Here is a 576,716-nt window from a genome sequence, read left to right on the forward strand (position 1 = left end):
GACACAAAATTTCCAGACCTAACCTAGTCTAGCAAAGACTAACCCAGGCAGCAGCTGACAGGCAGAGTTCTCGCACCTAGTCCTGCAGCATCTGGGGAGTACTGTGGAGCTGTCTGCTCTTTTGTCAGGTTAGACCAGACGTTGGCATTCAGTTCTACTGGAGCAGTGGCAGAATGCTTGCCCAGTGTGTGTGAGGCCATGGGTTCCACTCCTAGCACAAGCTAAGAAAGAAAAGAGAAAAAAAAAATCCTTTTACTGCCTTTATCGAGGCCAGTTCCTCATACCTGTGGAAGAGGCTGGGTTTGAGATGGACCCTGCCTAAGTCGCTCACTCCTAAGTCTGCATTCTTCTTGAGACAGAGCCTCAATAAGTAGCCCAGGCTAGCCTTGAACTCACCCTGTAGTCCAGACAGGCTTTGAACTTGCCACTCTTTTGCCTGAGCCTCTTGAGGACCTGGGATTATAAGTGTGAGCTGCCAGCCTGGCAGGAAGGCTGTTCTCTGTTTCCCACTTTACTTGCCATGTGACAGTAGATGAGTGATTTAACTCCCTGCATCTCACGTGTGAGTGGGATCAAAGGATTTGATGAGTTAATGGCTGTACAATGCTGAGACTGGTCCTGTCAGGAAGCTAGTGCTGGGTGCGTGTGGTGCACAGACACATCATATGCAGGCCGAACACTCACATGTAAAAATGAACACACCTTTAAGAGGAAGAATGAGAGTGAGAGCAACACACACACACACACACTGGAGGGAGGGGAGGAACAAGAGGGGGGGAAGGGGAGTAGGGAGGGGGAGAGAGAGAGGGAGAAGAGAAAATACTTTAAAAACAAGCTAGTAGCTGGGCGGTGGTGGCGCACGCCTTTAATCCCAGCACTTGGGAGGCAGAGGCAGGCGGATTTCTGAGTTCGAGGCCAGCCTGGTCTACAGAGTGAGTTCCAGGACAGCCAGAGCTACACAGAGAAACCCTGTCTCGAAAAACCGAAAAACAAAACAAAACAAACAAACAAACAAAAAAAAAACCAAGCTAGTTCGTGGGCTGAAGAGATGGCTCAGCCATTAAAGGCTAGGCTCACAACTAAAAACAAGCTAGTTCCGTGTCTGGAGAGATTGTTCAACAGTAAATTTTGATTCCCAGCACCCACATGGCAGCTCACAATTGTCTGTAACTCCAGTTCCAGAGGATCTGATGCCCTTTTCTGATTTTTTTGCAGGTACTCATATCCATACTTGAAACAAAACACCCATACACATAAATAAGTAAATAATAAAAAAAGAAAGAAAGAAAGAAACCAAAAAGCAAAAACCAACCAACCAACCAACCAAACTAAACCAAACCAAAATAAAAACCAACAACAAACAACCAAACCTAGTGCCTGGGAAACAGGCGTCATTATTATTACTGCCACAAGTACTTACTTTGTATATTGCTGTTGAAGCCACCAGACTATATATTCTATTTTAAAAATATTGATGAGGATGATGGTGATGTGTCTGTGTGTGACATATGTGTACGGACATGCACGTGCCACAACATGCTTTTGACAAGGCTGTCTGAGGGCCAGAAAAATGTCCTTAGTAGTAGGGAGGATGTTTGATGACACAACTGTCCAAAAGCCGGTAGAATGGCTGAGATTTGGGAAGGCAGCTCAGGCCTGAGCTTTGCTTGTTCCACGATGACATTTCTAGGTCTAAACACTCCTGATTGTCTTAACCTAATCACCCTGGCTGGGTCTGGTGCCTTCCCACAGGGGGAATTTTCAGTTCAAGAGCATTCTTCTTTGTTCACTAATGATTGTCCCTGAGGTCTGTTTTACCTTTTTCTGATCCCTGGGCATCTAGAAGAAAGCCTGGGGTCCCTTCCTGTCTAGTGTGGTCTTCCACCCCAGAAGGATGAGTGGGGTGGGGACTTGGGAAGTTACAATGGATGCTTTGGGGAGTGGTTCATGTCCTATCTTACTGTGACATGATGTCCCCAGAGGTACCCAGCTCTCACGGAAGAAAGCTCTGCCTGGGTGAGCACAGAGGCAGGAAGTTGGGCCATACTGAACACTCCTTGGCTAGTTCATGGAACCTCTTAGATTTTTCCTTCATATGTCTGATAGCTCCTTCCCTGATTGGCCCTCTGCTTGCCCAGCCTGGCTTTACTTGGCCTTGCCTGGCTAAGTGGGCCAAGTGGACCACTGGGCACACTTCACTTACCTGCTGTGGTGCCGGTTGGTATCTGCCTTCTCCAGCGTCAAGGTCAAAGGTTGAGGGTCTGAGGGGTTCTAAGAGGAGCCAGAGCTGGGGGCTCAGGCCTTGCCTTCCCTGACCTCTGTCTTCATCCTCTGAGATAAGTGTTGCTGAGATTTAGGTACTGCTGGCTCGTGTCCAAATGGTCTCATTACTAACCAGGCCGCAGCCCTATTTGTCTGATTTATGGTTAATATTCTCCTGGCTTATACCTTTTCTCAGCAATTTAATAATGATCCATAAAGCTGTCTCCTTGGACTGAGATTTGGAAGGTCTGGGGCCCTAGGGACCATTTTGGTTTTCAGAGATTTTTGAAATTCCTTGGGGAAACTAGCCTCTATCCTGGCTGGCCTGCAGCCACACAGGTTTTACTGAGTCTCAGCCTTGTCAGAAGCTGAGCTCTAATATAACCTCCCAGGTCTGTGGTGTGGAAATTCCTTTGTAAGCTCATGAGTACCTCAAGCCAGAAACCATTGTGGTGTGTCTTAGGGTTTCATTGATGTAAAGAGATACTATGACCAAGGTAACTATAAAGGATAATATTTAATTGGGGCTGGCTTACAGTTTCAGAAGTTCAGTCTGTTATCATCATGAAGGGAAGCATAGCAGCATCCAGGCAGACATAGTGCTGGAGGAGCTGAGAATTCTATATTTTGATCTGAAGGCTGCCAGAAAGAGACCTCAAAGCCTACACCCACAGTGACACACTTCCTCCAACAAGGCCACACCCATTCCGACAAAGCCATACTCCTAACAGTGCTACTTCCCATAGGCCAAGCATATTCAAACCACCACATGGTGGTTGTTCAGTGTTCTCCTCCTTAGAAGAATGAGTGTGTGTGTGTTTGTGTGGAAATGTGCATATGTGAATTCGGGTACCCAAGGAGTTCAGAAGAGAGTGTCAAGCACTGGAGCTGCAATAACAGGCAGTGTGGTCCACTTCATGTGGGTGCTGGGGTCTAACAACAATTCTCTGGAGAACTCTCAGCTGCTGAGCCAGCTCTCTGGCCCTCTCTTTCTTTGTCCTGTTTTTGTTTTTTATTTTTATTTTTTGTCACATGGTATTAGAGTGGAATAGATTGAGGTGATAGAATAAAATAAAATAAGACTATTACTCTTGCAGGGGATGAGAATTCAGTTTCCGGCACCCACGTTGTGCAGCTTACAGATCTGTAACTCCACACCTGTGACTCCAGTCCTGGGAATCTGACGCCCTTTTCGTGACTCAGGCATTCATGTGCATAAACTCACATGTAGACACGTATGTTACACACAATTTAAAACAGAATGGAAATAGTGAGAGGGTTTGGGTGGGCATGCGGGTAAGAGAGAAAGGCCATGGACACCCATGGATCAGCCATGATGATGGGGGGGGGGACTTGGTGGCTTGCTTTAGGGAGGAGGCATGCTCCGTTCTGTTTGTGCAGCCCTGGTCATTTTCACTTGTCAGTCCAGTGGGCTGAGGCTTTTCCTGGATGATGCCTGGTGTCTTTGCTTATGGGGAAAATGGTTGGCGTTCAGAATCATTTCTTGGGCCGGGCTAAAAATACACTCTCCCCTCTGCCTTATTCATTGTTATGAATTGCAATCAAAGACAGCTTAATGGCAAAACTGCTATAAAACGGCCAGGAAAACATTTCTGTGGGTATTAGTTTTGTTTTAGTAAATTAGGAAGTAGAGATTGAACTCGCCACCTTCAGAATCATCTCTGCCTCTCGGTGGGGTCATAGAATCAGCAAGATCTACTCCAGCTTTCAGTTTTCAGTGAACACAGATAAATAACCTCCCGATACGCTCCTGTGCAAAGTAAACTACCAGAGACATCTGATATTCCTCATACGGAACCACGGAATTCCACTTCGGAGTGTGCAGGTGAGGGCATGTGGCGGATACTAGAGACTCATGGGAAATCTACACCAAAAGGGACTTAGAATTAGAGATGGAGTTTGTCCTGATGGAGACTCCCTGGAGGAGGGTCAAACAGGTGCACAGGTTCTCAGTATCATGGCTGTGCTATGGATGGGAACAGAAGCTACCGACTTCCTTAGACATGTGTGGTCCAGAGGATGGAAGGAGGCTGGATTTAAGCATGTCGAGCCCAGGCAGTCCATGGGTCATACATACTATTAGGGTACCACATGCTCTTTTTTTTTTCTGCTGCCAAGATTCAAAAGGACTGACCCTGAGCACAGTCCACGAAAGCTTTTTATTTATGCTTTACATTTAAAAAAAAGAATCCCAGGATTTTCCCTCCAGTATGTTTTCATCTTGCCTCTTCATGGTCCATGATGCCAGCAGAGGTTGTCAGCACAATGAAACCAAACTGGCGTGATGGGAGCAGATTGTTCTGCCATTTTTCTAGGTCTTTGAGTTGAACATCAAATCTACGGCTTATAACTCCACACCTGTTCAAACTGCCTGTGAAGTTCACAACGATCTTCCCAGCTCTGTGATCGTCAATGATCTTGAATTCACCACTACTCACCATGCTTCATCATCACAGATAAGAACCGAACGATGACTTTAGAACACGGCCTGATGAGGACGTGGCGTTTGCCTCGCTTTTCGGCGTCGTTGAGGCTCTTGAGAGCATCTGCCAGAACATTCATTCACACCATGGTGACAGAGAGGGAAGATGGCAGAAAGAGGTACCACATGGTCTAACTTGGCTATTCAATAAACATTTTCTGTGTCCCTACTCTGTGCTTGTTGGGTACTATTGATGAGGCAGCTCCTGGGTCTGCCCTTGAAGGAGCTCAGAATGTAGAAAAAGTACTAGAACTTGATACCAGCAAGCATGTGATGTTCCTAAGACAAAAAAGATCGATTCTTTCCTGAGATGCCTAAGCCGGGACAGCTGTCAGGATTTCCCAAGCAGGGAGGGGAAGGAAGGGAAGACAAGCATAGGCAGAAGGCAGAAGAAGTGAGCAGAAATGCAGAGGCGGTGTGGTGGTTTGAATAGGCTTGGCCCCCACAGATTCACGTGTTTGAATGTTTGGCCCATACAGAGTAGCACTGTAAGGAAGTATGTCACTGAGGTCTCCTATGCTTGAGCTTCACCCAGTGTGAAAATGCAGTCTCCTCCTGGCTGCCTTAGGTTCAGGATGCACGGCTCTTAGCTTCTCCTCCAGCATCATGTCTGCCTGTGTGTGCCATGCTTCCCGCCATGATGATAATGGACTGAACCTCTGAAACTGTAAGCCTGCCCCAATCAGATGTTTGCCTTTGTAAGCATTGACTTGGTAATATTGCTCCTTCACAGCAATAAAACCCTAACTAAGACAGGTGGGAAGCTGCTTAAGGCAGCATGAGGCTGGATCTGTAGGGCTGTACTTTCCGGGTATGGCTGGGGAGGTGGGCACAAGTTGTCAGGAGTCTTGAACAGTTACTAGCTTGGGAGTGTGGGATGGTTCTGGGTTCTCAGAGAAGACTCTTCTAAGACCCCTCTAATTGTATTTGGTTAATCCGCTCTACTCACCCGGCAGCAGCAGTGTGAGTTCCTTGCTACCTGCCCCAGTATTCTGGATTCTTGAATGAAACACACGCACACGCACACGCACACGCACGCGCGCGCGCGCACACACACACAGCCTTATATTTAGTATGCCTTAAACGGCTCAATGGCTGGGCCACTCCCAAACTTCCATGTTGCTGACGCCTCCCCTCCAAGAATCCTGAGTTAATACTTACTAAAATCTATATTCCATCTTTGCTACCCTAGGCCCAATCAGGGGCCTCCTGGGGTATGCCTCTGTTCCTGCCACTCTCAAGCCCAGATCGTATTCCTTTTGCAGCACGGTGGGCTTCTTCCTGGGTCCCCTTGCCCGGGAATCCTAAAGTCCCGCCTCTGTTTCTCTGCCCAGCCATTGACTGCTGGCAACTTTATTTGCCAATCAGAACCAGCGTCTCACATGCAGAATTCTCGTGCAATTTTGGGAACTCATAATGCAAGCGTTAAACCAAATCCACAACATAACTCAGCCCCACTGAGCCTCTTTCCTCATCTTTAGAAGGCTATGGCCGAGCCGAAGCTAGAGCTGAGCAGTCTCAGCCTCCTGACGCTGTAGTTCTGCAATTCCCCAGCCTTAGCAGCTGGGTACGAGGCAGGCTGTTTACATATTGTTCCAGAAGCCATCTCTGAGAGAAGCCAAGGCAACCTCCTTCACATGTGCCGAGGTCAACAGCACCCTCTAGGGATGGCTGCAGGAATTACCGTCAGGGATGATGGAGGTGGGAATCTGTTTTTTCAGGGTTCTGTGTGGGAACCACAGAGGGTAGCCGCTCAATCTGATGACCAGGTGGGTGGATTTGCTGAGAGGGCTGTAAAGTTTGGGGCTGGACCATTATTGCTCAAGACAGTTGAGGAAGGCTGTGATTTTAATATTCCTTGCCTGTTGTGCTATGTCCTTTTACTGGTCCTGCCTTTTCTCTGACTAACTGCCACATACATTTATACACATATAATTAAAAACATTTTTTTTTTGTAAAAAAAAATAGAGTCTCACTTTGTATGGCAGAATATGTAATTCAAGCTGGTCTCATTCTCAATCCTCCAGCTATTTCTCCTGAGTGCTAGAATTGCAGTCACACAACATATTGAAATGATAATACTTTATATTATCATTTTTGGGTAAGTTAAATACATTGTGATTATTTTTACCTTTTCCTGTTCACTATTAAAATTTATGTATACTAGCCAAGTGATGGTGGCACAAGCCTTTAATCCCAGTACTTAGGAGGCAGAGACAGGCAGATCTCTGTGAGTTTGAGGCCAGCCTGGTACAGAGAGTGAGTTATAGGGCATTCAAAGGCTTTACAGGAAAAAAAAAAAAAAAACAACCAACCAAACAACAAAAACAACCACTGAATAATTAAAATTTTATTTATTTGTTTATTTTTATTTTTTTTAAGAATTATTTATTTTATGTATATGTACACACTAGAGCTATCTTCATACATACCAGAAGAGGGCATCAGATCAGATTACAGATGGTTATGGGCCACCATGTGGTTGCTGGGAATTGAACTCAGGACCTCTGGAAGAGCAGTCAGTGCTCTTAACTGCTGAGCCATCTCTCCAGCCCCTGAAAAATTTAAATTCATGTGTTACAGTAAATTATGATTTTTTTTTTAGACAGTAGAGGCTCAAGGAAATAGCCCCTCCTCCCTGGTCCAAGCCCTTGAGTGACAGCTGTTGTAAATGCTAGCCTAAAGCTCCTGGAAGCCCTTCACGAGTCTGTATTCTCCCTGTGCCTTCTGAGCAGACTAGAAACTGTTTTTGGCCAGGGAATGATGGGGGTGGTATAGGCAGAGTCAGCTGTCAACTTGACACACCTGGGAGGAAGGAACTTCAGCTGAGGAATTGCCTCTGTAGGACTTGGTCTGTGGGCATGTCTGTGGGGCATTTTCTTGATTGCTGATTGATAACAGAGGGCCTGGTCCACTATGGGTAGTACCATGTCTAAACACGTGGGTTTCAGCTGTCTAAGAAAGGCAGCCAGTAAGCAGAGTTCCTCAGTGGCCTCTACTTCAGTTCATGTCTCCAGGATTCAACTTGACTTCCTGCCTTGTCTTCCATTGATGGTGGGCTGTACCTGTAAGAGGAAATAAACCCTTGCCTTTTCATGTTGCTTTGGCCACAGCGTCTATCACAGCAATTGGAAGTAAAATAGGACAGACTAGTTCAAGGACATCCTGAAAGTGTGGTTTGCAGATCCCAGAGCACACATGTAGGATGTCAGGGGAGACTACAAAGGGCTTTCATCTCTCTAGGGCCCTTTTCCACTTAGTAAGGAGGTCTTTACGGAGGGAGGGAGGCTGCCATTCATTTCTGTAGTCATGGGTCCTGCATAGGTTTGGCCCACAGTCAGGCTGGTGGATGGATAGGTCCATGAGATGCAGAGACGATGGGGTGAATATTGATGCATGACACGAACAAGGGTAGATGGTGCGAGAAACATGGAGAGTGGGGAAATGTGTGGAGAATGGTGCATCTGGGTGAATAGACAGAAGGACGTAGGACAGTTGGACAGATAAATGAGGCAAGTCAAAGTCAAATGGGCAGCTATGTTGATGGATAAGTGAATGGTGGATGGCTGGAAGGGAGGACTGAGAAGACTTGTCTCAGTGTGTGCATTGGCTAAGGCCTGCCAAGGGCCGTCTCCTTTTGGTCAGCACACAGCTTGCTTCTCTTCCCTAACTTTGTGCTTTGCTCAGACATGTCTGGAGCTTCCCCAGACTTTTACTGAATTCTCCAGAGTTCTCAATGTTGTGACTATGCTAATCAAGACTCTATTCCTAATTACAAGTGTCAGCTCCCTGGTGAGCCACCTCTGCTACCTTGGGGGAACAGGCTGGCAGGCTGAGACATGATGTGTAAGGAGTGTAGATGAAATGTTTATTAGATGTGTGTGTGTGTGTGTGTGTGTGTGTGTGTGTGTGTGTGTGTGAGACTTCTTCATGATGTCAACCATCCCCCCAGCCCTCCTTGCCAATAGTGTTTCTCTGTGTAGCCCTGGCTGTCTTAGGACTCACTCTGTAGAGCAAGCTGGCCTTGAACTCACAGAGGTCCATCTGCTTCTGCCTTCTGAGTGCTGGGATTAAAGGTGTGCTCCACCTCCACCGGTCAATCATCTTTTTAAGGAGCACCATCCGACCTTTGGAGGAATCAAGTCATTGAGAGTATGACTGAAAGAGAGCAAGGAGAACCACAGGAAGGATTCTGAGTTAACGACACAGAAGATGCCGATTAGAAAGACATTTGGGAGATGGGGGCAGGAAGATCAGTAGTTCAAGGCGAGTTTGAGTGCAGCTTGGGCTGCATGAGACCCTGTCTCAAAGGAAATGTCTTTTTAGGACTATATTCCTGACCTCATGGGAGTATAAAACTGCCTTCGCATATGCAGATAGAATTTTCTAGAACATTCTTTTCTCTGAGAACCTGTTTTCCTTCCTCAGCAGTCCTGGGAAATCTTATGGAGAGCATAAGGTCCTTTTTGAGGAAAAACAAGTCTCCAAAGAGAAGAAAGGATCGCCTTATATTTGCATTCTCTGGGGTGGGGGAGGGGCAGGAGTAGGTGCTAGGACCAGAAGCTTTGGACCTCTGAGGATGTCCAGAGAAGAACACAGCCAGGTGCCAGCTGCTCAGACTGTATCTCTGCATCCCTGCCTGGGTCTGTTCCTTTCCAGGCTTTGGATTTTCTGCCCCAGGAAAGGCTTTAATCATGGGAATCAGCAACCAGCAAGTCACTGTTTTTTTTTTTTTTTTTTTTTTTTTTAAATATTTTATTTATATGAGTACACTGTAGCTGTCTTCAGACACACACCAGAAGAGTGCCTCAGATCCCATTACAGATGGTTGTGAGCCACCATGTGGTTGCTGGGAATTGAACTCAGGATCTCTGGGAGAGCAGTCAGTGCTCTTAACCGCTGAGCCATCTCTCCAGCCCAACAAGTCACTTAATTAGCTTACTCTACAGTAGGCTTCCTAGAAAGGGCCTGCCATGGCGCCTCCCACAGTTCCTCCTGCACTTGGGGGCTCCCTGAATGTGTGGTCACACTTAATTATATCTTTTTTTTCTTGATTTTGTGTGAGGTGCATGCACTGTAGTACAAATGGGGGTCAGAGGACAACTCACATGAAGCAATTCTCTTCCGTTTATGTGGGTCCTCATCTTGACAGCCACACTTTCATTTATTTATCTGTTTCTCATTTATAATTTTATCTTCTTTGTTGATATTTTCTAGAGATTTCATTAGACAAGTCCAAGACAGGATTTCTCTGTGTAGCCCTGGCTGTCCTAGAATTTGCTCTGTAGACCAGGCTGGCCTCAAACTCCATTTGCCTCTGCTTCCTCAGTGCTGGGATTAAAGGTGTGCCTCACTACACCCAGATGATATTTTTTTTTTTTTTTTTGAGTATTTTAAACCTGTTTTTTTTTTTTCTTTTTTCTTTTTTTCCCTAAAGAAAACTTGAAGACCACATCTCAAGTAGCCCAGGCTGGCCTTGAACTCCTGATTTTTTTCCTTTCATCCACACCAAGTGCTGTGGTCATAGTTGTGTGCCATCACACCTAACAAATGCAACAAATGCACCTTCTGATGTTTTGTTTGATGTAGCCAGGTTAGCATCAAACTCCTGGTCTTCTTGTCTCAGCCTCCCAGGGTACTGGGGTTGCAGTGGTGTGCCACCACGCCTGGCTTGCTTTTATTATTTTTGAATTCATCTATTTAGCTTTCTTTGTTTTTCTTACGCTAATAAAAACAATACATGTCACTTTTAGCCAAGGGCCAAATGTTTGGCTTCTAGTTTAACTGTCCCATTATGCTTTGAGGCAGACTCCCAGGGCCTGGGAGGACTTGTCATTGGGAGGGCAGTGAGGTGCCTTCCTCACCCCACACTCACCCTGAGATGTGTCTGACAAAAGGGGGAAGTCTTTAGACACAAGAAGGCAAGTCCCTGTCTTGCTCCTCTGCAGAAAGAGGGGACCACCTTCCTCTGCTTGTTAGTGTCCTCCTGGATGGTTTCACAGGCTCTGAGGAACACAGAGATGCTTGATTCCCACCCAGTAAGTAGGTCAAAGAAAGTAAAGCCCAGGAAAAGGGGTTCAGGCAGGGCTGTGGCTAGATACATGGAGGATGAGTCTCCTTAGGAGGGAGTGGGGTGGGAGAGGTGGGCTGACTCTGCAGAGTGAGGGGCCGGGAACAGTGAAGATCATGAGGCCCCTCCCTCTGGCCACCTCTTCAGTGCTGTCTGCTTCCAGGCATTTTGGAACGGCTGAAGAATCAGTTTTAAGTTTTAAGTTTCTGGGCTAGAGAGCAAGCCTAGGGGGCTGGGAGGTGGTAATGTACTTCTTAAATCCTAGCACATGGGAGGCAGAGGCAAACTGAATTTGAGGCCTGCCTGATCTCCAAAGCAAGTTCAAAGTTAGCTACTGCTACATAGAGAGACCATAAAACAAAAACAAAAATACACTCCCTCCCAAATCAAAAATAAATAAAAGTAACAGCCCCCCACCCCCAAGCGAGTTTTGGGAAGCAAGTGTAATGGTGACAGCCAATGTCATGGAGTTTGTATCACCCGTAGAAAAGCCTCATTGACTTCTGGAGGAAGGTTAAAAACTATACAAATAATTTTAATGGATGTGATTATGTCCCTATCACAAAATAATGTGGATTCATTCCACAATTATTCAAAAAATGATCATTGCGAGAACAGCTATTAATTAGCAAATAGCTCTAGAAAAAAAATTTCAATAGTTTTGGGAGGTACTGTTAATAACCCGTTACGCTACGTCTGGAGGTCAAATCACCATGTCATGTCAGAGCATAGATTTATGGCTCTGTTGATAATCATTTGAAAATAATTAAGAATGTGCTGTGCATCTGGCTGGGCAGATTTGAGGCACACAGAAAAGGCCATTTAACTGCATTACAGCAGGACATTATCATTTCCGGATAAAATGGAGATCAAAGCCCTTTTAACATCCATTTGGCAAGATCATGACCACGTTATAGTTTTTCTGTGATTCCTGACAGTAGTCAGCTTTTCCCTTCCTTCATAGTCGTCTTGAAGTTGAGAGGAAACTCACAAATCCTCAGGAAGTCCTAACCTTGACTAGGGATTTTAGAGAATCTAGCCATGTTCACTCTTCTTGGCAGAAATAACTCAATTCTATATGATTTTGCCTTTTTCTAGAGTGGCACCCGGTTGAAGTGTCTCTGTTCTTTCTTCTAAGGGAGACTTTTTCTTTTCTTTGGTGGAGTTGGGATCTTGAGCCCAGAGCCTTCCTGACTCCCAGGAAACTGGTCTACTAGGGCAGGCAGACTGTTGGGAGAGTGTCTTAGCTATTGCAGTGGAGAGACACCATGGCCAAGACAACTCTTACCAAAGAAGGCATTTAACTGGGGCTGGCTTACAGCTTTAGAAGATTAATCCATTCTCATTATGGTGGGGAGCATGGCGGAATGCAGGCAGACATAGTGCTGGAGAAGTAGCTGAGAGTTCTATATCTTGATAAGGAGGCAGGAGGAAGAAAGATCTTCTGGGTTTGGGTTGGGCTATTGAAACCTCAGAGTGACAGTTTCTCCAATAGGGTCACACCTCCTAATCCTTCTCAAGGAGTGCCACACCCCATGGCTAAGGATTCAATATAGAAACCTATGGGAACCATTCTTATTCAAACCACTACAGACAGCAACCACTCCTCACAGAAACGCTTGGGGAGGCAGAAGGGAGTTAAGGGAGTTAAGGTTCATTGACTGTCTGTGTGTTCTGTGTGCTCCAGACCCTTTATTCACATGATCACAGAGGCCACTGTCATACCTCCACTTGATGGCCAGTTCAGGGATTGTATCAAGCTTACCAAGGAAACTCAAGGCTGGAAAGAATCTTTAGGCCTCATCTACCTTCCATGTTTACTTCCTTGGTGAGGTTTCTCATTGCATTTTTTTTTTTTTTTTATTATTTCTCTGTTGCTGTGATAAAATGTCATGACCCAAAGCAACTTATAAAAGAGTTTCTTTTGGCTTATGGGTCCAGTTGAATAGACTTCATGATGGCGGGAAGGCATGGCAGCAGGAGCAGGAAGCTCACTGGTCACATTTTCATCCACACACAGGAAGGAAGCAGGGAGAGAGAGAGAACAGGAAGTGTGGTGAGGCTATAGACTCTCAAGGCCCACCCCCAATGACACACTTCCTCCAGCAAGGCTGCACCTCCTTAAAGGTTTCATAAGCTCCACAAACAGTGTCATCAGATGGGGACCAAGTGTTCAAATATCTGAGCCTTGGAGGAGATGTTAAGGTATTTTGTTATTCACCTCATGTAAATGTCTCTGAGGCTTACTGCCTTCATCTGCTAACCTAGGCCTTGTTCTGGAAGCTTCTAGCCTCTATACAAGCTAATCTAGGCCTAGAATGTTTTCAGCCTCTGTGACTTACTGCTGAACAAGCTCACCTTTCTAGTTCTTTCTGATTTCTGGTTGGCAGGTTCAACTCAGCTGTTCTGGCTCAAACTCCTCTCCAAGCTGACTGATTCAATCTGGCTTCTCTTTCGGCCTCTGACTGAATTGTTCTGCTAGACCTCAAACTAACTTGGGCAATCTGTTCTAATCTTCTGGCTCCTTCTCATTCTCTGGCTCATTCTGTCTTCATCTGTGTCTAGCTCTGCATCCTGTCTCTGTACAGCTATCCCAGTAAAACTGCTTCCTCCTCTCTCTGCCTCTGCTCCTCAAGTGGCTTCCCTTTCCTGTTCTGTCAAATCTTTCTCTGATCTGTCACTTTGTCTGCCTGTCAATTAGATAACACTTTCAAACATGGGCATTTCCTTCTACAAACTAACTTTACTTTCATTGTTTGGGATTCAATGTGTGTGCTACGGTTGAGCCACACCACAACTAGAAATAGGGTTTTCCAGTAAGTAACACAATCTTGGGGTTCACAGTGTGATCAAATATCTTGCAACAGGAAGATTTCTTTTCAAACCACCATTTCTTTATACATCCTCAAGGCAGGCTTGAATATCTCTTAGGTGTTCAGGATACTTAACACCTGCCTTATTTAGGGTAAGTAATATGTGGTATGTTCCAACTGTTCATATCAAGAAATGCATCTAAAGGAGAGAGGATGGTTTGCCCACTCCCCTGTCAATCACAGTTCTCACAGGAAGTCACCATGAGCACTTGGATGTATCACTCTGAATTCCCTCATAACCAAAAACTTATTTTTAGTGTAAGTGAAATTATACATACTTGTCTGTAATGTGTTTTTTACATAACCTAACCTATAGATGACTTTTTATGTATGAGTATATACCTAGTCTATTTTACTTACTGATTTATTATCTTTATTTTTTTCTTTTGAGACATATTTAATAATAATAATTATTATTATTTTAAGACCAAGTCTCCCTGTGTAGCTTGGGCTCTCCTGGAACTCAGTATATAAACCAGACTTGCCTTAAATTCACAGAGATGCACCTGCCTCTGCCTCCCAAGTGCTGGGATTAAAGGGCCATACCACCACGTCGGTCTTCATTAATTGGTCTGTTGTCTATTGTGATAGCTACCATTTAGCGATGGCGCTTTGTCTGTCTAGTTGATTTTAGCCTCAGGACATAATCTGCAGAACAGACATCTCCACTTCTCACTGCTTCTGCCTGTTCTCCTTCCCTCATGTGGGTCACAGCCCTTACCAGGATCCCTGCTGTTGTCCTGGCCCTGCCCTGTAGCTTGTTCTACATCCAGCCAGGTCAGTGGGCCCTTCAAAATGTAAACTGGGTCACATGCCTCTCTGCTCAAACCCTCTGACAGCTTTCCTCCAACCAACATAAAAGCCGTAGCTCTCACCTAGCTTCAGGGCTCTCCCATGTCCCCTCTTGCCATCCTGCTCCATGTGTCCCCAATCCCATCTGCTGTTTCTGCTCTGTTGGCCTCCTCACTGTTCTTTGAACTTGCTGGGCACACTGCTGCCTCAGGCCTTTGAACTTGCTGTCTGTACAGCTTGGAATATTCTTTCTAGAAAGGCTTGTGCTCCTTTCTTCTCTCCTTACCAAGTTTGGCTCACCTGCCTGGGAAGACCTTCTCTCCCCATATGATTTCTTAGGATGACTTTTAAAAGCCACAGGCATATATATCTCAGGTTAAAACCAGTGGGGATACTTACTGATGAATCGATTAAAATATTCAAATTAAGGAACTGGAAAGGTGGCTCAGCTGTTAAGAGCACAGGCGGTTCTTGCAGAGGGGTTGGGTTAGAGTCTATATGATAGCTCACAATTGTTTGTAACTGCAGTTCCAGGGGATCCGACATCTTCTGGCCTTTGTGAACATCGCACATACATGTGCTGCCCAAGCATACATGTATGCAAAACCCCTACAATACAATAAAAATATTTTTAATTAAAAAAATTAAGAATTCAAATTAAGCAAAGGAAAAAAAATATTTGTTTTTACTTGACTATTCTGTGCTGATAGATGAGAAAGAAAGAGGAGAGGACTGACTGGAAAAAAGAAAGAAGACTGGAGGGCCCGGGTGGCCAGTGGTTGTCCAGGTAGCAACTCATTCAAGAAGCTGGGAAGAGAGAAGGTGTGGCTGAGAGGGAAAGGTTTGAATTAAGGATGCTGGAGGAGATTGCTAATGGAAGATGATAAGGTCCAGGGTGTGACCCTCAGTGGCCAAGATAGTTCTAGAATTCTGGGTGCATGAAGTAAAGGTTGGAGTTCAGTAAGGGCCACCTGAGAGGACTTCGGATAGAGAGGACATTGAGTGCTAGGTCCCCATGTCCTATATGAATGACTTTCCAGTCATCAGGCCACACAGTGAGGAGAGGATTGGAGGTGGTGAAATAACTAGAGCAAGATCCAGGGACCAGATCCACTGGCTTTCCTGACCACCTTGAGGAAGCAAGCTCTGTAAAAAACCAAGTTTCATTCTGACAGGGGACAGAGGTTAACAGACAGAGGCACTTCCGTAATCAGTACTCCATACTGTAGGAAGGAATCTGCCGGGTCATGTTAGCATGTACACGCTGCTGATAGCTTATTTGTTCCGAGCTAAGTTCTCCACAGCCCTGATGTTGCTGGAGAAGCACACGGTTGACAACAGCAGAAACTAACTGGACCCAGCATTTTCAAGAAGTATCTGAGTCCGGACATCCATGGGAGAGAAGCATTGATCTCAGAGGTCTCAGAACTATGCCAGACTACATGACCAAGGAGACTGAGCTCCAGTGGGGACTGACTTAGTCTCCATTCTTCTCCACATAGAATCTGCCAGCTGGAGATGCAATGGAAGACAGATTTCTAGGCTATTAACCTGCTGTCTTTTCAGACTGTTGGCTCTCTTAGTAAAACACACATTTAAGATTCAATTTCCATCTCTGCTTACTGGTTCTTGTGAATGCCAGGAAACACGAACCAAATTCCATATTGAACCATGTGGAGAAGAAGATAGGGAAGCTCTTGAGCGGAGACTGGAGTTGGGGAAGAGACACTCAGTTTACAGAGGAGAGGCTCTAGAAGGACTGGTGGATGGCTGAGGGGGTCAAGAAACTCTTTTGTATACCTACTGGCATTAAAACAAACAGTCACATACATCCTTAATAATGTATTTCTAGCATTTTTTATTTACTACCTGTCACAGTTTACTAACTTATGTGTAATTAACATCTAACTTGAGCCAAATACATCAATGTTTTCCTTCTAGATACTTAGAGGTCCTTCTGTTATCTCAGGTATAATACCTCCCACTGATGAGTAAAGTCACCTAGCTTTCATGGGCACCCACATATATGTGGCATATACACACCGGTACATACACATACATAAAAATAAAAAAAAAATCTTAAGAAAATAAAAAATGCCAGGTATGGTGGCTCATGACTTTAACCCCAGTTCTCAGGAGGTAGAGGCAAACAGAATCTGTGGGTTTGAGGTCAGCCTGGTCTATGTAGTGAGTTTCAGGCTAGCTAGGACCCTATATTGACTGTCTCAAGACAAAAGCAAAAACCAAAACTAGATGACGTGAAATTGGATCAGGGAGGAGTTGGGGGGGGGGCGAATTTTGCCAAAGTACACTGTATGCATGTATGGAATTACCAAAAAATATCAGATAAACAAAAACTCCGAATTGTAGTCCTGATGGTCCTGGAGCTCACTCTGGAGACCAGGCTGGCCTCTGGAACTCAGAGATCCACCTGCATCTGCCTCCCAAGTGCTGGGATTAAAGCCATGCACCACTACCACCTGGCATAGTTAGTTTTCTATTGCTGTGATAAAACACCATAGCACATGTAACTATAGAAGGAAGGGTTTATTTGGGTTTGAGGTTCCCGAGGGATCAGAGTCCATCATTGTCATGGAGGGGAAGCAGGGCAGGCAGGCCTGGTGGCTGAAGTGCTGAGAGCTCACCTTTCGAAGCACATGCAGAAGCAGAGGGAGCAACTCGAAATGACAAGAGTCTAAACTCTCGGAGCTTGCCTCAAGTGACACACTTCCTCCAGCAAGGCCATTCCTTCTGAGCCTCTCCAAACAGCACCACCAACTAGAGACCAAGTGTCTTAGGGTTTCCATTGCTGTGAAAAGACACCATGACCATGGCAGCTCTTGTAAAGGACAACATTTAATTGGGTCTGGCTTAGAGTTCAGAGGTTCGGTCCATGACCATCATGGTGGGAAACATGGCAGCATGCAGGTAGACATGGTGCTGGAGAGGTAGCCAAGAGCTCTACATCCAGATCAGCAGGCACAGGAAGTGAATGCCACACTGGGCATGGCTTGAGCTTCTGAAGCCTTAAAGCTTACCCTAGTAACACATTTCCTCCAACAAGGCCATACCTGCTCCAACAAGGCCCCATATCCTAACAGTGCCACTTCCTATGGTCAAGTGTTCAAACACAGGAGTCTATGGGGGCCATTTCTATTCAAACCACTACACCCAATGTTCAAATGCCTGGGAATCTGGGGGAACCCCAACACTCTCCTAAACCCAGAAGGCATTTGTTGGGTAGTGGGTGCCCAGGCAGTGAGTTTAGTCTTCTTGGTGTACGAGCTTGGCTGGCTGCAGGATTCATCCATCAGAGCCTGGCTGTCAGAGGAGCAAGTTACTGATGCGTGGCCATGAATCACAGTGCGAGCGAGAGCTGCTCATAATTGCCTCCTATGTGTTTTCGCTTCTCAAATTTAAAACCATTTACTGCTGGGAACAGATGTTAAATCCAGGACGCTTGTCTTTGGTTGGCTCCATAGACAAAAAAAGATGCTTAAAATTAGAAGGCTGATTGAATTTTAAGTACAGTGATCACAACGTTGGAAGGAAAATAATTGAAATGGTAAACAGTTTATTGTGGGAGACGGGAGTAAGAGAGGGAGAAGGAAGCTGAACTCGAATCTGTAGACTCGTGTGGAGTTCTAATAGCTACTCTGCCACGATCGTTCTGTTAATTAATACATAATTGTAATAGGGACTCTCTGGCAGCACTTAAATGTGCTAAACACCAAGTGCAGTTATTCGTAAGTTAGGTGATGAGTAGAGAAGCCACAAGGACTCAGTAATAATAATCACTCTTTCATATCGGGCACCTAGGGTGTGCCAGAGGGTGGACTTGAACTTCTGTAGACCTCATGATGGTTCTTCAAGGCTGGAAAAACCAGCAGCTGCTTTGCCCAGTTAGGAAAAATGTAGTAAAATTGTGTAGCATAAAGCTTACCATTTTAGATGTGTGTGTGTGTGTGTGTGTGTGTGTGTGGTGTCAGTGTGTATGATCAGTGTGTGTATGTGTGTGTGTGGGTTCGAGCACGAGTGTGTGTGTGTGTCTGTGGTTATTGTGGGTGTGGTCAGTGTGTGTGTGTGGTTATTGTGGGTGTAGTTAGTATGGGTCTGTATGTGTATGTGTGGTCAGTATGTGTGTGTGTGTGTGTGTGTGTGTGTGCACGTGGTCACAGTGTGTGTGGAGGTTGGAGGTCATTCTCAGGTGTTGTTTTTGGTTTTTCGAGACAGGGTTTCTCTGTGTAGCCCTGGCTGTCCTGGAACTCACTCTGTAGACCAGGCTGTCCTCGAACTCAGAAATTCACCTGCCTCTACCTCCCAAGTGCTGGGATTAAAGGCATGCGCCACCACTGCCCGGCTCTTCCCAGTTTTTAAAACAAACTCTATAGTCTTTTATTTTACACGTAGTAGTGTTTTGCCTGCATGAGTGTCTGTGCACCGCATGTGTACCTGGTGCCTGTTGAGGCTGAAGAGGGTGTTGGCTCTTGGAACTAGAGTTACAGACACTTGATAGTATGAGATGTCACGTGGGTGCTGGGAACAAAACCCAAGTTTTCTGCAAGAGCAGCAAGTGCCTTTACCCATGTAGCCATCTCTCCAGACCCTCATACTGGTTTCTGAGTTAGGGTCTCACTGAATGGGAGGCTTTCTGACTAGGCTACGCTGACAGGCCAGCTAATCCAGGGCCCTTCCTCCAGTACTAGGCTTACAAGCTTGGCATCACACTCTTTCCCTCCAGCCCCTTAGGAGGCAGTGACTAAGTGACTTAGTGACTAAGGCAGAGTTAGATGGAGTTTAGGCTCCATTACTTCCTTGTTCTGTGACTTTGACATGTGTCTTACTTCTCTTGGCCTCGGTTTTCTTACCTGTGAATGGAGACTAGCAAACCCATCCTCCTAAAAAAAAAGCAAGTGCTTGCCACCTGGCCCCAACAGCACACGTGCTCGACACAAGGCAGAGCTGCAGACTCTATAACAGCTATCACTGTTTTCATGAGAGCACCTGTGGAACATCCTTACGCTTGGCCTCTTGGCATTTCCTTATGGAAGGAGTGGGGGTGGTCATTAAACCTGAGATTCTAGCAACTCGTCCTTGCCAAGTCTCACTGCCAGCTGTAAGTCATTCTGCCCCAGCTTCACGTGGCTCAGGAGACCATGGAGGATATTTAGTGGGTGGGAAGGTGAGGTGAAAGGAGAATCCGGCGAAGCTTTGATGTGGCATGGCTGCTTTGGGTAACCCACGCTCTTGTGAGTAACCCCTGTAAGGTCCTAAGTTCACCAAACTAGCCTTGGGTAGCATCGTTACTTTGTTCATCCTTGGTGCCCTATTTGGAGTGAATAGATGCTTGTTTGTGTCTGTTTAGTTACTTGTCTTTTGCTGTGATAAGACGCCGTGACCAAGGCAACTCATAGAAGAACGAGTTTACTGGAGGCTTATGGTTTTAGAAGGTGAGTTCATAACAGTCACAATGGGGACATGGCAGCAAGCAGGCAGCCATGGTTTTTGGAACAGTAGCTCAGAGCTCACACAACCATAAGGCAGAGACAGACACTGGGAATGGCTTGAGTCTTTTGAAACCTCAAAGCCTGTCTCCAGTGACACACCTCCTCCCAACAAGGTCACACTTCATCCTTTCCAAACAGTCCACCAGCTGGGGACCAGGAATTCAAATACGTGAGCCTATGGGGGCTTCTGTCATTCAAACCACCACAAGGTCTTGGGGGGGGGGGTGTCTGTTCAACAGGTGTGTATGATTTTACTTCCCCCATTGTTTAGAACTCCCAACACACATTGAAGCTGGGTTTCTGTGTCTAGTGTTACTGGATGGACTCTCTCCTCTTTACACTCTCTTTTTCCAGAAGTAAGTCATCAGTGATTCTGATTCTGAGACTAATTTATTCCGGGACACAGCAGAAGCACTGTGGGAGGGTGTTACAGCCAGCTGTCTACCTTCTTGCTGTGGAGCAACAGCTCATGTCTGCCCAGGTGACACATACTGTCTGCTCACACACACACACACAAAAACCCAAAACACTTGGCAGGGTTCAGTTCCCCCTGCCCCCCACATACCATGTTTGTATGGGTGATAAAGGACTCCATGGTGGCATGTCTTGTGACCCTGTGTACTCTACTGCAGCCAAAGGCTATTTGTGCAGCCTGGCATGAGTGTGTGCAGATGTGTGTGCGTAGTCATGAATACCCACTCTGCCTTGTGGAGGCCTGGGATTGGCCCAGCTGTTTAATGTTGGCTGAAGCTGCTTCTGTGACAGATGTCCCTTTGCTCAGAGATTCATTTTGGGGTATTTAGCGCAAAAACTTGAGGTAAGCAGTCACTGCTGGAAGATTCATATCCTACATTAAAACCTCTTTATTAGCGATCTGATTTAATGGGCAGATAATCCAGTGTCCTAGAGACAGGCATCTGCTGCCGTTGGAATGTATTTGATCAGATAATGTGTGAGAACCAGCTGGGTCTCAGCCCTGGGAGGCCTGTAGTTGCTCTCCGAGCTCCATGTATCTAACAGAAGTTGTTTTCTGAAGTATCTAATGGCCCTCTCCCCTCTCCACTACGTCGATGTTTTTGGTTTTATAGCTGAATATGGAGGACCTGTGTGATGGGAGAGAAAAGAAACAGTCGGGCTGGAAATCAGTTTCCGACATGTGTTTGCTGTGTGACACGGTGACTTCTAGCTAACTGGTTCAATCACGGTGTTACCATCTCTCTGATGGTGCTCTGTGTGGTCTGGATATGATAGCCATGCTTTTGGTTTTGAATGAGGGAACAAAACTAAAAAGAATAACTGGCAGAGTTTATTGTATATGTATAGGTAAGTAATTGAGTAGGAAGCAGAGGGTTATCAAACTGGGTGCTTGAAATACCCTGTAGAAATCAACTGGAAAGACCCTTTGGAATGGCCATCGGGAGTTCCCAATTGAGATCCCAGGCAGAGTAGAGGGTCCTCTCAGGTGAGGTCTTCAAGTGAGGGGGCAAATACCAACAGGAAGGAAACATGGAACAGAAGCTGACCAGAGAAGTCGAGGCAGGCAGGCCAGTTCCCAACTGGCTTTCTCTCCGTGGCTGAGCACTCTATGGCTACACCAGCAGGCTCGTCTACAGCTTCATCTTATGGGGGCAATTTCTTCAGTTGAGATTCTCTAATCTTGGATGACCATAGCTTGTGTCAACTCGACATAATTTGACTATTGAGCACAGTCATTGTATAAACTGACAACATTCCATGGTATGGTTTAGGGGAAGGCTTTTTATTGTAGATAAAAGGAGGGAGAACACAGCCAGAGGTGTCTGGAAGGGTCCAGAGCAGAGAGAGAAAGTAGCAGACTACATATGGCCGGCCAGCAGACTGGATCTGGCCATTGAGAGAAGCAGGAACAGAGCAGAGAGGGAGAGAGAGAGAGAGAGAGAGAGAGAGAGAGAGAGAGAGAGAGAGAGAGAAGAGAAGAGAGAGGGGGGGTCAGGGTATGGGTGTGAGAGAGCAGAGATGGGGAGGAGGGAGTCAGAGAAGAAGGTAAAGAGAGCTCAGGCAGCAAGTATAACAAGTACAGCCGGGGCAGTGGTGGTGCATACCTTTAATCCCAGCACTTGGGAGGCAGAGGCAGGCGGATTTCTGAGTTCGAGGCCAGCCTGGTCTACAGAGTGAGTTCCAGGACAGCCAGTGCTACACAGAGAAACCCTGTCTCAAAGAAAAAAAAAAAAAAAAAAAAAAAAGGTAAAAAAAAAAAAAGGAAAAAAAAGAAAAGAAAAAAAAAAAAAAGAAAAGAAAAAAGAAAAAAAATGCAGAAATGCAGAGGCTTCTTGTTTGTCCCATATTTTTTTTTTATTATAGATCTTTGTCTATGTACCCAGAATATTATTTCCCCTCAAAAGTGTTACTAGTCTCCCCACCCCCAGACAGGGTCTCATGTAGTTTAAGCTGGCCTTGAGCTCCGGATCCTTTCATGTCTGCCTCCAACTGCCAGGATTACAAATACATGCCACTATGGCCAACTTCAGTAGCTGATTTTCTTAAATAAGAAAAAGAAAAATTGTATAAATGCAAAAAGGAAAAGGGGGCATGGGATAGGGGTTCTGGGGGGGATGGGGAAAGGGGATGGCATCTGAAATGTAAATGAAATATCCAATAAAAAAAGAAAATAAAATAAGGAAAATAATTAAAATGAGTCAGAGTAGAAAGAGGTTAGGACAGCAAGATCCCAGCTAGCTTTTTTAGCTTTGCAAAAAATCTTATTTACCTTAAATCATATTTTCATGTTTCTTCTCATTCTTCTTCATGTATCCATACATCAGATCAACATGCTAGGACTTGCTCTAGTAAGGTGGAACTGAAGGTTGAGAATCCAATTGCTTGGTAGCCACAGGGACACCTTTTGGTGTAACACTTGACTGGTTAACAGATGGAGTTTGGAAACTATCAGAGCCCACATGGCCTTTTCCCAAAGGCTTGCAACAACAGCACGGCTGCTCCTCTGTGAAGCCCCTGTCTGCCTTCACTCATTCCTTCAGAGCCTATTCCAGAAGTCTGGGAGAGGGTGGTACCTGTGTGCATCTAGCTTTTCACTCCTGTGTGTCAGAACCTCCTCTTGGTATGAATTGCCTGTCTGTGTCTTCAGTGCAAGGAGACACAGGCCTGGCATGGCAGTGCAGGTTCATGTGGGTCACTTTGCTAACTCTAAGAGAGTGCTGGGCCTGGAAAACGTTATATCCAGTTATTGGTTTCTCCCTGTCCCCTGGACCCAAGGCTGTACACAGGCATTATCCTTTGTGTGGTATCTTCAGGATTCTAGGAAAGTCCCTCATTGCTTAGAGACACTTCACTAATCTACTTTGATGTTTAGTTCCTCTGGCTTTTTGACCAGTCAGTTAACTACTCAGGTGGCTTTCTTCTCCATACCAGCAGGTACGACTCAAAGACACGATTTGCTCAGTGCTTTATCAGATCAAGGCTGCACTACGGGGCCAGAAAGGCATGAGCAAGGTCTCAGGGTCTGGATGCTTCATTCCCTGCTGTGTAGCTCATTTGTCTAAGAATTCGATACAAGGCTAGATGACAAGAGAGTATGTCTGGTGGTTTGAATTCTGCAGAGGGAGTCTGTTTGTCTGCTTTTGCTTTTTCTAGAGCCAACCAAAGTTCATGAAAATGACTTCCCTTGACAGGGAAAGATCTCTGAGATGGACTCAGAGGTCTGGCCCCTCTTTCTTCCTTGATGTCCCTGATCCCTTCTCAGCAAGTATTATCTCCTCCCAGCTCCCCTTAGCCATTCTACCTCAAGAGAAGGTCTCAAGCCTGTTGTTCTGGCCCTAATATGTTCTCTGTGGCTTTCTGTGATATCAAGGATGCCAGTGGGTGCCAGTGTGCAGAGGGGCTGAGCTTCAGATGGGATCCGCTCAGGTGGGAAGGTCTCATGTTCTCCTGGGCCCTTGGTGACTGAAAGAGGTTGACCTAGGGCTTGTGAGCTCAAGAGAAACCAGGAATTCCATCTCAGGAGGCTTGCAGTGTGTGTGGGGTGTGTGTGTGTGTTTGTTTGTGTGTGTGTGTGTGAGAGAGAGAGAGACAGAGACAGAGACAGACAGAGAGAGAGAGAGAGAGAGAGAGAGAGAGAGAGAGAATATTTTTGTTTTTTGCTTTGTCTTATTGAGACGGGGTTTCACTATGTAGCTGTGGCTGGTCTGGAACTTACTATATTGATGAGGTTGGTCTGGAACTCAAAGAGATATACCTGCCTCTGCCTCCTGAGAGCTGAGACTAAAGGTGTGTGCCATCACATCTGGCTGGGGTCAGTATTCTTGACTTCAAAAGCCCTTCTGCAGGGGCACAGTAGGGGCTTGCCGTATCTCCCTCCCTTCCTTCCCTCCCTGCTTTCCTCCCTCCCTTCCTTCCTCCCATACTGAGAATTGAACCCAGGGCCAATGCTAGCTGAATACTCTCATCACCGAGCCTTACTCCCCCTTTCCTGTGGCAGTTGTGTTCTATACTCTGTTTGGAAGTCACCCCTGCCATGTCTCCATTACATGTGTCCTATCCTACTTCCATGTCCCACCCTCCTCCTAGACTGTGAACTCCTCCTAACTTGTGTTTCCCCTTTAAAGCTGTGACTGGTGACTGGCCACTTTCAGGATTCCTGAATGTCCCTGTGGAGAGGGTCATAGTGCCAGTGTCTTTCTTTTAGCTCAGTGACAGCATTACAGACAGAAATGTCCCCACAGATCCAGATACTGAAAACAAGGGGAACATAAATAACACAGACAAATCCCTCTGGGGCTCAGCCTGGGCAGGAGATGCAGAGCTGATAATGAAAGCATGTCCACGAGCCATACACAGGCTGGGCAAGCAGGCCCGAAAGCATCTTCCTCCAGCCGCGACGGTGGCACCATCTGATGCACAGGCACAGGGTAGAGTCAGCTAATTCCTGCAGTTCCAGAAAAATCAATTTAGGTGGCACAATCAGAGCGTGGAATTGGAGTGAAGAAGATGCCCAGGAACTGCTGGGTGTCTTCAAAGATAGCCCGGCTTCCGAGGCACGAGTTTATATTCACTAATGCTGGCAGGTGCGGGGAGATCACAGATCACAGGCCTGTTGCTTTCCTGAAATGCTGTGTCCTGGGTCAGGTTCTGAGGCTGTGTAGAGAAAGGGGCAAAGGATTTTGATGGAAGGCTCAACTTCTTGGGGCAGACTGTTCACACAGGTACCAGGCATAGAAGGAGGCTATCTCCTAAGCTAGCGGAGAGGAGGGTGGAGACAGGCTCTTTCTGGCCTCCTCCACTCTGGAGAGGTGTTTTTTTTAAATTTAAATTTTAATTTTATTTTATTTTTTCTGTGGACTTCAGGCTAGCTTGGCAGGCTCTCTGCCGTGGAGCTCCACCCCCTGCCCTGATATGTCACTGTACTTGTGTCAGTCGTTACATTGAGGAGGAGTAGCAGGACTACTACACACTACAGCATTCCTTAAGACTCCATATTTATTTATTAAAATTGAATCATTTGCTATGTGCATGAGTGTTTGCCTACATGCCTGTTGCCTTGTAGAGGCCAGAAGAGGACGTTAGATCCCTGGCTCTGGCATTAAGATAGTAGTGAGACACTGTGTGAGCGCGTGGAACCAAACTGGGTCCTCTGCAAGAGCAGACAATGCTCTTAACGGATGAACCTTGAACTTTCAACCCGTTTTTGTTTTGGGGGACAGGATCTCAGAGGGTAGCTTAGGTCTCCTTGTTTCAGTCTTCCTGAGTGCTGGGATTGTTGGTGAGTGGGAGCCAGCTTGGCATCCTTGTACACTTTTAAAGAAGCAACCTCTGAGCATCCTTCCTTCCTTCCTTCCTTCCTTCCTTCCTTCCTTCCTTCCTTCCTTCCTTCCTTCCTTTAGAATAATTTCAGTTCATGCTGGGTCACTTGTACCAATGGAATATCCTCACAATCCTTATGTGTGGAATATCCTCACAATCCTTATGTGTTTCCTATGTGTCTGCACTATTTAACTGCATTTGTCAAAACCACAGTCATAAATTTTGAGAACTTCATTTTTTTTTTTCCCTAGGCTTAATTATGCTTGCTCTGGGCATACCAGATGTGACTTTTTTTCTTCTTCTTTAAATGGAGACACAGTCTCACTATGTAGCCCTAGCTGGCCTAGAACTCACTATGTAGATCAGATTGGCCTCAGACTCACAGAGATCCACCTGCCTTTGCTTTCTGAGCACTGGGATCAAAGGCCTAATTTTTTTTCCTCCTTCAGACATGCTCTTTCTATGCCTGGCTTCCCTTCCGCCTGGCTGAGAGAAGCCGCCAGCCATTGCACCCACGTTTATTTAATTAAGTTCCACTTCCCTTGAACTTTGTACTGCCCAGTTGGCAAAACCAAATGGCATATAGTCATACAGTCGGTATGGGCATGAATTCAGGGAAACCAGTACTTTGTTGTGGTCCATCTGTAACGAAAGGTAATTTTTAAAACTTCGAAACGATTTCTCGGGTGTGTGTGTTCACAAATGTGAGCTGTCCATCACTCCGTGTCTCGCTATTTTCAACTCGGCGATATTTCTGTGATCTATGACTTTTAACTGCTATAAGAATTTCATTGTGTGAATATATACTGCCTTCATGGAGCCATTTCTGTGATGGATGAACATCTAAGCTATTTCTAATTTTTTCACTATTACTGTATTTCACAGGATCTGAAAGGTTTCCTTTTCATTTGAACATCTCTGGTGTTCACACTGCCTTACCAGTATCGGGAATCTTTACTGGTTTCTCAGCATGCGTAATAACCGTGCATCTTGTAATCACTGTTGTCTTAGGCCTGATGAAGTACGGACTAAGCATTGAGGGATAACCTGTTTAGATTGATCTGGAGGTCAAGACCTCCATTTTGGGGTTCTCCATTGCCGTGTTCGCTGGTCATTGGTTCGTTGGTAGCTTTAGGATTTGTCAACATGAGGGATGTGAAATCATATTTCATTGAAAAATTTCATTTCATTTATAAAATTGTGCGTGTATGTCTATGTGTAGGTTTGTGTAATTTCAGGTATCTTTAGAGGCCAGAGGCATTGGATCCCTAAGAACTGGTGTTAGAGGTGGTTATGATATGGGTGCTGGGAACTGAACTTGGGTGCCATGCAAGAGCAGTATGTGCTCTTAACCAGTGAACTGTCTTTTCAACCTGTTTTTCTTTAAATTAAAAAGTAAAAATTTATATAATTAATTATAAAACAATTAGAATTACTTTTGAGTGTGTGTGTGTGTGCCTGAGCACCCCATACAGATATGTATGTGTGGGTATGGATGTGTTATAGCACCTGTGTGTCAGAGGACAACTTGAAGAGGCCATGGGGGTCCCAGGGGTTGAACTCAGGTGTTCAGGCTTGGTAGCAAGTGCCTTTACCACACTGTGTCATCTTGATGGTCCTTGTGGTTTCTTTTGTTTGTTTGAAACAGGCTCTCACTATGTGTGCTGGTTATTGTATGTCAACTTGACACAAGCTCAAGTCATCCGAGAGGAGGGAACCTCAACTGAGAAAATGGCTCCCTATGATCCTGCTGTGGGCAAGCCTGTAGGACATTTTCTTAGTGATTGATGTAGGAGGGCCCAGTCCATTGTGGGTGGTTACCACCTCTGTGCTGGTGGTTGGTCTTGGGTTCTATAAGACAGCAAGCTGAGCAAGCCATGAGGAGCAAGCCAGGAAGCAGTATCCTTCCATGGCCTCTGTAGCGGCTCCTGCCTCCAAATTCTGCCCTACTTGAGTTCCTGTCCTGATTTCTTTCAATGATGAACTGTATTGGGGAAAACATAAACCAAATAAACCCTTTCTCACCAAGTGGCTCCAATCAGTGTCTTATCACAATAGTAATCCTGACTAAGACACTATGTAAACCAGACTGGCCTTGAACATGTAATCCTCCTGCCTCAGCTTCCAGAGTGCTGGGTTTTTGCCACTTCATCTATTGTTAGTGAAGCTTTAAGTGCCTTTTCTGACTACTCCTGGGCCAGGCACTACTTCATTCATATCACCTCATTCATATGTGTGTGCGTGTATATACATACATATATATTCATATATCTAATATATCTATATCTATATCTAGGCTGCTCAGGTTTTCTCTGTGAATTCTTTCTTTCTTTCTTTCTTTCTTTCTTTCTTTCTTTCTTTCTTTCTTTCTTTCTTTCTTTCTTTTTTTTCGAGACAGGGTTTCTCTGTGTAGTCCTGGCTGTCTTGGAACCCACTCTGTAGACCAGGCTGGCCTCGAACTCAGGAATCCGCCTGCCTCTGCCTCCCAAGTGCTGGATTAAAGACGTGCGCCACCACTGCCCGGCGAATTGTATGTTTCAACTAGCTGCTTTTTAAAAAAATTCTAGTACTTTTTCTTATTGATTTGTAGCAATTATTTATATATTCTAGATACTAATTTTTCATTAGTGCTTTGCAAATAAATATTTTCTTCCCATCTGAAGCTATCTTTCCACTTTGCTTACAGTGCTCTTTATTTTCATAAGTGATTTAAATTTTAATGTTGCATTTGTAAAGTTAATCTTTTTTTTTTAATAGTTTGGGCATTTTGTAAAAAGTGTCCAGAATTATTACTATTAATTCCAGCATTAGCCGCTGCTATCTCTGGGGTAGCTACTGTGTGCCAGGTTCTGTTCTAGGCGAATTAAGGAACTCAGTGATCAGAGCAACTCGGTAGAGTAGTTACCAACCTCAGTCTACACAGCTGCCTGCAACCAACACATAAGACTCTGCTCAGCCACCACTGCTTGGTGAGGTAATGGACTTTTGCTTCCAGAGGTGACCACATCCCATGAAAAGGTGGTGGCATGAGGGGTGGGACAGAGCAGTTGGCAGAGCGTGGGAAGGAGCTGCTCTGGCTGTGTGGTCCCATCTTGTCCCGTGTGTTAAAGCAGTTGGGTTGCCACCCTTGCTGTTGGGGAAGCTTTCCTGAGGGAACTCTGTACAAACAGGAGGCTGCTGCGGTGTAGCCAAGGACACTCAGAGCATCATGGAAGCTTTAGGCACTTGTAGCTTTAAGTCCTGCCAAGACATTAGGAGACTCATCTGTCCTCTGTCTGTCTGTCTGTCTGTCTGTCTGTCCATCCACCCATTCATCCATTTGCATGAACCTAGGGTTGTGGAGGAGGGCTGCTTACTGGCTTGCTCCCCATGTCTTGGTCAGACTGTTTCTTATATGATCTGGACCACATACCCCAGGACAGTGTTGTCCACATGGGCTGGACCCTCCCACACCAATTATCAAGTAAACAAAGCAAAGCAAAACAACAACAAAAAAACAAAACCAAAATCGAAACCCAAACCAAAAAAACCCTAAAAAACCAACTCGCCACAGGCTTGTCCCTGGGCCAATTTGGTGAGGGCATCTTCTCAACTGAGGTTCCTTCTTCCAAAACACCAGGATCTTGTGTCAAGTTGACAAAATGCTAACAGCATAGCCATTGAGACCTCTCTCCAGTGTGGCCCACCATCCCATTTCCATTCTTAGCAACAGTGCCCCAAGGTTTTGATTCATCTGTGTCCTTGACAACATGTATTAGTTTCTTGTTTTAAAGTTTTCTGTTGGTCTGTTAAGTGGAAGGTGTTATCTCTTTTGTGTATTGTTCTTTTAAAAAATTACAGTTGTTTGTGCATAAATTGTGTGTGTGTGTGTGTGTGTGTGTGTGTGTGAAAGAGAGGTTGTGGAGGTAAGAGAACAACTTGTGGAGTCAGTTCTATCCTTCCACCACGTGGTTCCCTGGCCAGGGCTTGAACTCCGGTTGTCAGGCTTGCTGGCAAGTGCCTTTGTCTCCTGAGCCATTTCTTTTGTAGGTTTTATGTGTCCTTCCTTAATGGCAAGTAATACTGGTATCTAGTCATATGCTCACTAGTCATTTGGGTGTCTTCTTTGAAGGAATTTCTATTTAAATTCTATGGCGCACTTTGGATCAAGCTGTTCTGTTTGTTGAGTTTTAGAAGTTGTCTTCTGTACTCTGGATGTAACTCTCCTCTCAGGCTCCTGCTTTGCAGATTGTCTCCTGGGAGTTCTTTTTTTTCACTCTGTGGATACTATCCTTTAATATATAGTACTTCACATTTTCATGAGGTTTTTTGTTTGTGTTTTCTTTCTGTGTGTGTAAACCAATCCAGGAAATTATTCTAAAGCCAGTTCTGTAAAACTTTTGCTTCTGAGGTTGAAGAGCTGTCTCAAAGGATAAGCGTGTGCAGTGCTCTGGGAAGAGAATCTAAGTTCTGAACCAAGCAGCTACACTGGGCAGTTCATAGTTACCTATGACTTCAGCTCCAGGAGATCTGATGCCCTCTTCTGGCCTCCATGGATACATGTACACACACACACACACACACACACACACACACACACACACACTCACAGACACGCACACAGACACGCACACAGACACGCACACAGACACGCACACAGAGACACACACAGAGACACACACAGAGACACACACAGAGACACACACAGAGACACACACAGAGACACACACACACACACACACACACACACACACACACACACACACACAGGTCTATTTTTGTTTGTTTTGAGACATAGTTTCTCTGTGTAGCCCTGGATGTCTTGGGCTTTCTATAGACCAGGGTGACCTTGAAGTCAGAGATCCATCTGCCTCTGCCTCCTGAGTTGCTAGGATTAAAGGAGTGTGCCACCATCACCTGACTATAATAAGTTTTGAATAAAACTTTTCCTCCTGTGTTTTCTTCTAAGTTTTTTTTGCCTTTGTAATTAAATATTTGATACATTTTGAATTAGTTTCTGCATATGATATTAGGTATTGATTCAACTTTATTTTCTTACATATGACCATCTAAGTTTCCTAGGACAAATCCTGTCTCTTTCTGTCTCTGTCTCTTTATGTCAACTGTGTAATGTAGGCTGAAGCTGATCTCACAGATCCCCTGTCTTTGCCTGTTGAGTGCTGGGATTAATGGCATATGCATTGTCTCTGGCTCTGATAAGATATTAACAAGTCTTTTTATGGATTTTTTTTGGCTTTACATAAAGTTATTATTTACTCTGCAAACTGAGAAAACTTCACTTTTCTAATTTGAATGTCTGAAACAAATTCTTGTTTATTAAAAAAAATGATTAGAAAATTATACCCACCACCCAGAGCTATGTTTAAATACAGGGATAGATTATTAGAATTTGTGGTATGTACTGTTTTACTTGAATTTTAATAAAAAGAATAGCAGTGAGTTAATTAATTTAAAATAGGAAGTGTAGTCAAGTTCAAAGATTGGAATTCTCTGAAGAGTCTTACAATTACATATAGTTTGATCTAATTGAAAATTTGGTCCACTGGTGCTCATTGGTTAAGACTACTTGCTGCTCTTTCAGAGAACTGGAGTTCAGGTCCCAATGCCTGCATCTGGTGGCTCACAGCTGCATATAACTCCAGCCTCAGAAAATCTGGCTCCCTCTTCTGGCCTCTGTGAGCACTGCACCCTTGTGCATTTATACACACTGACATACACACCAAAAAAGTAGGAATGTGTGACTGACTGAGGTAATGATCATCATTTGCCCATTTCTGCTCTGCTCTATCAGATGCCAACACCATGCTTATCTAGATTAATTTAATTTATGTAGATCAATTTTATTTTAGACTAAAGGTAATAGAAACTATATTGTAGTGGGTAATATTTTAAAACGGTGGCAAAAACTGCAGCACCCAATCTGGCTTGTTCTTAATCAGCTGCCATCTTCCCGACTAGGCAAGCCCTGTGGCCACAAGCAGCAGCGGTGTATTTTCACTGCTGTTTGGCTCAGGCCGCCGGCTCAGGTGGCTAGCTCAGGCGGCCAGAGACACTGGCCCTGCCACCCATGAGATGCCAGCATGGGAGATGGCTCTGATAATCTTCCACGCTGTCTCCACAAGGCTTGGCTGAGCTCACAGCATCCCGCCATCCACACGGTACCCGGTAGCAATGAGACTCTAATGTTTAAAGATTAACCAAAGGCTTTATAGGTTTGATAATGCTCAATTAACAAGATGCCCACACAACTGGAAATGTTAACCAATTAACTAACCAGGACTGCTGTTGATACATGCATGGTTCTCCATTGCTCCCACATCTCTGCCTCCCCAGCTCCTCCTCTTCCTTTCCTCACTTCTCTTCTTCCTTCCCTTACTCCTCCCACCTTAGCTCCTCCCAACTTTCGGGGAAAATATGCTACTATGCTATGTTGTGAACAGTCTCATTTCCTCACACTTCTCTACCTCATGGCAGTCTCTTACTCTCCTTCCTGATTTAACCATTAAAATAGTTTCTTTTGACTGTTACCCTTGTCTGTATTTTTGTGCTTTCATTACATATGGATGTAGCAGCAGCAATGTGTGCTGGAATACTTCAAAAACACATTTATTTATTGTGTGTGTGCATGTGTACCATGGTGCACAAGTGGAGGTCAGGAGACAACCCGTGTGAGTTGGTTCTCTTCTTCCTCCTGTGGGACCTAAGGGATCCAACTTAGATTGCTAGGCTTGGTGGCAAGTGCCTTTACCCACAGTGCTGGCTAGTTTTGTGTCAGCTTGACACATAATAGAGTCATTTTGGAAGAGTGAGCTGAGTTCAACTCAGTTTGGAAGAAGTTCAGTCATTTTGGAAGAGTTCAACTGAGAAAACCACCTAAAACCAAACTGGCCTGTGGACAAGTCTGTGGTGCATATTCTTGGCTGATGATTGATGTGGAAGGGTTCATTTCATTGTGGGCAGTGCTACCCCTGGGCTGGTGGTCCGGGAGGTTATAAGAAAGCACATGAGGAAGCTATGAAGAGCAAGCTGGCAAACAGCAGTCCTTGATGGCCTCTGCACCAGCTCCTGGCTCCAGATTCCTGATTCGTTTGAATTCCTACCCTGGTGACTCTCAGTGTTGGACTGCACTATGGAACAATAAGCTGGAATAAATCCCAGTTGCTTTTGGTCATGGTGTTTTATCAGAGCAATGGATACTCCAAGCCATCCTATCAGCCCTATTTTGTATATTTCAAAAACTTCATGTAATTTGTCATTTTCACTCAATATTATGATTTACTTTTAGAGAAAGGATTTTTTTTTCCTTTTCTTTTCTGTTTTTTCTTGAGACCAATTTTTTTTTCTGAGTAGCCCTGGCTGTTCTGGACCTCACTTTGTAGACCAAGCTGGCCTCAAACTCAGACATCCATCTACCTCTGCCTCTCGAGTGCTGGTATTAAAGGTCTGCAGCAGCACACTCAGCTGAGGCAGGCTTTTGCACGAAGCCCCTGCTGACCCTGAGCTCACTGATCGGTCTTTCTCAGTCTCCCAGTGCCAGGGCTGCAGTCATATAAATCCATCCCATGCTTCATGATGTTTAAATTTAACCATGGTCAAACATGGCAACTCCTTCATTCAACCAACAATTCTGTAAACACACAGCAATGTATTCTTTTCTGATGGTCATTTAGCTCGTTCTGAATTTTTCCTTATTACAGCATCACTGTGAACATTCTCTCATTTAAAAAGATTTATTATTAGTGTGTGTGCGCGTGCATATGTGCGCACGTGCCTATGGGTGCCAGCAGAGGCCAGAAGAGGAGCAGAGCTCAGGTCCTCTGCAGGAAGAGCAGTGAGTGCCCAGAACCCCTGCCACCTCTCCAGCCCCACCCTGAACATTGTTTAAATGTTTCTTTGTGGACACACACTATCAGTTATGTAGGGTCTGTATTTAGAAGCAGAGCTTTGTTTGAAGTGTGAAGCGATCTTCCACCTAATTAGATTTTACCAAATTGCTCTCCAAAGTGGTGGCCCAATTTGCACTTTCTCTGGAAGCCACAGGCACTGGGTGTTACTGGACTCATTAATTACTGCCATTCTCAATGCAGGCAAAATTGTGTTACCCTTTACATTTAAGTAGCACTTTCCTCTTGTTGAAGCTGGGGAATCTTTTATTGTTTCTCAGGCACCATGTCTCACTTCTGTTCTTCACTTGTTCATCTTTGCCCATTGTTTTTTATTGGACTGTTTTTCTCTTTCATCTTAAGTTTTAAGGATTTTATTAATGTGTGTGCTCACATGCGTGCATGGACCACACAGCGCAAGTAGAACAGCAGAGAACTTGGTGGAGTCAGTTCTTTTCTTCTACCCTTATGTGGGTTCTGGGGATTGAACCCAGGTACCCAGACATGTGCAGCAAGTGCCTTTTTCCATAGAGCCATCCACTGAGCCATCTTGCTGTCTGAATTGTATTCTTCTCTCATACAAGAATACATCCTGACTACAGTTTCTCTCCTCCCTCCACTCTTCCTAGTTTCCCCATCCACTCATCTCCCCTCTCTATCAGATCCACAACTCCTTGGTTTCCCTTCAAAAAGGCACAGGGCTCCCAGGGATATCAACTGAATAAAGCACAACAAGATAAAATAAAGATTCCTCTCCCCCTTTTATTGGAGACAAGATTTCTCGTGTAGCTCTGGCTGTCCTGGAAATCATTCTGTAGACCAGGCTGGCCTCAACTGCACAGAGATCTTCCTGCCTCTGTCTCCCGAGTGCTGGGATTCAATATATGCACCATCACACCCAGCTCCCTAGTCAGTTTTTTAAGCAAAGGTTATTCCTACAGATTCTCAAATTTGATATAATATCTAAGGAAATTTTTTTCTATTCTTTTGAGAGGGAGATTTGTTATTCTAAGTGGTATGATGTATATATGCATGGCTGTGTGTGAGGAAGCCAGCAGAGGGCGCTGAATCCCTGAGAGCTGGACTTACAGGTGGTTGTGAACCACCCAGTGGCTGCTGGGAAGTGAACTCAGGTCCTCTGCAAAAGCAATGTGCAGTCTTAACTGCAGAGCCATCTCTCTGACCCCGTCGTCCTTCCTATTCTCCATTTATTAAGAAGGTTTTCCAGTGACAAACGAGCACTGGGTTTTGTTGAGTTCTTTTCCTGTTTCATGGAGGTGGCCCCAGGCTTTCTCTACTATGTTCATGTGGTGAGTTATATTCATGGGTCTCTGAGGTTAATCTACATTTGAGTTACTGGGGTGCACTCTTACTGGTCATGGAGTACAACCTTCTACGATTTGCTTTGCTCAGGTTTTATTTAGAATTTTCCTATTGTCCATAAGTGAGATTGGCTTATAACTCTCTTGTCTTTTACTGTTCTCGGCTGGCATCTGCCTCCGAGTTTACTAATGCTATAAAGTGAATTGAACTTCCTTTCTTCCCTATTTTACCAAACATTCTGTGTCAGATAGAATTGCCTCTCAAACTGCCTGGGCCTGTCCTCGCTTCTGTTTGCGCGTGCAGATTAAGTATTGATTTGCTTTCTTTTATAGGCTTATTTGGGGTTTTCATTTCTTTTTTTAAAATTTTTTTTTGAGTTTGTTTCGGCAAAGCATTTTTCCTCTGCTAGGAAACAGTTCGTCTAATTTTAAGTTTTTGTAAGAATTACTTGAAGTTGTTACATGAAGTAATCTATTATTTTTTTCTTAAACATGAAATCTGTGTTATCTCTGTGATAACAATGGTGTCTTTTCTCTCCTAATGTTTTTCTCCTTCCACTTTCTGTCTTCCTATAAATTCACCTTTCTATGCATTTGCAAAGAATGAGCTCTTGTTTTTGTTTTCTTAATTAAAAAAATTTTTTTTATTTTACGTCTTAAGTGTTCATGGTTCTCTTATGCTCTTTTTATTTTATTTATTTATTTGTCCCAGGGTTTCTTCTCATGTTCTTTTTGGACTGCTTGTGCTGAATAAGTTTAGATTGCTGATATGTGGCTATTTATTTTGTTTTCTAATGTAGACCTTTCTCTCTCTCTTCCTTTCCTGCATTTCTTTGACAGGGTCCCATGTAGCCTAGGCTAGCCTTGGGCTTTCCATATGGCTTGAATTTCTCATCACCCAGCTTCTACTTCCCACGTGCTGGGATCACAGGCATGTATCATCAGGCCTTAAAAGAATCAGTGGTGAGAATTAATCCCCGGGCCTGTGTCTGCCAGGCAGGCACCCTACCCACTGAGCCACCCCTCTAGCCCTAGTCATCCTTTCTAATGTACGTATTTCTCTCTCTTTTGTCTTACAAATTATGATGTCATTGTGTATATCTCTGCATTAGTAATGCTTTGTCTCTGTATAGAAAACCTGGACATGGGATGCTATCCTAATTAGTTTCAACTGTCAGCTCAGTATGGCTTACAGTCACATGGGAAAGGGGAGCTCTCAGTTGAGGAATTGGTTACATTAGATTGGCCTTTGGGCAGAGCTGTGAGAGGCTGTCTTGATTGATCATTGATGTGGGAGGGCCCTGCCCGAGGGCCCAGCCCACTGTGGTGGCATCATCCCTAGGCAGGAGGTAGGTCTTGAAAGATATACAAAAGTTAGTGGAACTCCCTCAGTCACAGGGCTGAGAGCAAGCCAGAGATGGAGCCAGCAAGCAGTATTCCTCCATGGTTCCTGCTTCCTGCCTCCCTATTCCTGTCTTTGTTCTTGTCCTGACTTCCCTCAATCATGTATTATGACCTGGAAGTATAAAACAAATAAACCCTTTCCTCCCCATGTTGCTTTTGGGTGAAGTGTCTTACCACAGCAACAGGAAGGAAACTAGAACAAATATTTTTGAAGAGAAAAGGTTTACTTATTTCACAAGCTAGGAGGTTCAGGGGGATGCCACCTATATCATCTCTGTGGAGGACCCATGCTCAGTGCATGTTGAGAGCAGTAGTGGGAACATGTGTGTTGAGCTGTCACTTCTGCCAGGAAACAGGCTTTTTTTCCTTGTTGCTGTGATAAAATATCCCCCCTTCCACCAAAGCAACTCAAGGGAGAAAGTTGATTTTAGCTCACAGTTCAAAGGTACAATTCAAAGGTTGCTTGCAAAATACCTCATAATTCTAATGACATAAAGACCTCCCTGTAGGCCCTACTCTTTAAAGGTCTACACCACCCCTCACTAGCACCTTTTTATTGATCAGCTTTCAGTTACAGTTGGCCTTTAAAGAACACCCAAACCATGTTCAAATAAAGACAATTTCTATATAATATATACATGTGTCTGTCTGTCTGTCTATCTATCTATCTATCATCTATCTATCTATCTATCTATCTATCATCTATCTATCTATCTATCTATCTATCTATCTATCTATCTATCTATCACATTATATCTAGCGACAATCTATAGAACTATCTCTGTAACAGTTTGACTCTGAACTTTCCCCACAGGCTAATGTTTTGAATGCTGTTTTTAGGGCTGTGAAATCTTTGAGATAGGGATTGGTTGTTAAAAGGTAGGTCACCCAGGGTGGGCCTTTGAAGGCTATACCTGGCTATTACTTCCTGTTCCTCTCTGTGTCTTGATTGGCCATGATGTGACGTGTCTCGTCACACAGTACTGCCTATGTATACTGACTGAGTTGTTTCACTTTGTCTGCCCTGTTATGGTGGACTGAAAACCTGTGATGTCATGAACCAAACTCCTCTCTCAAGTGCTTTCTGTTTGGGACTGAAGTCACAACAATACACACTCTAGTAAAAGATTCTCTAATAGTTTTGTAGAACACATTTTCAATTTTTATTATGGTTCCTTTGATTTTTGGGTTAATTATAATTTTACATTTAATTCTTTGAATTCGTGAGTATTTTTAAGCTTTCTTTTTTGTTATTGATTTCTATTTTATTATATAGTGGCCAGATGACATGTCCTATGATTTTGATTTTATGATATTTATTAAAAGTAGGTTTTATGGGGTTAGAGAGATGGCTTGGAGATTAAGAGTACTGGCTGCTCTTTCAGAGAATCCAGGCACCTACATGATAGCTCACAACTGTCTATATCTGTAGTTCTAGGGACTATAACACCCTTACACAGGCAGATAAATGTGCAGGCAAAACAGCAATGCATATAAAATAAAAATAAATTTAAAAAAAGAAAATAGTTTTTAGAGTGTTGTTACTAAGGTTTTTCTTTTTCTTTCCTATTTATTTATTTGTTTGTTTGTTTTGTTTTGTTTTGTTTTGTTTTTTGAGATAGAGATTCTCTGTTTAACCCTGGCTGTCCTGAAATTCACTCTGAAGACCAGTCTGGCTTTAAACTTGGACAGATTTACCTGCCTTTGCCTCCCCAGTGCTGGTATTAAAGGCATGTGCCACTGCCAGCTTTTTTTTTTTTTTTTTGTAGTTTTATGTGAATTTTAAATTTTTTTCTTTTCTAATTTCTACATATAAGCTTCCATGTAAGTCTATCAAGGTTATGTACTGTGTGACTAAAGTCTTTTATATCCTTACAAATTTTCATTTGTTCAAGATAATTATTGAGAGAGCAGTGTTAAAACTTCTCCTAACATTATCAGCTATATTTTATAATTGAAATTTTGGTAGGCCATATATGTTAAAAATTTAATTCATTTCTTTTGGATTTTCCTGTTGTGGAATATTGAGTTTTTAGAGTATGACTTTATGATTTTCTGAATTTCATCAGTGTCTGTTGTAATGTCTCCTTTCATCTCTAGTTCTGTTAATTTGGACTCTCTCCTTTGGCTAATTCATGGAATAATAAAAAGGAAACCTGGAGTAAATAACTGAATTGATATGTAAATAAAAGACTGGGCTTGGTTCTGAGTTGTCTGGTGATATCCAGAGAAAGCTGTCTCAAGCAGCACACAGGCCATCAGCTTGTACCCACACTGACTGTGAGTATTTATTTATTTATTTATTTCCACTCGCAAATGCCTTTTCTTTCAGGAACCCCTCTCCCAGACGAGGCTGGTCCTTGGCATATGGTTTTAGATATAATATTATTTCTTTTATAAAATTAGATGCCCCTCTTTTTGGTGTATATATGTTTAGGATTGTAATATCCAGTTGGTGTATTTTTCCTTTAACAAATTTAAAGTGTCCCTCTTTATTTTTTCTAATTCCTTTTGATTTGAAGTCTATTTTGTCAGGTACTAGAATACCTATGCCTGCTTGGTTTTTAGTTTCATTTGTTTGGGATAAGTTTTCCCAGCTTTTTACCATAAGGTGACATCTATTAGCATTGATGGTGAGGTGTGTTTCTTGGAGGCGGTAAAAAGATGGATCCTGTTTTCTAATCTAAACTCTTTCTTTTTTCCCTCCTTCCTTTCTTTTTTTGAGGGGGGGAGGTCTCTTTTATGTAGCCCTTTTTCTCCTAGAACTCAGGCTGGCCTTGAACTCACAGAAATCTGTCTACCTCTGCTTCCCAAGTGCTGGGATTAAAGGCGTGTGCCACCACCGCCTGGCTTCCTGGATCTTTTTGATTACCTTTCTTTTTATTGTTCTGTGACCTCTTGGGTATGTTTATCCTTCTCTTCAAATTGAAATACTCTTTTCAGTATCCCTTGAAAAGTTATCTTAGTAGTTGTAAATACTGTGACTGTTATATTGTCAACTTAACAGGCTCTAGAATCATAGTGGAGGTAAATTCCTAATGTATCTGTGAGACATTTTCTAGATTAGGCTGATTGAGGTGAGAAGACCCACCCTACAGGAGGAGCGTGGTACTATTGCTTGGTCTGTTGTCATAGAGTAGTTATAATGCTCTGCTTCTTGACTGCAGATACAATGACTGCCCAGCCAGCCACCTCCTATTCCTGCTGCCATGACTTCCTCACCATTATGGACCATACCCTTGAACTGTGAGCCAAGGTAAACCACCCTTAACTTACATTGCCTTTGCCAGGTATTTTATCATAGCAATGAAAAGGTACAGTTACTGAATTCCTAGTAATGTTAATTACATGTCTATGTCTTGTATACTTAGTTTAAATTTCTACACATATAACCATACACTTGTGTTTCTTTCATATCTTTTTTGCCCATCCTCTCCTTTTCTTTTGGCTCTGGCTAGAATGACGGGGTACAGTACTGGCAATCGTGGGGTGCTGGTCTTGTTCCCCATCCCACACAGACACTTTCAGTGTCTTCACACTTCAGTGAAGTTTGTTGCTGTAGCCCTTCTTTATCTCCACAGACTGCCTGAAGTCTCTGTTCTGTGCTAAGAGGAGGTCATGTGTGAGTGTTGAGGGCTAAGCTGATCTAAGGCTTTTGATGAGTCCTTGATGTGTAGAGAAGGAACATAGTTCCTTCTTTAAAACAAGAAAATATGCTTGGCAGAGCCAGTTATGGCCTGGGGAGCTGTGGCTTCTGATCTTCCCACCCCAAGGGGCTGTGGTTATCAGTACTAAGGCTGCTGAGTGCTCAGCCTGTGGTGTACTTGAGATAGCTTGTGTTCCCCTTGTGGCTTGGCTAGCTTCCTGCTGACTTTGTCCCATTGTATGATAGCTTGCTGCTGGCACGGTCTCATTTCTTACATAAAAATTGTATATAAGATGTTATACTTCTTAATAAGCTTGTTTGGCATAAGACTTAGCTTATGTAAAACCTCCTGACCCCAGATTTCCTATCTTCTTTATTTTTTTCTTCTCCTGCCTCTTCCCTGCTACTGAAGAACAACCTGCTGGTCCAGGTCATATGAGAGCAAAATTAAGATTTTGTCAATACTTTTTCTGCATCTCTTGAGATGCTCATATGCTTTTTCTCCTTTTATCTGATAATGTGGTAAATCACCCTCCACCCAACCCCATATTAAATCATTTTACAACTCTGGGATTAATCTGACTTAGTCATGATATACTGTCCTTTCCCCTAAATTGCTGGATTCAGTTTGTTGTTATTTTCATCAGAAACTTGTCATGTATTTTGTAAATGTAATAGGCTTATGGTTATTTCTCTTTTCTTGGGATGTTTTGTTAGATTTTAGGTTAAACGAGAATTTCTGGCATCACAAAATGAGCTGGGGATTTTCTCTCCCGTTTGTATTTGTTGAAAGGGTCTGTGTTAAAATTGGGTTTGTAGCTTCCATTAATGTTGAAGAAGTCACCAGCGACACCCTCTGGGCCTTAGCTCCCTCCCATGTTTCTTTTGAACTAATTATAGATTCACTTGCAGATGTCGAGTCAGCACAATGAGACCCTGTGTGCCCGTGCTTGTAATTCCAGAACTGAAGTGGTTAAAATAGTGGCTTATGTCTTCTCCTTGGTGGATTTTTTTTTTTTTTGGTTTTGTTTTTATAAAATGAGAAGATACAGCATCTATTTTCTTACACCATGAAACAATGTGAGTATGGGTGCCAAGTGGGGCATCAGCAAGTTCTGGTTCAGATCTCTGGGCTTCCTGAGTGCTCGATCAGTGTGCACCCAAAGTGGAGGCTCTTTCTCCAGCAAATCAGAGTCTTCATAAGTTGCTTTTTCTTATTTGTTCCCTAGAGTGTTCCTGTTGTCTGTGACCGGGAACATTCTTCCCATCATGTACAGAGTGGGGACTATGGCACAACGGTTTTAAATCCCTTCTTTTGGACCACCCAGAACTGCCCAGTTCCATTGGTCCCACTGACCAACACTGGTCACAGCTTCCATCTTAGTAAGAAACCTTGGCTGGAGGGATGAACTTTGAACACAGTGAGGATGACTAGTGACCTGGAGTGGCAGGGAAGTAAATACTGGGACTTCTTGCACAGTCATTTATACATCAAGATGATATCTATCTGCACATAAAGGATCACTATTGCATCAAAAACATTTGGATTATTTTTTTGAGACAGAGTCTCACTATATATCCCTGGCTGGTCTGGAAGTTACTATATAACAGACCAGGGTGGTCTTGAAATCACAGAGATCCACCTGCCTCTGCCTCCAACCTGAGTGCTGGGATTAATTGTGAATTCCAGGTTCACCAGAGCAACATGATGAGACTCTGTCTTAAAAAAAAAAAGAGGTCTTCCTCCTCAGATTCCTGGCCTTCTGCAGTTTGGGCAACTTGGGACCCGGCCCTGTGTTAGTCCCTTCAGCTTTACTGCAGCCCCAGTTTTCTCTGTCCCTATATAGACATCCTTGTGTCCGGGTATCTGTGATGGCTATCCTTGGTTGTCAACTTGACTATATGTGAAATGGAGGACACCTGTGATCCAGATGTTGAGTCAGGAAGACAAAGGCTTTGATTTAGATCTTTAGGTGGGATGACACAGATGTTGAGTCGGGAAGACAAAGGCTTTGGTTTAGATCTTTAGGTGGGATGACACAGATCTTGAGTCGGGAAGACAAAGGCTTTGGTTTAGATTTTTAGGTGGGATGACACAGGCTTTTGATAAGGAACTTGAGGTAAGAAGGCGCACCTTTAATCTGGGCCACACTTTCTGCGGGAAGCCTAGAAGGACAATGGAGGAAGGAAGCGTCTTTACCAGCTCACCCTCACTTTGCTGGCACATCTGTTCCTTTACTACTTCTTCAGAATTCCAGCTTATACAGAAGACCGGCTGAGACACCCAGCCTTGGGGGACGGAGCCACTACTAGATTCTCAGACTTTCCATTCACAGCTGACCATTGTTGGATTAGTTGGACTGCAGCCTGTAAGCTGTAAGTCATTCCAATAAATTACACACACGCACACGCACACGCACACGCACACGCACACGCACACGCACACGCACACGCACACGCACACGCACACGCACACGCACACGCACACGCACACACACACACACATTCATCTTATAAGTTCTGTGATTCTAGAGAACCCTGACTAATACAGTAGCCTCTCCCCCAACTCTGGGGATCTGCAAGAACTCTCTACCACCCGGGTTGCTTCTAGTCCATTCCCACCCATATTCTGCCCTCAAAGACCCAGCTAGAAGCACTTCACTGGTGTTCAAGGTCCCAGGCCTTTATGTATAGTGGGATTACCTTGCCCTACCCCCCCACCAGATGTATAACTACTGACACAGAGCCTTCTATATAGCTTACAGCTTAGGCCTTTGCTAGGGCATCCTCCTTCCCAGCTAGCTCATCTAACTTAACCTGACTATCTTGCCCATGACCTGCCTCGTGGCTAGCTCTATATCTTTCTGCTCCACTCTGGTCCATCTGTTCCCCTTTGTGCCTGCTCCCAAATCTCTGATGTCTGCTTCTTCTCCCAACATACACTCCCCCCTACTTCCTATCCAACTATTGGCTATCAGATCATTATTACATCCAACCAGCAGCAAGACAACCTATGATACAAGTTTTAGATTGCTTCTAGGCATCGAGGGCTGTCTCTCCTTCACATACATAAGCAGGTATGGAAGAACAAGTACTTATAAGGCCAGTGATGGGTCACAGGAATAACAGTACCAAGATCTTGCCAGCATTTAGCTCTCCGCTGGTACAGAATTAACAGTTGTAAATACAGACACACACCTTCACACAAGGTAATAAAGGTTATCCTAACATCTATGCTTGTCATAACTATCTTGTAGCCTCTACCAACATGTCTTGGGAATGATGGCTGAACAGAGAGTAGACACAGTTGCAAAAGTGTTCTGGAAAAGGGAGGAAGCAAACTGAGGACAGGCGTTCTGGGCACATGGGGCTCAAACACTTTTTGTCTGAGTGGCCTCATTGGCTGGGTCAGGGTGGATATTTGGGATGTCAGTGAGATGTAAACTCCTGTCCTGTTACATATGGGCAGGTCTTTGAGTTGCATCTGAGTGGTAGTAAGTGCAGGCTTGCTCTCCGACCAAAAGCAGGAGCAGTGGGTAATTGGTCACTGCTCTCTGCTTCTTATCATGTGATTGCTTTTGGATCAAGCTTAGTGCTCACTATATAGGAAACTCCTGAACCCTCACCCTTCCATAAATGTTAAATAAGGCAGATACAGAAGGCAGTGGCTAGGGGAGCTGAGGCTCAGGCTTTGTTGTTTGTGGGTAGATCATAGGGACCAGCACCCACTGGTCTATGGACTTGAATTGGAGCCAGTTCTGTCATTCTGAGCCACTGCTTCCATTGAAATGGAGATTATTTGTGGATGGAAGAGAGGGTCACTATGTACCACCCCTCTTTGAGGATCTATAGGTAGTTAATGGTTGCTGATGGAGGGAGAGGCATTTTCTTCAGTGATGTAGTCCCTGGTGAATTGCCTATGCTCCTATAAACATCCCTTACCCCCATAATCCTATAAGCAATCCTAGTGAAACTCACTGGGACACACACACGAAAGTAGAATGAGGTCTAACTGGGAAGAGAAAGAGGATCAGTGGGAATAGGAGGGGACCAGAGAGGGTAGAAGGATGTAAATATGGTAAAAATACATCATTTACATGACTGAAAATATAATAGCAAAGCCCATTATTATTTATAATCAATATATGCTAATTTAAAAAGGGTTGGATAAATGGCTCAGCAGTTAAAAGCTTTTGCTGCTCTTGCAGAGGACCAGAGTTTAGTTCTCAGCTCTGGTATTGGAATGGCTCACACCCACCTGTAACACCAGCCGCAGATCTGTTGCCCTCTTCTGGCCTTTGTGGGAATCAGCACCCATATGTGCGTGCATGCACGTGCACACACACACACAGACACACACACAGAGACATACACACACACACAGAGACATACACACACACACAGAGACATACACACACAGAGACATACACACACACAGAGACATACACACACAGAGACATACACACACAGAGACACACACAGAGACACACACAGAGACACACACAGAGACACACACACAGACACACACACAGACACACACACACACAGACACATACACACACACACTAACACAAAGCCCTTAAAAGAATTGGAGATTATAATAGCCCATCTCTCTGGCTGTTACAACACTGGAAATGCACACTTTAGTGCCTAGCAAGAGGCCAGGTCAAGGCAGTCAGAGATCCAGAGATCCAGAGAGCATCACTCCGTGACAGCTTATTGTGTACGTCAGCTTGGTTGGGCACTGCTTTAAAAGAAATGTAAACTCTCCAGCGTCCACATCCACACACTGAAACCTAGTCCTTTGCATCATGGCATCAGGAATTGGTGCTGTAGGGGAGGTATTAAGGTCACCACTTATGATGGGGATGCTGGAAAAGAAGCTTAAGGCTCATACATGCCAAGTGTTATATCCTCAGCTGCTGACACAGCAGTTTCAAAAAGGCAATTTTTTTCAAGTTTTATTGTAAAATCCTCAGAAAAAGAGCATTGACAATGACCATCCCTTATGATAATCTGTGAGTCTTTTTTTCTTTTGTCTAGTGGTACAGTAAATACATTGTGTGTTCAAGACAATGTCATACACCAAAATAAACATAAACTTATTTCAAATGCCACATACATTTACTGGGTTGGTACAAATTTCTACTAAAGTTGATGTATTAAAAATAATTTATATATATCTTATAAATAAGGAAAAATTCACATGTGTATTAATAATTACAGGTGGCCTTTTGAGAAATACCGATTACAGAAAATATATTTTGGAGTCTACACAACTGCTCAAAAGAATGTAACCTGCCTCAATGTAAGAGATCCAAAGGTTTTTTTGTTTGTTTGTTTGTTTTTTCTGAGGTGGGGGAGAGGATGACTCTCTTGATGGTGTGTGTGGATCCACAACTTGAGGGTCATTTGGCAGCACAATAGCGTGAAACAGTGTGCGACCACTCCAGCAAAACTTCATGCCCAGTTTCACTTTGGGTCATTTTTTTTTTTTTTTTTTTACACAGCCTTCAGGAAGCAGGGCAGCATCACTGGGGAACGTGGTGAGCCATGAAGGGAAGGCAGAGGAGGCAGGCAGGGAGCGTGTGAGTATGGGGTGCTACCATCGTGGGGCACAGTGGGTCTGGGTCTGGCCTCCTCTAGGCTTGTTTCTCCCCCCTCCCTGGAGATGGCATGCTAGACAGTAGATAAGGATTTAGAGTTTAGAGAGCCCTGGGTCTCTCAACCAGTCAAGGTTAGCTTCCCTTTCTTAGAAGGTGAACTTTGGAGAGCAACATGTCACCAAGGCTTGGTGTAGGGGGTCAGTTCATACACAAGGAAGGCATTGTGGGTTGTAGGCCGGGTTCTCTAGAGTTGTTTAGGGTAGGGCCATGTTCCCAAGGCCGTGACTTTTTGTTGGAACCCTAAAGTAGTAAGGCATCATGAGCAGAGGCTACATGATGCTGCAATAGTAGGAAGCAGATGCTCCCTGAATGGTGGGCGCTGTGGTGGGATTGAGCCGTGGGGAATGGACTGTCACTAGTTGTTAAGTTGAGCTTGGAAAGAAAGGTGCACAAGTGACTTTGTATAAAAAAGCGAAAACATCTTAAATGCACTGGCGCCAGCTAAAAAGCCTCACTATGAATTCTGGAAGTCCATTTCTTCTCTCCCTATATATCCCATAATTTCTCCTATTGTGTTTGGTTAAATTACACTTCCTCAAAGTGTACTTAGATAACCAAAGAGCCCAAAGGAGAACACGGAGGCCTAAGATGATGCTTGCTTATAATCTTTAGGCATCTACTGGGGAGCTGATGCCCAAGTCCACAGGCTCAGCCAAGACACACAGGTCCTCAAATTCCAGCAGTAAGTAGGAAGTACGTTGCCTTCCACCAGCCATGTGGCATCTTGTGGTCACACCCTGTGTGCCTTGCTCCCGTTGGATCTTTTAAGTACCCCACTGAGCATCTCTGTGGTTTTGGAAAAAAAAAAAAAAACCAATGAAGGCAGTTAGTGATGTTCTTGAAGAAAACCAATTTGCCTCTGTGGAGGCCTGGTTGCAAGTGGTAGTATCTGGTCTGTGAGTAACTTCTCATTTGACCCCTCAAAGCAAGGAGCATTGTGGGCAGAGGATGCAGGAAGCTGGTGTAGTAGAGGGTTTCTGCTCCTTGAAGGATGAGGGCCATCTTAGGGGAACTCATGAGCAGGGGGCTTGGGATCCAGGGAGGGAACCAGGAAGAGAGCGAGTGAAGCAGAAGCAGACTGAGGTCGGAGCAGGTGGGCTGCCTAGCATGAGACAAGGTTGAAATGAAATGTCACCAGCTTTGTCACTGCTGGACAAAGGTCTGTCTTTCTGACCACCCTGAAGGTGGGTTCCCTAGTCTTTGGCTTCTAACTCTGTAGAAATGAGAGCTAGGGTCTGGGCTGTGATTCTGGACAACAAGGTGCTGTCCAGATAGGTTCTGATCACACATGGAGTGGGACTCAGGGTGCAGCTGGTGGAGGACTTCTGAGTCAGTGCTACAGTAGTCTTCTGTCACCTTTGGCCTCCTGGGGTGGCATTCTGGGGGGTGCTGGGTGCCTGGGAGAAAGATGTGAGGTAGATTGGTGGGTGTGTGGGGGTGAGGGGGGAGGGAAAGTGGCGAAAGTTCTCCAGGAGGCTTGCTTCTGGGAAGGAGGGTTGGAGATAGTTTAACATCAGTGGTACTCGGATGAAACACACGAAAAAGAAATGAAGCAACGACACTTTAGCCCATGGTACAAAAATATATCCAGAGCAAATCTGTTTCACATCTCAGTTTTGAGATCTCCCTTAGTTCACAGGTTATTGGTCAACAGACAAACGAAAAGATGCGGCTGTACAAAGCCAACTCCTGGCTGCTTAGCTGAACGAAGATTCGGAAGTTCTCATGCCTTGTGGCAGCAAGCTGCTGCTCTTGTATGTTTGGAGTTGAAGCTGCCTTCCTGGGGTGTGTCCCTTCAGTTGGGAGCCCTTTCCTGAACAGAGGAGCAGGTGGAAGGGGAGACAGCTCAGTGTGTGGCGGGGTATGCAGCAGAGGGACTGAGCTCCGATGATTCTCTCTCTCTCTACATCAAAGAACCTGCAGCTCAGCATTAGTATTTGATCCCAGTCATGGCTTCAGGCCTTTTCCAGCCTCCTCCAGGGATCCAGGAAGGCAGCAGGATATTTGTGTAGTTTGGGAACTGAAGAGATGCCCTTAGCATATTGGGGTGGCCCACCCTCTGGTCTGCTTAGACAGGAGGGTCACAGACTCAGTCAGAAGCAGGAAGTCTCTCTTCCATGCACTCATGGGTGGCTGGGTAGAATGTTAAGAGGGCTTTGGGGCAGAAGAAGAACCAGTAGTTACAGGTGCAGAGAATTTGTATTTGTTTTCTGGAAAGAAAAGAATGGCTGGGTGTTCATGTCATCAGTTGACTGTTAAGAATTACAGATGGGGTCTATAGAAACAGATTTTGTTGGCTAAACCAATCCTCCCTGGCTAAACGGTTAGCTGTCAATCATTGTGTTCCTCAGAACAATCTGTTGGGCTGGGCTTGTGGCAGGAGATCACTTGCATCACCATCTTCCACCACTGAGTTTTAAATCTACTTATGAGTCTCTTCTGATCCCACAGTGAAGAGAAGAAAGCCAGGTAAGGCTTCTCTGCAGTCCTCTGCCTTCCTCTACTGGTGTTCCTGCCAGGAAGCCACTCTACTTTTATGACTGTATCCTGGACTGAGCTACTGACATCGGACTAGGCTTCAGGCTTGTGACTTTTTACTTTAACTAAGTCCTGTATGCAGGTCACTGGACATATGGTGGCTGTCTCCGGTAATTCTACCAGAAGAATATCCAGTTTGGTGGACCAGATTGGCCTTTGATTCTGGAATCCTGCATTCAAAGAGGGTAGGTACTCTGGCCTTGGTGGCATGGGGGAGATAGTGCTCTGGCTTTGGTGGGATGGGGAGAGATGATGCTCTGGCCTTGGTGATGGGGGTGGGGGATGATGCTCTGCCTCTTTGAGGCTCAGGGATTCTTCTGCCTGAGGCAGGCACTATTCTTTCAAAAGAAGAAAATTATAAACATTGGAAGGGTTTGGCGAAAACATGGGACTCTGGGGATCATACCAAGATACTGAGGCAGATAAGATACATCACCATCTACCCCAGGTGTGAAGATGACCGTTAGGCCTCTGAGGTCAGCATCTTCAACCTCTATGTGTCTTGTCATTACCGAAATCTAAAACATGATGGCACATATACAGACAACTACCAGGGACTGTAAGGGACAGTTATTTAGTGGACTGAGAGACAGGAGATGTGGGGTAGGCTGGAGTAGTGGCAGGAAACTGGAACGGGCAATTGGGAGGTTGGGTACTCACGCAGGAAGCAGGAGCGAAGTACAGTCTGTGTTTTCAAAGTCACGGCCATTGTTGGTAGATGAATTGGCTAAGGTAGCTAAAGAATGGGGGTAGACCAACTGTCTTAATGCTGTAGGGTTTGCAGAATGATTATTCAAGCAGGTACATATTGACCACCAACATGGGAGAGGACAGGAGTGTTCTGAGAGACCTGGGTAGGGTCTTCTTTCTGAGAGTCTTGGACACAGGTGGTCCCGTAGAGCTGGCTGGGTTGTGCCTCTTCCTGATGGCTTGAGAGCCTATTGTAGGCAGACAGAGGAGGGACTGACATGGTCCTTTGTAGGTTCTGCATTTTGGAGAGTGTGTAGCTTAGAGTGTGAGAATGAGAACACTTAGGGAAAAGGGCTCTTTTGCAGTGTGGTAACAGTGGCTGAGGTACCAGTGCCAACTGCTCGTGCAGAAACACAGCCTTAGGACTCTGGATGGATGGCACGTGTGGCTTCTAGATTTTGGCACTGAGCCCAGTGGCTATCCCTAGCCAGGCAAGCCTGGTCTACCCTGTGTCTGGACTTCTGCTGGTACGTTAGGCTTCCTGAATGCCTTTCTATGGTGAAAAGCAGGCTCACAGGCTCAGCTTGGTCTCTTGGGGTCTCAGCATAGATTTTACCATTGTAGTATGGGCTGTACTTGGCCAACACAATGGTGTGGAGAGCCACTATTTCTTGGATATCACTTTGTTTTCTGCACATGGGATGTAAGATTGGGACCCTTTCCCCTCAGAGACTTGTCCTAAGGCAGGGAAGAATATATCAGGACCTTGGAGAGCATCTACCTGCCTCCTAGCATCTGAGATCACAAAGAAAAAAAATTAATCAAAAAAATTCCAAAATAAAAGCGAGTGATTTCCTCATCCCACAAGGTGTAGTGAGTCTCAGAGGCTCTCCCTCATGGATATAGCATTCAGCTGGGAAAGCAAGCAAACAACATCTGCAATGGTGCAAGTGAGGTCCCCAGCAGGGTAGAAGGTTAGCCTGCTGAGAGGGACAGCCTGCTGCTCAGGCTGCTCCTTCAGGGCACAGACTGGCTGGGGCTGGCAGGTTAAGATGACTACGTGAAGGCAACTGACGGAAGTGTCAGCCTGGGCAGCAGAATCCCTCAGTTCTGTGATGTCCCCAGGCAACATGGTGTGCAGCCGGGCACAGAGATGATTTTCCTGCACACAGTAGCATGTGTTCTTGTCATAGCTCAAGGTATTAAATCATACTTCTGGATGAAAACCCCCCAATCTTGGTTGCAGCGCATACCTTATACTAGGGAACTTGCAAGGAGATCAGTGTTGAACCATAAAGCGAAGTACAGGGTTTGGCTTGGTTTTTTGTTTTTGTCTGTGAAAATGTACAGCACGCCTGGTTGGGGCTGCGGTGTCAGGATGAGGGTGGTTCTTTACTGGACCCTTTCATACCTCCCCGACCCACACCACTGTGGCCGTACCCTTTATGCCTGACACCTCGCACCTCAGGGTGTTTTGTCGCCCATTGACCAGGAACAGTGACTCTTGAGCTGGTGTGAGGAGGTACTGTCCAAAGAGCCCGCTGTCTCTCAAGACTCTGCGGGGTCCACTCCAGGGTGGGGCTGGCCCTCTGGGTGGCTCCTTTAAGTTCTTCAGCCTGCCCATCTTCCCAGTGGACAGCTCCAGGAACAGCAGGTCTGGCTCCTTGTCGAGAGTGGCATAGGCATTGTACTGATTACCTTCTGTGAAGGAATGCTGGAATGCCAAGTCGGAGATGCCTGGGTTTATTTTTAGGTCGTACAGAGTCTGGATTTCCCCCCGCACTGTGACCTCCTGCACGTGTAACCAGGGGCTGTTGTTGGAGACACTGACGATGAAGCGTCCATCAGGGGACACATGGGGGGTGCCTGTGATGTCACTGTTGGGGCCTAGCACTGAGTCTGTGACACTGTCAATGAGCAGCTGTGGGCCAGTGGAAGTAGGGGTGTCCTGTTGACACTGCACAAAGAAGTAACCGCCAAGGTGGGTGTGTGCCATGGCCTGAGGCATGCAGCCATAGTGCCGTAGGCTGATTGTCTTGAGCGTCATCAGAGTCTCCAGGTCGACTTTGTGGACAGCAGGGTCAGTCTTGTTGAAGATGAAGCCAAACCTAGGAGGACAATGATAGGGGTCAGAGAGCAGGAGGTCACTGTGAGGGGTGAGGCATCTGTCATTCATTTGTTTTAAATGATGGCATCCCAACCCTTCAGTCATCTAACGGTCTATTAATAAGACCTATCATCCTGCAGGGGATGCTTCCAGAAGTCAGTAGCTACACTTGTCAGCCACATACAGTTGAGGTCAAGTGTTCATGGATTTGCATGTTTGCAAAAGCCATTCAACTTCAGAAATTGGAAGGGGGAAAGGCCCTTAATGCATCTCTCTGGGGGTGCCTTTAGATAGCTTCCCTAGCTTGTGTTAGCTGGGGTTGGGAATCTGGGCCTGCAGGGTGGGTATGGAGAAAAAGACTGAGATAGACCTCTCTTGCCCTACTGTCAAAAGGACACTGTCTTGTAAATCAGCCTGTTCTTGAGCTGACTGGTAAGTCAGAATTTGAAGACATAGATGCAGCCAACCAGGATAGAATTTCTATTTGTAGCCTTGATTTCAGGGGAAGGAATGCATAGTGTGGCCTCCCCTCTGCCATCTATAATGTGGGCAATGGGCATCTTTTGCCTCAGAAGTTATGTGGTTCTCTGGTGCCCTTTGGCTACAGAGCCTAGGACAATCTTGTCTCTCTGAGTGTCAGGAACTTCTGAGAGATCTCTGCCTGTTCCCAGGGCAGTTGGGAAGACTGGATCTGAGAGGGAGCTCAAGTAGATGGGACTTGGTCACATCAAGCTTTTTGATATTCTGTTGGAGACTGGCTGCAAATATGGAAAGGTCTGACTCCAGGTGGGACCTTCCCCAGAGATCCTGAGCCCAAGGGCCTTACTTACTTGTAGAGGCCTACAGTGCCAGACGCACCTAAAGAATAGGAGACATCTCTGTGTCTCTAATTTCCTCCTAGAAAACCTGGCATCTCCAGAGCAGGCAAAATGTTTCAGGCATTGACTTTAAAGCATCCTTAAAGAGGCAGAGGGAGAAAAATGGTGCTCTCAAAAGGAACTCGAACTTAAGAGCCACTCAGGAGCATCCAGAGCCTGAGCCTGCACCACTCCAGCACCCTGGTGGGGGCTCATTCCAGCTCTGAGGCTCTGCAGGGAAGCCTATTGTTCTCTGTGGGTCCCTGGCACCAGCATGCAAATGAACCATTTCTTCCTGGAGACAGTACTTGATGTCAGTTCACAGAGGCATACATAGTGAGATCTCTGGGGTCTTGGTGACACAACAAGGGAAGTTTGCAGCACCTGTGGGTGTTCTATGAAATGAGGAAGGAAGGGGAGTGGTTGGTCTCCATAGACTCTGGGTCTGCCTAGTGGTTTTCTATCCAAAAGCAGAGCAGGAAGTAGTGGGAGGGCAAGAGGGGATCTGGTACTGACCTGGGCATGATTACCCAGGCAGAATGAGGCTGAGCATGGCCTACAGAGGCTTGGTGGACCAGTTACCTGATATGGTTGATGATGAGATTTGTTGGAGGTATAAAGAAATCGTCCACTCCTGCAAATGGTGTTCGGATGAGGTGCTGGCCTTGGCCAGTGCTGGCTTCTGTGATCACCTGTAACAGAGAGGGGTTCTTGTGAGGGGCTTTCAGGAAGGGGCTGGAGATCTGAACATTCACACGTTCAGCTGTAGACCCCACAGATAGGGCTGCTGGGAGAGATAGATGGTGGGTAACCTCTAGTCCCAGGAAAGGGACAGGAGCCAGGTGGGTACTGCTTAGGAACATGCCGATCAGGCATCTGTCCTTCCTGGATGAGGGAGTGGTGGGATTGGAGAGAAGGCCCAGACTGTCCACCTCTCCTCCATCAGACCTGGCAGTGGGCTTCTTGTCAACCTCCAGGAGGGTGGGGTGAGGAATGGTGCTGGGCTTTCTGAGGAAGTTATCCTCCCTGGTAAGGGGGCATGGCCAGTAACAGCTCCTTCCCAGCAACCGACCTCCAGTGTGTTCCTCTCTGCTCAATCTCAGAGAAAGAAAGAGAAAGAGTGTTCTGGTCAAAGGCCTGATGCACTTGGAATGTGTTTAACATGTTCGTTTAGTGTTTTCATATGTTTCTGTGGGGCAAACACATGTGTGTGCACAGCTATGCATATGCTAGTGGAGGCCAGAGGTCAACTTTGGGAATCATTTCTCATGTCCCCATCTACTTTGTGTGTTTGAGCTGAGGTCTCTCGCTGACCTGTTAACTCATCAAGTAGGCTAAGCTGCCTGGCCATAAGCCCCCAAGGTTTGCCAGTCTCTACCTTCTTGGGACTGGGATTACAAGCATGCATCACTATGCCTGGCTTTTTTTTTTTTTTTTTTTTTAAATGTGGGCTCTGGGGATTGAACTCAGGTCTTTGTGCTTATATGACAAGCACTCTGAGCCATCTTTAATGCTAAGTTCCTTAGCATGGGTTCCTGGGAATTTCTGTCCTATGTTGCTCTCAAAATGTGGAGACCCCAGAATTGGTGAGAGAAAGCAGGCATCCTACATGGCTATCACTAACACCATGATGGCATCTTATAGTGAGTCTCTAGTTATGCAAAAGGGACTTATTCCTTAATTAGAAGATATTTGTCCCATTCTTTGCACAATTGGATCATGGTTACCTCTGTTTCCCCACAGGTAATGCTTTCTGCCGTACAGACTTGGCAGAAAGCAAACAGATCCATGTCCCGGTGTGTGTCCCTGTTATATTGAGTCAGGACAACTTGAGCTTCAGACAGAGCTATGTGGTAGAGGTTAGACAAGACGAGGCAAAACTGGGTGCCTTGCGTGATGCCACGTGGCTAAGGGCTAACCTAGGCTCTGCCTTCTGTACATGTTCATTGATCTTGTAGGCTCTAGGCCACTGCCCAGAAAGAGGCAGATCTATAGTGCAGTGTGGTTTGGCTAGCTCACAGGTGATTATAGTTCAAGGGCACTAGGGACAGGAAGCAGACCCTCAACTCTCAATTAGGAAGAAGAAACATTTTTTTAATGCTCATATTGCAGCTATGGCAATAACAGAGGGGACCCATGTTCCTGCAGTCCTATGGCAGCCTCCAGGACAAGGGCAGTGGTCTTTGATGGGACCTGCTGAGAACACAGCTTGTAGCACTGAGCACTTTTGCCTTTTAGGAAAGGGACTGACTTCTGGCTTTCACTTTCATGACAAAACAAACAGCAGCTGGCTTGCCTGTTCAGGCAGGTTTGAGGCTGCTAGCCTTGGGCATGGGGGAATGTCAGCAGGCAAGATGCTGGAGCAGAGGGATACATGCTGTGATTTCTACTCTCTGAGTGGTTTTGAAGTTGTACAGAGTGTATTTTCCTGTGATTTTTTTATTTAACAAATGGCAGGATGATGCTTTCCTGACAAGTCCGTGGGAGAACAAGCTCATAGAACTGGACATTAAGAAAATACAAGGATTAGAAATGGGGTCTTAGAGAGACTCTGGGAAACGAGGCTGAGGATTCCAAGTCAGCGTGCAATCGCTGCTTGATACCAGGCCTGTCATTTCAGCTTATAATAGAGATGGCAAATTACAGGCTGTCACTGTCACTTGGGCTTCGCCACCCTGACACCCTGTATTCAGAGGTTGCTTCATCAGACACTGCATCATGAACCAGTGACCCCATGTGGCAGGTCGACTTTATTTTTCGGAGCCCTGAGGTTCTTTTTGCCCCAGTCTTGTGTCCTAGCACATAGCCGAGCCCACAGATGCTACAAAGATAATTCTGAAGACTTCTGGTTCTGTGGGCTAAGCTCAGGAAAGATTCAGTGATGGCACTGTAGTACGAGGTGTTACCTGAATGGAAGGGAAGGGACTCTCTTAGATGGGTGGACAATGCCAGCTGGGAAGTAGGCTAGAGGTGACAGAATGCTGGGCCTGGGGTAAGGATGTGGGGGAATAGGTGATGCCTTATGGTTGCTGAGGAGAGTATGGGAGTGAGCTTCACGCACAGATTCACATAGCCAGGGCAAAATTTAACCAGTCCTCGAATAACGAATATTTAGGAGGAATGGTAGGATGCCTTGAGTGCTTTACAAATATTAACAGCACGCTCTTTGCTCACACTTGTAGTCTCTCTCATTGACTGTGTTTTAGATATGGGGTGCAGGGGACTATATTCCAGGCTGGCCTTGAACTCCCAATCCTTCTATCTCAACATCCAGAGTTGCGGGGTCCCGAGTGTGTGTGGCCATGCACAGATCTTTAACTGTTTCTAGGAACACTTTATTATTAGGTTACTTTAAAAAAATGTGTGTGTGTGTGTGTGTGTGTGTGTGTGTGTGTGTGCGCATCAGGGGGCATCAGATCTCAAAGTTCAGACTGTGAGTGGTCGTGAGCCCCCTGATGTAGATAGATACTGGGAACCAAACTTAAGTCCTCTGTGACAGTGGCAAGGACTCTTAAATGCTAAGCCCTCTCTCCAGGACTCCGGTTACCTTCTGATTATCAGATATTACAGCCTAGAACATCTAATTTTACAAAAGCTTTGACATTTTCCTTAGATTAATGATATAATTTTTTTGGTATTTATATGCATGCAAAAGCTGCAATGTCCCTTCCTATCTATTAAGTTCAGCTCCTCGTCTGTGTTGATGGATTTTTCTCATGTGTTATTTCCTTTCCCTGGTATGTACAATTTGGGCCCATCTTTGATCAAGCTACATTATATTTAATCACTGCTTTATGCATTTAGTTACATTGTTGGGCACACAGCTATTCATCATCATGAAAGTCTCTCCTGCTGTCGGCAGCTTTTAAACTGGAAGGCACCTCGCATTCCCTCTCACGAGCATTCCTTTGATCAACCGTTATCACTGTTTCAAGCTAGAGACCTCTCCTTTTATTTCTTCCACTGTATTTCTTTCATGTCCCCCCCCCCCACCTTTTAGTAATGGATACTGAATTTAGGACCCACATGTAGGAAATTGGTCCAGCGTGGCGTTACATCCTAGTCTCTTTAACTGATAAATGCATGCACATGCTTATGCAGGCCAGACGACAACCTTTAAAAATTAAAATATATTTTAGGTATTTATTTTATGTGCTGTGAGCGTTTGCCTACTTGTGTAAATGTGCACCATGTGGATGCCTAGTGCCTGCAGAGGTCAAAAGAGAATGTCTGATCCCCTGGAACTGGACTTAAGGTTCGTTGTGAGCCACCAGGTGGCTGCTGGGTATGGGATCTGGGTCGTCTGCAAGAGCAGCTGGTGCTCTTAACCACTGAACCTTCTTTAGCTGTCCCTTCACCTTTATTTATTTTTGACACTGTATCTTAAATGGACCTGGAATTTGCTATGTAGACTGGGTTGGCTACAGAGTTCCAGGAATCCTCCTGTTTCAGTCTCCCCACTCTCCCCTTTAAAAAGGTGTGTGTGTGTGTGTGTGTGTGTGTGTGTGTGTAGGAGTGAATGTGGGGGTCAGAGGACAACTCTTGGGGCCAGTTTTTATCCTTCCATGGTGAGTTCTAGGGATGGGACTTAGTGGTTAGGCTTGTGCAACAAGTGTCATCTTGCTGTACCCACGTTTATTTGTTTCTCCTCTATGGGCTTAGGGCGTCAGGTCCCAATGTTTGTAACACAAGCACTTTACTGATTGAGCTATCTATCTGCCCACCTCCTTGTTCTTTTTTGAGGTGAGGGCTAAGTTGCCCAGGCTGGCTTTGAACTCACTTTACTGTCCAGGCAGGCCTTGAACTCATGATCATTTCTCCTTTACCTCCAGAGTAGCTATGGTTACAGGCCAGTGTCACTAGGCTTGGCTTTTTTTTTTTTTTTTCCGAGACAGGGTTTCTCTGTGTAGCCCTGGGTGTCCTGGAACTCACTCTGTAGACCAGGCTGGCCTCAAACTCAGAAATCTGCCTGCCTCTGTCTCCCAAGTGCTGGGATTAAAGGCGTGCGCCACCACCGCCCGGCTAGGCTTGGCTTTAATATTTCTTAAAAACAAAGTATTTCTAATGGTTTTCTTTTTAAATCCTACAGAATCATTCCATGTATGTATGTATGTATGTATGTATGTATGTATGTATGTATGAGTGACTGGGTCTCTCTTGTGTAACCCAGGCTAGCCTCAAATTCACAATGGGGCCAAAGATGACCCTGGACTTCTGATCTTCCTGCCTCTACTTCCCAAGTTCTGAGATCACAGTCATACACCACTATGTATGATTTTCTGTGCTACTGGGGATGGAATCCAGGGCTTTATGCATGACAGGTAACCACACTACTGACAGTTTCATCCCCAGCATATCCTTACCTTAAAAAAAAAAAAATAAGGCAGGGGCTGGGGAGAAGGCTCAGCAGTTAGGAACACAGGCTGCTCTTCCAAAGGGCCTGGTCTCGGTTCAATTCCCAGCAACCCCATGGCTGTTTACAACTGCCTGTAACTCCAGTTCTAGGGTGTCAAATGACCTCACACCGACATACATGCAGACAAAATGCCAATGCACATACAAAGGAGATATTTGGAGAAATGGGATAGTCACACCCCAACATTTTCTTCACTCTTCTTTTCCCAAGAAAGTAAGACTTGTAGCTGGGCAGTGGTGGTGCATGCCTTTAATCCCAGCACTTGGGAGGCAGAGGCAGGCGGATTTCTGAGTTCGGGGCCAGCCTGGTCTACAGAGTAAGTTCCAGGACAGCCAGGGCTACACAAAGAAATCCTGTCTCAAAAAAACAAAACAAAACAAACAAACAAAAAAGTAAGACTTATATTTTTACTCTGCCCTGGCTTCACCCGCTCGAGTGTAAAAACTTATTTCTCTTTCACTTTCCTAGCTTTATCTGGTTCACATATATTTCAAAGCGTTTCTTCCTCGGCCTGCTCTTAAACCTTTTTCTCTCTGTCCCTCTGTGCTGTGCCTCCTTTCTCTTTCTATACAGTGATGACATCTCTGGTCCAGCTCATCTGATGCTTGTCTAGTATCTTCCCTTGCTGTCCCCTTAGACTTCTTAGTGCTGAGCCTCTGGGAGCTCACACACACCCTCTGTCTTCCTGGGTAAGTGACGTCTTTGATGGGACAGGCCTATTGAAGCCCAGCTCTTTTCTCTTCCAACCATGTAGATGTGAGGTAACTATTGTGGGCGAGAAGTCTAATGTTAACCTGATCATCTGTCTTCTATGGGGATTTGTTTTTCCAGCCCCAAAGGCTTCCTTTGTCAGAGTTCTCGTTCTTGGAGTTCCAGAGTTCTACTAAGAAGTGCCACGAGACACATCACCTTGGGTTGGAGTTTGCAGAGACCTATCTCTGAGAATGACTGCATGTGTACGCGTGTGCTCTGCATGTGTGGAGACCAGAGGACAACTTTGTGGAGTCAGTTCTCTCCTTCCATGTTTACCCAGCTTCCAGTGATTTGAACCCCCGGGCATTTAGGCTTGTGTGGCAAGCATCCCTATTCTCTGAGCCCTCTCTCCAGCCCTACACCTCTATGAATCTACGTGATTACAGTTCTTTAGCTCAGCAGTTACATATCAAATTTGTTTGATTTTTTTTTTTTTTTTTCAGATAGTTTATGGTCACCCTGGTTGTCCTGGAATGGGCATCCCTCTGCCTCAGCTCCCGAGTTCTGGGATTATAGGTGAGTAGTACCATGCCTAGCACATTTAATGTTTGCTTCTATTCCAACTGTGACCTTTCTCTTTTGGAATGTTAAGGGACCCTATTCCACATCTCCAGCTCTTCGTAGTTATCCCTTTGGAAGATTTTCTTTTTTTCTTTCAGATTGCTTCTTAGAAATGCATTTTTCTTTTCTAAATCACGGTGATTTTTAAACTGAAAAGCCAGTTTTGCTCATGTGCACCATCTGGATGCTGGGAATTAAACCCAGGCCCTCTGGAAGTGCAGCCTGTGCTCTTAACTGCTGAGCCATCTCTCCGACTTCTCTTTCTTTCTTTCTTTCTTTCTTTCTTTCTTTCTTTCTTTCTTTCCTTCCTTCTTCTTTTTTTTTTGTAAGGATGTGCTGGGGATGAGACTGTCAGTAGAGTACTTACCTGTCATGCATAAAGCCCTGCATTCCATCCCCAGCACCACAGTAAATCATACGTGGTGGTGTATGCTTTGTAGTTGAAATAAGACCAATTTTCTGGTAGTCCCTGTCTGAATTTCATTCTTAGAAGCATTCTCAGGAAATCTTTCCATGTGTCCTTTGGATGTGCGATGTGCCCCCCACAATTATTGGTGTGAACACTTGGTGTCCAGCTGATGATGCATCACTGGAGGAAGTGGGTTGCTGGAGGAAGGGAGGGTCTTGATGCATGCAGCCTGACCTTGTTTCTGGTACCCAGGTTGCATCCTATTCCCATGAGATGTCAGCAGGCAGGTGTCCCTTCCCTCTGCCCCCTGCTGTGGTGCCTTCTGGGCTGTGATGGTCTACTTTCAAGACTGAGATTCAAAGCGTGTTTGGTTACAGAGAAAAGTGGGTAACACAGTCATCCTCCCTGCACCCCCAGACCTCTAAGCTCATTTTCTTTTCTAAGTGGTCTTTATTTTGGCTCCGAGGTCCTTTGATAAGCTCTTTTAATTGTCAGGTTTACTGGACCTGGGCCTGCTGTTTTCCCCTTGGGCCCCAGCAATGGCTGAGAGGATAAGAAGGCCAAGTTGTCTCCATTTACTTCTGTTAATTCTAAGAGACCATTCAACCCTAGCGGCCCACATCATTCATTTGCATGGAGAGAGTTAACTCTTCCCTTGTATCCACATGGTTCTGTGCATTGCTTTTTAGGAGAACAGAGGAGGAGACAATCTTGTGACTTTTTTTTTTTTTTTTTTTTTATCCCCATAGGGGTTAGTGGATCTTTAGGGACAGAGATTCAGGGCCAGGCACACCCAATGCCAGGTAGTGTCAAGCTTCCCTAGCTGGTGTAGGGAGGATTCCCACACATCAGCAGAGCGCAGCCTCTTCTCAGGAGGCTGGGTATAGTGTAAGGGGCTTCAGAGCTATGCAGACTGGGGTCATGGACACGTCACTTTAGTGTCCGTGGCCTAGCACTCTGTAAGCACTAAGTCCAAGTGCTTTCTCTGTGCTTTCAAGCGTGTGGGCTGCTGTTCCTGTTCATTGGCTGGAATGACAGTTTCAATAGAGTGTGTTTCTACCAAACTCATGTTGGCACATTGTGGGCCGGTGAAAGGCAGCCTGACTTCTGGTTCAGGTAGGTTTGAAACCCTGGTGACCCCGCAGGGTTCCCTACAAGGGACGGTAGGAGTTTAGCCACATTCCCAGACTCCAGGATTCTGACTCGAGGCCTCCATAGATTTGTGTCTTTCAGTCATGTAAGGGCAACGCCCCTACTAGACCCTCCACAGGTAGAAGGCGTGACTTCACGGAGCCTCAAGACAGATCTCCATATTAATGAGAAACCTAAAGGCCAGAAGGGCTTAGCCAATTAAGCTTTCCTTCCCAGACCCTCCTCCCTGCAAAAGGTATTTAATTTAACCTTAGGCCCACCCTGAGAAAACAGGGCATGGTTTCTCATCTACTTTCTGCCATGAAAATAAAAGCCTTAAAACCATGGACTGTTTTTTTTTCATCGGGATCCATTGTGGAGAGCAATGGAGAAGGCCTCCATCTACAGAGCCGCCATCTAATCTCCAGAGGAAGACCTCTCTGCGTTCCCAGCCATGGGTGACCACCAACCCAAGCCAGCCGCCTACAACTAAGCCAAGCCAAGCCAACTGCTGTGACAAGCCAAGGACTGTCCCCGTGGACCTTCTCTCCCCCTCTCCTCTTCGGCCACGGCCAGTCCAGCCTATGGGCCCCCACCTTGTTCTCAGCTCTTCCATGGCTTCTAGCGGTGCCTGGGTGCCCAAGAGCCTGAGAACCAGACAGTCCTCAACCTCTCCGCAGGCCTGGAACCCCTGCCCCCTATCAAGCTAGCTCCAGCTGGTCCCCAGGACCTCAGACTCCGCTCCCCCACTCCCATAGTGGTGTCCTAGCAGCTTCTCACAGCCCGACACCTGCCTGGCACTGGCGTGGGGTGAGTGCTGTCAATCTTACCCCAAGCGGTCCTAGCCCTGTGGTGGGGCGGACATGAGATCCCCACTTTTTTCCAATTGCATATGACTTATATAACTCCAGTGTTAAGAGTGTTGAGAGCTTGTGGGGCCTTGAGCTCCATTCATGAATCTCTATTCTCCAGAAGGGATTAATGCAGTCCTTATAGGATAGGTGAGTTCTCACAAGAATGGATTGTTATAAGGGGAGCCGCATGCGCTTTTCTCCTCTCTTGTTGGCACATGTGTCTCTTCCACATACATCTGCTTCCCTTTTCTATGTGTCCACTATGAGGGGATGGAGTATCCCTGCCTATGGTCTCCTAAGAGAAGCTGACAAGATAGAGCCTCTTGATCTTAGATAAAACCATGAGAGAAAATAATTCTTTTCCTTTATAAATCATACAGCTTCAGGTATTTTGTTATAGCAACAGAAAACAAATGGAAAGAGTTCACATTCGTGACTTTTAACACTATTCTTTAGATGGTTTGTTCATTCCAAGAAGAAGAACATCTTATCTTCCTTTCACTGTCTGGAAAAGGTCCCATGTCAGAGGCTCATCCTGTTTGGCCCCAAGAGTTATCAACTCAGGAGAATCAGGTATGGTGGGGCTAGGCAGGGACTGAGTTGTCATGACATTAGAATTTGATCATTTTACATTGTTTTCAGTTGTAGATACCCTGTGAATTATCTAATATGGGAGTATTGTTTGGAAGCTATTTTTAGTTCCTTCTGTTGCTGTGATAAAACACTCTGATTTAAAGCAACTTAGGGGAGGAAAGGATTTATTCAGATCACATTTCCAAGTCACAGTCCATCTTTGAGGAAGTCAGGGTGAAAACCCAAGTATGAACCTTGGAGGTCACTGCTTGCTGGCTTGGGTATAGCTTAGCTAGCTTTCTTACACAGCCCAGAACTGCTTGTATAGGGGTTGGTGCCTCCCAGAGTGGGCCAGATCCTCCTACTTCAATTAACAATCAAGAATCAAGATGATTTATCCAATGACATGCCTACTGGCCAATCTGCTTCGGACAGTTTTTCAACTGAGAGTTTATTCTTAGACTACAAGTAAATCTTACTAATACTGTTTCCTGCTTTCTTCTCAAGCTTTTGTGGAAATAGTTTGGATAGCTGGCCACCCAGGGAAGCATGAGACAATTACTTTACAGCAACAGAATTCTGTATAGGCTGGGTATCAGCTTTAACACACTCAACGTACCTGTAGGCTTGGTTGGGACTTGTGTATGTCTCCCCAGCTCAGGACCCACACTTGGTCATGTGACTTGTCATAGGACAGCTTAGCTGGCAGAGGGTCCACACCTATGGACTTGAAAAGAAACAGTGACAAGTTGGTCATTGTTGAGGTTACAGCTGATGTGACAGTCACATCAAAATGGTATGGACTTTTGTGTATGTGGTCATCCCGCAAGGAGAGTTAGGAAGCTGGCCTTGAACCCTTGCCAGCAATCCTTATTGGAAACCCAGTGTAGAAGGCTTCTCATGGGCTTTGTCCTCAGAGGACAAAAGGACACAATGAGTTGTATCTTTGAAGCACTTACTTTTTTGCCCATATTTTACCTAAAGTATCCTTGGTCCAACTTGGATGAAGAATAAACAGGTTTTTCTAATTCCACTCAAGAACCTGCTCCAGGGGTCTCTTTTTATTCTCCCTAGAAGTCTTGGGTGCCTCAGTATCTACTTGGCTTCTGGTAAGTTGGTACTTCTACCCTGAGGTAGATTTTGAGACCACCTGTTGCTATCCACCTTTTACCTTTGTTTTACTTTTTGTCGCACACCCATCAGTTTTCAGGCTACAGCATCAGCAGGCTCGCACTCATTTTTTTGAATTGAAGCATCTGTGAGTCTGCTACCCATCACAGCTTCTCCTACCACAAGAGTGCTGGTTTCCTCCTTTTTATAGTGTAGTTTTTTGTTTAAATTAAAAATTCTATGGATGTTGTATGTGAGTGTAGGTGCTGAGGAGGACAGAAAAAAGGGCTTTTTTTCCTAGACTCCCCTGGAGCTGGACCCTCAGGTTGTTGAGCCACCTAATATGGGTGGTGGGAACCAAGCTTGGCTCTGACTCAGGAGCAGCAAGCACTTTTACTGCTGAGCCTGCTCTCCAGCCCCACAGTGTAGTTTTATGTTACAAAACTGTTCCTTGATGATCATGATCCTGGGCTATGAACCCCCAGCTCTCCTCATAAGCCCATGCTCAGTGAAGATGCTTACACAGGTTCTCTGCCTTCTCTGGCATCTTTTTGTCCATCTGTCCTCCAAATTTGATGCCTTCAAATCCATATAGATGAGCCCTGTCTTCGGGTTACTATTGCTGTGATGAAACACCTGACCAAAGCATCTTGGGGAGGAAAAGGTTTATTTAGTTTATGCTCCCAAATCACTGTCCATCATTGGAGGAAGTCAGGATAGGGACTCAAGCAGGGTTGGAACCTGGAGGCAGAGGCCATGGAGGATGCTGCTAACTGGCTTGCTCCCTTTGGCTTGATCAGCCTGTCTTCTTATAGAACGCAGGACCACCAGCCCAGGGGTGGCTCCACCCACAGTGGGTTGGGCCCTTCCCTATTGATCACCAGTTAAGAAAATGCTCTCCATGCTTGCCTACAGGCCATTTTATGGGACATTTTCTCAACTGAGGTTCCTGCCTCTCAGATGACATAAAACTATCCACCACATGGCCCCAAAGCCCCACTTTCTCCATGGGTTCAATGGCTTTCCTCCACTCCATAACTTATACCTCATAAACATAATTTCTGAAATTTCTTTATAGTCAGGTAGAAAATTAAAAAAAATGATCATCTCTGTCCACATTGGGCCAAACTTTGCTAAACAACTCTCTATGTAGCCCCACCCCCACCCTTTCATCTTCCACGACTGCAGTGAGGAGTCCTAGACTGGCTTAAAAGTTCAGTGGTCACTTCATGACCCTCTTCTTAACATTATAGGATTCATGTGGTCACCATTCTCTTTTAGAAACACTCCATTTAACCTCCTTGTTTCTCTGCATCTTTCTTCGTTTCTTCCCGACAAGAGTTGGTATGTCCCGGAGCTTCTCCATTGGCTTCATCTATTTTTCCCTGGTACTGAATTCTAATAAGTCATTGAGGACCTCACATTAATGTGCAGAACTGAACTTGTAATTTTGCTTGTTCAACTCATTAAAGTCTCCCTTTACTTTCTTGTTCTAATTGATAGCTCCCATCCACTGAAGTCCCAGGGAGAGAGAGGCTCTAATTACTTTTCAAGATAGATGTAGGTTCTGATGAGGCTGGTGTGTCTCCCCACTTCCTGGCCTCCAATGAGGCTGGTGTGTCTCCCCACTTCCTGGCTACTGCTTTCACTGTGGTGGTGGTCAGTGTTTGCTTTCATCTGGATTGGTTTTGCAATCAGCCAGGAGACACATCCTGAGCTGTGCTTGAGACCCCGTGTTCCTAGAGAAGTTTAACTAAGGAGAGAAGAATGTGGGAGCTCCCTTCCACAGACAGACTGAGAAGGGAAAGCAAAGAGAAAGCTCTGAGCGCCAGCAGTCATCTCTCTCCTTTCTGATGGTGGACACAGTATGACCAGCCTCTTCACACTGGAGACTCTTGGGGATGTGGTGGACTGGGACCCTCAAACCGCCAGTCAAAATAAACCTTTTTCTCTTCAGTTGCTTCTGGTCATAGCAATGAGACAAGGAACTAATACCAAATTACCAAAGGCTTTGGCACCCGACACTGCCATGTTTCAACTGAAGCTCTCTATCCCATAGCAAAGCTACCGTCTGAGGACGTCAGTGTCTTAATCTTTATAAAGATCCTTCTCCCGTGTTCCTCCTCTTGAATGCGTCCCATTTATCTGCCCTCTTCACTGCAAAATTTCCCTGGCATTTAGACAGTAGCCATTGCCTTCCCTTACTACTTACCCCCCTCTTGTGAGATTTTATGCTTCTACTCAGTGCTGTGAAAGAGGGAGCTGAAAAGCTAAGCCCAAAAGTTGATTAAATTCAGAATGGGATTTTCCATAGTCTCACTGTGCTGAGCCACTGAAGTCTGTCAGGAGAAAAGAGCTGGAGGGAAAAGCCTCAGGATTAGGGAAGGGACAGAGCAGACTCAGCCCTCAGGAAAATTTAAAATGATCAACTTGCTACTCTTCCTGCCGAGTGGAGGAAAGGGCAAATCTTTCTGATGGGTGACAGCTATTTTAAAGACTTTACAACTTAAAAATATGTAGAATGTTGGGATTAAAATAAACACTAGACATATCAAGAGGCAGACATCTTTTTTTTTTTTCTATTCAAAATCATAATAGGAAGGGCCACAAGAAGACAATTAAGAATTTACATGAGGTTGGGAATTTCACAGAGAATTTGAAGGTAAAAATGAATTATCTGGTGGTAAGAATAATAATCAGACAAGTCCATATTAGATGCAGGAGAAGGCAGGATTAGTAAACTGAAGGATACATTGCAGGACATACAGAACTGGAACAGGAGGAGACATGTATGATATAATGGGAAGGCAAAACATTTTAAAGACAGGGTGGGGGTTGGGGTGAGGGTAGGGATGGGTGGTCCTAAGGAAGAGAATTGAGCACCAGGAGGCAGAGTATTTAAAGACATAATTGCTGAGAATTTTTCTATCTAAATGTTCAGGACACAAACTCAAGAGCCTCTGGAAACCTTACACTGCAGTTACAATGCTAAACAAAGAGGAATGCAGAGGAGGAGGCAGGGAAGATACAGTTGGCCCAGCAACAAAGCAAGAAAAAGATGGAATCTTACAAGGCTGAAGGAAGACAACTGACATCTAGAGTTATTCAGAAATAAAGAGTGAATATTTTCACTTCCAACAAAACAGAGATTTGTTTCCAACAACACTAAAAGAACTAATAAAAAATGACCTCATTCCAGCACTTGGAAGGCTGAGGCAGGAGGATTGTGAGTTCAAGGCTAGCCTGGCTTATGGAGTGAGATGTCAAAACAACTACCACATACCTCAGTAATAAAGATGATGAGAAAGATAAATATATGGGTAAATATCAGTTATTGCCTGGATATAGATATTAATTTTGTATATTACTATAATAATACAAAAGGCAGGAAGAAGATTAAGGGAGTTAGTAATTATTGAAGAAGTGAAGTTGATGGCTAGTGTTGAACTTTATATTTGACATAAGTTAGAATCATTAGGGAGACAGGCAGTTGGGCTTGTCTATGTTAGATTATCTTGGCTGCATTAACTGAGGTGGGAAGTCCCACCCACTGTTGGTAGCACCAGTCTCTAGGCAGGGGATTCCGGACCTTTGAAAAGTGGAGAAAGAAAGCTAAGCACTAGGTGCATTTATTAATTCATTGCTCTCTGTTCTTAACTATCACGGTGACTGGCTGTTTTGTACTTGATTTCCTTGCAACAGTGGATCTAGAATCACACCCCTTCTCCCATAAGTCCTTTTGTCAGGGTATTTTTTAGCACAGTAGCAAGAAAGGAAGCCAAGATAGAAGTTAATAGTTTACATTGACAGTATCAGTATAAAGATGTGTGTTGTAGTTACTAAGATGATAACAACACAAGTACATCTTCAATAAATAATGGAGAATAAACAGAACACAAATATTTGTTAAAGCTAAAAGGAAACAAAAATGAGAAAAAAAGCAACATAAACAGGCTAAATAAAAGGTAAGGTTGTAGAAACACTTAACTATACCAATTATACTAAATATGAATGGACCAAATATTTTAAGAGACTAATTAAACTAGGTAAATGCTATGAAAGAACATCTTAAGTATAAGGAATAGGAAGGTTGGAAAATTATGGAATGAGAATGCTAATTAAAATATGATAGCAGCATTATTAAAAAACAGGTTCACAGCATTACCAGAGATGAAAAAGGGATATTTTATAAGAAAAAAGAATCTTTCTTCTAGGAAGAGACTAGAATTCTAAGGTAAAAGTGATAGAACGTTGAGAGGCAGATCACTCCACAGGCAGAGTGGATTTTAGAAACACACCCCAGCAGCTGATAGACTACACTGACAAAACAAATCACCTAAGAAAGGACATCTGAACAGCCCAATGAATCAACCTGACGTAACTGACACATATTAAATAGCGCATCTAATACCAGAATACATGTTCTCGTAAAGTAAACACAAAACATTTATCAAAGTTGATCAGGAGTTCGGTTTTAAAATAAGCTTTAGTATATACTTCAAAAGATGAAAATTATTCATTATTGCATTCTCTGATTACAGGAATCAGTTACAAAACGAAACGACAAAGTGAAAACCTGTTGCATCTATCAGGGAAAAACCACAACTCTGGCGATACCGATTGCTCTTTACAGCCGTGTTTCCCAGGGCAGGACAGAGACAACTCTGCTGACTGGCTGCAGGTTAAGTTTCTAGTCCCAGTCCTTCAGTGGGCAATCCCATTATCCAGCTTTCCTTGAGCATGTGCCCGGTCAGTCTGATCTCACACTTTTTTCAGCTGGTGAAAATCTTTCTTTTGCTTCAGTGAAAAAAGAATCCAAAAAAGTAATCTAACACACACGTCCTGTGTGGCTTAGCTGCACCCAGTGGAGGAATATTCTTTTGGCTTCAGCTGGTGTCCCCACCTGTGTGCATTGGAGCCCACTGACTTTAGTGATCCACGGGAGGAGTGTGGAAACAGTTGCTGCCGTTAGCATTTGCATACATAATCTGGGGTAACGTGTCCTTGAAAACATTCCTTTGGTACCCCCTTTCTCATTTCTATTCTCATAGTTTTGCACTGAGACCAGTCCATGCAGTTGCCTATGTCCCTACCACATACTCTCCCCTGTTATTCTGACTTGAGTCCCCTTCCCCAGAGTGGCCTTGATTATTGTCATCCTAGCAATTGTAACTAAGGTAGTCTACAGTGCAGTAAGAGGAAATCCAGGGGCCAGTTCTCAAGATGTCCTAACATGGAAAGCACCTCTTGAGACTATTTCTGCTTGTTGGAGTACCACTGCCCCAGGTTTTCTTCCTACCTCTCAGCCCACTCCTCCTCAGATGTCTTTCTTGGCTGTCTGTCTCTCTGCTTCTTGATCTTTAGATGTGGGACAGCCTTAAGCCTACATTGTTTCCCTCTTGACTGTCTGTATACCCTGGGATATCTCAGCTAGTTTTCTAGATTTAATCAGGCCAGGGGGTGATGACACTCAAGTAGACAGCTCCAGCCTCCGTCTTTCCTTCGACTTCAAATTTGTTTACTTGACATGTCTACCTAAATATCTGACAGCATTTCAAATTTAATCTCCTTCCCATCTACACTCAGCCTGGAAATGAAGCATCTTTAATCCTCGCACCCCTGATTTCATTTGTGGTCAAATTATCCTCCGCCTCTCTCTTACAAGAATACTGTGACTGCAGTCAGGGTCCATCTAGATCTTCTAGGATCTCCTGACTTGAAAAATCCTCAGCCATACCTACACTGTCCCTTTTGCTGCATAAGGTAACATTCAGTTTTCTGGCATAGAATGTCTTTGGGGCCATAATTTAACCCGCCATTGATGATAGACGATATAACCATTCTATGCTCAAGCTAACCAAGAAGTGAACCATGTGCTTCCTCTCTTTTCCTCTCAAACCTTACATTCAGCCTGCCAGAAATAGATTTAGGAGGGCTGGATAGATGGCTCAGTGGTTAAAGAGTGCTTACTGCTTTTCCCAAAGACCAAAGCTAGGTTCCTAGTACCTGGATCAGGTGGCTTACAACTGCCTGTAAGTCCAGCTACGTGGGCTCTGATGCTCACGTGCACATACACATAACTAAAAACAAATGAATCCACTAACTTCTCATCACGGTCCTCTGAAGCTGCCACCATCTTGTGCCTGAAACAAATTCCACCGCATCCCTGCTCCATCTCTGTTGCTATTTGTAAGGCAGCATCTGAGTTAACTGATGCTCAAAAACCTTTTGGTGGTTTTGTCTTTCCCCTTGACTTTATTCTACAGCCTCACTGGCCTCCAGGGCCCTCTGGAGGCCTAAGCTCGCTGCCTTCACCTCTCCCCCTCGTCACTATATGCTGCTTCCACCCTCTGTGTCTTAGGAGGCATTCAGGTCTCAGCTTCTGTTCAGCTCCAGAGGGAGAGTCAATTTCAAGCAGTCTTACAGCTCCGTGGGCGCATCAACCCTGGCTTTCCAGCTCTCTCTCTTTACAGCGCCCGGAAACTTGGCTTTGTGTCCTGTGTCCCTGACTAGAGTCCATGCTGGGGCCTCCAGTGCACTCATTCATGGCTGGTTTCTGGGCATGTGTAATGTGCTGGGCACATGGTAATATATACCTGATAGGCAGCTGCACACAAGTCTTTCCCTTAGCTAAGCATTTTTTATAGGAGCTGGGGAGTGTGCACAAAAGAGGTGTTTCCTCAGGATTTCAAGTCTTTCCCACTTCTCCCAAGAGCTATTACCTGCAAGACCTTCTGGGCTTGGACATCAACCACAAGGACTCTGTTCAGTGCTGGCTGGGCCACGTAGATGTACCGGTTCCTAACATTGATTGCAGAGGCCCATTGGCATGGCTGGGTAGCATCTCCTTCCGCATGAGGGCAGATTTCTTCCTGTAAGGAGACAGCCAGTCATGTATCTGTTCTCCTACCCCACTTCAGCATTCCTGGGCTCTCTAGCCATTGACCCTCTTGGATTCCTTCCCAGCCCCCCCCCCCCCCAAACTCCTTGGAATTCATACATACTGAACAGCATGCAGGCCCTGCCACGCCACCAACTTCTCACTTGACCTTTGTCTTCCTCACCAAGGTCAACACTCCATCACTGTGTTCTCAGTTTGCAAATCTTTCTATGTGGAATAGCCCTGGGCTCATTCCTGGATTTCTTCTCCAAAGTCTATTTCCTTGTTGGTCTCATGGAAACCTATGGCTTTAGGTACTGTCTGCACACTTGGTACTCCCGAATTCATGTGTGTTCATATGTGTGCACGTTTGCACATGCCTGTGGCGGTGGAGGCCATGTCATCCCCCCTGGGCTGGCTACCTTATTAGTTTTCTATTACTATTTTTGAGATGGGTTTTCAGTGGCCTAGAGTTCACCAAGTAGGTTAGGCTAGCTGGCAATGAATGTCACAGTCTGCCTGCCCGTAAGACCATAAAAGGCAGCCTGGTTTCTGGTTGAGCACAGGCTGGAAGCCCTGTGACCCAAGATAGCCCTGAGGGACTGCATGTGCTTCATCACACCCCCAGACTCTGGGCTCCTGACACGAGGCCGCAGCCCTCCATAGATTTGTGTCTTTCAGTCACCAGGACAGATCTCTGTATTAATAAGGTATCTAAAGGCCAGAAGCGCTTAGCCAATTAAGCTTTCCCTCCCAGGCCCTCCTCCTTGCAAAAGGTATTTAACCTCAGGCCCGCCCTGAGAAAAGGGGGTACAGTTTCTCATCCACTTTCCTCCATGACAGTAAACACCTTAAAACCATGGACTGTTTCTCTTTCATTGGGATCTGCTGTGGGGAGTAATGGAGGCCTTTACCTACAGAGCCACCCATTTAATCTCTCGAAGAACTCTCTGCATTCCCAGCCACAGCAACCACCAACCCAAGCCAGCTGCCAGCAACCAAGCCAAGCTAAGCCACATCGACATGACAAGGACTTTTCCTGTGGGGTACAGCCGGAGGGGCCACATGCTCTGCCTCCCACTGCTGGACTCTTTCTCTTTAGAGCATTTGCTACTTGGCATCACAAGATGCTACCTGGCAAGCAGGACCATGACCCCATGCCTAACAGGTTCAGGGTAGGACTTCTTGGGGGTGGCAGCCTGAGGGAACCTCAGAAAACAGAGTAGAAACCCAGGGGAATGGGAGCAGGGAGGGTACCCTGAGCCTTCCCCCAGTGGTTATCTCTTCTGCTGCCCCCTCCTTGTCACCTGTCACTTGACACTTGGCTTTATGTCTCATTTGTAGCACCTTTGTAATTCTGGGCATTCATTCATGTGTGTCCATGCCAAAGGGTCACCACAAGAACACCTGTCTAGATGCTGTCTGTTCACCTTGCAGTCTCTATTATTTGACTATGAAGTTCTGGAGGCTAGGAATCCAATGTACCCTGGAGGAGCAGGAATAGAGGGGCCACCTCTATGTAAACGCCATGTGGCTATGCAGCCACAAAGGCATCTCCTGCTGGAGGACCTAGTTGAAGACTGCCGGAGAGACTAAGGATTGCTGATGCAGATGATGCCAGCCAATCAGGAACTGCTGTTTAGAAGAGGTGCTTTCTTGGGACCAATGGGGTGTAGATGGAGGGTATCAAAGGAGCTTGCAGCAGCGTTCAGATGAGCTTGCTTTGGTATTTCTCACCTGCCCCTGGAGACTGTCATTGACTCTGTACTACCTCACCTCTAACCCCCAAGGGCAGGTAGGGTCAGGCATCGAGTAGTTCAGGGCATAGGCAGCACCCTGGCCGTCACAGCTGCTGGATGAAGCATGGAGAGCTAGAATTCTCTGCCTCTTGCTCCTTCCTTAGCTTAGAACCACACCTACATATAATGACCAGAACTGAAGGAACCCAGACTCTCACACACATGCATACATGTGGAGCATGACCTCTAGATTCTCTGGCCATGCACAACACAGAAGCTGCCTCAGCCACAAAAACTCACATAACTCATGAAGATCTTCTCTGTAGGTTTCAAGCGTCTCTGGACCTCACAGTCCACAGGATGGATGACAACGATGCCATCGTTGGAGAAGACATAGAACATGTTTCCCACACTGAGGCCTGGGAGGAGTAAACACAGCTTAGTCATGAGCTCCTTGTGTGGTAGGGCCACACAAGGCACAGCAGATTTGTAGAGGTGTAACGTCATTTCCTGGTGGGGAGGGGTAGACAGTTCCCAAGGCTGGGAACCAACATAACCTGTCACCAGCTCTGCAGTACCCTGTATCTCCTGCTTAGGCAGACAGGTTCCTGCTGATGGAACCCAGTTCCTCAAAGATGCCCAGGCTGGGGAGCACACGGCATTGCTCTCAATGGCCAATCCTAGTTGTCCCTTGGAGAATCATATGGGGCTAGCTATATATGCATATGGCTCAGTGCAGCCCCCTCTCCCCCCAGCAATCTCAGTGTCTGAGGCACCATGCCAAAATACCTCTGTCATGAATGATCTGCCTTACAAACTTTGGGCTGAAACAGCCACTCTGGGCACAGCCTCCCTGGGCTTCTTTGAAAGCCAATCACCAGAAAAGTCAACACAAGATTGACATCTTAATGGAGCCCACACAGGGTTTGTGCATGCAGCTACGTTTCCAGCTGAGTGCAGCACAGAGCTCAGTCAGTATGGGAAAGTGAGAGTCAATACTCAATCAACACACAGTCAACCTCACAGGAGACACAGCCTTCTGATCCGCCCTCTAGAAGACTGTTGAAATCTAGCTTCTACTACCGGTTTCCAAAGGGTTCCCAGCTTCCTTTGCTGCTGTTGTCTGGTCTCTCTCCTATTAAGATGTGAGGGTGCCCTGGGGCCTATGGATACAACCTCTTGGCTTCTGTATTCTGGCCTCTCTAGGACTTGAGTATCAGCAGAGAAAGGCAAAGCATTTAACTGCTGAGGTAAGATGGGATTGGTTCAGTGTTTCATATGCATATATACCTACCAGCCCTATAGTCTAAGGTGGCTTCAGTGTGCCTTTGGTCCCTACAGTACACAGCAACCCCAGTAGACTTGCGTTTCCTTACAAGTCTCTGCTGCACAAACTCGAGTCCCTCTGCAGTACCCTAACAGCATGCAGAGGCCTAATAGTATACCACTGCTTAAAACATATAGGGCACGAGTTGAATGTACTTGGCAGTTGAGGCACCAAAGCTGGGGAGCAGAGAACGCACGAAGGGTTACAGCTAGCAACTCTGCTGTGGGACTTACATGTACTGTGTCAGGCTCAGTGCCCAAAGCTCAGGAGCCTAAGCTGGATCTGTGCATGGGCGTGCCATGTGAGTTTGACTGAGTCCCCTCTCTCCTTGGTACATAGGCTCTGCAAAGCTGGTGGCTCAGGGAAGCTTGGGGAACCGAGAACACATGTGACTACAGGCATGACACAGGACAGTCACACTCAGTACCTTCTTCCCGCCACAAGATGTTTGCCACTGTAGCAGCCGAGAATTAGATCAGCAACATGATAGCCAGGAGAGAAAGAGAAAAGGACAGTGTCAAACCTTCACGGCTGTGATTCATTCATTCCGTTAAGGAACATTCTAGAATCCACTTGTCGCTCGAAGAATCTGGATCACTCATTGGTCCAGCAACAATATCAGCTCATAGTGCTGGACCCATGTGGACACTTCTAGGTCTCAGAATGCTTTCTCTTTCTAAATGAATCTTTAAACTGGAGTCCTAGGATTCTAGCAGCCTCCCCGATTCTATGGGCAATGATGAATGCGAATGAGCAGCCTCTCTCCCCGAGTTTCCGTCTTCCAGGAAAGCTGATTTCAGTTAAGACTCTCCAAGGAAGAACACACTCTCTCCTATTCAATGATCAGAGCTTAGCTTGAGTCTGACTGAGCGAGAGGGACTGATGATGAGTGGCCATGATGTCCACTGTAGGACCACCTGGGAAGGCAGTGGTTATAAGGAATAGGATGCTTAGCCTATGAGGTGGGTGATGATTCCCAGAGGAGGGGCCACTCTCCTCCCAGTTGTATATGCATCTGGTAGCCCCCCATACCATGGAGAGTTCTAAACCCCTTTCATGCTTGTTTCTGTGTATGCACATATACCATGAATACAATAGAATAATTACAATATGCTGTGATGAAAAAGTTATTTAAGGGCCTGGAGAAATGTCCCACCAATTAAGAGCATATGCTGCTCCTCCAGGGGACCAGAGTTCAATTCCCAGCATCCCATAACAGACAATTCATAACTACCTCCAACTCCAGCTTCAGGAGATTTGAGCCCCTCTTCCGGCCTGGCCTGTGTGTGAGCCGGCACACCGAGGTACACGTCGAAAAAAAAATCTTAAAGTTATTTAAGACCTGTAAAGGGTTCATTTCTGTAATTTCAGATCAAAGGAAGTATAACTACTGAGAGGGGACGGCTGTCTGCACCTTCAAGCTTCTAGGCCACCTGGAGCACCTGGATGTATGAGTTTCCAGTCATACATCACGTAGGAGGCAGGGCCAGAGCTGGGGTATTTGGTTTCCTTGTAGTCCTGGCCTCTCTGTCCTGATCAGAGACTTCTATCATCTGTGTTTCCAGAGCTGTGTAGGTTGCTTGAGAAGACCACCATCTGTACCTAGCTTTGTGTACAAAGAGATTTATCCTAGCCTTTAGAGGCTCCCAGTTGCTGACCGTGGCCCTGGGGAGTTAGTGCATTCCCCCTGTCCCCCTAACACTGCTGTATAGCTCAGTGAGGACCTCAGAGCCAATGGGGTACTCACGAGTCTTCCTAGCGGAGTCCTCAATGAAGAGGGAGGAGATATCTTCATCCACACCCACTTCATTCTTGGCAATGCAGGTATATGCCCCGGTGTCTTCGTAGCGAACGCTGCCAATGTGGAGTTCACTTCCATTGGCTGTAGAGGGGAGAGTGCACAGGGTGGCACTCTCAGGGGGAGCATCCTTTCATGTGCCCTCCCAACCACCTTCTCAGGATCTCTGAAGAGCCTTGAGCTAAAAACATATAGTTATAGGGTATAGCTGAAGGCAGCCAACATTCTTGGGACTGGACCCAGGATAGGGTGGCACTGCTGAAATAGAGGGTGACCTGGAATCTGGCTAATGGCCTCTTAGATGCCCATGAAACCTATGTATGCCAGTTAACAGGGGATCCCTGTTTCCTATTAACATCCCAGACTCAGCCATGGTCTTGCCTCTCACTTCCTGTCCTGGGATTCTTACCCAAGAGGGAGAGCTGTTTGGACATCTGGGTTGAGACATCCATGCCATTTTTCAGCCATATGATTCTGGGCAGGGGAATGCCCTCAGCATGGCATCGAAGGCTGGCCGCCACCCCAGGTTCTTGGGCCTGGGTCTCTGGATAGACACGGATGACTGGTGGCACTGTGGGTGAGAATCAGTGTTGGTAAGAACAAATCCACACCTAGTCTTGGACCTATAGTCAACTCCTGAGACCTTAGATCCAGAGGGTGAACCCGAGAGGTGACTTTGGAGGCCTCGGGACCAGTTTACAGTGATCATCTTTGACAATCCAAGCGCCAAGGAAAAAAGCTATAAAATGAACTACTAGTAATAAACACAACCCGTGTTGTACCCTGTAATTCATGGCTTCCACCCTTGTTCTAAATATGATCAGAAAGACATCCAACTATTTAACGCTGTTCAGCTGCAGGATGTAAAGAGCAACCAGCGGCTGGAATTAATCTCCGAATGAATGAAATTCAGATGTATTATTCCTGTTATCGGAAAGCCATTGGACAGGGCCTTAATTTCTTTCAGGAAATGCTTCACGAAGCACTTATGGGCACTGACTGGCAGGGCTGCTAATTACATCACAGCTCTGGGGAAGCCCATCGATTTTCCAGTGGGTCATTTTTATTCCTTCACTCCCTAAGCTCTGGAACCTGCATGAAAGAGGGGTGTGTTCTTCTTGGCTGGGGAGTGACTCAGCTCTGCCCCCTGGTGGTTAAGTTTCAGCTTGGGTATATGACCTGACCCACTGGCTAGATGAACACAGGTAGGCAAGACTGGCACATTCTGCAGTGCACTGCCTCTTACATGGATTCTTGGAGAAGTGGAGATTTTGGGAGGTGGGGAGGGGGAAATCTTCCCTCCTGTCCCTGGAAGTAAAAACACCATCATTTCTCACATTTATGAGGGCTTATGTTTATTAATACATTTTATTCTATATACTGTAAAACAGGATTTGAGAGTGTATGTAAACAAACGAGTTTTAAACAAATCACACTTCTTTTTTTTTGGTGGGAGGATGGATTCCTCTTGAAGTGGATAACTATGTTTTCTTAGCACTATCTGGCAGTTCCTTTGTCTATTACAAGGAGGAATCCTGGTATCTGAGATGAGAATCTTCTCGGGGCTAGCAGAGAGTACGTGATACTTATGTAGGAGGAGACAATGGCACCGATGTTGGAGTCTAAGTAAGGTAGCACTCTGGTGGTCCATGCTCAGGGGACAGAGGACAAAAGCGAGATTCTAGAGCCATTAGGAGCAGTGGATCTGCAGTTGCATAGATACTTTTAACAACCCAACTCGAGTTCCAGCTCGAGTTGCCCTGGCTGACCTTTGGGAAGGAAGTGGGGAAATTCAAGTTAAGATCAGAGAATCCCAAGAGCAAGATGCCTCTGCCATCTCTCTCCCTGGCTCTCTTTGCTCGAAGTTCTGGGGATAGAGTCCCAGGCTATAGCAGCATCAAGGATGATTCTGTCCCGGATCAACCATTAAGGATGAAGGAGATGAGTGGGAGCAGTTGAGATGTGGGCGGGGATTGCTTTTAAGAACACAGATGTAAGCTTTTCTTCGACTCACTTGGTTCATATGGGAAAGGATGAACCTTCCTCACATATTATATTGGGCAGAGGGAGAAATGGTGTCCAAGAGGCACAGAATTTGAGTAAGGAGGCTATAGAGGCTCAGAGCACTGATGGTGATGTGTGGTTTGAGAAGGTTCTAGAACAAAACCGGGTTCTAGTTGAAGACTACCCAGGACCTGGGCATTAGTGAGCTTAGGCTCTTGCAAGATCTTCACCTATTCATAGCAGCCTGCCTGACAACCACAGAGCAAACCTACAGGAAGCAGAAGAGACCATAGAGGTAGAAGTGGACTGGAGAACTCAACTGGAAAGCCAAGAGAGCGATGAATAAGTCTTTGGGCTGCCTCGCCATAAGAACAGCAAGTTTGGTCAATTGAAAACAAGAGACAAGAATACTAAGGGGCTTGAGAGCATGAGAATGCTATATTAAGTTATGGGTAATAAAAACAAAGACCTCAATGAAATGGTTCACTTAAAAGGAACCTTTGGGGCTATAGAGCTGGCTCTGAGATATAAATGAGTAACTGTCTCACTCAGTGACTGTGACTGTCTCACTCTGTCCTTGGCTTAGTTACTTTTCTATTGCTGGGATGAGAACCATGACCGAGGTAACTTACAGAACAAAGAAATGTCTTATAGTTCAGAGGTTGGGTCTATGGTCATGGTGGGGCATGGCAGCAAGGCAGACGGGCGTGGGCTTGGAGGGGTAGTTCATAACTTACATCTTACACAGGAGTTGGAAGTGGGCAGGAAGAGAGCTAACTGGGGATGACATAGGCTTTTGAAATCTCAAAGCCCATCCCTCTAGTGACAGACCTCTTCCAACAAGGCCATACTTTTTTATTCTTCCCAAACAGTTCCACCAACCTGGATGAAGTAATGAAATACCTGAGCCTATCGGTGCTGTTTTCATTCAAACCACCACAATTCTATGTAAATCAGGATCATAAATACAGTTGCTAACGTCTAGCAGGCATTTCAAGAACACACTGGGCTAGAGAGATGGCTCAGTGGACAAAGTATTTGCTGTGCAAGTATGAGGACCTGGGTTTAGATCCCAAGAATCCATGTAGAAAGCTGGACTCAGCAGCATGTATCTCTAATCCCATCTCTCCTGAAGCAAGATGTGGGGTAGGGACAGGAGAATCCCCAGACGCTCATGAGCTCCATCAGTGAACAAGAGGCCTGCCTCAAGCAAGGTGGGGTATGAGGAACAACCATCTCTGACCTCTACTCATGTGCCAAGGGATGTGTGCACTCATAAGAACATACAGATATTCAGACACACATAAAATATAATAGCAGACTCTAAGTATGTTTCAGTGTCTATTGTGATATCTATAATGAATCCAAAGTCAGAGGTGGACAAAAAGAAATATCTGATTTTCTTACTAGACACCGAAAAAGCCTTTGAAAAAGACTTTAATTCCTTTTCTTGGCATGTGACTATGCGAGCCCCAGTAAAATAGGAACAAAATGAATAATATGTCCATATAAAGAAGGACCAACACCATTCCTTTCAGGAAAATAAAAAAGGAGAAATTACAGGAAGCAACATTGACTCTGATGCTCCAGGGGTGTGGTCAAGGAAGATAAGATGTGCAGGTGGAGACTTTAAAGAATGATGTTGTGTTTATCCCTGTGACCAAACACCCAGCAGAGACAGCTGAAGAACTCTCAGCTCACCATGGTGGGGAAGGCATAGTAATGGGAGGGGCTCTCTTTCTGGTACAACTGAGTCTCTTCATATTGTGACCAACCAGGCAGCAGAGAATGTGGTTGGTTGAAGGGAGTATTGACTTCACAGCCTTACATAGAGCGACCTACTTCCACTATCCAAGCCTCACCTCCTAAGGGCTTACCAGCCTTCAAAATAACACCCCAAAACTGAGGACCAAATTTTCAAAACACTCATGGGAAACATTTCAAAATAAAAAGATTTAAATTCATATTCATGTAAATGTCTGTATGTGTCTGCTTGTCTGTACCTGCACCATGTACATGTAGTACCCTCAGACACCAGAAGTGGGTGTCAGTTCCCTTGGAATTGGAGTTCCAGGAGGTTGTGAGCCACCTGCTGTGGGTTCTAGAACCTTGGTCCTTAGGCAAGTACTTTTAACTGCTGAGCCATCTCTCCAGTCTGTCAGAGGGACATTCAAGACTGCAACCATGTAATAGAGAAAAATGATTATTCCATAGCTATACTCCAGGCCACAAGCCAAAAAAGATGGTTAAGATCACACGACAATACAGAGCTAGCACCAAACATCCCAAGTAATAGAGCAGAATAGGCCAGACAGACAACAGCCTGGACCCAAGTGATGAGAACTGTAAAAATCTTAGCAACAGCATGAGAAAAGGTAATAATGAGAGAAAACCATTGATTAGGAAGAATTTCCATTGTCACAAACAAGATCTGACAAATTAACCCACAGACTATATCTAATTCCAATTAAAATGGATCTGTTGGGGCTTGACAAAAATAATACTGAGTTTATCTAGAAAGGGAAAAAAAATTCAGCGCATGGCCGAGAGAACTGAGAACTGACATTGTTCCTTGTCATTTTGCTAAACCAAGATATCACGGAGCAATTGCAATACTGAATGGGGGTGGGGGAGAAGGGGCTCCTCTTCTCTAAGCCTAGCATCTGACTAAATACCTTGATTGATTTTACAAGGCTCTGTCAATTCAATATTGGCCAGCTGACATCTATGAAAGTCCAGCCGGGCATCAGGCATGATGCACACAGCAGTCCGAGTCTTAGTCCCCTGGGTAGTGGAGCTTTCTGTGTGGGAAAGACTGAAGGAGTTGTAGGTGTGGTCACTCCCAGGGGGAGCGCTAGGGAGCAGAGCCCATTAGGCCTTACTCTCCCTTCCTCCTATAGGAGAGACTCAACCTCAAGGTATCTGTGGTATGTTTTTTTGTTGGTGCCAAGCTTGCCCAAGGAACAGAACTGACTCCCACAGTGGCCAGTACCAGCCCTGGAGACTGGCCTTGGTCTCTGCTCTCAACTCTGACTGGCATGTGCTGTAGACTGAGACGTTTTTTTACACTTGAGCAGGTAACATCTATCTGATCACGCACAATGTTCACCCCATTCCCTGGCCCCACCTTCCAGGACCTGTGTGCACTGCTCTGAGATGAGAGCTTTCTCAGGCCAATTTGGGACTAAATTTAAACTGAAATATGTGATAGTGTTCTAGAACAGAAAGACACCTGACCGAAAGTTCAGGGTGTGGGATGATTCACTCAACAAAATACATGCCTAAATTCGAGGAGCTAAACTCTCCAAAGGTGGGGGTGGGGATGCGGGTGGGAGTGGGAGGTAGGGTAGGGACACACACACACACACACACACACACACACACACAGACACACACACACAGCCTCTGCCCATCTGAAGGTCTCCTTAAGGACACAACTCTCCTTGAGGAGAACCTGAGAACTGAAGAGGGGACATGTTGCCCCACATCTAGTGCCCCTTCCTCCCCAGCTTGCCTCAGACCTCAGACCTGGTGAGGCTCATCAGGCTCTTCTCTTGCCCTTGTTCCTCTGTAATGACACCATGTCATGTTGTCCTGCTGGGCCCCTCCCCACTGAAGCTCCTTTACCTGTCTGTCTCCCTCCCCTGGAAACCTGGCTTTCTCCTGAGGACACTGCTTCTATTGTAGTTTCCTAAGGGCAGCCCCTTTCCTCTTCATTCCTTCCATCCATCCATCCATCCATCCATCCATCCATCCATCCATCCATCTATCCATCCATCCATCTATCCATCCATCCATTCATCCACCCATCCATCCATCCACCCACCCATTCATCCATCCATCAACCCACCCACCCACCCATCCACCCACCCACCCATCCATCCATCCATCCATCCATCCATCCATCCATCCATCCATCCATTCACTGTATGTGTGATAGAACCTAAAGCTTCACACACGCTCAGCAAGTGCTGTACCTTTGACCAAGTCTTTTTATTTTTCATTCGCACAACAATGCTGGGTTTCGCTGCTGTCCTGTTTGCTCTGTGTAGTCCAAGCCCTTCGTCTTCCAGGACAACACCACTTGCTCCTCACCTGCTCCTACTTCCAGAGACTTTTCTCCCTTCAGCTCATACAATTTGTTCATTCTCTCCTAAAGAGACTAAAGTGACTCTAAAGCACCCCCCCGAACAGGCTGCTCTTCGTCTTGGCTTCCCCCCCCAACCCTTTTCTCCTACTTTATCCCTTAGTCTCTCCTAAGCCAGTTCTGGCCACATGGACCCAGCTATCTAGTGGGAACTGCTCTTTTCTGGGTCACAGTGGCTTCCCTGTGCTGGCCTGACCTCAGCAGCCCTAATCGTTACCCTAGCCTGTCTGACTGCACCAGGCAGCTGAGTGATCTTTGTAAGTTGCTGTCTCCACCTGACCCTGCACATCCCTCCTCGTTCCCACTGGCCTCCCATCAGCTCAGCTGGCTTTCCCTCACAGCCCTGCTCTGAACGTAGGTCTCTACCCTCCGGTGGCCCAACCCATCCACGAACTTGACACCTGTCTCCTGACACATCTGAAATGCATCCCTCCAGTTCAGACCTTGCCCTTAGAGCAAACTGAGATGTCCATCTGTACCCAAGTCCACAGGGGGTCTGTCGGTAGACACCACACATTGGTCGTGGCTTAGTGAGTTCATGATCTGTCTTCCCCCAACTGGCTTCCCCTTGTTTCAGTAAAGGGCAGACTTCCCTTGCCAGAACATTTGGGGTCACCTATGACCTCCCCACCCCCTTTCATCAATACTCTCCTCTCCATCTCCTGCCATCCTATGGAATTATGTATGTTTCCTTTGATTCTCCTTATTCCTTCTGTTCTTTAAGAAGCTTCTTCCTTAGCACTTTGCCCACAGCCACGCCCCCTCGGGGGTGTGGCATGCCACAACATGCTGACTTGTTGAATGAATGGCTGGGAGATGTATCGTAAGTAAGTGGATGGGGATAAGAGAATTTCTCAGTAAATAGAACAAGTTCATGCCAGGAAGTCAAGAGGGCAACTCTGGGAAACTGAGGACTTGGTGAAGCTGGGATGAGGGGGAGGCACGTGTAGCCGACGAGGCTCAGAGACAGGCTGGCTGGACTACGGTGCACCTGTGTATGGAATACAAGACATGGCTATGAGCTGCATTCCGGGTACTTGTGATCATGAGAAAATTGCCATGATCCTTCATGAGCCAGTGGGTCAGTTCTCCTCGGTGTTGCTCCAGAGTAGTTGGGGTAGAGTGGAGTGACAGAGCATAGTGAGGTCATCTATCAGCAGTGTGTGTATGTGTGTGTGTACCCTGTGGGCATGGGCCATCCTGGGCAACTGGGTAGAGGCAGGATGAGAGGCCCCTTGGTCTTCTCAGCTCCCATTCTATCCTGAGTTGCAACATGGAAGGCAAAGTTTGGCACCAGGCAGCTTTGCCAAGGATAAAACTAGCGTGAGGAATAAAAAAAAAAAAAAATCACAGTTCAGTTGGGTGGGCCCTCAGTGCCTGCCTATAAAACCAAACAGTTCTCCCATGGGTGAGGCCTAGGCTCTGAGTGAGCAGCTGGCCTGCACCTACCCAGCCCTGATCCCTGCAGTCACAAGCCTTGGCCATACTTGGCCTAGCCCTGAAGAGTACCAGAACAGGCAGGTCCTGAGGAGGACCCTAGGCTGTAAAGCACCCATATGGGGTCTTTTCAGAGCAAACCAAAGATGCCAGCTTCCAGTAGCATGGTAAGGACACAACTGCTCATGTCTTAGGTCATGCACATCCCAACTCCTAGCCCCCGCCCTTCATCTTCTGCACACTGAAAAAGATTGTGAAACTAAGCTACACCAGATAAAGATACTTTCTTTGACACTTGTAAAGCCTTCATCTGAAAACATGAGGGGCTGAGGACACAGCTCAGTTGGTAGAGTGCCTTACCTCTAACACAAACACAAAGACCTGAATTCCAACCACAGAACCTGCATAGAAAGGCAGGCTGTGGAGGTACATGCTTGTAATCCCAGTAAGCCAGGAGGAGGAGGAAGGGAGGTGGTCCCTGGGTTCTCTGGATGGCCGGCCAGTCAGCCAGCCAGCCAGCAAGCCAGCAAGCCTGCCTAGGCTACTTGGTGAGCTCCAGCTAGTGAGATACTCTGTCTCAAAAATAATAAGATGGGTGGCTCCTCAGGAATATCCCTGAAGTTGACCTCTGGCCTCCACATGCCACATGGTATGGGTATACACCCACACCCACAAGCCTACCCACACTCCATTTGTATCCGTAACTTTGTGTTACGGATACAAATGTGGGCCATTTTCTTTGGGAAAAGTCTCTCATTGGCAAGGTTTAGGCAGCATAAACATGTTCTTAAATAAGAAGTCACGAAAGTACCAAGCTGGAGTAATAAGCAGATTTGAAGATGATTATTGTGTTTTGGGGATGAATCACTACTTGTCTGAACTGTGGGGAGGTTGAAGGTATTTTTAATTTAATGGATTAATCATCGATGTCTGAAGTTCTCGCTCCTTCCCATGAAAGCAATGCAGGAACTTTGCAGGAAGTTATAAATCATGTCAGCATTTGGGCCTCATCTCTGGAAGCCCGGGCTATGGGTAAGTTATACTAATAATTTGTGTGGGGCAGTATAGCTTTCTGGAAGGGTTCCTTTATGCAGCCACAGAAATGGGGGGGATCCCAGAAGTTAGTGGTAGCCCCGTCTGTATATGGGATCTCTGCTACCAAACAGCTTAAGAGCAGTGTGGCTCTAGTGGGAAGCGACCTGTATTTGGGTGGGGTAATTTTCTCTGGGCCTTCATTTTCCCATCTGTATACTGAATGTACTGGAGGTCCTGCAAGCAGCCTCTAGCTTGATCATTAATGTCTACCAACTCTGACTACATGTGGCTAAAGGTAAATCCAAAGTCTCCCCAAGTCTGTCAGTCCTGTATATTTCCAAAGCAACTTTCTGCCAGACCTGGAAGGGACCAAACCAGACCTCCAACAGCACAGCTGCACCAAACTCCACCCTAGCTGCCCAGGGCCATCTTTCATACTCTCAAGTGTAGGGTGGATGGTGAAAATGGTAGGCCAATGTGACTACCCATGTTCCCTCCTTCCTCAGAAGACTCTTTAGCAAGTCAGAGATCCCCCTGAGAACCACCAGGACCCTCCTAAGCTTTAGTGTCCTGCACAGGGGTGTCCTCCTTCAGCACTGTCTTGGTTAGGGTTTTACTGCTGTGAAGAGACACTATGACTAATGTGACTCTTATAAAGGACAACATTTAACTGGGGCTGGCTTACAGGTTCAGAGGTTCAGTCCATTATCATCAAGGCATGGCAGCATCCAGGCAGACATAGGGCTAGAGGAGCTGAGAGTTGTACATCTTCATTTGAAGGCAGACAGAAGACTGGCTTCTAGGCAGGTAGGATGAGGATGTGAACCCACACCCACAGTGACACACCTCCTCCAACAAGGCTACACCTCCAAATAGTGATACTTCCTCGGCTAAATATATTCAAACCATAATATTCCACTTCCTGGCCCCCATAGGTTTGTTCAAACATATGAGTCTATGGGGGGACATACCATGACACAAAATACATTTAGTTTGATTTAAGTTCCCATAGTCTATAGCAGTCTCAACAACGTTAAAAGTCCAAAGTTCAAAGTCTCCTGAAATTCATCCAATCACTTAACTGTAATCCCCAAAGCAAGACAGGAGACCATAGTGCCCCTTAGATGCACAGTGATGTGGCATCTTGTCACCTGTAAGAGCATTGGTGGCTTGGACTCAGGTTCTGCAATCGCTAGATTCAGAGATCAAGGAATCATGTGGCCCGTAGACCACGCATGCTCCATACTTCACAGTGGCCACAGGGGGCCTCAGAGAAGCCCAGAGTAACTTGGCTGCATGACTTATCCCCAAGCCCCTCCCCCAGCAGTTGAACTCATTTCACCTGGGGAAGCCTTGGGGAAGCCAGACCCAGTACTTTCTAAGTCATTCCCCTTTATTACAGCAGATGGGCTACTTATGCCTTTAACAAGACAAATTGCAAGAGGGCATGAGGTTTGCTTGGAGCGGCAGGGAGGGTGCTTTGAGGGGACAACATGCATGGAGCCATTTACTAACCATTCACCTGCAGGACGTGGGTCTGGAACAGCTGCTCGTGGCCCAAGGCGTGGCAGGTGTAGTTGCCCATGTGGATTGTGGTCACCTTGGTGATGTACAGGGAATCATCCTCGCCAAAGTCCTGTGGGGCAAAAGAATGATGATGAGATTTGCTCCTCTGTTCAGCAGACTGGACAGCTGGTAAGTTAGTTTTCCAGGAAAGACACCCCCCTCCCTGGCACCTCCTCCTTTATGTATGGCCATGACCTCTTCCACCTCCAACTCCCTTTAGGTCCTGGAAAAGCTTGTTTGTTTCATAGGAATCTTGCTCACCTGGTACAAGGCTGGATTCTGGAGGGAGGGCCTTGTTGAGAGCAAGGACTGGCAAACTTTCTTAAAGGGCTAGGTAGGAACTATATCAACCTCCCTAGTCTTCTAGTTTCTGTCAACTCCTTGGCTCTGCCATGGTAGCATGATAACAACTGGGAAGATACGCATATGAATGAGATGGCATCTATGGACTCCAGTTTGCTTAACCAGGGTTCAATTCCATCCAGATCCCAAGTGCATATGGTTAGCTTATGGGGTCAGAGTCACCCAAGGAGAGAAAGACAGACTGATGGAAACATGGAACAAACCAAACCAAACCAAACCAAACCAAACCAAACCAAACCAAACCAAACCAAACCAAGGCAGGATGAGAGGGGCGGCAGAGGGAGAGGGAAGGAGAGGGAGAGAGAGACCCATTCCCAGGGTTTCTACAGGAAGTGACCCAGTGAGCCAGTGAGTTTCAACTCAAAGGTCCTTGCAGTCTCCCAGAATGGCTCTTCCTAGGTCAGGGCACAGGGGAGGTGTATGGGCAGAAATTCAGTAAACACAAGGCCCCAGCACCCCCCTGGTTAGCTGTTCTTTCTTGTGGAGCTGTTTATGAAGCTGGGCCTTTCCAGGTACCAGCTACAGACAAGTTAAGACTCAAGATTTCTTAGTTGTCTGTAGAAATCCCTTAGGAAGTTTGGCGTTAGCTACCAGACATCTCCAAGGATGTGGGGCTTGGCACTATTGAGACCTTGAAGGACATTGATGGGTAAGAAAAAGGGCTGCCCAGGATGGGCACTGTATTTTGGAGACACCTGGCACAGAGACTCAGATCCAGAATTGGCTGAGGCTGTGTCCCAAAGCCCCATGGTTCCCACTTATAAGCTGTGGAGAATATTTGTGCTCTGTCTGCCTGATGGGGGGTCTTGGTATCCCAGCAAGAAAATGCATGGGGGGCCAAGTGTAGGGGCACACATCAGCAACCCCAGCACTTGGGAGGCGGAGGCAGGAGGATGAGGAATTCTTGTAAGCTTGAAGCTAACCTGGGTCACATGAGACCCTGTCCTTGTTTGCTTTCTGTGCCTGTGATAAAACGCTGATCAAAACCAACTTGGGGAGGGAAGGGCTTATCTCAGCTTATGGGTTCTAGTTCATCACCGAGGGAATCAGGGCACCCTGGAGATGCTAAGTGAAGCACTGGTCATGGCTGACTCCGCCATCTTCCTGAGGGTACCACTCCCTTCAGTGGTCTGAGCCTTCCTGCATTGATCATTAATGAAGAAAAGTCCCTCACAGACTTGCCTACAGGTCAGTCTACAATTGAAGAGGCAATTCCTCAATTGTGGTTCCTTCTTCTCAGGTGACTTTAGTTTGTGCCAAGTTGGCAACAATTAATGCACACAGAACCTGTATAACCCAACCCAACCCAACCCAACCCAACCCAACCCAGTCAAACCCAACCCCAAGACAAAGGAAGGCATATAAAACTGTTTTCTGGTACAGAAAGCACAGCGTACATGTGGGGCTTTATCTTTCCTGTTATTAGCACCAAGTTCTCTCTCCCACTTGCTCCTGACTTCCCTGAGCTTCCTTTGTCTGCAGAGGCAGGACTTAAGGCCATCTGCCATGTACAGGATGTCTGTGACCACTTAGAGCACCACCCCTCCCTCTGCAGCAGTGACACTCTCTCTTGCTCAGACCCCCAGGGTCTGATTGCAACCGAATCTTTAAAGATGTTCTGTGGCCTCGGTATGTGGCTCAGCTGGTAGAGTGCTTGCCTGGTGTGTTCAGAGCCTGAGTTTGCTACCCAGAGTGCTTAAACAGGATGTAATGGCACATGCCTGTAATCCAGGCATGCAAGTGGTGGAGGTATGAGGAATTCGAGGCCGTCCTCAGTTACATGTGTGCCCTGACTGTGAAACATCACTTTGCTTAAAAGCTCCCATTCCTACCATTCTGTAGAAGCCTCGGTCATAAAGAACACAGCAGATAGCTGACTTATCCCTTGTCATAACACAGCCATAAGGGCTCACGCCTGAGTTGCTGATGAAGAACTAATGGCTGATCAATACTGAGATGACAGATTTTCATCTGCTTCCTGAATCAGAACATAAGTGTTTTGCTTGGAGTCCAGTGCTGGGAGGCCGGGTACAGCCCCTTCTGTGTGTGTATAATGGTGCATGTAGCTCGTCCTTAGCGGGGAGGACTAGGGAGGGAAACTCAGTGGTCCACATGGTCAGATGCAGGCAGACTCTGCCCTAAAGCACAGAACAAGAGCTGCTTGCTGGGCCTAGTGCAGGGACACTTGAAGTTTTCTTGACTCTCCTCATCACAGCCTTATTAGGGTCCTTGAAGGTAACCTTAGGCTCCAGTGGCCCCTTCTTATGGCCCCCACTTTGTCAGGGTTGCTAGTCGCCTGTGTCCCAGCATTTTGGAGGCTTAGAAGGGGTCTAGGTGAGGTTGCTGTCTAAAGTCAAATTCCCAGGGAATCATCTGAGAGTGGTACCCCATTAACACCAGCACACAAAACTCAAGAGGTTACTTGTATCAGGATCTTATATGTGGCCAGCTCTCCGCTGCCCCTAACTACTAGTGTTCTATATCTAGAAATAGTTAGGGGAGAAAATAGTCAGGAAAAAATGCTGCCTGTCCGGACTTTGTTCTTGTAAACATTCCCCAAAGAGTATAACACAATAACTGTTTCCACAGCCTCTATACCGTGCCTCAGCATACACATTACATAGAGATGGTTAGGGGAAGGGGACAGATAGGCATGCAAATGCTGTCCCATTTTATACACAGGACTTGAACATCTCCAGATTTACATCACCTTATTTTATCTTCTTCGAAACCCCTCAAATATAAAGCAGATACCCAGTCCTGTCGGGTAGTCAGTAGGATCTATTTGAAAAGACCCCATCTCTCTTACAATCTCTATTGTGACACCTTGCACCCAGCCATCATGGTCTTAGCTGGGGTGCAGAGACCCCCTACCTTTGTCTCCCTGAAGTGTGCTCACCCACATGGCTTCCCACAGAACAGGCTTTTTCAAGCAAACACCAGATGGCTCACATTCTCACCTGGCCTGGGGGATCATGGCTGTGCTGCCCCCCACCCCCACCCCCCAACCCCATGCCTTCCACTCTCCTTTTGCATGCCTGCCCATCCTTTACAGCGTTACAATTAGGGGAGCCTTTCACTTGCAGTCCCCACCCACCTCCCACCCCCAGGCTACCACTTATATCTCTATCTTCTCCAAGAGTGCTCACCTCTCACCTGACTGCTATCCAACTTCTTCTCCTCCTCTTTGCATCACAATGCCTTGTTACTGTGTTTGCCACTTGTGAAAACCACTCAACTTAAGCTCCACAAGGAGGGGATGCTTAGACTCTGTAGTCACTGCTGTGTCCCCAGAGCTGAAGCCAGCAGTTGACATTCGGTGGTGTTTATTGAGTGGGCAGTAAGCCTCCGAGTGAGGCTTTCTGCAGGGATAGTCACGTCTGGTTCTCTGGTATGGAAGTCTGGGTGTCTCGCTCCTTCTGCCTTCATATCTGATTAAGTGTTGATTAGCAATGCAAGGTCACAACAAAGAGGGTGGCAACGGATTGGTCTCAAGTATTCATGCATACGTACATTTGTGTATGTGCAGGTACATACAGAGGCAAGAGGTCAACACTGGGTGTCATTCCTTAGGTGCCACCTACGAATCTCTGCATTGGCCTGCGGCTTGCTGATGTGGCTGTGCTAGCTGGCCAGGGAACCCCAGGATCCTTCTGTCTCTGCTTTCCCAGCACTGGGGTTACAAACATACACCAGCACATGTGGCTTCTCCTATGGCACTTTGCCGACTGAGCCATCTTCCAAGGCCTGCTATAATCCTGTCTATCTCTTCTCTATCATGTAGCCCTCTGAGGGACTTAGTTCTTTTGCATCCTTTAGGTCAGGGCATCTAGGATAGACTGGAGGTTTGGCTCAGGGCAGCAGCAGATAGAAATGTCTGTGCAGAACCCCAGACTGTTGACTGTGTACCTCTGAAAGAGTCATTTGGCTTCTGCCTGCTTTTCTTGCCTCTCAAGAACAAGTCCTTGTTCCCTGTAAGAGATGCCCCTGAGGTATAGTGAGCCAGTGGGAGGAGCTGCACTAGCCCAGAAGGGACCAGAGAGCTGGCCAGATGCTTTTGTTAAGTACAGAGCACATCACCGCCTGTGGTGTCAGCTCAGGGAGAGCCCGCCTCTGTAATAAATAAAATAATCTCTCTAGGCTAAAACAATAGACATCATATAATTACAGAATGGAATGCATATTGTTTTCTGGATATGAATACTGGCTGCAGAAATCAAATTACCTCATTGGATGTGAGAGAATTACTTTAAACATTGATTTATAAGAAGCTACATAAAACTAAGCCTGCAATCTTTCCTCTTCTGAATGCTTCCTGAGATGTGTCTGAATACTGCTATCAGTGCTTGATTGCATCTCTGTAATTGTTTTTTTATGGATAGCTTTTTCCCTCTGATACATAGAAATGTATTAGCAAAATCAAAGTTCCTTCCAGAAATAAACAGATGCCAGATTAGACTATTCTTTGTATGGGTGCACATCCATTTTTTGGGGAAGAGACAATTTTACTTAAAGACATGATGTTTGTCTATTAAAAAGCGATTTTCTAAGTATTTGCCCTTATTAGAGAAAGTAATTAGATGAGACTTTAGTATTAAACAGTAGTTAAGCAGAGAGGAGGTGGGGGATGCTTCCAGAGTGACACACTAGAGTCAGGAATAAGTAATGCTACAATGAGCCACCAAGGCTGAGTATTTGGTGACTCAGCGTTAAACATGAGGACTTCAGGGTGACACTTAAAGTTCAGCTTAACCATACTGACAAAGTTACAGCTGGAGCTCAGCTTGGAGACATTTATTCAGAATTTTCCAACCCTGCTCTTTCAAGAAGCATCACTGAGGGAGTTGGAGAGATGGCTCAGTGGTTAAAAGCACTGGCTGCTCTTCCAGAGGATCCAGGTTCAAGACCCGGCACCCACATGACAGCTCACCACCATCTCTAACTCCAGCTCCAGGAGATCTGACACTCTCTTCTGGGCTCCCTGGATACCAGACATGCACACAGCGCATACGTATACATAAAGACAAAATACTAATACACAAGACAAACAAACAAACAAACCCAAGGAACACCCCTGGCTCTCTTGTGGAAGGGGGATAAACAGGGGTCTCTGATTCCACACTGGCTTGATTCTATCTCCTAAAACATCACTCATCTTGGTATCTTGCCAGTCAATATGTTCCCCACACTGAGTGATGGGTGGTAGATTGGTAGTAGCCAATACTCAGAGACATATGAATCACATGTTTAGTATCCAGACCAAACAGAGTTCCCATGCATGCATTGGTATAAACATACAGCATCTATACCAACACATGTTTTGAACATGAGAAAGCCCTGAGCTCCATCCCTAGCCCTGCATGAACAGAGAATAGTATTGTATATTTATAATCCTGGCATTGTGCTGGGATTATAGACAGGATCAAAAGTTCACGTTCAAGAGGTGGCACCATGCATCAGTAGTTAAAGGCACTTAACCAAGCCTGGGACCTATATGGTAGAAGGAGAGAACCAACTCCTGCAAGTTATCCCCTCCTCTGTAGAAAGATGGGTGCCTCAGTCCCTAGAATGTTCTTAGGAGTCTTTGTTTATGTGGGAACTTCAGGCCAAGTGGGGCCTCTCTTGATTCCTGAGGGTTGCAGGCTGAAGCTCATCTACAGGGCAGGTTATGATGAGGCTCCAGAAAGATCTCTGGACATTAAGGACTGACTGCACTAGTGTATACTGATGACAGGAAACAGCTCATCTGTGAAGGCCTTCAGGAGGCATTTTTGCTTGGAACTCTCTGGGTTCTGCTGATGTCTTCTGACAGACTTACTCCTGTATTTTCCATGCTGGAAACTGTCAACATGTAGCACTCCTCTGGCTGGAGTGTTGTGAGGTATAACTGGCAGCTGTTGGGCCCTATGACCAGGTACCTGAGCCCCTAAGTGGGGCTTTGGGTCAGTGGCTAGTTGCTAGTGTGCGCAAGGGATGTGAAGGGACTTGGGTATCAGGATGTGTGTGACAGCATCAATTGAGGTCTCCGACTTACTTGAATCAATTGTTTTCATCTACAAGGTATTCTTCCTCCAAGTGACCTTTGGGTCATAAGTCCCCAGGTTGCGAAGGCTTAATGGGGTAATAGCCCCTGTTTCCAACCTGTTCTGTGATAGCCAACTACCATCATTCCAAGATGACTTTTTCCTTAAATTTCTTTTTTTTTTTTTTTTGGTAGGGATCAAGAGATTTTTGATCAGGATATCCCACTTTGACCTGTTGCTTAAAACTCTTACACACAGTTGGAATATAAACCAGTACACCATTTGGAAAAAGAGTTAGTAATAATATCTTTGCAAACTGAAAGTATCAGGGAAAGGGTCTCACTAAGTTGGCGAATGCTTGCCCAGCATGCATGAAGCCCTGGATTTGACTCCTTCCATTGCGTAAACCAAAGATAGTGGGGCATGCTGGTCATCCCAGGGATTGGGAGGTGGAAGGAGGCAGGATCAGATGTTCAAGTGTAACCTTAGCTACACTGGGGGATTGAGGCCAGCCTGAGCTACAGGATAGCCTATTTAAAAACAACAAACAAACAAACCCTTTCCAAACCCAATATGTGCTTCTCCCAAAAAGTTCCCTTACAGACTTGGGCAGATATGAGAGCTGTGTATCTGGATGAGGGCTGTAGCACCAGCAGTGGACAAAGTTAACGCAAAGTAACAAGGAGACAATACTGAAGGTATTCTGGATGGGGCACAGGGCAAGGCAGGGCAGCTGTTCTGGTGTGGTCCTGGGGCTGCAGGCTCCTCTGAAGAGCATCCTTTGGAGGGCTGGGCCCCAACCCGCAGTGGCCAAGAGGGACACTGGTCAGCCTCCCCGACTGGCTGGGCAGTGAGTCTGTGAGGAGTCCATGGGCTTTGCATCCAGGGTCTAATTAGCTACTGAAGGCAGCACTGAGAGAGGAAAAAGGTGAGCTGGAGGACCATACCTAAGAAGCAAACACCAGAGGAGGCACTTGGGACAGTTGACCCAAAGATCTACAAGTTGGCACACCACAGACCTCCCACCTCATCTCCAGGACTGCCGTTTTTTCTTTTCTTTTTAATACAAGGTCTCACATGGCATAGGCTGGCTTCTGACTTGCAAACAGAAGACTTTTGACTTCCTATCTTCCTGCCTTGACTGCCTATGAGCTAGGGTTACCACGCCCTGTCTACGCAGTGCTGGGGATAGAACCCAGTGTTTGTGCATACAAGACAAGCAGTCTATCCGCTGACCCACATCCCCAGCCCATGGGTCACTCTGGACAATATATCAATAGTGTGAATCTACCCAAAGATCAAAAAGGCAGGAGGTTTACGTACCACCATGGTCTTTGACCCAAGCTGTAAAAACTAGCCCCCCACCCCCTTCAAGTACTGTGTTTTGCAAGAGTTTAAAACAAAATGTACCCAGGAGTTTGATGAGACGATCTTAATGCAGACTGACAGCTACTGTCTGCCGTGTGGTAAACAGCCCTCCATGCTAATCAAACGCCTCGCATCACGCCACAGTGCATTCACAACCGCTTCATACAAAGACAACAGAAACTAAAGGAGTCATGAGCTCCTAAATCATTTTCTTTTCGGTCTTTTCCTCTTTCTTTCTTTCTTTCTTTCTTTCTTTCTTTCTTTCTTTCTTTCTTTCTTTCTTCCTTCCTTCCTTCCTTCCTTCCTTCCTTCCTTTCTTTCTTTTCTCTCTTTCTTTTTTAAAAAATAACTCACTTCCACAGAAACATTTGGAGAGAGCAAGCACATGCCTCATTAGAAATATTTGTTCTCAGTTTTATACAGCTTAGCCATGGGGGAGAGGGAACCTTTTAACAGACCCTTCAAACGATGGCATAGATATTTGCTTCTAGTGGGCTTTGTGTTGCTGCTTTTATCACTGTACTCTGCCTGCCAACAGCTGAAAGCCCCAAATACTGAGCTTCAGTTAAAAAAAAAAAAAAGAAAGAAAGAAAGAAAGAAAAAAAACCCCACCGAAACCTCAAACCTACAACCAAATAAAGACTGGATCTTTCATGTTATTTGAGATATACTGAGTGTGTGATAAGTCTTTAAAATCTTTTAAAAAACATTTATTTATTTCTTGTCAGGTATATGTATATGCAGACCTGTGCACCATAGCACAAGCATATGCATGGATGTGTGTGTGTGTGTGTGTGTGTGTGTGTGTGCACGTGCGTGCATGGCAGAAGATAACATGGGTCTCCTTCTATCACGTGGATGCAGTGATTCACCATGCTTGGCAGCAAGCTCCTGTCTTAACCCACTGAGGCACCTTGCTATCTCATATCCCCCTCTCCTTACTTTTTTTTCTTTTTAAAAGAGAAGAATCTAAGAGAGACAGGGGGTGTAGCTCAGTGCTACAGTACTTGCTAAGCATGCACAAGGTCTTGGGTTTGGTCCTTAGAGACACACACACACACACACACACACACACACACACAAAATTTGCTTTTTTTTTCCTCCTGGGAAAGTCCTCATTGGGGCCAGAGGACAGTGGCTAATGAGCCAGCACCTCATACCTGATCCCACTTCCAAGTAGATGCAGCTGTGGGACTTCAGGACCCGAAGCAGGTTGAGGGGGCAGGCAGAGGCAGCCCCAGGGCATGGCAATGGCAGGCACTAAGCATTATGTCCTGTTATTAAGTAGTCCAAAGAGTGCCACTGGGTGGCAGACTGGCTGCAGGCCCCCAGGAAGCTCCTCTGAGTGCTTTAACCCTGCCCACCTTATGCAGTACTGAGGAGGGATGCAGTTGCTGGGAAGAGACCAGTCCAGTACCTGCTACCACAAGGCAGGGCCAGCTGGGAATCCATAGGAAAACAGTACCAACACTCAGTGATTCTGCTGATCTGGTACCATCTGCAGCCTCAGGGATGCCCTGTCTCTGTTTCTGTCCCCTCATTGGCCAGGTGCTGTGACTCTTTGGGGAGAGTGAAGGGGTCATGGGGAAAAGGACACATGACACTATTCAGGCAATGATACACAGTCTGGGTTCTGGGGTGTCCCTCACTCGGCCTGGAGTGCTTAGAGAACCAGAAGACTGTAGTCCAGAGTGGGTTTTCATGTTTGTTTTGTGCAGACAGTGAGGTAGCCTCTGGATGCCCAGGATGGGGCTGGGAGTAGCACATATACCCGTCTTTGACATGGACTCTGGCTTAGCCCCAAAGCCTGGCTCTGAGCCTTGGGGAGATGGGAGGGTGCAGGAAGAGCTAGCCAGGGAAGGATGAAACACGGTTCTTTAGGATCTAGGCAAGAAAGCAAAATGCCTTTCTGGCTTCTGTGCAGGACACACACACACACACACACACACACACACACACACACACACACACTTCTAATGGGACACCCATAGTGGTAGAGATCTTTCTGTTCCCTAAGATATGGTTGTGTCTGGGCAGAGCAACTCCCTCCAGGATGAACACTCTATCATGGGCTTTGGCTGCTGGAAGACACCTGTTACTGGCATTTTGTGAGTGACTTAGAGTTGCTGCGTCACTTGGATAGAACAGAGACAGGAAGCTCTGGCTGCTGTCTTCTGATGCTCACAGTGGGATAGCCTGTGGGGACATCATGGCATGGGCTGGTGGTGGGGGTGGGGATCAAGATCTCCTTGTCTTCCTCTACCAGACAATAGTGTGAACACACTCTTTGGGGCAACCTGACTGCAGAAGACATTTTCTGGGTCAGTGACAGTAGCCATAGGTCCCTGAGGGTTGAGGTGAGTGGAGTCTAGGGGCAGATCTGAGACACATAACATAACTGTTTCAGGGCTGGAGAGATGGCTCAGCAGTTAAGATCACTGACTGCTCTTCCAGAGGTCCTGAGTTCAATTCTCAGCAACCACATGGTGGCTCACAACCATCTGTAATGGGATCTGATGTCCTCTTCTGGTGTGTCTGAAGACAGAAGCAGTGTACCCACACACATAAAATAAATAAATAAATTTTAAAAAATAACTGTTTCAGTAAAGAAACCAATAGTTGGTCTGGAAGTAACTCATCTACAGGCCGAATATCACTGGCTCCAAGGACCATGGGTTGGAGCAGAAACCATCAATTTCTCTTCAAGAGGGAGGCATATTGTAACCTAGGAGCCTCTTGCAAGGGGTGCTGTGGCTGGCACTCTGCTCAGCTGCTTCTTCAGGGTGTGGGCACCTTCAATTGGTGTTATCTGCTGTTATAAGCTTGGGGTGAAGCATCTGGCGTGGGCAGTACTTTCGCAGAGGCCCTGAAAGGTCCAGGCTGGACTTTCTGATAAGGTGAAAGTCCTATCAATGGAGCCGTAGCCACATGGAGGGAACCTTGGGAAGGAACCACAGTAGCCGCTCTGAATGTATCCTGAACGAACTCAGAGAGGGGAAAGACCCGAGAGCAGCCATGGGCCTCCCTCTTGTTCTGGGTCCCATGTTGACTTGGGACTCTTCTTGGAGATCTATTCAAGTTTGGGTTGGAAGGTCTCTGGTCCTGTGACACAGCTGCATTTGATCACACTACGTCCTGGCTAAAACCCAGTAGCTCCCCCGAGTCTATGGGGGAAAACAGCAAAGGCTGTTAACATTAATATTCCAGGCCCTTTGGGAGTCTGTCCCCAACTGGGGCCTTTCTACTGCTCTCTCTTGCTTTTCCTGGTTGTGGGGAGCCTCAGTCAGGCCCGCTTCTTTCTGCAGCCCTTCCAACAGGTGTTTGGAGAAGTCCTGCCCCTCCCTGTGTGCTGGGGACAGCGTCTTTGCTCTGGGCCCCAGCACGGGGCTTTTGCGGCTCACTGGCACTTTGTAAGCAAATCAATGCTAAAATGATGACTGGCAAGCAGGGTGCTTTGCTCTCTGCAGAACACAGGCGGCTCATCGCTCGCCTCTGGGCTAGAGGGGAGCATTGACTTTCTGATCAAATATTATTCTGATGCGCAAGGCATCTTTGATGTTTGCAAGTCAGAAAAGTTTAATTACATGTGTCATTAGGATGGCATTCTCTAATAGCTCAGTGACTGAATTCATTAACAGAATTCTTAACAGATAAGACAAGACAAATTAATATTTTGTTGCCCATGAAAGCGTCTCATTAAGAGAGTAGTGGAAAAGTGATTAATATTTTCTTGCCAATCAAGATGTCTCATACAAATGACAAAGAAAGGAGCCCCACACCTTTTTGTGTTTTCTAATCTCCCTGCCTCGGGTTTGGAAGGCTGATCCACTTCCTTGGTTAGAAGCCATGTTGGCTACCAGGCATTAATTACAACTCTGTTGATTGTATTTCAGCGTTCACAGTGGCAGGGGGAGTGGATGCTGAGATGGCCAAGAGGCTCTGAAAACCCCAAGAACCTCAGAATCTTTGGTCCTCCCAGGCTGTTCTCCCTTGGCCAATTCTTGCTTTGTAAAGGCCCCAGGCCTTCTAAGGATCTGGACTCCCTTCTGGGATCACAGGCTCCCTTTGCCCTGACTTATTCCTGGAGGTCCTCCTTCCTCTTCTGGGAGGGAGGGAGGAGGCTGCTGCAAACCTTCTGGGTATCTGGTACTGAGCTGGGCATTTTCCACACATGGTCAGCTTAATATTAATAATGTTAATAATAATAATAATGAATAATGAAAATGAAGGTGATAGTGGAGTTCATAGAATAGTCTGTCAAGAATGTTCCATGCATCTTGTCTCTGTAAATCTATAAGGGAAGTACCCTCTCTCATTTACATATCACATGTCACAGATGAGGGACATTGAGACTTACAAAGGTCAGGGGTCCTTTCCAAGGTCACTCAATTAAGTGATAAGCTGGGACTCAAACCTAGGCCTCTTTGAAACCACAGTCTATGTTCTTGATTAGCAGGTAGTGCTCCCCTCTCCCCGATGTAGAGGAGGCAGGCATGGGCATTGTATGAGTGCACTTGCATGTAGTGAGGACCCCCATGGAGCAGGTGCCACCCTGTACCTGTGGATGGGGCATCTGAGAAGCACAGACCCGCCTCGGCCTATTTGCAGGCTACCGACTCAACCATGAGCAAGTGTTTCTGGGAAGGTAACGAGAGACCATTAATCTCTGGTTGCACCCACAATTATCCAAATTGCTAACCTGATTTGAAAAGGAGAAATGCAATCGAGTTGGTGCTGGAGGCATGTTTGAGTAATTTAATTAACTGACGGCAAGTGCACTAAGGAGCGTTTGCCTCTGCTTTTATTTCTGATGTGTTTAAATAGAGCACCAAGTAATGCTCGGGAGGTTAGTCAGTCACCAGTGGCCATGGCCTATCGAGGAGACAGACACAGTGGCCAAAGTAGTTTGTAAATAGATGCTAATTATGAGAGGTTCTGTATACACAAGCTCACACACTCGACATACACAAACACACACATATACACACATACACACACTTACACTCAATACACATATACATACACACATGCAGTTGATACTCCCCACACACCCAACATACACACAATCATACTCAACACACATGTGCACCCACACACTCAACATACACACACACATAAATTACACATATACATACTTATATTCAACACACACACAAATACACACAAACACACACAGGACGCTGAACTTTTATGATCTTGTTATGATCTCTGGCAAGGCCTAGCTATCTCAGATCCAGAGGATGAAGGGATGAAGGATTCTACTCAAGAAGTGTCTATCAGGCACCCACTGGGGCAGTGCTTTACCGACACTCAGAGATGGAGGGGAGAAGATACTGGCTGTCCATACCACATAGAGGAAGTCTCAGGGAAATAGCCCTGCCTGGTGTGACATGATGGTTGAGGACATGCCTCAGCCAGATCTGCCAGGTTAGAAACTCCAGAGTGGTCACCCCTTTTCTAGCTGCTTCTCCTATGTTCTGCAGGTTCCACCCAAAGGAACCCAGAGTCTTAACTCTCTACTCTAATGGCACCTGTACCTTGGGCTGGATCCCTTACACCATGATAGATTAAGCACTGGAAGGATTTTCAGATCATGGGTTTAGCTGCCATCTTGAGGCTGGCTGCATTGCTGACCACAGTCTCTGCTTGTGCTTGCATGTCCCCAGGGATGGCAGGTTTACTCTACCACGAGACGGGCTCAGTGGCAGCAATGGTGAACCATCTCAAGAGCTCAGGTCAGTCTCCTTTATGGTCACATGGTTCAGGTCAGCTCCCTCTACCCTACCCCCTACTCTGCCTCCTTATAGATATAGTCGGGATCTGACCATTCACTCCATGAGTCTTCCTTTTTTTGACACAAGCATCCTGTTGTGAGTCAAGAAGACCAGGGAGGTCTCCTCTGCTTGAAAACTGTACTCCTCTTATTTTAGTCCAAGACTCACAGCTACCCCAGCATCTCACCAACATGGGTAGCATTGCTGATGTCTGGGTAGTCACATCAACCCTTTGCCAAAGCTAGACCAATTGATAATATATTAGTCTTCTTGAAGTTCGGTGGAATTGAGGACTTCCCAGGTTGCTTTCTTAGGGATAAATTTACCAGGGACCAGCAGGCCCAGGGATTATTCAAAATCACAAAGCTGGTATAGAACTAGCTGTCTAGTTCTTCAGGGTCCAGAAGTATTCCTATTGGTCACACCAGTATCAGGCTATGTGAATTCACCCACCTGCTCTCTTCTGATGAGGAATGTGTGTGCGAGTATGTATGGTGTGTTGTGTGTTGTGTGTGTGTGGTGTGTGTGTGTGCATGTGTGTGCTATGTGTATGTGTGTGCATGTGTGTGTATGTTGGGTATATGGGTTTATATGTACAGAAGCTCTCACAGTTGGCATCAGTTTGTAAATGCCTTTGGACACTGTGATTGGTTCCATGCTAAACCAGGGCCACTCATGACTGAATAACCTACATGTCCAGCTAAGGAGGGAGGCAGCTTGAAGATCTTTGAATCCGCATGTACTTACCCACCAAAGAAGATCCTCAAAGGAAGCCTCCTCTGGCCTCACTTGGCCCCCTCCTACCTTGTCTGTCATATACCTTCCCTTCAAACAGTCACCCTGCTCATTTTTGCCCTCCACAGGGACCACCTTTCTGCCCACACTCTATCTAATATTAAAGCGGGGGTCTCCTCCTTGTAGTTTTTGGCCAGCGTCTCTCTCTGGCTCTCTGACATCTTGTGGCCCACCCCTTTAAGGGATGACAGTGGGTTCACACAGCCTGTTTCTCTCCAGATCCCAGGCTTAGGGCCTATATTAGGCCTTTGGTAAAACAGGGCCCAGGCCAGATGCCACCTGCCCTGGCCATGTGCCTCCTGGTTGGTAACCCCTCTCCTTTGACTAGACATGACTCTCATCAGGATGATGACTATAATCCATCACATCCTCTTCGTTCAGGGACTTGGATCCTCTAAAGCTGTCCGGCTGAACATGGACCTATTAAAAGGAAGCCCTTGCTACTGTTGCCACATGATGCCCAGACAAATTGGCATCCTTGGGACATAACACTGGCACTCGGTGACTTACATTGATATCTTCCAGGCCCAGGAAGCTCAGAGTGAGCCCATTGCGCTTCCAGATGATTGGTGGTCTCAGGTCTCCACGAATAGCACAGGTCAGCACTGTGCTCAGGCCCACAGTCACTGTGGTCACACTGACCCTGTCCTCAGGGGCGAGGCTCAGTTGAATCACCTCTGTAGGGGGAGAGGAGAGAGCGGTCAGAGGCAGACACAGAGGTCAAATCCCAACTCTAGGTAAACAGTTATGGATTTACTCAAGGGCAGGGTTAGTTAAAGGGAGCTTTGGGCCTCCAGAAATGGTTTATAACGTGCCAGCTAAATACACTGATAGATGCCCTTGCTGGATGATCGGTTACAATGATGTCTAATTAATGTCTGAAAGGTTCCACGTGTCAAAACCAGTCAGGAACCCGGCTAAGGTGGACGGAAAACATCTGGGCCATGGGTTCATGAGTGGACTTGAAAATACCAGTTGCCAGGTCCCATAAGGCCCACCCAGCAGAGAGATCACAAAGCCCCTTGTGGACTATGCTGCTTGGAGCGCTCTGGCTTAATGAAGTTGGAACCTGCTAAGTACGGTCAAGGTCTGTTGGTGAGCCGAGAGGTATGTCGTCCATCTGGGGGTAGCTTAAAGGTTGCACTGTCTGAGGTCTGGCGAATGAACTGGCTGACCTTTGAAAGTCTGTTTTTGTCTAAAGATTCACTGAGCTTGGATTTGGATTTCTGTTCTGTGACCATGCACTGTGGCCTTTCTCTCTCTCTCTCTCTCTCTCTCTCTCTCTCTCTCTCTCTCTCTCTCTCTCTCTGTATTTTTCTCAGAGTAGTTCAGGCTGGCCAAATTATAAATCCTTGCCATTTCTGCCTGCTAAGTGGCATGGAGACTGGTCACTCTTTAGGCAAACACAGAAGGATCTAAAATATTTCCACACCCCCACCCCCAGGCTTTCTGAAACTCTCAGGATTTATGAAAAATTAATTGAATCTAGTCTGCTCAATGCAAACATGGGACTAGGCTACAGTGGAGGGGATAGAAGTGGTGCCCCCTGCTCTTTCTTCAAGTCCTCTGAGGGGTTGGGGAGGCAGGTTGGCTCAGGGGTAGGTATGTGTGTCTGTACGTAGTCTAAGGTGCTGGCAAAACTGTAAGGTGCTCTGCTGTCTCACTATGCCATTGTTTTGGGACATAGGTCCCCTGACAGATACATCCTTCAAAGTGTTGGAAACAGCATAAACTGGGAGCTGAGCTCTGTGGGATGCTGGGAGCCAGGAGCTAGAGTTGCATCACCTCAGGCTGTGCATCTGGACCGCATGTTCTCTTGCCAGAATGTGGGGGAGGGGAACAGGACAGAAAAGAGGTGCAGGTTTATTTAGCACAGCAGAGTGCGAGCTGAAAGCCTAAGGTCAGATCTGCAGCAGCAAAGTCCCTTCCTTGCCACTTAGTGGCCCTGCCCTGGGCCTGCGAAGATGATCAAGCTGTACAGAAGGCGTTCCCACGGCATTTGTTGGATGGATGGGTGAACAACAGAGAAAATGAAAATAAAGGAGCTCAAGAGCCGAGAGGCCAGCGGGGAGGGGCGGTCACTCCGAGGAAAAATGTAACTGGAGCGGAGGAGCCAGTGCGAGGAAAGATAAGCACCGGGTGATGGATGCGGACGCGGCCAGCATAATATTTCACAAACATTATAGTGGTGCATTTCAAGTTTCCTCTTAAATCACAGTCAGCCTGCTGCCCTCCCACCTCTGGGCCAGGACTGTTACTGCTCAATGTAGGGAAAAAGAGGATGCAGACTGCTCGGCAAGACCAAGAACCAAGGCTTTGCAGACTTGGAGGATGGGGCAGAGGGTGTGATGGAAGGGGGTGAGGAAGGGAGGGAAGGGGGCAGGGAAGGAGAGAGGGAGAGAAGGAGGGAGAGAGAGGAAGAAAAAGGGAGAGAGAAAAAGAGGAAGAGACAAAAGGAGGGAGGAAGGGAAGGAAGGAGGGAGGGAGAGAAGGAGGGAGAGAAAGAAAAAGGGAGAGAGAAAAAGAGGAAGAGACAAAAGGAGGGAGGAAGGGAAGGAGGAAGGGAAGGAAGAAGGGAAGGAGAGAGAGAGAGAGAGAGAGAGAGAGAGAGAGAGAGAGAGAGAGAGAGAATTTGATGAAACTATTGTGCAGCTCCCACTGAGCTCTCGGGGTCTTGGAGCTCAGGTGCCAGGGTCCTCAGCCGGAGAAAGGAAGCTCTTTCTCATCAGATGACCACTGTGCTCTGGGATCAAGAAGATGGGTGCAATGCTGCTTTTGCCCCAGGGGACTATGGGAGTAAGAAGAGACTCTCCCAGGTATGTAAAGGAAGGGATCCCAAGCAGCTTTGAAAGACATTGCACACTCCTATAGCAGTCTGTTTCCTGCATCCTGTGAGCTGGACCAAAGCCTGATGGTGTGTTAATGGCCGAGAGGTGTTGTGGGAGGCTCAGCTTGATGAGGGGCAGGGCTGACCTTTGTAGCCTGGAGGCCCTGCTGGTTGGAACTAGGAGGAGCAGGAAAGAGGCCTTGCTACTTCCCTGGAAGCCAGCCTGGAGGGCAGCTTGGATGAAGCTGCACAGAGAAGCTCTCTGTTTATACCCAGAACATCCATGCCTATGAACTGTGGAATTGTTGGCATGGACCAGGCTTACCAATGGAGGGAGTGTCCAGTTGCCTCTTTCTCAGTGTCCCGAGAGAAGAAATGAGGCTAGGTACTAAAGGGATCACCACTCTCTGCATCTGACCTCTATCAAAACTAGAAAGACGGGCCAAGGGATCATCACAGAGTTTGCAGGAGACAAGGCGCTTCCTCCTCCTGCTCCCTCCAGCTCCACTTCTCTGTGGTGATTTCCCCAGATGCCCGCATTACATCCCTAGGTAACTAACACACAGTGGTGCCCCTCTGCTTGGACCTCTGTGGACTCTTGTGAATATCGTGGGCATTCTTGAGGCTTCTGTGAAGCCTGGGAACCACCGCCTTACAAGACAAGGAGGAGCCTGGGAATCTCAAAGTGGGCAGTGCAAAGCAGAGAATGAAAGGCAGGCAATCTGATGGGTTAGAGTTCTGGATGGCAAGTACTGGCTTTCATGTAGGATAGGGCTCCGACATGAACTGTAGAATCCCCTCCTTCATGGGACCAAATACAAACAAGGCAAACACGCAGGGGTCAGGGCAGTGGGAGCCTACTACGACCCTCCCAGCTCAGTGGCTGGGTGATGCATCTTGTCGGTTGAGGTCCTCATCATTTGTATGTATGAAGACGTATACTTTGTGCAGGAAAAACTCGTGCAAAATTAGAATGCGTGAGTACCCTCAGAACCATCGTAATTCTGCTCCTGTCAGCTACACAAATATTAACCAAACAGCAAATATTTGGATCATTTAAAGTTTAATTAAATGAATGTTTTATTGGATTTAATTCGTGTCAATATTCCCCAGCTCCTTTTAAAATTCTAAAGAGATTTATGATTACTGAGTCCTCCTCTCCCACCCTGGTTTCTTTATTTACTGTTCAGCAAGCTTTCACTGGCAGCCCTTGTTTCCAGGCTAAGTGAGAAGTCCAGGCAAGTTAGCGTTCTGGGGTAAACTTGGGGGTTGGGGCAGTCAGGAGCTGGGGTTAAGTGGACAGGAAAGGACTCCTTACTTCTGAACCTGGCTCAGCTTCTGAGAGGTGGAGGAACCGTGGGCAGGTCCCTTCCTTTCCTTAGTCTTCAATGTACGTATCAATAAAATGAAAACAAAAATGACTAGGAGGCCAAGGGGCTCACTGTCATTTACTTTTCTCATTGTTGTGACTAAATACAGACAAGAAATTGCTTGTGGTGGTTTGAATATGCTTGGCCCAGGGTGTGGCACTATTAGGAGGTGTGGCCTTGTTGGAGAATGTGTGTCATTGTGGGGGTGGGCAATGATGCCCTCCTCCTAGCTACCTAGAAGACAGCAGTCTTCTCCTGTTTGCCTTTGGAACAAGATGTAGAACAGGTCTAAGTAGACAGCTCCTCCAGTGCTGTGCCTGCCTAGATGCTGCCATGCTTCCCGCCTTGATGATAATGGGGATGGCAGCAGCAGCAGCAGGGAGCTGAGGGATCACACAGTGCATGGCTAGCACAGAGAGAGAAACCTGGGAATGGTGAGAGGCTTTAAAACCTCAAAGCTTGCTTCCAGTGACACACCTTCTCCCAACAAGGCCACATTTCCTAAACCTCTCAAAGAGCACCATCAACTGGGCACCAACTGTTCAAATGCCTGAGACTATGGGGGACCCCTTATCTAAGCTACCACATTCCTTATTGTTGGCTTTTCTAGAGGATCATGGGGGGAAATACCCTAAAAGGAAAATCAAGTTCACCATGATGAAAAGGAAACAGGGTTAGCTTACCCCATGAGCATGCCATCTACCTCATAAATATTCATTAAAGCATCTTTAAAAGTCACAGTATAGGACTGGAGAGGTGGTTTAGTAGTTTGCTACTGCAGAGGATGAGTTTGGTTGAGAACACCTGTATTAGATGGCTTACAACTGCCTGTAACTACAGCTTCCAGGGAATCTGATACTTCTGGACTCTGTGGGTACACACACACACACACACACACACACACACACACACACACACACACACACAGAGAGAGAGAGAGAGAGAGAGAGAGAGAGAGAGAGAGAGAGAGAGAGAGAGAGAGAAAGTTAAAAAGTTAAAAGTTCACAATACAGATCCACTTGACAGCTGCTCTATCTTGAGACAAACTCTCTTACTACAATCTCTCTTTGGCGTGTTCTAGCCAAATAAACTTCTGCTTAAACAGTTTCTGTCTCTTGACTGAATTATTTCCTTTGAGAAGTTAAGAACCTAGAAAACCTCATGTCAGGCTAACCCTCCTCTTTCCAGAAAGCAGGAGGTCATATGATTTCAGCTGCTGGAGAACCGAGTCTGTCTCCACGTCAGTTCCTCTCCCAATAAACTTGAACTCAGTGAGACTCACAAAGGCAGCAGCACCTGCTCAAACGGGACTCTGGTACTTCCTAGCTAAAGAAATGAAATGTCTCCAATTCTCACCAAGTTGGTGTTAAGTTTTCTTATGTCAGAAATGAATTTAATGGCTGGCACATGGTCAAGCCTGGGCATAGTGCTATGTTTCAAAGGGCGCCACCAGTGAAAAGCTCATTAAAAGGTTAGCCAGTCTGCATACTGATGCAGTCTGGTTTTTTTGTTTGTTTTTTTTTTTTCCCGTGGTGTGTGTGTGCTGATTTGTGTGAGTATGGGCAGGCACTCATACCATGTCATGTCTGTGGAGGTCAGAAGACAAGCTCAGGGATTGGTCCCCATTTTCTACTTTGTTTGAGACAGGTTTCTCTCATTGTCCACCTTGCATACCCCAGAGTAGCTGGCCTTCTGGGGATTCTTTTGACTCTGCCTCTCATCTTGCATTGGAGAAGTGGGATTACAGAGGTGCACCACAGCATCTGGTTTTATGTAGGTTCTGGAGATCCGAACTCTGGTTCTCATACTTGTGTGGCAAGTGCTTGACCCACTGAGCCATATCCCCAGTCCCTGCCTCAATATCTGGGAGCCTTGAAGGGTGCACTGAGGCTCAGTACAATCCTGCTGAAGGATTACAGTACTAGGCAAGCGAAGTCAGGTGCTTGTCTGTAGGGGCAACCTCTGGTCATATGCCCTTTCCTTGGGGGTGGATGCACTCTTCATGTGACCTGAGTGTCACCAAAAATGGTGTGGTCACTATGTGTCAAACTCTGGTGTCACTCCTGTGATGGGCATAATGTGAGGATATTGTGTTGAGTGTGTGTTCAAGGTCTCCAATACCCTAGACTTTGCGACATCAACTGAAGTTTATAGAATGGAACTGCTTGGGCTCTGCTTAGTCTCAGTTTCTCTCTCTCTCTCTCTCTCTCTCTCTCTCTCTCTCTCTCTCTCTCTCCCTCCCTCCCTCTCACTCTCTTCCTCCCTCCCTCCCTCCCTCCCTCCCTCCCTCCCTCCCTCCCTCCCTCCCTCCCTCCCTCCCTCCCTCCCCCCTCTGTGTGTGTGTGTGTTTGCTGTACTGGGAATAGGACCCAGGCTTGTATATCCTCTCCCTCTGTTCTCTCCATCAGAGAACTGTCAAGCTGGGCTCCTTTAGTACCTGTTGAAGCCTAGCAGACATGAGGCTGGGCTGGTATTTTAGAGAATGTCATCTTGACACAGGCTTTGAGTACCAAGGTGCAGCCAGCCTATGCAGGGGGTTTGCTCCAAAGCCATATAAGAGGGCACTTGGCTGCACCCTGCTTCTCTAAGCACAATCAGTTTCAGTTTTTCTGCTGTTGCCCACATTCCTCTCGCTAGCCTCATTTCAGAGATGGCAATAAACTTATTAGCTAATTACCCATGGAGTCATAGGTAATTTACATTTTCAGTTGGCGTGGTGTTGTTTCACTCTTCATTACAGTTTAGTTGTCGAGTTGTGGTCTCCAGTGTAAACAAACATCTTTATGAGTTGCATACAGACGGAGACCAGACCTGCTGTATTACCTTTGCAGCTTCAATGCGTCATACAATGCCGGGCACACAGAAGTGACTGAATAAGTAATTTTATGCAGGCAAAGGATTCCTGCTCGTTCAGCTATTCTTTCCTGAACACCTACTACCTGCCAAGATGTGGTAGGAATGAACCAGCAAGCAAAACAGGCCCAGTGCCTGCCAAGTCAGAGCTCACAGCTCAGCAGAGATGAATTTTAAATGTGGGGGGAGAGGGGAGACTGTCTGCAGATGCAGGGTGAGATCCTCGGCTCCCATGGTTCCTGGCTGCCCTCCATGTTTTGGCTCCTCCTGTGTATTTAATACAGAAGGTAGAGCCATGTCCTTTCTAGTTGCCCAGCCTGGTGTAGGTTCTCCTTGCTTGCAGGATGGGCTGGTGCAGAGGGGAGTCTTTTCCAAGTTTTGGGTCTGTTCACCTTCTCTAGGTGATAAACCTTTTGGGTTTTTCCAGAAAACCGAATGTCATCCTCACTGGAGAAGTTAGTACAGCAGTGTGCTTAGGTTTTGATGTCTCTGTTCCTTGGTGTTCTGGGCTGTCCCAGTGTGGCAGGTAGCAGAGGCACCTACTGAAGGGAGTGGGAGGGCAATGTTGAGCTTAAAGCTCAGGGCTTCTTGGTCAGCAGAGTTTGTGGCCATCCCAGAGCCATGTCTAGCCATGTCCAGCCCCCCCCCCCCGTGTCCCCCTTCCCCTCCTTCTCTCCTTTCCCCATCTCTGTGCTTGGGGATGCCTCAACGAGGTAGGCCACCCTATGTGTCACTCACTCCTTGCTTCATCCTCCCTTGGAGGCTAGAAATACCTCTCTGCTCAGGATATGTGCAAAGGGGTGAGCAAGGCACGTTACTCAGTGGTTAGGATACCTGCTTCAAACAGGCAGCAGGGCCTTGTGTCCAATCCACGGCGCTGCCAAACCGATGATTCTAGCAAACATTACCTGCCTATTGCCTGGTGGCATTAGGGGAACGGGCATTAAAATGTATCTTCTGTAATTACATGTCACTTACTCTGCACTTCAGAAATTGCTCTGAATCTCTAAGACTGGGTGTAGAACGCTGGACAGAGAAGGAGGAACAGAAATTTCTACACCCCCAGGAAAGGCTGTTGTGTGTCCTTTCCTGGTTCCTGAGTGTTCATCCTACCATTTCTCTTGGAGTCAGAGGGAGGCACATATGATTGGATGTTATCCATGGGGGTGGGTGATGGCGCCTGGCCATATCCTCAGTGTCACTATGGGGGCTGATTTGGTGTGTTCACTTGATGGGGTCATAGGGTGCTAGATATCTGTTGAATCATTTCTCTGTTTGTGTGTGGGTGCTTCTGAGGGAGAGGAAGATTCCAGTCTGTAGATAGAGTAGAGCAGATTGCCCTTCCAAGTGGGTGGTCCTCATCCAGTTAGTCAAAGGCTCAAGTAGAATAAACAGGCTGAATAAGAGAGGCCATTGAGGTAGGATGTTGGGTGTGAGGATTAATATTGACTGGTTAACCAGACAGGGTCTAGATTTATCTGGGCATGTCTCTGAGGGATTGTCTAGATTAGTTTAGCAGAGGTCGGCATGTATGACCATGAGAGGGACTGTTCCTTGGACTGGGGTCTCAGGGCGCATCGAAAGTGAACACCAGCATTCAGCTTTCCTTCCTCTTGCAGATGTAACATGATAATGGCCTGTGGCTCCTGCTGCCGTGATGGACTGTACCCTGGAACTATGAGCCAAAATAAACCTTTCCTTCCTTCCCCCCTCACTTTTGTCAGGGTATTTTGTCCTAGAAACAAGACAAATATTTCACAAACTGGCCCTTTCTAGATCTTAAAACTCCTGACTTTCAGAATGAGATGGATACTGTTAGTCTTTCTAGGTCTCCTGGGACTCCAGCCTGTTACCAGCAGAGAGGTTGGGACTGGTCAGCTTCTAGAATGGTGTAGACCAATTCCTTACTCAGAATCTATGTCTGTCTGTCTTGCTGTCTCAGTCTCTATTGCTGCCTCCAGCTCCTGTTGGCTCTGTTTTTCTGGAGAATCCAGATTAATGAAGCCATTATTCATACTCCAACCTCCTGCTGCAGGGACCCTGTGATGGTCAGGCCTAAGTGGGAGTGAGGACAATGGTCCCCTCATCTCTATTTGAGGTGAGCTGCCCAACCCCATCAGACTTGATGAGGGTGGCGAACTCAGCCTTCCTGTGGCATACTACTGAGATTTGGAGGTTTCTGTAGCAGATGGCGTTGTAATTATCTATCACACCTCCTTGAAAAAGAAGGAATACAAGTTAATGTGCTTCTATGGAGGGAACAGCAGGGTGATGTAGGAAGGACCTGAAGCGAACAGCAGGTCAAGAAGCCTCTTCACCCTCAGGAGATCCACTTTCTGTTTTAAGTCTTCTCTGCTGCGAGGTGGTTCTATTACCCCACATCCTCAGACTCTCTGTCTATGGAGGACGTCAGAGGGGCAGGGGAACATACACAGAGGAAATGGGGTCACAAGCATGATGGATGCAAAGAAAAACATGAGGAGGGAGAACAGAGGAGGGGGTCTCTTGCCTCCCCTGGCTTGGTGGATGGATTCTGGATCAACTATAGTTAGATGGAAATCTGAGACCTGAAAGGTGAGGAGACTGGGGGAAAATGACATTTTTCATTTTGAGGGTCTTAGATAGCCCAAGCTGGCCCAGAATTTGCTATGTACTTGAGGATGAGCCTGAACGGTTTTTTTTTTTGGGGGGGTACTATATATTTTTTTACATTTATTACTTGTGTGTGTGTGTATGTATGTATGTATAGATATATATGTATGTATGTGTGTGTCTAGAACAGAGGACAACTTGCAGGAGCTAGTTTTCTCCTTCCACTGTATGGGTTCCAGGGATCCAACTCAGGTCATCAGGCTTGGTTAAGAGCCTTTCACCACTGATGAGTTGTGTCAGCCCTTGAACGTGAACTTCTGCTCTCCTGTCTATAATCCTAGTGCAGTGCTGGGATTACAGGCTTGTAACGTGACTCACTGTTTATGCAGTGCTAGGGATTGAACTCAGGGCTTTGTACATGCTAGGCAAACAATCTACCAACTGAGTTATCTTTATGCCTTAGGAGGATATTTTAGAGGAAAGCGTTCAGACAAACTTCCCAAGTTGTGTGTGTCTGACATGGCAGGGTATGTGACACAGTTGCAGGTGGGCAGGACATGACTGGGTGGAAGAGAATTTAGGTAAGGACTAATAGCTTGAAAGTGATGGCAAGTGTCAGGGGATTAATTTTTTCCTTTTGCGTGCATGTTGGGTACATGTGTGCACATGCATGTGGAGTCCTGAGGTTAATGGTGGAAATCTTTAATTGCTCTTCTATTTTAGTCACTGAGGCAAGGTCTCCCAATCAAACCCAGAGCTCACCGATTTTGCTAGTCTTCTTAGTCAGTATGTTCTGGGGACTTCCAGTTCTACTTTCTGAGGCTTAAGAACAGTTAGGTCTCCACTCCCACCTGGCATTTTGCTTGAGTTCTGTGGATCAGGGACTCCAGTCCTTACCCTCACACTGAAATCTCCTCAGCTATACAGGGAGGTATGAAAACCAGGAAAGGACCTCACCTGATTGCATGTGCCAAAGCACTACCCTGGTAGTCGTGTGGCTAAGGTCATTTTGCAGGAAGAGGAGAGAAAGCCAAGAGGCCAAGGCAGGAAGCAGCTCAGTGGTTCAAGGGACAGTGAGGACAGGACAGGCTCAGAGTCAGCTTGGATGAGGTGCCAAGAAGGATCTCCTGAGTTCCCGCCTTATCCTTGAGGCAGGACAGATGAGGAGAAGAACTCCAGGATAGAGACTTCTCCCACCCCCTTAGCCTATGGCCCTGCTGGCTTAGCTGATAGCCCTCTACACCTTCCCAAGCATCCCTGTGAGATGAAGATTACAGCCACGCCCTTGCTTGAAGAAGCAAGCTTTGAAGGGCCTTTCTCAGTGGCTGCCTTCTGTGAGTCATCATCTAGGAGAAAAGATGCCTCTACGGTCCAAGTAGCTCTCTGTATGTGTGTCCTGGGGCCAGAGTACACAGCAGGAGCCCCCTCTCCCCTCACCTCCCTGACCCCAGCTCCTCCCATTTGACCTTCACCCCAAGGTTCAGGCATGCTTCTTACATGCAAAGGAGGGGAAGCCATGGTGGAAAGGGTTATGAATAAACATAGCACACTTTCTGGTTAATTATCCTTCAGAGGATGCTCAGTCATGGCTGCATTTTGTAAGTAGGCATCAGCAGTCCGTTCTGGAGAGCAGTTTGCACTTGTTTCTGATGCCAGCTTCCCACACTGCCCATGAACACCAGCTGAGGGGCTTCAGGCCTTTGGACCTTCTGCCAATTTCCTCATTTATTTATTTAATTTTTAAAGTTTGTTTTATTTAGTGTGTGTGTGTGTGTGTGTGTGTGTGTGCGATTCTTCAGGAGCCATTCACCTTGTTTATTGAGACAGGGTCTCATAGGGTAATGGTGGCGCATGCCTTTAATCCCAGCACTTGGGAGGCAGAGGCAGGTGGATTTCTGAGTTCGAGGCCAGCCTGGTCTACAAAGTGAGTTCCAAGACAGCCAGGGCTATACAGAGAAACCCTGTCTTGAAAAACAAAACAAACAAACAAACAAAAAACAAAAAGAAAAGAGACAGGGTCTCTCATTGGTTTGGGACTAGCCAAAGAGTCTAGTGTGGCTGCCCAGTGAGCCCCATGGATCCTTCTGTCTCTGCTTCCCCCCAATGCTGGGATTATAGAGGCATACCACTATGGCTAGCTTTTTCTTTTTCTTTTTTTTTTTTTTTTAAATCTGGGTTCCCCTACCATGCTAATCTTTTATGTATGTTCTGAGGATTGAACTCAGGACCTCAGGTTTGTTTGGCAAGCACTTCACTGACTGAGCCATCTTTCCAGTCCCCATTTGTCTCTAGGTTGCTGGGATTTCCAGAGACAGGTCTGGAACCCTAACAACTTCAGGAACGGGAGGATGCTGGAGCAGGGCTGACCCTGTGGTGACAGGAAGGAACTTGGATTTCATTTAGAAGTCACAGGAGGTCTTCGGGCAGGCATCAGAGGTACTCTGACTTACACAAATGTGCATCACAGGAGAAATCCCCAGCTGTGTAATAGGACACCCTGGTGGCAGGTACTCTGACTTACACAAATGTGCATCACAGGAGAAATCCCCAGCTGTGTAATAGGACACCCTGGTGGCAGGGTGTCCTAGGCAGGTATCAGGAGATCACTGGCCCCTCCAGCATCCTCAGCAAGCCACCTCAGTCCCCTGTGGACTCCTTGCTTTCATAGCATACATCTGTGCCCCATGGCATGAGCTGGTCTGAGCCTACAGAACAAAGAAACCCTTCTCCAGAGTCCTCACTGTTGTCCCCTCAAACTTTACAGTTACATTGGCATTATGCCTTCGTTCTTAGAGCCACTGAGGCAAGAACCAGGCTGGCTTGGGGAGCCCATGAGGAGGAGGCTCCGTCAGGAAGAAGGGGTAATGCTCATTGTTTATGTGGATGGGACAGCGAGCTGACAGGAGGAGGCTGGTGTTGTGGTGCCAAGGGCTTTGGCCAGACCATGAGTGATTGCAAAGCAGACTATCTGGGTCATCCGCTGGAGGCGGAGTGACTGAATGATGATAGATGAGCAGTGGGGATTGATAGGAAGAGAAGATGTGAAGCTGATTACCAAGCTTGGGGCTGACATCCTGGCCAACTGCTGGCTCTATTTGTTGAATGACTGAGAGAGGGTATAGAAGGTGGAATAGGGAACTGCTTTCAGCTGTGGCAGGTGGATGAGGATCGGTTGTGACCTCAGCCTACGGCTTGAGGGAGGGAGAGGTGGTCTAGGTTAGGAAGCAACCTTGTGCTGCACCCATGCTCAAGTGATATTTAAAATGGGATCCCTGGGAGAATGTGAAGAAAATCAAGGGGCCGGAGGCTTGAGGACTGGTACTCACCAACGTACCTCAGGCTAGTCTCGAACTCTTAATCCTCCTGTCCCAATCTGAAGAGGCCTGTGTCACTACACCCAGTCCCTGGAGCTTTACAACAGGACAGAAGGTGGGTGGGACATGATGTTGGGAAGTGGAATGGAGGGTGGGGAGAAGAGGCAGGACCCTTCAGTCTGCATCTGTAGTTTTCCACTAACCATTATTCTAGTCCCCAGGAGATTTCTGGTGCTGCCCAGCAATAGTTTTGGTCTCAATGGGGATGGTGGAGGGAGAAGGCAGTTTCCTGTTGGCCTCTACAGAGTGATGGCCAGGGATTCCGCTGAACACTACAAGGCACACGAGTCCCCACAACAAGGAGATCTGGCTCTGATATCCGCAGTGGCACCATACGGGAACCACGGCACACTTCAACATCATGACGTAAATACGCATGTCTTCTTTGTTAGACATGGCTTTCGTTCCCTAGGCAGGAGCAGTTGTATCCTTGAAGCACCCAGTCTGCTCGGCCCACTTGGGGGAATGGATCCCTGTAGAGGCAGCTGACTGGGGGAGGGAGACCTCCTGAGAGTGACTGTTACACCTTTTAGAGATGCCACAGAACCTTTGCTGAAAACTTTTCTCTTGCCTGAGAGGAAACAGCCATGTCAGCAAAGTCCTTAACAAGTATTGGGATCTGAGGGGTTTCTTCTCCTTGTGTGGAGATCTCTCTCTCTTTCTCCTCCTTTTCTTTTCTTCCCTCTCTTTCTTTCTCCTCTCTGTCTCCCTGCTTCTCTCTCTGTCTGTCTCTGTCTGTCTGTCTGTCTCTCTCTGTCTGTCTCTCTCTCTCCCTCCCTCCCTCCCACCCCCATCTTGGCCAGCCTTTTTCATTTATCTTTGAGAAAGAAAGTCCTGTGATGCATGTTTTGTACAAGGACAAGTCTCGGTAAGAAAAATGCCTCCGGATCCCTCTCCCAAGACCCCTCCACCATCTGTCAGTTTGGAAATCTCCACATCTTGACCCATGGCAAATTACTTCTTGGCAGCAGTGCCATGTGGTGTCTGCCTTAGCTTGTGCACACACAGGGCTGCTGGCCAGCTAAGTGAGTGGGCCATTTGAGAAAAGGAGGGTTGAGCCCCTATCCCACTTACCTCTCCTCATCCTTATAGTCAACCCATCCTGTGCCCCTCCAAATCTACCCTTCTATTTCTATCCTCTCCATAGTGGCTCCCTGGCAGTGCTTTGCCCCGAGTCTCTCATAGGAAATCTGCCCTCCCCTGCCTGGCATTAAGTTCCACTAACACTTCATCTCCGGCTCCTACTTAGATGGAGTCAAGCTGAACTCTTGGCTATTCTCCAGATGCATCCTGGGCTTTCCCATGCTCACTGACCATACTAGCACCAGTGAGCCCAGTCATTTACAAAGATTCCTGGTACATCTCTGCTCCACCCAGGGAAGCTGGCAGAAGGCCCATGTGAACATTCCAGGCTTTGGATTCATCTCTGCTCTGCCCTTGCTCTGCCCTGCTCCAGAGGGGAAGCCCTTATGGCACTTGGCCTGGATTCTACGGTGAACCATGGGCAAGGTGAGCCCTCCCCTAATCCTACAAAATCGGAAAAATTCCAGCCATCACATGAGTTAGAGTAAAACCATAGTTCAAAACATTATTTGGCAGCTTTAGTTTAGAGATGTGGCCTGTAGTCCATCATGGCAAGGAGGGGGGGTGTACACATCCAGGACTCACATGCATTCAGGACTTACAGGCCCACAGGAGTGGCCTGACATGTGGGCAGCTCACAACCCTGCATGGCTGGACATCCTGGTTTGATGTCCCCATGCTGGGTGGCTGTTCCCTATGTGGGGGACTGGACACAGAGCTGCAGAGGGCAACAGTGGTAGGATCAGCACCCAGTGGGATTCGAGACTCATTAGCTTGGGACTGAGTGCCATCACCAGTGTCCCTGGCAGAGCTTACCCTTCTTAGCAGTAGAGGATCAGTTTCTTAGGTCCCCTGTATTTCATGGCTTGCCTTCGCCGCTGAGCACTCTCCTGCAGCCCAGGGATGCTGCTGAGATTCCCAGGGCAGCCGAAGCAGAAGCCAGCAGGCTGACAAAGGGCTCCCATGACAGGAAGGCTGCATGTCCTGGACAGAAATCTATGTTGTGAACCTACAGAGGTTTCCATGCTGAGTCCAGACTTGCTTCCTCCTCCTCCTTCTAATTAATTAATTAATTAGTTAATTTGCACATTATGAAAACAGGTTAAAAGGAGCTCCGCATTTTGGGTAAAGTTACCCTCTAGATTCCACGGAGTGACTCTATGGCTGTTTATAAATCTCCATCTCATGTACAAGCCCTGCAGATACACTACCACCTGCTCTGGACTGCACATCACCCTGCCCTGCTCCTAGACACTCTAGTTTCACCCCTTCCCTGCCTGCAAGCACCCTGCTCCACCTGGCTGCTCGGGGAGGCAAGATACTCTGCACAGTTCTTTTTGCCCACCCGAAGCCCATCTGTACAAAAGGGCCCCGTGTCTGACTCTGTTTTCTCCCCACCAGGAAGGAAAGGATCACAGGATCTGCAGAGAACACTCAGCTGAAGGCAGAGAGGTGCTTCTGGGTCCTTCCACATTCCCACTGAATCCTGGTCTGCTGAGGACTGGGGGAAAATGACCCCAGGAGGTTTCCATCTGTCCCCACTGTATGCCACAACACCAGCTCAGTGGTCCCTAGGAAGCACTGGAAGTCACTGGTGGTGACTGGCTCCAATGGCACTGAGTGCCGTCAGTGGGACCCAGTTACTATATTCACACTCTGAAGGTACCTCCAGGTTCTTGGAAGCAATCATGTGTTTGCTGGGGCCAGACCGTGGGCCGCCTGGGAGTCTTCAGCAGTGGATTCCTAGTGTCTCTGCTGTGCCTTTTGGACTCTGGTGTTCTGTGTGCCCAGAGTCCACACCCTACATGGCTTGTCTCATCGCTCACCACCAGCCAAGTTTCCTCTTCCAGGGCCAGCTGCACTGTTCCTCCTGGTCCCCTGACCCTCCCTTCCCCACTCTTCCTACCTCTTCAGCTCCTTATCCCTTGCACTTATATAGCTGTGGGCATCTTTGAAGGCCTCCCATCTCCAAGTCCTGAAAGGTCACCTTCACACCAGGGTGTGAACTGGCACCAGTCTCATTTCCTATCTCTGTCCTGCTTTGTTCCTCTCCCTGCATCTTCCTGGGCTGCCTGTCAATCACACATGTTTCTTGGGTCAGGACCCTGGCCTTACTAAGTGCTCCCTGGGCCTGGCTTCTAGAAGATGGGTGAGGCCCCACATGAGGTGCACTGACAGAGAGGGAGCACTGGGTATGAAGGGGTAAGGGTATTCAGCATCACAGGAACTGCCTCTGCTTGGGTTCCTACTGCCTCTCAGCACATCCCATGGAGCCTAGCACTTTGCCTGATCTCAATAACTAGGAGCTATATCAAAGGAAAATAACTTGGTAAGAACAAGGAGGAGGAGGAGGAGGGAGAGGGGAAGGGGAGGGGGAGAAAAGACAGTTTTGTAGAGGCAGGAGGGCAGAAGTAGGTAGAAGAGCAGCCAGGAGCTTGGGGGTGTTGGTCCTAGATAGTGGAAGGGAATGGGTGTATGAGTCAGGACAGTGAGGTTCAACTGGTCTTTGTGTACAGTCTCTAGCAGGAGCATCCTATTAACCCAGTTCTTGGTTAACCCTGTAGGTACAAGACATGCTCACAGCCACACAAGAGGAAGTGGCAAGGCTGCAGCTGAGTGTGGGTGATCTGCCCAGGCACACTGCTTCACTCCTCAGGGTGGGACACACATCGTGTGGTGGTGTTTTGCTGTGTCAGTGGTTGGGACATCACGTTTCCTTTGTAGGAATGGGCACATTGACTCTCTATAGGACATGTATCCCTGAAGCCTGACAGCAACCTTACCAATCCCTGTCATGTTCTCCCTGGCTCCAGATTCACAATGAGGCCTCTACCCTCATTAAAGAGGAGTACCTAGCATGAGCATCCTGCATAGTGACCCCAGAGCCACCAAGCTCAAGAGTTCTACCATCTATCACCACAGAACTCCTATTAGTCTCTAACTAAGTACTGTGAGTCCTCCCAATACTGGTTGGCTGTTGCTGATCTTGCAGAAAGTCAGAGCCTCTCTATGTCAATACAGGGTCCCTAGTCCACAAAGTACACACACCTTACTTGGATCCTGACACTGGGAGATAAAAATGACTTCATGCTTATGTGGTTCTAGAGCTGAGCCAGGGAGACATGGGCAGAGAGGGGCTCCAGACACCATCGCCCACCTAATGAACTCCCACACGTGCGACAGACATTAGTGATGTGTACCCATTGAGATAGTGAGGCTTGTAAGGCTGCCCAGCTGCTCCTAGCCGAATCACAGCCAAGGGTGAGTGTCTGGAGAGCCAGGGACCAGACTGATGTCCCTCTGTTATTGCTGACTGAGAAGTAAGGGAGTGTCGAGAGTCAGGCTGAACTAAGGTTTTCTCAGAGTCTCAGATGAAAGGACAAAAGGAACCTAGTTTGGTGTCCTTGCCCAGGGACAGACTTGGCAAGGTCTGGTCTAGGGCTGGGGTCAGAGCCTCATAGTAGCTAAGGTTTTGGTTCCTGAGAAGTTCTCTTTTCCCCTGAAGAGACTGGAGTTATTTGTCCCCACAGCACTGTGTGCTCAGTCTGACACCTTTGAGCTATCCTGTGCTCCCTTGTGCAACATTGCTTGGTTAGCGCCTTGTTGACTTTGTCCCATATTATGACAGCTTTTTTTTTTTTTCTCTTTCTGATCCTGTCCCATTTTTCTTTTCAGGAAGACAGTATATAATGCATATTTTTTTAAAAAAATAAACTTGCTTACTCAAGCCATCAGCTTTTCTATCCTCTTATCTTCTCACCCCCTGGTCATCATGTCCCTTAGGGCCGTGTCACCGAAGAATGACCAGCTCCAGGTAGAGGGAGCCCCTAGGACACAGTCTACTTCTGTTTTTTGCTTGCTCAGTGGACAGAGGTGGAGGTAACCTAGGAGCCACGTTCCTTGTAGGTCAGGACACCCTCTCTGGCTCAGACTGGTAGTGCCATAGCAGCTGGGTTCCTGCTACTCTGGAACTTGCCCATTGTCCCTGAATCCTCACTGGTTGTCCCTATACTCTGGGGCACAGGGAGTCATGATTTTTCTGACTCCTCCCATTGAAATGAGAGATCAAAGAGGTTCCCCACGAGTCACATTGGTAAGACATCTGGCTGCCAGCCTGGCAGGTTAGGCCCTCACAGTGTTTCATGTCTCTGCCTGGAGTCTTTGAGGTGCCATTTTTCAGAGTCGCCTTTCCTGCCAGGAGGAACAAGAGTAGCAGGAAAGCCAGAGACTTTGTTTACTAGTCCTGGGGGAAGGAGAGGGGAGGAACAAAGGAGAGTCAAGAAAGGGGGAGAGGCAAGGAGGGGAGTCTGGAGAGAGCTGGTACAGTGCCAGGGTGGAGTCATCTCAGGACAACCCCTGTATCAGCCTTTGAAAGCTGAAGGTTGTGTGTCTGTCTGTAGCCATGGGGCACCTCCCAGAACTAACTCAAGAGGACCATAGACTGGCTGAGAAGACATGCCTGGGATAAAGGATAGCCCCTCCTTTACCCAATGCACTTTCAGAGCTGAGGTCCCATCAGCCTTACAGAGAGCATGGGCCAGGGACATCTGTCTATCTCACAGATAAAGAAACTAAGGCCAGATTATATATCAGGTCTCTGAATGGATCCTTTCTACTGGTGCCCAGGCTTGTGGGAGCACAGAAAGTATTGTGACCTAGTGGTTTCAGAGAGTAGCACCCCCGTTACCCTGGAGCCAGGTGCCTTGGGATTGAGTGATTGTGGCTTCTCAATTCCAACCTGCTGTACATCTCACGGGTGTCAAAGGTTCATATGTGGCTCTGGGTATGACAGGTGGTCAGCCTTCTATATTAGGTCATGAACCTTGAAGTCCTGCAGATATTTTTAAAAGCTACTTATGTTTGTATATCAATAACACAAATACCCGAAGAGCTCATCAAAGAACCTCCCCCAGCCCCTGGCCTGCACTGTGTTTATCTCAGGAGTAGGTAGGCTCATGACCATGGCAGAGGTCACACTGTCCTTCTATCCCCAAAGCTGCCAGCCCTCATGTTCTTGGCAAGCTGGCCAGGACCAGGGCTGGCATGGCTGAGAAGTCAAATGCTTTACATGTAGTGTAGGTGGAACAGGACAGGCCTTTTCCCCCACTGGTGTGTGGTGACTGTCAGGGTGTGGTGCCAGCACCTGAATGGAGCAGGGCCCACCTTCTATCGGGGGTTCTGATGTATAATTCTTACATGCCATCTAAGGGCTGGTGCCGTGATGCTGTTCCATGTGACACAGCTACTCAGGTCGTAACCTGGGATACCATGCATGGGACACTTGGCTGTCACTGGAGTTTCCCTGTAGCCATACCTATAGATCGAACTCATCTCCTTTCTGATTTTGTACTCTTTGGGTTATATTTTGGGTAGCATACACAGTATTGATGGTTTACAGAGTTGGAGGAGCACAGATGTTTGGATGACACTGGGCTCTGTCCATGTACCCTTTATGTTCTAGACAGTGTTTTGTACCCGGGATGCAGGGCTGACAGGTGGATAAGCTTCCCACGTAAATGACCACATTGAGACACCTGAACCACACCCAGGTTGGGCAGCAGGAGAGAAGAGTAGAGATGACAGGCTGCATGTACAGCCACCAAGGGAGTGACCTGGGGCCAGACCTCTAACTGAAAGCAAGCATGTTTGCATTGCAAAAGCCCAAACCAGTGAATGAAAGTTAGAAACTCTGCATTGATGACCAAGAAAACCAATTGGAGAGCAGTTCAACAGTGCCACAGACACAGGGAGGCAGTCCGGTGGGCAGAACGGTGCTGAAAAACCCACTGGCTAGGCTCTGTAAGGTGTGCCAAATACCTCAGATAGAGGGTGGGTTCCACCTCCTCCCCCTGGCTGCTTCTGCTGTGGACTCAGCTCCAAGGCCACAGGTTTTGAGTTTTAAACAGGGAGGTGGGCAAGGTTGTGCCTGTCCACACTGAATGGAAGACAACCAGATGCCAACTCCCAAAGTGCCAGTCCCATGTTTTACTTTGGGTAATGCAGGGGGTTGTTTGAGAGATTGGGTGGACACATATAGAGGTCCTTGAGACAGAAGACCCTGGGGAGTTCTGAGGCCTTTGCAGTTCAGATAGGAGCTTCTGGAGACCCTGCTCCTTTGTCTTTGTAGCCCAACTTCCTCCAGAGTAAATCCAAATGTGGACCTCAGCGATTTTCCCGTTCTTCCTGAGACACGGAGGAGGGACTGGACTGCAGGGTGGTTTCCTGACACTGGAAACTATAAGAAGAGGCAACAGCTTGTAAGCCCCATGGATCCCTGTCTGTCTTCCCAGCACCAGGAGTCTAAGTGTGCTCAACCTGTTCAACTCTTCAACTGTGGGGATTGAACACAGGGCCTCACGCTTGAATGACAAGCAGTTCACCAACTGAGCCATCTCCCCAGCCTATCTTTCAAGGTATAGAAAATCAGCACAGTTTACTATGAAACATTTAGTTCAGAAAGAAAAGAAAGGAGAAAGAGAGAGATAGAGACAGAGACAGAGACACCTCAGGGCTGTCACTGTCTCAGGGTCTCTTGGTGATCTCCAAGGGGGCAGAACAGATGCACTCTTCAAGGTCATGTTAATTTGGGTCCTGCTTGAGGCTTGGCTTCAACCCCTTTGCCCTGTTAGATCTGTTTAGCCCTTCTCTCTGCCTTTGAGGTCTAGAAAATTCCACAAGGCATGCAGTGGGTCCTCTTTCATCTTCCTATGTTGCTGGCTGCAGGCCTGACTGCATTTTGGATTTTTATGAATATTGGTTTGGTGAACGCTGTGCTTGTGAAGCCTGCGGAGAGAGAAGGCTGGGATGGAGTGGAACCCAACACTACCTTCCAACTTCAGGGTGGAAACCCTTTGTGCTCACAGCCTGGCTCTTCCTGCGCTGTTTCCTCTGCAGGTCTTTAATTCAAGTCAGCCTTCTCTGGTACTTCCTAACTCAGGGAAAACCCGTGAGCCTACTCTGGCCCTTCCTGCGGGGTTCTGCCTCATTAGCTCCATAATCCAACCCGAAGATGGAGAAGAAGAGCCAAGCCACTCTGCGAGTGATTTAACAGAACGCTTTTATGACTATTGAAAATGAACACTGACCCCAGGTAAGAGGTACTAAACGGGGTCTTTAAAGGCCCACCATCCATTTCCCTGGGATGGACTCTCCTCCGTAAATCACCTTGTTGTCAGTTTTACGACGCTGTTCTAGCTATTGAGGCTACAGAACTGTGAAATGTCATATATATATAAAATAAAATTAAGTTGCAGGGAGCATGCATTAGCATTTCAAAAGTCTTCTGTTGTATCATGTTCCAGTCTTCTCTGTCAAGGGCCACCAAGGATCTCATCCTCCCCATAAAGAGACCGCACGGAATGTATTAATGTTCATTCCTGAGCTGGCCTGATGGTGAAGGGTATAGTAATGATAATGGCAAAGTACATACTGGATTAATTTGATGGGACAATGAAATGGTCTCCTCCTCTGATAACAAAGCTGGGATCACCCCTCTCCCGCTGGCCCAGGACAGTGACTTTCAGAGTTTTGACAAATGAAGGTTTTTAGGGCATTTGTCCTGGAGCCAAGTGAGCACTGAAATCTGCTGAGGTAAGAGGGATTTTTCAGGTGACAAGGTCAGGATAGGAACCACTGAGGTGTGGCCATTCCCACCCTAGCTTCTCCATCTGGTAGACTATAAGCCCCTCCATGCTCACTGCCAATGCCCAGAACCAGTTAATTGCTGGGTACTGGATTGATTATTTTATGGTCTGAATTTTAAACATTTCCCATAGGGCCATGTGTTCTCCAGCTGTTGGCATTGTTGGGAGGTAGTAGAGCATAGGGGGTGGGGCCTAGTGGCAGAGGGTCAGATTATTGGGGGTATGCCCTTGAAGGGGATCCTGAGACCCCAGCATCTTCTTTCCTTTTGGTGTTCTGTAGCCTCTATGAAGTACACTAGTTTCTTTTGCTACTTGTTCCCATGGTAACATACAGTGCCTCAACAGGCCTAAAACAATGGAGCCAAGAGACCATGGGTTGAAAACTCTAATACTATGAGCCAAAATAAGCCCTTTTTCTATGTAAATTAATTTCTCTCATCTCCCTCTCTCTATTATATATACATCTATATAATACACACACACACACACACACACACACACACACACACACATAATAACAACAGAAAACTGACTAACACTAACACTGAAGGTGTGACTTAACTCAACCTGAAGAGGGTGGGTTTCACATAATCGGCTGGGTCTTTGTGACAGGAAGCTTCTGGAAGCTACAATGCCCTTCCTCAAAGCTCAGACCTTGGCCCTCTGAGGGGAGCTTCTCTGATCATTTAGAATCCTGTTAAAGCTGCTTTATGAGTGTGGCCAGCCCTGGGGCTGAGGTAGAAATACAATGGATGGGATTGTGAAGGCTGACACCCTGCCAACACCAGTTGACCTTCAAGAACCCTCTTGGTCTCCAGGGTAACTGTGGGAATGCACTTCCCTCCTTGGGCTTTGAGCTTGCCAGGTTGCGGGGAGAAGAATCTAGTGGCCCTAGAAGGTACTTACAACCCATAGTGCCCCCCTCCCAGCCTTCCCCAACCCTTAGACAATGCCAGCTTCCTTTCTGTAACTTATCAGAAAGATGGCTTCTTCTTTAGGAGCCTCAGACTTACTGGATCTCCTCTGTGTACTAAAAGCACTTTCTGGGATCTATTTTCATTTGAGGAGAATTTTTATAGCTTTGTTTTAGGAAGCTCTAGATCCTTAGCCTGGGAAGGCACCCTGGAGGGGGGTCACCAGGGCATTACAAGGTGCAGAAGATAGTAGACCTGCCCTGAACTTCCTGCCAGGCACGCCTGGGGAAATATATTCAGCATCAAGTCTAGCCAATGAGAGTCTGCTCTGAATTGAATTTTAACCTTAATGAGGTACAAAGTCCCTTCTGTTCTCTGTGATGGAGACCTTGAGAGGTTTTATCAGAGAGCAAAACACAACTTCTCAGTGTTTTCATGTTTCCCTAATAACGGCCAGAATCATAACCTGAATTTTTATGCAACTAATTATGGCTATGAACGGGGCATGAAAGATTTATATAATCAGAAAAAGAAACGACCTGTGTTTTCTCTGGGCAGGTGGAGGATGAGCTGTGTAAGGAAGGTGATTAGTTTTCTAGGTCATACAGGAGGTACCTGCGTGGTGCTGGCTGGTGTGGTCAGTGGTGGAGGATGGGACACAGAAGACGCCTTCCTGGGATGCTGTCCATAGCTGCCTTTCCCATGTGACATCTACCTCCACCTTCCTAAGACCAACTTGACAGATTTAACACTTGGGCTATGGAGCACAAGAGACATTTTAAAACCAAACAAAAGGGGGCCTACCAAAAATTATAATTCCTGTGATCAAAATGAAATTCCTGTGATCAGAATTCTTTTCTCCTCTTTTTCTCGATTTCTATTTACATGTCTATGTATGTCTATGTATGAGTATAGCCTGTGTATAGGTACCTGCACACCTCAGAGGACAGCATCAGATCCCCTGGAGCTGGAGTTGCAAGCACTTGTGAACCACCTGTGGTGGGTGCTGGGAACCAAGCAAACTCTGGTTCTCTGGGAGAGCAGCAATCACTCTGAACTGGTGAGCCATACCTCCAGTTCCTAACATTCCTTATGTGTGTAGCGTACGTATGTGTTCGTGTGTATCAGTGTATGTGCAGGTGGGCATGTCTGTGTGGAGTCCCGAGGTTGATGTGGCTCCTTGATAAATCGCCACCTTATTGCCTGTGGCAGGGTCTGGCTGGCACTGAAGCTGGAGCTTATTGATTTAGTTATGCTGGCTGCCCAGTGAGCTCTGGGGATGTGCCCATCTCTGCCTTCCCCCACCCTGGGATTACAGATTTGTACCTCTGTGCCAGGCTTATACATGGGTGCCGGGGCAAACTCAGGTTCTCAGATTTGGACAGTAGGTACTTTACTAAGTTTTTTTTTTCTTTTCTGAGTCAGAGTCTTATCATATAGCCCGAGACGGCTGGGAACTTTTTCTCCTTCCGTACCTACCCTCGGGGCTGGGATTACAGGTGTGTATAATTTGAATTTCTGCAAGAACTTGAATTGCTGTTCCATTAAGTTTCGATTAAACTGACAATTGACAATGAGCACCCTGACTAAACACACAGACACACCCACCTGCACACACTGATACAGACATGTGACCGGACCCACAGGAATGAGTGCTTGATCAGAAGCCATGATTGACACCACTCCCAAGCAAAAGGACTTCAGCCCGTTTGCCTCTGGGAGATGCCGCTTGACCCTCTGAGTGGCAGTAAAGAGGATTTGGTGGAGAACCACACACAGGGAGAGAGAAACCATGAGTGTGTGGGGCTGCAATGAGCGCTTAGCTACACAACTGTTTTCTGAGTCCCACAACTGATTAATGTACACAGACTCATTCATTTACTCAGTGTTACGTTTAATCATTTAATTTTGCAAGAGTTTTCAGATCTTTTAATCATCCTAATATTCTTCTTATTGCAACATATTACTGAGCTGTTAGTTCAATTCAATTAAAAAGTGTCACCAGGAAGTAATTTATTCTATGGGTGCTGTTAAGTGGGTACCCCAGATAGGCCTGCAGGGTGGAGGAATAATAACTCTTGGGTTTTTATGAGTCTGTAAACCAGCATGCTGTGTTAGCACTGAAGAAGCCACACTCCAAGTGGCAAATGTCTGCCCACGTCTGTGTGACAGCAGGTCTGGGATTGTGTCTCCGGATTTTGTAGCGAGATCCAGAAGAGAACAGGGAAACTCAGACCATCTGTTGCCACTTGCGCCCAGGTGCTCCTGGAAAGCCACGTTGCTTTTCCAGTCCTACTAATATTTGTCACAGTACAGCCTTGAAGTCCCTCCTTTGAGGGCTTCTTGCCAGGATTCTCGATCCCCACCTCTACTGCAGGGGTTGGCGTGGGAGGCCACCCAGAGCCACAGCTCAGGAACAAGCCTGCAGTGGGGCCCACATCATGGTAGGATATGGTTTATCCCTCTGTCTGGTCATGATTCCATGTTATATATCTAATTTCCATTTCCCAGCAGCTACATAAAACAGAAAAACAAAACCAGTGGCGCTCATTTCAATAATCTTCTGAACTTAATCTATCGAAATGCTGTCGCTTGGACAAGTCATCAGCATAAAATCTAATGAACTTAAGTTTGACGTGTTTTATACACAACACTTCAAAATGCACACTTTACACTTATTGCATGCCTTCAATCCAGCCTGGCTGCATTGCACACATAGCTAGTGAGGATATGTGGGGTTTGGGATAACATGATCTCTAGAATCTAATTGCCACATTGGAGGTACCCTCTGGGGTCATAAGGCCTTGTGGCTGGTCTTGCCCACAAGGTAGGCTGTCTTGCCCAGGCCTGTGGGATCCTCTGATAGAGGAGGGACAATCTTGGGCTCAGGGCTATCTGGTACATTTGTCTGCAGAAGTCGGTTATCCTGTCCTTGGAAGTCATCTCACCGAGGGTTACAACAGTGGATGCTGGCCACATATGGCCTCTGGGGTTTATCATGCCCTAAGGTTGCAGAAAGCCAGAAGGCCCAGGAAGGAGTGGCAGACAGAAGGATAGGCTCCAACTGGGCTGTCACAACATATTCTCAACCCACAGACCTTGGCATAGCAAAGGAAAACTCAGGTTTTCTGGTAAAGGGAAGGAGGATCCCAGCCTAGGGCTGAAAAGTGATGCCAGCTGGGGACCATCTACTCTCCATTCATCCCTGGCCCAGAAAGGTCCCCTCTGAATCTCTACCAGGAGACTAACCATGAAGCTGCTCACCGAGCCCAGGGGTTCTCTAGCCTACTGTACCCCAAGAAGAAAGACTGACCCTCCCTGGACATCCAAGTCTTACACAGTGAGAGGATATTAGCACTCTATCCTTAGATGCCCAAGTGCCCACTTTTCTTTGGCAACTCCTGCCCATACCCAGAGGCTGGCAGAGCTGATTGGAGACATCTGCTCAGGGCAGGTGGGGATGCTACTTGGCTCTGTTGACAGTGGCCGAGGGCAATTTCCATTTCCTAGAATTTTGAGCACTTAATCCTTTGGGTGCATGTCCTATCTGGGCCAGCACAGAAGCCTTGGGAAACCAGGGACAAATAGAGTGACCTTGCAAAATCTTAATGCCTACCCTTGCTCTTGGAGTATTTCTCGGTTATTAATATCCCCCTCTCAGAAAAAGGGCTATCTGTGCTGTTTTGTCTGAGAACAGCAATAAAAAGGGGAAATTAAATTAGCAACTCCGCATGAGCTTCTAATCCACTAAGGTGTCTTCAGCTCCATAACCTGTTAACTTAAACTCTGGCCGTCGACTTAAGCAGTTTGAAGGAAATAGCAAGCAGTATTTCGAATGGCCCCATTTTTGCACCAGTTCTGATAAAAGGGATTGAAGCCTGGGGGCTGGAGATGAGCCAACGGGCTGAGGTAGGCAAGGGTTCATGTGCTCAGGATAACCACGTGCCCCTGCATGCTAGTCTTTTCCCCATTACAGAGTCCTCCTCCATAGTACATACCCAACTCCATGAATTAGTCAAATCCAATTTCATACATGAGGTGGCCTCTCCAACCCCTATCACACAGCAGGAGATGATACTGTCTAGGAGGAAAACACCCTAAGGAAACTATACTTGGTGATAGGAGTACTAAGTACTCACAGAAGAAGGACTGAGTACCCACTGTGCGCTCAGCTCTATTACCTGTGGGACCTCTGACATAGGTTCATGGCTCAGTGTAGTATGAAGACAGAGGACCCTTTGTTAAAAATCACTGAGAAGGGATGGATCAATGGCTCATCAGTTAAGTGCCCTGGGCATTCTTGCAGAGGACCAAGGTTTGGTTCCCTGCATCTGCATGGCTGTTCACAACTCTCTGTAACTCCAGTTCAGGGCATCCAATGCAATGCTCTTTTCTGACCTCTGTGGGCATTGCACATGAATGATATCTATATCATCTATATCTATACATATATGTTACATGTCTATTCATACACATAAAATAAATAAGAATTCTGAGATGTTGTCAGCAGGATGGGGTCATTATGTAGTGGGATTGCTTTTCTGGCTTCCAGACGGTCAAGTCCAGGAAGCTCCATGTGTGAAGTTCTTAAGTGTATGTGTATATGCCTATGTAGGCAGGGGCCCATAGAGGCCAGAAGAGGTTGTTGGATCTCCTGGCACTGGAGTTAAAGGTGGCTTTAAGTCACCTGCATGGGTGCTGGGGACTGAACTTGGGTCCTCTGCAAGAGCAACAAGTGCTCTTAACTGCAGAGCCTTTTCTCCGTCCTGCCTCTGCTTGAGATAGAGTTTCATGTGTTTTGAGATGGCTTCAGACTCACTATGTAGACGAAGATGAAACTGAACTGACATCACCAAAGATACTGTTGAACATGTGCTCCTCCTGCCTCCTCCTGGGGCTGCAGGTGTGTACCATGTTTGGTTTTCTGTGACAATGGAAACTGAACCTTGGGCCTTGTGCATGCTACGTAAGCATGCTACAGCCGAGCCACATCCCCAGCCCCACACAAGCTGTCCCCCTTATTTTTTTTCACAAATGAGCAACCGAGGCACAAAGAGGTTTTGAGTGGAGATGTGGTGGGAGAGTGGGGTCACTCCCCCAGCTCACAGCCGAGTTTCAGAGAAGATGGAGACCACAGCAGGCCACCCTACAGTCACGCTGTGAGCACTGATTTAGTTTCAGGAAAACAGTATCATTTGTTCCATTAAATTAATGTTGTTAATTTGAAGTTTATTGGTTTTGCAGTTTGTTTTTATTTCATTTATAAATTTGTTTGAGCTTTATGGTTATAAAAGAGCTCTATGCATAAGGGACATGTTCCCAGCTTTATGCTTGTACATATTTAATTAACAGTATACCAAACATAATTTAAATCGACAGAGAAACATTTTCCTTAAAGTAGAGTAATCTTGTCCCAAGATGGGGCTTACAGGGGTGCTCACAGTTCTGTATCGGTTCCTGGCTGCCTAGTCTTGAAGATGGGGGGAAGGTGGTTTGAGGAAGGAAAGGAAGGGAGGGGGAAGGAAGGAGGTGAGGAGGGAAGGAAAGAATTGGGAGGAAGGAAGTGAAGGGGGGAAGTGAAGAAGTGGAGTGGGAGAAGGAGGGGGGGATGGGTAGGAAACAAGGGACAGAAGAGGGAGTAGGAAGAACATGCAGACAGGAGGAGAGCCTGAGAACTGATTGGACCTGGAAGGTTTTTAGCCTTGGCTAGCTGCCTGGCTGCTGCTCTGTGTCCCTTTGCCTCAGCCCAGAAGCGCTTAGCTTTGTGACCCACATTCCCAGACAGTGGCACTTGTCCAAAGGCAAGGGTGAGCCTATAGGACATAAGGCTGTGGCAGAGGGAGTGGTGATGTCCTTCCAGGCTGTGTCCCTAGCTGACTTTGAGCAGGGGCTTTGGAGTCAAGTGACAGCATCTGTACCCTCATCCCTTCCAGTTAATCCCCCCCTTCTCTGGACAGGACAGGAGTATGTTTAAAGTGTCACCTGTCATTCTGGGCACACCCCCTCCACTGGTAAGCTGATGCTGAGGTGTGTTTCTGGCAGGAATGCCCATCAAAGCCTTGTAGAAGAACTTGTATATTCTCAGGAACTTAAAAAAAAAAGTTTCCCCAAAGTGGAAACAAGTCAGCTGTGTCGATTCTGGTATGTTGGTACAATGGACTATTATTGCTGAGGAGAAAGAAGGACGGGCCTCTGCTATAGATGGAGTTACAATAGGTGAACCTTCAGACAGCTTTGGGCAAGCAGCCAGACACGGAAGGGTCACACTGTGTGATTCCATTGACACAAAGTTCTAAGGCACATAGGTTACTCCCAGTACTGGGCAGGAACTCATTATGTTGGAAAGGAAGAAAAGGTTTGGGGACCAGGAGGGGACACATGGGATGGCACGAGTGAGGTGTCTAGGGTGCTGGTGAGGTTACTTCGCTGGGATATACCAGGGGTTAAATCCAGGGCCTTGTGCATGCTGGGCAGGCTGTTAAGGAGACACTCACGTCTCTTCATGGAGTGGGGTGTTTTTCTCTGTTTGCTCTATTTCAGTTGGAGTTTGTGGGGTGAGTAGCCCCACGAACAAGGCTGGTTCTAAAAGGGTCTTGGGAATCAAGAGAGACTCTAGAGTCCTTTCTCACATTTAATACTGATGCCTTGTTCAAAACAGCTATGGAGGATTCATAAGGGAACTTAATACTAAGGGGACACAAAGGCCATTAACAACCATTTCAAGGTACACAGGAGTCCATGTGATAAGGGTCATCAGATGGTCCCAGTGGTCAAAGCTGTGCCCCTCTCTGAGTTCCCAGGATCTGGACCATCAGTATTTACCATACACTGGCTTTGCAGAGAGGAAAACAGACCTGGGGTCTTAAGTTTTGAAGGGAATTAAAGAGACCTGGTTTTTCTGGCCTTGTCTCTCCTTTGGCTGCTGTTCTACGTCCCTTTACTTCAACTCAGAAGGTTATAGAGGTCTTGTCATGTCATCTTATTTGAACAAAGGATCTTTTCGGATATAGTTAGTTAAGGATTTGAAGACAGCTTATCTAGGGTTTAGGGTCAGCCCTGACTCTGAGGTCAAGTGCCTCACAGGAAGAGGTGAGAACACAGGAGCAAAATAGGTAGCCTTGGGAAGATGGAGGCAGAGCCTGAGGTTGTTTTTACCACGTGCACAGGAACACCAGAAGCTGCCAGGAGCTGGCTGAGCACAGAGGAGAGCCCCAGGGGCTCTTGGCCTGGTGACACCTTGATTTCTAACTTCTGTCTCTGGAACTAGCAGAGAATAAATTTTCGGTGTTTCCAGGTACCTTGTAACAGTTTGTTATTGACACTGCTAGGAAATGCATGCAGGGTCATTTGTGGAGTTCAGGGGTGCAAGTCAACCCAAAGCTCCCTCCAGACCTGCAGGGTGATACCTGCTCTGACCCCCTGCTAATCACATCAGGGCCAGTGGCTCCAACCATTCTGCATAAAACAGTTTGGATGGAAAGCGGCAGGTGAGCCTGAAGAGAAAGAGGAAGAGGCCAACCTTGCCATGACCAGGCAGGCACATGTGTGTGTCTCAGCTGCACTGAGCTGGCTACCAAGGAGAGCCCAGCCATAACTAGTCATGGTTGAGCCACCCCTAGCTACAATGAGATCTAGGATACTTGGGGTGGTTGCTGGGCCAGATGGGTGTGAATGAGGCATGAATATCACTCCTGAGCTGCTCTGAAGCCTGCTCCTGACATGGTAGTATCAAATGCCTAGCCCCTAAAGAGGGTACCAAGCAACCACCCATTACCCAGAGGTCTCAAGGGCAGAGATCTCAGCTGCCTGGTCTCCTTTTTGGTGTTTCCCCAAGCTAGAACAGAGCCTGGTAGCCTACAGTCCTACCTAGGGCAAACATGGGCTCTCTACCTACAGTTTTGTGCTGGCCTGCCCTCAGCCCTCAAACATGGCAGCCTTTTCCCAGCCCCAGGTCCCCTGGATGCATGATTGGCTTCTTTACAGCCCCAGTTCTCCTCCTTAATGCTGTTCCTTGGAGAGGGGCCTTAGCAACCACCATCCCACCCAGAGCTTTTCTGTCTCTTTCTGGGAAAGAATCTAAGTTTGGAGGGCAGAAGCCACAGCTGTCCTTGCTCACTGGTGAGTCCTAGAATCCTCTCAGTGCCTGACACAGGGACCGAGGCGGATGAACTCTTGCCGGTGAGCTGTGAGCCAGTGCCACAATAGTCCCCTTGCTCTTTCCTTTACCTGGCTCCTGGGTCTGCTGTGACCTGCATTAACTGCCCCTGAGGGGCACCCTGAGGTCATGTGTGGGTCCAGGGGCTTCCTGCGATGGCTGGCCTGGCCTAGAACACTATATCTAGAAAAATGTCTCTTAAATAGGTTAAGTGTAGGAGGCAAAACCCATCAATTAAACTGATCTCTGTGCACCTTTCCTTGCCTTCCCCCAAGCCTCCACACATATTACCTACTAAAAGTTCCAGAGTCATGGTGACTCTCATTGCACAGATAGGAAGGAAACTGAGGCATAGAAAGGTGCAGCACCCCAGTTCCTCAGGACTCTAGAGCCAAACTCTCCCCCAGGCTCCTTTTGATCCGGCGCAGAGGCTTTCCTGATTATTTGCCCCCCCCCAAAAAAAAAACTTAAATGGGAGAGAAAAAAAAAAGGAGATGCACATAGTAGCACTGGAGGCTGAGGGGAAGTAACCAGGGAGAGGTTCTTATGAGCTGACAGGTGAGGGTCTGCACTGAGTAGGCTTCCTGTGTTGCTGTTCACTGACTCTGGAGCCTAGGTTGGTTCTCAAGGGACCAGGTGAGTGGCAGGCATGGCCAGAGGGTTTGAGTTAAGGCTTTTGACTACAGGACTTTGAGAACTGGGTTTGGCACCGAAGTTTTTGACTTCAAGACTGGCTCGGTCTTGGCTTGGCAGGTGAATAAGGCTGGTGAGAGCATAAATATCCATTATTTTCCCCCTGTTCAGCAGGACGACATAGGGTCCCCTGTGTGCAGCGGAAAATGCTAAGTCGGGCCAAGGGAGAAAGTTGGGATAGGAGTGAGAAATGCTCGTGGATTTGGCTCTGACTCTTCCAAGGCCCCTGGGAGTGAAGGACTTTATGAGAATTGGCAGTGGATGGGGAGGGTGGGGCTCTGTAGGGCTCCCAAGAAGAGGCAGGATGGGTGCAGGAGAGCCACGTTTGGCTCCATTTCCTAGGCATGTACTGAGGGCTGCTCAGAGCACTGCTCCTGGTGTACCCTGTGGGTCCTGGGGTAGGGAGCCCGCAGCCATCTGGGAGAGAGGCCATTTGTTTTGGCTTGAGAGACTGCTGTTCAGAAGATAAGAGCATCCTGCTTCATACCCTGGGGTTAGAGCCGATTCCCCACTCCCCTCCCCTCCCAATCCCCCAACAGAGACTGGAGTCACGTTGCCCACAGGGCACAGTGCTGACTCTGCCTGGGCCAGTGGGACTCCCTGAGTCCTTTCTGGGCTGGGCCCCATTGAACCAGCAGGTGGTCAACCTCCCTCTAAGCCTCAGGATTCTTGCTCTGGAAGGGTCTGCCCTGTCCTGACTTTTACACCAAGGAACAAAGAGTCCTTTTCCCAAAGGCTGGTTTCTCTAGATACTACTTACAGTCTTGGACTACTCAGATGTTATTTGTCTCCTCTCAAAAGAGATTGCCATTGATACCTGTCAAGTTCAGAGATGTAATTCAGAGGTAGAGAGGCATGGAGTGCATGTTGGCACAAAGTGAGTCCCTGGCAAGGATGTGGTACCCCCTAGTCAGGTAAAACATGCTACTGTGTTCTCAGCAGGCCACTACAGGAGCCCACAGCTTGTTTCCTCAGTAACACGTTCAGAGTGATGGTGGGGGAGTTGGTGGCCCCTTAAGGTACATTATAGAGCCTCTGTTGGGGTTTTTTGGCTTCTGTCCCCAGCTAGAAATGAAGCTGTTAAGTGTAGGGATTCCTGTAGGTTCTAACAGGGCCCTGCTGTGCTTTCAAGACCTTGCTCTAAGGTCCTGAGCCTTGGTTCTCCAAATGATAGACATGGATCCCACAGGAAGGGTGTCTCTGCCCATGCCTTTCTCCTTGTTCATTCCAAATGATGATGAACACACTACTCTCCTCTCTGTTCTGACAGGCTACCGGTTTCCAGAGAGAAGCAGGTTCCATGTGTGGCTCAGAGGGAACTGAGAGCAGGCTCTGAAGGCATTGGTAATGGGTGCAAATGGAGTTGGTTGGTTGGTGCGTGCGTGCGTGCGTGCGTGCGTGCGTGCGTGCGTGCGTGCGTGCGTGTGTGTGTGTGTGTGTGTGTGTGTGTGTGTGTACTGGCCTGAGGCAAGGGTCAAGGAGCAGGAGCAGGACACAAAGCAGGAGAGGTGTGATGGCACAGATGCCAGCAGGGGCCGCTGACTCATTCCTACCCCTGGAACGCCAAGCACGCATCTAGGAGCCAATCTTCCAAGTCCAGGCTCCCAGGTTGGATTGCCACTGATCAAAAAACTCTGCTTCCTTTATGGACCACTCCACTGATGTTGTTAAAAACACCACCTGCCGATCGTTAGAGTGTGATGTGCCTTTTTGATTCAAAGACAGGTGTCCCCTGGGGTGGGAGCAGGACTAAGGAATGGATGTGGACAGCTGGTGGCAGTGAGAGGCTCAGCCTTTGGTGGCTCTGCAGCTGGGGATTGTTGCTGTGGGTGGTGCCTGCTGGCTCGTTTCCTCCCAGCATGCCCCAGCCACTGTCTTTCTTCTTCCATCTGTGTAGTTGCAGCCTGGCATTGCTCTCCCACTGGGTGCTGCTGTACTATAGCCAGACTTGGTTTGGCTACTGGCTCTGTTTTGTAAGTTCTTGTCCAACCTTTATAAAGCAGATTCAGGTAGTCAAGACCCAGATGAACCGCCAAGTCTTCCCCATTCCTGATTTGGAAATGGCTCACACTGAATTCTGTGTGTGTTGTGTGGTGCTAGAACATATACATGCATATGCCTGTAAGTATTAAGGTCAGGGTTCCAACCTCCTGTAACCACGTATTGTGGATGAGGTGTCCCCTATAGTTTATGGCTTTTGAATACTTGGTCCCCAGCTGGTAGCTCTGTTTGGGGAGGCTTAGGAAGTGTGGCCTTGCTGGAGGAGGTCAATCACCAGGGGTGGGCTTTGAGAGTTCAAAGACTCCCAACACTCATGATTTGCTCTGTTTCCTGCTGGTGGTTTAAGAGATGAGTCTTCAGGTTGCTGCTCTGGTCACCATGCCTACCTGCTGCCGTGCATTCTCATGGTGATGCTGATGGACTCTAAGCTCTGGATCCGTAAGCCCAAACAAGCCCTTTCTTCTCTAAGTTGCCTTGGCCATGCGGATTTATCACAGTAATAGGAAAGTCGCTGACACAGCCTGTGGCTGCAGAAGCAGCGCTGCCTGGAGTCCTCCCTAATCTCTAGAATAACTCCTGGGTTTTGCATGTTTAGGAGCACATGGTGTCAGATGAGCATGGTAGCTGGACACTCACAGCTCTCAGGGTTGACCACAAGCTGCAAGCATGGAGTTCTGGATGGGAGTTGAGCCAGCAGCTTCATCACCCAGGGCACCAAGAACTCTGTCAGGTGCCTGGCTCTGCTATGAGCACCCGAGGACAATGGAATATAAATTTTTCTGTCTCAGTATGGGACAGCACCATGGCATGTCAGCTAGAATATTGTGCCGTGGCTAGGAGCCTAGATTCTAATTCCAGCTGTGCTGTTTATTGACTGTGCAACTTTGGAAAAAAATTTTAAATTAATTAATTCTATTTATTTTCTCTCATATATTACACCTCCCAAACAGTTTCTTCTCCTCTCAGCTTCCCCTCCCAATGTCCCCTCTGTCCCAGATTCAGTTCTTCTTGTTTCCCATAGATATCACCAAACATGCCTGGTCGGTAAGACTAGGCATCTCCCTTTGGATTCATGCTGGAAGGGGCAACCCAGCTGGAGAAAAGGGTCCCCCAAATAGGCACAGGAGTCAGAGACAGCCCCTGCTTCCATTGTCAGGAGCCCTACAAGAAGACTAAGCTACACAACCATAACATATGCAGGGGACCTAGGTCAGGCCCATGCAAGCTTCCTGATTGTCTATTTAGTCTCTGAGTTTGGGCAAACTTTTTAACTTCTCAGTGCCTCAGTTTCTTCCTCTATAAAATGGGACTCATCATAAACTCTGCCTCTTAGCTCTCCTGAGAGGAGTGTGTGAAAGGTATCTGACGTTATGCTGGAGGGTGATAAATGCATGTTAGTTTGTATGCTAGTCAGAGTTAATGGGTCCTGGAACTTGGAGAAACATCCTTAGATGTCCAAGTTCAAGTAAGTAAAATCACCCATCTTGAGCTCTTTATTCTGAAGAGGCCTTATTTCTATGGGGTGCATTTTGGATGCAGGCACACCCACTCAGACTTTCCTCTTCAGTCTTGATAAAGACCTCTCATCTTCAGGCTGTGGTTCAAAGGGCAAAACCTCAACCAAGGAGCCACGAGGCTGCTCTGGAGCTGGTGGATGAATGGAGATCTCTCCCAGTCATAGCATCTCTTATAGAACCCTCAGCTGAGTGAAGTACAAAGGGAAAAACTGGGGGCAGGGGGAGGGGGAAATGCAGGCTCGGCTGAGCTAGCTCACATGGAGTGCAAGGACCCTGACGGGCAGGCAGCCTTCCTGGCTCTTGTTTGGAGATAATTTCTACAATTTTTGTTTTTGTTCAGAGTGCCTCCAAGCGCCTGTAATTCACAAGACACGCTGATGCCTTGGTGCCGCCCAGACATTCTTTCACACTTGGGGTTTGAATGGAGCATGTTCAATCTCACAATAGGAAAACCTAATTCGAGAGTATTGATTTTAAATATCTTTCCACCTCTTTCACTTAGAAGCAGTCCCTTGAGTGTGGGCAGCCCTGCCTTGCCAGGCTGCCTGGCCTGGCTCACATCACGTACTGCCCAAGGGCTGGGTACTGGGAAGTTTTCAGGCAGAGAGCTAGGCCTCCAGCCAGAGCTGTTTGAGGTCTGTTTGACAGAGACACGGCCAACTATGGGGAGTCTGAGAGACTCTCTGCAGCACATCTGCTGCACTCATGGAGGGTTGGGATGCCACCTGGGTGCTGACCCGGGAGGGAGGGGCGGGCTAGATGGCTCTTTACCAGATACAGGTGTGGGACCTTAGACTGCTCTGCCCTAGCTCAGCTTTGGTTGGCTGCCCCTGGTCTGATGTCTGGGGGCCTTCTTGCTTTGGCTAATCTTACACTGCCTATCCTCCAGGCTCTGGTGTCACCCTGTTGTCCGAGTGTGTTCTGTGCCCTGGTGTTGCTGTAGCATAGTATCTACCCCAAGTCACTCCAAACATCACATCTTCTAGGAGCTGATCCAATATCAAATACCACTTCCTCCAGGAAGCCTTTCAGGAGTACTTCCTCATACTCTCCCATAGAAAGTAGAGGGGGTGGGGTACATGCTTTGGAGTTATGGCTTTAATCACAGCCCTGCTATTGTCTGGCCTCAGTCACCCCATTTGTAGAATGGGATAGCAATAGCACCTTGTTTGAGAACTGAACAACTTATAATATTAAGTACTTAGTACAGTAAGTGACTCCCCTTTGAAAAAATGACTGGCTTATTTTTATTAGCTCAGCCTTGGCTCTAATTGACTGGGTAGCTTGAGAGTAAGAGACTTGACCTCCCTCAGTTGGGGCCTGGTGAGTCTGAAGGCCCTAGGTAAGCATCTTGGGTTTGAGCTTTGGGGGTCTCTGTAGTGGTGAAAAGGTCCTTCTGTTTCTAGAACCCCATAATTGCTCAAGAATCCCATGTAGCACAGTCAGGGGGGTTGGGCAAATGGCACCAGCCCCGTTCTGGGCCTGTCTGGATCTGCCTGATTCTGCCCCAGGCCTGGTACCTGCCTGTTTCCTGTATTGAGCTGTTTGACAGGCAGTGGTTGGTCCTTTATAAAACTGTCACATTTAGCATCCATAAGAACAAGCAGGACCTGGTCAGACTTGAATGACTTGAGAGCTGCCACACTCTTGGGCTTATAGCTCCACAGCAAGACACTCAGGAGACAGAGTCTTCTGTGGGCAAAGGTGCTAAATGGGACCCAGTACCTGTGGGCCTGCTCTGTCCATCTGTCTGAGGCAGTCAAGGTACACCTTTATTTCAGTTCCTTGAGTGAGATACCAAGAGCTTGGAAACACCTGCCCCAGGTATGGACCCCTGGCAACACTCCTCTCCTTACCACCTAGATGGAAGCAAACCTGAATGTGCATGAGGCTCTGTCAGGGACAGGGTACTGTACATCATATGCCCTTCTTTGGTAGTGCTCTCTTCGGTAGCAAGGTTGGCTCAGGGGCATTGACCTCTTAGCTACCTTTGGGACCTGGAATGAGGGTAGGGGCTATAGAGGCCCAAGGATTGGCAGCAGTTCAGGGCATGCTAGACAGAGGCAGGCTTGACTTGGCTCAGGGCATGCTAGACAGAGGTGGAGGCTGGCCTTGGAGGCTCAGCTCTGTGGCCCACACTGACTGGCAAGTGGAGTGTTCAGTCTTCAACATCCATGCTTGAACCTTCTCTAGCTTCCTCTCACCTCCAAGCAGAGGCCTCTCCTCTCTCTGTACAAATCCATCCATCTTTGTCTTAGGGCTCAGCCAAGGCCACCTTTCTGTAGGAAGCACTCCCAGCTCACGCTCATTCTGCAGCACACATCTTGCAAAAGAGTTATTGGACATGTCTCCCTCCCTCTGCCTAGAGGCTGAGGAAGAAGAATGACAGGCCCTCAAGTAGAGTCAGGCAAGCAATTGCTATGAGTACCTGTCTCCCAGCACCACTGACTCCAGACTGCCCAGAGCCTCTACACTCTGTCTCTAGACTTTCCTGTTGTGATCTGAATAGGAAATGACCGCATAGGCTCCTGATTTGAGTGTCCCTACCTTGGCTGGTGGTATGTTCTTGGGGAGGCTGTGGATCTTTCAGGAAGTGGGGCCTGGAAGGTGGAAGTAGGTCTTGGTGGGTGGTAGTTGGCCTTTGAAAGTCCTATCTGTTACCTCATCCTGCTCTTTGTTGCTACCCAGTCTACCACACACTCTTATTCTCACTAACCCCTGCAAGCCTCTCCCACCACAACAGACTGAGAACCTCCAAAATCACGGGCTGAAGTAAATCTTCCCTCTTCCAGATTATTCTCCAAAGTACTTTGATCACAGTGATGCTGAGTAACTAATCTACTGCCTGGGGAGCAGCCCCACCCTGGCTGCTAACACAGCTTGACACCACCGTGTCCACATCCCATAATGAGTGAGGGGTTTTATTTCACCCGGCACAGCCAGACGCTTAGTTGCTTATTCTGTCTCTCTTTGGCTGTCAATTCACTTGATGAGAAACAGAATTGGAGTGGTGGCTTCTGAAATCCAAAAAATTTTTTGTCTCAATTGCATTTGTATTCAAATGGAAGAAATAAATTTCAGTGGTTTCCTGAGTGTGCCAGGAGTGATGCCCAAATGTACAGGGTGGGCTGCTGCTGGTCCCCTGTCCCTGAGAGAGGCTGAGATGAAAAATGAGGCTTTGAACAGGCCTTGGGCAGTCAATCTGGTCAACAGCCACACAGGCTCACTACCTGGAGGGACCCTGCTCTCCTCTTGCTCCTGGTTCTCTCTCTCTCTCTCTCTCTCTCTCTCTCTCTCTCTCTCTCTCTCTCTCTCTCTCTCTCTCTGTGTGTGTGTGTATGTGTGTGTGTGTTTGTGCGTGTGCGTGTGCACGTGCACGTGCGTGTTCCCTCACAAAGGCAAACTGATGATTAACTATCACAGGCTGCAGCTTGGATCAGGAAGAAGAAAAAGAATAAATAAGATGCAATTTTGACTCTGCTTGCATCAGTTTGGAGGCAGGCGGGGCTGTTTGCTGATTCCAGCAGCTGAATGTTTGGAGGGTCATCCATTAGCACCTGTGACCATAGCTTAACCCCTTACCACAGTACCCCCAAAACCTAGTGCCACGCAGCTGGAAGACTTGACACCTTAAAGGCCATAGAGGGCATAGCTCCTCTGCATGGGAGCAGGGCCAACCTCTGGCTTGTCCTGTCTCTTCACCCAGCAGCCCTATTTCCAGGCTCTGGGGTAGAGTGAGTGTTCCACATGGGCACTACATCCTCCAGGGTGTGTGGCTCCTGTCATGGCTATCTGAGGCCCTTGGGTTTTACTTCCATGTCTAGGCCTCTGCTATGAGCACTCTGACATAAGACTAAGAAGATACCTGCAGTGGGTACGGTAAGGGGAGGCCTCAAATATGGCCTCCCTAGACTCCTCACAGATGGCTCTAAGAACAGGCTTTTTTTTTTCTCAGCTCAGTGGCCACGGGAACACGCAGAGATGGGGAAGCCAGACAACAAATGTATCTAGCTGCCTTTCACTCATGTTCTCTTGCTTGTACTTGGGGACTCCATTAGCCTGCATTCATCACCAGAATGCTTTCCAATGGGATAAGCCAAGGCACTAGGCTGGGTGCTGGCCAGTCATTGGCAGGAAACTGAGCTGGCCCAATAGGCCTATCACAGTGAGGGTCCTGTGCAGCCATGCCTCCCCATCTGGTGGCCTACGTCCAGAACCCACATCTCTGTCTCCTCCACTGAATCATATAGCTTCTCCGACTCAACATTGTACTTGGTTACAATCTTGTTACAAATGAAGTTGGGGAGAATAATACATTAATGAGTCATACATAGGAGACAGGACTGAGAATTTTGTCATATATGGTACCAATAAGCAATAGCCAAGGGTTTGCTTTAGAAGTTAGAGGTATGAGGCTTGACTGGGCCGAGACCCACTGAGGGAGTGAGGCATGGCTGGAGGAGGGAGATCCCTCGTGGCACATGAGTCAGGTTCCATTGGATGTAGCCACACTTACTGGTTTCTGCATAATCTACAATGCTTCTCACTATATATTTAACAGTTGTGATGGATATTCTCTCTTGTGAGGCCTAAAGAATTTGTCACCTATAGAAAAAGTCAGTGACATACAGTACAACGATGTCACTTAGGAGCTAGAGGGCTGGAGAGATGGCTTGGCAGTTAAAGCACTTACCTGCAAGTGGGAGGACTGGAGTCTGGATCTCCAGGTCCCAGTAAATGCTAGGTAGGCATAGAAGCCCACCTGTAATGCCATCCCCAGAAGGTAGAGACAGGGGATCCCCTGAACAAGCTGGCTAGGGATGCTAGCCATTATGGGTGAGCTTGGGATTTGACAGAGACACCTTGCCTCAGTGAGTACAGTGCAAGAGCAACTCAGGATGATTCCTGCCATCACCCATAGGTCTTCATATGTACCTGTACATACTTGTACATGCACCTCAACACATGTGCCCACAGACATGCATGAAACACAGACATGTAAAAACAGAAAAAAAGATAGAAGAGGAGAAAGAGGAGAAGTAGAAAGAAGAGGATGAAGAAGGAGAAGAAGAGGAAGGGGAAGGGGTAGATGTAGGGGAGGAGGAGGAGGAGGAAGAGGAGAAAGAGGAGAAGGAAAAGGAGAAGGAGAAGGAGAAGGAGGAGAAGGAGAAGGAGAAGGAGAAGGAGAAGGAGAAGAAGAAGAAGAAGAAGAAGAAGAAGAAGAAGAAGAAGAAGAAGAAGAGGAGGAGGAGGAGGAGGAGGAGGAGGAGGAGGAGAAGAAGAAGAAGAAGAAGAAGAAGAAGAAGAAGAAGAAGAAGAAGAAGAAGAAGAAAAAGAAGAAGAAGAAGAGGAGGAGGAGGAGGAGGAAGGGGAGGAGGAGGAGGAGGAGGAGGAAGAGGAGAAAGAGGAGGAGGAAAAGGAGAAGGAGAAGGAGAAGGAGAAGAAGAAGAGGAAGAGGAAGAGGAGGAGGAGGAGGAGGAGGAGGAAGAGGAGAAAGAGGAGGAGGAAAAGGAGAAGGAGAAGGAGAAGAAGGAGAAGGAGAAGGAGGAGGAGGAGGAAGAGGAGGAGGAGGAGGAGGAGGAGGAGGAAGATGATGACAATGTAGGGTGGGGATGAGGGCATATTTGGAGGAGATAGGTTAGTGGAGCCAGACCTACAGTAAGAGAACATTGTACAAGGATCTAGGGTGTCTTTTGACAGTGTTTGTGGGCCATGAGCGACCTTGCAGGACTCAATTTTCTCATCTGTACAGGTGTGTGCTGTACAGGCAAGGCAGGGGACAGGCACAGACTGAAGCATTAAGGCTGGGAAAGCCTTTTAAGGTGGTGGATATTCTGGAAGAAAAGGGGCCATAAACAGCAGGGTGTGTGGGGGTTAGCCAGCATAGACCCTTTCATTTCAGGCCTAAGTCTTGAGCCCTCCTGAAAAACTGCCAAGGCCTCTTACTCTGTCAGCTTCATTAGGCACTGTCCTCATGGCTGCTATCAGACACCTGGCAACCTAGGGAAGGTCTGTTCCAGTCTGGGTACCATGGAGAAGGCACAGTGGCTGGTCATATTGCATGTGCACAGCTGGAAAAATAGATGCTAGTGTTCAACTTGTGTTCTCCTTTTATAAAAGCAACTCAAGAACCCAGCTCTTAAAATGAAGCTGTCTACAGTTGGGAGCGGGGGAGTTTCCTACCTCAACCAATTCAATGTAGAATCTCTCTCACAGACGTGCTTAGAAAAATGTCTCCTAGGTAATTCTAGATCTGTTGAGTTGAAAGTATTGATCATTACAGTCATATATTACAAGTTCAGCCTTAGCTTGGTCTGGCCTTGGTTCTTCATTCAGGTCTGAGTATGGATAACCATAGAGGGGAAAGAAGCCAACACAGAGAACAGCCGTGGGGCCTGCTGTCTCTGCCATTGCCCAGCCTAATGCCAAGTTTCTTTCCCTTTTACCTGGTTCTTACCCCAGAAACACCAACAGCTTTGCATATCTGGGACTTTGTCAGTATGGCTGCTCTGACCTGTGACTCCTGTTTCCTGCCTATCCTGGGATGTAACAGACTCTGGATCCCATGTGGGGCTTTTGCACCTAGTTGGCTAGGTGTGGTAGTTTGAATAAAAATAGCCCCATAAATTCATAGGGAGTGGCACTATTAGAAGGTGTGGCCTAGTTGGAGGAAGTATGTCTCATTCTCTTCCAGCTGCCTGCCAATCCAGAGGTAGAACTCTCAGCTCCTTTAGCACCAAGTCTACCTGCACCCTGACATGCCCCACCACAATGATAATGGACTAAACCTCTGAAACCATAAGCCAGCCCCCATTAAATGTTACCTTTATAAGAATGGCTGAGGTCATGGTGTCTGTTCACAGTAATAGAAACTCTAACTAAGAGACAGTAAGCTAGGCCAGCATGGGCAGGACCCAAGCAGCAGGGCTCCATCCTGCTTCTGTGTCCTTTTCTGAGAAGTGCCTCCTTGCCTCACAGGGCAAGGCTCTAGGGGTTCTGTCTTTGCCTCTGTGTAACCTGAGTTCAGCAGTTCCCTTTGAGGGATCCAGGCAGCCACTAGTCTCTGGGGTGCTATCAGATCATCTGATTCATCATAGTGATGCCACAGACAGCCTGACCAGCCAGAGAATAAAATACACTTTAGAAGTGTGACATTAAATAGCAAACTCCACTTGAGACTCTCCGGTTCCCAGGGATGAGACACTTCCCATTAACCAAACACCTTCATTTTCAGAAAGATCCATGTTCACAGCTTGCATACTAGAGCTTGCCCCCACAAGTTATGATTTATATCTTATTACAAGGTGAAAAGAGAAAAAAAATATCGGGGGTGGGGGGAGAGGGGAAAACCCAGGGACTCTGTCCGGCAAGTCCCAGGGAGTTTGATTTAAAAGGACATTGTCATCTTTAATGTTTTCATCCACAGGAATTAGAGAGTACCACAGTGGTAATTTAGAGGCTGCTGATTTAGGGGCAGCCTTCGTAGGTTGGCTCTGCTGTATTTCCCTTTTTATGGTTCCAGAGAGTATTTTCTGAGAGATAATAATGTTGGGTGATATTTCTCCTTTGTCATGTGGAGGCCCGAGAAGAAAATTAAAATAGGTCCTTTCTTTGCCCCTCTCTGAGGCCAGGCTGTGGACTGGGGCATTGCCATGGGCTAGTTCAGTTGCTCTTTCCACTTGAGGTCTGACTCTGTCCCCTCGTGCCTGAAGTGGCCGTGTTGACATCTCTGGGCACCTGGAGAATGTCTTTTTTTTTTAGGTTCTTGACTCTGGCAATCCTACCAGACCAACTGTTACAAACTTCTTTAAAGCCTCAGAAAGGCTCTCAAGCATTCCCGACTTCCAACTCTGCCCTAAACTCACTGGAGACTGTTGTCTCTTCTCACACGCCTCCACGGAGGAAACTCTAGAGTAGCAAAGACTCCAAACCAGCGAAGGCAGGCTCTTTTCTTATGCTCCGTTCAGAGCAACTTACAGCGGCCCAGCTAGCAGCTCCATTCTTCTCTGGCTCCCAGGTCACTGCTTCCTCTTCCCTCAGTGCTGACATCTCTCTGTATTGTCTTTTGCCACTGGCATTTCCCCACCTTGCTGACTTCTTCCTAGGGCCTGGTTTTGGCCTTTCTCTACTCACCTACACCTTAACAACTCAATGGCCTTGTCTTACCTTAAGGCTTTAAAGAGTGTCAAAATGTCTTTCTTATCCAGGGTGAATAGACCTTTTGTCCTTGTCTCCCCAGGAAAACTGTCACAGATATTCTGTTCCATCTAGTGAGAAAAATGATCCTCAGACTGGCTTCTTGAGATCCAGGGACCTCACCCTTCTTTCCAGAGAACAGATCTAGTCTTAACAAAATGGTGGGGCTTCATGTTGCCCTGGTGACCAAAGACACCTCCTACCTGACCAATTGTTAATAAACATCTACCATATTTAAATTTTGCTGCCTACCACCCACCCTGTCCTGCCTTCCCTTTGGGCTGGTCTCAAAGTGTCTCCAGTGTTCTAAGTCCTAGTGTTCTTGCTGCTGGTATGTGTCCAGGAACCACACTACAGTGAAAGTTTCACCAACAGAAGGGGTTTTGTTTCCAGGCTTGCAGAACCATTTGTGTGGGTGACCTGGTGCTGATTCCAGGGGCTCAGGCTCAGGGTGTAATGGGGAAATCAAGAAAGCTTAGGTGTGGGTTCTATGGGGGATAGCTCTCACCTCTGAGACCTATGACATATATAAGTAAGTATGTAGTATTGTAAGTATGTACCAGTTCACTTGCCTGCAGAGGCAGAAGCAGATGTTAGATTTCCTGGAGCTGAAGTCATAAGTGCTTGTGAGTTGTCTGACATAGGTGCTGAACTGAACTCAGGTCCTCTGGAAGTACAGGAAGTGTTCTTAGTTGCTAAACCATCTCTCCAGTCCAGTGCCTATACTTTTTGAAGTGCACAGTCCATCAAAGCCCCTTGCAAGTGGCTCTCTTTAGGCATCAGTGGGATGATATTATATGCCAAACAGTATCACCAAAAAATAATTTTGGGCTAATGTGTCATGTCCCACATGTGGGATCTCAAAGCATTTTGCTAAAAGGTATTAATTGAGTTTTACAACATCACTGACAGTCAGGGGAAGCATCAGTCCCTTGATTAATGAATAAAAAGATGTACTAAATCAGGCAAAAGATGGCACAAGCAAGCTCCAGGATGCTGGAAGCAGAGAAGATCCATGTCAGTCCTTAAGCCAACGTGAAGACTTGTGGGTGGCATGTGGCCTCCTGAGACATGTGGAGGGGGATCTGGGATTACCAGGATCCATGCTAAGTCCTTGGTCTTTTGGGTTCCATCTGGGTGATCACAGGCATGTTCTTTAATAGCTCATAGCTCAGTGCCTCAGTTTCCCCATCTATAACTGGGACTACATGCTATACCTTTCATAAGGATTGTTACAAAGTAAGACACAAAATATATATTTTATTGACTAATGTGATGTTTTAAGTAGCAACATAAGCCTGGCTCAGTCACCAGCTATAGCCTCCTGCTCTTTACTTCCTGTATGTGAATGAATCCTGTGCACCTGACTGGTCCCCATTGTACCTATCTACTCCCAGCCCACAGATATCTAAGTCTGGACACATGGAGAGCCAGAAAGAGCTTGCCAGATTGATTCTGGCCCTCTATGGATTTAGTGCCAAAGCCCTAATCTAGTCCTTCACAGATTCTATAAGCAGGTGCTGGGTTGGATGGCCACTGTGAAACAGGATGCTGGGAGTGGGGCTGGGCAAAGCTGGGATCAACTGTCTATCTTTTGGGTAGATAGATTTCCCCTTCTCAAGCCATGGGTATCTGCAAAGACAACAGCTGCCAAGTCTGAGGTGCCAAAAGGACCCTCATGAAACACATGCTGGTGACCAAAGCTGTTTGAGGTACTTGAGAGTCAGAGCAGAGTGGGCAAGAGTTTGGGCTTTGAAGCCAGGCTCCTGGATTCAAGCCCTGTCCTGTAGCCTTCTAGGTATGTAAAATGGGCAAGTTATCAAATGCATGAGCCCTCTGGGTTTCATCTATGCAGAGAAATAACAATAGCTCCTCCCTCATAGATTGTTGTAAGGATTAATGAATTCACCTAGACGGGTTTAGCATCAGCTATTAATGCCGGGTTATTACCTGAAATTAATGTGGCTTCAAAAGCCAGCTCTGCCGCATGCTGTGAACCTGCTGCGGCACTCGGCTTCTGAGTTGCGATGTCTCTGCACTGCGAATTGGGACAGTGCCCTGACCACATGGCAGATGTCCATTCTGGGTGGGCTTCTCCACCTTGGGCCCTGGACCATTTCCCTCAGTAGGTAATTTGTAGATTGAGAGGCAGGTATGGCTTTACCATGTCACCCCTGTCTTCTCAGGGCTAAGCCCTGGCACGCAGGGCTACAGAACAGCAAATGTCACCAATTGCTTCCATTCAGGGCATGTGTTGTTTACTTTTCTCATGACTGTGACAAAACACTGGGCATTAAACAACTTCAGAGATCAGAGTTCTCTTCCCGCTCAAAGTCTGAAGAGACAGAGTTCGCCATAGTAGGGAAGGTCAGCTGGTAGAAGCAACTGGTGGCTGTGGCTGTGGGGACATGTGGCTGCTAGCTCAGGTCCGGATGATCAAGAAACATCCAGAGTGGGGCTAAAAGCAGGGCTGAGCCATAGCCTTCAAAGCTTATCACCTAATCTGACTCACTTTCTTCAAGTTCTACAACCTCCTCAAACAGCACCACCAGCTGGTGATCAAGTGTCCAAACCTTAACAGGACTCCCTTATGCTATAATCACAGGAAGCAGCTCACCAGCTCACTTGCTGGTTCTATGACTTTAAGGACCGTGTGAAGATTTTTGTAATGAAGCTGCATGAAGCCATGGTGCTGAGTGTATGTTAGTTCACTCTGGGCATTTACTGTCCTGCAGATACCAGTGACAGGTGCTTATCTGGCCACTCACACTGGAAGAGCTTTTGGCACCAGCATCCTCTCCTGAGGATTAGGAGCAGGGACCAGCATCCAGGAGACCATCCTCATGCACTAATTGGGGCTGTTGAGGCTTGGGCTACAGCCATTGTAATGCCATACTGTTCCTTAATGGTGGGCACTGTTTCCTGCACCCTGGGCATCTGGAAGCCATTTTTCTTGCACACATTACAGTTGGCAAGGGCCCATGGCCTTCTGAGATGTTGTTCTCTAGTTCAGTTGGTCCAGTCCGACACAACCCATTTAGAGTGAAACTTCCAAGACTCCAAAGCTCTTTAATTTTTCATCTGCCTGGCGGCCTGGCCACGGCTGCTTACGGAGAGCCTGTGGTCTGGGAGCGAGGGATCATGAGCTTGGGCCAGGTCTCTGCCCTTCATTTGAGGCAAGATCAATCAGCTCTTCTGACTTCAAAGGTGTGCAGACACAGCACCGAGGCTCGCAAGGGGCCTGCACAGCCACACGTTCCTCATGCCTCCTCCTAGTCCCATTTAACTGAGAGGTCCTCCTTCCCTCTCAAGGCTGCCATGGCCCACAGCTATTAATCAACAGCCACACAGCTGCTCTGAGCTCTCGCTGGGCCTACGACATCTCTGCTTCCCTTTCACACAGACTTCTTTCCAAATCCTTCCCAAGCCATGGCTGGAAGGCAAGTAAAGGAGGGGAGGTTGTGGAAAGTCTGGTCCTGAATACTCTGAAGTGAACATCCAGCCTCTTTAGGATAGAGGGTTGGCTTGGGGGACCCAGGGGTCCTGCTCAGGCCATTCTTTTATGGTTACAGCATTTCCAGTAGAAGCACACAGGCTCCCTTCTCAAGGCAGAAGCAGATGCCAACCGCTCCCGTGCCACTAGGAGCTGCTGTCCCCGAAAGGATGCTCTATGGGGCCTTCAAATACCTCCCACTGCACCCTCATGTCTTGGAAGATACATTCCATCAACCCTTGGTTAGTAGCAAGGGGCAGGGGTTATGGGAGAACCCAGGATGGGTGAACTAGACTTAGCCTCTGCACGACACAATCCAACAGATAGCCCCCATGGCAGACATGTATTTAGGTTGGAGGCATGGGGCTTGGGATGGCTAATCTTGGTTGCCAACCTGACTACATCTGGAATCAACTAAAACCAAAGCAGCTGGACATGCCTGTGAGGGGTTTTCTTGATTAGATCATTTGAGGTGAGAAGACCAACCCTAAATTTGGGCAATACCTTCTGATGGCAGCCCTCATAAAAAGATATGGGAGAAGGAAGCTTTTGCCTTTTCCCTGCTTGACCCCACTCTCACAAGCAGTTTCACCCATCCTCTTGCTGATGTTAGAACCTTTTTCTTCAGGATTCCAACATAGACTGATGATCAGCAGCTCTCCAGGAGTCCTCTGTGGTTTCAGTACCAGAATGGGACTGCTGGGATGCCTAGCATGTGGGCTACCTGAATCTCGCTCTTTTCACTGGGAGATAGCCATTGCTGAACTGCCTGGACCACAGCCCAAAAACTACTTTAATAAAGCCCGTGTGTGTGTGTGTGTGTGTGTGTGTGTGTGTGTGTGTGTGTGTGCGTGCGTACATGTGTGCATACAATGTTTTTCATCCTATCAGTACTGTTCCTTTAGAGAACCCTCACTAATAATACAGGGCTGTTACTGAGTCCAAGGCCCCCTTTGAGTGTGACCATCACACTTTCTTAACTCCCAGCCTCTCTGGAAAACATTCTACAACTCTCTTATTTTCCAAACCCAGAATCCCAAGCTTTCTGAGGAAGTTTTGGTCACTCATTGCCTGTCAATCATATGTCAGTATTCTCAGGAGTCATGGTTCCTCAGAGAGGGCAGGGACAGAACATGCCTGCTCTGGCCCCATCTGTTTATTTAATGACTGCAGGGACCAGAGGCTGGCAGGGCTCTTGGCTAGCACCAGAAGCTTTCTTGATGCTGAGTTATCTGACCTTTAGTTCTTGGTTGCCCAGCTGATCTGCTCTCATTCATTCTGTCCAAGCCAGCTATAGGCCAACTCAACCCTTAAATGTCTACCATCCTGAATATGAGCAGTGTAGCCCCGAGGATGGCTTATGGTAGCTGCCTCCAGGCCAGGGCTCAGCTTCTTGAGAGCATCTATGCTGTCAGCTGCTTCAAGATATCAGGGAGGGAGGCTGAGTAATGGGTGCTCTGAGCACACAAAGGCAGGGGTGTAAACTTTGTCTCCAAGTCCTTACTTCTTCATATTTGAACCTATTGCCAGGTACCAGTGTGTTTTCAGTCCCATCTCATAGAAGTGGCCTTTGAAGGTTAGGGCCAGTTCTATAGATGAACAGAGCCAACAGAGTCTCTGGAAGTGTGTTTTGGGGAGCTGAGAAGCCACTTGGATTTCAGAGGAAGACATCCTACAGAGGTCTAGTTACTCAAGGGAGAGTGGGGGCCATTTCTGAACAGTTCTGCTCTTTAGGGCTTCAGCTCCCCTATGGAACTAGAATGCTCTCCTCCCTATTAACCCGGAAGCTCTGTGCAGCAATTGCCCATCCCCTAACGAGTAACTCTGTCACTCTTGTGGCATGGTCTGGGAGAGATGCAGATGACAGTTATCTAAAAGCACCTGTGAGGTGCCTACTTCAGGATTCAGCATGCAGGTGATGGCCCAGGTCCTACCCTCTGCATCAGTCCATGGGTGGAGTGTGTTTGCTGTACACACACTGTAGGGGTAGATACTGAAGACCCTAGAGGGCCCTGGCTCCAGCAGGTGTGACACTCCCCCAAGTCTTCATTGCAGGCCCTGTTGTGGACAGATCTGGAATCAGTGACCTGGCTTCAGATGGAGCTCTGTAGCTCCCAGAGTCCTTGGGCTCTGGGGGCATGTGTGTGGCCTACCTGGGAAGTCTCCAAGGTGTTCTGGAAGACTCTAAACCTGGATGTGCCATGCAGACAGTGGGAGAATCAGTACATTTCAGGCATCCTACTCATTCACCTACTTGGACTGGGAATGCAGCCCTGAGGACCTGGGTTCATCTCTAGCCGCAGGCAATCTCCCAACAAATCATGAACAGTTGTTCCACCTAAAATCCCTTCTGAAGACAAAATACCCATGCCATCAGAGACTGCTTTCCAAGGCTCCACATGCCAGCTGCTCCACACCTTCCTGGGGGCAGCTCCATACCAGGAAGAGGAGGCCATGCCAGCAGCACTGTGGCTAAGGAGCCAAGATTGAGCTGTAAAAACAGAAATAGTATTCTGTGCTAAAGAGCACTGTCGCTGCCTTGGTGGCAGCAACCAGACTGGCTGTCTGTCCTCACTGTTGTTGGGACTCATGGGGGAGTCAGGGCAGAGGCGACTAGAGACTTTTACTGTTTATATCTGTGAAAGCTGGAATTAGAGTATATGATGCTTAGTAGGTGTGCCTCCCTTCACATAGTCAGACCACCTGCTCACCATCACTAGAGAGCATCTCTCATTGCCTTGTTTATCTGACCATTTGCTGTGGTCCTGTATCCACAAGAATACAAATAGCCAGAAAGACCAACTTTTATAGTGGCCATGACTTCTGACCTTATAGGTCCTGCACACACAGAAATCAGATGTGAGATGGGTCTGCACATGTCACTGCAGAGTGAATTGCTACTCTCTTGGACTTGAGCTTCCTATGGAGCTTCAAGGGAGCCTCTGGGAGACATGTGACAGGAATGGTCAGGTGGCCAGTCATACAGACAGCTAAGGCCAACTTCTAAAAGGGTTCTATGAGGGCAGCACAGAGTGAGTGGGGACATGACAGAAGGCCAGCTGGGCCGAGAAGTAACTTAGATTATACACAGGGGATGGGACCTCTTTGCCAGCCCAACCGTCCAACTCCTAGACTACCCCATGGACCATGGTGGACAACTAACACAGCTAATGCTGGGTGGGGAGCAGGCTAACACCTTGACTATTATCTTTGGAAACTGTCACATCACTCTGACCATTGTCTTATATATTCACATAGATATTTATTTTCCAATATGGCCTCCGATCTTTTTAAAGAGTCCCTGCTGCTACCAGGGTGAATGGTTACCACATGAAAAGCTCCAGGTTTCTCTCCCCTTGCTCAGCTGGCTTTCCTTTCCAACCATGAGAGCTACTCAGGACAATAACGATCTTGTCCTTTCCCTTTGCCCAACTATTCTCTGTCTTGTCCCCTCTGCTGCCATCTCTGAGGATACTTTTTAGTCCTATGGTCTCTGTCAATATTCCCATCATCTACCATCCTCCCTGTCTCAACCTTGGGCCCAGAGGGAAGCTCCAAGTAAAGACTAAGTTCTGGGGTAGCCAGAAGCTACCTGGGCCTCTAGGGATGGAGCAGTGCCCCACGAGATTCATGATAAAAAGGGGCTGATGTATGGGGAATTTAAGATGAAGTGGCATCTGGCAGTCTGGGGTCTGAAATCCCTTCTTACCTGGTGTTTGAGTAGCAACACAGGCATCAGATGCCTCTCTCTACCTACCCAGAGCTTCTTGGTTCCCAGGGTATGACTCTTCAGCCTGCTCTTACAAGGGCAACTATGCTATTGGGGCCAATTGAGTGTGACCCATAAGATGTTCACTTAGTCCTTATATCCTGTCATGTCTTACATGTATCCTGACATGTATCCTGTCATGGCTTCCTCTGACCACTGTCTCCCGCTGCTCTACTGCAACCTTAGGACATGTGCATTCTGTAGACCACAAACTGAGCCTCATAGTAGTAGCCGTAGGGTCTTGCAAGGGATTGCAATCTGAAAAGATGTGGTAGGAGAAGAAAGAAAGGCGTTGGGACTTGTGGCTATGTGTCAAGTATCCATCGTTGGGAAGCCCACTTTTATATCCATTGCTTTCTCACTGCTATGGCCCAACACCTGACAAGAGGCAGCCTAAGAGAAGCACTGACTTTGCTCATGTTTGACAGAGTGATTCATCCAGGCAGGGACAGCACAGCAGCAGGAGTGTGTAAGGCTGCTTACCTCTGAGTGGGTCAGGAAGACACGACAGGAAGTAGAGCTGGATCAGAAACCTTATCAAAGTGGTAGGAGCAAACTACTGATATGAGAAAGAGGCAGTGTGTTTTTGAGACTTCAACATGGACAGAGGAGGAAGATGAGGAGAGGAGGAAGAGAAGCAGAAACAAGCTCAGGACAGTCTCTGGGCTCCAAGGTAATGGGGTACATGGCTTGGCCCATGGTGGGGGGCAGAAAGACTTCTTGGGGGAGGAGTTTATTGGAATAATCCTCAAGTGACCATCCCCATCCTCAGCAACCCACCTCCTCCATCTAGAACCCATTTCTGAAAGGTTCTGCAGTCTCCCCAAACAGCGCCACCAGGTGGGGACAAAGTATTGATGCATGAGCCTGTGGGGGACATTCCACATCCAAACCATAAGTGCCTTTCAGGTGTGCTTCCTTACATTTCAGAGCATCTGGTCACCACCAGGTGCCTCACACTCCCTGCCAGCCACACCCACAAGAAATCAGGGGCCCAAGGACAGGCCAAGGAGTCAAGCAGGGTGCTGGGGGTTTCACTGTTTTTTAAGTTTTCTCTCTGAGCTTTTGCTTGGAGCCTTGGAGGCAACCTTGGGCACACAAGGATCCTCACTGAGATACAGGCTTTGGATAGCTCCGGCTTGCACATCTCAAGCCTCCCCAACACTGCCATTTAGGGGAGCAGGCTTGAGAATCAGAAGTACGACCTTCAGTGCTGAATTGCGCATTCAAGTTACCGCAAAAGCTTTGTAGAAACAGTAAGATTCATGATGGCAATACGGCACTCTCCTGTAAAAGGCTGACATTTCAATTGTTCTCATTTATATCTCTGTAACCAAATCTTCTGCCTCCTCTGCAGCCACTTTAAAGTATTTACTAATATCCATAGAGCTCCGTGCAGGCGTCTTAGTTTCTCTATGATATACAAAATCAGGCTGGGCTGTGTGACCCCATGAACATGAGGTGACTGTGCAGGAGAATGATGGTTGAAGTGTCCAGTCACCCAACTCCAACCCTCCCTCCAAGAGTAAGGTTTAAAAAAACACCAAAGCATCATATTTTAACGAGTTTTTTTTGTTTTTTTGTTTTTTGTTTTTTTTGCAATTTGTGTGTAATAGATTTTCAATAACAACCTGTAATTAGTTCATTTTCTACTATTCAGTTGCTCTGCACTGAGGCCATTGAGAGCTTCCAGCTGGGATCTTTAAAAAAGAAGGACTGAGCTTCAGACAATGCCAGGAGACACTGGGCCTCATAGTACAGTTCCAGTCCTTAGGAGTGAACAACTGAGATGAGAAAGAGGCAGCGTGGTTTTGAGACTTCAAGGTGGACAGAGGAGGAGAAAGAGGAAGAGAGGAAGAAGAGGAAGAGAGGAGGAAAAGCAGCAGAGACAAACCCAGGACAGTCTCTGGGCTCCCAGATAATGGGGTGCAGGGCTTGGCCCATGTGGGGGGGGTGGGTGAGAAAGACTTCTTGGGTAAGGAGTCTATTGGGATAACCTTGAAGTGTGGGGGGTAACAGCACACTTTTCCCTGGAGAATGCAGAGAATGTCAAGAATGTTTGAATAGAAGATTCTAGAATCATGTGCATGGACCACCCCAGTTTTGCTACTTGCTGAGTGTGTGACTTCAGGTTGGATACTTAAACTTCACTGAGTTTGTTTTTTTACCTGAGAAAGTGGACGCAGTGCACACAATGCTGGCTCATGTTAAACACTAGGTGTCTCTATGACTGTGAGAGCCCATTCCCAACTACAGTGATGCTGACCATACACAGTCCCTGAGGGTGGTGTGCTGGCTCTGAACCCATCCTCTAACCTGGCCTCACTGCGCAAAACCTAGGACTAAATGTCAAAGATGAAGCAAGATCTGCCTATAATTGCAGTCAAGTCTACCCTCTGTGGAAAACCAGACCAAGAGAGCCAGTTGGATGTTCATGGCTGTCTTATTTTACCACCTTGGTGATTGTGGGGTCCGAGGAGGTCGGTATGGAAGCCTAGGATGGCAGCATCCATTATGGATTCCAGGGGATAACATGTGCACAGCCGGACTCTGCCTCCCTTCTACTTTGTAGCAAAGATGGTGGAAAAACACGTGCAACTTCATGGTCCGTCTGATTCAGAGTTGCCTGGTTACAAGAGCCAGCCAGTGAGGTTATCAACACTGTCTCTTTTTCCTTTTCTGTATGCTTGGAGCCCTCAAGTGCCAGAGGGAGGCTTGGGTCTGATTCCCACCCTGTCAGCACCCTGGGATCCCTAGTGACCTGGAACGTTACCATGTGAAGCTCATGTGGCTGCTTAAAACCTGCCCCCCACCCCCCAATCCACGAGTTTGCTGGGCTTGCCCTCAGAGGATTAATTAAGCGGGCAAGTATCTTTCTAAAAAAAGTAGGAGAAACTGATAATGAATTTAAAGAGAAGAAAAAAAAAAAAACAGTCCTCATTTAAGCGACCTGTTTTTCCCCCCATGATCCCAACTTGAACATTCAGAAAAGTGTAAAAACATGCAGAATTGAGAAGCTTTGTGTGTGTGTGTGTGTGTGTGTGTGAGAGCAACTTTTAAGTTAATTGACTGTGAGGAACAGTCAGGACTAGCTTCCATCCTGCTTTCCAGTAGTCCTGTAGCCTGGATCTCTGCCACAGCAGGGACAGGTGGCTGTGGGGGAAGGAGGTGAGGGATGTGGAGGACACATGCAGAGAAGGCACTGTGCCTTTAGTTCCTAGGCCTGACTTTGATCTGGGATGTCAAAAGCAACCTGAAAACAATGTTTAGTTGATAGATGGAATGAGACAGGGAGGCCACCTTCATCTTTCACGCCTGTCACTGTATGGGATGGGTGACCAATGGGAGTCCTAGCTCAGTCTGATGGTCAGAAAGGGATGGATGCAGGGGTGAGGGAGATGGTTCAGCTGGTAAAGTGCTTGCTTTGCAAGCATGGGGACCCAAGTTTGATCTTAGACAACCCCCCTCCTTTAAAGCTCAGCCTGGTGGCACATGATTGAAATCCCACTCTAGTACTGGAGAGCAGAGATGGGCAGATCCCTGGGGCTTGTTGGCCAGGCAGCCTTGACTGCTTGATGGTTTCCAAGCGAGTGAAAGGCTCTCTTAAAAACCGAGGTGGTTTTTAAGAAACTATATCTGAAGTTGTTCTCTGGCCTCCACACACCTTCATGCACACACATACCTGTACACACACACACACACACACACACACACACACACAGACACACAGAGAGACAGAGATGGAGAGAGACAGAGACAGACACACAGACAGAGACACAGAGAGGCAGAGACAGAGAGAAAGATCTGATTTCATGTGTAACATACCTCCTGCACCCTCTTCCCAGAGTGTGGCATTCACTTACTTCCTAAAGTTAGAAGTGAGATGCAACCTCACCGTGAACTAACTCAGTTAGCAGGGCAGCCATGGAACCCCATGCCATAGCCTCTAACAGGCTGTGTGTGGCAAACCAGCTCAGTGGAGGGCCAAAACAGCTGCACTGGAAGGTAAGCTTTAGAAACCTCCCTCTCCATCCCCACCCCAAACTTATCAATACATGTCATTTCTGCAGGCTAAACACCCAGACCTATCATCTTACTGATTGATTGATTGATTGATTGATTGAGACAGGGTCTCACTATGTAGCCCTGGATGTCTGGAGCTCAGATATCTGCCTGCTTTTGCCTCCCAAGTGCTGGAATTAAAGGTGTGCACCACTACTCCCAGCCCAGACCTATCATCCTCGTTAGAGCTTCTGAGATCGCTTCAGAAGGCTGTGGGGCTGGAGTCTTGCTGCAGCCTCTACCCTTCCTGGAACCCAGGAACAAAACTCACAGAACAGAAGCTAGAAAATGAAATCCCACACACTGAAGTTCTCCCAGCCTGTCAACTCCAGCTGTTAAAACTAAATCTAAAATGTTGTTGCTGGGATGTGTAAGGTACAGCTGGCCTTCAGTGAGAGTTCTCGAGTGCCCACTGCTTTCTAGGGAAGCAGTTACACCTGTGTGTCTCATTTTAATTACTCATTTAAAACTCACCCAGCCACACATCCATCACTACAGCTCTGGGAATTGGTAGTTCCTATAACTTTGAAAAGCTATTGATCCCTGGGTGCTCAGAGCCGCAGCATGTCGGGCCTTTATAGCTGGGTTAACTCATTTTGTGGCTTCCTCAATGGCTGCAAGTTTACATTTTATTGCATATCTATTATTTGGGTTGGGCTGTGATGAATGGCTTGGCTGCCTGGTTCAAAACAAGTCCAAGGCGACCGCAGAATCTAATTTGCTTCAAGAATGATTATTATAAAGCTTTTCAAATAATAATCCAGGAATGGGAGAAGCAGACATTAGGGGGCACTGTCTGAAACCTATGGTAGGAGCTGAGGGGACAATGTGTCCCTTCCTTATAGTGGCTCATGTTTATATTGTCCTTCATTAAGGAAACCGCCTGTCTGTCTTCATGGGTAGAAGAGATGCTTGCATTTCCTCAGGAGCAAAGCCAAGAGCTTGCAGGTTGGCTCCAGATCCATTCCGGGGATCAAGGATGTGCCATTGTCAGCCACAAGGATGTGCCATTGTCAGCCAAATAATTAATTACTACTGTGACAAGCAACTTAAAGAAGGAAGGGTTTAATTTGGCTCACAGTTTGGGGGGATCATGGTCATTATGGCAGGGATGTCACAGCAGTAGGACTATGAGACACCTGGTTATATTAAACTCACAGTCAGGGAGCAGAGAGAGAGATGAACTCTAGAGCCCAGCTTGCCTTCCCTTTTTCAAGCAGTCTAGGACCCCAGCCTGTGGGATGGTTCTGTCCACATCTAGGGTGGGTCTTCCCAGCTCAACTAACCTAATCAAGAAACTTCCTCCTTGTCTGCCACAGGCATGCCACAAAGTGATCTAGACCCTTCACAGAGGAGTTAGAGTTTAGGCAGCTTTCCTGGAATGTATCACGTCTGTTCCTGGAAAATATCCACTTCCTGTTTGGAGAACAAATCTGGCTGTGAGCCCTTCTGATGCTGGGTCCCTAGTTCATCAAAGTTCTGAGGAACTAGTATTATCAAGGGAAACAGATGGAGAGACTAGTGACGAGCCAAGCACTGGGGTCAACAGGGAAGGTCTCTCTAGTGATGTTCGGGTCTACGCTTAGCACGCGTCTCACTGAATAATAATAATAACAGTAATAATAATAACAGTAATAACTCTCCCTATTTTGGGTAGCCTTTATGTGCTATAGATATCTGAGATGTAAAGTTTCTCACCACTGTGGATTTAAAACCACTGATCACTCAACTGTGTGTTTATAAAATCCCTGACTTTTTAATAGTCAGCTCTCTAAACATTTTTAAATTTCAAGAATCATTTCGGGGAATAAACTCTTGATGCTCCAAACAGGTACTTCTAGCAACAGGACAAGCTTACAAGTCACTCATGCTCTATCATGAACTAGTATCTGCAGATACAGGTTTTGTTTTCCTAGTTGGCATGGATGAAGATGTAAGAGACCAAACATGGTCTTTGTCCATCAATCAAAGCCTTGCAATGGTGGTTGGATGTAATCCTAGATACTAAAGATACTGTGAACTGGAAAGCCTTCTCTTTCCCCACAAAACCACACCAGGCACACAGGCAATTAATTACGGCTGGAAAAATCATTTGCTTTTCTCTTTTATGTCCTTTAAGCATGTCTTTTATCAGCCACAAATGTCCCTCTGCCATTAGGACAGAAGAACTGCCTCTTGGGAATAACCAGAGCTCAACAAATGTTGTTATTCTGCAGGGATATCTTCTGGTGAGATGGAATTCCAGATGAATGCTAGGAGGAAGGATCCTGAATTCTGTGGCTTAGGGTATGGCTTACATGTCTTCAGGAGCTTACACTGCCTCTCCAAGGCTGACCACCAGGCGCTGGGAGCTTGCAGGTTACACCCACAAGTACATCACCAGGCTCTCATACTACCCGTTCTAAGTAACCTTGATTATAAAGGGGCTTCTTCCATTCAGGGTAAAGCATGTTCTTCTGGTCTCTAGTGTGGGCCCAGCACATTAGCTGGCTTCCCCTCCGTGTCGGTCCACTGAGGTTAACATTCACATCAAGAAGCCCCACCTTCAGTTAGCTTGATAAAATCTCTAAGCAGGTCATCTCCAAGTGTTGCACACACCAGGGAGCCCTAAGGAGAAGCCACTCAGAGCACCCCCTCTGTTTTCACAAGAGCGAAAAAGCAAAGGGAAATAGCAAACGTTACCAGTATGATTAGCAAGCTGATGTAGGAAATGCAGAGTTGCACGGGAGGAAGAAGCAGTCTCTCACCTGAGACCATAGAGCTAACACTGAGCTCCTGCTTTTACTCCTGTAAACCTGCCCACTGCTTTCACTTCCTGAAACCTGTGCACATCTGCTCTTCTCCCTTGAGAACTGGCCACCTCCAATATCCTCTTAGACATCAAGTCCTGTTTGCTGAAGATCAAACTGTCTTAACTAGAAACCTGTGTATTTCGGCTTCTGTAAAACCTGCTTAGTTCAGGAAAAATCTCCTTCGGGGTTGAGGATAAAAAGACTTCCCTAAGATGGTCGCAAGATTACGACAATGCCTAAATAAAGGGACTCTGGGGAGTGTGGCGGTCATGGCTCTGGTGGGCCTTGCCCTTCTCTCTCACTCCCTCTGCCTTACTAAAAACCATTAGATTACATCCTAAAGCCAGCCACCAAGGTCGAGTCCATTATTTGGTCATTTTCTCCTCCTGATGTTGACCACAAAAGTCCAACTATTAGAGTATTGAAGTCCAGTAGTCAAAAGCCCCCTTTGGCTCAAAATTAAACACCCCATCGTAACACAAGGTTTCCTCTTTACCTTTATAAACCGCCATATACCTAATGTGCCACATCTGTCTTCTCTCTATCTAGAGGCAGTCCTTTGTCCACCAGGACAAATATGCCTCCTTCTTCTCCCTGTTTCCTCCCCCTTCTCCCTCATCCTCTGTCTCCAGTCTTTGTCCCTTATCCCTACCCTCTGTCCCTACAGGGCAAATAAATTTCCTTTGTGTTGAGAACTTGTGTTGAACACTTTTCCTTTCTCTAACCCTAAGAAATAGTTTGAATCAAGGCTGGGCCTCTTTAGGCAATAGCTAGAAGCTATAACAACATGTTAATTAATGATTATTTTTCCTGAGAATTTCTCATTAGGAAGAGTTGAGAGCCCCTACCCAACTCCAGCAGAAGTACTTGGGTAGGGACTAGTCCTAACTTCTGCCTGGCCATGCCTCCAGCATCTCTCTAGTCTCCCTCCAGGCCGGGGTGCCCAGTGGAGCTGGGTTACCTCATGTCCATTGCTATACTTTCCCCTGAATTGAAACATTGAGGCATATGACTCAGGAAGTAAATAAAACAAGTCCAGGAAGACCCTGAAACCCACAAGATTCACAAAACACCCCACCATGCCCAAGTTATAAGTAACAGAAATTTCAGGAGAGAGGAGACTCTCTGATAAGCCCACCTGCCTTCAAGTTCTACAGGTGAATTGTTGCCTGTGATCTGTGGGCTTTTCAGTAATACTGCCACTGTTGAGTCATCCAGGCTCCTTTAAATAATTCCAATACCTCCCTGGTTCACTAAGTTGAACTTGGAGTCATTTCTGTAGTCTGTCACTGATGCCATATATCTGAGGCAGATAAACATTTCTTCAGGTCTCTTCAGGAAAAGTCACATGAGTACAGTCAGAGGATTGTTACATCCCTAAATCCTGTCATCAGTGAGGAACACCTCTATGCAAAAGGCAGAGGGTTGGTGAGTCCTCTCCTTCCTACACATCTCATTTTGCCCTTTTCTTTTAGCTCAGGCTTGTACAGAACAGTTTCAACTTCTTTCACGTTTAAGCCAAATCCACCTGGAAGATGACTGAGGCCAAGCTTACGAGTCCCAAGTACCCACAGTCCAGGCTCCTGATGCCACATCACCACCACAGCACAGGACAGATACCTGAGGAACTTAGTTCCCACGCCCGCAGCCCTCCACAGATGTCTCACTTACGGAAGGCTGTGTAGAACTCTCTGAGGGTCAAGGAGCCATCGCTATTATAGTCATCAAATCGCAGGAGATCGCCTGGTGAGCATCTGTTCAGTGAACCATCCATATCCTGTTCCTTTAGCACATACTGTGAGGTCAGAAGAGACAAAGCCAGAGTCACCAGTGAGCTCAGCATCATGGATGTTCCTGGAAAATGCCCAGATCTAGTGGGGTTCAGGCTGTGGGAGCAGATAAATCCTGAGTGAAGTTGTCCTGTTGACACAGGCACTGCCACATCAAGGTCCCCAATGCCTCAGACCCAAGGGAATGGCAGAGCCTTCTCTAGGTTAGACTCAGGGATATAGCAAAGCTTCCCCTGGGTCCGTGTGCAGATGTTGACAGTGTGTGTGGACAATATAGACCCAGCCTCCTTTTCCTGGATGGCTGCAGCCTGAACTGCTCTCCTACAGAAACCCCCATCCCGATTAGCAAAACCTGCCTTCTGGTTCAGCCATTGTTATGGTTTGTATATGTTTGGCCCAGGGAGTGGCACTGCTGGGAGGTGTGACCTTGTTGGAGTAGGTGTGGCCTTATGGGTGTGGACTTTAATACCTTTGTCCTAGCTGCCTGGGAGCTAGTTTTCCACTAGCAGCCTTCAGATGAAGATGTAGAACTCTCAGTTTCTCCAGTACCATGCCTGCCTGGATGCTGTCATGTTCCTGCCTTGATAATGGACTGAACTTCTGAACCTGTAAGCCAGCCCCAATTAAATGTCCTTTATAAGACTTGCCTTGGTCATGGTGTTTGTTCACAACAGTAAAACCCTAACTAAGATAGAAGTATAGAATAGATTTGCCTTGCCTTCTCAGTTCAGATATATAAAATAAGCTGGGTTTCTAAGCTGTTCTTGGTACATCCCTATGGGAGTGAATTACCCAGCCAACCCTAGCTTTTTTGTGTATCTATATGCCTGTCCTTTCTTCATTCCCTCAGTGCCCCACTCAGGGCAATCCTAAAGCCTTGCAGGTTACTGCACTGGGAAGTTCTCAATTTCTGGTCTTGTTTGGTTTGAATCCCTCATTTTATAGATAAGGAAACAGAGGCCCAGAGAGGGAAGGAAGGGCCAGGCATCAGGTCTGTGGTCTCCCTGACTGTCAGACAGACCTAGGTGATCTAAGTGAGGAAGAATCTTTGGGGCTATTTGTCTGTCACTTGTGGTGTTAGTGGAGAAACAGATTAGAGGAGTGGCTGATTACAGGAAACCATCTAACAGCTGAATCATGGTGGAAACCCATGTCACTATTTGTGATGCTTAATTTCCATTGTCAACTTGACTAGAGTTGGAATTACCTAAAAGACACCAGAGGGCTTTAACTGAGGAGGGAAAACCCACCCTAAACATGGGCTGGGTACCCAGAATGAATAATAGGGGGAAAGAAACTGCAAAATTGCAAAAGCTGCCAAACATTGGCACTCATCTGTCTCTGCTTTCTGATGGATAACGTGGGGTACCCAGCAGCCTCATGCTCGTGTGACCACATTTTCTCACCATGATAGACTGTGTACTCCCAAACCATAAGCCAGAAAGAAACCCTTCTCTCTTAAGCAGTTTCTTGAGAGGTATTAGATCACAGTGATGAGAATAAGAACACACCACACTTCATCCCTATATCCACTCCCCTCAACTACACACCAGCCCTCACCACTGTTAGAGAGTTTACTCGCCACAGCACACTGCCAGAGAGCAGCTGCTGACCAGGTCTGTCTCATGCTTCTGTTGCTGTGATAAAAAGACCCCAGCAAAAGCAACTTAAAGGGAGAAGGGTTTTTACAGCTCTGGGGACAGAGTGCCACTGAGTCTCAGAAGATGTGGCAGTGGCAGAGAGGGTCTAATGACAGAGCTGTCAGGTGGCAGAGCCGGATGCTGGCTGTCAGGAAACATAGGCTGAATGGGAGATGAGGTCAAGCTACTAAGCCTAACTCTGTCCCCAGTGGCCCACTTCCTCCACCAAGACTCCATCTCCTAAAGATCTGACAATCTTCCCAAATTCTACCATTAGCTGGGAGCTCACGTTCAGACACATGAGTCCATGGGAGTGTTTATGTTTGTGCCACAGTAAAACCTGAGCCTACTCTGCCTTCTGTGTTCTTCCAGGCCACCAATGTCACTCCTCAGTCAGGATCCTGATTTAGGAGCTATTGGTGGACTCCTGTGGATTCTTCTGTGGTGATGGTTTAACTGAGAAGACACAGCCTCAAGGGAGATGCTACAAAGAAAATCAAGAGAGAGGAAATGATTTTATTTTATTTTGAGGGGGTGGAGGTAGAGGCGTTTTTCCTCTTTGTTTAACATTCCCAGCTTGGTCTGCTATATTAAAGGCAATCTAATGTGATAATGTTAAAAAAATGACCCTTCACCCAGAAGTGAGGGTGTTCGATAAAAAGGAGATCAACCATGATGCCGCAGATCAATCTTCCAAAGATGGAAATTTCCCTTTGTCTATTTCTACATTGGAAATTGATTAACTTTTCATAGGACCAACGAGTTCTTCCCTCAGGCGCCTCTGACTCAGTGTCAAGCAAGGCCCACATTAGCTGGGTTCTGCTTGGTGGATTTATGAGACAGACTTTAAATATATTAAATTTTAAAGAGGAAATCATAGTCCAATTACCATGCTTGTTAATGGCTTTAGGTGCCTCTGGCCACGTCTCTGCCAGGTTAGAGCAATGAACCCAAGAAGATCCGTTGGGAGCCACTTGGGCTTGTGTACCAGGTGCTCACAACTGCCTCTGCCCAGGGCAGGCTGATGTCACCTGCCCTGTGCTTCCTGCTCAGCCTGTGGTACAAGGAATAACAGGTGGGGTGTCTTCCTGTAGGTAATCATAATTAGCAAGTCCTCTGGGCTTTCTGAGAGCCATTCTTGTCAAATGAGGGCTTCTAGCCATGCCCTTTAGGGTCTTAGCTAGAGCTGAGGGATGAATAGCACTGACAGAGTAAGGGTATCCTGGCCTGATGACACTATGCCATCTGTGGGCAGCAGGCCTCTGGGAAGCTTGGGTTTGTGTGGTGAGCGGAACAGTCACCGGTTACTCGATTCCCTAGAGCTGCAGATTCCTCACCTAAAAACATCTGTGAGGTGGGACAGTAGCAGTCCTGACCTTACAGGAGAGGATGCTGAAGGAGGAAGGGGGGTGGCAATGATGACGATGATGATGATGATGGTGGTAGTGATGATGGTGATGTTGCTGCTGCCCACTGATGGCCACCGAGAACATCCTACGTGCCAAGTATAATGTTAAACGCGTCACATGTCCTACGTGTTTTTAGCACCATTAATTCTCATCATGACCCTGCGGTGATGAGGTTCACAGCTGAGAAATCGAGGCCTAGGAGTGAGGGGCCTCCAGAGACTCACTAGCTCATGATTAGCTTCCAAGCCTGTATTCTTGGCTGCTGTCTTACAGAAAAGGCTGTATTTATCCATCCAAGGCATTCTTAGACTAGTGCCTTTGCTGGGTGGACACAGGGCTTCCTACAAGCAAAACAGTTGGGGGGTGGGTCATTGACATTTGGATACCAGAGAGGAGAACTGTCACTGGGCAGAGACCTTGGGGACCCCCAAACTGGAGTGCCAAAGATGCTCGCTGCTGCAAGCACTGTTCTCCTTTGACATTTCTTCTGTACAAAAATGACAGGCTCAGAGCTCCAAAGACTAGTTTTCTAAGGAAAACACCAGTGGGCAGCCTCTTTGAGGGAGGCTTTAGCTGTAAGCCGAGGACGCATCAAAAACTGGTTTGTAAACATGTGAGGTGGCAGGTGGCAGGGAGACAGAATTCTGTGTGTAAGACATTCTCAGAGGTGCTGACAAGCTGTGAGTCCTAGGGAGGGTGGGGGAGGGGTCCCCTTGGCAACTGGTGACAGGGACAGTTGCAAACAACTGTCCCCACCATCGTGCTTCTTCACCACGCATGCATACAGGATCTCTCCACAGCTCCAGCTGAGTGCCATACCCACCTGAGCCAGCTCCAAGCTGCTGAGGTGGCCATTGCCATCGGTATCCAAGCCCTTAAACAGTGACTCCACCAAGAGGCGCTTCTGGGAGGCGAGGCTTTGTCTGTGGGTTCCTTGTTGGAGCGGCTTTCTGCGGCTCTGAAGTGCCAGAAGGACATTTTTGAGACGAGCATAGCCAGCCACGGTGCACATGTCACCTGGAAAGAGAAGACGGTTGTTATGTCAGGTGCACCCTGGGGGCTTGAGAGAATGTTCCTCCCATCAGTCCATTCATCTATCTAACACAAACGTTTGCTGGGACATTTCCAATGTGCAGTAAACAGGGCCACCATCATAGAGGGAGCTCCAGTGTCCATCTGCCCACCCACCCAGGCTACTGATATTAAAGCCAGATATCGTATACCAATAATATATGAACCAGACAGAGTCAGGAAAATTTTTCCAGTGGAATTTGCAGCTGTTGTCCCACGGTGCAAGGAAAGTCAGCCCCAATTCTATTCTGTCACAGTCTGCTTTTTGTCTTAATCCTATTTTAAAGGCTGCTTTTGAATCCTTGGCCTCATAGATTAGGGAGTTTTAGTTAACAGGGCTAATAATCCCTGCTTAAGGTAATTAGGTACACTCCCAGAGCTGGGTTACTTGAAAACAAACATGTGTACACAAGTCCATGACCAAGAAACAAAAGGAAGCTTTAGGAGATTAAACCGAGCACACAGCCCATCAGTCTTAGGCCTTTTATCACGGCTGTGCTTGCTGAATGCATCGACATTGCATGGTTCTTTGGCAAATGAGGCCTGTGATGCACTGTGACATGACATGGTTTATCTTGCTGGTGCCGGGGCCACCATACAGGGCGCAGCCAGTAAATAGGGGGCTGTAGGGATGTCACAGAGCTCCTTCAGATCTGCCTCCCCACCTGGCCTTGTTGAGACTGGGGAATGCTGCTGTGGGATCCCCACCCTCCATTCCACAGGGAAAATCAAGGAATGCTAGGTCTGGACTGTCTGGAGTCAGGGCCTCTTCCCTTAAATTCTAATTCCAGTTGAAGGCCAGCCGGATAGTGAACAGGCTTGAGTTTGGGGACCCCTGGCTTTGTGAGTTCCAGCTCTGCTGCTTCTGGGTTGTGTAACCTGGGAAAAGTTACACAGGCCTCAGTGATTTTATCTGAGAAATAAGATAACAGTGAATCCCACAGGGGGATATTATAAGGGTTAATTAACATGGTTGTACACATCTTTAGTCTGAGCTAAGGCTCAGTGATTGACAGCTACTCTCTCACTTTCAGTTGTTGGAACCACGATGGGGAGAGCACAGGTCACGTGATGAGCTGTTTTTTTTCTCTCCTGCCCTCCCTCTCTCATTGGAGAAGCCCAGATGGCCCAAATACCCTTCCCCACACTTGTTTGTGTTTCTAGATTTTCTTCCAATTTGGGGTCAATTGATTCTTGTCAGAAACAAATGCTCATTACTATTTCCTTTGTGTGTTTATTTAGAAGAAAAAAAATCAATTGCTGTGTTCAATATAATCAAATCTATTTGTTCCCTGGGAGTCACCATGCTCGGTAGTGGGGCTCCCTCCCATCCCCCCTGGCCTGCGCATATCCCTCTCATGCCTGGCAGGTAATTCATTTCGGAGAGCTCCTAGGATCCACAAGCTGGTGTACCCCATCTTTAGATCTTCATGGCTGTGGATTACTGAGCATGGCCTCCATACCCTGGTCTCATGGCAAAGCCAATATGGCTGGGAAGAATGTGTCTGGTGGCTGGATTTCTTTTTTCTTTCCCAAAAAACTATGTTTTGGGGAAAGAGGATGGTCTTCTCTGAGTCAGCCCATCACCCCTACCAAAGAGGGTAAAATCTGGTGCTGGCAAACGGAGCAGAAATAAGGGGGGGGGGGGGGCAGGCAGAGTGAGAGTAGGAGGGTATCTGTTAGGGTGGGCGCTGGCGGAAGTGTTCATCCATGTGGAGGCCATGCATAAACTGGAGGCGCTGTTGTTTCCCTGGGGACAAGCACCTGCACTACATACTGGGAAGCTGGTGTCTACAGGGACTAAGGTAGCGTCAGTAGAAGGCCTCCCTCAGACTTGCTGGTCAGTGATGAACATTCTGAGAGCCTGTGACACTAGGGCCACCTGAAGGTCAGATCAGGCAGATCAGATGGGGAGTGGAGTATTAGGCTTACTGGTCCCCCACCCTTTGCATAGGTTCTGTGCAATAGCTAGACAACCCCATGATGGCTGCTGCGGAGACCAGGAGGTGGCCCTGGGGACTGTGGTAACTTCTCAGGCTCTGCTCTTTTACCAAATCCTAAAGTTCTTTAGGCTGTGGATACAACTTAATTGGTCAAGTGTTTGGCTAGACTGCAAGAAGCCCTGGGTTCAATTGCCTGAATTGCATAAAACGGGGAGTTACACTTCATGCCTGTTACCCTGAAAAATCCCAAGGTGGAGGCAGGAGGATCAGAATCTCAAGGTCATAGCAAGTTTGAGTCCAGCCTGGGTTATATGAGACCATGTCTCAAAAAAAAAAAAAAAAAAAAAAAAAAAAAAAAAAAAAATCCATACTGTTGCTCTGTAAACTCAGAGGCTTTTGTCCTGTGTCTAGAAGCCAAGCTGGGGGTCCGGTTAAGTGACCTGAGTCTCCAGGGTCAGTGTCCTGTGCTGCCCAGGCCGTATTGCTCCCATTTGTGTGGCAGTATGTATTGACACTCTGTGTGGGCGTGCTAAGGTTTTAAGAGTGTCTTAAGGAGTAGGAGATCAGTTAAGGGGAGGGAGGAGCGGAGCAGAGGCTCAGACCTGCTGTGTGCGAGCCATGCTATGGAGGGAGCAAAGGGAAAGGCGTGGCATACAAAGTGCACTGAGCATCTGGAGGCCAGTGGAGCTAGAAAGAGTCACTCACGGGCCTGTGGACACCATCAGGGCAGGAGAGGGCAGATGGTCCATCTCAGAAGGACAGAGAGGCCACAGGATGGTGTGGGAGCCAGGGCAGGGATCCAGGCACAGCACCCTGATGTTCCCAACTCTTGTCCATCCTTCCCTTTCCTGAGGATTTGTCCCACCATCCACCAGTCCTCTGCAGTGCTGGGGACCGAACCCAGGGTCTTGTGAGCACTAGGCAAATCATGCTCCTACTGAGTTACACTGAGTTTCTGGCAGAGAGTCTTATATCTCTCTTCGTCCAAAGCCATATTTCAAGTGAGTGGCATGGAGAAGTCCGCCTAGACTCAAACCATTACATCATCTGCCCAGAGTCAACTGAACTCTTCTAGGCCTGCCCCCAACCCCACACGTTAGGAAGATCTGAGGACACAGCAAAGAAAACCACTCAGGTGTAGGGAGTTATGCATCTGTGGAGGCCATCAATTTAGTGTCTGTGGTCTACCCTCTGTTCCTAGGGACACACTTGATGCTTCTGCAAACATGCCTTCCAGGTGGCTCCGTGCCACCATTCCATGCTATGTTCCAGCCTTGCAGTTCAGTCTCAGGGTGAGATCTCCTCCCGGAGGCATGCTTGATCCCAGGATAGCTCTTTCTCAGGGGTGTGTACTTCATACTGTCCCCTTTCATGGAGACAGCTAGAAGTGGCTCAACCACACCAGGGCATTGCACACTCTTGCAACTCCCAGACCTGTCTACCTGAGGCTCCAAACTGTGTTTCTAAACTATTTAGTTATCACATGCCAACCTGAGTCCCATCCCTGGGTCCTGAAGAAAGGTGGAAAGAGAGAAACAAGTCCACAAAGTTGTCCCCTGACATCCACATGATAAAAAGATGATGTACCAATTGAAGAAATAAGCAGGTATGCACATGGATGAATAAATAAAATCAAGACAGGGGAGGGAACCATAGTACCCAGGAGTCAGGAGAAGGAGGATCACCACAAGTTTGAGGCCAGCCTCGGTTATACAGTTTCTTGTCAGCAAGGGATATGGAGTGAGAGATCATACTCAAAAAGTAAGAAACAAAACAGAACAAAATAAATAAAATCAATCATCTATATTCATCGACTCTTTGCACCTAATGTCAACATAGTTGACCAGAGGCTATGCCAGCCTCTGCCTAGGGTTCCTGGAAGGGAGAACATGTGACATCTTTGGGCCAGGTCAGGGACAATGTGTTAGCCTGGGCTTAAACCCACTGGCTCCTTGAAGGGTAAGGTTCCTGGAGGATTACAGGCTTGGGTATTGACTACACACCCCTCTTCAGTCCATTGCCAAGGCTTCTTGGGCTAGCCTGGGGCAGTGGAATTTCAGAACATAAATGTTACAGGCTGCTGAACTTTGTCCTGTATGATGCTTCATCTTCATTGTCAAACTGACAGGATTTAGAATCACTCAGGAGAGATACTTCTGGGGATGTATCTGAGGGAGTTTTCAAAGAGTTAAACTCTGAATGGGGGGTAGCACTATCCCATGGGCTGGGGCCTGAATAAAAAGGAAAAAAAAAAAAAGGAGAAAGCCAGCTGAGTCCCAGCATCCACCTGTCTCTGCAGTGTGGATACAATGTGACAGGTACCTCATGTTCCTGTCCCTGTGCCTTCCACACCATGATGGGCATACCTTCAGACTGTGAGCCTAAATCACTTTGTCCTTCCGTAATTCAATCTTGTCTCAGCAATGAGAAAAGTAGCTAATGTAGCCAACACCAACAGCTCTTATGATTACTACCTAGAGAGCCTGAGGACCACCTAAGCTTGACAGGGGTGGGGGAGGCCCTACCTAGGTCTTTAATATCTTAGAGCATCATGACATAACAACATGATAGGACTTTGCTAGTGCATATGGTCACTCAGGCCTGAGGTGTCCTTCTAATGACACTGGCAGGTTGCCCCCAGTGAGGAGGGATGTAGCTCATTCATTTTTGTCCCCTTCTCTGAGATAACTGACAACTAATGCTATGCCTATAGACCCATGGAATGAGGAAGCCATCTTGGATAATTTCCCCCTCCCTTCCTTGACCCAGGGCTGTTTTCACTCTGGGACCTCTCAGCACCTGATTGGCTGTCAGAAAGTACCCAAGCCACTTCCTGCCAGGCTTAGGGTCCCCCACACAGCAGAAGTTGTCCAGTTAGTTCCAGGATCCTCCTGCCTCTAGACCAGGCTTTCTTTGGTGGATAAAATATTGATCAGCGGACTGAGGAGCCCAGAGTGTGTCCCTATTTTCCTGTCAGAACTTGGTAATGAACTGCATTTATCAAGCCCGTTCTCCATGAGAAAGGTCAGTTGCAGATCTGGCTAAGTTGTCATGACACCTCATTAATCTGGCTCCCTCAATAATTGTCCCTCTTTGAAGACTCTAAAGTGTTCCCATTCTGGCCTCGCTCCCTCTGCACCGAGGGAGATGGTCATAGCAGGAGCGCAGACTGAGCCACATTTAATATTTTGAGCAGAGGGGAGAGGTAGCAGGAGTTGCCTCCAGAATTAAGTGTCCGTCAGAGGGATACTTGCTACTGTGAGACAAAGGGAGGCAGGGGAGGAACTGTGAATAGTCCATCAGTCATGTGACCTCTGCCAGACTGGGCCTCAAAGGAACTGTCTTCATTCCCTGGCAGGTGAAGTTCCATTCCTGGGAGTGGGAGGGGTGGGTGGACTCCCGAGGGTCAAGGGGAGGACAGCAAGGTAAGAAGTGGGTGAGGCAGACAGGCAGCAAGAAGCCCGTGTTCTAAGAGTGCATGCATGGACATGGAGAGGAGTGTGTGAATGTGTGAGATGTGTGTGTATGATGTTTATACACATGTATGTGAGTGTGTGATATGTAGGTGTGATGTGTGGGCATGTGTGTGTGTGATGTGTGTGTGCATGTGTGTATGTGTGCATGCATGCATGCGAGTGTGTGATGTGTGTGTGATATGTGCATGCATGCGAGTGTGTGATGTGTGTGTGATATGTGCATGCATGTGAGTGTGTGATGTGTGTGTGATATGTGCATGCATGCGAGTGTGTGATGTGTGTGTGATATGTGCATGCATGCGAGTGTGTGATGTGTGTGTGATATGTGCATGCATGCGAGTGTGTGATGTGTGTGTGATATGTGCATGCATGCAAGTGTGTGATGTGTGTGTGATATGTGCATGCATGCGAGTGTGTGATGTGTGTGTGATATGTGCATGCATGCGAGTGTGTGATGTGTGTGTGATATGTGCATGTGCATGCGTGTGATGCACATGTGTGCCTGCATGTGTGTGCTTGCAGGTATGTGTGAGTGTGTGTGAGTGTGTGTGATATGTGTGTGCATGTGTGTGATGTGTGTGTCATGTGTGAGAGATGTGTATAGGTGGATATGATGTGTGCATGCATGTGTGCGTGTGATGATTGTGTATGTGCATGTGTGTGTATATGTGTGTGAGTGTGTGTGTGTCATGTGTGCATGCATGCCTGTGAGTGTGTGATATATGTGTGTGTGCATGTCAGTGTGTGATATGTGTGTGCATGCATGTCAGTGTGTGCGTGTGTGTGTGTGTGTGTGTGTGTGTGTGTGTGTATGATGCTGTCTCCTTCTTGCTCACTGCAGCTATTTTCCCTCAGGCCCTTAGTGACCCCACCCTCCACCTCCTTTTCCACCATACTTGGCTCTGTCTAACCAGGCTCCTTCCTTTTTGCCCCACTTCTCCCTCCTGGCCCTTCCCTAGCCTTTCATTGAGTACTTACACATCCTCTGCTAACCAGCATCCCCCTGCTGGCCTGGTTTGCAGGCGCAAGCCCAGCACCTGACCTACCACCTGCACCTGGGAGTTAGGGTTAAACATCTGTTAACTTTACCACTGCAGTTTCTTCCGTGGGGGAGGGAGGCAGAGGGGCATGGATAGTGTGTGTCACAATGGTAGGGGAAGGGTGGAAATCTGAAGATGGTGGGCCCAGTTCTCCATCATGTCAGCTCTCTGAGTGCAGTGTGGATGCAGGGGAATGTCTCCCGAGTGTGGGGCTTGTGGCTTTGTTCATAGGCAATCAAGCTTTCCTAGGATTGACAGGGCCTATATGCCTTACTGCACCCAGGGGACACCCCAAAGCCCTATAGAATTATATATATATATTCAATCACATCTTTGATGAGATGGGTTGTACCCTCAAACTGTGACCAAAATAAACTCCTTCTCCCTTAAGTTGCTTCTTGTCCCGTATTTTGTCTCAGCAGTGAGGAACATAAATACCACAGAGGGGGAGGGAAGGGAGGCTGTGGTAGGGTCTGGTGGGCTGTGCTAAAGGGGCCCTGGGGCTTACAGACCACTTTTGCCGAGCAGTGTATAGACCGTTGCTTCAGTAACCACACAGGGGCCACACCTACTGGATACAGCAGGGTGGCCTGCAACTAGAGTTTAGGGTCTCAGTTCTGCACCTAGCAGCACCCCCAGAGAGGCCCTGAGAGACAGGATGGGACTCCAACCTTATGTATGCCCTCCGGTTTGCTCACAGGCAGTCTTGTCTCCCTCCAAAATTACCACCCTGGCTCCCGCATTCCGACTGCCACATTTTGCCTTAACAGTTCTGTGATCTTTACCACTAAAGCAGAAATTTTGTGTAAGCGTCTGGCACCAACATTCCCACCCAAGTGGCTGTGTTATCCCTGCCTCGGTTGCCATGTGTCATTCTGAGGTCTATTTTGAAACTGCTAAGCTGTGCAAAGAGCAAGAGGCATCTTTGCTCCCAGATCTAATTCATGAGGCGCTGCGACTTTGCTGGAATTTAGCTTAAGAGGAACAGATGTTTAACTTGATGTAAATTTGTGAACATTAACAATCTTTCAGCTGCCATTTCTGAACAAATTCAATTAACAATGAATGTCACAACCAATGGGCTTATCTTCGGGATACATTTTCCCTAACACGACGTAGTTCTTTGGATGAAGGTAACAGAGCCACAAAATCCTAAGAATTCTGGAGAATCATGAAACATACAAGACGTGGTCTCCTTATGGTCCCCAAACCTACACAGATGAATGTCCCCAAAGTCATGCCATCTGGTGACCCAAAGCTGGGTCTTGGGGCTGCTTAGTGGACCAATTACTTGACATCAACTCAAGCATACTATGGAAGTGTCTAAGCTTGTCTGTGGCCTAACCTGAAGCCACTTAAGTCTCCAGTTTCCTTTCATAATCTGTGCTTTAGTAGCTCTGCCTGTGGCAAGTGATCCAGGCTGACTGGCTCCCAAGAGAGCCTGGAAGGGACACACAAAGGGCTTAAGAGAGAAAGGGAATCCAGGCTATACACAGGCAGAATGTATGTACCTACCTAGGACACTGGGGAGGATGGAGGGAGAGAGGGAGGGAAGGAGAGACAGAGAGAGAGACAGATAGACAAAGACAGACAGAGAGAAAGGGAATATAGGCTATATACATGCAGAATGTATTTGACTCTAGCTAGGGGACTGGGAGAGAGAGAGAGAGACAGAGACAGAGACAGAGAGACAGACATAGAGAGAGACAGAGACAGATGAGGGGGGACAGACATACATACACACAAGCGTGAGAGAGAGAGAGAGACAGACAGACACACACACACACAAGGGGGAGGGAAAGACAGACGGACACACAGAGAGAAACACACAGAGAGAGAAGCACAGAGAGAGAATGAGAACTAAATACATCTAACATCAAGCCCCCACTCCCCCATACATCAGGTATGTGCTAGACCCTCTACCTCCTCCACAGGAGAGCATGGCCCCAGGATGGGGTTCATCTTGTATCGTGGATCTGCCAGCTGTCACAGACATGGCTAGATTTGTAGTTGAAAGAGTTGGTTCTTTCAAAGGTCACCTGCTGGCATTTGGCAGGGCCATATCTTGGGCCAGGTGCTTGGCAGGCAGGCATTCTGACAGCCAGTGGTGGCTAAGGAGAACTGAACGGTAGCATCTTCTTAGATGTCTCAGGGAGCTCCAGGATACAGCTGTTCATCTTCCCAGAATTCAGTGGGAGTGGCATTAGGCTGGCAAGCAGTCCTTGGCTAGTTTCCATCTGGTATTTCCCTGGGGTATCTGCATTTGTCATCTCAGTTGATGGTGAACTTTCTAAGTTGAAGGCACAAAGCCCATTTGGGGACCACAAACAGAATCCGTATAATTAGGGCTCTGCAAGGTCTTCAGTGCATGCACCTTCAAAACACACACACACACACACATACACACATACACACACACACACACACTTATGAGCAGATCTCACACTCGAATCTCCAAATTCACTGGAGTGGGATTGGTCAAACCCACGCCAACACCTCACATGGACAGAACATCTTAAGTTTCACCCCAGAACCCGGTGAGTTAAATGAACAAAACCTCCCCAGACCTTTGTCAGGAAAGTGGTACCTTTGCTCATGAATGCGGGGTTCGCTTGATGTTGCCACACAATCGGCTACTTGACATTTACAACCCTCACTTTCATTCCCATTAAAGAAAGCAAAATTGGCTAGATTCCTGGGAGAGGGATCACTTACAGTTTTTATGGCTGACTGGAACATCCATCAGGTGGCCCCAGAGTGAAAGAATAATGTTTGGGAATTTAAATAAACGCTAAAGCCCTCTTGGCATTAAGAACTTTAACTTTTACTGTTGTGTTAGTTGAACTCCCCCCCCCTCCCCCCGCTGCAATCCTCTCTAAGAAATCACACGTTCTTTTTGGGGGATGTGGGTACTAGCTCTTCATAGACTGGGGGAGGAGCTGGTCTCACTGGGTCTGTCCACTAGCACAGCCGCTGGTCACTCCCTACCCCCACCCCTCATTAGCAGTCGGAGAGCTGGGACCAGGGTATAGCAGGATGGAGAATTGGAGGGGATGGATGTGACGAGAGGCTTCCTTGTGAGACTGACCTCGCGTGCGCGGCTGGACATGTAGCCAAGGGAAGAGTCTCACTGTTGGGTGGGACTATCTCAGCTCCCCAGGTGTCAACCACACCAAAAAAAAAAAAAAAAAAAAAAAAAAAAAAAGCACTTTCTTGGCACTTTAAGCTGCCATCATCTTTGAGGAGTGACCAGATTGACTGATAGCCCAGAAACACAGCAGAGTTTGGAGTTATCCCTACCTCAAGTCATGTCTGAGACAAGGGCTTCCAGGCTCAAGGGTAAGGTTCAGCTTTGGCAGTTGGGCAGAACACTTTATTCTCATGTGAGCTGAAGGATGAGTCAGGAGTGTGTGCACTGTTCTTATCAAGAGTCCTCAGGAGACAGTGTTCAGTTCCAGGGGGTGCTTTCTATTGTCACAATGATGGGGGGAGGGGAGGCTTCATGGCATGTAATGGCCAGAGTCATGGTGGCTTCATCCTGCTCAATAAGCCTTTACTGGCCAGCAATCTCATTTGAGCTTTGGCATATCCTAGTCATGGAAGTGAATGATTGACCATGTGAGCAGATAGAACAGACCAGAGTGCTGGACGGTGTCTCAGTGTCTCACTGCCTGGCACTGCCTGGCACTGCCTGGCACTGCCTGGCACTGCCTGGCACTGCCTGGCACTGCCTGGCACTGCCTGGCACTGCCTGGCACTGCCTGGCACTGCTTGAGGGATTATCTCAGGGCTTCTTGCTTTGACACGGTAATTGTCAGGCTCCCCGCTGAGCCAAAAAGCCACTAGATTTTAAAGGCTGCTGGAAGACTCTCATCTTCTTGGTATGAGGGGCATGTATTGATGCCAGCAAGGAGCTACACTCAATACACTAATGCTCTGGGCATCTCGCCTGTAGAAGCTCCACAGAACGGCCTCCTGAGGGTCTTTAGAGGCTTGTCCTAACCCAGGCTCCCAGAAAACAACATCTCAGAGAGAAGCTGAACAGGTTTAGACTAGACAGGATTTGGGGATTTTCTGGGGTTTCAAGCCTGCTCTTTACCTTTTTGTGTTGAGAGATTGATAGTAAATCTCAGGTCAAAACCAAACAAAGCTACCTGGGAACTCAGAGCCAGATCAGATACAGCACTGAGGCTGCAGGATGGAGGGAGAGGCTTCCCTCCTCCAGTCTACCCACTGGGGACTGCTCATACTGGAGACTTCTGGGATCCAGCAGCTCATGGAGGAGCTGTAGAAAACCTTGACTTCGTGGATGTCAGACCCAGGTGGACATTCAGGTTTTTCAACCTACAGCCCCTTAGCAGGTTGTGAGCCAGCTTCAGGTTTGGCATCCAGATGAAGGCCTGGTAATGAGCAGTGAGTGAGCTCTGAGGAAAATGGGAAGGGTGGATGGGAAAGGATCCTGGCTGCTCTCCTCCGAATACCAACAAAGACATTCTCTCCCCAACTGGCTGAGTTATTCCAGACACATCTCTTCCCGGGCTGTACCTGAAACACCACAAACACAGTAGCGGGATGGGAGTCTGAGGATAGGCTGGCTCTTACTACATTCCCACACCAAGAAATCCCCTTGGCCTTCTCTGCCTTCCATATTGATAACTTCTCCAAGCCTCAGCACAGCTGCCTAGCTGCCGGAGTCCAGCATGGAAATGGATTCACATGCTTTGAAAGGGTTCAGGGCCCCAGGAGACCATGGGGGCGAGAGGACAGTGTCTGGATTCCCAGAGGAAGAAGCAGGAACACCTTTGGAAGCATGCTGGGACCCAGAGAAGTGAGACCAGCAGCATGTAGCCCGAGGCTTTCCGTGCCTCAGAGCCTGAGCAAGGACCCTGCCTACCTGTGCCCTGTGGATATAGTGCTGCCCAGCTGTGCCACGGACATGCATATATTGCCTCAGGTCAGGTTTGTCTACATTCTTTGGAATTAGACTTTGAAAACGTAGTTAGAAAAAAATACCTCACAAAGTTATGATGCAGAAATACCCTGTGCTATTTATTCCGCCACCCCCTCTGTGTGTGTGTTTTCTTGCACATCAGGGGTTTCTCAGAAATCTCATCCACTCATTCTATTGCCCCCTAACGAAACCAGCAGCCCTCAGTGAAAAAGCCAATCACTGTCTGACCTTGAGTTGTGTTTTCCTCATGAACAAGTGCTCTGAAGAGAATGATGTCCTGGCGAGATTTTCAGAAGGAAGGTGTGACATTTTCCTTTCTCCTGCAAGGCCTGCAGCCTCTGGATCAACGTTAAGAACAGAGAAGACAGTGGGAGATGCCTCACACTTATGGGGTTTGATTTATACCAAGTGCTAGTGGAAGGCAGGCACCCCCTCTCTCTGATTCTCACACACAGAGATGTAGATTTGGCTATGCATTCCAAAGACAATGCCCTATGCCAGTAGCTCAGCCATAGCCTGTCTCCCTCCTGGCTTGCCTCTTAGGCAGTCCACCATAGGCTGCAGACCCCAAGAGCAGAGGTGAAGGTTTTGGAATGATGCAGTCGGTTCCTTATTTATTATTGATTAGGAAAGAGACTCAGTAAGAAAGAGACTCAGTCTAAGGGGCAAGGCCCTGGTGATACAGTCAGGCTACGATTTCCGGCATTTGGTGTGGTGCACTACTGGGGGTATTTTCTGCTCCAGCGATACCTTCTTTCTCTTCTAATTTCAGCCCCCCAGCTCCTGCAAAGAAACCTCCAGAGATGAGAGTAAAGCTGGGGTTGAGGCTGAGGCTGGTGGTGGGGAGCTGAGCTATGAAGAGGATGTTCCACAGCCCAGGGAAGCTGTAAGAACCCTGTGCTTACGAACAAGGCTTCTTGCTGGCAAATCTTATTATCATGAACACACTGGAACATGCTGCCATTTCTGGTCAGAGTCTTGGCTTAGAGATTCAAGAGTCTGGGTTTAGCCCACACATCCAGAACCCAGAAAACCAAAGTCTACACTGATAGACTTGCCAATCTTTTAACTAAGAAGAGTTATCTGTAGCCAGTTCCCAGAACAAGTGTTCCTTCCAGCAGTCACTTCCTGACTTGTACCTCCTTCTCGTTCAAAAGCCTGCTAAAGAGTAGCTGTGCTGGGGTGGATCCTTGAATGTGCTCTGCACTTCAGGGTGCCCTACACTTCAGGGTGCTGGTAAGACTCAGTCCCCTGACCTGGGTGCTGGTTGTATTGATGTATTCTATGGGGGAAGCTCACGAGCTGTATGTTTATGACACTTTTCTATATGTGTTGAACTTTAGTAATTGTTTTTTGTTAGCAGGTAGCCTGGGAGCTGGGGGGATTACTCAGTAGTTAGAACACTTGCTATGCAAGCATGAGCACCAGAGCTCAGATCTCCAGAAACCCATATACGTGCTGGCAGGATATGGATGGCGAAGATAGGGGGTCCTAGGAGCAAGCTGGCTAGGAAGATTTAACCTTATCAGCAAGCTCTGGGTTTGATTGAAAGGCCTTGCCTCAATGCATAAAGTGGATGAGTGACTGAGAATGGTTCTTGATGTCTATCATGGGCCTCCACATGTATGTGCACACAGGCACATGTGTGCACACGGTTGCAAAAAAACATGCGTAGCACATGCGCACATAAAAAGAAAGAAAAGTAGCCCTTTGTTTTTCAACAACTGAAAGACATTAATTGCATACCTTAGCCAAACCCAGGCTTCGGGACAAGGGAGGGTGGAGACCAGGGTTTCTGGAGATGGTCAGAGATACAGAACTACAGTGGCTTTGGCTTATTGGCCTCCAACTCTTTGCCTTTGGTTAACAAGCTTCCCAGGGCTAAGCATCTCTTCGGGTAGAAACTGCATTGCCCACCTTCTGGAATAGTCACCTGCAGAATCTTCCAGGCCTGAGACTCTGGGGAAAAGGCTGCCCATGAAGGCTGAGGGTTTGCTCAGTATCAAAGGAGGAAGAATGAATGAGCCTAGGAGTCAGGGGACCCCATGGACATCCTCAAATACTGGCCTCACTTTTACCCTCAACTCTGGAGAAAGCATGAAGGACTAGACCTAAGAGCTAGGATGATATTTCCCTGGTCCTGGGCCACTGAGGATTGAATTGAAAGACATGGGCACAGCTGGGTCTCTGCCACTATGACCCTGGTTTTTGGTTCACAGGATACAGATATGGATATTAAAGCCTGCCTGTCCAGAAGGAACTAACATTGGTCCTTGGTATCTTCTTCTCACGGGCCAGTCATGCCTCATGCAGCTCTTAAGTTGGGCATGGACAATCCCAGCCTGACTTCCTCTTGGCTTACCTTAGTGAGACCCTCTACCTGAAAGAGCCCCTGTAGTTGAATTCTGACTTGTCTTTTTTAGATGGATCATGTCTCCTTTCCTTCTAGAATGTCTTCCCTGGGCAGCTTCTGTTTTCTGATCCAGATCACATAGTCCACTAACATGCACTATTGGTTTGTCTTTCCACTGTGGAGGGTAACACCCACAAGCAGATGGGGCCTCATGAACCACTGGGAGGACCGGCTAAGACCAGCCATGGTTGTTACACCTACTGTGCCCACAGAAGATGTCTGGCAACTGTGCAGACAGACTAATTAACCCTAGGCATTCCCCTTTCAGCTTGCTTACACAGAGGGAGTAGAGGAAAGTGCACTCCACCCCAGGAGATAATTTATAACCATGCGGAACATTTGGCTTGACAGGCATCGCTGACCTGGATGCTTACCCTGCGCTGAGAATTCATAAGCATGTGAATTACTGTCTGGGCTTCTAGATTTAACTTTAGATTTCAAGTTGAATACTTGAAGTGTTCTGAACCGAATAGCAGTCCCCTCATGTTAAGGTCCCATAAAACACACCTGGTTGTCCTCAGTCAGCCTCAGAGGGTCCTCGCCACTGTCCCCTAGCCTTCTCAGTAGTACTACTTTCTCTATGACGTGCAGGCAAGGGATGGCATCATGGATTTTGTTACCTGCCAAGGCAGGGATGGCTAGGACACTGATTAAGAAAGTCGCGTCTAGACTTGTAACGAAGGTCCCACACTCATCCCTCCCTCTTGAACATCAACTGTTTCCCCCTACCTAACCAGCCCCATGGCATGTTGTCTTAGGACTTCTGCAGTCCTGACCTGCCAGCTACACTCTTCATCCACTCCAGCACATTCTGATTCCACACCCTGTGCTGTTCTCCCATGAGTCCCTCTAGGTATTTGGTGCCTAGTGCTGGGTGGGGAGAAATGCCAATGTTTTCAGCCACACTGAATCGACTCCAGGGCACAGCTATTTCTGCACCTTCTTAGATTTCTCCAGATTCATGGGACACAATGGGGGTCATAGACAACATAGAGTATGGCCACTGATAGAGTGGGTGATTTGAGCTATCCGTTATCATTCACCTGTTTCTGGAGTGGGGATGGAGGAGCCACGGATGCCTGTGGCTTCTGGGCGTAGGTCTGTTCTCAGGGAATTGGTGAGGAAGAGGCTATAGACCTCCCACTGCTTGATTTGAGTAAACGGCCTGCTGAGTAAGGGCTGAAGCCCGTAGCTTGCACTTGTACACCAGCAAGGCAGATTTCAGCTCTAGGCTGAACGGGCTAACCAGGAAGGGGAATTATGGCTGCATTCTAGAAGGTTTCATGTGTCTGTGGCCCAAATGATAAGGCCAAGGAAGTGGCCTTTCCGACTACCACCAGACAGACCAGATCTGCAGCTAACCTACTCACGGACTTCATCTGTGTCCTAAGACAGGAAGGGAGACACAGAGGGACGCACACTGTTTGTGATTCACTGGGGTGTGTAAGCATGCAATGGGAGTCCAAGACTCGCCAAGGAGAGGATATGTGTCCACTTATCCGTATTATGTCTACACCAATAAATGGCTATAATTATGGTTTTAAATGACTTCATGAAGCTAATGGATCCAAGGAAACAGTGGAAGACTAAAAGAAATGAGAGCATCAGCTGGCTTGCAAATTTCAGATGAGAACACCAGCAATAATCCCATTTCAGATGCCACCCACTTCTTTAATGAAATTCTTTGCTCAGCTCAGACCTTTGAGTCCCCAGTTTGATGGAACACAGTAGACGCCATAGGCTTTTCAGTTTTTATTCTGTACCTGGGAGCCAAGAACTATTTCATTCATCAAGACACTGAACCAAGGCTGGGGAAGCAGCTTTTCACAGGTCACTTCTGGGGACTTTAAGTCACTTTTAGTCCCTCAGACATTCTAGGCATCCTCTGGGGCCTGACCCTATTTGGCAAAATCCTGATCTTCTGCATCTTTCTTGGTACCTAGCTGGGTTAGACCTCCTGCCTGAGTTTTCAGAGAACCCATTGTCTCTGCTCCTTGCTGCCCACATCTCTTCTATAGTAAAATAAGAGCCAAGCACAGACAAGACAACTTTGTCTATAGCTGCTTTGACTGAGAAAGACATACCCTACCACTTCTGGTATGCCACAGGGCAGTCACTTACTCCCCCAAACATGAACACCCCATACTCATAGCCTTCTCTTAGCCTCCACTGGGCCTACTCTCTTCCCGAGTGAGGACAGAGACAGAGAGATGGTGAGAGTCCTAGCAGCATGGCTCTGGTTGACATCAGCCTTGAACACCCAGGGTCTGAGCTTTGAACTGAGCACTGATGAGCATGGAGACTCAGACTCCTTCCTCTTGTCCTCTTCCTGTGCACCTATAGTTTGGGGCTTGAGGACAGTTTTCTTAGACTATAAATGCAAAACCCTAGGGTAGATAAACTGGAGATCTTGACAGCTGCCTTCAAGAGGAGTATGATGAAGGGGAAGAGAGAAAGCCACAGTGTTTGAGTAAAGTCAGCACATGTTGGAGGTCAGCTGTTTGGTGGACAGATCGCTGTATGGCAAAAGGTAAGGGGCTTGGGGAATCTTCAGAGGAAAACAGGGGAAGCCCAAGGAACTAGAAAAAGCATACTTAGACTCTGGCCAGCATTCAAAAGAAAGAGACAGAAGAGAAAACAGAGAGAAAGCAATGCCTTTCTGAATCAGGGTTCCGAGGTGTAGGCTGAAGTATGTAGCAGACCATCATGGCAGCTCAGTAGAGACTGTGCAGAGCATGGAGATTCTGGGAAGAGGAATCATTAGTTCATCTAAGGGTTAATTATTTCTCCTATCTCTTTGGTATAACTTATGTCTACTTTCTTGGGGGGTGGCGCCTTGGCCAGGTGATTGATAGGATTAACTCATGTTTTGGGTAGCTTGGAACAACCTCTACCCAATAGCAGATGTATTCTCTACACCAGAAGGAAAAGAGCTTTTCCTTAATGGCTCCCCAGTGCTATATAACATCTACTCTCTGAAGAAGTAACCCTAAGTTGTTCCATGAAAGTCCAGAGTCTCCTGAGCATTCATGTACAGGCCAAGGCGTAGCAGAGCAGAACCGGTCTGCTCGATAGAAGCTCAGGCCTCCACTTCTGAGGTATGATAACCTATGTGCCTATGTTGTGGGAGTCAGTGGTCCAGGAGGGTGCTAGACAATAAAGAAGTAGCCTGTATCTTACTAAGTCAGATTCCCAGTTCTTCTGTGGTGGAGGGGAAAGTGTGGAAGGTTCTGGAGGTTGAGTCTCTTTTCAGAGAAAGCACCCCCTTGGACTTGATTCCAGGGAGTTCACTGGGCCAACAAATCTCTCTTTCCGGTGGCTCTGTGTATAGAGAACATCACAGAGTGACTATCAAGGGAGCATAAGTCACCCTGCTGCAAAGAAGTCACTGTAATACTCTGTAGCCACATTATAAACCCATTCTCTGCACACCCACTAATAAATGCCTCTGCCCTGCATCCCATTCCCTGATATCTCTAAAGACACCAGGGGGAGGCCAGGGAGTCATGAAAGACACATAAAAATGCAGTTGTGGATGGGCCTAAAACCCATTTCTCTGAAGCCTAATTGATGGGAAAAGCTTCTGGCCCCAGAGAACTTAAAGACCCGTCGCGTGGATATTTGATTAAGTGTCCCCATATCACAGACCACACGCAACCAGAAATCATTATCCAGTAATTGCAAATACATTAATAAAATGATGATGGGGGTTTGCTCAGGACATAAAAAAGGAATAAAATAACTCACTCAGATAACTCCACAGCAACGTGCAGTGTGCCCCAAGATGGGAGGGAGCCTCCAAGGTAATGAGAAGCTGGGGTTATCTGGTTTTGTGTCCAGTTCTTTCTACCTGGTGTCTGGTGCTTTTCCCACCCTGCTTGCTGAGGATGGAGGGGCAGCCAGACTTCAGAACCACTGCCCAACCCAGGCGTATGGCGCCAGAGGCCTCCAAAGTCACTACCCCACAGTATAGGCCTAGCGGCTCCCAATACCCTTTGTCACACAACCCAGAGGGTGGCCAGGGGGTGTGCTGTACATGATTTCTTCGGACGCCATCTCTCTCCTAACTAGTAATAAATGGGAAATAAAAATCTGTACAGTCATCTGAACATATCTGCATGGACTATCCAAGGTCTCGCCCAAGGCTGAGATCACTGTCCTCAGCTGGGAGCCGGCTTCCTGCTGGATGGCTAAGCAGGTTCTCAGGAGCCATGGCACACAGAGCACTCACGGCCCCCTCCAGCACGTGTCCTCTTATAATCTAGTAGTCCCTCTCAAGTGCCCTCTGAGGGTGTAAAGGTAAGGGAGGAGAGGGATGTGGGGAGATGGAGGTATCACAGGTGGGATATCTCATGCTATACTCCCTCATGCTTGTGTATAAAGGGAACACACTCAGCTATCAACATTGTGTGTGTGTATGTGTGTGTGTATGTGTGTGTGTGTGCATGTGTGTGTATGTGTGTGTGTATGTGTGTGTGTGTGTGTGTATGTGTGTGTGTGTGTGTATGTGTGTGTGTGTGTGTGTGTGTGCAAACTTCAGATCCTATCCTTTCCTCCAGCTTTCCCAACCTCCAGTGCTCTGTGTCTGGCTTGACCATATTCCATCTGTCTATCACCCTTACAAAGCTGTGTGATTTCTGGTTTGTTACTTAATCTCTCTGAACCTTAGTGTACTTACCCATAAGGCAAGAGAGAATTTCACAATCTTTACCATGTTGATGGATGAGCCCCTGAGTGTCCTACAGTCTGACCCTGACCCTACCATTTGTTACTTGTATTTTCCAGGCCCACCACCTGTTCTGTTGTCAGATATGAATACGTTCTATGGAACCACCCTGAGAATCAAGATACCACACTGGTGGTTCTGAAAGATTGATGGTGTTCACACAGAGGGGGCTTCCCAGAACTGTCCAAGAATCCAGAAGAAACTGGGGTCAGACCGTGTGCTGGGGCTGAAAATCTATGGTACCTCACTCAGGGCGTGGCAAGCCTGGGAGGAGAAAGAAGCCATATCAGAGAGTCCTCGGGGTGTAAGGGAAGGACTGTGGGTCATGGGGCGAAGTGGTAGAGCTCAGACGGTGACAGGGCTGGAGAAGGGGTGAGATTAAAGCCAGTTTGGAATCAAACCAAGCAGGTTAAGGCTGTCTCTTGCCAAAGCAGGAAGAGAAGTCCTGTGTGACTGTGCACACACACCATGTTTGTATTGTGCTTACTCAGTGAGGAGGCAAGTGTTGTTTTTAACCCTAAACACAGGGGCCCAGTGTCTCCATTCTTTCAGGAACATAGGGCAGCTCCCCACACAGACCTGTGGAGGGCCTGCTGCAGGTCTCAGGTCAAGGATGCTACAGGTGAGCTGTGGAGAGCAGCAGGTCTCTGTGCCTCATAACACACACAACATGTACACGCACATGCATGCACACCACAAGAAATGTCAGTCCTGTACAGAAGACAAGTTCAGCCTGGTGGACAGGCAGCGTGGTGGCTCAGTAGAAATGATGGTATTTACTCTAGAGGCCTGGGACTCAGGCAAGCTGGCAGTGTCCCAGATCCTCAGGCTTCTTCCTTCCTTGACCTCTGCCTGAGCAGGCTCCTGGAGATGGACAGACACCTGGCTGATGTTAGCTCTTGCTGAGTGGGAAATGCCCCTGGGGATGGTGACACACTTTCAAAGAAAATTAAAAAAAAAAAAAAAGGCACAAAAGCCATCTCTCCACTGGAAGTAGGTAATTTGTGAGTGATGAAGTATTCTCCCTCTGCAGAGAGAATGAGAGAGAAAAGAAGGCCTGGAGCCCAGGCAGCCTGGCCGAGTCTCACTGTCGTCCTGTATCTTATATTGCAGTTCATTAGGTGTGACGTTAGACAGAGCCCCCAGGCATGTGGTGAACAGTTGGATGCAGAGAACTAAACTGCAGCCTTAAAAGTTCCCCTTTTCATAGTGATTCTAAGAACTTTGGACAAAAGAAAACGTAAAGGCCTCAGACAGACAAGACCACCTTTCTCTCTCTCTCTCTCTCTCTCTCTCTCTCTCTCTCTCTCTCTCTCTCTCTCTCCTCTCTCTGTATATGTGTATGTGATGTGTTTACATGTCCACGTAGAGGCCAGAGGTCTCCAGTGTTGTTTCTCAGGAGCTGTCTACTTTACTTTTTTAGTCAGGGTCTCTTACTAGCTTGGGACTCACTAAGTAGGTGACAGTGGCTGGCTAGTCAGCCCCAGGGATCCTCCTGTCTCCATGTCTCTCACACTGGGCTTATAAGTACAGGCTTCTTTTCCTACATGGGTTCTGAGGATTGAACTCAGGTCCTTGCGCTTGTACGGCAAACACTTTATGGACTGACAGAGCCATCGCCCCTGCCCTGCTGCCTCTGTCCTCCCCCTTGGCCACTGGCCTCTATGCTGCACGTGTGTGCATTGTAACCAGTGCTACCCATTTGCTTTCTCCGGAGGACTCTGGTTTCTAGGTGTTCGTGGACATCTGCTTCCCACCAGCCTTGGAAAACTTGAAGGCCTGGAACTCTCCAGGCCCTTCCTTTCTTCTGAGGAAGGACAGACTGAGTGGGTCACCCCTGTTGGCCAATCACCAGGGAGATCTCTTTTGTCCCATAATAGATTGTTATGTATTCTGCTAAGGACTCAGGTCACCTGTCCTGGAAAAATCCATTTCATTTCAATTAGCAAGCAGTAAAGCAGGGTGCAGGTTTCCTTAGCAACTGTGGGAAAACAGAACCTCTCTGGACCCATGCTCTGCAATGTCTCTTGGGCTAGCTATGCCAACAGAAGGCAGGCATCCTTCAGCTGGGGTCCGATGTTCAGCCCGTCTGGACTCCTGGAAAGTTGGACCTGGGTCACTTCTCACTCCTGAGGAACTCTTTAGCAGCCTGCAAACATCACAGAAATCTCAAAGTACCTCTCATTCTTCTGGGGTCTTAGAGTGTCTACTCTTCTAAACCCTCATGCATGAAGTTATTATTTTTTTTGTTGCTATAACAACATTTCAACTGGGTACCAAGGCTGGGTACAGTTTTGGAGGCTGCAAGTCCAAGATTGGGCAAATCCACATTTTACTGCTGCTGAGTGCCTCAGAATGCGGGGTGTCACAATAGTGGGAGTGTGTCACAAGGACTGTAAGATGAAGCAAGGAACCAGAGTCAGTTGTTGGGCTCACTCCATTCTCCTGAGGAATCTAGCTGAGGCCTTAATTCCTGTCCGATAGCTGTGTCCTATGACCTAATTACCTGGCGCTAGGTCCCTCTTCTGAAAGGGCCCTCTGCCTTTCAATTCTCACATACTGGTGACCAAGCTCATGACCTCCTGGGGGACAAATTATATCCACAAATCACAGCACCATACATTTTAAAAATACACTATTTGGGTGTGAGGAGATGGCTCACAAGTAGGATTTAACACCCCTGGCATCCATGTGAAAATCTGGGTGTGGTGGCACATAGAGATACAAAGATCCTTGGGGCTTGCTGGCCAGCCAGGCTAGTGGGCTCCAGGAGCAGAGAAAGACCCTGCTTTAAAAAGTAGAAATGATAGAGAAAAATTGAGGGAGATATCCGATATGGACCACTGTCTCCATATGTGCATATACTTGACATCCAATTGAGCACATGCACATGCTCTCTCTCTTCTCTCTCTCTCTCTCTCTCTCTCTCTCTCTCTCTCTCTCTCTCTCTCTCATACACACACACACACACAGAGGCATACAGAGCACATGCATACTTAGAAATAACTATTCGATAAAAACCACTTTGTATATTTGAGAGAGGACCCTGACCCTATTCTTGAAATGTGAAACTTTTGTAACTGGGGGCTACAGTGTGGCACTGTTGGCTCTGCTGTGTTTCAGACAGGGAGAGACGTTTTTATCAAAGGCACAGTGCAGGCTTACTGGGTTTGTTTACTCTGCCGGAGCTAATTCTGTATCCGGCAGCCCCAGCCGCTTCAATTCAATCCCCTGATTGTGAATTTCCCCAAGCAACTTCTATTTAGTTAAGGCCAGAGTCTCAGTGGGTGGTAATAAATATCAAAGCCCAGGATGACTGAGGGAGGCAAAATAAGAAAACCCAAATCAAATATGATTATTGATCAATCCTGAACTGCCTTAATCATTTCTATGCTAATTTTAAATATATACGTACATATTGGCATTTTCATTACATAAATACATTGGCATTTTCAGCTAAGGAAATGTATTGAACAATTCCACACTGTACTCTTTGGAGAACAGCAAAAATAAATAAAAATACAATAAAAGGCACAGAACCAAAACCGTGGCAGATTCTTACCAGCCAGTCTGAGATAGCCTCTGAAACATCTTTAGCTGTCTAATGTAGCATCATTTTGGAAAACATTTATACAGCAAAACCATGCGCACTGTAAAAGGAAATGAAATTTAGACTGGCAAAGTGGCTCAGTGGACAAAGGTGCTTGCCACCAAGGCTAAAGATCCGAGTTCAATCCCCAGAACCCACACGGTAGAGGAAGAGAATCAACTGAGTTGTTTGCTGACCCCCATACTCATGGCATGGCAGAAGCATGTGAACACACACAAACATACACAATAAGTAAGGTGTAACAAAAGTGAAATTCAAAATCACCTCTTACTACCAACCGGAAGCCACCCATTCTGTGACACTTCTATTACTTCTGACTCTTACAACATATTTTATTTAGCTCATTTTGTTCTGGTACTAAAGGTAATGACTTTAAGCTTCTCTTCCTTGATGGCAGAAGTGACACTAAATGCAGGGTTAGCGTACCCTGAAGTTCCCATCATCCCTGGCAGGAGCTAAAGCACAGCACAGGGCAGGACTTGTGCCAGCGCAGGCAAGCCACCCTTGCTGTTTGGAGACTGAAGCTTCACAGTCAAGCAGTTCCCCGTCTTCGCCTCCCCTCCACTGCTCCGACTCAGGACAGATCGCTGTTTGTTTAACATGTGGCCATGATTCTCTTGCTTAGCTGTCTGTCTTTTCTAGAACATTTAATTCCCTGTAAGACACACTGAGAGGCTCTGGGAGAGACAGCTCAATGGATAGAGTGCTTGCTGCATAAGCGTGTGGTCTGGAGTTCAGAGCCTCAGAACCCACATAAAACCAGGCAGGTGCCTCAGCTCTTCCGAGGCAGAGCCAAGAAATCACTAGAGCAACATGAGCTCTGAGGGAGACACCAGATATCAACTTCAGACATATACATATACCTGCACATTCCTGTACACACACACACACACACACACACATGTCATATACCTGAAAAAAAAAAAAAAAACATTGAAAGACAATGTACATGCTCCATCCTACCATTAAGGTCTTGCTTTATTTCTATCTTGTTTTTAAGACTAGGTCAAGCTTTGAGTTTATTTATTTATTTATTTATTTATTTATTTATTTATTTATTGTCTTGTTCTTGAGACTGGGTCTCCTCTAGCCTAGGTTGGCTTTGAACTTGGCAAAAATATAGCTAACCATGACCTTGAACTTCTGAAACTCTTGCTTCAACCTCCCAAGTACTGGGATCACAGGTATGAGCCACCATGCCTATTTATATTGTGCTAGGAATTGAACCCAGGACTTCATGTGTGTTCTACCAACTAAGCTACAGCCCCAGGCCTGTCTTTGACCTTATTTTAGAATTAACTTCCTTCTTGAGACTCAGTCAACCCTATTGATTATTATGTTCTTATTCTAATGTGAATGGGTCATCTTCAAGGTTACTTCCTTTAAGCTGAATATAAGGTCATCTTTTCTATGCTGCTCATGTTGGTCACTAACTCCTAGGACTAGAAGATCCTCCTGCTTCAGTCTCCCATGTAGCTGGGATGTGTGCCGTCATGCCAGGTTCTCATCTTCCCGGCTTCTGGCTCTGTTGATCTGTCTCTTCCTGGATTTGTTTTGCTGTACACCAGGCTTGGTGCTGGGTTTCCTTGGGCCAGGTTTCTTCTCTTTGATTCCTTTTATATTTTTCTGGCTATACCCTTTCCCCGCCCCCCCCCCCCCCCCCAGCAAGCCAGACTAATATAAATATAAACATTCTCTCAAATATAGGGCTTAGATTTTATATGTATGTATGTATGTATGTGCACATGAAAGTAAGAGGGATTATCTGTGACTAATGGGAGGGTGAAACAGGAGAGCCAGATAGGCAAATATGGCCATAGTTTATGATAAGCATGAATTAAAATGTCCTTATGAAACTCATCACTTTCTATAGTGAGTATAAAACTATTTTTTTTTTTTTAAAGGAAAGAAAGTGGCTGGAGAGATGACCCAGTACCTAAAGTACTTACCATATGATCATGAGGACTGGAGTTTCTAGAAGCCATGTAAAATATTAGGTGGATGTGGGGACCCATCTCTAATTCCAGCCTCAGAAGGCAGAGACAAGGGTCTGCAGAGCAAGCTGGCTAGTGAGAACCTGCCATATCAGTGAGCTCTGGGCTTGATTGATAGATCCTGACTCAGTGAATAAGGCAAAAGCACAGTTTGGATGGTTCCTGGCACAAACCTTGGGCCTCTAAGTGCAAGCACTTAGAGCAGATGTGTGTATACCCACACATCTGTATACAAACACATATACATACTATGTACATCCATGTAAATGAAAAAAGTAAAAGAAAGATGATGGTTTTTGTGTTTGAAACTCTTGTTATTTTGGTAGTCATCTATTACATTTAAATTTTTTTAGCAATTAGATTTTTAATTTCCAAGAAGTATTTCTTCCTCTATTCTGCCCTTTTTCATAGCATCCTGTTTTTATTTCATGAAAATATCACTTCCTTGAGTCTCCCTATGTATTTTTATTATATCATTAAGTCTACATTTTGTTCCAAAACCCCAGGGCTATGTGTTCATTTCATCCACAATGGCTTCTGTCTTTTGTGTTTTCTGCATGGCTCCTAGTCCCTGCTCATCAGTCCCCTTGTATATAATAGGTTGAATAATGCTGTCATAAGACTCTGGGTGCTCTGTGGCTGTGAGTGTCTCATCCCAGGTGGGCGAGATATGTCACTAGACAGGCTCAATCAAAACCAGAGTTCAGGTAGGGGACAGTCAGACTGATGAACCCTGCCCCCAGCCCACTATCCCAATATTCTTGGACTTAAAGCTCCTTGAAGAAAGATTAGCATTTTGTAATTTGGTCCCCAAGAGGTTCTTGCCCAGGACAATTACTGGTTACAGTAAATAACTGAAGATAACCCTGACTCCCAAGCTGAGCAAGGCAGGACCTGTGACTCAGCAGCAATGCTGTGTGGACCACAGACTGAGGGGCTTTTTCATGGACTCAGAGCACCAGTGTGCCCCTGTGGTCACACTGTCACTCCCCTCTGCCACTGTTAGTTCTCTAGACTCAGGTGCTACATAGTCATCTGCCAGGAGGCGGATGACCCCAGCCTGGGTCACTATTCTCATCCTACAGATAAGGAGTGTGTTTGTCAAATCTTCCAAAGATGAACATGACTAAGGACATTACTTTTCCTAAATGTTGTCTTTCTTTCTTATTTATTTGTGTGAGTATTGTGTGGCAAGGGTGGTGTGTGTGTGTGTGTGAGCATGCATGCGCATGTGCACCCATGTGTGCACATATAAAGGCCAGGAGAGGACACTGTGTCATGTTCTATTGCTCACTTAACCCTTTTTGACAGAGTCTCTCACTGAACCTGGAACTCGGCTGGCAGCCACCAGGACTCAGCGATCTTTCTGTCTCTATCTACCACTGGGCTGGGGTTGCAGGGGCAAGCAGCCACACATAGCTTTTTATATGAGTGGTGAGGATTTGAACTCAGGTTGGGGCAGTAACCACTCACCCTCTGAGCCACTCCCTAGCCAGGAAATCATTTTCCTTGATTACTTTAATTGATTACTTTTTTTTTCTGGAAAAGTATGAAGTAGCTCAGGCTAGCTTCAAACACACCATGTAACCAAGGATGACCTTGAACTCTCGATTATTTTGCCTGCACCTCCCAAGGGCCGGGACTCTAGGCATGCACTACAACACCAAGTCTATGGAGGCGAGGGCCTGACTCCAGGGCCACCTTCATTTTAATATTACACTTAGATCTGGAAAGTTGATCAGAAGTGTGAACGGTTCTTTGCTTGAGAAGATTTTGTTCCAGAAAGGATGTAAGATGGCTTCGGTGATCCCTGAATGTGTTGGAATCTCAGAATTTGAATTGCCTTCAGGTCCAGATCTCTAGTTCTACTGCTAAATGTCTCATCCAGTGCTGAGGAACCTCAACTGTAGCTCACACTCCACTCCTGCCAGGATGGGGACCCCAGGCCTTTTGTTCCTAATATCTGAAACCTTCAGAGGGTCTCTTCCCAACCAGTCCTGGAGAGGCAGAGGATACAAAGACTTGGGCAGAGCAGAGCAGAGCAGAGCAGAGGGAGGCAGAGGGGGCAGTGGGAGGCAGAGGGGGCAGAGGGGGAGAGAAGGGAGGCAGAAAGGGGCAGAGGGAGGCAGAGAGGGGGCAGAGGGAGGCAGAGGGAAGCAGAGGGAGGCAGAGAGGGGCAGAGGGGGCAGAGAGGGGCAGAGGGGGCAGAGAGGGGCAGAGGGGGGCAGAGGGGAGCAGAGGGGGGCAGAGGGGGCAGAGGGGGCAGAGGGGGCAGAGGGAGGCAGAAGGGGGCAGAGAGGGCAGAGGTGGGAAGAAGTGGGCAAGATTCAGCATAAAGCCCCTTGGCTTTCTGAACTTTGCAGCTGGGGCAAAAGTCCTCAGGGTTTAGGGATTCCCTTGTCCTCAGGGTCAAGGGAGCCCCTTTAAGGACTCCCTAGGAGTGAGCAGGCAGACTAGCTCCTGGAGCTTTGGGAGGCAATTGTGAGGTTGTGAGGAAACAGGGTAGCATTCATGCTTTCTCAGATCAGGGGTACCCCCCACTTCCCCCCCCCCCCCCCCAGCATCCACTCTAATTTTTAAATGTGTAGAATGTTAAATCGCCTGGTCAGAGAAGATGGAAGACGGAATGTGTTAGTGGCAATTGGAGATGGCCATGAATTTTACAAACGGCTTTCTAGAAAGCCCTCATTCAAGTTCACAAATCAGGCCCATAACAACCCCTATTCCGCATCTCCGCAGATGGAAACGGGCAGCCTTCCATTTCAGCCAAGACTATCTGTCCTGCACCTAATCTTGTTCAAGCAGCATGGAAGGCTCAGAATGAGCCTTGGTTTCCCAAATGGCCTCCAACTGCAGAGGAGAGACCCTTGCTTGCTGTGTTCACAAGGAGAGGATCCTGGTGTTCTTACGGAAGTACAGCAGTCGTAGGCTGTAGCAGCTAGCATGCACTGAGGACACACACATCACTCAGAAGACAGGAATCCACTGCCTTATCTCCTCCGAGGCCATGGCTAGGTGAGCAAGACTGTTTCAAAAACAATAACCATTGTTTTCCCCCTTCCCCATTTTCAACAAATTATCTTTTCTTCCTCATTTCCTTCAGTACTAAAATGAGGCAGAAGGCCAACTGTTCCAGCCGGGTGAGAGTGTGGGCGGAGGTGGGGCTCAGAACACCTAGGTGTGAAATTCTTGGCTCTTGAAACTCAGAGCAGAGACAATTTTCAGAAAACTAAGACTTTCAATTTGCAGAAGACAGCCTTTTTTTTTTTTTTTCTTTTTTGAAAAAATAATTTATTTCTAAAGCTCTAAAACCTTGGCTTTTTATAGCAAGAAATGGAACTATGAGCTCATAAACTTTGGAGTACAAGCTGGGGAGCTGGGAAGAACACAGGGACTTCCCTCCCTGGGAAGACAGAGTAACTGGGTGGGAAGGGGTGGGGGCAGGCAGGAGAGAGTGTCTAGAAAGGGTCCTGTGACTGTCCTCTTCTCCTTGGAGGGGGTTATTAAGACCCATGTGAGAGCCAGCTCAGGGGTGGGGGGAAGTCCGAGGCTATCACTCCCACTCAGAGGAATGTGACCAGAAGCTGCTAAAAGTGTCTGTGAATGTTTTCAAAATGGGTGGGCATGGTGGACAGACTTGACAGTTCCCAGCTCAGAGCTCAGAGGTGGAGGTGCACAGGATCCTAAGATGGAGAGGACCTGCTGGGGATTTCAGGTAACAGGAGCCCAGGAATCTGGCCCTTCTGCCCCTCAGCAGTCATGTGGCCCCCTGGCACAGTTGGTTACTGATGGTGTGGACTTTTACTTCCCAACCGTGGAAGCTGCTTATGTCCAGGGATTGGTTTGGTCCCTCCTATGGTCCAAGATGGAGCCTCCACAGAGTAGCAAAAGGGTGGGTGCCAGGCAGGTAGTCAGAGGCTGCATCCTAGAGACTGGGAGAAGCAAGTGGGCTGAGCATCCGTCTTGCTGCTGACCTTGTAAGTCAGAAGCCCTGGTTGGACTCCATTATCCTCCCTGTAAAGCTGTGGTTACAGAGCGATGCTTCCCTCCAGATAGTGGGCTGGACTTTCAAGGGTGCTCATCAATGCATATGTGCTGTGTGTGCATGCTAGTGTGTGTGTGTGTGTGTGTGTGTGTGTGTGTGTGTGTGTGTGTGAATGCTAGTGTGTGTATGTGTATATGTGTGTGCATGGGTGCATGCTAGTGTGTGTACATGCTAGTGTGTGTATGCAAATGCTAGTGTGTGTGTGCATGTGTGCATCTTGTGTGTGTGTGTGCATGCTAGTGTGTGTGTGTGCATGCATGCTGCTGACTGAATCTGGAAATGTCTGATGTCTGCAGCAATCTTTGGTTATATACATGCTGAGCTCCTGGCAGGGCCACGTCCTTGTTAATGTGTAGTGTCCATGTTTAAACCAAATGCTATTCTGATAGGGTAGGGATAGGGGACTGTTCTAGCTTGTTTTTTTGTTTGTTTGTGTGATAAAATGATCAGGCCAAACCAGACCAGGTAAAGCCCATGAGGCCTCAGCCCTACATAAAGAACCTTAAGTGACTAGGGAAGGCTAGGAGTGGGAGAGATGGTCTTCCCCAGGGCAAGAGACACCAACTTGATGGCCAGTGCCAAATAGTCAACCCTTGAAAACATACATACAGGTAATATTAGAATATATATATACACACACACACACACACACACACACACACACACACACACACACGTGCATGCAATAGCAATTACTGAGAAAAGAGGCCATGAGTTTGAATGAGAGCAAGGAGGGACATATAAGAGGGTTTGGAGGAAGGAAAAAGAAGGGAGAAATGCTGCAATTAAATTACAATCTCAAAAATTTTTTTTAAAGAGGCTCACTCTGTGCTGTGTGTGCATACCGTCATTTCTAAGTCCACCTCGCACCCCCATGCTATAATCCCAGGATTCCTCCCCTTCTTTGATTAAACTAACTTTGCTTTGCTTGGCTCATCCTGAAATAAGTCCTTTCTTGCATCATACTCAAGGATTCTGCTCTGTCTGAGTGGAGGTCCCCAAGCAGGAAGGGAACTTCTCAAGGCTGCTGGCGGCAGTGCTGGGCCTTCACCATCACTGACACAGACAAAGGATGAGTTTTGGGCATATCCCATCAATCCTCTGAGCCTGGGCTAGTAGGTGGAGTCCATGAGCTCCTTAGGGAGGAGGCACCTAGAGAGGAAGGAACATGTCATGGAGAGCTTTGGTGGCAGGGCTAGGCCCAGGAACCCAGGCCCAGCCACCTCTTACATGAAGAAGCCAATTCAGAGGGGGACAAGTTGGAGGCCCCTGTTATGTATGTTCTCAGGTGGGGACCAGATACCAAAAAGGCAGGTGAGGAATCCTGCTTCTGGGTAAGCTGCAGGTATGTCACAAAACTAGACATTCACAGAGAAGGATGGAGGAGACTACTTGGGCTGGAGGTGTGGCTGCCTTGCATGACTGGCTCCATGTTCAAGTCTTTCCATGGGCCTGTCATCTTTCAAATTTCAGGTCAGTTTTACACAGTAAGACCGGAGGTGGGGCATAGGCTCAGCTATAGGCTGTGTTAGCCTCAGAGCCCACCAGGTCCGTAAAGCATGAGTCCAGGGCTGGGACACAGGGAAACCCATAGGTGGACTCGAGCAGGGACCTGTAAATGGCTAATCTGTGTGGTCACATGACTTCTCTGGAAAATGAGAGACGAAAGAGAACATGCTTGAAATCAGTTTCATAAACTTAGACCAGGGTAAGAGCGATGGCTTCATTGTAAGGGAAACAGGCCCTGCCCTGTTGAGATTTCTCTGTTGCAAGTCTGTCTTTTTTGGATTTCAAATGCTCTTCCGCTTCCTGCCCTTCCTCTAGTTCAGAGGTAGTATCACTCAGTGCCGTGCATGAGTGAGATGATATGCCCATTACCAGTCATAGGGACCCTGGCTGGCAGCAAGTCAGATGCACAGGTTGGCTGGGAGTCAGGGGAAGGATTTCTGAAGTCTCTAGCCTTTCATGTCCATTTGGCTGTACATCGTTTAGAAGGCTCTGAGTTCAGTTAAGGCTTGGAGCTCTCATATTGTCCCTTTCTAAGCTGGAAGGATTCTTTCCTTGAACTCTGCCTTCCCAAATATCAGATCCATAAATGCTACCATTCCCCAGACCTTCAGGGCCTTTTCATTACAACTGTGCTTCTCCGGCTCAGTTAAGATCCTACACAAACCCAGATTGTAGGGACTAGGGTGATAGCGGGCAAATTGTGATAGTCAGCTCCATCAGATTTGTAAGCAACTAAAATACAAGCTTGCTGGGTATTCCTGTGAGGGAGTTCCTTGGTTAAATTCTAACCATTCTAAGACCCATTCTAAGTATGGGAAGCCTCTCCTGGTGGCACCCTAGACAAGAGGACACGAGCAAAAGAGACTTTGTTTTGTGGCTGCTTGCCTTCACATTTGCGGGAAAGTCCACTTATTGCTGCAGACAGGATGCTGGACAGCCCAAGGGAGAAGTGTATTGTCAGCAAAGCTGGAAGGGCAGAGACACCTAAGCCCTTTGACCCAAGACATGGAGTTATGGGATTTGGAGTTTGCCCTGCTGGGTTTTGGTCTTGCTTGGTCCAGTACTTCCTCGCCATGCTCCCTTTCCTTCTGCTTGGAATGGTAATGCATGTTTTGTGCCATTGTAAGTTGGAAATATGTAATTTACTTTTTGATTTTTACAGAGGTTTACACTTAAGAGACTGCCTTGAGTCTCAGAAACAACTGGAACTTTTAAATTGTGTTGAGACTAAGAAAGACTATAGGGATTTTTGAAGTTGGACAAAATGCATTGGCCAGGAACCTGTGGGGCCTCGGAATGTACTGGGGTGGTTTGATTGAGAATGGTCCCACAGGCTCATAGATTTAGCAGGCCCCTGGTTGATGAAACACTTTGTGAAAGATTAGGAGTTGTGGCCTTATTGGAAGAGATGTGTCTCTGGGGCTGGACTTTGAGGCTTCAAAAGTCCACACCATTCCTAATTAGATCCTCTTATCTGCCTTGTGGTTGTTCTCTCAAGATGTGAGCTCTCACCTACTGTTCCAATACCATGCCTGCTCGCCTGCCTGCTCACCTGCCTGCTCGCCTGCCTGCTCACCTGCCTGCTCACCTGCCTGCTCGCCTGCCTGCTACTGTTCCAATACCATGCCTGCTCACCTGCCTGCTCGCCTGCCTGCTCGCCTGCCTGCTCGCCTGCCTGCTCGCCTGCCTGCTCGCCTGCCTGCTCGCCTGCCTGCCTGCTCGCCTGCCTGCTCACCTGCCTGCTCACCTGCCTGCTCGCCTGCCTGCTGCTATGTACCACCATGACAGTCTGGGACTCATCCTCTGAAACTATAGGGCCCCAATAAATTCTTTCTTCTGTAAGTTGTCTTGGTTGTGGTATTTTGTTACACACACACTCTTAATATATGTGCATATATATATATATATTTTGTGTGTGTGTATCTCATAGGGGCTAATGCTCACCCTCAGCACCTTCTAAAGCCTATTTTTTACAGCGAATTAGAAGGAACCTTAATCCAAAGTTAACTCCAGGCTCTGACTTTAACACAAGAAAATGTGTTATGGTCCCAATGATCATTTCACACAATCTGTATCTGAAAATGTTCTTGCTTCAAATCTCAAGTTAAAGAGCATAAATATTATGATTAGTGTCTCTGGGGTTTGCTTTTCAGTCAATAATATATATGTGTATGTTTCTGTAATAACCCAGCTTTCATGATTTGTGAACTGCCTTTACATTTACTAAGTTTGCTCGCCTGGAGGGGGAACCGAGGCGAGGCAATAAAATTCCAGAGGCGAAGATCCAACTGATGTGATTACAGTTTCAGGGAAACAAGAGATGGTGCATTTAAAAAGCAAAGCTATCTTTACATCATCTAATCACAGCGAGGGAAGAAGTTAAAATGAGATGATAGAGGAGCTGGTGTCTCTGATACCCACTTTAATCTCAGGCAGAGAAGAGCAGCAATGTACCACCCTCCAGAAATCCTAAATAAGGTTCCAGAGTAACAGAGGAGGTCTCTATCTCTCCCAAGATGGCATCCCTGACACGCCCCCATGTCTTCTGATGATCACCGCAATGGATGCTCCCTGGCACCGTGAGTTTAATTGCCATCGTGTGCTATAATGATTCCTTTTTTCCTAAGGCAAAACTTGGGGGAGTTAAATCATTGAGAATAAAACTGTTCAATAACAATAACAGAATTGAGTGTATACCTTTCCCCTCCCTTGGAGTTTATAAACCTTGAAGGTCTCCGCTGACTAAGAAACCAATTCAGAAGTGAGTTAACTGACTCAGAATAAGAACATTGAGTTAACTTTCCCTGAATCCCCAAGTCTGGAGAATGAGTCTGAAACCTGACTTCTGACCTCTGATGGCAACCAATAAACTTTCTGAGCAGGCAGAACATTCCTACTCTATGGCACTAGCAATTTTTTTTTTTTCTAGATTTTTCCCCAAGAATCGTTTTTGTATTTGGGATGAAATTTATCCTGGGAGTGGAAGCCTCTGGCCTTTGTGTAGCATTGGAGGCTTTAAAGGTTGATGAAAGAATTGTGTCCTTGTGTCTGTATGTGCACGTAGAGGCCAGAGGACAACCTCAGGCTCCTTCTTCAGGCTCCATCCACCTTGGGATTTATTGTCATTATTTTTTTTAAGGAAAGGTTTCTTATTGACCTGGGTCTCTATAAATTAGGCTTAGCTGGTCAGCTAGTCTTAGGATCTGTCTGCCCCTGCCTGCCTCTGCCTCCCCAATGCTATGATGCTATGTCCCCAGTGCACATACCACTATGCTTGGCTTTTTTTTTTTTTTTTTTTGTTTGTTTTGTTTTTAAAGCCTGGGCTCTTTGGATTGAACTCCTACTTGCAAAGTCAATGCTTTTCTAACTGAGCCATCTTCCCAACTTCCTGCAAGAATTCTTGATGGCTATCTGCAATTCTCATGGGGAACAGGCCTTTTATGTATGGCTCATTACGAAGGTTGGCTGGTCATGTGCTTGTCATGTGCTTGTCATGTGCTGGTCATGTGCTGGTCATGTGCTGGTCATATGCTGGCCATGTGCTGGCCATGTGCTGGTCATGTGCTGGCCATGTGCTGGTCATGTGCTGGCCATGTGCTGGTCAGCTCTCAGCGGGTTGTCTGCCTCTGCTGGGCTCATATCCCCTTTCTATTTTCTAGCTGCTATACACTTTTTCCACTGTTCCTTTCTTGTCTCTGCCCAATAATTGACAGGGCTCCCTAGAGTGTCTGATAGGGACTTCTTGGCCAAGACTCACCGGCATCTCCTGCAGGGTTCTCTGCTCTTGTTATTATAAGTATTTATTGAACACCTTTCTGCAAAACTAAGTTGGGGCAATCATGACGTGGTAGTCACAAGAAAACTCAGAGCCGTCAGTTGAGCATCTCCTTCTAAAATGGTTCCAAGTAGGACAGTGCTCACAGCAGTTTTTTTTGCAAAGTTCTAGAATATTTCCAGTAGTTACAATGATTGATGACTGTTAATACTGAGATGACAAAACCAGAGATGCTGGACTTCCTGAATGTCACACAGGCTATGCCCTCTCACAAGCAAATTGTCATCTGTCCCCTGCCCCTCGTTTGAAAACTGGTGTAAAAACATCAATAGCCATTGAAGCCGGAACCTGCTCCAGTTCGACATGAATGCGCAGTTCTTTCAGCATGGCTAAACATACTCGGAATTTTCCTGGCTTATGACAACTATGAAAACCAAGAGAAGAATAGATGTTGCTTTGTTCAGAACTTTATCAAAAGTTGTTTACTATTATTGTGTTGCCCATGGTAACACAGCAGGCAGCCCAGGAGCTGCCAACTCAGTGCACCTGTATCGTCTGTGCTCACATTCAGAGAGGCATCAGGCTCTGTCATTAGGAATTCTGTAGTGGCTTTGCATCAGGACCTGTATATTGGACAGCGGCAGTATCTTACACTACTGGTCTTCACAACAGTATCAGTTAACACATCCTATTAGGAAAAGATACGTGGAAGTCTATGCTATCATTTCAGGGTCATAGAGGGGATGTCGAATTGGTTCTAAAGAGCAGGTAGTATACCTGAAAGAGTTTAGAACTCATGCTTGGGGATCTGGCTGTATTCCCAGTCATTGCCTCTGCTTAGGGTTTTCCTAATAGGTCAAGGGTGTCTTCATTTTCAGGTATAACAGGACAGCTTTTTTCTGGCTAACATCTTAAAACTGTCCTTCTAGAAAGCACATGGAAGACACAAGGAGGGTGTGTAAGGGCAGTCATTCTGTACTGGTAGGGCCTCCTGGCATTCCCCTGCCTCCGCACCTTCTTTTTTCCCAGCAGCCTTTCCTTCGGCCCAGCTGCTTTACAGCAGTCTAAGTCCTATTATCTCGTACTTTTATTTTAACATCACTAATTCCCATGCTTTTAACCTAGCCCCCCCCTTTTTAATACTCAATTTCAAAATTCATTATGTTTTTACTCCTCCTTTTTTCTATCTTATCTCACGTTTAATGTCCGGGATTTAAAATCCTTGTCTTCTAATTCCTTTCCTCTGTCTCCTGCCGCTGTCATCTCTTTAAAGCTCATCTGTTTTATTGATTCTCCTCCGGTCTAATGTGTTCCCGCTTTATTTCCATTTGGGGTTTGGGGTCTGCTGTATCGTTTTTCAAAGAAGAAAACTACCTTCCTTTATCCCTTTCTCTTTCTAAGTCATCCGGATATCCCATAGGGAAGTGGAAACAAACCACGTGTCAAACGGCTTCATAGCTAAGCCTGTGGTGGAAAGGGCCGAGGACCAGTGCCTTTGCCTAGGTGGGGTGTGACAGGGAGCAGGGGTCCTGCCCTGGTTGTCCCTGCCCTCACAGGCCTCAGGGAACATCCATAGCAGCTGCCTTCAATCTGTTTCTCTGGCAGTCCTGGAAATTCCCGTTCTTTACCTGCCCCTCCCCGCAACACATCCTCTCTGACTTGGCTATTTCTGGGGATCTTTTCCTGACACTGTGGCTTGTAGTACCCAGCCAGACCTCCAGATTCTCATGGCTACATATCAGGTGACTTAGTTTCATCCTTTCTCCTCATTCTTTTTATTCCTTGTTGAGATAGGGTGTCATGTAAGTTAGGCTGGCCTTGAACTCCTGACCTTCCCATCTCTCTAGTGCCGGGACTAGAGACTGCCGATAATCTTTGAGGTCAAGTTCTTCTGGAGGCATGAAGTGAGTTGGGGGCAAAGCCTGTTGCCTTAAGGCCTGGAACCTTGGGGGTCACTGAGTGTGATTCTACTGGACATCGAATCCTCTAGTCAAGGAGACATCAGCTGTGCTGGGCCAAGCACCTGGTTGCATGCTGGCCCTTAGTTAAGGTCCTTCTGTCCAGACTTGAGGTTCCCGTAGGGCTTATCCCATTAGCAGACATGGGAAATTGGGCAGTTATAAGGCTGGTGTCTAAATGAATCCTGAAGAAGATGCTCCTTTTTTTTTTTTTTTTTTTTTGCCACTTAATTGAATTTGTGGCAGTAAATCTTTGGATCTTCTCTTAGCATTCAGAATTTCAATTTACTCCATGGATTTTTGTGTTCAACCCCCAGTGAAAATGAACATTTGTGTCGAAAAGCTTTTAATCAACCCTTCTCAAAATGTCAGCCCCCTTATCTCCAAAGCCCACTGCAATCTTGGGGCCTATGGTTTTAAAAAGAGCTCCCATGTACTGTCTCTCCCTCCCTGCTCCTGGAGTGCTTTATCACGGCTTAATCAGAGTCGTTTTTGACATTCATCCCTCTCTTAATCTTCTCAGATTTCTTCTTAAGGTGAGTTTTCCACTTCAAATCCGGCTTTGTGGACCCATTAATATTCCCTGCAGCCAATGCCCACAGATGAGGACTTGCATGTGTGAACTCTGGCGGTGTCCTCTCTCTTAGCATGCAGGTTAATTGTCCAGTCTTTAATTAAATCGTTTTTCTCTCACGTTGTTTGTGGAGCTCACGGTAAATTAAGTTGTAAAGCCGTCTTTTCTTTATGAGGATGGAGTTTTACACATTCTTGCTTGCTTTCTTTCCAAAGACTGACTGTGTGTGTGTGTGTGTGTGTCTGTCTGTCTGTCTGTCTATGTGGCATAAGATTGACCCCACAGCCTCATGTATGATAGGCATGTACCCTACAGGTGAGCAATATTCCTGGCCCTGTTTTTTTTTTTTTTGTTTTTTTTTTTTTTTTGTTTTTTTGTTTTTTTGTTTTTTTACAATTTTTAAACTTTGAGAGAGGGTCTTAGTTGTTTAGGTTAACCTTGAACTGTATGTGTGTTGCATGTGTGCTTGTGTATGTGACTATGTACACATGTGTGAGTGTATATGTGTGCGTGCATGTGTGTGAGAGTATATATATGCACACATGTGTTTGTGGATATGTGCATGCCTGCTTGCATGTAGAGAGGTCAGACAAAGACATCAGGTGTCTGCTCCATGACTCTCCATCTCATTCCTTTGATGCAAGTTTCCCACTGAACTTTGAGCTAGGCTGTTGACCAGCAAACCCCAGCCCCAGTGATCCTTCTCTTTCTGTCCCCCACTGCAGGGAGGACGGCAGGCAAGCATCCAACCACACCTGTGGTTAGGTTATCAGGCTTGTGCACAAGGTGTTCTCGCCTACTGAATCATCTCTCTAGTCAGGCCTTGATTCTCTATCTTCCTCCCTCAGCTTCATAGGTACCTGAGCTTAGAGATCTGATCCACTAGGTCTGATCCATCAGGTCTGAGCAAAAGCTAATTTCCAGAAAAATATTTTTTTTAATAGGAAAGGACATAAATTATATGGAAAGAAATAAAATGTTTCGATTTTAATGGCAAACATTTTACTTAGTAATGATTTGGGGAAAGGCTCTTTTCCATACTTTGGGGAAGAATGGAAAGGCCTCCGGAAGCATTCATAATTGGGATGGTAAACACAAGGCAGGCCCTCCCGCTGTCCCGGGAGTAGCCACTAGGGGGCAGCACGTCTCCCACCTGCTGCTCTGCTAATCAGCATCCCTGCTGCTCCGGCCTCCTGCACCACAGGGCTGCCATGTTCTCTCTATCGATTTCTCCCCAGGCCTTGGATTTGGATGAGCCTAATCAGTGGTGTGGTCTTCAGTCCTTGCTTCTTGATTTGTCAGGAGAGTGAGTTATCTGAGCTGCCGCTCTCTGTGATTTGTAGGTGGGAGAACTTGGCTGCACTGCTGTGACCTTTTCAATATTCTGCTATTAGAGGGGCTGGCCATTTCAACTTCCTCCTGAACAGAGCATCTTCAGCGTGTGCTGAAGAGGAAGCGTGGCCAGTTAGTTAGGGCTCTGAGAGCTAAGGAGGTTGCCACGGGGTGGGTGCTGCTGCCAGTCACCATCTGCCTTGGCATCCTGCTAGCTGCAAGGCTCCTGATCCCCAGGGTTCCATGGGACCCAACAAAGCAATGGATTTAATCCTCGGGTCCTCTTCCCTGCCATGCAGACACCACCACTGCCATGTAAACAGGCACCCCAGGGGGCTCACTATGGCCTGCCAAGTCCCACACCCTCAGGTTCCTTGTTGAGACCTTGAGCCCTCATTTTTCCATCAACTTTCATGTCACTTCTGGTCCTCCAGCCACAGTGACCGTCATCTGCTGCCTTGGACTTGTGGGCTCCTCCTTCGTGCATGCTAAGCTTTGCCCCGGATCTCTTCCTCCAGGTTTTTGGCCTGGCTGCCTTCCCTTCAGCACACAGCCCAGGGTCCATTGCCATCTCCTTTCCCACATCTCCCTCCTTATGGAAGCAACAACTCACTCACCTGTCTTCCTTTCTCTGGGTAATGTGTGCTTGTGCACAGGGAGGCCAGAGGTCAAGGCCAGGATGTCCTTGATTGCTCTTTATCTTTATATTTTGCAATAGTGACCTGGAGCTCACCGACTGGCCAGCAAATTCCAGGAAGTCGCCTATCTCAGTTTCCCCATGTTGGTGTCACAGGCACACACCACCGCCACACTTGGCTTCTTACTTGGATGCTGGGGTTCCCAACCCAGTCCCCATGCTTGGGCTACAAGTGCTCCTCTACTGACCATCCTCTCCCCAACCTTCTTGATAGCCATTTAATACCCATCCCACTAGTCTCATCCTCCGGGCTTCTGTCTCACCATCTTCACAGGCACGCACCCCGAGGGAAGAGAACAGACTGCGGGTGGACAGCATCTGCTCTCTGTATCCCCATGGCTTGGAGCAGCCACAAGGACACAGCGGGTCCTCAGCATAACGGTGCAGTTGACTGAAAAAGGAGACACTAGTTCTGACTCCTCTCTGGTCACACAGCAGATGTCCTTCTTCCTACTTCTCAGGTCACTCCTGTTATCTTCCTAGAGGACCTATGACGCCTGCCAAGGTGACAGATGCCAGGTGAAACCCAGCACCTAGAATCTAAACTCACTGCACTGATTCAAAGTATTAGCAAATGACTCATAGAGAAGTTGCTTCTCTTCTGTCTTTCTGTCTTTCTTTATTTCTTTTCTTTCTTTCTTCCTTTTCTTCTTTATTTTTGTGTCTCTATCTCTCTGACTCTCTGTCTCTGTCTCTCTCTGTCTCTCCCTGTCTCTCTCTGTCTCTCTCTCTCTCTCATTTCTTTCTGTTTCTGTTTTTGTTTTTGTTTTTGTTTTTGTTTTGTTTTGTTTTGTTTTTTAAGACACGGTTTCTCTATATAGCCTTGGCTGTCCTGGAACTCACTCTGTAGACCAGGCTGGTTTCAAACTCACATAGATCTGCCTATGTCCTCCTGAGAGCTGGGATTAAAGATGCGCGCCATCACCGCCCAGCTTAGAAGTTTCTTACACATATGGCAGGGTGAAAACTTACAACAATGCAGCCATTTCCAGGATCCAAGTATTGAGCCCAGGCCTGCTTAGAAACTCTCCCTAGCTGAGGTTTGGGGGACGTCCCTACAAAGGGGAATGAAGACAAGACCACAGCCCCGTCTGATGGTATGTGGGGTCACAGGTGCTGTTTTTGGAACCATGTGGAAGGTTCAGTCCAGAGTGGCTGCCTGCAGTCCAGAAGCACACATGAGAACAGCCACAGGGTGTGCTTCTCAGTTTTCTAGGGATCTTTGAAAAGTATCCTGGGAAAGTTTATGTTTCATCCCATTCCAGTTGGACCCTGGGTTTTAGGGTATCCTAGGGAAGCTATTTTACTGCCACAGTGTGCCACATTGTTCTGTCTCAGTCTACAGTAAGGAGGACATTTAAGCAGCTGCTGCATGCCCATGCTTCGTCTCCTTAGCTCTCCTGTGCCTTGAGGATGAAAGACGTTCAGAAGTGCTCGGAGGCAGTGCTCCCCGCTGCTGTGGGGTTTTCTGCTGTCGACCACACCAGGAGTTTAGAATCAAACATCAGGAACGGAGAAAAGGAAACGAGAGGCAATGGTTTTAAAGAGCCTGCCAGCTCTGATCCTTGGGAGAGAACAAATCAAACAATCCCACCGGTGACAGGGATGTACCTGAATAGAAACCAAACACAATTTCACAGTCCTTTTTGCTGGTCAGCTGGAAGGCTGTTATCTGTGCTGTGCTATGGATAAACCCAAGCCCAACAAGCAGGATCAAGATGCTGCTGTCTGAGAATCGTAGGAGCCTTTATCCCGTCTTGCCAGCCTTGTCTGGAGCACATTAGCTTTGTCCCATCAGGAATTTGGCATTTTTGGCCCTGGCTCCTTGGAAGTGACTTTAAGCCTAGAAATGTGCCCCCTGGTAAGATCACCTTTCTTGACCTTGAGGTTTTGGACCATGCCACCTAGTCTTATTAACTAACGCTGTAATTATGGCCGAAAACACATAGCAGGGTGTACTAGACCCACCTCTGAATGGTCTAGAGATTTGGTGAGTCTAGAGTCAGTCAGCTGATCTCCAATACAGTCTTTGAATACCTAGGCTCAGCTAAGCTTCCCTGGCTGGCACTAACCCATGCACACGGTAGTTCCTCATTATCCACTGGGGGTGGATTCAAATACTCCCAGTGGCTATTTGTAAATGGGAGTACAAAACTGTGTGTGCAAGCATTACTGAACTGTGGCAGTCGTTCTGAATGCCCAGGTAACTACTTATCAGGCAGATGACATACACACACACACACACACACACACACACTCTGCAGATCTACGGGACAAAGGGCACACACACACACACACACACACACACACACACACACACCTGACCCAGCAGGATGGTGTGAGGATTATCGTGCTAAAAAATGATGTAAATCTAGAGTTTTCTACAGCTTCTGCAGTTGGCTTCCAGTATATGAAACAGTAGGAACGGATGGCATAGCTAACTTAGGGTGACTGTAATATCACATACCATTACCAGAAGGAGAAAGTACCGTATGTACAACGCACTCAAACTCTCTTGCACCCCAGCCTGAAAGCCTCTCCTCTCTGCTGTTTCTCTAGCATGTGCCAAATACCTGGATCTTTTGACATGGTTTCAACTCAGGTCCTCCTGCTTGTAAGGCAAGCACACTTTACCAATGGAGCCAGGCCCCCAGCCCCGATCTGGCCCAATGGAATTGTTCTTTTTTTACCAAAAGAAGATGAGTTGGCAGGCCAAGAGTTTTCCTGCAAAGGGGGGTTTTCCAGCAGATGGATTCAGTTCTCATGGTGAGAAAAGCCAGTCTTGAGCCAAGATATGTGGCCACCCCTGCTGGTGAGGGCAAGAAGCTATAGTGGCTGGCTTCTAGGATTGGCTTGGGTTCTGTACCCACACATGGCCTGCCTCCAAAGCCATCCAAGGTAGCTCTCACTGTGCTGTGTTAATCTCTTTGGACCTTTCAAAGTTCAGGATTCAGTTGGCACTTAGACTTGGCTCAAGGGAGTCAAGCCTCGTAATAAAGCAAGGAGCTCATTCTTCAATGGCTGCTCTTTGCAGTGGTATCTCTTGCTATTCACTGCAGGCACATGGGCCTCTAGTTAATCACTGCCCGGACTCTCTGCTCTCTTGGCTCTTCATAGGACTTTGGCTGAGACTCACATGGAGATGTCTAATGCCTAGCAGGGTCACAGAATACTACAACAGCAGGGGACTGAGAGGAAGGCAGGCCGACCCTGTGACTATGCAGGACCAAGGCAGGACATCCAGCAGGAAGTCAGCTTTGAGTCACAAGCCAGTGAGACCAGAATTCCAGGACATGGCACCCAAGCTACCCAGCCTCTTTGTTCCCTAACCTACTTTGTTCTCTGGAAGATCTCAGTGTAAGGCAGGGCTCACCCTGACAGCTGGGGAGCCTGTTATATGGTGTGTGCTTAGAAACCCCAGCCAGCATCCTTGGGCCATACCCTTGTGCTATTTAATTTTCTGATTCAAATCTGTCATTGAGTCATTTGCCATCACCGGGGCTTAGATCAATTAACCTGGCAGAGTCCCACAGCTGAGACATTCCTGGTGGAGAAAGCACAGGCCAGAGTCAGTGAGATGGCTCAGTGGGTAAAGAAATTTCATGCCAAATCCCATCACTCCAGCTCCAGCCCTGGGATCCACATGGTAGAGGAAGAAGGAACTTTCAAAAGTTGCATTCTGTCTTACAACACACACACACAGAGACACACAGACATACACACACACACACAGTACATATGTATATGTATACACACAAAAATAAATAAAAATACGATATCAATTTAAAGATATTTAAATTGTTGTAACTAGTTAACTTTTTTTTTTTTAAGATAGATTTTCAAGTCTTCCAGAATGGTATCAAACTCACTCTGTAGCCGAAGAGGACATTGAACTTATTATCTTCCCGTCTCTGTTTCCCTAGTGATGGGACTGTAGGCATGTAGCACCATGCCTGCTTTATGCAGTTCTGGGATTCAAACCCAAGGCTTTATTCATGCTAGGCAAGTACTTTACCAGTTACATCCTAAGGATAGTCAAGTTTTAATGCTCTTTTACTTAGCAAAGGCCATCATCCTACCTTTTCTGGAAGCTTCCCGGTCACTCCAATTTTGATCTTTTGATTTGGTACTGGGCATATAGTCAGAGCTCGATACTCCTGATTATGTCCTGACTCGGGAATTCTCTAGGGAAGAGGAAGGAATCGGATGCCGTCCTGTGTTCCCAGCTGAGAGGCTCAGGGTACGGCAAAGTATGTAAGATATGGTGGTAGGAACCATAGTTAGGAGGCTGAGCAGTGAGGGACACTCAGAGGAAGAGAAGACCCGTCTCAGCTCAGAAGAGAAAAAGGCAGGATATGATCACAGCCAGTCAGCATGATCATGGGACTGCATGGCCCTGCTTCCCAGGGCAGAGAGACAGAGCAGAGCCCTAGAGTGCCTGGTCTGCAGGCAGCCCCAGGGTTGGCCTCTCTTGTCCTCCAACACCAGAAGAGGCAAGAGCTGGAGGCAGGAGCTGCTGTCCAGGATATGAACAGGGAGCTCAGGGTGGCCCTGTGATCAGAGAGGAGGTGGTGGGTGACAGCTCATCTTTCTGTAGAAGACACAGGAGCCTTTGTACTCACAGATAAGCACAGGAGGAACATGGAAGGTTAAGCACACAGAGTTGTTACTTCAAGGAAAGGAATACAATACCTGTTACCTGTCCAGAAGGCTGGGAGCTGGTGTGCTTTCTAGCCTGGTGACCTTTGCTCTCTGTGGCTAGAACTTTTCAGGAACCAGATCCTCCCAGACCATCATTGCAAATTTGTTCTCAGTTAATCTGTAGAGCCTGTCTTTATTGACTTTACAAAGAGTTTCAATGTAGTCACATCTACTCTGTATTTAGCTTACTTTGCTCCTCAAAGAAATGTATGTATGTTTTTCACCAAATGGTGTTGTACTTAAATATGCCTAAAAGAAACTACTTTGGGGTCAGGCTCCAGAAGTTTGAACCAACACTAGTTACTGAGTTGTGTTGGACTGAATTGACTTCCTGCCTCCTGTGGATAGTCTCTCTGCAGCCTTAAGAGACCCCTGTAAACTGTCACTCTGACAGGGTTAGGAATCACTAAGGAGGTTAGTAGAGTCTACTTCAAGGTGTGTCTGTGAAGACCTTTCTAGGGAGGAATAATCAAGTAGAGAAGACTCATCCTCAATGTGGTTGGTATCATTTTACAAGTGAAGGGCCCAGATGGACTAAAAGGGGAAAGGCAGAGCAAGCCAGAAAATGTGGGTATTCTCTCTCTCTCTCTCTCTCTCTCTCTCTCTCTCTCTCTGCTTCTTGGGTACCATGATATGGCTTCTCTACTCCATCTCTTCTCTGCTACGATGAGCTGAAGCCTTTGAAATGATGAGCCCAAAGAAGTTTTTTTCTCCTATATTTTGATTTCTCAGGTATTGAGTCACAGTAAGGGGATCACATGGGAGTTATAGGGACAGGGGAGAAGAAAGGGGAGTTCAGAGGAAGAGGGGAGCTACAGGCTAAGTTAGTTCGTGAATAGAGTTGATCTGTCTTAGACTCCAGGACTAGGTACCAATTTGGGTTAGGGCATAGACATGGTTAGGGCATAGAACAGGCTTGACTCTCTGGATGCCTGATGGTCTTAGGCAGTGTTGGCAGACTGGATCCTAGGGTACTCAGGGGAATACCACTTCCATACACCCATGAGGACCAGCCTGGGCAGTAAGAAGAACTGGTCTACCTGGACTAGGCACAGATTGCCTGCATTCCTGGGGCTACCCATGACCTTCCATCAGGGCATCTCCCAAGGACAACCTCCAGAAGGTTCTCATGAAATTTAAAGTCACAACTAGTGTCCCTGAAGCCTTCATTGGTGAAAGAATAAACATGAGAAAAAAGAGAGTTGAGGCTGGGCAAGTGTGGGGTTATGTCTTGTGACAGTGCAGACCTGTCTGGGATGCAGAAAGTAGCTGGTGTCCCCACAGCTGGGTTGCCCCTCATCCTCAAAGCACAAGCACCCTTGGGGGAAAATGGTCTCATGCAGAGGGATATAACCCACGGTGGCTGATTCATGTATAGTCTGCTAGCTGGAAAGCGGGAAATGCCTGCCACCTCCCCCTTTGTTCTCAAGTGTTATAGGTGAAGACAGTAACAGCTATCATTGGGCACTGTCTGTTATAGGAGCCTTGTTAAATAAACTGATACCAGGCAGGAACAATATCCAGGTACCAGCACTGTCTATAGGAGCTAAAAGGGATACATACATACTCATGGCCAATCTTCCCTCCACAATACACAAGACAGTCCTGTGGCCTCTACTCATAATCTCCTCCTCCCAGGACAGAGAAACCATCTATTCATCACCTGGGCAGACAGCCCAGCTGGTGGAAGGCTCACCCACTGATGGTAGAAACTGCTTCCAGATGGGAGGAATGAAAGCTCAGAACAGTGACAGGCAAGGTGTTTGAAATCAGCCTTCTTGTCACCCAACAGCAGGAACAACATATATTTCTTGAGTTGCCCAAACACCTTCTCCAACGTCCAGGTGGAGGGCCTGTGGTTTTGAAGGACCCCCCCCCCCCCACCTTTTTTTTCTTATTCTAGAAAGCAGATTGCTTCGGGCAGGATTTAAAGACCACTAGGGGGATGTTTCTGTCTGTGGTGGTTTGGCTGAGAATAGCCGCCAGAGGCTCATACCTTTGAATGCTCAGTCTCCAGCTGGTGAAACTGTTTGGGAAGGATTAGGAGGTGTGGCCTTGTTGAAGGAATGGGCTACTTTGAATGGGCTTTAAGATTTCAAAAGACAGGCACCACTTCCAGTGTGCCTTCTTTACATCCTGCTTGTGGATTATGATGTAAGCTCTTAGTTGTCACTGTCACCATGCCTTTGTTCTTCTATCATGTACTCTAATCCTGTGAAACCATAAGCCCTAAATCCAACACTTTCTTTTATAAGTTGCCTTAGTCATAGTGTTTTATCACAATCATAAAAAAACCTAAGACTCTTCCATAGGATAAAGTTTCTAGGCTGCAATGTCATCTTAGCCTTGAACCACCAATTCATCTGTGAATCAGGATCTTCCTCAACATGTGATGACAGGAGAGAGAGCAGAGGCTCAACTCAGCACCAGCTGGTGCTCACTAGGGTGGCCATGCTCTTGAATGGTCCCAGTCAAGACTGTGTCATTACTTAGTCCTTCTGGTCACCATGTGCCAGGTCTCCCAGACACATTTCCTAGAGCTAGCAAGACCCTCACTTCCAGGCGTGTGTGTGTGTGTGTGTGTGTGTGTGTGTGTGTGTGTGCGCGCGCGCGTGCGCGCATATCTTGGTTAAAACCAATGAGGGCAGTCATGAGATTCTGCTTCATTCAGACTCATCTTAAGTGACAGAGAAAGAGCCATGAAGCCTAGTTGTGCCAAAAGCAGGTGCTCCTGTAGCATCCTTTTTACAGGGTGTGGTTTGGGACAAAGTCTGAACAGCCTTTGTGTCATTCAATGCCAAATACCATATTTAGACCTCAGGAGGTCTTCAGATTTTTCCTGATGGGGTTACCCGAAAGGTTAGCAGGCACCTTCAACTTTAGGCTTTGGGGACTGGGAGAATCTTCTACAGTGATAACTGCCTTACAACAGCCCATGAGCAAGAAAGTAAACCTTGAGCTATGGTGCACACATGGGATCATCATACAATGATCTGTCTCCGGAGTAAGAGACCTATTGTGTGCACAAAAGAACAACCAATGTGGGATATGAGGTACAATATGCCACTTCATGGCCAAGGGCATGCATGTAGTTCCAGCCTGCAACGCTGCCTTCATGCTGGAACTCTATCAGCAGATATTCACAAGTCAGAGGGAGGACAGAACAAGACTGCAGCCAATGGCTTTGCTCAGGATGGAGTAGGCACTGTCTGTAAGCAGGTCCTTAATGGGTTTGGATGTAAGGCTGCATGCTGAGCAACTGTTGTCTTTCATCTTCTCTGCTCAGACCATAACCTAGTGGGTGTTGACCGGCATGGAAACACGAGTCCCTCCACCTCCCTGCAGTGCCTAATTCTCAGTGTGAAGCACTATCTGGTTCTACCCACAATAATGTGCATTGATAATCTGTAGAATGGGTGACTCACTGTGTGCACACATGCAGTGTGGTAGTTTCTTCAGAATTGAAACATTCCTTCCAAAAGGGAAGAGGAGGAGGAGGAGACTCAAGAGATTTAAGAGGTAAGCAAGCGTCATGTGCCTGGGGAAGCGGAAACTTGCAGGATTCACTAGGATTCTCCTGCAGGGTTCAGAGGCAGAAAATAACTGCTGTGTGGTGGGGGAAAGACTCTGACCAGGGTTGCTCCAGAGCGGGGATTCTTCCGCCCATCGAGCCTACAAGATGTGCAGAGAGCTCCAAGGCTGCAGCTTCCACGAGCTGTCACCCGGGTTGGGTGGGCTCTTCGGCAAGATAGCTGCTTTCTGGTTCCCCCTGCTCTTGTGACCTCCTACCCACACATCAGCGAGTAACCAGAGTAAAAGCTCTTCAGTTCACCAAGTTTTGGTGCGATCATCACTTTAGTGAGTAGTGGGTTCCCTTTCTAGGCTGAGTAGATGTGTGCTGTGTCTTCCCAGGAAAAGTTTCTCACATAACAACACAGGAAGGGCAGCCACATGCGGGCTCACAGGAGCATCCGTGTAGAACAAGGGCAGGCACATACTGCTTGGTTTGCAGAGTTGGACACAGACCCCTAGAAGTGCTTGCTCCCAAGTCTCTGCTCAGATGACCCCCCCCCACACACACACACATACAGTAGCTATTCTCAGAAGTACAAATATAAGGGAGATATCTCCTGTCTCTACCTGAGCTGAAATGGAAATCCCATAGGAAAAGGAACCCTGACCCTCCTGTTGAGCAAGACTGTCCTGCCCTGAAGGGCAATTAGAAAGGGTGATTTCACAGGGCCCAGGAAGGTGCTTTTGGTCTATCTCTATTGAGTCTTTTGCTCTGTGCCGGCCAGTCCTTCCTCCAACAGTCCACTAGGGTAGAGCCTTGACAAATGAGATTAGTACCTTTGTAAAAAGAGACAGTGTTGGGTGTGGTGGCACACACCCATCACCTCAGCATCTAGGAGGTAGAGCCAGGAGGACTGTGAGCTTGAGGCTAGCCTGGGCTACGTATGGAGTTCAAGGTCAGCTTAGGTTACATGGTGAGACTCAAAAATATCCAAACAAACCAAGAAAAGAGATATGAGACAGATTCACTCATGTTTATCCCCCTCTTTGGATAAAATGAGAAGTGATTCTAGCAAGAGAGCCTCCATGAGACAGACACCAGGATGACCAGCACCTCCATCATGGACTTCCTGGTCTCCAAGACTATGAGAACAAATTTCCTTAAAGTATTTGGTCAGTATTGTGTTTTATCAGCCAGATGGACCAAGATGCCACTTGTTTGTTTGTTTGTTTTTTTTAAAAATTCAGGCTCATGACATGGGCCTCAACGAGAGAGGGAAGTTTGGAATCCTAGTCTGTTAGACCTAGACAGCATCTTGAGTGGCAATGGACTTGTATAGCCATCTGAAAATGGCTGGCTCTGTTCTGTGAACACTCACAGTTCTGAGACATCCATCTCTCTTGTCCCCGCAGACCTGCAGTGAGCTCCCCATCTGGTGGGGAGACCTTTGCCCAAAAAAACTCATGGTTTGAATGAAGACATCAGTGTGTAAAGTGCTATTCTGAAAAACCAGTGTGCCTGTGTGTTATATAAACACAAAGGGAAAAAAAAACCTATAAAGTTACATTCTATACTATTATCTGCAGTTCCCTGTGATGGTAAATAACTTCTATTTTCTCCTTTGTGCTTTTCTGTATTTTCTAAAATTCTAGAAATAATACATAATACCTTTGTAATCAGAAGAACAACAATGAGAAGTAATAGCCATGACTTTTAAAGACCCTCAATCATGACTTTCCTCCCTAGACTGAAACAGCAAAGCCCCAGCTAACTCCTCATTGTCAGAACAGCTGGAACCTTGGAGGAAACAAGTAAGAAGCCAGGGCATAAGGGGATGGAGGGGCTTTAGGGGAGGTGCTACTGTGTGACAAAAAAGTCCTTTCTTATCCTTGCAACCGTTGGCTGTGGTTGATTCATTAGAGACAACTTCCCAGAATCCTTCCTTGCTTCAGGATCTGGTTTGCACACCTGAGGTCAAGACATAGACTCTGGATGAATGAGGTGAATGTGTTCTTCCCACACTGACATGATTTAAAGTGAGTGGATCCCTTGTGAGATAAAAAAGTGGAGACAGACAGAAGAAAATATTACAGATTTCTGAAAGAGCCATGGTGGGAGAGGACAGACATATTGCTTGTGTCAACTGATATCCAGAAATGGAGGCAGATTCCATGTTTATTGACTGGAAAACACTGTCCTGGAAAGATGCCAATTCTTCCTGTCTTGACCCACAGATTCAATACAACAAAAATAAAATTTTCAACAGGAGTGTGTGTGTGTGTGTGTGTGTGTGTTACTCTTGACAATTGGATGTTACTACTTACAGGATTGTACAGAGTCTCGTGGCAGCTGCAGTGTGCAGTATTCTCAAAGAATACAAGCTTGCTGGGCAAAAGTCAAAACTTAGTGCAAACTCTGGAGATGAAGATGTCCAGGCTAGCCCTGCTCCAGGCCCTTGCAAATGCAGACTTCATTGCAGGGCAAGGAAGGTCTTGTAGATCTCTGGGGGAACAGATAGATTATCAAAAATAAGTGGTGCCAGTGTGCTTTGGGATTCATCTAAAAGATAATGAAAATAGGCCAGTTCTTATGCCATTCAAAAAGTCAAATCCAAAGAAGCTAAAAATATAAACATGGGGGCTGGAGATGGCTCAACAGCTTAGAGCACTGGCTGATCTTCCAGAGGACCTGGGTTCAATTTCCAGCACCCACACGGCAGCTCACAACTGTCTGTAACTTCAGTTCCAGGGGTTCTGACACCCTGGATAAAAAGAAATGAAATGTGGATTTTATTTATGGAAGGCAGCACAAGGGAGCTCTTAGATCCATTCTCTGAAGAAATTATTGAATCTGGCAGAATAGGGAACACAAAAGCAGATAAATGCCCAGTCTTCTGAGCCCCCAACAACAAGTGGAAAGGGCTAGAAACTGTCTTCCGGCCTCGAGTCTACAATTTTCATTATTAAGTTTCTTTTGCCAGACATTTTGTCACAGCAACACAGGCAGCCACTGCTAATGAATGCTGCTTCTTTTGGGAGGTGATAAAATATTTAAAATGGTGTGTACTGCTGATTGTACCACTCTGGCTATATTAGCAGTGGTTGGCCTGCACATTTAAATGAGCAAATTGTGTAAGTATGTGTCTATTAATGATACCATTGTGCCAAAAACTGGGTGTGAAGGGGAGAGCTGTGAAGTGGGGAGACGTAGAAAAACTTAGAGCCTTGGAATCTGGGAGGGATTTATTTTGAAAGTCACAAAATCTACTAGCCACGTGGAAACAGACTGACAAATTTAAGTAGACTAGAATTGAGTACTTCTTCCCTTAAAACGGAACCAAGACAGAGCGAAAAGCTACAGAGAATATGCTTGCAATGGTTATAACCAATAAAGAATAAATACCCAGAATTTATAAAGAGTCACACCAATAAATAATAATTTAAAAAACCATAACTTGGTAGAAATAATGTGTACTTGGGCAGGCACTTCACAGAAGTGGCAATCAAGATGACCAGTGAGCAAACATCAGAATGCTTATCCTCGTTCATAGTTAGGAAAATGTCCATTAAAACCACAATGAGAGAACGATCTCATAAATATATGGCCAGCAAAAATTAAACACATTTAATGTTCACAAGAGCTCTTAAATATATCAAGTGTGGGTTAAGTGTGGTGGCATGCACTTTTATCCCAGCACTTGGGAGGCAGACACAGGCAGATCTCTGTGATATCTCAAGGCCAGCCTGGTCTACACAGCAAGTTAAAGGTCATCCAGGACTATATAGTGAGACCCTCCCTGTGTTTCAGACAAATAAATAAAGCCCTCACCTAATATATAAAGTGTGTGAAGTTACACACTCTGCTGTTGGCAAGATGTATTTGGAATGTGAACAGCATCCCACATCCCATAGGCTCAGGGATTTGAACATTTGATTGTCACCTCATGTTGGATGGTATGGAACCATTAGGAGGTAGAGCCTGGTGGAGGCAGTGGGTCACTGGGGGTGGGCTTTGAAGCTTTGTAGTCAGGCCCAAATTCCTCAGTTTCCTGCTCCCTAGCTGAGGCCCTAATGTGAGCACCATCTCACTCTCCTGCTGCCAGGCCTTCCCCACCATAATGGACAGTTTTCTTCAAACCACGAGCCAGATAAATCCTCCCTCCTTAAATGGCCTTTGTGAAGAATTTTGTCACAGTAATGATAAGTGTAACTAGTGCACAGGGTAAATCGGTCAACAAGTTTAGAGACATGTATGGCATTATCCAGTTGGGTGAAATTAGCATCTTTCCAGAGATCCATGCTGAAGAAAGAGTTGTACTGGTGCATTCCAAGGCAGGGGCAAGAAAGATGGCAGTAGTGTTGCTTGGGAATAGCCCCCAGTGGGAACAAGCCCAAATGCTGGCTGTCAGCCAAAGAATAGATACACGTAAAATGTTCCTATATGAGAGCTAGGGTAGCAGAAATAGACAGGCCCCAGCTATGATCAGAGGGATGGTCTTCCAAACAAGATGCCAGGAGAAAGAAAAGAAAGTCAGACAGGAGCATCTACAGCACAGATCTGTGATGCTAAAAAACCAAGAACCAGCAAAGCTTCCTGAGACACCTGCTGTTAAGAACAGAAGTCAGTCTGTGATGGTATTCCCAGAGTCGGGAGGGACAGTAGGCAATGCTTGGACTTTCAATACTCTAGGGGAAGCCACTTGTGAGTTGGGGAGGGGTTCTCAAGTCCAGAGGTGAGCCTATGGTGGTGGGCATGGCTTTGAGGGTGCTCTTGTGGCACCCAGGTAAGGGTGACTAGGACTCATTCATTTATGACCTTGACAGTAGTGTGTGAATAACAACTGGGGCTCTATTCAAACAAGTTCTGCAGGCCCATCTTGAGTTTGCAACTATTAATTGTTCTCTCTCTCTCTCTCTCTCTCTCTCTCTCTCTCTCTCTCTCTCTCTGTGTGTGTGTGTGTGTGTGTGTGTGTGGTGTCTACTCCCTGTCTCTTCCCTGCATCTTCCCCTCCCTGTGTGGTTGCTAAGAGCCAGGCCTAGAGTGCAGTAGTGAGTGAGACAGACCAGTTCCCTCCTTGGGTTCAGCAAGGTAATGGTGTGACCTCCAGACTCTATGACCACCACACCAACCACACTCACCAATCACCAGAGTCAGAGAACACATTGGAAATCCTAGAACTCTACACTCCAGCTCCTTTAACCACGCCTGGTCCCGGGCCCGGTGCATAAACCTTGGCAAACAACTGGATCTTTTGCTCTAGTCTATAAAGTATTCATTTTGGGGATGTTTGTAAACACCTGGAGCTTCAGAGAAGGGAAGTTTGGTCACTAGAAACCTCTGTGTGATTGATGCAGTTGCTTGGATTTGAAATGGATAACCGTGCATTGTTTGTGTGACTTTGTTGTTCCTTTCTGGATATTCAGGATACCTGGTAGGCACAAAGGTCACGGTCGAAGCAATAGCCAAGAGGTACCCAAGCTATGCGTAAGGAGATTGCATTCTTCTGATGCCACAAAGAGAATGAGTTTCATCCTGAAACCCATTAGCTCTGAGTCTGTTTTCAGAATTTACAGCCTCCCTAGAGAATTTCCTTAGCCCTGGAGGGAACCAGGCAGGCTGGAGGACTTGGACTATTACTTTAATACGATCACATGTGGGAGCAAGGTCAGATGGAGATGTATGTTTTCATTCCTACATGTGTTCTCTCTCCTAGGAGACCTTAACAAAGGTGTAATCAAGCGCTCAAAGCCACCAGAACCTTGGTGCTGGGGTGGAGCTGAATCCATTCACACTCACCCCAACTCCGTTCACACAGATGCTAAGCTCTGGGGAGCAGGGTGGTGAGTTACTATCTACTTTCTGCTGGTGATGCTGGTTAAATCATTAAAGGTAGAACCAGAAACTCATGCCATGCAGTAAATCCTTCCAGTTAACTAAAGCCACACCACTTAGCAGCTGTTGATTTTAGTCAAATGTCATGAGAAAGGGTAGGAGAGAAAGCGGAATAGGGGAGGGGAGTTAAAGGGGACAGGGGGTGGGATGCGTGGTGGCCCAAGGGAAGGATGGATATTCCATAAGCTTCACTTACCCTGGCCACCTGCTTTGTCTGAAGTAGATCCTTCATGTTTGAACAGTTTCCATTCATACGTGATTTCTTGGCCCATTTTGGTGGAACATCTCCATTGGCATGGGCAACTCCTCCCCGGACAACCAAGGCCAGCTTGTTTTGCCCAATCCTGTTCTTTAAACATCTCCCAGACACACCTTCCTTTGTGTTTGTCTACCCTCCCAACCACTTCAGAGATATGATAGAGACCAGAACCTGGTGTGTTTGAGACAGGTGGAACCCATTTCGGTACCTGGAAGGGAGTGGCACCTCTTCTGGAGGTTGTGTGCAGCCCTCTCCTAACCTCCTACCTCTCCTGTCCTGGTCATGCCCAGACCTTTGGCTCTGAGATTCTCAGGGATACAAACTTCCAAGCCGAGTGTCAGAGGCAGGGGCGGAGCAGGGTGGGAGAGAGAGGAACCTTTTTGAAGACTGTGGTCTTTCTTGGCTCAGGCAAAGATCCTTGTCAGATAAAAACCTTTGTCCCATTAAAGGCCACTTCCCTGGAAGGAGTTTTTCTCCAATTAACTTAATTCATGTATCAGTTCCTCTGACCAATGGCCCCTGGAGCCCTGGGGGGAGACATAGCATCCCATTGCCAGGCAGGTCACCTCAAACATTTGCTCAGTTAATTGGCTACTGCCTTGTTAAGCCTTCCTCAGTGGTCTCCAGGAATGACTTCAGCTCCCTACCTATCCCTCATACCAGCCTCTCAGTCCAGGGATTCAAGACTGGAATCCTACTGTCTTTGAACTCGCAGCTTGCACTGATCCTGGGTGTCTGGGGCATGCAGGTGTGTTAGCACATGCTCCGTTCTCTACCTGTTCCCTCTGTCATTTATTTCCCTTTTTGAGTTTTCTCCCCGTAGATTTGCATCTTACACTGCGTGTGCGTGTATTTTGTATTTCAGTCTCAACTATGTCTATGTGTGTGCAGGTGTCTGTGGAGACCAGGGGTGGCAGATACCCTTGGATCCAGAGTTACAGGGATGTTGTGAGCTGCCTGATGTGGGTATTGGGAATTGAACTCGAGTCCTCTGGGATAGCAATGTGTGCTCTTAAGCACCGAGCCCTCTCTCTAGCCCCTTGTTTGAACGTTTAATGTCAATGCCAAATAGTTATTGTTTGGAAGAACTACAGCGTGCGAGCAGCTATTGGCAGACATCGCCTGTGAGATGTGCTAGGGACACCTGGGATCCTGTACTGCTTCTCTACTCTCCCATGGATGTCTTCATACTGGAGGGAAGGGTGGTCCAAGGTGGGGTGGGATATACAATGATAAGAGCCAATACTCCATCCAGGTTCTGGGTGGCAGTGGGCGAGGAGTCACACATAGACTGAGACCCTCTGAGGCAGCAGAGGGCATGACACGGAAGCACCCCAGCTAGGGGCCCGGTGTGCCTTATAGCGTCTCCATCTGCCAAGTAGGCATAATGGAAGTCCTCATCCTGAAGAGTAAATGAATGAAGGAAATGAATTGCTTAGCACTGGATCTGGCATTGAACACGGGCCTGTGACGTTAGCCATGGACCCTGTCCTCCATTCCTGTCCAAGCTCTAGTTTCTTATAAAAGGGACAAGTGTGAACATAAAAAAATAATTTGCTAAGTGTGGGTGATTGTAATCAGAGTCAGTGAAGTCCTTACACACTGGACCCCTAAGAAGGCTGGTGGGACCTTTTCTTTCTTCCCAGCATTCTGGATGGTCAGGTGTGTCCCTGCTTCCTGCCAACTGTGCACCATGTCTTTGGCTGGCACTGCAGGGAGGGGTGGCCTTGACTCATCTCCTATTGATCCTGTTGTCCTGAGGTCCTTTATAGAACCACAGCTATTTGCCCAGAGGGCCTCACTACTTTTTAAAATGCAAAGTTTGTGTCTTTACAATTGGCAGGGAAGTGTTTATGGAGACAGGCCTGGCACATAAACAAGACCTTCTTGCCATTAAAATCTAGCAGGGGTGTGGAGACCCACATGAAGGAGGGAGACCAAAACAGGAAGAGACAGAGAGCTGCCAATGAGAAATATGGGTGGGCACCTGCCTTCCTGTGGGGACAAGACCAGCCCACCTTATCCTCATCTTGCTTGACATTGCTGGAGACCCTTTACTCTGCAATGTGCTCATACCACACAGTCACAGGGAGACAGCCACTTAGGGTCAGAGAATGAACGTGACTAGTTTCATTACCAAGCCTGAATACAGCAAGGCTTAATGTCTGTGGAAGCCCAAATGCCTTCTTTTTGGCCCCTTTCAGGAGTGACTGTATTTAGGTTTGTGATGAGCCACAAGTGGCTTGGTGGAGGAGGAACACCAGGGATGCTTATCAGAGCTCTCTGAGGGGTCTCCACTTGCTGCCAGCCTGGTCACTTATCCTATGTGTCTCCCGAAGTACAGCTCAGGTCCTCTCTCCTGTGTGATGCACAGAGGAGAGATGACAGTCCAGAACTGCAGTCATCTGCCAGATCAGGAACAGAGCTTGGCTTTTCAATCAGATGCTAATGGGTGGGGTAAGGTCTCAAGATAATGCCCAGAAAACATTTGCTAGTGACAGACTGGGAGCCTTGTGAATGGTAGACATGGTTGTGTCACTTGCTGCAGTGGTCTTTGTTAATTCTACATATGGTTTTATCCCATGTTGGTTTCTACTGTTTTGAAGGCTTAACTTCCACCTCTGAACAGAGTGATTCTGCGCCTCCCCTCCCCTCCCCAAAGCATGAAGACATGGACCTCACACCTTCTCTCAGAGATGAACCATGACAGTTTATGTGGAACTCTACAGCCAATAGTTCTGGCCATCCAACTCATTACTGGCCACCGCAGGGGCATTGTGTCATATGCTCATTACAACCCCCTGTTAGTTAGTTTTCTCTTTATGACAGAATGCAGTGAGGAAGCAATGGCTTGTTGTGGTTCATAGTTTGATGAGATACATATTGTAATGGAGGGGAATGCATGGCAGGGGGTGTGAGACATTGCATCCTCAGGAAGGAAGGAGGGAGGAGGAGAGAGGCAGAGAGAGAAAGAGAGAGGGAGAGAGAGGGAGAGGGAGAGAGGGAGGGGAAGAGAGAAAGGGAGAGGGAAAGAAGGAGAGAGGGAGAGAGGGAGAGAGAGGAGAGGGGGGAGGCAGGCTGCTGCTGCTCACATTCTAGGCAGGTCTTCTTTGCCCAGTTGAACATCTGTAGGAACATTCCTGCACACACCCAGAGGTGTGTCTCCTAGGTGATTCTAAATCTAACCAAATTGACAGAGAAGGTTGTGGGTCAGAATGAGGTTTTCTTCCATGTTACTCTCAACCTCAGCATGTTTCCTGGGGGGCATTCAGGATGACTGATGGGAGGCTTAATCTTTATGGAGAAATTCCCCCAGTCAGAGGCTAAGCCTATCAGAGCTGCCTGGACACACCAGCAAAGGCTAGGAGGCAGGGTTTCCTGGATGCAACTGGAGATAACCAGCGATGCTTGTTTAGAGCCAGCTCTGGGTTCATTCGGAGCTACTGGGACAAAGGAAATAGAAACTTGCCTGCTTGGGCTCATGTAGACTACCTAGCTCTCTTACTCAAGAAGAATTTGTGTATGATCTGGCCTAGTATGGTGGCCCACACAAGTTACCTCAGCACTTAAGAGGCTATACCAGGAAGAGTGAAGTGAGGCCAGCCTGGGTTACATAACAAGACCTTGTCTAAAAAATGTGTATAATTTGTTGAAATTCCCATAAGCAGGTGTCTTAGTTTGTATCCTATTGCTATGATAAACTCCATGACCAAAAGCAACCTGGGGAGGAAAGGGTTTATTACATCTGCAGCTATGGTTCGTCATAAAGGGAAGTCAGGGCAGAAACTCAAAGCAGGAACCTGGTGGCAGGCACTGAAGCAGAGGCCATGAAGGAGTGCTGCTTACTGGCTTGCTCCTCATGGCTTGCTCAGTCTGCTTTCTTATGTAGCTTCAGTGTCCTGGAACCATTCACAGTGGGTTCAGCCATCTTAAATCGACCATTAATAAAGAAAATACCTCACAAGTTTGCTTCCAGGCCAATCTGATGGAGGCATTTTCTCAGTTGAGGGTCCTTTGTTTCAGATGACCCTAGCTTGTTTTCAAGTTGACAAAACACCAACCGGCAGAGTGATTGAGGGGGGACTAAGTACTCTTAGCTTCATAATTTTCTCTTTGAAATTTTGATTAATTGTATTTGGAAGAGTCAGACAGCTTAATTTTAGACAGCTTCTCATTTTTGGAAGCCACATGTTCCCCTTAAGTCTTGAGTACTAAAGGCCTTCTATTTGTCAGATTCTCTGGGTGGGGGGAGTGTATGGGCAGAGAAAGAGTTCAGCAGTTAAGAGCACTTGCTGCTCTTGCAGATAACCCAGGTTGGTTCTCAGCATCCACACTGAAGAGCTGCCAGATCCATATAAAACTCCAGCTCCAAGGGGATCTAACACCCCCTTCTGGCTGCCACAGGTACTGCATCCATGTGGTACACACACACACACACACACACACACACACACACACATTCTCTGGGTTGTATTGTATCTAAATTGTTGAGGTTCCTGCTTCTGTTCATCTGCCCCAGGCAAGACCATGGAGGTGAGGCGCTCTCAGAAACTTTGTCCATGTGACATCTACTCTGTCATTTCCACACATGACAACTGTCTGTTGACTGCAGAACTCTTAGACTAGAATCTCATCGCTCAAAATCTCATAGGCACTTTTTTATGGATGTACTGTTTTCAATGTTGGTCCTTGGCAAGGAGGTCCACTAGGGCCACCAAGAGCCTGGACACAGAACCAGATGTCCTCTCCAATCTCTCTTGCTGTGTCTATGTGGCTTGCTCTGGGCTCTAGGACAGCTAGTCACCAATGTGTTAACCCTTCTGTGTCTGTTCTCCATGGCTACTATCCCCTCTTACACTGTTTCCCAATTTGACTCTTTCTTATTTCCTATGTATTATATTTAGGGAGAGGTTTTCTCTATTCTCTTTGGGAAGAACATTTCCCCATATTCTCCAACAGGAGAATAAACATCCCCCTTTCCTCCTCATGGTTAACCTGGTTCCTTTCAGCTTAAACACATAAGGAACTTCTGTTCCTGGAGTTCCAGTTCTTCAGATCCTTCCCTTTCCTTCTTAAGCTTCCAGTGACTTTGACAATCTCGAGACCAAGCGGTAATTCTATCTCTCATGTCTTCTCCAAGTTCGTGCTTACTTGAGCTGATAGTAGAACCCAGTTGTCTAAAATGTGCTTCTGTTTCTTGGGGTAATACCCCTCCCCCAAACATGCTCTTCCTTCCACAGGCTAAACTAAGGGGCCTTCTGTACCATGCTACTGAACACAACTTCTTTTTACTCTTGTGGAGATTAGGTTTTGTCAACTTGACATGAGCTAGAGTCATGGAAGAAAGACCCTCAACTGAGGATTGCTTCCATCAGTTAGCCTGCGGTAAGTCTGTAGGGATGGGGATGATGATGATGATGATGGTGATGATTACTATTGGTACCAAGACAGAACAGATGAAACTTCCTCTGCATGGACAGAATGGAAAACAAACAAGCTCACTATTTGCATGAAAAGGATGATGGGTCCTTGACACTTCCTAGTACCTTCTCCACCCCTACCCTGTGTTCCTTTGAGACATCTTTGGTAGAAGTATTTTTTCTTTTGTGACCTTGTAAAATACCTCTTCCTTGGCCCTTTCTTTTTGACCCGTGTCTACCTATCAGGAAAGTTTCTGCCATCAGACCATCACAGCTTGGCTTCTAGGGTTTCTTATGGCACTGGAAAAGCTATGGGGAGCCAAAGAAACCTGGATCTGTGTGATCTTCACTACATTATCAGGTGGAATTAGCAGGTCTACATAGACTTGAAGATATCTTCCAATGCCCTCAACAACTTTGGGTTTATTGTATGTCAAAGGAAATATGGACCTTCTCACTGTATTGGAGTAAACTATGCAACATCTGAGAGACAGATGGAAACATGGATGTGTGAGAGGAAGGAAAAGGTTATGGAGATAGGGAAGGAGGGAGGAGATAGAGATAGTGTGAGCCCATGAGTGCTAGCTCAGTAAGGCATGATGAGGGAGGGAGGCACTGACCCACACCCCAGAAGTGTCTGCTGGACCACTGAGGACCAGGTGTTTGGGCCTCATCTTAGCCGTCTTAAGAAGTGATGGTAGAAGCTGGGCAGTGGTGGTGCACGCCTTTAATCCCAGCACTTGGGAGGCAGAGGCAGGCAGATTTCTGAGTTCAAGGCCAGCCTGGTCTACAGAGTGAGTTCCAGGACAGCCAGAGCTACACAGAGAAATCCTGTCTCAACCAACCAACCAACCAACCAACCAACCAACCAACCAATGAAGTGATGGTAGACCAAGCACAAGAGGTAGAAGAGGAAATACAAGCTCTCCTAGGAAGACAGCTAAAGAGAGATGACCGACAGGACCCCGGAGGAGTCCTCCTTTCTAGCTACACAGAGAAACACACGGTTCAGATGCGCCTGCTTACAAAAGGATGTGGACAGAGTTCATTGCATCTGGCTGTTTTAATTACCTACAAATCAAGTGATTTTTGCTTCCTTCGTTTAGCAGGAGGTTTTCTGAAAGCCATTTCCACTCCAGTTGCCTCCATTAGTGAGTGGAGAGGATGCATCGGAGCAGAATGGAGCAGGCAAAGAAAAGCCGAGGCCAGGGCTCTGAGAACAGGTGATGCCTAAGACCAGCAGATGCCGGGAAGTGCCCCTTCCCTTCACACCTCAGGAAACCCTCTGTCCTGGACCCGGTTCTCCCATGGCACCTGGAATCTGGAAGAGGATTGAGCACAAGTGTTTTACCTGACAAAGAAGCACCATAGATCCATTGACTCAGGTGGTACAGGGGTGGAACCTCCTCAGCTCTGGGTTGGTGGGGAGTGTTTCAGACTCCATATTTGGCTATTCACTGTGGTGTGGTTATTATAGCAGAGCTTGCTTCAGCAGGGACTCTGCTGATTGTCCCCTGCTGTGCTTCCTCTGGTCACCGCATGGAGCTTATTTATTTCAGTTACTGGGCAACATTCTGTGTTTCTTTTCTCCTTAGAGAAGAAAAGATGGCCTAAACATTGCCTTCCTGGGCTGAAAAGTAGGCAGAAGGGTCGGACACTTATCTCAGCCCTGGTGTGTGGAGGTAAGGGCAAAAGGAACCAGGTGTCAGGACCAGTCTGGCCATCAGCCTTCTTGCTCAACTTCTGTCCCACACCAAGGGACAGAGTCTGGCTCAAGTCTCTGTTAAGCAGAAGACCTAAAGTGATGCCCATCTATAGGAGACTGAGGAAGTTCTTCCCTGCGGCCCAAGGAAGCAGACACGCTCTGCGGTGGGTGGTCGGGCACACAGAGTCAACATGTTTGAGTTGTGGCTGGTCTGACAGCTGCTGAGTTTGTCACACACATAATTAGATAAACTGCTCAAGCACAGAGATTGGGTATGCAGTGCCATTTAGTGGCTGCTACACAGGGGCCTTGGTCTTAATTGAAGGCACAGTAGGGGGGAGCCTCAAGGAAGTCCCAAATCAACTTCTTCTTGCTCTAGTAATTTGACATTTGACTTGGAGTGATCATCTGAAGGCTCACAGGTGCTGGGCACCAGCTCCAGCTCTGAAAGGCCTGAGCTGCCACAGCCAAGGCCGCTTCTCTGTCCACAGTCTTCCCCCAAGTAGCCTCCTGGAGGGATAGTTATAAGTAGGGGCTCCATGTCTGTCTGTCTGTCTGTCTGTCTGTCTGTCTGTCTTTCTGTTTGTCTGTCTGTCTATCCCTTCATTGCTCCTCTCTTTCCTCCTCTTCCCCTCAATGTTTTGATGGCCCTCTAAACTTTCTGTTTGCTGGGACAGAACATTTTACAAGATGAACTTATAGGGGAAAAGATTTGTCTTGGCTTATCAATGGTGTGTGTGTGTGTGTGTGTGTGTGTGTGTGTGTGTGTGTCCAGTCCATCACTGGAAGGCATGATGAAGTTCATGGCAATGGGAATGTATGATGGGGGTTGTTCACATCATGGTAGAACAGGAATCAAGAGCAGGGCAGGATTCAGGGCTGGGTATAATCTTCAAGCTCTGTCCCTAGTGACCCACCTCTAGTTGACTCCCATTTTCTAACAATTCCTCCTTAAGCCTTTGTCCTCAAAGGAGCTGGGGCACAAAGGTGTAAACTGTGAGCCTATCTGGGGCTTTCCAGATCCAAGGCACAACATCCTCCTGTCCCAGAGAACCCACACAGCCTTCAAGCAGGTTCTTCCTCATGGACCCATCTATTCTTTGCTGAGGCCTTTTAAGGGGTTCCTGTTCTGTCAGTCCAAGGGACTATATGTTGCATAGTCGCTAGTGTGTGGATTCAGTCAAAAAATTAGTAGACCATCTCCAGTGAGGTAGGCAGAGAAAAATAAAGCAGACACCTACATTAGTAAGGATGTTCAACATGAAAGGGGGCTAGGCACTAACAAGAAGTTTTCATGGAGGGGATCTGGTGCTTCATAGAACTTCTTCCAGGATGCTAGCTAGCTTGAAGTTCACACAGGAAATCCCTGGTCCTGCAGGAATCAAATATCATATCTCATTTCATATCATATATTACACTATACCATATACCATAGCATATCATACCATATCATATAATACCATATCAAATCATATCATATATTATGTCATATCTACCAATCATCTATCTACCATCTATTTGTCTGTGTGGATGATCTTTGTGTCTCTTTCTCTTTCATTCTCTCTTTCTTTGTGTGTGTATGTCTGTGTGTGTGTGTGTCTGTGTGTATGTGTTATATGTATGTGTGTGAACACAAGCAGAGAAGTCAGTGGAGTGTATTGGGTAACCCCCTAAACCTCTCTCTACTTTACTTCTTTAGGGCAAGTCACTATTGAGTAGGTTGGTTGTCAACAAAATCCAGTGATCTTCAGGCCCCGACAGCTCTGGGGTTCCAGGGGAAGTTGATACCACACCCAGCCTGTTATGTTGGTGCTAGAACCTGAACTCAGGTTCCCATGGTTGTGCAACAAGAGCTCTTCAGCACTGACCCATCTCCATGGCCCTGTGTAGGTGACCTTACATAATTCAATGGCCGTGGAAGAAAGAGACGGAGAAAGTGTGCATGGTTCTGAAGGGATTCTGAGGCAAAGCCTTCTCTTTTGACTCTAGGATTGGAGAGTGGGCCTGCCAATGGCTGACACACTGAGGAAGTTAGAGAGAAGCAGGGTGGGATACAGAGACAAGCAGAAGAGGTGCTGAAGACAGCAAGGAACAATGGCAGAGGTGGGAGACTCAGAGACCATAGCTTGTTTCTGTGCACGAAATCAATGCAGTGCGAGACTTTCTCAGCTCAATAACTTATTAGCAATTTTTAATTACTGGGTTGTAATTAATTCATTCAGAATGCAGCTGTTCTGTGGAGCACGCCACACGTGCTGAACTGATAGTGTGCTTGCGCATTTGCAGGGGACTCAGACCAAGACGTTGCTTGCTGAAATCCAAGGGGAAATAGTCAAAGAACACACACGTTTGTTTGAAGTCATTTTTTTTCCTACTCTGGAAGCAGATTCTACAAGTGAGATAAATGCACCCCAAGGAGGCTGCAGTGGGGTGCGTGTTTGTGCTGGGGTGTGGGTAAATTTTCAGTTCAGCCGGTCTCTAGTTGTGTACATTGATGCTGGACAGATCTACAGAGTGGGGAGGAATCCCTCGAATTAGACTGCCCATCGATTCCTATCTATCCTTGAGGTCTTGGTGTCTGGTGAGAGAGGCTGTAGGCTGAGACTGTATGGATGCTAGGGAATGGGGCTGGCCTTCATTGCAGTGGTCACCCCCTTTCCCTCGTACAGCATTAGTTTGAGTTCACACTGCTCTACCTGGCTCTTTCCTGAACTCCACTTCTTCCTGGGAGCCACATTTTAGACACTTGATCCTTTTTGCACCCCTCAAAACCTTCCCCATGGTTTCTACCTGGCACCCCTTCTATCTTTTCAAGAACTGCCTCCTAGGGTCTCCTCTGACAAGCATGCTTCTGAAGCCTCTCTCTCCTTCACATCTTCTGACAGTTGAATGTCTTTCTCAGGTTCTACCAAACATTTCTCCAAACGCTTCCATATACTCCAGGGATTGCTTTCTTGCTGGGTATCAGCTTCTCTTGCTTCTTGCTAACCAGCTAGAGAACCTGGAGACTCAGCTCTCTTCACAGAAGGACCCATCTGGAGGAGATCAAACTCCAGTCACTTCCTAAAGAAACAGGTAGGACCCATCTTGTCTCCTCTAGCTTGAAGGAAGAGTCACTACTCCTTACCTTTGGGCCATACCCAGTGTAGCCTCTGTATTCTTATGGAGCTTTGATCATGAGTACTGAAGAGGACAATTGAAAAGGACTAAGGTTTACTTTGGCTGTGTCTCTAGGGGATTCAGGCCATAGTCATGTGGCCGCATCCATTTGGGTAGGATGTGGTAGTAGTAGAGTCTTTGGTGTGGAAGGCTCTTTACCTCATGTTTGCCAGAAAGCCGAGAGAGAGATTATAAGAAAAAGCAAGTTCTGAAGAACACACCCCATGACCTGGCTCTTCAACTTCTGTAACACCTCAAGAAATACCACTGTTTCACAGATCAAGACATTAATGTCAAAACACCTAAACTCTCACAGTTTGAGTCTAGTCTATTTGTCTGTCTGTCTGTCTGTCTGTCTGTCTGTCTCTCTCTCTCTCTCTCTCTCTCTCTCTCTCTCTCTCTCTCTCTCTCCTACCATGTGGCTCAGGTTCACTTTGATTTTTTGATGTTTCTCCCTCATCCTGCCCAGGGCTCGGTGATGAGCTTGCACCACTGTGTCTATCTCCCGATACAATCAGTAAACTGTCCTCACAGACATACTGAGTGAAGTACTTTACCAATATTCTAGGTCTCTCTCTCTCTCTCTCTCTCTCTCTCTCTCTCTCTCTCTCTCTCTCTCTCTCTCTCTCTCTGGTTTTTCGAGACAGGGTTTCTCTGTGTAGTCCTGGCTGTCCTGGAACTAACTCTGTGGACCAGGCTGGCCTTGAACTCAGAAATCTGCCTGCCTCTGCCTCCCAAGTGCTGGGATTAAAGGCGTGTGCCACCACTGCCCGGCCTAGGTATCTCTCAATGCAGCCAAGCTGATGATCAAGATTCATGGTCATGCAATAGGGTATGGATTGTTACAGTCTTTTGGACCTGCTCCTTGAGCGTGTCTTGCTGTCTGCAATAACATCGCCACCATCCAGAGGCCCTCAATTCCACTCAGAGAAAAGTGCTTAGTCAGGACAGACGTAGCCTATTTCATTCTCACAATACCCCATGGTATGAAAGAGGGTCTGCTATTACACCCACTTTACAGATGAGGCCAGCCTCAGTGGCCTAGTCCAAGGAAGCATAGTGACACACTTGGCTCCAAAAGCCTGGGCCTCCCTTTACTTCCTTGGGTCTCAGTCTTTCCTTGTCAGAAGGCCTTCAAGCTACAGAAGCTGCTCCTCTGGCAGCGTTAAACCACGCCCCATTCTGCCACAGCTCTGCAGCAAGATCTCACATGTCCTGGTGACTAAAGTGTCTTGTGGCTGGCACAGCCAAGGATGAGAGTAACTTCCCCTGGAAGGACAGACTTATAGATTTATAGAAATATAAAAATGGCCCTGGGAAGGTGTGGAGACTAAGTTAACTTCTGAAGGCACCAAGATGCAAGTAGCTCGGCAGCAGCAGCAGCAGCAGCAGCAACAACAACAATAATATAACAACAATAATAGTGAGATGAAAAGAAAGGGAGAGAGAAAGAAAGAAGGTTCTCTGGCAGAAAGATTTACTTTACTAACATGTGGACAAGGAGTTGAGTTCTCATGACTGTCCACCAACACTTAAGACAAAAAGAAGCTAGGGTGCTAGAGAGATGACACAACAGTTAAGAACATTTGCTTCTCGGGCAGAGGATGGGCACTCAGTGTTCAGTGCCCACATCTGGAGGATCACAAGTGCCTATCACTTTAGTTCCATAGGATCTGAATACATCATCAGACCTCTCACCCACAGACACAGATATGCAAATACACAGGCACACACGCATACATACACACGTGCACACATGCTTTTAGAACATAAATATTTGAAGGATAGAAAAGGCAAGTGAGTGTGTGGTTTACTCATTTTTTTTTTAAATGTAACTGTAGATTATTTTCTTGGATGTCATTAACCTGGAAGCATGTCTCTGGATCCTGGCAATCTAAAGAACATCTGTAAATCCTTTGCAGGCTGAGGAGACTGAAGACAGGCTCTACACACCTGTTTGGCTTCCATAATTTCATGGTTTGTTTGGAAACTCGCCCAAATATGCCATCATGTCAGCCGTATAACCCAACCATAGTTTGGTGAGGGATTGCTTAGAATGCAAGTTGGTGGGAGAGAGAGTGTGACTTCCAAACCAAGTCAGAGAAAGTACCTTTTAAAGTGGAAGCTAGTGTGGACAGAGGAACACTCTGTGACAAGATGCCTTCAAACACAAGCTCTGTCTGAAGTCAGGCAGGGAGTCCCAACCAGCGTCTGGGTGTATGACCTTGATGGTATTTGGAGTTGAGGAAAAGCACATCCCCCCAAAAGTCTTTCCCAGATTTCTCCTTGCTCCTAACTTTGAACAACAGATGCCCAGCTTCTGGCCCAGGAAGCCTGTGATCAAAGCTACACACTTGAATAGAAGCCAGCCAGAGTTTGGATTTAGTCTGATTTCTCACACAGACCAATGACTCCTAAATGATACTGTATTTTATTTAGCAGTCACAAAAAATTCTGTCACCATAGCAACTGAGGTTGATTGATAGCACAAGTTTTCTTATGAGCAGGGTGCTTAGAATTCTGACTCTTCTCTCTCATTGTGTGGCAAGGGCTGTGTGTCCCCCAGCCAGCACTTGGCAGAAGCCTTCCCTACAGGGGCTCTAGGCACAGTGCCCTGGTCCAGTGTAATCTGTCACAGCTCTTCCCCTTGATCCACACACTCTGGGACCCCATATGAGAGACCATGTATTGGTGGCTTCTGGGGACAGATAAACTCATACAGAGTGGAGTGTTCTCTCATGCGTTCTCCCAGAGAACAGAAAATGGTTGATTTTAGAAATTGTGTTTTCATGGGCAAAAGGGTTTTAAAGTTTCCCATGTTAATAACTTCTTGGAAATTTGGAATGAATGACAAATTGTCACCCATGGCTCTCAAGCTGGTATTAAACAGCCTGCTGCCATTGTGCAGTAGGAACAGCAGACAGTGTCGGCCTTCACAACCCCTCTCTCCTCAGCCCCATCCCTCAGTCCTGTTCAGCCTTTGCCATTAGCTTTCTACAGAAGCCAAAGTTCTGGCGGAAGTTCCTTACTTAGGGCTGATATGCTGAGCACCCCACGAGTCCCTGTTAACCGGTGCCTGAGTCCCTCCAGGACACATCCTAGAGCGATGCTTGGTGAGCTTCCCAGCACTGTGACCCTTTAATATTGTAGTGACCTCATACTGTAGTGACCCCAACCACAAAATTATTTTTGACACTACTTCGTAACTGTAATTTTGCTACTGTTAAGAATACTAATATGAATATCTGTGTTTTCCAATGGTCTTAGGTGACTTCTGTGAAAAGGTCATTTGACCCCCCGCCCAAGAGGTCATGACTCATAGGTTGAGAAGTACTAGAGGAATCCTAGGAGACTGGGCCCCTCTGCCTGCCATGCCTGGCTCACCTCTAGCAATTGGTGTTAAAGGGATTTTCCAAGAAGTCCAGACTTCAGGGGCAGAGAAGAAGTCCTGGTTCTAGGTGGTCACTGTCTGAAAGCATCAGGGCTTGGTACATACAATCTCCTATAGCAGCCTCTATCCGCCACTAAACTATTTGGGTTCTGAGAGGTCCCCAGGGGCCTCCTAGGCAGAGCCTCTGTTCCTACTTGTGTGCTCCTTTCTGATGGGGCATCTCTGTGCTCTAAGCCTGTGGCCATATTAGCTGAGAAGAAGCAATGACTGTTCATATCAGTACAGTGTCATGACACATGATCTTTGTCTATGTCCCTCACTTTGCATAGCCAGAGCAGGCAGTGATGGCCACTAGGCCCATGTTATAGCTGAAGGAGAGGACAGAGACGAACAGAGAGGCACCCAGGGCTACACAGCTGAGATATACCAGAGCCTGGATGTAACCTGGTATTTTGGGATGCATGGAGATATTGCTCACTTGAAGGGGGATCTGGAGGGGAACAGCTCTGCATGGGGGGGGGGGAGGTTGGTTCACAGAACTGGTGACACACTGCATTAGGTAGATTCAGTGCATAAATTCAATCAACACGAAGCCCAGCTCGAAACTGCCCTCGTCATCCCTCACTGCGGCAGGTTTTGTGGCCGTTGTTCTTCCCCTCGTGTGAAATGAGAAATGCTGTTTGAATAACCGATGGCAGGGGAGGCTGTGCACACTCCGATGAGGAAATAAAAAACCTTCAGAAAGATGCAATTTGGGGGGATATTGGAAACCAGAGAATGGAACATCAGTCTATAAAATTCAACATGGCCAATAAAGCTGGAGCAACTGGTCAAGTGTTTTAGTGCGCTCGGCTGCCGGGGAAGCGGTGAGCATGAGCCGGGCAGCGCTTCCAGGCATCTGTCCTCAGCTTGTTGTCATCTCATTTGCATAATGCACCTCATGATTTTGAAGCACCTCAACATTAGCGTCATGACCGCTACGATGAAAGTGTCACAGGCTTAAGTGCACCTTCCCAGAGCTCACGCCACCACAGCCATCCCAGAACAGCCTCTTTGTTACCAGGGTGCTGGCGGCTCATGGTGGAGGGGATGAAGGCTCACAAACCTGTGTTTTTCACTTAGCTTGTGACCTCTCAACCGAGGCTTGTACTCTATGGCATACATACATGTCACAAGGATCCTGTAAGGCCCCCAGCTCATCACTGTGGAGTAGCTCAGAAGCCCTTGGTGGCCAGCACTTCAAACATACACATCTCTGTCCTCCCTTCCTTACTGTATCCAAAGCAGATCTCAGACATCACTGGATCCGAGGCAGCCCTTTCACCTTTAGCATCCTCTGGTTCAGCTAGGTTTGTCCAGCTGCCATGTCCTGTTTCTATAGCATAGGAAACTTAGTGCACACATGGCTTTTTTACCCATCTTTACAATCATCTCTGCAGGCCATGGCACCGATACTCACTGAGGTCACATCAACAGAGGGAACAGCATTCTAGCCTCTAGCCTTTATAGCCACGTGCGTCTGTGAGCCTCTGAGCATCTTTGTGGTGTACTGTGCTGGGTGCTGAGAAAACATTAATACATAAAACAGAATCCCTCCCTGCAGCTCTTATTGTCTAGCCCCTTCCTTCCCACCGAACCCCCAGCGCATGCATGGCGAGTCCTTTGGTCTCTGTCTCCATAGGTGTGTTCTACTGTCTTTGTTGATTTTGTTCAGAGCTTCTTTGAAAAGAGATGCTCTCCCACTGGCTGAGGACCACTCTGCTAACATCATCTGGTCATTTTAAATGCACAGTGTAATTTCCTGACTCATGTAACTCTGTTCAGAGGGCTACATGTGGTCTCTGCTGCCACTTTGCAAGGACACACGCTGTGTGGAGACTTGGGTTGTATCCTATTACCTGGTGCCTAATGGAGACTCTGTATCTGTTAAGGGTTCGGTTTGGCCTCCCTAGATTCTGTTCTCAGGATGGGCAAGGGTGGAGATCTCTGGAGTAGGACTCAGACTTAATACTGAAAGGTCCCTGCTGCTATTGGGTTAATGAACCAACCCTTCTCTTTATTGCCTCTATATCCAAGACCTGTGCACCCAGCACTGTTGTCACTGGCCACAAGAGTGTCAGAAGACCCATCATAGGACTCTGAAGCAGAGGCAAGGGGCCCTCTTCCTACCTTTGAGGAAGCAGTCCTTGCTGTGTACACTGACAATTCGCTTGCCCAGCAGGCAGGCTGCACGGCGAAGCTCGCAGTGGTTCCCGTAGAGCCTCCCATCGGAGCCGCACACAGGCATGTAGCGGGGCCTGCACACCTCCAGACAGTGGCACAAGGGCTGTCCTGTTGTCCTATTGAGCAAGCACCTGCTCCCGTGGCTGCAGAGTTTCTTCCCGCAGGAGGCTGACAGCCCAGGGCTGAGAAGACCTGTGGATGCACACAAACACAGAGGGTTAGCTCAGGGCTGGAGAACAGAGTTGCAGTCTATCTATGTTGCTCTTTTAGGTCACAAACAGTAGAAGCTCACAGCCCTTAACTTCTTGTGAGGTTGAGGTAACCCAAGGTGGGGTGTGGGGCCTCTGGGTACACGGACTCCGTGTTCCTCCAAGAAGTAGTTATCGGAATCAAAAGGGTTCTCTTGGTGTGCAGAGCTCATATTTTTTATGAGATTCACCTTGAACATCACAGACACAACACAGGCGCATCCCTGAACCCATGGGAGGGCCCTTGAGGGAATACTTGTGATTACATGGGCTTACTTTTCCTTGCTCTCAATGGGATAAATGAAAATACCTAGTCCTGTGCTCACTAAGAGGTGCCTAAGACATAGGACTGTTCCTATGCCCTGAGACCACTCCACAGACTAGAACTGCATCAAAATCATTATAAAACCAGTTTCTTCTCCCATCCCTTCCTCTGTCTTTCACTTTCTTCTTTTTTCCTCCTATTCCTTTCCCTTTTATTTTCTTTCTTTTGAGACAGCATCTCATACAAACCAGACTGGCTGTAGACTTCTGATCCTCCTGCCTCCACCTCCCAAGTGCTGGCATCGCATGCATGGGCCACCACACCCATTGTTTTCTTAAGTGATGACTTGCAGCCAGGCTGTGCACTAGGTCTCTGAGAGGTCTCAAAGATGAATAAGATGTAACTCTGCTTCTCTCTGACCTGCTCATTCTGGTTGAAGATGGAATGTGACAAAGCCATGATATAAATAAGGCCAATGTGGTGGCTTAAATGAGCCCCATAGGCTCATATATTTCAATACTTGGTCCCCAATTGGTGGAACTGTTTGGGAAGGATTGGGGGTGTGGCTTTGTTAGAGGAGGTGTGTCACTGGAGGTAGGCTCATGCCATTTCAAATGAGGTCTGCCTCTCTGTCTTGAGCTTATGGATCATCTGTGAGCTCTCAGCTACTACTACTCCTGTGCGATGCCTGCCTGCCTGCCACCCTGCTTTCCGCAATGATGGTCATGGACTTACCCTCTGAACTGTAAGCCCCCAACAAACTCTTCAATGAGTCTCTTTGGCCATGGTGTTTTATATCATAACAATTTAAAAGAAACTAAGACAGCCAGGCCAGGGAGGAGCTCCGGGAATCTAAGAACTACTTTTCAGTTCAATGTCAGGCAAAAGTATAGTTGCTGGAAATTGAGGGAGCTGAACAGAAGAATGAAGGAGTACTACATCTACTCTGGGAAGCTCCTGCAGAGTCTAGAGGGGAAGTGTGGTAAGGAGGGGGTGAGGAGACCACATCACCAGCAGGGCCACCAGCATCCTCCTCCCACCCCTGACAAGTCCTCTATAGCATGGTCTTTATCTGTGGGTAGAAGCCTGAGACCCTGGAATTGGCGGTTGTCACACTGCTTGGATATCTCTTGTGTTTGACACACACTCACAAGGATCTTTGGACAGTGGTGCCCAGAGCTTACACCCAGAGGTAGATGGCTGGGGAATGGCTTATATCACAGTCCACCCAGAACATGAAACTAATATTCCAACGTAGGAGTCCAGGGAATTATGGGATGCCTCGTGTCATTAATGATAACATATGGCATGCTGGGGATTTTTTAAAAAAACAACATTTCAAATAATTACAATGTGACTACAGCGTTTACAGCTATGGGGATGTTTGCGCTGTGCTGTGATGCAAAGGCCTTCCATGCTGCTACAGCAGGACACATTGTAATCTCAATGTCTGGGAGGTCAAGGCAAGAGGATGAGAAACCAAGGCTAGCTAAGTTTGAGACTAGCCTGGACTATATAACATGTGCCAAAACCAAAACCAAACAAAAAAAACAAGACTGACTGACCAACCGACCAATCGACCAATCGACCAACCAACCAACCGACCAACCAAACCATCTCCCATATGTTATGCAAGACAAGATGGTTCTGGCTGTCAATATTGAGCCTTCAGGCCCAGCTTCTTCTCCCCAGGACAAACATGTTTAAGGAAAAAAACAAGAATCCTTCTTTTCCTGTTTTGGGTTAAGTCTGCTTTTCATCAACATAGATTTGAAAGGGGAAAAAAATCAGTTATGGGAAGATTAACTACTTGATTCAATAACTCATTTAAATTCCCCTAACCTTGGCAAGTTAAGAAATATCGACTTTTTTTTTTCTTGCATCATAATAAACTCGAAGGTCAACATATCTCTGCAGCATAAAAGGGCAGAACCAGAGCAGGGTGTGAAAATCTCCTTTATCCGCTTGGCTGACTGTCCCCACATCGCTGCAAAGGCTCCCTCCACCCCAAAGCCACCCTCCTACCCCAGCAGCTTTTCTGTGGAAGGGAGGGGTGCAGAGAGCAGGCTCTTAGCAGAGAGCTCTGGACTGAACCCCCCCCCCCCAACCTCCTCCAAGCTCACCCCATCCCCCCACCCCTAGGGCTTCTGGTTGCTTTGCTACCAAGTGTGTTTGATTAGCAGCATCCTCCTGGGCTGTTGGGAAATGGGCCACTCTGGAAAGTGCTGGCAGCTACTAGAAGAAACTAACACAGTGCTGAAACAATCAGCTTTTGTTTCTTTCCCAAGATAGAGCAAGGAAGTGAAGCCTTACCACTAGATACTGTTTCTATAAACTTCCCTGTGCCAGCAAAACAGAACTGATGGACGGGGCCTATTTAGAAAAGAAACAGCTCAAGTCTGGCTTCTCAGACTTAGCTGTGCTGCCTCTTCTCCAGTTGTGACCCCTTTGTTCTCCCCAAGTGCCTATCAGGTCTGATTTACCCTGGAGGGTCTTTCTTCTTGTAGTCAGCCCGTGCTCCTTCCCTAGAACGCATGCCCTGGCTCTAGCTTTAGGAGGCTCCATAGGGGCTGGACTGCTGTCCTTCTGTGGCCACAGAACACTCAGGTTTTAAGAAACACAACAATTTTAAGGACAATTTAGTGCCGATGTTCCACTGCCAGGTCAGAGGTTGGCATGGGGAGGGTGACGGGTGTTACATGTAGTGATTGTTTGGAAGTCCATCTTTGCCTGCCTCTCCCAAGTGGGGCAGGAAGAGGGTGGAAGGATATGGAGCATGGTTGGGACATGGAGGATATACATATATACATATTCCTGAAGGTTCCTTCTTCAGTCTAGAGACCCCTAGAGAGGCAGAGGAAAGGGAACTTCAGAGACCACCTCCTCCACCTCACCCTCTTCTTTGAAAGACGGAATTGTATTAAACATCACCGTCCACTTCTCCGTGTAAAACGCTCACACTGATTAGCTTGCAGGTGGCTTTCCGTAAACTGCACTCTGAGGAGGTCACGGTTAAGAAAACACCGGTGCCAACCTGTGGCCATGGAAGATAACAAGATTGCTCACCTTCTCTCTCTGCTGTGGAAATCAACTGCTGGCAAATATTTGATTCCTAATTATTTGCAATTAAGCAAAAGGAGCTTTAAAGCTCCATACATGTTCCTCAGCAAGGCTGTAGACAGCAGGCCCCATGGGGGAGGGGGCGGAGCTTGCCTAGGCAGGGACAGGCATGGATGGAGACGCTGACCATGAGGTACTTTCCTCATTAAACCAGCCCCTCATCGCCACCTCCTTTCTGTCATTAAAGCAGAATGACTTCCCAACTCCTACCGGGCGATGATAAAACAGTAATGGGAAAGGTAACGGAGTGAGACTCCCAGCAACTGCCTCCAGTGTTTATGAGGACAACCGTGATGCGTGAAAAAGATCGCACATGCCTAATTTATAGTCATAAAGGAAGTCGTTTACCCAGGTTAAAAACTGATCATCTTACCAAATAAGCTGCTTTTCAACACTAATTAAATTTACTGAACATGGGTAGCCATGGGAATTGACCCATTAAGGGATGGTGGTGGAGCCACAAATCTATTGTACTAGTTGGTGCTGAAGACCCTCTGCTGTCACTCAGAGAGGACTCTGGATCAGAGTGTTACAGACCTGATGGCTAGAAGCTCTGAGCTTGGTTGTATGAGGTGTGACTCGGTACTAGCCTGAGCCCCACAGGAGGCTGTTCAAGGTGGGTGAGTTCCAGGATAGCTTCTGGATGTGGAAAGGGAGTCTGATCCACCTGTAACATTGAGTGTGGCTTCCTTGTAGCACAGTGTACTTGAGAACCCAGTGTGTTACTTTGTTTCCAGACTCTGGCTCCTTGGTCCTCAGTAAAATAAATGTTCCCATCTCAGAGATGGTGTCCAGGGTGACACAAGGAAAAGCTACAGCTGAATGTTGCCTTTAAGAGTCATGTTGCCAAGCATTGTGATTGTGACAGAGCTGAAGAGAGTCTTTCGGGGTGGCTAGGGCACTGATGGCACAGTCCATCATGGCAGCAGGAGTGTGAGGCAGCTGGTCACGCCACATCCACACTCGGGAAGCAGAAACTGATGGAGACTGAGACTCGGCTCACTCTCATTTACTCTAGGACCCCAACCTGTAGGACAGTATCATATTCAGTGTAGGTATTCCTCCTTACCTAAACCTTACCTAAACCTCCTTACCTAATCCTTACAGAAGGTTCAAAGGTGTGATTCTATGGGGATTCTAAACCCAGTCAAGGTGACAGAGAAGATCAACCATGGCAGTCACGATTGCGAGAGTGCCACCATAGTATTGAGGTGGACACCCAGGCAGGTTCCTGATCAACTCATCTCGTCGTATCCTCAGCCCTCTCCTGCCTTCCTGTCCTATCATGAAGCAGTGCAGAGACCATGCTCTTGGACTGTTTTTCAGCTTCCTGAAACAAGACCACATAGACTTCTTTTGTTTATAATCTACCCAGCCTATGGTAGTCTATTAATGCAAGAGAAAATAGTCTAAGATGAGGGGAGACCCACCCATTTTTCCACTTAGGATGTGGACTGCTGGCTGATATGTTTTCTCCAGTGTTGTGTCTTCGTGTCTAGAATTCTTCTCCTGCTTGGTACAGATGGTGGCCCTACCTTTCCCTCAGCATGTCTTAGAAGTGTCTGCTCCATCTCTCAGAGCCACATGCCTCCTGATTGCCACCAGTGCTTATACAAAAGACCCCAGATTCTACAACTTCATGTATACCCTGTGAGGTCACAGAAATACTCTGAGGAAACCACTGACTGCCGAGCCCAAAGGAGTGAGTTGGATACGGAAGATGGAGAGCGTGCACAGCCTCAAGAACCTCAAGAATCTCCTGGGCTAGACAGTGGTGGCACACACCTTTAATCCCAGCACTTGGGAGGCAGAGGCAGGTGGATTTCTGAGTTTGGGGCCAGCCTGGTCTACAGAGTGAGTTCCAGGACAGCCAGGGCTACACAGAGAAACCCTGTCTCAACAAAACAAAACAAAACAAAACAAAACAAAACAAAACAAACAAAAGAAAAATCTCCTGGCAGTGAAAGAAATCCATAAGAGAGTACATGATCACCATGGGCAGCTGGGTAGAATGCTTGCTCATCTATGTACTCTGTGTGTGTGTGTGTGTGTGTATGTGTGTGTGTGTGTGTTGTGGCATGTGTGTGTGTGTGTGTGTGCACGCGTGCACATATGAGTATGTGAATTCCTAAGTGGAAGCTAGAGGTCAATCTTAGGGGTCATAGGTGTCATTCCTTTGAATGTTTTGTTTTTAAAGAAGTACTTATTTTTATTTATGTGAGTATATGAGCACTTGTATAAGTTATATGCACCATGTACATGCAGATGCTAGTAAAGGCCAGAGGGCATTGGATCCCTTGAAACTCAAGTTACAGGCAATTTTGAACTACCTGATGTGGGTGCTGGGAACCAAACCCAGGCTCTTTCCAAAAGCAGTGACTGCTTGTAACCACTGCGGCATCTCTCCAGCCCCAGTCCTCCCCCCCCCCCTTTTTATGACAGGGTCTCTCTCACTGGGACTATCGGTATTGATAATTAGGGTATTCTGGCTCAGTCTGTCAGCCCAGGACCCTCCTGTTTCACATATGTGTCACTGCACCTGGCTTTGGACATGGTTGAACTCGGGTCCCCATGCTTGCATAGCAAGCATTTTCCCTATTGAGCCATCTCCCCAGCCGCCATCGCATCTTATTCATGAGGAAGAGACTGGGTCTAAGGGGAACTGGAGAAGTTAAATCACACGGGAGGAGGAAGGAAGGAAGGGGGTGGTTGGGCATGGCTTATTGTCAGTGAATGACCTACATAGGCTGAGGAGACCAGGGCCTCTAGGCTTACCTTTCTCACCAGGATGAATCATTTGTATCATCACTGGAGTAAGTGTTTGAGTTCACATGTAACCTCACAGTCCAGGCGGCTAAGGAATGGTAAGTGTTGAGCTGAACAGAGCCCTTCAGCTTAGCTCAGGGCTTTGGTTGATGTCGGCCTGTTAAACCAGGCACTAGGGTGACACTATGAGGCCTTTTCTTATTCCTGGGGAGCCGGGGCAGGGTTTTCATTCTTCCTGAACTGGGTGTTAGCCTCAGCCTCACAAAGAGACTCCAGAAAAGGAGGGCCGTGAGGCTCTGACCACTATGCTTGGCTTTAGAGAAATTGTTCTTTGGAAAGGTACTATGGACAGGAGAGAAGAGCCAGAGCCAGAGGCCCAGGCACCATGGATGTACAATACCACTGAGCCATGTCAGACCTTGTCTCAGGCCTTAGAGTTTCCCTCGGTTGCTCTCAGGCAAGCACACACTTGAACCTTCATTTACCAGGCCTGTACTCCTCCGTGCTTGGTAGTAGCTGTGTAACCCAAGAAAAGCTCCTTCTCTCTCTTATTTAAAATTGTAGACACTGTCTATCTGTTCCTTACGAGGCCGAGAGGACTGAGTGAGCTCATTCACTGGAGGTGACTGATGTGCAGTAGAGACTGGGCCATCTGGGTGAACAATAGAAAGAACAAACAGCTGGAAATGAGGGAGCCCCCGGACGGGAGCCCCCGGACTTGTCAGACTCAAGTACCCATGGGCACAGTGCAGTGGTGCCTGGCTTCTGGAGGCCAGCCTTAAGGGAAGAGAACACGCTTATATTGAAAGTATTGCCTGGGCCTGGCAGGCAGACTCAAAACAGCTTGCCTGTTTCCCCATAGAAGGCTTCCCCTGCAGTTACCCCAGGATTTGGTTGGAGCATGGCAACTCTGTCCAGCTTCCAAGCTGGGTGAGGCTGACATCACAGGTTGTCAGGACAAAGGGACTGGAGCTGATTGACTGGAGGACAAGCTCTGTGGGTCCCATCAGGTTCTGATGGGATCATAAGCTCACTGTCAAAGGCAGCCTTGCAGGGGCCAGGGCATCAGCATGGGTGCATGCGTGGGTGTGTGAGTACGAGTGTGTGTCCCATGCATGTGGGTGGTGGCTACAGGACAACCTTGGCTCATGTTCCGGTTCTGTTCACCTTTATTGAGATAGGGTCTCTTAACAATCTTGAAATATAGCAAGGCATCTGCCTCTGTCCACTTCTTCATCCTGCCTAGCTTTTTAAAGTGGGTTCTGGGGCTCAAACTCATGTTTCCTGTTTATAATGAAGGCACTTTACTGACGGAAACATCCTGGACCCCATCACTTAAAAACTAATCATCCTTATCGTTTATTTTAGTTGACTATCTGCATGGTGCTGGAGATGGAACCCAGTGCCTTGGGCAGGGTAGCCAAATTCTCTACTTCTCTTCCTCCGATCTGCATCTACACAGAGGCCCATGGTGCAGTCAGTTCAAAGCTTCTATCACCCTTTCTGACCTTTTTAATGATGGTTACAGATGTCTTCTTCCCTTCTGCAGTGTGCAAGGACAATGAAAACTCTGGCCTTATTTCTAGAACTTTCCCTCAAGCATTAAAAGAGCTCCTGGGTTCTGTCCTGGGCTTCTTTCTGGCTCTTTGTCATATAATTGGGAAATCTGTGTTCCCCAACAGCAGACCCTGGGGCAGGGCCTAAGACAGCCAACTAGGGTTTGTAGTCCTCAGAGTGCCAGGGCCCAGCATGAGGTCTCTGTGGTGTCAGCCAGGCCCAGGCTCCGCTCCTCAAATAGTCAGAACTAGGCATAGGGGCTTAGCATAGTCAGCTGGAAAAAAAAGCCAGGTAAAGATAACTCTGATGAATACAGGCAGAGACCCAAGGCTGGGTGGTGAAGGCATGGCTCACAGGGAAAGGAAGGAGCAGAGACAGAGACACATTGGGACTGAAAAACATCACCACCCATCTGTAAACTGAGGACACACGTCTGAGGACAGTGTTTTAACTTGGTGGTCTTTCGGCTACGAGACGACTATAAAGGGAAGTCATCTTACTCCTCCTTCTGTTTGCTCAATCAAGCAATCTGAACCAGCTTTGGAGGGGTTACTTCCAAAACTTCCCTGTGCACGAAAGCAGCATAGAAATGCAGAGTGCAAAAGGAGTTTTGCTGCTGGGGGGCGGGGGGGGGGGGCGTGTGTTTTGTTTACAAAGTGGCTTTATTTTAGAATACTTCATCCAAATAAATTCTCCTCAAGCTCTTTCCTTTGCAGAAAGCCCTGCCAGCTGCCCTCAGTCTTACCTTCTGTCAGCAGGCCCCTCATTTTCCCTCTAGGTACTGAAGTCCCTTGTCACTTTCTCTGGCACCTCTGAGTTTCCTCCACCTCCGAGCTGATGGCACCAGATGTTGCTGGTTTCCATGAATCTGCAGTGGCTTATCAATGCCCCAGTATGTGGGTTTGTTCCGGTTTCTCCACTAATGATTAAAGGGCACTACTCCTCTGACTGCCTCCAATTATTTCAGGAATTACTGTGGTGTACCCAGCGGGAGGGGCTGGAATGTCTCCTGCCACTTTCTAAAAGGATGCTAACTTCTAGAGCCCCCTTTGTGTCTCTGCCTCCAGGTCAACCCTTTGTCTTAATTAGATCACTTGTCATGGATGCGTCAAGATGCTAACATGTTTAATGTGATGGGGATCTGGGATCACTTAAGAGGCAAGCCTCTGGGTACACCTGTGAGGAACTACCTAGCTGAAATTAGCATCTGGGTTTTTCTGTGGGGGACTACTTTGGTTAGGTTAATTGAGGTGGTAAGACCTGCCCACTAAAGGTGGTGCCATTCCCTAGCTGGGATCCTAGATTCTCTAAAAAGGAGAAAGTGAGCTGATTGCAAGTATTTAGTTCTCCACTTCTTGGTTGGGGATGCAATGTGACCAGCTGTCTCAGTCTCCTGTTGCCCTGCCATGATGGGCTATATGCTTGAACTGTGAGACAAATACATTTTCCATTTCAGGGTAATTTTAATAATGGCAAAAGAAAAAAAAACCAGCTAAGATGCATGGTTTCAGTCTTGATTATACTTTTCAAGGGGAAAAGAAAAGATTAACTTGATTCAGGAGAGATGGCTCAGTGGTTAAGAGCACTGGCTTCTTTTCTATAGAATCTGATCTCCAGGATCCACAGGGTGGCTCATAACTGTCTATGACTACAGTCCCAGGAGATCCAATGTCCTTTTCTGGCTTCTGCTCCACACACACATGGTGCACAGACATATATGCTGGCAAGACATCCATATACCTAAATAAATAGTTAATAATAAAAGTTGAATATTAGCTCATATACAAATGACTATTTTACAAGTAAGGTGCCAGTTTCTCCTCAGATACCCTTCCTTTTATCTCAGTGGGACAATCAGTCACAAAAATATTTATGGATAACATTGGGTAACATGACAAAGATTAGTAAATAGTATTAGATTCTAGGCATGATGGTGAGTTTTAATCATCCTCTTGACACATCCCAGAATTCATCTAGGAAGAGGATCTTGTCAAGGACTTAACCAGCGCATGCTGGCATGTGAGCATGTTTGTGGGGACTGTCCTGCTTGCCTTGCCTTGCCTGGCATTGACGTGGGAAGGTCAGGGCTGGAGCTGTTGACACCATTTCCTAGCTTAGGCCCTGGACTATAGAACAGCAGAGAATGCTGAACACAACACACACACACACACACACACACACACACACACACACACGCTCACTGCTCTCGGACGTGGATGTGATAGGACTTGCCGACTTACATCGACTTCTCCCAAATGATGAACTGTGACCTGGAATTGTAAGCATGAACAAACCCTTTCCCCCCTGCTTGTCAGGCTGTTTTATCACAGTGACACAAAGGGAAGTTGACACTAGGTTCAGTGGAGATGAAACCTCTGGCAGGTAAGCTGAGTGGCTTGCCAGGTCTGTTTCTCACAAAACCATGGGGACATGGCTTCCTCTGTCACCTCCACAGGGACCAGTAAACGCTGTCTTCACAACAGGCTCACGCCATCAGTGGTCATTTACCAGGTACCATATGAACTTATATTGCATTAAGGTCTGAACTTCACCCATAACCGTATATGCTTGGGGTTCTTGCTGCCAGAGTGAGGAGGAAAGGGCAGAACTGAGGCTTAAACAGTGACATAAAAATTCAAATTCCAAGAAAATCAAGTTTTTTTTTAAATAGGTATTTTAACTGAAAAGGATAATCAGAGAATTTTAGGAAGAGAATTATTACTATTGGGACTCAAATAAATGGCTTCCAACATCAAGTAGAGACTATATCTAGAATGACCCAGAACAAAAGAGGAAAAAGGAAATCTGAAAAAAATGCATCAGTCTCATGTGCTTCAGGGATGGCCCAGCCTTAAAAGGCACTGGCTGCTCTTGAGAGGACCCTGCTTCTGTTCCCAGCACCCACATAGTGGCTCACAGTTGTTCCTAACTCCACTCCAGTTCTAGGGGATCTGGTGCCCTCTTCTGGCTTCCTTGGGTACTGTAAACACAGTGCACTTAACACATAGTCAACACACACACACACACACACACACACTAATTTTTTTTAAAAAAAAATCAGCCCTTCAAAGTAAAATTGTTAAGTAAAAAGGAGTAGGAAAAAAGATCTTTAAATATGTCCTCGTAAGTAGCCAATCAGAATGTGTCCAGTTAAAATTGGGAGTCAGACAGGCACCGTCATTATCACCATCATTATTGAAAAAGGAAGTATGCTAAGATAGCAAAATGAATTAACCTTAATGTTTAAAAAAGAAAGTCAATGAGCAGTTACTACTGACTGCTGATTATATATACTTACAGACCCAGGAGAGTGGTGGAAAGTATTGAAATTAGCCAGTCCTGGTGGTGTGGGTCTGTAATCTTAGCTACATGGGAAGTGTGGTGGGAAAAGTGAAAGGTCAGGGGCAGCCTGGGTTCCAGAGTGAGTCAAGGATAGCCTGGGTTCCAGAGGGAGTCAGGGATAGCCTGGGTTCCAGAGGGAGTCAGGGGCAGCCTGGGTTCCAGAGTGAGTCAAGGATAGCCTGGGTTCCAGAGTGAGTCAAGGATAGCCTGGGTTCCAGAGGGAGTCAGGGGTAGCCTGGGCTACAGAGGGAGTCAAGAGCAGCCTGGGTAATGTATGGAGACCTTGTCTCATAATTAAGAAGATATACAGGAGTCTGGGAATGCTGTTCAGTGATCGAACACTCGCCTGCATGCTAAGCATGTGCAAGGCTTTAGGTTAATGCCCAGTACTGCAAAAAAATAGGATAAAATTATGTTATAAAACAGCCATGATGAAGTAGTTGGACGGATGATAAATGTGTCAAAATTAACCATTTTACTGTACATTAGCAATAAATAATTAGACACAAAAAAGGGGGAAACAGTTCTCTCACAATAATGGCAAAACCCATAAAATATTTATGAATAAATTTGACAAGAAAGCCATAGGACCTATGTGAAAAGGACTATAAAATCTTATTGAAGGTCATAAAATAAGATTTGAGCAAACGCAAAGTCATTTCTTAGTCTTTCAGTGGGAAGACGTTCCCATAAATTTATACATTTAATATAATCCTTTTGAAATAGTATAAAGTGGTCTTTAAAAGTTCATTTGAAAGAGTAAGTGCCCTCAGATAACCAGGAAAGACAAGGAGAGACCAGGGCGGGGTGCTTAGGCAGGTGTCAGAGGACCCGAGCAGGAAGCCACTGACAGAAAGGGAGCAGCACGGTGTGGAGGCAGGAACAGGCAAATCAATGAGCACAAAATAAGAGAGGGTCCAGAAATGAATCTCAGTGTATATGAAGATTCTATGGCCCAAGCATCCATTCTGATGGGTGAAACACTTCATAGATGGCACTGGCTCAGCTGGCTGCCCACCTGCAATAGAATACCACGGAACACACCCACACCACCCCAAGAAATCAGGTCCAAGTAACTATACATTCTTCAATTATTCTTATTAAATAATGAGTGGATATGAATACTAGACAATAAACAATTTATTAACTTGATAAACTGAAGCTAATTATTATTTGTTGGAGACGGAGCCCGAGGCATTGTGTGTGCTAGGTAACTGCCTTGTCCACTGTGGGACCGCAGAGACATCAAAGTACTGTGACATGCATGCGCTCATTCATCCAGTTAAAGACGAGTTCCATTTTGTTTTGGACTTTGTCGTTTGTCCGTCTCCCCTGGGGACTTCCTCTATCCACCTTATTCCCTTGAGTCAGGATTTCTCACTGAACGGAAAGGTCATCACTTTGACTAGGGTAGTTGGTTGCCTATCAAGCTCCTGGGATCCTCCAGTCTGTCTCTCCAGTGCTGGGGTTACAGGCCTGCACAGCAATGTTGAGCTTTTCATGTGGGTGCTGGGGATAAAAACTCAGGTCTTCATGCTTGCTAAAGAAGTGCTCTTGCCCACTGAGCTACCTCTCTGTTCCCCAACCTTCATACTTCTATGCAATATATTGTTTTGTTTGTTTTTTTGGTTTTTCAAGACAGGGTTTCTCTGTGTAGCCCTGGCTGTCCTGGAACTCACTCTGTAGACCAGGCTGGCCTCGAACTCAGAAATCCGCCTGCCTCTGTCTCCCAAGTGCTGGGATTAAAGGCGTGCACCACCACCGCCCGGCTATTGTTTATTTCCTATACTTTTATTTTATGTAAGTGAACCATGTGCACTTGTCTGAGATCTAGTTCCTTTGATACCTCAGGTTTGATATCCACATATTTTCATATTAATCCATTCGTTTCCCCTTACATTACCCACCGAATGGCCTACCATCATGCAATAGTCTACACTAGGTTGTTCATTGCATTTTCCTCTGCTCTTCTTTCTCTCATTTTCTTATTTTTAGGAACAGTATCTTTCACAGATTCCTCCCTTTACACATTTAAAATTAAATATGAATTATTTTTTAAAAACAGCTTTATTTACTTCACATGCGTCAGTGTTTTGCTTGTAGAGAGGGCACCACGTGCTTCTGGTGCCCACAGCAGCTAGAAGGGGGCATCAGATCCCTAGAGCTGGAGTTACAGATGGTTACGAGCCACAGTGTGGGTGCTGGGAACTGAACCTGGGACCTCTGTGACAGCAGATAGCACCCTTAAATGCCGAGCCACTGAACCAGCCCAAAACATACTTTCTTTATCCTTTGGTTTACAAAGTTCATTTACATAATGTAATTAGCTGAAAGTCTAAAGTTAATTAATATTTTACTCTCCATATGAGACACTCAGAATGAATGAACTCTCACCACTTTTCTAGAGTTAAATAGCTGACTGCCACATGCATTAATTCTATATTTATTACAATACCTTATTCTGCTTCAAATCCTCTTAGCTGCATTTGTCTAAAATGTCCACTTTATTTATATATTGGGTTGGAGTGTTACAGGGTCTGTGCTAGGCAACACTCTACCGCTGAGCTTTGCATCTAACCCTTCCTTTATCACTTTAAACATTTATTTTAACTAACTTGAATAGAATATATAATCTGAAATAAAGATTTAAATGGCCTTTAAGAAGGGAAACCAAGAGAAGACACAAGAATCAGAGGATATCGCTTGTGCGCACATTTGGGAAGCCTATAAAAATACTGAAACTAGAAGCCATAACGTAAGCACAGAGGACCTTGTGCAGACATGTGCAGGCCCTGTGCATGCTGCCACCGTCTCTGTGAGTTCACGTGAACTCATGTCCATCTAGAGGGACTTGTTTTCTTAGTATCCTCCATCCCTCTGGCTCTTACATTTTTTCCACATGCTGTTCTGAGGGCTTTCCTGACTCTAAGGGGAGGGATTTGATGGAGGCAGCCCATTTAGGATAGAGTGTTCCAAGGTCTCTCTCTCTCTCTCTCTCTCTCTCTGTAGAATGTCTGACTGTGGGTCTCCAAACATATTCCCATCTGCTGCAGGAGGATGACTCTCTGATGATGGCTGTGCAAGGCACTGATCTATGAGTGTAGCAGAATATCACTAGGGGTCATTTTATTACTACATTTTTTTTTTAGATCAGTTTTGTATGGTTTTATCCCTGGGTCTGACATCTAGTGTCAAGTTCTTGGTCACCTGAACAGTGTCAGGTATGGGGTTCCATTTTGCCCTAAGTCAAATCAATTATTGGCTGGTTACTTCTACAAGCTTTGTGTCTTTTATTTGGTTACATTTTGGTTGGTTATTTGAGGGGGAGAGTGTTCTACTTTGTTTTTTTTGTTGTTGTTTTTCTGTTTTGTTCTGGGGGGATTTGCTGTTGTTTTGGGTTTATATTTGTTTTTTGAGAAAGGACTTTGTTGAGGCCCACTCTGACCCATGCTTTGGAGCTACTGTGTTTTGGACCGTTCTGCTTCACACTTTGGGGCCAAAATGTCCTGGCCTGCTCTGTTGCTCCAGTCTGCTGGTCAGGGCCTAGCAAGAGACATGAAGAATGGAGACAAGACAGGGTGTGTAGTCAAGTCTCTCTCGTTTATTGTCTCTCTTATTGTCTCTCATTGAAGGGAAGTTCAGGGTGTTTATACACTTTTGCCACGTGCCTTGTAGGCGCGTGGATACTGCATGCCTTGCAGGTGTGTATAGTGTGGATAGCACGTGCACCGTGCGCCTTGCAGGTGTGGATACCACGTGCGCCTTGTAGCTGGGGGCACTAAACAGCAAAACAAGATATGTGGGATAAACAAGATATTTATCAGAGTGTGCTCAGCTGTTGTGTAGGCTGTTGAAAACTAAGTCTCATGTCAGGGTATATGGCTCGAGATGGTTGCAAAGCTGATAGTGGCTTTCTGCTACAAGTCGGCTCCCAACAGGACTTAACGTTGGGTATGGGATGAGGAGAGGATCTAGATGAGGAGAGGATCTGGAAGGCCTTGGAAAGAATATGATACCGGTATATTTAAATATAAAAATTGTTTTAAATAATAAACATAAAAAGATCATGTTATCTCTGAGGAATGTGGCATTACAGAGGCAAGAGAAATTAGTTAAAAATTGAGTTGGTTTTGAGATGTAAAATATTTACATGAAAGCACTGATTTTTCTGTTTAAACATTTGTAAGAATCAAGAGTAATCTTGATTAAGGACTCATTTTGTTTAAAACATTTATGTTAACTTCTGAGCTACGCTGATGCTATGCTAATGAACGCCCAGTCTGATGATGGTTTTGGATTTAGGATCTAAAACTTGATGATCTACTCATTGTCACAGAAGTAAATCTGGAAGAAATGGAGAAGGGTGCAAATCACATCATGTATACTTTGCTGCCTAATGATTGAGATACAAAAATTAAAAAGAAGAAATGTAAGAGAGTTGATTAAAAAGGAAAAACCACAAGTATTTGTGTTTTGTCGGCATGTACTTCATTAGGTTTCTTGAAAATAAGCAATTATGTCTTTTATAAGTCCCTAGGAATTCTCACCCATCTACCATCCCCTCCACGGTATATTCTTTCTATCTATCTATCTATCTATCTATCTATCTATCTATCTCTTTTCTTTCCTAAGTATTCTGATTCAACATGTGTTTCAGGTTCTCATTCTATTAAATATTTTTTCATATTTTTATTTTCAGTTTCTCTGTGCTATATTCTTCATACTTTCCTCAAGTTTATCTTCCAGAACACGAATTCCCTCTTTAGCCACTACTAATCTTCTCCTAGTTCTCATTGGACTGAGTAAATAAAGCTGTATGTCAGTGATGGTAGAAACTATAGAAAGCACACAAATTCATGGATACTAAGTAACATACTGCCAAATGATAATTGATCAAAGATAATACTAATAAGTCAAGGATGAAATCAAGAAGGAGATTTAAAATTTTTAGACTTGAATGAAAATGAACCCATAACATGTCAAAATTTATGGGACACAAAGAAGGCAGCCCTAAGAGGAAGTTTATAGCATTGAGTATATTTGTCAAAAAGTTCTAGAGATCTCAGATTGATCAGTTAATGATGACCCTGGAGGCCTTGGAAAAACAAGAGCAAATACCCCCCCCCAAAAGTAGATGGGAACAGATCATTAAAATATTGAATACAATTAATGAAATAGAAGTAAAAAAATAAACATACAAAAAGAATCAATGAAAAGAAGAGTTGGTTCTTTGAAAAGATGAACAACATTGACACACCTTTAGCAAAATTAAACTACAAAAAGAGAAAGGGAGCCAGGTGTGGTGGTGCATGCCTTTAATCCCAGCACTTGAGAGGCAGAGCCAGGTAGGTCTCTGGGAGTTTGAGGCTAGCCTAATCTACATAGTCTACATAGTCCAGGATAGCCAGAGCTACATAAGAGAGATCCTGCTTCAAAATGGGAGGAGACCCAAATTAATAACATCAGAAATAAACGGGAGACATTACATCAGTCATGGAGGAAACAGAAAGATTCATATGGACAGTATTTTAAAAAAATCTATATTCCACCAAACTGGAAATATCTAAAAAGAAATGAAAGAGTTTTAAAACCGTATGTGGCCTAGCAAAGCTAAATCAAGATGAAATAAGCAATTTAAATAGACCCATGTCATTCGGTGACATAAAGCAGCAATTAAAAATCTCTGGAATTAAAAAAAAAAAAAACACCCAAATCCAGACAAATTCAGTGCATAATTCTACCAGACTTTCAAAGAAGAACTAATATCAATATCTCTAAAATCAGTACACAAAATAGAAAATGAGGGATCACTTTCAAATTCTGTATATGTTATGGTATCACCCTGATACCCAAACCAGACAAAAACCCAACAAAAAAGAAAATTATAGGTGACTATCTCTGATAATATGGATGCAAACATTCTCAATAAAATACTTGTAAAGATAACTCAAGAGCACATTCAAAAGATTGTTCACCAATATCAACTTGGTTTTATTCCAAAGACACAGGGATGGTTCAACATATATAAATCAACAGACATAATAAACCACATAAATAGACAAAGACAGAAACTATATGATCATATTAGTAGATGCAGAATAGACCTTTGACAAAAATTCAACATCCCTTTGTGATGAAAGTCTAGGAGAATCTAAGAATAACATGGGACTTATCCCAACATAAAAGCAAAGTATTTCCACTAAAATTAGGAACAGGAAAATGATCTTCATTCTCCACATTCTTGTTCAATATAGCGCTTAAAGTCTTAGCTAGAACAATAAAATGAGTGAAGGAGATGAAAGGGATAAAAACAGGAGAGAAAGAAGTCAAGAAGTCCTTTTATCTGTAGATGACAGGATTCTCTCTCTCTGTCTCTCTGTCTCTCTCTCTCTGTCTCTCTTTCTCTCTCTCTCTTTCTCTCTCTCTCTGTGTGTGTGATCCTAAAGACTCCACCAATGATACAAAACTCACACACAAAAATCCCACTCATAGACCACAAACACACAGAGAAGGGGCCAGGGAAACAGTTTCATTCACAATAGCCTTGAAAATCATCCTGGAATAAATTTAGCCATGAAAGTGAAAGACGTGTACACTGAAAACATAAAGACACTGAAAAGGGAAATTGAAGAGGGAAATTGAAGAATCAGGAGTGGAAAGGCCTCGGCGCTTGTGGGCTGTCAGGGTAAATACTGTGAAAACACCCATCCTACCAAAAGCAATTCACAGAGTCAAAGCAATCCTCATCAAACTTCCAGTGCAATTCCTCAAAGAAATTGAAAAAAAATCTTAAATTTCATATGAAACAACCAGGAAGCTGAACCAATCCTGAACAATAAAAAGAATAGTTGAAATTTTCAATTTTGAAATTTTATTTCCCAAACTTCTATTTTATTCTTCTCAAATTTGGCCATTTATCTCGTTTTTTTAAGTTGTATTTTCTATTTAAAAAATATTAAACATATATGTTTTATATTTTGCCACTTAAATGTCATGCTGGCTCTCTCACAGGATCATTCCTTCTTGCATTTCAATAAAGCAAAAATAAGAATAAAGCTAAAAACCAGTGCATTGGGCTGGAGAGGCGTATCAGCAGAGAAGAGCACCTGCAGCTCTTTCAAAGGACCTGAGGTCAGTCCCCAGCACCTGTGGCAGGTGGCTCAGGACCACCTGGAGCTCGTTCTGCCATCCTGTTCACCCACACAGTGTTGCATTCGTGCACACGAACCCACATACAGACAAACAGTTCCCATCTCCTGGATATGAACATGCTTGACGTATGGTTTAGATATGAGAACTTGTTGATTGTATGAGGTACCAAAGGATTAAACTTCAATTCATGTTTGAGATTTTAAAAAACCAAACCAAACAAAATCCTACTTACATAGTTTTCAAATGAACTGACATTTCTCATGATCAACATGTGGCTATAAATTATCAGGGGGTTTCTTTTTCTTTTCTTGGTGTCATGATTTTAAGCACGTGTACTTCTTTGCAGTTCCTTGGAGAAATATAGATTTCCTATTTCTCCTTGGCCCCTTTAGGACACCAGGTTTATAGTGGGGAGAGATTTTCTAAATAAGTCCACCTTGGAGGGCTTCTGGGGTTTTCCCTTTGAGGCATGGAGGCTGCACTAACCAGAGTTAAAATTCAGTAAGTCTGGTCAAACCCTTCGAGTGAAGTCAGTCTCACCACTTCTCTCCGTTCAGTTTTGGTTATCACAGTGGTAAGTGTGGGATGCAACATTTCACATCATGACAGACAGGACGTCAAGCAGAGCAGTGACAGAAAGCGGCCAGGGCAGGATATAGTCCCTCCTGAGGACACTGCCTCCGACAGTGCTCTACCACTACCAAGTGTCTTCCACTACCAAGGCCATTCCTTCCACAGAAGTTCTAAGTTTTACTGTTTGGAAATGGTATCACAGACACACGGGGGGGTGGGGGGGTATGCTTATTAATTACCTAGGCATCTCTCAATCCAATCATGTCGACATCAAGTATGACAGGACTGACCATCACAGAGGTGCTGAAATACCTCATGCTTTACAAGACATACACATGGGTGACATCACCATTTGTCAGTGTGCACCAACCCATGTAGGTTGTTGTTCTGGAAGGATCTGAGAAGCAACAGGAACAAGAAACACATTTAACACCCACATCTTGGTGTGTCAATATAATTTACCACCGAAGGGAACCAAAGTTCTTTGAAAAACATGGCTTGTTGCAGGGTGAGGCAGGCAAAGAATAAGTATAGTCTGGAACACCTTGTGAAAGAAAATAAGCAAGCACTTAAAGAGACTTGTGTGCCAAAGGACACCGAAGGAGGATGAAGAAACGCTTCCTGGCTAAATCCCCGTACAGTTTTAGCATGAAAATTAATAATGACTGTAACGGGAGAGTGCTTTAAGTTTGTGGAATCTGTGAATTCACAGGGATTTCTTAAAAAGTGAAAAACCAAAGCGGCAAGAAACGTTCACAATAGAATTCTAACTGGGAATGGAGAACAAGGGGTGGAGTTGGAGAACTTCTAGTTGGCACTCACCACAGCACTAATACAGACAAGACACAGCTGCACATGTTAAAGTCAATCAAGGAAAGAGACTTACGTGGACTTGCAGAGTTCTAAAGTGCTTCAGCACAGCACACCTGTAATTCAAGGGAGGACAGGGAAACTTCATAGTGAACAAAGCTGGCAGTCTTCACCTTATTCAAATGGCCAGAGATGATACAACCTGGTATTCTAGTTTAATTCCTATTTCTGTGATAAAATACTCTGACCTAAAGCAACTTAGGGGAGAAAAGGTTTATTTCAGCTTATTGACCCATCATTGAGGGAAGTCAGGGAAGGAACTCAATCAGCACCCTGAAAGCAGGCCTGCTTGCTGTTCCAAATACATTACTCCTGACCAAGGAACTCCGGTCACAGCCAAAGAGGTACAGCGGGAACCATGGGGATGCTGCTTACCAGCTGTCTTGCTCACAGTTCTATACTTAGTTAGCTTTCTTATACAGTCCAGGACCACCTGTATAGGGAATGGTGCCACCTACAGTGGGCTGGACCCTCTTACATTGATTAGTAATCAAGATAATGCCACACAGGCATATCCAAAGACTCCCTTCTCAGATAATTCTAGACTGAGTCAAATAGACAGTTTAAGCTAAGTAGGCTATATAGGCCAAGGTGACATTATAGGCTACAGGATGGGACTTAGAGGGACAAAAACCACATCATAATTTCTATACTGTTTCTGTTCAATTCACAACTCTAATGTGATTGTGAGGAACATCTGATAAACTCTAATTGAGGGACATTATTGAAATGACTGCCTGCTGTCTTAAAACATGCAAAGCCCTGGACACCAGGAAGGACTAGAACATCTGTGGGTTTAAGTAACTCTCAGGACAGGTGGCAGCTAAGGGCAGCGAGTGGTCTGCTGTGAATTCTTATTCTATAAATGACATATTAGGACAGTTTTCAACACTTGAATAGGGCCTTTGGTATAGAATACATGAGAATTCTTTATACGTCTCTAGTAACTTTCCAGTAACCCTGAAAACACAGGGCATGCAAGTTTTAGGGACCAATTTCTACTTTTAGGTAGAACATGGATATTTACAAAATATTGTTTCCACTCTTTAAAAACCTTTAAAGCATTTTATGATGCATAATAATAAGCACAATGGTTAATATTGATGGTAAACTTGACAGGCTCTAGAATCATTGTGGAGACATGTTTGAGCGTGACTATGAGGTTTCCGGATTCGGAAGCTGAGATGGGAAGTCATGTGGGTGGCACCATCCCACAGCCTGAATATAAAGGGGATTGTGAGCACCAGCATCCATCTCTCTCTGCTTCCTGACCACAGATACAATGTGACCAGATGCCTCAAGCTCCCTCTCTGCTTCCTGACCACAGATACAATGTGACCAGATGCCTCAAGCTCCCCACTCCAAGACTTACTTACCATGGTGGAGTCTGCCCTGGAACTATGAGCCCAAATAAACACTGTCTTTCTTAGGCTGCTTTTGGACCCAGAAGTAAGAAAAGCAGCTAACACAATGCGTTTCATCATGAAAGGTTTTCATGTATGTCTGTACAGGATGCATTTGATCGGATTCACTCTATCTTTTCTTCATCCTCCTCCACTGGGCCTCTCAACCTTTCCTCTTTCTGCTTTCATCTCATGTGTGCGTGCGCACACACACACACACACACACACACACACACACACACAAGAGCGCACATGCATGCGTGTTGACCCAATAATTTCACTAGGTTGTTTACAGGAGCATGAGTACCTTATCACTGGCTGCACACCATTCCAGTCAACACTTCTCCTCTCCAGCAACTATTAAGTGCATACAAATACCCAGACTTATTGTTTCTACTTTCACAAGGAAACATCAAACAAACTATAAGCCTATGATAATAAGAAAGGAATACATGTCTAGGTGAGTTATAATGGAGACAAGAATACACCTTGAATTGAAGCATATGAAATCTATGCTCTGAAATAAAGAATTAAATGGTCTTTGGTAGTAGTGAGAGCTGATTGGTCATAGGAAAGAAAAGGCTTAATAAATTCAAAGATAGGTCAAGATTTAAAAATGCCCAGAGCAAAGTACAGAGAGAAAAACAAAAGAGAATAAACAAATGCCAAGAAAACGGTAAGGGAGGGTGAAGCGCTGACACCTGTACACGTGGATCCTCAGAAGAACAGAGAAATAATAGGGCAAAAGAAGGGTTTTCAGAGACTTTGGTTAAAAGTCTTCAAAGCTGATCAAAAACATCAAACAATATCCAAGGCCAGCAAAGTCTGTGGCAAATAAACAGGAAGAACACACTGAGGTCAGAGGCAGAGTGCCAGATAATCACCAGAAACTAAAAAGGGAGAAAACGAAAAATAGCACCAGAGAAAAAAACTGTTACCTCCAGTGCAACAACAAAAGGGGCGATGCTTTACTCACATTGAGAAAAGAGGAAGTCAGATGTGGGGGTGCATACCTGTTACCCAGAAATTAAAGACAGGGAGGATGACCTGGTTATGGGAGACCTTGTCTCAAACAAACTGTACAACAAGCCGTCAGCCAAAAGAAATAGAAACAGTTAAAGGAAAAGGAAGGAAGCTTCTACCTCAAGAACGAAGAAAAGGCAGAAAGATTATCAAAAGGGAGTTGAAGAAAAAAATAGAAATAAGAAAGGATATAATCAAATCAGGAAAAAATGGAGAAAAATCAGAACCTCTCCTCACGAGGTTGTCTGGGGTGGGGCTTGGTATATAAAACACCCACCTCAGGAGTAAATGAAAAATGTTACTAGAGACACACTATAGTCATGGAAGATCGGTATATATTATAAATTGTATGGAAAATCAATAAAAAGCACAACTCACAAAACTGGCCAATCTGATCATGGATTATCAGGCTCAATATATTTAAGACATCGATTCTTCTAAATTGATCTATGGTTTGTTGCAAGACCAACTGTGATCCTACCAGACTTTCCATATTCTGGGGTGGGGAGAACAAAGCCTGACACATTAAAGACAACCATTTATAAGATTCATCTAGAATATACTCATAACTCTTGAAAAAGAGCAGATTTGGAGAACTAGTAGCAATGTGACTTGGGGATTACTAGGAAGCTACAATGAAGATCAGTGATGTGTCAGTGACCATCCATACTGTGTGGTCACTCAACTTTCAAAAACCAACTTTTCTGAAGTTTAACTGAATTGCATCTACATAAAGTGTATAAATTAAAATTTGTGTGCAGTCATGAAACCAAATCAAAATCAAGATTAAAAGGGTCAGTGAGATGGCTCACTGGGCAAGTTGCTTGCCTCCAAGCCTAATGATGTGAGTTCAAGTCCCAGGACCTACGTGGTGGAGGAAGTTATCAGACTCTGGAAAGATATCCTCTGACCTCCACAAGTATTCTGTGGACCTATGTGCATATCCATATGCATATGTGTGTGTGCATGTGCATACGTGCGCACACACACACACACACACACACACACACACACACGTAATAAAAATAACCAAGGGTAGAGAACTAGAAGGATGGCTTAGCCATTAACAGCACCAGCTGCTCTGGCAGAAACCCTGATTCAGTTCCCAGCACCCACATGGCACCTCCACAACCATCTTTAACTCCAGTTCCAGGACATTCAATATCCTTGTTTGACCTCCTCAGGCACCAGGCACACACATGGTGCATAGACATACATGCAGGCAAAACATCCATACTTATAAAATAAATCTGAATACATTTCAAGGTAAGAAACATGTTTATTAAGTTTCCTTGTGGCCTTTTGCAACCCTCCTTCCCCAAATCCCCCACCCATGACTGATATATCTTCTGCCCACAGATATTAGTTTGAGTTTTCCATACTTTTATTAAATGGAATAATGTGATACTTTGTCTGTCATCCAGTATAATTATTGTGAGATTCATTCATGTTGCAGTATAAATCAAAAGATTCTAGCTCCAGGGCTTAAAGAGATGGCTTGGTGGCTATGTTTGTTGCTCTTCCAGAAGACCTGAGTTGTGTTTCCTGTACCCACATTAGGTAGCTCAGAACCACTTGTAACTCCACCTTCAAGAGATCCAATGTCCTCTTTGAATCTCCATGGGCACAACACACACATACACCCACACACCCACACACCCACACAACCACACCCACACACCCACACACCTCTCACACACACCTACCTACCCACACACATACCCACACACACTGTCTTAGTCAGGGTTTCTATTCCTGCACAAACATCATGACCAAGAAGCAAGTTGGGGAGGAAAGGGTTTATTCAGCTTACACTTCCGAATTGCTGTTGATCACCAAAGGAAGTCAGGACTGGAATTCAAGCAGGTCAGGAAGCAGGAGCTGATGCAGAGGCCATGGAGGAATGTTACTTCCTGGCTTGCTTCCCCTGGCTTGCTCAGCTTGCTTTCTTATAAAACCCAACACTACCAGCCCAGGGATGCACCACCCACAAGGGGCCCGCACCCTTTGATCACTAATAGAGAAAATGCCTTACAGTTGGATCTCATGGAGGCATTTTTCTCAACTGAAGCTCCTTTCACTGTGATAACTCCAGCTTGTGTCAAGTTGACACACAAAACCAGCCGGTACACACACACACACACACACACACACACACACACACACACACAAATAAATCTTTAAAAAAGATTTTAGGTTAATCAAACTTCATCAGGGGAGTAATTTGGATTCTATGACGCAAGTAGCATCATATGTATTCTATGATATTAATATAGTTTATTCATTCAACTATCAATGACTATTTAGGTTGCTTCAAGAGGTTTAAATCAAGCTAAGGATGTAATTCAGTTGACAAAGTACTTGTACTGCATGTTCCAAAAACGGAGTGTGATCTTTAGCACTACATAACCCGGGTGTGGTGGTACACAACTGTAACCCCTGACTTCCAGAGATGAAGTCAGAAGACTTAGAAGTTCAAGGTAAACAACTCAACAAGCGAGTTGAAGGATAGCCCTGGCTACACGGACAGTCTTAAAACCTATACAAATAAAGCTGCTATGAATATTCATGAACTAGTATTTGCATGGGCCTGTGTATTAATTTATCTTGAGTAAATAAACACTTGGGAGTAGAGTGGCTGAATTATTTTTAAATTATGTGTGTGTGTGTGTGTGTGTGTGTGTGTGTGTGTGTGTGGGATATGGGGTATGTGAACATGAATTTGGGCGTCCTTGGAGACCAGAAAAAGGCAGCAGGTGCCCTAGAGATGGAGTTACACACAGTTAGTTGTGAGCCTCCCTGTGGGGATGGGGTGCTAGGAATTGAGCCACCTCTGTAGCCCCTGCTTATATTTAAAAACAAACTGTCCAATCATTCTCTGAGGTAGCTGTAGCATTTCATGTTTCCATCACAAATGATCTGTTCCCCCCACGCCACCCCCACCTCCGTCTGCCAACGCTATCTGTCACTGGTCTTCAGTTTTCGCCAGCTTTCAGTAAGTGTATGATAGTGTGTCACTGTGGATTTAAACTGCAGCTCCTAAAGGCTAATGGTCCCGAGAAGCTATTTATGTTCTCGTCTGCACATTTACTCCAAGAGAAACAACAGGCCATACCTTCAAAAAGATACTCACTAAAATGTTCTCAGTTCCTGTCTGTCCTGAGGTGAATAGCTCCCTTCAGACACTCCCAGTACCATGAGGTTCTACCTGGGTCATGAGCTAAGCAACCTCGGACTGAACCCCTGAAGCCATGGGCCAGACAAACCTTTCTTCTTTCCATTTTTTTCTCAAGTATTCGGTCACAGTAAAGAAAAACTACCTAATAAAAAAACGCAAGAAACTGTTAAGTGGAGCAAGCCAGATGCAAGAGACTTCTCACTGTAAAATACAGTTCCACTCATATGAAGTTCAAATATCTGGGGTATTAAGAACCAGCACTATGCTTGCTCTGCAAAGGCAAAATGGCTGAAAATGTAGCCAGGAAACAATGCTCTTGAGCAATGGTTCTCAACCTGTGGGTCATGACTCCCTTGGGAGACAGTGTCAAATGACCCTTTTACTAGGGTCACATGTCGGATATCCTACATATCAGAGGTTTACTTTACAGGTCATAACGGTAGTAAAATTACAGTTATGAAGTGACAACGAGAATAATTTCATGGTTGGGGGGTGACCAGAACATGAGGAACTGTATTAGAGGGTCACAGCATTAGGAAGGTTGAGATCCATTGAGACAGAGTGAAGACAAGCTTTGTCATGACTGGCATGGCACCATTAGACATTTGAAATCATGAATGAAGGTGTATGTATGTTGTCGTCTATAAACTATGCTTCTATCAAACACAAGATTAACTATTTCAAACGGAAGTTTAAGAAACCTTTTCTAGCCCTTGCAGCTCCTAACTAGCAATCTAGAGCTTCTCGCCTGCACGGGCTGCCTGGCGGGAGCTCTGCTTTCCTCTGGGTGCCCAGGCTGCTATGCCTGGGTGATCTGTCCTATTTAAGAAACGACATCACCCTGGTAGCAGGAGCCAGTGTTGGTGAGTGTTGCTTGAGCTACTACTGAGGTACTTGTAAGGACCAGAGAGGCTCCCGGGGCAATGCTGACTGTCCTGTGTTCTGGGCTTCAAGCCACAGTCAGCTTATGGTTGCGTGACTAGTACCGTAATTCAGGGCCCCTACACCCAAAAGAGCTCTGGGCTCAAAGCTTTGTGCCCAGAGGTTATCTTGAACCTCTTACTCATTCTGTTTGAATTTGTACTGTAAAAGAAGTCAGCTGGGGTAATGGAGAGCATACGAGGCTTGGAAGCCTTGCTTCATGTGCAGTCCTAACTCTGATCACTTTCTTTCTTCCCCATCTTGGCTCTACTGCTTTCATTCTTAGAAGTGCCCTGGGTGGGCAACAGTTCCTATTTGCCTCTTTTTCCATTCTCTGCCCTGGGCAGAGATACTATGCTGGGGAATATTATGCGGGAGATGGGGATGGGGGGATAAATTCTGCTGTTGCCTTTGACGATGCATGGGTGGGGCTATGAGTGACTTGTGGTCAGATCCATTCCACAAGCATCTTAGGGAAGGGTAAGAGGGTGACCCTCCCTGCCCAGGCTGACAGGATCATGGTACATTTGGGAAGGCTCAGGGGTTTACCATTGCATGGTTCAGGTGTTGCCTAGGGAACCATGATATTGATTTCTAGCTGGAGTTATGCACATTTTCACTCTACAGTGGCCCCCACATATTATGTAGCTTGTCTTGACTAGTCACAGCCACATATTTTCTTATGTGATCACAGATCAGGCAGCTACAGAGGGAGGGCATACATAACTCTTACCTGTATCTGTTCTTCTGGTAAAAGGTTCTCTTCTGCATGCTACCTAGGCTCACGACTGTCACTATGGCAAAGTTTGCAGGCTGTGAAGGAAGTGCAGTCATGTCCCACACCTTGCACAGTGTTTAGACATGATTCCTAAGTACAGCTCTTGGGAGAACAGCATGAGTCTATCATGTCATCTTGAAAGACCGTGCGTGGGGCACAAAGTTAGGAGCAACAACTGCAGGCTTCATCATTCATTCATAAACCTGTTGAGTACTCTTTTGTGGTAGAATATTATATACGTTGGAGATACATCAGTGAACAGTACACAGAACCCACCCCTCAGCTTTGCAAACAGGTTGGAAAAGAGAAAACTAACACAAAACCATGAAAGCCACCAAGGACTAGAAAACCAGAAGACTTGGTCATGTGGTCATAGAGGGCCTCAGAAGAGGTAGCTTTTGGCAGTGATGACAACAGATGAGGGAACAAACCAGAAATAATCTGAAGGTTGCCCAAGGCTCTGGAGTGGGAACAGGCTTCGGTTTTGAAGGAGGACTAAGACGGGGCTGGCATGAAGGACAGCAGAGAACAGAGGCTGAGACAAAGTCAGGGATCAAGTTGAAGACGGAGCCCCTGGAGCTGTGCAATGAGCTTTGGCTGCATCCTAAGTCCACGAAAAAGCTGACAGAGCAAGGGAGTGATGCGTGACGATTTATGTTCTTACTAATGTGTCGTGGCTCCTGGGTGGGGCAGAGACTGAGGAGGAGGACAGCTTGGAGCTGGCGTTGCTATTGAAGCAGGGGATGCTAATGTTGCTGGTCTGACCCAGGCTGAGACGTGGGGAGGAGGGAGAGGCAAGGCTTGTGGGAGAGTAGGTGGGGGTGTGCGGAGGGGAGCCTGTGTAGGTTTGCAGCTGAACAACCAGGAGAATGGCATTTCTCAAGCTCACAAGGGAAAAATGAAACAAAGCAAGAGATTTGTTCAAACTGTATTAGGGGTGAGAAGCCCATATGGTGTCCATGTGGAGACAAACAAGGGTTACTGGTCTTTTCAACCTGGAATGTGAACAGAGGGGCAATTAAGGAAGATTTTAAAGTTTGGGGGCTGAATGATGTCACCTAGAGAGTGGGAGTAGAAGACAGCTTAACTTAAGGCAAAAGTTACATTTGCAGAATTTTCAAGCGTGGAAAGTTGTAAAATTCAACAATCCTACCTCTGTGTGGGAAAAGGATGTTTAATCAGCTCATCCGGATGAATTTAAAAGAAGCTGGCCAATCTGAATCTCTTTCTCGTTTTGTGCCTGTATGTTGGTGCATTTTGGAGCCAGCCCTCGAGGCCCTGGGGTGATCTGGCTTCTCTGCCTGATATTCTTGGTGGGATGAGGAAAGCAGAAGACTAAGTGAACAGAGGGCAGGTCAGAGAGGGAAACAGAATGAAGAAAATGCCCCTTGGTAGTTCCATATTGATAGGCTAAGCTAGAACCTGGCCTTGGATCTTTTACTGCAAGACGTAGCAAATCACTTGCTTACTGTCCCCAAACTCTACTGCTTTCATTTGGCTGCTCAACACTGCTAACTGGAGTTCCATCCATTTTATAGCCTGGTGGCATTTTATAGTCTCTGTTTACAATATTAGAAACTTGCAACCAGATACATCCAGGTAGCACCTGGTGCTGTTCTGCCAGCATTTAATGAGCTGGACCACACCCTTTTTCCTTCCTGGGAAGAACCATGGCTTGTGATCTCAAGTGCCTCCTGGGCTCCTGCCATGACCCCTCAGAGCTTTGTCCTTATAGAGTGCACAATCCTCATCTCTCCTGGAACATAAGCTTTCTGTTCTGCTGTGACATGAGAACCCAAGTCCTTGCCACCCACAAATAGAAGCTCCCAGACAGTGTTTGCTGAAACTATGGTGGTAGTGGAAACAGTGGAGAAGGGAGAGAATGGCTGTACCAGGAGTAGCAGTGGCTCAGGCAAAGGGAGCTGAGGTGATGTGGGATGTTGAGGTGATTCATGTTGAAGCCAGTGGGGGTGGGAGTGATGGGCAGGGGGCAGAAGTAGCAATGGCAGTTAGAAGCACAAGCCATTTCTACCCACAAGGAGCTCAGCCCCATGCCTCATGATTGAGGCCACATGGTCTCTTCCTGCAATATCCAAGAAGAACAGATCAAAGATAGAACTTCATCCCAAGATAGAACTTCATTCCAGCTTAGCAGCCACTTAGTGTGTATGCTCCGGCCAGGGTCCATGTGTCAGGACAATCTAGTCAGCACAAAGCCTGCATGCAGATGCCCCTAGAACCACAGGACTGATGCTTAGGATACAGTACTTTAGTGCTTGGCACTAGGTGTCATCACTTGCTCTAGGGTCAAACAGCAGACAAGCAAGGCTGTGTCCATCTGTGGAACCAAGATGTGTCAAGAAGGTGTTCAGTGTGAAGTCATCAGAGGGAACACTTGTCTCCATGATTTCAGGGCATGCCTCAGGCCTGCCTCTGTCACAGCAGCATCTCAGGGGCAGATGGTGCCTGAACTTTCTAACTGTTCAAAGTCAGGGCACACAAGAGCACAGAGTGACTTTGCTGCATGTGGCGCTAGAGGAGATGTACAGGCAGCACAGGAGGCCCTGTCAGGACAGATGATGAGGCAGGCCTGTCAGGATGATGGAAGCACTCTCCTGGGAGCACTAATGATTCAGGAAGGTCATGGAGAACTTGAGAGGTACACAACCTGAGGGGACTGTTCTGCAGATGGGGGAATCAAAGAGGTGACTTTTTTTTTTACTTGGCACGATAGAGACAAGGAAATGACATACTGTGATAAGGTCTGTGTTTTTCCAGCAGTCACTAGGATTGTAGTGTTTAGAACACCCAGGGCACTAGAGTTCTCTATGGTTTCTCTCACTTCCTCTCCCACACTGTTTCCTTGCTGGGGGTGCTCAGATGCTGAAAGGATGAGTGGAGGTGTCCTCCAAAGTCACCATTGTTCACTTCTAGCTGAAGCAATGCTGGCAGTGGCTAGCCATGTGGTCACCATGGGTTCTGGCTCTGAGGTCACCATGGAACATTCTTGCTGCTGGCTTGTCTCATAAACAACATGCCAAAGAAAGAGTACTGTTTGGTGTGTGTGTGGGGGTGGGGGGGAGTTTAACAGTCTTGAGCTTGGCATGTGAAAAGTCAGAGAATATATTTCTCTTGTGGACAGTAGAACACAAGTTATAATTAATTTAAAACACCTATCATGGTCCCTGAAGCACAGTGGGGACAGAAGGAAGTTCTATCTTTCCTCTCTCTCCCCTAAGCATATGATTCCAGTAAAAGGATATCTATGGAACTAGGGTGTGGAACAACTGGTTGCATCTATAGAGCCCTGAGTTTGATCCCTAGCACCATGTAAAATCTGATGTGACCGCACTCACCCATAATCCCAGCACTTTGTAAGCGGATGCAAGAGGATCAAGGTTAACTTTGGCTACAAAGTGAGTTTGAGAAATATGTGGACCACATGAGACCTTGTCGCAAAATAAGTAAGCAAAGAACTAGACAGATATCTCCTCGTAAGAACAAAACAAATCATAGCAAAGCCACTGTCTATATCAGATTGTGGTCAGCTTGGAAGCTGTTGAGATTATCTAGTTCTAAGTGACTGTAGACATAGATCTATGGGCCCACAGCTGCCCAGAGTTTGTCATGCTCAGCCTTTATAAGAACTGCTTGGTATACAATACCTGCACAGGTAATTTTGTAAATAATGTTTTTAGCTTCATCTTTTACTTGCTTTTTATAAATTCATTTATTCTTTCACAATTATGTGTGTGTGTGTGTGTGTAGATGATAGCACCTCCATTATCCTCTCTTATTCCCTTTCCTTTTCCACTGAACCCCTTTTTCCCAAGTTCCCTCCTACTTTCAAGCCTTTGTTTTTGAGGGGCTGCCATCAATCTGTATTTAATTAGGGATGTTTGCATGAGCATGAGAGGAGGGGTTATTGAGGGAGGGCAACTTGCCAGTGGATACATCACTGAATAATATGAGCACCCCCTACACTCCCCCGCCAGCAACCCTTAACTGTCTATAGTTTCTCAGAGAGGGTGGGGCCTCATGAGCCCCTCCTCCATCCAGAATGCATTGCTGCCTGGCTCAGCCTTGTGTAGGTTGCCACCACCACTGTGAGTTGATGGGTATGATATATCCCATATGTCATGCCCAGAAGACAGTGGTTCACAGTGCTCCTTCCCATGGACTGGCCTTTATAGCCTTCTGTGTTTCCTGAGGCTTGGAGCAGGTGATGTCAACGTCTCATTTAAGACTGAATGCTCATTTGTTAGCAATTTAAAAAATCATTTTATTATATACAGTTTAGATTATAATCTTTTAAATCTATGACCTATAAACATATACTTTGGCTGAAGCCCATGGCTCGTCCTGAGAGATATTGTTAAGCTAAGGGGATAGTCCGTTCCAGCCCAAGACAAAGTGCAGCAGCTAGACTCTGGTCCACAAGGCACAGGCTGTCCCTAAGTTTTGAGTCCTTGAAGCCACATCACAAGCCTCCTAACCTCTAACTTAACCACAGTCCTGTGTTAAGATGACAAAGAGGCATAAAGAAAAATGGTGTGAATGTGACTCCAGTCAGTTCAGCAGAAATCTAAACAGGAGACTTCCATGGGGTATGATTAAGGCCCAATGGATCTCCCAAGACTCCTGTGACATCTGAACTCCACGGTTAACAATGCAATGCTTTCAATGGCTCTTCTGGGTCATTCTCTGAACTCTAAAACATGAATCAACCTATCCATTCATTGAATAATTTTGCCTTCCTACCATGGGCTAGGAACCTAGAGGCTCTGAACAAGGCTCTGAAATGCAATGGTTTTAGAGAGATGTATTCTAACTGTCTCAGGACCATGACTGTCTCAACAATACCTTCACAGCCTGATGCCATGGCAAAGGGCTTCCCCTGGTTCATAGGAGGCCCTTGGAAAAGCAGGCCTAAAACGTTAGGACAGAATATGAAAAAATGGTGTGTAGAACAGGTGGGAAGCAGAATGACTCTGGCGGCTTCTAGGACTCCTGTCTGAGTGCTAAGGGCCTTACAGGACACTGCTGTCTGTTGTCTGTTCCTCTTCTCTGTAAGGAAAGGGGGAGCTGATCTTGCTTGGCTTCTTGAACAGCTCCCATCTTTTCGGACTAGCATCACTGTTAGAGGAAAAGGGAGTCTTTTCCCACAGTGGTGGGATGGACGGGAGGAGCAAGGCAGCGCTGGAGTCCATGGGCATGAGGGCAGGAGACATGTTCCCTGCCATCTACACACCATGTTGACAACAAACCTGGGGCTCGGGTTACCTGCCTAATGAGGGCTCTCTGGGCAGGTGGGCAATGCTGCCTGCGGACTAGGCCATGCTGTAATTGGAGCATGTCCTAAAGCTGGTGTTCAGGCAGCAATCATTAGGCATGACACTAACAACTCAGGTTCCTTATGATGCAGCTCCACAGCCAATTAGCAGCTGAGGATGCAGAGGTGGGCCATGGGTTAGGAATGATCGACATGGGCTTTTTGCTTCCTAACAGAGTAGGTCAGGGAAGGGATGGGAAGTGGAGCGGAGATGGTAGAAGTGGTGACTGAGGGGCCGGGGAGGAGCTGTCCCTGGCTAGAAATGTGAACTTTAGTCTTCTTAGTCCCTAGCCCCAGGCTTGAAGCCATGTCCTTCCTGCATTAACAAGACATTGGAAGGACCTCCAAGCCCTTTCCTTAGCTTGGGTTTGCTCATTCCAGAAGGGAGAGTACACTGAGGCTTCTAGCCTTGAAGTCATCTCCATCCCTGCCTGTCTTGTCTTGTGACACTGTGCTCTCAGATGCCTGAATAGCAGTGTGAGGTGAATTCACCGAATATGAAAACAATCCCAATACCCCTGGCAGGAGTTTTCTTCCCACCCTATAGCATGTGCTGTCCTGAGGGTTTCAGGGCTGTGCTGAGGGCAATAAACTCTTCTTCATAGGAGGTGAGGACCAGCAACTTGGGAAGAGGGATACTCCAAGGCCTCTCCTGAAATCCTGAGTAGGAAAATAAATCATTCCAAAAAAAAAAAAAAAAAAAAAAAAAAAAAAGTGCACTTACTTGTATGGTGCTAGGATTTTGATGGAAATTATCCCTCACAGGCTCAAGGGTTTGAAAACCTAGCCACTCCAGCTGGCAGTGCTCATTTGAGAGGCCGTAGAGACTTTAGGAAGGAGTCTACCTGGAGAAATGAGTTACCAGAGGGGGTTGGGTGGGAGCCTTGAGGTTTGTAGCCTATCCTTACCTCCTGTTCTGCCTGCTCTTGTATGCGGAGATGCAAATAAGCAACTACCAGGCCCCTGCCATGCCTTCCTTCCATGCTGGGCTGTGTTCAAACTATGAGTCTGAACAAACTTCCTCCTGCAAATCGCTTCTTCTCAAGTCTTTGGCCACATAGCAATGAGTGAAAATCAAACGCATGAGGTCATAAATAACACATGAGTGACTCCACTTTGGGAGTGGGTCCCTTTTGAGAAAGAATTTTGAGTAGATAGATTTAAATTTATCTCAGTATCACCGTTGCTCTCCCACAGTAGGTCTCTGAAAACCTCCATAGGGATATGGAAGGGATCCCAGCCAGTAGGACAAATGAGGCACAACTTTGATCCCTTGAAATGTAATCTGCTTGTGTGCCACAGCAGACACATCATGTGTGTTGCCTGAGCTGTGACTCTGTAGCTTGTCCCAGGGTTCCTTATTGACACCCTCCTGGTTGGATTAGGTAGGGAATGTTCAGGGACTCTGTCTACGCTGCTTGGATGCAATGAGGAGGGATAGCAAGGATGAAGATGGGCACCAACCACCCACAGTGAGGCACCGACCATGGACATACCCATGCATGAGACCTGTGCACCGTGACATTGGTGTTCTGCTCAGTTGGGTGGCAGCCACATAATCCAAGTCCCTGAGCAACCAGCTGCCAAACAGTGACAGAGAGGCTGCCACCCAAAGGGGCTATCACAAAGGCTCCTGTCTCTACTCTCTGCAATAGCAGCCCATGCCAGACTCTTAGCAGAGCAGGTCTCTCTAACTCAGCATATCCCCTTTATCACCATACCTTTGAAGGCAGTATTTTCAAGGATTTTTTTCCCTGTGATTAGCTAAGTCTCTGGCCAAAGCCAGCCTGAAGTGTCACACAATGCAGGGGATACTCTGCCTTCATTTTGGTCTTCTTGTTAACAGGGGATAACTGTTCCTGTTAACCTCCAACTGCACAAAAAATGCCAACGCCATCCTTCGAATCATCTGCCTTGTGTCTCAGCTCTAATTTTGTAAACAAGAACCACTGAGGCTTATGCACAGAAAGGGTTTCAACTCTTTCTGTTTGGTCTTAATGGGGGAGGTGGGCTTTTAAGGGCTGCACGTGTGCTGTGAGGAAGAGACTAGTCCTAAGCATCCATGGACTGTAACCTCATGACAATTCCTTCTGGCACGTGCCCTACACGGCACTGATTGTGATCAAATCAGTGGCCTATACCTATATTACTCTTGGGAAGGCTGTCCCCCTCAGAGCTATTAAGACTGAGGAGCCACCTACTTAATCTTTGATAGTGATTCTCTGGCCGTGCTGAGGAAGAAAGCAGGCGAGACTGAGCATAAAGGCGATAATGATTTCAGTGTGGTTTGAACTCTTAGCCAAGTGTTCCAGGGCAATGGCCTCATTTTCTATTCACACCACTCCCTTGTAGGTTGTATGATTCCCAATGTATAGACTGGAGAAAAGGCAGGAGGAGGACTCTGACCCAGGACAGTGTAGTACCAGATCGTGTGCTCCTCATTCATTCACACTTTAGAAACTTCCTCAGAATTAGGACCCTCTTTCCCAGCTACTTCCCCCTCTTCATTGAAACATCCCCTCATGGAGGAAGGGAGAACCTCCCTGGGGTTATATGAACTATGAACAACTTACAGAGGGGGGTGGGACTTATGGTGGAGACAGAATCTGTAATCTGTGTGGGAAGTCCAGGGATGCAGCTTTCTCGAGGCATCTGTCATGCGTGGTGGGAAGATCTTTGGTGATGCTCTGCCTTTTAGTTACAGTGGTCCCCCAAAACTCACTGGTTCATCAAACTGAATTTGAATGGAATGGCTTCTTTTCCCTATCTGGGGTACATAGACATTTTTATACTTTTCTTCAGGAAAAGGAGCTCAATGAATCTGTCTTCATTGGGGACAGTTATTGTAGGTCTTTTAGGTCATTTGGGCTCTAGAATCCCCAGGTAATTCAAGGTAACAAGGAAAGATCCCTGCGAGTTAGGCATGTATTCCCAGTGAGGTTTCTACTCCCTGTATGAGGTTACCATCCCTCAGCTACTTCCCAGAATTCACTAGCACAGTCCACATCAAGATGCAACTTAGGTAGAGGCTAGAGTCTCTTCTCCCCTGCTTCAGGGTAATTGGGTCTGCACCATGGTTCACACATTCTTGTTTTCACATCTCTGATTATTGATTAACAGCAAGTCATTGGCTACAGACTCACACAGCATACCATGAGCATCTGAAACGTGAGCTGCAAAGAAATGCTCACAATTACTACTTGAGAAAGACTGGCCACATAAAACACTTGGGAAATGCCAGGCGCATGTTGACTTGTCCAAGCAATTCTCCTGTCTCTAGATAGAGAGCAACTTGGGGGCGTAGAGTGTAAGTTGAAAGTGAGATTTTTCACATCAGGGGCAAACTTTAAAAGAAAAGAAACAACTGCAGAAAAGCCAATTGAGTTAACTGTCTTTGTTCCCCCTCTGCCCATGTGTGCATGGAGCCCCGTCATCCTCTTCTGAAACCTAGGCTTGTTCTAGTTGGTGGGGCCCTGTGGGGGTGGGGTCTTGCTGTGTCTGCATACAGCCCACCATCTTCTAGGAGTGAGACTTAATGAAAAAGTGGCATTTGCAAGGAAAGGGTTCAAGGAGTGGCCTTAGGACAGTGGTATCTGTTGCCATGACAATGAATATAAAGTCTCCAGTTCATCAGTACTATCTCAGCAGGACATGGGGGGAAGAATGGCCAAGCCAGAGCCCTTGCAAGTTTGGCTAGAGATGTATATTCATGAACTTGCAAGAGAATTGGGGGGAGAGCTGTTCAGGCATGCCTTGGCTCACTGTGTATCCGGCCCTGGACAAATTCATTACTGTGAAATTTTACTCTACAGAATAAAAGGGTAAAATGGAGCTTTGTAAAGTGATGATCAGGCTTGCTTGTGTTGTCTTTCCTCAATTTCCTGATGGACCTTTTAACATGAATCCCCATCACGTAGATTAGAGGCAACAGACTCAGTCATGTCATCTGGTGTTGCGGTACGCACTCATGATTAATATGGAGATGTGCTCTTGGCAAAGTTAGGGAGGGAACAGTCATCCAAGGAGAAGGGCTCCGTATAAAGACAAGAGAGTTTCAGTACACTCCACTCCCTATTCCTGCAAAGTAGTAGAGAATCGTCAAACTTTCTGTAAGAGTCTCGGGCAGAAAGAAAATAACTACAGTGTGACCAGAAGAACTGATGGCAGAACCAGGAGAGATGTGGGTTTGAGAGATGCCTATGAGAGTGAAAAGTTCCAAGTCAGAGGCAGCAAATGTGGGATATTACCACATCACCCCCACAACAGCCAATGGGAATCTCCTCTTACCATGAAGCCTTTCTCACTTTTCTCTGTCATAGTTCTAAGTGGCTAAGGTATCAGCATCACTGTCTGCAGCAGATTGAAGATGGTGCCACGTAACCTACTGGACACTAAGGAGGACAGTGGAGCCCACAACTATGACTCCAGAGGTGAAAAAAATAAGCCATGAGGAGACAGCCTACGAATAGACAATGTCAGGGGGTGAAGGGGTACAACTGGTCCTGCCTGGAAGCTGACTGGCAAAATGCTCGACAATGTGAGTCCCTGGCTAGGACTTGGTTATGACTTGGCACACCACTGCCACTGTTGACACTACTGTCGGTGCCATCCAGAACAGAAGAACCACACAGCTGATCCTGACCAAGCTCTGTATTTGCAAGACTGTGAGGGCTGATACAAAAGTGGTTGTTCTAACCTGCTGGATTTTGGAGTAAACTGGTACACATTGTTCTCTGCAAAACCTTCCTCATGATGGAAGTGGGAAGAATCAAGAATTTGAATTACTATGAAGATTGATAGGCCCCATATTAAGTGCTCATTCAGTGGAGGGCAATACAATTCCCTCACTAACTTATCTAGCAATTTGTTGAGCATCTGATCATTGAAGGTTAAGGTACCTCTGACTAATCAGAGAATAAAATAGGCAGATACATGTCCCTTCCAGATCTTATATTCCAATGTCAATTATAAACCGCCAAAACATGGGACCCTGGGTGCTTGGCTCTGCCCCCACCTCACTAGCCAAATGGTTGATTTTTATTTAGAAGCCTTGAATTGCCCTGCCACAAATGTACCCCATGGAAATGGGACAAATTGGCATCTTTTAGGGATCTGTATCATATGAGCTGTTCATAGACATCAAATGAGGTGGATATGCTTTTGGGCCTTGCTGTGTGTTATTACAGTCTAGAGCTGCTAAGTTTGTAGAGAATGGGGTCCTACCTCATTAAAAGGCACCTGGCTCCACTACACTATTTCAGCCTGTCAGGGAAGGGAAGAGAAATTTCCTGGAGTGGTAACACAAAGAAAACCCAAGCTGCTTCCTTTTCCACAAGTCGAAATCTTGCATGCTTAAAACCAGAGCTCATTGAAATTCACCCAAACCTAGAGAGGTTCCCCAGAGACCCAAAAGGCTTAATGGTCCTATTTGTTTCTGAAGCAGGGGACACCATACAATCCATTCTACCTGCCTGTCCACATTAACATCATTTTCTGGTCTGGTAGGTCACTCTGGGAGGAATTCCCACTAGAGAGCAGCAGGGCACCCATGTGCCGTACAGAGTGCCTGTGTAAGCCTGGAGATTTACTGCTCCCACCCCACTAGCCAAATGGTTGATTTTTACACAGAAGCCTTGAATTGGAGATTTACTGGAGTGCCAAATCTGAGGTCTGAAGATTACTAGTCAAGTTACTTGCCAAGATTCACTTTTTCCAGTTTCAGTGAAACAGTTTTGGTTCCATTTTCTGATTCACTCATTCAGCAAACATTCAGTGCACCGTACAGAGTTCTAGGTAAACAGAGAAAGCTGAAACAGATTTTACATCCTAGTGGACAGAGGTTTAGACAATACACAATGAAATATATCAATATCCAAGGAAAAATCAGATGGTCATAAATGCTAATGAAAGAATGGCTACTTTGGGTGTCTAGGAGTTGACCCTGGGGAGATGACATTTAAGCTGAGTAGAAAACAGAATGTGCATCCCAGGCAGTGGGACAAGCTAGTGACAAGACCAAAGAGATCTTGTGAAGGAGAGGAGACCAGAGGGGCTAAAGTCCAGCAGAAGTGGGGAAGTAGGAAGGAGGTCAGAGAGGAGGGGCAGCCATGGCAGGGGAAGGGTTCTGTCTTTTATTGGATGCCTGATAGGAAGGCCCCGGAGGGTTTCACGCAGGAGCTAATGCCATCTGATTTCCATTGGAAATGGATTACTCCGGCTGCCGCATGGAGATGGGATCATAATAGGGCGAAAAGAAGTGGGAGGGAGACCAATGAGCACCTTTTGCGTGTGTCAAGATGAAAGATGACAGCGGCCGTGACTAGGGCAGAGTCGTAGGGATGGAGGGAAGTAGACAAGATCCGGGGTGTGTGTGCTAGAAGTCGAGTTGATAAGACCCGGTTGATGGATTAGATGCTGTGCGAGAAGGTGAGAAAATAAACGGAATGTTTTCCGGAGCGAATAACTCAACATCCAAGTATGTTTCATTCTCGTCTTTTCTAGTTACGTAAACATACATATGTATTTTTTTTTTTTATAAAACCGGAATCAGATGTGGTTCTACATCATTGTTTTAAACTTAATATTCTAATTCATGAATATTTCCACAAGCTGAAATTTTAAATGGCCAAATAATCTCTCGTTGTATAGAATACATCATAATTTCTTCAACCTATCACAGCTTGGCATCTGGCAACTTCCAATACCTCTGCTATTAGAAACAAGGCTGCGGTAAACACCCCTGAACATAATTCTCTGGGTGATCTCTGAGGGTCCTGACTGTAATAAATTTCCTGGAGCAGAATTACTGAGTCAAAGGCATTTTTTAAAAAGGAGATCTGATAAATGGGCACTGTCAAATCACTGGCCAGAGTTGTTGCTGTTTGATATTCTCATTGGCTACATTTGAATATTCCTATTTCCATCTACCATCAGCCAAACTGAACTTTTTCATGAAAAAAAAAAAAAAAAAAAACCCATATTCCAGAGCCCAGCATGATAGCACACACCTGAAATCCCCGTGCTTGGGAGGTGGAGGCAGGAGATCAGTTTAACACCAGCTTCAAAGATGTCTAAGGCAAGCCTATACTTCATAAGTTCTGTTCAAAAAAGACCAGGGGCAAACCAAAACAGAGCACTGCCTATCCCACAGCCTAAAATATATGATGTCATTATTTTAATTCACTTTTTCTCATCATGAGGAGTGCCGCCTTTCTAGTATTTAATGATAATGTAGGATGTGTGTATGTGCATGTGTGCACACACGTGTGTGTTTACTATGTTCATATTTTTATTCCTGTTCTCTTCCATTTTTACCATTTTGGTTATTACTAAAAGCTTCACTATTTTAAAAGTATTTATATTATTTATGTTTACGTCTATGTGTATATATGTCTATAGGCCCATGTCTGGGTGCCTGCAGAGGCCAGAAGAGGACACCAGGTTCCCTGGAGCTGATGTTGTGAGTTACCTGACTTGGATGCTGGGAACCAAACATGAGTCCTCTGGAAGAGGAGCAAGGGTTCTTAAGCACTGAGCCATCTCTCCTGCCCCTGAAGACTTTCTCATATGTGTGTTTTTTCCTCATTCCGGCTATCTTCTCCTCCAGTTTTCCATCTCTCTTACACTATTCACTAAGGGTTTTATGTCTTTTCCAATATATCCAAGTTTCCTGTACCATGGCTGCCTTCTGTTTGCTTTATCAGAGTGTCCTTCACCTAAACAAAAGTTCACAAACATCCACTCACATTTATCCAAGATTACTGTTGTGATTTTTATCTATCTTACTAGTCTTTAAAGCCTCTGTGTCTTCAGTGACTTGTAGAATGAAACACGGTCTCATGAGCTGTTCCCTGAGTGAGCAGTCACAGGGACATTTGAGCAGTACCAGTCACTCTTGAGATTTGGAACACACTGTAGTACTATTTTTAATGTTCTCTCCCACACTCTCCTCCCTACACTCCCACCTACCTGGGCTTGGTGGCACAGGCCTATAACTCTATCCCTCGGAGGCTGAGTCAGAAGGCTTGTGAGTTAAGGTCTACCTGACCTACAGAGTGAGTTTAAGGGCAGCTGGGGTAACTTATTAAGACCCTGTCTCAAAATTTAAAATAGGGAAAGGGAGAGGAGCTGAGACTCTAGGCGAGTGGGAGAGTGCCTCCCTAATTTACACAGGCCTGGCTCTGCCCCTTGGACCTGAAATACAGAAATAAAAGGCTACATCTGTTTCACTTTGCTTAACACTGCTGTTCCCTAGATGGTCTTGACCACAGAGTCTGTTTCCTGTCAGGGTTGCTCTAAGGTGTTTGGGGACCAACACTTTAGAAGTATGCTTGTATCTACCTGGTGCACGGAGCCAATCATTTCTGTTTTAATGCTTAATTGTTTGCCCCAGCACTGTCTCTATGCATTTGGAGAAGAAAACGTTTAGTTAGACAGCATTGTTTTAGGCTATGCCATTGAAGGCTTGTTGGTGGCTTCTCCATTTAATCCCACTGGCATGTTAAGCTCCAAGCGTGCTCTCTGGTGTCTTTCTATTCCAAACAGTAATGGCTGCTGGTGGCTTATTTGGTACATAAACCTTCAGGACCACTGGGCTTTCTTTATAGAAATGATAACCTTTATATACCCATGAAATGATATCCTTTAGTTTCTTCCCTTAATGTTTTTACCTTGAATGTTACCTGATTTCTGCTTTGTCTCTAAAACTACCACTTTTGCTTTCTTCTTTGGGTTTTTGACTAATAGATTTTTGCTAAATCTTAAACCCTCCTGAAACCCTTTGGGCCATTTGGCTTTGAGTGCATGTCTTTTTGTTCTCCTGTTCATCAAAAATTTATTGAGAATTTTGTACAGTGCCAGTGTCGGGCACCAGGGAATCCAGTGAAGTTCATAAAACAAATATGATGCTTACCTGCATAGGAACCAGTACAGTGTAAAAGGCAGACGTTAATCAATAATTTCACAGACACAGCGCTACTACAACAGAGGCATATGGTTAGCACTGTGAGCGACTACATACTATACAGGGCTATAATGGGACGGCATCATGTAGTTTGGTGGAACAGAGAACCGACTTTTCTAAGGAAGGAGGATGCTGATAACTAGTTTAGGGACAGGTAAGTCACTGGGATAGTCAGGATGCAGGATGACAAGAAGCATACTAACAGCTGGTTGGCTAATCACAGATAACCAGAGATCATGGTCACAGCAGAAGTGGGAAGAATCAGTGGAGTTGGGCTTAGCAGCTTCTAGAACCTTTGTTCTAGAAGAAATGAGAAGTCATTACATGCTTTAAGCAAAGGAGGCTACTGAGTTATAGCACCAGCCATGTGTGTGTGTGTGTGTGTGTGTGTGTAGGTGTGGGTGTTTGTGGATATCAGAGGTCAACCTATCTACCTTGGCTTTTGAGAGACAGGGCACGGTCATTAGCCTGAGGCTTATTAATGTGGCTACAATGGCCAGACAGAAAGACCCAGAAGATTGTCCTGTCTGTACTTTGCTACAGCTGGCTTACAAATGTGCACCACCATGTTCAGTTTTTGCCTGTGTGCTAGAGATCAAACTCATGTCTTCATGGTTGCCTAGCAAGCATTTTACCCGAATGAGGAGTTTCCTCAGTTCCTCCAACCCACTCACTGCTCTTTTCTTGAAAATGGAAACAAAGCCTTGCAGTGGTGTGCTGCAACCCATTGTTCTTAATAGCACGAGGCATACATATCTTCTCACCTCTGTGTTCCCTGATGTCACTGAACGGGTCAACTGAAACTGCCTAATTGAGTCCACACCATGGAAACAGGCAACTGTTCTCAACCAGGGTTTTTCTCCCTGGGGAGCTGCTCAATAAATATTTACTCACACACGCCTGGTTAGCGTTATTCCAGATGCCCAGGGTCCCAGCGGGAAGTAGATTCCAGGGGTGTAAGAGGAATATGGGGTGACTGGTTAGGAGACCTCCAGGATTATGGTCAATGAAAAACACTCTCTAGGACTGGAACAGAGGCAATGGAGAGGAGAAAAGGCGGATCTGGGACAGACTTGGGCTACACAGTTAGACAGATTTAGAAGCACGTTGGGTGTTAGAGGTGACAGAGGGGACCAAGGAGCGTCCCAAAACTTCCTTTGATTTGAACAAATAGATGAGCAGCTCTTTCTTTCACTGAGTTGTGAAACTGGTTGAAATAGTGTTTTGTTTTGTCCTGGAAAGGGTCATACAGAAAGATCAGTTCAGCTTAAGGTATTTTGAGTTTTACCAAGTAGCAGTTGAATAAGTGGGCCTGGAAATGGCATCTGGGTGGGTGCTCCAGGGCAGGTGTTCCAGCTGAAAGTCTCATGCTGGGGAAGGAATGGGGTACTTCAGGCATGAGCTCCCCTGCTTCCAGAAGAGAGTGTAGGGGTGAGAAGCAAGGTGGCGAAGACTGAATCTCCCAGATTCGGCTTGAGCAAAAGTATTTTGTAACTAATACCTTTAACTAACAGTTAACTAACCATGATCCCGAACTGTGTGCACTTCGATTATTTTAAGTGAATTTGAAAATCTTTGCTTTTTCTCTAACAAAGTTTTCTTCTTAACTTTATTTTACATTTTCACTGCATCTGTGATTAATGCATCTTTGTCCCTTTCCTGATATTGTTTTGTCTCCCCCTTCTTTCTTCCTCTCCTTCCCTCCCTATGGTTTTGAATGGGTAGTTACCAAATTATTACATACCTCTCTAATTACACATGCTTTAATTTCATTACTGACTGATTTTGAATCTCATGGCCATTCTTCTGTGACAGTTTCTCTTCCTGGGTTGTTTGGTCCATTCATCAATTGTGTAGTGTGCAAAGAGGAACACTACTTTTCAAATAAGAAAAAGCAGAAAGCTGGGATTGCTGAGCTCCTGTACATTCTGCAAGAGCCTTTCTTCTGCCCGAACACACGAACAGCATTCAGACGGGGCCCAGAATTCATGGATTATAATCTTTTGTCCTTGAAATACTCCAACCACTGATCCATTATCTTTTGGCATTCAGTGCTTACAGACAAAAAGCCATAAATGGATTTTTATTTTCCTTCCAGGATGTTAGAAAAAAATTCTTTGTGTATGGATTTAAAAACTCATTGCAGGGACCATGAGATGGCTTGGTGGGTAAAGACATTTGTCACCAAGGCTGACAAGCTGAGTTCAATACCTGGGACCCACATGGTGCAAGGAGAAAACTGAGCCCTACAAGTGTGTGCGTGTGTGTGTGTGTGTGTGTGTGTGTGTGTGTGTGTGTGTACACGCACACACAGAGATATGCACACACATACACAAAGGAAAGAAATGAAATTTAAAAATGAATGAAACCTTTTGAGAATGTGTCTACGGGGTGGGAAGTGTTGATAAGAGGAGAATGGGTTGTTTCGGTGAGAGGAATGGTATTAGAGGCTGTTGCCAGGAAGGAGTCCATGAAGGCCTGTGGGAAGATGGCTGAGATGCTGCAGACAAATAGACACAGGGTACAAGATGGGGTAGTGAAAAACTTCGGAACTTTCATAGCCACAGGATCCCAGACATGGTGTAAGTGAAGGACATGGAAGGATTCTGACAGAGTGAAGGAGCCAGTGCCAGTTAAATTGCAAATATACCACCCTGCTTGCACTTACTTTGTGGTTCACACCTCATAGAAATGACACGGTAATGAGGAAAGCTACATGCAAAGGAAACCAGTTAGATTTAGAGGGTGAGTAGAGCCCTTCCCTCAGCTAGCTAGTTAGCACTCCCTTTGGGAAGGTCTCAGGGAGCCAGGGATATATCTGGATGCAAGCTGAGAATGAGATTTCATGGGAAAGAATTTACATCCGTACCACAGGATCATGATGAACATGGATGTTCCAGAGTTCACACTCCTTCCATTCCTCTGGCCCAGCTTGGAGAAATAAGCCATGAGCCTCTGCTGCCGTGTTGCCTCTTACTCTACCTGATTCCAATATTATCCATGAGGAAACCTGTGGAGGCCCGTGGCAGGGTGTGTGCCTGCCCTGCCTGACATCAGTCAGGCTGCTGACGGTCTTCTCCCAGTCCATATGACATTCTCATCTTGCTGTTGAGGGGGGAAGGTTAACTGTCACTCCTGCCAATGAAGTCAAGCGGCCCAGGATTGCCAGGTTGACAGAGTGTAAACAACACCTTGGCATCCTCTTTCTCCACACTGGGAATCTTTAAGTGCTAACTTAAGGCCATCTTGGGAATGCCACTTTACTCCAAAGGTTCTCTGTGTCCCTGGCTGAAGATGTAAAGGAAGAGTGCTCCAGATCCTAGACTCCTTATCCATGATGACGGAGAGAATGCAGCTGCACATGGTAGGCCTGTGTCTGATGGTTTGTCCCTCCTGAGATGTAAGTGAAAGGCTGTGCTCAAGGGGAGAGACTCGAGGGTCTGTGTGTTTAGTACACATCCAGTCAGCCCCAAGCCTGCACCCTGGAGCTAGAAATCATTTCCATAGGGCGTCCTTTCTCTTTCCCTGGCAGGAGTTGGGTGTAGCTTATTGGCTATAGTTAGGCAGGACTGTTGAGTCATTCTCTGGGTTCTTGAAGAGGGGAACACCATGAATGGGCCCACGCTGGGGGGGGGGGTATGGCACAGAGGAAGTGGGGGTGGGGTGGGGGAAGGCTGTCCTGGAGCTTGGCCTTGGAAGAATGAATGCCAGGTTCAGCTGGGCAGGGAGAGAGGAGATGACCCCTGACAGCTGGGCTACAGCAGCTCATGGAATAACTCCTGGGTACTACTGAGGGAAGGGGCCCAGCAGCCAGGTGAGACACACAGAGATAAGAGCTATCTGTTTTTGTGGAGGTAGACAGTGCAGGGCCCCTATAAGGTGTCTCACCAGGCTCACAGTTGAAACAGGTTTGGGTTACAAGGTAATATCACCAAGCACACCCACATCTAATGGATTCTGCCTCGGGAGCCCACATGGAGTCATAATCAATCAACCTAACATGGCTTAGGGCTGTCCCCAGCCCTTCCAGCTAGCTGTGGGGCAAAGCTGTCATAGCATAGCCAGGGTTGGTCTGAGGCATCAACTTCATGTAGAAAGCAGCTGGAGCTGGTCTCAGCCCATCACCTATCCTAGATGGACATGTCAAGGGTCCTCCATGGGGCTGGACCACCTCCATAGGGTATTGTAATAGGGTAGTGAATTATACTCCTGGAAGAGCTAAGAAGATAAGAGAGAAGGGAGATAAATTCTCAGCCATCACATAAGAACCAGGCCCTACATCCTTTGCTTGCCTCTTTACCACAATATCATGTAGAAGAGGAGAGTATGATGTAGCTTACTCCTCCTTGTCAGCCTACAAGGTCAGTTCCATCCTGAAGATAATAAAGGAAGCATCCAGGCCTATCAGCATGGCCTGGTTCAAGGTCACCCTCAAGGATCAGCAAGCTACTGCTTCAGTAGGATATGCATGTGTTTGACAAGGTCTTGACATATAGCCCATGCTAGCCTCATACTGTCCATCTTCCTGCCTTAGACTCCCGAGTGCTAGGGTTACAGGCTAGGCCTGTCATGCCTGGCTGCCCCCATAGGATATGAATGCAATAGTCTACTAGAAGGCAATCCCAGAAGCACAGACAGGGGGTTGGGGAATGAAACAAGGGATAGAAAGTGGCCAGCAGGGTTTCTTCCAGTCTGGGCCAGAGCACTGAGCAGATCTTGGGTGGCAGCTCTGCCCTCAATCTCCAAGAACCCAGAGTAAGCAGGGATCCCAGGTGCTCTAACTCAGGCAGTATCTTAGGTAAGCAGACAGCGAAGCCCTCCCCAAACAGGGAGTAACTGGGATCCACAAGGACCCAGGAAGTCACTCCCGGCCCAGAACACTGGTTTATTCTGGTCTGGGCCAGAGCACTGAGCAGATCTTGGGTGGCAGCTCTGCCCCCAATCTCTAAGAACCCAGAGGAAGTGGGGATCCCAGGTGCTCTAACTCGGGCAGTATCCTGTCTGAGCTTGAGCACTGAGAAGATTTTGGGCCCCAGCGCTTACCCCAGTAGTTACATCCACCCCGAAAAGTTCTGATACAACCAAGATAATAGGAAAGACAGGCTCCAGTCAGGGACAGGGCAGGTAGCACTAAGGAGATACAGATGGCAAAAGGCAAGTGCAAGAACATAAGCATCAGTAACCCAGGGTACTTGGCATCATTAGAACCTAGTTCTCCCACACAAGAAAGTGGAGATTCACTAGGAAAGCAAGATTCAGATTTAAAATCACTTCTAATGATGATGATAGAGGACTTCAAGAAGGACATAAATAACACTCTCAAAGAATTACAGGAGAACACAGGTAAACAGGTAGAAGCCCTTAAAGTGGAAACACAAAAATCCCTTAAAGACTTACAAGAGAACACAACCAAACAGGTGAAGGAATTGAACAAAATCATCCAGGACATAAAAATGGAAGTAGAGACAATCAAGAAATCACAAAGGGAGACTACCCTGAAGATAGAAAACCTAAGAAAGAAATCAGGTGTCATAGACACAAGCATTACCAACAGATTACAAGAGATAGAAGAGAGAATCTCAGGTGCAGAAGATATCATAGAAAATATTGACACAACTGTCAAAGAAATTGCACCTGTATAACACATTTAGGAATACAAGGCTTAGACCCAGTCCTTCTTTAACTTTTTTAAACTTATTTGAGATGGTTAGACTGTGAGTTAAGGGCCTATAGCAATTTCATGGCTTTGAGTTTATTGTTAGGGAGTATTCAATATTTTCTTTAGAAATAGCTGAGAGGAGTTAACAGACAACAGTCCAGATTGCCTTACATGGATAGTTGGTTTTCAAAACATCAGAAATCCACAGAATTGACGTTACAAACATTTCTGTATTAATGTTCATTTTGATTAGAGACCTGTCTGCTCCTGACAGCTTCCTGTCTTAGATTCTAAGAAGAAATTGAGCATCTTCGGAGTTACTCCAGTTTTGGTGAGACAGCCACTAGGTAAGAATTGCCTCTTTCCATCTACAGACAACATACTGTCCAGAAAAGGACACACTTGTTGAATAGTCGACTGATTATATCTGCCAAGACAGAGTAATCAGCCGTTAATAATTCTGCATCACTAGGTCTGTCAGATGATCCTGGGCCAGAAGGCTGAAGATCGGATGCTCCAACATTCTATATAGGGACTGTCGTGGTGTTCAGCGGTCTCTATAAATTGGCTATGTTTTAGAAGCTATGCTTTGTACTTCACATAATCTCAATTAACTCAGTCATTCTGGATTTCTGATGAGGTTGAAAAGTTATAGTCTCATAGCCAATCCTGGCTATTCACTTTGAGAGAAAAGATTTGAGAGGATGGTTTTCAGCTGACATTCATTCTAAAGCCAAGAAAAAAAAAAAACAGGTTCAGAACTAAGTCTTTTATTTAGGAGAGATGACAGAGGTTCTGCTTAGTCAACAAAATGATGGACTGGGTATTAGGTCTATCTTGCACCTTACTGACATAAATTAGTATAGTTATGCTCTAACTGTATTTTGAGAGAAAAGTTTTATTTTAACAGGAAGGGTGATATGTAGGAGGAGCTAAGGTGGGAGGAGTAAGGAGAGGAGGAAGAGAAGGAGAGGAGTAGCTAGGTGATGAGAGAGAGAAAGAGATGGGGGGGGGGAGACATGGAGGCGGATGTTCACATGTCTCTGCCAGTCAAAGATAGTTGATATATCTAGGTTGGGTATTAGGTTACACTTCTAATTGATATTGAGCATTACCAAACTTATAAAGCCTTTGGTTGACTTTTTAAAAAATGTATAAAAGCAAAAAGGAGAAGGGGGTATGGGATAGGGGTTTTCTAGGGAGGGGAAATGGGGAAAGGGGATGGCATCTGAAATGTAAATAAAATATCCAATAAAAAAAGAGAAAGTGGCCAGCAAGGGTAACACTGGTGAGCAGGTCACCACCATGGTCAGGGGACCCTCCTGGGTAGACTCTTATAGGTGTTGGGAGTGGAATCCATTGTACCAGGCAGGCACCTGTGGAGCTGGTACTTATTCATCAACTCATGGTTATGGCTGTGGAGGGCTGTTCCCAAGAACTCAGCTCTTGAACTCTCTCTGCCTTGTGAGTGCACAGAGTCCCTGGGTCCTGGCAAAGTCCAAGGGAGAAGCAGGGAGTTGCCAAAGACATATTGAGTGGGTAGGGAATAGCAAGAGCCAAGAAGCCAGGGTGGCCCACTGCTGACTGCTACAATGAGAAAAATTATCTAGTGGAGACAGCAAAGGCGGCTATAAGTGGATAATCCATCAACACAGAGGGCAGAACAAGATGAATACCTGAGCAGGAGGCTCAAAGTAACCAGCGGTGACAGACATAACTGCTAAGATGGAGTCATTTACTGCAGGCCATAGAAGTGGCTGGCAAGGTTAGGATGAGAGAACCCAGATCTGACTCCCAGCTCTGATACTGGCACTAGAGCCCACAGCTTCCTACCCTCACTGAACATGCCAATCTACACACAGCAGTCGGCTGCAGTCCTCTTGGGGAGTCCAGATTCTCTTTTTCAGGGTTTCCAGTCCAGAAAGGGGCTGAGGTAGGTAGATGCTCATGGATAGAACCCTTGTCGTATCTCTGCACTGAAGGTAGGAGGCTGTTTCCAGTTATGACTCAGTGGCTGGTGTCCTTCACTTGATGGAGGAGTTGGGGTGGTAGGGAAGTGACCTGCCTTTCCTGTTACACTGAACCAAGGGAATCTCATGCCTTGGGTTTGAGCTGACAATAAGGTCTCCAGATGTGTACACCAGCAGCAGGACCAGGCAGTATCATATCTCATGATCTGGGCTGGGAATAACCTTTTGATAAGCTATTGTCTGAGGATAGCTGTCCATCAGCACCAGGGGGAAATAAGAGCCTCTCTATCTTTCTCTCTCTGACAACAACAACAAAAACAATAACAAAAGATCCACATGACTGCAAACTGATAGTATGACATCCCTTTCAGCTCCCAACAATTTCCCTTCGTTGCTAATTATACGGATGTGCTTGTCTAGGCGCTGGCCAGCAGAGTGAGAGATGCTAAGTAGGTTTACGCTTGCATGGAGTCAGATCCATTTTTATCGAATCTCATCTGGTGCAGCTTTCTTGAGATGCGATGCTGGTGCTGTATGCCTGTGTACACATGTGCTTTAAAGCTACCTCTTTTCATCAAAATTAAAGAGAGAAGTTTTAATCTGTTCTCAACCAGAGTCAATAAAAGTGTGTTCAGCAAACCAACACAATATAGCACAGTGTTTATTTGTTCATCTATTTTTTTGTGTGTACATTTTTGTGTGTACGTGTTTGTGTGTGCGTGAGTGTCCACGCCTGAAGGCTACATTGGTGGTTTTCTCAACTGCTTCTCCACCATGTTTTTTTTTTTTGGAGGCAGGGTCTCTCATCGAAGTTGGAGCTCACCAGTTTGGCTAGATTAAGGTTGACCAGAAAGCCCTAGGGATCCTTCTGTCTCTGTCTCCCTGTGCTTGGGTTATAAGCATGCACCATTGTACCTAGCATTGTGTGTGGTTGCTGGGGATCCAAACTCAGGTCCTCATGTTGGATCAGCAGGCACTTATTAACTAACCCATTTCCCCAGTGCCTATACATTAAAAAACCCAACAGCCAAAACAGACAGACAAGCAACACAATTCCCATGTAGGTGTATGCCACCTTGAACCCTGGTAGAAGTAGGAAGGAAGAAACACAAAGGTCTCTATGCTGTGACTCCCTGGAAAGTCAGGCAGCCCCTGCATTTCACGCCATCTTTTCGTTCAAGCCACAGAGCCTCAGTCAGGCTTCCAGAGCTGGCAGGACAAACCCATTCACTAGACAAGGCTGCATCACACAAGCGACCGGAGGCTGTCACCAGCTCCGTGCTTCAATCTACAACCGTTGCCACTCGGTTTCTCATGCAGTTACACACAACACATCTGCTTCAGAGTGACGGTAGGTTTTTGTTTATCTTATGAAATGTGAACCCAGCTCATTACATTGAATATGGTACTTTTCAACAATACATTTCCAGATCTAGCTCATTAGAAAACAGTTAGGTCTAAATATACTCATGGCAATATCATTTTGTTCCATATGGGCCACCATAGCTCCTGCCCAGCTCTGCTTCCCTTAGCAGACTGTCTTGTGCATAGCACCTTGTGTGTGACAGGTGAGTATGATATGGTAATTAAAAACTAAACAGAGATGGTGAAGTCTAAATGTGGAATTTAAATATATTTGAAGTCCAAAATTATCATATCGTTCCTATCTTTTTTCCAGGTGTAAGAAAGGGCTAAGGATGGCTCCATTCTTCTTTTTGCTTTGAAGAAGAAATGGCAGCATTTACAGAATGCCACCTGGAAAGGGAAAACACCTGGTTATCCAAAGTCTCCAAATTGGAGATTCAATCTTCATGCTTTCTGGCGTTGGTGCAACTTCTGTAAGGAAGTCTGCTCCTCCAGACAAGTGCATGTGACTAACACTCCAGACCCTTCCAATAGGGAATGTGTCAGGCTTCTGGTGAACACTTCTCGGACCCTGTTCTCTGGCCTAGATGTGGTCAGACCTGGGTACATCAGTGGTCCTGGTTTCTCCAGGCTAGTTGCTCTGTGGCTTCAGTCTGGTGTTTTGAGAGGCAAAGAACCCTGCCTCCCTCCCATCAGGGGAGGCTCTATCCTCTCTTTGTCTCCTGCACTCTATTCCAACTCAATTTCATTGCTCATAGCATTGCTGCAAGCTATGATGCTCCACCAAACCAAGCTTTTGAATATGGTTCCCTACTATGACCACACCCTACAGTCCTTTACACAAGACCCTTGCTGGCTTTTGGTTTCCGCATCCCTTCACAGAAGACACTGTTCCTAAATCTTTTCCTTCCGGGCAGGGCATTCATGTGTGGCTGTAGTTGTTCACTAGTCAGACCAGAGTATGTGGAGGTTGGAGCCATGTCTAGATGGGAGCTATCTCCCCAGCTCCCTACATCACTGACAGGAAATGTTTGCCAATGACGAGACAACTGAGAGGATGGCAGACTGGAAAAACCACGATGTACAGACAGACAGACCCATCTGACTTGTTCGAGGTCTTCAGAGGAGCCTGGCTAGGTTGCTGAGTGTGGTTAGAAAGGCTGAGGACAGCAGTGGCAGAGGCTGCTCCAGAGCCAACCACCAGCCTGCCTAGCCTGCAGATACAGGCCCTTCTGCAGCTACCCATCTGATGGTTGGGGCTGGGCATGAGTAAGTACCCTTAGATTACTGCCCCCCTGAGTGTGGTCAATGGAGCACAGAGCTACCCTCCTGAGTACCTTCTCTTAACCCTAATATGTGGCTGATGTCTTGGGGTACACTGTCTCAGGCACTGTTCCAGACTCCCAGGCAATCTTTGAAGGGCTTGAGAGCAAAGTACATTCCTCCAGTGACCAAGGAGCTCTACATTGGAGCCTCTGAAATACCAGCTAGGGGTGGACTGACTTTCCAAGGACAAATTGGGGGTGGGTGGCTGTATGTGACATTGGGTATCAACCACGGGCTTTTTCTGACAGAAGCAGACAGGCTGTGCAGGATCCTCCTGACCTGCACATCTGCTTATCAGGGCTGTGACAATATTAAAACTGAAGTTCTGGAGGATTCTTTAGGGCTTTGAGTTTATACCACAGTTCGTTCTCTCTCTCTCTCTCTCTCTCTCTCTCTCTCTCTCTCTCTCTCTCTCTCTCTGTGTGTGTGTGTGTATGTGTGTGTATATGTGTGTGCATGTGTGTATGTGTGTGTATATGTGTGTGCATGTGTGTGTGCATTGTGTGTACATGTATGTGTGTGCATTTTGTGTGCATATATGTGTGTGCATGTGTGTGTGTTTATGTGTATACATGTGGAGGCTAGAGTTTGATGTTGGGTATCTTCCTCAGCTGCTCTCCATCTTTTATTTTGAAATACAGTCTCTCACAGAACCTGGAGCTTGCCGATTTGTCTAGACTAGCTGTCCAGCAAGCTCCAGGGACCAGGCTATCTCCTCAGTGCTCAGATTACAGGCACATGCCATTTCATTATGATTGGCTCTTTTTTTTTTTTATGTGGATGAGTATTCCCTTGCATGTATGTTTGCATACCATGTATGCAGATGGTAACCACAGAGGCCAGGACAGGGCACTGTATCCTCTGGAGCTGGAGTTACAGACAGTTGTGAGCTGCTCCTGTGGGTGTGGAACTGGGGTCCTCTGGAAGAACAGTGCATGCTCTTAACCTCTGAATCACCTGTCCAGCCTCTATGGCTGACTTTTTACGTGGATGCTGGGGATCCAAACTCAGGTCCTTGTGCTTCCATAGCAAGTGGTTTAGTGACTGAACTCTCTCCCCAGACCTACACTTCACTTTTGGAGAAAGATAAAAGACAATCCTCATTGAAACAAATGCCATGAAAGGCCATAAAACATGGACAATTTACTGTGGGAGCAGATGGCAGGGAGGGTGAAGCAAGCACCCAGCTAACCTTTTAGGGGGTGCAGAAAGCTTATATGTGCTTTATAAATGCAAGGGCTGGTGATTTCTGAGAGACAGGCCTTGAAACATAAATCTGATAACTGCTATGACCTTCATTTTTCCCAAGAAGAATCTTTGCCTATCTTTCCCTCTTCGGGAGGTATCCAGGGTGATATGAGCCCCACCAAAACCCCAGGCTCTTATCCACAGGCAGAGTCTGGCAGAATCTGCTTTAGACACTGCTTGTCTCCTGGCCCTAACAACATTTGGATCTGTGGATATTCTCTCCCCAGAACTCCTAGAAACATCTGGTCTCAGTACCACGCCTAAGCATACTCACAGAACTGGTAACTTCTTTCCCATAGCCCAGGCTCCTTCCAAATCCTTTACAAAAGTTCCTTCAGCATACATCCCTGGAAGCTATGTCCGCACTGACCCCTCCTTGGATTGTGGATCTGAGTTCCAGCCCCGTCCCTGTTCCTCACTGGCTGTGTGGCTCAGTGCATTCTGTACTCTCACCAGACCTTGCTCAGGTGCTTTGATCCTTTGTACTGAGAGGCCACAGGGAGGCACAGATCTATAGCAGGAAGGCTGGGGAGCACAGAAGGCTCACACACATGTACCATTTCTTTGTAACTTGCAGGATCCAGTGACATGTGCCATTCTGGGATTCCCTAGCCATCTATGACACCACCCATGTATCCTCCCTCATCAGGGCAGCACAGAGGTAGAGAATAGCCCTGGCAGTTATCTTATGTGCAAGGCACTGGGGTGACCTCATCTGACGTCATACTATCACCAGGCCACATGACAGGTGAAGAAGCCAAGGCACAGGATGAGGAAGGGCCTAGGGCCTCATAGGGTTAAGCTGCCAGCCCAGGTTCCCTGTTCCCACCAAGTAACTATGGCTTCTGCCTCTGCTTGAAGGCTTCCCTTAGCCAGCTACAGTAAAGGAGTATATGATGGGGCTGAAGAGAAAGCTCTCTAGGTAGAGAGCTTGTAGCACAGCCCGGTGAGCTGAGTTCAAGTCCTCAGAACATACATAAAAGCAGGATGCTTTTGTAATCTCAGCTCACTCTCACTAGGAGATGGGAAGCAGAGTCAGGAAAACCACCACTAATTACCAGATAGCCAAGCTGGCTGGCAAGCAGTGAACAAGAGAGACTCAGTCTCAAACAAGACCGGGTCTCAAAATAACAGGCAAAGATTGACACCTGAAGTTGTCTCCTGATCTCTGCATACATGCCTGGGGACACATGCACCACTCCTACTCCCAGTATATAGTGCATGTTCTGGAACTTTCCAAAGTCCATGCTTGAGAGAAGAACGCTGGCTAGCACCAGGGGGGGAAAATATATTTGATCACATTCGGGAAGATTCCTACAACTCACATTTGACAGAGCTCAGATACACAGTGGTCCATGATGTACATGAGATCTTCTTTAGAATACTGCCTTAATGTCAGACACACACACACACACACACACACACACACACACACACACAAACGTCCTAAATTTCAACAGATTTTTTTTCCTTTGTATTTAGGAACAGATGGTTAAGATTTTTTTTTTTTTTTAAATCTCAAATAACTGCACCGAGGAAACTGTTATTTGCACCCTGTGTTGCATGTGAGTATCTCATGTTTCACAGATGAGCTTGGAAGTGGCTGTGTTTAGTCGTTGCTCACTGGAGATGTGAGAAGACACTTCAATTAAGTGCCACCAGGAAAAAGTGGTCGTAAAGTAGCAGGAGACAACATTCCAGCACCTGTCCCCCAGCCCCCCCTCCCAGGCCATATGCTCTTTTCCCTCCTTGGGGTGCCGGCTAATGGGTTCTACTGCTTCTGTTGGCCCAACTGTAGCTTCAATCTTTTTCCCTACACTTTCACCTTCCACGGGCCTTCCCATCTTGCTCCATGACCTGGGAGCTTACTGGGCTCAGCGCCCACCTTGCCAGTGAGTTCCACACAGCTTGGACCCCCACCCAGAGTGAAGCTGCAGGGATGATTTGTCACTGCTCTCCCCCAGGTGTCATTCCTGAGTGTGTATGCGCTTGCGCACATGTGTGTGTGTGTTTTCATCTTCAGAGACACAATTTTACAATTTTACAATATATCTCAGGTTGGCCTTGAACTTGTGATCTTCCTGCTGTAGCCTCTCAAGTGCTGGGGTCACAGGCCTGTGCCACCACACCGAGTTCACTCCTGGTGTTTGTTCATTAATGCCTAGGGGTCAAGTCAGTTGCCACCAGCCCTTGGGGTTCTCAGTGGGGACCTAGCAGCAAATATTAAGTGGGGAGCAGCGTGTTGCTGACCCCTAGCTAAGCTCAGTATCTTCACAGTGAAGCCAAGGCGAGCACATTGCTACTTCCATCCCAGAGACAGAAGAGGAGGCCTGGCTGAGCTTGTGGAGATGCCCCTACTAACAACACAGGTGGCCTCAGAAATCTGAGGGCAGGGTCTCTGAATAGCCTGGTTTTCCCCATAAACCCTCAGAGGGAGAGGGTGCTAAATTTTGACATCCAAAGGTACAAAGTCAGGGTTTTCCATTCAGGTTCCCATAAGGAAGCCTCTTAAAAAGCCACAGCTGCCACCAGTGCAGGTAATCAAGGGACTAATTCACATCCAGATGTCTAATTGACTAGTTACACTGAAGAGGTAATTCTCCCCTTCCAGATAATGGTTGTCTTAGTGGTGGCCTTCAGGCAAACAGACAGACATGGGAGACAAGGGGTTGAGGGTAACTCTGGAAATGTCTTCCTCTTCCTCCATCCCTGGGATATCTCTGCATGTGAGCCACAGTGGTCCCTGAGGCCCAGTGTGCTGGCTCTACCCTGTCTTTAGTTCCTTGTCACCTATGGTGTTAGATGCATTATGAGGATGCAAGAAGTCCTGGCTACTCTGTTAGCAGGCTGGTCCTGGTGCTCTGAGTGGGGTGTGGTGGGTGGGGTCACAGGGAGAGGCTAGGAGGGCATCTTTATACCAGCACAGAAGTAGAGTCCATGGAATTGGGTAAAGAGGTGCCTTCAAGACTTGGGGGAAAGGCTGGTATGACGTTTGGGGCAACAGAATCATTGAGGCTAAGTGTAACCTTGACCTAACCGTCTTGGACAAAAGGCAAAAGCAATGGTCTAGGAAGTGGGTCAGGAACTGGAGCCCTGGGCTCTGATACAGTAAAGCAACCAGAAGCCTTGAGAGACAGAGAGCATCTGAGAGGACAGACAGCCTCACGCCAAGGGGAGGCCAGGGGTTCAGTGGTCCCCCCACCCCCACCCCAAGTCAGCTTTCTTTCTAGCCTTTCAAAGCCCATAAGGACAGCTATGTAATTCTGAGACACTGGCTTCCCCACTAAATGTTGTTTGAATCTCTCTTTCTCAATATCACTGCGTAATTCATTTTTGCCGCAGGGCTTTTAAGTATTGGCAAATGTATGAATTCATAGAAAATGAAATGGAGGGCAAATTGGATTTTGCCCTGAGTGAAAGGATTCCAAAGTAATTGATCCCCAGCTTTCCTGCCTTCGGGGCTCAACCAGGCCTTTATTGGGGAGACACTGGTCACCTGTGTCCATGTAAAGTTAAAATTTGGGGGATGGGGAAATAGTTGAGTTGTTAGAACTTAGAAGCACGAGGACCCATGTCCTAGTCCTTAGACCCATGTACAAAAAGCCAGGCAGAGCAGGAAGAGATGTTCAGTGGTTAGGAACACCGGCTGCCCTTGCACCTATAGGGTGGCTCACAACTATCCGTTAACTCCAATTCCAGGGCATTTGATGCCTCTTTCTGGCCTCTGTGGGCACCAGAATGAACATGGTACACAGACATGCAGTCAGGCAAGCCCCCATATACATAAAATAAAACTAAATAAATCTTAAAAATGAAGTCCACACATACACAGAGTCAGGTGTGATGATATATGCCTGTAATCCCGGAGTTTGTGAGAGAAAGATCTCCAAGGCTCACTGGCTAACCAACCTAGTCTACTTAGCAGATCCCAGGCCATTTGAAGGACCTTGTGATAGCTGAAGTTGTCCTCTGGCCTCAGGGCATGTACCTGTATACACATGCCTGACATACACACACACACACACACACAGAGAGAGAGAGAGAGAGAGAGAGAGAGAGAGAGAGAGAGAGAGAGAGAGAGAGAGAATGAATCTAGATTTCTTTTTCCGGGTTTAGATCAAGTTCAACTTGGGTATGTGAGGATTTCTGTGTTTGCCAACAATACATGGCTTTAGAATACCTACTGCCTTCCAAGAACTCTTCAGGCTAAACTTCTCCTACCCACCCACCCACTTTCTTCACCAAACACAAACACCAGGTTCTGACATCCCTGTGCCCCAGGGAAAACAATCAGGACACAAAGCTGAAGCCATCATGCAAGCTTCCACCAGGGGAGACTGAATGCTGACTGGTTGAAGGGGCCATCTGTGTCACAGTACATCGTCAGGGCTCCTCAAGAGCTGCAGTTACAGCCAGTCTAGAGCCCTAAGGCTCAGCAAGGTGCATGCCTTAGCAGTGGTGATAGATTGGGGGTTCTAGCTACCACATCTTAGCCATCTGCCTAGGGAGATCCTGAAAACCCTCACTGGTCTTGTCTATCTTTCATAATTCAAGAGAATTGGGGTTAGAAAAAGTGCATGACATAATTTATATGCTGCAAGTAGACGGGCTGGCATGTTCCCCCATCATAAAGTTTAAATAATGGCGGCTTAACACCAGATGTAAGTGCAGCTGTCCTCAGAGGAACACCATTAGCTCCATTACAAAAGAAGATGGTGTTCTGCTCAGTCCAGCATCCTCGGGAACACATCACATCTGTCATTTCCATGCCACCACGGCCCACTTGACGCAGCAGTCTATGGACGCCTTTTCAGGTCAGATCCATCAAGGGGCTGGGCTTTCACAGCTGAGGGGAGAGCCAGAGGGTGCCAAAATGCAAAGTGGCCAAGCCCTGCATTCCAGGTATTCCCAGGTGGATGTGGCTCTTTGGCTGCAGGTGCATGAAGGAGGAGAGGAAGAGGAAGGGGGGTGGGGAGAATGAAAGTGTGGAATAAGCTCTGGCCTGAGCAGCCTGGAGAATGGATCCTTCTCATAATGCCTGCACATTCCTGAGGGACAAGTGAACCGTTGAGGCAGGCAGGGCCTATACACACCGATTAGCACCACCTGCAATGATTGATGTCAATGTTTCAGTCTAATCACAGGCTCCTTTGAGTGCCTGCTGTATGCAATGGGAAAGTCTGAGAATGCCAAGGGCAGTCAGAGGCTAACGGGGCTGAGATAGGGACAGAAACACATGTGTAGCTCAGAGCTACCGGTCTCTCTCTGGAGTAGGATTTGGCCAGGGCCTATGGGACACATCTGGGTACAGAGCAACCACACAGAGAACAGAGTAGCCAGAGGGCAGAAGGGACTTCTCTGAGGCCCCCAGGTAACTGATGGCAGAAGAGCTGTCAAGTCAAGCAGAAGCCCTGGATTGGTCCATTTCTCTCCAAGTGAAGGGGCTGTAATTCTTAATTCTCCACCAAGGTGACCAAGTTGTAAAATACCAGAGTAGCTGTGGCCAAGGAGAAGAGGTCAGTTTGGCTTGCTATATACTTGCCTTGTACCCGAGCCCTGTGTTTGCTACTCCAAGTACAAATGAAAAAAAAAAAAAAAAAAAAAAAAAAAAAGGATTCCTCTTATTCAGGAGTATCTGCTTGAGGAGATGAGGGAGAGCATGCATTCCATATAATGTGCTGTCAGGATATGGAGGATATATCCTTGTGTGGAGACTACATGGGAGTAGGCAGAGTCAAAGGAAGACATTTCTAGCACATAAGACTTAATAGGATCCAGGGGCTTCGCACCAGTACACACCTGAGTGATCACTTCCTTATGTGTGTGTACGTGTGTGTGTGTGTGTCTGTGTGTGTTTGTATTAATAGCCTATAAGTATATGAAAGTCTTGAGACTGAGAACTGTAGCTAGGGCCACAGTATGGGAGCCAGAAGTTAGACCCTCATCAACTGGGACCTGCCAGTATATTGGGATGGCTGCCTGCTCTCATGGCCTTAGAAATGTAAGAAGTCCATTTGCCCTGCTGGTGCCTTTCTGACCTAGCTGGATCCCCAGAAGAAGCCTGACCAAGGTGATGCAGGCTGGTTTTTTTGCCTCATCCATTGCTCATCTCCCTCAAGTACCAAACCAAAGAACTGATTTTTTTTTTTAACAGATGACAAGTGTTTTTTGTGTTGTACTGAAGGAGAAGAAAACAGCAGAGAAACACTTAGCTGGGAGGGATCTGCAGCCCCGGGAAATTTTCTTGAGCTGAGAGATTTCTGTGCAGGCGATTTTTGTAGACATTTCTCATTTAGATGGAAATTCCTCCTGAAAGAGTAACAATAGCTAACACACCACCTGCTTTACTAAGCCCTCACACTGAAAGACTTTCTCACATTAACTCATTTAAGCTCCAGGAATACCTTAGGAAGTAGGTCTATTTAAAAAAAATGGGGGAGTTGGGACTCAGAGAGGCTAAGCAATCAATCCTAGATCACTTGGCTTGTAAGTGGCAGCACCAGGACCTGAACCCAGACAGTCTGCCCTCAGAACCTATTATCTGAATCACAGATGTACTATGGGTATTAAGTATAGATCAAGTATTGAATGAAGAAGTGACTCTGGATCCCACAATCATCACAGCTGGGCTGGAAGGGTTTTGTTAGCTGGATTTAAGAAAACCTTACATCTTGTAGGCATCTATTTCAGAAAGGATTCAAAGGGTTGGGAGGTGTGTGTGTGTGCATGTGTGTGTGTTTTACAAGTGTGTGCCGCCATACCCCACTCAAATTCCAGTTCTCTGTCTTGTGAGGCAAATACTTTGTTAATTGAGCCATGTCTTTAGCCTCAGAGACAGCTGTTATGGCAGGAAATGAAAAGGCTGTGCTTCCCTGAGTCCTCTAAGTCCTCTGCTATAGTAAAAACTTTCCTTCTCTAAGAAAGCAGGGGATACACCTCAATAGTCTTCATCAATAACCTCTGAGGAGACTTCAGACCATTGAGTAGGGTATGCCTCTGCTACTCCTGCTTGTTGGGCCCCTTTCAATCCTGGTTTGGGCCTTGTGGACAAACCCGAGTCTAGCTCTGGTTTCTGTGGCCTTGTGGGAGAGTCTAAGCCTGGCTTGAGTTTGAGACCTGTCTTAGTCACTTCCATACCAGAGTGACTCAACAGGACCTGTTTGGCCCTGCCTCTGCCCAGCTGTTGCTGATGTAGAGCTTTGCCATTGGCTTTGTCAGTCACCCCATACCCTCTGTCACCCTTCTCCACCCCCTACGTCATCTCACCCCACCAAAACTCCTCCTTCCTATGCTCCAAGTTTATATAAACAAGAGGTTGTTACGTTAAAGTTGAGTTCCTGCCTCGACAAGACTGGGGCAGAGGTTGTTTCTTTGGGCCATAGACACTCACCATCCCATCCCGCTCAATCCTGGAGAGACCCAGCTGGACTGGGACCTCTCTCCTCTCACCTGGACCTGCTGGCTGCAAGGAGCCAACACTCGCCCAGAGAGATCATAGATGACACACCTTTGCAGTCCTCAGAGGTCATCTCAAAGACAGACATAACAGTGACTGACATTCTTTGTCTCAGGCTTCCCCTGTGCTGTGGCCAGTTAGTATTGAGTCTTCCCAGGAGCACCATGAGGTTACTGAGCTCACATACTTATACTTATATCCCCATCCAGGCCAGCCAGAGCTATCAATTTGGGACAGGTTATGCAAACAGTGTGTTGTGAACAAGGGTCAGTGTTGGTGTCTGAGCACATATATGCTCAGAAATGAATGGACAAAGTTGAGGGAGAGAGATGAGTGGTCAGAGTCCTTGTTGAACAATCATGAAGACTTGAGTTTGATCTCCAGGACCCACATAAAAATCAGGGCAAGGGGGAACTGGTTTATAACCCAGCACTGGGGCTGTGCAGAGTGGTAGCTCCCTGAGGCTTCCTGGTGAGCGTGTACCAGTGAAAGACCTTTAATGCATGCATGCATGCATGCATACATACATACATACATACATACATACATAATTTATAGTATAATTTATAAATATAATATATAATCTATAAAATCAATTGGAGAAGAGAATGACAATAGCACATGAGGAATCACACACACATGCATGCATGCATGTACTCACACATGTACACATGGAAAAAAAGAATAGGTGAGTGAGTGGATGACTAGATAAACAAACTGGTCTATCTTGAAGCCTAGGCCTTACCACAGTGTGCTTGCTGTACCCCTTAGGCCACACTTCTCCACCCCATGACAATCCAGGCATCTCAAAGGCAGGGTCAGGATATGGAGGGCGAGAAGAGCAGTACTCATAAATGGCTCACCAGAGCCACCTTCTCCGGAAGTCTGCAGTTTGTCATCCCTGCCATGCCCAAGGCATGTACAGCATGGTACCCAAGTGCACGGGCCCTGCTTTTTAGTCTAAAGTCTTGTGTTAAGTCAGGTGGGCTTTTAGATGAGTGTTCTTGCTCCCAGACATGGAACACATCACTGGGAGTAGCCCCCAGGCACCTAGGGAGATGGGCCTCATGGTGGAGCTGAGGGACTCTGTTACATCATCTCAAGCCTCTGTGTCTACTCTAGGTTAGGTCCCAGGGCCAGCCCCACTCTCCAGGCTAGCCACAGCTGCCGACTTAGAGAAAGAGACAGGAAAGCCATATAGATTCAGTGGTAATGACAGCCCACCCTAGTCTATGAGGGCACATAGTGAGTGAGACTCTTGGGTCTGTCTCCTGTTATCCCAAGAAAAGGCCAGGCTGAGCAGATAGAGGCTGCTGTGGAGGGTTGGTAAGCATCTCACCATCATTGTGGCCTGCAGTCATATGTCTTGTATCTTTGGGGGAATGAAAGATTTTCCTCCAGTGTGTGTGTGTGTGTGTGTGTGTGTGTGTGTGTGTGTGTGTATGTGTGTGTGTATGTGTATATATATGTGTGTGTATGTGTGTGTATGTACACATGCAGGTATACTATGTATGCATGTTCGTAGGTATACTGTGGGTACACACATGTTTATACAGACACACTTAGTTGAATAATTCTCATTGTTGTTCTTTCTTCTTCACTGAGGCAGAACTCACTAGCCAGTTTGCTTTGGGGATCCCTTGTCTCTACCTTCCAGAGTCAGAAATACCGTAAGCCTCCATGCCCACTAGTCTTCATATTTGTGCCAAGCACCTCAGTGCATGAAAACTGCATTGATCTGCGGTACAATGAGCCATCTCTAGCATCCTCTATAACTTTAAAAACAATGTGTGTAAGAACATGGAGAAATAATGCTGGGGCTGACTAGGAAGCTTTCTCCCAGCTGGCTGGCTTTTATAGAACTGGAAGGTGCTATGCAGGCTTCTGGAGCAAGAAGTCACTAGCAGCTGTGAACCCTGTCAACCGCAGCAATGGGCAGCATGCATACCCATGGATACAACAGTGGCCTTATTATCACGGCAACCAACTACTTTTTGTTTGAACTTAAGGTCTTCTCTACAGGAAGAAACACATACCAGGTCACTTTAATCTGGCCTCAAATTGTTCAGGAGCTCCTGGGTCCCAGGGGGAACCTACAACTATTAGTCTGCTAAACGGACATTGTATCAAACCACCCTCTCAATTTGTATCTCTTTACCAGTAGGTAAGTGCCTGCTCTCAGACCTCATCATGTGGTTAATGAAGAAACTCACAAATGGTCAAAGCACACTTTGTGTCAGTGCACCACTTGGCCACAGATGGAACATCTGTATCATCCCTTCCACCCCTACCACACCACACTAAGGCCCAGGGACCATTGTAAAAGAGGGGGAGGAAAGACCGCAGACATGACAGAACTACTGCATGCACAAACTCACAGCAGCTACAGTTGAATGCACACGATGGTCTTTTGTTGGCCTACAGTTCACCAAATAGGACAGGTTGGCTGGTGATTTTTAGGGATCATCTTGTCTCTGCCTCGCTCTCGCTAGCATTACAAGAAAGTGCTTCACTTGGCTTTTTACATAGGCTCTGGAGATCTCTCTTAGGTCCTCAAACTTCTGAGGCAAATGCTTTACTACCTGAACTGTTTTCCTAGCCTGCCCCCATGTCATTTTGTCTCCCATAAAAATTGGAAACCACTATATTGGATAAGTATGAGCTACGCCAGTAGCATGGCATCCATCAGAAGAGAGATATAATCCTCTGTCAGCAATATAAGTGTTTCATTTCTTCCTCAATCAGTGCATTTTAATGTATTTATCTCGCCAAGCCATGATGGATACAATCTGTCCAGATATATAACAAGGGGCTAATGTAATCTTTTACAAAGAACCACCACTCTATAGATACAACCAAGCTACTTCCTCAAGTGTTTAATACCCTAGCAACCAAAAAAAGAAGAGGAAAAACAAGCCCCCCTCCCCCCAAAAAAGCAAAGAAATAAAAGACGACCCAACTAAGACACCGAATCTGCAATACTATGTTGAAATTGGTTTTACAATAAAGCACATATTGTGAAAACAGAGGTTTAATGATAGATGTTTGGTGGGAATCTGATTACGAAGCAAAAACCACATACATCTAAGTGAAGTTGCAGAGCTTTGAAAAAAATGAAAGTTGGCAAGGACTTATTGGTCAGGCTCTGTCTGCAAAGGTGCTGGGTTACCCCCACCCCTTCCTTAGTGGCAGGTCTGCAGGGACGAAAACCCTCTCCTAGAGTCTGCACTGTCAGCAGTTTAGATGCCCACACAGGTGGCAGATGGTTGCCTGAACATACCAGCCATTTGTCAAAAGATGAGACCTCATCCCCTGGCTGTGGTCTACCCCACCTGAGTACCCTGGGAGAGGATTCCAGAGGGGGCTCAACCTCAAGCCTCAGAACCCATCACAGCCTGTCCTTCAACAGCCACATGCATTCTCCCTATGGCCCTATTCTCACACGTTTCTCCTTGTCTCTGCCTTCTCTATCAAACAAAACCTGGCTGCCTCCTAAGGTTTGCTTTTAATAAATTAATTATACACTGAAGTTGGGTTACAAAGTACACATCTCCCCTGGCACTGCCTGGGCCCAAGCTACAGTCAGGATCAGCTCTGGAAGGAAGTTGACAATACAATAAGATACAATACAAGTGATTTTAATCAACACAAAAATGTTGATTATTTGTGTCTGTCTTAGATTCACTGGGGTGTGATGCACCAACATTGTGGACTAGAACACACACACACACACACACACACACACACACACACCCCCTCTTAGAAGGTCCCTTTAACACTCACTTTCTAGGACTTATACATCTTTAATTGAAATATCACATAAAAGATCTTCCCTTAGAGCAAGGGTCACGGAGGTCATGGGAAGGCAAAAGCTGGCCGTTTGCCTACGTGCCTTGCCTGTAAGCTTTTTCTTACTCTTCTTCTCCACCTATTGACTCCATTGGGTGATAGAAAGCCAAACCTTGTCCCTTCGCATTCTTTTTTCTCTTTCCATAATTTATTTTTATTCACATTACATCCCAGTTGTATCTCCCTCTCCCCTGTCCTCCTAGTCCTGTTCTTACAAATCCTTCCCCTCTCCTCCCCTCCCCTCCCCTCCTTTCCCCCTTCTCAGAGAGTGGGAAGCCCCCCTTGGGTACCACCCCACCTCGGGACACCTAGTCCCAGCAGGTCCCTTCGATTCTTACCATCACCTAAGCTCTGCTGACTTGGTGTTTGGCTGGTTTGGGTTTTATTTTGAGATGGATTCTCATTATGTATCCCATGCTGGCCTTGAACTCACTGCCTAGCTAGGATGCCCTTTAACTTCTGATCCTGTCTTCATTGCTCAACTGCTGGGATTACAGGCTGGGGATGGCACCCAGGGCTTTGTGCATGCCAGGTAAGCACCCTGGCAACTGAGGGAAAGAGCCAGCAGATTTCACTGTTCTGACTAACACCACTGACTGAGGATTGATCTTTCACTCTGTGCTGCTGCTGTTGTTGCTGTGGAGTGGGGTCTGCAATCACAAGAGCCATGAGTAAGCTTGGCAAGCAATCTCTTTCATCCCAGGGCACCCCTCATAGCACTCTGTTCTTAAGGGTTCCCTGTTGACAATCTCCTCTTCCACATTGTGTCATGTTTGTGACAACCTGGATGATGTGATGTCACCTGAAATGGGCCACACACCCACACGCACACACTGCGTGATCTCATACACACGTGCAACCTTTTTTTTTTTTTTCTCAAAATACTGTTTCACTATTCAGTTCTGGCTGTCCTGAAACTCATTCTGTAGACCAGGCTGGCCTCAAACTCACAGAGATCTGCCTGACTCTGCCTCCTCAGTGCTGGGATTAAAGGTGTGTGCCACTGCCATCCAGCTACCTATGGAATCTTATAAAATGCAATCTTATTAAAAGTAGAGAGCTGGATGGTGGCTAAGAGGCTTGGGAGGGGCTCTGAAGGGATTCTGGTCACAGGGTGTAGAAGCACAGTGAGCCAGGAGACAGAAGGCCAAAGGTCTATCCTGAGACATAATGATGAGTTAATGAGTGCGTGTTGCAGTCTTGAAAACCACAGAGTGGACCTTAAGTCTTTCCCCATACACGTGACAGCTCTGTGAGGCAGGGTCCTAATAAAGTGACTAAATCTATCCATTCCACAATGCTGGGACGCTTCAAACATCACAGTGGAGTAAATGTGAGTCTGAACATCTAAGGCACATTCTTAAAGTACCTTGAGAAAGATACACCATCTTCCCCATCAATATTTAGAAGGCAGGGACATGTCTTAGAGGCCTTGGTTCCCAGGCATAGCAGGGAGCTTTGCACAGAAGAGGCCTCACTCAACATGGCCTGGCTAAATGAATGCACATGTGACAGGCTCAATGGATAACAAAGGGTAAGGTGTTGAGATAGCAGATCCCTTGCCTTGTAACGTGTATGATCTATTTGGGATAAAGGGGGTGGTGAGCTAGCTGGTGACCTCCTCACACTTTGATTCCTTCCCTCTTAACATACCCGCCTTCCAGGCACCTTGCTTTGGCACTTTCTAGTACCTGCTATAGAGAAAAGCTAAACACACCACTTTGTAAAACACTACACATATTATATTGATGTATTTTTATCTCTCAAAAAAGCAGTGGACAGCAAATGCTTACCCTGGGAGAATGGATGGGGGCATTTTAGACACCGGGATCTCTGGAAAAGGTAATGTATTGTAACTGGTGTTGTTAACATGGCAGGAGATGAAAGAACTGCTTCCTAAGCAAAGTGCGTGTGTGTGTGTGTGTGTGTGTGTGTGTGTGTGTGTGTGTGTGCCTCACTGGCCCTAGTTCTTCACATATACTGCTTGTCTTTTCAACAAAGACCAGGTGCACAGCAGCTGGAGCACGGGTGAGAGGGTCTCTGAGGGGTGAGTGAGAAAGAGATGTCCTCCAGTGTGAAAAATGGAGGAAGCACTGGAGAGATGGCTCAGAGGTTAAAGGTGTTTGCTGCTCTTGCAACAGATGGGAATTTGGCTCCCTGAACTCCGCTGGGCAGCTTACAACCACCTATAACTGCAGCTCCAAGCTCTGATGCCGCCTTCTGGCCTCCGCTGGAACCTATATAAACTCAAATACACAACAACAACAATGATAATAATAAAAATTGTTTTTTTAAAGGAAAACTATGGAGAAAGGTTGGAGTCAGGTAGCTGACTCAGCAGACCCATTTTGACCCAAGACCTAACCTGTAAGGTCTTGAAGACAATTACAATTTGTCAAAAGAGCAAAGAATTGGGGACATAGAACCATGAAAGAGATTCTCACCTTGGTGGTCATTCTGTCCTATAGCCTGAGGGTGGGGCTCCTTGGCATGGAAACCCAGGGTCTCCTGCTTATGGGGAACCTGTGTTATTCTTGCTCTGTGTGTCAGGGGGTTCCAGCAGAGTCCCTGAGACTGCCTTTGTGTACTTGCAGGGGCTCATGGAGGGACCACAGGTTACTGTGCACATCTCTCTCAAGTATCAGGATGCCTGGGGTCTTGTTATCAGCAACTTCCACTCGCTGTTCATGGCTATGGACTATGCTCTCAGAAGAGTGACATTAGCAACGTAAACCTATGTGTTTCCTCATGAAATCTTTACGTGGGGGGAAAGATCCCAGCATGTCTGACACATGATGCAAGAGGCACTGTGGTTGTCAACTTCATGAAATTTAGAATCATTGTGGCGTGTCTCTGAGGGTGTTTTCAGAAAGGTTGAACTGTGTGGGAGGATGGGGTGGGTGTCACCAGACTGAATACAAGAGAAAGCGAGCTAAGTCAGCATTCACCTGTCTTTGCAGATGTCATGTGACCACTCTTCTCATGTTCTTACTTCCATGATGGTTCTGACATGATAGATTGTAGCCTCAAACTGTGAGCCCAGATAAATTCTTCTCTCCTTAGGTTGCTTTTGCCAAATATTTTGTTATAGGAAGAGAAAAGTTGAAGTTCACAGGAACCACACACACCTGGCAACATCCTCCCACTGTCCAGGGCAACTGTGCTCTGCTTGTGTCTGACTCCACAGGGCTCTGGTGTTGCTGCTCTTCAGATCTCTACCCAGCGAGGGAGCCTGTCAACAAGCTTCACAAAATAAGACTGGGATTCCCTTCCCCAGACCCTCAGCAAGGATGGAGCTAAGTGCATTGGATGGAATTTGCAACCTACAATTTCTCTATAACATTGTTTCTAGGGTCAGTAGGTGGATGAGGCAGGAGTGGGCAGGAAGAAAGCTAAGAGAAAGAAATATAATTTCAAATTCATTCATGATTTATCTGTTCGCTCCCTGTGACTGCAGGGGAATTTGTAACTATGCTGCAAGATGGTCTGGCTGTGCCCAGTGCTGCATGCCATGGAGCTCAGAGCGGCTCCCCAGTGTTAACCTCTCCTTTGCTGGTGGCCTTCCACCTTTCCCACTGCGGACCTCTAGCCTGGAGTTGTGGGGCACTCAGCAAGAGGACAAGTTGTCACACAGGTGACACTGATTCACTCTGTTTTCCCAACACATGAAGCCATGCTAGAGGTGTCTGAAATCTTTGTCCTTTGCTCATTTTTCAAGTGTCCTTTAGTTAACACCTTCCCTTTGCAGTGTGGTAAAGTCCTGAGGGGAGATGAGTAAGACAGACAGACAGACAGACAGACAGACGCATGCATGCATATGCACACACACACACACACACACACAGACACACAGACACACAGACACACAGACACACACACACACGAGCCTTCCAGAAATGTTATTTTCCATGTTAGCCAACCCAGGCAGTGGAGCCAATCACGTGTTTGTCAGCTGCCAGTGTCATGGGCCCAGATAGCCTCCCAGACAAGGGTTCTCAGCATCAAGTCTGCACCCCTGACTCAGTGTATGGAAGCCCTTGCCTGCACATGTCCTTGTCTAATCTGATGCTGTCGTTTTATCAAGGATTCTTTCACGTTCTGGGAGAGAAGGGGACACAGTGACCTTGGAGGGATCGGATCGGATCATTAATCAAGAGAGGAAAAAGGCCGATGTACACAGCCTAGTATGGATCCCAATTAGTACACAGACTCCATCCTGGGATGAAGGGGTTAATCACAACCTCGCTCGCTCGCTTGTTGAAGACCTCACCAGGAAAACTCAATCAGCACAGACTCACCTTTGCTAGGCATCCGTCCATCTATCTATACGTTGAGCTCAGTTCTTTTCCATTCTTCACGGGGGACAGTCATTGTTTAAAAATGTCACGATAATAATCAGCCTTTGTGGCAAAGATATGAAAAATGTATTGCAAGATCAAAAGGCTGATATTGTCTTCCCTCAGATTACACATTCCTCCCACAGGAAGGGCTAATCTGATGTCCTCAGAGAGGAAGTAGGTAAACATTTTGAACATTATCACCATCTATGTTTCATTTCTTTGGGCCTGCTTGAGAAAAAAAAGTAATTTATGTACTAATAAAAAAAAAGAGTGACTATGTTCTCAACCAAATAGTAATAGAAGCCTTAAAACCTCAGCTCTGGGTTTTGTAAGCCTGATCAATCACACCCCAGAGGGATAGGGGATGTTATTGCCATCTTTTAGGGGGTAGGTCAGCCTTTCACATTGCCGCTTATCTTCACCCCAAAGTGAAGTTAGTCATGGAACTGACCCAGTTTCACAAAATGTCTTGTATGTCAGAATCAGGGGACAGGCTCACTCCTGAGAAATCCCCCCAATGGAGATGGATTTAGGACTCCTGAGTCTCCATCAAGCCAGTGTCCTCTCACTGAGGACATGCCTGAGCTATGCCTCATCTTTAGAATGGGGACAACATGGCTTTAAGGGAGAACACTAGAGGACAGCCATCTACATACCAATGACAGGGGTCTCACAGACATGAGGACTCCATTACTGCTGTTATCAGTAAGGGTACGGTTATGAAATCCAAGGAGGTTGAAAAGGGAAGATGCCTTTGGGTAGTTTGAGTTCCAGTGACTTGGCTAGCCTCTCAAGAGGACAGGAGACATACTAGAAAGCTCTAGGGTGACAGAGGTGAATGATAGGTTCCTAGGCCAGGTTCCAGAAGAAAGAGGAGTCACTGGGGGAAGTAAGGCACCCAGTTCTCGGGCCTTTGGGGGTCAGGGTGATGCTGATCTTGAGCCTTTGAGACTAGTTCATTGCCCCTCCCCTCCTCCAGAAGACCCCAGCTGCATCCAAGCTGTGGTGGGTACATGGGGTTGGATGGCCAGGGGTTCTTTCAGTTAGTGGGGATCACACCATTGGCTCCTTTTGGGGGGGGGGGGGAAGACTGGCTGTCTAAAGCAAGGAGCTTGTACATTTATTATGAGGCTGAAAATGAGGAACGAGGCAAACCCACCAACTGTTCCCAAGAGCAGCTGCTGCTTCCATCACCCTGGGAGCCAGGGCAGCTCTTTTTCCACCAGGTGGGTAGGGAAGCTGCCAAGCATCTCCGTCCCCCCGCCATTCCTGGAAAAGCCTGCATGTAGACTCCCATACCAACAGCCATGATTAGGATTAGATCTCTAAATTATAGTTTTTAAAGAGACATTTGCCTTGAATTTCAAGTGCCAATTTTACATAGTGTTATTTTTTTTCCAAATGTTTTTGCTGTCAGAAACCCTCTTAAAACTGAATAAGTTCATTCAGTGGATATTACCAAACAGCTGCTGGAGAATCTGGAGAATTAAAAACAAGAAAACCAAAAGACAGTCTATGTCCTTAAGCAGTTTATAGTCTGAGGTGAAGGAGCACAGAGAAGACAAAAGAGCCCTGTGAGCCCCCATTGTTCCAGGTCACCTGATGGCTACAGGTCATCCTGAGGGCAGAGTGTTCAGGCAGGATGCCAGTGTGGGCCCCTTGGAGCAAAATGCTCTGACTTTTATTTATTTCTGCTTCAATGTACTCTGAGCGTCACACACTTGAGTCATGAGCTCTGTGCCTCTGGATAACCACCCTCCCATTTATTGAAGAAGTTGCTATGGTGTGGATGTATAATGGGCTGCACAGGCTGATGATGTGTTTGAGCATTTGTTCCTCAATTAGCAGTGCTATTTGGGGAGATTGTGGGACCTTTAGTGGGCATCAGGTGGAAAAGGTGAGTCACTGGGGATAGGCTATAGCCTGGCTTTGATCCTTGCCTGAGATGCTGCTTCCTGATCCACTGAGATTCACTGAGATGGAACAAAGGCCCCCACTGCCATGATCAGAGTTACACCATCTACTGAGTAGATCCCCGTCTGCCATGCCTTCCTTACCATGAAGGACTGGAATCCCTTAAAGTGTAAAACAAAATAAAGCTCTCCTTTCTTAAGTTGCTTTTATCAGGTATTTGACACAGAAATGATAAATGTAACTAACTTAGAGAATCTGTGCTCATGAAGTTTTGGAGGTGAGGACAAGTTGTCTGGGATTATGCTAGAAGCCATTCATATGACCTTCTGGTGAAGGATCTGGCTATGTTCTTATCCTGTTCTGAAAATCTGAGCAAAGCGTAACTAAAAAGAAGAGACAATGTTTATTTGTTTGGTGGCATAAGTTTAAAACAGCTGAGCATTTAAACTGTGATGCCACAGGTGGGGGTGGAGGGGGACTGAGAAAAGTAGAGTAGCAATGTGAAGAAAATGTACAGTTTGCGGAAGAAAGAAGCTTGAGGATATTTAAAGTTGCAGACAAGCTGGCTGCAGGGAAAGCCACTATAATTGTTAAACAGATTGGCAACATAAAGAGAAATCTCACACGTTGCACCAGGATAATAAGAAAAGTATCAAGTGCAAGACCTCATCCACTGAGAGTTCCAGGGTATAACTGCACACACTCATTTAAAAGAACAACAACTGTCATTGAAAAGAGAGCACCTGAACAAAGAACACATGCAAGAACCCTGCCCGAGCACAGCCACCTGGGAAGTGAAGTGTCTACACAGACACGCAGAATGTAAAAGTTACAGGGTTATGGAGGTTCACATCAGAGTTCCAAAATAAAGCTGCTGGGGTCAGGTACTATTTATAAAGATAGGATTCCCTGAAGAGAGGCCATGAAAGACCAGTGTATGAATATAAGGCCTACGTTTCAATGGAGACCATTAAGATATTAGAAATGGCCACGCAGTGGTGATACACACATTAAATTCCAATACATGGGAGGCAGAGGCAGGTGGATCTCTATGATTTTAAGGCCAGCCTGGTCTACAGAGTGAGCTCCAGGACAGCCAGGATCACAGAGAAACCATGTCTCCAAAAACCAACACCAACACCAACACCAACACCAACACCAACACCAACACCAACACCAACACCGACATTAGAAATGCAGGGAACAGAGTGTGTACTGGAGAAAGCTGTAGATAGTTAGTGGATCCAGTCTAGAAGAAATGCCCTGTTTGCTACAGGCAGCAAAGTTACAAGAGAGGAGCTACTCAATCCCCCAGGGGCACAGGTGATGCTACTACAAGCCCTGGATGATAGGCACAGTGCTATAGGGTTTAAGTTCTGATCTTCAGGGTTTAGGGCTTACTTTGGTTCAGTCTTTCTTTGTTCCTCTTCCCATTGGGATGGGTGTATTTATTCTGTAGTATTGTATACTATCAGCATATAAGCTTTTAAAAAAAAAATTTACACAGTTTACAGCTTAAAGTTTGCCTTGAGTCTCAGAAGAGATTTTGAACTTTGGATTTTTGAGCAGTGTTGAAACCGTTAGGAGTACTGGGACTTTTGAAGTTGGACTGAATACATATTACACTGTGAGGTGGCCATGAGTCTGTGGGAGCCAGGGGTAGAATGTTATGGTCCATGTAGGCGTATGTATTTGAACACTTGGTCCCCAACTGTGGTAATGTTTGGGAAGTTGTTCAATGTTCAGTAGGTTAGACAGAATAAGCAGGTCTCTGGGAAAGAGGGTGAGGGTTAGAGCCTGGATCTCATGCTGCCCAAGCTCTCTGCTTTCTAATTGCCAAGATATAAAATAAGTTCTGTACTATAACTCAGCCACCATTTCTTTTCGGCCGTGATAAATTACTGATCCCCCTTCCATCATGCACCAGAGCAAACACCTTCTCTCCTAGGTCACTTTTGTCAGGTTTTTTGTTGAAGCATTTAAAAAAGTCATGTAGAAGGCAAGGATGCCATCAGTTTCCCCTGTCCCTGCCAAGGAGCCTTGGTCTTCTGTTTCCTGGTGCTTTTTCCAACAAGGGTAGCAACAAAACTACCCATGCCTATAGTGTACCTTCCTGACTCCATCTCAGTGATCCTTCTTAGTTGGACCACATGCTCTCTACATCCTTAGACCCAGCTCTCCCACATTCCTCGCTTGATTAGTCTGGCCTTGCAGGTATTTTATTTTATTTTATTTTATTTTATTTTATTTTATTTTATTTTATTTTTAGAATCTTATCTTTTGCCTCTTACTTCTGTACACTCCAGTGCTCTGCCAGTCCTGAGCCTCACCTCTCTTTATAAAATGTAGAATAACATATTTTTATGGGGAATGTAGGAAAACAGATACTAAATGAGGCACAGCACTGCTTGGACATGTTTGATAGTCTCTTTAGACATCTCATAGGCATTATTCTCTGGCAAGGCTGGGTTTGGATTCTAGTCATAACTTGATGGCTTCAGGCCAAATACTCTCCTGAATCCTACTTTCTTTATATGGTAAGTAAGGGTGTGAAGCCAACCCTCTCAGACCCTTTCCCACTCTGACATGTGATCAGGTCAGCTTCCTCCTCCTTCAGGTAAGTCTATTTTCTTCAGGTCACACTAAGTCAAGGTAGGAAATCCACCATCATCCCTGTGGTTCATCTCAGTTGTTAACTGAGTAAGATTTAGAATCACATAGGAGAGATGGCTCTGGGCATACCCATGAGGGTATTAACTTGGTAAGATTAGTTGACACAGAAAGGACCCACCTACTATGGGTGGCACCATTCTCTGGGCTTAGATCCTGGGCTGTATAAAAAGGAGCAAACCAGCTGAGCAAGGCATTCTTTGCTTCTTGATTGTGTGGGTCTTGCTTATGGGACCATCTGTCCCAGCTTCTGCTGTTGTGATTTCCCTACTATGATCCTATGTTGCTTTTGTCTGTGTATTTTATCACAGGAAATATAAAGAAACTGAGACAACCCTCTTTTGTGATGCTATTTTAGCTATAATGAAGGCTTCCCTGATTAATTTCATGTTCAAATAACTTTTTTTTTTTCAACAGTAAAGGGTAAATAAATTTGGGATACCAATGCAAAAAAAAATCAAAACACATTCAAAGGTATTCTGCGTGGAGACAAAGGAACTTTTGTTCCAGAGGACCAAGTGACTCCATCGTGATAAACTACTGGGAACAAAACCCCGTGGTGAATGACAGACTGGTTACACAAATCACCTACTCAAATCCCATCTGTCCACGCTGCGCTGCTATTACAATTTCCAATCTAGAGGGAGAATTCCATAACTTGTGTGGGTTTCAATTCCATGTTGCAGTATTGGGGCCTGCCATGCACCCTGGCTTGTCCTAACAGATTGATTGTCTTCAGAAGTGGCTCTTCAGGAAAGTTGGAGACTCTCAGCCTTTCAGACTTTTGCAAGGGTCTTCATCCAATGTCTACGTACATACTGAACTTTTCAAAAAATTTCCTCTGCTGCTACCTGACTCCCCAGCATAATCTCCCAATTCGATCTCATCAACGTTTGCAACTCCAAATCAGCCCCAGAAACATATTGGGATGAATGAAGACTGTATCCCCTTGTCCAAACTAATATAAACCTTTTAAGCTACCAAAGTAACTCTAATCAAATTACAGAGGTATAGGCTGGCTCTGTACGCTGATGGACTGGGCATGTTTGGATTTCCAGGAACATACCACTCACTCTAGTACTCTTGAGGAGGGGTCTGGCGCTCGCTGCATATTCACTACTCCTATCTAATCCCATACTATTTGTATATGACTTACTATGCTAATTAGACCAGCCTGGGCAATATACCTCAGAAATTTGCTTCATCTGAGAACCTACTCCCACCCCAATACAGGCACATTTAATGAGAGAACAAATGACCCAGGATGCTCAGGTGAGAAAAGGCTTACACATTTTCACAACCACACCTTGAAACCTTCTGGCTTTCAGGAAGCTGAGGAAAGCTCTAGGTCTAGTGGATGGATTCTTCCAGAGATATAACTGCCTCTGCCATTCATGAAAGGAGAAGTAAATGAGGGGTTCAGATGGCTAGCAGACCATCTGCTTCCAAAGACCGTCTGAGCTGTTCTAGTCAACCACAGGGACTAGCCAGAGAGGTGAGGAGACAGATGGGGAAAGGTAGACCCAGATCACTGAGGCTGCAGCTTCACTAAGGAAGCAAGCCAGGGACGTATGTCTGTTTCTGTGACATCTCCTCCTGCCCTGATGTTCTAATGGCAGATGGAACCTTCTTGGAGTAGAAGTTGACCAGGCTTGGGGCCAGGCCAGCTGCTCAACAAAAGCAGGTTTGTGCAGATAGCCCTTGAGAGGCAAAGCCTAGGATCTTTGTGCCTCTTCTCTGAGGCCCTAGGAAACATCTAGAAAATATACCTAGAACTTCTGGTTCATGGACATCCCCTTCCTCTCACTCAAAGATGCAAGACATATCTTACTTATTTTTAGCCTATCAGCAGTCAACTCTGTAGCCCTGACTTCTACTCCACTCAAGTGAACTTAAAGTAGCATGGGTAGAGGACACACGGTTTGACTCTACCCCGCCATTTTATTCCATACACTTAGTCAAAGACACTCCTAAAACCTCATTGCACTGTAGGCATGGGTGGTTTTGTTGCTGCCCTTGTTAGAAAAAGCACCATGAAACAGAAGGCCAAGGCTCCTTGGTAGGAACAGGGGAAACTGATGGTATCTTTGCCCTCTACATGACTTCTTAAGATGCTTCAACCAAAAAACCCATCAGAAGCAACCTAGGAGAGAAGGTGTTTGCTTTGGTGCATGATGTAAGGGGATCCAGATTAGGATGCCAAGGACTGCTTTAGAACAGGGCATGCATCCTATTCTGAATAATGAAATGTGAACCCACCAGAGAAGGATCTGCCATGTTTGTGTGTTGAATATGAGTACAAGGGCCATGTGAAGAGTTAACTCACCCCGTGGAGGACGGTAGAGTGGAAGGAACCAGGTCTCTGATATCAATGAGAGTTCTAAGCTTTAGATCGACTGTTACCAAGGTTGTAGCAATGCATGAGAATGATTCTTTCAGTCATTTGGGCCAATCTAAGTGGGGATTTCTGTAACCTGGGGGAACAGCTGACTGACAAGGTACTCATGACCTGGGCTGGGACAAACTGTGGGTCTCAGGGACAGGAACAGTAATCTGAGCTCCTCAGTGGCTTTGAGCTCACACACAGCCAAAGTCTAAACTCAGCTTCTTCCCAAAGCCTGGCTGACAGATGCCACTTGGACAGGAGGGCTGTTCTAGGCCTTAGGGATTCAACTGCCTTTAATCCATATGAGGACCTTACCTTCACCACAGCTGTGGGGGCAGCTATTCCAATGTCCTATGGAAAGTGTGATAGTCCTCTCAGGTCACTGTCCACTCCAAGGATACATGTTGACCAAGACCTGATTGAGACTTAGCTGAGCTTCTTTGAGTCCTAGTCTCTACTGGACCTTGACCCTGGTTTACTGTCTTGAGTTTAAGCAAAGAATTCCATCAAGCCAGTTTACCCAGAAATCCCAGGCTTGCAAGTCAGTGCAAGTCTCTTCCCCACTCTTGACCATCAGTAAAGTTCCCTGCTCCCCATCACTGACCAGGATCTTTGAAGTAATGTAACCTTTCCTTTTCCCTGCACATTCACTACAAACCTCCATTTGTCTTTGTTGGACCTGTGATTGAATCCAATGTCTCTCTCCCTTAGGCTTGATTATATGAATCAAAACCCCTTCACCATCTTTTTTGGTAGCTGTTGGTTGTTTTTGAGAAGATCTTGTGTAGCATAGGCTAGCCTCAAACTTACTAAGGTGCTGAGGATGACCTTGGACTTCTGATCCTCCTGATTCACCTCCCCAAGACTACAGGTGGGTAACACCATGCTCGACTTGTACAGTTCTTTCTACGTAGTGGGTAAGCACTCTACCAACAGCTACCTCTCTAGCCTCCTCACCACCATGCCTGTGTCAGCAGCTCTCACAGCTACTGGCCATCCATTTGCCCTCAGCATCCATACTCTGCTTTTCTCTTAGTATCTAGGAAAAGCCTTTTACTCAGTGCATCTCTCTTCTCTCCCCTTGTCTAGCCTCCCCAGCCTTCTGGTACAACACTTTCATATAAACACTAGTCTGAGTTTTCCACACCACCATGAGGATTAAAGTTCAAATAGCCAGTGTTGAGGATCTTGATGTTAGCATAGGCAGACATTCAAATGGAAGATGCTGCTGCTTCCAGAGAGTAAATGAGGAGAAGAAATGGGCACAAAGCTGGTATGGGTGGTATGACTGCTAATTTTGATTGTTAATCTGATCAGGCTTAGAAATGCCTGTTAAGATGGTGAGCAGGTAAAGGACACTTTTCACCAAGCTTGATGACATGAGTTCCATTCTTGGAACTCACATGGTGTAAGGAGAGAACAAATTTCTACAAGTGGTTCTCTGTCCTCCACATGCACACCCTGGCATGTCAATGTATTTGAGCACACATATGTACATGCACACATAGACACACACAAATACATAAACATACTACTTTAAAAAGAAGAAGAAGAAAGAATTGTCTGAGGCATTAGAGATACCCCTTTGGCTGTGACTGTGAATTTCCAAGAACAATTAACTGAAGAAGGAAGATGGCCTGAATATGGCTGGTGCCACCCTATGGGCCAGATCTCTGATCAGCAAATAGGGAAACAGAAGAAAGCTAGGTGAGCAGGTTAGAGGACAGGGAAGGGCCAAGAAAGGTAGGTGGAGGTCCACCTTCACCCGGAGTACCAGGGCATCCCTGAGCACTTACATGCCAGGTAGCCCGTTCTGTGTTGAATTCAGTCCCATCTGGACAACCACAGAGTCTGTGTGTGTGTGTTTACTGGCTCACTCCAATGCTATCCCATCAGTTTATCCATACCTAAGAATCAAAAGTAAGTGTTTTAGTTAGAAGAGATGACAGAGGTTCTGGTTAGTCAACAGAATGATGGACTGGGTATTAGGACTATCTTGTACCTCACTGGTACAATTAGGAATAAGTATGCTCTAATTGTATTTTGAGGGAAAAGCTTTACTTTAACAGGAAGAGTGATATGTAGGAGGAGCTAAGTGGGAAGGAGTACTGAGAGGAAGAGATGGAGTAAGGAGAGAAGATGAAGGAGAGGAGAAGCTAGGTGATGAGAGAAAGAAAGAGAGAGGGGGCATGGAGGCAGATGTTCACATGTCTCTACCAGTCAAAGATAGTTTTTATATCTAGGTTGGGTATTGGGTTACACTTCTGATTGAGCATTACCAAACTTATAAATCCTTTGATTAACATTTAAAAAATTGTATAAAAGCAAAAAGGAAAGGGGGGGCATGGGACAGGGGTTTTCTAGGGAGGGGAAATGGGGAAAGGGGATGGCATCTTAAATGTAAATAAAATATAAAATAAAATAGAAAAATAAAAAAAATATCCATACCTAAGAGAATCCTCCAGACAATCCGACCAGGTGTTCTTGTCGCATCAGTGGTAAGGGTGTTACAGGGCTGTGTAGAGCTGGGGGACTGATATGGTGGCTAGTGTTTACCATGTGGTAGTGGGTGCCAGGTAGTTTTGTGTGTGCACATTGTCATGTCACCCAGAAGAAGAAAGAGGTCAAGAGGTGTGGTTTTATTTGTTTTCCCCAACCCAGATCTAGGTCATAGAAGGCTTTCACTTAAATCTCTAGATCATTCAGCCATGCACCTCCTTGCCACACATTAGCTCAGAACCCATCTTGTGGTCTTAACTGGAATCTACCATGTGCACAAGGAGGGGACAGTGAAGGTGTCTGGGTTACTGACTGGAATGCTGCTGCTGTTTCTCCATTAAAAAAGAAAGAAAGAAAAAGAAAAACCAAAAACATTCTCTGCTAAACACACGCTGACTTTCCTGGTTAAATAGTAAGAAGTACGTTCCACCCAACACCAAATACCCTAAACAAACATAGCTTGAGCTTACAAAGCTCAAGTTATCTGAAAGAAATAGCTAGAGTATTTTTTTCGTTTGTTTTTGTTTTGTGTTTTGTTTGTTTACTTTTACCAAAGAAAAAACTTTACTAGTGTTCCAAACTCTGCATCACCAGTGGGGCTGACTCAGAGCTGGTGCTTGCTCTAGGTGGGAATAGGCAAGGCATTCCACCCTACCCACCTCACACAAGCTTGAACCTCTGGGGGGTCACTGACAGAAGGAGGCAGATTCTTTCCAGAGCTCAATGTGCTGACGGCACAGGTTAAGACTCCTGAGCATCGTCTGGTCTGGGTGATAGGGTTGTGCAGGCATAAAGGGAAGGACTGCATAGTCTGGGGTGTAAAAAGAAGCCTTAATCCCAAGTAGGACAAAGCAGTACAGAGACACAGGTGGCTAAAATAAATTCCAAGAGGCACTCAGTATTTCTGAGAAATTCTGCGGCTGGCTGAAGATGCGCAGTACTTTTCTGATGGCGTGGGGAGCAGGTTGTGTTTCATCAGAAGCAGGAAATCCAGATCAAAGACTGGAGGTTAAGGACGTTGAGATCACAGCAGAAGGCAGCTGAGCCCCTGGACGATTTCCAAGAGGACAAGCTTCAGGCTGGAGAAAGTAAAGAGGATGTAACAAACTGTAACTGGAGTCTACTGTTCTCAATCCTTGGGCTAGCACTGGACCATCTTAGACAGTGAGATAAACTTCCCAGGAGTGAGAAGCCCAGGGGCAGGAGGGGGTATGCTTTCAAACACCTGTTCCTAGACCCCACCTCAGGGGATTATATCAGCAGGATCGGAGTAAGAGATGCCCTCCACCCATTGAAATTTCAAGACAAGTGGCCTGGGTCCCCTGTTAGAGAAACTATTGGATCCTGGCAATGAAACAGACCTCCTGTCTGTGCCAGCCTGGGCTCTGCCCTCTGGCAGTTTTCCAACACCTGTGCCAGGAAAACTGACAAAACGATTGTCTCTGCTTCCTGTGGGCATGTAGAGTAGGCTCACCATGAAAGGCTTGTTTGTCCTGGAGACCAGACCTTGTGAGGAACCGTCAATCACACTTCCAGAGCTCCGTAGGGTGTGCAAGACTGGGTGTGTACTTCTTGGTAAGGAACAGGAGAATGGCTGATTTGCGGTACCCCTTTCTTCTGAGTGGATGGAGATACAGCAAGGCTTCTGCCTTCACAGCGCTTACCACTCAGATCGGCTTCTCACTACCTCCTGCTCCCTGCAGATTCCCATGGGGCACATAGACAACAGAGGCCCTGTCAGTCAACTCCCCCACCTCCCCACCCAAGCAGTTTCAACTTTTCAGTTGAACTGAAGTGGATGGCTTCCTTGGGACAGCATTTACCTATAACACTTGATCACCCGTTCATTTTTCTGTCTATCCATTCAGCCCTCCATCCATCCAGCGCCTACTAAATTCATCTTGTGACTTACGGACTCTGACACATAGCAAGTGGGTAGAACAAACAGAACACGGCCAGGTGCCTTCCTGCTCAGGTTGCTCACAGGACAATGGTGAGCTCAGTGGATGCAAAGCAGTGCCATTGCAAGAGAAGCCTCATGCTGATGCCAAGAGAAAGTACCAAGCTGCAAGCGCCAAGATCTTTCTGCCATGGTCAGGGCAGATGACACTAAGCCAGCATACTTGGTCTAGAGAGCAAGGAGCAAACAAGCCGGAAGGCAAATACACACAAACACATACACACACACACACACACACACACACACACACAGAGTGGGGGGAAGAGGGAGGGGAGGGAAGAAGAAAGGAAGAGAGGGGGAGACAGAGGGGGGAGGGAGGGAGGAAGAGAGAGAGAGAGAGAGAGAGAGAGAGAGAGAGAGAGAGAGAGAGAGAGAGCCCCTACTCACTGGTACAAAGGTACCGGAGTGTAATGCACACAGGGAAAATGAGAGAAAGCCTGGGTAGTACCTTTATGGAAAAGTACCTGCTGGGCATTGGTCAATCCCTAGATTCTGTCCCTAGCACCTAGACCAACAAGCCAACAACCAATCAAGCCCAGGAAGAAGCTGAGGGGTCTCCAAAGCTTGTGTACAGGAAGCTAGGCTATAGACAGAAGCACATTTCTCAGTTTACAGGAAACCCCAAAGCCATTAAGAGCCTCTCACCTCACCTTTCACCTCAGCGGTTCTCATGGTGGCTGAGGGAAGGTGACTGGTTTGAAGGAAAGGAGGTCAGCTTGGTGAGGTGTATGTGGTTGTCCCACTAATTGTGACCACTGAGGTTGGCCTGCCCTAGGGCAGTGGTGAAGTAGGTGGCATGGGCAGAATCTATAGACAGGCCAGTTCCCAATGGGGGACAAGAGTATAGTGGCCTCCAGGGTCTGGTACCTACTCAGATCCCCTGCCACCCAAGCAGCAGCTTACTTCATAAAGGCCCTGGTGTCCCTCCAATGGCTTTGTGGCTGTTTACTCAGACTGCTGGCTGTGAGCTAAACACCCCTTAAATGTTTCTTATACATTACAGACTTTTTTTCCCCCTTACCTGGAAACACTTGGGTGGCTTAATTTGTTTTCTGGAATAACAAAAGCAATTAGACTAATTGCCTTCAGAGTGGGCCGCTCAGAGGCGACAACCTCAACACCACACAGGAGGCGACTGGCAGCTTCCTTCTAGGCTCATAATTTATGGACTAATTTTCCTGTCCTGTCAAGGGCAGGAACATCGCAGGGACAGAAAAGTATGCGGCTGGGCAGACTCCAAGTCCTCCCTTCACAGCTTCTTAGCAGCCACACTCATTGGAAAGATGGAAATACCAGCCGGTTACTTCTGCCACAGTGGCACCAGGGCATTTGCCATGGTGGTCCCATGGCATCAGACCCCCTCTAACCAGCAAAGTACCCCCAAATACCCACAATGGAAAACAGAGCTGTAGAGCCTTGTGCAGCTGCTGAGAATATGGTTCCCACTTTCCCCATAATTCCATCTTGATGGGTTAGACCAGATTTGGAGGACTGTCTTGAAGTGAAGGGACCACAGTTTGGGACAGGTAGAGACAGCATCCTGACCTAGGCTCCTGGCTATGTGTATTGTGGTTCAGTTCTAGCAAGTGATGCTATCAATGCCTGTGCTTTAAGGGCAGAAAGAGTATCACATGGCTATTTCTTTCAAGTTGAGACATTTTTTTTTCCTGTAGAGAAGAGACATCCATACATCCTACTCAGGAGGCTCAGAGTGACAAGACTTACAAAAAGCTCCAGGCTACATAAACAGTGAACAATTGCTTCAAAGCGGGAGACTCTTCAGTGGAGCTGCCTGCATGGTGGGTTTGCAGGGATGCAGCTGCTGAGGGATCACCTCTGCTGGCATGCAGTGTCTGTTAATGCAGCTGCCTTTGAATCATTGTGCTGTAAGTAACCCCTCTAAGCATATTGCTTCACCAAGCTAGATGTGAGAAGAATCATTTCTTGGGTCTGTCACTGATGTCTTATGTGGGGTGAATAGATGTTTGTTCACAGCTCCCCAGGAAAAGTCACACACGGGAGAGACAGCAGCCACATGGCTGCCTTTGAGGATCCCACAGCTCAGTGGTGAAATGGATACCACCCCACTACCACTACCTAGGTGCAAGACAGAATTCCTTCCAAGCTGCATGGCAGATGTACCAAGAAAGGATGGATAAAGGAAAGCTCATGAAGGGGCAAAGCTCCTTGGTACAGCTGGGAATTGAGCAGCCTCCCTGGTGGAGTAAGTGTTTAGTACAGAATCCCCAAAGCTAGGCAAGATTTGAAAAGAGCTCTGGAGGAGGAGACAGGTCAAGCTGAATACAGGCACTGAGATGTGAAGACGGAGGCTCTGTGAGGATCCCGGTGGTCACCCCCTGAAACTTCGTCAGTGGTAGAAACTGTAGGTAAAGAAGTTAGAAAGGCAGTGAGGGACCAGTTGGCTAGGAAGCCGGATGGCATTTGGAGGTTGCTGATGGGCAATAGGAGCCAGCTTTAGATTAGCTGTCTTTCAGGCTGGTCACCCTCTCTGGATAAAGGGCTAGCAGAGGGTAAGAGAGGAAGGCTAGTGGCCAATAGTGATGGAGAGAGACAAAGCTAGAACGCCTTGGGTAAGGTGGAGGAATGTAGACAGATTTGACATCCAAACGTAAAAAGTGGAGCCGTGTGGGGTTGCAGATGGATCCAGGAAAGGGGCAGGGTCAGAGGTTATCTCCTGATATGAACATATGGTGGTCTTATAGACGCTGGTCCCAGGGGTGGGACAGGAAGAGCAAGCAGAAAGCAGATCTCTCAAAGTTAAGAGCGGTGCAGGTCCTCAGATGACACGGCTTCTCGAATCAGGACAACTAAGAGAAGCCTCCTTGGATCAAGGGATTTAAGGGCTTTTCTGGGACACGAGGCAGAAGGATGCCTCAGTTCACAGCCCACAGCCAAGAACATATGCAGAGCAGCCTGCCTCTGGAAACAGAGCCCACCTCCACACCTAGAGGCGCCACCAAGATGAGCACAGGGAAAAGGAAAGATCTGAATATGGAAGACTCAGTGATGTAAGAAAGGGACTTGCAGGGTTCTTTTTCTAACAAGTGAATGCCGGGGGCTGGAGAGATGGCTCAGCAGTTCAGAGTGCTTACTGCTCTGGTGCACAGTCTGGGTGTGGCACCCAGCACCACATTAGGTGGCTCATAACTACCTGTGACTCCAGTTCCAGAGTATCTAGCGCCCTCCTCTGGTGTCTGTGGAAACTGAACTCAGGTGCACAAAAACCCCAACACTCACACACACACACACACACACACACACACACACACACACACACACGAATACAAATAAAACCTTTTTATTAAAAAAAATAGAAGGAACTGTGAGAGGAAATCCAACATGGTTCATGGGTCAGTTAGAATCTTTTTTTCTGTGGCAGGGTGGTGGATAGGGGAAGCCCAGACAGTGTCGAACCCAAAGCCTTCGTCATACAGTCCTGTCCTGGAACGAGAATTTCAAGCCAGACTCTGGACCTCTACATTCCTGTATGTGAACGGACTGCTGAAAATCACAGGACCAATAACACAAAATACTTAGAGTAGGGTCCCAAAGGGACTGAAAACAAAGGAGTTAACAAAAAATGGCAAACCCCAAACACAACCCCAAACCACAGAAACAATCTACAGGGCAAAAGAGACCTGGGAATAGAAAGGAGAGTCAAAGACAACTGCACACTGCTAACTAGGAAAACATTAGCTCCAGCTGTCGGGAGGATCAGGAGTCAAGGTCATCTAGGTGTGTTATAAGGTCAAGGCTAGCCCGGAGATCCCATCTCAGCCTCATATCCCCAAAATACAATAAGGACAGAATAAGGAAGAAAAGCCTCTTTCTAGAACTGCAAGAATATGAATGGTAAGTGTGTAGAAAACATAAATATGAATTGTTTCTTAATTATGTGTGTGCGCATGCGCATGCGTGTCTGCATGCATGTGTGTGCGTGCATGTGCACATGTGCACCAACCACAGCATGGGAGTAGAAGTCAAGGGATAACTTTCAACAATTGTTATCTTCTTCTATTCAGGCCCCAGAGATCAAACTCAGGGGCGTCAGCTCTTCAGGTGCAAGCCCTTCTCTACCTGCTGAGCCTCCCCTCAGTCCAAGCCTGAATTCTTTCTTTTCTCTAATCAGCACACGATGGTAGATGTTTTTATGACATTTTCTCATTTCCTTTTTCATGTCCCTTGTGACATTTGCGTATGCCCCATCCTTCCTCATCACCTAATACCCTAATCTCTGGGTCTCCCGTCTAGACTTAGACTATAGCCAGTCTTACCTGTATACATGCATGCATGTCTATACTGTCCTCTGGGATCTGCACATAAGGGTGAGCATATCCTTCTTATCTTTTTGAATTTGGGTGACCTCACTAAATTTTGTACTCTCCAAGCATGGGTTTCTGACACACAGCGTTCAGTACTCAGACTGAGCAACAAAGCCAAAGGAATTTTCCAGAATACAGAATAAAATACATCGGGAGGCAGAAACTTTGAGGGGGGAAAGTAAGGAGAAATACTGCTCCAGGGTGTTTCTAAAATGAAATTAAAATTTCCAGAAGGATAGAAAGCCAATATAAGAAACACACACACACACACACACACACACACACCTACCTTTCCTTTGAGGATGGATAAGTACAGCTAGGTTGTGGAAAACACATGGAATGACCACTAAAGCCTTAAAGCCAGACACGTCCTTGCAGAACTTCACAACACCAAGGGTATTAATTAGTTTGTTCACCGTGGACTTTTTTGCATTCATTTTAATTTATAAAATATTGCATTTAATATCACTTTTCTTGACTATCGAGTTTCTGTGTTAGAGACACGTGTTTCAGCTGCCATATCTTCATGCCTGGGCACAGCATGGGGGTGAAGGAGTAAATCACTGGTGTGACACTCATGAACCTTAAAGAAGATTGGAGTGGGGTGGGTGGCCGCAGCTGATGAAAGAAGAGACCTCATGAACAGAATCAATGCATTTATTCAAAATGCCCCAGAGTCATACCTCACCCCTTCCACCATGCGAAGACACAGATGGCAGGTGCCATCTTTACCAGACAAGCAATCTGTCAGCACCTCATTTCTCAGCCTCCAGTAGAAGTAAATGCCTTTTTTTTTGTAATTGATTTAGATCATATGTGCACAGGCATGAGAGTGTACAGACACATGTGCACATATGGAGGTCAGAGGACCACTTGAGGTCAGTTCTCTTCTTCTACCATGTGGGTTCCACACATTGAACTCAGACCATCAGGCTTGGCAGTAGGGTAGCCACTTTTAGCCAAGGAAGTTCCAGTCCAAGGAAGAAATTCCTATTGTTAATAATATCCTGTTATAGACAGCCTAAATGGATTGAGACACGGTGGCTCTAATACGTTTCAAATAAACTCGATGGGCCACCCATAAGGAACAAGAGGCAGTGCAGAACACATATACACATGTAACACACACTCCCCTCCTTGTGAATATGTGGGTCTGTGCATGTGTGAGTGAGCATGCATGTATGTAGAGGCCTCTGGACACCAGAGGTTGATATTGGGTGTGTTCTTTAATGGCTATTCACTTGTATTTTAAGATAGAGCCTCTCACAGAACCTGGAACTCACTAATTGCCTAGGCTGGCTGGCTGGTACACCTCTCTTTTGCTCCCATCTCTGTTCTGGACTCACAGACACATGTCCTGTGTGCTCCTCTTACGTGGGTGCTGGGCATTAGAACTCAGGTCCTTATGCTCACACAGTGAGCCCTGAACTGATAGATCATTTCTTGGCCCCAGGGATTCCTTGGCTTTCCATCAGGAACACTGCTTGCTTAAAGATGACAGTATTAGAGTGTCATTTTCTCTTCCTAGAGACTTACTTACCACCCCATCTGTATTTACATGGAACCATGTGACCTATCCAGCGAGGTAAGGATGGGAATGAGAGGCGGGATCAAGTCTGAGCGGAGCCAGTTAAACACCAGGGGCTGTGCCCACATCATCTTCTGCCCTCATCCAGTGACTTTGGAAACCACACAAGGGAAGAAGTCTGTTCCATAACTATTGTATGCAGCAAAAATGCCTCTATTCTGACACCTCAGGGGGATGACAGACTGTGGCATGAGTATGTAGGGTGTACTCCTGGGCAGGCAGGAGGTCGTCGACTGTGACAGTGTTCTCTTGGCTAGGAAGAACACTGGGGTTCTTTGTCCAGTCAATAAAGTGTGAAGACAGAACAAAAAATTTTAGACATTTGAGTGACAAACACTTGAGCCCCTGAGCATGGTGGGGTTTTATTTGTGTGTTTGTTTTTGGTTGTTGTTATTCTAATTTTTAAAAAAAATAATAAAAGTCTGCTCCAGAAAATTGAACAACAACTAAACAAACAAAACACAAGCTATCTTGGGAAGGGCAGAACAAATAAAAAGAAGTTCTAGACTGGAACAAACAAATAGAAAAAGGTTCCAGAAGAGAGGATGCCAGGAAGATAAGGCAGGTGCTGATTAAAGAGATAGTCTGAGGCATTCTGGGACAGTGCAGTATGGAGGACCAGACTATGGGATGCCTAGAGAAGGAAAGAGAATACCAAAATTTGACTCAACTGCCCAGAGGTCAAAATTTCTAGAAGTCTGGCTATTTGCACTGAGTTCCAGGTCCTGGTTATCCTTGACTTTGCTGTAAGATTTATTTATTCTTACATTTGCTGGCACACACATCCGTGAACCACATGTGCCCCAGAAGAGGGCATTGGGTCCTCTGAAACTGCTTTTACAGAAGGTTGTGAGCCACCACGTGGGTGCTAAGAACCAAACCAAGGACCTCTATAAGAGTAGCAACTGCTCTTATTACTAAGACATCTTTTCAGGCCCCGTCCTTGACTTTGAGAATCAGCCAATAGACCAGTATTCGGAGGCTATGACTATGTTGGCCAGAAAGTAGGCAGATTTTGGCCATTGCGTCTGAGTCAGTGAATACAGAGGAATATCAGAAGCTGGAACAGGGATGGCATTTTCTCATGGTCCCTCAGGCCATGCCATTCGCCCTGAACCTAGTTCCTTGCCATCTTGCCTCCTGCACTGTTTCCCTTATGTGGATCCATGCTGATGGGCTATGGTAGGGAAGCTGGGTACGTTGGCACATGCCTTTAACCCTAGCACTCAGGAGACAGAGGTAGATAGCTCTCTCTGAGTTTGAAACCAGCCTTGTTTACATAGCGCAGTCTAGGCCAGCCATCTATATAGCAAGACCCTGTTTCAACACCCTTCCTATTCAGAAGAAAAGCATCGAGAGTCATGGCAGGGGAGCTCCTGCCCATGATCTCTCTTTCTTAGCAAACACCATGTGACTTCTGCAGAGTGCACCACTCTGGTCAGGTTCTGACAGACCTCCCTCTCCCTGTTGCTTTAGATACTTCTCCTCCCTGTCGATTTGCTCTCAAGAGAAGATAACCTTGCCTGTCCAACATGCTCTCATCTAGGGCTCTGGTTCCAGTTTCCAGAGACTATTGGAGAAACTCTGATTTGAAAAGAAAAAAAAAAAATCAATGGTGTGCTCCGTAGAGGTGACACGTCAAAACCTGTCAGAAACTTGGCAGCTTTCCAGGCAGCCAGTTCCATGCTACCCCATCTGCAAAGCTTTAGCAGGACAGAGCAAGGCTGGAGCCTTTGGTTATAGGTGGACACCGTGGCTCCCTGTTGCATGCAGCATGTCCCTTCTATGGCCCCTGCAAGTCTAGGCTTAGGTCTGATTAGGTGTACTTGGTAGAGAAAGGCCACCTTGGCAGCCTTGATGTGGCTGCCAAGTGGTTATGGAGTCAAGAATTAAGTGGGGCCAGTCCTCAGTTATGGGAGCAATGCTCTTCCCTAGACATGTTTAAATGCAATGTATTATATGTTAGTACTCTAAAGGGAGGGTAGAGAGGGTAAGAACCCTTTTAGAGAAGTCTTGTCACTGGGCTAGCATGCCCAACTCCAGAAAAAAAAAAGCAGATAGTAGGTCTTGCTTCAATTTCTGCTATAGTCTCTTTTTGACCTAGAATCAGGGAAATGCAAAGATCTGGTCCTCATCTTCAGGGAAATGGGGACTGTGACACCTCCTTTGCCATCTTCCACATAGGTAGCTCTCCTCAGAACTGGGATCTCAGACAGTCTCATGATCCTTCCATGGTTCAGATTTTGGCCCCTGAACCATTTTCTTATTCCATGTCCAGCAACTCAACTCACAGTACCTGAGGGAAAAAGGACAAGAGGAGACTCGCTCATATTCTCACTGAGGGCTCAGTAGAGCACACAGCACTCTCTGTAGGCAGGCTCAAACTGTGGGGAAGGGCTATTGCATCTTTGGTTCATATGGAGGAGTGTCCCAGCTCCACCTATGCAGTGGAAAAGTGCAGAGACCAGCAGAAAATGTCAGGCTTTGCTCATCTGTGTCAATAATTCTATTCTGCAGCTGTCATCAAAGGCAGTCCATGCACAGGGATGGGCAGAGGCCCATGGCTTCCCTGACTTATAGGCAGGCAGTGCAACATTAGGCAGCTATTTGCGATGAAGGCCCTTCATTTTCTGCTCCCTGGCCCTGGCATTAATAAGGCAAGCACATTTAATTGCCAAGAATGCTTGATGCAGTGAGCAAAAGCTGTGAACGCCAGGGTCAGTGCGAAGAGCCAGCATACCCGTGATTACTGCTAAATTATCTCCCTCCTTTCTTAGCAATTTCCTTTGAAGGCGGTAGACATCAGCAGTTTCTCTGTAGCATTCGCTAATCCTCTAATTGAACTAGTCCTGTCATTTGTGTGAAAGTTTGCACATGTGTAGGTGCAAGTGCATATGGGTGCATGTGTGTTTACATGTACATGAAGTTAATGTCAGAGGTACTGTCTGCCCACTTTCAGCTTTACTGAAGCAAGGTCTGTCAAAAAGAAAAGAAAACAAAAGAAAAAAATACCAACAACAACAACAACAAAAAAATAAAAACAACAAAAAAAAAACCCCAGAGCTCACATATTTGACTAGTCTAGCTAAGCAGCTTGTCCCAGAGATCCCATCTCTTCCTCCTGAATGCTGGGATTACAGGTAGCTGTTATACCTGCCTAGATTTTACATGAGTTCTGGGAATCCAAACTTTGAGTCTCATACTTGTGTGGCAAAAGCTTTACCCATGGAACCCATTTCCCCAGCCCAAGTCTTGTCATTTTAACTTTTGGAATTTTCAACATTGCCAGCACCCATAGGAAGATTTTCAGTCCCAGCATTCCTTGAGCAGCTGATGTCATCTTGTGGCCCCAGCATCCTCCTCATGTTAGGGTCCCATGGCCTGTCCTCAATGGTAAGAAAATGAAAGAGTATGTGCTTCTGTCTCAAGGGTTCACAGATTTATATCCAGCCCTGGTTGGATCCAGGATCCAGTGAATTGGACATTTATGTCCGGAAGAATCTGGGAGCCACAGGACACATTTCTCAACTGAGCCTAAGCTCCAGGCTTGGTCCCTGAGAAGTTTGTCCAGCATGATAACATCTGCATTGGCTTTCCTAGTAGTCTGCCAACAGGTGGGCAAGAAGGGGACATAACAAGATGTCATTCATAATTTAGAATTCATCACTGAAAAGGGCTCTGCAGTAACAGTCCAACCTCAATTACTTCCAAGATGCCTTTCCACCGCTGCTCCCCGCTGCCATGTCACCCCGAGGTTGCAGGATTCCTCAGGATTCTTTTCCCCCACCTCCCTCACTCTGCCTTCTCACAGCCCCGCCTGTCAGAAAGTCATTTTATCTCTGGAGGAGTTTTATGCCAGGGATATATGACCAGAATACATGAAGGTCTTTTAAATTTATTTTCAATAGCCCCACCACTCCTCTCCATGAAATATTTAGCATTTAACTCGTTATTCCGGCTGCTGGCGAGGTCTTGGGTGCAAGGTGGCTTTGTAGAGATGGCAGAATGTCACACCAAGGTAATTGTTTCTCTTTATTTCCTCTAGATAAAGAATAAGTAATAGGCAAGTCTGAATTATCGGGCAGTGCTTCCATCACGGCTCCAGTGATAACATAACCAGCAGATTGAATTTGGAGTGGTCCCGCATAATCAGCTTCCCCTTGCTTCAGAGAATTTGCTTGGGAATGAGTCTGCCTTGGTGCATGAGCCACCCTGCCAGCCTGTGTGCACACACACAGCCCCTGCTTTCTAGTAACTCCAAACAGCAGGGCAAAGTCTGTATGGGGGTGGAGGGCAGCCTGTGGAAGACTCTCTGAAGAGGCGCCAGGGTGGTGCAGTGTGGGCATGCTCGTGGCAGAAAGCAAGTACAAGAGGAGGAGGAAGAGGAGGAGCAAGAAGGAAGGGAAGAGGAAGAGGAGGAAGAGGAAGAGGAAGGGGAGGAGGAAGAAGAAGAGGGGGAATGAGGAGAGGGATGGGGAGGAGGAGAAGGGGGAGGAGGAGAAGGGGGAGGAGGAGAAAGGACAGAGGGAAAGGCAAAGACAGTGACTTAAGGCCAGCAGGAGTGTGTGAGACCACCGTTGAGGAGAAGATCAGAGATGGTAAAAACCCAGAAGAGAGACTTGGTGAGTAAGAGGGAAACTAACTGGAAGTGATCCTGAACCTCTGGAAGCATCTAGCATCTAACATGAGGCTGATTCCATTAAGCTGAATTCCAAAACCCACAGTGGAATAAGACAGCCAGTTACTAATACATCTTGGGCACTTGACTTCTTGCCTCACAGCATCCTGGCTTTGTTGTTTGTTTGTTTGTTTGTTTGTTTGTTTTAAGATAGGCTCTCACTAACTTGCTAGACTGATTTCAAATTCCTGAACTCTCAAATGAGCCTGCCTCCAGCTGGGTCTCCAGAAAGCTGGCCTAGAAGTGTGCCAACCATGCTGTGCCTCACTCTGGTTTGAAGTCCTGACTGACTCTGTGTGGTGTGTGGCAGCTTCCTCCTGATTGAAACTCGAGGGCAGGAGGTGTGTCATAAGGCACTGGAAGCTAAGGAGACTAATGAGCCTCAGAAAGTACAAGAAACTCACAAGATACATGAGCCCCTCTCCTAAAGTCATCAAAGTGATCAATAATTTCTGGGGAGAGAATAGGTACAGCTTGGGAGCTGTGCAGGGAGTTTCAGTTACCCATTCTTCTGTAAGTAACCCGCCAACTCTGCCTCATCAAGCTGGGGTTGGGTGGAACGGCTTCTTTCTCCTACTGCCAGTGCCCTACCTGGGCTGAACAGATGTTTGTTTATGTCTCCCTAGCAACTATAGCACAGCACCTGAACACTGCTCCCTCTAGGCCCTTGGTTTTAGCCGGACCTCATTGTCACCTTATACCAATATGCTTTTATGTCTCAGAAAAATTTAAGACAGAGAAAAGTTTGTTTTTTTCTCTTCTAAGCATTTCAAGAAGACAAGACATAAATATTCATGACTGACATGGAAAAGCTGGCTAGGGAGAGGTTGTGGAGGAACAAATTATCCTGTGAAATTTTCATAGCATGGACACTTACTTCCTTGGTAAACCATCCCACAGAAGACAGCATCAGATGTCAGATGGGCCATCCTCACCTGTGTGTGAGCCATCTCTGAGCAGGCAGTGCTTTCTACTCCACGACAATGTCCTCCATGACCTTTCCAGTCACGCTACTCAACCACATTTCCTCTATTTAGCAGCCAGAGGTTGTCCTTTCTATGGACAGTGGACCTCACTGGCCCAGCTCAGTAGACCGTCTGGTGAGTAAGCTATAGATTCTAATACATGGATATAACTTGTAACGGAAAGGTTGAGGCCCAAGTTGTCTCTTATGCCTCACAATATGAACCTGGGAAATGACAGGACAGGGCCAAGAACCAAGCTAAGTCAGGGCCAGAGATAACCAGTCCCTAGGACTGAGATCAGAGAATCTTACTTCATCTTTAGATCAGGCAGATCTGCATAAACTAACCTATCCTTCTGAAGGCAGCCCCATGATGTTGGCTTTCCCAGCAGTGTCTCAATGCATGAGCTGGGGCTGGCACACAAAAGTGCCTCCATTTCACTCACATTCAGTCATTGTATTCATCTCGAGGAACCAGAAGCTCTATAGTACGTGTCTGCCTACTATTCTTGTTTAAAGCTTAGCTACCTGTTAAAAATGACAAAAAAAGGTGGGAAAGAAAGAAGAAAGGAAGGAGAAGGAGAAAGGGATTGAAAGAAAATGAAAAGAGAAGAGAAAATGAGAGGTTTTTAAACATATTCCTCAAATCGGTTGATAGTTTCTGGTTTTGTCAGCTAGGGTTTGAAAATATGGCTCTAATTTCTAAACTGAGGGAGTTAAATTTTTCAGAAACAACCAATAAACCAAGCTACCATTTTCTTACTCTTTCTCTTCTTTTGTTATTTTTTGTGTACATGTGTATGTGTGTGTGTGCATGTATGAGTGTATATGAGTTTGAGTGTGTGTGTGTGTGTGTGCCCAAGGCTGACATCAGATAATCCTCTATCCTCCCTCCGCCTTATTCAATGAGGCAGGGTCTCTCAATCAAACCTACAGCTCACCAGTGTGGCTAGTCTCACTAGCAGTTTGCTCTGGGGATCCCGTCTCTTCCTTCTGAGGCTTGAATTACAGGTGTGGACATTTACATGAGTCCTGGGGACCTAAAGTCAGTCCTCCTACTTGTGCAGCAAGCATTTCAGCCAACAATACATCTCTTTGGCCTCATTTTAACAAATTCTGTTCCTTCTAGTTCTGTTCAGTGGTCTGCCATTATGCAAGGCAGGGACTCTATACTCCTTATCCAGCCTTTAACAGTTTCTTGCATCTCACTACATCCTTTTAGACCTATGGGGAGAGGGCTTTATTACACTTGAGGAGGGAAACTGAGGGTAGAGAGACCAGGTGGCTTGTTCAAGACCATCAGGGCTGGGATTCAAACTACACTGAGTGACCTCCAAACATCTACTCCTTAGCAGGGCTCCAGAATGTGTCCCCTCAGGAAGGACCTGGGGAGAACATGACCCCTGACCATTCCGTTGCCGCCTCTTCTCCCAGGAGACAAATGACTGAGATTTTAATTGGCCTGGACAGCAACTTGTCCCCAAGCCTCTTCTTCAAATGTTATCTTCAAAACTCTATAAAATCCTTTCTTTTCCCCACCACGAGAAAGACCAGTTTTCCAGAGACTTCAGATAGAAATTTTCTTGGATAATCGTTAACTGTTTGTGGGTCCTAACGGGGACTTCGAACTGGGGGCATTTGATGCTTCAATTACTGTAAAATTTTCATTGCCTGGTTTTGTGACTTCCACAGCGATGGCATTGGAGGAAGATGCCAGCCATTGACACCAGCAGGATAGCTTTCTCTTTTACACTTTCTCCCTTGTACATGTCACTGTGATTGAATTTCATTAGGAAGCAAATTATGCTCTTCTGTAGAAGGTCCCCATTGAACCCCAAACCATTCACAATGCCTCTCTAAGATTCTACTAATGAAAAACTCGGGGATGAGCCGCATAGCCAATCCTGGTTTTTTTCCCCTCTTAATAAAATTTATGCCGTGTACAGAGCACATTGTGGCCTCATTTGGACTTCGACTCACTCAGCTGCCTTCATCCTCACAATTTATGGCAGGATGGTCCATGGAACAGTCTAAAAATGCAGCTTCCATGGCTCATCTGAAATTCTAACTGTATCCGTGAGCTGGTTGTCTGTCTCTGGTCTCCTTCCATAACCCACTCGGGTTCGAGCCTCTGGGAGGAGCATCTGTCACTATGATAACAGGCAGGGATAAATAATACATTTTTAGGAGCAGGTCTCATTTTGCTGCTGTTGTTAGAATGCAGGCCCAATATTATGGGGCTTGCAAATTTAATCTTAATTTCTTCTGTGGTTTTTCTCTTTAACATTCTCCATTGATCCCCGGAGTCAGGGAAGCACGCAGTTTATCGTCTGCCTGATGCACAATGCTGAACCCCGCCCCCAAGTGCCTCATCCATTCCTTCCCATCAGATCAGGACCAGGTTTTAATTTTTCATGAAAGGCAGTGCTGCAGCCTTCTACATGGCCAGATAACTGGGGTAATTTGCTCTCACAGACTGATCCCACTCAGCTCCGGGCTCCCGGGGCCTCTGCACTGACCTGGATTGGCACAGTAGGAAGGCGGCTTCCTTGTCAGGCAGGGGTGGGAATAGGAGAGACAAGGAGGAACATGGAGGTTGGGAGGGTCTTGTAATAACCCCCATAGAGTATGGGCTGAAGCTACCTCATCCACAAGAGATTTTGTAGTTGTGACTAAATCCCTAAACCATACAGAGGAAAAGATTCTCAAATACCAAGTCTCAAGTCTGAACATTTTTCACATAAAAAATATTTTTTTCCTTTTTTTTTTAAACAAGATTTTAACCTAGCAGCACAGGCTGTCCTTGAAGTTGAAACAATCCTCCTGTCTCAGTTTTCTGAATGTTAGGATGGCAAGACTTTGTCACTACACCTGGATAATTCTTTTAAGCACTTGATGCTGGGTGAAATTTTTCAGAAAGGGTTTAGGTAAAATGAAAATGCTAAAAAACCAGACAAACCAAAACACCCAAACCAAAACCACAAAAACCCCTGCACTTTTGTTACAGTTCTCACAGAATCTTTAATAATAATAATAATAATAATAATAATAATAATTATTATTATTATTATTATTATTATTATTATTATACTACTTGAGAGACAGCATATACATCCTGTGTGCAGAGGTCAAAGGGCATGTCTATGGAGTCTATATGTATGCTCTGGGGAGGCAACTCAGGTCATCAGTCTTGAGTACCTTTGCCCACTGAGCCTCCTTGCTGACCCTCACATGATTCTATTTATACGCCTTCATATTACCAATCACAACCTAGCATTTTTCATTTTGACTCACTTATTTGCTATTCACCTCCCTCCTGGAGAACAAGAGTCCCACTGTGGATGCTCTGAGTGCACCTTGCTCACAGCATGGCACTGGGCACATAAGGGATGCTAAAGAAATGTGCTGGTGAATCAAACAGAAGCCATTAGCCTGGGGCTAGCCCAACTCTGCTTATGACATCTCTAACAAGGGCATATGACTTCTTTAAGATTCAGTTTCTTTTTCCATCCAAAGGAGGGGACACAACGGCCCACTGAATGAAAGCAAGCCAGGTGACAGAGCCATTAGAAAGTGGCAGATACAATGGGAAATGTTCTCACAGCATAGAAGAGCGAAGGGCTGACACACACACAACATGAGAGAGACTCAGAGACTGGTGCTCATGGAGAGCCAGACACAAGGAGCCCCTGCTGTCTGACACACATATGAAGTGTGTGGAAGAAGCAAACCGTGGAGACAGAAGGAGGCAAAGCCATTGCCTCAGGCTGGGAGTTGGGGTGTGGAGCAGAGGGGCAGGAAGTTTCTTTGGGGGTAATAGAAATACTCTAAAATTTGCCTGCAGCAGTGACTGAATGGTTTTGTAACTATACTTAAAAAGGTAATTGATTGGCTCAGATAAACAAATTTTTATTTTAGTATATCCTAAAGTGGTAACTCAATACAGCTAACCAACTGCATCTCCCCAAAGCTATTAAATATGACAGCTCAGCTGGTAAAGTCCTCACAGCCATGAAGACCTGAGCTTGAGTCTCAGAAAGCTGGGGTAGAGGTGGTGGTGTGCCCTGTGATCCCAGCACTGGGGAGGTGGAGACAGGAGGATCCCTGGGGCTCACTGGCCAGCCACTCTATCCTAATTGGCAAATTCCAGGCAAATGTGGGACCCTGCTTTTAAAAAGAATTTAAAGGAGTTGAGAAAGATTCCTAAGGATAACACCTGAGGTTGTCCTCTGGCCTCCACATGCATACGTACTCACACATGCACAGACAATTTATGCATAAAATATAAACATACATAAATAAAACACATTCTGCTGGTGCCGCGAGTTCTTTCCATGTGGTCCTGCAGAGATGCAAAGTGGTGTGATTCACATGCTCTCCTGATGAACAAATTGCACATGTCACTCCAAAGCAATTAAAGAGAAAGACAGAGGCAGCTTTCCTTGAGGATCTGATGAAGTAAAGTTAGGGACAGCATTCATCAGAGCATACTGGACAGCTATGGTGCTGCCGGCTGCCATCACCCTCTGGCTGCCTATTACCCTGTATGCAGCAAGCAAAGGGCAAAACACATCTGCAGAAGCCAGACTGCCTGGGTTCCAGCTCCAGCTCTGCCACTGGCAAGCCTTTTAATGTTGAGTAAATGGGTGCATCTCTGAGAGCCTCAGTTTCCCCAAGTGAAAAATGAGGGTAACGGTGAGCATCCCACTGCTACTCTTAGGGGTATCACAGAAAGTGAGGTGATACTGCACCACCAGAGCACCCCACCACAGTCCTACTGCCGCACTAAAGGCTCACAGTGTTGCTGAGTGACTGTGTACCAGCACACAGATGTCCCTGTTACCCAGGCTCTGCAGAGGACATGCTGACTCTGTGAGCTGTACCTTCCCCTGGATGTGCTTGCTGGCTTGGAAAAAAAAAAATCTGGTAGGACCTTCCATTCTTTGTAGCAGTGCATCGCCTTCTCCAACTGTGTTTCCCAGTATCAAGGGCAAAAGCCTCTTGGGAGTCTCCCCACAATCTCATTGACTGCTTAACCTCTGCTCTCAGGTAAGACACCTCATCTATGACCCAGGAGGCTGTGTCAGCAGATGATAATCTCTTTTTCCTTAGAAAGAAGAGACTTGGTTTTCAAATGAGATTTCTCTCAGAAAGCCTTTACCTACACCTACACTTGTAAAAAAAAAAAAAAAAAAAGTGAGCTCCTTCCACTGAGAAACAGATCACACATGGTTAGAGGTATCCTAGGTGTGGAGAGAGGTGGACCAGGCTGTGATATAGAGGTGGATCTGACAATCTCAGATATGTCTGAGACATAGACATGGAGAGACAGTGGCTCTTAGCATAATAAATCCTGGGGAAGCTTGCCTGCTGAAGACTGGACACTATGCTGTTGCTTGAAAGATGCTGGAGACATCACAACCTTAGAACATTCTGTGCAGTGAGTGTAGGGTCCAGGGCCTCTGGCCTTGAAGCTTCTGCTTGGAGTGTGGTGATAGGTTTCCCTGCTGATCTTCATCACCCAGGAGCTAATAATCACTATGGATGCCTCTGAACACAGGTGTCCAAGAATTATTTCATTTGTTCATTCAACAAGTGTTTATTAAGAGCTCAGTGTATGCCAGGCTCTGTGCCACTGCCTGGGCTCACAGGGGAGAGTCAATCAGAAGTAGTTCTTCCCTGCATGGAGCTTGGACCCAGGCTCTGTACCACTGTCTGGGTTCACAGAGGGGAGTCAGTTTGAGGCAACTCCTCCCTGTGTGGAGCTTGGAATCTGCTGATGATTCAGAAGTGACTTGCTGTCAGAGAAGAGAGGTGTATTCCCAGGGCAGCAGCTCAAATCAGTGAGATGCACCATGACACACATCTGAAGGTTCTTCCCATGGCATCCGAGGGAGCACCCAACAGCAGAGAGAGCTAGAGCCCAGCCTGGGGTTGATTTTCCTCAGGGAGGAAGGGAGAGAAGTGGATGCCAAGATGCAAAAAAGAAACTGGCCTAGAGTCAGGCAGTGGCTGCCTAGAGAGCAGGTGTCAGTCTGCACTCAACTAGCTCTATTCAATATGAAAGGGTCTATTCTGTGGGACTCCCCATTGCTGATAGGGTTGGCTCAGCATGGAAGAAATGTCATGCATGTGTATAGACACAAATGGAGATGCCAGGCTGCAGTGGCAAGAGACACAAGCCCAGGCCCAGGCTTTTAGATGGGCCTGCTCTATCCTTCCCCATGTGCAGCTGAGGCAAGGTATGGAGGTTATAGATTTGCTAAACTTCTGAGAAACATTTGTGGTGGGGATTGTGGTTGTCTAGGGTTTCATCTGATTTGCATGGCCTGCTCTCAATGGCCTAGTAAAATGGAAGGCTGACCCTAGCCTTGCCAAAGGCAAGCATCTCTTCCTGCCATGGGCTTTGGTTCCCCATTGGAATACAGATCCCATGGACTTAGGGTACCATGAGAGAAAGCGAGGTGAGCAGAGCATTTTCACCTTGGCTTTTTATCCCACTGAGAAGAGCACACTCAGGCTCTCTATGGACAATTCATGTAACCCTGGGTTAAAGTCAAGCCAAGAACAGAGGAACATCGTTCAAGGACCTGCAGGTTCTACAGACCAAAACCATCTTCAGAACGAGCACCCAGCAAAGTGTTTGATACCATTTACAGCATCCATCTCAGTGAAAGGATCAGCAGACAAGGTGCTTAGCTTGGTGAGTAAGAACATTTTCTCTACAAAGACAAGCACCTGGCTTTGAATCCTCAGCACTTATGTGGCTGAGTGTGGCTGGGCTCAGAGATGGGAGGATTACTGGGGCTTGCTAACCACTAGTGTAGCTTTGGGTTCAATGAGAAACCCTCTCTCAAGGGAATACAATGGAGTGTGTTGGAGGAGGATCCCCAATGTCCTCCTCTGTCCTCTGTGTGCATTGTGTGCACTGTCTCTGTGGTGCTTTGAATATTCTTGGCCCAGGGAGCGGCACTATTTGGAGGTGTGGCCTTGTTGGAGTGGGTGTGGCCTAGTTGGAGGAAGTGCATCACTGTGATAGGGTAGGCTTTGAGAGCTTCCTCCTAGCTACCTGGAAGTCAGTCTTCTCTGTTTGCCTTCAGATCAAGAAGTAGAACTCTCAGCTCCTCCAGTGCCATGCCTGCCTGGACACTGCCATGCTCCCATCTTGATGATAACTGACTGAACCTCTTAACCTGTAAGCCAGCCCCAATTAAATGTTGCCCTTTATAGGAGTTGCCTTGGTCATGGCATCTCTTCAAGCAATGCAAACCCTAACTAAGATAATACTCAAACACATTGATGTGGGTATACTATGTCCAACACAACACACACACACACACACACACACACAAAGGGCTGGCTGTCAGAGTTAAAACATCTCTCTTCTAAACCAGACCTTTGGAGGACACTCATGGGTGGGATCAGGGAAATATTATTATTATTATTATTATTATTATTATTATTATTATTATTGCCCTAGACCACTGACCTTGTACTGATCTCACAATAGCCTCATTACTGAGCTATCAGGGTCAAGCCTTTATCTTGTGTCTTTGTATCTCGGGGTCTCCCACTGTGGTTTAGGACAGCACATGTCTAGCATGGTAGGGGAGACACAGTGGGCAGCCAGGACATGTGGGTACCTCTGATCAGGGCTGCATATACCCAACAGAAGACATCCTTTCTGGCTGCCACATCTGTTGCCAGCATGTAAGCCACTTCCAAGCTCAACTCTGAGGACAAGGCCTTGTCCTATACACTTATAGGAGAGGAGCTGGTGGTGAAGCCCTGTCCTCAGCTCCTTCCCAAGGCCCATCAGGCTGCCTTACAAATATCTACTCTACATTCTTTCTTCAGATCCTTCCTTACCTGGCACCATGAGCTTCTGCCCTCTATAGATCTTCATAGGCTGGTCTCAGGTAGTGGTTGGTTGTTACTGCCCAGAGTGGTCTCTGCCAGCCTCTACCCCTCACCTCTGCTCATGGAGCAGGCTTTCTGCAGGTATTGAATATGGTGCTTTCTTGGCCACATAGCAAATCAGGTGATAGCTTTGCTCCTCAGGGTGGGGGTAGTGGTCTCCCAAAAAGAGTGGCAAGTGGAGACTGATGTGGGGCAGACACTACTCTTGAGCCCTCTCTGCAAACAAATTGAAATAAGGAAAGAGGCAAGCTTGAAGAAGCAAGTGACTTCTGCTGAATGGTACTTACTCAAGACCCGGTTACACAAGACCTGTTTACATTCCTGCGTAAAGAAGCCTTCCCACACACAACTTCGGAAATGATGTGGAAGAGGGGGCATGTCACAAACAGGGCTTTTCCTAAGCAACAGAAAGAGTGGGGAATGAAATTTGCTAGTTTGTATGGATGAAGAAGTTTACTCTCCTACCTTAATAAAAAGTATCATTAATATGTCAAATAAAAACAGGCTTCTGGGTCCTTTTTAGGTTTTGCTTTTGTCTTGGTTGTTTTAAGACAGGTCTTGCTATGTAGCCCAGGCTGGCCTTGTAAACTTGTGGTCTTTCTGCCTCAGCCTACTGGGCACAAGGATTTGAGGGACATGCTGCCACGCCTGGTCAGGCTTCTGCTTGTAGTTTAAAATAGGTCAGTTTGGGCTGGGCATGTAGCTTAGTGGTAGAGTGCTTGCCTACTATGAGCAAGGCCCTGGGTTCCACCATAGCAACATGGTTATAAAGACACAGGCTTAGGCTAGCTCAGCTTGGAACTCCCATCCTGCCTTTACACAAAGAACCTACATTTTCTATGTTGCTTTTTCCCCCCTATTTTTTGAGACAAGGTTTCTCTTTATAGCCATGGCTATCCTAGAACTAACTCTCTCTGTAGACCAGGCTGGCCTTGAACTCACAGAGATCTGCCTACCTCTGCTTCCCAGGTGCTGGGATTAAAGGTGTGTGCCACCAACTGTCCAGCCTGGGCTCAGTGGCAGCACTTTTTTCCCCCACATAGTTCATCAATACTGTCTACTGTCTGTCTCTCAAGTGAAAGTAGAATGCAGCAGAGAGAATCTGGAATGAGCATTTAGGACACCCCAAAGCCGCTCATGCTTCTGCAGCAGATATTGGTATGAGGGACTCTGTTTCCTTTCTCTTGTTTTGCATGTATGTGATGAGGGAGAACTGTAATCACGTGTGATGCCTCACAGTGTAATAATGTGTTTTTAATTTGCAAATTCAACTTGGCCACAACTAGCCAGGTTGGTCTTTGGGCTTGCCTGTGGGTAACTGCCTTGATTGTTAACTGACCCAGCCTACTGTGGGTGACACCATTCCCTAGGCTAAACCCTGAAAGAATGCAAAGAAAGCTAGCAGAGAAAGTAGCAGGCAGAATTGGGGGAGGGGGTATTTTTTCTCTGTGTCCTTGACTGTGAATACAGTGTAACCAGATACTTGAGTTCCTGCCTTGACTTCCCCAAAGTGATGGACTGTTACCAGGAACTGTAAGCTAAACAAACCTTTCTCTATGTTGTTTTCTGTGAGGGTGTTTGTTATAGCAAGAGAGAGAGAGAGAGAGAGAGAGAGAGAGAGAGAGAGAGAGAGAGAGAGAGAGAGAGAAAGGAGACACAAGAATGCCAAGTGTAAGCTCCTTGCAATTACTGAGCAACCACTCTTGCTAAGTCTGCAGGGAAGATCCTGTGGTTCAGGCTACATTTTAAGCCAGGCATGATTTGAAGGGCAACTTCACCAGAGGAACTTTCTAGCTCTTGGCTTGTTTGTTTCTTGCTGTCAAAAATTTCAAATTATTACTCTGGACAGTAGCTATGAATTTTGGTAAAAAAAAAGAAGAAGAAGAAGAAGAAGAAGAAGAAGAAGAAGAAGAAGAAGAAGAAGAAGAAGAAGAAGAAGAAGAAGAAGAAGAAGAAGAAGAAGAAACGTGACTGCCCCAGGTAGTGTATGACTCTGCCCAGAAGATAATTTTATGAGACATTCTAGAATACCCCACAGGGCCATGAAGAGGGCCCTACAGCAGACTCTACTGCAGGAGCATTCTTTCCTCTTCACATGTGCTTCAGAACAACTAAGGAGTCAGAGATCACGCTCACAGCTGGCTCTTGGGGATAGATGCTAAAGAAACACCTGCCTAGAGACTCATAGAGAAAGCAAGAGGGCGCCCTTGATAGGCAGGTAATGGCACCACATCCCAGGCAGGCAAGCCTTACCCGTTCCAACTAATTGGGAAGAGGGCCAGCCTGTGCTGGCAATGACTAGGTACAGGAACACTGCAAATGAAGTACAATTTAATTTCAGGTATTCAAACTAGAAGGAAAGCATGGCTCGGACTTGCTGCTCTGCAGAGGTCTGTTAAGCCCTCAGCCAGAGGGATTGCTGGGGAAACAGCACATTGCAGGTGAGTATCCAGTCACCCTGGCCATGGAAGCTGCACATGAGTTACTGTCCTTCATGGGCAGGCTGGACAGGCCGAAGTCACTGACATTGTGCTACCCACAGCCCTAGCAAGTGCTCTGAGCTAGTTTCTGGCTTAAAATGTAGATACTAAGCCAGACATGATAGTGTACATCTAGAATCCTACCACTGTAGTCTGAAGCAGGAAGATCAAGAGTTCAAAGCCAGGCTGGGCTATAGAGTCTCAAAGACAAAGATTTAGACTTTGAAGAAGGGAATTAACTATAGATGTTAATTCAAGGGACCAGGGATACCTCAACACCTATATATGACACAATATGGCTTCTCAGGAAAGTACACCCTCATTACTCAGTTAAATAAATCTTCCTAACAGGCTTTTTTCCAGAAAACAAACTTCTCAGTATAGCACATTTCTATGTCCCCCAGTTCCAAGTTCCACTCTGGAGATGACTTCCTTCCTGTCAGGTTATGGGCATCACCTTGAGATGAACAGGAAGCCCTGGCTGCTGGGCAGCAGTGGCTACAGCTGGATTAGCTCACACTCAGGACTAATCACCTTTATGAAAGTCCTCAGAATGACTTGGGCTCATGGAGAACAATGGGTCAAATGTGGATGGGCAAGAGGTTGAGAGGAATCTGAAAGAAGAGCCACAGGCTATAAGATGGGAGAGAGAGGATGGGGGGGGGGGAGGGAAGGGAAGGTGGGAATGTAAAAGGACCCATGATCTGAAAAGCCTTCAGGGAGAGACAGGCTGCAGGAGAGATGGAGAGGAAGGAGGAGAGAAAAGGGAAGTGAGGGAGAGATAGGGGGAGTGATTGATTTTTCTGAGGAGCAGAAAAGAGGACATGATTCCAGCAAGCATTTTCTCACCCTATTTTGTCCTTCCATTTCTTTAAAACTAACTCAATCACCAGCCATATCTGAAAATGCTTTTGAGGAGATAAATTGAAGAAAAATGTGTTCCCCTATGCAAATCCATCACCAACACAAGTTGCTCTCCCTGACTTGTATGAAGAAAAGAAAGACAATTCAGGTGACTTGTTACCATCAAGTCACTGGATGGTTCTGGAAATGGCTCCTGCCCTGGGCTCCTCATCTAAGGCAAAGGCCTTGAGGGGCCAGGAGTCTGATAGGGTGGGTGAAGAGAAAGAGCTTTGGACCACCGTGTCTTGGGCAGAAACAAATACACTGGGTGCCCTTGATGGGCAGGTAATGGCACCACATCCCAGGCAGGCAAGCCTTACTGGTTCCATAAAACCACAGAATAACACATTTATTACAGTGAGAGCCACAAAACCAGGCAAGGGAATGAGGAAGCTGAGGCCCAGGGAATGCTGGGTAGCTATTTCCTCCAAACTAAAATATTTCCTCCTGGAGAGAGAAGGGGGCTCCTCAGACTCAGGAAGCTTAGAAAATGAGGTACATACACATGTACATGTGCATGGTGGTTTGGATAAGCATAACCCTCACAGACTCATGTGTTTGAATGCTTGGCCTGTGGGGAGTGACTCTATTAGAAGCCATGGCCTTGTTGGAGTAGGCAGTGTGGCCTTATTAGAGGAAGTATGTCCCTGCGGGGGTGGGCTTTGAGAGCTCCTGTGGTCAACCTCCACCCAGTGTGGAGTGCCAGTCTCCTTCTGGCTGCCTTCAGATCAAGATGTAGAGTTCTCAGCTCCTCTAGTCCCATGTCTGCCTGCATACTGCTGTGTCCAGCCGTGATGATAATGGACTAAACCTCTGAAATGTAAACCAGTCCCAAATTAAGTGTTTGCCCTTGTAAGAGTTGCCTTGGTTATGGTGTCTCTTCATAACAATAAAATCCTAACTGTGTAAAGAAGACTATTGCAGGTGGAGTTGCTTATTGTGCAGGGAGCACATGGTGAAGCTTCCATTGGTCATCACTCATGCCAGGGTGAACTTTCTGATAATGCATCTGCCTTTGGGTCACTTGTGCTCCCATAATTAATGCCAATAAACTTATCACTTTACCAACCAAGACTTGGGTGGAATCCTTTCTCTGGCACACTATTACTGCCCTATCTGAAATGCAGAGACATTGTACTTATCTTGCCAGGAAAGCCACAAGAGATAAAGAAATAAGTCCACTCAAAATTAGGCGGCCAAGATGATGGGTATCTGCTGTCCTTGTGTGGCATGTGACACCAGCAAGAGCCTCTGCCACTTGCCTCACTGAAGGTATAGTAGTGCCCAGCTTCATTAGAGTCTATAACTTAAATATAGTCTCCTTCCCAATAGTACTGTCTGGGCCAGTGGGACTGATTCTGCAACTCAACGCACCAATGTGCACACACGGCTGGAGAAGATGTAGCCACGTGGGCATTATGCTGAGGGTGCAAGGAAGATCTAACAGCACTCCTGGACCCACTGCTCTGGTACTGACCTCCCATCTCCTTGAATGTTGTATGAACGTGGGGTTTCTTCCGGGCCTATGGAGTTCAGGACAGGTGCTCAAGGTGATGTAGGCTGCAACTTGTTTGTACCGGCTTCCTTCTGTACCTGAGCTGTCACCATCTTTCCTCACAGGTGATGAAGAGGGAGCAGAGGTGAAGCAGCAGTTGGGGCGTCCCTCCATGTGCACAGAAAGTCTGCCTCATGGTGAACTGTACTACAGTCTGTCTCTGTGGCTTCGGGTATAATTCCTACCTTGGAGTTTGAGGCTTTTATTTCTTAAACATATCTACCTCTCCTTCACAGAGTCACTGTAAGTGTTTTCTGAGCTATGGATGGAAGCATCCTCACCTTAGCACAGACCAACCCTGACACTGCTTAGCCAAACCCTTGGCTGGCCCTTTATATAGCCACTACACAGGACCTGAATAGGCAGCTTGAGGCTCTTTCTCATCTGATCCTGTGGGGGCTGGATGACTGAGCCCATCTCTGTTGTGGAGAACCTCAAGAGAATCTCCCTATGGGGCCTCCAATGTGCTTTATCAGAACCAAATATTGATTATCAGGTCCCAAAGGACCGTCTGCTTCATTACTGACACCTTGCAAATGAAGGTCTGATGTGCAAAGAAGTATAATACCTAATGCAAGGAGAGAGAAGCAACCAGTATTCAGATCTTTTATCACATAACACTTGTCTTTAAAAAGATTGTCTATATGTGCACCATGTTCATGCAGGTGCCTATGGGAGTCCAGTGGGCAGCTAAGATCCCCTGGAGCTGAAGCCATAGGTAGCTGTGAGCTGCCTAGTGGGGTTGCTGAGAATTGAATCCAGGTCCTCTGCGAGAACAGCATGTGCTCTTAAACACTGAACTATCTCTCTATCTCAAAAAAGTTCTTAAATTGTGGGTTGTGAATTATCATCAATGAAAGGTTTCTGAATGCTTGATGACCAACAATTAATTCAAAATCAAATGGGTTAATGAATACAAGGTGTTTCTGGCAGCATTCACCTGTGTTGGGCCATGGGACTTCACTGCAGCCTTGGTTTAGATAACATACCAAGTTATAGTACACATAACATGCACAGTCTTGCATTGCATATACCTGCATACACCACCAATAGATACTGCCTCAAATACCTGGGTGCATTGGAACTACTGTGTGTTACACATTACAGTGTTTTTGCTATGTGTACAATGTTTTCTGTTCTTAGGGAAATATAGTTTAATTCAGGAAAACAAAGACATTTTCCCATCAACATTCAACATGTAAGATAGTTTAGAGCTGTAACGTGGTCGACAAACAAGGGCATCAATCTCATTAGTATGCACCTTTCTTTCATCTTTAATAAATGGTAAATTATGTGCACACCAAAGAATTGCTTTGAAGGAAAATTTACCAACAAATGTTTGATTCATTATTTTAAGGATTTTATTGTTATTTTTTAATTATATAATTTGTGTGTGGGGGTTTGTGCATATGAGAGAAGCCAGAGGAAAATATCTGATCACTAGGAGCTGCAGTAACTGTCTTAAGTCATGTGATGTGGGTGCTGGGCATTGGATTGAGGTCATCTGCGAGAACAGTGTGTGCCGAGCCATCTCTCCAGCCTCAGTGTTTAATTGCATGTCCAGGACTTACACTTACATGGCTGTAGTTAGATTACAATCCTTTGGGTGGAAAGGGCTCAAGGGTAGAAAGATGAAGACACCCTGCCATTGTGACTGGGTGATGGGATCTCCAACCCATACTCGTGGCTTTTAACTGATGTTTTATAATCTTCATTTTTGCTGACATTATTCTCTCATATGATTTAGGATTTTTTTTAAAGGCCAGAGGAAATGAGTCAGCTTCATCGAAGACCCTCCTGGCAGCAAGAAACCGGCACAGACTGCTGACGGGGCACGTCCTCCTGTGTGTGCTATGGGAATTACAGGCTTATCTGGGTGAGAAAAAAAAAATGTTCCAAAATATGCAGATTTGGAGAAAAGCTCCCAACCCAATGCCAAGTTTCTCTCTCAAGGAAAATGAAAGCGAACAGAAAGACTCTCCCTGGGGTTGGGGTATCGATCAGGGTGCCAGGCAAGCGAATGTTTCCAAGGCCCTATGGTATCTGGCCCTCATCCCAGGCAAGGTGGTTCATGTTTCCCACAGCCTCTGGACCACTAACTATCCTTGTGCCCTGGCATCTGGAGACTGCCCATTTAATTCTTGGATCGATCCCTGTATCTCCAAAGCTCTGGCTGCAAGCCTTGCTGTTACAGGGCAGAATTAGGACATGAGGGACCACACCACCGATATAAACTGGGCTTAACTGGTGCCAAGGTGGATCACCTTGGTCTGCGTCCTACCCTTTCCAGGGAGCTATTGCTTGGCAGGCTCTAAGTCCACAGGAAGCACCAATCCTGAGCTTCTGAAATGAGGGCTGGATCCTTGGGGAGCCCTTCTCAGCTGAGCTCCCTGTAGAATACCTGCCTGGCCTTGCCCATGACAGAAGCCAGCTTCCTACTCAGAGTTTTCCACGGAGCTGAATGCTGCACTGGAGTCAAGAGTTACATGAGCAAGTGAGAACTGATCGGATGCATCAATGCTGCACTAAATGTATACCCAAGAGACATGCAGGGAGATATGGAGAATATTTTCTGAATGCTCAAGGGGTCTACAGAATTAGAGATTTCCCAAGTGATGGTTTCTACAACTTCTGCCTGCCCGGGGGACCTCTGCACTAGATTATTCTGCCTAAGACAACTCTTACTATAATGTCTTCTTTCAATGCTGGGCTGTACAGATGTGTAATTTCACTTTCTTGAAAGGTTTCCACATCCAGTTCAGCACAGGAGTGACTCACTCAGCTGCCAATGTCAGTGTCGTGACAACTGTCCCCAACAGATGTTAATGAAAACCGAGTCCTACACTCCAAAAACATTTCCAGGCATTTCTGGATACCTTGCCAGCACAGAGAACACAAAGAGGCAGGGAGGAGCTTTGAAAGATGGCTTGTTCTACACCTGCATCCTCAGACCTCATGAGATGCTAAGCACAGATTTTGATCAATGCTGTCTCCGTTCCTTTGGGTGAAACCAGATCTGATGATGAGATGCTGATGTCCCTTGGCAGATGGGTGCTTTGTTTCTGTACATTTGTCTCTTGCAACACTGAGAAGGAAGCCCGTGGCTGCTGAGGAAATGCTTCCATGGTTTTCTACCATGCTGCTCCAGCACACTGAGGGTGTAGGCACCATGGCACACCTGGTGCACAGGCTTTTATCAGTGTAGAGTGAGGTGTGTTTTCCCTCCTCTCAGTCCTGGAACCACAGGTTACTTTGAGTCAATATTTTGACAGCGTGCCTGTAAACAACTGTCTCTGCTCTGAGGCAGAAAAGCAAACATATCCATAGTGAATAAACACAGAAGATGGGGTGTTTCATGTACGGGCTACAGCATCCACACAGGAACCTATCCAGGGACCACATCCCAGCAACGCAGACTTACACACAGGCTGGGAATGTGCAGCCACCTCCTGCCTAACTGTTGGTCCCAAGGAGCCTCGTTCTCGGCCTCTTCTCCCATGGTCCCCTTCGGATGTGCCAATTTACTACTTCTACTGGTCTCTTTTACTTATGTCACAGCAGGACCTAGACCTGTCATGGGTAACCTGTGCTAGGTGGCATGTCCCTAGAGCCTCTGCGAGGGCAGAAGCTGTGAGTGTCCCCCTTGCACCCCCATTTCTGTCAAAGTAGCACCTTATGTGGGCCAGGCCTTGGTAGGAAAGCAGGACCCAGGCAGCCAGGCAGCATAGACTGTGTAGTGGGGAGGAAGCATAAAGTCACTGATGGAATCTTAACAGGACTCTGGGAAGTTGGAGAGGACCTTAAAAGCTTCATTTATTTTGCTCAAAATGAGACCTCAATGCACAGGCTCTAAAATACTCACCTCAGCCTTTACCGGCTTCCGAGTACTATAGTTCTTAGTGAGCAGGACTGTGAGGAGGGAGTCCTGGGGCCTGAAGCTTCTTGCTGAAGACAGGCATGAGAGAACACTGTGCTCCACTCACTGTGTCAGAACCGGAGTCATCTCGTTAGACAGCCCTGGTAACATGGGGCCCAGGGGAAGAGATTTCTAGTGACTTCTGTTGACACATACATTCCCTATTCCAGGAAATGCCGTAGTCATCATACATGAGTGTCTAGATGGGAGTATGGGGGGTTTCTTCTTACATGCAAGTGCTCGTGTGTATGCTGGCACACATATGTGTATGAGTGTGTGGAAGCCACAGGACAATGTTGAAAGTTATTGCTCAGATGCCTTTGACCTTTCTCTCAATATAGGGTCTTTCACTGGCTGGTGCTCACCTAGGGGCCTAGGCTTGTTGACCAGGAGAGCATAGGGATTCAACTATTTTAGCCTTCCCAGCTTTGTGGTTACAAGAGGCACCATCGTGCCTGGCTTTTTTTTTTTTTTTTTTTTGATTCTGGGGTTTAAATTTACATATGCTCATACAGCCAACACTCTGAGTACTTTCTCAAGACCTAAAATCAACAAATCACACACACACACACACCTTATTCCCACCACTAATATTCAAACTTGTAATAATGCTGACTAATCAGAAGGAACCCCAGCGGTTAGGTGTAAAGCCCAGCCAAAGGCTGCTGACTGGCCACACCTCAGTCCCCCTCAAGGCTGTTTGTAAAGCACACAGAGATCTGTTAGGCAGCTCTCTTTTAACCCTGTCTAGTCAGGTCCTGGGGTGGTGACTTGAAGCAAATCTCTCAAGGCATCTGGTCATTTGAACAGTTAGTGGGAGGTGAGGTAGGATCACCCTTATAATACAGTTATTTGTTTGAGCGACTCAAGCAAAAGCCAGATGCGTATTATCATGGCTGTGAGGATATGAGTCTGAGAAAGCTCCTGTAAGCCGCAGTTACCAGCTGCTTCGCCTAATCCCACCCAGAAATCAGGCAACCTCCCAGGGTTTCTGTTCAGTTTAAAATGCGCTGTTCGTAATAGTGACAACTTACATTTGCTTCAGCGAAGCACACTCTTAACACGGTTTTAAATTCCTTCTGTGGCTGAACACAGGCTCAGATGACTAATCCCGTGTTGGGGATTTGGCGCCTCTGACATATTGCCAAGGCTCGCCACTGTGAACAGCTATGCAGTCCCTTTGAAGTCCCTGAGGAAGCAAAGCTACACACACACACACACACATACACACACACACACACACACACACCCCACCCCCTCACCTCCCTCCTGCTACACACATTTTTGCTGGATGAGGGGATTCTGGTGAGGGAAGACCCACACCCTGCCATCTCAGATTTTGATCTTCATTTATTCTGTCAACCAATGTGTATTGAGAGTCCTCTGTGGAGTGTCATCTTAGAGCTGCCCCACTGAGGTGGATTTCTGTTGTCCCCAGTGGTCACGGGGCCAGTCTGGAGCTGGGCAGGTGGAGGGAGATCCTGCTCACCTGAATACTCACTTGCTCTGCTCAGAGAAAGATTGGAGTGGGGGGAGAAGATTGCACAGGACTCTATTCTGAGTCTCAGTCATCATTAATAAAGGTCTCATTCCTCTGTCATTTCCTATCCCCTTGTCTCTGCAGTCTCCTTGCTTTTGTCCCTCCCAGGATCCCTGAAAGGGCAATCCAGCCCTCACTTTGTAAAGCCAAGTTTCACAGTGGTCAGCTTGTCTCAGGGTCCAGAACCATTAACCCTCATCGCTGAGTTGGGGGCTCACGTGTACTGAGCCCTGGTCTTGGGCATGACACATGCCTGGATCTGAATAGAGGCTGAAGGGAGCAAGGTGGCAGGTTCAGTTCCATCTCCAAGACTAAACCAAAACAACCTTTCCTCATCCCTCATACAACAACCCACAGCACAGACCTGTGACCTATAACACTGGAGCAGATGTGACTAGAGTTTGGCCGTGGTAGGAACAAGACCTCAGCTTTCTACATCTGGGGCTGCCGTGCTTTCTAAGGTAAAAAGTTCTGCATGGATAACCACACAGTAACAAAGGAGTACATTTCCCAAGCTTGGGTTCTCAAGCTTTTTTACAAAACAGTTGTGTTTTTTTTTTTTTTTTTTAATGTGATTGACACATTACCCTCTGAGAATATACAAGCTGATAGAAGAACCACTTTCAAGAACAAAATTTCCTAGTGACTAATTCTATTCTCTAACCTTTCTGGAAGGAGTAGATGGCCGTAGATGAGAGAATAACTCAGCATAATTAAATTCCCCAAAGGATACAGCTAGGGAGAGAGTAAACTGGCCCCACCATGGGAGGCCCTCTAGCTGTCCACAAGCCCAGGAGCTACAGATTCCAACAAGACTCCCGTTTGTTTCATAAAAACCTGCTTTTTTTTTTTTAACTTCAGTATTTGCTTGACATCTAGACAGGGAGGAGATAAAAGGGAGCCTCTGACTGCCATGTAATTTTAGTCAGTTGCAGATGAAACACAGCCATCACTCAAAGTGGGGACCTCGTTCCTGGGGAAGATGAAAAGAGAGGGCGGATGGAGAAGAGTGCAGTGAGGATGACTGGGGTCCGAGTGCTCAGGCACGCTGCTGGGGGAGGGGAGAGACAGCAGCAGGGGGAGAGAGGCCACAGAAAGACACAGGTGTAGTTAGAGAACGAAAGCAGCTCTCAGGGGAAGGCCCACTGGAAAATGAGCGATTTGCTACACATTTTACAATGTTAAGAAAACATAAAGTAGCAGCAAACTTTCCATTGCTGTTGATTTGGAGCCCAGAGATGGTTGTCTTTCTGCCTCAAGAGTGGAAGTGGGCTTCATTAAAATGGGCCTCATCCTAGCCCCTTATTCAGCTCATTCCTATGAACCAGAACCTAAGAAGGAGAGCAGTGTGGGCCTGACAGGTGGATAATAAACTCAAAATCGGGGCTGAGTAGATGGCTCAGCAGGTACTGGAGATTGGGCACCCACTTGATGACCTGAGTTTGATTCCTGGGAGCCACACAGCAGAGGAGAGAACTGACTCTTACAAATAGTTCCCTAACCTCCACAAATGCACCACCGCATGCCCCTGCCCCTGATCTGCCACGTAAGATAAGCGCATGCTTATCAAAACACTAAACGCACAGAACAAAGAAAGAATATTAAAAACATTAAGGGAAAAAGGCCAAGTAACATATAAAGTAGACCTATCAGAATTACACCAGACTTCTCAACCGAGACTCCAAGAGCCAGAAGATCCTGGACAGATGTCATGCAGACCCTAAGAGAACACAACCCCCATCAAAATTCCAATGCAATTCTTGACAGAGATAGAACAATTCTCAACTTCATCTGGAGTAACCAAAAACCCGGGATAGCAAAACAAACAAACAAACAAACAAACAAAACAAAAACAAAAAAAACAAAAAAACAAAAACCTGCATGGTATTGGTACAGAGACAGGCAGGTTGATCAGTGGAATAGACTTGAAGACCCAGAGATCAATCCACACACCTATGGTCACTTGGTCTTTGACAAAGAAGCCAGAACCATACAAGTGAAAAAACAGTATTTTCAACAAATGGTGCGAGCCTAACTGGTAGTCTGCATGTAGAAGAATGCAAATTGATCCATTTTTATCTCCTTGTACAAAGCTCAAGTCCAAGTGGATCAAGGACCTCCACATAAAAGCAGATATGCCAAAGCAAATAGAAGAGAAAGTGGGAAAGAGCCTTGAACATATCAGCACAGGGGAAATTTTCCTGAACAGAATACCAATGGCTCAGGCTCTAAGATCAATTGACAGATGGGACCTCATGAAACTGACAAGCTTCTATAAGGCAAAGGACACTATCAATAGGACAAAACAGCAACCTACAGATTAGGAAAGGATGTTTACCAACCCTACATCTGATAGAAGGCTAATATACAAAATATACAAAGAACTCAAGAAGTTAGACTCCAGAAAACCAAATAACCCAATTTAAAAATGGAGTACAGAGCTAAACAGAGAATTCTCAACTGAGGAATCTTGAATGGCCAAGAAACAACTAAAGAAATATTCAACATCCTTAGTAATCAGGGAAATGCAAATCAAAACAACCCTGAGATTCCACCTCACACCAGCAGAACGGCTAAGATCAAAAACTCAGGTGATAGCAGATGCTGGCGAGGATGTGGAGAAGGAGGAACACTCCTCAATTGCTGGTAGGATTGCAAGCTGGTACAACCATTTTGGAATTCAATCTGGCAGTTCCTCAGAAAATTAGACGTAGTGTTACCTGAGGACCCAACTATACCACTCCTGGGCGTATACCCAGAAGATGCTCCAACATATAACAAGGACACATGCTCTACTATGTTCATAGCAGCCTTATTTATAAAAGCCAGAAGCTAGAAACAACCCAGATGTCCCTCAACAGAAGAATGGATACAGAAAATATGGTACATTTACACAATGGAATACTTCTCAGCTATTAAAAAACAATGACTTCACGAACTTTGTAGGCAAATGGATGACACTAGAAAACACCATCCTGAGTGAGGTAACCCAGACCCAAAGGGATATACATGGTATGTACTCACTGATAAGTGGATGTTAGCCCAAAAGCTCAGAATACTCAGGGTACAACTCACAGATCATAGGAAGCGTAACAAAAAGGAAGGCAAAAGTGTGGATATTGGAAACCCACTTAGAAGGGGAAATAAAATAATCATGGGAGGCAGAGAGAGGGAGGAACATGGGTGGAAGAGGAGACAGTGAGGGAAAAGGGGGGGCAGGGCCAGGTATGGGAAGAGACTTCTCAGGAGAGAAGTCCAGAGGGCCAGGAGAATAAATAGAAATAAGTAGCAGTGAGGGGCAGAGAACTTGGAAAACCACTACAAAGTTCCAGACACCAGGGATGTGAGAGGCTCTCAGGACCTAATGGGGATGACATTAGCCAAAATACACAACAGTGTGGATATAGAACCTGAAGAGACTACCTCCAGTAGATAGACATGGCCCCCAGTGGAACCTCAAAATTTTTGACTCAGAATTGTCCATGTCTAAAGGAAATATAGGGACAAAAAGGGAGCAGACTGAAATAAAGGCCACCCAGAGACTGCCCCACCATGCAATCCTTTCCATCTGCAGACATCAAACCCCAACACTATTGCTGATGCCAAGATGTACTTGCAGACAGGAGCTTGGTATGGCTGTCCTCTGAGAGGCTCTGCCAGTACCTGACCAAGACAGATGCAGATACTCATAGCCAACCACTGGACTGAGTCCAGGGACCCCAATGAAAGAGTTAGGGGAAAAGCTGAAGGAGCTGAAGGAGCTGAAGGAGATTGCAACCCCATAGGAAAAACAACAGTATCAACTAACCTCAGAGCTTCCCAGGGACTAAGCCACTAACCAAAGAGTATACATGGGTGGGTCCATGGCTCCCACTACATATGTCGAAGAGGACTGCCTTATCTAGCATCAGTGGAAGGGGAGGCACTTGGTCCTTGGACTCTCGATGCCCCAAAGAAGGGGTATGCTAGGGGGGTGAGGCAGAAGTGGGTGGGTAGGTGGAGGAGCACCCTCTTAGATGCAAGAGGGAGGAGGATGGAGTGGGGAGGTTGAGGAAGGGAAACCAAGAAGAAGGATAACATTTGAAATGGAAACAAATGATTAATTAATTAAAAAAAAAACAAACTACATAGGTAGAATTCTACTGGTGATACCACTCCTCCAGGACTCCACACCCACACTCTTGGGACCTTTGACTATAATGAATGCTGAACTCACTCATTTTCTTGTTGTTATGACAGAGCATGTGACAAGATCAGCTTAGGAGAGTTGGGTCACTGTTTGAGGGTGTGTTGGTCAATCCTGGTAGAAGAGGCCTTGAGGAGCATAGAGCGGGCTGGCCACATGTGCCCACAGTCAGGAAGTTGGAAGGAGTGATGCTGGTGCTCAGCTCCCTCTTCCCACTTTATTCAGCCTGGGAGCCCTGACCCAGGTCATGTAGTCTTATTGCTCATACTCAGGGTGGATCTTCCTTCCTCAATGAAACCTCTCTGGAAACTCCCTTATAGATGATAGACCTGAAGGTGTGTCTCCTAGGCAACTCCAAATCTTGTCGACTTGACAATCGACATTTGTCACCACCAGCACCGTTCCTGTGATTAAAGTGTTATATATCATTGCTAGAAGGGGCTTTATAGTCTTCAAAAAGATATTCTGTGGAATAAACCAGCTGCTAATGTGACTTTATTTGGAAATAGAATCTTATTATTGCACATATTGAGACATTTCCTTGCTGGGACAAAATCCCTGAGATAAACAACTTATAAGGAAGAGGCATTTGTTTGAGTTTATTGCTTCATAGGTCTTAGTCATTGCTCACGTAGCCATGCTGCTTTGGGCCTATGACCAGGGAGAATGAAGTAGAGAGAAAAATACATTTCTTCTTGGTGACATGGTAGCAACAAGAGGAAGGAGTCTACATACTAACTTCCTTCTACTGGGCCCTGACTCTTAAAGTTTCCACTCTGAATAAGACCACAGGCTGATGGACTTTCTGTTGCTGGAATAAAATATCGTGACAGAATCAGCTGAAGGGAGAAAAGGTTTATTTCTACTCACACCTCTTGGCTACAGTCATCATAGCAGGGATGTCATGGTGGCGGGAGCTTGAGGCAGCTGCTGACATCACATCCATAGTCAGGAGCAGGGAGAGATGAATGCAGGCAAGCTCAGTGCTCAGCTCATCTGATTCCCTTCATGTGGTCCAGGGAATGATGCTGCCCACTTTCAGGCTGGGTCTTCCCCTATCAATTACGGCAATCAAGACAATCCCTGCAGATACGCCCACAGATAGTCTAATCTAGACAAACCTTCATTTGACTCTCTTCCCGGGTGATAGCCAGGCGAGTTGACAATCAGAACTAAACATGACTCTGTGCCTTTAATACATGGGATGACATTGTGAGAAAGTTAAGCTCTGACCATAGCATTAGGGAAGGTGATGTCATCAGGGTGGCCCCATGTAAGCAGTGGGAGATGTGGGCTCAGACAGGGAGAGAGAATACAAAGGGATGACAGCATCGAAGACAGAGGCAGTCACTGCAGTGATGTTGCCACAACCCAGAAACACTCTGACCTGGAAGAGGAAGAGGAAGACCCCTAGATAGATGCTCTGGAGAAAACACTCAGTCTTGACTTTTAGCCCATAGTACTATGGAAAAGTAGTCATCAAGCATCTAAGCTTATGGTAGGTCCAGGACTCTATTGCAGGTATAAGACCAGACAGGGAAGCTGTCCAGGGCCTTCTCCAGATAGGAGCAGAGGGAAAGAGAGGCCAGGATTCCTGCTGGTTTAGGCACTGAGGGGCATGTGGCAGAAGAGATTGTGACATTAAGGAATACAGCGGCCTATCAGCCAGCAAAAAATTGAGGACTTTAGTCCTGTTGTCACAAGAGACTGAAATCAGTCAGCACTCTGCAACAGGGCACAGAGGTGGGCTTGCCACTGGAACCTCAAGAAAGAGCCCATGAACGCCTAAGCCAAGGACCCCACTGAACTGGCCAAGACACGCATTAAACGAGAGCAGCTCCAAGAGCACACTTTTGTGCTAGGTCCCCACGTGTGGCATCATCTGTCTGCTGGGGCACAGAGAGCCCATGCCAAGACGAAGGCAGTTCCATGACTCAAGGATCTGCTGTTTTATTCTCTTTACCCTGAAGGGCTGATGATTTAAAAGCAAATCAGATATTCTCAAGACATAAATCAAAATGATCACAGATAACTGCCTTTCACGGATTCCAGGGAAAGTAAAACCACACACGACACCAGAAACAAATACAGAGGTTGGTCACAGACAACAGCATGCTGGCAAATATTTAACAACCTGTTATCTGTGAAAAGGAAGAGATCATTTTTAAAACCCTGATTCGTGGCACTTGCCAGTTACCATGTGTGAATGCTCCTGGCACGGCTGCATTCAAACAACAGGCTCGGAAAATTCCCAAAGAAGGGGCAGTGAGCACCCGTGAGCTGGCAGGAGCTGGCTGCGGCATACAGCTAAATGGTGAGAGCTGTCAGAACAGTTGACTTCAGATGAGTCCAGATGGATAGACATGAGGAGGTATGGCCGAGATGTGCCCTACCTCCCCTCCCACAGTACAGAGGTGCTGCCTCCCTAGACCACCTCAGTCTGAACCGATTCAACCACTCCTTACTTCTGTTCCTGCATGCTAATCTCAAACTCTCACCCTTTCACCCAGGATGTATGCTTCATTCCAGTCTGCAAAGCCAAGTGATGTGCTGTCTTCTCTCCAACTCCACATCCAACTCAGCACCCATCATCCCCTGGCCCCTCAAGACCTGGTCCTCCCCATACCTCCTTATTTCAGCATCTGGTGCTTCTGTCCAGAGGCAAAAGGCAAGAATCTAGGACACAGCCAACATGGCTTTTCCTTTTCCTATAGCCATAAGGCACTGGGGTTCAACAGTATGCTCCTCAAACACAGAAGAATATAGACACTGACCTGCTATGTTCTGCATCTATCTTATCCCAAACCCCCAGAATGGGTCATCTAGATTATAGTGGTGGCCTCCTGACTCAGCTCCCCACAGCCATCCATCCATCCATCCCTATTCTGTACAATAGAATGACCACACGGAACTATACCCCCACTCTTTCCAGCCATATCCATGGTTAAAACCTGCAATCAACGGCTTGTCATTTCTCTCAGTAGATGTCCCCTATCCTAGACTGTAGCCACTCATGCAGTCCTTGCCACGTCTTCCATGTTATCTTGTTTCAGCTGTTTCCTCCTCCTCTTGCCTGTGCTGATGGCTTTTCCTATCTGCTTCCTCCTGCCTTAGCTCTTGGCCAACTCCTCGGCTGCTCTTCTCCTGGGCTCTGCCTGGTTACCCAGTCCTCAGCTTTTAGCTCTTAGCAGTAAAAGCACTTCATTGAAGAACTCTTCCTGACTTCCCAAGATTGTTGGGTGCCCAGGACCCCCTGTTCATCTGCTTCATAATTCATAACTCTTATCCCAATTACAATCAACCATTTATAGAATAGTTTAATGCCTACCCCCCTCTGTACACACACACACACACACACACACACACATGCACACACACATTTTTATTTTGTTTGTGTATGTGCCTGAGTGCATGCATGTGTATCATATGTGCACAGCATCTATGGATATCAGAAGAGGGCATCAGATCCTTTAAAACTGGAGTTACAGGCAGTTGTGAGCTGGCATGTGAAAGCTGGAAACCAAGCCTGTGTTTTCTGCAAGTATAGTAAGTGCTCTTAACCACCGAGCCATCTCTCTGGGATTCCCTTCTCTAGGATTTAAAGAGGGAGTGACACTATAAGTCTAGCTGTTGCTTTGTTATGGTGTTACGATGACCTCTTTGTGCAGAGGTCATATAAGAAATATAGAAGTAAAAAAAAAAAAAAACCTGACATCAGATAAAAATGTACAGAAAGATTTCAGTTCTGTGGAAACAACATAAATGTTTATTAGAATAGGCTGGGTATAGATAGAATGAATTCCAAGGAAAAGAGAAGAGGGAGGAGAGGGCTTGCGTGCATGCGTGCATGCATATGTGTATTCATATGTATGGACTGGACCACATACAACAGAATATGTATGAAGGTCAGAGGACAAACAAGGTATCAGGACTTGCCCTCCTCCTGTTTAAGACAGTGTCTCCTTGTTTTCTCCCTCATGCTCCAGGGCAGCTGGCTCAGGAGCTTTCAGGGAATCACCTGCTTCCACCTTCCATCTCCCCATAGAAGTGTGGGGATTACAGAAGCTCACCCTGTGTGCCTGGCTTTTACATAGTTTCTGGGGATTCGAACTCAGGTTCTCATACTTGCATGGTAGCATTTTTACCCACTGAGCCATCCTCATAGCTCCACAAGTAAGTTTTGTCTTTCCCTGTCTATGAAGTTATGAGTTCAGTTTTTTTTTAAGGAAGGGTTTTGTCTCTAATCAGAAAAAAAAAAAAGAATATTATGTTTTCAATATAGCAGAAGAGGTATCAGATCGGGGTTAAGTAACAGATGAATTTGTCCTGCCTTCATTCCACAGTAACCAGCAGGTCACTGGATACACATGTGTCCTCCCAGCCCACCTGTGGCAGCAGCAGGTTCTCGCAGGCAGACATCTGTGTCCCAGAAGGTACCTGTCACATTAGGTGCCTGAGACAAGATTTTCTTCCCAGAGTCTAACTGGCCCCGATGACAAACAACAGGTACAGAAAGCCCAGCCTTGCAAATCTGCTTAATCAAAGCCCAGGGGAGAGTCTTTGCCATTAAGCAGGGTTTTTATTTCCTTCGGGATGAAGATATTTTAGAATAAATTTCTCTTATTCCAAAGAATGAATTCTTAAAAGAGAGGACACATTCCCTACATACATTCCCTACAGATGCCTGGTTTGTTTGGTTTTTTTTTACAACTAGATGAGAAACTGCAACTCTACCATCTCTGTGATAAATTAAGGCTCCTACTAGCAGACGGAGCAATGGAAGGTTGTTTGTAACATTAATACTCCCGGGGCCTGAAATCACGGCATCGGGGCTGCATATCAACGTCTGGCAGAAACAAATCAGTTGCAAGATAAAATCCAATAAACTACATCTCTGCTCGATGCCCATCAAAAATACCCATCTTACTTGCTTGGGAATATATCCTTCAGATTGGTTTATTTAAGGCAAGACAACTACCAGATCTCAGACAGCGCGGCAGCTGGGCTGCTTGCCAATCCCAGGCAGGTGTGGGGTCTCTTTTGGGGGCTTGGAGAAAGACCTTTAGTTTCAGGAAGTCTTTATTAGAAGAGACGTCATTGTGGCTATCACTCCAATTCATCTCTTTGGTAAATGCTCTTTGGTATATACATGTGCATGTGCGAATTTATTTGATTATCCAGGGATTTATGACATGGAAGAATTATGCTTTGACCCAGATATAAAGTTTGGCCTAAGGTATACCTTAACAGCAGATTCAACCAAGCCAGAATTTGTTGAAGCAAGAGGTGAAAAACTGTTTGAAAGTGGGTGACCTTGAGACAGGGTTAAAGTAAAGACACAGAAGAGTCGCAGAAGCCATTATTAGCTTCCTGACTAGCACAGATGACTTGATTCTATCAACCTGTCACCCTGAAAGGCCGACAGCTCAGTCCTAGAGGAGAGAACAAAAGCCACAGATAAGATTTCAAGGGTTGAGCAGAGCAGATTGGAAACTCAATTTGGTGGACAAGAAGAGGAGGAGAGTGAAGCTCTGGTTTCTGATTCCCCCATAAGTTCAGATAGTTCATGGACCCAATAACCCATATATACATAAGTTCATACATACTCATGCTATATATCATATCATATCATATCGTATGTGTGCCCACACACTCATGAGTGTGAAAGTCGGGAGGCTTGTGGAAGTCCATACTTCTCCTTCTATCACATAGGTCCTGGGATTGAACACAGCTCATTGAAGTTCTATTTAGAAAATTCCAGAAACCTAGGGTAGGTGAGGACAAGACAGGCAGGACATCAGCATGTTTCTTCAGTAAATAGGGATGTATCTACTGTGGCCTGGAGCATGTGCCCACGCAGAGGGCTTGGAGTAACAGAATGGCAGAGCAGTGCCCATTTTGAAAACCATGTTAGATTTCTCTATATTATGTCTTCTTCCCTCTGAGAGGGAGCCATCTTGATGGCCACTTACCACTCTTTATCATGGTTTTCTTAGCTGAGAAGCAAGGGCCGAATTGCCTGGTGTTGTTACATGTGTGGATGTGAGGAGAAGGAGCTCTGAACACCTGAGACTTGAGACAGGCTGAGAGTCAGGTTGAAACAAGTTTACTTCCCCATCTCTGACCCCAGGCCCCCACACAGTGTTTGGTACAAGTGAGGCCACTTGATAAGCATTTGTTTGGTAAATATTTGTGGGGGGAATGACAGGCAGGTGGCTGAACAAACGACACACATTGCAATCGGGTTCACCAAGAATAAATTAGGTAGACTTAGGAAAATCAGGCAATGCAAATATTAAAGTTTTCATTGTTGTTTTTTGTTTTAATAAATATGAATAAAGCAGCCCTGTGCTTTGTTTAAGGTCTTCCCTGTAAGGCTGGAAGAGTTCAGGCCCTTTGGGTACCTCCTAAGATCAACCAGAGGCTTCTCTGATGAGCTCAGAATCCATGTTCGCCAACTCAGTGGGTGGTCCACAGCTCCATCTCAAATGAAAGCAGCTATCAGGAAGAGAGACCATCCAACATGGCTTTCAAACCATAAGCACTGCCCTGCAACCTGTTTCCGACATCGCGTGTGTGGATATCCTCCTGGCCACTGAAGAGACACTCCTCTTTACTGAAGAAGCGTGCTGGAGTTCTGCCATCCTTCACCTTCCCAGGCCTCTGGAATCTTCCAGGATGGCGATCTTTTCTTTTGACGACATAAGAAAGATCTTGTCCGCTTTTGCCATCATCATCTTCATGATTGAATTTTCTGATTCTTTATCACAGATGAGCCTTTGACTCCTGCGTGTGCACTACAGCAGCTCTGAGAACCTTCAAAGAAGTGAACTACACAGGCAGTGCCAGAGCACCCCAGGAAACCCAGGAAAAGGGCTAGGACCACCGAGCAGGAGTCCTCAGTGCTGAAACTGTTCTCGCTCTTGGCCCAGGAGTTGTGCTTTTGTCCCAGGCTCCTGTTCTTATTCGCTTTCTCTCGGAAATGGTACATTTCATAACCAGAGTCCTTCAGTCAAGGACCACAATAGCTGCCGGACTGCTAAATGCTGAGTGTTTCATTATAGATAATGGGTTCACCTAAGTATGAAAGCAGGAATCCAGTACATGGAGAACACACTCAGAGAGTATGAGGGCTTCAGCCAGAGTGCCTGTTCTGCCTCTATGCCTGCTCGAAGCACCGTCTGCCAGCTGAAGACCTTGACCTGGCTGTCCCTGCTGAGAAGCTGGGCAGAAGCTTTGGGAGTCATAATTTTATCCACTGACTATGAAGCTCTTGGGACAAGTGTCTGGCACAAGTCCTAGATGTCATGATTCAGACACGAGAGCAGGCAAAAGCTCCAGTCCACTCACCATATCTACAGATTATAAGTGACATTGGATGCAGGCTCTGAGCCATGAGAGCTAGACATACACTGTCTCCTTAAATCTTCACAAAGAGACTACAAGGTGGGGACCAGTATTATCCCTACTTGCAAGCAGGAGAACTGAGGTGCAATGGGTTTGTTTAATTTGTGTAAGGTCATTAAGCTAGTGAGTAATGGAACCTAGTTTCCCAATTCCCAATGTTCCCAGATAGCAGAGGACAGCCTGCACCAAAATGCAAACCTGGGAGAACTCAGCACAAAGCAATCTGACACCTGACAGTATTGTATATTCACTGAGCCCATGAACCCCCAAAGACTCAACAGTCAGCCACATGAGACTTTGCTTATGACTATATTAGAAATTACCTTTTGAACCCCAAGCATGGGGCCTGTGCATTCCCAGGTCAGGGTGTAGTAGCTTACGGTATCAGGTGGTACCTTCCTGTCCACTCTCTGTGATTAATGCATGACTTGGGAGTTCATTACTGGCCCATGCCAGCAATGTCCCCAGCCCTCCCTGAGGCTTGCTGCAAGATCAATTTTCCCAGCAGAGAGAAAACTACAGACTCAGCTCCTGCCTAGATTTTATCACCTGCTCCAAGAGAACTGGGGGTGGGGGTGGGGGGGGGGAACTGAACAGTTTAAAGGCAAATAGGAACAAAATGTAGAGCATGTTACTGGGGATGCTGTCTTCCCAGACCCCACACAGACCCTGGTATGCAAGAAGAAATATGGTTCCGATCCCCAGTATTTACGATGAGTCAGCAGAATGGACTTGGCATGAGGGTTGGAGTCCACACTTGAAGTCCTGTGGCCACAGGACCCATCTGTGAGACAAGGACAGGGAAGACAGATCTCCAGCAACAATGCTCTCTCTATAGCTCTGTTGGTGAAAACCTTCCCAGAAATGATCAATAGTTTTAGCCATTTGTATTTCTGCTGCTTGGTCCTCTCTCAGTTTAAGGTGACCTGTGAACTTGATGACTAAGCCTGGAATGCATCCCTGCAGATTCCTCCATGACTATAGAATGCCTCGTGCTCTGCGACACCAGCTTTAGTTCAGGCTCCTCTGGACCATCTCCACCTAGGCTGGCTTCTCTTACAGCATAAGTGGCCTGTATGGGCCTGAGACCCGAGTGTAGGACGCTGCATCAGCTGTCTTATCACCATGAGAGACTTCTGAGCAGGAACAACTTGTGGGGCAGGAAGGATTTATTTTGGCTCATCGTTTCAGAGGGTTCAGTTCACAGTCACTTGGCTTCATGGGTTTGGGGAGAGCACGGTGGTGGTGGAAATGTGTGCTGACACAGCTTACTCACCAAATAGTACACAGGAAGCAGAAGCAGACAGGAAGGGCCAAGGGAAAATATTCAAGGACAACCCCCCACCCAGTGACCTACTTCTTCTAGCTAAGCTACTTCTTCTTTCCTAAGGTTTCTAGAATCATCCAAGGTAGCACCGCCATCTTGGGATCAAGTTTTCTGGCATGTGTGTCTTTGTAAACACTTCACATTCAAACCATATCAGATGTGATGGCTCCCTGGCCTTCCAAGTACCCTTCACTGATACTCATCTGTACTCTTGGAACAGACCTTAAGAACCTGGGGACAAGAAACTAGGTTCCTATGTTTATATGGAACTCTGCTTGCTCTCAATGGCCGAATTCATCACAGTAATTTCTAACATATTTGCAGCTCCCTCTAGGGAAAATGGTCTCAGGGACAGCTTAAAGGATGGCTCCAAGAAGCCATTTTTGTGCCTCGTGACTGCCCGTGAACCAGCTAGCTGGATCATGGTATACTCTCTATGCTGAGGAGGAAAGTCCAAAGACTCTTTAGTGACACGTTACAAAAACTGAGCAGAGCCAGTTAGATTCAGTTTCTTACACTAAACTTCAAAAACCAAGATCCAAATGGCAAGTTAACCAGTTTTTTTTTTCCCCAGAACTGAAACTTTTTAAAAAGAAGCTTCAAAGATGGTCTTGAGGTAGCCAGGAATCAGAGGGGGCACAGAAAACATCAGCCCTGGCCTGGATATGCAGACGCTGTGATGTAGAGTTAAGAGACGGGGCAAAAGGGACCTTGGTTGCTGGAACGGATGTGGAACCTAGCCCGTGCCTTTCCAGGTTGAGCATGGCACGAAAGCTGTACAGACACTGGGAGCCTGGGAGCAGCCACTTAGGTTCTAGTTCTAGTTTCATGGCTCTACCCAAAGCCAGAGCTTCCAGTGTGCTGTTCTGTAAGGTCCCTGCTGACCTTGCTGCTCCCTCAGGCCACCCCCACAGTCACCCCAGTGTCTGATGGTGGCAATAAGGATCCTGCAGGGCATCTCTGAGGGCTCACACTGAGCTGTGTTGTTAGTCTCTCTAGGGTCCGAAGCCTGTGGCACCTGCTCTGCCCACGTCAGCCTGCCTCAGCCTTTTCTCAGCACCAATGAACCACACCATGGTTCCCACCAGGGTCCCTTCTTCTCTCTGCTGAGCAATCTAACTTGTACCAAAGCCCAATGACGAGCACACAGATAATTTTCAGCTAGGTATGAGGCTGAGACAGTTTTCCTTGGAGGGGGCTCTGGGTGCCATAAAAACTACTGTAATGTTGGCAGCAATTGAGGAGCAGAACGGGGAACCACACAAACACAGCAGCCTTGTTCCTTCTCCTCAATCTTAATCTATTCTAGATCCTCAATGAGCATCACACACACACACACACACACACACACACACACACACAATGCTGGTAATTAACAAACTGTGTTACCAAGGATCTATGGGCTTCTGAGAAGGCCTGCAATCCCAAACAATTTCAAGACTTGGAGCTTAAACTCAACAACCCAACGCAATGTTTCAGATTATTTTTAAGCGGAGACTTAGTGCAATCATGTGAGTACGTTTTCAAAGAATTTCACACACCAGATTTTTAGGATGCATGTCATTCAATTACGCTTCTACATATGGCGAGTGATATTTGAGGCAGCTTGCGTGTTTTTCAGTCCTCTGTATTATAAATTATGTATCGTATGCCACGAAAAGATAAATGTGTATATTGGCTCATATATATATTTAGAAGTGCCCATCTTCTTGAAAAGAAAAGCAGCAGATTTTACATGGGATTTTACATGGCCTGAGCTGCCAATAGGGTAGGCTTGAATGAGAGGTGAAACCAGGAAGTGGGCAAGCTGTAGTTTTATTCAATTTTTATCTCATGTGATGTGCATGTACCAATGCAGTTGCCCATAGAGGCCAAAAGAGGGCGTCAGATCCCCTGGAGCTGTAATTACAGATGATTATGAACCACCAAAACTTATGATCTCTGCAGAAGCAGGGTACACTCATCTTGCTGAGCATCTCCAATCCCTGACTAAGATTTTCTACCAGCTCCTATACCTCTGCCCAGAGGCCGGCTCCTCTGTTCCTCACCTTCTGTAACTGTCATTTTGCTTTGGTGATGCTTCGCCCCAGCTGTAAGCACAGTGCTTCTTGGTATACGCACATTCCCATCGCTTAGATCCAAGCAGGATGGAACTGTTTTTCCTCTCCATAGATATACATCCCTTATTATGTCATACAAACAAAGGTTACATTATACTCTTTGTCAGAGAGAGCAACGGTCACCCTTAGAACAAGAAATAGCACACTGAATTCATGTCAGTGCAGACGGGCTCAGGTGGTGACAGCAGCAGGTGACATTGTCAACTGTAATCTGTCTTGTGCCCATGAAAGAGACAAGGGAGGAATGTACCTGGGTAAATTGAATGGCATGTTGTAATATATATCTATTGCCCCTAAATTAAAACATTTCCTCCTAGAGGGAGGACAGAGGCTCCCAAGGCTACAGAAACACTACAAGAAAAAGTTACAAGATTCACAGGAACCCCGGGTCTAGGCTATAAGGACAGTAAATACTTGTTGGGAGAGAATACTGTTTCCAGTGGAACAGCCTGCAAGCTGTACAATGAGCTCCAGGGGTGCAGCTCATGTGACTCTTGCCCAGGGCGGGTGCCCTTTCATTAGTACAGTTTCCTTTGAGTCAACCACACTCCTGTTACTAGCCCCCTCCATATTCTTGTAAGCAGTCTCAGTGAATTTACTGGTTAATCAAGCTAGACTAGGGTTGAACCATTTCTTCGGTGTATTATCATTGTTCACATCATTGGAAGTCCCACAATAAAAGAGAACATCCCATTCCAATGCCAATAGAGAAGAGGGTAGCAAAGATGAACTCAGTAGGCATCCTGGTTGTCTAGATGGCAAGATTGAGGGTGCCCAAGCACCTTGACCACAGGCAGCCTGAAGGAGAATCTCTTCCTTCAGGAATAAGCCCTGGGGCAGAGAAACAGGGTGGAGGTAATGTTGGACTCCATATTCAAAGATTAAGAAAATGCCAGCTCGATGAGTCTTTCAGAAAGTGATCTATTTTAACATCTGAAGAAAAGTTAAGAAAACTTCTGAACCTCAACACAGTGGAGAAAGTTGCAGTGGTGGTACTACTCACTTTTAGTCCTAGCACTTGGGAAGCAGAGGCAGGCAGATCTTTGCGAGTTCAAGGCCAGCCTGGTCTAGAGAGCTAGTTCTAGGACAGCCAGGGCTACACAGAGATACCCTGTCTCAAAAAAAAAAAAAAAAAAAACTAAAGAGAGAGAGAGAAAGAGAGGTAGTGTGGGGTGGGGGAGAAGAAATCTGAAGAGAAGAGGAAGAGACAAGGGGACAAACAGCAAAGCCAGAGAGAGTGGCACGGGGGAGGAGGGCTGGAGAGCGAGGACCACTGCGAGAGGCACAGTAATACTCTGCACTAGTCACTGCCTGTTGCTTCGGAGCCACTAAAGGACAGTCTAGATCAGTGACACAGAGAACAAATGCAGCAAAGAAAGGAGAAGACGAGGCAGGCAGGAGAGTCCCAGCACTCACTGTGATGGCAGGCAAGGCAGGAGCAAAGATGTCACAACTAAGAACATGTCTTCCCAAAAGAGCAGAGCACCGTAGGAAGGTTCTTTCCATTCGTTATTCTGGAACATGTTGAGTGACGTAGACCCATACTTACTTATCCAAATAAAACACTTCAGTAGCGGCAAGAAAGAACAAGTGGTTCCAGCAATTTAGCAAGGAAACAAAGGAACAGAGAGGGTTTGTTGTTATTTTGCAGAAGGAACCAAATCAGGGCCCCCTTAGACTGTTACTGCGGAACACGAAAGAAACACTGGAAGACAATAGGCTGATATCTATAGACTCAAATGGGAAAATAATTCTATGTAAGAGTTATAGGAGGGGAGGTGTCTTTTGTATACAAAAGTGTTATATTCTTAGATCTGCGGCATTTGGGCTAAAATAACACTTATGTGCTCCTGATTCAGAACTGCAGGGGATAGATGATTAACAGAACCCACGAGAAGAAAATGAACACCTGGAAGGGAAACCTCCACAGACCTAGCAGCTTGGCAAGTAAGAGGTAAAATCTAAATAAGTAATGTGCTTGCTTACAGAGTGAAGAAACTGCCAACACTTTTTGAGAATAAAGACTAAGGGGTTGGTTTTGTTTTTTAAAATTATTTGGCCCTAAATCTATAACAACAATGACAATAATAGAAAGTAAGAATTGGTAGATGTGGGGGCAGGAGGGGGAAATGGGAGAAAATGCTAAGGAGTATTCAAATGAATAATGTGATTCAAATCCTAGTTTCAACGGATGTGAGGAATGGAGGAAGATAAATTTAAAAGGTGAAGAAACCTAGACACTCTAAGCTAAGTAATCTGCCCAGATCGCTACAGCCAGAAAATAGAATGTCAGATCTTGAACAGAGGAACGTGGCTCTAGAACTCACACTTAATGACTTTGGCAGCACACTGACAGCTCAGTGGTTAGAGACCCATAAATTCTTCTGGGCCACTGGAAGACAGGTGTTAGGCCAAGTCTAGAAATCATTCCCAGTGCAGACCCTGCTCCTCAGAATAAAATAAAAGCCAGCATCATTCCAATGGGGAATGCTTAGAACAGAAGCTCATGTGCCTTGTTTATGGAAGGCCTAGTGTTACCATTAGTTTTTGTCAACCTTGGAAAAGGGAATCTCAGAATTAAGATGCTGCTTCCATTAGATTGGCCTGAAGGCAACAATTCTTGATGGATGTGGGTGGGCTGGGCCCACTGTGGATGGTGTCAGCCCTGGACAGGTGAGCCTGGGTAGTAAAAGAAAGCAAATTAGCAAGACATGGAGAGCAAGCCAGCGAGCAGCACTTTCCATGGCTTCTACTTCCTAGTTTTTTTTAGTTCCTGTCTCCAGGTTCCTGCCTTGTATCCCTGTCCTGACTTCCCTCAATGATGGACCAGAACCTGTTGTTTCCTCCCTAAGTTGTTTTTGGTCAGTCACAGCAACAGAAAGCAAACTAGAGACATAGTCATTGCAATTAGGTAAGAAAAAAATCAATAGTCAAAAGAACAGAGAGTAGATATGACTGTCTTCTGGGGTAAATCTATGATCCAAACAACAATTGTTAGGACTTGTAAGAGACTTTAATTTTATAAGGCTCTGTTGACAACATGAACAGAACAAAATAAAAGCAAAATATGACAGCTGAAAATTCTAACTGTACCCAGAGTAAAAGCCTGGCAGCGAAGTATGCAGAAGACATGCAGAATAAAGGACAAGAGTGCCGAGGAAATGGCAAATAAATGTGGAGTCTATGTCCCTGAACGGGACAGCTCAGAGGCATACAGAGTTTAATTCTCTCCACCTCTAACCTTGCGGTTGTTTGAATGAGGAATGTACACACACCCACCCCTCCCCATGCCACACATACACACACAGACTCATGTGTGTGTGAACACTTGCACTTCACTCAGCTGGTGGCACTACTGGTTATGGAATATGGAACTGTCTTAGTTAAGGTTTCCATTGCTGTGAAGAGACACCGTAACCAAGGCAACTCTTATAAGGATAACCTTTAATTGGGGCTGGCTTACAGTTTCAGAGGTTCAGTTCATTACCATGCAGCCAGGCCTGGTGCTAGAGAAAGAGTTGAGAGTTCTACATCTTGATCCACAGGCAGCCAGGAGGAGGCTCTCTTTCCATCCTGGGCAGAGCTTGAGCATAGGACCTCAAAGCCTACCCCTACAGTAATGGACTTCCTCCAACAAGGCCACACCTCCTAATAGTAGCACTTCCCATGGGCCAAGCATATTCAAACCACCACAGGAACCTTTAGGAGTTGGAGCCTTGCTGGAGGAAGTGTGCTGCTGGGGTGGGCTTTGAAGTATTGGAGTCTGATCCATTCCCTGCTCCCCCCTCCCCCATTCCATTTCCTGTGTGGAGGAAATGTGGGACTGACTGCTACGCCAGTCTCACATGTTTTCCACACCTTGATGGACTGTACACCCCTGCAACTGTCAGTCAAAATAAACCCTTTCTCTTCTAACTGGTTTCTTGTCTGGGTATTTTGTCATGGCAAAGGGAAAGAAATGAACAGTCTCTCTCTCTCTCTCTCTCTCTCTCTCTCTCTCTCTCTCTCTCTCTCTCTCTTTCTCTCTCTCTCTTTCACACACACACACACACACACACCCAACATCATTAACACAATTCTAGTAAATCTTCAATGACATTTCTTTGTGGAAATGATAAAATTATTTTAAATTCAAATGAAAAAAATTGATGCACCTAGGTTGAAAATTGCCAGTGAACCTAGTTAACTCCATAAAAGATAATCAAATGATTAAATCCCTGACAGCAAATGTTCAATGTTCGCTGATCTGGGAAAAAATACATAAAATGATAGAGCTAAGAGGAGATATAGGTAAGGGTTGAAGTGTAATTCAATGGTAAAGTACTTGTCTGTCATGTACAAGGGGTTGGATTCAATTACCACCATATAAAAAATAGACAGAAGAAATTATATTGATGAATATATAACCCTTGGTTTGGGCATCAGTCAGGATTCTACAGAGACACAGATCCAATAGCACATGGATTTTTGTGGAGCTGTATTTCCTGTCTAAGATCAGTTTATGTTTCTATTAAGGTCTCCAACTCATGAGAAAATACTTATTCACACACAGAGTAATCTTCTAGCTGGGCGGTGGTGGTGCACGCCTTAAATCCCAGCACTTGGGAGGCAGAAGCAGGCGGATTTCTGAGTTCGAGGCCAGCCTGGTCTACAGAGTGAGTTCCAGGACAGCCAGGACTACATAGAGAAACCCTGTCTCGAAAAACAAAAAAAAAAGAATAATCTTCTTTACTCAAAACTTACTGAATTTAATATTTAATACACAGAATAATGTTTGACTTAGTATCTGTGTGACCATGACTTAGCCATGGTTTTTGATTTTGATTTTAAGACAGGCTCTGCCTATATGGCCCAATATTGCATTGAACTCTTGAGTCTCCTGCCTCAGCCTCCTAGGTGCTGGACTATGGGCATGCAATTTGGAAAGCACTTCTAAGTATATAAATAAATTTAAATATTATACTGGGAAAGATGGAAGTTTTTGCTAAACAAGAGAAAGAAAACAACACTTCTCTAATATTCCATGTGCCACAACTAGAAGACCAATTAAAAATAGAAAAATATTTGTAAAATGAGTGCTGAGAAGCTAAAGTCTTTCATAAATAAAAACCTGTTATCTTATAAATCAATAGTGAAAAAGAGAAAATACATCAACAGAAAAAAAGACAAGGAAGCAGGCTAGCTACTGAAAAATCAATACAGGTCCCAATACATAGATGAAAACATGGTCATCACCATCAATAATCAAAGAAAGGCAAATTGAAACAATGAAATACCATTTGATATTATTGAATTAGTAGTGATTTTTTAGAAATGCTAATACCCAGATTTGTGGTAGGGAGGAGACATTAGCTCTCATTTCTGGTAGGGATGTGAGCTGAAATAACCTTTCAAAATAGCAATTTGACACTATGCTTTTAAAGATCTAAAGTTCTGGATATGTTCTCTAAATGCTAACAGTATGGTGACCATGTTAAAGAAAAACTTAGGAATACATAGAGAAAGAAGTAAGAACTATATAAGACATTAAATACTTGCTTGTTTTTGTTTTTATTTTTTTTAATTAACTTAGGTGTAAAAGGAAAGCCTGGAATTGTTCAGACATATGTGTAGATGATTGTGCTTGTTGATATCTGGATAGTAATTCTAAAATATTTTTGTGTGTGTTGTTGTATTTGTTGAATTGATGCCTATGGTGGTTAGTGCTGCCAACTTAATAGAACCTACTATCACCTGGCAGACAGCTTGTAGGCATGTCTTTGGGAGACTATCTTGAATGCCTTAACTGAGGTAGGAAGACCTGTCCACCGTAGATGGTGTCATTCCCTGGCTGGGGTTCTAGACTTTGTAAACGGAGAGTCTTTCTCTGCCTCTTGATTGTATGTGTGATATGGCCAGTTGTTTCAAGCACCTGTCACTGTGACTTTTACATCATGAAGGGCTCTACCTTTGAGCTATGAGCTTTTCTTCAAGTTGCTTTTGACAGAGCAACAGGAAATGGGACTAAGACTATGACCTTTCCTGAAGCCAGATTACAAAGGATACTATTGTCTGACCCAAAACAAAGAACAACATTAACAATAGTTTTTGTATGGAGTGCTTCTTTTAGTCATAATTCAGTGAGGCTGGGTTACTATATTTCAAAGCACCAATGCCTAGAAGGAAAGAAACATTTGTAGAACCAAGCCTGGAATTCAAGTCTCACATGTTAGGTAAAACAAATGTCCCCTGAGTAAAGATGGGGCTTTCCTCCTGCTTCTGGTCCCTAAGCTCCAATCACTGATCCCTAACAGTGAATGCTGCCCACAAAGCTTCCCAAATGCTACAATTTATTCTGATTGTTGTTAAGGCCTACAACCCATTTCCTCACCAGGGCTTTTGCCTTGTTAGCCAGAATATGCCCGATGTTTCTCAGACATACAGGAGCTGGGCACTAGCTGCTGCCTATACAGATAGCTGTTTTCCAAATATTCTAGACACAGAGCCCACCCTCTGCTCCTACCCTGGCACCTGACACCTGGCTAGGCACTGAGCTAGCCTCATGAAGCAGGTGCTGGGTGAGGGCCTGTATGCGTGGGGTGCTTCTCCTGGTCTGCTACCCCAATCTAGCAATACAGAGGAGAACCCCAAGGGTTCTATTTCCAATGGCAGAGCTGCTTCACGCCTTTCAGAGAAGGGTAATAGCAGTAATAACAGTGCCTGGGCCCTGCTGACACTTTCCATACAAGAACTAACTATGCTTTTCCAACCAGACATTATCCCTCCTTTCCCAGTGAGACGTCTTTCATAGAAGATTTTGTTGTTTAACAAGAATCATTTCAGCCTTAAGAGGAGTAAGAATTCAAAACAAGTCATCCCTGAGATCTCCTTATCAGAGAACAGGAACACGGAGCCTTCAACCCTGTCAGCCACATGTACTTCATTTGAGGTCTAATTACAATATTTAGGCAGGATAGGTAGGAGTTAGCTCTAAGGAGGGTATAGAGAAAACTGGGAGTCAATTTTACACATGCATACATATACTCTCTCTCTCTCTCTCTCTCTCTCTCTCTCTCTCTCTCTCTCTCACACACACACACACACACACACACACACACACACACACACACACGAAATTACTTGGTATAAACAACATGTTAAAGTAGCCGTATGCTCAGTGTTGAAAAGTATGAACACAACAGCCCTGAGAAGCAGTTAGAAGCATGAGCTTTCCAACTTCTTTAGCTGAGATTCCCCATCCCCCATTTTTATTGGCCTTCTTCCTTTTCTCTCCCTGCCTGCATTCTTTTTCTTTAGGCACCAGGGTTGTATTTCCTATAAAAGAATGCAAGGTTGGAGGGGAGTGTATGAAGATAGACAGGTCCAGTGTCGGAAACAAGGAAGGGTACACATCAGAGGGGAGAGGGGCATCCCAGCTCATCCTGCAACCAAGGAAACTGCCTGAGTGCAACCTCAGCTGGGCATCAATGTAAGCATGTGCAGAGCACTGCAAGGAGAACTAAGGGGAACTCTGAGAGCCCTAAGCAGATCCAAGCACTTCATAATGCCTTGGTGCCCAAAGGCACAGGGTTGTAAAAGGAAATGCATGCAACTTTATCTGGAAGTTAAAAAAAAAAAAAAAAAAACCTGTCCCCCCAAAGACAGCTAAGAGCTGGGTAATCATAGCAATGTTCCTGCTTAAAGCTTAGGCAGTGATTGGATCAACTAATCAATAATTGACACATTGATAGATTCTAGATTCGTAATTGAACAAAGCTGGAGCAGTGGTGGAAACTGTGGAGGGTGGGGCCTGAAGGGAGGAAGTGGATCACATGGGAGCCTGAAAGCTTTATCTCGCCCTTGGTCTCTTCTCTCTGTATTTCTACTACCAGGCTGAGGCCTCCACTTTCCTGCCCACTGTGGCATTCTGCCCTACTGTAGGCCCAAACCAATGGGTCTGGGTGACCTTAGGCTGAAACCTCAGAAACTTGGAGCGGGAGACTCAGGCTATGTTTGTATCTGTCGGCCTGGATTCACAGACAGGAGCCTAACATAACATAACCGTCCTCAGAGAGGCTCCACCCAGCAGCTGACTGAAACAGATAAAGAGACCCACAGCCAAACATTAGACCGAGCTTGGGAAGTCTTGTAGAAGAGTTGGGGGAAGGATTGAGGAACCCATAGGGCATAGGGACTTGGCAAGAAGACCAACAGTGTCAACTAACCTGGACCATTAGGGGTTCCCAGAGACTGAACCACCAACCAAAGAACACACAAGGGCTGGGTCTAGGCCTCCCCGTACATATGTAGCAGATGTGCAGCTTGGTCTTCATGGGGGTTGCCTAACAACTGGAGCAGGGGTTTACCCTGACTTTTGCCTGCTGGTGAATCCTATTTCCCTAACTGGGTTTCCTAGTCTGACTTCAACGGGAGAGGATGTGCTTAGTCCTGCAGTGACTTGAGGTGCCAGGGTAGGTTGGTACCCAAGGAGCGGACCAACCCTTTCTCAGAGGTAAAGGAGGAGGGGCTGTGTGAGGGAGCACTGAGAGGAGAAGAAGGTAGGGGGGCTGCAATCAGGATGTAAAATGAATGAATAAATAAATGAAAAAAGAAACTTGGAGTCATAGTAAATCTTTCCCCTTAAACTCGGTTTCCTCATATTTTGTCACAGTGACAAAAAGTAACTGAGACACCCTAGGAATACGGTTCTCTAGGAAGAGACAAAAGCATGTTTTCTGCATCGAGCCTCTGCTCAGAGTGTGGTACTCAGCTTCTGCATTGGTCAGGGGCAGGGCAGAGTGGGAATATCTTGGGAAATGAGCTTTGGTTTTTTTTTAATGAAGACTCACCTATACCGTGTATGTATCTGTGCCTGTGTTCTGTATGCACAGCTTGTTTTCATTTTGGAAAACATAGAACTGATTGAGTGCTGAGGACCAAAGGTGGACGGGATGAATTCTGATGGGAGGAGATGGTGCATCTCCCCCTCTGGAAGACATAATGTAGAGGGGGAAGGTTGTCCTGGTGAGAAGGGTCAGGACATACTGCCTCTGATGCTCCAAATCCCTGCACCGACAGCTGACCTTTTCTAACTGAGTGTGATGGTTTGTATGTACTAGGCCCAGGAGTGGCACTACTAGAAGGTGTGGCCCTTTTGGAGTAGGTGTGTCACTGTGGGCATGGGCTTTACGACCCTCATCCTGTTCCTTGGAAGCCAATATTCTTTTAGCAGCCTTCACATGAAGATGTAGAACTCTCAGCTCCTCCTGCACCATGCCTGCCTAGATATTGCCATGTTCCCACCTTGATGATAATGAACTGAACCTCTGAACCTGTAAGCCAGCCCCGATTAAATGCTGTCCTTTATAAGGCTTGACTTGGTCATGGTGTCTCTTCTCAGCAGTAAAACCCTAACTAAGACACTGAGGGAGTGCAGATCTATTTTCTTGCTGTTTAAAACCCACTGTTCTTCCCAAGGGTGGGTGTTTCCTGGTGGCTTTAATGAAATTGCCCCTGATCTGCTCTGAGTGAAGCTGAGTCCATGTGCCCCATCAGTGAAGCTGAGTGGTGCTCATCCCAACCCTTGAGGACAGCCTTCCCTTCTCTGTTTAGTTAGGTGTTCAAGGCCTAGACCAAAGCTGATCCAACCGAGGGAGCGTCAGAGATTGGGCTGAAGCATGTAGGTGCAATCATCCCTTGCTTTCATGGGTCATTTCTGCATCCAGCACAGTGATTACACAAAGCCAGGGGCCTCTACTTCTCAGGCAGAAGTCACGTCCTCCTTACTGAGAACAGCCGGGTAGTCCTCAGCTGTGGGGAGTCTAATCTGGTGGGAATCCCAGGCCTTACAAAAGCAGGAAATTGTTACAGTGTGCTACACACCTTCTGCTCCTGTGCAGATGCCTGGCCTTGGGCTGGGTTTCAGAAGTAGATGTTGAGGAATGCTAAGACAGTGGACATTCAATGTTGCCACACAAGCATGGTGGCCATGGGAGGCTCTAGCTAGACATCACTCCAATACGCGTGTGCCTCCAGGCATCATGTTATACATGAGAAACACATGCAATTTTATCTGTCAATGGAGAAAAATAAATGAGCTGGAATTTGATAAAAACATCTTTGTGGAGTCACTGAATTGAATGATATAGTAGAAACAATTGTGTCTCTTTGATAAATCTGCTGTGTTTTAAAAGAAAAATGAGTCTCTAGAAACATTATTTCCTTTTCCATTTATTGCCTATTATCCTATAAGACTCTTTTTAAATTAACTCCCAGAGAGGAATCCTGTTAACTCTTGATTTGCCTATGAATGTCTTAGTGAGGGCTTTTGGTCAATTTTCTTTTGTGGCGAGGCTCTATGAGCAGTGAGATACTGTACTCATTCCTTACAAGTAAAGTCCCGCTGACATTCTGACCATGTCAGCTGTGATCTCCTGCCTCCAGGTAGGTGGACTTAAGTGTTAGCCCAAGAGGAGAGAAGCTCAGACAGGCTTTAAAGGTGGAAATCATGGAGGCATGAGAGGAAGAAGAGACCCTCCTCCTGGAGTCTGATAGAAGCCTCTCACCAGCTGAGAAGTAAGAACTTCAACACATCTGAAGCCTGCTGTCAAGGCAGAGACGGATATTATATGTTAAAATAGCAAGCCAGGCTTAAGGCCTGACTGTGTGTGGCCTTGGACCTTGGATGGGGCCTCACTCCTTCCCAATAGCACTGCCTCATTATCAAACAAAACTCTTTTAACTCTATTTACAGCAACACTATCATACATTCCTAAACCGCCCGTGGGCTAGACCGAGTCACACTAGATGCTGTCTTGTTTGTTTCTGAGTACCTCCTTCCCTCCCAATCCCTGTGATTGAGCCTTTACTAATAACATCTCCAACCGTGCTTTCTAAACTAGCTAGCCCCAAAATTCTTTGCACTGTCGCAGCTACAAAGCCTGGTTTGGCCACAGTCAAGTTTTCTAAAACTTCAGGAGAATTGGGCAGGCTGCTGAGGGTGGCAAGGAGGGACTGTGCATATCAAACTCATTTGTAGTCATTCTCCCTCTTGCCCACCCACTCAGTTTACTGTAAGCCAAGGCTGGTTTTGAACTCTGAGCTTCTAATCTCCCAGCTGCCATCTCCCAAAAGCTCAGATTCTAAGTGTGAACTAATCATGCCTGTTTTCTGTAGAGCTGGGATTGAATGCAGGGCCTCTTGCAAATACTTTACAAACTGAGCTGCATTCTCAGCCTTCCCAGTTCAGGTAAAGTTCTTCTAATGTTGAAGATGTAACAACTCTGGGGATGCTGTGAAAAAAAGAGTAGACAGTTCCTGGGGTCCCTAGAGTTCACCCCAAGGACACAGAGCACTAAAGGAAATTATACATGTGGGGCAGAAATTTCACCTGGGAAGAGAGTCTAGAATCTCCTTGCATCTTAACCTTTCAAGACAGGGAGCTACCAGGAAAGACCAGAACATGCAATTCCTTTGCTGGCTGATTCAGTCTTGAGTCATGCTAAAAATCTAAATGATGGTTTATTTGCACCCTCTAACACTGGCTCTTTTGCTGGGCTGGAGCCTGAGATTCCTATTAAGTTTTCTGAAAGGAAAAAAAAAAAAAAAAACTGGTCAGCATTCTTTCTTTAACCCCCTAGAAGACAGTAAATTATATATTTGCCAGAATCTCATAGGCCCTGTGATTTGAAACAATAACACCCCCCCCACGTCTCTTATCACCTTCTCTCAGAGCATCATTTTCATCTCCTTCATCCAGCCTTGTTTATTTCTGGACCTCTTCCAGATTTCTCATATCCTGCCTAAACTCTGGAGGCTGGGGCATGATATAATGCTGACGCAGATGTCTCTCTGATGTGACTTGCAGACTAAACAATTTCAGAAGCATCTTTCCCTGGTTGCCACTTTGAAATTAAGCTAATTGATTATCTAATTGACACATTCTTAACATGTGCCTGCCCCGGTGGCCCTTTGGAGCCAAGAGGCTTCAATGGGGCATCCAGAATCCATTCCAAAGGCCACTTCCACCATTAAGAGAGCACACGGCACATTGAGCCCATGATCTCAAATTCAAAAGTTTCTATCTTCATTAACACTTGAAACACTTATTGGCAACTATTATTTTTGCTACCATAATCGGTCAGTGCAATGAGAGGTAAGACGGTCAACTTGACAGACTCTAGAGCCACCTAGGTGACAAGCCTCTGCTCCTGTCTGCCATAGATTATCTGGACTAAGTTAACTGAGGTAGGAGACTCACCCAGGACCTCACTCACTAGGCTGGGGAGGGGGTGTTCCAGATTAGACATAACTGAGAATGTCTAAGAGAACACTACTTTCTACTTCTCTACTTCCTGATTGTGGTTAAGATATGACCAGCTACCTCAAGCTCCTGTTGCCATGCAGAATGGGTAGTACCTGCATACTGCAGGCCAAAATGAACACTTCATTGTTAAAGTTGTTTCTGCCAGGTATTTTGTTGCAGCAACAAAACAAAGCCTAACACAATCAGGCATGGTTGACACGCCCTAGGGTCGATTGTGTCTCTCCGAGTCCCAGTGTTGAATGGCTAACATCCAATATGACTGCATTTGGAATTTGGCTTTCCAAGAGGCAAGTAAGGTTTAATGGTGCCATAAAGACAAGGTCCTGCTCTAATAAGTCAGTGCCCTAGTAAGAAGAGGAGGCACTAAACCCCCTCTGTGTCTACAGTAGAAAGGCTGCATGAATAAAAGCAATGAAGAGCGTGTGTGGACCTAAGAAAAAAAACCCTCAGCAGAAACCAATCCTGCTGATTCTGTGATCTCATACGTGTCATATCCAAAACTGTGAAAAAAAATGCTTTCCTGTTGTTTTATCTACCCAGCCCACAGTATTTTTTATTATAGCAGCCTGTAGGCTAATACAGGATATAAAGGAGACATCTTCATGGCTCTGCATCCATGTCTGGATCTGTTAGGGTGGAGAATGATGGGAAGGCCAACAGGACCAACTGAGTCACAGATGCCAGAGGTTGGGTAGTGGATAACAATATTAAACTTTTTACTTGTTCTTTAGAATACGTATGAGGACTCCCAGGTCAGGCAGAACTGGGTCTAAACTCTTACTCAATGTTACTCTAATCTGAGTTTTCATTTCCCTAAATGTAGAGGAAGGGTAACAGTACCAGCTATATGGAGTTGGTGTGATGGACGACTAAGTATACCAACATATGGAGCCATGCACACACTATATGCTCAGTAAGCGGCAAGGGACCTCTTCACCTGAGATCAGCATCCCTGGCCCCTGGGATTCAGCGCTCGCCAAGTCAGATGTACATTTCTTGATGCTCACTGGAGCAAGCAGCAAATATTTCTAGTTCAGATAATAAGATTTGCTGTGAGGTCCTGGCTAGAGGAGGCAGGAACTCTGTGAGATGGGATGCTCAGCGGTCACCTCTCCGGGGAGTTGCCATCTGCATGAACACCAGACATTGAGAGGATAGCAGCCATGGCGGGCTTGAGAGCCGACTATCCAGGTCTAGGCAAAGGTCCAAGGTAGGATGAGTTTGTTGTAACTGAAGGGCAGCAAGACAGAAAGCCAGTGTCTGTGGAGCATGGGGAGCTTGGGGGGGGGGGGCGCATCAAGGGGTAGACTGTGACTAAAGGCAGAAAGTAAATTTTGTCTTAAGTGTGATTGGAGGACATCTAGGGTTAATTAAATAAGAAATTCCTTATTGTCCTGTGGAGTCTCTAAAGTCTAAAGATAAAGGCTTCACAGTGGCTGAAAGGTGAAGGAACACTATGTCACAACCTCTGTCTTTGCAATAGGAACAGATCAGAGTAGGATCAGCCCCAAGGAGCGGATGGGATGTCTATCATTCAGAGAGCACCAGCAACAGGAGTTCCCTGGACTTGACACCCACCCACACCTCTTTGAGGTACAACCAGAGCACAAAGAACACTCCAGAAACATCTCCCAAGGCCAGTTACTTGCTTCAGCAGTGGCTCAGATTTGGAGAAAGCTGGAAATAGGAAGGTTGCACTGAAGACACAAGCTCCACAAGTCTTCTTGCACACCTGTTGGCTGTCCCACCTATCTTACTCATCTTGTGGATGACCCACCTGAGCCCCTGACTTGGACCCACAGGCAAATTTACCTTTCAGGACTAAACTTGACCTCCCTAGACTCAGTCCTCTTGAACCCGCTTGGACTCACTACATCTTGCTAATCTTCCTATGAACAATTTGGTTAAGGAGTCTTAGAGCAGAGGCACAACCACTAACTCTGTGGATCGAAAAGGCCTCTGAAACTTTGCCTTGTCACTCTGCTCCATGGACTCTTTTGAACCCACGGATGCTCTGGCCTTTCCACTGTTCCAGCAGACAGGCCCAGGGTGGTTATGTTGGCTTGATGTCTGAAGGACTTTCATAAATTATGCATCCCTTTGGTTAAAAATGCAAATGATGCTTGTTGGTTATTTCCATCTCTGTGTGAATTAGCTCATTACAGACATTATATCCTACACAGAGCAGATCCTGACATTCCGTCCTCCAGGAGGGCTGGGTCCTCCTCTGCACTGCCCTTGTGCATATCAGTCTGGCAGAGCAGAGCTTCACTCCACGGCAGCTCTCCTCCTTCAGTGTGAGAGAAGAGCTGCTTAGGGGAGAATCAGAGCAAGCTAAATTAGGGGCCATTGACAATGCCCTGCTCAGTGAGACTTCTCAGCGATGGATCTGTGGCTTTCCCATTTGCTGGGGGACTTGGGGGGACATTTCTCACTCATCTTCAGCAGCCTCTGGGTCTCCATTCTCCTGAGACCCAGCAAATAATAACCGGCAAGCATTGTGGTCTCAACAATGAGTCCATCCTCACTAACAAGGGGCTGCATCTCAGCTGCATAATAGCCAGCTAAAGAGCACCTGTCCTAGCTAACCTCTTCAGGGAATGACAACAATAGTGTAGAGAACTCCAGAGATCACAGGACCCACGCACAACCCCTTGTCACTCGGTTGGTGAAATCCAGACTTGGAATGACTAGGGTCAGAGGCCATACAGCCATCAGTAGAGCACCAGGAGAATCTGGAAAGCCACATTGTTTCTTGGAACCACAGTTTACCTACCTCCCCCATCAGAAGAGATGGTCAGAATTCTCCTCTTTTTAAAATCATTTATATTTCTTTTTATCTTATGCGTGCATGTGTGGAGGCCAGAAGTCGATGTCGGGATGTTTTCATTTGCTCTCCACCCATTTTCTTGAGACAGGGTCTCCATCTGAACCGAGAGCTTGTGGATTTGGATAGACGGAGAAGCCAGGGAGTTCTGGGGAAGCCAGCTGTCTCCACTCCTCATGGTAAGAGGATTGCAGACATATGCCACCACGCCCAGCTTTTATGTGGGTGCTAGAGATTAGAACTCAGATCCTCAGGCTTGTGTAGCAGGTACTTTATTGAGTAGCTCTTAGCCTTTTATCACCTCAGATATATAGGACATAGACTTGCTAGTTAAGTGTGTGTTGCAGGCTCCGTACCATGCTGGGAACTAGTGGCTGAGAAAAAAACGTCACATTTTACGCCAGTACTTCAATCAGTATCTACTGAGCACCAGTTATGAACCAGCCACAGAGACAGTCCTGAAGAAAAATCAGGGTTTTACACAAACAAGCAAACATAAACTTAAACAAAACAACAACAACAAAAAATGTTTTTGAATCCTGGCAGTGATTTGCTAATTAAAGTGCAACCCTGAAGCCCAATGTGGTGGTGTATGTTTATAATCCCAGAACTTGGAAAAATAAGGCAAGAGGATTGAAGAAGATTTGAAGCCAGCCTGGGCTACACAGTGAGTAGGAGGCCAGCTTGGACTTCATAGTAAGAACCTGTTTTATAAAGGATCAAATACATACATAAATGAGTGTTGCTGATTTAATAAATAAATATTGCTGATTTAGATAAGGTTTGAGTGTGTCTCCCAAGGCTTTCTGTACTGCCATTTAATCTCCATTGTGAGACATGAGACATTCTTGATTCGGGTAAAGGGTTTAGTGTTTGGGCCATCGGGAAGGGGCTGGGATATCATCACCAGAGTATAGCCCTCATGAGTGAATCCTGGTGGATTCATTTAAAAGCAGACAGACTGGTCTCCTCACCCACTGCTGGTCTCTTACTATGTGATATCTCTCATGATCTTTGGACTTTGCAAAAGATCACAGTCAGATGTAGCACCTCAATAGTTGGCTGGAACTGTAGGACCTCTTGACATGCTCACCTCTCATGGCCCCAGATCTCAACACTACTGCCCTGTGGATTAGGTTTCTAGTAGAGGAACGCCAGAGGGAGCACACTGAAACACGCAACCAGAAAGCAAGACATGCTGCATCCTTAGGAGAGATGCATCCTTAGGAAGGTTGGGTATAGGTCAGCCTTGGAGTTGGGGCAGAAACTAGTGCAGATTCCCCCATGGTCCCTGGCACCCACTGAGGTCAGTGAGAATTGCCTCACCATACACACTTCAACCCCAAACCTCGAGGCAGAGTGAGAGACAGAAAAGGAGGACGCGCAGAGCTTCTTGGCTAACCCAGATGTGTGAGGTGTGCGAGCCAGCGAGCCAGCGAGCCATCGGAGCTTGTTCCTTTGCTGAGCTCAGATGGATGAAGGACCCACGGCTTCCTTTTGTTTCTGCAGTGCTCGCTCTTGACTACATCAAGCTGCTTGGTGGAAGTGAAGAACCCACAACTGGGCTGGGCAGAGATGACTCCTGATTGAGCCTCTGCCCAGAACAGCTCATCAGTGTGGGCTGTCCTCTCCAGAAGACCACTAACGCACTGTTCTGCAGTCCCCACATGTCCTTGCTGCCACCCGCCCACTCTGTTTCTGTGCTGCTGGAAAATGAAAGGCTTCGGGGATGGATGAAAAATCATCCTTTATTTTGATTCTGTGTTTGAACATCTTCCACTTCTCTGCAAATTGAGGGTATATTTTGGTACTTTGGCTAATGCCTGGTGTATGGAACCAGAGAATCAAAAATTAGTCATGGTTCCAGGAAGATCAACGTGGCTAGATGTCTCGGTGTCGTGTCACTGTCACCTGAAATGACTTCTGAGCAAAAGGACTCACCCCCAAATCAGGTGGGGCCAGCAGGGCCAGTTCTAACATCCTCTAGCCCATCACCCCTACTTTTTTGTCTCTTTTTTCTCTCATTCTGTCTCTCTATTTCTCTCTTGCATGCACATGTATTTGCATGCATGCACATGTGCACACACACTCACATATACACGCACATGCACACACACACACACACACACACACACACACACACACACACACACATACACGACGTTGGGTTTACTGCATTCCTGACTGATTTGAGCATTCTTGACTGATAATTCTGTTAAACACTCAGGACTAGATTTGAAGGCACAGAGACATGATCCCGTAAGACTGTAACCTCCATGTATGCAGTTAGCAGCCAGTCTCTTAGCACTGCAGCCTTGGCCAGGCTTGAGCACTAAATCCACCTATGAGTCTACACATACCTCATGAGCTCAGCTCCTCCTAAATAAATGGTGTGTGCGAGGGTGACCTTTGTCAATTAGATTTAGTTTACACACAGAGCATAGCCTTCCCTGGTATCAGCCTATCACTCTCAGGGACTTGGTTAATGATGTACATGGTGGAACAGATGGAGTTGGCTGTAGATGAGATGCTTCAGTGAGAGCTTTAAATATATATCCAGAAAACAGCCATCTTCCCCATTAGAAGGTAGGCTTCCATGACTCTTTACGGTAGCCTCCATAACTTTGCCCTGTCTGCCAACCACTCTGGCCCTTGGTTTTCTCCAACCAGGATTTGGCCACACTAAGTTTCAGTTTCTTAAACTCTTATTCTCTCTAGACCTTCACAGGCTGCTAAGTCTCCTTTACTTACTGGGCAACTTCCTTCTGTTCTTGAGAACGCGGTCATGATCCCCTGGTCTGAATTCAGTGTCCACCCATTTGTACTGTATAATCATTCTACTTCATATCTGCTTCCCCTGCCCCCCAGTAGAGTTTACCAAGCTTGTCATGGCTCCTCTGTGTCTCTGGCACTCAGGGAAAGTCAAAGAACTTCTCCTATGTGAAGATTGATTGAGCTGAATTGACCCAGTCAGGAAAGACAAAAGTGGTGATGCCGACATGCCAGCAGATTCCCCCATGTGACTCTCCTGAGCCAAAGCTAGCACACCCAGACAATGACCAACACCCCTGCCCAACCTACATGCTTCTTTCCAGCTCAGGTGGCTTGCCACCTCTTATAGCACATAGCTTCCCTGATGACCCTTTGCCAGTCAGGATGGCAGAGAACATCACCTGGGATTACATGAAGGAGTAAATGGAGACATCTAGAAAGGCTTGGTCTTCCTTAGACACATTATGGATACCACGTAGGACTGCTTGCCACTCAGTATAGCCACATCATCATGCTGTCATGGTAATACTGAGCGCTGTCTCTAAGTGCAGCTTCGGTAGCATCAAACAGGCAGACCTCCACGTCCTTCCCACCAGGACAAGGGTGCTGATTTCCAGTGTGAATCTGAAAGCTAGAATCGGCCCCAGTGTCCGTGCAGAGGGCAGCTGCCTCCCTGATCTGAACACCTGCCCGGCATTTGTCCTAGAGCAGGAAATAAAGTTGTACTGTGCTAAGCCACTGAAATTATGAAGCCTATTTGTCACTGTAACCCAGCATTCCCTACAAATACCCCAAGGCAGAGGGAGATAAATGACTCACCCCAAATATTAACAGCAGAAGCCAGCAGTGGAATCCATGTTTTAATTAAGAGTCCCTGCATGGCTCTGTGAGGAACTAGCGTTCCACAAGGCACTGCACTCGGGTCCCTCCATCTTCCTCTCTGGACATGAACCACCTGGCTAGCACCCACCTATCACCCACCTTGGTCCACATGCATGCTCAGCACATCAGCACACGCTGATCCAATGTGCCAAGCTTTGTTCTCACATTTATAAACACTGGTTCACTTCACTCTTCTACCTTTGTGAGATATGCACCACCACTGTCACCATTTCACAGATGGGGAAACTGAGGCCAGCTGCTTCTCTGGTGCCAGGTTAAGTGGCTGGAAAGTACATAACTCAGGCTAAGAATTTCTGGTTCTGAGCACACTTGTCAACATAAAGGTTTAGCAGATGATGACTTTTGAAAAGTTTTAAAATTTTTAAATGAAAATTTTAAGCTAAATTCTTGGCTTAAGAATTTTAAAAACTTTAATCTTCTGTTTTTGAGACACAGTCTCAAAATGTAGCCTGGTTGGCATGCAACTTGCTAAGTAGACCAGGCTGGCCTTGAACTTACAGAGATTCCCCTGCCTCTGCCTCCCAAGTGCTAGGATTAAGCACATAAGTCACAATACCCGATTTATTTTATGTTTAAAATTAATATGCAGAACATGTGTGCTTCTGTGTTTAGGAGTGTGCACATGAGTGCAGGTGTGCTGGAGACCAGAAGAGGGTGTTGGATCCCCTGGAGCTAGAGTTACAGGCAGTTGTGAGCCACCTGATGTGGGTGCTGGGTGACAATGGAGTCATCTGTAAGGCTGGTACGCACTCTTAACTGTTTAGCCTTCTTTCCAACACTAAGTGGCAATATTCTTGTTTCCAACGACTCACTCCCCAAAGCTTAGTTCTCAGACTTCTGCTGGATTTTGTTTTTAATAACACTTTTCACCTGTAAGAATATATATATATACACACACACACATGTTTGTGTGTGTGCATACAGTGGGGTATTTTGCTATATACATCCCTCATGGAATTACTAAAATTGAGCTATTTAACATATATATTACTTCATATAACTACCATTATTTTATTATTGTGGAGAGCATTTAATATCTCTCTGAGGATTTTTTTGAAAATAATTATGTGATTAGGTGTAAGTCGTTGCTGGTGTACGATAGATTTTCTGAATGTATTGAGATATATATATATATATATATATATATATATATATATATATATATATATCAGAAAAAGACAAGTATTTGTAAAAAAGAAAGAAAGAAAGAAAGAAAGAAAGAAAGAAAGAAAGAAAGAAAGAAAGGAAAAGAAAAAGAACAGAAAAGAAATTCTGTATTATTGGAGCTGTGCCTAAACGTCTCTGAGAAGATGTCAGCTTTGGAAAGCCTGTTCTTTTCCTAGGCCAGCTAGTGCTAGCTCTCAGAGTGTGACACCCAGTCGCCTTGCTTGGATTTGGTGGCCCCTTTTCATCTTGTGATTCTCCCAATGCAGCTAAAACTACTGTATTGAGCAGATTCCGTTTTCTATTGGAAGCAAATGATTTTGAGAATTCTTTACCAGCCCCTAAGAGGACTGGAGACACCTGAGGGTGCCGTAAAACCCTGAGTGAGCTTCTAAGGAAACTGGTTCAGAGAAAATGTTGCATGGTAGTATCTCAGATGCTTTGGGGGAAGAGTGTGTGGTGGAGGAGTGGGCAGGACAGGACCTTTCACAGGCCTCACACTTGATTTCAAAGGGACAGTAAGTTCAAGACATTATGCATGCAGGACTCCAGGCTCTGGCCAAGCATCTATATGCTTCATTAGACATACTTGGCCAACTCTCATGGTACAGTTTTCAAGGGTCATGTGTGATGCTACATCATGAGATGCATAGTTACATGTTAGGCACAAGCCTCAGCAACATGAAGAGCAAAGTAATGAAAGAGCCACAGGTAAGCTAAGCATACAGCACTCACCGGCAAGAGAAGCATATAATCAGACAGAATTGTCCTCAGCCCTGGGCTTGGATCTCTCCTGCGCCCAGGGCTCTAGCTTCACTTCTGTTGCTATGACAGCATACTCGGACAAGAAGCAACTTACAGGAGAAAAGATTTATTTCAGCTCACAGTGCTGGGTCACAGTCCATCACTCCAGTGAGGCACCACTAAGCAGACTTCAAACAGCTAGTCTTGTCACATCCACAGTCAAGTAACAGAGAAAAGGATGCACACAGGTCTGATGTCTGGATAGCTTTCTCTACCCTTACATAGTCCGGGGCCACAAACCAGGGAATGACCCTGTCCCCTTTCAGGTTATGTCTTCCCACATCAGTAAAGGCAAACACAATCCCTGAGACCTGCCAACCTGACCTGGCCAATCTCTCATTGATACTTTCTTCTCAGGATTGTACACTGAGTCAGTTTGACAATTAAACTACCCATGATGCACAGGGTTATCATGAGATAATCCTGTACATCATGAGATGGTTCATGGGAGAGAACTCTATCTCCTCCAATGGAGCCTCTGTATTGCCAGGAAGCTTTCAGTCAGACCTGAGATTAGTGATTCTACTCAGAGCAGAGTAACCCCCAAACCCTCCACAAAACCACCAAGGTACCCACATGCTGGGAAGTCCAGCAACTTCGTGCCAGCAGCTAGACCAAGGTTTATACCCAGTGCAGAGGTCCACAGGCTGGGGGTGATAGTCAGATGGGCACAGGTCAGACACTGCACTCTGTACATTTTATCCATTAACAGTAATACAACCTGGCATAGAATCTTGTACCATGACCCAGGATTACAAGGGCCTGGAACCTCAGTGGGCAGTGTTCACCCTTCTGAGAGGTCAGATTAGGATCCAGGCTAGGATCCATGTGGGTCTGACACTTGGTTTTGCTAGTTTGTTTGGTTTGGTTGTTTGCTTCTCACAAGAGAACTAATGTGAAAAGCAATGGGTACAACCACTGGGCTGATGCTCCGTCCGTCATTATGCCTGCATACCACAAGCCACAGTGAGCTTCCCTTCACACTAGCTCAATACCTTTCCATCGAGGTCTTACCAACCTGGGCTGGGAAGACGGCTCAGTCAGTAAGCTCTGGTTGCTATGCAAACATGAGCATCCAGAGCACTCACATAGAGAGCTGAGCATGGTGGTACATATCTGTAATCCCAGAACTTGGGGAGAGAAGCAGATCCCAGGAGCTTCCTGGCTAACCAGCCCGACAGGGTCAGAGAGCTCCAGGCTAAAAGAGACCTTGCTTCACAAAAGAAAATAAAGAGTAATTGAGGAAGACCTCTGGCATCCATACGAACATAGACACATACATGTACACAAATAATGTGCATGCACATAAACACATACCATATATACAAATCTTAATAACCTTTCCATATTTTCTTCAAATAATCACCACCACCACAGGGCACCTTTTCCAGAAATGATGCTACCTACTCCTTTCCAGTGCTATGAATGAGAAATGACAGCAGGCAGGATCAGACTACTGGGCCTGGACTTCTGGCTCCGACTTTTCTGGCCATATCCATCAATAACTCAGGAAGCCTCGGGATACCTACCTCTGTTGCTGCTGATCTTCTGGGAAGCAGCAGGATTCAAGCTGTGCATCACACAGCATCCTCCCATCCCAACAGAAGTCCAAGCTGCCCCCCAGACACTTCCCTGAAAGAACAGTGCTCTGAATAGATTTCTCAGCTTAGGGGATGTATAGGGATGGAGGGAGCCTTGCATCCTTTTTTTTTTTTTTTTTTTTTTTTTTTTTTTGGCTTAGATTCTGAGCTATGGTCTGACATGGCCAGGTAGGAAACATGATCTTTTTCTCAGCTGCCTGTTAGGGCTGAGTTTGTACCAACACAGGGTGAGTGATGGCTGCAGAAACCCAAACCCTCAGTTCCTCACTCACAGCCATGTTCTGACGAGTCACAGGAAAAGGACACAGTGAGCTCATTCCTGACGTCTGTCACCACAGTATGTAGTGTTTTGTCAACTCATAAATTAGTTAATAGTTGGTGGACTTATACCACGTCTACCATGAGACACGAGAAGGAAAAGCAAGCATACTCCAGGACAGGGAGGTGACAGGGCTCAGAATGCAGCTCTCCAGTGGGCAAAATGCTGCCCACAGGTATCCATGACGGGTGCCTGAAAGCTCTATGTGCGTGCGGTTCCTTATGAAGACAAAGGACTCTGCAGAGTGATTACAATGGATCTAGAGGTGGAGAGATGGCCACCAGTATCCAGTATCATCACAAGGTCCTCCTCAAGGGAGCATCAGAGTCAGAGAAGGAGATACTGAGACAAGCAGATATCAGAGAGGCATGGAGTCACCAGCCAGAGGCAGATAAAGCTAGGTAACCCCCTGCCCCTGTGCCCCTGCCTCCCAAGCCTTGCTCTCCCAACTCCTCTATGCTGTGTGTGGTCACAAGCCGAAGCACAGTACATAACCTCAGGGATCCACAGCCAGCACACACTGCCCTCACATCGTGCACCTTGTACTGTGTGCCTTTTTGAGTTCACAGCATAGGGAATGGTGTTCAGTATACTTTCCAGACCCAATTACAGGCAGACGGCCTCCTTTCTGGAGATGGGCACAAGGCAAAGCCTCCAGTTGGAGCTGGGCCAGGAGGAGGGTGAAGAGCTCTCATGGGAGACTCTGCTAGAGAAAGGGGGCTAAGGTGCTTCCCATGGCTAAGAAGCCTTACAAACAGGGCTTTGTCTTCCTCTATCTGTACAGATTTCAGCTTCTCAGAAGATCTGGGGAAGGATGCACTCAGACAGTAGATAAGTTCATAGCCTGCATTGCCAATGTCCCTGCAAATGCCTGCATAGAAAGGCCCATCACAGCAGGGCTGGCCAGCAGCTTCTTGGTATAACAAGCCCCATCGACTCAGGGAAATGCCCCACAGACCCCATCTCAGCTGACACTTCCAGGCCCGGGATACAGGTATGCCATGCTCAGAATAAATGGTGCCTCATGCTCAGAACAGTGCCTTGTAAACCAGAAGCTTCTGCTGGGAACAAAACAGGCTTGGTCATGAGCTCAGGGTCACCAAAATAACCCCCATGTGACCCTGAGGCTTGACACCATGGTTTTAACACCATAAAACTTGATTTTGCAGTTTTAATTTCTAGTTGTAAAACAGCAAATGTGCGTTGTTTAACCCAGCCAGCTTGGAGCAATTTGTTACCACAGCAACAGAGAAGGAACATAAGTTCTCTACAATAGTTACCCCTACCTCTTTAGCATGGCAGACACCCCTCAAAGCCCACAGACAGGAAGATATTTTTTCCCCAGCACCATTGGCTAACATTAGACAAGAGCTGCCTCAGAGTTGGGGATTGTAGTTCAGGCAGGCACTTTCCTAAAGCATACCCAAGGTCATAGGTTTGATTCCCAGCATAAGTACAATAAATACTTATTTAAATATTTATAAATAAGTGAATAATAAGAAGGTGTGGTCCTAGATTCTGCTCCAGAGCAGATTTAGGTCTTCCATGAGGACGGAGGGCAGTGGTTTAGCCCCACCCCAAAGGACCCTCCATCCCACCCACTGCCCTTTCTTGCCTGCCAGCTTCTCAGCAGATTCCATATCTATGGCTCCTCAACCCACCCAAACCTGACTCTACTGGTAGCAACCAGTTAGCATGAGAAAAAAAAAAATGGCTGTATTTAAGGCCCCTGCCTACAGTCAATAAAGTAGACCCTCAACTAAGTGGAAATTTGCATATTAAAGTTAGGAACTCATCTGTAGATTGGGATGTAAACGTTTTTGCTGTTATTTTTGAGATTGGAAATCCACATATGGTTCAGGTAATCTTGTCTCTACTTCCTAAGTACTAGTATTACAAGGATGTGTCCCCAACTCCAGATCTGCCTTTGAAATCCCTTTGCCATTTCCCAGTGAATAGAGACCTCTCTGCTTGGTCCTAACTTGGGGCAAGTCCGGGACAGGGTAAGAACTGAGGTCCAGGACATAAAATTAATCAAGCCTGAGACACCAAGTGTAATAATAAGTTTCTTACATTCTTGTTTTGTTTTTTGAGAGAGCGCCTGCTGGCTAGTTTCAACATGACACAAGCTGGAGTCATCTGAAAGGAGGGAACCTCAAATGAGAAAATGCCTCCAGAAGGAGGCTGTAAGGAATTTTGACAGGAGAGGACCCAGCCCATTGTGGGTAGTGCCATCCCTGGGCTGGTGGTCCTGGGTTCTATAAGAAAGCAGACTGATCCAGCCTAGGTCAGAAAACCAGTAAGCAGCATCCCTCCATGGCCTCTGTAACAGCTGCTGCCTCTCCAGGTCCCTCCCTATTTGAGTTCCTATCCTGACTTCCTTCAGTGATGGACTACAATGTAGAAGTTTAAGTCAAATAAACCCTTTCCTCCCCTACTTGCTTTTGGTCATGGTGTTTCACCACAGCAATAGAATCTCTAACTAAGACACAGGGTCTCTCTACATAGACCTAGCTGCCCTGGAACTCACAATGAGACCTGGATGACCTTGAATTCACAGAGATACCTGCCTCCATGTCTGCCTCCCAAGTGCTGGGACTAACTGTGCATGCCTCTATGCCCAGCTTGAGGTTCTTACATTCTGATGTGTTTCTCCATACACATCCAGGTTTCATCTATGCCTGGCAATAGCATTTCTGGTTACTCTATCCTCTATGCACCAGTAACTATTACCTCGTAACCATTAAATCCAGGGCCTGCAAGGTCCAGCCTCACAAGAATAACGTGAGGTATTAGCATACACAGCCTCCAGGTCAAAAATAACATTCTTCACTTGTTTTTTTTCCAGAACAGCCACTGGAGTAAACTCACAATTTACAGCAGCTCCTGTTTCCACCCCCTTTATCTTCTCTTCATCCAGCAACCTCTGGTGTCTCTCCCCACAACTGCCCTGAGCTCCTCACTCAGTCTCAACTTTTCTTCTCTGCAGACCCCCTTCATTCCTTTAATACAGTGCTTCTTAATGAGGAAGGGAGCTAAAAGAAGTGCTACAGACTGCAGTATGTCTGCCCCAAACTCATACACTGACAATCCGTTCCTCCTGTGTAACAGCATTTGGACTTAGAATGGCATAATGTCAGGCCAAGGAGGCCATCGGGGTGGGAACAGATCCCCATGGGATTACCAGACTGCACTGGCACCATCTAATAAGAGGCATATGCCCCAGTATGAGGACACAGAGGCAGCTATTACAACCCAGGTAGAGAGTCCTCTTCAGGTCCACAGTGGCCGGGGCACAGTCAATAAAAGCATGGTGATAAGTTCCTGGGGTTTTATCCTAGTCTGATAGTTTGTGGTAGGATGGAAATCCATGTTATAGTCTGGGTATTTCTTTTGGTGTTACCATGGGTCTTGAACAGTGTGTTGAGTACTCAGGATGTTATATGATTATGTGTGCTACTGAATTACAAGCAAGGGTCAACATCTTGCACATGGTCCTCATGCTACCAGCCCTGCATCACGGAGCTTCTGTAAGCCGCACTGAGTGATGAGCAAACACGTGAATAACTGAATAGACTTCCTGGGGTGGGGGTGTGGCGAAGGTTCTCCTGCTCTCATCTGCAGCATCAGATTTCACCTTCTTTATATAAGTAACACACGTTCATGGGAGGAAACACTAGCAACTCCTGACATCTGTGTAGAAAGGGTTGTGCAAATGTCCTGTCCTTAAAGCACCATAGTTTCTTGTGCATTAATTTAGGCCCTTCAACAATAAACCAGCTGCTTGATGTTTGTTCCACAGACACTTATATTTACCTCCTGTGTTTTTCAAATTGTAAGCCTACAGGCATGTTCTTTTTGATGACATATCTTCCACATCTTCATAAGGTATTGAATACAACTTTTCACTCCATCACGCACGGGTGTACATTAGTTGTTTGGGATGATGGATGTGGCATGATAGGTTTTCTCAGTTTTCCTTGAGAGGCATTTAAAACATTCCTTACAGTCCAAAGTGATGAGCATCGTAGGTAAACGTAAAATGATTTAAAAATTAAACTCCAAATGGAAAATAGGTATCTGTAAAATGTAGGTAGCAAATAAAATAGCCATAAAATGATTACTTGTGTGTTATTATCTCACCTTTACTTATCTATAAGAACATATTTTGATTATTTCATATTTCATTATTATGTTCTTGAGTCAATGTTATTTTTTATTGGTTATGTCACTTATTTACATTTCAAATGTTATTTCCCTTCCCGGTTTCCCCTCCATAAACACCCTATGCCATCCTCCCTCCCCTCTGCATCTATGAGGGTTCTCCCCCACCCACCCACCCACTCCTGCCTCACCGTCCTAGCATCCCCCTGCCCTGGGGCATTGAGCCTCCATGGGACCAAGGGCATCCTCTCCCATTGATGCCAGATAAGGCAATCCTCTGCTACTTACGCACACAGCTGGAGTTATGGGTCCTTCCATGTGTGCTCTTTGGTCGGTGGTTTAGTTCCTGGGAGCTCTGGGAGGGTGGGATCCAGTTAGTTGATATTGTTGTTCTTCTTATGGGGTTGCAATCCCCTTCAGCTCCTTCAGTCCTTCCCCTAACTTTTCCATTGGGCTCCCCAGTTTCAGTCTAATGGTTGGCTGCAAGCATCCACATCTGTATTGGTTAGGCTCTGCAGAGCCTCTCAGGGGACAGCTATACCAGGCTCCTGTCAGCAAGCGCATCAATGTTGCTACACGTACCTGAAATACATTCATTTCTTACTCTGATGAGTACTCTCACTTTCTCTTTTACCTTGTATGTATACATGTGCATCTGTGTTTAGATGCACACAAGCCATTGCATGAATGGAGGTGAGAGGACAATTTGCAGAAGTTTGTTTTCTTCTATGCTGTGGGTGCTGGAGATTAAACTCAGGTTGTTGGGCTTGGCAGCAAGTGCCTTCACCACAGAACCATCTCTCAAATCCAGTATCTATTCTCTAACATTAGTTATCTGTCTCTCTGTCCATCCAGTCAACCTACCTACCTCTTTGTTGCTATTATAGAGCCAAGTGCTTAAATTGTGTGTACTGATTTTATTTAAGAAAAGATAAATAAACAATCTTTTGGCTTTTCTATACAATCATATCCTTTGTGAATGACAGCTGTCACTCTTCCTCTCTGGCTTTGGCCTTGCTTTGCTACGCTGCTTGAGGCCTCCAGAGCAAGTTAAATAGATGCTGGAGAGCTGGCTGCTGTGTTTAGTTTCTCAACCTAAAGAGAAGGATCTCAATACTTCATATCCTAGCAGTCTGGAAGCTGAGGCAGGAGGATTGCCAGGAGATCAACATCAGGCATGGAGCCTAGAGGCAGGAGGATCATGAGTATAAGATCTTTGTTTAATTTGTAGCAACTTTGAGACCAGCCAGGGCTACCTGTGACCCTGTCCTTTTCACATACATACAAACAAATATACAACCCCAAACAACAACAACAACAACTATGATTCTAAACTTAGAAAAACAGCAAGAATAATTAAGGACTCTGTGTTATCAGGGTCACCATTTTGCCCTATTTGCCTGTTAATTGTTCTATGCACACATACATATACACAACATGTATTGCTATGTGGCTGCTGAGTGAATATCTGAGAGCAAATACAAGACAGCATGTTTCTTTGGCCTCAAGCACACACTTCTTAAGGTCAAGATAGTCTCTTATGATATAATCGGGCATGTTGGCATTGCTACCTGACTACCATTCAATCCTCGGCCCTCTCTGAGCTATGTCAGCTGCCCCAGTCATGTCTTTAGAGCTATTTTCTCTCCTAGTCCAGGATCACAGAGTGTATTTAGTTGTTATGTCTCTTTGGTTTCCTTTTATGTGAAACAGTTCCTTGGCCTTTCTCTGTTTCTCAACCTTGATATTCTTGAAGAGAGCAGGCAAGCTATTCTGTGGAGTGTCCCTCAACCCAGTTTCCTCTGAAGGTCTCAATCATAACATTGTCATAGGAATAGCAAGCACACAACTGACCCCTGTCCTTCTCAGGACAACCTAGTAAGAGGCAGGTGACATTAGTCTCTTCCAGGCCTGGCAATGTATGTTCTAATTATTTCCTTACAAGGCAACATCCACCAAGTGTCCCCAACAAAGCAGTCACTATTTGTCCTTTGGTAATTAAACACTAATGCATAGAGGAAGGCTTCTAAAATATGCAAATAGTCTGCCCCTCATCAAATGTGACTCCTGGCTTTTATTATCCATGGAGGTCTTTTCACATCCCATTATTCTTTCTATGTTTATTATCTGAAATTCCTTCAAGAAAATTGATGATATAACTGCATGTATTTGCTTATTCATTTACCTAAATTACTTATGCCTATAGAGGCATAGATTCTGGCTTTATTTGATGTGTTATAATTATTTTCTAATTATATTTTCTTAGGTCTCTGTGACTGAAAAATGTCCCTTATAGGCTCAGGTACTTGAACACCTGATGCCCACTTGGTGGCACTGTTTGGGGAGTTGGTGTGGTCTTCCTTATTGGAGGAAATACATCACCATGGGGGGCTTGGAGGCTTTACAGCCTTATCCCACTTCCAGTTCATTCTTTCTACTTCCTGCCTGAAGGTAAAAATGGGATCACTCAGCTTCCTGTCATTGTGTTTACCCCACAGTGATGTACTCTCATCCCTCTGGAATCATAAGCCAAACTAAATTATTTCTTCTTTAAGTTGTTTATGGACATGTGTTTTACCACAGCAACAAAATATTAAGTAAGATGGCCACTAACCATTAGGTATGTGAGATGAATTCAATGAGCTGATTGTGCCTTGGGGTCCCTCTTATGGTTAGACAGATATGCAGCTGGTGCCATACTGCAAATGAAGCCCATCCAGTCAGATAAAGGCCCTAACATAATAAAAAGTTGTCCTCTCTCAAGTAAGAAGGCATTATCTTAGCAGGCTGCCTTTGAATTTGAGCTGCAACTCATTCTTGGTCTCCAGCAAGCTAGGTGACTCCAGATTTCAGACTTGCTAAATGTTCACAACCATAGGAGGGAGTTCTTAAAGTAACTCTTTTCCTACACACGGACATCTTAGTAGTTGTGCTTCTTCTAAGAATCCTGACTCATACATATTGTTCCAGGCAAAAGCCAGTTCTACAAATCACTAAGCTTAATCTCTGTGTCTGCATTAGGCTGCTAGGAGACAACACTCTTGAAATACTGGACGCCAACGCCTTATCATTTTCCAGAAGGATACAGCCTTAAATACAGAAGACCTTACTCCTTTCTCCTGGGTGAAACATCTGTGACGTTTTATATATTCCTAAGATTTTATAATGGATAACATAGCCTCTCTCTGCAAAGTCTTGCTCTTTGCCCCAAAATACAGTTTGACACCTTTTCCTTCTGAGTGCTTGATCTGCAAACCCACTGAGGTCTACCATCTTCCCAGCCCAGCCAGTTGCCTTCCCTGTAGGCCGTTGGTCAGTTTGTCTCACCTTTCTCCTCTCGTGGTTTATCACAAGCAGGAAGCATTTGGGGGAGAGGGGGAGGGGGACATTGAACATCCTGCCTGACTGATAATCTCCTCAACTTACTCATTTCATCTGGTAGATTTCCCCTTCCTTGATTTATGACAAGAGCCAATATTGGCGAACTATCCTCTTTCCCAGATGGAGGGTCCTCTAGCATCTAACTTCTGATAACATTCTCCCTTCCTGCTTGGTAAGAGCCTCCTGAGGGCTCTTCAGGTGACAACTACTCTTCTCACAGAGGCCCTTCTGCAGCCAGCAACATCTCTTCAGAGCCTTTCCTCTTCTTGGTGACATTGGTCACACTGTCCCAAAACAATGTACTGGGCTTTAGGTTTTCAAACTTACTAAGATTGTCTATTGCTATGCAACACACCACCACAAAATAGCACTTAAGACCAAGCATTTTCCAGATGTCTCAGTATCTCTGTAGGTCTGGTATTCTGGGAGGGTGCAGCCAGGTAAACCGCTCATGCATAGCTGTTGTCAAGTGGTAGCTGGCATGACGTTATTCTTCCTCCAGTCAGTTTGGGATCCTCCACATGCTTCTCTTGTATGGACTCAGGAGGCCTTAATTGTAGCAGTGACCTCAGGAAACTTAGACAGTCTCCATGGGGTTTCAAGGCCCTGCATGTGTGTTCTAACTAGCACTGTGGAGCCAGCCTAGTTTTATGATCAACCTTGAGATTCTATATATATTTTCTACCAAAGTGCCCCGCATTCAAGAGCAGAGGGCATAGTTGTTGTTTTTTTTTTAAAGACATCAAATATTGTAGTGGCTATCTTTGGAAAACATGTCAGCAACTTGGTGCTATCTCTTTTTCTCATTTGTGTGTGTTTTGTTCATGTGTGTGCACATGTGTAAGGGGAGACAAGAGGATAACCTCAGATGTTGCTCCTCAGGTGCCGTCCTCCTTGTCTTTTTTTGACTGAGTCTCCACAGTTAGGCTAAACTAACTGGTCAGAGAGCCCTGGAGATCTTGCTGCCTCTGGAGATCTTCCTTCTGTGTCAGGATTATTGGCTTGCAACACCATGCCTGCCCTTCTCAGTAATTATTTTGAAACATGTTTCTGAAGATCAAATTTAGGCCCTCATGTTTTCATGGCAAACACTTTGCCTTTGCTATCTCCCTCAACACATACAGCCTTTCCCTCTCTCTCTCCCTCCCTCCCTCCCTCTCTCCCTCTCTCCCTCCCTCCCAGATCAATCTAGCCAGTGTGTCCTTTACAGCTAGCAGGAATACACTGTGGCAATGTCTCAATTCTCACAAAAAGGCACTCCAGAGCTACTGTTTTTTTTCTTGTTGGTGCTGGAATCATCCATTCCTCAAGTGAGCCTTAGCTGAGAACTCTTGGGTGCTCAGAGGCTCACTGCAGTGTCATGTGTCACTGTTCCTAGGCTTGTAAGCACAGGCACCCACCCCCACCTCCGCTCCAGCCTTGCTAATACTTCCCACTCCAATCCATAATCGAAGGGTGCCTTCTAGACCCTCCTCTTCCCACAGCTGCCACTTTCTTCCTCAACAGTGAGAAGCCAGGCTCTCCTTACACCCAATTACATTTACCATTTGTTGTTGAGGTCTTATGTTATGGGTGACAGAAGGAAGCCCCCTCCTATCATAGAAAAGAAAGTCTTAGGAAAAAGACACCACTCATGAGTGGACCAAATGTCTTTCTGACACTGATGGGGGCAGTCACATGGCTTTTCTACTAAAAGTGGCGTGATGGAAGACATGGAGAGGTATCCAGTGGCAACCAAGGATGCTTGAGACAAAATCAAACTGTTACGAGTTATCTTTTTTTTTTTTTTTAGACTGCAAGTTTAGTTCATTATTTTATGCTTAGGGTTTTATAGCTATGTTAATAACTGGCTTTTCCCCTCCATCCTGTATTGTTCTTTATATCTGCTGCTTTCGTGGTGGTAAAATTTACAGTGATTGGCCCGATTCTTTCATTAATTATTAGAATGACTGAGTTTTTAAATTTTTATTTTTATTATTACTTTTTGGGATTGAGGCTATATTTTAATCATTTCTCCCTTCCTCTTCATCCCTCCAAAGCCCCCTATAAGCCCCTCCCTGCTCACCTTTAAGTTATTGCATGCATATATGTATTTTATATAGATATATGTTCCCAAATATAACCTGTTACATCTATATAATGTTATTCATATGTATGTTTTCAGGGCTGACTAACACAGTACAATCAATTGGTTTGTTTTTCCTTGGGAAGGACGCCTCTCCCACTCCCAGATTTACTCAGTTTCTGGTTCTTTGTGTGGGGTTGAGGCCTCGTGGGCTTTCCTCGCACATGGTTTGGCGTGTTCACTGGTGTCTTCCTTGTTCAGCTCTCGTTTGAGCAGTCATGTTTGGTGAGACTTTACAGGTGTATCTTCTGATATTACTAGATACATAATCTCACAGTAAACCCCTCGATCCTCTGAGGGTTCTTACAATCCTCTAAACTCTTCTGCAATGTTCCCTGAGCCTTAGGTGTGGGAGTGCTCTGTAGATGTTTCCATTGGGATTGGACTCCACAACTCTGAATATTGATTGGCTGTGGTTTTCTGTAGTGGTCCCTGTCTGTGGCAGAGAGTCTCTTAACTTTCTTATGTGTATGACTGGGTGTGAATATGTGCACATGAATCCAGGGGCCCATGGGAGGAAAGAAGAGAGCGTCCGGTTCCCTGGAGCTGGAATTGTAGAAAGTTGTGAGCCCCTAACGTAGGCACTAGGAACCAAACTTGGTCTTTTAGAAGAACAGCACCTGCTCTTGTTGGTCGAGCCACCGCTTTGGCACCATGATCAGGTTTTATTTTTATTGGAGTTAGCAGATTTTTTTCCCATGTGGATTGGACCATCGGAATTCTCAGCTATGTTACCAAAACAAGATTCTGTTAGAATGTTAATTTTCAGATTCAAATTATTAAATTCATTCCCCTTTTGTCCTTGATGAGTGATTCTCTTTTCTTAATGACCACTGCTAGACCTTTGCTGGTTTTAGTTTTTCAGAAGAATCAGAATTTGGCTTTCTTGATCCATTCCATTATTTTTTATTTTAATCTCATCCATCCTTTTCGTGATGGTTCTTTATTATTTATTCCCTCTGGTTCACTGGCTTTATTCTAATGGTATTTTCCTAACTCTGTGAGTAGGATATTTAACTCATCAAAATTTGTGCTTTCTTATTCTAATGGAGCTATTTAAAATCATGTAATAGCTCCCACTGTAATTATGATTCTGTCTACTTTTCCTTCATGAAAAGGAGACTTTATCTCTGCTGTGCTGGCTACCTTGATGAACACACTGGATTTAGAATGTTCGTGTTCCTGGGAAATTTTATTATTGCTTAGTGATGCTCCCCCATCCACCCGTGATAGCTGGGAAGGAACCCAGGGCTCCTCCTTAGAAGGTACCACTGAGCTACCCTTGGCCCTGGCAAGCATCTTTTTCTCCATCGAGACCTTGTGACTCTTTCAACTCTCTCTGATAACCAGCAGGCAGCTCTGGTGGTTTTACTGTAGTATTCTCTTCCATTCCTTATTTCTAGATTTTCATTGTCTTTGTATATTATTTATTATAATTATTGTCAGGGATTCATCTTAGGGCATTATACATGCTAAGCCTGGGGTATGCCCCTAGTGCTTATCATTTAATTCATTATTATGTATGTGGCTATGGTGTTTGTGTATATGCATACACATATTCCCATGTGTGTGGATGCATGCATGTATATGTTATCATTTGTTAGTAAATGTGAGTGGAGGCCTGAGGTTGACATCCTACCAGGTCATTCCTTGATTACTCTCCACCTTATATATAAAGTCTGTTTTAGCTAGTTTACCTAAATCGATTGCTCTAGGAGCTCATCTTTGCCTTTTGGTTTTGGGAGTGTAGGCAGGCTCCCATACCTACCCAATTGGTTTTTATGTGGGTTCTAGGGATTTGAAGTCTAGTCCTTACTCTTGTATCCTGACATACAAATATACAAAAACATATGCAAACACACACACACACACACAGAGAGAGAGAGAGAGAGAGAGAGAGAGAGAGAGAGAGAGAGAGAGAGAGAGACTGTTTTACACAGTGACTCAGCTCACAGCATCCACATGGTGGCTCACAACTACCTTTAAATCAATTTCTAGGAGATCCTATACCCACTTCTGACCTTCATGGGTATCTACCTACATGTGGCATATACACCCAGAGAGACACCCATAAATAAATCTTTAAAAAATATCTCTAGACTCTAAGACTGGTGAACACACTGGTGATGAGCACCAGGAAGCTAAGCCCCGCTGCCATGGGGAGTGAGCACAGCCATGGTATATCCAGAGCCAGCTTAGACTTTGGACCTGTGCTTCCTCATTTGGCTAGTATTGATCTCTACTCTCCATAACAAAAAGACCTCTAATTACATATAAAAGGCTTCTCTGTATTGAGCAAGTTGTTCTAAAGTCTCATTAAGCATGAAGGGATTATGGACACTCCAGAATTTACAGCCAGCTGTTCTGAAATACAGGCAGCCTGGGTGACATCTCAACCTGTAGCTGGTGTATGAATGAAGAGCCATCTTCCTGAGGACCGAATCCAACCATGGAAGAAAGGGTGGCCCAGGTTGACTCCAGGAAGGTAATGACAGAACTGCATTGTAGTGTGCCGCTTGGTGTCAGAACTGACCTGTAAAGGGCTTTGTTCTTTGAGTGAGGGCCACAGGCCAAAAATGGGTCTTCTGTACCATATGACTCTCGGGGAAACCAAAATCCTCTCAGGAAATCCACGCAAGCAGGACAGGAAGGGGACTCATAATCATGGGATAAAATCACCAATGCTGACTCTGAGTGCTCACCATAGTGACATGAGTAGATGGAGGACTTTAAAATTACTATCATTAGGGAGAGAAAGATGGGGAATGGCAATGGATAATTGGAACCTATTAGAAAGAATCAAACGGGCACTCCAGAACACAGAAACGCAGGCCCTGGTTTTAAGAAATTATTGACTAGGCAACATAAAAATGGGTTCTTTGAAAAGTAAAAGTTAATTAATGTAAAAATGAAAAAACAGGCAGAGCAAGAGAGGTATAGGGCATGGCTACTGAGTCTAAAATTCCATAATGACCAATCTTCCCTCTCAACACACTGAAGACACTGCTCTCCGACTTCCTGATCTCCATGGGAAAAGTGCACATAAGTGCATTTTTTCATAAGAGATGTCTTTTCTCTGTGGCTCTGGTTAAGGTCATTGTTTTGTCCTTGGAAAATATGTGGGCATAGACTCCTTTTTGGTCATTTTTTTTTTTTTTTAGATTTATTAGACTTACTATGTCTGACAGCAGGCCACCTTCCTTCGTTTTGCTCAAAACTTTCAACTTTGACCTCCTCTGACACCAGTCACCTGATTCCTCTCTTGCTGTGGCTCCCTATACAAGTATACAAAGGTTTCTGTCCCTGTCCTCGCACTGTGCAACATCGATGGTTCTAATGCCTAAGTGCACTCTGTGTACATCCAGAGCTTCACCCAGTTCTCTTCAGTTACATCCATTTTGCTATTAAATCCACAAATTGATTATGTATGCTACATGTGTGCACTGTGTACATGCACTTGTACATGCGTATATACATGTGTGTGCATGTATGTATATGTATGTGTATGTACACATTTGCAAAAGTGTACCTGTACACATGTGTATACAAGCCAAAGGACTGTTCTTCAGGTGCTATCATCCTTGTCACTCTGACAAATAAGAGATGGGAGCTTACCAAGTCCATCAGTGGCTGGTCTGTGAGCCTCCAGAATTTTTCTGTTTCTGCTTCACCAAAGCTGGGATTACAAATACACACGGTAGTGCCAGCTTTATTATATTATTGTTGTTGTTGTTGTTGTTGATGATGATGATGATGTTGCTGTTGCTGTTGTTGTTATTGTTATTATTTCATGTGTATCAGTGTTTTGTCTATGTGTATGTCTATCTGTGTGCCTGATGTCCATGGAGACCTGAAGATGGTATCAGGTCTCCTGGAAATGGAGTTTTCCATGGCTGTGAACTGCCATGTGGGTTCTAGAAATCAAACCGTATCCTCTAGAAGAGCAGCTAGTGCTCTTAGTCACTGAGCCATCTCAACAGCCTACCCCCAGCTTTTCATGTAGCTTCTGGGGAGCAAACTCAGGTCCCTATATTTATAATCCTTTCATCAACTAAGCTATCTCCCTAGCTCTTATTGTTCAAAAAGCCAATTAAATGTTTTCATTTCTAAAAATTAATTTGGTCATTTTTTTTTAGATTTTTCCCAAATACTTCATTTATTATGGCATTTTTCTTTGCTCAAACCTTCAGCTCCCTTTTTGATTTCTTGTATCATGCATGATTTTAGTCTGTATTTGTTAATTCAAATTATCTGACGTGTCCAGGGTTCTCTATCTGCTGCTCTTACTTACTGTCTTGCCTCCCTTCATATTTAAAAAAGAGCTTTTGACAGAGACACTTATAAGACAGGACAGCACACTCAAAATCTCAAGGTCTGTGTTGAAAAGCTTGCCCAGAGTTTGTCTACTCTCCCAGCTCCCCCAGGTCCCTAGAATACTCTGAACTGGGGCCACTTATGGTCAGTTCTTGGCTTGAGGCTTCCTCAAAAACTCCTACCACAGGAACCCTGATGAAAATGCAGGTCAGAGAAGCTCCCCTGGTTCCTGCCTTTGCCTGGCACTGTGTTCTGACACAAGAATTTCTATCATTCCTTCCTAAGGGAAGGTGGGCATGGTGACTTCCGCTCTCCCCCAGAACTAACACTGTAGGGGTTCTGTGGTAGCTGAGGTGGGTTTTCTAATAAACTAATGTGTCCTGGGCTCAGTTCCCAATCCTATGCCTCCTGAGGTCACAAACACCAGAGCTCAAGGTCACTGGTGCAGGACAAGAACTCTCAAAGCAAAATGTCTGTCTCTAAGCCCTGATTTCCTATTTCTCTGTTTTTTCTGGCTTTTTATAGTACTGCCCTTCCCAGTCTTTCCACTGATGTCTTTAAAGGATGGCTGAGATATTTTACCTATAATTTTCAATTGCTGTAAGTGAGAAAGTCAGCTGAGGTATCCTGTCTCCCACGTGGCAGAAGCAACAGCCTGTGCAAACAGTCCCAGAATTTTGACTTTATTACTTATCTCCCCACGTGGTGGATAAATGTGATTTCCTAGCAGTGATAAAAGAAAATAAGTTGGCCTGCATTAATCCACTGCTTCCTGAACAATGCAAGTGTTCTCTGAAGACTTCTGGCTTCCCATTACTTCAGGTACAGAGAGGGAGAGGACCTCCACCTCAAACAGGACCACCTAATAGCTAACAGCAAAGGACAACAGAGAAAGACATCTCATCTTTGGATGCTACCTTTGACTCTTGGGATATGTGTATTCCAATAGGAGTTACCATAGAAGGCAGAAAACTAGTGAGGGGCCATGATGGGGGTGGGGATAAGGGTAGGAATTGGAGGGACTTTAAGTGAAGCAGAATAGGGCTCAGGTGGTGTTGAGGAGCAGGGAGGATAATGGAACAAGAAGGTTGGATTGAGTGGGAGATGGGAGGGCAGGGTAGGTAATGAGAATGGGTAGAGGTGACTAAAGACCTTTAAAAAATGTCATATGGAAGCCTACAATGGTAGAAGTGTCCTACATATGTATTCATATATAAAAAGATCTCCCTTCTAGCAGGGGGACAATGCCCCCCCACCCAGGAACAAGAGGCCATCAAATAAAAAGCCCAGGATTGCCTCTATTCAAGTTGTTTGTCAGTGGGGACCATAGACATCTTCCCAATACTAGGGGTTACCTCCAGAACTACTTGAAGGTAAGACCTTACTGCTGAAGATGCCACATACTTGAGTCATAGGGCATGGAGAAATCATGTTGGTACTGACCACTGGCTAGCATTCTTAGGGCTGTGAGGTACATGCTACTTGGAGAGAAAAGTAATCAACAAAATATTACCCAGTTGTAGATTCTGTGAGCTACAATAATGACTGGCCTGGGCAAGGTATGTCACCGGCACAAGGTACAATGGTGACATGAATGTCATGAGTGACCACTTGCTGAATGGAGTTTTAGCCACTGAACCCAAAGTTGGTACTGTTAACTAGCTAAAACCCCAAGGCCAACTATATAGACCCTAGGAGTCTAATTATTATGCTAAATAGATACAATAATAAGCTTCCTCCTAAGTTTTTAGCTTTATACTCATAGGTCAATAGATAAGTGTGTTTCTCAAGCCTTTTTTTTTCTCTTTGTCTAGACAGAGTTTCTCTGTGTAGTACACTGGCCTTGAACTCATAGAGATCCACCTGCCTCTGCCTCCTGAGTGCTGGAATTAAAGGCATGTTTCACCGTCGATTGGCCAGAGAACCCTATTTTTGCAGTAGATTAATACAGAAATTCACAATAGTTAACATGCAGAGAATAAGAGACTGGAACATTTATATCATAAGCCTATGTTCCCATAAGGCTTAGGGATTATCACAAAAAGAAGAGTAGAAAGTTTGTAAGAGCCATAAGTGGGTGTCTGCATCGAAACTGTTTGCTAACGTGATGGGGCCTGTGTATGCACAAACTCGTAACAGCTGGGACTGCATGCACAAGACTTGTGCAAGATTAAGCCAGCTAAAATCCCAGCTGGATTAGGAGATGCTCATGAAGTCCCATACCTAGGAAAGGAACTATTAGCAGGTGATGGCTGCTGGAGACAGACAGAGAGAGAGAGAGAGGGAGGGAGGGAAAGGGAGAGAGGGGTGGGGAGATAAAGAGAAACATATGAGAACAGGAGGGAAAAATAGAAGGGAGATTAGGGGAGGAAGCAAAGGGAAGGGACTAGGGATGTATTTAATCCAAACATTATATGAATGCATGACATTCCCAAACAATAATAAAAATTATAAATTAAAAACAACTCAGAACCTGGTCAGAAAGTGGGGTGATGCTATGTTAAGATTTTCTATACAAATTTAATCCACAGCTCTCCCATACATAGCAAATGGAGTCATTACCATCATTTCCTAAAAAAAAAATAGCAAGGCCCAGATGATGTTGCTTCTTCCCAGAGACAAAACCGAAGGTGTAGGATCCTGTTCCTCCCAGCACAACAGCCACTGCCATCTAAATTAGCACAGATGAAATCGGCCCTCTGAGCATCAGGCCTGGTGGTACTCCCTGGTGAGGAGTTGGTAGGTACTTATCCACATCCACGAGTCTAGCCACATACACTCTCTATACTCATCCCCATTCCCAAGATACATCTAGCTTTAGAAGGTACAAGAATGCATAGAGTATGAAAAGTTAAATGGGGGGAGCTGTGTGGAGTTCCACCTCTACAGCTATGGTGAAGTTGTGATCTAGAAGGGGCAAGATTTTTCTGGTGGTACAGTTGTTTGGGGGTCACTGAGGCTCCTGTAACTAACCCTGGTAAGAAAGCCAAATAAAACCATTGGTTATTGAGCCAACTGTCTCTGGTTTTTGTTTTGTTTTGTTTTGTTTTTGTTTTTTTTTTCCCTAGTTGCTATAATAAAATACCTTGTAGAAAGCAACATAAGGAAAAAAGGGTTTATTCTGGCTCAGAGTTGTTCAAGAATGCAGCCTATCACTGGGAAAGTCACAGCAACAAGAGCTCGAGGAAGCTGGTGGTTGCATTCACAGCCCAGAAGCACGAAGTGACGCCAACTGTTGATGTTCTGCTCCCTTTCTCCACTCAGCTCAGGACTCAGCCAGGGGATGGTGTCACCCACAGTGGATGGGTCTTCCAAGTAAAGCAATTAAGATAAGCCTCCACAAGCCCCCACAGAGCCGTGTCTCCCAGGTCAACCTAGCATCTGTTGACAGCGGACACTAGCCCTCACACTAGCCTTACATGGAATGTTACTTTAGTCTCTTCTCTGGGTCTTATCTGGGGCAAATAGACTTTTGTTTTTATCTCCCCGGGGCAAGTTCATGCAGGATCCAATGGATCAGAATTCAAAATGGCTGTCTACAGAATTTGGGAAAGCTGGGCACCTCCACCAAAAGGAGACCATGATTGGAGCTTATGTGGGATCACAGCAGGGAGGCAGGAGAATGGACCTGAGTAGCAGCAGCCTGAAATATAGGCAAGTCACCACTCACCACATCTCAGGCTCAATGGGCCTTGGCCTCCCTGTTCTGTATGAATGATGATTCCTTGACCTTTTACCCAGCATGCCACATTACATGGTCATTTACATTCAGGAGGCTTGTCCCAAGCCACAAGGGCACTTTCCCCTCTCTTCTTTCCCATTAAAAAAAAAAAAAAGTAAAAGAGAAAAAAAGGAGCTCAGGGTCCTTGTTTAGACACTGTTCATCTGGGTAAGTTGCCTCTCAGAATGCTTTTCTAATAAACCTCCTGGTTTCATAGTCAGCCTTTCACAGCAAAGCAACTAAGTAATTGAGAATGATCAGTCCTAAAGACAAGAGTGAGCCACGAGAAGCTGTAGCCCTGCTGGCCCCATTAGAGGCAGGCAGAGTGGCGTGCACCAGCCTCTTGCCTCTGCTAATGACATTTGGGGGAGAGCAAGGGAAAGCAGGAGGATAAATCACAAGATAGCATTTATAAACTCACTAATAAAGAATTAATGGGAACCCAATAATTACCAATTACGGAGGCAAGAGAAATAATAAAAACAATAAAATAGAAAGTGTACAAAGCAAACAATTAAGACTGTTTTATTAGAACACGGCTTGCAACTCAGCAAGCATTAGTTCCTGCCACACAAGGGCAGCGGCTGTGTGTCATATGCATTTTGCACATTAAGAAAATGACACGGAGAGGGTTCATCAGCTCCTCCGAGCTCTAGGACATTCATGAGCCCAGATTCAAAGCTGCAGCCACAGTCATGGTTAGGTCGCAATGTCCCCTCTCATTAAGTTCTAAATCTGTGCAGGGAGCCTACCATATGTAATATTTTTCTAACATCATGTGACTGATTTCGGAGATGCCAAACACTATCTTTGGGACAAACACACTGATTAAAAATATGCTTCAAAACGCCTCTCTATTTTTTTTTTTAACCCAGTGAACTGAAATATATCAATTAGAACTATTCTAGTCTACTGAGTCCTATAAATACGTATTTAGATGCATCGGGACATCAGTGGGAAATATCTCTGGAAAGTAATTACTTTCAACACACGTGGAGTGTCTTTTAAATGCTCGAGCAACACTCTGTTTTAAATTTGTGCAACTGACATAAAGAGGCACACATATTAATTACCACGCCCAACGCTTGATTGCAAATCTCTTGCCTGGAGTGAATGTTTCTAGATCAAGGGCTTAATAACAGAAATTAAGATAGTTGGATGGGAAAACCGAGGCCCCACTCCTAGACACCAGTGTCCTCAGATATCTTCAAAGGGGTGAAGACCAGGTATGGGCAAGACCCTGCCTCTGGGGTGGGGCTGGGGCTGGTCTTGCTCTCCTCTTACTGACATTGACTGCTGTGCCACCATTAGTGCCTGCCACACCTGCGTGCAACACTGAACTGATGAGCTGGCAAGGGTGCTTGCTCCCAACCCTGAAAACCTGAGTTTGATCTCTGGAAGTCATGGGGTGAAAGGAAAGAACCAGTTCCTTCAAGTTTCCCTCTGACTTCCACGCCATGTTGTGACACACACACACACACACACACACAAAGCATGCACACATGCACACACACACTGTAAAATAAATTAACCCAAATGTTTCCTAAAGCCACACAGACAGCTTGGTGAATGCACCTTCCCAAGGCTTCCCACATGGTTATGCTTAATTCCTGAACTGCATCCAGCTCATGGTATCCGTACCAGAGATGCCTAAGGGAGTGGTGTGTGTGTAGACTGTGTCCAACAGGTAAGAACGCACATCAGGGGACAGGGCTACTTCCAGTGTGGGTTTTGCATGTTTTTGCAGGGTGCTATGTAGGTTCAGAATCATCTTGAATAATATATGCAAAATGTCCCCTTTTAATGAAAACTCATTCAAATTAAAATTAAAACAAAAAAACTCCTATAGGTCAACAGTCCAAATCAAACCAAATGCAATTGGAGACTGTGTCCCACTTGCAGACTACCTTACATTTGAAACAACTATGGCAGGGAAATCAGGACAGAGGCCTTGGAGAAGATTGTTTGCCTTGTAAACTGAAGGATCTAAAATGGCTCAGCAGAAGTTCAGTAAGTTGGCAGAACCTAAAGTGACTTTGGAGTCTTCAGAGATAGAGCCCTAATGGTGGGGTTTGTTTATATTAGCGGCCAACAGGAATGCCATGTGTGTGCAAAGGGCTCTCTTAGCCCCTTGAGTATAGAAGAGTTATAGAATTCCCAGCATTCATAAAGCTATAGTGACATAGAACAATGTGGCAGATGAGCACAGAGGGAGAGAGCTCTCACTTCATGGCAACAGAGAAGCAAGGAGGGAAAAAGAGACAGTGAGAGGTTGACAGGGGGTCAGACACAAGCTATAGACCTCAAAGGTACTTCTTCAGTGATGGATTCATTACTCCAGCCAGGTCCCTCCTCCTAACAGCTCACCCTGCTATGAAGTCATCTACATATTGGTCCATTTGATGAGGTCAGGGCTTCATTATCCAGGCACCTCTAACTTCTGCCATAAGCTGGAACCAAACTAGAGCAAATACATGAGCCTCTGGGAGGGCGGCACTTCATATCCAATCCCCAGTAGGTCCAGAAACCTTCCATCCTCTGAGATGGTACCATGAATGGCATTACCATGGAAGGTAAAGTTGCTACCATTCCTGGCACCAGGCATGAATGGTTCTTGGTTGAAAGAGCACAGCTATGAAGACTGGCTATGGGATGACCTTTGGAAACCCTGGGTGTGAATCTTCCCAGAGTGCTAGGCAGACCTAGTATTTCCCCAGGTCACCTAAATATGGTTGGAGGCTGTGGACCTGTGTCTCCCTTTATCTTCAGCATCTCTGATCTATGCTTCCTGCATCCGCATCCTAATGGATCCTGCCATCAGGCATGGATGCACTCGGAACTAAGAGTTGTCTAAAGCACTTGGTTCTGAGATGGCTTCATCTGGTCTTCTCTTGAGACACTCCAAATAGAGATGTGGGATTTGGACAGATGGGTCAGCCCTGCTTATAGAAATCTCTTGGGGAAGAAGCAATGCTTTTATTATTTCCTAAACACACAAGCAAGCGGGAGCAGTGACACTTTATTTCTTCTTGTTGTTTAACAAGCTCAGCTTGCTTGTCTTGGAAAGCTGTGCTGTGTTCAGAAGTTACCTGCTGTTTATATGGCTTTCCTTTGTCTATGCATTCAAATGATCTTGCTCATCAGAAACCCTGCAGAAGGGGCAGGTAGGATGGCTCAGAAGGTAAAGTTGTTTACCACTAAGTTTGAGGACCTAAGTCTCTGATCCCCAGAACCCACATAAAGGAGGAAGGAGAGACCCAGGTCCACAAAGTTGTTCTCTGACTTTCACATGTGCCCTGTGGCATGTATATTTGAGCACAAATACATGAATGCACACACAAAAAATAAATAATGCAAAATTGTTTTAAAAGAAGAAGAAAGGAAATTCTATATAGAACCACCAAGAGGCCTGGCTCTGAGAGAATACAGGGAACTGAGCTTTGAAATTCATCAGACCCTGTTCCTGGCCTCCACCAAGGACCTGTGGATGGCTGGTAGTGAGTTCAAAGTTAAGGCTCCGATCTCCAGAACACAGGGAGTTCTCAGCAAAGCTGCAGAAATGTCCATCTTGGGAACATCTGGGCTTGGGGGTTACTAATGTATTGGCTGACATGTGGCAATAAAACTTGGTTTATTTTTTTCTGTCTTAAAAAGTTTATGAGTATGAGTGTTTCCTGCATGTATGTCTGCACACCACATGTGTGCCTGGTACCCATGGAGGCTAGAACAGGGTGTTGCAACCCCTGGAATTGGAGTTACAGACAGTTGTGAGCCTCCATGTGGGTGCTAAGAACTGAGCTCAGTGGATCTGAACTGCTCAGATCTGCTGCCAGAAGAGCAAGTGCTCTCTTAACCACTGAACCATCCCTCCAGCCCCAGTGAATAGTTTGGGCTCTGTTTTAAACTGTCATCATTTCAAACCATGAAGTACATCATGTGGTACTTAAACATCAGTATAGATATATTACGGTTATTATTACGGTAGCACCCAATCTGGCTTGTTGTTACAGGGAGCCATGTTCCTGACTAGACAGGCTTGAGACCAAGAGCAGAAGCTCCTGCCACTGCTCAACTCCAACCTTGGCTCATGCTGGCCAAAGCACCAGTCCTTACATCCACAAGATGCCAGCTTGGGAGATGGCTCTGCCAATCTACCACACTGTCTCCACAATGTTTGGCTGAGCCCAGACCATCCTGCCATCTACATGGTACCTGGTAGAAATGAGACTGATGCTTAAAGATTATCCAAAGGCTTTATATATTTGGTAATGCTCAATTAGCAAGATGCCCACACAATTAGAAGTGTTTCCCAATATCTAACCTTAAGACTCAGTAGCTCATGCAAATGATAGGACATCAGATAAAGCCACTCAGCCGCTGGATGAGAGCACTACTTCCATCCAAAAAGAAATTCTAAAGTTAGTAGAACACACAGGTAGTAATGTTCTTATCCTCCCATAACTCTCCACCAACCCCATGTCTTCTGATGTATGTGTGTGGGGGTGGGGGGAGGGAGGGGAGTTCTGTTTCTTTGTGGCTGCAGCAAGCCAGGGCTCCCAAGCAAGCAAGTCTTACCATCATCAAGGGCTTTGATGGTTCTTTGCCCTCCATCCCTGCAGGCCCTGTCACGTAAAGAACAAAGAGTCCATGTCTGAGCCTAAACTTTGGGACAGAATAATATAAACACTGTCGAATATCCAAAGCAAATGCATTTTCCCATGGGCCTCTGGGAAACCCATGGTTCAATTTTGTGACTAATTTCTTACAGAGCTAAGCTTCCCCTAGTCTCTCTCTTTCTCTCCTCTCTCTCTAAAATGAAAGTGTGTTGCCCCATGTCAGAAGGTGTTTGTAGGGACCGAATAGGGCTATTCTAAAATGTTTCCATTAGAACCTTTCTTGTCTGCAGAATTGAAGGGAAGGAACCCTTTGTGTGCAAACTGTCTGGAAAAACGTGGACAGTGTGAGCAAGGCATGGTGGTATGTGCCTTCAATCCTAGCAGTCAGGAAGCAAAGGCAAGTTGGTCTCAGTCCGGACTACATAATAAGACCCTGTCCCATCTCCAGACCAGGCATGCTGGCCTTACAGATGCTTGTCCATCCTACTGCTTCTGGCTTTTATGTTGATTCTAAACTCAGTCTCAGGTTTGTGAGGCAAGTGTGTCTTCCCACCAAGCCATCTCTCTAGCCCCAGGGAGTTGTTTGCTCTTTTTAGCTTTTCTGCTTCCATGTTTTGCTGTCATTTAGGGAGTCACCTTCTTCATTGGTATATGACACACCAAACAGGACACAATTGGTGACTCTCCCCTAGTCCTCAGCCACTGGCTCAGGAGGCTGTACAGGGAACCCCAGCACCTCAGTGGGAGGCTGAGGCTATGCTGCCTCTTTTGCTGAACTTGCCTTGTGAGAAGGAGGGTTGACACTCACTGTAAAGGCAGCCAGCCAGAGGGGTGAACTGAAGGGAAGAGCCAGGTCCCTGGGCCACATTGAAGGTGCCTAAAGCTAGCAACCCCTGAACCCAGATTGTCAAGCTATATATAAATCCACCAAGTCATCTTTTTTTTTTTTTTTTTTTTTTTTGGTTGAGCCAGTTGAGTCTTGTTACCTGACATAAGAAAGTGACCACGGACTTTGTGCAACATTGAGGGGTAGGGGTAGGGGTAGGGGTAGGGGTAGGGGTGGGAGTAGGGGTAGGGGTCGGGGTGGGGGTAGGGGTGGGGGAAGGGGTGGGGGTATGGGTAGGGGTGAATGTAGGGGGCATGTCCAGGGAGACTCTCTTCTAAGACAGCCATGTTTTAGAGAAAGACTTGAGGTTCTATATGGTGGTAGATTTTGATTGTCAAGGTCTAGTCTGCCTAGAGTCTTAATTCCCTCTTCAAAGATGTTTCCAGAGAAGACTGACTGAGGACAGATAACCTGTGGCTCAAGAAAAAAGCAGTTGCCTGTCTATATTCTGCTTCTCTCTGGCTAATGTTTCCATTGCAGCTGTGACCATCTTCCCCTGACATAAGAGTCCAGGTTCTTTGGCCTCTAACATGGATTGAATACAAGGATTCTCCTGAACCTTTTGGGCCTTCAGTGCCATATTGGGACTACTGAGGCATCTAGCATGGTGGTCTGAAAGGCTATGAGAATCTTGGCCTTGTCAGCATGCAAACAGCCACTGTGGGACTCCTCAGCCCTGTCACGTAAGCTGGTCTCAAATATATTCTGTTCCTCTAAGAACCGTTCTGGTATACTCTACCTTGAGCAGAATATCCAGAGGGTTGTACTACCAGGAAATTATATTCTTTCTACTGAGCAAATTCCATTACACTCTATAGTCAACCCCTTTAATGTGAGGAGGTGGCCAGATATGGGCACACAGGTAGCCTTTCTGTCTGCAGGACCTTCCTGTATCATCTCAGCTAACTCAGCTCCCAGGGATCACGGAGCCCTCATCTCTGTACACACAGCACCCTTCAATTACCTCAAGGACACTTCCATTAGCAACCAATGACCTAGGAATTGTGTCATCTTTTCAAAGAGAATGGTTTCTCCATCACCAATACTAACTGTTCAACATGGCTCCAGGACATTGCTTTTGGGGTAATGAGAGAACAGCCAAGTGTGGCCTGCAGGGACAGGAAGATAGGAGTTGTTAATTCTAGATAGGAGTAAATTAGCTCTGTGCATCATCCCACAGTACCAACCACACCCAGATACCACCCAAGCCCCACCACTGGCTGAACACTCTGTCCCAGGAGGCTGTGGGCTTTCAACAAACCACTGATCCAATGCCCACCCACCTGCTCATTTCTCCAGCATGTGGTCCTGACTTCCCAGGGATATTGAGACAAGGTCTTCTTTTCTAGGGTGAAATTTAACATCATACACCAAGCCTCTATAAGCAGGCCTGAAGCATTTTCAAGAACTGAATAGAATTCCTGGGCAAGAAGTACAACCCAACCAAATAGGAGTGTAGAGAGACCCATGAGCAGGTTATAACTCACAGCCCTCCTAACTATGGTCACTTGACCCGGAAAGCCCCTTCAGGGTCATCACGGCTGGTTCTCCAGCATGTGTACCCAAGAAGACACATTATGATGCTCCCATCAAAGCTGGAGGGAAGGAAAAAAGACCAACTGTTCAGTTAGTAAGGCTGATAAATCACGAGAGAACATTGACAGCCTTGCTAATTTAGATGAGCTACTTCCTCCTCCAGCTTGATCCCAGTTTGGGCTCTGCTCGTGCCAAAGCCGAGAAATTAAAGATTTGTTAAGAGACAACACGATCTGAAAATAATGAGATGGCACAGGTTTGGGAGGTGGGGGCTGTTAAAAAGAATTTTTAAGAGGTAAACTAATTTTGATGACAGCCAGAGAATTAGGACATAATGGTCAGTTGGTTCTCTACTTCGTTTTCTAATAAAGAAAAGTGCTGGGTGACAATGAGACAAAGAGACAGAAATAAATGGTTCTTAAGTCACAGATAATTAACTCTAAAGGCTTGCCGATGGCACATTAATATGCTGGAGCAAACAGTTTCACAAAGCTTCAGTGCTTACAGGGAGGAGACCATTTCAAAGGTTGCTAAAAAGTAGAGACTCCTGCTTTGAGGGCTAAGAGAGGAAGGAAGATGACAATCGTCAATCTTAACTTTTGCTTGGATGCTCAAGGGAGTTGCAATTTTTTGTGCAAGGATGAGGACTTGGTAGGACTCACTGAGTGTCCCCATCTCCCCCATCTCCTGGACCTTGAGGGGTTGGGTTGTAGTGACAGGACCTGGAGAAGGCCTGATCTCATGGTCCTTGTAAGTCTGCAGTGGTCCACACCTTTGGCGGAATTGTGCTGGTTAACTATAACAGTCAACATGACACAACCTAGAATGACCCAGGAAGTGTCTCAGTTGAGGAATTCTTTAGATCTGATCGTCCTGTGGTAGTATCTCCTGTGGGACTTGTACTGATTATTAATTGACCCAGCCCACTGTGGGCAACATCATTCCCTAGACAGGACCCTGAACTGTATAAGAGTGAAGCAAACTTCCTGAGTGATCAAGCAGGTCACAGGAGTGCATTGTTTCTCTCTGTTCTTGACTATGGATGTGGTGTGACCAGCTGTCCCAAGGTCCTGATGATGCGACTCCCCTACAATTATCACAGTAATCTGGAATTGTAAACCAAATAACCCTCTTTTTCCTCTATTATTTCTTTGAGTCACAGTATTTTGTCACAGAAACAGAAATGAAAGTAGGACAGAAATCATTATTTATTTGACAATATGACTTCCCAAGAGCTCTGCTCTAGATGGAGATCCCTGGCCCTGGGCCAAGTGTTGTGACGGTAATTCCCAATGATTCGCTCCACGAGCTCTGCCTTTAAGAGATGGTTGTAGAACGTGGAGGAATTGCCAGATGGTTGAGCAGGCAGCTTTACTGATGATCTGAGTTCAGTCAACAGAACCCACATGGAAGAAGGAGAGAACCAACTCCTGCAAACTGTCCTCTGACCTCCACAGGCTGTGGCAAGTGCTTGTGTGTGCATATGCATGCACACACATACACACAATTATGCAAACACAAACAAAGAAAAAGCTTGAGTGTAGAACTCCTGCTCTTGAATAGACACCCTAGCAGCAGGGTTGCCCATTTCCCACCTACCTTAGGGCAACTGGGTACAACTCTTATCTGCTAAAAAAAAAAAAAAAAAAAAAAAAAACAGTGTGCCACAGAAAAAGGCAATCTGCTGAGTCTGGACTGTAAAGAGGCAGGTTGCACTCTTAACTTCTTTGAGCCCAGCATGTATGTAAGAATGATCAATGCTCCAGTGTTGGGAAGTGAAGGGTTGGGGGTGCGGGGAACGTCTCACCTAGCCTTGGATGAAGTCTAAAGGGACTCATTGGTCTGAGCACTGTCAACTCTGGCTGGTTTTCTTTAAGTTCCCTCCATCTGCAGCCATTAAAGAAGTTAGTATCTCCTCCCCACCAGAAAACCTGGGAGTTCATTCATCTGTTTCAGTCCAGAGACAGCTACTTCACATTAGACTAAGACACATTATGCAGGCAACTGAGAGATCCAGAAAACATCTGCTAAACAAAATCAGAATTAATGGCAAACACCACAAGGATCTTGATACTTGAAGTTCCCCCAGATGCACAGAACAATAAAGGGGCCATTAGAGGCAGCTGTCGACTGGGAATGGATTCCGGGGGTTTTCAGGAAGCCAGGGTTCCAGTTTCCAACTCAATGAATGTAGGCAGGTCCTATTTAGTTGGGGGATTTGCATTACTAAGCAGTTTAAGTACCCAGAGCCACCCAGGATAAGGGTGACAGTCTCCCTCCTTTCTTCTCTTCTGAAGACAGCAGCAGCCTTGCCCTCCCAGCCTCACTATTGTCTTGCTGCAAAGCCAGGCCCCCCAGCTGGCTAAGGCTGGAACACAGTAAAGTGAACCATCCTTGGGAGGGCCAGTAATATAACATGACACCCTGGTGCTCTGCTCCAAACTCAAGCCCCTAATCACAGCGCAATCGCAGACATCTGGAATAGCTTACAGATCACCTCCTGCCCTTCAAAGATAGCTGACAAGGGCTGAATTATCCAAGCCACTTGCTCCACACTCAAGGGTGCTCCCACGGCTGTAATTCAAAGAGATGGGATCAGTCAGAGAAAGTGCTGGCGTGAGTAGATGGGCTCTGGCAGGTACAATCAGCACCTGCCCTCTGAGTGGACATGGGAGTGTCTCAGAAGGACCAGGGTTGGCAACTCTTCACTGTGAAGTTTCAGAAAAGGTTGAAATTAAATTTCAGATGTCTGGAGAGGGATGTAAAAAGAACTGTGCTCGAGCTAGGAAGACAGTTCAGTGGACAGAAGGCTTGCCGTGGAGAAGCGAGGCCGTGAGTTCAGATCCCCACCATTCATGTGAAATGTAGGACAGGATGCTGTGAGTCTGTAATTCCAGTGCTGCTGGACAGGTGGACATAGAAGGATCCATGGAGCTTAGTGGCCAGCTGGCCTCTAAGGAGGACATGTGTCCTGGCCTAGGGGTACCCTGTGGTCTTGTCCTATCCCAATTCTTACTACTGTAAAGTGAGTTCCAGGTTCAGCAAAGATTCCTAACCCTCACCTCCAACCTCCATATGCATGTGCTTCTATACATATAGGTATGTACACACACAAACATGCATACTCTCACGCGCGCACACACACACACAATTTTTTTTTAGTTGTTTGGGGAAAGATGTAAAAATTCTTGTTCTGGAAAGCAGACAAAATGTAGCCATGGTGGCGTCCCTGTGCAGCCAGCACAGGTGGGCTCTGAATACTAGGTTCAAGGTCAGTCCCGGGCTCTCATGGAGAAGTAACAGTTTTGGTTCTCTAAGGAGGACAGGTGTCCTGGCCTAAAGACTCCCTGTGGTCTTGTTGTCCTACCTCAGTCTTTACTGCTGTAAGAGAGTCACTACCACGAGCCTAACTTCATGAGAGGTAGGTGGCACTCTTAACTTCTTTGAGTCCAGCATTCGTACAAGAATGAGCAATGCTCCAGTGTTGAGCAGTGAAGGGTTGGGATGTAGGGAATGCCTCCCCTAGCCTCAGTTGAGGCTAGCTATGTAGGTTTGGTAGCCAGTGGTATGTGCTATGCCCCTTAATGGGGATAAACCAAGATCAGACAACTTAAACAGCCACCACCTATAAGTGTGGGGTACCACAGAGAGGCAGCAGTCCTATGGGAAGGAAGGAGATTCAGGCAGAGTCCATGTCACCACTAGCAAGGTGGCAAGGAAGGAAGGAGTCTCAAGTGTAAAATGCTGTCTTCTCATCTGAAGGTCAAGGGAAATAAAGAATTCTCTGAAACTTCATAGTGAGAAAGTCAGCATCATTGTGCCCACATAGCTGTTCCAGGCAGGTTCAGCCCTGGTGCCTGGTCGCTGAGAAAGCTGTCCCTTTGCCCAGATCCACTACAGCAGGCCTTGCAAAGACACAGTGCAGTGGCATCCCTGAACACCGAGACAGCAAAGTTAAATTTGTTCCATCCCATAGGAAGCTGATTTGGGGAAACACTGCCTATTATCTTCCCTGCTGAGTGTGTATTTAACACAAAAGCCAGAGCGATTCTGCAGCCCAAACAAACTCAACTGCAGTCATGCAACTCCTCGGGTTCTTAGAGTTTAGCACTTTCTGAGTGAACTGTGCCCCAGTACCGCTGCATTAAAGTACCACAAACCAGGAGGCTTCAAAAACGGGAATTCATTTTCTCACAGTTCTGAAAATCAGAAGACCAAAGCAAAGGAAGGGTTGGCCAGACCATTCCTGATCCCCGCTGAAGGCTCTAGGGAATGGTCTTCCCATGACTCTTCCTAGCCAGTGGCTGCCAGCAATGCCCTGCTCTCCCTTTACACGGCACTCCCCACCTGTGTCTGTAGATGAAGTTCCCACTGCCACTCATGGGACTAAAGCCAAAACTGATCCAGTATGACTTTATCTTAACTTGGTATGTCTACTGTCTGTAGAGACCTTATTAAATAGGTCTCTATTTCATAGAAGGTCATGTTCACAAATTCTGGCTTAGTACTTTACTATATCATTTTTTGTCAGTCTGTATTTTTCTTTGAGAACAAAGTCTCAAACTATGGCTATACATTCAGCTCATGACACCAAGCTTATTTAAACCTAAAGCTCTCTCATCAGCGCATCATCCGAAACATTACCAAAGATGGCACTGCACACTGAAGAACTAATGGTGTTTTTAAAACCTGTAGTAATCATTCAGAATATCTATCTTAAATTATCTTTTTAAAACCCAAAGGTCTTGGGTCCTCACTAGTATATCATGAAGATGAGACCAGGGTTCAAAAGGGCAACTTGTACTTAATTCAAGAAGTAATTATTATCACTAGGTCCTATGCAGGGTAATGGGAGAGAAAAGTCATCAGCCAGCTTACTCAGCTGTGAACTGGGAAAGCTACCATAGCAATCAGCCTGCCAAGCTTCATGTGCAATAATGGCATGAACGTTAGGGGGCTTACCAACACCTCATGATGTGATATAGGCTTGCTCCTTAGGAGAAGCTGTGTGACTGATATTGTAAATCCAGCCAAGAAGCCATGGCTGGGGAGCTCATAGGCCCTAGGAGTCAACTTCCTATTGCTATGTGTTAAGTGGACACAACATCAAACTGTCTTCTGCTTCCCAATGGGTAGGATCAAGATGTAATTGTTCCTCTACACCCATAGGTTGATGACACTCTCATCCTTCACCAGACAAGTTTCTTTGTGCTGTGGACAGTGTTTAACACAGAAATTCATAACTGGTCAAAATGCAGAGAATATATGATTGTGGGGTTGCTCAGCTAGAATTGAAACATCTATATCATAGCTCTTGTGCCCAAGGCTTAGGAAACATCAAGAAAGAGGGTCAGAAATATTCTAAGAGTGAGCAATCAGAAAGGACTAGACACTACAGAACCAGTGCGACTTGAACTCATCACAGTTGTAATTGCCTACCTGAGGTCAAGCCAGTCAGCATCCAGCATGGAGGGGAGGGGCTCACTACTCCCACCCCTAGCTTGGGAACCACTGACAGCTGATGGCTGCTAAGGAAGAGTCATTTTTCTTTAAGGTCGTGGCATCTAAGAGGTTGCTTTTGTCTCAGCAGATGCTGTCAGAGGCATATAAGCAGCACAAATTGGAACAGTTCATGAGAAAAAAAAGACATCAAATTGAGGGGGTAGAGGTCTGACTGGGATGGATTGGAGGAATAGGGGTGAATATAAGGGTGAATACATCGTACGTACAAGTGAAATTCTCAAATATAATAATATTCTATTAAAAGGGACATATATTAAATGAATTACAGGTCTTGGCCTAGGACTGTGGGCAAGTTGGAGAGGAATAGAAGAGGTTTCTGATTCCAGGTGATGAGTATGGTGGATTAGCAGCATAAGCCAAGCGCTTTAGGAAAAAGTTAGATTCTATGAAGTAGAGGTGACTTGGGATAAAGCCCAAGCACACAGTGTGCAGGAGCACTGAATGAAGTTACAGGCTGTCACCTCCCTCGTGATTCAGTCTGGACTTCATCATCTCCCAGACTACCGGCAGCCTCTCTCAGGCCTCGCCACACAGACTTAGTCAAGCACTTCCAAAAGTCATAGTGAGGAACTGCCCTGGGCCAGGTGTCTGAGACATTAAACCTCAGGCAGTGCTGGTGTCTGTGAGTCAGGTATAGAAATGAAACAAAACACACCTACATGGAAAGTTCTCTTAGATTCCATGGTCAGGGGGCTGCCGCTTTAGACTCAAGGTCTCTCCTGAGCACCCAGAAGAACCCTCCTGGGCTTGGAGAAATGAACACCACTGAACCTTTCTGTTCCACGTCGGGTTGGAGCAGCATGCACACTGCTAGACAATACTGACCTATTTGTGTTGATAGGAGTAACTTGGTGAAATTTCTACAGCACCTCTATTATTTTTTTTATACTAAATTCTGTTCAGAAGATCGACCCAACCCATGGCAGTGGCTTTTCAGGTTTCCAGGAACCTGGAACTATCCTTCAAGTCCCCAATCTCCCTTTCTCTACGTGACATCAAGCTATTTCAAGAACTCTTAACCATTTGACGTTGACAAAACAAACAAGCAAAAGAACTAAGAAAGACATCATTCACAATAGGAGAAAAGTAAGTCAGTGGTGTCAGGAGAGACCTGCTAATAACAGCCCAAAGAGCATGTCCTGGGTCAATCACTGTGGACGCTGATTTGGGAGCCGAGCTGTGAATGAAGACAGGATAGCCCACGCATGTCTGTTCTCTTCCTGGCATACTCAACCTCATCCTTTGAGGAATTCTAAGCCCCGTATTCCAAAGTTTTTTAGATATTTTTTTTTTGTCTTTGAAAAGAAATACACAGGGCTGCCCCGTAACTCAAGCCTAATGAAAGACGTTTTCAACATACAGACAGTAAGATTACCAAAAGGTTAAGTTTATATGTGATTCCTTCATGCAAATTAACCGAAGACATTGTGAGCGAGAGGACAGCTTATTATTCAAAGCCACACAGTCCGTGCCAACGTCTACCTTCATTACAGATGCTTCTCTCTAGCTGACAGTCACTGTTCCCACTGGGAAAATAATTTTCAAAAATAACACATACCCCCCATCTACCTTCATCTAATTTCATTTGGTATCAATAGCCAAAGAACGTGGTTTGCCCTGTTGAAGTGGTCCCAAGGCCATTGCACACTGAGCACATGGAAGCCAGAAAGTTCAGACTTAGAATCAGATTGCCTGGGTCCTCTGGATTTATGGTTTTAGAAGCATAGACAGCAGCTATTTGGGTGTCTGGTGTGGACAGTGCTGCCAGGCACTATCAAGCTCTTAAATGGCCTACTGGTACCACAGTTATCCAAGCTTCTCGTTGTGGTCCATGACATGGATGCTAACTAACCAGGAGGAAGAATATGTTTGACTTAGGAGGCAAGCGTGTTTTTCTACCTCAGCATGACTCTTCCCAGAGACAGTACAATGGAAGAGAGTGAGTGTGCTTATGTCTGGAATCAAAGCCGATGTACAAGACAGAGAACACACTATGGTTTCCGATTTTATTTGCTCCCTTCTGTCCCTACAATAAAGAGATGATTCCACAAATCGCACAAAAGAGATTCTCTCGTTAGAGACTAGCTGTTACTGAAAGTAAATAAAAGAAATTTCTGTTAGACGATTCTGAAATTGCCATCCGTATACGCTTACCTCTGAGACCAGAAAACAAATGTGCCCGAGGAAGGCTGGCAGGGAAAGTGGAACAACGTGGAATTGTTTTCAAAGGGGGAAATTAATTGGTTATTTCTATTCTGGCTTAGCTGAAACTGTAAAAATCTAATCAGAAGCATTTTTCATAGTGGTTTTGCCTACCTGATGATGAAACAAACTCCCCAAATTCTAAACCATTTTTTGTTTGCTTTGTTGTGATTATCATTAATGACTTCTGATTGAAACCAAATGACTTCAAATGTCACCCCCAAATGAGGGCCCCCTTTAGAGACCATGTGTGTGGTCAGGAGTGAGCCAGTCCCCAGGAGCTGCCTCTGATACTGGAAGGTGCAAGCCCTTGCTCTCACAGGCAAACCCAGCCTTAAGTTCTTCTGTCTCTTGAGCCAAGAAGCAAACAGATAGCATGCAGGAAAGCATGGCATTTCAAAGAACAGGCTGCCCATAGACTGACGTTCATCTTAGATTCAGCCAAACCACTTCCAAAATGTCAGTGCCGGGAATGATAGAGATGTCAGTAATTTTTTCCTACCTTCTTTTCTTGTGACTTCAAAGCCTCTGGTTTCCTGAAAGAAAGGAGAGATGTGGTTTTGAAGAATAATTCATAGGTACAGAAGGTACAGATACTTGCAAATGACTCCTGTCTTGTTAGTTGTATTTTCTCCAAATAGTGAATCAAATAGTAAGGTCAGCAATGTTGGGTCTTCTAACTTCACACAGCGTGTGTGTGTGTGCACACATGTACACATATAATACATGGGTCCATGCACACACACACTTGTAAATGTAAACAACTTATTACTTTGGGGACTTAGATTTTAAAAATACATTATTGGGGCTGGACAGATTAAAAGTACACGTTAGTTTTCAGAGGACCCCAGTACCTATGTGGGGCAGTTCACCTGTAACTCCATCTCCAAGGGATCTAACACTCTTTTGGCCTCCTCTGGCAACGGCACCTATAAGAACATACCTACCAACACCCAACACATACATACACGTAGCTAAAAATAAAATAGTTTAAAAATACATTGCTGGGCTAGAGAGAGGGCTCAGAGGTTAAGAGCACTGACTGCTCTTCCAGCGATCCTGAGTTCAATTCCCAGCAACCACATGGTGGCTCACAACCATCTGTAATGGGGTCTGGTGCCCTCTTCTGGTGTGTTTGACAGCAACAGTGTACTCATATACATAAAATAAAATATTTTTAAAAATACATTGCTAATCATACACTTCTTTATGTGCAGCTTGGGCCAGTCCCAAGTATTAAAAAGGATTCTGTCCTAGGGTGTGGTTCCATGCTTTGTCTCATCTCAATACGCTTACAATGGCTCCAGAAAAAGAAAAAAAAAAAAAAAAAGGTCGTGCAGTGTCTGATTATAGCCAATTCATAGTTTCTAAAGGCTCATGGACAATTTGGAGAGTAAGTCTAGGTCACTGGGCTAAATTAAGCACTTTGCTTTTTCTAATCTGATCTCAAGAATATTTTTGATGCCAGCTCTGTGCAGTACAATAAGCAAACTATTTCAGAAACTACCCAGGTACAAGTACCACAGGATGTCTGCATTAATATTCAGTTGAACAGGGAGCTTCAGAAGAAATACACATTACCGAGAAATCAAAGGGCGATTTGCCTTGATAAATGCCAGCATTTCAAATTCAGCTAGAAACAAGGAAAATTATTTTTTTAAGAGAATCTTTGAACATGGCGCTGAATAATGGGCAAATTTTCAAGCAGGGAGAATAGAAGAAGAGTGCACCAGGAAGAGGGGATGAGAGAGCAGGAGGTAGCATGCTGAGTGAGTATACAGTAGGCTCAGGAGAGGAGGAAGGTCCCAGTGAGAAGAGTTAAGGGAGCAGGGAAAGGCTGGAAACACATACTATGGCTTTGTAACTGATGTGAAGAATCTACAAATCACCAGAAATGACCAGTTTAAGATGAAAGTCACAGAGATTGAGATACATTGGAACTCGGCACTGTCTAGTAAAAGGAAACAACAAATGTGGACCTCCCCCTCCTCCCACCAAGATCACTCAACAGCACCACACAGTAAGGCGGTAGCATGGTCTTTCCCACCCTAGCATCCTCCTGTGGTCGGGAGAGGGCAGCAACAACAGAGGCGGAAAAACAAGATGCCACACTGGAAAGTTTTCCTGCCAATGATGGTTAGTTTAAAATGCCACCTCCCCATACCCAGAGTCACCTGGGAAGAGAGTCACACTTGAGGAATGAGCTAGCTCATTTGGCCTGTGGGCCTGTGAGTTGGGGCTGCATTGATGTTTAATTGATGAGGAAAGGGCCCAGCCCATTGTGGGTAACACTGTTCCTTACGAAGGGGCTTCTGATCTACACGGGAGTGGAGAAAGCTAGCTGAGCATAAGCAGTAGGCAAGCAAGGGTGAGTGTGTCCTTTTCCTCTCTGCTCTTGTCTGTAGATATCATGTGACTAGCTGCTTGTGTTCCTGCTCCTGTTTCCTCTCACTGATAGACTGTAATCTGCAATTGTAAGTCCAATAAACCCCTTTTCTATTAATTCACTATAGGTAGAATGTTTACACAGCAACAGAGATTAATCCAGGCCCCTCATAAGATTTCTCTTATGAGTGAAAAGCCTCCAATGGGGACCAGTGGGAGACCTGTGTCACACAAGGGGTAGACTAACAGAAGCACAGCACTCAGCAGTGTTGAGTCTACTGACAAGAGAAAACAACAAGCATCCTCGATGCTGGACCCTGCCGGGATTGCTTCTCGGCAGCTTATTCCTATCCCTGGCAACTCCACTCCCTACAAACCACCACATGTAGTCTTGTGAATGAAGAGATGGTTATAGTCAGCTCTTATGTTACCGAGAAAGCCTTTACAAATTGGTCATCGTGGTTGCATAAAGCATATGCATTAAGGAAAGCAGATGTCAAGTAACATGGCACATCTAATCATTTCTTCACGTCTATGTTTGCTTCTTTTAGGAGTAGTAGGAGCTGGGGAGATAGCTCTATTTGCCACACAAACATGGGAACCTGAGCTTGGGTCCCCAGATCCTATGAGAATTCAGACATGGTAGCATGTATTACATCTATTTTTTGGATGAAAGCATAGCACAGTGCATGTGTGGTGGTCACAGATCAACTTTCAGGAATCTGTTCTCTCCCTTCCACAGTGGGGATGGAACACAGGCCATCAGGCTTAGCGGTAAGCACCTTACCCACTGAGACATCTCACTGGCTAGCAACTAATTCTTATATTGATGTTAAAACCAGCCATTTGACTAAACTTCCTATTGTTTGTGACAGTTCTCATTGATTCTTTTGGGATTCTTTTTTGCAGCTCTTAGGAACTGCTGTGGTTTCATAACCAATGAACGGCTGCAACTCATGGGTTTGTAACCTGCAAGTGATGACGATCTTCTGTCTTTAAGGCCTGTTTTCAGTTCTGCCATCTCTTGTCTTGTTGTTAACTTCTTCCTTAACTTGATATTAAATTCGGCAATCTGGGCACAGTGGCACATGCTTGGAATATCAGGATTTGGGAGACTGAGGCAGGAGAATCACCACAAGTTTGAGGCCTGAGGTATGGCATGAGACTCTAGTCCCACCTGCTAAAATAAAAAAGGGTGCAGACAGAATGAGCGCTTTTAGCTTGTTTCTGACTCCTAAGAGAGACCCTCCAGTGTCTCTCTATTGGAGAAGCAGAGGTATGTTAACTACAGTAATGTGATCAATACACATTTCATTGAGTTTCACGTAAATAATGTACTGGGTAAAGCCGCCTGTCCCCTTACTCATTTATTTACTGTTTCCCTTTGTTGTGTGAGGGTTGGAATGAAACCAGTATCTGTTCCACTCTTGCAGCCTGGGTACTGTAAAAGAACAGGTGCTTCATACATATTTGTTGAGTAAAAAATAAAATAAAATACATATGTCTTGAATTTTATCAAGTGCTACTTCTGAATTCATGCAGATAATTATTTTTTTCCTTAGCTTTATTAATGGGATAGCTTATACAGTAGATTTTATTATCTTTCTGGAATAAGCTTTTCTAATTCATGATGTAATTTTAAAATCATGATCTTGGGGGCTAGAGAGATGGCTCAGCCGTTAAAAGCACTTGCTGGTTTTTCAGAGAACCAGGGTTCAGTTCCAACACTGAAGTGGAGGATCACAAACGATCTAAAATTCCAGTCCCAGGGAATCTGAGGCCCTCTTTGGCTTCCATGGGATGGTCTCCACATGGCGCACACATATACACATAGGCAAACACCCTTGCACATATAATTAGAATAAGTAAATATTTTAAAATGCGATCTTGAATACTGTTTTCTGTGATTTTTAAGTATTTTTATAGTGATTCATCTACGACTTTATATTTAAATTCATCAGTGAGGTTGGGGTAACTATTTAGAGATTTAGAAAATTAAAAGACTTGTAGCTTTTTGTAATTAATTTAGAAGTTTTCCTATGACCATGGCTTGATATGGTTTAAATAAAAGCAGAAGAGATTGGCATGTGGCCCACATCCGTCATCTTAACTCATGGGAGGGAGGAGAACAGGGTGAAAACTCCAGTGCCAGCCTCGGCTATAAAGTGAAACCTTGTTTCAATTTTCAATAAAAATGGAAGTGGAAGTGAGATTACCTGATGTTTTAAGGTTTCCCGTGTGTGTGTGTGTGTGTGTGTGTGTGTGTGTGTGTGTGTATTTGTTATTGATTAAACTGAGAGAAGAGATTAAACTTGTCTAGCGTCTGTCAGTTTGGTCAGTGGCTGGTTGATATTAAAATCCCGAAACCTCACTCCAAAGGTGATGATGGAGCCAGGCTGGGGGATTAGAAAGCTCTTCCTGGCTCCCAGCAGCTTGTAAACAGCTCCTCAGCAAGGTAGCTGATGGGAGAGACACACTCAAGTTTACTATTGGACTGACAAGGATGGGAGCCACCAAGAGAGTCTTCTTATTGGAGCAGGTGAGAATATGCACATCAGTGCTGAGCCAGTAGCAGTCCAGTATGCTGGAGAAAGGGATAAGAAGAAAGAATGAAAAATAGGGGACACAGGGCGGGGCTGGGGTGGGGGTGGGGGGTGGGGGAGTTGGCACGGAAGCAGAGTCATAGCGAAGGGCAGTGTGGCCTTAGCTGATGTGGGAACTGTGCAGTGGTGTGCCAACACTTGGGAAGTGTTCTGTGGTTCTCAATGTTAAAATGCTGTACCAGGGAGCTGTTAAGGAGGAGCTGTAAAAAGGCTGGGCCTGGACATGCTGCTTTGGGAAGCAGGAATCTCCACACTCCCTCTCCTTTCTCTGGAACATACAACAGATTGTGTCATGCTGTCAGGGCTTTGTGACCCAATGTGGCTGACCTATCTTAGTGTCAGGGGATATTGTTCTACAAACACCCTACTTCTGCTCACACTTCAGCAAATACTTTAACTTAAAGAATACAAGAGATAAAACTCTATGTCAGTGACCAGGTGGGCATGTCTAAGAGAGGCCTGAAGGCCCACCCCTGGATATCCACCTATGCTACATCAGAGATAAAGAAAACCACACCAATAAGACTCTGCAGCAAAGGTAGTTTCCAGAACACTTCGGACCACAGAGTACTGAGTCTACCCCATAAACTCTACTATCCATAACAATTCCCCAGATGTAGTAGAAGGACCACACATTCTCTCACCTATGGAGAAAGCAGATGCTAAGGCTCTGACTTAGTATGCACTGTCCCAGATATACTAATCCTCACAAAAGAAATAACAGAGAAAGTATGCTACAAAATCCAACTAAAAATACATTCAACACATCACAGCAAGTGATGTCCTAAGTCACCACCAAGAGAAGGCTTGTCCCTAAAACATCTCTAAATTAAAATTAGAGGACATTCATGATCACAGTCCCCTAAATCTCAACATAGAAACATGGAAGGCCAAGGCAACATGACTTATCCTTGAAGTCATATTCTTTAACAAATAACCACCAAAGTAGATGAAATGCCAGATAAAGAATTCAAAAGAATAGCTTTTAAAAAAATCTATATACTCCCGTCCTGGAACACTGGTCCCTTCCGGTCTGGGCCAGAGCACTGAGCAGATCTTGGGTGGCAGCTCTGCCCCCAACCTCCAAGAACCCAGAGGAAGCGGGGATCCCAGGTGCTCTAACTCAGGCAGTATCTTAGATAAGCAGACAGCAGGGCCCGCCCTAAACAGGGAGTAACTGGGAACCAAAAGGACCCAGGAAGTCACTCCCGGCCCAGAACACTGGTCCCTTCTGGTCTGGGCCAGAGCACTGAGCAGATCTTGGGTGGCAGCTCTGTCCCCAACCTCCAAGAACCCAGAGGAAGCAGGGATCCCAGGCGCTCTAACTTGGACAGTGTCTTAGAAACTAGTTCTCAGATCTGAGGCCTGGACCAGACCTCTGCCAGGTCTGCTGTTGTGTGGACCCTGGATTCCACCTGAGACATACTGGAAGGTCCACTCAACCCAGAAAACTGAACTCAGAGCGTCAGACAACATATCCTGAGATATTCTAGTGGAGACACTGCACCCAGAACAGCAGACACCTAGCTGGACTACTACCTTGGAGGCACCATATCCTGAGGCATCCTAGAGGTACCACTGTAATCAGTACAGCTGGAAAAGATCACAGAGACATTTGGACCCCTAGGAGATCAGACACAAGCTAGATAACTGGAAAGACAGGCTTCAGTCAGAGACAGCAAGTACAGGCAGCACTAGAGTTAACCAGATGGCAAAAGGCAAGAGCAAGAATGTAAGCAACAGAAACCAAAGTTACATGGCATCATCAGAACCCAGCTCCCCCATCAGAGCAAGCCCTGAACACCCCATCACACCAGAAAAGCAGGAATCGGAATTAAAATCACTTCTCATGATGATGATAGAGGACTTTAAGAAAGACATAAATAACACTCTCAAAGAACTTAAGGAGAGCACTGGTAGACAGATAGAAACCCTTAAAGAGGAAACACAAAAATCCCTTAAGGAATTGCAAGAAAATGCAACCAAATGGGAAAAGGAATTAAACAGAACCATGCAGGATCTAAAAATGGAAATAGAAACAATAAAGAAATCACAAAGGGACAATACCCTGGAGATAGAAAAACCTAAAAAAAAGATCAGGAGTCATAGACACAAGTATCACCAACAGAATACAAGAGATGGAAGAGAGAATCTCATGTGCAGAAGATACCATGGAAAACATTGACACAACTGTCAAAGAAAATGCAAAATACTAAAAGCTACTAACCCAAAATACACAAGAAATCTAAGACACAATGAGAAGGCCAAACCTAAGGATAATAGGTATAGATGAGGGGGAAGACTCCCAACTAAAAGGACCAGTAAATATCCTCAACAAAATTATAGAGGAAAACTTCCCTAACCTAAAGAAAGAGATGTCCATAAATATACAAGAAGCCTACAGAACTCCAAATAGTTTAGACCAGAAAAGAAATACTTCCCGCCATATAATAGTCAAAACATCAAATGTACAAAACAAAGAAAAAATACTAAAAGCAGTAAGGGAAAAAGGCAAAGTAACATATAAAGGCAGACCTATAAGAATTACATGAGACTTCTCACCAGAGACCATAAAAGCCAGAAGATCCTGGACCGATATCATACAGACCCTAAGAGAACACAAATGCCAGCCCATACTACTATACCCAGCAAAACTCTCAATCATTACTGATGGAGAAACCAAAATATTCCATGACAAATCCAAATTTACACAGTATCTCAACACAAATCCAGCACTTCAAAGAATAATTGGTGGAAAACTCCAACACAAGGAGGGAAACTACAACCTAGAAAAAGCAAGAAAGTAATCGTCCAAAAACCCCAAAAGAAGATAGTTACACAAACATATCTCCACGGATGTTAGCCCAAAAGCTTGGATTAGCGAAGACTCAACCCACAGACCACATGAAGCTCATGAAGAAGGACGACCAAGAGGGGATGCCTCAGTTCTACTTAGAACGAGAAACAAAAATGCTCAAGGGAGCAAATAGGGAAACAAAACATGGAACAGAAACTGAAGGAGGGGCCATCAGGAGACCATTCCACCTGGGTATTCACCCCATGTACAGCCACCTAAGCTAAACACTGTTGTGGATGGCTGGAAGTGCATAAAGTGAGGAACATGATATAGCTGTCTCCTTAGAGGTCTGCCAAAGACTAACACACTCAGAGGACAATGCTCACAGTTAACCACTGATATGATCAGGGGTTTCCCAATAGAGAACTTAGTGAGAGGACTGAAGAAGCAGAAAGGGTTAGTGACCCCAGGTGGAAAGCAACAATACCAAACAACCAGAGCCCCCCAGGGTCTAAACCACCAGCCTGGGAACACATAGGGAGGGACCCAAGACTCCAGAGGTATATGTAGGGGAGGATGGCCTTGTCGGACATAGGTGGGAGAGGAGTTTCTTAGTCCCATAAAAAAAAAAAAAACACACACACAGTGGGGGGGGGGGGAATGTGAGGGCGGGGAGGGGATAGTGAGGTGGGGTAGGTGTGGTCACTGCCTCATAGAAGCATGAGGAGGGGGATGGGATAGGAGGTTTCTGAGTGGTGGGAGGAAGTAGGGTAAGGGGATAAAATCTGAAACGTAAATACTACAACCAATTTTAACAAGCGAAAAAAAAGTCGTCAGAACCAACATCTTTAAAAAAAAAAGTCAGCCCTCTGGGGGTGGGAAATTTTTTTTTTCTTGATACTAAAACTTGTTCTGAGAATTGTATATTGCAGAATACACAGCCTTGGTGTATCTACTCATCAAGCATACTGAGCAGACCTGCCCAAACCTCTGATGTCCTGGAATTCCATCTGGATTCAGTGAAGACACAGCATCAGAGGCTTATCAACTTACTCTTCCCCCCACCCCTCTTCTAAAATCTCAACGCCCTTAATCAGCTTGAAGAAGTTAAAGAAGAGTCAGCGCCCCTATTCCCTGAGCTTGGGGACTAATGTGGTTAATAATGGTCTGTCTTTCTAGGGAAAAGTAGTGGTTTTGTTGGAACAGGGGGGATTAGCTAAGACTTACTGCATAGCCATAACCTACTGGTGGAAATCTGTATAATTATTATCAAGATGAAGTTATAATTTCTTAAATGGTACAAAATTTACTTTGATTTCAAATTTAAGGTTTTCATTGATATGAGCCTCTTATTAATATAAAAATGAGATGAATATTGATACTCTCATGGGCATTGTGCCTGTATAACACATTTAGGAATACAAGGCCTAGACCCAGCCCTTTTTTAACTTTTTTAACTGATTTGGGAGGGTTAACCTATGAGTTAAGGGACTATAGCAAATTCATATTTTTGAGTTTATTGCTAGGGTGTTTTCCATATTTTATTTAGAAATAGCTGAGAGGAGTGAACAGACAACAGTCCAGGTTACCTTACATGGATAGTTGGTTTTCAAAACATCAGAAGTCCATAGAACTGACGCTACAAATATTTATATATTAATGTTCATTTTGATTAGAGACCTGTCTGCTCCTGACAGCTTCCTGTCGTGGATTCTAAGAAGAAATTGAGCATCCTTGGAGATACTCCAGTTGTGCGGTGACAGCCACTAGGCAAGAATTGCCTCTCTCCATCTACAGACAAATTACTGTCCAGAAAAGAACACACCTGCAGAATAGTCGACTGATTATATCTGCCTAGACAGAGTAATCAGCCCTTAATAATCCTGCATCACTAAGGTCTGTCAGATGATTCTGGGCCAGAAGGCTGAAGATTTGATGCTCCAACGTTCGGTAGTATAGGGGCTTTTCAGGTGTTCAGTGGTCTCTATAAATTGGCTAAGTTTTAGAAGCTATGCTTAGTGCTTCCCATAACTTCAGTTAACTCAGTCATTCTGGATTTCTGATGGGGTTGAAGACCTATAGTCTCATAACCAATCCTGGCTATTTACTTTGAGAGAAAAGATCTGAGTAGATGGTTTTCAGCTGACATTCATTCTAAAGCCAAAAAGCCAGGATCAAAAGTAAGTGTTTTAGTTAGAAGAGATGACAGAGGTTCTGGTTAGTCAACAGAATGATGGACTGGGTATTAGGACTATCTTGTACCTCACTGGTACAATTAGGAATAAGTATGCTCTAATTGTATTTTGAGAGAAAAGTTCTACTTTAACAGGAAGAGTGATATGTAGGAGGAGCTAAGTGGGAAGGAGTACTGAGAGGAAGAGATGGAACAAGGAGAGAAGATGAAGAAGAGGAGAAGCTAGGTGATGAGAGAGAGAAAGAGAAAGGGGGCATGGAGGCAGATGTTCACATGTCTCCACCAGTCAAAGATAGTTTTTATGTCTAGGTTGGGTATTGGGTTGTGCTTCTGATTGAGCATTACCAAACTTATAAATCCTTTGATTAACATTTTTTAAAAAATCGTATAAAAGCAAAAAGGAAAGGGGGCATGGGACGGGGGTGTCCTAGGGAGGGGAAATGTGGAAAGGGGATGGCATCTTAAATGTAAATAAAATATAAAATTAAAAATTAAAAAAATTTTAAAAAATCTATAAATTCCAAGAAAATACAAGAAAACAGTTGGAAGAATTAAGGAATGCAGTGCAGAATACTATGGGTCACTCAATAAGGGGAGGTGGGGGTGAACTGAAATCTTATAAATGGAAAGCTTGTTGAGTCAAATAAAAAAACCTCACTCAAAGCCAGTAAATGAGATTAAGCAGAAAAGAGGATTTTAGATTTTGAAAACAAAGTTGAGAAATTAAGATATTCAAACAATAATTAAGAGAAAAATAAATTATGAGCAGAAATATAAGAACTTGTGACATGATTAAAAGACCAAACTGATTTTTTTGGTATTTTATAAAGTGATATGGCACACACTAAAGCTATACAAGATACACTGATAAAATAATAGCAGAGATTTCCCCAAATCTTGAGAAAGATATAAACATCTAACTATAGGAGGCATTTAGACTCACAACAGACACACCAGAGTATACAATGAAGAATACACACTGAAAACTACAAGAAATAATAAGAGACAATACAACTTACTACATAGTTAAACCCATCAGAATAACTTTAGAATTTCAGCACAAACCCTTCAAGATGGGAGCATATGGAACAATGTACACCACATCTTAAAAGAAAACAACTTCTAAACTTTATTACTATAGGATGCAAAGTTGCTCTCTGAGCTGAACAAGAAATAAAGATGTGGCAATATAAGAATAATATAAAGGAATTCACAATCAGTAAGCCAATATTATAGGGGAAACTTAATGAAATTCAATATACACAAGAAAAAGAATAAAGCTAACTATTAGCACACAGAAAAAAATAAACTCTAGTAGAAGCAGAAACCAGCAAGCCAACATTAAGGGGAAAAAATCCAACATCAGAAAAAATAACAAAGGAAAGGAATAGGGTGTATCTTTGCTTTATATCTCTGAATATAAGTGACCTCAATTAAAATACACCAACTCAATGTCTAGATTTTACAAAACAAAATTCAATTATTTGATGAATGCAAGAAACACACTTCACTGGCAAAGACATATATAGACAGTAAAGAGATGGGAAATGGCATTCTAAACAAATGGAATTTGGAGGAGAGCAGCAATTCCTATGCTTCTATCCCACTGTCTTAGGGTTTTACTGCCGTAAACAGACACCATGACCAAGGCAACTCTCATAAGGACAACATTTAATTGGGGCTGGTTTACAGGTTCAGAGATTCAGTCCATTATCATCAAGGCAGCATCTATGTAGGCATGGTGCAGGAGGAGCTGAGAGTTCTACATCTTCATCTGAAGGCTGCTAGCAGAATACTGGCTTCCAGGCACCTAGGATGAGGGTCTTAGACCCCACACCCACAGTGACACACCTACTTCAACAGAGCCACACTTTCTAATAGTGCCATTCCCTGGGCCTAGCATATACAAACCATCACACCCACAAAGGACACTCCAAGCCCAAATTAGTAAAGCAGGCACCAAGAAAGAATAATGACTATAAATATATATACCTTTAATGTTGTTATACCAAATTACAGAATACAAACACTACCAGACAAAAGACAACTGGATAGACAGACATCTATACACTCGTGGGTAACTTCAGATCTCTCTTCTCACTACTGATGAGTCATTCAGTTAGTAATCAACAGTGCAAACTTTAGAGTTGACTCACTGTATATCAGTTAAACTTAACAGACACCATAGAACGCTCTTTCCAACAACTACAAAATATATCTTCTTTCAGTAGCACATGGAACTGTCTTCAAAACAGATCATATTCCACGGCCAGCAAGTCCAGACTGCAGTTCATGGCCCATGTGCAACACATGCAGCCGAGTATATGAATGAGTCCCAACATAGAATCATAAGCTTGCTGAAATATTATGAGACATTTTTTGAAGCTCTTTGTAACCTGACTGCTCATTCTTGAGCATGAACTTAGTACAGTGCAATGTCATGTTGCTGTGTCAAATGTTTAGACACTTCTTCAGTCATTGCCTACCAAAATTAAACAAAGAGGAAATAAAAACTCCAGCAAGGGGGCTGGAGAGGTGGCTTAGTAGTTAACAGCATTGGTTAGTTTTGTAGAGGACCCAGACTGGGTTCCCAGCACCCGTACGGTGCTCATGAACATCTGTTTCTCTAGCTCCAAGGGATTCAGTACCTTCTTTGGACCTCAGCAGAAATTATGAATGTATGCTGTATATGAACATACACACATATAGGCAACACACTCATATACATATAATAAAATAAATCTTACAAAAAGAAAAAATAAATGAGATTATGCAGAAATAAAGATTCTGAACAATGAAAACCAATCTTTGCTGAATGTTACAGCCATCTGAAAAGTAGTAATGCTGTTCACTGAAGTATTCCATAAAATAGAAAGGGTATGACTGTTTTCAAATTCATTCTGAAACCAATTACCTCAATCCTCAAATTGGATATGGGCAAAACATAAACCAAAACTGCGAACCAACATCTTTGATGAATACACACACACAAATCCTCACCAAATACATACAAACCAAATTCAACAACATGTTAAAAATATCACGTATCACAATCAAGTTATTCTTGAAATGTTGGGATGGTTCAACGTAGGTAAATCAATAGATGTAAAAGTAATCAAAAACAAAAATCATGTGACCGACTCAATAGATTCAGAAAAAAAATCCATTGGCAAAATTCAACATACCTTCAAGAAACTAGGTAGAGTTTCAACATACCTATACCAGGAAAAGGATATATACAACAAACACACAACCAATACCATATTGAATAGTGATAAATGTAAAATATTTCTCTAATCTGGGCAGTGATGGCACATACTTTTAATCCCTCCCATCACTTGGGAGTCAAAGGCAGGCAGATCACTGAGTATGAGGCTAGCCTGGTCTACAGAGTGAGAGTTCCAGAACAGCCAGGGCTATGCAGAGAAACCTGTTTCCAAAAACAAACAAACAAATAACATTTCTCTAAAATCAGAAACTAAACAGTCCACACTCACACCACAATTATTTAATCTACTACCTTTAGTACTAGGTATTTCGGCTTGAGCGATGAGGTAAAAAACAAACAAACAAACAAACAAAAAACAAAACATCAACTCATCCTCATCTGCAAACAATAAAATCCAAATACGTACAGGACCCTAAAAGGACTCCACTAAAAACTCTTAGACTTGTTAAACAAATTCAGTGAAGTAGTGTAATTCAAAGTGAACATACAAAATCAGTAGCTTTTAAACACACCAACAATGAAAGATGTTTGAAAACAATCACGTTGCTAGAAAAGTAACAAGAGTTTCAGAACTAAATCCAACAAAGGAGGTGAGAGATCTGTTAAAGAGAAATTATAAAATATGGATGAAAGTGAAGACCTTAGAAGACAGAAGATGTAGAAGATGGAAAGGCCACCCATACTCACAGACCAGCAGAATCAATACTGTTAACACAGCCATGTTACCTAATGGAATGCGTAAACTTATTGCATGCCCTACCAAAACTCTAATGATATATTTTAAGACAATCTTAAATTTCATAAAGAAGCACAAAAGACACAAAATAACCAAGGTGATTCAGAGAAACACACTCACCACCACCACCCAAACCAACAAGCTAGAGGAGTTATTAAATACAATTTCAAATTATACAATAGAAACATAATGTAAAAAAAAAAAAAAAAAAAAAAAAAAAAAAAAACAGCATGGCATTGGCACCAAAACAGGCACATGTACCAGGCAAAGGTGACAAAAACATAATTGTAGCAAAAGCATGTTCCCTTTAACAAGTAATGTTGGGGAAAAACAGATTTCTACACGCAGAAGAATGAAACTAGACCAAACAATAGTTCTACACTGAGAGAAATCTAGGTAGGAGCTCAAGGCAGGAACCTGGAGGCAGGAAATGAAGCAGAGGCCATGGAGGAATGATACTTATTGTCTGGCTTCCAGGCCCACTTTCTGCTGCCTTTCTGTACTCAACAACCCAGGACCACCTTCCCAGGAGTGGCACAGTGAGCTGGGTGGGACCTCCTCTATCAGTTAGCAATCAGAAAAATGCCTTACAGGCATGGCTGAAGGCCAGTCTGATGAAGGCAATTTCTCAGTTGAGGTCCATCTTCCCTGGTGAGTCCAGTTTGTGTTGAGTTGACAATGAAAAGCAACCAGCACACCTGCATCGTAAAATATTGTTTAAACTTTTTTTTTTTTAATCCTGCAAAAGGGATCCGGAAAGAAATGAACACACTGGTATGCACAAAACTTCCCTGAGGTCTGACAGTGACTGAGCTGGACATATACTGGACAAGGGGCCAAGAAATAAGGAAAACTTCAGCCCCCGCTTTAAAAAAAATGAAAAGTAGTTTTAGATGAGCCTCAAATAATAAAATCTAAGTACAGATTTTGATGGTAGCATGATACCAGGGAGACAGAAGTTAACTGAAAAAGAATGTCCTTGGTGCATGAACAGGTTTTATAAGATCACAATATTCTCAAATAACTTGTGTACTTGAATGGACTAAGATGACCTGCAAGCACTTTCTGTGCTTAAGGACAAAAACAAAACAAAATAGTAACTCAAGAAAGCTAAAAGAGTTATCCCTAAGGCTCCTTACACATTCTCTCTAATATCCAGTCCAAAATTACCAAGCAGGACAGACAGCATTAAATAACTCAAATCCAAGAAAAGAGATCTCAGGTTACCCAAGCAGACCCACTTCTTATCTAGACTCTACATCAGCAGACACAGGCTTTAGAATATGGTAAAATACAAGAAAACCCACAGAACCAATGAACCTGAGCCCATAGGGGCTCACAGAGACTGAACCAACAACCATGGAGCTGTATGGGTCTAATCTAGGCCCTTTGCACATATGTTACAGTTCTGTAACTTGGTTGTCGTGTGAGATTCCTAACAGTGGGAGCAGGAGCTGTCTGTCACTATTGCCTGATTTGGGGACTCCATTCTTCCTACTGGGTTGCCTCACTCAGCATTAATATAAGGAATTAATATGAGGGAAGGTGCAATGTGCTATGCCATGATAGGATGCTATCTATGAGAGGCCCGCCCTTTCCTAAAGGGAAATGAAAAAAGAATGGATGGGGGAGGAGCTGAGAGGAGAAGAGAGAAGGGGAATTGCAGTTAGAACATAATAGATGAGAGAAGAATAAATTTAAAACTTTTTAAAAGAATATGGCTAAAATGTTGAAAAAATAGAAAAAGGTTTTATGTTTCAGCATAAAACTAAAAAAGAACCAAGTTGGACATTCTAAACTGAAAATTAAATAACAAAGAATTAAACAGATTTAACAGCCAACAAAAAGAAGTGGTTGGATGAGAGGTAGGTCAGTAGAAAACAATCAGACTGAAGAGCTGAGATGAAAAACACAAGAATTAAAATGATGTGTGTGTTAGAGACACATAACCCAGCAAAAAGGTCAAACATGGATATAATTGGAATTCAAGGAAGAATGAGCAGAATTGGTATTTGAAGACAGACTGGATCAAATTTTCTTTTAATTAGTGAATGACAGCAAGTCAGAAATTTGAGACCTCTACAAACTCTAACCACAAAGAAATCCAACCCTGGGTTCTCACAGCAAAATAGCTGAATGGCTGAATGGCTGTGAAAGAAGAAGGAGGAAGAGGAGGAGGAGGAAGAAGAGGAGGAGGAAGAAGAAGAGGAAGTCTTAAGACTAGCCAGATTGCAGCTGGTAGAGATGGTCCCACCTCCACACAGCATCTACAGAAGAGCAGCAGAAGGGTTCTACTTTTGAAGAGACAGTAGAACCTGAAAACAATGGAATGCTGTCTTTAAAGTCTAGTAAACAAACCTTGGAATTATATATCCTGAGGGGAAACAAGAGTTGGAGCTCAGTAGTAAAGAGCACATACTGCTCTTGCAAGAGACTAGAGTTTGGCTCTAAGCATCTCTGTCAGGTGGCTCGCAACCACCTGTAACTCCAGCTCCAGGGGATTCAAGGCTAGCATCTGGCTTCACCTACATCACTTTGTGTGTGTGTGGGGGGGTGGGGGGTATGTGTATGAGAGACAGAGAGACAGAAAAGGAAAGGGAGAGGGAGAAGGAAAGGGAGAGAGAGACAGAGACAGAGAGACAGAAGCATATAAAATTTAAAATAAATCTTTTAAAAATTCAGATAGTAATTTGGTAAACTAAGTGAAGGTGAAATAAAGATCTATTAGGCAAACAAAATTTAAGAGAAAATGTTGTAGATTCACGATAGCAATTTGAAAAGGAAATGTAAGCAAAAGGAAATTGTTGAGCTAAATATATGGCCATGCAAGGAAGAATAAGAAGTGTCCTAAAGGATTAAAGGGTAAATATAAATATCTTTTAAAATACTGTTTAACATTAATGACTTATAGGGTAAAAGCTAACTTACACAAGAATATGATCACCAAAGGTCAGAAGAGCAAATGAAATAGTATTGGACTGTCCTAGAATTATCCCCCCAAAGAAATTATTATAAATGTTTTTGTTACTGGAAATTTTGGGGAGTCATACATTGGGCACCATATTTCTTGGAAAGCTGAACGAACTCCCCTCTTGGAAATGTTAAAAAATGGACTTGGAAGAAAGCGTGAGGAGACTTTTTGTTTTGGAATTTAAACACAGCAGGAGGAAGACAGAGAAGAGAAGCAGGAAGGCATGCCTTTTGAGTTGGGCACTAAGGTCAACAAGGAAGCACACGCCAGGCAAACAGTGAATGGCAAGAGGTTGAGGCACTTCAGAGAAAGTGAGAAAACCTAGAGTGTCTGGGGAAACATGCCCAGACTTCGGAAAGTCTCTAAAAGAAAAAGAGATAGAGAGAGATAAAATGAAGAAAAATAGTTCCCCTTTTCTCAGTAATTCAGATACTTGGGCAGGCTTAGTCGAATCACATGGCTGTGGCTCAAGTGACTGCTTGGGAAGGATTTCTTGGAAGGTAAGGCACTTTATCTAATTAAAGAAATAGTTATTCCTACCATCTCCTTCCATGCCCTGAGGGGGGTCAGCCTTCCTGAGGAGAAGCTCCTTAGGTGGACGATTGGCCAGACAAGTGGAGTTAAGTCTCTATGCAGAGGTAGGTTTTATTCTTTTGGCTAGGAGGAAGTAGCTTTCCCATAATGGGCCTTCCCTGGTAATATAACACCATGAGGCCAATGGAAGTAGACAATAAGAAAAAGTGTCCACTCCAAAAGAAAAAAAATGAGAGCAGAATGAAACAAGGAACAAAATGGAACAAAACCCACCTCTAACTGCGAGCTGCTTAGAAGAGATACATGATAACTACCAGCCCATAAAAAAGCCTGAATGTAAACATGTTTAAAAACAGATATATCATCATTCCAAGGAAATAAAACTTGGGATAGATAAATAGACTCTAACACAAGAGCTAGTATTAGTGATAAAAACAATGGTTCCCAATATATACACCTAATAGTAGAACCTAAAAACACACAAAAATGAAAGCTGAAAGAACTAGAAAAAGACATTCTTTAGGATACAATAGTGATTAGATTTTTAAAATCTCTATTAAGAGCAGAATAAACAGAGGGAAAATCAGTTGAGAATACGGGAGAGGCTGGAGTGGGAAGTATGCTTAATACACAGACATGAAGACCCCAACTTTTGAATCCCAGCACCCATATACAAAAATAGAGGTGGCTGCATGTTTATAACCATAGCACTGTAGGTGGTGAGGACAGAAGGCCACTGGGGCTACCTGGCTACCACCTTCACTCTAGGCTCAGCAAGAGACCCTGTCTCAAGGAGTAAGAGATACGGAGCAGGACACCTGGTATCTTCCTCTGGCCAGTGCATGCACCTGAATACATAGATATGCACATATACCCCCAACACACAGAGACAGAGACAGACAGACAGACAGACAGACAGAGACAGAGACGGCCAGTGCATGCACCTGAATACATAGATATGCACATACACCCCATACACACAGAGACAGAGAGACAGAGAAACAGACAGACACAGAGACAGAGACAGAGAGACAGACAGAAACAGAGAGACAGAGACAGTAAGAGAGAGAGAAGTGTGTACAGTGTACAGAAGAGATGAACACTACGATAGAGAAGCCTTACTCGATGGTACACACAATCACTGCCCCCAACAACTGAGCCCCACACATTCTGCATAGATCATTTATTAAAACTCACCGAGCCTTCAGCAAGTTTCAAATCACAGGAACCACACTGAGAGCGTGTGTAAGTTTCTGACTATAGTGACTTCAAAGTAGAAGTCAGTAACAAAGACAGCGAGACAAATTTCTAAAAACATTTGGCCCATAGATCCCAAAGCACATCCCGTATCTAAAGCAGATCACACGGATCACAAAGCTTTTCTCTCACAGGGAAGAACCACACAGTAAGCAAGCTCTTTAGAGCAGAGTAAGAACTGAATTATATTTTCACAAGTGTGGGCTATAGGGCTAGGGTCAGCTCAGTGGTTGGTGCTTTCCTAAGGTACATGGGGCCTTGAATTAGGACCCTAACACTAAAAAAAAAAAAAAAAAAAACAGGTGGGATATATAAGTTGAGAGGAAATGATAGCCTCAAATACATGCTTGAAGGGCATTCTTTTTAAAGACTGAAAATGAATGACCTAAGCATTTATCTTTAAAAACTAGAAAAATAACAATTTAAGTCCACAAAGGGTAGAATGAGAGAAATATGACAGGAGCAGAAATCAATACAATAGGAAAGAAAATTGCACCATGAAAAAGTTGGTTCTTTGGAAAGATTAATAGCTTGATAAATCCCTAAGAAAGCAAATCAAAGCAGGAGGGAGGTGTAGGGCCGCTAACAAATCACATACCTTCCATTTCCGGTGTCTCAGTAACACAATAGGGAACAATTGTCTTTGCAGCCGATGGCGCTAGATCAATTGGATGTCCACATGGCAGAAAAGCAAACCTCAACCTCCTGCCCCACAACACACAGGGAGAGGTCAGTTCCAGATGGACAGTGGGTCTGGGGATGGAGGGTCATAAAATGGAAACCCTGGGTGGCTTCGAGCTGCATCTTGGTGACCTTTAAGAGGTGGACATACCTGCGGAGGCTTATACAAGAGCCTAACAAAAGGAGAAGACTGATATCTTAGACATGATCAAAACTGAGCCATGTGTTCACTAATAGGTTCGGCTGAGATGGTGAAAAATGTAGAAGCTTCAACTCTATGTGGAGGATGACTTTGAACTTCTAATCCTCCTGCCTCTGCCTCTTCTGTGCTGGGACTACAGGTATGGGCCACCATGTTTGGTTTATGTGATGCTGGCAATTGAACCCGAGGCTTCGCAGATGCCAGGCAAGCTTCCCAGCAGCCAAGTTGAGCCCCGAGTCTTACAAGGAGCCTTTTAGCAGAATGTAACACTGAGAACTGGTTAAACAGGTACAGGTGTCTTGTAGGAAATCTTTTGGTGTGTATCTCTCTCACTCCAAAAGTATCTCTGTAGATAAGAAACATACAAACAGCCCAACTGAAAACTGAGTAAAAGATGTGAATAGCACATTGTTAAACAGGGGAATAGTACTACGAACCACAGAATCGACAATATGCCTTTTTATTTAAAGCTGTTTTAAAATGCCAAGTGTCTGCGCAGGTCTGGAGTAGCTGTCGTTTTCCAGCAGGGTTGCCTTTACTAGTCGAAGATCTAGCTCTGTGTGTGTTCCTCTCCAGGAAGGAAACCTGTGTCCTGCGGGTATGCTTATCACAGTGTGTCTTTTGTTGCCTTTAAAAATCCTTTAGCATCTGTTTAACCCAATTTTCTGTATTAAATTCCACTCCTTGACATATTTTGGGTCTGGGATGAAGCTTGGTTGGACGAGTGCTTGGCTAAGCATCCATAAAGCTCTGGATTCCATTAGCAGCACCATGAAAATACACGAAGTATAGTGGTACACGCCTGTGATATCTCAGCACTGGGCAGGCAGAGGCACAGGATTGGAAGTTCAAGGCCATCCTCTGGTACATAGAGAAGCTAAAGCCAGCCTGGGGTACATGAGACTGTCTCTAAAAATAAACAAAATAATGAATATTTCTTTACTTTGGGTTTTTTTTTTTCTTTTGGTTAGTTGGTTATTTTGTTTTGTTTTGTCTTGTTTTGGAGACAGGCTATCTCTCTATATAAACCAGGCTGGCTCAAATTCACAGAGATCTGCTTGCTATAAATATTCTTTAAATATCACAATTGTTGTGATATGTTTTTCTGACTTACCAATTCCAGCAGAACAAGTGGACAGAACATAAGAGCCAGAGGCAGCAGATGACTCCAAGGAAAATATCTTCCAGACACAGCAGGACTGATGTACATATGAACTTGCAAAGACTGTAGCAGTACACACATGTTCAAGCCACACAGTATCTTAGCACTGACAGGGGACGGGAAGTTGACACCAAGCCTCACCCCTAAACCAAGAAGCTATTTGTGATAGATATCTGCGGGAAAAGGCAAAATCAGTTTTCCATAGTAGAGCATCATAAGGCTATCAACCACACTCCAGGACAGGCCCATGCATGTGACACAACAGGGACACAAACCAAACTTTATGGGTTTGATGGGCTTTTTGTTTAGTTTTGTTTTGCCACTTGTTGATTTGTGGGGTTATTTGTTTTGAGCTTTGTTTGGGGTTTTTGTTTGTTTTTGAGGAAAAGATGTAGAGAGAGAGTATAAAGCTGGCTATGGAGGGGGGTGAGAAAGACCTGAGAGAAACTAGGGGAATGGGAAAAATAATCAAAATACACTGTACATCAAATTTCAATAAAGAAAAAGGCATTCAGGACAATTAGTGATTAGAATACCTCCTCGAGTTCACAACTCCTTAGTACCAGAAAGCAGAGAGAATGAAATAGATTAAATGCAGAAAAAGATTTCAGAGTCTTATATTCAAAAGAATAAATGGGAGCTGGAGAGAAAGAACAGGAAGTACATTCATATAAGGACCAAAGGCAAGTTCATTGCAGCTCACGGCTTGTTGCATGATAGCCAAGAACGAGGACCACTCCAAATGCTATTCAATGTAGAATGGATAAATAAAATGGAAACCTGACAGCAATGCACAAGAACAGATTTCCGCACACTAGAAAGATCTGGGTAAGTCTCAGGAGCCAGGGCTGGTGGAGGGAAGAGGACAACTGTAAGATTTTACTCCTTTGAACTCTAGAAACAAGCTATCTAGGGATTAGTGGTAACCTTTGGGAGGGGAATAAGAGGAAAACGGGGGTTAGGGGTGTGTCTGGGGTGCTCGAAATGCTCCGAGTCCTGGTTTTGGTGCTGGTCACACAGACCTGTTTACTTTGTCATAATTAATTGAGCTCTGCACTCAGGAAATGTACACTCTGCTGTAGATCTGATATCCATGTGTTGAAATTAAAAATATAAGACATTACATAGAGTACACATTGGAGGTTTGCTGAATAGAGGGAAAAAGTTCAAGCTCTAAATTATACAGTATATAAGACAGAAGAGGAGGAAAATCCTTTGTATGTCCCCTCCAAACAGACTGAAACTTAATTACCCCTGTAACAGGGTGAACAGCTGGAACCTTGGGGTGAAGAGGTCACAGACTAAGGGTGTTGTCAGGGGAATGGACCAGTGATTCCTGGAATGGATCCCCAGTAAAAGAATAACTCATGGTGAGTTCTTCTCTGGTGCACACATGTGTGCGTGTCTTTACTGTGTGATGCCCTCTGCCGTTCTTTGATATAGCACAAAAGCTCACTCCAGGTATTGGTGCCATGCTCTTGGATATCCATCTCCAGAACTGGATGAAGCAAATCTCTGTTCTTTATGGATAACCCTGTCTTGAGTATTCTTAATGTCAGTTCCTCTGAGAACAAGGCTATACTCTACTGATGACCACATATGAAGGAAGAGGCCCAGGCAAAGCTCCACGCCAGCGTCTGAAATACCACGCCACTTACCAAAATAAGTAACCCACGAACACTACTGAAAATGAGATACAAATGAAGCCCTAGGCTTTGAGATCAGATGGCTCCAAGCTTGTCCCCACCAGATGCCCACCAAACACACAGACATCTCCTCCGTTAAATCATTTACGTGTCCTAAGTTTCAGTTTATGTATCTATGAAATCTAGGCAGGAATAGAACATTCCCATAGAGCAGTGTTGATGTAAATGACAGTGACTCTTAGCCTTGCTTAGTGAGTATTTGGCACAGATGTCTCCAAAGTTAGTCTTGACCATGACTGAAAATAACCAAGAAATACAGAAAAGATCATTTTGAAGAAACAGAAGTTCAGTGTCTTCCTGGTGATAGAGGGTAAACCGGGATCTGTCTTTCCAGGCCTTGAGAGAACAACCCCTAAAAGCTGAGGAGACATACAGAAGTGAATTCGTCAACCCACGTGACATCAGGGGCCCTGGAGGCCTCACCGAAGGAAGAAATGATTTTCTGCAGAAAGCATCAAGCCAGATGGATATAAATGAGAGTGAGCACACGGGCCTTTCTTAATGACTAAATTTCTTTAACTAAAAATCTAATTTTATTGTGGTATAAATCACACTTTCTTGAAGTAGGGAATTAATTTTAGATTTTTCATTCACTGTTCATAACCTTTCTATGAATCTGACAGCCAAATCATTCTAAATGTCATTTAACCAATACAATACAACGGCTTTATTCCTCATTGTACCTTCCTGAATCCATTATCTCCACTATAATGTAGAAGAGCTTAAGTAAAAAGAAATTACCATTTCAAAAAGCTGTAGTTTTACTGTGCAGTTGAACAGCATAATCTTTATTTTTAAATCAATATAGTGTGAGTGCTGAGTAATATTTTTCCTAATCTAGAAGTTCCCTGCTACAAGAGAGAGAGAGGAAAGAGAGAGAGAGAGAGAAAGAGAGAGAGAGAGGGAGAGAGAGAGAAAGAGAGAGAGGGGGGAGAGAGAGAGAGAGAGGAAAAGAAAGAGAGAGAAGCAGAGAGAGAGAGAAGGAGAGGGAGAAAGACAGAGACAGACAGACAGACAGACAGACAGACAGACAGAGACAGGGAGAGAGACAGAGTATGAGGGCTGTCTAAAAACACAACTTACTTCCAATGCCCAGGGGAAGGCAGGTAGCACCTTCCTCTGACAATAGTTGTGAACCCTCAGCCATGTTCCCACCCCTGCCTGGTTAGAGGAAAGAGTATTATGGGATGCAATGACTTCTGGGAAAATGTGGACTATGTGGATATGACTAGCACTTTCAACTAAAAAGTGATGTTCTAGGAGGCCAGCTAGAGCCCAGTTTGGTCGGCATATGCAGATTCGTAGAGGGGAGTCTGTCATGACCAGGCCACTACTTTAAGAGTCCCAGTGTCCATGTTCTGATGCTGAGTCTCTCATGACAGCTCCTCTATCCAGACACAGAGGGGCTGAGGAAGCTGCTGGCATTAGCTTTGCTCAGACCCTAACTTCTAGAGGATGCTACAAAAGGAAACCCACTTTCTCAGTTTCTGAACCACCATGTCTGGAAGAGACAGACACCCCTTCACTGATGAGACTCCAACATCCAGTTTCTCCTAACAGAGATGCCCTGAAAACTGAGGCTGCTTTAACAAGCATCCTTGCACCTCCTCCACAGATTCATTTGAATTTTAAAAACTCCACTCCAACTACTTTCATTTTCACTAGCAAGACACTATTCTGCAATTAAAATCTCCTCCTGGACTGACAGCAGACAGCTAAATAAAGCAATGTCTTGTGTGGCATGTGTTCCAAGACTGGCTCCCACTCACTGAGCAGGCTTAAGCGTTCTGTAGGATCTCTCTCTGGGTGGCTGAACTAGAGGCAGAAGGAAAGCCATTGCACTGGGAGGCTTCCCGGCACGTGTGTCTGAAGCTTCAGAGCCAGGTGATAGAGAAGATTGGAGAGTTAACTCTAAACTGGGGATTAGCTTGAGAGCCAAGCTAAAGAATCAAGAAGGCAGGAGAGGCTGGGAAGATGCCTTTAGTGGGGCATAAGCTTGCTGAACAAGCATGTGGACCTGGGTCCAGAGCCATGGCAGCCATCTTAAAGGCAGGCAGGTATGGTGGTATATATTTGTGATCTCAGCACTGGTGGGTTGCAGACAAGTGAATGTGGTGTCTCACTGGCCAGCCAGTCTAGCTGAAATGGTGAACTCCAGGTTCAGAGAGCAAGCCTGTCTCAGGAAGTAAGGTAAAGAGTGATAGAGGAAGACATCTGACCTGCCTGCATGCTCACATGTGCATGTGTGTATGCTCACACACACACACATTCATACCATGTGCTAGACAGATATACAGACAGACATGATAGATAGATAGATAGATAGATAGATAGATAGATAGACAGACAGACAGACAATAGATGGATAGACAGATAATTAGATAATAGGTAGATAAGTAGGTAGGTTGCTAACTAGAAGACGGACAGACAGACAGATAATACAGATAATACATAGGTAAGTAGATAACAGGTAAGTAGATGGGTAGGGATAGAGATGATAGAAAAGGAGGTAGACATGGTACAGAGAGAGGGAGGAGAAGAGGGAGGGAAGGAAGGAGGGAGGGAGAGAGGCAAAAGGGAGATAGACAGACAGACAGACAGACAGACAGAGTCTTGGGATTCCTATTGCTGTGATGAGAAACGATGACCAACAGGGAAGAAAGAATTTATTTCACTCACTGTTTCATATAACAGTTCATCATCAAAAGCAGTGAGAGATCCTAAAGCCAGGTTCAGAACTAAATGTTTTAGTTAGGATAGATGACAGAGGTGCTGGTTAGTCAACAAAAGGATGGATGGGGTATTAGGACTATCTTGTCCCTCACTGGTACAAATCGGCATAATTATGCTCTAATTGTATTTTGAGAGAAAAGTTTCATTTTAACAGGAAGGGTGATGTGTAGGAGGAGCTAAGGTAGGAGGAGTACTGAGAGGAAGAAAAGGAGTAAGAAGAGGAGAAGAAGGAGGAGAGGAGAAGCTAGGTGATGAAAGAGAGAAAGAGGGGGGAGACAGGGAGGCAGATATTCATGTATCTCCACCAGTCAAAGATAGTTGTTATATCTAGGTTGGTCAGTGGGTTACACCTCTGATTGAACAATTCCAAACTTATAACGCTTATGATTAACATTATTTTAAAAAAAATGTATAAATGCAAAAAGGAAAAGGGGGCATGGGATAGGGGTTTTCTAAGGGGGGGAATGGGGAATGGGGAAAGGGGATGGCATCTGAAGTGTAAATAAAATATCTAAAAAAAAAAAAAAAAAAAAAAAAAGAGCAGTGAGAGGAAACTCAAACAGGGCAGGAACCTGGAGGCAGGAACTGATGCAGAAGCCACAGAAGGGGACTACATACTGGCTTTCTTCATGAGGCTTATTCAACTCCATTTCTCATAAAACTCAGGACCACCTGCCCAAGTATGGCCACCTACATCGGCTGGACGCTCCCCCATCAGTCACTTATTAAGAAAATGCCTTACAGACTTGCCTATAGCCTGATCTTATGAAGGCATTTTTTTAAACTGGTGTTCCTCTCTCTCAGATGACTTTAGCTTGTATTAAATGGACATAAAACCATGTCACAGACAGACAGACAAGACAGACAGATGTGTATAGAGGATTTTTTTTTTCTAAGAGAGAAAGTGGACATCTCCTGTTTCTCCACTCATACAGAGCCTATTCAAGTATCCAAAGAAGTGCCAAGCCACGGGGCTCCTGAGGATGTCATCGAGGGGAGGATTCAGAGCTCATCTTCACAAGGAACAGGGTCACAGAGGCTCTCTGGAGTTAGGGAGCATTGTGTGAACTCCTGTGGCCCGCCCTAAAGTCAGGACAATGTAGAAAGGTGAAGCAGCTTGGTGGAGGAGACAGGAAGCTGCTGGGGTAGCTGAGGGAGTTTGGGCTCACATCATAGGCACCTGTCCATCAGCCCTGCCCACAGGCTGCCTGGGCAGATGAGCCTTGCCTTGCTTACATACTACCACAGGAGTGCAAGGACGAAAGGGGAAAAGCTTGAGCCTGTCTACATGGACAAAGAAAGTGACATTTTCTCACACTTAGTTAAAACACAAGTAGGAAGGTGAACAAATTCTGTGTGCCCTCTCTTTCCTGTCTAACGACAAATGGACCTATGTAAAGAACCAGAGTTCACAAAACACTGGAAAGGCTAAAATTACTAAGCCAGAGAATTTGAAGGGAAGCTTACCAACACACACACACATACACACACACACACACACACAGAGAGAGAGAGAGAGAGAGAGAGAGAGAGAGAGAGAGAGAGACAGAGACAGAGACAGAGACAGAGAGAGAGGGAGACGGAGACGGAGACGGAGACAGAGGGAGAGAGAAGTAGCTCATTCGGTAAAGTGCTTGCTTAGATGCACAAAGGCACAGGTTCCATCCCCAGCACCATGGAAGCTGGCTGTGATGGTGAGTGGCCAAAATCCCAGCACCTGTGTAAGTGTTGGGTGTACATGGCAGCCAGACTACAATCCCAGCACAGGAGCAGCAAAGACAGAAGTCAGGCTGGTTAGACTAGCCAAATCAGTAAGCTCTGGGTTCCAGTGAGAGACCCTGCCTCAATACAAGATGAGAGTGATTAAGGGACACACTTGACATCAACCTATGGTCTCTTCACACACGTGCATGGATATCCACATATATCTCCACGTACACATGATAATACCTTCCATGGTGCGGAGGTAGAGGCTGAGCCTCATATAGTTGAGTTGAAGGCCAGCCTGAGCAACCTAGTGAGATTCTATCTCAAAAAGGGAAGCCAGGTGTGGTGGTAAGTGCTTTTAATCCCAGCACTCCAGGGGCTGAAACAGGAGGATCTCTGTGCATTGAAGGGTTATGTAGAAAGACGTGTCTCAATAAAACAACAAAAGTGGGACTCCATGGTAAAGCATATGCCTAGTATGTGTGAAGCCTAACCTCCCCAGGCTCACAGGAAAAAAAGGATAGATGGATGGATGGATAGATAGATAGGCAGATGGACAGACACACACATACACACATACATAGATAATATAATACAAAGATTTTGTGATTTTAAGTTGTAGATATCCATAAAGCTTGATACATTAATGTTTTTGCTTTCACTTTAAGAGAGGCTAGTTCTGCATGAGAGGCCATCTTCCACAGCAAAGGTAGAGAGAGCCACCTCGGCGACAGCACAGAAACCACTAACCTGAATTGTCTGGGATCAATATACTCTCCAATCCATCACTCCACCCTCTCAGCAATCAGAGCCTGAACAGTACTACTGAAGGACCACAGAGAGGAAAGACAGGCACTTGACACCTGTATCTCTCTGACAACCCAGCAAATTAAAACCTAATGATCATTCTGACGGGAAAAGTAATCCATGTCTCCCTAGAAGAAGCAATCACTGTGCACAGGACTATCATAACAGTCCACAGCCTGAGGCTGTAATACAGCAACCCAAGGGACCTCCATCGCTCAAATGTCATTTCCACCAATACAAGGCAAGCATGCTGAGACACTGGCAGCCTGTGCAGAACCTCTCACCTCACACAGCTGTACCAAGCTATATATGGCATCTGCCCATCCTGTGGGCCACAGATCCTCTACCCTCAGTATGAGATCTAGGGATCCAAACACATCATTTTTCATCACAGAATCAAATCAAATTATATTAAGAACTTCTGTTAAGCGAGTTATCCACTAGACTTGTGGGACACACTGTTGACTATTCTTTTTTTAAAAACAGATCAGTTTCCACAAAAACACAGAGAGAGACCCTGTATTATATACTGCCCACTCCAACAAGTTTTTTGTTTTTGTTTGTTTGTTTTGTTTAGTTTGGAGATAAGGTCTCACATAGGCCAGCCTAGCCTCAAACTCATTATGTAACTAAGCATACCTTTGAACTTCTGAGCCTTCTACCTCCACCTCTGGAGTGCTGGGATCATAGGTATGTGCCACCAGGTTTGTGTGCTGCAAAGGATCAAAGCGAACTGCTGGTGGCTCGGCCCTTAAGGCGCCCGCCTGCAGAGGGCGCGGGTCTCTCTTGTGCGCGCCCGCGTTCGAATCCCGCCCACCCGCTCCTTCCCGAGTCTTGTGGGAAAAAAAAAAAAAAAAGGATCGAACCCAGAGCTTCATGCATACTAGGCAAGCAGTCTACCATCTGGGTTTCAAACTGATTTGAAAAATTCTCTACCCAGCAAGCAAGCAAGCAAGCAAGCAAGCAGGCAGGCAGGCAGACAATACCACCCCTTCTCTATCAGGCCTTGTTCCACCAGAAATATAAGGTCCATTGAAGAATCAAGGCCACCAGGTGGACATGTGGGAGAGGAGAGCAGAAAGCAAGGACAGTTGTCCAGGAAGGAGAGGGCAGCATTTAAGTTCTAACTACTCATTTAGGATGCCCGCTAGGGACCATCCAATAGACGACATAACAGCGCCACATTGTGCAACGGGGTATTCTCATCTGCCACTGATTTTCTCTGCCAGTGACAGGCTCAAGATGAGGCTTAGAACAACCTGTGCCTGGGAAATTAGAAGAAAGTGGGATGCACAGGGCGGGGGGAGGAGGGGTGTCCTCCGGCCTGACTATTCTTGTTTTTGTACATGGAGTGAGAGGTCACCTTTATATAGATGATCTGACATAGATTCAAATTATTTCAGTCCAACTGGTAAGTGGGGGTTGGATGGAACTGGCTAAAGCCTGTGAGAGAGTGAGCCAGCAGGAAGAGGGTAGCTGCAGACCACGGCAAGGCAGGAGTGGAGTCTGACGGGGCAGGAGAAAACCAGGGGCATCTGAAGTGGCTGATGTGTAAGGGCAAGATTATGTTCTTCTCCAGGGGTGAGGGGTGGGGGATTCTAACCAGAAACCACTATCTTGCTTAGAAACAAGTCTACTCCCCTCTGTCCTCCTTGGCCAGGGTCACCTCCAGCCTCCTGGATATCTCTTCCACCTGTTCTTTCTCACCATTTTGAGATAGCATCTCATATAGCTCAGGCTGTCTTCAAATGTTCTATATCCAAGGATGACCTTGAACTACTGAGCCTCCAGCTTCCACCTCCAGAGTGTTTGCCCATGCAGGATGAATGCATGCCTTGGCACTGACGCAGGGGCTTCTTGCATGCTAGGCAAGCACTCTGTTTTCTGAGGCACAGCCCACCTCTCACTTCCCTGGGTGAGGAATATGCCCCGCCCTCTGATTTTCCCAGTGACTCTCCTAGGACACCAGCTCTCAGCAGGGGCTCTCAGCAGAGTGCCTGGAGGGGTTCCTAAGCAGCCAGTTTGCTCATTCTTTCATGAGAGTATATTCAATTTCATTCATTCATTCATTCATTCATTCATTCATCCATCCATCCATTCATATACAGCAGTACCAGGACAGCCACAGTCCCATGAAGATTATAACCTCATGCAGAAACAGGCAACCAAGAAACAAAGAAAACAAACCATCCTGTGATGAGAAGCGCCATAGTTTAAAGGGGAGGGGGCACTACCCAGTCACAGGGGCTGGAGGATGTGGGTAGGGAAGTACCCACTACGTTGTTTCAGACAACGTAGGCAAGGAGGTCCTCACACTAGGACAGTGTTGCAAGAAAGATGAACTCCACCTGAGCATCACATGCATTTACTCCTGGATGGCTGTCCCTCCTTCTGTCCACCAGGCAAGCTTCCTTCCCAGGATCCTCTCTCACCTCTGGTCCTGTGTTTATGGCCCCTAGACCACACTGTAGGTGGAGGGAGTGGAGGACTTGTAAAGCTCAGAAAGAAGAGGCAGCAGTGGGTCCTAGACCTGGCAGTGAACCATTTCCAACTGCCTGAGCCCTCCCTGTCTCTTCCTTCAGCTGAGGAACGCTGCCTCCCATCTCATCCGGGGAGCATCTTCCTGGCCTGCCTTCTGCCCCGACTTGAAGGGCTTGGATTGTTGTCTGAATACATCACTGGGGTGGGCTTGCTCCCGTGGGTTTCCGCCTAGGCTTCGGAGAGACTCGCCTCCCCCATACTTTAAATAGAAAGCACTTTCACTACACCGCCCTAACACTTATATTTAAAAAATGGAACTTAAAGTTGTTTAAATTAAATGAGTTATATTTAATTAAAAAGCCTTTAAGGCACAATAAGGCTCTTTTTCAATTTTCTTTCATAACAGAGTCCAAAGGAAGGAAAGCACCAGGGGTCAACACAGCCAGGCTGATATTTACTTAGGACCTGGCCCATCTGGGAACATCAGATGGAGCCGTCTCCATCTCTCAGAGCCTACATGGAAATCCCTGGAGACTGTTCTTACCTGAGGATGGGGTCAAGGGTGGTGTCGCTAAGATAATTTTGAGGACACAGGAGCCTGCATAAATCAGGCAGGGTCAGCACTCTGCTAACATGTGCCTGTTAGGGAGCCAGACATCAAAGTCACCCACATCCCATCCCAAACAGCCTGAATGGGCCCTTTCCTGAAGAGCATCTGTCACAACACACAATACGGAGGGAAGTGGGCCTTGTCTGGTAGCCCCATAGCTAACAACATGGGTCCCAAACAGGCAAAATCTTAGGTAGCCCTAGGCACACCAAGTACTGTATACCCAACACCTGGCCTAGCAGCCAGCCTGAAAGAGGTGCTCGACAATGCTACTGGGGCTCTGAGGTAAAGAAGAGCTGCTATGCTGTAAGCAGTGGCCAGTGGCTGGGAGGACCAAGGCAGAGAAAGGCTTCATCGGTTGGAATAGCATAAATATGCCTCACCCACACAGACCAGACTGTTCTTATCTCAGGCCAGTGTGCCATCCACGACCTTCTCTCACCTTCTGTGACCCCGCTGGCTCATTTGTTTCAACCTATGTCAATGCTAGGGTTCCTTCCCCTTGGTGTTGGGGGGTCCTGTAAGAGCCTAGGGTATCTCTGGCTGCCCTCGGAGTGGTCTTCCCTGGTGTCACTCCACTCAATATGTAAGTCCTTCAGTCACCCACATGAGGTGGGGACAGTCTTACAGGACCACTGTCCCATTATCTCATCTTGGACAAGCCTTGTCCCCAGTGTGACTGGGAGAGTCCTGCTCCCACCTCCAGGAGGAGACCAGGGCTCACATAGGAGCTCCTCAATGAAGATGACCCTCTAGACAGTAGTACCTCCACACAAAGGTTCTTCCTCACAGAGGAGTGATCCACATGGGAGCATCATATTGGAGCTGATGCTTTCAGTGTCTCCCTATTGAAAGAGCTCTCCAATGCAGAGGCTTCCCCGCACAGGCTCCTCCCTACAAGGGCTCCCCTACATAGGGGCTAACTCACTCAGGAGCTCTCCCATGTAGCCCCTACCCCCAAAAGGCTCCTCCATGCAGAACTAATCCACATAGAAGCTGGTTTATATAGAAGCTGCCCCATGTGGGGGCTCCTCCCACATCACGTCATGCAGAATGCAAATCCACGTAGGGCTGCTTCCCTTGGGAGTTCCCACACACAGGCTCTCCTATACAGAGTTAGCTCCATGCAGGAGCTAATCAACACAGGGACCAATTCACAGGGCCTCCTCCACATTTCTGATCTGCTCCTCCATACAGACTTGCATCTGACTTACATCAACACCAATCTTTCCTATCTCAGTGGCCCACGGAAAAGGCAGCAGCAAACACCAGCCCTTTCCTATAGGCAGGTCCTGACCCACCAATATCTTTATCTGACAGTCAGCAGCTTGTTTGCTGAGGCTGGGAATTTTCACTCCCCAAGGTCAAGGCTGCAGGGGTTCTCTTCTGAAAGGAGACTACCACAGTCATTCTTCAGGGAGTTCTCAAGGCCAAGTGTCTAAAAGCAGAATTAGACCACTGCACATCATCACACACAGGTCTTTCCCAAAGCCTTCTCTATGGACACAGTGATGGCCAGTTCAGGATAGGCCCCACCCTACATTAGGATAAGTTGCTGAGACTCTATAGGTTATCTTGAAGAAACACCAATACACAGCTAAGGAGAGGTTCATTCTCTGGGTTTCCACAATAGCTGTCTGGTAGACCCATGTCTATCCTGAAAGAACACAAGAGAAAGATGTAGGGGAGGGGTGGGAGGAGGGTGTAGCAGGGATATGGTTGTATAAGTATGCTTGTGTGAGTGCATATGTATGTTGGAGAAAGTGAAGAGGCTGGGCCCAGGCTGGCCCTGGAAGACTCTCTTGAATTCTACTGCCTCCAATAAGAAGGGTACGTTCTTTGCTTAGGCTTAAGGCTCGATGTCATCAGATGGGCCCTTCCCATCAGAAATATATGACGCAAGGAAATGCAGGTAGCATCTTGTAGCACAAGCTGTGCAGTTGGAAAGCCAGATGCAAACCCTTCTCCAACACTGCAGGGCAGACTCCAACAGCTCACACCAGCCCACAGCCTCAGCTGCCAAGAATGCAAGAGTAAGCCCGACAGGAGACCACAGGTAGTCTTTCTGAGAAGCTAGTGAACTGATCCACCAAGAGCTTTGACAAGACAAAGGCTGTCGGTTACTGCTATTGTCCACAGCTATGGAACTGGAGGGAGTCCATAGTAGGAATCGTAATTCTTTTCAGAAATCTCCCTCTTACCCCTTTAAGAGATGCATAAGAAAGCTAGTTGGCCCTCACATCTGAGCTGAAAGGGTCACACCCACTTATCCCATTCTGAAGAAGTCCCTGCTTTTCTTCCTCTCAATTCTGGCTCTACAGTCATTAAACATAATAGCAGAAAACAAGCCCCTAGCACACTGAGCTTGTAGCTCTCAGGGAGCAGAGCTAAGTCTGAGAAGCATCCATGGCTGTCTGGCCTAGTGACTCCAAACCAGCTCAGTCACCAGGCTGCTGCTAGAGTCAGCATGGTGATGGCTCACCAAGAAAATGTATATGGTTAAGTCATAGCTCCCCTGTCCTGTGGCCTTCTCTTAGCAAGAACAACTCCAACAACTATTTCAAAGCAGCTGTTCTGAGGCCCCACCTAAAGCCATAAAATATGACTTTCAACGACATAACAGCACCAAACCCTGATGCTTGCTTCTTTTTAGTCAATTTGATGGGGAGGGTATAGACACAAGTTGTCTTATAGACATTGTGTGTGTGTGTGTGTGTGTGTGTGTGTGTGTGTGTGTGTGTGTGTGTGTGTGTGAGTGTTGCTGTAACAGAAGACCTGAGACTGGGTAATGTGAAATGGGCAGAAATGTCTTGGTTCATTGTTCTGGGAGCTGAGAAGGCTCTGATCATGATGCTGGCTATAAAGAATGGCCTTAGCACATTACCAGAGTGCCAGAGAGCAAGAGACCAAACTCACAGGAGAGGGAGCTGGAGAGGAGAAATGGTTCAACCCAGAAGGCAGAGGAGAAATGGGCTGCCACCCTTCAATGTGCTCAGTCCTGTGGGGCCTCCTGCTGTGTATTCTAGAGAACATCTGGGTCCTTCTGCCACTCAAGCATCTAATCAGACAGTCCTATTCCTGGTCACCAACAGGTCCCTGATGGACTACTTGGACAATGGGCTCTGGTGTCCACCTGGCCAATCTCTTTGTTCTCTTCCTCCAGTAGGTATGTATGGTCATCATTCACGGCAGAACAACATTACCAACCCAGCTCTCAGCTCCACATACAGCCCTCCATTTTCCTGAGGTCCTTCGTAACTCACACCTTGCTCACTATATACTGCTCCATATTCTGCTCACTAAGATCTCTCAGTTCCAGATCAGAGACTCCAGGGCTGGGTGTAGAGAAGAGTTCTGAACAAACTCTGTGTATATTTTTTTCTCCTTTCTCTTAACCCTGAAATGAGCTCTCAGCCCAAGGATAGGGACAGGAGCTGCCTGTTCAACACAGTTCATGACCGGCTTTACTTCTGATACAAGAGCAGCCCATCCAAGGGGTTGAACTTTGAATTCTAATGAACATTTTCATTCAGAATATACAATGGGTCACAGGCAAACCCGTTCCAGTCTATATGGCCTTGAAGGTGTTTCCTTCCTAAGAAGCAACTATCTACAATCACTTGATCCAGGGACCCTTGGGCCAGGGGAGGAGTCCTCAGCCCCAGGATATCATGTATATTATGACAGTTTTGAGAGCAGGGGTATAATGACATATACTCCCATGCACTGACCAAGGTAGAACAGAATGGTAAGGAGCAACCATTCCCTCTCCACAGTCTACCCAAGTTCCCTGAGTGGACATAGAAGTCACTGAGCCAATCAGGACACTGCCTTAGAGTAGATGTCTCAGAGGGCTATGGTGCTGGTGAACAAGCTCTAGGATAAAAGAGTAGGGGTATTGGGATTTGAAACACCCCAGGGAGTGGGTGGCTGCTTGCAGCACCATGTTCACCCTAGGCAGGTGACACTCAAGAGATGCCAGCTTCCTCTAACCCCTTTCCTCCCCACCCTCAAGTATCCAGAGAAGCTGAGCCATGAGCCTAAACAAACTTTCAGCAGTAGACGGTCCCATACCGCCTGTGTCCTGGAGAGGAGACACGTGTGGCCCGAAAAGATATGCATCCTGTCCTGGGAACTGGGGGAGGGAATGCAGGAGGCACTGGCTACTTCCTCCTTTATTACTCCATAAATAAACCTAATTTTCTTTAGGCTAAAGCTGAGCACTTAATTTAGTCATTACATCTTTTTTTTATGTTAGAAGATATCATTAACATAGTTGCTTAATTCTGTCTGTGAACTCAAACTCCCTTCTACAACAGCCTTTCACTCCCTCCCCCACCTTCCAATAATCCTCAAGCTCTTGGGATCGAGTCATAAATCCCATTTCTCTTAGCCACTTGGCTGGGCTTAGCACAGGGTGAAGCACATGGCTGGGTGTCCAGCAGAGACCCATTGCTTACTTAGATTTAAGGCACAAGGTATTCCCAGTTGGCCAGAATAGCCAGAATAGCTCCTGTAGGATCTGTGAGAAGTCAGCCGGGAAGTTCTTTGTAATATTGTGCATGAGGCAGAGAAGCCCAGACTTGACAATCACATGCTGATGTTAAAAACCAGCATGCGTGCCAACCAAGCAGAAGAGAGCAGAGAAGAATGAGAGGACCCGTGCAGCTTATCTTAGCTGGTGATGCAACTTGGTTGTAGAGCACTTGCCTGCCATGCGCAAGGACCCTGTATCTGTGGAGAGGGAGTTGGCTTACGTAGCTAGACATGGCAGCATTAGAGGTAGGAGAATAGGCACAAGTTTGAGGCGAGCCTGGTCTGCCCACAGCAAGTCTATCTTCCTGGAATGGATGCTCCAAAGGCAGCTTCTTCAGATCCCTCAAACATGAGGTCTTTTCTGCAGGGAAACTTTTCAGTCATGGTTTTAAACACCAGGAAAACGAATAGGAAAAAAAGTTCTGTTTCTTTTAAAAAGAGAAGCAAGTTTTAAGTGACATGGAACTCAAACAAGGTTTTAATTTTAACCCAATTGTCCTGACATCAAGGACAGCCATCTTTCCCGGCACAGTGGTGTACAACTGTAATCCCAGTGCTGAGAAGGCAGCTTAACTTCAAAGTCTACAAACCAAGACCTTCAAAAAGAAATAATTCCTAGCACTTGGGAGGCAGAGGCCATTGGGTTTTTGTGAGTTCAAGGCCAGCCATGGCTATATAGTGAGACTCTGCCTCAAAAACATAAAAGAAAAAAAGAAAGTTGATCCTGATGTGTAACTCTCAGAGCCCCCACACTTGGTTTATGTAACATAGGGGATTGTATCCAGGACCTCACCCAGGCTAATCAAGCATGCATCCTACCAAATGATCTAGCTCCCCAGGAGGAGAGATGGGGTTCCCAGTGTTTTGTCCCTTTCTGGCAGAAGAGAATAATACATCAAGGACCCAGTTCCTCTCTATAGGAGAGCTGAAGCAACAGGACAGATGACAGAAGACAACCACTTGAACATCTCCCATTCAGTAGCAACATGCTGACTCCCTGTGTAGTTTCTCTAGATGTCTCCCACTCAGAGAGCAGGGTCTGCTTCATGCTCCATTGTAGGACTCCTTTTCTGAAGCCTTACCCTCTACCCCTTCTGTGGCTAGTGGCAGGACAAGGCCCAGAAGCCTCATAACAGAGACCAGAGCAATGGTGGCAGGAGGACAATTGCTCTTCCTTGGCAGGATGCCAAAGAAGAAGCCACTCGTGGGGTTCTTAGAGACAGCCAGGCACCAACACCCTTCTCTCAATAGGAAGCCGGAGCGATAACCCAAAAGTCACAGAGGATAAATTAAGTTGAGAGCTGGGGTGTGGCAAAGTTGCCGATACAACTTGCCCAAAAGATGGAACTGCAGACCCATTTACAGTGCGTGGCCCAATGTCCCCATGACAAGGATACCGAGACTCCTAGAGAAGTTTTAGCTTATTTAGAAGAAGAGATTATTTAGCTGCAAAGGCAAGAACAGTTGGATGCATAAATTAAGAGGAAGAAAAATAATGGCTTTCTGTGAACTCATAAATGCTCATTTTCCTGGGTCACAGAACTTTTCGAGACCAATTAAAACTCTGTCAACCATGATGTCAAAATGCTAAAGGGAATACAGTCTGCCTACAGAGAGGGTGGGCTTTCTGGGGGTGGGGGAAGTTATGAGCCACACAGGCAGTGGTCTATGTCCCCTGTCCAAGGATAAACACAAGACCCCAAACAGTGTCAGCCCAGATGTGGCTATCTCTAAACAGCTGTGGACATAGACAAGGGTAAGACAATATGGGTAGGTTTGTGAACATATGGAGGACAGGGGTGTGACCACCTTCAGCATCTGTCTTAGTTTCCTATCTTGTTGCTATGATAAAATACTCTGACAAAAGCAACCTGGGGGATGAAGGGCTTGTTTAGCTCACAGTTCAGTCCATCAAAGCCGGTGGAAGTCAAGGCAGCTGTCACAGAGAGGGACGAAAAGGCATCTAGCTTCTCAGCCTTCTCACACTTATAAAGGCCCCTGCCCATGAAATGGTCCAACCCACAATTAAGATGAGTCTTCCCATATCAATTAACATAATTAAAATAATCCCCCACAGGCATGCCCAGAGGCTCATCTCCCAGGAGAATCTAGGTTCCTTCAATTTGATCCTAGCCATCACAGTAGCCACAAAGAACTGCCCCCACCCACCCCACCAAAGGACTTAAAAATCACTGACAGACTAGCCACAGAGATGTCCATCTGGGGCTGTCCTTCTCACATGTGTGTGGAGAGGAACTAGTACCTCCGCTCAACGCTTTTCTGACCAGCATCCGCTGGAATGTAATCTCTGTATTGCCTGGAGCATGTGAGAAAGACTCAGGACCAGGTTAGACCAACTGGATCTCAAAAGGCCCTGGGCTGTTGAAGTACATAGACACTCAGAAGGCACTGTGATAAGACACAGTCCACACTAACTCTGGAAGCAGGGACACACCTAGGAGGACCGGCTGCCATACTTTGCCTTGAAAACTATGTCGATGTACATATTTGTCTGCAGGTGGGAGGCTATGCTAAGCCCCCAGCCTGGGCCTCTGACTGTTCAGAGAGGACAGTTTCTTTTCCCCATGCAGAGGAGGGGTAAGGAAACCTATGGAAGAATGGCCCTCACCCTCCCCAAGTGCTCATCCATTTTCCCTGGGGCTCCCAGGAGGGACTTTCCTGAAAAGGGTGGGAAAAGCTGCTGGGAACCAGAACACATGTGACAACAATGAACTGCTTTTGAGACTATTACTATCCCGACTTGCAAAGTGACAGGTCCAGCTAGGGACATAAGTGGTCATTAACAGTCTATATCTGTGGCCCATACCTGTAGAAAGGGTAAGGAACCAGGCAGTATAGAATAAGGGCTTTCAAGTCTGTCTTAGTTAGGGTTTTACTGCTATAAAGAGACACCAGGACCAAGGTAACTCTTATAAAGGGAAACATTTCATTGGGGGCTGGCTTACAGTTTCAGAGGTTTAATCCATTATCATCACAGCAGGAAGCATGGTGGTATGCAGACAGATATGGTGCTGGAGAAGAAGCTGAGAGTTCTACATCTTGAACCACGGCAGCAGAAGGAGACTGTGAGCCATAGTGGGTGTAGCTTGAGCATATGAGACCTCAAAGCCTGCCCCTATAGTGACACACTTCCTCCAACAAGGCCACGCCCAGTCCAACAAAGCCACACCCACGCCAACAAGACTACACCTCCTAACAGTGCTACTCCCTATGGGCCAAGCATTCAAACACACGAATCTATGGGGGCCATTCCTATTCAAACAACTACAGGGTCTGGACCTTGGAGTAGGCAGGAGTCATCTAATCCCATCTCACATATCTGTTCCTCAGAGACTTTTCTCTGAGTCTGCTAAATGCTGGAAACATGAGTTTGACCTCCAAGCCTAGGGCTGGTCTGTAAGCCCTGGGGGACAGTTTTAAAGGGATCCATGCTATTTTGCATGTATAGTTATGTAGTACATGATAACACAGCATTGAACCAAGTAGAGTGCACAAAGGATGCATATTCAGACACTGGTACTGGGACTCACTCAGCACCCTGGGCTCACTGAGAGAGCCCACAAATATTCACCCTGCAAGAATAGGGAGTTCTCTGGAAGCTACTGTGATGTCATTTTTCATACTTTTCTGATGTCTCAGTTGCCCATCATATAAAATCCCTGAAATGCCTGGAATCAAAAATGGCTTGCATTTGGAATTTAGAAGAAATTGAGAATATTTGTACCCATATAATAAACTCTTTGAGGCATGAAACCCAAGTCAAAAAATGAAATTCATTTATTTTATATATATATATATATATATATATGGCCTGCAGAAGTTTTTAAAAGATTTATTTTATTTTCAATTATATGTATGTGTATGTGCTTGTATATGTATGTATGTATGCATGCATGTGTATGTGTGATGTGTGTGTGTATGAGTGTGCATGCACTCGTGTATGTGTATGCATATGCATATGAGGCCAACACCTAAGGATGCCAGAAATATCTGATTCCCTGGAAACTGAAGTTAACCAGTGGTTATGAGCCAACCCACTAGGGTGCTAGAAATGGAATTTGCATCCGCAGAAAGTGCAGCATACATGCTTAACCACTGGGTCATTTCCCCCAGGCCCTGCAACAATTTTGTATGATTCTGTCAGCCTGCCTGCCTTTTTGACTGCAATCTGTCCCATGAAGTCGGGTGTGGCATTTTCTATGTGTGGAGTCCTATTGGCCCTTAACCGGCTAACCTAATGTTGGATTTCAGATTTGGAGATCAAGGATCAGTTTACCTTGGCCAAGGTATAAAGTGGGGGAAGAGGGCAATGTTACAATATCTTAAGATTCCAATTAACTCTACCTCAGAATTGTTTCTTTAGATCCAGAATGGCATTAGCATTCCAAGCCACATTCTGCTCCTCAGCTGTTAGAAAGAAGCACACCCTAAAGCTGCATTTCCAACCCACATCTGTAGAACAGAAAACTCTTGGAAGCTATTTTAACTGCAGTCTTTGTACAATAAACAATAATTTGCTAAAATTCACATTGGCTGTAATTGCTTTCAGAATATGTGTTTGTGCATGTGTGTGAACGTGTACACATACACACACATCCATTAGTCATTTAATCTTCATTTACTTTTAAGGCAATGAAGTAATTGTTTTAATAATTTTAAAGACATGCCAAAACTTATTAATGCTTCTCAACTACTTTAGAAAAGCTTGATCATTTTGGAAGCACTACTGCTTGGCGGGGGTGGGGGGCACACACAGAAAACTATTTAACATTTAGCTTATCAAAAAGTGCTTTTGCTGGAGCTGGAGAGATGGTGAGATGGTAAATGCTTGCTGTCAGAGCATGGAGATCTGACTTTGGATCCCAGTACCCATACTGGGCAGGTTGTATTAAACAGGTACCACACACACCAGCTACACATGTCATAAGAATGTATAAAACAGTAAATGTATCTGCAGTCCCAGTGCCGGGGAAGTATAGACAAGAGCCCTAACCTAATTAGGACTTGCTGGCCAGCCAAGCTAAAGCTAGATGTGAGCTTCAGGCCAATGAAAGACCCTATCTCAAAAAATAAGGTGGAGAGTGATGAACACACCCAACATTGACCACTAGTACACACACACACACACACACACACACACAAAACTCTATTGGTTTGGCTCCTTCCCAGAAATAAGACTATCTGAGAAAGATTCCAGAAGACTTCTGTACACCTTGGACAGTGAGTTGTGAATATGACTAGCCACAGTTCAAAGAAGAAACTGCTTGGAAACCCTGATCTTCAAGGACAACCTTGATATGGGACAGTAAGATGTCAGCCCAGGAGAGCTGCAAGCTGCTCCCAGGTAGCAGGAAACACTGCTTACTGTCCCACAACACACAGACCTGTATGCAGATAGAAAAGCCACCCACCTGGTGTTCTTGTCTGAATTTTGGAAGAACCAAGGTGATCTCATGACAGATATTGGATGTTTAAATCAAGTTTTGATTGACTTAAAAAAATAATCTGAGCCTCCATTTTGCTCATAAAATTAATAAGACACTGAGAGGAAGAGAAAGATAAACAGGATCAGTTTCACCTATATGCAAAATATTTTTGGTTGTGAGCCTAGCCTTTAACAGCTGAGCCATCTCTCCAGCCCACCTATATGCAAAATAAAAGCATGTAAGTAAGAAAAAAAGATAAGAAGGGCCAAAGGGGGCAGAGGATCTGGGTTCAGTTCCCAGCACCCATATCAGGTGATTGACAACCACCTGTCACTCTTGCTCTCTCTCTCTCTCTCTCTCTCTCTCTCTCTCTCTCTTTCCTTCCCTCCCCCTCTCTCTGTTATACACACACACACACACACAGAGGCAAATAAATAAAAACAAGCAAATCAATCTTTGTTTTAAAGCCCATATGTGATTCAGAACCAGGGCTTAGGTTAAGGCAATGGTTCTCAATCTTCCGAATGCTGTGACCCTTTAATACAGTTTGTCATGTGACCTCCAACCATAAAATTGTTTTGGTGGCTACTTCATAACCGTAATTTTGCTACTGTTATGATTTGTAATGTAAATATCTGTGTGTTCTGATAGTCTTAGGTGACTCCTGCGAAAGGGTCCAGACCCACAGGTTGAGAACAGCTGGGTTCTCAAGAGGAGGGGCAGATTAGTCCATGTATTAAGGAAAGATGGCCTAGGCTAGGGAGGTGGCTCAGTAGGCAAGAGCACTTGCTTTGCAAGCCTGAGAATACCCGGAGCTTGCTAGCCATTTAGCCCAGTCAGAAAAACAGATGAAGCTATCTCCAGGTTCAGTGAGAGACCCAGTCTCACAGGAATAAGGCAGATGGCAATAAAGGAGAGGATGCCCTATGTCCTGCTCTGGCTTCAGCATGCTGTATGAACAGGCATACTCCACACACATACCAGATATGGGGTTGAGGGGGAGGCATTCAGAGCATGACCAAAGTCAGCAAGCACCCCCACTGTAGCAAATGCTCTGCTCCTGGTAGCTGAACACTGACCAAAGCCATGGAGTCGGCCAACACAGCATGACCCCCTCATTAATCACAGCTAGGAGCAGGCTCACTGAGTTAAGACACAGCAGAAAATAAAGCTACAGCTGGGAGGTATGACCAATAGCCAGCTGCACCTGCCTCCAGGAGACTACTGCCATCCCCCCTCCCCCTTTCCTGAAGCAGCCAGTGACATTCTTGGACATGAGAGAAACAGCTGAACTGAGTGAGGGATAACCCCAAAGAAAGAGAAGCCTGCCTTCCTTCCTCCAGTGTGCAGCACCTGCCTCTCCTGCCATTACACAAAACCAGGAAGCACTGGTGTTAAGTGATCATGTAAGTAAGCTCTGGGTGGTGTTAACTTGCCTTCCATTCACCACCAGCTAAATCCCACTTTAATTGCCTTGCCTCTTAATTGAAATAAGTGATTCACCAAAGAGGGCCAAGGAGCCCCCCACCTTCAGGGGAGTAAGCTCCCAGTAAGGCCTTCCTGTTTGCTTTGCTATTCAATATTCAAGGATGGATCTGTAGGACTTAAGTGATGGTTTCCCCTTGGGATATGAGTATAAAAATGAAGCCCTTTCCACATGGGAAATGTGGCTCTCACCAGCCCAGCTGCAGCCGCCATTACTCTTCCAAAGCAACATTAAGGTATGTCCTTCATAGATTTAGACAGGAACGATAGTGTTTCTATTTAATCATTGACTCGAGACAAAAATCACACGGCACCAACTTCAGCAGAAGTGCGGTGCATTAAATCACTTCTGAAACTCCCTGAAGAGCAAGGCTCCATTGGTTTGGGAGCACAGGACAATTAAGTAACAATGAAAGAGAACTTGGTGCCATTTGATCAAACAATGCATTAATCCTAACACACACTGTGTGTTCCTTTATCCACTCTCCAGAAATGTTGACTTTTCGGGTAATTTTGATTTCTCCTTCCCCAGGAACAGACACACAGGTACAGAGAAAGGATCCCTGGCATGTATCAGTGGAAGACAATGGAAGCGTGGCTGCCTGGGAAGGCCCTGATAAGGGCTCAGCTCCTGGAAGCAAAGAGAAAAATCCCAGGTGGCTTTAGTGAAGGGGACACTTACTTTTCAAAGTTCAGCACATATGCAAGGCATTTCCTGAAGATATCCTACATCCCATATGTACCCAAAACTCATGAAAACACCCCAAATTTGCTGAGCCTGCTACCTAGAGCAGGGCTAAGGTGTAGGATACTTAAGACTAGAGATCACTAAGCAATTAGCAGCACATCCAGGCCCTCGGGGGAGGCTTCTGAGAGTGGGTTTTCCAAGCTTTTTAGAAGTATTTATATACACCTCGCATGCCATTAATCATTCTTATCTGTTCATTAAAGCTGTCTCCCTCAGGACCTCAGCTGGCCAATTCTTTCTCAGCTTGGTTCTTTTTAATCTATATACCCAAAGTGTGGCCGGTTTCTTTTTGAAGACGTATTTTGTCATTAAAATATCAGTTCACATGAGCGTGTGCCACCAATTATTAAATACACAGAGAGGACAGTCCTGGGAGGTTCTCTGTGGGTGGGCTAAATGTGTCACTAAAAAGCATGGTGTGGGGGTGTGCTTTCATTGATGAGAGACTTCAGAGTCACGGCCCACCTGTGACAATGCATCTTGTTTCCTCCTGCCTCCTACCAGAATTAGAAGTGCAATTTGAATTTACACGGTGGTCTAATTGATCTAAAAATGGAATCGAAATCAGACACTCAGATGCTGTAACACAGAAAAGCAGTCTGTATGGAGTGTCATGTCGGTAGTTACGGGACCATACCTCTGCCTGTGACTCTCCCAGAACCACATTCGGGCTTCTGCTGGCTCCTTGGTCCATCCACCCCAGCACAGCCGGCAGGGAGACCCCGAGTAGGGCAAGATGTGGCCAGAAGCCTCCTGGTTTCATTTTGTCCAATCTGTTGAGAAAACAGTAAAAGCTCAGCAGAGAAAGCAGTGGGAAGTCACAGCAAGTCACTGGGGCGTTGATGCGTGCACACAGAATCAGGTCAACCTAAGGGGCTGGGCAGATGGTTTGTCTGGGACCTGAGTTTGAGCCCCAGACCCACAAAAAGCTGGGAATGGCAGTTTGAATCTCTAATCCCACCACTGGGATGGTGGAGACAGGCAAATTCCAGAGACTCACTGGCCAGTCAGCACTGCCTATAGACCTGTGAGGAAAACTCTTTCTCTCAGAAAATCAAGATGGTTGGCTGGTGAGGAACCACACCCAAAGCTGAATTTTGGCTTCCATATGTACATGCAACCACACACATGTACACCCATGTACTCACATAAAGAATCAGATTATTCTAAGCATAAAATATAGTACAAACCCTTCTGTTTCACTTGGGAGACATGATAACCTGACTTCTAGGCCCCAGTGTACTGTCTCTAAAACGGGGGCTGTATCACAATCCTCATGGGAGTGCTCTGAGAATTGAGAGAGCTGGTCCCAGGCACACATAGAACTCTGAAATGTAAGGCATTAGATAGTGTCCCACTTAAAATGCCACCAACCACCACATCTTTAAGGACAAGCAGGGTGAGTCAGCTGAGTCACATCTGTTGGGCACATCTATGCCCCAATTTCCTGAGAAAGCATTTGGGTCTGAGCATTTGGGGCCTGGGGAGGTGACCAAGCAAGTGATGGCACTCACTGCTGAGCTTGACTGCCTAAGTTTGATCCCCCCAAAGCTGACTTCTGCGAGTTGTCTCACAATGACATACATACCCCCCACACATGCATACACTGAATAAACAAATACACTTAAGGAAATGTTGGTGAGGAATAACATTAAGCGTGTAGCAACATCTCTATGTCTCACACGTCGGCTTACAAAATGGTGAACTTCAAGATAGCATCATCAGGTCTGGTGTTTCAGTTTTTGCAGCAGAATCTACGCAGCTGATGCCAGTGAAGTCCCAGTAACCTGGAAATTATTTCCCGAGACTCAACTTTGTCTTCAAGTCCTAGACTAAAACAAAGGGGCGATTCAAGGTGACCAGAAACTAAGACCTTCATGGAGGGACACTGAGGCTCAGATGTGAGCAGGGATCAGGAAACCCCATGTGCCCAGGTGTCATGCTGATGTAGGAAGGACAGACTGCCCCAATACCTCTACTTATTAATTTTCTTAAATGTAGATGTAGGGGTGTGTGTGTGTGTGTGTGTGTGTGTGTGTGTGTGTGTATGTATGTTGTAGGAAGGTGTGGGACAAAAAAAGGATAGCTTGGTTCCTGGTTGGGCACAGGCCTCGAACCCTAATGAGACAATGGCAGGTGTTTGGCCATGCCACCAGAATCCAGGGTCCTGACACATGGCAAAGATCTCCATTGACCCTTGGTGCCTTTCAGTCATGTAGGGCAATACAGCCCCTCCTAAAGAGAGGTTTGTGCCCCTCCACAGGTAGAGGGCTTGACTACAGGCCTCAGCCTCAAGAGATTTCCATATTAATGAGATACCTAAAGGCCAGAGGGCGTAGCTAATTAAGTATTCCTTCCCAGACCCTCCTCATTACAAACAGTATTTAACCAAAGACCCACCCTGAGGGTGCAGGGGTACAGCAAGATTCATCTACCATCCGCCATGAAAATAAATCCTTTTGGAACCATGGACTTCCTCGTGTCTTTGGGGCCGATGGGAACCGAGGAGAAGACATCTAACTAACTAATGAGCTGCCTGCTGCTTGTTGCTTAATCTCCTGCCTGGAGGACCTTTCTACATTGCTGCCATGGAGGCTGCCCAATTCAACCAAGCTAGCTGACCCTCTGGGGCACTGCCAGAGCTCTCCCTCTCACCCTTCTCTGCTGCGGGCCGGTCCAGCCCTCATGCCCCCAGTCTCAACTCTTCCGCAGCAACTAGTGGCGCCTGGTTGCCCAGGAGTTTAAGACCAGTCAATCCCCTCAAGCCTTCTTGTCCGGGGGTCCCCACTCTGGAGCCCTGCGTCCCCGTGGAACTTCAGACTGAGTGAGAACTCCTCATGCCTGTCTCACGCCCACCCTGGCTGGAGCCCCACAACATCTGCCCACTCCGCGTGGAGGAAACTCAGTCAAAAATCCCGCATGCACTTCTGCTGCCCAGAGTCGCGGTTCCAGCTGACTGGGGCGGCAGACCCTTGGAAACCTCAACTCCGCCCAATAGGAACCCACACCCATGCGGGAGCTCATCAGCCCACGGGTAAGTATGTCGGTGTGTATTATGGTGTGTGTGTGTGTGTGTGTGCGCGCGCGCTGGTGTATGTGTTGGGGGTATGTTGGAGGTCAGAGGACAACTTGTAGGACTCAGTTCTGCCCCTTGGTCACCAGGCTTTGTGGCAGGTGCCTTTACCTGCAGAGCCATCTCGCTGGCCCACTTATTTACCTTCTAAGTGTTCACTGTGAGTGTACGCTGCTAGTCATCATTTTGATGGTATTTACTTACAGGTTCTTGATGCCACATCTTGGCTTGGCTCACAGAGATGGGAACACATAGACCCCTTTAGAGGCCAGCATCCCAGATAGCCTGGCCTGAAGACTAGATTACAGCTGGCGTCTGATTCACACTTTGTAGCTTGAGGGGTCCTACTCCTATACTCAAGTAACAGCCTTAGTTGACTCCTTTTCTGAACCTCAGCCTTTCTAACTGTGGGTCACATCCTCAAAGGGGCTAAGGTAGTGTTTCCTCTTGGAAGGAGGGAGGGATTGTTAAAAAAAAAAATGGGCAATGGTAGAATGTCATAAATAGTAAAATATAGAACCAATAATTAATTAAAGATCAAATGCACAATGACTCTCTGGCAATGCTTACCATGGAATGAATGGCTACCTCATGGCAGTCTCAGCTCTAAGCACACGGGCCTTTGCCTCACGCTATCTGACACACTGCCACCAAATCGTGCCTGCAACACCTTGGCTCAGATCCAAGAAGACTGCAAGCTCCAAATCACAGTGTTCCACTGAGCGTACAAAGTTTGCTGCTCTTATGGAAACATAATGGTCTGATTACAAAAGACAAAGTCTCTTAATATTTTCCTGCCGTCATTCCTCAGCGTGTAAGCATCAGATGAGTATATGTATTTGGATGGTATTGTGTAAGAATGTTTGATTTTTAAAATTGCTATTTGAGTTGCTGGCTGGAATTTTGTAAAACTTGCTAAAAGAATTTTGGCTCGGGAGCAGGACAGAATTTCCAACTGTTTCCAAAATGGTCCTTAGCACCCTTCTGCCATTTTGTATTATGTATTTATGTGGCACAGTGTTCAGTACTGACAATTATAAAATCAAAATATTAATCAGCTCTGAGAAACGCCAAAGATGCTCTTCCTCCTGCAGTATCAAATATATGCCAAAACTTAGTTCCTCATGCAAATCCATCTCACCAGTATGTAAATTTACTTTCATCTTTAACAAATAGTAAAAGTGCATGCATACTAAAGAATTGTTTTAAAATAAATTTCTTGGGGGCTGGAGACATGGCTCCGTGGTTAAAAGCTTGTACTGCTTTTGCAGAAGAGCTGCGTTTGGTACTCCTGGCAGCTTTCTCTTAACCACCTGTAACTCAGGCTCCCAGGGGATCTGGTGTCTCAGGCCTGAGGCGGGGTGGGAGGCACCTGCTCTCTAGCATACAAATATTTAAAAATAATACTTAAATCTTTCAGAGTAAAAGGTGTATTATCAGTAAATATCTGGTGTGTATGTCTAATTTATGTAAGAGGTGAAAAGGGACCCAGAGTACAAACAGCTTAAGAATCTCTAACCTAGACAAGGGACAAAGGCTGTCACTCAGTCATCAGTGGCCACAGCCATCAAGCAAAGCCACCTGTGCTATATACCGGGTTTCTCTGCCCGAGTCCCCATGTGTGAGACAGATGCCCACTAGGAAGAAAGGCAGAGTAAAGCATGGGACACCACACACTGGTTTATGAAATAATGACAAGGTCACCAGGGATAAATAGCTATCTTATAGAGGTCTCCTGAGACCCCCATTTCTCTCATTCTTTCTTCAGCCATTCATTTTTCTGACATCCATTGGCAAAGCTGAGCTGAAAGAAGCAGTCAAGGTAGCCAGTGACTATCATCACAAGGTCACCAGTTCTGTACCTGATGTGCATTTTGCATAGTGTGGCTTCAGCTGCTACTTGTGTGAAGCCTGTGATATGAAGCAGCGGCTGGCTGCCTGACTCTGTACATAGGATGGGCAGAGCTCAGAGGGCCAGGAAGGGAGAAGAAGAACCCCTTCATGCAGGGCTGGAAAAAATATTTCCCACAATGCAACTGTTCTGTTTTGTTTTTTAAAAAATAAATAGGGCAGCTTCATATTCTTCATGAATTCTCCTCTTTTGAACCTGGAGACATGTTCCAGAGACTACAGATGGCAGCTATTGGACTTTTGCATATTTTAAGAGCTAACTTTAGTAATTCAAGCAAGAATGAAAAAACTGTGCCTTCTATTCTTTTTTAAATTTGCTGATAACTTAGTCCACTAACAAACAATGCTTGAGAGGTAAGTGCCTGCACTTAGAGGTCTGCTCACTTCCTTTGTCACGCCTCCTTGCCCAAACCCACTAAAAATACAGAGATAATCAAAATCCATCCTACTTAATGTACAGCTGTCAACTCCTGGAATTATGAAATATGCAAGCCGCGAAATCTAATGCTTTACTTTCAATTTGCTTAGTAATCTAAGACCAATTATGTCTGGTGTTTTATTAACGGATAGTATCAAAATAAAATCCATTCATTTCAATTATTGTCTTGGCAAGCACCATGTAGCTTCATTTAAGAAGCAGGCCCAGAGGGTGAGCATTAAGCCGGCTGGATTCTGAGAAGTGTTTCAGGACATTCTGACCCCAGCACCAGCCTTGGTAGATAAAGCTGTTATGGGTCTTTATCCAGTTTGCATTGAGATTCCCTATTAAGACCTTATTTGAATGGGGAGACGCGTGAGCCAGACCAACTGCTTAAATAAGCCTACGCAGCTTCCTTATAAAATGCAGCTCAGTTTGGCCACCACTAGCTGATTTCATTTACACCGTGGATATGTCTTGGATGTCACTTTATTCACAGGGTGATTGACAATTCATAACATCTACAGCAGCAACAGCCTAAAAATTTTCAACTTGAGTTTTATGACAATTCAGTCAATAAAAAGAAGAATTAATATAGGGTCTAAATCAATTTTGATGATCTGTCTAATAACCAAATAGAGACTCTCTATTTGGTTAACACTTACATAGCAATTACTATGTGTCAGGTACTATTCAATCTGCTTTACAGGCACGCCTCATCTCCATGCAGAAGGCAGTGACTATCCTTCCTCCCCATCTGATGACAAGAGAAAGCAGGGTCACAGGCAGGGTAAGTACGCTGTCAAAGCTACATGGCATGTAAATCAGCAGGTGGGTGGTTCTGTTATGTCCTGTCCATCAATACCTCCCCAACCTTGCCAATATGTAATCTCAGTAGGCAGTTCTTTTTCATATGACCCAGTCGATCTACACAAGGCAAACAAGGAGGAAGGCCCTGAACCCAGAGTCCCTTCTTGCCCCTGAAAGATACTCAGAACCAGCCTCCTTTGCTTGTCAAGACTATGGCCAAGGATTCATAGCAAGGGGTAAAGAGCCAAGCTGTTACCCTTCTGTACTTGCTCCCAGTGTAGGTGCAAGTTGGCACACTCTCCAAGAGAAATCACACCGATTTCCAGGAGGTAAGGATGCTCCTCCAACTCCAGGGAGCACAAGTCACTTTGAGGAAGTCAATCTATTACTGAATTCATTGTGGCTCTGCTTTAAATCACGGGGCTGGCCTGCAGTGGGAATTTCTCCATCAGAGGGCTGGCCTGAGCTCTTCAGAAGGTTGCAGATTCTGACCATCAACCTAGGCCTCCTTCAGAGATTACGCTTCCCTCATCGTATGTTTCCTCAATCCCGGCCAGACCCCAAGCACTGGTTACATCTCCACCAGAATGGAGTCCCTCAGGCCTCCTCTAAAACACTGGGACAGTCTTATCTTCCAAACAACTCAGGGCATCAGTCACTTGGCAGGATAAACATCTTAGTTTGAAGAGAGGCACTTCACCTTTTCTCTCTGGTCCCCATCTGGTCCTCAACACTCTCCCACAACCAGGAGAGCTAAGTGCTGCCATCCTGCCTCCTGTAGATTTAGTAAGTCACTGAAAGTCTGGAACCAAGCCACTGCACAGACCTAGACTCGAACCCAGCATCTTACCTCCTGGGCACTTGTCTGCTTTCTTAACCCTCAGATTTGCATCCTCTCCCAGATCCTCTTTGTGCTCTTCAGTGTTGTAGCCTCTCTGTGCAAACCACAGGACTTGCACTGCTATAAAACAGGCTTGTTTCTGTGCTCTCTTTCTGTGCTTAAAATTACAGAGTTATGACAAGTTAGCGTGATGCAATGTTCCAAATGCCAAGTTGCTTTTTGAAGAAAGTTGAAAAGCCATGACTAAAAATGTAAGTTATTAGGGAAAGACTAAACCTAATATGAATTCATTTAAAATACAAAAAAAGTCTGCCCCAACCCAGAGACCACAAACCAACATGCAGGATCAGTGGCCAGAGTCTTACACAGGTGATTCGCTTAAGGCAGATCTTGTCTTGTCTATTCCTGTAACCAAATCTTTCAGGATGGATGGGAATGCTAGCCACTGGGGACACTGTTCATCAGCTCTTTCTCTCTTGACCTCTTTTCCAGAACACGGGAACATTACCAGGCCAGTCGCTATGGATTAGTCACACACAAATGACTTAGAAATGACAAAGATGACTTGGTAGAGCCTCAAATCGAGCGATCAGGTCTGGGACCCTGGAGGCACCTGCATTTCCAAACATCCGCTTGATACTTGAATTGGACTATATTTTACACCATGCCCTGTTGACAGTCAACCAAGAGTAATCAAATGGGGAGCCCCAGAGCCCTGCCATGCCCTTCTGTGTATCTGCCTGATGTTGGGGGGGGGGGGAGAAGAAAGGGGACCATACCAAGCTCAACCTGAAGCCAGTGGCTACACTACAATTTCTGCTGAAAGGTTTAGACTCTAGTTTTGATGTGTGTGTGTGTGTCTGTGTCTGTGTGTGTGTCTGTGTGTCTGTGTGTGTGTGTGTTTTAGGAAAAAGAAAAAGCATGTCAAATTTTCCCAAATGGCCCCTAAAATATCAACCTGGAGAAGATAAGCATGTATCGAGCTAACTACAACATGGTGTAATTAAGTGGAATTGCATTTCCTACATTTTTATTACATGCATTTATTTATTCAGTGTGTGTGTGTTTAAAAGTTAGAGAACAGCTGGCAGAAGTCTGTTCTCTCCTTCCACATGTGGACCTTGGGCTCAAACTCAAGCCTGACAGCATGTGTCTGTATCTATTGAGCCATCTCACCAGCCCTAAGTTGATTTTCTAGCAATTATAAACTATATATTTCCCAACAATTGATGAATTGAATACCTAAATTATTCCATGTGCAATCTGCAAGTTGATGGCATTCATCTCAGAGCTGAAGTTTTACACCTTCACCTATGGTTTTTAATCACCTGTATCTGTCCAACCTTCAGATAACTCTTCCTAAATACGCCCTTTTAACTGTGGTTTTCCCATTTTATTTGATGTTCCATGTCTTAGTGTTGTGCAGTAAGTGGCAAAACACTTCAAGAGAGATGCTCTCTTGAAATACCTAATTTCATCATGTTTGGAAAAAACCAGTAACTACACATAAGCAAGAAGGAGGGACTTGGAGAGAAAAGATACTTCTAAAGGTAGGGTAGATACTTGGAGCAGGTTTGTGAAATCTTAACCATTCAATACCAGTCCCTGGAACAGACTATTAAGTCAAACAGATCACCACATGAGGTCACAGTAAATAAGCAGGTCCTCCAAGTCCTTAGCAGAAGGAAAAGCATGGTGAGTGAGCCAGTCTCTCCCCGCTTCACTCACCTGCTAGGCACAGACAGCGGAATCAAAGTCCTGACACTGCCCAGTTCAGAAAGCTGGTCTCTCCCTGGGAATGGGGGTTGGGGGTGGGGCATCAGGGAAAGAGTCTTTCTGCAATTAACAAAACTTGGTGACCTCAAAAATAAAAGCCACTGGGACAACATAATTAGGAATGTTAATAATGGACCCTTTCCTTGGATGACCTTTGGTTCAGGCTGAAGTCTTTCTGGGAAGAGGGAGGTGTTGGGTCCTATGATGAGAAGAAGAAAGCCAGCATTCAGCTGATGGAGGCAGAATGACCTGGGCCTGAGGTCCCTTCTCTCACACAACTGAAACAGGAAGTTACTGGGTTCTGAAACGCATAGGGGTTCAAGAGTTTGCTGGAGAGGCTCTGGGGCTATGATGCCACACAAGTCCTAGTCACTCCCCCACCCATTTGCCCACACCAATGTCCACACCAGAGCCTATCCGCAGAATCAGAGGGACTGGAACAGACACTGGCCAGTACCAGGATGAGAACAGACTGTCACAATTCTCCCTTGTGGCTGGTGGGTAGAAATATAACTTGGGGGCTTTCTGGAAAAGTCCTAACGTCTTCTTCATGTCCCCCTTGTCCTCCTTAGAAAATGTCAAGGGGTGTTGTTCCGTACGTTTTTAGCTAGCAATTACCCCCTTTCTGTGTAAGGCATATAAAGGAGGGATGAATTCCGGTACCTCGCGGCGGGTGAGGGTGCCTCGTACAATTCTTGGAGCACAAGCTTGCAACAGATTTACTAAGACAACAGACTAAAGCTACTGGCGCTGTTTTTTCACTCATGGAACCCTCAATGGGAGCGACACCTAGAGGGGAGCGGAGGAACTACCGAAGCGCTATTCATCAGTGTCAAGAGCCGGTTCTCTGGAGGGAAGTCCTCTGGGCAGTGCAAGGTGGACCAGCTCTGGGAGAAAATGCGGACCTGGTGGGAGCCGGGGTCAACTCCTAGAGAACTCTGAGCAGACCAAAGGACAGCATAGATGCTCGCCAAATTCAGGGCATCACGAGCTCTATCGACCGACCGCAGCCAGTCAGTTTCTTCCTTTGCAAGAGTTTCAAGACAGGAAGTCCTCAGGTGGCAGGCATGAGGGAAGCCAAGTGGGACACGGCTTTGTCAGCTGCAGAGAGTGCTCAAAGCCTCGTGCTGCAGTGGTACCTAAACTCCAGGCGACATGCGCCCCCAAAGCAGCGCTCTGCCTGCGTTTCCCAGGTCCTCTCTGAAACTTGGAAATGGTCTCTCTTCCTTCGGTGGGGCAAAGAGGGGCTGAAGTCAGTCAGCACAGTCGCTCTTAGCACCGATCCCCCCAACCTAGATGTCCTCAGGACAAACTGCTCCCTAGAGACTTCCCAATGGGTTACAGCAGCTGCTTACTGGCAACAACTGTGGCCTTCCAGGATGAAAGCCACAGGGTCCCCAGAGCAGGGTTCTGCCCGGATGCCCTCTTCTTGAGCTCCTTACACCGAGGATCATGGGATAATGAGGGCTAGGAGAGGCGCAGCTTATCTTTTGGCTGCGACAAGGGGACGCAAGTTTCCCCCGCAAAGAGGAGGGGAAGAAGGTGCAGAGGATGCCCGCCCGCACTCTAGATCCCAGCCAAGGGCACGAGTCTGAGCCAGGGTCTGTCGCTTAGGTTTGGCTGAGGCCATCCAGGGGGTTCAGAGCCCAAGAGCGGCGCCTGCAGGGTCTCGGTGCGGATCGCGAGCTTCGGGCTCAGCCAGAGCAGTTCTGCGTGGCGCCCCGCGCGACTATAAGGATCGCTCCGTTCCCCACCGCTGATCCCCGGTTGTCAAACCCCATGTATCCCAGCTTTATCCCCCAGTCATAGAGCATCCAGGGTGGCCCTGCCGAGCCCCGGCCCTGTGGTCCCGTGCCCGTGGCCAGGCGCGCAAACTTGGCTCTCCAGGCGTGGGCAGTGAGGACCAGAGAACGCCCGCACCGGGCCCTGCAGCGAGCTGCGGAGCTGCGGGCGTCGGGACCCCGGCGGAGAGCAGCGGGACGAGCTGGCGGCGGTGGCACGACTCGGACACCCGCATCTGCTCCGTAGCTGCGACCCGCTTACCTACGGCGGCCGGGGCCGAGGGAAAGACCAGGTGGCCGGACTCGGGTGGAAGGGAGGGAGCGCCCCGTGGCGGCGACGGAGGCGGCGAACCGGACCCCGCGTCCTCCGCTGGGTCGTCTCCGGCTGTCGGCTGGTCCCCCGGCGTGCTAGAGACAGTCCAAGCTCCAGCTCTCTGAGCCTCCGCCGCCCGCCGCTGTGCCACGGCTGCCGCGGCTGCCCTATTTCTGCCGCCGGGACCGGAGCCCGTGACGTCACCCTCCGGGCCCCGCCTGCCCAATCGCCGCCACCTGTGCTCGCCGCCTGCCCGCTTGCGGGTCAGACCCCACAGCAGGTGTAGAGCAGCCCGGCGCGCACGAAGAGCGCGAGGATTCCCTGTGCCCCGCACCACCTGGGCCGGGCAGTTCTCTTTCCCCTGGCTCCCAGGAAGCTCAGCAGGTGACAGTCCCCTGTCTCTGTTTTCCTACTCACCCCTCCTCTCCTCTAAGCTCTTTTCCGGGCTAACCTCCCTAAGGTTGTGCTTTGCTCAAAGCGCAGGATTGTTCTTAATCAGCGGCCATTTCTCCTGAAGCATTACCGGGTCGGTACATTGCACCAAGAGAGATGTCCCTGGAGGAAAATTCTGGGGACACTCCTCCCTGTATTGAGAACCAACTACCTGTGAAAGAGCAAAGTTTTCTTTACTCCCAACTATAGACGCTTACAAGATTCCCAGGTGACATTTGCCAAGCCTGACCAGGCTGAGCCCAGAACGTGTCTTGTTCCTAAAACAAGACATTTTCCTCTCCTGGGCCTAAGAACAAGGCTTCCTGGCTTTTCCAACTCTCTCCAACCTCCACAGCTTTTTATATGTGCTCAGCTAAGTTGCAAACACCTTTGTCACTTTCGATCTCACCTCATGCCTGCCCAGGTCCTGCCTCTTACTGTGCCGGTGTTCAGTGGCTTTGTGTCCTGCCCATGTCTTTGGGATCTCTCCTGTTTTGCAAGAGGGCACAACGGGGCTTTCCTGAAGATAAGGTTAGCTAAATAGAAAAGAAAATGTGGAAATACTAAAGGACTGGTAGAGTCTGTCCTTCCACTGGGCCCCTTGAGTACCAGCCTCTGGGCTGGTTCTAGGAGATACTGGGCCGACAACAGCCTTTTTCCGCTCCGATTATTGGTCTAGGATCTAGCCCTCCTTCTACCACTGTCTGGAGAATGGTGCAACTCAGACCCGGTTGTAATTGCTTTTCAGCTGCAAAAAGCCGAGGTGACTTCCAGGTCGTAGTGAGTTGTGACTTCGCCTGTGAGCACCAAGGTTTTCACTCAGATATAAAAAGATAGCTGTATTCTCTGTGCCCTGGGGCTGTGGCTGGACGGAAGGATGCTCTCTGCTATTTGACCATGATTTTCTGCCAACGCCATCCATGAATGAATCCCCAAGGCTGTCTGGAGGCTGAATTCTCCGAATAAATCTGAAATCCAGGAAGTTGAGGCTCAATTTCCATCTTGAGAAACAGAAAAAGAGTGCCCCTAACAGGTGTCAGGAAGCACAGAATTGATGCCACGCCCCCCTCTGAACTTGCAGCCCCAGTCTACAGATGAGGCTAAGCCACAGAGCCCTCCAAGTTGAGGTGGAAAGAAAGGCAAATCTCTCTTTTCTAAGCACCAAGTAGCTGAGGCAGCCCAGTGGCCATAGTGCAGGATTCCAGGCAGGAGAGTGGTGTTTTATTTATTTGTTTTTTAATAACTGGAGGTCACATATAAGTCAAAGCCTGCAGACTAACCATGACCAGAAATAGTGATGTTTAATGTTCTGAACAACATTGGGCTTCTTCATGCTTCCCAATGAAGGAGAAGGAGAACGAAACTGCTGTGAAACAGATGTTCAGATTACTACCCAAGAGCTGATGCTGACCTCCACGGTGAGCCATTGTGACCACTGAGCGGAAAAAAACCAGAGTGGGATAACAAGTCACCTTGGAATAAGAGACAGTGACCTGGGAAGACTGGAGTCAAACAAGCATCTGAGAGGCAGGATCAGGTGCCACCCTGACACCTCTTTCAATCGCTTTGTGGTTCTCACTTTGCCGTGTATTTCTTTGTTTTACTAGCACACCCCAGGTTGAGAACGAAGCTAGATTTCCCACAGAGACTTTCAGAATTTGCTTGCATCTTTGTTTCAGGACTTGCAAGCAGTGCTTCTCATTAGCTAACTAAGATTCTTGGGAGAAGTTTTGTTGCTTTGTTTTTTTTTTTTAAGATAAATTTTAAATTTTGTACAATTCAGTACGTTTGGGTAGAAGGGCTCCGAGCATAAATTGTGTTAGTGCCCTGGCTCAGGTATCCAGATTCAGAAACACAAAGGAAGTGATTAATACTCAAGCGGCCCAGTGGAAGGACAGACTCTACCAGCCCTTTAGGGTTTCCACCCTGAGGTCTAGAAGTTTAATCATCCCTTGTTTTGTTACACTCTGAGACAGGTGCTCACTATGTAGCCTAGCCTAACATAGACTCGTTTTGTTTTGGTTTTTTTTTTTTCCCTTTTTACTTTACCAGTGGGTTTTTTGAGTTTTTTTTTTGTTGTTGTTGTTGTTGTTGTTGTTGTTGTTTTTTCAAGATTTAATTATGCATGGGGGGAAGGGGCTGTAGATGTATGTGCAGGTGCCCAAAGAGGCCAGAAGAGGGCATCAGGTCCTGTGGGAGCTGGAGTTACAGGTGGTTGTGAGCCACCAGACATGGCCACTAGGAATCAAACTCTGCAAGAACAATGCTGGTTCTGAAGCACTGAGCCATCTCTGCAGCTGCAACTTTTACAATTTTTAAGACTCTTTCCTAATTCTCCTCACCAAGAAGTTGAGCCATATACATTGCCTTTGGTTTCTTTCAGATTATAGAAGAGACCCCATTTTCCCCAGACCAATCCCAAACTGTCCCCATCAGTGGCTATGGGTAAAGTAGCCAGGCTGGAAAGTCATGTGACAAGGCAGGAAAACAGAAACCACCTCCTTCCTTGTCTTCCATATTAATATTCTGTAGCCTATTGACTCCTAATGTCCCTTTTCTTCTGTGCCAAATATGCCGCATACTCTAAGAGTTCTGATTTTTCTTCTCTCATGTCAAAGCTATGGGTGGATGGAGTGGAAGGAAGGCAGACATACGAAATGAACTTTCCTTATAATTTTTTAAATTTATGTGTATGGGTGTTTTGTCGGCATGTATGTTGTGTACTGTGTGTGTGTGTGTGTGTGTGCCACCATGTGGTTAAAGGGAATTGAACCCAGGACCTCTAGAAGAGCAGTCAGTGCTCTTAACCACTGAGCCAACTCTCTAGCCCTGGAGGGGAAGTTCCAAGACCACCTTTTATCTAAAATGTCCATGCCTTTATCACACTCATTTTAAGGTCTCCAACTCAGGACAAATGGCTAACTGAGGTGCCTATTTAACTTTTCCAAAATGACACTGGCTGGCAGGCCCTCAGCAAATACCTGTTACAGAGTCATCCTGGCTGGCATACCCTGCCCCCTACCCTCAACCTCTCCAGCCTCTGAACATCACCTCCCTTCCCCCAGCTTCTCTTCCCTATATGACCCAGCCATTTTGGCTATGTGGCCTCTCAGCCATTTGGCTCCTGGTTGCTTTCTCTTCCTCTCTTGTCCCTGTTGTACCCCAACCCCCACCCTACACCTCTCCTTCATGGCCTGGTTCAGCCTGCTGGTCTAGTTCAGTCTGGACCCTTCCAGATGCCTCTGGCTGTTTTCTCCCTCATAGCTACAATAAACCTCCCGCTCCACTGTACCTGGGAGCAGTCACATCCTCATGTTTTCATTACCAAGTCTTTGTAGAAGGTGGTATCGAATCGAATCACTTTGCTGTGAAAAGATCCCCGATGTCAAAGCCTCACAAGTCCATTGTTGACACTGATTTCTTAAACAATCATGCATGGAATCATGAAGAGGCAGGGGTGAGAGCAAGGAATAATAAATCTAAATGAAAAATTACACTCACAAATGTGTGTGTGTGTGGTGTGTGTGGTATGGGAGTATGTGTGAGTGTGTATGTGTGTGTGTATGAGTGTGTATGCATATGGTATGTGTGTGGTGTGCATGAGTGTGTGTGTGAGTGTGCATGTATATGGTATGTGTAGTATGTGACTGTGTGTGTGTTGTATGTGGTATGGGGGTATGTGTAAGTGTGTATGTGTTGTGTGTGAGTGTATATGTGTGTGTGGTGTGTATGTATATGGTATGTGTGTGGTGTGTGTGAGTGTGTATGTTTATGGTATGTGTGAGTGTGTATGTATATGATATGTGTGTGAATATGTACATGTATGCTTATGTATGTTGTGTGTGTGGTGGGGGTATTGTGAGTGTGTGTGGTATGTATGAGTGTATGTGAGTGTGTATGTATATGATATGTGTGTGGTGTGTGTGTCTGTATGTATGTGTGGTGTGTGGGTGTGAGTGTATTGTGGCATGTGTGTGTGTGCGCGCGTGCATGCATAGTGCAAAGATTCACTGTTGAGTGTCTAGTCATTTTCCACCTTAGTTTTTTGAGACAGGACCTCTCACAGAACATGGAACTTATCAGTTCCATTCTATTGAATAAACATCAAATCCCCAGGATCTACCAGTCTGACGCTCCAGTGTTGGGTGACAGTTTCATGTCCCCATGCTTTGCTTTTCTATGGGTTCTGGGGTTAAAACTTGGGTTCCCATGCCTGTTCCAGAGGCATCTGGCCCACTGAGCCATCTCTACCAGCCAGACAGCTGTTTTAAGCTAGAACAACATGAAGGTAAAGATGAGACTCGGCCAGGAGAAAACTGATTGAGGACATTTCAAGGCTAATGAAGAAGCCATTGGGTAAAGGAGAGATTTCAATTCAGCAGTTAGGATAAATGAAAAGATGCAACAATGGGAAGGAATTGTGGGAACTAAAAAATGGAGGGAGATGAACAAGGGCATCATGGGTACTAAAATATGAAGAGAGATGAACAAGGGCATCGTGGGTACTAAAACATGGAGGGAGATGAACAAGGGCATCATGGGTACTAAAATATGAAAAGAGATGAACAAGGGCATCGTGGGTACTAAAACATGGAGGGGGACAAACAAGGAAGTCCTTTTCCACAACTCTGCTCCACAGACAAAAGTCCCATCGAGTCCCAGGAGAGAGAGATCTATGGCACAAGGAACCCAAGAAAGGCTCTGGCGATAGGAGGAAACTGAACGTATTACTCTTGGAATTCAGGGTACATCATATTTTAAAATCAGAGTGAAACAATCAGACGTCCATGCAACTAAGTATCACAGCCTGCTGAGGTCAGGAGAGGGAGGACAGAAGAGCCTGGAAGGAAAGCAAAGGACAAACAGTCAACTGCCTTTTAAAAAATGGAAATACGGACTCACACGTTTGCCACTAATACTGTTCTCCTCGATAAAGCGTTAGCACCTACTAGTTGCCCTTTGTGCCTTTGGGGGGGGGGCAGCAGAGAAAGTTCTGCCTTTGCAGGGGCTTAGAGCTGAAAGCTAAGTAGCTAGGGGAGGGTCAGAGGGCATCTAGCAGTAGCCCATTTAGACAGAGGCCCAGAACAGGAATGGGGAACGGACTTGATATCGGCTGGACCAGATTGGCTTAGCCATGGACTCGGCTGGAAAGATGGAAGATTGAGATGTCGGCAAGAGCCTGAGGATTACACAGACTTGAGTTCTGATTGTAGGTGTCACAGGGGCAGTGGATGCTTCTGAACAACAACAAAAAATGGCATGATTTATGGAATACTTCAAAAAGATGTCCAGCTATAGTACAGACGAGGGGAGAGCAGATGGTGGCAGATAAGAAAAAAAGGCCAGATATTAGCTGTTAAGAGAGACAACGTCCTGTCTAGTACCATTACCATTATTACCATCACATTAGCATATAACATATTAAAATAAGCATCATAATTATGCATAGACTCCAGCCCTGAACGTAAACCCCAACTATGACCCTAAACCCCAAACCTAAGCCTAACCTTCAACACTAACCTTAATCCCAACACTTCCTCTGTCCTTCTCCTCCACCCACAAACACTCTCTAACTCTAATCTTACACTAACTTTAACTCTAACTACTAACCCTAACTCTAACCATAAACCTCATCCTCACTCACCCTAACCCTTAACTTTAACTCTCACCCTAAACATACTCCTAAATACTAACTTTGACGATAACACCTATTCCTAACCAAAACCACTGACTGGCTGAAAATGGCAGAGCTAGATCTGACCTGGACCCTTGTGGTCACTATGGCCATTCTGCATCCGTTACAAACTACAGCCCACACGTGTCTCAGAATCCAATGCCTTCAAATAGGTAAGGTCTGTGGAAAGCCCATTTCTTTTGTCCTCCTCACTACAAACCCCTGTCATGAAAGAGAACCCAAGCATCTAATCTTGAAGAGCCCTGGTAGACTCAAGATTTAAAAATGGTTTTGAACAGGGTTTCGGTGAAAGACAATTGCAAGTCACATATGGTCAGGCAAGGCCGATGTGTGTGCATGTGTTTGTTGCCGACTCAAGATTCTTTCCTCTAGTCTTTCCTGCCTGTAGCATGTCACTCCTGTTCAGAGGCTCACTGTCAGCACCTTCCAAGACATTCATGGTGATTGGTCAACCAAAGTGCTAGGAGGAGGGGTAGCGTTAGCCAAGGAGACCAGAGAGAAACCCCTGGGGCGGAGGGTAAAGAGAATCCTGTAAAGACATGGTGCTTCTCTTCTTGATACCATCATTAGTCATGAAGGTCTCACGTACTCATGGCCACCACTGTGTGCTCTCGAGAGCGGTTATGCTGAGCCATGGAGGATGAATGAGGAGGGACAGAGCAAGAATCTAGGTCCTGAGTAAGCCACTGATCAAACCAACTTTGAAGCTTGGGGTTTAGGCTTCTCATGGTTCCTAAATCAGTTAAACAGGGGTGGGGGGTGAGGAGTGGGGACGGGGGCTTCTCACTGCAAGTTGTAGAAAAACATACCACACATGAAGCCAATGTATAAATAAAAGCTAGTGTAAAATAATTTGATTGATGACAATCAATGAGAGGTATTCCTACTTTGCATGTGGGAGTGTGCTCTACATGTTATTTGGCAAGGTTCCAGGCAGGTCAAAGGTCAAAGGTTTTGCATGTCAACCCAGCATTCAGATTATGGCAGTTTTCTGTTATAGGGAATATATAATCAACCAGGACCTTCTGGTTCCTAATTGCAGCAGATAAAGACAGTGGGTACCCAGCAAGTGACTTTGACAAGATGTTTAAAGCTGACAAATGCATGCGCACACACATCAGCCTCCCCTGACCATATGTGACTTGCAAATGTCTTTCACTACAACCCTGCTCAAAACCCTTTTTAAAATAATCCTGCCATTTTGGTGTGGTATGCACCCAAAAGACATATCTGTTGTTTTTTAACTAAGTCTTTCGGGGTATTACATAAACTACTGTGTCCTAAAGTTTGCTGCAGTGCAATCAGGAATAATAGCCATAAGATAAATGTTACAGTCACATTGTGTTTCTGTATTATTCAATAACAAATAGACAATGATTTCTGTTAAACTCTATGAGGAAAGTATAGCTTTCTGACAAATACACTGAGAGGTGATACCATGGCAAAGAGAAAGATGAAGTACTGACATGTAATTAATCATGGGCAAGGAAGATCTTCCAAAAATTGATGTCTAAAATCCTGGAACTGGGGCTGGCATACATCTCAGCTGGTTACATGCTTGCACTTCAAATACAAATCCTTAGTTGGTCCCCAGTACCACATAAACCCAGTAGACACTCAGGAGGTACAGTTCGGGACATCAGAAGATCAAGGTCATCCTCAACCACATATCAAGTTCAAGGTTAGCCTGGGATACAAGAGGCCCTGCTTCCAAGTAAAATAAATTAAAATCAAAATGTCGAGATTTGTACACTTAAAATACTACTGTTTTATTTTTATAATTTCTATGTTTAATTTATAAATGACAGGAAGGGAAAGATTCCAGGCCACCATTTACAAGTACTCTGCAAATGTCACATTGTAGGTGTGGATAAAGGCTTTATTCTCAGATGCAAATCCAAATTGGATGTAATTGTCACCCTATTTTCTTTCTTTTTCTTTTTTTTTTTTTTTTTAACACTGTTTTTGAAGTACCAAAGGCATCGTGAAGGTCCATATGAGGATTCTTATCAGATGAACGCAGTTCACAGATTGGCAACAGTAATTCTGAAGCAGCGTTGTAGGCTTGCTGTCTTTCCACCCTTAATTATCTCGTGTTTCATCGCTGGGTTCCTTATGTTTCTCATCTTTAAACACAGTCTATTATGGGCACAAATCAAACATCCATGACTAAGAAGAAAAACAATTTCACATCCTAATCATCTCAAACAGCTCATGCTTTCCAACCAAAAAGACAACCCGAGCAGAGGAGGCCTGCGCATCCTCACCTGACCTCACTGAATCACCCTGTGGACCCTACCACACCCCACAGGCCTACAGTCTCTTACTGCATATGAATGAAATCTCACATGATTACTTTTTGATTCTTTATAAAAGTGGGTTTTTTTATTTTAAATTTAATGTGCATCTGTGTGTGTGGTTATGTGCACAAGTGCAGGTGCCTGTAGAGACCAGAGAAGGACATCGGATCCCCTGGACCTGGAGTTATAAGCAGTTGTGAGCCATTCACTGTGGATGCTGGGAACTGAACTCAGGTCCTCTGCAGGAGCTCTATGTATTCAGAACGTCTGGGCCCTCTCTCAAGTCCCCACTCACAGTGTGTGTGTGTGTGTGTGTGTGTGTGTGTGTTATGTGTATGTGCAAATGTGCTCACGCTTGACTGCATGCATGGAGGCCAGAGGTAGGTGTTAAATGTCTTCCTCTATGGCAGCATTCTCAACCTGTGGCTCATGACCCCTTTGAGGGTCTAATGACCCTTTCACAAGAGTCACCTAAAACCATGAGAGAACAGGAATATTTACATTATGATTTATAACAGTAACAAAATTACAGTTATGAAGTAGCAACAACGCACCTTCCCCATGTTCACCACAACACGAGGAACTGTATTAAAGGTTCACAGCACTAGGAAGGTTGAAAACTGTCTCTCTTTGGCTCTCTGCCTTGTTATTTTGAGACAGGGTCGCTCACTGAGCCGGGACTTCCCCATTTGGGATAGCCTGCCTGGCCAGTGAGCCCCCAGCATGCACCTGCCTCTACATTCCCAGGACTGGAAGCAGAGCGATGGCACAGCAGACTTTTGCAGGGTTTGGGGATCTGATCTCAGGCTCTCCTGCTTGTCCCATAGCCATGTTATCAACCCCTCTAGCCCTTCCTAGTATCAAGGAGTCCTGTGTCCACCTCATCCCGTCTCATCCTGTGTCCACCTCACTCCGTCTCATCCTGTGTACATCTATCTCACTCCATCTCATCTTCCATTAGCTTTCTGTAAAACCATATGCAACATCTCATCCAGGATTCTGACCTTGAGGAGAGCTTTCCCATCATAAGGATTTCTCATGTGGACACACCCACCCCCTTTTCTCTGCCCTTTCCATCCCCAAACTCTAGAAGTAAGTAATCTTCTTATTTATATTATTTTCTCATCTTGAGACTACTATAAAAAAAAGTAATTGTGGGCTGGAGACTTGGCTCAGTGGTTAAGAGTACTGACTGCTCTTCTAGAGGTCCTGAATTCAATTCCCAGCAACCACATGGTGGCTCACAGCCATCTGTAATGGAATCTGATGCCCTCTTCTGGTGTGTGAAAATAGCGAGAGTGTACTTACATGAAACAAATAAATAAATCTGAAAAGAAAAAAAAAATAATTGCAATACACAGCTTTGGAAGTTGGCTTTGCTCTGCCTGGTGTAAGTGCCCAGGCTCATTTAAGGGAATCCGTGTGTCAACAGTTGGTTGCTTTGTATCACAAAGTAGCATCTCCTGGTGTGATGTTCCACACTTGTTTAACCACACTTGTTCTACATTGGGGCTATTAGGAATAAAGTTGCTGTAAACACTTTTATGTGAATATAAATTTTTTATTTTTTTCTGGGACAAATGCCCACAAATGCAACTGCTAGTTAGTACAATAATTTCATGTTTAATATTTTAATGACCAATTTTAAATAATAGTGTTTAAGAGAGAGAGAGAGAGAGAGAGAGAGAGAGAGAGGAGGGAGAAAGAGAGAAAAGGGAGGGAGAAAGAGAGAGAGAGGCAGAGAGAGGCAGAGAGAGAGGAAGGGAGGGAGAAAGAGAGAAAAGGGAGGGAGGAAGAGAGAGAGGGGAGAGAGAGAAGGGGAGAGAAAGGAGAGGAGGAGAAGGAAAAGAGGAAGAGGAAGAAGAAGAGGAGGAAGAAGAGGAGGAAGAAGAAGAGGAGGAAGAGGAGGAGGAAGAAGAAGAGGAGGAAGAGGAGGAGGAGGAGGAGGAGGAGGAGGAGGAGGAGGAGGAGGAGGACAGGGACAGGGACAGGGACAGGGACAGGGACAGGGACAGGGACAGGGAGAAGTTGTAGTCACACTTGTGCCAGGGCCCTGAAAGTCAGAGGACAATCTTACATATGTGTCCTTGGCCTAATGATTATTTGAGACAAGGTCTCTTGTCCCCTGCTGTGCACACCAAGGTAGCTGGCCAAGTCTTTCCAGGGATCTTCCTGTCTCTCCCTGCAATCTCACTTTAAAAACACTAAGATTATTAGAGACACACTTTTTACATGGTTTCTAGGAATGTGAACTTAAGTCCTCATCCTTGAGCAGCAGGCACGTTACTCACTAAGCCATCTCCGTGGTCCCCAGCCTTTTAGTATGTTAGCTGTATATTGTTTTCTTTGGTGAGATGTTTCTTCATAACTCTTTAACCATTTTCTATGTAGTGAATACCAGCCTGGAACTCACGGCAATCCCCCTGCCTCAAGCTTCTAAGTATTGGGATCACAAATATGAGCCATTATACTCACTTTTGACCATTTTATAAATGGATTTTTAGAAAAACTTTTAAGCTTTGAGAGTTCTTATACATCCTAGAAGCTAGTCTTTGATTGGCATGTGGTTCTCAAGTGTTTTCTTCTAATCTGTAGCTTGCCTATTCTCCCCTTGAACAAGTCTTTTGAAGAACAAATGTTTTCATGTTGACACAAATTTATCAACATTGTATGAATTTCTCTTTTGTTTTTTTCCTAAGTCAACAATACCAAAGATTCTGTCCCATTTTCTTAAAAAATAGATTTAGGAGTTTCACACCTTATAGTTAAATCTGTTACCTCTCAGGACAGACACACTCCCTAAACCCAGGGCTCCTAGCCCAGGCTCTCAGTGAGTTAGAAAGAGGAACCAGAAGGCACTTTCTAGAATAGGAAGAAAGGTAGCCCTGGTTCTGATTAACATCGCAGCACAGGCCTCACTCGCAGCCAGCATGGGTATTCTGAGCAAAGACACATTTGCCAACAAGTCCAGGTGTATGACAGATGAGCCACTGATGTGCATGGTGACAAGATGCAGGCTGCCCACATGCTATTTTGTGGTGGGCACTCCTGAGTGATAGTATGCATGTTGGGGCCAGAGGACAACCTCAGGTGTCCGTCCTGGATGTCCACCTAGTTTGACAGAGAGTCTCTTGTTCTTCACTGCTACAGATACCAGGCCAGCTGTCCAACAAGCTTCTGGATGATTCTCTTGTCTCTGTCTCCCATCTTATTGTAGGTGTGCTTGGGATGACGGACACACACTTACATACTACTGCATCTAGATTTACGTGGGTTCTAGGGATCTGCACTTTTGTCTGCATGCTTTCATGGCAAGTGTGTTTACCCACTATCTTAGTTAGGGTTTTACTGCTATGAACAGATACCATGACCGATGCAACTCTTATGAGGACAACATTTAATTGGGGCTGGCTTACAGGTTCAGAGGTTCAGTCCGTTATCATCAAAGCAGAAACATGGCAGCATCCAGGCAGGTATAGTGTAGGAGGAGCTGAGAGTTCTACATCTTTATTGAAAGGCTGCTAGCAGAACACTCACTTCTAGGCAGCTAGGATGAGGATCTTAAGGCCACATCCACAGGGCCACACCTACTCCAACAGGGCCACACCTAATAGTGCCACTCCCTGGCCTGAGCATATACAAACCATGACATCCACTGAGCCATCTTCTCAGACCCTCACATGTAATCTGTTAAGGCTTTTTATCCTGATGATACATGAAATTCTTCACCACGATAGAGCTGCCCCTACACTCATGCCAGCTTGCAGCATGACATGCTCTTATTAGCCCAGGTCACAGAACCCCCTGAAGAATGTGATTCATGGGCAGCTCATAAGACCTGGGGGTGGGGGAGGGGATGGGCTATCCCTGGCTCCCTGGGAGAGTAAAACCGCCATGTACATCCAGTTACTCCTGCACATCAAACACATATCCATCCAATCTCCTCAATGTCACACCTTGATGAGCCACTCCACAACCTTCGAGATGCGACATGGTTGCTAGGACAGCAAAATCAGCTGCTCCTTAGGATCCCTTGTACCTAAATTCAAAGCAAGGCCAGAGTTGATCTGTAATTACCTCAGAGCACTCCTGGCTCCAAGACTCACTGCCAAGGCAAGGAAAGAGAGTCAGCGTGTTCACACGAGGAGAAGCACTAACCGGGGGCCACTGGCCTGATTCATTTCACAGCTGTGGTCCCCTTTGATTTCTTCGTAATTTTCTACACTACTGCTTTCAATTTGATACTGTCTGGGCCTGGGATGACCATGTGAATGGGATAACAGATGATGAACTTAAAATACTGAACACAATCCGACTCGGCCTGCATGTATACCCAATCAATATGTCACTCGGAAGGAGGAACCATTGGCCGCTGGGCAGAGTTGGGAATGCAAAATGTCACAGGATTCCACGTGCATTTCTTATGTACTTAGGAGCTGTCACTGTAGCTGCCTCCCTGCTCTAGAGGGGAAACCAGGCTTGTTGTTTCCTAATTGGCTGTCTTAGACAAATGAATCAGAGGTCCACGAAGAATACTAGAAGAGCCTTCATGCAGTGTCTCTGGCTCTACCCGGCAGGGGTGCTGTGTACTGTTGCAGGTTATATACTGTGCACAGTTCCCATCATTTACATGTTACCACAGTACCTGCAAGAGCTATGGAATCATTACAACAACATGCATGCATCAGCCAGGTTGCTGATTAACCCAGACTGAGTATTCCTGAGGGCTTGTGGAATGTCACAAAATAGGTCACGAAGATTCAACCACACAGCACTCAGGTCAATAGTCTGAAAGATCTATGTACAGACTCTGCGAGTTACTAATACCTTTAGCTTTCTGTCGACAGGTTTGGAAGTGTAAGAAACCATTCTGTTTACTCAGTAAAAGCATCGTGTCCAGTATGGGTGATCCGTGTGTGCGTGCTCGCACACGTGCATATGCTTCCACATTAACAAGCAATATTTGAAATTATTAAAACACTGCAAACCTGACAGCATTCTTTTATCATTTTATTATTTGTGTATGTGTGTTGTGGAGGATGAGGAAGGACGGAAGGTAGTGCTCTCTTTCCATCACAGGTTTAAAGGATCAAACTCAGGTGTGTCAGGCAAGAGCTTTAATCCACTGAGCTATCTCACCGGCTCCTAACAAATTCTCTAAACGTAATCTTTCTATGCTGATAGACACACTAGCGAGCAGGAAGACAACTTGCTGAAATGTAAGCTCTTAGGACCTGCTAAGACAGCTAGGATACAGAGGAGACATTTCAATCCCCAGGACCCACATGGTGGAAGGAGACAACTGACTCCCCCCATTGTCCCGTGACACATACATGGACACACATAGAAACATAAAATAAAGTAAACCAAGAGGAAGAAGGCAATCTTAGAGAAGACAGTGGCCAAGTTAGTGGTCTGTGCTCACACCACTAATGTGGGGCACAGGGTGGGCAGGGTCAACGTCAACGGAGATAGGCTCATGGCAAAGCCAAGTACGATACCCAGAGCTCCCTGTTGGCAGCAATGGCTACTGTGGTGATGTTTTCTCACGAGGATGGTTCTGCTGGGTGAGTTTGACCATTGTTTGCCAAACAGCATCAAACCTTATTTTTCAGCCATCTGGTACTTCTGTGAGCTGCCCAGTCTCCTCCATTGAAGTCCTTTTCTTTTTCCAAGAATGTATCTTGAGTACCAAGTGAAGTTTTTTTTTTTCCTTAGTTTTTAATTATGTGTGCACATTTATGTCCGAGGCGGGGAGGTCTATAAGCATACAAGCACAGTTGCCCTAGAAGGCCTGAAGACATGGAGCCTTTGGAGCTGGAGTTGCAGGTTGTGAGCCACTGAGAACCTGCCTCGGGTTCTCTGTAGGAGTGGTATGCATCTTAATCACTGGGCCTCTCTACAGCCTCTCTTTTTCTTTTTATAATGAGCTGCATCAGTCTAGAAAAACGAAATCCGAAATACAGGATCCTTGGTTTCATCATTTGATTTTGTAAATAATTCACAATTCTGAAGACGAGATCCTCTTAGCCATGACTCAGAAGTGTGGTTTATATCTTCAGATCGTGGATCTTCAGAACTCAAAAGAAGAATGCACACTAGAGCTTACAGAGTCAATGCCCTTAGCCCCGCTGAAGGATTACAGCCATCTCTATACAGCACAACATTCAGAGGATTATGCACAGACATTTTACCACAGTGTGCCTCATTGTCTTATAAAATGGAGAATAAAACAAGAAATTAAAATGGTAATATTTAAAAGAAGAGTGTCTTATGTGATTATTTGGATCAAAATGAGGAAGTCCCTGGGACACTGCTCGGAGAGTCTTTACCTTGGGTTTGCTCCCTGTGGGACATAAGCCTGTGAGGTTGGTGTTCAGCTGCGAACCCTAAAAGCAAACGTAAGCCTGAGAATGAGATTCCAGAGTCATTTAGAACTCAGAAATTGCAATCACCTTTGAAGATGTATGTCTCCTATCTACTTTTGCATATTTAACTTTTGAACATCTTTTCAGACGTGTATTGTATGAACATAGGAACTTGCCCACCGATTTCCAAGGAGAATAAGAAGGGAAAAGGAACATATAGGCTTGAATCCTGCAAGCATATGTATTTCATGTAGTCACTGAAAGAAAGTTCTAGTCGCATCTCCTGCAAACTAAAAAGTTATTAACTCAGTGGGTTGAGATGGTACAGAAATATCTCTTGTTATTTCTCACAGTCTGAATTGCTTGAAGTTTTGCAATGAGAAAGATTTACATACTGTTATAATCATCAAAAATCTTAAAGATGTATTTGTATTGTGAAGGGTAGAATATCCTTGATTCTTTAGAGATTTTCAAAATCTAGGAGCCAGAGCATGGGGAATGGAACAGGAGGCCTTCATTCTTATCTGGCCCATCCTTCAGGTATCAAGTTGTGTGGTCTGGAATTTTCCATACCTCCTCTCTGGACTGTTTGCCTCCATCCCTGATATTAGGGAGTATATCTGTTACTTTCCTCATTGCTGTGATCAAATACCCAACAAGAAGCAACTTAAGAAAAGAAGTGTTTACTCTGTCTTACAGTTTAGAGATACAGTCTATGGTGACAAGGAAGACATGGTGGCAACAGCCAGAGGTGGCTGTCACACTGCTTGTGTTTCCAGGAAGTAGAGACCAGACAGAAGTGGAGACAGACATCCAAACCTCAAAGCTCCAAAGCCATCTCCAGTGACATATTTCTTTCAGCAAGTCTCCATCCTAAAGCTCCCACAACCTTCCAAAACAACACCACCAACCTGGATGTGGGGCAGGGGTGGGGAGGGTCAAGTGTTCAAACACAGGAGCCTGCAGGAGCCATTTCACATCTAAACCACCAGAACAGGCAGCACACATACTCATGGTAGTCTTCTACAGTTCTTCCCGGTGGGCACAGAGCTCTCCCCACAACCCAAACTAAAGCACATTGTCCACCCTAGACAGAGGCTCTTCCCGTACAACATTTAAGAGATGCAGGAGCCACACCCTGTCTTAGCAGACACCGTCTGATATTGCCTAGTGTGACCAAGTCATATCATCCTGCTTCTTCACATGGAATTCTGCCCAAAGGAAGCACAAGCCACCAAGATAATGAGGAACATTGGAAAGGAGGATAAACAGCACTGTCCCCAACATCAGAAGGACACAGGAAAGGGCTGGGCAGTGACTTAGGAAGAAGGCACAAGGGCAGAGTGGAACTGGTCTTATTTTAGTGCTTTTTCAGGGAAAAACTCAGCCCTTCAAACATTTCTTTATTCTTTCAGGAAACAAAGAAAGACCAGCTCAACAATAGAGAAAGCATACCTGGTACTGCAAACCTACTCAGTGCTAGCAAAGGCATGCTTATAGGAGGAGACCTACTCAGTGCTAGTGAAGTCATGCTTATAGGAGGAGAACTTAGAACCAATTTACTAAACCAGTATAATCCCTAACAACAACCTATAGACATTTGTCCTTACACCCACAGGTAAGCATGGACTTCATGCTCACCAAGGAAACGTCTCTTTGCTACAGCTAGAGACCGATACAGAAAACCACATCTAATCAAAATGCAGAGTGGTGGACCTTAGTCCCAATGGATAAATACGTCTACAAAATGGTCCCCATCCAAGACTCGGGGGAGGGGGTATTGTTAGTATTCTGTCTAAACTCCACCTCCACAGTTACCTGGCAACAATCAGGTATGCTCCTCCCCACAGTTACCTGGCAACCGCCAGGTAGGCCTGGCCCATTATAAAAGGGGCTGCTTGCCCCCTCCTCTCTCTCTTAATCTCTTACTCTCTTACTCTCTTACCCTCTCTCTTACCCTCTTGCCTCTCTGTCCCCTCCCCCCCTTCCTCTCTCTCCAAGTGGTCATGGCCGGCCTCTACTTCTCTTCTCTCTTCTCTTTCTACCTTCTTCTTCCCACCTTTGCCCTATCTCCTGAATAAACCTCCTCCCCCTTGGAACCATGTGGTCTGGAGTGGTCTATTCTGAACTGCGGTCGGAATTCTTCTAACAACTAACAGGTATTATGAAAGAGGTGTCAGGAAGATTGTAAGGGCCACAGGGTTAGGAAGTTTGCTGTGAGATTGTGTCTCCTAGTAGTATCAATAGCTGTTCCCATAAAGTCTCACCAACATGACCACCCAAACTGAACAAGGATGACAGCAAGGGATATGCCAAGGTGCACAGGGAAAAGACCCTTAGGCCTAAACCTTACACAAAGACCTATAGGAAACTAAAGAAGACTGGGAACAGGAGGCGTGGTCTTCCCCAGGGAAGAGCTCACCAATAGGTTGTCCAGTGCCAAATGGTCAGCCCTGAAAACACGCATACAAGTAGCATTACACAGACTGAACAGCTTATATTTAGGAATGTATATGTGTATATATACACACACACACACACACACACACACACACATCCATGAGCAGCAGTGGAGTGAGGAGGAGGACATGGGAAGGTTTGAAGAGAGGAAAGGGAAGGCAGAAATGACTTAATTACATTATAATCTCAAAAACAAAAATTTAGAAGGCATTCCTAAATTCCAAAGGCTATCAAAATAGAATGGCGGTGGGAAAGAGTTAAAAGCTCCCCGCCTTGTGAAATGCTTCTTGCTGAACCAGCGTGCAAGAAAAGAAAAGAAGCTTCATTGCACTTGCAAGCCTGAACATCCAGAGATCTGCAATCCGTGCTTTCAGCCTGAATGGTCCTTCTGGTCACCAGAGTTCAAGTTTGCAGCTGTTCTGAGAAAGACCATTCTAATTCCCATCCCTTCCTTTGTTCCACGAGTAAGGAAAGAATGAAAGTTCTCCTTTTTCTTCTTAACCCCATGGCAGAGGCAGGGACTGAACCGTGAAACTAGCCACAGAATTAAAGTTCTTGCAGTGACAGCCCCTCCCTGGTCCTTGTTAATGTCTTAGTGGCCTTTGGCCCCTGCTCTCTCTCTCACTCTCTCTAAAAGGCTTCTCCTCCCTCCATTGTGTGGCCTCTGCACTCTCAGAGCCCTGCAAGAGAGGCTGGCGGTATGTGTGTAGGGGGTGGGGGTGGGGGGAAGACAGGGCTCCCCAGAGTGATAGCAGCAATGCAGCTGCCTTGCTGAGAGGGCAGAGAAGCCATACTGCTAGCCATGCCTGCTTGCATGGAGGCTGCCAATATGAAGGGAGGAGGAGGGACCAGCCTAGGGGGGCTCAGTTAATGTTTGCTCATTTGAGTCCAGAGGCATTCCCTGCTGCGTCTCTGAGTTATCAAAAAGACCACTGGCTGCCAACCCAGTCTGATAGTTATCTCCATCATATACCTCAGGCTGGGGCGTGGGGTGGGACTCCGAGACTGACCTCTGTGGGCTACCAGCAGAATTCTTAAGCTCCTTTCTCCTCAACCAGGAAACCCTCTAGTAAGTCAAAGATGGAGTAAGTGGGGTGTTTCCTCCTCTGCCCTGACCTGCTTTGACCTGTTCTCTCTGGACCCTCAGTCCTACCAGGTGGCCCACGTCTGTCACTGAAGCTTTCATCAGACACTGCTGACATGACTTCCTTCCTGTCCTACCAACCTTAACAGAGCAATGGCTTCCCACTGGACTCAAACTTCCATAAGAATATGGTCCATGGCCTTTCCATCTTCCTTTCCACTGTGACGCCGCCTTCTTGGTAAAAACACTTCTTTTGACCCAGTAGGTGAATCTTACTTCTTTCTCAACAAACATATGAGCTGACATTTTCTTTGAGGGGAAGGGGAGTAGTTTGTAGCTAACTATTCCCAGGGAGAAATGGACAAATATCGATTCCATCTAGATGGGTCACTGACAATGGATTAAAGGAGCCATTCCACACAAGTCTCACTTGATGAGCCAAGAATTTACTGGTGTTGCTTCCAGGGGATGCCTCTGGACTCAAATGACTCAACAGTGGCTGCCTCGGTTCAGCTAGAGAATGATGCAGAACCTCTTACTGAGGTGGGATGATGAGGATACCTGGGAAAGCCTCTCAGAGGAAGGGGCCTCTTAGCTTAGGCTAAGGAGGAGAGGGAACTTGGCACAGGAAACTCCAGGTAAGGGTGCCCAGGCAAAGGCAGGAACAAGTCAAAGGTCCTAGAGGGGAACAGTAGAGCTTGCTTGAGAAGCACAAAGTTGGAATAAAGTCAGAGGAACTACAGGGGTTCCTCTGTATACAACCTGTGCAAACGTCCAGTTCTGTTCCTGATGAGAAGGTTCCTGATGGTCAGAATAATGGGCCACCATGAACCAATTTAAGATTTTCTACCAATTTATCTGTTTACTGGTGGGGACATCTTAGGGGGTGGGGAGGATGTGGAGAGAGCAGAACAGGTTTGTAGGCATCATAGTCTTCCAGGCAAGTTGGGTAAGAAGTAGACTACAGGTATTACTTAGAGATTCAGCTACCTCACAAGGGCTGATGTGTGTGGAGTATGAGAGAAAGTACGAGTCTAACAGGACACCAAGATGCAAGGCTGGCATTACTGGGTGAGTATAACACTGTTTACTGTGATGGGATGGGTAGAGGTGAGAGATAACAGGACCATGCTTTAACATGATAGCAGGTATCATGTCTGGAAGTGTACCCCGACTCCCTTTACACCGCCACAATATCCCAATGTAGAAAAAAAATGTGCACTTCTGTTTGGAGGTTCAAGGGACAAATATCTTCACTTTTGCAAAATGGTTCCTGGGACCACTGATTCCCTAGATGTATTTAATCCTTCAGGTACCACACACAACACAGTGCAACCCAACATGGCATAGAAAGAGCCAACAGGAATAAGGTCTTCTAAAAGAGAAATTTGTCCTGAGTCCCAGGTTGCATGAAAAGGGGTTCACTGTAAATCAGGGTTTCTGGTGCCTGAGACCTAAGATAACAGCTTCTCAATGGCATGGTCATCCATGGTCTTGACACTGTTGGATACACAGTGAGCCATACAGAGAGGCGATGGTTGGCTATCCGAACAACTGGCCACCTGCCAAACACTCCACTAAAATGATTTCTATTTTATCTCAATGTCATCTCACTGAATTGACATATCTTCTATAACAAAAAGGGAGCGTTAGAATAATGGCTCAGAGGTTATGAGCAGGCATGGCTCTTGCAGAGGACCTGAGTTTAGTCCCAACCACCGCATCGGGTGGCTCACACTACCTGGAACTTAAGTTCTAGGGGATCCAGCACCCTCTCTGAACTCCATGGTCGCCTGCACTCAGCTGCGCATACTCACACAGAGACACACATGTGTATACACAATTTAAAATGATAAAAACAAATCTAAAATAGAAGAGGGCCCTAGAAAAGGCTGGGATGCCCACAGTGTGTACCATGTACACCCTGGATCCTGGTATAGCCCAAGATAACTACAAACTCACCTCAATACAAAGCCATACACTCAATTAAAACATTTGTTTTCATAATTTATTTTGAGTAAGTTGACTGGAAGAGTCTTGACTGTAAACTTTGTAGATCACAATATCATGTCACAATGTCAAGAGGATGGACCTTTCTGGCACTATAGAGCTTCCTCAACTACCCAGAATGCCCGTACTTCTCCAAAATAGAGATCAGAAAGCCTGTGATGACAGAGCCTAGACAAAGCCCATCAGACAACTCCAAACTCTCATGTGCCTAGCTGATGGGTGATTTTTCTGAGGAAAGTATCAGAAGAATCACCTTCCTGTCCTGTAGGCTTGCTCCTACCTAGGATGCAGGACAGTTTAAAAAGGGGGTGGGGGCAAAGGTCACACAGAGCCATGAATTCTAATTTAAGGGCTGGTATATCTTCTTGTCAGAAAGTCAGAGTTCCATCCACACCAGACTCTCTCTGTCTTCCCAGAAGGGTTTATATACTCTTAGTTTAGTCCAAATGATCTGGATAACCCGTGGCTCCAACTCACAAGAGGTGAGCAGCAATCACTAGCAAAGGAAGAGAAATAATTCTAGAATCAGCACATGCCATCGGATGGCAGCTGACGGCATGGGAAGTAAAACCAAGTAAGGACATGATAAGCAGGAAGAATTGGAGAAGTGTGAGGCCAGACAGTGTCTGGCCAAATATTGTCATTCGGCACAATAGCCCAAGGGGCTGGCATTAAATTATTGCATGGTTTAATAAATGATTCCCAGCATTAGGTGAAGAGGGGTGTTCTCTGCCAACATTTCCAAGGTAAATGCTCCTGGGTTACCCCATACCCATCACTCAGCAGGAGGAGCCACGTTATCAGCTGATAAGAGCAGGCATCTATCAGCTATGTAAGGGGCACAAAGCACAATTCTGAGCCTGAGAAGACTGTCACACAGTGGCCTCTTGAACCAGAGGACACTCATTAGCTGGACAGCAATGCTCTTCAGTCAACAAGAATGACTTGGAATTTAGTGCAGTCTTGCAGAAAGAAGAGAAGAAAGGAGACAAGGGGAGAGGAGGAGAGAAGAGGGGAGATGAAAGAGAATGGGAGGGAAGAGAGAAGGAGAGAATAGGGGAGATGAAAGAGGAGGGGAGAGGAAAGAAGAGAGGAGGGGAAAGAGGAGGGGAGAGAAGAGAGGAGGGGAAAAGTGAGGAAAGAAAAGGGGAGGCAGAGAAGGAGAGAAAAAGAGAAAAGAGGAGGGTAGGGAAGGGGGAAAAGAGAGGGAGGGATGGGGAGGAAGAGAGAGGAAAAAAGGGAGGGGAGGCTTTATTTCCTAGAAAAACCAAGTTCACAGTAAAGTAAGCACACAGTCGGTGAATTTCCCACCTGCATTGCCTCCCAGCTTTGAAGCAGAGTGGTGCACCTGGTACAACAGATGACCCTTCAGTGAAAGGCAGTCATCAGCTAACACAGCGGACATTAGGGTTTGTTCTTGGGTCTTTAGGAGCGGGGAAATACATAGTAAGGTACATCTACTACTATAGTACCAGACACAATCCTCCCACATCTTCTGCACTCTGCCCCGCCCCATCCTCTGCGCTTGTCTCTCGGTCACTTCTTTGCCTCTGTTTCTCTCACCATCTCCCTCCTCTCTTGGAACACAGCTTCTCAGCTGACTCTTCTCACACAACAGTGTGCGTCTAACTTACTCCCCTACCTTTTCATGACTTAGTAGTCCTCTGATGTTCAGTCTCAAATAATATTCCACTTTCTGAATGTGCCACAGTTTATCCATTCACCTATGAAAGAACATTTTGGTTGTTCCTAAATTTTTCCAATTATGAATACAGCTTCTATAAAATATCCATGTATAGAACTAAGTTTTTCTCTTTAGAATCAATACAAAGAAGTGTGATTGCTGGATCATGTGTTGAAGAATGTGTTTGGCTGAAAAAAAAAAAAAAAAAAAAAAAAAAAAAAAAAAAAAAAAAAAAAACCGAAGTACATGTGTTTTTGTGAGAAGCCACCAACCTGTTTTTCCAAAGTGGCTGTACTGTTTTATATTCCTGTTGGTAAGGGATCGGGGTTCTGGGTGCCCACATGCTCACTGATGTTTGGTGGTATGGGGGTGATGAGGTTCCAGCAGTCTGTGAAATGTGCAGTCATGTGTCACTGTTTCAATTTGTGTTTCTCAGACGACATAATACACAAAGCACCTTTCACTTGCACATTTTCCAGATGTTCATCTTTTTGGTGAGAGTCTGTGCCCTGATTGGTAGATTTTAAGCACTCTTTGTGCTTAGGTAAAAGTCTTACCTGTATCCGAGCACTTACCGTTCCCAGTGCACGGCTTATCTTCACTCTCAGAGCAGCATGTTGGCAGGAGAATGTTCTCATGTTGATGTGCCTCACGGGCTGTTACTTAAACCGTACTCTGTTCCTATGATACCTGGCCAGCTTGTAGTTTTACCGTGGATCATTCTCCCATAACTGCCTAACTAAGAAGGGCAACTCCTGCCTCAAAAAAAGTGGCTGAGTGACATCCTTTCTTCCCTGGGTCTTATCTCCTAACTGTGAGGTCAGCTATGAAATCACCAGTGAATTAGCCTCCTGACAAAGTTAACGTTCAAACATTTAATTGTTCTAGCATGGTTTGTTGAGAAAACTATCTTAGCTCCACTGCAGTATATTTATTTGCTTCCTTGCCAAAGCAATTAACCACTTTTAGTTGGTCTCTAGTGTCCGTTCTGGATTTTGCTACTTTAATAAGTTGGTGTGTTTTTCACAAAACTCTCAGTCACTATAGCTTTATAAAAAGTCTTAAAGAAGTCATCCTCTGGCCTTCTTGTCTTTCAGACTTGTGCTGGCTATTATGGGTCTGTTGGCTCTTCATAAGACACCCAAAAATACCTTCTACACACTTAGTCTATAAAGGAACTAACTTCTTGACAATAATCTCTCTCTCTCCACTTAAATCTTTTGGGTAGCTATTTTCATTTTTCCTGACTCATCTGTACACACTTCATTCCCCTTTTTTTTCTTATTTCATTAACCAGGACCTCCAACACAATGCTGAAAAGTATGTCTAGAGGGTGCTTCCTTGCCATGGTTAGTCTCCGATGTTAACTGTGGCTGTTTCATAGATAATGTTTATCAAGTTGAAGAAATTTCCCTCCTTTTCCTGGTTCATTGAGACATTTTATTGTTGTTTAGGGTTTCTCTCTCTCTCTCTCTCTCTCTCTCTCTCTCACACACACACACACACACACACACACACACAGTGAGACCACTACAAATAGCCCTGGATATCCTGGGCTCACAATGTAGACCAGGGAAGCCTTAAACTCACAGAGATCCACTTGTCTCTGCTCCCACAAGTGCTGGGATTGAAGATTTACACCACCATGCCTGGCCTTTAGTGAACCTTTCAAGTCATAGATAGATGTGGATTTTCTTAGATACTTTTATTCTGTTGATATGATCATGTGTTTTTATCCTCTTTACTCTGCTCATGGGATACATTTTATTAAGTGATCTTTTAAAAGTTGACTATGTCTTATATATCTGGTCCAAATCCCACTTGATCATGGAGTGTAAGTTTTTATACATTGTTTGACTTGATTTATAATCTTGTTGGGAATCTTTGCTTCTAAGGGTACGTGAGTGACACTGGCCTGTAATTTTCTTGCCTGGTTTGGATATTAAGCTGGTCTTGTGGAATGACATGTTCACTCTGCTTCCATTCTGAAAGAGATTTAAGAGAATTTGATGTAAACTCTTCCTTAAATGTTTGTAGACTCACGTGTGACGCCATTTGGGCCTGTTGCTTTTCCAATTTTGAAAGATGATTAATTATTGATTTAACTTTAATGAATATAGGCCCACTCAGACTGTCCACTCCTTCAGTGAGTTTTGACAGGTTGTGTTTACAAAAGAGTGGTCCACTGCACGCCGGTTATTGATTGTGTGGGCAGAGTTCTGTATAGTGTTCCTTACATTTACTTATTCTCTGTACACCTGTATGACATCCTCTGTTTAGATTATAATATTAATAATTAGTACCTTTTTTCTTTTCCCCAGTAAGCTTGGCTGAATGCTTATTGATTTTATTAGTATTTTGAAAAGAACCAGGTTTTGTTTCATTGATTTTTTTTTGTCTATTGATTTCTTGTTTCCAGCCTTATTGACTCCTGCTGTAATTTCTTATTGCTTCCTTTCTTCTATGTTCTGTGGACATAACAGTCTAATTCTTCTGGCTTCCCAGGGTGGAAATTTATGTCACCGATCTTAAATCTTTCTTCCTTCTAATTCAGCACATAAGTTCCTTACTTGGCCCTGCTTTCAGTGTATTCTATACATTTTAACAATTTGCATATTTATATATGTATATGTGTGTGGGTGCATGTGTCCATGAGCGTGCATGGGAGGCAGAGTCTATTACTAAACCTGAAGCTTACCAATTTTTGGCTAGGCTGGTGGCCAGCAAGCCCCAGTGATTGTCCAGTGTCTAATGTCCCTATCTCTGGGTTGTCAGCCTATATGGCTATACTCTTCTCTCTCTCTCTCTCTCTCTCTCTCTCTCTCTCTCTCTCTCTCTGTGTGTGTGTGTGTGTGTGTGTGTGTGTGTGTGTGTGTGATGTGTTGGGGAGGGGTTCCGGGGATCTAAACTCAGGTCCTCATGCTTGTGCCACAAGCCCTCTTACTCACTGAACCATCTCCTCAGAATAATTTTAATAATTTTTTGAGACTGGCTTTCATTAGGTAGACCATACTATCCTTGGACTCACAATTTTCCTGCTTCAGCTTGCTAAACAACAAAAGTCACTTATACACATCCTATCTTTTAGAAGTTTTGTTCTTATTAGAAAGCTGTCCACATTCTGAGGTCCTCTGTCCATGTCAAAGGTGGTTTCCCAGATCCAGGAAATGTCCTCTGTGGAAGTTGTTCGTCCCTGTGTAGCTGGATGCTGCCTTGGACTTCAGCCAGGACAAGACACAGGTAAACACCTACATGCACATACACATACACATACCACAAAGCATGGCAGGTTGAGCTTGGCTGGTTGTCCTTCAGGTCCCTTTAATGATGGCATGCCCTAAGCTCCTCCTGAGGAGGGACTCAGATAAAGAGGGGTTCAGTAACTCTAAACTCCCCTAATGGCTTATGGTAATATTGATGGTAGCCTTCATAAGTCACCTAGGAGACGACCCTGAATCTTGTCTCTTAATGGAGTTCCTAGTTAACTGAGGTTGGAAGACCCACTGTAAATGTGGACAGCACAATCCTATGGTCTGGGGTCCTGGGTTGGGGAAAAAAGAGAAAGTGGGAGCAGCAGCATCCGTCTCTCCCTGCTTCCTGACTGTGGAGTCAACATGACTGACTGCCTAGCTCCTGCCACCATGCCCTCCCCACCACGAGAAACTGAATCTTTAAATAAACCCTCCCTCTCTCCCTTCCTCTGTCCTCTCTCCCTCCCTCTTTCCTTTCTCTCTTCCTTCCTCTGTCTCCTCTCCCTCCCTCCTTCCTCCCTCCCTCCTTCCTCCCTCCCTACCTTCAGTAGCTTTCAGTTCAGGTACTTTGCTGCAGCGATGAGAAAACTTACTAATGCTGTCCTTTCCCCAGCTCAAACTCGGTCACTACCCTGCCTCAAAGACCTCTGCACTCAACATGTGTATTTCTCAAGGCCTTGTTTCCTCAGAGAATGAACTTTCTGGATGGACACACTACAAGGTACCCCAGACAAACTGGAGACCTCCATGGAATAACAAACACTTAAGGTCACAAGGAGACACCCCATTAGAATATCAGCTCTGGAAATCTGTGCTGGAAGAACATGGCCCTCCCTGTTCCACCTCAGGCCCCTGCCTAGAATCTTCTTTTTGCTTCTCAGGATTAACTCTTCTGCATATTGAGCAGGAAATGAGTTCCTTGCTGTTTATTGTGGTCAAATCCATCAATGAAGTCAATACAGCAGGAAAGGCCAGAGAAGCTGACGTCTCTTTATTAATTCATGAGGAGCTTTGCAGTCCACTACTGTCCACGCCGAGATTGATGGAAGCGGAGAGAGAAACGCAAGTTAAATTATGTCTCTGATAACTTCTGCTTAACTGGCCTGTCAACAACCAAGGAGATTAAACATCTGTGATTTATTCCCATGTTAATCTCAATAAACACACGCACACAGACACAGGCACTCACGCACTCGTGCACACTAGCTAATGAGAGACTGCATCCTGAACACAGCTCTAATAGTTTGCGCTGTGGAATCAGAGAAAGGCCAGAGCCGACAGGACATAACAGGAGGCTCATTACCCGTTTCCTTTAGTCCTTCAGCCCTCCATTCATTTGTTCATTTAATCTTTCCTCACCAGCTTCTAGCCTTGCTATAAAAAGCCTTGTACTAGACCAGAGGAGGATTCTGGGAGACATAAAGTTTGCCCGTTTCTACCAGAGAGTCTGGCAATAATTAATTTAAATGTGTATTTTAAGCAGTTTCTGTTCTGCCTCTCACAGGCCTAGTAACCTTATGCAAACTGGTTCCCTTATCCGATCTCTTCCCCGTGAGTGAACGGTGAACCTGAGGTAGTTAGTTTTCATAGCAGCCACCATTTACTGACACTTGCACACAGTGGGCCTGACAAGAGTTCTATCTATAGATTATTCATACCACAACCCTGTGAGGGAAGTGTGATCAATTTGTTCGGTTTCTTTGTTTTTTTAAATTTTTTAAAGATTTATTTATTTATTATATACACCATATTCTGCCTGCATATATGCCTGAAAGCCAGAAGAGGGCGCCAGATCTCATTATAGATGGTTGGGAGCCACCACGTGGTTGCTGGGTATTAAACTCAGGACCTCTGAAAGAGCAGTCAGTGCTCTCAACCTCTGAGGCATCTCTCTAGCCTCTCCTTTGTTCTTAAAGGGAGTGTGTGTGTGTGTGTGTGTGTGTGTGTGTGTGTGTGTGTGCACATGCGCGTGTGCATGTGCGTGTGTGCATGTTTGAGTAAGTGCAGTGCATTTTTGAGTACGTACAGTGCCCACAGAGGCCTGAAGAAGAGCACATCAGATACTCTAGACCTGTAGTAACAACCAGTTATGGGCGCTGGGAACCAAACTTGGATCCCCTTCAAGAGTAGTCCGTCCTCATAACTAGTGGGCCATCTCTGCAACCTCCAAAATTGTTTTTGTTATATCCTTGCAATCCAAGGCTCAAAGACAATGTACAGTCTGCCCAAAATGTACAGGCTACAAACTAGGGATCAAAGTCCATGAGGTAGCACTTCAGAGCCCAATTCCTAAAGGCTGCCTCAGACCAAGGCCAGGCCTCGCATGCTGATGTCATAGGGGCTAGATGTTCTTACATGTCTCTGGACTGCTCTGGGATGCCAAGGCTACTGCTGGTGATTCCTATTGTTTCCCAGGGAATGGGTTGCCACCACCCCATGCAATGCTTTCTTGATATCCTTCCTCCTGGGAGTTTCTTCTCCTGGCACTAGTCCTATGGAAGAGATGTCTTCTATCCTGACCTTCCAGGCTCCCATGACTGAGCTCAGATCTACGGGGATATCATGTGATGGTGCAATGAATATAAAGGATATATGTGCACCATGATATATGTGCACCATGATATATGTGCACCATGATATATGTGTACTGTGATATATGTGTACCATATGTGCACTATGATATATGTGTACAGTGATATATGTGCACTGTGATATATGTGCACCACATTGTGATATATGTGTACCATGATATATATGAACTATGATATATGTGTACTGTGATATATGTGCACCATGATATATGTGCACAGGACCCTAGGAGTTCAGGCCCTTGTCACTGGAACAAAGGTCCTAAAGATTGGCCCATTGTAGCCTTGGGAGGACCATCTTATGTCGCTTGGGATTCTCTCTGGGCAGAAGCTGGTGATCTCACTCGCTTCCATTGGCTTCAACCTTCTCATGCCACGATGCATCCACAAGCTGATGTCTGGGCTGCTGCCTCAAACCCAAGCTAAAGACCAGTATACACAAGTCAGCAACAACAGTCTCCATCAGAGGCTCCAGTGTCTTCCAATATAATATGACTCAAATTAGATGCAGGCTCTTCCCAAAACCCCACACACCTAGTTCTTCCTGAGTTTCTTTCAACTGACCATCTACAGGAAGCCAGTGGCAGGCCTTGGAATCTTACTGCACGTACCTCACCTCCATCCCTCCCTCTCCTTACCCACAGTGGACACCTAGGTTACCCCTGACCTTCTTGTCTAAGCCAGCACCTCCGACAGAGTTCCTGCCTCCAGACTCTAAACTTCCTGGCTATCTTGTTGGCCAATGGGAGATACACAGTAAGAGGAAACTGCCAGAGTCCTTAAATGGTGTTAGCCAAGAATTATTAGCTGAACCAATGTACCTGACCATGTGCTGTAAGGCAGGCTCCATGCTAGGAGCTACAGGAGGGTGGTGGTAACTATCCACCATGTCCCATTGCTCATGCACCAAAGGGAACATTCAGAAAGACAAAGAAGGAATGGACAGGACTTGATATCAGACAGTGGTGTGCTCAGTATGGGGAAGGCAAGGGGAAAAAACAATGAGAAACATGGCCAAGCCCTATCTTAGCTGAGATGTCCAGGAATTGTGGGATAACGTCTGTTACATCCTAAGAACACAAAGGCCAGATTCTAAGTGCATTGTATTTATTCCTGTGTTTAACTGCCATAGTAACCCTCTGAAGTAGATGATCAGTCTCACTCTGAAGATGAGAAAGTCGAGCATAGGGAAACAAGGTTTACAAAGGAGCCAGGCTTCTTATCTAGGAAATTTGATTCCACAAATTGGTGGTGAGATACCAAGTAGCAAGATCCCAAGGACTGCCACCTGCTTCCGGTGTAGATGGGGAGTGGAAAAAAAGAGGAAATAGGTGGGTGGGGGGCATGTTTTTGGGGAAGTGTTGCTACCTCTGTGGCAAGCTACCTGTTCCAGGAGGCAATACCTAGGTTGAAGTGGTGTGGGAGAGGGGGGCAATTTAGTGTGGCTTCTTCCTGAAGCTGGCAGCTTCCTGAAGCAGGTAGCTTATATGGAAGGTCTCTGGAAGCCTTGGGAAGGGAGTGAGGAAGTGAGACAGAGGACAGATATCTAACATCTAATCTTTATTACCGCCTTCAGTAGATGTAGAATCACCATGGAAACCACACCTTTGGGTGTGTCTGAGGATGTTTACAGAAAAAAAAAAAAACTAGCCAAAGAGAAAAGGTGCATCCTGAATGCAGGAGGCATAGTTCTGTGGAGTAGGGTCCTAGACTATCAAGTAACAAGATAAAAAATGAGCTGAGCACAAGTGTCCATCTCTCTCTGCTTCCTGACTTGGGAGCAATGTGACCAGATGCCTCATGCTCCGGCTACCGTGTCATTTTTACCATGATGGACTGGACCTTCGACCTAGGAGCCAACATAAACCCCTCTACCTTTATGTTGAATTTTCTCAGGTATCTTGCTATAGCAAAAAGAGAAGTCACTAACACAGAAAGGAAGCCAGTTAAGGCTGTATGTTGCCCCTGCCTTCTCCCCCCACCACCACCCAGGACCACTGGGATCCAGTATAAATCATGAGCCTCAACATCTCCCACCCAACTCTCACCTCTTCAGTTGATAGTTGCTACCATGGTGCAAATCTCTGGTGTTTATGACCTGTTCATTTGCAGAGACAGTAGAGATTCCCACCAGAAAAAGGCTGCAGGCAAAGACACATAAGTGCTAGGAGGTGGCAGTCTGGCTGTCTGCACTGACACTCTGATTCCTAATTGCCACACACACACACACACACACACACACACACACACACAGAGGCAAGGCACCAGAACCACTAAAACATTCCACATAGAAAGGATCTCTCTACAGGTGAATTCCCACAGGCAGTAATGGCTTTGGTCTCTATGCCAAGGAGGAGAAACAAGACTGGAGCTGACTGACTCAAGCTGTGTGGTAGAAATTTCCATCACAGAAGGCACTGGGGCCTAGATATTACTTTAAATGGCCTTTCTCTTTGCTGGGAGGGAAAAAGACTGCAGGATGCAAGAACAAAGGGAGAGTCAGGAGACTGTGATATTAATCCCGGTGGCATACGTGTTGCCTTGCATTTGGGGAGCATTTGGTTGGGGTTTAGATTCAAACTATAGTTAGAATTTACAGTTGATAAGAACCGAGGATAGACAAGACTACCCTGTGGTACCAATGGAACTAAGTGCTCATCTACCGAGACAGATATGAGAGCAGGTGCAAGCTCAGAGCAGCAGAGTTTGGCCATTGAGGAGGTATTTTTAGACTGTAAGTTTGAGAAGCATCCTAGTAACTAGACTCTTGAACACAAGGACTAGCGGTCAGAGGACAGTCCAGTTAGGTTTGCTGTGCTATGCTGTAATCACCTTCTGGTCCCCTGAGAAGCCCTCATGATGTACTAGGACGTTTCTAGTATGTAGTGTACAGGCACTGCATGGTTGGAAGAGGTCTGATGAGATCAGACACACAGAGCTGTGACGATCAGGAGAAACACTGGCGGCAAAGCACGGTGGTTACATTTGCCACACAGCCTACTGCCGTCTGGAAGATGGACAGAGACTTGTTGTTGTCTCTCAGGCCTTGCTTGCAGAGAGTGGAATGAATCATATTGCTAAATTTAAAGCCCACAGTCCTTGCCCTGGTTTCGTTTCTGTGGGTGTGACAAAATAGCCTTGACAACAAGCAAATTAAAGAAGGAAAGGGTTCATTCGGTTTACAGACGCAGGTTACAGTTTATCACTGAGGGGGAGTCATGGCAGGAACTCAAAGCAGCTAATCACACAACATCCACCATTGTCAAGAGCAGAGAGAAACAAATGCGCCCAGGCTGCCCACTTGTATTCCTACTAGTCAGATAGTTTCCAACTGTTACATAGTTCAGGGCCTCCTGCCTAGGGAATGGTGTTACCCACAGTAGGCTAAGACTTCACATATCAACTAACACTAAAGACAATCCTCACAGACATGTCCAAAGGCCAGCCTGACCTAGCAGCTTTCTCTTTTTCCAGATGACTGTCTGTTGTGTCATGTTGACATTTAAAAATAACAAGCAGAGTCCTCTTTGGTCCTTGAGCTCCTTACTGACTACATAGTCTGATTGTCTCTCCTAGTTTCCTGCTTCCAGGTCTAGTCCTCCCTCTTTAATACATTAATCAATGCCGCTATATATCTAAGTATCCTTGAGAAATATATTGTGTTGGTTTATGTTTGCCCCATAACTCAAAACGTTATAAATTCTGTTCTTTACTTGATACTGTGTTACAACCTATTTGCATTGCTATCAGTATATCTAATTTATTTTTTACTAACTGTATATAGTTATAAGTAGAAAAAAAAATGTGGTTTGACCAGATAGCTTAGTGGGTAAAGGTACCTGCTGCCAAGACTGACAACCTGAGTCTCATTCTTGGGACCTGCATGGCAGAAAGAGAGAATCAACTTCTGTATGTTGTACTCTGACCACCACATGTGTGGTAAAATGAGCATACATATACACAACACACAAACACACACACACACTACAATAAATAATTATAAAAACATAAAACAGATGATTAGGTTATATTTTCTTACCCATTCTTCTAAGAGTGCTGCCTCAAACTTCTTTTTAAATTTTGCTACAAGGAATATTTCAAGGAATATTTTTCACCTGTGCTGCCAAGACTGAGTGGCTGACTATAAGTCTGTGGTCCTGTGGGCTTTGGGGATGCAAACAGCCATGTAAGCACTGTAGAAGCCATGAAGTAGTAAGATCATTAAGATCATATGCCTGGTTGTGGGTGACTGATTCATCTGTCTTACATATATCTGAACCAGCAGACCAACCCTTTCATAGCTCCAGAGTGGATCGCACCCCCAACCCCCATCTTCTCACAACAACCTATGATCTCTCTGCTGCTGAAGTGTTCTGGAGTCCATACGGCAATAGTTAATGTTCAGTGTCATCCTACTGGGACTTAGAATACCCATGGAAACACCTCTGATATGTTTGTGAGGGCATTTTCAGAAAAGTTTAACAGAGAAGAGAAGACACATCTTGAACGTGAGTGCTACCATCTCATGGAGTGGGATCCTGGGCCAGGAGCTGAGTGAGGGCGCTCTCTGCTTCCTGGCTGTAGTTACAATGTGACTGCCTGACCCTCCCCCAACACACACACACACACACACACACACACACACACACACACCAGCTGACTGACTTCCCTACCATGATCAACTGTGCCCTCAAACCTTTCTTTAACTTTTGTCCTTCATTTTGTAACAGCAAGGAGAGAAGTAACTAAGACACATTTTCCCATTTCCCTCCAAGTCTTAAGAACTAAGCTTGATACTGTGGTGAAAATTAAGTAACAAAGGCTGTAGTGATGGCTCAGAGGCGAGACATGTTTGTTGCTCTTGCAGGGAACCAGAGTTTGGTATGATTACAAGGACCTCTAACTCCAGCTCCATGGGATTTGACTTCTCTGGCATTAGCAAGCACCTACACACACATTCAGGTACCTGCACACATGTGGGCATACACACACACACATAAAATATTTAATTCTCATTTAAAACCTAAGTCATAACAAAAAGAAGTAGTATTTAAGAAGGCTACTTTTTGGTAGGTAGCTTTGCTAAGTTTGGAGATTTTGCATTCACTAGTGTTTTCTCTGAGTTAATTTAAAAATAATGAATGGTTGTTAACTAAATGTTTCCCTCACATCTCCAACAACATTTACAGCATTTTTTTTCTGATCATCTCCTAATAAATCAAGTCTCCCTAATAGATTTTCTAATTCAAGTTTCTTGGGTGTCTTTAATCAACTCAATGTGATTAATTACTGCCTTGGAATTTTTTATATCTGTATATGGTGGGTTGAATGAGAAACGTCTCCCATAGTTTCCTGTGTTTGAAAACTTGGTCTCCAGCAAGCAGCGCTGTTTGGAGAGTTTATGGGATCTTTAGAAGGTGTATGCTCATTGGAGGAAGTGTGTCACTAGGGGAAAGCTTTGAGAGGTATATAGCCTTACGCACTTCCTGTTCTCCCTGTCCCCCCTCTTCTTTCTCTCTCTCTCCCTCTCTTTCTCTCTCTCTTACACATACACCACACACATATACACAATCTGTGTGTGTTTACACACTTGCACATGCACATATATGTGTATATATGTGTATGTATGTGCTGGGTTGTGTGTGTGTATGGGTGTGTGTGTGTATGGGTGTGTGTGTGTATGGGTGTGTGTGTGTGTGTGTGTGTGTGTGTGTGTGTGTGTGTAAATGTAATCCTTCTGCTTCCTGCTCTGGCTGTTATGTCATGTGTTCCCCACCAAAATGAGCTCTACCCTCTGGAGTCATAAGCCAAAACAAAGCCTTTCTTCCTTAAATTGCTTTTGCTCATGGTATTTTTTTTTTTTTTTAACCACACAGCAGTAAAATAGCTAATAATGTTACAGTAAAGAGGAAGTGGTCTCCCTCACAAACCACCTTTATCCAGTTTGGGAACCAAGATTACACTTTCCAGATAAAATCATGTAATAGTTTTTCTTTGAAATCTATTCTTCCATGCAGTGTTTGGGGGGTGTGATTATCTGCTCGTTGATGGAGCTGTTAACACAGACACTGCAATGCAATGCTGTGGTCTTCTTTTAAAATGTTTTGATAACTCCATCCCCATTTCATTAAGACCTCTCGGTCTGCCAAGATCTTGGGCCACCATTGGCACTTTATATATTTCTAGAGTTGTATGTAAGTCAAGAGATCTTAAACTTTTCCCACCGACAACCATGATGGCTTTTTCACCTGAGGAAATGTGTATGTGTGGTGTACGTTAAGTGTCCACATGAGTGTGTGCACATGTGTGTGTAGGTGTGCTTGCCCTTATGTCTACATGTGGAGACTGAAGGTCAACACTGGGATTCTTGCTCAATGTCTCTCCACCTTTTTTTTTTTTTTTTTTTTTAAGATTGTCTGTGTGTGTGTGTGTGTCTATCTGTGTCTGTGACTCTGACTCTGTCTGTCTCTGTCTGAGTATATATGTGTTGTGAATAACCATGGAGGCTAAAAGAGGATGTCAGCTGGGAAGGCTAGGAGGTGGTGTGAGGCTCCTGACATGGATGCTGGGATTGGAACTCCAGTCCCTTGCAGGAACAGCAAGCACTCTTAACTGAGGAGCCATCCCTCTAGCCCCTCCATCTTGTTTTTTGAGACATGGTTTCTCACTGGAGATGGATCTTGCCGTTTTTGGCTAGACTGTGATATCTAGCAAATCCCCAGGATCCACTTGTTTCTATATCCCACCCCACCCCTTGTGCTGGATCACCACCATGTCTGGATTTTATCTGGGTTCTGGGGATCCAAACTCAAGTCCTCATGCTTGCATAAGAAGTACTTTATCCATGGAGACGTCTCCTTGAATCAAACCTGATAGTGTTTTACAAGACTCTGTGAATATTACATAGCCATACAAATCGGATATTTACTGACATTAAACCTAAAGAAATTTCTTTTAAAACAATTGCCTCAACACACACACACACACACACACACATACAACCCCACACACATGCATACACATGCACACACGAATGCACACATGCACATACACCCATGCAACATAGGAGAGCTGAGGCAGGAATATCTTGGATTCATTAAATACTTGCATCTGAATCACTCTTGGTCACTGTATGTTAAGACCTTTGCTGTCTGTCGTCAAATTCTTTTCTTCGACCCCCACATCCAGTTACGTGACCCTTCACCCAGGGTCACGCCCCGGTTTCAGGCTTGTGGCTTTTATTCACCTTTTATCTTGTGATTTATTTGCATTTCTTTCTCTCACATCAGTCTTTTCTATTTGATTAGTGCTATGGTTTGAATTTAAAATGTTCCCCCATAGGCTCATGTGTTTGAACACTTGATCCCAGCCTGAGTGATATGGTCAGCGATGGAGTCTTGCCGAGGTGGGACCTGGTTGAAGGAAGTACATCATGGAAGGCGGGCTTTGAAGGCCTACAGCCTGGCTCCACTTCCTTTTCTGTCTCTTCCTGCTTCCTTTTCACAGATGAAATGAGATAGGCCGGTTCAGGTTTCAGCCATCGTGCCTACTTACCATGATGGACTCTGTCTGCTCTGGAACTTTACACAAAATAAACCTTCCCTCACAAAACCTGCTCTTTGTCAGGGTATTCCATCACAACAACAGCAAAGTAATGGATATAATTAATCTTTCTAAAGGACTCTCATAATTGTTAACTTCCTATTATTTTTCTCCTCTGGAATTATACGTCCCTGGCTATATTCTTATTTCCTTTTCTACCTACTTATTTGGACTTAATCTGTTTCTTCGAACTTTGTGAGTAGAAAGATTAACTCTCTTGCTGTCATTAATTATTAATAAATAGGTGTATCTAAAGCTATAAATTTATTTCTGAGTACTGCTTTGGACACGATCCATAGAAGTTGACAACATGTCACTGTCTTTCCCTTCTAAGTATTCAGTGGCTTCTCCTCAATTTCTTTTATAGCTCAATGCCATTTGGTAGGACTTGTCAAATTTCTAGACACAGTTCTAAAATTTAATTGCATCATGGTCAGAAACACTGCATGAAGGATGTTAATTCTTTTAAATTTGTAGATTTTTAAACTTTTAGTAAAACTTCTCTGGAGGCTACTACAGCGTGGATGTCTGTCCCTTCCAAAATTCATGTTGAAACTTGCCAGGGGCTAGAGAGATGGCTCAGCAGGTAAGAACACTTGGTGCTCTTGCAGAGGACCCAGGTTCAGTTCCCAGCATCCATATCAGGTGGCCTACAACGACTTGTAACTCCCGCTTCAGGAGATCCTTACACCTTTCTCTGACCTGCACAAGCATACAAAACATATATAATTCAGTGGTTTGAGTAAGAATGGCCCCCAGAGGCTCATAGATCTAAATGCTTAGTCACCCCCAGAAATACCACTATTCAGAAATGTGGCCTTGCTAGAGTAAGTATAGTCTTGTTGGTATAGTGTGTCTGTCACCAGGGGGTGGATGCTGGGGTTTCAGAAGCCTAAGCCAGGTCCAGCGACTCCCTCTCTCCTGCTACTTGTAGATCTGGATATAGAATCCTCAAGCTGCTTCTCCAGCACCATGTCTGCCTGTGTGCTGCCATGCTCCCCTCCATGCTGACAATGGACTAAACCTTTGAACTGTAAGACAGCCCCAATTAAATGCTTTCCTTTATAAGAGTTTCGGTAGTCATGGTATCCTTCACAACAATAAGATACTGACTAAGACACACAATGTATATAATTTTTAAAACTGGAAATGTGCCATCAGAACAGCATTACAGGGTAAGACCTTCAGGAGATGGCAGACTGCAGACTACAAAAGAAAGAAGGCATTATCTCAGATGGGTCAGTGATCAGAGCAGTGAGCTCCTGCTCTAGGATAAGCACTGATCTCTCTCTGTCTCTCCCCTGCTGCGTCCCCTCTGCCCTGTTACAGTACGGGGGTGGGGGGCTTTGCCATGTGCTATAACCACAGGGTTATACTTCTCCATCTCCACAATTGTGAGCCAAGTCAATTTGTTGATCACAGAGACCCAGTCTGTGATAACCAGTTATAGCAACAGAAAATACACAAAGACACTTGGCCGAGCGTGTAGTAATTTGATGGGTTGTCGTATGTCTGTAAAAATATGTATTTTGCTTCTAGAGATAGCTAGGTACTGGTAAATTATATCACTATAATCATCTATGTTTTAGCCTGTTTCTGCCTGAAGCCCGGAACAGTCTCACATGTGGTTATCTAGCCAAGTTCATCCACTTATGAACTCCTGATCCTCCTGCCTCTGCTTTCCAGATACAGCCGTCACAGTCTCTTAGAGTCCCCACTAAGTCACTTGTTTTCAAGAGGTGTATCAATACCTTATATGTCTTTTTCATTTCTCACCCTGCTCTATAATGATCACTTTATATACTTTGATGTTATGTTGGAAGGACACACATGCTCACAGTCATTATGTTTCTTAATCTATTACCTATTTTGCCAACATATAATGTCTTTGTTTCCCCTTCTATTACTTTGTGACTTGAATTACTATTTTTCTGATATTAAAATGTCTATCTACCATGGCTTACTACTTGGTGGTTGCTTTCCTGACTTATCTACATCCCTTACTTTCTAATACATATCCTATAAATGTACTGCTGGACATTGAACATCTTTTTGATCCATATTGAGAGCCATTGTAGCTTCATTAATGAGTGTAAACCACTTACAATGACTGCAATTTCTCCTTTAGTGACATTTATTTCTGCAGTGTGATGTATTCTATTTCCCATGTTTTCTTTGCATCCCTTTTCTTCTATTTTCTTCTCATGGTTTGCAAATTAAACATTAGCCTTATCTGCTTCCCGAGACTGCCTCTCAGGTGTCCAGAATGGTCTTTGAGGGCTGAAGAGATGACTCGGCAGTTAAAGTGTTCTAGCTGCACCTGCAGAGGACCAGAGCGCAGTTCCTAGAACCTAAATAATACAGCTTGCAATCACCTGTCACTCCAGCTTCAGGAGATCAGATGCCCTCTTCTGGACTCCATGGGCAATGTGCTTCTGTGTGCGTGCACATACACATGCACACAAAATACACACACACACACACACACACAATTAGAATATATATGTAATACAAATACCCATCCAATGACTACTCCAACTTGAAACTCATCCCATGTGAGAGAGCCAATCTCTGACACCATTAGTGGTACTCTGTGTGACGGTTTGTATATGCCTTGAGTTAGGGAGTGGCACTATTAGGAAGTGTGGCCTTGTTGGAATAAGTGTGTCACCATGGGTGTGGGCTTTAATAACCTAGTCCTAGCTGCCTGGAAGTGAGTATTCTGCTAGCAGCCTTCAGATGAAGATGTAGACGACTCAGCTCCTCCTGCACTATACCTGCCTGGATGCTGACATGTTCCTGCCTTGATGATAATGGACTGACCCTCTAACCCTTTAAGCCAGCTCCAATTAAATGTTGTCCTTATAAAAGTTGCCTTGGTCATGGTGTCTGTTCACAGCAGTAAAACCCTAACTAAGACACTCTGCTATGCTTGCAGACAGGAGTCTAGCATAGCTGTCTCCTGAGAGGCTTCATCCAACAGTGGATAGAAACAGATACAAAGACCCACAGCCAAATATCAGGTGGATTTCCGGGAGATTTGTGGAAGAGTTGGGGGGGTAGAAGTGAGTGAGCTGGAGGGGTGAAAGACACCACAAGAAGACCTACACAGTCAACTAACCTGAGCCCAGGGGGTCTCAGAGAGACTGAATCACTAACTAAAGAGCATGTAGGGGCTAAACTTAGGCCCCCTACACCTCTGTAGCAGATGTGCAGCTTGTTCATGCAGGTCCCCTAACAAAGGAAACAGGGCTGTCTCTGACTCTGTTGCTTACCATTGGGTCCCCTTCCACCTACCTGGACTGCCTGGTTGGGCCTCAGAGGGAGAGGATGTGCTTAGTCCTGCTGGGACTAGATGCCCCAGGGTGAGGTGGTACCCAAAGGGGGGCTTCCCCTTATTGGGTAATGGGGTAAGGGATTTTTAAGGGCAGAGCTGGGAGGAGGAGGGAGGGGGCTGCAATAGTGATATAAACTGAAAAAAAATAAATAATTAAAAAAAATTTTAAAGAAGTATATTTTTCTCCTCTTTAAATCCATTAAGATACTAATATGTATTTTCCCCACAAAAGGAATTTCTGCAAAAGTCAGGCATTGTTGTGTGCACCTGTTGTTGCAGGGTGGACATAGGTGTATCCTGGGGGCTTACACACTGGTATAGCTGAAATGATGGTGCTCCCTGAGACCCATCTCAAAAAATAAAGTACAAAGTCTGGAGAGATAGCTCAGATGTTAAGAGCACTTGCTCTTACAAAGGACCTGTGTTTAGTTTCCAGCACCCACATGGCGCATAACTACCCCTAATTCTAATTTCAGGGAATCTGGCTCCCTCTTCTGGTCTCTATATGTACTGCATGCACATGAAGCATCTACATGCAGACAAAACATTCATGCACATAAAAATAAATAAAGCTTTTAAAAATATATGGTAGAGATGTGATTGAGGGAGACAGCTTAACCTCATTCTCTGGCCTCATGTGATGTCAAGGATGTGTGTGCACATAAACACACACACACATAAATGTCAGAGGCATAGACAAAACTAAAGAGACAGAAGGATGGAAGGAAGGAGATAAAGACACAAAAGGGTAATGAGGAAGAGGAAAGGGACAGGAAGAGATGCATGATTGGCAAAAAGGAAAGCATTGGGGTCTGAGGGAAGGGAGCCTAGATCTTACATTTGTAACAAGGCCAAAGTTAAACAGTGAAAAACAATTCTAGGTCTTCTTGATGCCTCTTTATACAGGGCTCACAATTGAGAAAACATCCCAAACAATTTTGGTGATTACTTATAAAAGGTCACTGTGTTCAAGGCCATCTTTCAGACCAGGAGATGAAATATTGAGAACAAGGTTCTTTGTGTTCCTCAAATTCCCAGTCAGGTGAGTAGCTTCAAAGTGCCAACACAGTCCAAGTGCAGTGCATCTTGGGAGCATCCAGCAAAAGATGCTCACCCTGTCTGTGGGACCAGGGAACTTCAGTATAAAGCGATATCTCAGCTAAGAGTCAAAAGACATGAGTCTGACACCAGCATCATGACAGAGCTGGCCCCACTGCCTCCTTCCTGTGGAACACTGGTTCTCTGCATCCTCTGGGCTGCACGAAACCACCCTAGCTGCGGCCAGGGCATGGTGCTTGCAGTGAGCATAGGGCCAGCCTGAGGTTCACATGGTCCCTCCTACTTGGTCTCCTCAGCCTGTGTCACTGGCTCAATGCTAACTAATGTCAGTGTGAGTGACAGCTACTTCCTGAGGCCACCTTTGCTCATGTGTCACACCTGCCCCAGGTCTACATTTTCTTCTCTGTATGATCATGTACACTGATTTGAAGAGATTAGGGAACAAATCTTTGAGGAATGAAACCAATGTTTTTGATTCTAGGAAGCTAAGTCTCCCGTGCTCCAGTCACATGCTCCAGTCAGTTTTAATCCTTGTCGCCGTCACGGCCTTGGAAAACCACAGAAGCTCCCAAGCTTCCGTTTCCTCATCTTTAAAGACCCCACCGTAACTTCTCAGGGTAGTAGTGAGAACTAAATGAGACAGTACTGTGACACACGAAACGCAGCCTGGGACTCAATAAGGACAGTGAAGGAGAGCTGCTTAGTAGTCATGTTAGATTAGCGTCCGGGTGCATGTGGCTGTTAGTATCGGTGTTAGTGTTGCTGTCCAGAAGGCTGGTAGCTCTAATAGGGGAGATAATACTACTTTTTTTCTCTGGCTAAAGATATATTTCAGGTATAAATTATCTATATAGTTACCCAAAATATGGAGAAAATGCCAGAAGTGGTTTCCAAGAACTATATAATACCCAGCCAGAAGTATTTAATGCTCATTTCAAAATTTGGCTTGAAGAGTTTAGCAAGTTCTTAGTAAGATCATTTTCTATTAAGGAAACTGCCACAGATTCTTTATGATTTTTTTTTTGTGTTATCCTAAGGTTTATTTAAGAGTCCAAAACATTTGGTCACAAATTTTGTCAGCTTAAATTTGTTCCCTCATTCATTCATTCATTCATTCATTCTCTATCCATCCATCATCCATTCATTATTTAGTCACCAAATATTTCTTGACTGCTTATCAGAGAGGCACAAAGTTGGCATTTAATTAATGTATTGATTTAAAGAAATTAATTACCAGTATCCAACTATATGTATGTATACACATTAGATAGATAGATAGATAGATAGATAGATAGATAGATAGATAGATAGATGATAGATAGATAGACATTCCACTGAGCTTTGGGGCTGTGAATGGAACACATCTGAGTTTCTGGGTTTTTTTTCCTTCTAACCACCTGTGTGCTTTAAATACTGATCCAAGGCTGGCAAGATGGCGTGCACACACACACACACACACACACACACACACACACACACACACTATACACAATCTTACAAAATAATAAAGCTAAGCCTTTAAAAATAAAATGTTAAAGAGATCAGCGAGCCTTTCGGTACCAGCGACATCTCACAGGTCCGTGCGAACAACTGTCTGTTAACTAAGACTTAATTTTGAAGAAGAACCTGAACTTTGTGTTGAAAACATAAGTAAAGTGTGCTTTGTGTAGACAGAGCACCACCATACTTTTGTAGCCATGGCAACCTTTCTGTCACAGTTGATTGATACAGGAAAGGCAGTGTTTACTAGTGATGCCATTGTGAGACAGAGAATTTGGAGGGAAGAATGATGTTTTTTGTTTTATGGGCTCCTGCCTCAGATTTCTGGATGCTGAGATTACAGATAAACATGAAAGAACAAAGAATCAACAAAGAATGAAAGTGTTGCCAGGCAGTGGTAGCACATGCCTTTAAACCCAGCACTTGGGAGGCAGAGGCAGGTGGATTTCTGAGTTCGAGGCCAGCCTGGTCTACGGAGTGAGTTCCAGGACAGCCAGGCTAACACAGAGAAACCCTGTCTCGAAAAACAAAAACAAAACAAAACACAAAAAACCAAAAAACAAAAACGAATGAAAGTGTTTAAGGTAGAAGCCTTCTGTGTGCTCTGAGCTGGTGGAGCATGGCGAGTTCCCAGCTGCCAAGGGTATATAACAGTAAGGACCGCCCCCCTCTGGGCCTTAGACAATTAGAATAAACTAGGGAGGCACACAAGAAGGTGAGGGATTCGAGCCAAGTTTCCCTTCTGAATAAAGCTGGGGTGCTCATCCTGGGGAGAGCTGAAGAGCTGTGTGCATGTGTCAAGTACGAGACTGGAGTACTCTGAGCAAATGCCCAAGGGACTGTTGACCAGACTTATGGAACCTGAGCCAAGGGTAGGATTGTATCTGACTGAAAGCTCATCTCAACCAATAGGAATTGTGCCCACAGACTTCCTGGGACAAGCAATGGGTTCCCAGACACTGGGAAGACCTGAACATAGATCAAGTGGCTAGCTGCCAAGAATGCTGAGAGGTGACAGATCGGGGTCTCCACCCTCCCCAAGGGAGTAACGGCAACATGAGCACACTTGGGATCGGAGTCCTGGTTCAGACAGAGTACCTGGTGCTTCCTCTCTCTCTTCTTTGATTCCATTAGTTTATCTTGCTAACTCTTCATTAGCTCATGTTGTCCCCAAACAAACCTCACATCCCCAGAATTAAAAGCTTCTGTGAGGGACATGTTAAGCTGAACCTGGTAGCCTATGCCTGTAATTCTAATACTTGGGAGATGGAGGCCAGGAAATTGGGAGTTCAAGGTCAGCCTGGGTATGTAAAACCTTGCCTCAAAAGATGAGAGAGAGAAAGAGACAGAGACAGAGAGAGACAGAGAGACAGAGACAGAGACAGAGAGAAAGACTGAGAAACAGAGAGACCTAGAGGATATTCACAGAGCCTGGCACTAGGTCTTGAGAATGTGGATATTATAGATATTGGGAGATCTGGGGCCAGAAGTTTGGCAGGTCTGGTGTGTGCATGCCAAGAAGCCATCCTGTTTGCCCATTTCAAGTCCCCTCACATGAGAAGTCCACATAGTTTATGAGCCCCGAGCACTGGCTGGCACAAGCTCCCCCAGTGGGGATTCACTTCTCCTTTGCAGCTTGGCCAATATTTGGGTTTCCCACTTAGTTCTCATTGAGCTAGCCATCACAGTTACAGCTCCCTAGGAAACGCCATACAGTAACTATGTCAGGTTTTTATTTGCTTGGACAGATCGTTGTATTTCAGCAAGGTATTTTATTACCTTAGAGAGCCATGAATCACTCCAAAGGTAGATGAATGAGCGATGACCCACCACACGATTTATACAGGAGGCTGTTCTTCCTACCACAGATCACGTGTCCTTGATTAAAATATGAGAACAATCTCATTTCCTACATAGCTTGAGAAGCAGGCGGGGGGGGGGGGGGGGGAGAATCACACCACATGTCCACATGTCCACCAGGGCCAGAGCTGAGAAGTTGACTCCAAGGCTCAGGAAATTGTTCATCACCAATGCAAGAAGAGCAACCTAAGCTCTTCTTGAAGCTGTATCTGCCTGGACAGAACCACGTCAGTGTCTAAAGACCCCATGAGGTACAGGAGTAATATTGAAAAAGGTATCAGTAAAGAAATGCTTCTCTCTGCTACTGTAAGCACCAAGCCTCACTGAGGTTGCCAGGCCGCTTTCTGTGGTAACTTGGGAACCAACTTGTCCTTTACAGCAGGAAGAAGAGGGGAAATAAAGAAGTTGGGGCTGGGGGTAGGGTGGGTAGCTCAATTGGTAAAGTGATTGCCTTGCAATCCCAGGGACCTTGAGTTCAATCTCCTCTCTCTCTCTCTCTCTCTCTCTCTCTCTCTCTCTCTCTCTCTCTCTCTCTCTCTCTGAGAGAGAGGGGGGTTAAGGGAGAGAGGCAGAGGGAGAGAGAATGATTATATAACTCCAGTTCTGAGAAGATAAGAGACAGATCCCTGGGGCTTGCTGGCCAACCAGTCTAGACCTCTTGGTGTTCTCCAGGCCAGTGGGAGATTTAAATATATATATATATATTTAAATCCAGAAAGCACCTACCACCAAACACATGTACACATGTGCATGAGTGCCTACACACACAACTCCACCTACTTTGAAATGACATCACCTTTACTCACCTCCCACAGGCCAGAGAAACACAGAGGAGACATCTCTGCCCCAGGCTTTCCTTGAGAACACCTTTCTTGGTGCCTTGATTGCACTTCAGCCTGCAACTTCCTGGAACTGACAGCCAGTGGGATACAGGTTTGCCCTAGTGTGCAAGCAGCCTGTGTTTCTCTGACTAAAGGAGAGTCTGGCTTCCTCCAGAGAGCCTGTCCTGGACACACAGGCCAGGGTTGGATGTACTGAACCTAGGAACACTGGGTCCACTGCGGGTACCTAATAGAAGAATCCTCTGCATTCTAGATATGAAAGCACTCGCCTTTAGGGAATCGAAGAGGAGGTGGACCCAGCCCTGCCCCCAGAGCCATTTACTCAAGGGTCTATCTGGAGCACCCCTGGTTGAAACCAACATAGCATCTCGGGCCTGCAGCACTCAGGGTTTGGGAAAGCTGGGCAGCTGAAGTACCTGTTAGCCTGGACCTTAATCTCACCGGGCTTATCCTAACCAAAGTCATCCCAGAAAAGTCAGACACAGGAGTATTCCCCCACATCCTTTAATTCTCCAATTAAAAACAAAACAACAAAACATAATTACCAAAGAAACAGCTTCTAATCCCAGTTCATGAACCTGCCAAGCTGCTCAGATATCATATTGTACCATTAAGAAATTTACATTACAGTACCTTCAACATAAAAAAAAAAACATTCCAGGGTGCAAGGCACTTTCTTTTTTCTTTTCCAAAATCCTGCTTTAATTAGAAAAAAATTGATGGAAAATATAGAACTACCTCACCCCATAACTACTTTTTAAAAAATCTATTTGGAAGCCTTGAAAATATTGGCGAATTATAAAAGAAATTGAACTCTTGGTATTTTTCTCCCATTTTATTATTCCCTATTCCCCGAAAAGCCTCCAACATTGGATTTCTATAGCTCAGGAAAAAGATGTATTTCCCCCCTTAGAACCTGTAGGTATTCTAATTATATGTAAATCAGTTCACAGAAATAAATATCGGTGGTTAAAGGGTATTTAAAATGTTAAAAGCTTTTTTTCTCAACTGTTCCCTGTTTTTGTTTTTTTTGTTTTTTTTTTTAACCGAAAGTCTATTTCTAGAACCCTGGAAGCTTAGAGGCTGTGTGCACGCATGAGACCCTTCCCAGGCAGCTTCCATTCTGGCTGCTTAGTCTAAAAGTGCCTCGAGTGGGAACCACAGTTTGATTCCCATTTTGAAGACATTCTGTGTTAATCTCCCCGTCTCAATGCTGGAAACCTTCCCTTCTTTATTCGGAATAAATGTATAGTGGGGCAAAGAAATGGAACAGAAACTAATTCGTTTTGATATTGAAGAGTATCTTACCAGATGTGTGGGTGGATGGGTGGATGAGACACAGGTGGATGCTCTTTGACTTGACGTTTTTAAAATTGTGTTCATGGGAGGGCATGTGTCCGTCAAGGCTGGTGCCTGTGGAGGCCAGAAGAGGGTGCTGAATACTTGGAACTAGAGTTACAGGCAGCTGTGAGCCACCTCTGATGTGGGTGCTGGGAATGGAATGTGAGTCTTCTGCAAGAGCAGTCATGGCGCCATCTCTCCATCCCCAAGACAAATACATTTTTGAAGAACTGTAATCTTTCTGATACCTCAACTACATTCTACTCCAAGCTCCTAGCTACAAACACTAGCAAAACATTAATAAATTTCCACCTCTGGGTTCTGATTCCTCCATTCCCCCCCCCCCCCCCGCAATCTCCCTCCCCCCGCATCTGCTTATGAAATTCCCACCTGCCACTGCAAACAGGGAACATCAAAATCGGAAGTCCTGGTCTCTGGCCAAATGGCCCCTCCCCACCTAGCTCCACCTCAAAGAGGCGGCAGCATTCTTGCAGTTCCTCTGATCAAGAGCTGTTCTCTCCAGTTCCGCTTAGCTCCACCCCTTCTTTACGTTCCACTCTCAGGTGGTTTGTTGAGTTCTATTGGCCCCGCCTTTAAAATGCATCCACGAGTGATTGATTAGTCTTGACCACGTCCACCAAGCCACAGTCATCAGATCTTCACAGTGCTCCTCCCCGTTCTGTCCTTACTGTACCGCTCAAATGTCAGCATCACAGCAGAGAGCTTCTTAAACAGTAAGACAGTACTGTTTGAATACTAAACCCTCTTTGATATCTCATCTCACCCAGCATCAGATAAAAAGTCTTCAAATGGTCCCTAACACCATCTTCTGCCTCATCTCCTACCGCCACCAGTGCTGCTGCCACCACCGCCTCTGCCACCACCCCTACCATCACCCCGGGCTTCCTCTGCTGCAGTTATGAGTTATCTTGCTCCTTAAACACACCAGCCTGCCTTCTGTCCCAGGACCTTTGCACTGACTATTTCTCTGTCTGACTTGTTCTTCCTCAGATATCTGTTTGCCAACGTGATACAACCTAGAGTCACCTGGGAAGAGGGACGCTCAGCTGAAGAATTATGCTGGTCAGATTAGCCTGCACGCATACCTATGAGCATCGTTTTGACTGTTGATTGATATAGGAGGGCCCAACCCACTTCAGGCAATGCGGTCCTTGGGATGATGGGCCTGGGCTGTGTGAGAACACCAGCCGAGTGAGACAGAGAACAAGCCAGTAAACAGCAGTTCTCCATAGTTTCTGCTTCAGTTCCTGCCCTGGCAACACCAACATCTGCAACCAGATGTATCGAGTCTCTGCTCAAATATCACTCTGCCTATTTGGGATTACACCCCGTCACTGCTTGCCCTTCTTTTCAGTATTGAACCTTCCTCCTCTCCTGCCTCGGATACCTCTCTCTGTTTGCATTTGTTCATTGTCATTCCTACTGGACTAGAAACTCCAAAAACACAGAGTTCTGATTTTGTAAATTTTTTTTCTGCTACTACGTCTACCTACTTAGAAGAACACCTGGCATATCATAGACAATAAACACTTCCTGAATGAATTTTAAAAAGGTACAAACTGTGTTACATCAATGCATTTGGCTCACAGTCACCTTTTTTGCCAAGTGACATTTTTCAATTAAGTATCTGTGACTGAGACACTCTCTGGCAGGACTAACAGGTGGCCCAGCTTCCAGGATCTCAGTGACCCAACATGCCTTTATGTTGTTTACTGTACCCAGAGTGTAACCCTAAGAGAGGCAGGCTGTGCAAGATCTGTCACCACATTAAGGACTAGAGAAGCCTAAGTCTGTCCCTGAGGCATCTTTTGGGAGATCACCCATCTCTAGGGGAGAATGGCTTCGTGAAATAAAAGAGTCAAGGTATGTGTTAATTAATTTTCTCATTGCTGTGATTAAACACCTGACAAGAAGCAACTTGGGGGAGGAGGGTTTATTTTGGCTCACAGTTTGAACGCATACAGTCCATCATGGTGGGGAAGAAATGGCGAGGGAGCATGGAGGACCTGGTCACATGGGTTCACAGTCAGGATGCAAAGAGAGACGAATGCTGGGGCTCATCTGGCTTTTTCTTGTTCCCTTTCCAATTCCAATTCAGCCAAACCTCTCAGAAACACGCCCAGTCACACCCAGAGGTGTATCTCTTAGGTAAGCCTAAATATAATCAAGTTGACAGTAACAGTTAACAATCCCAGGGTGGTGTGGCATAGAGCTCCTACTCCTGGACTGAGCAGGTCACGATGCAGACTAGTGTCATTTAATGCTGTCGTGCACACCTGTGGACAGACCACTCGACAGCGGAGAGAAGCAACGTCTTCCTCCATCCCCCAACCAACACACAGCTCCAGCTCCTCCAGTCTCAGTGAAATACAGGAACAAACCAGTCTATGAACCTGGGACTTCCAATATGTGTTCCAAAACACATGGAAGTGCCAAGAGCCTGGGCCACCAAGGGTATGCATGACACTCTGATGCCTATCTGGCTTATGCTATTTATATAACTTTACAAGTGACCATCAACTGGTTTGGCCTGGGGATACTGGGGCCTCTTTTAGAACACATCAAATGATGGGACATCATGGAGTTGCATCAGGACCAGAACCCTCTGCCCAAGGAGGAGTGATCCTGGGACATGAGGTCCAGGTTCTCGGAGCACATTAGCATGGACCCACTGCGTATGATGCCTTAGGCAGGTCCTGGACAACTCATAGACATCCTGAAACCTGACTAACCATGCCCTGAGCCGAAAGGACACGAAGGCTCTCCATGTTGCACTTGCCCTTAATGAAGTGACATCGACAGAGAAAATGAATCAGATAAAAAGGGAAAGGTAAATTATGATATTAAAAATTCATTTCCATTTAGCAAATTTGCTATTAGCATCACAATTCGGGATATTTTTAATAATTATAGCCTCAGATAAGTGGCATAATTGGATGCCTCGCTGATAGGATTGAAGAGGTACCAAAAAAAAAAAAAAAAGTCCACCCACGCAGCTTTCCTACCAGCCCAAGAGCTCACTCTTTCACCCTGCACTTGCTCCCCCAGTGATGGACCTGCCTGGCCCTTCCCCACTTCACTTCTACAGTTGACTTCCCTAGCTCAGTCAGCTGAGGCCAGGCTCTTCCTAGTGAGAGAGAAACACAAATGAAGACCCAGAAGTCTGAGACTAAGATGACCATGAGACAGGAAGTAAGGCTCCTGGTGTGCCACCCCAAACTCCTAGAGTGTGTCTTCACAGACCGACCTAAGTACACTGGAACACAGCCCATGTTCATTCAGAACAGAGGAAGTTCATAGGGGAAAGGCAGGATCTGTGCAGCATGCCATCATTTAGCGGACAGCCATCCTAGCTTCTAGAACAGGCCTGGAGCCTGCTACCACTTCATCTCAAATGTTCCGTATGCTTGACAGAGACCAGGCAATTCCAGAAGGAATTAATGCTTGAACCAAGCTGAGGAGCTACAGGCTGTTAATGATGTCTAGGGGAGGGAGAGTGGTTTTTCTTCAGTGGTGTAGCCCAAGGTCAGGTGCCCTTGCTCCCATAAATAGCCCCTCCCACCTGCTCCTATAGGCAGCCCTAACAGAACTCATTGAACCACACACATACACAGACCTGGAAGCAGGCAAGAGAAGGTAATGGGACGGCAGATGTGAACAGAACACATTATATACATGTATGAAAATGTCAAAATGAAACCCATAATTATGCATAATTAATATATGCTAATAAAAGTGTCTCTTAAAGAGGAGGGAAGATTTTGGTGTTCTCCTGGACTCTTCTTTCATCTCACTACTGTCACAGGGACTGTGTCCAAGGCTTTACACACACACACACACACACACACACACTCCCCACACATATCCCAGGATGATCAAGCTATGGAAAAGTGCAGGGCTTCTGAAGAGCAGGCCTGAGCTCTGATCACACAGCCAGCAAGAGCTTCCCACAAGACACAAGATAAAGGTCAGAAACCTGGTGCTGCAGACAGGGTGTGATTTCAGTCCTCCCGTCAGTCCCCCCTCCCCACCACTGCTCTGTTCTCACAAGGCCCTTGTGCTTAGTTGCATGTTCAGCATTCCACTGTTCAAACGCCCCCCTCCCCCATCTATCCCAGAACTCCCTGGGCTTCATGTCCAGTTCTACCAACACACTCTTCTCCCTTTGCCCCAGTCAATAGAACTGCAGTTCAAGCCCAGCTCTAGAAGGACAGGAGGAAAACAGACAAAGCCAAAGTGTGAGAAAGCTTATTTCTGCTAAGATTTGTTCAGTCCGGCTTCTCTGCAGGAAAAGAACTGATCGAATGTATACACAGAAAAGGAGATCAGGCCACCTACACAGTAGAGTCTGGGTAGTCTGAAAAGGGCTGTTTCCAACCAGAGAGGCTGAGAATTCAGGCTTGATCTACAAACTGAACACCACAGAAGTCCCAACCTGGCACTAAGGCCCAGAGAGTCCCTGGAGATCTTCCAGCATGGACAGAAGATTGGTCTGTCCATGTCCATGTCCATGTCCAAAGGTTCTGCCCATGTTATTTTAGGGTGGCAGTTCTCAGCTTAAGCAATCCAATCAAGGAACTCCCTTTGGGGAGTGCCCAGTGGCTTGCCTCTTAACTGATTCTAGATCTGGGCATGTTTGTGGTTAAGATTAACCATAACAAAATTCAAATATCATCCTTTCATAAGCATCCTTTGTATTATTTGCAAGCCTTACATTTTCCCACGGCGTGACAAAGCTAACTGGGATAAGATTTCCCAGAATTCCTGTTGTGAGTATGTAGGAACAGATCCATAGAGGTGCTTTTTCTGCTAATCCAAATATACCTTAGCCAGAGACCTAAGTCCTGACAAAGGTGCAAAATTAATTCACTGGGTAAAGAATAGCCTTTTCAGAAGATGGGCTGGAACAATGGGAGATCTATCTGCAATCAACTCATCAATAGACCAATAAAAAGAACTTTGATCTATACCCTGGATCATAAAAAATAATTAAAATAAATTGATTGGCCCAAATGCAAAGTCATAAATCTTCTGGAATAAAATCACTGAAAACCCCCATGACCTTGAATATTTCTTCAATGCAACATAGCCTCAGTGTAACGCTAAACACATAACAAGCTACTAAACTGGACTTCATAAAAATTTAAGACCGCCTATCATTCTGAAGCACTGTTATATTTAGAAGGAATGGAGAAAAGGCTCCACAGTTAAAAAGCCCTTGGTGCTCTTGCAGAGGACCCCAGTTCTGTTCCCAGCGCCCACATCAGATGATGTACCAGACCCAAAGCCCACACTTGTATGTACCAATAAATGAGTCCTTAAAGACATAGGGTTTTTTGTGTGTGTAAAGGATAAGACCAGTATTAGTACCCTAAACAACAACAACAGACAGAGAGGGGAGAGATGGATGACCTGGAGACAGCAGAGGTCAGAGGTGAAAGCATCCAGGGAGATGTAGGAAGGTAGCAACTTCGTGGCTGAGGAGAGTAGTATACTCTCACCTCCTAGGGGTCTGGGAGAACTGATTCACAGCAGGCCCACTGGGGTTACCCATGGGCTCACACGTGGCACTGCTAGCCCTTCTCTGCAAAGCAGGGGCCTCAGCAGCCACAAGGTAGAGAGACAGCTCCAGCCTCGGCCATTCAGAGTTTCTCCCCAATACTGGTTGCTGATCATTAGGGACTTTCCTCCTACAACAAGAGATGGAGCACACAGACCTCTTGTACTCAGAAGAACCCAGGACGGCCTTTAATTTGACATTCGGAGTGTCCACCAGTTCTAATTGAATTCCACTGTCTCTACTTTGAGCTGTTCGGCTCACTCACCTCTTACAGGTATCAAACTTTAATTCTATGCTAATGAACAAATGCTTATCTGGGGCATATTATATGCTCAGAGATATGGCTGGGGAATCAAGAAAATGTCTGTTCTGCCCCCTGGGACTCATGATCTAGTGAGAAAGAAAGATACAAGCAAAGGGGCCATAATTCTAGGCAGAATGAGATAAGCGCTGTATTAGAGAGACCTTGACAATAAAGGCAGAAAAAGAGGGGCAAGATTAAACACTGCAAGGTTTTCAGTACCAGTGTGTGTGTGTCTGGGTGACTGGGTGTCTGAGTGTCTGGGTGTGTGTATCTGTGTGTGTGTGTGTGTGTCTGTGTGTCTGTGTGTACCTGTGTGTGTCTCTGTCTGTATATGTATGTGTCTGCATCTGCATATATATGTGTGTCTGTGTGTGTGTGTCTGTCTGTCTGTGTGTGTGTCTATGTCTGCATGTATGTGTGTGTGTCTGTGGGGGGGGGTTGGTGTATGTGTGTGTGATATTCATGTATATAGGTCTATACATGTTCACGTGTACATATGCATGTGGAGGTCAGAGGTCAACTCCTGGCATCACTCCTCAGCATCCACCTGCCTTGTTTGTTGAGAGAGGGTCTCCCACTCTCCTGGAGCTCACTACTAAGTAGGCTAAGATGCTGGCCAGCCCCAGGGATCCTCCTATTTCTGTCTCCCCAGCACTGATGTTACAAGTGCCCAGAGCTGCACCTGACCTTCTTGTCTTTTCCCGTTGGTTCTGGGGACTGAACTCAGCTCCCCATGTTTGTCTGGCGAGCACTTTATACCAACTGAACTGCTTCCCCAACCTAAGCATGTTTGTTCTACAATGCGATGTTATTATTTGTCCCTTAATAATGAACAGCCTTAGGACACACTTAAACCTTAGAGATGACTCTTGTAACTACCCCTAACCACTAACTGCAGCATAAGCTGTGATAAACACCAACAGAGGCCACTGCAGGGAGTGCTGGCCTTCAGGAAAGCCCCAGGTCAATACCTGTCTGGGTTCCCACGTTCTTTCCACAGGTAAAGGCTTGTTCTAGCTTGGTTACTGTTGCTGTGATACAAACCACCACCAAAGTAGCACATGGAGGAGGAAAGTGCTTGTTTTTGCTTGCACTTCCAGGTTGATCACTTAAGGATATCAGGGCAGGAGCACAAGCCAGGCCTTGAAGCTGAAACTATGGAGGAATACTGTTTGCTGGCTTGCTCCCAGGCTCAGCTAGCTTGCTCATATATCCGAGGACCACCTTTCTAGGGATAGTTCTACCCACAGTGCACTGGGCTGTCCCACATCAATCTTCCATTAAGACAGTCTCTCAGGTCAGTCTGGTCTGGGCAGTTCCTCAAGTGTGACTTTCTCAGATGACTTCTGGCCATGTCAAGTTGACAGCACAAGATAACTAAGAGAAGAAACCTTGCACTGTCACCACGTTTGTCATTCTGGATTGTTTGTTGTCTGAGACAAGAGTTTTGTGTAGCCCAGGCTGCCTGAAAACTCCCAGACTTGCTATGTAGCTTAGGGTGACTTTGAAATTCTGATCCTCCTGCCTCCAGCTGCCAAGCACTGGGATTACGGTGCCCCAATGTATCATATTTAATTTTGCACTGAGAGCTACCCTGTCTACCACTCAAGTGAAATGCATCCATCTCCTGCCTATCCACCACTTTCCCCTCGGTTAGAAACCTTTTCTCCAGCCGACTTCAAAGCTTTCGGCTATCTTCTTAATGGTGAGGGTCATCGAAATCCTAACCTTCAGACAGAGGAAAATTGTGGTCTCATCACGGCAGGTGGCAGCCAAGAGAGAGTGTCACACTGAGGACCCAGGACAGAAAACAGATCTTTATAAGCCATGACTAACAAGAAAAGCAAACTTTAGTAATTCAGAGGCAGAGAGACAAAACAAGACTTTGACCAACCATACAGGAAATAGAGCAAGCAGGGGTTGTGATGTAGCTCAATGGTAGAGCACCTGCCAAGTAGAACAAAGTCCTTAAGTTTGATTCCCAGCATAGGAAGATAGCCAGGGTTGGTGTTAGGAGCCGCAGTGAGCGTGACAACATTCGCCATTACAAGATGGTGCGGGCATCCTGTGCTCCCACAAGTAAACAACTAACTGCGCAGGTGCAAAAGGCAAAAGCGCGCCAAAGTCACTGCCCATCCCGGGGCGTAATATGGGGTGATGAGTGAACAGCCAATCAGAAGTGAACACGCCACTCTAGGGTACATATAGCAGTGCCTTTCCTGGGCTTTGGGTCTTTCTGCTTCTGCTAATACAAGAATAAAGCCTCGCTGTAGTAACCACCCGAAAACTGCCTCACGTGTCTCTTTCGAAGGTGAAGGGGACTCAGAGAGGGGCGCAGAACAGGTTGGTTGTGTCTACCTTCAACCATAGCACTCAGAAGGTGGACACAGGATGATGAGGAGTTTAAAGTCAGCTGGGACTCCATGAGACCTCTTCAGAACAAACGGAAAGAAAGAAGGGAGCACTTTAGTTGGTATAAAGTACTTGCCAGACAAACATGAGGAGCTGAGTTCCATCCCCAGAACCAACGGGAAAAGACAGGAAGGTCAGGTGCAGCCATGAACACTTATAACACCAGTGCTGGGGAGACAGAAATAGGAGGATCCCTGGGGCTGGCCAGCACCTTAGCCTACTTAGTAGTGAGCTCCAGGAGAGTGGGAGACCCTCTCATTGCAAGGCATGAAGCAGATAAGGGCAACATATAGCTTTGTGTTGCAGCATCAGCCAAATATGTACACAGCCCTGGATTCCATCACAGAAGGAAGGAGGGAGGGGGAGAGAGAGAGTCAGAGAGAGGGAGGGAAGGAGGGAAAGGCTGTATCAAGATTATTCTAAATTGATGGGGATTTGAAACTTTTTTTTTATGAAGAATATACAAAATTGAGGTGTGGAAAGGAATCAGTGAGGCAAGCCCCCTTAACTCACTCTGGTAGTTCTCAATGGCCACCGCTAGGGGCTGCAGAGAGGCAGGGGGAGCCATTTTCCTGTCAGCCTAGGTGGGGTAAGCCTGGGGGTTTGGGTTACAGCCTAGAAAAAACATAGAGAAGCAAAATAGGGAGTCCGACAGTCAGCTGAGGTAGGCTGTCCACATTCTTTGTCATCTAGACTTCATGGCCAGGGTCTCCGGGCAGGGAGACACACACAGGTATAAAAGGATTAACAGATGTTTCACTTTCTATGGGAATGAGGGGATAGAACAGGTTTCGTAGGCGGCCACAGCAAAAACCCAGACATGCGTGGCAGAGATTAATTTCTGCCTGTTGTATTTGTTTGGCAAGAAATATCTTATCCTAAAGTTAATTAAAAAAAAAAAAAAAAAAAAAAAGATTCCAGCACTGAAATTAGTGTAGAAAATGAGTCTCCCCTTGCCTGGAACCACCATAGCCTCTGATATTCTTTGGTATTTTCTTAACTCCCTCCACAGGGGCAGAGAGAGACAGCCTGTAACAATTCCCTTCATCAGAAACACTTTACATTCCAGGTATTCCCAGCTTGGCTTTCTGAGAGTAATCTCTCCTTTATCAAGACTTTTTATCAATTAGTTTCCTCTTTCAAGACTCCTGTTCTCCAAGCTTGTTTTGAAATACAGCTTCCCCTGGACTTGGTTCTTGCCCATAGATTAGGCTTCTTCCTGGCCTTTGAAGAGGTCAGTAACAACCGATTTGGAACTTAACAGGAAAAAACATTAGTACTAATTCACAAATTTTTCTATGCCGTGAAGACACAATTAAATTTGATTTGAATTAAATTTGCAAGCTAAGATGCCTTTTAAAAAATAGATCACTCTTTTGGGTTTCTTGGGATAAAACTGAGTCAAGTTGGTGCCAGCCTAGAAATTAAAATGTGAATATTGTCATAATGAAAATTTCTTATATTCATAAACTAGTCAAGAATCTAGAAAGTGTGGGGTTGGGGGAGGGGACGTTCTAGTCCTCTTGCCTAATTCAGTATTCTGTTTAGGCATTTGCTGATAATAGTTTAAATTACTTCTAGCCTTTTTCCTGTAGGGAGGGTTTTAGTTCCCTCTTTCAGACGCCTATGAATACAAAAACGTCACGCTTCCCCAGATGCTGTGAGTTTTATGAACTCTCTTAGCGCCCTTCCCTGGAGAAGGTGGGTTTAATAGACGAAAATGTCATGTTTCATTAGTACACCCCCGCTCAGACAAATTCCGACTTCAGAAAAGAGAGCGCTTGTAAACTGAACCCAAAATTGACAAATTGTGGCTCCATCTAAGAGCTGAGATCCTCAAATGGAGGCTCATGCCCATGCACGGCAGCCCGAGTCCACACCACATTTACTCTCTCCTGTGAAGACTCCCTGGCAGGCCAACAAATCTAGACAGACATCCTGAGTGCTGAAGGTTATCTGGTTGGATGTTGGGAACTGGCACACTGCCAGATACCATTTGTCACCTACAGGGATGGGGACATGGAATCAGGGTGCCTTTCATCTCACTATTTGTGATGTCCGAGGCCTTCCTGTGGCCTTTAGAACCAGGCATCCATTCAGACAGTATAGACATAACTGGCCAGGCAGGGATAAAAAATATTTTAAAGACATACTTATCCCTCAGTTTGGCTATCAGACTATTGAAACAATGGACTTCACAAAGCTGGAATCCCTCCCACCCACCCCACCCACCCCCACACACACCCCCGGGAATCTCATGCTGGGAGAGGAAAATAATAAAAAAGCTTAAACTCCAAGCCAGGCAGAGAGAAAACTGCCAGCTGACCTTTTAGAAGGGATGATGTTGATGGGTCCATGGTGAGCGGAACCACACCTAGGTTTGGCTCGGACTGCTTAAATGTTCATATCTCTGCTCACACACACACACACACACACACACCTCAGGACCCTGGAGATGATGATAACGGCATAGGTTCAGGGTACCAGTGGTCTCTTTGTCCCTGTTCCCAGTGTGGCCAGTGGATGATCTCTCTTTTAGCTTTTCACTATTCATTTGACTGTTGTAATTGACTTCTGGAGAATGGGTGGCTAAGCATGGCTTGTTAGGGTCACAGGCTGTGACCCCAAACCCTGTCATAGAAATGCCTTGTGTGCAGAAAGATCATAAAGTGAAGGAACAGAGAGACTCCATCCACTGTAGACATCCACCAGCAGGCTGTGAAATGGATCATACAACTGAACAGTGCATCATCCATAGGGATTAACTCCCCAAGCATCTAATTCTAAGAAAGAGGACTCACTCATCTCAGGCTCTGAGCCAGCCTGGCAAGAGGTTGGTAGAGCAGCACCTGGAGGTCCCAGACTCTGCCGCAGATTTAGATGCTGTCAGACACTTGAGAGCACAGCAACACTGGACAAGTGCTTGCATCTTCTAGTTTTTCTTAGTAATTAAGATGTGTGTATTCTCTTATTCCACAAATAATTACTGAAATCAGACTGTGTACTTTGGACTCTTCTATATACTGAGTAAACAAACCAAGAAAGTGCCTACACTTATGGAATTCATATGATTCATGATTTGATTTGACTTTTAATTACACGGATAGTGTATGTGTGTGTGTCTTTGTGTGGATGTATGTGTGCAAGTGCTGGAGACTGAGAAAGCCAGAGAAGGGTGTCAGGTCCCCTGGGGCCGGAGTTACAGTGGTGATTATGAGCAGCTGATGCAGATGCTGGGAACTGAACCCAGGTCCTCTGTAAGAGCAGCGAGTGCTCTTAACCACTGAGCCATCTCTCCAGCCCGGGTCCTTTATTTCACTTTGCTTCATTTAATGTAATTATTAGCTTCCAGTCCCTTAGGTGCTACTATGAGGGTCTTCAGATCTGACCACACCCTCTTCTGTGTCTTTCTGCTCCAGGTCCTGCCATCAAGAACCAGCAGAGGCATCCTTTCTCCTCCCATACCTCTCTCTCACCTGCATCAGAAAGAACTTGATTACAGACATACAGCGTAAGTTACCTATTAACCAAACCTGTAGGGTAGGACCCCCCTGTTTTCTCAAAAACCCTTCAAGGTAAATACTCTGCTCTAAGCTACGCTTCAGATCCCAGCTTCACTGTCTATAGTATTAACAGCCCTTTTTATAAAACTCTCACCCAAAGGAAGATCTATCGCTCTGTCTCTCTCTAGAAAGTCTTCTCATTTAATAATCCAGTATATAATTATCATGTACACTCGGGCATAACCAACTTGTGACCTGAAATGCAGCTACATGGCCACTGTGCAGTGCAGATTAGCCATATCCCACTAGGAAAGACCCCTCCCCTCACCCTTCCTCGCACCCCTCCTCCCTCCCCCAACCAGATGAGGGTTAGGAGTATGGGCAGGCTAGCAGATATGTCAGCTGTGACCTTGTGACCAGACACAATACCAGGTGTACTCTGCCTGTTTCTTCTCCCGCTTCTGGACCCAAACTTTCCTACTCTTCTTCCTCTTTCTCCCCACGTTAATTAACATGAGGGTTGACTGGTGATTAACCTCCAATTCAGTCTCTTGCAGATATTTATACAGCAGTGAACTGAATGTTTAAAATAATTAGTGTTTTACCAGAAAAGGATCCAGTGACGGCTGGAGCTGTGTTCTCCCTCCATCTTGAGAGGGAATATTACATTTGTACAAAGGATAATTTCATCTTGAGAGGTGACCACACAAGTTAGTGTGAAAGCTTAAATACGCACGTAGCTGTTGAGTTACCAAGGAGGTGGACAAAGCAAATCAGCTGTCCACTCAGTCCTCAGCCCTCTCTCTGGTCTAGATTCTTCTTTGGACTCTGGTTCTGCAACTGGAGGGGAGGCTTCTCTGCTGCTAACTGCAGAGGTCCTTTCAAGAAAGAAGTGGATGGAACAGAGGGGAACTCCCACATCTCACCTCTCCCCAGCCATGGCCTTCACCTTGGCTTGATAGTTGAGCTGACTCTCTAATGGAATCCATTGAGCAGACATGGTAGAGTGTTCCTGCTCCCTAAGTCTTCTGATAACCTAGGTCCTGGTGAGCTGCTCCTCTTCTCTCTCATTCCAGCCTTAGCCCAGGGTCACTTGCTACAGTGACTGCTGGTTACAATAAAGTACTTTGTTAATGAATCCCACTTTCTTCACCCTACTGGCTAAATCTGACAGTATCAACCCAGCTGCTACATGAAGAAAGTTCCAAGAAGCACAGTGCTCAACAGTCTTTCGTGTGTGTGTGTGTGTGTGTGTGTGTGTGTGTGTGTGTGTGTGTTGTCACAGGTATGTGATTGTGCATACTTTTGGAGGCTGGAAGACAACCTCAGGTGTTGTTTCCCAAGGATTACCCTCTTCTTATTATTTTAGAAAAGATCTTTCCCTGATCTAGAACTCACCAAGTAGGCTTAGTTATCCAGCAAGCCTTAAACATCTTCCTGTCTCTCTGGTATTGAGATTGCAAGCATTGACCATCATACCTGGTTTCTTCTTGTCATTACTTGTTTGTTTGTTTGTTTGTTTGTTTGTTTGTTATGTGAGTTCTGGGGACTCAAACTCAGGTCCCCATACTTGCAAGACAAGCACTTTACCAACTACACCATCTCTCCAGCCTCCATCAACACCATCAAAGACCGCTCCAAATAAGCATCAGTGGTCAGCTTCAGAGCCACTCGAGATGTTATACAGTAGAGACAAAGGGCTCTCCCTACACGTAGCGAGTTCTCAGCCACTGGCTGGTGCTACAGTTTTAGACGCTCTTGTCATTTCTTTCTTCTGTGAATCATCTTTGTCTGGTCTCACCTCCTGGCCTCATCAGACTGGCCATCAGCAATCAGACTCTCTGAGGCATGATGAGCAGTGATTATATCCATGGTGTCGGACCAATAGGGTCAAGAAACAATGGTGAGTGTGCTTCTTTTCCCAAAATGCTCACAGTCTGGAGGAAGGTGGGGAGCTTCTGGGGGTGGGTCTGTCCGTTGTTCCCAAGGCTACATGCATGCTCAGAGATGCACTTAGATACTCAGTAGGAGGCTGAGTTAGAGCTCTGTATTTAGAGCAGCTAAGATTCACCACAACGCCATAGGACAGGCGTAAATTCTATTAGACCATGAAGAAAAACAGTCCAGATCCACAAGCAGGAGTCCACCTACTCTCCCGCCATGAGGGGATCCACAGACTTCTCTCTGTGTACCATTCAAATCCTATTTCTACTCAGGGAAATTCATCAGAGACAAAGATTTTCAATGGAGCGCTGGTCACCCAGGCAACCTCTGCCGAGTGTGTATCAAAAGTCCGGGCTGTCAGGAAGAAAGCAGATGTTGGACACCAATTGGCACCATTTGTACAAACAGCACAGGATCCCACTTCTGAGTGATTATTGTATTTTATCCTCTGGCCTTTTCTCAACCAAAATCTCCCACAAGGCAAGAGTCAGTCCAGACTCTTTTCTAATACAGGAGAGCTTGACTCCCTCTGGACTATCAGCACAGACCTGCCCAGTGGAAACCCCTCCTGAGGAAAAGGGTCCTCCTTACAGGCACCTGTCCTCTCCCTCTGGGACAGAAAATACAGGGTATACAACTACAAAGTTATTTAGTTCTCCCTACCCTGAATGAATACTGAATTTATGACAGCCAGCATTTGCCAGGAATGAACTACATCCCAGGTGCTGGGTTATCTCTCTAGTACTCTCACTGGGTACAGGTGGGGAAAGTATCCATCAGAAAGATGAATGGCCCCAGTGGTACAGCTGATCATGGGTAGAGTCAGAAATGAACCCAAGCCTGTACACCAGTAGATTCCCCACTATGTGCTACGGCCTGCATGGATGACAGCCTAGAAAGGTAAGAGCAGCCAGGTCAGGCAGAGGTAAGCACGACACAGGCAAGCCTGGGTATAACAGGCTAGCCTCCCCCTCAATGATCCCTTGGTTCTGGTGACATTTGATGAATGGTCCAAAAACAGTTTTCTAGAGAAGGCAAATGTGACAGGTTTTCTCACAGAAGCCCCTATCAACCTTCTGGCTTGATTTCCATTGTCTTGGTGACCAGGGAAGGCAAATACTGAGGCAGACCTTGGCAAACAATTACTCTATTTACAGATTTCCTTCCCCAAATGATGTGAGGGTCAGGAGTAAGGAAGGGAGAGGACAACCCCTTTACCTTGAGCGTATGTTCCCCAGGCACAGACATAAATGGGACAGTCCTTCCTCACTCCAACAGATCCGAGACACATGCTAACATCTGGAGCCTTAGATGGACTTTTCCCCTACTGGATCTGTGTGATCCATCCATGCCTGGATATGTTAATATATTCTAAAGCCAGAGTGTAAAAGTGATTTCCTCATTGAAAATCAAAGGGGAGAGTGTCTGATGGTCCTATTACTAAGGGGAAAGAAGAAAAAGCTTGACAATTGTCCTTGATAATGGAATACACTTGACTTGCATTATCCTGGGGGTGATTATTGCAAATTGTGATTTCAGAAATGCTGCTAATCAGAGGGAATTGGGGGGAGGGCTCCCCAGGGGCAGAACAAAACTAGAGGGTACTCCCGCTGTGGAGACTCTGCACAATGGGAAAGCAAGACAAACTCTCACCCACAGAGGAGTAGGCCTGGTCTCGATGACTCGGTGGTCCAGGTTTAGACTTGGGACTACCTGTTCTAGAAGAAGAAGCGGGAAGTCATAACTTGGCCACAGCCAGAGCCAAGGCCAGCTCTTCTCTGATGGCCTTCCCTGAGTCAGACCCAGAATTTGAGCCAAGCCACACTGGAGAAATGAGCTCCTGCAGTAGAAAAAGTAACAACTTGCTGTTTAATGTGAGGTCAAGAAAGAGAGCCTGGGGCCTGCCTGCAGAATAGCTAACTGATGCTCTTGGCACTTCAGTATAAAGTGGAATTTCTTCCCACTAGATACAGCCTCTTAGTCCCACTCACACCCTGTATACAGGATAGTCCCATTCATAACTCCCTGTGTCTAGAGGAAATGGGGTACGTTGGGCTAGCCCTTATACAGAAATGATACATTTCAGAATGGTTATTGCGTTTTTACTATTGGGTACTAATGTGTGTCTGTGCGAATTCATGCACATGAGTGGAGGTGCCCACAGGAAGCAGGAGAAGTTGGATCCTCTAGAGTTGGAGATGCAGGTGGTGGTGAGCTGCTCAGTGTGGGTGCTGGGAACCAAACCTAGGTCCCCTGGAAGGCCAACAAATGCTTGTAATTGCTATGCCATCTCTCTAGCCCTTAAAACAGTCTTTGGTGCCATGAAAAACTTTTATGGGCAGAAATGTGAGTGCAACCTTCCAGGGAGGCACATGAGAGCTCTCCCCACACTCATTGGGAATCTCCCAAGACATGGGCTGGTCTTGGGCTTGGCTCCCACCACACTGCATGGTTACCTTCTACTTGACCCACCAAGGTCAGGAACTGTCTTGAATTCATACCAAACGCGCGCGCGCGCGCGCACACACACACACACACACACACACACACACACCTCTATGTGTATGCTAGTCAGCTTTCCATCACAGCAATAAAATGCCCAAACCTATTAGCTTCTAAAGAAAAGGACTTGCTTTGGCTCACAGTTTTGGAGTTCCAATCCATGTTTGGTTGGACTCATTGCTGTAGGTCTCTGATGGGTGTGAGGGCACTGCCCCAGGGTGTAGCACAGAACTAACTGCTCACCTCATGGCCAGAAAGCAATAGAGAAAGAGGAAGGGGGTCGCGTCCCACAGTCTCCTTGAAGAATACCTCCCCTGTGACTTCAATACCTCTCATTAGTTCCCCTCATCCTGAAGATTCACATCTCCCCTAAGTGTGACATGAGAATTACGCCTTTGACACATGTCCTCTAAAGACATCTGACATCTTGACTTGCTGAACCCCAGTGGGGTACACGTATAGCCACACCTATGAAGAAAAGTTTGAGAATAGGCTGCCTCTCCCTCACTCCATCCTGACCATGTGGGCGGTGATGGAGCACAGTCTAGCTGGAATAGCGCTTGTTCCTGCAGCTATGATTGCATCACCTCTACCCAACTCGACATATTTGGCCCAGCCAGGGAAAGTGGGTAGTCAGGTGACCTCTTGCAGAAACAGAAGGCATGTAATAAATCCAGTGTGTGACAAGAAGACTTGGCACTCTACAGCAGAGACTGAAGCCATACTTTCCCTTCTGCTGGCTCCCTCTCTGTCTTGGTGCTGAGGCCCACATGGGGACAGAAGCCCCAGGAAAAAACCACCAGGTCCTCCCTCTAGCAGAGTGAGGTCTGCATAGAGCCATCTTGATGAGGAATCCAAGCGGCTGATGTCAAGTTGCTTGGAGGAAATATGTATTCAGCATCTCTGAGATGTGATACACATCTTTGTACATCATGAAGACACAGAGAAAAGAGATTTGACACCGTCCATATTATCTTAGGTGATTTCTAGGCATGTTAGTCGAGTGGGGGTGGAAACATACAAAACTGCAGCCAAGGTGTGCATATCTCAAGAATAGCTACAGGCACAGGAAAACCCTAATGAGAAAAGATGAATGCTATGTTTGTTATTCAGGGAGGGCACCAGCGGACAGTTACATATGCCATCCCCTAAATTAGAGCTATTTGTTCTCATAGAATTAATTGTAGAAATAAATAAAATTTATCTTCAATATTTGACATGTGATCCTAAAAATTAGAATTCATGAGCTCACATTTTCAATAACTCACATATAAATATAGACAAACGGATGTTTTAATGCAAATTTAATATACAGTAGTTAAATTAATGATTTTTCTCCGTTCGTTTTTTAATTGGGAAAAAACCCTCACTGCCACACCATATAAATCAAACTAGCTCAGCATGTTGGTGTGATAGAGAAGTCGGCACGTTCTCGGCCATGTGTCAAGATCTGATTTGTTTAAAATAAATGGCTCCCGTTCCCAGTTCTATACACAGCACCATGTTAATGCATATTCGTAGCCGGGCATTTCTTTACCATTTTTTTTCTCTTTTGAGTTTAATATTTTCTGTATTAAAAAATAAGTACTAAGATCATCTGATTCCAGGGGCCGTGCAGGTCACGGATGCTGTGTTCACTGCTAGTTAAAGATGTGACGGGCTGAGGAGATGGCTTAATGAGTAAATGTGTTTGCCGCACAAATGTGAGGGCCAGGGTTAGACTCCCCAGAAGCCCACATAACTCTGGATGTGGGCAGGAATATGTATGATCTAGGTAGAGGTGGAGACAGGAGAATCCTATAGTCTCAGGCCAGCTAGCCTGGTGTATACAGTGGAAAAACAACAAAGATCCTGCCTCAAACAAGATGGGAGGTAATGATTGACACATGAGGTTGTCCTGTCCTCCTCTTTCTACACACACACACACACACACAGAGAGAGAGAGAGAGAGAGAGAGACTGGATGAAGTATTTCCAACTGTTCTACTGTTTCCTGTCTCAGGACTGGACACGGACACGGGTTGCAGGGTTTTGTGTGAAGTCCTCCTAAGCTAAAGTGGGCCGGGTGGTGTGGGCGCCGGAGACTGTGGTAAAGGACAGGACCCAGGACACAGATCTGTTAATTGCTCCTACATTGAGCTCATCTCATCTTATCCGAGGTGATTGCCTCTTGATTTCATGCTAGATGACTATACTGCTACCGAGAGCCTCTTGGTGAGTTTGTGGACCGTGCCAAAAAGGCATTTTTATCACCGGTTTAATGCCCCATAGCTGACAGGGAACAGGCGAGAGAGAGGAGTGATACCGGTACTCCGGCATTAAAGGGATCATTAAGCTCTTCGATGGGGAGAGGGCTTGTTGTTAGTTACATGGCCAGCACAGGCCTGAAGTGATGTGTAGGCAAAAGATAATGGGGGGACACTCACCTTGCCTTGCCAGCTACGGTCCTGTACCCCCTCACCATGTCCTCCCACAGGTCAGTTCAGGGTGGGGGGTAGCAACTCCCCTAACTGGCTGTACTCTCTGGGCAAATGCTGCAACCTGTGTCTTTTATCCAACCTGTTGCTTCTCAGTACACTGAGCAACCCAGAGAAGCAGATGCTGCCCCGACCTCTGTCTTACTACAGACCATTCACGCAACAGAGATTTTGCAAATCCTCCCCCTCCTGGTACCCACAGAGGCCTTCTATTCATGCCTGGCAGGGAGGTGTGCCCGGGTTCTCCATCAAACCTAAGCCCTGCCCTTTCTTTCAGCTTCCCAGAATCTAGGGACTCATCACCAAGAGGCAGAGTTTGTGGAACATAAGCATTCAAGCACAGGACTGGAAGTATTTTAAGAAATGGGAAACCATCCTGGTGGTAGAGCAGCCGATGCACGGATATCATGCATGGGATGGCAGTCTGGAGAGACAGCTTCACATAAGAAAGGAAGAAATCAGGCAGAAGGAAGGGCTGTATAATTTACAGATGACCCTGGGCAGCTGTAAATAACAAATATCCCTAAATTATTATTCATTGTTTTACCAGCCTGCTTCTTCCCAAAGAGAGGCTCCAGGGATTGAGACAGATATGTGACAAGATTTAAATGGCAGCCACATCGCCAGAGTCTACGGTCCTGCAGGGGGCCTGCTCCAAAGATACTATAAATTGTCTCCTAACAAATAGTTGGGAGCGTTCAACTCCAGACCAAGTGAACAGGGCCTGTCCAACTCTGGTGATAGCCCTGATTTTGAAGACTAGTAACTCTGCAGGTGCAAGTAACTGTCAGGAACTTGCCCACGGGGACCCAGCACCACCTCTAGGATGGGGTCTCTCTATCCTAAGAGTCACTACAGTGTGTGTGTGTGTGTGTGTGTGTGTGTGTGTGTGTGTGTGTTGTATGTGCACATGTGGTGTTTCTCTGTGTACAGGTGGTGTTCAGGTGTGTGCAGGTGGTGTTTGGGTGTGTGCAGGTGGTGTCCGGGTGTGTGCAGGTGTATGCACACCTGTGTGGATGTATGTGAAGATTAGCCTTGGGAATGATTCTTCAGTTGCCCTCCATCATGGTTTTTTCCGTTGTCATGTATGTCTCTCTATATGTATGTTTTGCATATGTGGGGACAATGCACATGTGTAAACATGCATCGTGGGGCCTAAGCTTGATGTCAGTCTTCCTCAGTTGCTCCCTCCCATCTTACTCCCTGAGGCAGGCTCTGTCCATCAAACACAGAGCTGACCACTATGTCTGGTTTTGCCAGCCACCTGGCTCCCTCTGTCCACCTTCTGAGGCTGGAATTCTAAGCAGCTGACACACCCACCTGGGTTCCATGTAGGTTCCAGGGATTTAAACTCTGTTCCTCACACTGGAAGAGCAAGCCCATTAACATCTGAGCCATCATTCCAACCTCCACCATGTTTTATATCGTTTGCCTATTAGGCTAGGCTAGCTGGCCAGTGATCCGCCCAACTCTGCCTCCCCAGCACTCGGGATCACACGCACACACCACCACCCACACAGCTTATTTTCATATGATTTCTGGTTGTGTGCCACACACACTAGTGACCCAGCCTGGTCACTGTGATTTTTGTGTGTGTGTGTGTGTGAAGAATCTGACTTTAAGATCACAAACCCTGTCTGTTTCCCTTCTATTTCAAGCCCACATTTTTTTTTTTTTGCATATGGCACCTCATATGGACAAGGCAACAAACACAGAAGTAAGGTCCTGGGTTGGCCGAATGAGGAAAGGAACAAAGAAATGTTCCAAAGAAACCATATCTGTCTGCACAGCAATAGCCACCAAAGGCCTGGCACACACTGTGTCTATGGAGAGAAAAGAGAAACAGAAGTTTAAGTCAAGTCCTTGGAAACAGTGAAACACCCTATGGATGTAAGAGCCAGCTGTTCCATGTGGCTCCGAGAACTTGGTGCTGATGCGGGTCTGTCCAGGATGGAGCTGTCTTCCTTTCTACCATCCACAGTGGATGCAGAAATACTAAGTGGAATTCTCTAGGGCCTATCCCATGGCTCACAGTCATAATGAAGTCTGCAAGCCCGAGGAGTAGAGGAGACAGGCCATAGCTGGATGGCACACCCTGGTACTCTGGCACAGATGCCCACACACTTACTTGGTCTGCATCCTTCTTTTCAGGAATCGCCTTGCCAACACCCGTCCTTGCTGTGATCCAGCAGTGTCCCCAGGGCTTGTCAGCTCTGACATACTCCCAACTCATTTATTTTTCCCATTCTCCCCACAATCACTTCTAGAGGGACATAATTTCCCCAGCAAATGACGCAGTTGTCAGCATCCCCTGATTAAGAGGTCTGCATTCATTGCAGCAGAATAGCGTCTACACCGTGGCTGCAAAGAAGCCAATGAACAGTGCCCAAGACTGGGCTGCTGATCCCTGTTTTCTGATGCCAGAAGAAAGCCCATTGTGAGTTTCCTATGGCAAAGCAAGGACCAGCCTAGGGACATCTCATATGTAAAGACCGAACAGCCAGGCTCTGACTCTCTGCTGTGTTTTCTTTTATAATTTTGTTTTGTTTTGTTTTGGTTTTTTGTGGTTTTTTTTTGGGGGGGGTTGGGGGTTTGTTTTACGAGACAGGGTTTTTCTATATAGCCTTGGCTGTCCTGGAACTCACTCTGTAGACCAGGCTGGCCTTGAACTCAGAAATCTGCTGGCCTCTGCCTCCCAAGTGCTGGGACTAAAGGCGTGCGCCATCACTGCCTGGCTTCTAAGTTCTTTTTAAAGTTTATTTTTATGTACATTAGTGTTCTGCCCAAAAATGGGGCGGGGGGCATCAGATCCTCTGCAACTGGAATAACAGACAGTTTTGTTCTAACATATAGATGCTGGGAATTGAACCCTGGTCCTCTGGAAGACAGTCAATGCTCTTAACCACTGAGCCATCTCTCCAGTCTTTGTATGCTGTGTTTTCTCTCTCCAGATCCTCGTCTATAACATAGGGCTAAGAGAACAGGCTACCTGCTTCGGGGAAGTGATAGGATTAAGTGAGATAATAGTGTAAGAATATTTAAATGGTTTCTGGCATGCACTAGGTGCTTTGTAGGTGCTGACACATGGAAGTGGGGTTCATTTGTTTCAGCATCAGAGTTAACTGTGGATCCCAATACAAGATTCCAGGGTTTGATATGCATGGCCATGTGGATGCTGAAGGTGGCACACACTCTTGTTCCCTCGGGGTCACAGGGGACTGGCAATAGAAACACTGAAGCCTCCATTTCACACTCAAGAAGACTAAGGTGGGAGGGGTAAAGGAAATGACTACTCAACATTACAAGGCACTGTGTCTCCAATGTCAATGGCCCCTGAACACTCACATGTTTAAATACTTGGCCCCATCTGGTGCCATTGTTTGGGAAGGTGATGGAACCTTTAGGAGGTGGAGCCTCATCAGAAGAGTGAGTTGCTGAGGGTGGACCTTTAAGTTTCAAGACCCCAGTTCTACTTCCTGCTCCTTCTCTGCTTCCCATGACTTTCCCACAGGCTATCGCATCTTTGCCACCATGATAGATTATATCCCCTCTGAAACTGTGAGCCAGAGTAAATCCTTTCTCCCCAAGTGGCTTTTGTTGGGGTATTTTATTACAGTAACAGAAAAGTAATGAAGACCCAAGGAGAGAACGAAGCCAGGCTCTGACCTCACTTACCATTGATTTCAATACTCATATCCATGTTCCAGGAATTCAGATGTAGGCAGTCCTCTCTCTGGCTTCAGGTAGCCATGGAAACGGAGGGGTGGCTGGCTTCTACAGAAGTCAATCCTACAGTGGAAATCAGATTGCACTGTGGGACTGCAAGGCACGGGAGCATGGAAGGTGGGCGGGAAGATGAGCCTCATAGAATAAGAAAGCTGACCAGTGAAGGCCTTGGGAGCTGCAGGGCACACACAGCAGCCTGACAGAAGTGATGGCATCACAGGCTGGGAGCCACAAGGGATAGAGCCTGTGCTCAGGGCCACAGCAGGGGACTGGGACTGAGGAAGCTACTATATTCCTGTACATCTTGCCATCAGAAGAACTATATGCTGGGTTGAGGGCCACCAGGCCACCAGTTGCATGGGAGAGCATTACAACAGGAAGATGATGACAGACAAGATGGTAGACAATGGAAGGGCCAGACCAGGGGAAAGGGAGCAGATTATCTACTTCCCTTGCTGTGAGCAAATACCTGACAAGCCATTTAAGGGAGGGAGGCTTTATTTGGGCTCATGTGTTTAAGGGATTTGACCCATCACGGTGATGCCGTAAGACCCCCATGAAGGGAGGACCTCCCTCAAGCCTCAGGAATTCGTGGCCACCCAGTAACTCACAAGACACCGTTCTTGATGCAACAGCAAGAGGTATATTTCGGGATCAGTCGACTGAGGCTGAGACTCGTAACCCAGGCAGGGGCAGAGGAGTGTCGACCCCGAGGCAGGGGAGTACAGGATATATAAAGGGAAAAACCACAAACGGGGGTAGGGAGTGGGGTGGGTGAGCCAAGGAAACATAACATAAAAGCAGTAAAAAGTCTCAAAAAGTCCCAACCCGTAATTCAGCCAGAGTCATGTGGAAACATCTTATATACTCATCTTTCACAAGAATGTAACCTTGTCTAACCATTTATCTTGCAGTCAGCCAGTTCCTGGGACCACCCAGATGACTTGCATTTTTCTTTGTGGTCAGGAATGTGTCTTCCTGCTTTGGGCCTTCCCCACCAGCAGGTGGGTTCTCTTCCCTGAGGTCTGAGGGATGTTAACCACCTCTCCCTTCCTCTCCTGAAGGTTAATCCAGCAAGCGTCCTCTGACTCAGGGATAATGTACCCCTCCCGGAATGTAGAATGTATCCTGGGGCAGTGAAGACCTAAAATCTCACATTTAGTTCTGCTTTCTTGGTGGAACTAGTGAACCTGCATTCTCTTACTCAGGTCTAGGGGTCATAAAAACTTTCTATATTTTTCATAAGTTTTCTATACCTTTCAATGCAATTGACTGAAGCCATTGTCAGATGCAGAGAGATGCATGCGTTCATTCATCCAGCTTCTTCCTTTTCATTCAGAATAGACATTTCTTTCCCTATCAGCTAAACATATCCAGAGATGCCCTCAAAGGTGGGCCCAGAGGCCTGTTCCCTAGCTGATTCTAAATCAAACCAAGATACCATCACAGGAATGATGGCGGGGATGCAAAGTTTGAGTCTAAAGACTGAGGTCCAGCTGTCTAGATTCAGGTTCTTGTGGTTCAAGAAGCACTTAGAGATCACATAGTTTCTGCTGGATCCTCTGTGTGCTGTAACGATAAAACCATGACAAGAACAAGCACTCTGTCCCTTAGAGGTTACATTTTATCAGCAAGAGGTGATGAGCCCTTCTAACAAGGTAGGGGTCATCAGACAGAGAAGAGCGAGCGACAGGTACACATTCAAGGGGTGAGGAGTGTCCAGAGTGGAGGTTTTTCAGAACTCTGTGATGTTGCAGTAAATCTCCAACACAAATAGGACGGGTCAGTGAAAACACAATTCAATAATTATGAATATAAACTACACGGCTAGATTGTGCAGATTCACCACTACACTTCTCTATTCCTCAGCTATGAGACCCTTAAAACTTGCGGGCTTTCCAAGTCACACGATTGTCCTTCCACCTTCTGCTCCTCTGTTGTCCTCCTCCATTTTCTTCCTCCTCTGTCATCCTCTCTCCCTCTCTCTCTTCCCTCTTCCCACAAGCCTTTATTTCTCTACCTCCCCTTCTCTGCCCAATCACTGGCTCTAGCCTTTATTTTACAAATTAAGGTGGGCAGAAGGTTCAATAGAAGTCACCAGTGTACTGATTCACTCCTCCTCTGCTGCCCTTCCCAGGAAAGGGGAATTAGCATCAAAATACAAGGCTGGGGCAATCCACAACACTGTGACCCCACAGGTTTAGAAAGCCTCTCATCCCTCTTTTCACAAAGGAATAAGCCAAACAACACATTCAAATGTTTGTGTGTGCATTTGCATGTAAGTAAACATACACACATATGGAAGCCAGAGATCAACCTTGGTGCCTTTCTTCAATAGTTGTTCATCTTGTTTTTTAAGATTTGGTCTCACACTAGGACCTGGGCTTCACCAATTAGGCTAGGCTGCCTTTCTTTGCCTTCCCAGCATTCCAGTTCCAAGTTCATACCACCAAGCCTGGGTTTATTACATGAGCACCAGGGGTCAAGCGAAAGCCCTTGAGCTTGTGTGCCAGCGCCTTTCCAACTGAGGCATCTCCCCAGACCTGCAGAGCCAAATGTTTTTAAGTCCTAAAAGCCTTCAGGAGTCTCGTTTATGCTATACCTTTTCTGTTCTCTGCATGCATTCTACTCTCAAAATTAAGAATACTGAGGATACAGCTGTAGTTTCTGAGAACAGAAATCCAAAATTATCGTAGCTGCAGTTAAGAGAAATATTAAGACCTTGCGTGATTATGTGGCCATTACCTGTCCAGGCTGGTGTGGCAGCCATATGGTGTCAGAGTCCAGACTTTGAACATTCTACCCTCCCAGGGCCTCAGATGTTCCCTCCTCTCCCACCACCACTTCTAGATAAAATTGGAAGGAAACAGGGAAAGAGAAAGCATGGTCTTTCAGAGAGCATCCTAGACGAGCTCCCTCCCATTGCTGACCTTGGCTTCCATTGGCTAAGGCTCAGGAAAATGCCTGATCTAGTTTTGAGGGTTAGAGAATGGAGTATGGGCCCTGCCAGCCACTGATGGCTCTCAGGAAGAGAACATCTCCTGGGGACAATCAGTTCTCTTTAACAACAAAGGGTTTTGTGCTTTGCCATTGACTTGAAAATGCTTTAAGTCTTAGCTGAGAGCAGCCATCCCTCTCAGACTTTCTTCTCCTAGTCCTTCTGAAGACAGCAGAGAGACTGTAGGCAGAGCTCACACAAAAGCCAGATGTCCGGATTTAACCTTCAAGGGGGATAAATAGGTCTCTTATGGGACTCCTTTCTTCCAAATGCAATTACCCTGACTTCCTGTGTAAACAGGTGACTGATGGGAACTGGTACAGGGCCCAGAGCTGAAATCAGAACTGAGTTACTGGCTTTCCTTCACTTTGTGTTTGTCCCCAGATATGGCCTATGATTTCAGTTTTAGCCCCAAGCTTCTGATAGCCTCTCACATGGCTTTGTCTTTTTGGCGCCTGAGAATGGGTAGCAGCCACTCACTTTCATGTTGCTGTGATAAAACACTCAACAAAATCAACTTAAGGAAGGGGCTGTTGTTGTTGTTTGTTTGTTTATGTGTTTGCTTTGTTCTGGTTTTCACTTACAGCTAGTGGCCCAGAAGTTGAGGCAGCAGGAGTTTGAAGCAGCTGGTTGCATTATGCCCACAGTGAGAAGAAAGAGCAATGAATTCTGGTGTCCAGCTCAGCATTCTCCACCTTGTACATGACTGCTGCATAGGGAATGGTCCCGCCCACAATTAAGATGGGTTTTCCTACTTCTGTTAACCTCTTCAATACCATCTCCCACAGGCATGCCAAGTGTGTGTCTCTCGAGAAGTCCATATCTCTTAGGGAGTCACATTCCGCCAAGTTGACAGTTAATACTTAATGTCACAGGAGCTCTGGCCAGATGTAACATCACTAAGAATGCTGATGTCCTTGCTCAGCATCATGACCACCTGCTTACCATCTGCCCTCCATGTGGTTCTCAGGACTTCCGTCTGCTATCCACCCAACCTCCCAGCCCACTGCCTTCTTCTTCTCATAGCAGCCCTTCCTATAAGCTAACAATTCCCTCCAACCCCTATGTCTCTAGTTGCCCCTTGACTCCTCTATTGTACTTCTTCAAAGTCCGTCCTGGGCCACTGCCTCCCTTATGCACACATACCCCAGAAGTACCATCCTCCTAAGGCAGGAAGTTCTCAGCCGTAGCAAACTAACTCTTAAACTCCATAGTCATTAACTCTATTCATAACACGATGCTTGAGAGAAATCACGGCTCGGCAACAGTTTCTATTGTCAGTCTTTGCTGTAAGCCTGCATCTTCAGATGACAGTGTCTGTGAATCCAGGCGCAGCTGTGGGAACGTGTGTGAATGTCATCATTCATTCTGTCTACATAGGAGCTGTGCTGGGCATCCAGGTGAGAAGATGTTCTACATTAATTCAGCCACTCTAGGGGCCTCTCAATAAAGGGAAAAACTTTGCTTGAGGACCTGAGTGTTCTACATACTCTGGTCCACATCCTCTTCTTCCCCAGGTTCAACCCACAACTGCATCAGATGATGGTTCATTATTCTCACCACCCCAATGACTATTTCCCCATGGCCCTCTCCTCCAAGTCAACTTCCATCCCAATAGCACACCTTCTCCTTTCTCTTGCACAAAAAGACCCTTTCTCCCATCCATTGTCTCCTCCATCTTAACATCGAATATAGATCTAAACATCCTTTTCCAGAACCCCTGCTGGATCCTATCCTAAGCTCAAGAAAGACTTCCCAGTTAGGGCAAGGAAAGAACCAGGTTTGGATTATACCATACTTGCTTGTTTTGTTTCTGAAGCAAGATGCCTCTCTCCTGAAGTATAGCACTGTGGCATATGTCACTTGTACTGTACATATGGCTCACAAAAGAGATCAATAAATACCTGATGGTTGATTATAGTTATTGACAACTTGCAAGTTGATTATAGTTATCAGAGAAAGAATAAATCAGTTTCAATTTTTGTCTGTGCATGATAGCTGGCCCCATGGAGGGACTCTCAAGCATCTGGGCAGATGATAAATTCTGATGACAATCCAGCTGTCTCCAAATACAAAGATGCACCACAAACACTAGTGGTGTGAACTGAATTCTTGACTTTTCATATGAATATTTTAACAGTGTGCACCACTTAAAATCTTTTCTGGAAACCTTTGCCCAGAGAGATGGTGATTGGCAATCCTCTTCTCCAGCGATTTCCAAATTCAAAACTTTCTATACGCTTCTAATAATTTTCCTCTGCACCCCTGCCTGCTGCTCCGTTAACACTGGTGACTAGGAAAAAACAAGCCCACCTTTCCTGTCCCATGTCCTCCACTTCAGCCGGCACATTCTGCCCTTGTGGCATCTCCCAAAAAGCTCTGTGACAGAGTTGGGGATGGAGAGAAGGCTTAGTGGGTAAATTACTCACTAACTATGATGGTTAGCTTCATCCACTACACAGATTGTAGAATCACCTGAGAGATGGCTCTCTAGGCAGGCTGTAAAGATCCTCTCAACTATGTTAACTGATGAGTAAAGACCCAGCTTAATTGTGGACCGGACCATGCTATGAGCAGGGCATCCTGGATTGTATAAGACAGAAAACACCCACTGAGCAGCAGCTGGCACTTGCTCATTGCTCTCTGTTTCTTGACTAAGATACAATGTCCCAGCTGTCCTAAGCTCCTGCCTCTGTGACATTTTGGCCATAGTAGAATAATCTCTTTAGTTTCTCTCATCTGAAAGTTTATCATAACATCTGAAAAAGCAACTAAGACACTATACATGTGTGAGGTTGAGTTTGGATGTCCAGAACTCACATAACGGCAGTAGGGCACATCTATAATCCCAGGAGTTCTACAATGAGATGGGAGTCAGGCATGAGAGTCAACAGGACAGCTGGCCTGACAGAAGCAGGAGAGAACAAAAGTTCTTACTTTAAAGAAGATGGAAGGAAAGTAAGGACTGACACCTGAGGTTGCCCTCTGACCTTCACATCAGGTCAAATACATGCCTGAATGAACATACACACCCAAACACATACCATAATGATGGAGAGAGAAAGAGAACTAAAAAAGATAAAAGCTAAAAAGCCTCTGGAGACCAAGGAGGCACCCAAGCCCACTCACACCTACACCGTGTCCTGTGTCCGAAGCCATTGAATTGGGCCTTCCCTTTAAACCAGTTTGGGAGAAACAATTTGTCTGGAAGAAAAAAAAAATCAATTTGGAAAGGCATTTGGGGGGGGGAGCAAATAAAATTTTGTTACTGAATTTTATTTAGAGAAAAAATGTAGTACTTTCCATAAAAATGCAATTTGATTATATTGCGATTTCATTTCTAATCTGTATTTCCTATGCCAAAGCATTCTTTAATGGATCAGAAGTACATAACTGCCAACTTCAGATTCTGCAGCAGCCTCCGGAAGCACCATGGTTCTTGTTTCTTCTCTCCGAGCTTTGTGCCACTGACAAGGCCCTGCCAGACTCTCAAGAGACTGTCAACTGTGGCTAGGGGCTGGTTCTCAGATGCCCAGAGCTTACAGACTAGGGAGCGTAGGCCTTTCAAGACACTTCCTTGCTCAATTCTGACTGTTCAAGAAGAAATAAAGGCTGAGCCCCATGTGAGCTCCTCTTTGATACTACCATGCATCTAATCACAGTCATCCCTACAGGGTTGGCCTCCTGAGGCCAAGGCCAATGGAGGAAATGCAGCCCATCCCCCAGACTGACAAGAAGAAAGGGTGTGGCACGAGAGTCATTCTGGAATTAATATCTCCATCAGCCAAGACAACAGCCTTTGCACAACTAAGGGAGGATGGGGACAATTCCTGGAAGAAATCACTCCAAAGTGTTGGACAGCATCCCAGTGAGAAGGGACAGGTGAGCTACTCCAGCTGTAGCTTAACTCACACTCTTGTGTGTGTGTGTGTGTGTGTGTGTGTGTGTGTGTGTGTGTTAGAGAGAGAGAGACAGAGACAGACAGAGAGACAGACAAAGAGCAGAGAGAGGGGGTGGGGGTGGGCAATGTGGAAACCAGAGGGTGTCATACTTAGGAATACATCTACCTCCTTTGAGACAGGCTCTATCATTGGCCAGTGAGCCCCAAAGATCCACGTGTCTCTGCTTCCCCAGTGCTGGGGTTACAAACAAAAGATACTACACCTGGCACATTCATGTAAGTGCTAGGAATTGAACTCAGGTCCCCATGTGTGCCCTTTCATTCCCTTTTTTATTGAAAACTTTCCCTGAGCCAGGCAGTGTATAAACACAAATGTCATGCTTCACCATAAATAAAGCAGGTATGTGCTTGTCCTATGAAGACTACAAAGTGAAAGTAGTAAACAGATAAAAAAAGACACAGGTAAGGCTAGACTCACAGAGAACAAGTAACCAAAATGTGGTATACATGGAGCTATAGGAAGCCTCCCTGAGAGGATGGGAAGTGAGAGAATGTTTGAAGATGGGTGATGAAGCAGGAGCCTGCTGGGGCATGAAGAATGTTCCAGAAAGAATAAGTGTCAGGGCACAGGCAGATGAGCCACCAGCCTAGGCCTACAACCATGGCCCTGATAGACATTAACGGAAAAGCAAAGAACGGGCCTACAACCCCTGCCCAATCCAGAGTACAAACTCAGCAGAAGAGTCAACAGCCAGACTGAGCCAACTGGCCTACAACTGCCTGTGCCCTGGCTATGCCCTGCTGGAAGCCAGGATCATGTCTGTGGCATGTTACCACTGAGGACCATACAGACCTCTGTGGTCTGTGCTGCAGCCTGAACCCATTTCTGTGGGCCATGTTGCTTCCAGGAGGGAGGGGGAAAGCTGATCTGAGTGGCCTGTGCTACCACCTGAGGCCATGGCGATATCCAGGCTGCCACCAAGGGCCACATCTGGGTCTGAGACCCTACTGTAGCCTGGTCTGAGGTCTGAGTTCCTAGCAAAGGCTATGCTATAGTCTGTGATCTGTGTAGCCACTGGAAGCCTTCCTTGTCTGTATCTGTAGGTTATGCTGCCACTGAGTGCCACACTGATGTAAGTAGCTTGCATTGCCACATGAGACCTTGTTGATGTTCAGGTTTGGGCTGCCTCAGAGGGCCTTATCTGGGTTCCGGTTCCTCTCGCAGCAAGGGGCCATGATTGTGGTCTGTGTCGTTGCCTGAAACTGTGGTGGCCCATGACCCATGTTCCCTCTGACTGTGAAAATCAAAGATGACACTCTGCTGTGATATCAGTGACTGTAATGCACAGTTGAGAGGGAGGAACATGGAAGGCCCCTGTGACAACCCTCACCACTCCCAACCCCCACCCCACCCCAAAACAGCAACAATAAAACAACAACAACAAAGGTAACAGCTTAAAAAAAAGAATAGATGTCAGGTGAAGGCTCTACAGAGAACTAGAGCAAGGTGCACACACTTTACAAGGAGTCTAGAATGTGAGTCCCCAGCACTCAGGGAACTTTAAGACTGGCAGACCCTGAGCAGGGGCTCCATTCTCTATTCGTAGGAAGCACCAGAGAGTTTGAACAGGACCATGGTGTACTAACATTTGTCCAATATAAAGTCTCTCTAGCTGTGAAGGAGGTTGGAGGGCTGTTTTTTACTTTCAGTGGGATACAGTGTAAAAGGAAGGAATTCATGCTCAGTCCCCAGATCCACACTTGCAAAAGCAGAGAGCTAGACCATAAGAATCCTTTTTTGCAGAGTGCTGTTGGAAGGCACTGGACTATGCATGGTTGGGGGCTGGGTGGCCATACCTCCCCAGCACAGTACCAGTTCTATGAGAACCTCAGGAATCCAGCCAGGAGGAGGGCTGAAGAGCATGAAGAGAGGAAGGCAGACTCCTCCGTCTACATGTTGTTCCCTTAGCCTATCCCGTAATACCCTTTATTTGATGATGTCCTATTCATCTTGCATGATTCTACTCAAATGTGCTATCCACATTCACAGCCCTGCGAAGGTCACATCGAAGATGCTTCGATGTGCTACTACTTAGTGAAATTGCTGTCTATAGGTCTCACACCCTATATGTGGGGAGCTCCAGAGCATGGTGGATCTATGGCCAGGGCCCAGCATTTAGTAGGTGTTCAATAAATGCACATTGCATGTCTGGGATGAACATAATTTTAGTGTTTAGATGACATCTCTGGCAGGCAGGGAGGACTTCAATGATAAAATGTTGTTGGGTTGTGGGTCCAACATCTGGTCCACCACAGGACAAGGCAGCTTGAGAGGCGGGATTCAAGAATTTTGCCTGTGCTTATCCCACACTGCCACCTGGGCAGGTGTGCTGGGCCATAGAAAAGATCTGCGCCACTGCTTCTGGGGTGGGAAAGTACAGTCTGAGATGTGGGAAAGCTGGAGCTGGGTCAGCCTGGGCCTATGACAAGGCAGGGGCCATGGGGTTCTCAGGCTCTTGGACATCTAGGAGCCTCTGGGAGTCATGGAAGAGCTGAGAACGGAATGGGGGTCTGAGGGCTGGGGACAGCGTCTAGCCCGGGGCTGGAAAACAAGGGGAGCTCTGGCTAGTCCCAGCCAGGAAAGTCCTTGGCTTGACAGCAGGCTTGGTAGCGGTTGTGGCTGGGAATGCAGAGAGGCCTTCTACAGGAGAGTAGGCTGTGGCTCTATAGGCAAAGGCCTTCTCCATGGCTCCCCACAGCAGATCTCGATGAAAAGAGCCAATTCATGGTTCCAAACAGTTTATTATTGTCATGGCGGAAATTGGATACATAAAACCACACTCCACTTCTCAGAGTGGGCCAGAGATTAAATACCTTTTGCAGGGAGGAATGGCTGGGAAGGGATGTTTTGGCAATGCCCTCCGGGCCTCTAGGTACCTCATTAGCATGGAGAACTCTGTTTTGAGCCTACTTGACTTGTGGTCACAACTCTTTTCCTATTGTCTTGGTCTGAGCTGTTAGAGATGCCTCACTGATGTGGAAGGGCTTGGGGCATTGCTCTTATGTGACTGATGGCCACACATCTATGGGGGAGCTGCAGCTGTATGACAGGGGCCTGGTGCTGGGAGCAGACAAAGCTCCTACCATCCCTTCAGGGTCTCTGGGGCTTCAGGCCTTTGGCTCAACCTTACCAGGCTTCCCCTTATGGTCCACCATCCTGCAAGATGGCCTCATCAGATGAGGCCCCTGCATGGGGCCATTGTCTCTGGAAAGATCTAGAATCACTGAAAAGCATCTGTCTAGCAGAGTCCAAGCTTTCCGCTAACTTTCATCAGAAATTTTAAAATGGAAAAAAACTTTCAAAGATAGACCATTCTGGAGGATTTTTTTTTTTTAATGTACTACCATAATTAGAGGATTAGGGAGTCTTTTATGGGAACAGAACTATAATCATCATACTCTATTACAAGAAATTATATACAAATTACACAATTATAAAAAATTTGTTGCTTCCTCCAAAATTATAACACCCTACGTACCTTCTGAGGAAAATTGCATCTCTGTTCCCACCCAGAGGGGAAAAGGACATCTAATTCGATGTTCTGAAGAAAATCATTTAGTTGGTGTCAGTAGTGGCAGTTACTGACATAAGGACCCACTGGGTTGTGTCAGCCCTGTCCTCCAAAGGGTTCTGAGTGGCATTGTGATGTGTATAACTGATTCCTGTGCCAGTCCTATGAGCCTCAGCTAGAAGCTGTGTGGAGGCCAGAAGACTCCAAAACCCAAACATTTTCAACCTACCCACAGAATATTTTACAAATGAAATATATGCCTAAGATGAGGTATCTGGGAGAAGAGACCATTAACCAGCCCTCCAAACAATGACACATCTGTGTCCCACTGCCCCCTTAGACCCAAAGCAACCCAACGGTGAATGCTGCCAGATCTGAGATATTCCTGAGAACCTACTAAACTCTTGGGCCCAGCCCCATAGGGCTTCTCTGTCTTCTCTGAGTTAAGGACGGTCAACCTACTATCTTGGTTTCCTTTTTGTTGCTAGGATAAGATACCCTGACAAAATCAACTCAAAGGATAAAGATTTTACTTTGGCTCACAGTCTCAGACAGATTAGAGACCATAATTGCAGGCAGCAGGAGTATGAGGCCAGCCTATTGTAATGTAGCAGCAGTCAGAAAGCATATATGTATATATATGTCAACTTAACACAAGCCAGAGTCATCTGAGAGACTCTCAATTGAGAAAATGCCACCATCACGTGGACCTGTAGACAAGCCTATGGGGCATTTCCTTGATTGATGGTTGGTGTGGGAGGGCTCAGCCCACTGTGGGCAGTGCTATCCCTTTGCCAGTGGTCCTGGTGTATATAAGAAAACAAACTGAGCAAATCATGGTGAGCAAGCCAGTAAGCAGCATTCCTCCATGACCCTGCTTTAGTACATGCCTTGAGTTTCTGCCCTGATTCTCTCAGTGATGGATTATGACCTGGAGATTATAAAACAAAACAAACCCTGTCTTTCCCATATTGCTTTTATTGATGGTCATTATCACAGCAATAGACCCTTAGACAACTTCAAAGCATGACCCCAGAGAACCATTCTCTTCTGGCAAGGCTCCACATCCTAAAGATTCTATAAACCTTTCCAAACATGGTCACCAGGTGGGGGCCAAGCATTCAAACACTATCAGGGACATATCATACTCAAGCTGCAACACCCATAAAATATAATAAGGCAAATATTTGATGTCATGCACTCCCTTAGACTCTGGGAACACCATGAGAAGTAAGAAGAAGCACAGGTAGTCAGTTTTCTGTTACTATGACAAAATACCTGACTCTGTTACTGCAAAAAAAGGAGGAAAGATTTATTTTGTCTCAGAGTTTAAAGGTTTCAATCCACAGTAGATTGACCTTGTGGTTACATAATACAACATGGTAGGTATGCAGGACAGAGGTGCTACCTACATGGTTGCTGGAGAGTAAATAGAGAGGTAGGAAGGAGCCAGATCTTAATGTTTTCTTCAAGGGAATACATCCAATGATCTAACTTCTTCCCCAAGTTTCCTCCAAAAGATTCCACCACCTGCCAACAGCACCACAGACTGGTATCCAAGCCTTTAAAACACCGACTTTTAGGGGTCTCCCAGACTCAGGCTATAGTCCATAGTTCCTCCTTCTAAGAGTTTACAGTCTAACATCCATCAGATCTCTGTGAGGGACAAGCTCCCAGTGCCTTCCCACTGCCCCCACTCCCAGCTTCGCTTCCAGTCCCTGTTGTCTTGTGACAGTTACCATCAACAAAGGTCCCATCTCATTCCATCATCTCGGCTAGAGTTTCATCATATGAATTTGTGAATGAGCACACACTCAGCCCATGACATTTCATTTTGAGCCATCATTTTGTGATGTTGGAAGAGGACTTGGGTCCCCCCCACCCCACCCCATGTCTCATATCCCAGCTAGCCTTCCATTCCCAGGAGCCAGGGGAAGTAAACCAGAGCCCTGCAAGGTTAGGCGTAATTAGAAATTCTGTGCAGATCTCTGTATTCGGCTTCTTCTCCCCCATTATCAGGTAGGTATGTGCCATGCTGCAGCTCTGAGTACTCACCAGCAAAGGGCTGCATCTGTACATCATCTTCCTTCCCTATGAAGTTACCATCACCACTCCTGTTGGGTTCTGGCTCACATTCGTGGCCCATGGTTCCAGCACTTGGCACAACAGGCAGCACCCTCATCCCACACACCAGCGCAAGGACAGGAAAGCACAGTTCCCTGCTGTCAAATGTCAAAAGCAAAGGCAGACTTCAAAAACAGCATAGCAGGAAGAATGGTTACTTCCCTCAAGTCATCATTTTCAAGAGATTGTGCACAAACACGGGTTCTAGTCAAGCACATCTCTCCTAGAACAGCAGAGACCAGAGGCTAAAGCTCCACTGTTGTCACTGACCTTATAATAAGAGAAGGGTGGTGAATGTCAATAAACCCAACACTAAAGTCTAGTCCTGACTCAGCCAAATCCTGTACTTTGGGTTCAATGTACCCCTGAGAAGTTTATGTGCCAGACTCTCCCCAAATTTGTGAATGTACAGTAGTTGGAGGTGAGGCCTTTGGGAGGTGATTACAGGTGGGGCACCATAATGACACCAATGGCTTATAAAAGCAAGGACACCTGAGATACTATGCTTGTTCTGTCTCCTACACAATGCCCTCTACTTAGTGACAATTCTGAAAACTTGGTTTCTTTAAAAAAAAAAAAAAAAACACAGAAATATTATAAGAATATGTTTTCATCTTAATCCCAGGTGTGGGATATGGGGCTGCTTCAGACTGTCCACAGCAGCAAAGGTGTGATTTTGCCAGCTGCAAAATCTGCTATTGTGTGGCACTTGGAATTCTGGGGAGCTTCTAGAGGGTATATAAATGCTAGGGCCCCCCAAAAAGTGGGATGGGTTGCTGGTTAGTTGTTATTGGTTGATATTAGCTGTTATTGGTCACAAAAAGTGGGATGGGTTGCTGGTTAGTTGTTATTGGTTGATATTAGCTGTTATTGGTCACAGTTTGTTAAGTAGTAGTGTGTGGAGAAGCAACAACAAGAAGAAATTAGATATCCTGACAGTGGAGATCAAACTTGCCCCAAGGAACTTGACAGCTCTAATCAACATCTCTAATAATAATGTCACCCCATTTTCAACCCTTGACTATATTCAGTGTCACTTTCCTTTCCTCTCTATCCTTTTCTGTCTCTTACCTAGTGTTAGGGAGTTGAAAGGGTAGAAGAAAAGGTGTGAAGGGTGAAGGAAAGAAGAACCTACAACGTAGCAAAGACCAGCTACACTCTACCATAGTGTAGCACAGGACAAAGCCCCCCCTCCAGATCCTGAGCAGATGCCACACCATGATCTTCCCTTCCCTACCACCCAGAATCACAAAACAAGTGAACTTCTATGTTTATAAGTCTCCCAGCCTGGAATACTTTGTTATAGTAACTCCTTAAAAAGTATCAGTCAAAATGGGCAGCCAGGTTGGCTATTTGGTGTCTTAATAAAGGTTTTACTGCTGTGAACAGACACCATGACCAAGGCAACTCTTATAAAGACAACATTTAACTGGGGCTAGCTTACAGGTCCAGAGGTTCAGTCCATTATCATCAATGTGGGAGCATGGCACAGGAGGAGTTAAGAGTTTGAAATCTTGTTTGGAAGGCAAACAGGAGAAGTCTGGCTTCCAGGCAGCTAGGACTAGGACAAGGGTCTTAAACCTCATGCTCACAATGACACACTTCCTCCATCAAGGCCACACCTACTCCAATAAGGCCACACCTCCTAATAGTTCCATGCCCTGGGCCAAGCATATTCAAACTACCACATAGGATTCCTCATGTGGTTGTTGTTCATCTAGGTCAGGCAAGAGAGACCAGGGGGTATGTATGAGTTACTTTTCTCATTGCTGTGACCAAATATCTGACACGAAGCAACTTAAAGGAAGAAAGGTTCCTTCAGGCTCACTATCTAAGGGTACAGTTCATCATGGTGAGGAAGGCACGGTGGCAGAAGTGTGAGACAACTGGTGGCACTCTGCAGTCAGGAAACAGAGTCTGAATGCTGCTGTTCAGCTCACCATCTTCATTTTATTCAGTGGAGAACCAACATTTAGGATTGGGGTCTTTTGACCTCCATTAACCTAATATAGAAATTCCTTCATAGACAGGTCAAGAGGTTGGTCTCCTAGGTGATTCTAGATCTGTCAGTGTTAACCATCCTAGGGAGAGAAGACAGGAAGTCCCTAGTGAGAAACCTCCTCATAAAGAGCACCACCCCCAACAGTCTCTACATTCACTGGTCATCAAATGAGTGTCCATGAGTGTGCATGTACACACACACACACAGAGGCAGATTTTGGAGCTACAACTTGGATTTAACAATCTAAATAGTACTGAGCCTGCCCCAAAGGCACTTAGTGGGAGAGGATCCCCAACACCCTAGTGTAAGCTCCTGAGACCAGACATCACTGGGCTCAGCTGAAGGGCCTGAAATGCAAGATGATTAGGAGAAATTAGCAGAGGGCAAAAGGGGGGCTTGGAAAGCGCCATGGCAACGGTGGGCACATCTTTTGTGCAGCTCTCCTCTTTGTCCCTGTCAATGAATAGTGAAGGCATTACATAAGGGAGAATGTACTTCATGAGGGGGCTAAGCCAGCCCTGCTGGACAGCCAGGGACTGGAAGATGACTTGTGAGATTCTTCCTCTTACTGTTCACTACGGGAAAGAAGGATGCAAGGAGCCTGGAGCCTAGGTCAACATGAGCCAAGCATGGGGGAAATCCAGCCTAACCAAGGTCCACACCCCAGATGCAGACCCTCCACAGCCCTGCTGGAGAGCAATACTTGATACCAACAGCCTCCCTTTACCCAGATCACGCTGATGTCCACTTGCCCCAACAAATGCACACATTCTCCCTCTCAGAAGTAATGAAAAAGACAGACCCCCATCTCCTCCCTCATTTACACAAATTCCCCAAGAAAAGTCAAGGCTTACCAAGGGCTAATGAGGAGTGAAAATGGGAGCCGAGCCCCCCCCCCCCATTTCTTTTTAAGATGCTGAATTTATCAACTCAATCTGAAGTGGGCGCCTCTGGCACTGCATAATTCATGCAGATAGGTTTTGGTGAGCCTCTTTGCAGGCTTTAGCCCCTGGAGCCAAGAGGAGTGTAGGCCAGCTGCCTAGGGCCCAAAGGGAGGTTGCCACCTTCCAGAGACCTTGCAAGTTAATTCAGTAGCAAGGACTTGCAGAGTCCCCAAGGCACTGGGAAAAAGGGTGAGTCTCACAGTGCCATTCCTGTTGGGGATCACTTGTCCCTTGGCATCCTTTTAGAATCTATCTCTGTTACTGCAAAAGAAAAGTCTTCAAAAACAAAAAAAGAACTCTGATAACTACAGACTCATCTCCAAGTCATTACCCTCAGCTTTACACAGATTTCTAATTGAGTTCTAGCACATTCTAGATGGCAGGCTCTGTCCATTCCTTCACATTTAACTCAATGGGCACATATCAAGCACACACATACACACACACACACACACACACACACACACACACACGTAAACAGTTACATGGAAAAATCAAATAGAAGTACAGTCTCAACCTTCCAATGAGAAAGTCAAAGTCACAGAAAGAAAACAACTTCTGCTAGTTATTTTTGTCACCATGACACATTCCAGGATCTGCTGGGAAGAGGAAACCTCAGATGAGAAAATGCCTCCATCAGATTGGTCTGTAAGGAAGTCTGTGGGGCATTGTCTTGATTAATGATTGATATGGGGGGGGAGGCAGCCCAGCCCACTGTGTGTGGTATCACTCCTGGACAGGTGGGCCCTCATTGTCAAAGAAAGGAGACTGAGCAAGTCATGAAGAACAAGCCAGTAAGCAGTATTCTTCTATGGACTCTGTTTCAGTTCCTGCCTCTGGGTTCCTGCCTTGAGTTCCTGCTTTGATTTCCCTGAATGATAGCCGATGACAGGGCATTAAGTCAGATACACCATTTCCTCCCCAAGTTGCTTTTGGTCATGGCATTTATCACAGCAACAGAAAGCAACTAGAATGCAGCTCTTCACACCATTGGGTACACTGCTTTCCATGTTCACCTACAAGAAGCATACAGACAGCACCATCGAACACCCCCAGGATGCTATGCCAAAGACAAGAACCTGAAGGAAACGTCTAGAGAAGGGGCCTATGTACCCATACTGAAGACTGTTCATACCACTGATGGGTAGTCTTATGTCAACTTGACACGGGCTAGAGTCATTCAAGATGAGGGAGCTTCAATTGAGAAAAATGCCTCCTTAAGATCCAGCTGTAGGGCATTTTCTTAATTAGTGATTGATCTTGGACTGGCCCAGCCCATTGCAGGTGGTTCCATCCTTGGGCTGGTGGTCCTGAGCTCTATAAGAAAGAGGACTGAACAAGCCATGTGGAGTAAGCCATAAAGCAGCACCCTCTTCATGGCCTCTGTATCAGCTCCTGCCTCCAGGTTTGTTTTCCATTTGAGTTCCTGTCCTGACTTCCTTCACATTTAACTCAATGGCAATGTTTGACTTTCTCATTGGAAGGTTGAGACTGTACTTCTATTTGATTTTTCCATGTAACTGTATGTGTGTGTGTGTGTGTGTGTGTGTGTGTGTGTGTGTGGTTGTATGCGCGCACGCTTGATATGTGCCCATTGAGTTAAATGTGAAGGAAGTCAGGACAGGATAAACTGTGATGTGGAAGCATAAGCCAAACAAAACCTTTCCTCCCCAAGTTGTTTTGGTCATGGTGTTTTGTCACAGCAATAATAACCCTGACTAAGACAGCTTTTATTTAGAGAAAAGAGGCTCATAAGTTTGCGCCATACAACAAGCAAAATCTCCAAGACCCTGAACAGCATTTTCTTCTCCAAACCTGGAGTCTAGCTAAAGTCTAACTCATGCAGCTGGGGTTCAGCTGCCCCAGAGTGTATTCCACGTATCTTGATAGGTGCCCTTTTGTCCTTGGTCTTTACTCTGAAGCCCCTGCGCAGGTTCAGCAGCTACTTACAGAGACTTCTAAGCCACATATCAAATGATACAAGATAGCCCATGCATTCAAAAAGCACACCGGAAGTTTCTGCTCACATCCTGCTGGCTAATGTTCCATTGGCCAAAGCAAGGATACCTGCAGTTGCCTTGTCCTCTGCTATGCCAAGGATGGCTAACTGTATGTATTCCAGGATGGAGAAAAGATTCAGCCATGATACCTCCATCTGCCAGCTGAAAAGAGTTCCAATATGGCCATGCCATGTAGCAATTTCCTCTAAAATGAAACATTCCCTTCCTGGAAGGAAGAAAGAGACTCATTAAGACTCAGGGAGTAAACCAAACATAGAAGATGCCAGAAGCTCCTAAAATGGAAGGCCCCTTCTCAAGGTTACATAAGAGGTTAAAAACAGTTGCTAGGCAATGAAAATGACCTCCAATGGAGCTGCCTGCAAGGTATGCAGGGTGCTCCAGGGAGCTTTCACAGGTCCTCACCCATGCTAGGGTGAGCCTGCTGATGATACAGCTGCCTTAAAGTCACCTATGTTTCTGTAAGTAACCCCTTCACCCATAGTTCTGGAAGTCTGGTCTGCTGAGCCAGACCTGGTGTAGTTGTTACTTTGGTCTGCCTTCAGTATCCTATCTGAGGTGAATAAATGTTTGTTCAACTGCCCAGGAAAATCACATAACATAGAGTGAGAAAATGACCCCAGACACCCATCATCATTCTGCTGACCCAGCGCACAGGGATCTCTCTGGGTCTTGGTTAACTTATCCATACAAACATTGGGCACCAGATCTTTGCCTGTATGAGCCATGCTCTGGAGACAGCTCAGTCAGTTTGGTGATTCTTTTCCAAGTATGAGGACCTACCCTATTCCCCAGGCTTTCCATGGGCAAGAAAAGTAGAATAGCTGAGGAGACCCAACTCTCTATTCAGGAGGGTGCCTCTTCCAGGCTCCATTCGTAAATTCTACTGGATTTTGACTCTGTCGGAGACAGACAATCTCAGAAATGAAAGAGTGGAACTTCTCATAGCCGTTGAAGGATGGGCTCTCTCTGCAATTTCACACACACATGGATCCTGAATATATTCTGTGTGAACGAGAAATGTCAATGTCTCCATCAAGACTGTCAAGACTTGGTCTTGTTGACATTCCACATTGAGTGGATAAGATCTCTCTCTCTCTCTCTCTCTCTCTCTCTGTCTGTCTGTCTGTCTCTCTCTCTCTCTCTCATACACACACACACACACACACACACACACACACACACACACGCATACAAAAGTCCCAGGTTCGTCAGTGGCTAAGCACACACTGGCATTGCTGGGCAGTAGATTTAACCATAGAGGACACATCTTAGCAGTCTCTGATGGTCTGTCACCACTTGTCACAGATGCTTAGTTCCTTTACTCACATCCTCTGATTGGCACGCGTTGACACTTCATTTTCAGATCAGAATAACAGCACAAGGCAAACGTATAAATAGGAATGGCGGTGGACACATAGAAAGCACATGCCTGCTCGGAATGTTCACAGCAGAAATTGTTCACATGCTCTTCCCAGTTTAAGGTGAGGGCACAAGCCTCATTCCAATGCACAACAACTAGCTAAGAGAACATATTTTTGTGGGATCCCTGCCTGGACTCAGGTGACATCAGGATCCCCTAAGGAAATCTATGCCAGCCACACGGTATGTCCTCTGGCTTCTGGGTGCCCCGGTAAGCCCCACCATCCATCGTCACCAATATCATTCTGCCCCAGTTCCAGGCACTCCAAGAGACCAGCCCCCAGCCCAGCTTCTCTCCAGCTCTTACACATTCTGGGAAGCAGATACTCACACGTCCCTAAGGAGCCCATTTTAGTACTGAGCGCCCATCACTGCGATCTGATTTTAGGCATTGCTGTGTAAACACACGACCCTTTAATTCCATTTCAATTCAATTATGCAAATCTAATCACACATTCCGCTTCAAACCATTTTTCTTTCCTCTCAAAATCTGTCTACCAATGGCCAACAGAACCTACTATCAATCCAGGAACTCAAAGTGAGCATAAGCCTAGTGTCTCAATTAAAAACTGGGAAATGCGATTGCTTCCTTCCTGAAGCAGCAAGTGCTGGACAAACACACTGACAACCCCAAAACTTCAGGTGTCAAGGCAAGAGGCAGGACCAAGAACATTCTGCCAGGCATATTCCCACTCTGTTCCTGGAGTCTTAAGTGTCCAGGAAGTACCTTAGGGCCTCTCTACATAGGGGAGCATTTGGGGTCCATGTTAACAGGCAGGAATGCAGGGATCCAGCCTCTGTTTATCTGCCAACACACCCATTTACCTGTTCCACAGACTAGGGCTCCTTGGCTTGCGAGAAATGGTATGTGTGTATGTGCACATAAATATGTACACATGTGTGTTGTGTGTTTGAGTATTCATGTACACACAAATAAAGTGGCCAGATGTTGAACCTTGTTCTAGAATGCCTGCTCTACAAGAGCCAAGGACAAAAAGGAATAAACACAGTCCTCTGCAGCTGGGGAAGCCAGAGTCAGGAGTAGAATCCAAATGCTGCCTAGTCAAAGGAGGGCTGGAACACGGGAGCCTCAGAAGGTGACAGAGACGTGGCCATGATAGGGCACTTCTTCCCCCTGGCTCCTCTCTTGTCCACACGGGGACAAGGAATGGAAGGTGCTGAGGACAGGGCCTCTCATGTGGCCAAGCTTCTCAGTCTGCCCTCCCTGCAGGGAGGACTGGAGGCAGGGCAGCAGGACTGTTGAGGTGAGCCTGCAAAGTCTTAATACAACCTGTCTTAGCTTATTAACTGGAGATGGATAATATCTGACAAATGACAGGAGATAAATTGTTAAGCAATATGCAAATATGCCTGCAGCAGAAATGGAAAATTACTATACAGTAAAAAGCTTTTACGGCTGCAAGAAAATTCAGAGGTAATTTGTCTCTGCGTCTCCTCAAATTCCAATCTCGCTGTTAGCTGTGGCAGAGTGCTACATCCGTTACCACTCCAATTAGATCACCATAAAGGGGCTCCTGCACAGGCTGCTGCTCGGATGGGCAGGCTGAGAGAAGATATTTACAAAGTCAGGGTCAGGCTCAGCCACAGCAGCCCCGGGCTCTATGGTCTCCTTGGACAGTCACTTAGACAAGAGCTCACATCAGATACCAGGAGAGTCTCTGCTGAACGCAGGCCTTGTGATCTGCTTCCTAGCCCTGCAGCAGGCTGGCTGGACCATTCCCCATCAGACATTTCTGTAAAACATTAGACAGGCTGTGCAAGTGACTACAGTCTGTCCTGGCCACATGGAGGAAGCATAGAAGAGGAAGTGACTGGGGAAGTTTCTAGAAGTGGGACAGCTTACAAAAGGCGATCTTACATTTTCTAAAGAATACACAGGCTGAGTGACACAAGTCGTAGATGAATTAGAACCCTGCAGGATCCTAAACAGAAGGGTGGGGACGTTCAGGAGTCCTGCAAGGTCACTCACCGCAGGACATAGTAGGCTTCCTAAGAACTGAGTCCCTGGAGAGGTGGAAGAAATCACCCATGCAAACAAGAGGCACTGGCTGCTCCAGAACATGGGGTTACACTGATGGCAAGACTTGTTCTGCTCATTCCAGCCTCTCTGCCTTTCGCTGTAGGGACAACATCTCTGCAGGGAAATCGCTGTATTCTGTGTATGTGTCTACATGGCCACCACTTACATGGGATTTGAGACAGCTGTCCTATGACAGGTGCAGCAATGGAGCAGCAGGGAAAGTACAGGGCCATGACCAGGTGGGGCCATAGTGCTTCAGCAAGAATAAGCTGCCCAAAGGATGCAGGGAGGCTTGGGGTGGATGTCAGCTGAGTTCAGCCCTGTGGGCTTAAACAGAGCAAAGTAGGAAGTCTTCTCTCACCACCACCCCTGCCCCATAGCTCCCTTGAGCCAAGTTTTACATTTGATTTTTTGTTTTTATTTTTTGTTGTTGTTGTTGTTAATAATAAGAAACTTCGGTGGTGGCACACACCTTTGATCCCAGCACTTGGGAGGCAGAGGCAAGAAGATCTCTGTAGGTTTGAGGCCAGCCTGGTCTACAGAGTGGGTTTCAGGACAGCCAGAGTTACACAGAGAAACCCTGTCTAAAAAACAAAACCAAAAGAAGAGGAAGAAGAAGAAGAAGAAGAAGAAGAAGGAGAAGGAGAAGGAGAAGGAGAAGGAGAAGGAGAAGGAGAAGGAGAAGGAGAAGGAGAAGGAGAAGGAGAAGGAGAAGGAGAAGGAGAAGGAGAAGAAGAAGAGGAGGAGGAGGAGGGGAGAGGAAGAGGAGGAGGGGAGAGGAGGAGGAAGAGGAGGAGGGGAGAGGAAGAGGAGGAGGAAGAGGAGGACGGGAGAGGAGGAGGAAGAGGAGGAGGAGGGGAGAGGAGGAGGAGAGGGAGGAGGGGAAGGAGGGGGAGGAGGGGAAGGAGGGGGAGGAGGAGGGGGAGGAGGGGAAGGAGGGGGAGGAGGAGGAGGAGGGGGAGGAGGGGAAGGAGGAGGAGGGGAGGAGGAGGAGGAGGAGGAGGAGGAGAGGGAGGAGGGGAAGGAGGGGGAGGAGGAGGAGGAGGAGGGGGAGGAGGGGAAGGAGGGGGAGGAGGAGGGGAGGAGGAGGAGGAGGAGGAGGAGGAGGAGGAGGAGGAGGAGGAGGGGGAAGAGGAGGAAGAAGAGGAAGAGGAGAAAGAAAGAAAAAGAAAGAAGGGAGGGAGGGAGAAAGGGACAGAGGGAGGGAGAGAGAGGAAAGGATGGAGGGAGGAAATGCCTGTGCATAGTAAGGAATCAGTTAACAGAGCAAAGAGACAAATTACAGAATAGAAGGAAAAATCTTCACCAGCTCAAAATCAGTGGATTAATACCAACAGTATACGAAGAATTCACAAAATGAAACACCAAAAGAACAAGTCATTCAATTTTTAAAAATGGCAAATTAACTGAACCAACACTTTCCCAAAGCAATGCAAATGGTCAGTAAATTCACAAAACTCTATGTTCAGTATCTTTAGAGCTATAAGGAAATTCAGCCCAATGCTGTATTGGTAGGCCAAAGGCAAGTCACTGAGACGTCCAAGAATTAATTTAAAATTTTCAAAACTTCCATTAAGAAAAATTCAAGGAAATATATTTTTAACTGACATGAAGCTAGGTAAGTAGGGAAGGTGTATGGATGGGGAGAGATTGGGAACAAATATGATCAAAGCACGTTGTATAAGCTTCTCAAAGGACTCGTAGTACAAAATATAAGTCATAAAATGCCGGACCCTGAAGGGCGGCCATGCCCTTGCTGAGACTTTCTGTGAGCTGCTGTCTGTGAAGTTCTTTCCTCAGCTCTTGTGAGAACTGAGCATTCTGTGGGGGAACAGCCTGTTGTAGGCGCGGTGCCCCGGCAGGGAATTTCTACTTGATGGCCCATGGCCCCCTGGGTTGAGTTCCCGTTTGTATCTTTCCTTCCCCAGTGGTGTGTATATATTGAACCTGCTCAGTAAACACTTCGTCATTCTCTCTTGAAGAATGACCGGACTCTGTGTCTATTATTAATCCCCCAGGCCTCCGCCCGAGCTCGGTGCCGTGGCAGCATGGGCCCCGTCAATAAAATATATGTAGATCTGTTTATTCTTTGAGAATTTTATACACAACATATTTTGATCCTCTTACCCTCTTCCTCCAGTCCCTTCTGGATTCCCATATCTTTCATCAAACTCCTCTCTCTCTCTCTCTCTCTCTCTCTCTCTCTCTCTCTCTCTCTCTCTTTCTCCCTCCCTCCCTCTCCCACAAATTCATGACTTCTTTTTTATTTACAAGCCATTAAGTTTAATTACTGTTGCCTATATAGGTACATGAATATATGACCACACACTAGAGTATGGTCTACTTACCAGGGGCTACACTGAGAAACTGACTGTGCTTCCCCTACCAGCCACCAGCTGTCAATTATCTCCTCAGTTAGTAGAAGGGGCTTGTGGCCCCTCCCTCATCAGTGCTGAAATGCTGACTGGCTTGATGTTATACGGGTCTTATGCAGACAACCATAGCTGCTGTGGGTTCATGATTGCAATGGTTCTGTCCTGTCTAGAAGATACTCTTTTGCCCAGTCCTCCTCAATCCTATGGCTCTTACAATCTTTCTGCCCCCCTTTCTGTCATCTTTCTGCCCCCCTTTCTGTGATGTTCCATGAGCCATGTATATGAGAGTGTGATATAGGTGTTCTGTTTATGTCTGAGCAGTCCACAGACACTTGTTCTCAGCACCTTGACTAGTTTTGTTCATCTGTCTTCTTCACTTCTCTCCTGAGGACTAAGAGCTTCATTCCTCTATATGTATAAAGATATATATTTAGAAGGCTGTTTGAGACTGTGTCCATATAATAAAATATTAGTAATATTTTTCCCTTAGTGACCTTCTAATTCCTAGTGTGGAATGGGGCTCAAATCCAACCATAGAGCAGTTGGTTACAGTCATAATGATTGTATCATGACTGTACCCAGTGGCCTATCTTGCCAGGCCCCTTGTTATTGTAGCTTATAGAGATTTGAATATTCCACTTCAGATTTTATTCTGATTCCACATTCAGTTGTCTGAATTGCAATTGATGTTGAAAATAAATCTCTCCTTTGAGAAAAAAAAATGTACTGAGATTTCACTTCATCCCTGTCAGAATGGCTATCATGCTTATAATTACTTGGGGAACAAATGTGTGGTGTTATTATAATCAATACTGGAAAGTTGATTGGTAATATTTCATTTACTAAGTATGGCTACCAAAAAGATTTCCTGGTTGGTTAAGCATGTCAGAGAAAAGAAAAACACTAACGTTGAGGTACTAGAATTACCAGCTTTCTAAAGAATAAAATAAAATAGACTACACCTTGAAGAGTAAACAATCTGAGGACAGTATCCTGGAGGTCTTCAGACACCATGTATTGTGTTGGTCTGTTTTTGTTGTGGTAACAAGATGCCTGAGGGTGGATCCTTTGTAAAGAAGAGAGGTTTACTTTGCTTATAGTTTGGAGGCTGACAGTCTAAGATATGGTGGCTTCAACTGTTTGCTTATGGCTAGGGCTTACTGATGGATGAGGGTAAGCAATGGGAGTACATGCTAAAGACATTATGCAATAAAATAGGAAGACAGAGTGGTAGGCAAGGACCAGCCCACTCCCCTTTTTTCAACATCAACTGGTTCTGACAGGAACTAACCAGGGTCCCAAAGAAAGACACAACACAATGGACCAAGCACTCAGCATGTAAGCCTTTGGGAGAGGGAACATACAAAATGTATACAGATCATAACACTGCCAACCATTGTGTGGAGAAATTTCCTAAATGTCACTTCCCAGAACATTTTATTGTTATGTCCAGGCTTCCCTGTGAGCATTATAGAACACACACTGAGACACTCATGAGCATGTACTGCTGGCCATTGCCTTTGGCCTGACAGGAAGCAAAATAGTTTAATCTTATTCTTCTCCCGTGGTCTGACAGAGCCTTTAAATTTGGAAGCAATATGCTCTCTGGGGAAGGGTGGTGGTGGAGGAGGAGTCAGGGGATGTATTTTAAAGCAGGAAGAATAGTTCCCAATGACTGGTGATTTCTGTGATTCTCTGGAAGCCATTATGAGTCTACAGGGCTCTTGTGAGGCCACAATCACCCATGCAGCAGGTATGCAGGAACTGGGAGTGTCCCAGAAGGGTGTGGGGAGGGGCTCTCTTATTTTACATCAGCAGGTCATGATCACAACGCCACAGTTTTAGCAGGAAGTAACCATCTGGGATAGTTGCTAAGGGAGAAGAGTTTCCCTCTTCTGTAAGGAGTGTGTCAGGAACTGAATTAGCATCCAGCTCAATAACAGACTGGCAGCTTCTTGACTCCCCGCCTTTTTGCTGCCAGTCTCCTGTGCTCTGACCCCATGTCAAGGCAGGATTTGTTCAAACTCTATGGATGATTTTATGCCTCAGGTCCTCCAGTGCAAGCTCCCCCCTTGCTGGTGTCCTGCCCATTAGGGAAGTAGCCTGCTAGCATGGATGCACAAGGCTCACAAAATCCCCTGGAGCTCGGGAGCAGCAGCTGACATTTCAAAAGGTCAATCAATCACTCCATTTCATGAAATGTAATCATCTCCCAGGACCTAATGTAACAATAAAACCAAATAGAGCCAAACAATTAAGACAAAGCAATGATGCCCACACCAGGAAAGACTCAGAAAACAGCTCATATAGTTTGGTACACACACAAGACCCTGGAGCCCAGAGCTCAAGCTTCGAATCCCTTGGTTCTGAGAATCCTCTTTCCTCAGAGATAAAATGAGCTGCCTTCTGGATGCTGCGTTCTGAAGACTGAATAGAAGTCCCTTCCTAGTGGGCATTGTAGGAAGCAGAAGGAATTCTGTGACTATCTTTTCTATAGTCACAGAATCCAAGGAGGAGCCTCTGAGCCTCATCTCATACTATGAAGAGCTAGGGATCTCTGTCTGTCTGGGATAGGAAAGTATAGGTAAACCATCCTAGGAGAGGCTCAGAGTCAGCAGGCCATCTCCTTGGTCTAGGGAATATTCTTTCTACCTTCTTGTGTCTTCTAGGACCTTCTGTACCACACAGTCTATTACACAATGGAACTGGTACTACTCCTCTGATGTGGGGCATCACCCTGATAAGGATCTGTTAGAGACAGGGCAGAATAAAAGAGTTGGCCTTGGTTTCCATGGGACAGGGAAGCTGGTGATGTTTCTAGAATACCTATTCCATGAGAATAAGAACCTTGATGTTCATATTCACTGCTACATCCCCCAGGCAAGCTCTAGCCCACAGTAGATACTCAGTAAATATTGCCCATCATTATTGATCACAATATCAATATATCACCAGATGCCCAGAGTGTTAAAAGGGATTTAGCTTATAATAATTTTAGACACTACATGTTAGATATGTGGCTAAGCTGAGAAAGCAAGGATAGCTGTTCCAAGTGAACAGGAGGGACATCTGTCTAGGGTGACAGAGCAAGGACCCGTGCCAAACTCATTCTGACCAAGTTCAGAGTTGCTGGGAAGACAGCAGGAAATGATGAGTTTCTATGAAGATTGCATCAAACACCTCGCCCATGAGAGAGCCCATCTAGTCGCTGGGATTAGCTGGCCTTGAGATAGCAGCTGGCGGCTTTATCAGAGCAGTTACTACTCTCTCTTATGTATGCACAAACTCTGTGTTTGACTTCTGCTTGAGATATGAGCTCCACGACTCCTGGCTCTGCTTCATCTAGAAACAGGCTTTAGTATATTTCCCCATTGCAGTACCAGAAAGACCATTCTCAAAGGTGTTTGTGTTCCCTAATAAGATACAGCGAGGATTGGAGAGATAGCTCAGTCAGTGAAGTGCTTGCCATACAAGCACAAGAACTTGCATTTGAACCCCAGACCCCAAGTAAAAAAAATAGAGTACAGTGACACACCATCATAACCCTGAGGCTGGGGAAGCAGAGACAGGTGGACCCCTGGGGCTTCTGATCAGCCAGCCTAAGGGAATCAGTGATTTGTGAGCAGAAACTCAGAGACCCCTATCTCAAAACGCAAAGGAGAGAAACAGAGAGACATACAAGGTTGAGCTTTAGCCTTTATAAGCACACACACACACACACACACACACACACACACACACACACACACGGCACAGATAACACCATCAGCCCTCTAGGCATTGCACTCAGACCACTCCATAGCGTCTCAGAGCAGCCTTGAAGCTCATGTGTCCACATTCTTGATACAGTAGATGCCTAGTCATACCATCTTTCCATCCTGCTCCACACTCACTGCCCAGATGCCTGAAGAAGTGGCATCTCTATCTATAGCCACCTGAAGGGCCAGAGACTCCACTGTGATCAGGTTCCGGATGATCTACTGGATATATACGCCACCCAGTCGGCTCTAAAGGAGCCATCTGAGAGTAGAGAAATCATTTTTATGAGGGCCATCAATTTTATTTTTATTGGCTTGAAGATGAAGAGACTTTGACAGGTCTCTGTAAATTTGCAGGTACCCAAAGTGCTCTCCCTGGGGCATGCTCAGCAAAGGGGGCTAGAAAGACCAGAGGTTAGGGAGCAATTCCTGAAGAGCCTGGACAGCCCCTTTCTTGCTGGCATGGCGGGGCTAGGAGGTGAGGGCCAGTGATTCAACCTACTACATAGGAGATATGGTCTTTGCACATCAGCACCCATGGATGCCTAGTCCTTGGAAAGAGAGCTGGAGTCTCCAACATCTTCATTGAGACAGCCAACACCATTAACCAATATGATAGGATCTAGAATCAAAACTCTGGATGTGTCTATGAGGGAGATTCTAGATTAGGCTAATGGAGAAGAGACCTACTGTGACTGCAGGGGGTACCATTCTGTGGGTATGGATCCTGGGATGAACCAAAAGAGGAAGGCAAGATGAGCAACGGCCATTAGCCCTCACCACTTCCTGACTGTGGAGGCAATGTGACCAGCTGCCTGGTGCTCCTGCTGCCAGGCCTTCCCTGGCACAAAGGACTGTGAACCCTTGAACTGTGAGCCACACAAACCCTTCTTCTTTAAGTTGCTTTTGTCAGGATCTTGTCACAGCCACAGAAAGGAACTAAGAACTCACCACCACACTTGCTTACATGAGACTAAACCGTCCTTCCTGGGGACTCACAGCTTGAAGACCATATCCTACCTCCGTCAGGCCCAGCCTTTCCTAACTGAATCTGAAGTGCTCATATGCAGTAAAAGTTTAGTTACCAGCCTGTTGGGAAACAATCAAACTCCTTGCAGGTGAGCCTTACGGAAAGAGGTGGCTCCTTCTGTCTGTCTGTTTCCCAGCTGTCTTGTGGTGAGCAGCTTTGCTCTAACATATGCTATCTGCCTCCACCTACCATCCACCATGATGAGCTGCCACCATATGTGTCGGCGGCCATGATGATCTGCCTCATTATGAGACCAAAATCAACAGGGCTGACCAACTAACTACTGAGTGAAACCTCTTGAAACTGGGTCAAAAGCTGTCCGGTTTCAAGCTGATCTTTCTTGGAGGTTTTCTCAGAGCAACAGCACACTGGCAAAGACTGATGCCAAATGCCCCGCTTCCCCAGAGTCCCCCTGGTCTCTACCAACTGTTCATATTGATTAACTGAATCATTCAAGAATCCCAGGTGGGATGAAAACCTCAGTGGATCCTGTTCTAATTTGCTTTCTAGTGCTATAGTAGGCACCATGACCAAAATCAAGTTGGGGAGGAGAGGACTTATTTGACTTACAGTCTACATCACAGCCCACCACTGAGAGAAGTCAGCGCAGGATCTCAAGGCACAAACCTAGGTTGAAGTCATGGTGGAACACCATTGCCTGGCTTGCTCCTCATGTCTCACCTGACCAGGGTGAGACTACAGGGGGTCAGGCCTCCTACATCAATCATAAATCAAGAAAATGTCCCCCACAGACTTAACCTACAAGCCATCTGATAGTGTCATTTTCTCAGATGAGATTCCTTCTTCCCAGATTATTCCAGCTTTTATCAACTTCACACACACACACAGAGAGAGAGAGAGAGAGAGAGAGAGAGAGAGAGAGAGAGAGAGAGAGAGCAAAACAACAAAACAAGCACCTTCTCACACTTTCTCCCCTGGACCTGGACTGAAGGCAGCTGCCATGTGTCTCAGGGGCTTGTGCACTGCTTCATGGAACACAAATCCCCGGATTTGGGTATGCTTGGGTAATGAACGCAGCCTTCGCCTTGGTCATCTACTCTTCTCTTTGAATCACTCAGCCCCATGTGGTCATGTGTGGTGCCCACAGAGGTGGTTAAAAACATATAGCCAATGGGGCTGGAGAATTGGCTCAGTGGTTAAGAGTACATGCTGCTCTTCCAGGGGACCCAAGTTCAATTCCCAACACCCACGAGGCAAGTGACAACTGGCTGTAATTCTAGCTGCAGAGAAGCCAGTGGACCTGTCTGGCCCTCACAGGTACCTGCACTCATGTCCACAGAGGCACGTATAAATACATCTTTTCTAAAAAGCATAGTCAAGCATAGAAATAACACCCAATTGACAGTGTGTGTGTGCCTAGCACACACGTGAGGCCCTGGGTTTTAGACCCAACACAGCATCAATCAGGTAAAATGATGTACTTCTGCAATCTCAGAACTCAGGAGAGAGGGGGAGGAGGACTGAGAGTTCAAGGTTATGCACAGCTCTGTAGCAAGTTCGAGGCTAACTTGGACAACTTGAGAGCATCCAGTGTCAGATGTTGGCATCTGGATGCATAGCCTGGTTATTATTGTATAGATTGGGGGAAATGGCAAACCGAGTGGTCTTCTGAAGGCCAGCTTTCACATCTGTGGCCTGGAAAAGAGCAAAGAGGCTCAGACAGTCTCAACAGATATGGAGTGAAGTATATCATCCCATCAGGACACCATCACCTCCCCTTTGTCCAGCACTGAACTACTTTTGGGAAAGCCCTTGGCCTCAAGCCATGCTCACAAGGCCCACCTCTCTTCTGAGATGCTCAACTTCTGGCTTGGGCTGTCAGTCAGGTCAGGATCCCTGGAGTTCTCTCAGTCAAAACTCTCAGGTACCAAATCCACAGATATATAGCCTGTCTTGGGTCACTGCTAGAAAAGCAGATGTGGCCTGGAAAACAGCAAAGAGGCTCAGACAGTCTCAACAGATGTGGAGTGCTTTTGGAAGAGATGCTGGAACCTTGAAGAAGTAAGTCCTGAGTTTTATAGCCTGGCTGGGCCCTGCTTTCTGTTCACAAAGATCTGAGGATCGGAGGAATCTCAATCACACTCTTCCTGCCACCTGATACCACAAAACCACCTCCTGTCATCCCTTCCCTCAAACCAGGAGCTAAAATAAACCCCTCTTCCCCTGAGATGCCTCCTGCCAGGTGTTCGGTCTGTGTGGTTGGGGAGATTGAGAGATTCTTAGTTTTCCGTGTGCTTCAGAGGCTATGTGTAAATTCAGCCCTCACACAAACACAGTGGGAACACCCTGATTCAGCACTAATAGGAAATCCAGAGGGGACTGAAGGAAAGCCAAGCAGACCTGTATGTGTGTCCCAAGGGCAGTGAACACAGCAGCCTAGCTTGTCAGCTCCTTCCCAGCATCTATCCTGAGGGAAGATGATCTGAACCAGCTAGGAGTCAGCTCTCTCTCTCTCTCTCTCTCTCTCTCTCTCTCTCTCTCTCTCTCTCTCGGAGGGGTTACCATGCACCCTGCATGTAGAAGTATTCAGAGAAAAGGGAGTGTGTATTTTGTTACACAGCCAGGTTCTACTGGAGGCTGGTACAAAACACAACACTGAGAAGAGAAATTATGAAGAAGTTAAAGAGAAGAGAATTATGGCCTGGGGAGATGGCTCGGTGGGTAAAGCACTTGCCACACAATCATGAGGACCTGAGTTCAAACCCCCAGAGACCAAATAAAACCAGACTCAGGAGAATGAGTGTCCTCTAGGACTCTTATGAGCCAAGATGCATGCCAGAGAGTCAGAGACAGGAGAGTTCCCAAGCAGTCAGCCTGGAGTAGTCATGAGAAAGAGTCCCTGTTCAACCAGCAGAAGGACAGGATCAAAATCCAGTGTTGCCTTCTGATCTCTATAATAAGGTATAACACACACACACACACACACACACACACACACACAGTCCCCACCAGTATATCATACCCTTAGTTTCATCTCATGTTTGTGTCAAGTCTTCTATCAACTTGACACAAGCTAGACTTATCTAGAAAGGACGAAACCGAAACCTCAACTGAGCAAATGCCTCCATTAGAGACAGTTGTAAGGCATTTTCTTAATTAGTGATTAATGGGGGTAGGGATAGCGATTGATGCGTGGGGCCATCCCTGGGCTGGTGGTCCTGGGGTCTGTAAGAAAGCAGGCTGAGTAAGCCATGAGGAGCATGCCGGTAAGCAACACCCCTCCAAGGCCTCTGCATCAGCTCCTGCCTCTGGGTTCCTGCCCTGCTTGGGCTCCTGTCCTGACTTCCCTCGATGATGAACTGTGATATGAAAGTGTAAGCCTACTAAACCCTTTCTTCCCAAACTTGCTTTTGGTCATGGTGTTTCATCACAGCAATAGAAGCCCTAACTAGGACATCATGTTGGAAGCTTCACAACCATCCCCCATGCCCACCCACATCCCACAAGGAGAGAGAAATGGTGGAAGGAAAGGAGTGTTGGTGCTCACTGGGCTCAGGGCCTTGCTTCTCCTGCCAACAGCAGCCTGAGATGTGGGTTTCATTGTCCAGATGGGAAGTCTGAGTATAGCTCAGAGAGGTTGCATAATTTACCTGAGCACACACAGCTATACAATACCCAGAGCCCAGGGCTTTGGACTTTCCTTCTCAGCTCCAGGCTTTCTCTAGGAATCTAGCAAAGGAATGCATGCAAGTCAGAAAGGATGAGTGCTTCAATTCAGCGCAGGCAGTTAAAATACACCGAGGGCGACTCGGAGCTGTAACTCCCCATCGCAGCTCATGATTTATGCAGGCATTTCCCATTAGCTCTAATGGATGTGGGGAGCATAAATCTCGGGGCGCAGCTTCAGACAGGCTCTTGTGATCTAAATGCCACTAAAATCAATGGCATCATCCTGGTATTGATACGGCTCTGTGTTGCTTCATAAACGGGCCTGATGGGGCTGCCTGCTGCAGCCTGTGTCTGCGGTGCTCCTATTGAAGGAGATGGTGCTCCTGGACAGAAAGGCAAAGGGCCTAGACTAGGAGCCGGGACGCCAGGTTCAAATCCTGGCCCCACCTGTCGGCAGCCACTTGACCTAACAAGCTATTGAAGGACGTGTGAGTGTCAGTGTCTTTGAGATGGGCATCAAATGCATAGCCCTTGAGACCAGTTCCTGGATCCAAGGTAAGACTTATGATAGCCACTCTCAAGGGAATTATGCGGCTTGGTCACAAACACAGTTGAGGCCAAAATTCATTAGGTTCCTCTGGCCACCTTCCAGGTAGAATTTACCACCAAAGCCCAGCTGGCATAAAGGCCTCAATTTGCTAAGGAAGCCACTCTGAAGGATACTCCCTGAGGTTGTACAGTGCCCAGATCAAGTGTGGGATGGCCAACTACCTGGCTCTGTCCCTGAATGAAGACATGGGTGTCATGTGACTCTTACAGTGCCACTTGCTTCATGTTTTCCTTTCTTTGTTCACATGTCAAACAGAGCAACTGTGTAAGACCCTCTCATCCATACTCAAAGGAAGTCTAGATCAAATCCTGCTTCTGACGTCAAAATCTAACAAGTGCTTAAATATTGAACAAGAGATCTACAGGGCTGTGGGTATAGCTTGGTTGACAGAGTTCTTGCCTGTTTTGCACAAAGCCCTGGGATGGATAACCAGCTCTGTACAAAGACCAGGAGTGGTGGCAAAGGTCTGTGGTGCCAGCACTCAGGAGGCAGGGGGATTTGAAATTGAAAGTCTTCCTCTCAGCTGAAGAGAAAGTTCAAAGCATGCTTGGGGTATGTGAGATCTTGTTTCAAAAAAGAGGAGGAAGGAACGGGAGGGAGGGAGGCCAAGAGGGAGGGAGAGAAGGAAAAGAAAGGCTAAGAGGAAAGGAAGGAGGGAGGGAGGGAGGGAGGGAGGGAGGGAGGGAGGGAGGAAGGGAGGGAGAAAAGAAAGGGAAAGAGAATAGAAAAGAAGGATGGGAGAGAAGGAGAGAGGGAGGCAGGGATCTACAAAGAGATCTCTTTACTTCAAGGACAAGAGACACTAAATACAGAGGCCTCAGTGAATCATCTCAAAGTCAACAGTAAAAAGAACCATTCATTATGTTTTATCTTTAAAAAATTAAAGCTAAAAATTTATGAAGAGATGCTCATTTCAGGTTTATTTTAAAATTTATGTGATAATTACAACCTCACTAATTACCATAACCATGTAATAGATTGTGGGTTGGAAAAACCATTCCCCAACCCATAAGAAAGCAAATCCAAGGGTAAGAAATAGCTAAGGACCTTCTCTTCTGGCCTTACTGACCTCTGGGTAGGTTCAGAACTCACTTACTACTTTGTGCCATAGACAAGGAGCCATAATAGAGATGCAGACAAAGGTCAAAGGGGCACAAATCCCCACAGAGCTACAGGATCCCCAAGATGAAAGGATGTATACAATGAATCAAGGAACCACAAACTTGGGGTGGCTATCAGGCAGCCTTACCTCCCCGAAAGGAAAGTCCTCTATTTCCATAGTAGTCCTGTTTGGGCCAATACAACCTCCAACCAGCAAGCTTTCATCTGGTTGCATAAACCAAGCAGCTGGGTCCTAGTGGGCAGTGACAGGGAATACTGCATCTTTGCTCTCTGCCTGAATGAGATCTGAATACTTCAGAGAAGAAACAACCAAGCTAGAAAAGCTAGGAAAGATGTGGTGTCTCTCTCTCTTTCTCTCTCTCTGTCTCTCTCTCTCTCTCTCTCTCTCTCTCTCTCTCTCTCACTCTCTCTCTCTCCCTCTCCCCCCTCCCCCCCTCCCCCTCCCCCTCCCCTCTCCCCTCTCCCCTCTCCCCTCTCCCCTCTCCCCTTCTCTCTTTCCCTCCCCCTTTCCCTCCTCTTCTTCCTTTCCTCCCCCCTCCTCCCCCTCTGTCTCTCTTCCAAACTGAAGTTAGGAGCAGAGATAAGGCCAAGACATGTTGTCCTTTTGTTGGTTTGAAATCCCCTTTCTTCTTCCCAGGCCTCTGACTGATGGTGCTGTTTTAGAAAAACCCTTAAGAGGTGGAGCCTTGCTGGAGGAAGAAGGTCACAAGGTTTGGGCCCCATTTCTTGTCCACATTCTTCTTTTCTGCCTAGATATGAAATTAAATGGCCCACTGCACACTCCTGCCACCACAGAGCCATCCATTGTCGTGCCTTCCCCTTCATAGTGGACTGAATTCTCTCAAACCATGAGCCAAAACAAGCCTCCCTCCCTTAAGTTACTTCTGGTTGGCTGTTTGATAATGGTCACACACACACAAAAAAATAACTACTGTATCCTTCCCCATGGGCACGGGAACTTGCATAGTCCAGCCCCATCAGGTATTGGATGCCTTACCAGGTAGAATACCAGAGACACAGTAACAAGGAAGTGGCCAGGGACACTTGCTTCTCCTAGACTTTTGCCCACAGAAGAAGTAAGTCACTGCATATAGCACCAGAGACCCAGCAAGACTCCAGGCTGGGACATATAGCGATGACATGGGCAGAGGCAACAAACACCACAAAACCCTCCATCTAGGTTGGATACAGTATAGACCCAGCACCAGCCCAGACGCAAAGACCAGTAAAAACAATGTCAGTAACAACTGCTGTTCACCATGATTCCTCCTCTGTATTACACAAGATACCTATTGTTGACAGTGCCCTTTCCACTTCCTGATGTCTCATTCAATTCTCTTCATGATTCTTTGATTCGGTGGTCCACTTTATCAATGGGAGAGCACAGGTGTGGCAAATAGCATAGCCCAGATTCTGAGCAGGCTGGCTCAGAAGCCCAGTCAGTCACCTCACTCAAATCTGAGAGAGCTTTATAGATCGGGTGACTGAACAGTGTCTGGCCCAGAATAGCTGCTAAAAACTCACCATTAGGCTGAGTCTACACTTCCCAACAGCTTAACAACACAGAAAAACATGGCAATCGAGCTGCACACCGTAAAGTTCTGCCAAGCCAATCAACCTCAGCTGTGAAGGTGGGAATCCAGTCAGGTCCTCAGTTTCCCCTCCAGCTCCTGCTCCGTGTTCCACTGTGGCTGCATGACACAGTAGCATCTGCTCCCGTTTGGGCCTGTGTTACCCTGACACTCTCTCAATGACCAGCACATGGTAAGCAGACAGTAGATACCACTGCAGGGAAGACAGAGAGGATGGACAGCTTAGAGGCTGTGGGACATGGCAGGAACGAGAGCCCTATGCCAACCTGTAGCTCCATGCCCCTCAGGGGCTTGAATTGACCCATCTCCTTAAGGGTCTCTGCATGAGTTCATAGCAGGGATGACCCCCATCTCAGCTCCTTAAGCCTAGACTCTATTCAGTCAAACCCTCAAAATGGTTCTGTCATTTTAAATATGGAAATTTTATCCCAAACAGAATAAAGTGTTCTGGAAAAAAAAAAAAAAAACAACTGCATTTTGCCTTTCAAATGAGCAAAGATTTTCAGAACTATGAAAGCAAACAAATTAGGGTAGAAGATTCCCAAATAATCACATAAACTCCAATTTCCTATGTTTTAACATAAACATCAAAATAATAAACTCAGGCATGTTTAGGGAGGGGAAAAATCTACAGCCTGACACTGTTGCTTCCTTTCGAAGCCGAAACCTAAATGACTAAATTGGCAGTTTATTAACAGGGAAATTATGCTAAGTAGCTTCGTGTTGATGTCAAGAATTTTATGCAGCGAGTTATGGCGCAATACCCTGAGTGCCTCATTTGCATTTTCTCATTTAGAGAGAACAATGGCTGCAAATGAGTGCGGCTTGCTCACACCACACACCCAAGAACTTTGGCACAGACAGGGAGGAACCACTCCAGAGCGCATGATTACCGGTTCCCTTCATTATGCCCCAGCACGGACTCGGGAGGCTAGGGGTAGATGAATCTCTCTTCAGCAGGTACTCAGGGTAGTCTGGGGCCAGAGCTCTTCCACGTTGCAGAGAACTTGCCCTCACAGCCCAGGAGAACTCTACATGGTTCGCTTTTGTACAGAATTTTGTACAGAATTGGTAGATGTGAGACCAGTAAAGAAATATCTACTTTGGTTGACATCATGGAAGGTCATAGGACACTGGCCCCAACCACATGGCATTCTGAAATAATAAAAAAGGAAGGTCCTGGTGGAGTTTTTCCCTGTCTGTTGAGCTGGGCAAGTTTGCTTTCCTAACTCCACCTCTCCAGCTGCTTGTTTCCAGTCTCTGGTTTGTTCAGCTGATGTTCTCAGAAAATACAAATAGATTGGGCCCTTGCCATGTGCCCAGTCCTCTGATAAGCAGAGGATTCTACTCTTTATAAGATACCTGGTCTTGGGTATTTGTTAGGGTAAGAGTAAATGGATGAAGACGGCTCTAACCATATATACAGTTAGTACAGGCCATGGATGGCAGATGGATCACTTGAAGCAGAAGAAAGCATGGGGCTGACTCTTAATTTCTGGGCTGGGCAAAGAATTCTAAAGCATCTACATATCAATATTAGAAATGGCGTGGGTTATACACAAGCATCTTACGATGCTTAGTCTTGATTGTCACCTTAATTGCATTTGGATTCACAAGGAAGGTACCTCTGGGTGTGTCTATCAGGGTTCTTCCATAGATATTTGAATGAGGAAGAAAGACCCACTCAGTGTGGGTGGCACTATCCCATAGGCTGGCATCCCAGACTAAACAAAAAAAAAAAAAAAAGAGAGAGAAAGTGACCTTGGCATCTGTACTTTATCCCTCTCTGCTTCCTAATGGCCAAACACAACACAATCTCCTATCTCACGCTCCTGCTGCCAAGGTTCTCCCATGATGGACAGTGAGTCTACAGACTGTGATCAAAAATAGATCTTTGTTTCCTTAAATTATCTCTTGTCATGTACTTGGTCACAACAATGAGGAAAGTAGCGAGTAAGTGTCTGCTATGCTTTGGATGTATATATAATTCAGAAGTTCATGTCTTAACAACTTCATCCCACATTCCTCTCTTAATGGTACTTGGAGATGGGTCTCTGAGGAGGGAAGGAAGATTAGCTGAGGTCATGAGGATGAGGTTTTGTAGCATCACCGATAGCTAAATAAGAGGAGAGAACAGAGCCAGCATTCACTGCATCTGACATGTTACAGTGCAACAAGAAGACTCTCACCGGATGCCAGCACCATGCTTCTGGACTTTCCAGCTTCTAGATCCATGAGTCAAATAACCTTCTATTCTTTTGGGGGGTGTTTGTTTGTTTGCTCATTTTTAATTGTTTACTTAAAACTGCACCTCAATAGCTGAGCAGTTAAATGATCTACCTTAACTTCCTATGCTAATCTGGCTGCCACCCACCCCCATCCCATGATATCTGCAGATTACTATTGATCTGGAAACTTTCTATTCTTTATAAGGTCCTGGTCTTGGGCGTTTTGCTAGAGTAAAGGGAAATGGACTAAGATGGTTTCTAACTGTATAGGCAAAGGACCACAGATGGACCACTGGAGGAAGTAACTCTTAACTAAATACCTAGGAATGTGGGCAAATTTATGTTCAACCAACAAGGAAGTGGGAGGCATCCCAGTAGGAAGGCTTCGTATAATTGAAAGTGTATACACAAATACACATCACATCCACATAGATGCCACATGGCCCACTAGGAAGACAGGTTCATTTCATGCAAGACACATTATTCTCAAAGCCCCAGGCCATGTGCAGACGTGGGTGTCAAGCTGTAATAGAACCTAATCCATGAGAAAGAAGTGGTGTCACACATTCACCAAGTCTCACCTGGCAGCTCTCGTTTTCTGGGAATGTGTAGAACTATAACTGTAGCCACCAAGCCAGAGAACTAATTCTGTGTGAAAGATACACATGGAATCACACAAAACTGGAAGGAATGTTTGTCACTACAGCAAAGGTTACTTTATACTGACTGACACACTGGCTAAGCCACACACATACCTTAAACCCCGACTCTGAAAATCCGTGCCATTATCTAAAAGGTGTCACACCAGAGCCCATTGTGGGTCAGATACTGCACTTGGCACCAGGATCCAAAATCTAATTGAGGTGTGTACTGAAGTGGAAACCAACTCTGAATATTCACTTATTTGTAAGTATCATAAAATCAAACTCTTTTTGTTGTTTGTTTGTTTAAGAAAAGCTGGGCACTTTAGATACGGTACTGTTTAAGTAGCAAAAGTAGACAGCATCCTCCAAGCATCCTTAGATGGATGTGTCATCCATCTAAGCATCTATCCCTTGGCCATTGGCTAGTTGGACTTTTGACAACTATCGGTTTCTGAAAACTCCTAGCCAAGTGTATCCCAAACCAGAAGGACCCATTCACTTCCCTCTTACAAATGGCTTCCTGTATCTCCCATCTACAAAGCAAGCTCTGGGAGTTCATTATCACAGACAGCTACTCAAAATAGTAGGAGACTAGAAAAAACCCAAACACTTAGCACTAGGTAAATGGATAAACACATTGTGGAACCTCTAAACAATGGAGTACAGCTTGGCCACAAAAAGGCCCTTCTGACTCCTCAGAGAGTCCTACTACAGAAGTGCAAAAGAAGCCTGTAGAGAAAATACAGGGGTTTTCCTTCAGACTGGTTCTATTATTTCATTAGGACAGAACAAACATGTTGTCAATGTACCTCATACTATTAAAGTTTTGGGACTAAGCTTTGATTTGGATTAAAATTTTGATTTGGATTAAGTTTGCATACCATGCCTATTTCAGCAAGTATTTTGACAAATTTGTACACTTTTATGTAACTACCAAATACAGTAAAAGTATAAAAAGTTTCTCAGCTACAGTGGAAATGTCCTTAGTGCCTCAGCTCACTCAAGGCCAGCGCTCATCTGCTCTCTATGACCGATATTAGATTTGCCTTTTCCTAAAATTTCAAGTAAGTAAAACCATATCATATATATTATTTTATGCCTGGCTTCTTTCATTTAGCATGCTTTTTATTTTACATCTGCTCTCTCCTCACCTCCCAGTTCTACCCCCTTCCCTGTCAACCTCCCCTCTGCCCCTGCCCACCTCCCCACTTCTCCTGTCCCATCTACTTCTCCATTTCCTTTCAGAAAATGACAGGCCTCCCATGGATATCAACCAAATATGGTATATCAAGTAATACTAAGACTAGGCACTTCCCCTCATATTGAGGCTGAACAAGACAACCCCAAAGGAAAAAAAAGGTCCAAAAAACAGGCAACAGAGTCAGAGACAGCTCCTGCTTCCACTGCTAGGAGTCCCACATGACAACCAAGCTATACAACTGTAACATGTAGAGAGAGAGCCTAGGTTAGACACATGTGAGCTCCCTGGTTGTTAGTTCAGTCTCTGTGATGTCCTATGAACCCAGGTTAGTTGTTTCTGTGGTCTTTCTTGTGGTGTCCTTGACCTCTCTGGCTCCTACTATCCTTCCTCCCGCTCTTGCACAGTATTCCCTAAGCTCTGCTTCATGTTTGGTTGTGGGTCTCTACATCTGTTTCCATTGGTTGCTGGATGGATCCTCTCTAACAATAATTGAGTTTGATACCCATCTAAGAGTATAGCAGAATATCATTAGGACTTATTTTATTTGTGTTTGGTTCTATCCTAAGTCGCTGGGCCACCCAGCATCCGGGTCTTGGCCCTCAGATTAGCACACTCTTTAATGTCATCCATCCCATTGTACATCAAGAATTTAGTCTTGTGTTTGTTTTTTTTTGTTTTGTTTTGTTTTTTTGTTTTTTGTTTTTTTTGGGTGGGGGGTTGTTTTGTTTTGTTTTGTGGAGACAAGTTCTTACAGTGTAGCTATGGCTACTCACTCTGTAGACCAAGCTGACCTTCAACTCAGAGATCCACCTGCCTCTGCCTCCCAAATTCTGGGATTAAAGGCATGGGCCACTATACTCCATTGTACAGGCATAACAAAGTTTGGTTTTCTAAACCGATGGATATTTGTATTGTTTCCAGCTCTTAACTATTGTAAAGTTTAACATATACATTTTAATGTTAAAATTCCTTCCCTGGGAAGACATAAAAAGCATCTACCAGTCTTTCCAAGTCCCCAATGACAAACCAAGGTACAATTCCACAAAGCTCACTCTTAGGAACCAATGAGTTTATTTGGTTATAGAGTATAGGTGACGAATTTCCCACAGGTGTGTAGATCCTCACCTCCTCCAGAGGCCACATGGGAAAGTCTTTCCCTAGCAGAAGTGATGACTTTACCTTATAGCCTTATAGACAGAGGCCCCTCCTCTAGTCCTCCTCTGCCTATACCTTTAGCTTCTCCCCAGGACCCCAACACTCCAAGGCCAGATGCAATTAAAATAAAATTACAAACACCAGATTGAGACAGGAGGCTGGATTCTCAGCTGTGGGTAACCGTTTGCAACCTTCTCTGTCCTTTCCTTCCATGAGGGAAGGTCAACAGCCAACAAAACAGGCTGGGGTGATCTTCTGGAAGCAGACCCAGCAGAACTCCTGAAGGTAGGGACGGTGTGGCCTGGGGAACATACAATGTTTGCGTTTCACGTGGTTATATAAACAGGAGAGAAAACTGGATGGGCCTTATTTGAAGTGTTTTATAAAAAGTTTCCAAACTGGATCACAGTATGTTCACTGGAGTCCATGCCCACCATGAAGGAATGACCCTTCTGTTACTCCATATTCTCACCATATTGGGTGTTTCTTAACCCGTAGCCACTCTAGTAAATGTGAAACCTGATTCCCTGTGGTCTTAGCTTGTATTTCCTGATGACTAATAATGTTGTGTGTTTTCTTGGATGTTCATTGTCCATTTGTATATGTAAACTATCTGTTCAAACCCTCTGCCCAATTTGTTGATTGGATATTCATTTGTATGATTGAGTCATGGATGGGCTTTTTTTTTCCTTTACACAGTATGGGTACAAGATCTTTGTCAGAAAAATACACTGAAAATATTTTCCCTCAATCTGTCATTTGTTCATTTCCTCCACAGTGTCTTAAAAAGAACAGATGCTTTTAATTTCAGTGAAGTTGAATATATTGGTTGTTTTGAGGTTTATCTTTAGTTGTGTGCATGTAGGGGTGTACCCATGAGTGAAGGTGCCCAAGGAAGTCAAAAGAGGATGTCTGAAGCAAGAGTTACTGGCAGCTGTGAGGCGCTCAACGTGGCTGCTGGGAGCAGAACTCTGACCTCTGGAAGAGTAGCATACTCTCCAGCACTGAGTCATCTCTCCAGCCCCATATTTACTGAGTTTTTGCCTTTCCTTAATTTATGGTTTCAGTGTTCTAGATTCCCAGACAAAAAAAAAAATCTTTGCCTACCCTGAAGTCAGGATGACAGTCTCACATTAGATTGTTCCTGGAGGCTTTATAGTTTTAGCATCTATATTTGATTTGGTCTAATACACTTTCCAATGCTGTGATAAAAAAAATACTCTGCCCATAAGTAACTTTAGGGAGGAATGGGTTTGTTTGGTTCATATCTCCAGATCAGAGCCCATCTTTGAAGGAAGTCAGGGCAAGACCTTAAATGGGAATTTGATGCAGAAAATACAGAATAAAGCTGCTCGCTGTTTCTCTTGCAGGCTCAGGCTCAGCTAGATTTCTTATACAACCCAAGACCACCTGCCTAGGGATGGTGCCACTCACAGTGGGCTCAGCCCTGCTACATCAATTATCAACCAAGACAATTCCCAGACATGTTCACAGGCCAATCTGATCCAGACATGGGTTTGTGACCTGGTTTAATCTTTGTGTATGAGGTAAAAATTAGGTCTCTTTTTTTCCTCATATGAGCATCCAGCTGCCCCAGCTCCATTTGTTGAAAAGATTATCCTTTCTCCCTCCAACTGCCTTGGCATTGTAGTTGGAAATCAATCAACCACATATGTGAGGGTCTGCTCCTGGACTCTGCTCTGTTTGGGTCATAGCTGTGTTTCTATTCATGGCGATGTCTTATGGTCCTGCTTACAGCAGCTGGAGAGTGAGCCTTCAATCAGGAAGCATAAGCCCTCCAACATGTTCTCCTTTTAAATTGTTTTTAGCTATTCTTTGTCCTTCCTGTTTTATATGAAATTTCAAATACCATTTTAAAAGATAGTTAGGAGCACCATAGATTTCATTGTGTTGACTTTGCCAGGAAAATAAAAAGAAGCTTACACAAGATCCAGAGATGAAAACTTAGATGCAAACTGGAGGTTGGTTAGCTCTGTGCAGCGATGGGGAAAATGGCCTATTACTGAGACACAATGTTACCCTGTCAGTAAATGACGGTTCGCACAGAGCTATGATCACCACCAGCCTCCCACTCCTTGGATCTGTGGTTTGTTTTGTTTGGGAAAGGAATATCTTTTAGACACATATGTCATGGTTTTGAATTGTTAATCAAAAGACAATCAACCTTCAAAAATCCTGTCTCCACCACTCTGTCTTTTACCAAATCCTGGCTCCTAGTTTGGGTGCCCAGTTGGAGTCTTCTTGACTCTGGGGAAGGAGTCCTGGACCACACACTGTGACCTTCAGGGATGTGATCAGTGCAACACCACAATGGACATGAGGATCGAGGAGACAAAGCTCTATGCCAGCAGCAAAAGCTGTGATGAATAGCACCTTCCATCAGACTTAAGGGAAGGGGTGCATAAGTGAGACCAAAGCCACCTTCAGGACTCCCAAATCAGACAGTAATGGTAACTTAGTATTCACCGACATCAGACGGACACCCATTTGTTGACCCTGAGAAAGGATGCCCAGTTTGACAAAAACAAGAAATCTGGATCAAAACTTTTGCTAGCACCCACCATTCTTGAAATGAGACTTTAAAGAATAACTGCCCCCTTCCCATCATCCTCCAACCTCAATTTCTGTTCTGAAACACAATGTCTGGACCAAGCCAGCTAAGTACCATGTTATAGCCAGGAAATCCTGTCTACACTCTCCTCCAGGGGACAAAACAATTCTGTTGACTCTTGGCTGAACAAGTCCCACAAAGAGATGTATCCATAATATGGAATCTAAGCCCATGTGAGCAAGGCAGAGCCCTTACACTTGACTCCAGGCTTGAACAAACCAGGTTACTGTGGTTGAATGACTCATCTCAGCCAAGTCACTCATCAAAACCTCACTGAAACCCAGCTGACTCTAGGTATCCTGGCACTGGGTAATGTTACCCAGAGCCCAGTACCATCCCTGCGAATGTTTCTTTATTTTCACTAGGAGTGCAGTCTCTACTCATCTGTTTATGCATACGTCGGGGCCAGAGGTTAACTTGAGATGTCTTCTTCCATCTCTCTCTTCACCTTACTTTTCAGACAGGGACTCTCACTGTTCTTGTTTCATTTCTGTTGCTGTGATAAGGTACTCTGGTAACAAGCAACTCAGGGGACAAGAGACTTATTGTAGCTTAGAATTCCAGGTTACAGGTCCATTAATGTGAAGAACTCACAATGACAGGAGCTCAAGAAAGCTAGTCACATCAAAAGCACAGACAAGAGCAGAGAGAAATGGATTCCTGGATGCTTGTTTGCAATCAGCTCAATTTCTCTACTCTTACACGTTCATGTTCAGAACCACCTGCCTAGGGAATGATGTTGCCCATGGTGGCGGGATTTTCATACATCAATTCACTTAACCCACAAATTCATGCAATATAGACAATCCCTCATTAAGAATCTCTTCCTAGGTGATCCTTTGTCGTGTCACATTGACAGTGAAAACTAGCCATCACATTCACTGAACCTTGAACTCTGTCTTTCCCAAAGCTGGGGTTTTGAGTACATGACACCACACCTGGCTTTTATGTGGGTGTTGGGAATCTGAACTGGGTTCCTCATGTTTTCAATATAAGCACTTTTACTCAGTGAGCCATCTTCACAGACTTGCAAATATTCTCTTGCCAAGACAGTTCTGAAGCTAGCATGTCCCCCTCCCTGCAGATGGGAAGCATCTCCATCCATGTCCTTCTTGGGGGGACCATACCTCACATGGAAAAGCCATCCTCATGCTCATCCAGAAAATGCTAC

General features: G+C 45.9%; 1 protein-coding gene, 1 long non-coding RNA gene and 1 pseudogene across 2 annotated transcripts; 1 reads left to right on the forward strand and 2 right to left on the reverse strand.

The window, feature by feature from the left end:
- Positions 1–4,442: 4,442 nt before the first annotated feature.
- Positions 4,443–4,854, reverse strand: LOC117710322 (small ribosomal subunit protein uS8 pseudogene; annotated as a pseudogene).
- Positions 4,855–47,292: 42,438 nt separating this feature from the next.
- Positions 47,293–464,839, reverse strand: Fstl4 (follistatin like 4). Its single transcript, XM_076936861.1, has 16 exons — positions 464,635–464,839; positions 454,400–454,535; positions 411,254–411,287; positions 230,477–230,722; positions 161,976–162,169; positions 157,985–158,108; positions 99,490–99,656; positions 84,606–84,726; positions 74,877–75,038; positions 74,417–74,551; positions 73,097–73,123; positions 71,643–71,761; positions 69,446–69,595; positions 62,233–62,340; positions 52,499–52,608; positions 47,293–51,060 (listed from the first exon to the last, which is right to left on the reverse strand). The coding sequence occupies exons 2-16, from the start codon at positions 454,523–454,525 to the stop codon at positions 50,358–50,360; spliced, it is 2,526 nt and encodes an 841-aa protein (XP_076792976.1). The 5' UTR covers positions 454,526–454,535; positions 464,635–464,839; the 3' UTR covers positions 47,293–50,357.
- On the forward strand, positions 60,701–69,436 carry LOC143442805 (uncharacterized). Its single transcript, XR_013111301.1, has 3 exons — positions 60,701–60,996; positions 61,497–61,613; positions 67,265–69,436. It is a non-coding gene; the product is annotated as an uncharacterized LOC143442805 (long non-coding RNA).
- Positions 464,840–576,716: the final 111,877 nt, after the last annotated feature.

Source organism: Arvicanthis niloticus, chromosome 6 (assembly GCF_011762505.2).
Source record: "Arvicanthis niloticus isolate mArvNil1 chromosome 6, mArvNil1.pat.X, whole genome shotgun sequence".
NCBI classification, from domain to species: Eukaryota; Metazoa; Chordata; class Mammalia; order Rodentia; family Muridae; genus Arvicanthis; species Arvicanthis niloticus.

Bases quoted from the DNA above. Each gene is read 5' to 3' on its own strand.
- Fstl4 (XM_076936861.1), bottom strand. From the start codon at position 454,525: ATGAAACCAGGAGGCTTCTGGCCACATCTTGCCCTACTCGGGGTCTCC. The intron at 411,288-454,399 runs GTATGGTCCCGT...CCTTTCTTTCAG, and splicing joins TGGGAGAGTCACAGGCAGAG to GAAACCAGAGGCTTTGAAGT. The intron at 158,109-161,975 runs GTGGGTATGGCA...CTGACCTCACAG, and splicing joins GCAGCTTGGAGCTGGCTCAG to TATGTGCTAAAGGAACAGGA.